This window comes from Pithys albifrons, chromosome 1 (genome assembly GCF_047495875.1).
Source record: "Pithys albifrons albifrons isolate INPA30051 chromosome 1, PitAlb_v1, whole genome shotgun sequence".
Taxonomy (NCBI): domain Eukaryota; kingdom Metazoa; phylum Chordata; class Aves; order Passeriformes; family Thamnophilidae; genus Pithys; species Pithys albifrons.
In genome coordinates, this window is record NC_092458.1 from 113830790 (window position 1) to 114407505 (window position 576716).

General features: G+C 40.8%; 2 protein-coding genes across 5 annotated transcripts in view; both read right to left on the reverse strand.

Moving 5' to 3' along the window:
* The window catches only part of ARL6 (ARF like GTPase 6), a 20689-nt gene extending 20423 nt beyond the window's left edge, over positions 1–266 (reverse strand). The window contains exon 1 of the mRNA XM_071564150.1: positions 193–266. The gene's annotated coding sequence lies outside the window, so the exon portion shown is untranslated. The remainder of the gene's footprint in view (positions 1–192) is intronic.
* A 1731-nt stretch (positions 267–1997) lies between these two features.
* Positions 1998–412677, reverse strand: EPHA6 (EPH receptor A6). 4 transcript variants are annotated; one of them, XM_071564161.1, is made up of 18 exons: positions 411704–412677; positions 378395–378459; positions 307103–307766; positions 201450–201605; positions 191951–192286; positions 132737–132861; positions 116261–116423; positions 108052–108160; positions 104581–104651; positions 101250–101375; positions 92750–92935; positions 76140–76262; positions 63575–63636; positions 53679–53888; positions 25598–25747; positions 17192–17385; positions 14658–14807; positions 1998–11711 (listed from the first exon to the last, which is right to left on the reverse strand). In XM_071564161.1, the coding sequence occupies exons 1-18, from the start codon at positions 411804–411806 to the stop codon at positions 11597–11599; spliced, it is 3108 nt and encodes a 1035-aa protein (XP_071420262.1). In that variant the 5' UTR covers positions 411807–412677; the 3' UTR covers positions 1998–11596. The 4 variants fall into 4 exon arrangements, 3 of the variants coding, with proteins under 3 accessions (XP_071420262.1, XP_071420271.1, XP_071420279.1); XM_071564170.1 differs by lacking the exons at positions 116261–116423; positions 132737–132861; XM_071564178.1 differs by lacking the exons at positions 132737–132861; positions 201450–201605; positions 307103–307766; positions 378395–378459; positions 411704–412677 and having other exon boundaries at positions 191951–192015.
* Between the last annotated feature and the right edge of the window lie 164039 nt (positions 412678–576716).

The window sequence follows — 576716 nt, forward strand, 5'->3', positions numbered from 1 at the left end:
CCTTCCTTCCTTCGGGCAGCGCCGCGCTCCCCACAAGGCCCCGAGCCGCCCCGGCAGCCCGCAGCGGCCGCCAGCCCCCTCTCCCCGGGTGGGACAGGCTCCCCCCGGGCTGCCGAGACGAGGCTTAGAGAGAACCCGCAGTTTTTTACGTGGATCCCCCCGTTTTGGCTGCCCCGCTCCCTCAGCACCCACCTGGGCCCACCAAGCAGCGCACGGGCCCGAGCGCCGCCGCCACCGCCGCCTGCGCCGTTGCCAAGGAAACCGTACCCTCGTCCCCGCCCCACCAATCCCGTCCCGCCTCCACGATCGTCCCGCCCTTTTCGACCAATCGCAGGGCTCGGCGCCGGGGCTTTGGCCCCGCCCTCCCTCCCCTCAGGGGCTCTGAGGGCGCTGAGGGCGGGGAAGGGGCTGAGGAGGTTTTGCTTCATCCTCGTTTCCAGCGCCTGTGGAATGGACTCCTCTTCCAGCCGCTGCCCCTCCTCCTTGCACAGCTGCAGCAACAGCGCCCGGGATAAATCCCCTTGGGAATTGCCCTTAGCGCAGGAAGACGTGCCCAGTAAGACCCACCGGTCTAGGTGTTCACTGCACCTCCCGTTTCAAACAGAAAATCAAATGTAAACCCACTTAAATCAGTTTAAAATGAGCTCCGAACGGGAGCACATGCGAACTAAAGCCCAGCCTCTTTTCTACCATACACTGTGTATATTTTGCCGCCAAAATCGGCCTCAGTTCTGTAAAAGAATGCTTCCCTATGCAGATGCACTTACTAAATGCTGACTAAAAGACTCTGTTTTTTTAGCCAGAAAAATAGCAGGAGAGAGGAGGGAGAGCATAAGGAAATAACTGATAGTGGACAGTCCTTTTTGCTAAAAATCTTGTCAGAGGTTCCCACAGACTTTCAAAGCTGAAAAATACTACAAATATTTTGCCTGCTGTTTGGCTTTCCAATTCTTATTGTTGCTTTCATTATTATTAAAGGTTTGAGGTAAATTGCAATGATTTTGTGATTTCCCAATAGTCAGGAAGGTTCTGACCAAAAGAGCCCTTATAAGCCATTAAAGGAAAAGGCAGGAGCAGCAATCTCACAGTGAAATTGTGAAGAAGCACCTTCTTAAAGCTGATCGGATTGTGGGGATGTGTGTGTGGTAAAGGAGGGTGTCACCTCTTTTTTAAATCAGTCCATGTGTAAGAAGTGGTTCTGAACTCAACAGAGAACACCAAATGGTGAAGGCATTTCTGTAACCATATCTAAAAATCAAATATTCATTCTCCATTACATAACTATTAAAGCTGACAGTCCTTAGTGAGAGAGCTCTTCCCATGTAAAATATGCAGGGTGTAATGGACTGTGGGCATCTCATTCATCTCCTGTTAATCCACACTGTTAATCCATGCTCAGTTTTGCATTGCAGGCATGTGGTGTTTGGCAATGAATAAACCTTTTAAAGTAGGGTCTGGTTATTGTATATGGTATTCACTTGTGAATCGCTGTGTCACCCTGGCATTATTTACATAATACAATCAGTTTTAAAAACGCTTTTGTCAGTGAAAGCTTTGAAAAAACACTATAGGAGGAGTGGCATGGCCCAGTGAATCACCACAAAGAGGGTGAACAGTCCTGCAGAATCCTAATAGCACATTAAAACCCATTTAAAATTCATTCACAGTGTTTCCCAAGAAGGAGAGAGAGCTGTTGGGTGGAACTTCAATGTGTGCAGTCTTTTCCTGATGCTGTGTGTGCATTTGGACAAGGGGCTATAAGGGCATAAATGCTCAGGGGTTAAGCACAGAAGAGGCCTCTATGATTAAGTATTCTTTATCTGAATAAAACACCATCACCCTGAAGCATCTCAATGTTAGAATATTTTGCTGGTCCATTTTTATTATACACCACCCTGTGTTAAGCAGCTGTTTGTTTTTTTTTTTTTTTTCATGATCATGTCTGACAGGCTTCACTGTGTATCATTAGTTAGAAACTTAAGGCAAAACAAACACCATTAACTCAAAAATAACCACCAGTACTGTAACTTTTATTTGCTAATAAATATCTTAATAAACAGGCTTACCCCATCTGTAAGACCTGATAATGCCTCTTAGGAAATCATAGAAAAATAAAATACAATAATAATCAGTAACTTGTACTTTGTACAAAAATCTCATTATGTTGCTCAGCAGGTAGTTTTGCCAAACCCCATATTCTTGCTGCAAAGAGATGGCATATGTAATGCAATTCACCTTAAAAACACTCTAATGTTGAGAGCTGAGCATTCTATTACACTATTAACTTGTAGGCATGCCAGCACATGAAAATTTACATGGAACATCTTATTATTGTAGGAATAGAATAATAATTAAAAAAAGAAGATAACACCAACTTTTCAGTAAATCATAACAACCTCACATCTAATGTAAATTCCCCTCGGGACTGCAAATCAGCATAGTAAGCTTTTTATTTCATGGACAGTGCTGTTACAAACAGGCAAAAAGGAGGAAAGAAAATGTAGTGGGAACATGTATGGGAGATAGAGAAGTGAAGCAAAGTAAGGCTGAGGAGTGAGGCAGTCCCAGGGGGAAACCAACACGCTGGCTGTGAAATGTTGTCTCCCAGAAGGAGCAGATCCTGTTTGTGGCGTGCAGGGCTACAGAGGGATGAGGGGGCAGCTGAGAGGGGTGAGGGTACAGCTCAGAGGGATGAGGGGGCAGCTCAGAGGGGTGAGGGGGCAGCTCAGAGGGGTGAGGGGGCAGCTCAGGGGGATGAGGGTGCAGCTCAGAGGGGTGAGGGGGCAGCTGAGAGGGGTGAGGGGGCAGCTGAGAGGGGTGAGGGTGCAGCTGAGAGGGATGAGGGGGAAGCTGAGAGGGATGAAGGTGCAGCTGAGAGGGATGAGGGGGCAGCTGAGAGGGATGAGGGGGCAGCTCAGAGGGATGAGGGTGCAGCTCAGAGGGATGAGGGTACAGCTCAGAGGGATGAGGGTGCAGCTGAGAGGGATGAGGGGGCAGCTGAGAGGGGTGAGGGTGCAGCTGAGAGGGGTGAGGGTGCAGCTGAGAGGGGTGAGGGTGCAGCTGAGAGGGGTGAGGGTGCAGCTCAGAGGGGTGAGGGGGCAGCTGAGAGGGGTGAGGGTGCAGCTGAGAGGGGTGAGGGTGCAGCTCAGAGGGATGAGGGGGCAGCTCAGATCCTCTGGTGCTGCAGCACCGGGGTTGCTTTGCTGAGGGGTGGGTGGTGAGACAGAGCCACAGGGAGCTGTCGTTATTCCAACACGTCTTGGTAAGAGGAAAAGAAGCCATGGCAAAACAAACCTCACTGGGGTCTTTAAAGAAAAGGTGCGTTTCAGGATATGAGATCAGTGCTGAGGCCACGGTTTGTCTGTAAAATAGTTTATGAGTATTATGATTATACCATTGCTTTTGAAGCCATCTACCTTTTAAGTTTTGACATGGCTGCTTGAATATATAATCTAAAGTGTCTGTCGTCAAATATTTATGCATATATACACATACATTGATACATTTTATGGCTATGCTAGAACAGCAAACTATGAAGAGCAGTCATATTTAGTTGTGTACAATCTAATTTCACAGAAGAGACAGAGATTAAAACCCCTTTGAATTCAGATACGTTTAAAACCAACACACAGAAATAGATAGAGGCTATCCTGAGAAAACATACCAACCACGTTATCTCCCAAGAGTAAATCAAAGCTAAGTTTTGGTAGGTAGTAAAATATTTTTTTTCCTGTAAGTCAAAGTGGTTTGTTTTGTTTTTTAAAAAAGTGATGACAAAATGAGAACAGTTAATTCTAACTAGATCAATGAATGTTGATTTTCTAGAAAATAAACTATTGCCTTTCAGTAAATAGGGTTTCACATGATCCTTTAAAGATTTTTTTCTTGCTAAACTGCAGGTGCAATCCTGAGAAGTGCAGAGAAGTTACTGCAGTCGATAGGAGTTATCCTGCACCAAAGAACAAGCCCTTTGTGTAAGTCTCTGGGTTCTCAGTCACACGTTTCTGTGTGTGGTGTAACTGATGCCGGCAGAGAACGGTGACATTGGACTTAACAGAAGCAGATGGAAGGCTCCAGGGGAGAGCAACATACTCTGAATCCAGTTCCTTCACCAGAGTTAACAAAGAAACAGCTTTTCCCACTGTGAATATGAAACAGCCCTCTCTACCTGACTTAGAGAAGTTGGGAGAAGAAATCACTGCAGAAGGAATGCTGATAAAAATGCTACACTGCCAATTCAAAGTTAATTGTTTCTTGGGGAGAGGCAGATAGGGAGTCATGGCCATAAGCTTTAAAATGCCTACAGGTTTACTGGGTAAGAATCTTGGGAGTGGGATTGTTTTCTTGAGATACAGAACTAATGAAAGAGTCCTATAAACAGAAACACTAAGTGGGCATTAGTTATTTTATTTGCTACTGTGCCTTTCATTAACTGGAAAATCTCAAAACTTAGCCTGCAATGCACTAGGAGGACGAAAGAACTTGCTCAAAGAGGCAAATGATCAGCTAGAACCTCTGCTGTGATAGGGAGATCATACTGCATAATGGTTTATGACTAGGAAAGAACAAAGACAAATCCTGTTTGTTTTGTACATTCTGTTTGTTCGATGGGGTTGGCTGTTTTATTCTGAATTTAAAACCAGAAGTTTGGGGATTTATCGGGGGGGAGGGGGGGGGGACCACAAACCCAAATAATTTCTGTTAGATACTCTGCTAGATGTGTAGATTATTTAAATTACTTATTCCAAAATCAAGAGCTGACAGCCCATTCCAGATAAAATAATGGTGCAGCAACCACCTTCTGCACATATAAAGACTGTCATGGTAAGTTATACAGCCCAAAGCCATCAGCTCTTAAATAAGAGCTTTTTTCCCTCAATCATTTTCAAGTAAAGCTTGGCCTGAATGGTAGAGAACTGAAAACTCAGTTTGTAAGCCAGTTCTTAACTGCATAGTTGTATTCTTTACAGTTTATTAGGTTCCTCTCAAGAAAGTCAGTATGCAACAATAAAAACAAGTATTCCCTCGGTTACAGAACTGTGTCTGCTGGAAATTCTAATATAAATAATGGCAACTGTACCTGTTTTGTTTTGTTGTGGAGTGGATCCCGGAAAATCAGCAAGTGGAAATGAATATTTGGATTCCAAAGCATATTTTTCCAAAATCTGATTTTTCAGACTGTAGGACCAAGGTTATTTTCTGCACAGTCAAGGCTCCAGTCATCACATAGTTCAGAACACAGAGAGCAAGGTTTCTCTTTGATTTGTGAGTGTTCAATCCCAGGGTTTGGGCTTTTACCTACTGCTCAACATGCTGCTGCTTAACAGTCCTTCACTGAATTTTCAGTAATGAAGAAGTATTAGTATAAAATTATGGTTTATTCACAAATTTTAATCAGTTTGCTGATGTGCACGTTGGAGATGAATATTCCCCAAAACGTGTATTATTTCCCAAATGAAGAAAGAAGTCAGCAATATCTCCTTGTAGAGCAAGAAGATTTTGGGCAGGGGGTTTTGTGACAGTCAGTGAACATGCTGGACTCCTCAAGGAAACTACATGTGGTACTGAAGCTTAAAAAAATGACAGAATATTTATCTCATGCTGCCTTACAAATATTTTATAGGGATTTTGATTTGCAAGTCCTTTGTGCCTAACTCTGTTCATGTATATAGTCCTGTTTTAAACCAGCCTTCTTATATCAATTAAGCTGCAGAAACACACAAGTGTTTACAGATTCAGGAGTTTCTGAGCAGGGCACAAGTACATAATTACTGACACATGTATGTCCTTAATTACTACTCAAAGTGCTTAGATTGTTAGATACAGGTCAAAATTTTGAACAGGAATAAAGCAGAACATGTGTCAAAACTTCAGATTACTTTGACACTGATCTGTTGAATATATTTTTGTCCCATGTCTTCAGTGTCAAAACTTGCATTTTTTTTATTCCAGCTTAATTATACAGGTATGAAAAATCGATAATGTACTAAACCTTTGTGGCAGAGACAAGTACTTGGGAAACCTCTTTCAGAAAAGAAAGGTAAGAGATACTCATGTAGGATATTTAAAGAATCATATATACAAATAGATTACACTGAACTGGCATTGCATTATTTCACATATAAAATATGGAAATATATTTTAATTCATTGATTTTTCAACCTTATGTTTTTCATCATCCATTTTTTTGTTTTCTAAAATGCAGTACATCTTTTTATACTATAGGCTGGGATATCCTTACTCATATTTCTTTTAAAATTTCCCACATTTTAACCTCCAAAGTGTCTATAAATGGCTGTTTAAAAGAAAACAATTTATATACTATTTAAACATCTTTAGTGACGTAAGCAGAGTAACTTAAACTTTTTACAGCATGGACTACATCTTGTAATAATAATAATTGTTATAATAACAATGCCTCCTGTGTGTGATGACTGATTTGTACTGTAATTAATTATTCTCTGGAAGTGAAGCAGTAGGAAGGGGTTGGGTGAGGTGGCAGCAGAAGGGTCAGCATCAAGTGAGCAGGCAGCTCTGTAAGCCAATTTAAAATGTTCTTTCTGCCAGTGGAGGAAAAGAGAGGCTGTCCCTCTCCAGATGGCAAGCCAGGGAAGTTTGGGAAGAGCTGTACACATACAGTGCATGCCACTAAAAGTTTTATAAGCCAGTGGAGCAGATCAGCCCCACTAGTATTACTGGTAATAGGTAATTAATCAGAAATTATGATATACATTATATTTACAATTCTTTATGTACATATAGACAAAGATTTTATAACCATCATGTGTTCAACCTGTCCTGGTTCATAATCTGAGTAACTATACACTACATATGATGGTAGAAGATACCTGTGAGCTGTAAGTACCTGGAACTGTCTTGTACAATCTTTCATGTTTTTGTCAGAGCTCCTTGGCACAATGTGGACACTTCTTCCCTTTTTACTTTACTGTAGGCTTTAGGGATTTGGTTTTTTTCCTTCTCAGTACTGATTCCTTTGTCTCCTCAGGAGATTTCAAGGTCGTTGTCCTACTAAGGGTTAGCCCAGCCCCACACATCTTTCCCTCACTCTCTCTCTCAAAAAAAAGTACTACTATAAAAAAAAAATCCTTGCCATTTTATCAGGAAAGATCCATTACAATTGGTAAACAAAGGTATTCTGAAGAAAAGTGTTTAACAGAATACAGTGTTCTTCAACCATGTGCAAATGCCATAAGTGTCTCTGTTTTTAGACCGTTCCATAGAAGATGCAATGGAAGACAGACTTTCATTATGATAAACATATTTTCTAACTAAAGATTTGTTGGACTGGATTAGAAGAAGGACCTCTTTCACTCTCAGGGACATGTTCCAAGACAGACTAAGCCCATGACAGGGTAGTTACAGGTACTCTGTGCTCAAAAGAGAAACTCTCAGTTTCCAGAAGGTGTCCCACAGAACCATTCCATCAGCTGAGTTAAACCAGATAAATACAGGCTTCAGGTTGCCCTGGGGCCAGCTGAAAATTAGCAGCTGCTCTTCAACACAAGGTGAAGCATGTTCTGTGCTGCTTCGCCTTGATCCAGTCCCAGGGGGTCACTCTGACATGGAAATTGCTGAGGTTCCCACAGCCTTACTGGGCAGCCTCACGGGCTATTCCACATGGTGAATCTCAACTGCATCTGGACAAAGGGTGTCTGTATGGTACTTATGACCCACCTTTGTATCCTGTAGGAATCCGTACTGAAAAAGAAATTAATGAAGCCCAGTATTAGGCTCATTATATAAGAAATGGCAAATGGATAGTTAGTCTTAAATTATATAAAAAAAATCAAAGTACTACAGTCTATGAGTTCTGTGTCAGAATTAACAACTAACATCCAACTAACATCTAATACAATTTTGGAAAAGAATGTTTGTCCAGAGCAACTAATTTATTTGAATTTATTGTTGAGTGCACTAATTACAGTTAAAGGATTGCCTTATGCTGAAAAGTCTTGGCTGGTGTCCTAAGGCATAGTGTGTGTCTAAGCTTTTATTGGACAGACACTGGGTTTGTCTTCATGGGAAACAAAAAGGGTAACTTTTGTTTCAGAAAAATTTAAGTAACATAGCCCAGATCTCTTCTTTTCACCTCTTGGCATCCTATTGTTTCTCAATAATTCCAATGTGCAAACACCTCATGAGTAAAATCTACTAAACCTTCAATTTTAACATCAGCATCCTGAAAAAAATCCTCTCTGTTTCACAGGTTCAGCATGAGGACTGGACACAATTAAGGCCTGAGATTCATCTGAACAAGCACAGATGGCTGGAGATGAGCTGTCATTGAATGCAGAGAAACAGGTGCTTCTTCAGCACAATTCATCTCACCCAGAGGTAAATAATACATACATATATATATAATTTGTCAGATGACTCACATCTCACATGAGCCCACTTCTCTTCACTGATTGAAAGGGAACTTTATTTTGTAAACTTTCAAAGACTACTTTTAGTCATGAAGCACTCTGTAATGTGGGCCAGATTCTTAAACCCAGCCTATAAATTTGCTTAGATTTGTCAAATTTAAACTCCAGCTGCACACTGCCATGTGCAGGATAATTAGAGCTCATTTGCATCTGAAGAAAGTATCCACTGTAACAAAGAAAGGTACTCTGATTTCACATACACATTTGTGGCCTGCACAGAATTAAGCTCATATTTGAATAATAACACCTGTTAGGTTTTTGTTTGTTTTTAAATGGAAAAAAAAACTAACAGGAAAAAACCCCAAACCAAGAGTAGACTTGGAATCAGCACAAGAGCAAATAAAATGTTTCCAAAATGGGAAAAATGTAAATTTGATCAAGATAACTGGTATAAAAGTGTCATACAGCACCATCACAACAACAGAAAACCAAGGTGTATAAACCCACAAAGTCCTGGATTTACAATGTTGTTAATAAATCTCCTCACTCAAAGAATCCCTTGTTCTTTCCTTTCTAGTTACCCAGACTCTTTTTTATATAAAAAATATATCTGATTAATAAATGTCTTAACCTTGTTATATTTTTCTATTGAAAATATATTTTCAGTAGTGTGATAAATTTAGAAATTAATTTTCATGAAATATATCCAGGTTGTGTGCATGTAACAATGTCATTCTGCCAATCCTCACTACCAGGAATGAAAAAACTTGCAAAAGACAACCTGAAAGTGCACATAGATGGTTTGGATCAGTCATGAATAATAGTGAAACCCCTTTAACAAATAGCAGACTCCTGACTCCTCAGTAATATATCTAACTGTGGGAGAGGCTTCTTCCACAGATGTCCTGTTGTTGGCCATGGAAGCAATGACAGGCAAAATGGATAACAAAATGATAAAGGAAAATCAACTTTTACATTACTCTGTGGTGTGTTGGTATTTTTAAAAGGCTTCAGGTAAGTATGAGTTTCTTTCCGTAAGAGAACCTTTACCAAAAAATTATTCAGATGTGGAATCTGGGCAGAATTTTTCAAGTGACAGTCACAGAAAAGAAGATTTTTTTTTCCCCACTAAAGGCCTGTGATCCTGCAAACCACAAGTTCTTGTGCAGTGCTACTGAGTGCAGCAGGACTGCCCATGCTGGCAAATTCCCTCTGTAGCTACAGCAGGACTCGAGCTGCCCTTCTTTAAACAAGCTCATCAAACTGGCATTGTACAACACTGGTGAATCCTGATCTTTGTGAAACTTGCTCCTCAGTTAAAACTGCCTCTTCTTTTTTTATTTTTTTGAAGAAAGAAAGGAAATTTTGCTTAGTCTGCTGTTATTTCTGTTAAATTAATGCAGTTAGTCCAACATAAAGCGACAACAGTGACTCAGGCGTAGCGTGTCTGATTCTGTGATCTGGTTGGAAGCACACTCTTTGCTGAGTTACTTTCTAGTGTTTGCTCTTTGCCACTGATCCACAATGGCAGCCTTTTCCAAGGATTAGGAAATACATTTACAAGCTGCAAATTAAGCAGTAAATACAATTATGATTACATAAAGTAGTTAGCTCGCTTTGATATACACACATATTCTACTAATTGCCCAAATGCACGTGTTAACAGAAGAGTTGTAAGGCCACAGAACTCAAGAATATCCTGCAGTGTGTGAATCACCCAAAGCATGTGCAGCCAGGTCACATGTGCCATGCAGCTGGGTGTGGTGGCACAGCATGCAGACATGCAGTGGGTCCCCCTTCCCTGGGTGCACAGCCCATGCAAACGTTTGGAAATGTAGCCCAGCACGGCTGTGGGGAGCTGGCTGAATAAAACATGAAAGCTGTGAGTCTCAGAGAGGTACAAATATTATGTTAGGCCTTTGCAGATGCTTTCTTGCATGTAAATATGGCTATTGAAGGGTTCTAAAGGTATTTATTACCTTGGATGTCCGTTAGACAGCTGTACTAAATGAAGATCTAGCCTGTCATGACCAGAGCTCCATTTCAGCAGAAGCTGCTTTTTGCTTCTCCAAGCAGGCAGAAGTAGAGTCAAGGCAACATGTTACTCCACTGCTGTCCTACATCTTTTCTGCCTACATACAAGACCACTGAACACTGCAGTGTGTAACTTCCAGCATGAGTGGGGGCTGTACCACTGCCCTCAACGGGAGGATGACATGGATGTCCCGATCCCACGGGAACAACCACAACACCCCACTGATGGCTGGGCCTCCAAGGTCCACTGCTGCTAGTGGAAATCATGCCCTGGTCCAACAGCAGACCTGCATTTTCGGAACACAGACCTTTCTGAAGTCTATGTGGCCACAATGTAGCTGATAACCCTGTTTTACACCTGGTCATGGAAATGTTACAATCAGTTTTTCAGTGAATATCTGCCATGTAGCAAATGCTGAGTATTACATTACAAAACCAAAAAAGGATGGTGAGGAATCCCAAGGATGAACAAGTTTCCCAATCTAATCTAAAATTTAAATCATAAAAAGTGTCGAGTGCTAAAGTAATTAAAAATCAAGGACCTTCCTTAAGATTTCAACCAGATTACTCTTATTATCCTCCCAATTATTCACACAATGAAAACTTGCTACATGAAATCATCAGTCATATTTGCAAACGATATTAATATTTTGAGGCACCAGCTTTCAAACTGTTATAAAGTAATGTAATGATAGGACCCATACATTTGGATTTAATTAAGAGAGAAAATAAATATTTATGTTAAACTTCTTTTTGATTGCACATTTGGTATTGGAAGTTACATGGTCACAGAACATGAAAGAAGTCAAATACTTTTTGATCTACCAGCAAACTCTAAATACATCGATAAAGAAGCCACACCAGGCCAAATAGATTACTACTTTCAAGTAAGTTCATGAAAGTTTCCCAAATACTGTTATACAAAGTTACACATCCATGCTGAGTTATTCATCAACGTGTAGGAAGAGTCTTGCAGTAGGCCAGGATTGTATCGGCAGGAAACTGGTGGAGGAGCTACGCAGTGTGGTTAAAAATTCCCGTTTGGAAGCATTACCATTGTATAGTCTGAACAGGAGACTGCAGTCCTTGAAGTTGGGAAGAGCAGAAGGAAAGAATGAGAATATTTTTCCATTTTAGAAATGCTGAGGCACAAAACACAGTTGGTTCTAGTACTTTCATACGTGAAATCCTTTCTCCTGTATGTGCATCATGTGTAACCGCAAAGTCTGTAAACTGCTGACTATTCGTCTCTGGTGTCCAATGAGTACAACTCCAATTCTTCTAATGTCACTGCAAGATAGAAAGTTTATCTTGGATGCAAGTATAGTAAAGCCTGTTGCACAAAAAAGAATATAAATATATGATGAACTGCTCTTTTTTTTTCCTTCCTGACTGGGGCATATAAGAAAGCTGCAAATGTTCAAGTTTTCTGGACCTGTCCATTTCCATTTTTTCTAAGAGAGTCATTTGAGAAAAAGAATATAAAAAAATTTAGAGTTAGACTGGGGCTTTTGTGATAGTAATAGTCAAGTAATTTTTCCGAATCTTGAGGCATAACTTGAGGGGTGGATTCTAACTGCCCATATTTACTAATGTTGTAGTAGCACATATTTCCCGCTGATAATTGCAAAGCACTGGGGCTGATACACTCACTACTGCAGTGCTGAGGCAGAAATAACAGACAGAGGTTGTGCTTCTGATGATCTGGGGAATGGCAGTGAGAGATGGTCTAAAGGTCAAAATAGCAGGGAATCTTCCAGCCTGACCCAGATTTCCCTCACAGCTTCCCTCCCTCCCATTTAGACCTGCACCCCAGGGTGGGCAGCTCACCCACAGAGCTGGACTCTTTGGCAGGAATGAAGTCAGCAGCCCTCAGAGTTCAGCACAATCCACTAGTCCAGTTGTTCTGTAAACATTCCCAACTGGAAGATGCTGAGAAGGACCACAGGGGTGATGTGAGAGCAGGAAGCTTCGGATATGCCTCTGTCAGTTGTGCAAAGCCCACACTGGGACATGCGCCGACAGTGCCTGCTTGGACATCCTAAATGTTTGACAGTCCAGCTGATAAAGGAGCTCATGGGCTGAGGCAGGAGCTTGATGAGTTTCAGATTTGCAGTTCAAGGTATCTGTATCCTCCAGATGCAGAACCAGTGCACAGCTTGCAACTATTACGTGCTTGGGCTTAACCTCCACACGGGGGATGCCACACAACACTTGAGGTCAGCAGGGGCTATGCAAAAATACTGAGCATCTGAGAACCTAAAAGCTAAAAGAATAAAGCTTTATGGTGGAGGGCAATGTTAGAAATGCAAGACCAGTGCTTTGCACTTATCAAGGAAGGCCTGATAAAGCACAGAAAGAACCCAACAGGTCTTGGGTAATGGAGATTATTTGAAGGAAGAAGAAATCTTTCAAAAAGTTGAAGAGGTATCTAAAGAAAGAAAGTAGAGAGGACAATAACCTTAGATGATCTGTAAAACCACAGTAAGTCAGGTTAAAAAAGAACTTCAGGAACAAACGGAAAAAAACCCCCAACAAATAAAATAATACAAGAAATAAAACTCATAATAAATATTTTTGCAAACTCACTGGGTACAAGAAACCTGCCAGAAAGCTTGTAGAGTGCAATGATGATTTGGGTATAAAAGAGCACTGAAAGACTCTTGGGTATGAAAGAGCACTGTTGGAAGAGTAAATCACTTATTTGAGTTGGCATTCACTGCAGAAGAAATTGAAGTGACTCCTATGCCAGATCCTTTCTGGGGGACTTGCCAGACTGTGTGTGGAGTAACTAGAGAAGAGGTTATAGAACAAACTGAAAAATAAGCAACAAACCACCTCCAGAAATAGATTATATTTAGCCAGGAGTTCTGAAAGATGGAATAGTGGAATAAGGATGAAATAGTGGAATTACTAACAGGGATGTAACAGCAGGAGTTGTCAGCTGTGGTCCACAGGCTTAGAAATTTCTTGGTGCCTGAGGCATGGAGTGTGGTGCCAGACAAAATGTTTCCAGGGAAGATCTGTGGAGTGAGTCTGCAATCGTTACAGGGCATACCAGAAACTACAGGAAAGCACAGAATTATTGGGTGCTTGGATAAATGATCAACTTGAGTCACCAAGGCATTTGCAAAGAAAAGTTCTGTTTTAGAAAATTAATTGTTTCCCGTGGAGCATACATGTGGATGAAGGTGATTCCTTTGACACACCTTAGATTTCCAAAGGCTTTATAGAAGATTCCTCATGAAAGCTTTATAATGAAAATAAGGAGCAACTATTATGTAACACAAGGTGTAACATAATACATAGTATAAGGTGGTCTTTGTGTGACTAAACAACTGGGTGGAAGAGAGGAGGTCAGGAGTAAATTGTCAGGTTTTACAAGGTAGTTATTGATAGAAATCTGCGGGGGCCTGTGCTGGGAGAATGTTGAACATTATTGGTCAACAAATCAGTAAATGGTCTGGAAAAACAGGTGAGGACAGGAAAGGTGGGAAAGTCAGCTGGTGAGACTGAATTGTTTGGGAAAGGAAAGGGCCACCTGTGAAGAGTTTTAGAAGGATCTTACGAGACTAAATGACTATGCCAGAAAGCAGGAGATGAAATTCAGTGTAGGTGAACGTGAAGTGACACACACGGGAGAAAACCAGCACTCACCTCACATGTACAGTTACTGAATCTCTACTGACCCCATTGTTAATGTAGCATCAAAGAGAAGATTAGGAATTAGTGGGAAGGGAACAGAAAGTAAACCAGATCCTCTCATCATGCTACCACATTAATCCTTAGTTTGCCCCAAACACTAACATACTGGGTGCAGGATTTTCATTAAAAAAACAACTGAGTGGTACCAGAAGTGATTGAAAAGGGGCCACAAGGTATGGAACAACTTCCTCATAAGGACAGATACAGACTTGATGATATTCATAGAAAAGGAAGAAATTATTTTTGTGATTGATTTCAGTGGTCTGGATCAAAACTGATTCCCCAAGAAACACACTCACTGCCTGGCCTTTGGTTATGTGTGCTATGGTCACAGAATGAACTGTTACTTCTGAGCCTCTTCATATATTTCTCTTGTGTTGTTCTGGTAAAAAACTGTATTTGTCTTTCATTAGGTGAGGTAGGGAATGAAATGAAAGCACTGTTCCATTCTTCACAATAATTATGTCACTGCAGCATCCAAGCAAATTCAGATTGATTAGTCACTGTAGGGATCAGAGATGACATACTTACTCAATATTCATCCTTGAAACCATATCCAAAGTTGTGAAACCTGCTGCCATGAAGTTATTTTTATACTGACCCATTTTTATGGAGTCCAGCCAGTCACTGACTGACACAAACAAAGGATATTCTGGAACTTCACCAGGTGAATCTGGCATTCTGTGGAAAACAAAACGCAAAGGTTACCAAAGCAGTACAAAATATGACACCCAATTTACTCTGGTAGACATTGTTTTTACTGAAAGGCGGAAGGAATGAGAGAGAAGCCTGAGTTGTAAAGGTCAGATCTTAACTGAGGATCTCTTTAACCCATTGTCTAAAACTTATAAATCATGTCAGTGTGCCAAGCTGCACTACTTAAACAGAGTATTTTGTTAAAGAACTGCAGCTCAGTAGCAAACTGAGGAAAAAGCCTCTCCCACTGTTCTTATTTTTGTTCCCATGGAATGTTTCTTTACAGATGTCTGTGTTCAGGATTATAATCACTTGTTGATACAGTAGTCAAAGTAGAGGATGAAGAAAATTTAACACAAATTCCAATTTAAAGAATTAAAACACCATGAGATGATTTTTACATTTATCTACATCTCTGCCCTTAATGGCTCCTTATTGTGGTACCATTATGCTACAGGAACACTTTGATTACAGTATTCAAAGGGTAAAACACCCTAAAAGAAGCAAAAAGAATAAAATGTTTTATCTTTGCTTTTGCATGGGATTATGCAGAGTAGCAAATGAAAATGAAGGAGCTAATTTAGTCACTTCTCTGTTTGAGTTCTTTCCCCTAATATTATCCATATACCTGGGATATATTTATCTGCAAAAAACAGAAACAGAAAGATAGGGGGGGAAAAGGATTCTGATTTTGGGGCATTTATTTCCATTCTTCTGTTGTGAGCCACATGTGGGAGGACTCACAACTTCCATTGACTTCATACAGTTTGTATGGAGAAACTATATGAACAGAATGCAGAAATCACACACTGCTGTTTATAAAAGCTTTATGAGAGCCTTTAGGAGAAAAATACCATTATTGAAAATGAAAATGTAGACAGCAAAAGCCAGCCAACATTAACTGAGGGAATATGGCTTATGTAGAATGTAGGAAGGAACACAGCCTAGTCAATTAACATCCTGAGTTTCACCCACACAGATTCAAATACATTAAATACACTGATTTTCCTTTGTATTATCAAAGGGATAGAGGAAAAAACTAAGGACAGGAGAACACTGTTAAGTCCAAACTGCAATTAAAGACCTCCCAAGATTCCTTCCATTCTGAATTACTCTATAATTGTATAATTTTATAGAATAACTCCTGGCCTTCTACATTACAATAATCATTCAGAGTAACTGCATCAAACATTCTCAAATTAATGGGAAAAACCTTCCCAAGCAGGTGAAGTTCAATAAGGCATAAGTTTTTTAGATCTTAAATAATGCTTTAAAATAAAAAGAGATAAAATTCCATTATTCTGATGCTAAATAAAGTGACCCAGGTACAGGTAGCAAGACATAGATATATGTATGTATGTAGATAGATAGATAGATAGATAGATAGATAGATAGATAGATATAGACATCTATGCACATACACATCATGGCCAATAACTCTTGTGGGTGGACATCAAATCCAACAAGTCCCCTTAGTCTGTGGTAGATGAAATTCCTGTACCCTGACTCAATATTTTCCTAGTAACCTCTCCATTTGGCTTTTCCCACAGCAGGATACCAGCTCAGCCTTTGCCTTGTTGCTCAGCCCTCCTCAAAAGCAGATAAAGATTTAATTGACTGATGGTCTCAGCAAGACCCCCCAGCTCTCGAGAACCTCTTATGAGCCCCTTTATAGACCCAGGGGGTCTCCATGAAAGTACCTTTATTTAAGGTGACTCTTAGTGAATGAAGAGAGAGAGGCCACCTGGACCTTCCCTGATTTCTGCTGATGTGCAGGGACAGCTTGGATCAATAAGCCCACAGATACTGACAATGTTTTCCACCACAGCTTTGCTTCCCCTGTGGCTGCATTAATTGCTGTAATATCATTAATGAAAAACTTGGGCAGCACTATCAAATGTTTGTTGTGGAATGGTAACAGCATCCTGTCTTATTTGGTCACTGTTGCCATTCTTCTGCAGATAAATAAAGATTTAGCAGGCTAAGGCACATCTACTTTGTGCAGGATATTACTCCAAGGCAGCTCAGAAATTGCCTGAGCACTGTTAGATGGAGAGACAGGCTGTTGAATGGAGAAAACAAATTGCAAAGAGAAAACAAGCACATAGGAGAAACATCACAAACAAAAGGAACAAAGAGATTGACAAAGATTAAGGACAGACAGTGCACAGAGATAAAAAAGCCAAAACCTAATACAATCTGCATGACTTGAGAAAAAAAGATGTATTAACAATAAAGCAAACCTTAAAATGGACTTAAAAGTTATTTGGACCCCCATAACTTTGTGAATTCAGAGCTTTGTGCCTTTCTCCCCCACCTAAAACACACAACGTGTGATAAACCCCCAGAAGTAGCACAGAGAGCCTTACACAAGTACGTCCTCCACGAGGGTGTGAAGGGTGCTCGGGTTGCGGATCAGCTTGTCCAGGAAACTGACGATGTCACTGAACTTGGGCCGGTGGCTCCGCTCCTTCTGCCAGCAGTGCAGCATCAGCTGGTGAAGGGAAGCTGGGCAGCCCATGGGGGCTGGGAGCCTGTAGCCCTCCTCAATGGACAGTATAACCTAAAGAAACATGAGGCACGTGATTGCTGGGTGTCACACACTGAAGGGACAGGGTGAAGCCGGCAATTAGAGCAGTGATGGTAAATACGTATTGCTGGGGCTTCACTCAGGGAATCACCATGGGCAGGAACGTGATCAGAGTAGGCACAAAATATTTTGTAGGCGTATGAAACACAGTAGGGACTTTTTTAGGCTCCCTGGCCATCCTCTTCAAACAGCTGAGAAAGGAGAAGGAGAATAAAGAACTAACCAATATTACTATAATTTTCATCCACTTCAGGTTGATGTACTGAAGGGAGTCCCAGCCACAGACTAACCTGGCACACCACCGTGCTCTGGCATTTGCATCCTGACAGAGGGTTCCTGTGTGACTGTCCCATACAAATGCACATTACAGCACCTGACACATTTACTCGGTGACAACATGTTTCTGCTGATCCTTAAAGTATTATTATTTCAGGCAAGGTCCCACACACCAAGTTACACCAACATTATTTAGCAGAGCCTCCCTCAGAAACCTGGACGCACAAGGTGTTTATGACTAACCAAAAGTTACTGAATTATAGTTTTACTGTAAGCATGCTTTAAAGTGAGTGAAACCTCCAGATTCAGCAGATTGGTCAGGATTTGGAAAGAAACTGGTCTGATGTCACAGATAAATCACACGTATGAAAAATCACAACTGCTCAGAGTTGAAGGAAGGCTTGTTTTTAGTAACACTGGCAGCAAAAGACATTGTCTGAGAAGAAGAGTAGCCGCCCTGCCTGAGAGGAGGCAGCAAATATAAGTAAGGACCATGGAAAACTTCATGGATTCATAAAAGCTTGCATGGATTCATTCCATGTGAGATTTAAAAAACAAGAGGAAAGGTCTGCAGTGAGTGGTGGTAGCAGTGGGGATGATGATACCAATTACAGAGTCAGGATTTTTGGTATAAAAAAAAATGGAAGGCTGCTAAGTGGCTGACCAAAACCAAAGTTAGGAGTAAGACCAACCCTACCATACATAAAAACCCAGGCAATGCTAAATGCTGTCTAACTGACAAATGATTGTACACAGTGCACTCATGAGAGACAGACCTGCATTTGCACCCACTCTGCTGCGAGGAGACATCCATCCTTTTCCCACAGATGTGTGCACGAGCTGCAGACATTAATGCAGCTGCAAGGGGGCACATTAAACTGCTTACAGCAAATCAGTGTTTTCAGCACTGGCTCTGGCTTCAATACACCCAGTCTTATTTTCCTGCAGTATATCCTCATTCTCTGTTTGAGTTCTGAATTAATGCAGTTGGCTCTGCCTTAATGCCCACGCTGCAAACATTATGCAGATGAAATAAGAGTAATGAAGCTTTGTCAGGACCTGAGCTCCCCTTCATGGCACGGCAGGAAATGGAACAAGGCTTTTGTAACTGTGCACAGCTGTTGTTTGAGTTTTATAAAATCAGGTGACCTGGTGCTATACAGTGTTTAGCCTTCTTGTACCTGGTGAAACACCTGTGCATGAAAAACTGGTGTTTGCAACACAGCAGGGAATTGGATTTGCGCTGGGTAAGTTTTAATCCATTGGCAACAGCACTGGGAAGTCCAGGCTACTCCAAAGGCAGCATTATTTGCTGTAGGGATCTCTGAATTTCATGCACCTGTGAGTACTGACAGGTCACAAATGTGCAGGCAGGACTGGCCATGAACCCTCAGAGGTGACACCAAGCAGTAAATGCTATGTCAGTGTGATAATCCTTCCACCTGCCTTTCTGGTTGCCTGGGATGGATTTCAACTGCCGCCAAAATCCAGGCTGCTGCAGTAGCTGCTGCAGGAAAAAATGCCATCAGCTTGCCAGAGAAATATTTCTGCCAAACCCTCGCCTCTCAGTGAGGAATCTGCCCCTGCAGACTCAGGATGGGTGAAATCCAATCCCATGTGCAGGAAATTTAATTCACATTTATTTTTCCATTTATTATTAACGTATCTCAAGCAGTTTGGCAAAAGTGGCCTCACAAAACATAGTTACCCATGACAGTGAGGGGTGTAGCTGAGTTGGTGCTTGTCACCTTTAGCAGCCCAGAAATGCAGGTATCACAGCCCGTACTTTTAACTGTGCCTGTTGCAAATGCTGAAATTATGGCATATATTTTGTTTTTAAGGCAACAGGAAACCTGCTCTGCTTTTATGAGACATACAGCATTTGCTCAGCACAACAATAGAGGGCTGATGAGGTTTTTCTGAAATAATTTATTCAGGAAAAACCCCAAACAACTCTCATTTTCCAGGCATATTTTCTCTGACACACTCTATGATAAAGTGTCTTTGAAAATGAAGTTACAGTGCATTTTGTTTCCTCTCTTGTTCCAAAGGAACATTTCAGTATGAAGAGAAATGCCAGCTGGTACTGGGATAATTATAATTTCTCATTAATACCAGCACATTTAAAAAAATAAACTGCAAATACAGCCTCATTAGTATCTCTTGTGAGGCAAGTAGTATTTTTGGAGTCTAAGAAGCAAGAGTAAAGATGTGATAACTGTCTAATACCGCACTGGGAATCAAGTCTCAAAGGAAGAATTAGAGCTTTTCAGTTCCTTATTTATTTATATATGTATTTATTTTATCTCCTGCTCTGCTGCATGAACAGCACCTCACTTTCTGAACAGAAGAATGAGACGTCCATGTCCCTTAAAGACAAGAAGTAGCAAGTTTTCCTTGGTAATATAAAATTATATAATATGTAAAGAGAATACATGTTAACTCATTTTAAATGTCTCTTTTCCTTGCCAGTTTAAGGTTGATGAAACACCACATTAATCACGAAATGGTCAAAACAACTGGAACTACAAGAAAGATATAGCCACAGAGTTAATATTTAGTGTTAATTATGACAGCAGAATTGTCTGAACAATATTTCATGGACTTCTACATAAAATTGATATATGGTTCATTTCAAAATAATTGGAAATTGGCAAAAAAATGACACCTGAAAATAAAGCTGTAATCTTCCTGATAGTTTCATTATTAACAGTTACATAGATTCTTGCTTTCAAAAGTTAACTGACAGATTTTTTAATGAGACTGAGATAGAAGAGAGCCCAGGGGGACATTGTCCCTGTGTCCTCCTGACATCTGAAAAATCTACCAGGCGGGAGAGGCAGCTGCTCCTGCCTCCTGGTACAGAGCCAGTCTTGGCATCTGCCAAGTGTTTTGGTATCTGCAGGTTGAAAGAACTATATTAAGGTAAGTTTTTTTTCACTATTACAAGAAACTTCCAGGAGTGTAAGGAGTTTTATTCTGTTTGCTACAGAAGTTTTCTTGCATACCAATTACAATTCATTAAATATTCTTTTTAAATTTTTTTAAATTATTTTTGAGTACTGTAGCTCTGCAACGTGCACTAATTTATACAGTGGCTCTAACAGGTGTCCCAGGAGACTTCCCTCACAGCTGTTCCCCAAACCAAATGCATGGAATATAAATCTTCCTTCCCTCACATGAGCATTAGCAAGGCAGGCTCTGAGCACAGTCTGTTCATCAGCACACTCCTTTCACTGGAAAGTTCAATATCTTGGCTAATGTTTATTAATTAAGCAATAAGACACGACAGACTGTGCAGCAGCCCTAATTAATGGACACCTCTGGTGCCTGCCACACATCTGAGAAGTGCATTAATCAGCACCAACCCAGGTCGGAAGTGACTTAGCACAATAACAACATGGTTATTTACTTAAACAAGAACATTCCTCAGGCTTAGTAACATTTTAAAGCCTCTGCATTTTGCCACATAAGGTATTAAAAATTTTATGAGAGGCATTTTCCAACTGTTTCCTTTAAGTTCAGCTCCCAAATCCTTGTGGAGGAACATAAACAGAGACCACTGGATTTATTTGCAGAGGTATTGACCCAGTGGATACCCGTGAGCAGCTGAGGGCTCTGAGCATCACTCTGGGTTTGTTTAGGTGGCAGGTACCAGTTTAGCACTCCCTGTGTCAGCCTGAGCTCTGTGCTGGCTCCTCCTGATCTGGTTGCTGAGACTGAAGGGTCAGACAAGAGACTCTCAGCAGACTTATCCAACCCACTCAAAACATTATTTACTTAACCATGCTCTAAAAAAGTTAATTAATCTCCCAAGGCTGTATCATTAGAAAAACAGTTTGTAAGATGGAATGTGAAAAAAAAGACCTCCAAAAACCCAAGATCAGCTCAGTTGGTTAAAACTTGGTTGTAATAATGCCAAGGTCATGGGTTCAATCCCCTGTGTGGGCCATTGACTTAAGAGTTGGACTCAATGATCCTTGGGGGTCCCTCCCAACTCAGAACAGTCTGTGAGTCTGCGATTATTAAAAAATAACCAGACCTGGCTGTGCAGAGTTTGTACTTAGAAAACTTTTGCTAATTCACAAACCCCCATCCAATTCAATAAATATTTTATTGCTGACCAAAGAAATTTTTTATTATGATAAAGTCTCAGTAAGTGTTGTAATGTTAATGTTACCAGACGTTTTGTGGTAGCAGAACCTCAGACTACACTCATGCGAGACCTTATTATTGTTGTTTGCACAGTATGTCTTATGAATCCATTTAGTGCATGCCCTTCTCTGTTACCTTCCCTGCCATCTGTACAGCATCACTGACCTTTGAAAGTCCTGCTATGTCTGCAAAATAAGCTCATGTGAATCTGGGGTGATTTATTGTACTAAAAGAAACATCCCAATTTCCAGCAAAAGAAGCTTTACGGTATGTCTAATAACTCGAAATTTCCCAATGAAACTTCAAGTCAGTAAAAGCATGTAGAAGGTCACAGGTGCCTACTGTGAACATCCTGGCACTGAGAGCCTGTGGGTAGGACTCCAGGGACAAGGAGTGCTTTGTGTTGGGAATTGCTGAACTGCAGGGAAAGCCCCCAGGAGTTGGCATCATTAGCATAAGCTGCATCCACAGGGCCTGCAGCATTACTCTGTATTAACAGACACTCCTGGTTTGGATGTGGGAGTAATTAGATGTTGCTATCTTCATGCTGTAGCTGATTATTTAATGTATTCTAAATGGAGAGGTAACTTTATGAATTCTCACGGCATTGTGGGGTCTGTGGGAGGGGAAGAGCCCAGGCTGGAGCCAGGCAGGGAGAGGCAGCTGAGTGGAGGTCTGTGTTGTGCACTGCTCTTCCCTGGGGGCCTGGACTCTGTGAGGGCTCTACCAGCCATCCAAACCCTCTGTCCAGTCGGTGAAAAGGGGATTAATAGACTTGATAGAAAGTCTCTCTCTGCTCCCATTCCTTGTTAGTGATAAGGGTCAAGAGGAGTGCTGGTAATGCAACTGGTGTGAGGAGAAGGATCATGATTACAGGAGAAATAAAAGAGATGAGGGCAGTTGGGGTCCTCACAGAGAGTTGGCCCAACACCACATGAAATCACTCACAACTGGAAGAGAGACTGAAAGTCCCCATTTGCAGCACAAGGTGACGTGACAGTGGGACACAGTGGCTGTGGTGGGTTGTCCCTGGTGCCAGGTGCCCACTAGAGCAGCTTTATCACTCCCCTCCTCAGCTGGACAGGGAAGAGGAAATACAACAAAAGGCTCATAGGTCAAGATGAGGGCAGGGAGGGATCACTCACCAGTTCCCTGCACAGGCAAAACAGACTTAACTTGGGGAAAAACTGATAGAATTTACGACCAATCAAATCAGTGTAGGGTAATGAGAAATAAAACTGCATCTTAAAAACACCATCCTCCCACCACTCCCTGCTTCCCTGACTTAACTTCACTCCTGATTTTCTCTGCCTCCTCCTCTTCAGCAGCACTGGGGGACAGGAGAGGGGCTTTTGTCAGTTCAGCACATGCTGTTTCTGCCATTCTTTCCTCCACAGAGGGAGGACTCCTCATGCTGTTCCCTTGCTGTAGACTGGGGTAATTTCTCCAGCATGAGCTTTTCTCTTCAAAGGCTGCAGTAGCACAGTTTTCTTTCTCTCCTTCTTAAATGTGTTATCCCAGAGGTGTTACCACCATTGCTGATGGGCTTGGCCATGGCCAGCAGTGGATCTGTCTTGGAGCTGGCTGACACTGGCCCCACTGCAGATGGGGGAAGCTTCTGGCAGCTGCTCACAGAAGCCAACCCACCACCAAAGCCATGCCACTCCAACCAACACAATGACACAGCAAAAAGCATCTTCTTCCCCACCATCCCCTGCAGCAGCTGGAGAAACAGACTGGCAGAGCTGGGGAGAGGGCATCTGGCAGTTTGGAAGCACTGACATTGCACAGGAGCCAGGCACTATGGAACAGCCAGCTTTGTTCAGAAAATCTCTGGTCTTACTGGCTTCAAAAAATTCCCCATGAATGGGATGCTGCAGCAGGAATGGAGAAAGGGAATGCTGACTGCAGTGTGAGGAAATCCAGGCACAATCCCACTGGCTCAGAGGATGTGCCCATGGCAGCTGACACAAAGGAGGCTCACAGTGAAAGGAACTATTACATCTCTTAGATTTGGGAAGGCAGAAGATTTGAGGCTGAATGTGCATTTTGATGCGAAGTGCACTCTTTGCAATGCAGTTTTGCCACAGCACACTGTGATGAACAGGCTGATATTGCCATGGCTGTGTTCAGATTTGCTGCTGATGGAAGATCACCTCAAGAACAGCACCCTCTGCTACTGCATGACTGCTGGTTTTCTCTGTTTCACATGGGTTTGGTTGGTTTTCCTTTCCTTTGTTCCTGAAACACTCTGAAATTATTTTTTTTAAATGAAAATCACTCCCAGATCCTTATCCCCAAATGACTGATCAGCCTTAACAAGCAAACAGACTTGCAGAGCTGAATAACTTAGCAAGAATATAAAAACAGCCATCTGGGAAAAGCCTTGTCAATTCTTCAGACCCAATGCAGAGGTATTCTGGGCACAAACATGAGAGAGGTTAAGGTGGGTTGGCTGATATTCTGCATTTTGACAGAGAGATTGATGGCTGGTGTGAAGACTGAGTACACCAGTTTGAGCTGTCATGGGGATCCATCAAACAAGAGGATTTGTGAAAATTTAAATTGTGGGAGAGAAAAAACAAACCAAACCCACCACCATTTCCCCTGTTCCATGCTTGTTTTTCTAGAACAAGCCTTCCATTTTACTAGAAGTAAATATTCAGTTTTTTTAATTGTGAAGGCTCATTTGGCCACAACTTTTGGAAAAAAACCCAACCAAACAAAAAAAAGTCAGAGGTAAACATAACTTAGTTGTGAAGTCCTGCACTGTGGTTAAGCCTATATGTAGATTATAGGTGAAAAGAATGCACTGAATTCTTAGAAAAGAGAATTGGGAAGTACATTTCTCAAGGCAGATAGTTCTTTTGGAATTTAACTGTGTATGCCCAGTGAATGGTACTGTCAGACTGCACTGGCCATAGTGGGCCATCATCACCAGAACAGTTCCAGGATTCCCTCAGTCTGGAGCTACAGCTTAACTGGGAAATCCATCAGCTTGCCTATCTGATGCAGATTTCCAGGGATTTGGATGAGAGTCTCAAATAAGCAGCATCAGAACCTGACAAGCTGGCTGTGATGCTTTGTAAAACATCTTTAACCTGTGGTAGGAAGTGAGTCAAGGTTTTGGTTACAGAGGGACAAGTGAAGGGAGAGGGGAGCACAAGTGCTGTGGGGAGAGGCTGAGGGAGCTGGGGGTGTTTAGCCTGGAGAAGAGGAGGCTCAGAGGTGACCTCAGCACTGTCTGGAACTGCCTGAAGGGAAGTTCTGGCCAGGTGGGGGTTGGTCTCTTCTCCCAGGCACTCAGCAATAGGACAAGGGGGCACGATGGGCTCAAGCTCTGCCAGGGGAAATTGAAGTTGGAGAGCAGAAGAAAATTCTTTGCAGAGAGAGTGCTCAGGCATTGGAATGGGCTGCCCAGAGAGGGGGTGGATTCCCCATCCCTGGAGGTTTTTCAGCTGAGATTGGCCATGGCACTGAGTGCCATGATCTGGTAAAGGGACTGGAGTTGGCCCAAGGGTTGGACTTGATGATCTCGGAGGTCTTTTCCAACCCAATCCATTCTATGATTCTATGATAAGTTGTCAGGTTGGATATATGAACTACCTCACTGAAGTTGGCAGAATTATGATGATTTAAATTCGCTGAGATTCCATCCCACAGTGTGAATGAGATGGCAAAGCAGCGCAGGGAGGGACAGGAACTCTCAAGGAACATTTCAGCAAGCTGCAGGTCAACCCTGGGCAGAACTTACATCCTGGTTGGACATCTCCCAGTAGGGCCTCTCCCCGTAGGACATCACCTCCCACATGACGATGCCGTAGCTCCATGCGTCGCTCGCCGAGGAGAACTTGCGGTAGGCGATGGCCTCGGGAGCCGTCCACCTGATGGGGATCTTCCCACCCTGCAAAACAGGGGGACAACTTGTCAGTAGGACCAGAATATGAAATAGCACATTTTTTTAAAAAGAAAAATAAATTTAGTTTCATTGTTAGTCTAATTCACCCAAACCAGCACTTTGTGAAAGGAAACCTCATTTCAAGAATGGAAAACATTTGAGATAATTCATGTTGCTCAGTTATATAATCAGTCAGAACATGTTTTTTGATTGAAAGCATCCCAAGCCTGAGATTCCTAGAGCATTGACATTTAAAGTTTTGCCTTAAATGAAACATCTATTGCAAAATGGAACACTGAAAGCTCTTAATAGAATTATATAACCAGAAAGGAAACTATAGGCTTTCTATTAAGCTTTACATTTGAGAATATCTTTTAATTTTTGTTGTGCCCTTTAAATACTCAGGTAAATAGCAAACCAAATGTGTTTCTAATCAGCATTTCCAAAGGATATTCGATATTTTCATTCAGCAGCTTTCAACTTAAAATCAAGTGCTGCCTCAGGGGAAGAAAAAAATAAAGGTAAGAAATCAATTAACTTTTCTAAATAGTTGATGTATGAAAACTACTCTCCCATTTCAGAAAAAAAGTATTTCCAGAAATATTATATTTGTCAAAAGTATATTTTTTGTTTCTTTTCAAAATGATACATTTATTATCACTATCACTGAACTCTTTGCAGTAAGTAGAGGGGGAGAGCAGGATGCTGAAGGTGCCACTAGATGGTAGCAGGAGGCAGGCAGTGGAGCTGAGCTCGCCCACTTGCCTTCAACAAGCACCAATAAATTCTGCTCAGCCTTGTAATTGTATTTCTGACACAAACAAAAGAAGAAATGAACTAGAACATCCGTCTGGCAACTGAAGGGAAGCCACAGTTAAAAACAAGTATGTAAATCTCCGTTAATTTGCTTGGAATGTATCAAAAATTGTGTGTGAATTAAGGCCTGACTCCTGCTGACTGAGAAGCTGTTTGTTGTCCCAGTACATCATTCCAAGACCAAGCTCTAGGGCTGTGGGGATGTGTCCCCAAGCCAACTGCTCCTCCTGGACTCTCACCTGCTGACAAAAACCCATGGTTAACAATTCTGTTGTGTCACAGTAGCCAACATGTCCTTTGTACTGTGTTACCATTCCTTTGCAGCTACTTTTTTGAAGCCTCTGCTCCCTCTCAGGGTAAACCACTTTCTGATTGGAGCAGTAGGAAGGGAAATGCAATTTTGTACTTTTTTTGCCCAAGTACCTCCACTACCAGCCTTTGCTTAACCCACTAACCTCGTGGTCAGAGATGCAAAAGACTTTATGCCCCAGCTGGTGCCACCTCTGAGCCTGCCCTCCTCAGTACTGCAGGGTGTGATGCTCTCTGTCCCTTCCTGGCACAGCTGTTCCACTTGGGAAGCAATTACAAAGGCTTTTGGGGCATGAGAATGAAGAAACAGGGTGACAAAGAACAGCTGTGATAAGACATTCCTCAAGGAAAGACCAGGCTGATGTCTTGTTTCTTCCCCAGGAAATACATCTTCTAAAGAAATTGGGTAAGAGCACTTGGTGTTTGATCTCAAGGTCTGGTTTCAGTGGTGTTTTGGTGGGATATGTGAGTCCAAGCATCCTGAGGTAGTGGGAAAATTAGGTATGGAATGCCCCAAATGTGCACCTTGCACTGGGATGTCCAACCGAAATTCTGTGTCCTCTGAGCAACAGTTTTAGGGTCTGCCTGCAGAGGATACTTCAAAGCATCCCCTCACAACACAGAGCTGTGGGCTTTGTTCTCTTCACTGGGTTGGGTTTAGTCCTTTATTTCTAACTTATATAATTCCACCCTTAGTTTCATGGCCTCTGCAGGTGTTTGGGGGTATTACTTTCCTGGCCTGTCACATGGGCATGGTGGGCATTTCAGCTCCCTCCTGGGACCTGGATACATGCAGTTTTTATGAGTTAAACAAAAATTATGCTGATCCACCTCTCAAAGACAATCCTATAAATGTTCTTCCTCACTTGTTCCAACACAGGAGGTCAGTGCCTGAACCTTGTCTTACCAAACAATCCCCCTTGGTGCCTTTTGCTTTATGCCCATTCCAGATACTTTCCAGAGTGCAGCACCAGTATTTGAGGGAGGATTCAAAAGACAAAATCCTATTCTTTCTTTCCTTAGATCTCATCAGATCTCAGAAGATGACAGGTAAAAATAAACTCTACCAGCTTAGATGGTTGTTACTGTAAGACTTTGTTTATCAAGGCAAACAAATGGATCAACAGATTTCCCAAGTGCCAGATTCCTAATTTGGGGAGTTTTATTAATAATTCATCATTATTTGAATTGTCATGAAAATTCTTATGTTAATAATTAAATAGCTACTTGCAGGGAAAAAACAAATCTATATTGCAAATAAGAGGCATTTTGATATTTATAGATTTTACTTTTAATGTCTATAACACAGTATGAATAACATAACAGGAAAACTGTCCTTGAACTGTATCCATTCCATAAATCTGACTTTGTATTCCCAAATTATACTGAAAAGAGAGAGCACATCTTGAGCAGCATTTGCAGCTCGATTTGTGACTACTGACTAAATATAAATGAGTTTTAAAGAATCTGATCAGACTACACAACTAGTTTCATGATCCAGCTTTAGTGACTGATCCCTTTTGGACTGAAACAGTAGTGGCTCATTGAGTGTGAAAATGAGACTGGAGAACAGACTCTTAACAGAATTCAAGGCAGTTCACATTCAAGGGCATGAGATGTGTTCAGTGTTGTAATGTAAAATAAAACCCTTCTCTGCTGCCTCTGATGACAAAGTGAAGCAAAACCTGTGAGTTTTTTCCAGTGGATTCATCTTACGTAGGAAGATGTTATATGCATAAAAATGTAAATCTCAGTCCTTAATTATGGTTGCAGAATAAGTTTTTTATGCAAAAAGGTTGTTTTATTTATTTGAAAGCCATCCAAAAGGTGGAGATTGCAATATGACTGCCTTAAGAGATGTATATGACTGAGCAGTAGCAATAGCTGCTCATGCATAATAAAAGAACACATAAGGTTTAGAGTAGCTGAAAATATATTTCCTGTCTCTGATTAGAGTAATAAACAGTGTTACTGGTATTGGATATGCCCTTTTGCATTTGGATCTGACTGGGAAAATAATAAATGCAATCCTGTTTACACAAGGCCTCGCCTTCCAATTAAGATAATTTATAAATCACCTCCATTGTACTACTGCAGCAATGGAATCTGTCACAGCTGCCCATATTAGAAAGCCCTGTGCTTTTAGAAAGCCCACGTTGCTTTTAGTTTATTCTCTCTCTTTTAGGGGATAGGGAGGAGGGGCAGAAGGGGCGTAGGAACCAAACTGTTTTCCTGCCTCTTCTCATCCATTAATAATGGTATCGGTGATAACCTAATTCTATTTCCACACAGCAAAATAACACTAACTCTGCTATTCAAATAATTAGAATCCAGCCTTTTCTCCCCCTCCATGCCAGCTGAACAGTGTCTATCTCCTGCTTTCTTTTCCTGATTGTAATTTAATAAGCAATTTTACCACGCAGTGTCGAGCGTCCCCTTGGAATTAGAGTCTCGGGCTCACATTGCTGAGCTTGTGGAACTGCTCAGAGTCAGCCCTTGGAAGGAAATTCCCTCCTCACCCACCCCTCCCCGCCCTGCTTGCTCTCCAGAACTGGTAACAGCACAGTTTGCAACACATTTAAAGGCAGAATTGGAACCATGTGTTGCAAAATGCCTTGTTCTTCCCCTCCAGCTATGCATGAAAGAATGACAGTTCACCAAATGCATCTCTTCTTTGAGCTCCTGTGAAAACACTGCAGTGAAACAACTGACACCGAGTCCAACGGGCCACACTGCAATTTTACCACCTCCCATTTGATTTTTATTTTCCTATTTTACATGTTAGACATCTTTTTGAGAACAGGAGGCAGCAGAGCAGCACCTTCAGTTAAACACCCCAGCAGTTGTAGCACATCGTCCCACCCAGCACAGGCTGAGGGGCAGCAGCAAAGCTCCAACTGTGTGATGACCCTGAGATTGTCTCAGTTGGTTAAAACTTGGTTGTAATAATGCCAAGGTCATGGGTTCAATCCCCTGTGTGGGCCATTGACTTAAGAGTTGGACTCGATGGTCCTTGGGGGTCCCTTCCAACTCAGAACAGTCTGAGAGTCTGTGATATGTGAGGAATGACTCAGAGGCCACAGGAGCAGAGGGAGAGGCCTGTCAGATGCCCAGAGCTCTGGCATGCCCTGCTAGCTAATGAAATGATGCCCCTGAGACATGGACAGAGCTGATGGCATGGGGGGTGAGCCCCTACAGGCAGCACACCCAGCCAGGACCTCGGGCTCTCCATATCCCACAACCTGCAGCAAGGGGAATAATGCCTGTTCCTCCTGAAGAGCCTGCTCTGTATTTTCCCGGAATGACAGACAGAGCTGTCACAGCGCTGGCTGCAGCTCCCCTAAATGCTGAGGTGCAAACCCATTGGTTCCAGATGCACAGACACCCAGAACTGTCTAATTATAGGAGAGAAGGTACTGAACTATGTGCACATTCATCTGCTCTGGCACAGAAATTCCTATGCATCTGTCACTTACTGTTCCTTTATGTCTGATGTCACTGAATCGTGCAATAATTTGCCATGACACAAGTCTAGTATCTGTCTTTTTCTCTACCCCAAAATGACAGAAACACGGAGGAAAAAAGAGAACTTCAGAGTGAAGAGACACAAAAGTAATGGAAGAGATTAGTTTTAAATATTGGACATAATTCATCATTCTGTACAAACCCCTTCTGTCACTTTACTGGAGCAATGCTTTTATTTGATGCTCAAATATTTCATGTGCAAAGCTACAAAGAGTCAGAATTTAGCATCGTCAAATCATAATTTAGAACTATTCAGCACTATCGACAGTCTTCTCTAGTGTCTATTGAAATATCAGAGAAACTACATGGCAAGATAACAAAACTGCTCTGAAAAGGCATTTCAGCATTTGTGCTCATTATGCCCAATTCCAGTCAATTCTACCAGTCTTTATTTCCCTCAGAATTGAAATGAATAAACCCCCCTGATTTTCAAAAAGACTGGAGTTCCTTCTAATCCCTGGGAAAATATTAATTTTCTTTCAAATATCTTGATTAAAAATGCTGAAGTTAAATATGGGGAACTTGATTTTTCCCTCTCAAATTAGCTATCCAAATTTCCAGAACAAGTTATTCATGATTTCAAGAATACACCAATTTTGGTGAGTATCAACCTCTGCATATCTATTTGTGTCTGCGAAAGAGGGAAAGCTGTTGATGGATGGAAAGCATCAGCACTTAGGATATTGGCAGAAGGAAAACAGACAGGATAAAATGTCTGTGCACAGATCAGAAACACTTCATGTTAACTAACAGTGACATCAGAGGTGTAGCAGGATGCTTCTCCAAAAATCCATCTCAACCTGGGATTTTATCTTCTGAGGGCCATCAGATGGATGAATTGAGGAGAAGGACACATATATCCTCTCCTCTCCTCTCCTCTCCTCTCCTCTCCTCTCCTCTCCTCTCCTCTCCTCTCCTCTCCTCTCCTCTCCTCTCCTCTCCTCTCCTCTCCTCTCCTCTCCTCTCCTCTCCTCTCCTCTCCTCTCCTCTCCTCTCCTCTCCTCTCCTCTCCTCTCCTCTCCTCTCCTCTCCTCTCCTCTCCTCTCCTCTCCTCTCCTCTCCTCTCCTCTCCTCTCCTCTCCTCTCCTCTCCTCTCCTCTTGTCTTTCAGTTAAAAATTAAGATTTAAAATATTGACTTTCTTTGCTCAACCCCAGAGAATGCTGAAATCAGAACCCCTCTCTCCCCCAGCAGAGGTTCTCATTAGCAGGAGCACAGCACTCATTTCCTTTGGCACAAAGCCCTTTAGCATGCACTCCTCGCCTCTGCTGAGCCATTGATCTTCACTTGGGCTCAGAGATCATAAGAAGGCTGATAAAAATGCATAGCTTTGACCCTCAAAACCCACACAAGTGAAACGGCAGTGAATATTTCTGACCACTTACACCTGTCCTGCATTCATATTTTCTTGACAGGGCAATTTAAAAAGCTTCATACAATGACAAAGGCACAGCAAACACAAGTGGGTAATGCCAGTGCCTCTTGTTGGTGTAACTAACTGGACCATGCACATCTTTTCTGGATAGACATGATGCCTTTATCTGTGAGGGGCTCATTGAAAATGGAGTGATTTTTGCCAGAAATAATAGTTTTAAAATATTTGCTTAGTTTTTAATGAAGAAAGTAGATCTCATTCCAGAGATCAAACACAAGGCAGAGGTGGGGGACAGTCCCACTGGAGGCCAGGCTGGCCTTAAGGAGTGTGGTGTCCTCAGAGCCCTGGGAAGAACCAGACAAGTGTACAAAGGCAGATAAACACAATTATTTGCAAAGTTTCTTTGTTCTTTTGAAAGGTAATGTGAGACAGGTGGGGCCAAGGAGCTTCATAATGTTTCAGAGAGTGGGACTTTACATTTCTTTAGGGTTGAAAATGCACTGGTGAATTTTACAGGATTGTGTGCTTGGCCCTCAGTCACAGAGAAACCCTTTACCTTCCTGAAATCAGATTATCAGCAGCTTGAATCTACCAAATCCACTTTAGAAACTACAGCACTAATTGACAGCAAAGATAGGCAAAAATGTCATTTTTCTTGAAACTATTTCTGCAAAGATCTCTCCCTTTTCAAGAGTATCAATTCCAAGTGTGTCAGCACAGTTCCCATTACAGCTGGGACCAATTCCTTGGAAGTTACTCCCACGGAGTCCTTTAGTCTGCACATCCTGCCCCATCCACTTGGCTTACACAAGGAATCCTGTGGAACTCAATGGGAAAGGTGAAAAGGGTTTGTTCTGAGATGCTTATTTGGAGGATGCTCTGCATTGCACAGCTCTGCAACAAGGGATTTGCTACAAGGTCCATTCTTCCAGCAGAACTGAGTTAGCAAACATAAATATTTCTCTATGCTGAAGAAATTTAAGTTAAAAAAAAAGTCACTAAGCACTGTCCTTAGTGTTACTAAGCACTGTCCTTAAAAGCATCAAGAAAGGCTTGTCTCCAGAATTGTGCTCCTGACTTGCCCAAGGCTTCATGAAGTGGTTATTATTGGATCAGAAATAAAATGTTACCATGCTCTGCTTGAACACTTGATGTCATTATCCATCATTAAGGATTTCACAGCTGGTGGTTTGCACACTCCTATCCAGCTGACAGGCACAGCACACAGTTCCCATGTCTCTCTCTGTGCTGCCACACGCCCACATCTCTCACACCTTGCCCCCAAGCCCCTGCCAGAATTCCTTCCACAGCCACACAGTTTGAAGTAGCCAAGAAAAACTCAGGAGCACATGGAAACTGGAAAGTTGAGACAAAGTGAAGTGGATTTCAATGTAAAACAAACGCCACATTGGCTATGGGACTGTCTCCAGAAAACATTTGCATAGCCCATTCTTTGGGATGTTATAGTAAAGAGAATGTAGAAATATAGATACTGAATTCTGCATTACGTGAGATTTTATTTACCTAAGCCTCCTTCAGAATTTATTCTAGAAACAAATTGGTAACACCACAAAAATCAGGCTTTTCTTCTGAGAGTTACAGTGCCACAGAGAGATGGTGATCAGAATTACTATGAGGCTGAGCTACTCTGCAGGTATCACTGCTTTAGTTTCCATCCCAGCTGCTTCAGCAAGTGCAGAGGAGAATTAATGTCTTAGTAACTGAAGAATTAAATTTGCTGCTCACATTTTTGTGAGCTCTCTTCTCATTTCATCCTGGAGGAGTTATTTAAGTTTCAGTCAATTCATGGCTAAGTAGCTGGTCAAAAGACAGGAAACAAACAGTCAGAAGGAAAAGGTCAGTTTTTAGAGAGGCATCCCCTGGAGATGGATGCTCATGTCCTGCTGGCAGTGAATGCAGAATCTGTAATCCAGGCAGCACTGGGAACACAGAGAACTGTGCCAGCAATCCAAAGGTGGTGGTAAAGACAGTGATGACTGACCACAAAAATCTGCCAGAGAATCTTAGGATACTGAGCTGGAAACTGAGAAAATGTCACAAAATTCAGTGTCATAGGGATGCACATGATAAAATGCTCCTAACTTTACATAACAAATAACGTGGCTCTGTACTAAGTTATCACTGCCTGTGGTTATAACACAGAGATGGCCCTGGAACGCCATCACCTCCCTTCTCAAAAGCAGACTCAAGGAAAAAATGGAATGAAGTTATAAAATAATCAGAAAAAGAACTGTTGAAACCTTGGATATTCCTGCATATTGCTTGGTGGTCACAGTCCTGATCCTCCATCCCACAAGGATACACTGACCACGGGATATACTGAGCTGGAAGGGACCCTCAAGGATCATCTATTCCAACCCTCAGCCCTGCACAGGAACATCTTCAAGAGTCACACCTTGTGCTCCAGAGCATCATCCAAACACTCCTGGAGCTCTGGCAGTCTTGGGGCTGTGCCCATTGCCCTGGAGAGCCTGGTCAGTGCCCACCACCCTCTGGGGGAAGAACCTTGCCCTGAGATCCAACCTAACCCTACCCTGGCACAGCTCCAGCCATTCCCTGGGTGCTGTCCCTGCCCTGACACAGCTCCAGCCATTCCCTGGGTGCGGTCCCTCCCCTGACACAGCTCCAGCCATTCCCTGGGTGCTGTCCCTCCCTGACACAGCTCCAGCCATTCCCTGGGTACTGTCCCTCCCTGACACAGCTCCAGCCATTCCCTGGGTGCTGTCCCTGCCCTGGCACAGCTCCAGCCATTCCCTGGGTGCTGTCCGTGGTCCCACAGAGCAGAGCTCAGTGCCTGCCCCTCCTCTCCCTCTCATGAGGAAGTACTAATAGACCTGTAGAAAAAGACAGGATGGGTGATCAAAGGTACAGAAATTAAAAAAATGTAAAAATGGTCTATACAATCCCAAATATAATGCATTGGATAACAGAGGGAGGGTATAGAACCAGGGTACATCAAACATTAATGGTAAGTAGCAGATTAAAAACACCACCAAATTCTTTTTAGAGAAACATTGCTATGGGATGTCATGGACTCTAAAAATACAAACATCACCAAAAGCAACCAGGTAAACTTATAGAAGAAATATTCATGAAGGATATTACATACAAAGGCCTACCTCTGATTTAAAGAAGTCTTTGAGCCACAGGCCACTGAAAAAGCTCAATCACCTGAACTAAGGATGTATCATGTGCACAGCATGTGCACTCTCATTATAGTCCTGCTTGGTGTCTACTCCTTGTTTGCCTTTTGGAGACTTGCTTTGGAGCTCACAAACATTGTGGCTCTTTGAGTCAGGCCATTATTCTCCTCCCAGGACTCAGTTCCCTTGTAGTTAAAATATAAACACATGGTTAACAGTGCAGCTGGAAAAAAGTGGATGGTGCACACATTAACAGCATTTTGGGGAAAAGAAAGTTAAAAAACATTAAAAAGTGATTTTTTAAAGGAAGTCACTCAAAATGAGGTGTTCTTTGATGTGAAACTGTAACTGTAGATGGCTGGATCACAAGATTTGTTTGTTGCTTTTGAGTCTGTGACTATTATTTCTGTCTCTATCCATGTTTAAGGATATCTTTTGTAACCAAACCTTTTGACAAAAGAAAATAAACAGTTTTACTATTAGTAAGTTTTAGCAAAAGAAAAAACATCAGGTACTAAGGAGAAGAACCTGTGAAAGTATTGCCCTGAGGCAGTGAGGGCTGAGTACTGGATGAGCACATGGAGGTCTTATGTTTGCTCCTTGAAGACACGACACAAAATCGTGAAGATTTTGGTATCATCTTTCATCAACAATAAATAAAGGCAGAGACAGGAAAGACATCACAGGGTAGATCAAATCCCCTAAACATGGTGTCTGGTATCCCTTTGGGCACTGTCCCTTGCTCACTGGCTGTCACTGAGGACAGTGCAGGTCCCTCCCACTGTCTCGTGTGTGCCAGTTCTGTTTGCCTGTGGTAGTGTCAGTTCTCAGAGAGAATGGGACCTCTCCATGTAACCAGCTAATCCCTTGTGTATTTCCCACATATTTCATGAAAACCATAACCAAAGCAGAGGAAAGGTCACATTGTTTGTCCGGCTGGAAGAGCTCAATATGGTACAACCCTTCTGGGCCAGCCAGAAACTCCGTGGCCCACCAGGATCCCAGTTCCAGGCCCAGCACAAGCTGCCCAGCTGGCCAACATCTGGACTGCTTGGGAGGGACAGGGATGTGAAGGGACTAGAGCACAAGTGCTGTGGGGAGAGGCTGAGGGAGCTGGGGGTGTTTAGCCTGGAGAAGAGGAGGCTCAGAGAGGACCTCAGCAGTGTCTGGAACTGCCTGAAGGGAAGTTCTGGCCAGGTGGGGGTTGGTCTCTTCTCCCAGGCACTCAGCAATAGGACAAGGGGGCACGATGGGCTCAAGCTCTGCCAGGGCAAATTGAAGTTGGAGAGCAGAAAAAACTTCTTTGCAGAGAGAGTGCTCAGGCATTGGAATGGGCTGCCCAGAGAGGGGGTGGATTCCCCATCCCTGGAGGTTTTTCAACTGAGCTTGGCCGTGACACTGAGTGCCATGATCTGGTAAAGGGACTGGAGTTGGACCAAGGGTTGGACTTGATGATCTCAGAGGTCTTTTCCAACCCAATCCATTCTATGGTCCTCTGATTCTATGATGTGAAGACTTACAAGAGATTTGACATTTATGAGGGCACAGGGCCATGGAAGGGATCTAAGCTTCACCAAAGAGGCAGAACTGGTGGAGCAGAGCAGGAAGGTGGAGGGAGGGACTGTGAAGGTGCCACAGGAAGGATCTGAGAAGATCAGAAGTTACACCACTGGGGCTGCATAAGACAGTCTGAGCACTGGGGTAACTGCAGCATGGAAGTGCAGCTGGTGTCTGTAACACAGCCCTAGCACACAGGGCTTCATCAATTCACTTCTTGGGAAATACATTTTTCCCTGTTCTCTGCCCAAGTTGCAGCAGAAGGAACAGCACAGCATTTTCATTCTGTAACTGCACAAACATGAAGGAAGCCCATCACCAAAAAACTGCAGGGAAATGCACACCAAGAGGAGTTTCCAGCCCAAGTTAGGGCTGCTTTGTACCACAAAGTTTCTCTGATGTTTCTATCTGGCTCAGTGACACACTGGCATTGCCCATAGATCACTGCAGCATGCAAATTGTTGAATAATAGGATAACCATCTGTTTGATGAGGAATACTTTGGCACAGGAATGTGGTCGAGCCTTCCTGCAGATATCCACATTCAGCTGCATCTCTGCCAACTGTTTGAGTAAAGGGCACTGAACATCAAGTGAGTTTCTACCTCAGCATCATCAGTGACTTACCAGAACAAAGTCTTGCTGATGCAGGTGGTGGCAGCTCCTGTCATGGCATGGCCAACTTAATATACAGTTATTTACATATATTTATATACATATATATAAATTTATACATATGTATCTATTCCTTTATAGCAGCATAATGCTGGTTTGCAGACACTCAGTCTGCTTCTGACCTTTACAATAGCAACAGTTCTTAGTCTTGCACTTCCCAGACTTCTGTACTTCTTTCCTACATCTGGATATATTTTAGTTTAGGATGCTGGTGAATTGTAGCACTGGGATACCTTTTGTCCTCTAAGTCAGTTGAATTTACTCCCTGTAATCCCCACAAGGCAAAACACTTTGAGTAATACCCTACTGGATGATGTTTTTCTGATGATGCATCATCTTAAATCATCACTTGACTGATGAGAATAAAATGGGAATAACATATTAACATAATTTATCATCTCTGTACCTTGCTCAGGGGGTATTTACTTTATCATGTATCACTATTACCGTAAGGCATCAGCAGAAGGAAACCTTTTGGTGAAGTAATATTTGGATATTGTAGAAATTACTTGGATACTGCAGATTTTATACTTGTACACTTGAATACTGGGAAAAAATTTCTTGACCAAAAGGCTTGTGAAGCCTTGGAACAAGCTGGCCAGGGAAGTGGCTGAGCTGCCACCCCCAGAGGTGTTTAAAAGACATGGAGACATGGCACTGACAACACAGATAAAAGAACCAAACCAAACAGGGTGTTTATTTCCCTTAAAAAATCTACCTATTTTCAGAATCATGTAAAACAAGGACTTTTTTTGTATTTTTAAAAATTTTTATTTATTTGTCAAATGACAAAGCTTCTTAAGCTAGAAATCCCTGAAGAGATAGCCAATTAAATAACTTCCAGCATTCCTTTATGTCAAAGCTGGCACAACTCCTGCCTGCAGGAGCCATGACTTGATGGCAGTCACATGCTTGCATCATATATGGGTGCAACTTCTGCAGGAGGTGTCTTTTTGTGCCATAAAAATCACATGCACTGCCTTTTTTTTTTCCCCCTATCACCTGAGCTACATTTACGTAGTGAAAAATGATTGTATGCAAATATTCATATACAGACAGGAAATGGATTTCCAAATCTCTGGTGGACAAGCAAAGTGATCTGCATTCCACCAGGCAGCTCCAGCCCAGCTGTGCCTGCAGCAGCTGAAGGGAAACTCTTTCAGATAATGGCATTGTGGAAGGCAGAATAAATCAAAAACATTCAGCAGAACTTTGTGACATTTTAGGGAAAAGCATTTCTCTTCTTTGTCTGTAGACAGATGTCAATTCACTCCTTTGCTCCCCCTTGATTTCTGGATTATGACCTACACTTAAGGAAATTAAAACCAACTGGTTTCGATATCAACAAAGTATGAAGTTGTGGAATACTAATGCATGGTTTTGATTCCTCATTTTTAAGGTCTTTTGTGTAAAGTGCTGAGTTCAGGCTTATCTCCAAAGCCAGAAATTGATATCACTTCCAGAAGCAGAATGCTAATCAAACCCACCTACATCCTCATTCACAGCAAACTAGTTCATATTTTGTAACTCATTCATCCCTCCCCTGCTTGTTTTGGTGTGGAGTGAAAAATTCCTTGAGCAGCCTGGTGATCATCCTCAGTAATTCCCAACAACCCACAGGATGCTTTAATTCCAGTGAAAGAACTGGAGAAAGAATTGACTCTTTCAAAGGCTGAGTGTCATCCTTGCACTCAGTAAAACAGCTGCATGAAGATGAAAACTTGCAAGGGGAACTCTGTGTCCAGTGATGTGGCACCACCAAACCCAACAATCAAAGGAGCCACATGCCCTATCAGCCATTTCCAGAGCCACTTGATTTATTCCAGGGACCAGAGAGCTGACTAATTACACCCTAAGAATGTGCTCTGGGAAATTGGTCTAGATGAGCGATCTCTCCTCCCTAACAAATTCCCACCCCTCCTGGCACACTCTGAGACCTTCCCCATGGCTGGAGCATCAATATCTCTGGCAGCACTGGATTCTTTTAACTGATGGGAGGCAGATGAGGCTGCAATTTTGGCATAACTCAGCTTAACTTGGAGAAAACAAAGTCATGCCCTCCATCCCCAATCACTTACAACACCCCCACACCTCATTAAAAGGAAAAGTCCAACAAATGCACTATTTATTCCTATAATAACGTGTAATATTCAGAACAGAAGCCTTTCCCTGCTTTTTGTCTCCTCACTCTGTGCTGCACCCCACAGCTCCCTCACCACTGTGGGTCATTCCAGTCTGGGTGCTTGAGTGGGTCATTTTAGTACCTGAGTTAACTCTTTTTCTCTTCACAGTCACACCTCTGTTTTGCTGTGATGGGCTACACGTGAGGGAACTTTTGAGGTTTCTAAAATGCAAGGGGATGCTACAGATCTTTGGCTTTTAATTGTATCTGCTGTTGCTTCTGCTGATTGATCTTGGCTGAAAAAGAAGTTCCAGCTCCAGTCTGAATCTGTCTGGGGGGATAAGGTTCAACCCATACTCTTTAGCTCTTGTTCCATGGTTTCAGGTATTATTCTTAATGGCAGTATCTCACTGACTTCTTTTCCCTTTCTGTTTACAGACACCTCCACATGAATAGATGTTTTACCCAAACTCTTTTTCTGAAGCTCACGTTTTCCACTCCAGGTTCCCTTTGGGAAGGCTGAAGTGACCATGGTGTTATTTGCCTGGATGAAGTTGTTGATGGCATTCTCTTGGTCTTTCAAACCCTCCCTCCCCATTCCACCCACAGTTTGGATCTCAAAAAAACAAACAAAAACCAAGAATAGGGGAAATAGGACTCTTCATTTCTCACAGTTACACAGACTCAGGGCAAAGTTACACAGACTCATCAGGTTTCTTCATGTGCAGTTTTTCCTGCAGGATACACAGTGTGCCCATGGGCTGCTGCCATGGTATTTTATGGCACATTTGGTCTTTTTAAGTGCCTCAAAACCTTTCAGTTGTTGAGGATTTTCAGCAATAGGATATGGGCAATTACTGGTTTGCTAAAAATGAATGGCAAAAGAAGGGATGAGCAAACTTGAAGAGTTCTGTTAGTTTTGGCATTTGAGGGTTGAAAATCTCAGTGTTGGAACTGCCTCCTTTAGAGTCACGATACCCACAGCAAATGCACCATACAAAACTCTGGAGTCAGAAAAACAATCTGGTTTCTGTATTGTTGCTCAGTCGCCTCCAAAATTCCTTAAAAGCCTACACAGCACTGGCTTGAGGTGCACTGACCAACAATGGTTTTTCCAGGCACTGTAACCAGATTGGCAAAGCTGTGTTTCACACTTCCTAAGTGTTTCCAAAGACAAGAAGTGATTTTGCAGAAAGCCCATAGGCATGGAAAGGGTGCAATAGCACTGCTGAGCCATTCTGCTGTTCAGCTTTACAGCTCAGATCTAAAGACTCTCAGGACAAGCCCCTGAAGGAGCTCCTGAGCCCTCTGAACAGCAGGAAAAGCAGAGGCTGAGGAGCAGCAGAGACACGGAGTGCCTGAGCTGCCACTGGCACAACTGGAGCTCTTCAGGCTCATTGGTACTGAAAACAGGCTGCAAATCATTTATGGGGGTAAAACTGCAAGGGAGAAGAGCAAGAACCTCTGAAATGAAGTTCCAGCTTATGCAGTTCTTGCCTTTCCGGCTGTACCTTCATCTCAGTGGAGAGAGCTCTGTGATGGGTTTTGTACTTACAAAAACAAAAGAATAAATTAGTGGCCAACTGCTATGAATGTTTACGTGGACACCTTTCCCCTTCACAGTGTGTTCTCTTAAGTAAAAGAACATACAGATTTTAAAGAATTAAATAGTAATAGGCAAACAGAACCTGTTCTAATTTAGTACAGAAAAATCAAAATTACTCTCAGTACACACCTGACCAGGAAAGGAGAACACCTTTCTTTGCACCACACAGTTCTGGAGAAATCTTTATACTACTCGCCCATCCTGTGTGATAGTCCACATTCAGCTGAGAAATGTTGCTGCAGTTAACAAGCCACAGTAACAAATATAAATCTCTAGACTGTTAAATGATGAATCACTTTAATAAATCAAACCTTTCCCTCAGTGCAACACTGCTGTGCCTCTTCCAAAATACAATGATGCTGATCTCCTCTCTCTGACTTTTTAAACACCAGCACCAGCAGACAGATATTTAACCTCTAAGAACACACAATCTGTTCCATTTTCTTTGTTCAGTTTAGCTCCAAAGATTAGAAAGCAACCTAATAATTACTTCTTTTTCCTGTTATTTAACTTCCATGCCAAATTTCATAACAAAACCTCAGTTTCACATTTTAGGCTTGCTTTTGTATTTTTTTTAATTTGCTATTAAATCTCATTCCTCTTACCATTAATGTCATCAATCACACATCAGCACTGCAAAGCTGCAGGAGCAAAATGTTGGTTTTATTGTGTTGCTCTGGGAATTGTCACCGAGCCAAACTCACAGATGTTCCAATGAACAGGAGGCATTTGGTCCATCTCTAAGATAAACATCACTGTTTTCTCTACCCACAGTGTCACAGGTCCCCTCACCTGCTCTGGCTACACAAAGCAGGGAGCAAAAGTGAAAAAGGCAAAATTGGGGGGAAAGGGAAAAAAAATCCTTGAGATTTTCATGCCAAAAGATGTCCTTCTTTGAAGATTTTTTTGGTTGTTTTAAATTAAAAAATGAAATGCTACCAGTATTTCAGTCCCACGATTATTGCAGGAGCTGATTCTTCCCCCAAAAAGATAACTGGAATTAAATTTACACCCAAATTGAAGTGTGCCACGTTGCTATTGCTCTGACTTCTGAGCACAACTTTCAAAGCCTGAGGTGGTCACCTTTATTTTGATGAGTCTTTGGTGTCTTTACTTTACTTACAGCAATCTTTACTTATAATTTGATGTATGCTTTACACATTTTTTACTGCACAGATTAGCAAAGAACATCACTTGCTGTGCAGCTGAACTAATATAAGTACCTTTTACTCTTGGTTACAAACCAGCCTGTGCAAAAAGCTCAGGACAAGGCCCTGCACCACAGGCAGAAACATAAAGGCAAAAACTCAAGTTCATGGTAAAAAATTCTGAGGAGATTGTGGGGTTCAATAATATCCCTTTATTTCAGAACACCTGCTCAAAAGGCAGGGCTGAACTGACATGGATTTTAAAAAATGGATTAAATGGATTTAACTTGCATGGATTAAAAAAAAAAAAGATCAAACACAGTGGAACTGTGTTGTGATGGAGAGAATATTCCAGTCAAAGGAACCTGATCTAACTGTGCTGGCAAGAGGCATCCAGAGCTTGCTGCCCTTGCCCTGGGGTACCACACTGGCCCTGAAGAAAACCGGAACAAACCAACAAAAATCTCATGAAAAAAGGACAAAAAGGATCATCAACAAAAGCCAGGCCCTGCACTCCAAGTTGGGAAGGTGGAAGGAACTGAGGAGTTTAACTGGGACACAACACCCTTGGAGGGAAGCTGTCCCTGCATCAAACACTGCCATTTGTGTGCCACATCCAGTGCATTTCCCCAAATGTAACATCTGCAGCAGGGAGACAGGATTCCTGGTGTGCCTGGATATGTAGGGCATGGGATAAAAGATGTTAGTGGCAGAGGGCTGGAACAGCAGACCCTACAAGGGTGTGACCAGCACAGAGACCCAAACAGGCTTCTGACACTTGCACTGTGCCAAACCTTCCCACACAGGAAAAAACCCTGTCAGGGAAGCCAGTGAGCAATTTCTTATATAATTCTGCTGTCTCAAATATAATAAAATGTGTATTAAAGTGAGTAGGTTCCTCCAGCTGAACGTGCAATATACTTTTAATAATGGCCTGGCTCTGCCTTCAGGAATAACCTGAGAAGAGGCACATTTGGAGAAAGATGTTCAGCTTCAGTGTTGTGCTCTCTGGGCATTTTTCACTCAGCAGTGTGAGCAAGACCAGGTCTTTTTGGAACAGGAAAAAGGCAGCAAACCTGTAACATGGATATTTTGGGGGTTCCTTTTTTTAATGGTTTCTAATTGTTTCTTGTGTAAAGGTGAAAGGCCTGGGGGAGGTGCCATGTTAGCCACAGTTTTACTTCTGCTGGAGGTCTCTTCCCTTGGGCTGGCTCAGGGTTCTGTCACAAGCCTTTCCTCCTCTGCTTCCAACAGAGCCCTGAGAGAAGGGAAATCCCAAAGGACACCTGCTGGCATTAAAATATTTAACCATGGAAATGTGGTATCCTCTGCATGTCAAATGACTGATTATTCTGTCACCTATTTATAGCTGTCCTGTGGAGAACAGTTAATGCCAAAAACTAACACAACCCCCCACCATCCTTTCCTACAGCAGGTGTTACTCATGGTTTTATTTCTGATGGAGGCCAAATGCTCTACGTGTAACATACTGAAAACTCAACCAATCACCAAAGCTTTGGATCCCAGAGTATTTCCTTCAAGAGGAGTGCAGACCTGCTACAGTGGCAGTTTCACAGACCTTTTGCAGCTCCTGTTCACAAAAGGCTTTGCAAAGGAAGCCTGCACTCATTTCATTGAACAACCTACACTGTGTTGTGGTGTGGGGATTTTCCCCCTTTATTCTATGAACTGAGCAAATTTCAGTTGCAATGAAACACATTCCTTTTGTCAGTCACAGCTGTTGGGTGTGACTCTTCCCTGTACCTCCTCTTATTGTACCATGAAAAACCAGACCATTCCATCAGGAGACTGAAGGAATCCCAGAAAGGTTTTCAAGCTTTTTGGTGACATATAATTCCTTTCTAAGGTATAAACCAAGCCTTCCTGTTCCAGCTGGAAACACCCAGCATGTCTGTCCCTCTCTGGTGGGACAGCACTCCAAAAAACAGGAGCAGAAATGCTGCTAAACTTCCTGCAGTACGAGCTGCAGGCAGAGCTGAGCACGGCTTGGATTAGAATTAACTCCAGTTTCACCAGGCAGTTCAGTGCCCGTGTGTCTGACCCCGAAGCCAAGGGCACTGCAGCGCTCCTGCCTACATTCCCACCCACAACAGCTCTCCCCAGGAATATTCCTACATGGCATATTAAACTGTAAAGTCTGTAGACCAAACTTTTAAGGCTACAGTGAGAAATCAATAACTAGGATTAAATGCATACTCAGGGTTAATAAACAGGCCCAGATGCTGCAGAACAGGCTTTTGACATCCCCACCTTGTTGCAACCCCAAGTGTTTAGAGATAACCAAAGTAGCAAATATAGACCCCTGTATATCCTTTTAATTTAGACCAGCTGAAGCAATTGGGACTCAAGGCACACCCCCAGAGGCTCCCTCAGCTTCTGGGAATATCTGGGAATATGTTCTCAGCCATAATAGCCTGAGATCAGCTCAGCTGGTTAAAACTTGGTTGTAATAATGCCAAGGCCATGGGTTCAATCCCCTGTGTGGGCCATTGACTGAAGAGTTGGACTCGATGATCTTTGGGGGTCCTTCCAACTTGGTCTGTCTGTTAGTCTGTCTGTGATCAGCATCTGCACTTTGGAAAAATATCCTGAATAAACCACAGCCCCAGCACAGGAGCTGTTTACCTCTAAAGGAAATCTGAATTACTTCAACTCCTGTAATGAACTGCACTAAATGTACAAGGAAAAGATGAGCCAGAGAGTTATTTCTGAGAAAGTTATACCAGAAATTGAACCAAGGGAACAAAAACCAAATTAAAGTTGATATCGGAAACATTTACTTAGAGATGTTGTTAAATGTATTATTTGGCAACTTGAATTAATTATTCTAACTTGTTAGAGAAAAGGCTGAAGAGAGACTCTTCACTTGTATGAAGCTAATTATTTCGTTAATAATTTGCTGAAAAATTGAATTATCAATTCAGACCAATGTGTTTTAAACAAGTACATATAATAAAAATGCCATTCCAATGACTGTGTCATGTTTATTCAGAATGAAATCAGGGTCAGACTCTGGATGTTCCACACTTCTCCAGGAAGAAATGGCTCTGGACAGGGAATGTTGCCTACATGTTTAATCACCAGTGCTGCTCCTGTAATCTGGGGAGTGTGTCTGCCCTGCAAGCCTTTCTGTGTTTGAAAATAAAATTAATCACAACCATGACACTGATAAAGAGTCTGAAGTAAAAAGAGTGGATAAGTGTGGAAGCTATTTGAGGATTTGGGCACAAAATGAGTATTTTCTGAATTCACTGTATGTGAATTTAAAGGGATTCTGAGTAAAGGGAGGTAAATATTTCATAACTGTTTCATTTTGGAGAAGCAGTTTAGGATGTTTTTCTTAGGCTACAACTGGCTGTGTACCAAGTGCTCAGTGGGAGAAAGAGCCAACACTCAAGCTAATTGTCCATGGTGAATAACAGCTTATCCATGTCTAGGAGTATTTATTTCAGTGGGAGCTCTGAAAATTTGGGAGTTCTTCAGCCTGAGGAAGGATAAGCTTCTAAGGAGATGTGCAACACATTTATTATGAGATTTACCCTAGAGCTTTTCTTTTTTTAAAGAGTAAGTTGACTGCATTTTTATTCAAAAGGGTTTGCATTAAAAAGCTCAGATGTGGATCTTCAAGAGGGAATTTAAATGAAAAGCAAAGACCTTGATGGAAAAAAAAAGTGATAGTTGCAGTCAGAGGGTCTGATATAAAACAACTTACAGTGAGAAGAGGAAACAGAGGGAGCAATAACAGGTATTGCTCTGAGAGGGAAGACAGAGGCAGACAGAGCAGAAATGAGAGCACAGCGAGGGATGTGGTGTTATGGCAGAGGATGACAAGTCTCATCTCCACAGCCCTTCAGCTAATTGTCCAAAAAGGATGCAAAGTCAAAGCAGTCAGCACAGCCATGGTACCAACAAGAAAATGAGTTTTCCCACATCATTTCAGGTCTCTGCATGCCTTTCTTTATTGCCAAATACCACACATTGCTTGGGGAGGTCAAGTAAGCAGGTTCATCTGATGGCTTACTTGGAAAGGCAATTATTTTAAGATAGCAGTGAAATTTGAGCTTAATAATGACTTGATTTGTCTCATCTATTACTCCACAGAACTGCATTGAATGAATTTCTGACATTTGAACTGTGAGCCAAAAGCCTCGTGTGGAAAAGGCAGTGATGGGAACACACGAAACAGTTTATAGGAGAGAACTAAAAGACATGACACTTCTTAAGAGTCAACATTCTTTTTGTTGGGTTTTTTCCCTAAAAGCCCCCACAACTGAAACCAAAAAGCTGAAGATCCACAGTAGAAAAAAGGGGAACAGGGAATGTAGAATACTAAATAACACATTTCCTTTTTGTGGAGTACTGCACACAGATTTTGGAATGACTTTAAACACAGTCACTATCAGGTTGTGCACTTGTGATTTGTTTAACATTCTGTCAGTGAAGATGTGCTGAATGTGAGGGGCTCTGCCACCCTTGGAGCTGGTGGTGCAGCCACAGAGGGGCAGCCCAGGACAACGCACGAGATTTGCCTCTGGAGCACAAGGGACACAGCAAATATTTTAGATACCAGGGCAAAATCCCACAGTGCTTAGTCAGGCAAAGCTCCCGTTGGCCTCAGAGCAGTTTTGCCTCAATAAGTAGCGAGCAGAGTGTGATGTCTGACCTACATTTATCAGGCACACAGCCCTGACACGTTTTCAAGGCAGACACCCACGGGCCACAATGTTGCTGTGACATCCTGTTTAAGGGGACACACAGGAAGCTGTGGATCATCCCCCCAGGTCTGCAAGGGAGGGAAGAACTCCCAGCTGGGCAAGGAGCTGCCAACTGGGGAGTCCACGCAAGGGCAACACTGGAAAGAAGCCAAGGGACTGAAAGTTTACCATTGCAAGGCTTTGGTAATCTGGTAAATTTGGTAAACTACACAAATGAGGTTCCCAAGAGCTTGTTTATGACTGAAAATAGTCTGCCTTTCATTCCTGTAAGCAAACAGGAAACAATGAATAATTTCTTTCCGTACTCATCCTTCTGATTTAGGGCAAATCACCATTCCTGCGTGGTCAGTGAAAACTCCTGTAGCTGATCTACCCAGGGATTAATTTCAATGAATAACTAGGTCAGTCCTGCTCACAAGTTAACATTTCTATTACAGAAATATGAAAGCAGATTAAGTTTAACATTTATGCCTATCTTGCTGCAGAAACTTCCTTCTGTAATTACAGAATCCCATTTACAGCAGCTTTGATATCATGTTCAGGAGAAATATTAGAATTAGTATCAAAGCTTGCAGAAAAATTCATAAACATGAGAGGTTTGCATGTCTTGGACTTCCTTTTTGTAGTGAGGTGAATATCAAACCCTTGACACCAACAGCAATCAGAGGTTCCCCCTGAAGGGGGAAGAAGAGATGATGAAAAGGGAGAACTGCACCTAAACAGAAAAGCAAAACTCATCCCAAGCTACAACCTCCTCCCTTTCATATTTCTCTGGGTCTGCCCTTTGCAAGATTCACTATTGAGCCAGAAAACAGCTTCATACGTCTCTGGCTATGAAATTAAACTGAAGATTGTTAAGGGGTTGGTCCTTGAAAATAAAAAACTTACAATTTCTATCAAGTGTCAAAGGCCTTGCAATCTTACAGTGTAAATACTAAAACCTGCAGCCAAAGCTCAGGCAGCTCCAGGTTTTGCCCCCAGGTATGAAGGAGTAGCATCACTTTATATATTAATCACATTATATATTAATATTGATCCTTATTTAAAACAAAACAAAACAAAACCCCAACTCACAAACAGGTTAAAAACCAAAAAAGTCCTCACATAAGTACAAAGAGAAAAGGAATCTTAGTAAGGTCCTTTGGGTTCTCTGTATCTAAATGCAAATTTTCATGCTTTTTTCCATATGTTCTCACCACTCAAGTGACAACTGTTGCAGTGGGGAAATAAGAGTACTCATGGAAGTAGAAAGTGGGACAAAACACAAAGAGAAAGTTTAATTTTTTTATACTTATGCCTCATTTCTGTCCTTGGATCTTCCTCCCAAGGCTCTGCTTTTGTAGTGGTTTGTGTTGTATCCCTTCAACATTTCCACTACTAATTTTAAGGAGGGTTAAATCAGAAAGCCTCTTAAATAACTTGGAGTCACAGTTGGACAAAAGCCGAGGAGAATATTAAGACATTAAATGTACTAAAACATTTAGATTTTGTCCAAGACACACATTTTCATCTTCAGGGTCTACTATAAATAACCCAAGTCAATGGCAAGCACCATGTCCTGCCCTGGATGGGTGAACTTGGGATTTCTGTTCCTTTTAAACATACAACTACTTATTAAAAGTCATCACACCTCATGCTCTTAAAGCCCAAAAGGCAACAAGTCTTTTTTTCCAAGACATTCCTTCCTTTGGCTACTCCTTTACTTGTTGGCTGAAAACTCCCTGGGTGGGACGTTCCATCCCAATGTCTTGAGAAGAGTCAGACCCATAAAGTTCACAAAGTGGTTCAGGAAATGCAATGCAATAAATCAAATCTCTACTATTCACTACTATTATGGACACAAGCAAATGTTTTATACATCAACCCCAAATTCAGAAATGAAGCTGATAAAAGAAATCTAGAATGCTTTTCTTTATGTCTCATATAACCCAGTTTGTAGCAGCTTTTTGTCTAACCAATAATCAGATTTAATGCAGACTATTAAGGTGTTACCTTTGACAGAAATACCAGTTTAGTCCTTTTTTACAGATCCAGTCCTGATTATATATATGACTATATATTATATATATTATGATATATATATGATTATATATACTTAGCTGCAGGTAAAGAGTTTCTCTGAAGGCATGTGGGTCTTTTTGAAATACATGAGAACCCTGACTATGTTTCAAACTAAATGAATCTACAACATAGTCTATCCAAAGCAGGGCTGCAAGAGCCAAGGTGTGCTCTGCATTGACAGAAATGCTTGTTTATACACTAGAAATGTCTTTTTTAGGAGTCACTGTCACCTTGAAACCACTACTAAAAAGGAAAGTTTTTCCTCCATAGGAAAACCCTTCACATAATATTCAGCTGCCCCAAAGTTTACCTCATATTTTCCTAATCAATCTGAAACACAAAAAGATCAGCAGTCAAATATTCCCAGCTCTTAATTCTTCCTTCCTATCCTAAAATTGAATCTTGCTGTGAATTCTGTGATTCCTGACAGCAAACAGAAATCAGTGTTCTTATCAAAAACAATACTCTCATTATTTACATCCTTTGTCTCAATAGGCTGAAAGACAAAAAAAAAAAAAGAAAAAAGAAAGAGGCTTCATGGGCCTCTTGTTTCCTGAGTTGTTTTCTGAGTTGTTTTCTGAGTTTGACTTCAAGGCAGTGCCTGCTTAGGTGTGGTAAATTCACAATGTACCAGAGCCTTTCCTGCTTTGCCACAGTTTGCCTTTTGCCACAATTTACATTTTTAAGTCTGGGAATACACTCACACAATATTGGCCAAGGCAACACAGAGATAAAATCCTGGGGTTTGGCTCAGACTGTTTTGTAGCTCATTTCCAAAGAAAACATCCAATTGTACCATTCACTTTGTGACACCAGGACAAAGGCAGAAAGGGGAATAAAAAATAATCCCAGTTTTCCTCTGAGCACTGCCAGTGCTGTAGTGGGAGATGAGCCTAAAAATACTCCTAATTCAATAAGCAGCCCCACTCCATGGGTTTGTTGCAGCGCCAGATGCTGAGCTGTTCTCAGTAAAAACCTCTGTGGAGAGAAAACTTGAATTCCAAAAGCACCAGTCTTGGAGAGCACACTGAGGGTTTGACCTTCCTGTGGCAAAAGCACAGTGTGGAACCAAAGAGAAGCTCTAAAATCCTCTGGTAACACACACGGCCTGCTGTGGGGAAGGTGTTCACAAACAAGGAAGAAGGTCAAGGACAGAAACCTGGGCAGGAATTCCCTCAGGAATGAGGGCAAGACCTTTCCCAAGGAGCAGAGGTGACAGAAGAGAACTGGGCAGGCTCAGCCACAGTGATTGAAACACTCTGGTTGACAAGACCCACAAGGGAAGCTGGAGGAGAAGGAATAAGAGGTGTAAAATGCTATTAATTTCTATCATCCCTGCCTCTGTTGCTTTGAGGTATTTGTACTTACCAAGTTTTTCATCCATATTATAACATAGAGCATTTCCCCACCTTAGTCTCAAAGCCTTTTTATCTTCTTTGGGGGATTAATGACTGAAACAGGTTCACCTTAAATGTCTGACACAGAGTCCTGCCACTGCCCACCAGCTCCCATAATATCTCCCTGTTTGGCAGAGTCCTGCTGGACATGCCACAGATCCCTGCTGGACATGCCAGAGATCCCTGCTGGACAAGCCACAGATCCCTGCTGGACATGCCAGAGATCCCTGCTGGACAAGCCACAGATCCCTGCTGGACATGCCATAGATCCCTGCTGGACAAGCCATAGACACCTGCTGGACATGCCACAGATCCCTGATGGACATGCCACAGATCCCTGCTGGACATGCCATAGATCCCTGCTGGACATGCCATAGATCCCTGCTGGACATGCCATAGACTCCTGCTGGACAAGCCACAGATCCCTGCTGGACATGCCATAGATCCCTGCTGGACATGCCATAGACACCTGCTGGACATGCCACAGATCCCTGATGGACATGCCACAGATCCCTGCTGGACATGCCATAGATCCCTGCTGGACATGCCATAGACTCCTGCTGGACAAGCCACAGATCCCTGCTGGACATGCCATAGACTCCTGCTGGACAAGCCACAGATCCCTGCTGGACATGCCATAGATAACCTGCTCAGCATGATTTGCTTTTTTTTCCAAACATACCATTAAACATTTTTAAACAGCATTTCCTGATTAAAAGCAGCTCCAGCTACAAGGCAGGTCTAACTAACCTGCAAAACTAATTCCTCTGCATTGGTACCCAGCAGAAAATCACAGCATAAATAAGAGCTGAAAGCCTCACGTTGTCATCTGGTGGTTTTTCCTGGCTCTGGCTGGGAGAGGGACCTGCTTGGCCCCTTTCAGGCCCTTCCACAGCTGAGCTGGTTCCCCCCTCAGTGCCGGGCACAACCCCCCCCTGCCTGGCACGGGGGGCACTCGCTGGCAGCTGAGCACTCCCATCCAGGCAATTAGCAACGCTCAGCCAGCCTGGGAGAGCCTGGGAAGCTGCAGGAGTGTTTGTTTGGCCTGCCAAACCTCACACCAAGAAGCAGCATGAAGCAAAAGGAAATAAATGAAGGAAATCTCTGCTATAAAATTTAAAAACTAGGATTTTTTTTTTTGCCTGGCTTGCATATGAGCACTGATGGAAAAACTTGTTGTGCTCAGGTCAGCTTGCAGTTCTGTATAGAAATTCTACAATAAAATTATCAGAACACCTCTATTTTAGGCCTAAACTAAAAATAAATAAGTATATAAATATAAGAGATCTATAAACCCATGACAATATCTCTGTTGAATTCAGAGTACTTACTGCAATACATTAAATTAGATGAGTGCCTTATTTTGGCCACACATCACTTTTCAGAGTGAAATAGAAAGAAAGGGCTGAAATAAATTATTTAATGCTCATTTTTCATCTCTGTTAGAATTCTGTCATTGTGCCCTACCACAGGAACACACAAATTCTGTGCATTTTGTGAGAGTATTGATGAGAACACACTCTGAAATAGTTTTAGTTTCAGTGATAGATATGGAAGTTACTTGAAATCAGCTTGTAATTTGCTAAAATTCTTAATGATGGGATATTAATTGTAACAGGAACACGACATTTGGGTATGGGACAAAAGTGCTGTATCAGAGCTTGGCATTTTATCAGCAACAACCAACACACTCCTTTCCTTACTTTCTTCATACTGCAGGTACAATTTACTTGGTTTTTCTAAGTCAAATTTGAACAATTTTCTTAATGTTTAGGAACTTTCTACTTCACTGGAACTCCCCTCCAACACCACAGACCATAAAACCCACCCAAACCCCATTCCATTATAATAATTTAATTGCATCACATAAAGAATTTAAGTATTAATGAACTGAGGGTCAAACCATTCAAGAAAGGTCTTGCATATCCTGCTGGAAGGAAAACTTCAGTGAAATAAAATGCAAATTTTCATTTCTGAATGTAAGATTTAACACTAATATTCCAGCAGTGGAATTGGTGAGATTCTCTCCTCCTCCATCCCCCTCTTACGAACATATCTTTGTAAATGAACATAAACTAACAATGTAGGGGGGGAAAACCCTCCTCAGCCAACAAAACCAACCCTGGGAAAGAGGAAAAAGGTCTCCCTCTTAGATTTGCTTCAAATAACCTTTTGCCCAAGTTTGTTATTACACATCCCAGTGTGTTTATTGACCCCCATGGCTGGGAGTGGAACCAACTCCACTGCTATGGCAGATTCAGGGACCCCTCAAGGAAAAGGGTTTTATCCCTTCTCCATAAATTCACAAGGGCTTTACTAATTTTTAATCAGAACTGTACTAACTTTGTATTTGATATTAATTTTTGATTTTAGCTTGTACCTCAGTTTGTCAGTGATCTTGACCATGCAGAGCTTTAGACAAAGAGGAATTTAATGGCCTAAGATGAACTTTAAGAAATAAACCAAAACCTTGTTTAGATTAAAGGCCAAGCTGTAAGAAATAAATCAGAAAACCTGTCTGGGTTGATTTGAAGCTGTAACATTGTTTGGTTAAAAGGAAATATAGGGGTAAGATCTGCTAAATGTCACCCTAAATAACTGCTTACCTTTGTGGAGGGTTCTCAGTTGTAACTAAGAATATAAACCTGGAAACACAAAAGTCTCCCTGAACATGTCATTGGTGGAATTGTCCCCCATGTTCCCAGTGCTGAATAAAAGCAAGAATTTTGTTCTATTCTATTGGATTTGATTGTTTCTTAACTCAGCACTACTGTGGTAGTTTTGGCTTTAGTTCCAGCCAGGCCTCAGCCAGGCCTCAGTTCCGCAGGCCCAGAGAATGTGACATAGATTAGAAGGGACAAACATCCCCTGACTTAAGCAACCAAAGAGGTATTTCATATCATCTGACATCATCAAGAAGTGTCAAGAAGTATAAAAAGAGAGGGAGGTGGAGCTTCTGTCTCTTTTGGTCTTTGCCTCAGCCCCTGAGGCTGCCCTGCCCTGCCCTGCCCTGCCGAGATCAGGCCTTGCCCCATCCCCTCTCTGTTATGCAGGGAGGGGAACATTTGCTTGTTCATTTTTCCCTCTCTTGCTGAGTGTTTTCTCTGGAAGAGTTTTTGGGAGGTTTTGTGGGGTTTGGGTGGTTGCAATCTCTATTATTTGGTTGGGTGGCTCGGTAGTTATTGTTTGGTTTTTTCTTCACGCATTTGTGTATCTATGTATTATATCATATTCTGGTTTTAATTGTCTTTCTTTTGTATAATATAAGAAACTTGCTACTTTGGGTTTTGGGTTTTTTCATCTCTCCCTCCTTTTTGCTTAGTTGGGCAAACCCTTTCTCTCTGTGTTGGGCAGTCTTAGCCAGCTCAGCCTCACACAACCAATGCCCCCACGAAGCAGAACAAAACAGCCCAAGGCACTGGGCTGTCCCCCCGGCCCCCCAGACTCACACTGGTGGTGTAGGCGGCGTCGGGGTCGTCCTCGAGCACGCGGGACAGCCCGAAGTCGGAGACCTTGCACATGAGGTTGCTGTTGACGAGGATGTTGCGCGCGGCCAGGTCGCGGTGCACGTAGCCCATGTCCGACAGGTACTTCATGCCCGCGGCGATGCCCCGCAGCATGCCCACCAGCTGGATCACCGTGAAGTGCCCGTCGTGCTTCTGCAGGCAGAGAGGCCAGTTAGGGGATACTCCTCCTGCTCCTTCCTCTCACTGCAGTGCTTTAACTCACCTCCCAAACACCCACTGCAAGCCGGTTTTCCCAGCATTTCCCAGTGTGCTCCCACCTCTCGGGGGTAATGATAACAAGCAAAGCTAAGGATGGCTCAGGTGATGCACCTTGCCCTGCTGAGTTGGAAGGAAATGATAAGTGATGTCTAAAAGGGTTTTTGATTTTTGATTTTTTCATTCTTATAGATTTTAGAAGTACTTCTAACTGTAGTAAAATGTAGATTTAGTGTGCTAATATTTCTAACAGCTTAAGTTCAATGTTTATACATGCCAAACTCTGCCATATCAGTAGCTCAAATTCTTTTAGTTATTTAGACTCTCTTCAAGGTAGAATAATGAAAAATATCAAAAGGACTGCAGAATGAGACATAAACACAGGGCAGAGTGACCCAGAAGTCAGAACATTTGAAGAACTCCAGGAGCCCAAGGAAGAGGAAGAATTATGAAGACAGGGTCTCACTGACCCCAGACTCAAATCCTGAGAGGGTGGAACAGGGGTGGGACCAGGGGGAAGACAGGGCTGGACTGAGAGATGTGTGAACTGGGGATTGGTTAGCCCATATTATAAAATCCATGGACACCAGTGTTTGGGGGGTGCACGTGCATGTCATTATGTATTCCTAAGGGCCCTCAGTCCGGTATTCAAGGAATTTCACTTTTTATCTTATCCCACACTAACGTGGCTCGGAGTCCTGCTTTGTTGGGGTCTCATGGCATCATAAGCCTAATATTTGTTCTGCCTGTTTTGCTAGAAATGCATTGTAGAAACACCAGTTAATAACTTGTTCTGTTTTAGTTACCTGGGCCAAAGTCTTTGGACCAAAGTCTTCTCATTATAGAAAATATGGAGTATATACAAGAGACCACCGGGCTGTGAGTCACATGTCTTAGATGTAACTCCCTGAAGGGAAGTTCTGGCCAGGTGGGGGTTGGTCTCTTCTCCCAGGCACTCAGCAATAGGACAAGGGGGCACGATGGGCTCAAGCTTTGCCAGGGGAAATTGAAGTTGGAGAGCAGAAAAAAATTCTTTGCTCAGGCATTGGAATGGGCTGCCCAGAGAGGGGGTGGATTCCCCATCCCTGGAGGTTTTTAACCTGAACTTGGCCGTCGCACTGAGTGCCATGATCTGGTAAAGGGACTGGAGTTGGACCAAGGGTTGGACTTGATGATCTCAGAGGTCTTTTCCAACCCAATCCATTCTATGATTCTGTTTAAATTAGATACAGGAGGCTCAAAGCCAGGACTTTGTACACTTGAAGCAGCTGGATCAGCAAACACAGAAAAGTAAAGAATTGGTTAATGTGTGTAATTCAATGTTGTAACCAGGCTTCTGAAATGTGTAAAATGTCTTGCTTTGTATCCTCAAGCCGGGCTGGTGTGTCCAGAGAGAGCTGCAATAAATACCTTTGCTGCTTAAAGAGAAATTGTCTATAAGCAGTTCCTTATTCTGAGGTTTCTCGGCTTCAGTAATTGGACTTCTCTTCATCACAGAATTATAGAATGGATTGAGTTGGAAAAGATCTCCGAGATCATCAAGTCCAACCCTTGGTCCAACTCCAGTCCCTTTACCAGATCATGGCACTCAGTGCCACGGCCAGGCTCAGTTTAAAAACCTCCAGGGATGGGATGCATCCCTTTAATGACTCTCCCTTTTGCAGCCAATTTAGATACAAGTCACCTGACTTTGATCTGGTGATATGACTTGAAATAAATGCCAAAGCTGGGAGATAAAAGACCAACTGTTTGATATCAGAAAGAACATTTCCTGCCTCATCTTGCCATTTTTCCTCAGAACATGTCACCATCTTGTATGTCATTCTCATAAAACTTGCTACTCTAACAATTGGTCCTGAAGCTGCAAAATGCATCCTTTTACCAACTACTACAACTATTTCCCAGAAAGCACCTGAAGAAAGTATTTTGAAACATGAATAAAACCTCTTGAAATATCTGTTATTCTTTGCAAATATTCATTACTATGTAGATTCTTCCTAAGAGGAAAAAAGGTGTTGCTAAAGTAGTGAATTAAATCTTTACATCCCTGTTTGTTGCCACGTTTTCACACCTTCTTCCTACTGGCAACATTTAATATTGCTCAGGACACTTTCCCCAGACTCTGGATTTTAGCACAAGAATTAGAAAGCACACAGAAATCCTCTCTTCATCTATTACTCCCTGACCTCAGGAAAAAAAAGAACCCTCTTTTTGTTGTCTCAGCCTTGACTGGCTGCACTGAGGTGCTTCTGCTCCCTCACCTTTTTTGCTTTTTTTCCCCCAAGGGTTTGTTTAAAAAAAATCCCAAAACAACCTGAAAAAGTCTGAAGCTTTATCTATGTCTGTTCTGCACCTGACACCACATAATCCCTTAACATTAGATTAAAAAGGAGATTTGGGCTGAAACTCAGGGGTTATTCCAAGGTTTTTCCAAAGTCTCCCTGGAAGAATCCCTTAAGCTCAGCCCCATGAATGCATTAAGCTGCTTAACTCCTGTTGGTGGTGACTCTCTCAATAAGAGTTCTGTCATTAACCATGTCCAGCTGCTCAGTCTCAGTTTCCCCATCTGCAGCATTAAAGTTAACTCTTTAAAATTAACACTTCCTTAATGATTCAGTGCTTTGGGGCCTGTGTCCAGCTGGTCCAATAAGGGAAGGACACAGGACCTTTACCCAGTGTTTTATGTAATGAGGCCACATAGGATTTGGGTTTTGCTTTTTTATTTCATAATTCTGAATGTTTATTTGCCTTAAAAATGATGAAGCTGGTTGCCAGCAGTTCATATTCTTTACACTTCCCATGTTTGGGTAACTTTTTTTAGCTAACTAAGTAGACGTTGGATTTGGAATAAAGTGCCAGCACCTGAATTTGGCAAAATGGCCAATCCAAAACCTCCACAGCAAAGCACCAAACAAACCAGCCCCCAAACCTCTGGGTCTCACCTCCTCCTCATTTCCTTCACAGCTCCATTCTTTCAACAAACCTCAGAGTCATCTGCTACACCTCCTTAAACCTTTTGTCTTCTCACATCACAAACATTCATTCCTTCCTTTTTTAATTTCTTCTCCTTCAAATCTCACGCTTGATTGATTTTTCATAAAACCTTTTTCGTCTGTTTCCAAACCTCATACTTGCCTTACCAGCACAGCAGGAATGCTTGAGCTTAAAACAATCTTATGCTTTTGCCATTCTCTCCCTCCTTCTTTCCAATTTCTTTTGGCTTCTGCCTTGACAAAAGAAGTTCAAGCTTCTTCTCTTTACCTTTAAAGCAATGACAGACCTGCTAACATACCACTTGCAATTTTATTCTGTCCTCCTCCTCCCTGTGTGTATTTCTCCAAATCCTCCATTCCATCTGTTCTCCTCTGCCCCTTCTCATGTTTGCTTTTATATTGTTTCACTGCCAGCCTTGCACTGGAACTACATTTTTCCTGTCAGCAAAACAGTCTCCTCTCTCAAGTCTCTCTGTAATCCCTCCTGCATCTGATTCCACGCCAGTTGTGTCCCCACACAGCCTATAAACTGTTGCCTGCCAATATATCAGAATATTTGTCTGAATTAAGCTGACCTGGGTGCAGACCATGGGCCACACTTAACCCTTGGGAAACTCAACCAGAATGATGAAATCATAGCAGGGATGAGTCTGGTCTTGTATCTTCAGCATTTGTAACCCCCCAAGTCCAATCCTTTGGCAACTTTTCCATAGTGTTGTTTCATTTGCTTGTTATAGGGACACAAAACACTCCCCTGACTGATGGGGTGGTTTGTACCCAGGGTTTTGTTCTGATTCCCACAGCTCAGCTTTGAAATATGCTTTGGATGGCATTCCCTCTGGGCTCTTCAGGGTGTTAATCAATCCTGGCAGCAATTCAGACCTCCCTGCACTCACCACATTTATCCTATCATGTCATTAAATTTTAATCAGGCTTTAATGGCTTTGCTAAACAAACTTTTCTCAGCAGCTGAGTGCAGATGCAACGTCTGAGCAGTTGCCATTGCATTTATGCAGCGGTGCAAATGCCCTGAAAAAGTGTTTTGGTGGGTTGTTTTTTTCTTTTTGCCTTTTTTTTTTTTGCCTTTTTTTTTTTTTTTTATTCAGCTACACTTTGCTTTTCAAATATTCTCCTCCTGCTACAGACCTTTCAAGAGCACTGACATATAATGGGCTGGTAAGGAGGGTCAGTTGCTGCTTTTTGCCCTCCAGTGTGCTCTAGTTTGGTGCTTTTCTACAAGCCCCTGGAATTTTGCTTCTTCAGAAGCTTTTGTTTCTCTTGTAACCTTTTGGAGGTGTGGCCACTGAATTTCTACCTGTTTTAAAGCCACTTCTTTATTTCCCGTATAAGTCACAGCACTTTTATGCCCTTGTGCTCTAAGAAGTGTGCAAGACTTGCTGTGAGTCTAAATATTTTACTGCAGATGATTTGGATCTTATTTTAGATGGAGAATAGCACTAAAAATGATATCTCTGTGATGATCTTCCAAAATTCAAACTACAGCTTGGTGTTGCTTGGCAGTACAACTCATGATTCCCACTATCACTCACGTTTATATTATTGGTACAGAATGAGGTCAACTGATAATTCCTTCTTTAGTCAACTAACAGAGTTTCATGCATATTTAATTAATTATTATTTATAGGTTCCATTCATTCAATCAAATATAATTACTTTAGTTCATTTTAATTGCTAACGAGCAATCCTAAGTGACTCTTCAACCATTAAAAATATGGGAAATATTTTTATTATTAAAAATATTTGCAAGCTGAGCCCCTTCCAAAGTTTATCATGAGATGCAATAACCATCCTCTCCTCTGCAGCTGATTATTCCAGCCACAGTGGAGTATTGTGCCCTTGTCCTCACTTATTTCTAATTAGTTTTGAGCTAATTAGTTACTGAATTACTTCTTAATTGTGTTGTGATGATTTTAAATCCTAGCTCCACCCTGCTGTCTGCCTGTGTCCCTACTCACAGCTTTGGATTGCCTGAACATTTCCAAGTTGAGCTGCAAATCTCAGGATGCAGAATTTAATAAAACCCCGGGAAAACACAGACTACAGAACAGCCCAACATGCTGCACTTTCCCTCCAAATTCCACTCCCTCCATACAGTGTGTGGCCAGTAGTGGCCACCAGCAGAAACTCAGGAAGACCACATTGCTCCATAGTTTTCCTTCTGTTCCAAAAGCAACTCAGACTGTCAGAATTAACTCCTGACAAAACCACATTGCCTCGCGCTTATCTCGCTGTTATCTCGGAGGTGCTTAGAAACACTCTGCTGATAATTTGTTCCAGAAATCTGACATTAAGCTGACTGCCTTGTGATTTCTTGGCTTTTCTTCCCCCTTCTTTTAAAAGACATTAATGACTGTGGCTCTGTCCTGATCCTCTGGTTTCTTACGTGTTCTTGGCAACTTCACCAAGATAAAGAGCACACTGCGAGTCCACGTCACCCATTGAATTATTTCTGCCTTCAAATACAAGACAGTTTGTAATAAATGTCTTCCTGCTTGGTAGTAAGAATATCTATAGTATTTAACAATTAAAAATGGGCGTTTCTAAACTTCTCACAGCAGTATCAGAAAATGTTTTCTCCCTCCCTTTAACAAGGTAAAACTTTGCTTGAGAACACCATCCCTGGAGGTTTATAAACTGAGCTTGGCCGTGGCACTGAGTGCCATGATCTGGTAAAGGGACTGGAGCTGGACCAAGGGTTGGACTTGATGATCTCGGAGGTCTTTTCCAACCCAATCCATTCTATGATTCTATGATTGAACAAATGTTGGCTCTGGAGCATCAGCAAGAGCTTCTCAGGTTGATCTTACACCACATAAATACAGGCTGCTTACAGTTTCACTCTTAAAGTAATTCATTATTTCAAATTTATTTTTCTAATTTCTCCATCTGATTGGGGGTCTCCAGTGCAGGTTTTCCTCTTTACAGAGCCCTTTTGGAAAGCAAGATGCCACCTTTATCCTGCCAGGAAAGGAACGTGCCTCCAATAAATCCAAGTGCACACGAAGGCAAAAGGAGGAGTGTTGTTATGAGCTCTGATGTTGGTGCCTCTCTGAGTGCAGATAAATAAGAACAGGAAGCACCAAACTTGGCAAAGACCACCTGGCTCCCTCTCCCCAGAGCTCCTGTGTCTCTGGGGCCACGGCAGGTGGAGACACAACACACACTTTACAACATCCTTTGGCAGAACTTGCTGCAAGTCCTCATTTTTCTCTTTTCTTCCTTCCCCCCAAACTTGCTCAGTGGAGGTGTCTGCGCTGCAGCAGCTGAGCTGTGGTTGGGCAAAGGGGGAGCCTGATGGCAAAGCTGCTCTGACAATAACTCCATAATTACTGCGTGAGAGAGCAATATATCACAATATTTCCTCCATCTAGGAACACATCTTGGCCTCTGCTGGACCAGCCTGGAGGGATTAAGATTTCAAGCTGAATTCCAGGGTTTTATTTGCTGTACACTCTGCTGCAGGTGGTGCTCCCAGGCAATTAAACATGTTTCTTATAAACTCTTCCAAAGATCAAAATATGTTTTACGGCATTTTCTTCACTCTGCATGCCTGTAAATAAATCTTTTTTTTACAAGTATTTTAAGCGTTTTTCTTTTGGTTTTTTGGTGGTTTTTGTTTGTTTGAATCCCAGGATCCCAGACTGTTCTGATTTGGAAGGGACCCCCAAGGATCATCGAGTCCAACTCTTCAGTCAATGGCCCACACAGGGGATTGAACCCATGACCTTGGCATTATTAGAACCAAGTTTTAACCAACTGAGCCAATCTCAGGATCATGGTTGGTTTTGTTGTTGTTATTATGCCTCTCTCTTGGTTGTCTTTTTGTTGTATCTTTTACAGTGTATACCAACAAACATCTGTGACTGCAACTTTCCTTCTTACAACTAAACCCACACCTTTCCATCAATACAGACAGAAGCCCTTTCAGCCCTTCCTGTCTTTATTATTGTTATTATTTTCCTCATGTGCTTGCAGAATAAAGGATTGCTAAAACACCCACAGCACAGCCAGGGGACTAAAACATATAATGTGTCCCTCCACCACCCAAAGTCTGTGTGTGGAGCTGGTGACAAGGAATTGTACCTGGATTTCCCCCATCCCCAAGTCTGAGGCACTTTCTTTCCAGGCACAGATTATCTGGCAGCTGTTGGGGTCACACTGAAAGAGGACTGAGCTTCCAGCCCCTGAGGAAACACTAAGCTGGGAGCCCACAGCCTTTTGCAGAGAAATCTCTCAAAGTGATACCAGAAATGAACCCACACAAACCTTATTGCTGGTCACACAACCATTTCATTGCCAGCATTTCAGGTGTACTTTTGTGGGGTGATTAATTCACATAACTCCATCTTGTAAGGAAAAAAAAGGCAACTGAGTTCCATCTCTTGGAAATGAGTTTATATAACTGCAAAAATAACACAGTATTTCTGAGGAAAATTCAGTGTCAAGTGCCTTCAGCAATTGAGGGTGTCTGATGATGCACAATCACTGTAATTAATTGCCATCATCTTACAGAATTGCTTATAATTAGCTGATGCCTTTGCACTAAGAATATCTCTCAAGCATCTTCATATTGCAAATCCATGGCAATTTTTTGTTTTTTTTTTACCCAAAAGCTGGAAGTTTGCAGCCAGTAGAGAGGCAAGAGAGAATTCAGCTGAGCTTGCTGTTAAATTCACACAAATAGCAGGAAGTAACTGGGAAGTAATAGCTACAAAGATTTTGGGGTCAGGGGGCTGAGGGGGGCTTTGCTTGGAGATTGTCATTGTCCTGTCAAGGAAATGTCCCCCAAATGTGAGGGTGGGAAGGGCAAATTGGGTCCTTCTGGAATACCCTCAGTGCTTCATCAGAGAATCCCACTTTGAATTGGTAGCACTGACCCATTTTTGCACTTTTGGGAGAAGATGGAGGGATGTGCTGGTGAATTTTTGCAGGCTGTGGGGAGATATTTCTTATGGTGAGAAATGGATTTTCCCCCTCTCTGTGGAAAAACACTGCACTGTAACAAGTGATCCTTTAAATAATAAGATAGACTCTCTTATAAGCCCTTCTAAATCTCACAACATTTCTTAAGTTCACTGAATGCCTTTCATTGGGATTGCTGAAGATAAAGCCTTTCTGTTTCTTTATGTCTTCACAAAAGCTTTTACAAGTGTGGACTGGTATCTGCAGGAAACAACTATTATTAATGAAGCAGCTGGATTTCTTTTTAAATAGGTTACTTTGCAGCCATTTACTCTGCTAATTATGAACAGAAATGCTGACATATCTACAGTGCTTTGGGGTGTTCAATATTATCTAAAGCACATTTAAAAAGCATTGGAGAAGAATAACCCATATCTGAATTGAAACTGTAAAATAAGATACAGGGAAAACAGTGGCAGAAATTACTGGCTCCCATTTCCCCCCAGCAGTTTTGCTTCCAAATATATCCCATGGAATGGGAGAAGGATTTGCTCCACAGGAACATCATAATTTGGCTGATGGCACTTTCTATTAAAGCATCCTGATAAGCAGAAACTATCCCAATAAATGGAGGCACGTGAAGAGAAACTGGAATATAAGTAATATAAAGGTAATTCTCTCTCATGAATTATTTTATTCCCTTCTGTGACATTCTGCACATGCATCCAGGCACAGGGCAACATTTCAGGCCCAGGCAAGTCTTCCTGGGGCACTGGTGAGAAACTGCAGACTGTGGATGCTGCAGGTCCTCAAATCAGTGGCAGATGGACAGAGAGATGAGCCAGAAAGGTTCTTTAAAAACTCCCCATTTTCTAAGACATGGGTGATACCAAACACTCCATAAAAACAACTTGATTGTGAGAAATCAGCAAATTCCCACCAGTTTCTGACAACATAACAGGTATCTGTCATTACAGTGAAGGATAAAATAATTATTTGGTAGAGCCACTGAAGAGGACAAGAAGACATGTTAGAGAAAAAAGTACTGTGGGATAATCAGAATTAAAAAGGAAGGGAGAATCATTGCCTGGAAACACCAACTGTGCCAGCAGTTGGACTGGAGTTGGATCTCGGAGGTCTTTTCCAACCCAATCCATTCTGTGATTTTATGATTCTATGATACTACTCACAATTTCTGTAGCCCTTCTTTAATGTTTATTAGTGACCTTTGGGGGTTAATTAATGGCAGGTCATTTTGACTGCTTTCGAATTCAATCTGTTAAATGCAAGTACCATAAATAATTATAAATCAATCACTGAGTGTATTCTACACTTCACCAGGCAAAAAAACCAAACCAAAACATAACAGAGTATTTTTGAAGGTGACTGAGAAAAATGAGCCACTTCCATAACGCCAGGCATTTATCCTTCAATTTATCTTTTCTCTCACCAAAACACTGTTTGAAATACATTTTGCTAAGTACAGGGACAACTTTTGTAGAGGAAATAAATTATATTAAGTTCAAATCTCCTCCTGTTCCAGCCACACTCTAATATATCACTCTGTATCACCGTGGGGAAAATGCTCCTATTCTTCACTAAAACCTCATGAATAACATTATGTAGAAATTAATTTGTGATAAATGCTTTAAAATCTTAACCTAGAAGGGTGTCTTATTCAAATGGCAGCAGCAAATGGCACCTCACCCTCAGGAAGGAGTCCAGGGATCCGTTCTCCATGTATTCCACCACAATCATCACTGGCCTGCCTGCAAAACAGCAAAGGAACACAGGGAGATGATGGACACACTGGGGGGCTTGTACAGCTCCATGTTTAGGCACAGAATATTCACAGCAGTTAAATGTGTTACATGTTTTCCAAATCCTCATTTATATCACAATTTCCTGTCTTGGTCTTATTTCCTTTTTTTTTTTTTGTGTACACCATTCACTCCAGTGTGTTCTCCCTTAAAAATGATCAAAAAAGGCTCTGCTCTCTCCAAATAGCAAATATTTTGGAATATATTTAAGGCAAACCCCAAATATTCATAAGCCATGCCCAGGTAATGACAAACTCAGTGTTATAATTTTCCTCTCAAAGCAAAATGTCTCAGTGATTTAGGGACACAGAAGGGGATGTCACAAATAAAATCCCTCCTAGACTGGGTGTGTATAATCCAGCAAAGCTCTGAGTTCATGTGTTTGTACACACAAATGTCACTCAAATTAAAGCTGCACAGCAATGAGGTTTTTAGAATTGTTAATGTGACAAAGAAGTCATTCTAGTATAAAAAAATTAATAGAATGAAGAAGTATGTTAGTAGGATTGGGAAGAGGTAAAAAGTCTCGAAGTTAAAAGCCTTAAAATGGCAAATCTTCTTTCCCATCTCCTTTGGGGTGTGTTGGAATCCAGAGGGTTGGAATCCACTGGGACTCTGCACCGTCCCCTCCTCCATTACCAGCTTTGGTCAAACCCAAAGGGAGAATCTTCCATCATTATTTCCCTCTGCCTCTCAAATGATGTTTGTGTTTTATTTGGCTGAGGAACAAACAGTTTCCAGGCTGCCAAAGCCCAGAAGGGCATTTGGAATGTTCCAGCTCAACTGTCCATGTCTCTTCACTTTGGTTAATAATGAAAGTGTTCATTAAACTGTCCAAAAGACACAACGAGCCACAGCCAGATATTCCTCCTGAGCTGACCTGCAATTTAAAAGCAGGTTCACCTCAGAATGTCAACTCAGAGCTCCAGGTCCCCTGGTGATGGCTTAGTCCAGTCTTTCTGTAATTTTTTACAATATTCTTTCATTTCCTCTAATAAAATTTATAATTATTTCTCTATTAACCCTCATGTTTATGTCCTCAGTGAATAAAACTTCAGTGTTGGCACAGCACTGCATTTTTTTTCTGTGTAAATTCTCAGATTCCTTACTGGTCTTTTTGGAAAGCCTTTTGGAAGTGGGAAGAATTACCAGCTTTTTATATTTATTTTTTTTTTTTTAAACTGACTGTTTAGTCTCAGCTGCAGAGGTGCATCTGGCACCAAATCCATTGTATTCCTCTGGTTATACCCTGGTTTTGCATTATAACCTTAAATGATACATCACTTTTAAGCTCTTGGAGACCACAAGAATTTATAAACTGTATTTCCTTCAGCTTGGTAATGCTGCCTGGCTGGGATAGTCCCTTTAGTTCCAAGCACAGGAATGACCTGAATTCCATCACCTTTATAATTTTCTCACTGTCAAGGGGCTGACACCACCATGGGAAAGGAATACTCATGACAGCTTTTATGCTCCTCAGATTCATATCCTTCAACACAACTTATTTCCAAACTTATTTTTAAATGCAACTATTGATTGTTCCCCCCAAAATCCCAACTGTGTTTCCTTTTGCTCAGACCCTCCTTCATCACTTGATTATCTCAAGCAAAATCTTAAATCTAGATCTGAACATGAACTTCTCACATAATCTTTAGTGTGACAGCACTTGATCAAAGCCACCCCGTTTTGGCTGCGAGTTTAATGTTTTAAAGTTGAAAAGCCATTTATGAATGACAAGCTGGACTGTGACAGTACAGTGAGATTTCAGCACCTGGCTGTGGTAAACCTCTGTAGAGGCACAAAACACTCCTATGGTTTGAAAGAGGGCTCCAAAATTGACTTTGAACATAATACTGGGAGATGTCTAAACTCCCAGTGTAACATTTGCCTCTAGACAAAGCAAAAAAGAAGACTATTACTGAGACTATGAAAATTCATGTTGTTGTCATGATGATGATGATGATGAATTCTCCATCCTCAAAAGGAGGACAGGACTGAATAAATGGGAGAGGGGTCAGAGGAGGCTCTGAGATGGAGAAGCAATATTTGATTATTTTATCCAGGGGGAGGTTAATGCAGGGTTTTCCAGCATGGAATTCTTTTCCCAGGATTGCTTACACACCCTAAACATTGACCAGTGTAAGGACAAAGAGCAGTGGGAGACAGGTGGGAGTGAGGAGAGCACTCAGGGCTCCATGTGGGGATCCACAGAGAGAAGGCAGGGAAAAGGACATGGAAAAGGGCTCAGCTGAGGGCTTGGAATGCAGGAGCTCAAACTGCAGGTGTTGCTGGAGGAGAGGACACAACTCTTGTTTGCATTGCGGGAGGAAAAAGAGAAAATATTTGAGGATAGATTGAATTATCAAATCAGTCAAACGAGTACTGCAGCACTTGTGGTCACCTGGCAGTGCTGGAGGAGGGAGGACTGTGAGAAAACACTTTTCCAGCAGAGGAATTGAGTGTTCTGAGGCAAGAGGTCTCAGCCCCAAACGTGGCTTTTACATACCATGGATATATGTATATCACATCTATATTTGCAGCACATCAGTGTAACAGATATATCTCTATTTTTTCTCACAACAAAAAAAATTTGACAGCATGCAATTTAATTGAGGGCTGGACTGATGAACGAGGAGGAGAATTTTAAGTGTCATATCAATGACAAAATATTCAGCTTGTTGTCTCCTGTTGTCATTTTAAATAATGCAGCAAAGCCTCCTTTAATGAATTTTTTATGTGAGATTAATCCTCTAAAAAGAATAGTTTGCACATGTTCCTTTTGTGCAGTCTTACAATGAAATCTTTAATCCCAATTATGGGAGCAGATCTGTTAACACAAGCACTGGTTATTTATTCCTCCACTTAAACAGCTCTCTAGTTCATGTAAGGAATTATTGCTCCAGCACTTCTGCAGATCAGAATTCAGAAAAAATCAGTCTCAGAAAAATCCCCTCCTTGTTGGGCACCTTTTCATTCCAAAGCATCAGAGGAGGATTCATTTCAGTGAATAAAAAAAATATTTTTCCATAATGTACAGCTGAGGGAAGAAAAAAAGGAAGAAAGAAAACTTAAAAACTGTGCAAAAAACAATTGGAAAAAAAAATCTACCGGGGTTTGCACTGAACATAAAACACATGAATGACCCTGAGGTACTGTCTAATTTTTAGTAAAGGATGGACATAGAGCTGTCACTGCCAACTGAAGATTTATCCCATCAGCACACTCTGAAAATATTGTTCTCTGAGCTGTTTTGCTGCAATTGGATATTAAATACTTGCTGTGGGGTGATGGCCCTTCTGATAAGGCCTGATGGGTTGAAGGAGATGCCTCAGCCCCTGCAGGGGTGCTCGGGCAGAGGCCGAAGGGCTTTCAAACTGGTAAGATTAACACAGGATGGAATGTTAAGACACAGCACGGCCCCCCTTTGCGATTTCTTCTCTGACTGCTCAAGGGCCCACCTTGCCTCAGGCATCTGCACCACCATCACCCACCAATAGATTGACTGTTGGTCACAGAACCACACGAAGGAATAAAAAAGGTATAAATAGTGTTTGGAGTTTAAACTCCAGCAGAGAGGAGAGGAGAAGGAGAAATGCCAGTGTCTCTGTGAGGGTAACGCTGCAGCTTGTCCTGTCCTCCTCCTCTCAGAACAGTGTAGGGGTGAGGAGACCACGTGCTCTCTATTTTTTCTAACTTTACTTTCTTAACTTTACTTTCTTAACTTTACTTTCTTCCTTTCTTGCTTTGATTCTTACTTTATAAGCATTTCTTTTACTGTGTTTTGCTACCTTAATACTAATAACAGTAACTTGCTTCACACTTTGCTGCTTTATATTGGTTATTGCTTTTTGCTATTCTTACTTTGCAACTACAGTAACTTGCTTTATTTTCAAGGTGCAGTTTCTTTTTTCAACATGTGTGTTGATAAGAAGCAGCTCCGCTCTTCCCTTTAGTTTTGTGTTACAGAGAAGTGGTGTGCAAGATATTTTATTGTCCTATGTTATTGAGAGAGTGTCTGGATAAGTGTTTTAAGTGGTTGTGTTTTTAGTTAGTAGTTCTTTGTTGCTAGTTTCTGTCTGTTGTGAAAATGAGATACATTGCTGTACTGTAACTTGAGTTTGGTGTGTTTGTCTCTGTAGAATGTGTCTGGTGCTGGTTTCTTTTGGGGTCTTTTATTATCAATTAAATACAATCTTGCAGCTGAACGTTATCACCGGCAAAGCAGAACCCACAACAACTGTCACATATTTGTATTAATAAATGTTATTTCGGGAGCTGCTGTGGGAAAAGTTCTTTTCTGGCTTAAGTGTGGCTTCACATCAGAGATCAGAACCCCTTCCAACCTGTGTGCTGTCAGTTAAAAGACAGACAGTGTTGGGTACATAAGGATCTGATTGTCTGGGAGCACTTACAGCTAATAACTTTTAATTAATACAGTTAAGACTAGAACTCTTTGTATTTCTGTCTCCCTCCTCCCTTTCACGTGAACTTCCCCACTGGTGAGACTTTATGGCTGTCCACGTGTTTTGGAAGGTAGGACAAGTCTAAAATACCTTTTTGTCACTTGCTGGAAGTTGGATACAGGAGGGAGAAATAATGGTGGAAATTATATTACAGAAATACAAACTATATTATAGAATACAAAAACTGGTGTATTTTCCCTCCTGTATTTATGCCTTACAAACATATTTTTGCCAAAAATCTCCAAGTTTCCATTCCTTGGGCTGTTTATCTGTATGACCTCTCTCTCGCATTTTTATTGGCATTCCAAATATAATATGGATGAAGAAAGTGCCATTTTCTTCCTGCTGTTTATATTTCCATGGGCGTTATAAGCAGAAAGGAAAAAGAAACCCCTCTATCACTGGGGTTGAGATGGTTTAGGAGAACTCAGCAGGACAGAGGGAGGAGAACAAGAGCAGATCTGAAAGGTGCTGCATTAACTATTCTATCTAAAGTAGCTCTTTTCAGAGCTTTAACACTATTTTTTATATTAACTTCTAACAGAAAAATCCTATTTATGGTGAAAAGAGATGAGGTGAAGTGACTTGGTTGTCAGAAGAATGGACAGAGCTCAAGCTCTGCATTTTTGACTATCCTATCTTAAATCCTGGGTTGTATCCTCACATTTTAAAGGGAGAAGTCACAGCATTTATTGCTGCATAAAAAGGAAGGAGAAGATAGATCGGTTTCTTCACAAAAACAGGCAATTTGTTAATGGCCAGCCACACAAAAACGTGGCCACTCAGTTTTAAATTAATTCTGGTTTGGGGGAAGAAAACACCTGACTTGTTAATTAATAGCACTGATTCTGGCATGAGCTTTGTGTTGCTTGAAATGTGACTTAGAACCCCCAAAATTCTTGCACTTTTGCTTTAGCACTGAAGCAAAAATACGAAAAAGATTCATAATAAATAACGAATTCTGCTCAGTTTGAGATACTTTTCCCCAGTTGGATTAACCCCAAAAATTCACCTCACTTTTTTTTTTATAACTGAATTTCAGCATATTTCACTTGATCTAATGACACTTCACCCCTGAGTTACTCGGTGTTCTTACCAATTTACATCCTCTGTGGGAAGAGAAAAGGATGTTCTTTGGGTCCAAATGAGACCCCAGAGTCCAGCTGCATCAATAATTACTTGTCCTGTTGATCCCAGAGCACGTAAAGGAATTCAAACAGTGTCAATTCGTGTTCTGGAGGCTCCTGCACTTCCCCAATATTTACTGTAACAGCTACTTAGGGGAGAGAAGAAACAAATCTGACTTATCTCTGCTGTGAATTCACACATTACCATAAGTGTGTTATATTTACACATTGTAAGCTACAACTTCGATTTGAAGATGAGCAAAACATTGAAAAAAATCATGCATAAGGTTACAGGAAACATATTTCTGTGCTTCCAGAAGCATAATGACACAGCTAAAGTATTATTTTAATCCTATGAGAAGATGGCATTTTTTGTTTATTCCATACTGTGCCTGTTTGGGGACTTTAAGATTCTGACACTTGAGTGTCCTTTGCATATTTTTTTCCCATTTATTATTGGAGAACACATGTCTTGTCCTATTTCCCTTTATTCTACATAAGGATTAAACTCCTGAGATATTTTACAAAATGCTGATCACTCTTCCTTCATGAGAAAGGCTTCATTTCTTTTCCAGGAGGAGTGGAGGCCACAGATCAACCCCTGGAGAAAAAAGTCCAAAGTATTCCTCTCCCATAACTGTGGAGACATTTTCACATTAGCAATAGCTATTTTTTTTCTGAGGAATGAAAAGGTATTTCAAGGGAAGGAGTCAAGTTTTCACAGCTGTGTGTCACAGGAGGGTTATGTGAGTCTGTACAGAATTGTCCAGACTTATAAGCCACCTGAACAGGTTTTTGTGTAAAACCCAGACTTAGGCAGGTTATTTCCCCTCCCCACATTTGGGCTTGGCAGTGGTACCTCAGCAAGCTGAATGTGGTGAAGATACACTGCCTTCCTACCTAAACCAGACACAAAATAATTAAACATTATTCAAGGTAACTATTCCTCCTGTTTCCCACCTCACCAAACCAATTCTGAGTCTATTTTTACAGCCAATGCTTTATTGCCAGGCTAGAAAGGGAGTTTGGATTTGCTTCAACTCACAAGCCTGTCACAATAAATCCCCCCATTTTCTGTAGTTTGATTTTTAAAGATGTGCAGTAGTAGCACATGTTATATAAAAATGACCACACATGCAAAGAATATTTTCTGAACTTCCAGGACTTAACAATTTGGGATGTTGGGATGAGCATCTGGGCATGAAATGAGCTGTTTAAATGGTGGAGAATGAAATCCTCCTTTTAGTAGGTCCTGCAGTTCCAGCTAAACCCTCACAGAGCAGCACAGAAATGTTCCCATTCAATGCTCATCCCTGCTTTGGTTCTGAAATACCTTTTAATGGGAAATTCCATGTACATCTGAACTCCTGTTCCCAAAAAATCCATACTATTATGTCTCACTTGTGGGGTTTATGGGCCAAACATGCCACTGAAACAGCACAGAGGGTGGAAAGAACAAACCCAAAGAGCCATTTGGCTCAGATAGCCCAGAAAATGCACATTGAATTTGTGAGACACTGAGAAAGGATTAGCAGTTTTCATTTAACTACAAACACAGCAGTGTAGGTGCTGGAATTCAGAGCAGGGGAAAACAATGCATTAACTGGAAAAATAAAAAGTTACTTTTCTCACTATTGGAGTATCATAATTATAGTTGAATTTCACTATGTGCAATTGCTCCTTGATGGTTTTTGTTGAGTAATTTCATTCAATAAGAGTCTGTCAATACAATTTGCTTTCAAATGTCAGTTTATACAATATCAGGAATAATGGGCTCACTCAGGTGCACTTGGAATGGTAATAAAATAGTAATTTTGGAGAAAACTGATAATCATCTGGTTTAGTGCTCTACAGTTACGTGTGAGTTTTTTGAGAGTCTCCCTGGAATAAATGTGAACATTACAATGTATCTTGGACAAATAACCAGGCAGTGAAGAAATGAAAATCCTCTGTGAGTGTGGAAGAGAAGGCCTGTCTGTTATTCCCTAGTCCAAGACAGCAGTGAGCAAACTGTCCTGGAGCATTTCTAAGTTTCTGGAAAGTAAGTGCATCCTCATCTCCTGCATGTGATGTATTTTTTGAGGCTCACAGGGGTGGGTTGTTTTATTAAGTCTAAAGTTTTTGCTCCCATTTCTCCTGAAATGTACAAAAAGCTGGTTAACAAACCATTGCAAAAGAAGTGGCAGGAGATATTGATGCTTATAAATTCATTAAAAAAGTCACCTCAAGACACTTTCAGGATTCAGAGAGATGTTCTGGGGCTGCAACAGGGAGCAAAGGAGCAGCTGCTGACCTGGGGAGGTCAGAGCAAGCACTGATGTTCAGAGGAAGGGATGGGTGGAAAGGGTAATTCTGATGCTTTTCCAACTTTCCTGCCAAAATAGTTGGAGTGCTGAGCACAAGGAAGGGGCTCTGGGAGGTTTGCTTAACAGGAGCTTTTCCTTTTTAACAGCCTGACACCCATCTCTAGTTCTTGTCAGTAATAAAATAAAACAAACAACTCAGGTAAGGAGTTTAGCTTGAAAGGAACAGTAGTAGAGGTGTTTGCTCTCCCTCCCTTCCTTTCCAGCTCAGTCTGTCTGGCTCTTCAAAGGCAGCAGCACACCCTGAAGTTTCTGCCTGTAACTTCTGCCAGGCCACATGGGCAGGCATTTCCAATCAAACCCTTTGCACATCACCCTAATCAAGAGCTGCAAGAGTACACAACAAGAGTATAACCTGAGAATTTCCCCCAGACAGAGCAGGGAACGCTGGACTGAGCTGCAGTTTGAGACACAGATGCAGTGCTGGTGATTTATTATTTGGGTTTCCCCAACATATCTTTGTTTGTGTGTGTGTAATTATGAAGGAAGGGCTGAGCTTCCTCAGCTTGTGCCAGGGTATAAATGGGGAGTGCAAACTACTAAGTGGCTTAAAAATTCCATTTAATACATCCAGAAAAATTCCTTATCATCCAGCTGTCATTGTAGCCCTCCATCAGCTGTCATGTGAACTGGGACTGCCAACAGGTGGAGTAACTAGAAACTAAGGAGTTTGGGATAGAAATGAGAGCTAAATCAAAAGGAAATGTCTGAAAATGGGCTTGTTTTTGTAAAAATCCAGGAGAGATTCTGGAGGCTGCTGAAAGCTTTGCCTCCAGTGAAACAGCTGTAACTATCAAATATAAGAACTGGGCTTTAAGAACCACCTCCATTCGAGGCATCTCTTTATGCTTCATCCCAGCAGCATGAACTAATCTTTAAATTGGCCAGTCTTTGCACATAAGAGAACCTCTGCACAGTGCAAAAGCAGACACCAAATCACGTAAAACTGAACATCAGCTGTCAGTGTAATTGGAAAAAAAATAAACCACTCCCCTCAACTGAGTGAAAAGTAGAAAGGGAAGAAAGGAAACCAACAGCTACATTGCCCTGCCAAGCTGTTTGCCAGATACTTATAAGCTCTCCAGTTTAGTTCTGTGTTTAATTAAAACATCTGTGGCGCATTTTGTAGGAAAAAAGGAGGTAAAAGCATTTTGTCTTCAGTAAGGAATAACTTTTCTGAGTGTTTGGGAGGGAATCTGCCACTTAGCTTGAGCTAAAGGTTTTGGTAAATAAAAAGCATCTCATTATCTTCGTTCCCAATGACCCTCAGAGCAGAATAATGGCAGCATTTTAAGTCTCCCACGTAGTTAAATTAACTGAAGTCCTACACATAAGGAACATGTGAAGCAATTAGGTTGTAACACAGCAGTTATTAAATGTTAAGTGCTCCTGTTGGGGTTATGAGAGCCACAGTCCAACCTCAGAGCAGCAGCTCATAGAGTGGAGGTGAGGGCACTGCTCTCAAGGGCAGCACTGGCTTTTGGGTTGGGATTTTTGGTTTTGTTTGGGTTCTTTTGTTGTGGTTTGTGGTTTGTTGTGGTTTTGTTTTTGGTTTGTTTTTTAATGCCGTGGATGTTTTTTTCCCACATGCAAAGCAAAGCTGGTGTGAGCAGTTTAGAGAGTTACCACAAAACAGCAATGGCATCTTCTGGTCATCTCTGATACAGGAGAAGCAATTCAGAATGAATTATGCTTAATGGAAATACAAGTATGATAAAGTAAAGAAGGAAGAGCTGAACAGCCACACTGCAGGGAAGATCATTGGGGTACATGTCTTAGGGGTGATTTCAGACTGGCACTGCCAGAGGGTGGGCGTTTCTCCATTTCTGTGCAGTTGCTGCTTGGCTTACTTTTATTTTGTTGCTTTGGTTATTTTGTTGTTCTTGACATGATCAAACATTAACATTTATCTCCATTAACTTGCTATGTTATATATATATACTGCATTTGTATTTTTCCTGTTTTCAATGTTTCACCAGATTGAATTAGAATTATTAGTAAAAACATTGAATAGCAAGCCATTAAGAATGAGTTTTACTAAACAAATCACATTTAAGTTTTAAGTCCAAAGAAAGTGTTAAAAAGCTTTACAAGCACTCAGAAAACAACAGTTCTGAGGACCTTATAATACCAACTTGTATGTAGGTATCTCATTGAGAACCCGATGCAAGAGCAGTCAGGCCTTTTGTCCTTTAATAGAACCATAGCTATTTAATAGAACCTCCACGTAACAATGTGCTCAAAACAGAGACTATTATGGGCCATCAATTATTTCCTCCTTGATGTGTGGTTACAAACACGTGCAAAATACTATTAAACACCTGAGAGATCACACGGAGGAACAAATATGGGAAGTGTTTACAAACTGTCAGCCAAAGAAACCCAAACACTCACAAGGAAAGACATCAGAGCTGTCCAGAAGCTTCTATTCAAAGTGCACAAAGAAATAATAGCACTTAAAAGAACCACCTTGTATTAATGAGGCCTAGAATTACTGTAAGAGGAGAATTGTTTCTTTTGCAGAGCAAGGCAATAACATTATGTGATTTTCCCATTTTCCCCCCTGCTTTTACCATAAGAGATTTTTCTTCAAGGAAAACTTTAAGGAACGTTACAGGTGAGATGTCCTGAAAAGATACAAGTGTGCCATTAGCCCGTGTGTGGATTCGTTTTACACAGAAATACATCCTTTGGGAAGGAACAGAACTGGCCTTTGACCCTGTCATGACTGTAACTAAGATAAATTTATTCTTCATTTATTGCTTTTGATGGAAGATGGTGTGCAATGGCTCCAGAAGAGAAAAGGTAACACCCTCCTGTCCTGTTTCAGGCCAGTCTCTGCCAGCAGCCAGTTCCCTTGGAATGGGATTGTCCTTCCTGCCCTGCACCCAACCTCACCCCACCCACCCGAAGTCCCTCCTGCCATCACCAGGAGGTTTGAGGCACAAACTGCAACCACAAAACCATACAAAGGATTCAAACACTGCATTAACACATAATTAAGTTTTCCCTTTCCAAACCGTGTTTTAGCAAGGGAATACCAATTTTGAGGGGAGACTCACAGAGTCATAGAGTCACAGAATCACGAATCTATGACACTATAATGTAAATGTTTAGGGCAGGCTCACAGAGACACCTCAGTGCTGAGATTTCATAGTGGTACTGTGAGAAGTATGAGTGTGATTCATGTCAGTAAAAACGAATGGGTTATTTGGGCTCCTATAGTAACATGAGAAAAAACACATGGTCAGCCAATTAAACAAAAATTCCAACTTACACTCGCATGGAGAGATAAACAGGATAGTGTTAAATCACTTTATCTCCTGTAACTATGTCAAGGACCACATGAGTTGTAACAGGAAGGATGAAGAGTTAAAACTTTCCCCCATCTGAGGGGAACAGAATTTCTGGTGGGGTTATCACTGGGGTTGTAGAAGTAACTTAGCTATAGTGGTATATGTTAAACTGCTTAACAATGTATTCAGAATGTTTATGTATACATTGAATAAATATGTATGCAGAGACTAAATAAATGTTAGAGTTACTCTGTGTACAGTGTGCAATGGCGAGCAATGCTTGTGTCCATCATGCCCAGCATGCTGAAATTGCTTTGGTCATATAATAAACTTTAATTGAAAACCTACCAGATTGAGACTTTGTTTCTCACAGTATTTTAAAGTTATTTTCTTTGGTGCATATGGACATGCTTCATGAAATGCATCATTAGAGGGTACCAGGCCTTCTCTTCCAATATTCAGGCTGGCCACTTAACCAAAGAGCAATCAATTCATTCCATGCATTGATTCAGGAAAATGGCTAATTCCTAAAAAGTAATTCTCTTTTCTATTTCCTTTTGCTTTGGCTTTCTGTTGGAAGGGACAGCTCATCTCCCAGCGTGAGCAAACCCCAACCCTCCTTTCCCTGGGCTGTGTGATGGGGCAGAGAGGAGCCCAGGCTGGGGTACCTACCTGAGGAAATGCTGGGGGGCTCAGGCTGGGGTACCCACCCGAGGAGATGCTGGGGGGGCCAGGCGGGGGTACCCACCCGAGGAGATGCTGGGGGGGCCAGGCGGGGGTACCCACCCGAGGAGATGCTGGGGGGCTCAGGCTGGGGTACCTACCCGAGGAGATGCTGGGGGGCTCAGGCTGGGGTACCCACCCGAGGAGATGCTGGGAGGCTCAGACTGGGGTACCTACCCGAGGAGATGCTGGGGGGCTCAGGCTGGGGTACCTACCCGAGGAGATGCTGGGAGGCTCAGACTGGGGTACCTACCCGAGGAGATGCTGGGGGGCTCAGGCTGGGGTACCTACCCGAGGAGATGCTGGGGGGCTCAGGCTGGGGTACCTACCCGAGGAGATGCTGGGAGGCTCAGGCTGGGGTACCTACCCGAGGAGATGCTGGGAGGCTCAGACTGGGGTACCTACCCGAGAAAATGCTGGGGGGCTCAGGCTGGGGTACCTACCCGAGGAGATGCTGGGGGCTCAGACTGGGGTACCTACCCGAGGAGATGCTGGGGGGCAGAGATCCAGCCCCTGCCACGGGATGCGAGGCCAGGATGCTATTGAAGAATCCCGCCCGCAGGAACCTCGACAGAGACTTCACCCCAATGGTCGGGAAGGATCCTTGCAAAGAGATAAAAAGGATCGTTAATCAAATACCTTGAGCTTTGCCTGACAAAAGAAGGTAGGTGACTGTTTAAAGAAAGAGCAACCAAATCTCTGCAGTTAACGGTGGGTTCGCTGGAACAGGTTTCAGGAAAAGCATTTAGAGTCTTTGCTTTTTAACCAAGTCATACAAGGCACGGCTTTAACCAGGAGAAAATTGCTTTCTGCACACTGGGCGAATGGAGAATTCCAGCACTTCTGTGAGGAATTGAAAAATTCGGTATTTCAACAGCAAATTCCACACCTGTGGAATATTTATGATGCATTCCAAAGGATTCTACATTCGCATCTGCCAGTTCTGTGTACAAACCAAGAATAATCTTTATGGTTTTGCAAGTGCATCTTGTAAGCATCCATCCAAAAAATTAGGCCATGGTAAGTCTGGTCTCATCATCTTGCAGGTATTTCATAGTTGTTCTTTTAAGAGACAGAAAAAGTCTTGGTCTTTACACAAAGTGAGAACAATAAATGGCTCTCAACAGTTTGGATTTTTTTAAACTAATAAAAGTACAGTGAGGAAAATTTACCCTCAAAACACATACATGTATTTGCTGAACTTAGAGAGCTTTGGATTTTTTACTTTTATTTTCAAGCCAGAGTTCTGCTGTTTCTCTTCAATACATTTGTCCTTTAAATTTGTTAATTAGACTTGCTGCAGTCTGTGAAAAAAGAATTAATTTAATTAGCATTCTAGATGCAGTAATTTTATATCTGGGGGCTAAAGATAAAGCATAAAAGTTTTCCCTCTGGCCACTCCAGGGAAGTGTTTGGCATTGTTGTAAAAGTGTTTCCAAATTCCAAGACTTTCATTTTAAAGTATTTGCAGAAGTGATCGTGGATAGACAGAATGCAACGCACAGAAATTCAATTTTAAAACGGGAAATTGTTCCAATAACTCCAAGATGTTTGGTGCTAAACAGCATCTTAAAACATAAAGGCTAAATAATGAACATCTGAAGACTTCCCAAATAAAGCAGCTTCTCTGCTTCAAAATATGAATAACACCAACACAATGCACAGCCACTGAGCCACGTGCCAGATGTAGAGACCTTCAGAGAACCCAAACAGCTGGAGCTTCACCACTGACATTTCCCTCTATTTAAATGCTGTCAAATTGCAAACAAACTCATTTCCTCGCCGTCCTACAATAAGTTACTCTGTTACAGAAAGTAATGAACACAACCCCAAGCTTAGTTCATTTATTGTACATCTTCAGAAATAAAAACAAGGAGCAACAAATTTTAGAGCAATTAAATCAATACTAAGAAGAGAGCCAGAGGGCTGAGATTATTGACGTTTCATAAGCAGCAAAGAACTAAAAGAATACGTATCAATAATGGGTTTCTTTCCCACTTAAAAGCTGGGATTCAGTTGCTTAAGCATAAATGCTTTGTGTCGCTGAGATGCTCCAGAAAATCTGAGACATTCAATGTGACTGGACATGATTTGCACTCTCTGGAAGTGGCAGCGAGAGGCAAAGCAGCAGTTGGGTATCTAAGGGGAGGCACCAGAGGCATTTTGGGCAACTGAATCCCACCCAAACAGTCCACAGCCACCCCAGAAACGCCTCTGGCTGATACCAAAATCCCACTGATATTTGTTTCTATATAGAAATTCAGTTGTCTGGATGCTTTTCATTGGGGATTGTAAAACACAGGTAAAGGAAAACTCACAGGAACTTTTTCCCCCCCAAAATTACATGCAATATGTCCATTATAGAAACTACTGAAAACAGTCAGCTTTGCTCTCAAAGGATTTTACTGATTGATCCTTCCTAGACCACCAGGAGGTTCACATTAAGCTCATAATCTTTTATAGGGGAACATATGGAGGGTTTTTATAAGGAGGGGAACATACGGAAGGATTTTTTAAGGAATGGCTTTGTAAAACTTTGAAATTATGATATCAGAATACAAATTTTAAAGCACTCAAAAGGCTTATCTTGAAATGGAATTAAAAAAAGATCAGAATGGATCCCTGATGAATTTGTTGGATCATGTTTTCAGAACATTTAGAAAACATGGATTTATACAATTAACTGGTTTGAAAGCTCTAATCTGGAGAGTTAGAATATGCTTTTATTTTATTTTAGAGCTTTTTGACTGCCTAAATTTTTACCCATGTAACTTATTTGTTTTAGGAAAGTCTAATTTTCAACATCACTTACCAATTTTTGGCAATATACATCATAAAATACTAGAGCAGAACAAGAATTAACAAAATTTACTGTTGGAAATTCCTATTGAAATCACAGAGAACTGAGGCTGGGAAGGACCTCTGGAGGCCACCCTGAATCAGGTGAAAATATCCATTACCTTGCAAACAACACAAGGAAAACTTTGGAGGGCTAAATTCTGCTCCTGTAACCCCAGACCTGTGCAGAGGGGAATTCACACTCTGATGTTCAGCAGGGAATTTTCAAAGGGTGCTCTGGTTTTGTTTCCCCACATTCCACCTGAATAAATGACATCACACACAAATAATCCTGTCCTTCCTCAATGAAATTCCAAGAGCTCACAGGTCTTTGCCTGCCTTGGCTGAGCACTTTTTTGCATGACACCACAACAAGTAGTTTAGGTGTCTGGAGTATTTCTTTCCATGCTCTTTGGGTTTACTCTTCAGCTTGAGACTGGACGTGGCACTGAGTGCCATGATCTGGTGATCAAAGTGGGGTTGGACCAAGGGTTAGACTTGATGATCTCAGAACTCTCTTCCAACCCTACTGATTCTATGATTCTATGATTTTCACACTGAATTTCCTTAATTTTGTTGAAAATTCTAAATCTTTCACATGCTTTGGCCTTATTTCTGAAAACCTATGTGCGAAAATCTTTTAAAAGGCCTGTTTTTCTATGTCAGGTCCTCTCATCTCTGTCCCAGATTTCCATTTTGGGGTCTGTCTGGTAACATGAAGAGGAGGCCACACCTTGAGTATTGTTCAGGAAAGATCTTGAAGGGCTGGAGCGGGTCCAGAGAAGAGCAATGAGGCTGGAGAAGGGACTGGAGCACAAGTGCTGTGGAGAGAGACTGAGGGAGCTGGGGGTGTTTAGCCTGGAGAAGAGGAGGCTCAGAGGTGACCTCAGCACTGTCTAGAACTCCCTGAAGGGAAGTTCTGGCCAGGTGGGGGTTGGTCTCTTCTCCCAGGCACTCAGCAATAGGACAAGAGGGCACGATGGGCTCAAGCTCTGCCAGGGCAAATTGAAGATGAGAAAAAACTTCTTTGCAGAGAGAGTGCTCAGGCATTGGAATGGGCTGCCCAGAGAGGGGGTGGATTCCCCATCCTTGGAGGTTTTTCAACTGAGCTTGGCCGTGGCACTGAGTGCCATGATCTGGTAAAGGGACTGGAGTTGGACCAAGGGTTGGACTTGATGATCTCAGAGGTCTTTTCCAACCCAATCCATTCTATGATTCTATGACAAAGAGGGCAAAGCTGCTGTTCAGGGCTCCAAACCTGAGGAGTTTAACCTCGTGGAAGACAAAGCTTTCCTAGTTCTCTCCTCTCCTGACTGGCAGATGGTAATAAATCCAGAGTTAGGAATATTTACACAGAATGAGACTATTTTAGAAAAGCCCAATTCTAACAAATTTTGGCTTTACTTGCACCTTCTCTGGGATGAAAAGCAAATGCTGAAAGGAGCTTGCAATTCCTGATTTACAGAGTATTTGGGGAGAACATGAACATCCAGTTTAATTTCCCTCGCTGCTCCTGTCCAAACAGGAGATTTGAGGGGAGCAAAAGGAGGGAATTGCTTGGAAAGGGTTCTCCAAACGCTGCAGCCATTTATTTTGGGCTGTGTTAAATGCCAGTGCACCACTTTGCTGAGAATGGTGTGACAACATTAATATGATTAAGGCTTTTAACAGCAATAACAACTGCAGTGTGGAGTCATCTTTGTGTCTTAATGGAACAGTAATTGGAAATGCTGTGTTTCTATGGCATAAAATAATCTGTGCATGCTTAAGCTGTCTATTAAATGAGTATTTTTCAGTCAGAGCTAAACTGAAAATAGCCTTGGCACAATGCTAAACAAGAATTCTGAAATCTTTATGTATTTATAGTTGTTATGATGCTCAGAACACTGGGACAAAGCACTGAATGCTGCACACTTGGATTTCATTATCATGCATGAATTATCAAATTAGATGGAAACAAAATACTCTAAAAATTAAGTTTTCATTATAGCAAATGTAAAAAACAAAGCCTGAAATATTGGCCCAAACCTTCGTGATTCATTTTGTATATGCAACGATTTTGGGGAATTATTAATCCATTAGTAATTAGCAATATGAATTCCATTTCAATCATCTTTTGATCACCCAGGTTTTGTGATTTTGGAAGGAAAAATCCTGAGTAAAAGCGAAGTATTCCTATCATATGGAATTCTTCATCCTTTGCAACAGGAAACTTCTACCTGCAATTTGATGGTGTCTTATAAATGAACCTTTTTCCTTGTGCCAGTCTTGGCAAGAGCCATTCTGGCACGATGGGTATTTGGAACTCACTCTTTGCACAGGCCATAAAATCACAGTTTTAATGCTCTTAAAGGCATTCATTGAAAAACAGAAGTAAATTGCCAATCTCCCCTAAAACAGCAAACCAAAAATGCTGAAGAATGGACTCAACTACAGCTGAGAGGAAAAAAGCAGAAGGAGAAAAGAGGGGAGATTAATTTCCAAAGTAGGCAAATTATTGTCAGTCCAGGGAGGTATTAACAAGTTTCTGTTGTTTCAGGAAGAAAGGAAATAAATCATGTGCATTCAAGCACCAGTACAGTGGTTTGTTCCAGACTTCTACTATTATGAAAATCTGCTTCTCTAGATGAAATATTGAAATAAAGTCATTATCAGCTAAACTTATTTACTTTCAAATTTTATTCAGCAGAAATTACCTTGTTAGAGTTTAGCAGGAAAATGACAATATTTACCAACTCCTGTAGTCATGAATCCATTCTGGAATGTCTGACTGAATACATTTGTCTCAAAAAGTGTTTACAGGATTGTCATTAGTGCTTATATTAAGAATATATTTAAAGTGAATACTCTGTAACTTCATACCATCAATTATGGTGTTTTTAAAAATACAGTTTTTCTCCCACATTGCTTCTCCCTTTCAACTGTGTCTCCCTTAATGGCTTAACCATCTACCCCTGATTTACAAGCACTGTGTTTAGCTGTGAAGAGCTGTAAGATTTAAGAACTGGTCTGTTTTGCAAACTGATTTTCCAGCCAAAACTTTAGGAGTTTGGAAAGGAACCCAAGGAGTTTGCATCCAAGTTATTTACTCACCTGGAACCTGAACTCTGTATGTCTTAAGAATCAGAAAGGTAATTACAGTCAGTTAAACGGGTAGAGCAGGACTCTCAGAGAGAGGAAGGGATGATGGGCTGAGTTAAGAGATTCTGAATAAACAATTTTACAGCTGAAAACTCTGTTGAAGTGCTGCCATTATTGTGTGTGGATGTTGCTGACAGTGCCAGAGCAATGGGAGCAACAGGAGTAATTTCTCTGCCTGGCTGAATGAGATCAGAAGTCCCTCCTTGTTCTCCAGAGCACAACACACAAAGCACTTCACTTTTCACCAGACCATAACTCAGACAAATCTGAACAGATTTTCATTGCATAACATGACTGTTCCACTTCCAAATTTCAAAAGATTTCTGGCTAATCCCTGGAAATGGTTACTTGCAGCACTTTTTCCTTCTGCATGCTGGAAAACGGATCTGTATGTGGGAAGTGTGTTCCCACTGGCAACATTCCACACAAATTCCACACAAGGGCTTTGTTTCCTGAGTGAGGAGGATGTGCAGGTTTGAAATGAGGAGAACCTTCTGCTTTCTTTCTGTGCCATCCAAACCATCACAACTACAGTTGTTTAGAGCAGTCCTTGCACTAGAAAGCAGATGGTGTTGTAAGTAACCAAAGGGGTTTTTTTCCTCACATCTCTCTTGTTTCTATAAAGTAAAATACCACATAATTTATATGAGAAAATGGCCAATCCGTATTTCAATTCTGCTTCTTCAGAGGGATCTGCTGTTAAAGACATCTCAGGCTTGCTGCCCTGCATTAGAATTAGAGCCTTTAAGCTGGAATAAATATCACAAAACAAACTTTTGAGGCTGAAGTTTGTATGACAGACCATGTGAGACATCTGGACACCACCCCATAATTAGCTGATGAATTTTCCCAGGACTGGTGGCCTCTCTGTTTTGGGGTGACAGGAGATTGAGCACATTGATCATGTAGCTCTAGGTCAGGTAAATATATGGCCCCTAACTTGTCCTTACATATTAACTAGTAGAGCATCACAAATTTGACAAAAACTGGCACCCCTAAATAACATAGAACAAGAAAAACTTACTATTTCATTTCTTATTCACATACTCCCCCCAAAATGTAAAATTTAATAAGATGTGAACTGGAGGAGGTGCACAGCTTTCCTGGAACAGTTTTAATGACTCAAACATTCATTCAAGTAGAAAAACTGGTGTATTTAACTTTGCACATTAGGTGAATTAAGGTCGGTTTACACATGGTATTCTCTTATTTTAGGAAGGTTTTAACTGGAACCTGGAAGCACAGCATGGCTGAATATTATTGGTCCATAAAGACTGTCAGAATATCCTACATGAGAAACAACAGAGAATTGTGCTCTGCTTTCAGTAGTGACACAGACATTTATATTAGTTTTAAAAGTTAAGGATCAAAACTTAGCAATAAATCTGGTTGTTGTCTTGTACCTGTTCACTTTAATGAGCCATGCATGTTCTGAGCTTTGCAGAAATGCTGAGCTACATAATTCCATTCTCAAAACCCGAAAATCCACGGGACTAGAGAAGATTAATATTATTTGTAACATTCCCTACATTTGACAGCTCTTCTGCAGTAAGATTTCAGCATTATTAAATTCCTGTAATGATTATGGGTTCAATAGCACTCTGCCTCCTGGCTTTCTAAACACTTCATAAATATGTTTGGACTTTATGATCCTAAAGGTCTTTTCCAACCCAAACGATCCTGTGAATCTTTGATAAACAAACATGTAAATCCCCACAACAACTTTTTCACATCCAAGGCATCAGAGAAATGCAAACAAAACTGTGGGGGAGAAAAAGAACTCCTCATGGACAAGCAAACTTTGGGCAGAATTAAGATGATACACTGAGAAAACACAGAACCAAATCCTGCAAGACAAGGCAGGTCAGTGAAGAACAATTCAAATACAACAGCTGGATGTATTTGTGGAGGGGAGGGGATATGGGTAGGAATAAATCAAAATAAAAGCCAATTATGGTTGCTATTGAAAACCATGTGTATTGAAAGATGAGGAACACAGTTTACATCTAAAATATTTCCTTGCTGGAGGAAGGTGAGGTTCAGCATCAAGTGTGTCCAGCCTTGAAAGCCACATGTTAGAAGAGACATTAATTGACTGGAGAGAGTGCAAAGGGAAGCATTAAGGTTGACCAAAGGTCTAGCAAACATGAAGAAAAACTTTCCAGAATCCGATTGACTTACTGAAGACAGTAAAGACATGATAATGGGCTACAAATGTAGAATATTGTTGCAAAGAGGAAAGGCACAAACCACTCCATGGCAGACAGGAGTTAATGGCCTTAAGGTGCAGTAAAACAAAAAAACAGTTTAACACTAAGGAGGTTAAGCATGAGAACAGTTAAACACTCAGCTTTGCCCAGGGAGGCTTGGAATCTTCAGCAGGAAATGTTTCATGGAATAGAATCATAGAATGGATTGGGTTGGAAAAGACCTCGGAGATCATCGAGTCCAATCCTTGGTCCAACTCCAGTCCCTTTACCAGATCATGGCACTCAGTGCCACGGCCAAGCTCAGTTGAAAAACCTCCAAGGATGGGGAATCCACCCCCTCTCTGGGCAGCCCATTCCAATGCCTGAGCACTCTCTCTGCAAAGAAGTTTTTTCTGATCTCCAACTTCAATTTCCCCTGGCAGAGCTTGAGCCCATCGTGCCCCCTTGTCCTATTGCTGAGTGCCTGGGAGAAGAGACCAATCCCCACCTGGCCAGAACTTCCCTTCAGGTAGTTCTAGACAGTGCTGAGGTCACCTCTGAGCCTCCTCTTCTTCAGGCTAAACACCCCCAGCTCCTTCAGCCTCTCCCCACAGCACTTGTGCTCCACTCCCTTCTCCAGCCTTGTTGCTCTTCTCTGGCCCCACTCCAGCCCCTCAATCTCTTTCCTCAACTGAGGGGCCCAGAACTGAACACAACACTCAAGGTGTGGCCTCCCCAAGGCAGAGTCCAGGGGAAGGGTCACTGTCCTGGGCCTGCTGGCCACGCTAGTTTGGATCCAGCCCAGTATCCCATTGGCCTTCTTGGCCACCTGGGCACACTGTTGGCTCCTGTTGAGCTTCCTGTCCCTCAGTCCCCCCAGGTCCCTTTCTGCCTGGCTGCTCTCCAGCCAGTCTGTGCCCAGCCTGGAGCGCTGCAGGGGGTTGGGGTGGCCAAAGGGCAGGACCTGCACTTGGTCTTGTTGAACTTCATCCCATTGGAATCAGCCCATCTCTCAGGTCTATCCAGATCCCTCTGAATAGGATGGACCAGACTACTTTAAGTGGAAGTGACTCTGCTTTGGGGCAGGAGGATGGACAAGGTGGTCCCTCAGTCTCCTCCACAGCCCAATGCCACCTATTCTATGAATTACAGGAGAATGATTTATTGTTGAGAAATACTGCAAAAGTTGTTTAATTTGCCTCTGAAACAGATGCACCCATGCTTCAGTTTTGAGTGTGCTGCAATATTTAACAATTAGGTTGAAGTTTACCTGTGTAACCTGACTTTGGTGGGCTCTAAAACACAGCAGAACCACCCCAGCCACCATTATTAATTACTCATTAACTCAGCATGTCTTGGATTTCATTTCAGTGACAGCACCTCACTTCCCAGCAAAGATTTAGCAAACACACAGTTGCAACAGGACTTGACCAGCACTCAATTACAAGTATATTTAGTGTGCAGTGTGGTTTTGCCTCTGCACAGTTACCAAAAGAAATCAACCCAATACAACTTGTGAATTGAGGTTTATTGATTGCTCTGTACGCTCTTTAACCCCCTCACTCCTTTAACTGTCATTGTCATTTAGCATTTCTCTCATCATTGCTTGTCTGGTTTTCCTTCCCAGGTAACAGCTCAGGTGTTTGTGCAGCAAACCTGACAGCAAGTGCAATTTCTGTCCCCCTGGAACTCATGGAATCTTCTGGCTGCAGTTGTTAAAAAGCCCCAACCCTTCAAATATCTCCTTCACACTCTGACAATCCTGCCTTTTAACTCATTGTACCATATTCTCACTACTCTTGGTGGAGGAAGAATTGCATATTTTTTCAGCAGATGTATGGATATGCAATCATTTGTGGTTAATAATGATGCTAATTGTGCAAATTAATGACTGTGCATGTCCTTTAAAATAAAATAGTCTGGACATATCTACAGGACTTTATATTTTTATTTTTTTATGATTTTTGTCATCTGTTTTTCTGCTAGAACCACATCTCCCACCAAAGCATCTAAATATCTTTGAAAGTCAGGTCCTGTGTGTCTGATACAAACATCTGAAGTGAAATGCTGTTGCTCAGATGTAACCTATAAAAGCAGAATTTCCCAAGAGCAGTTCTGGGAGATAGTGTCTCCTGGCCAGATTAAGCTGCTGCTAACAAGATGTTGTCTGTCTGACTGTCTGACAATCTGCTTTTTCTTCCCTGCTTATCATGGAAGATGTTGCAGCAGAACTGACAATTTTAATGTGCAGCTTCCTCACTGCAAAATGGAAAAGCAGAAGACAGAAATGAGACTGATTTGAACCCCAGGAAACCAGAATGGCCCTCTGAATTAAAAAAAAAAAAACAAACCAAAAAACTCAGAATGTAATGCTGGCAAGATCAATGTATTTATCCAGAGACTTAAAAGCTGAATTTCTTCTAAGCATAGAATCATAGAATCAGAGAATGGATTGGGTTGGAAAAGACCTCCGAGATCATCAAGTCCAACCCTTGGTCCAACTCCAGTTCCTTTACCAGATCATGGCACTCAGTGCCACGGCCAAGCTCAGCTGAAAAACCTCCAGGGATGGGGAATCCACCCCCTCTCTGGGCAGCCCATTCCAATGCCTGAGCACTCTCTCTGCAAAGAATTGCCTTCTGATCTCCAACTTCAATTTCCCCTGGCAAAGCTTGAGCCCATCATGCCCCCTTGTCCTATTGCTGAGTGCCTGGGAGAAGAGACCAACCCCCACCTGGCCAGAACTTCCCTTCAGGCAGTTCTAGACAGTGCTGAGGTCACCTCTGAGCCTCCTCTTCTTCAGGCTAAACACCCCCAGCTCCCTCAGCCTCTCCCCACAGCACTTGTGCTCCAGTCCCTTCTCCAGCCTCGTTGCTCTTCTCTGGCCCCGCTCCAGCCCCTCAATCTCTTTCCTCAACTGAGGGGCCCAGAACTGAACACAACACTCAAGGTGTGGCCTCCCCAAGGCAGAGTCCAGGGGAAGGGTCACTGCCCTGGGCCTGCTGGCCACGCTAGTTTGGATCCAGGCCAGGATCCCGTTGGCCTTCTTGGCCACTTGGGCACACTGTTGGCTCCTGTTGAGCTTCCTGTCCCTCAGTCCCCCCAGGTCCCTTTCTGCCTGGCTGCTCTCCAGCCACTCTGTGCCCAGCCTGGAGCGCTGCAGGGGGTTGGGGTGGCCAAAGGGCAGGACCTGGCACTTTGCATGTCTCATTCACAAGAACTGAGTGTTGTATAGTCTTAATTTTTGCCAGCAAACTTCAGCAAATGGGTGCATGGTAGTTTTATTTAAATGTCCACATGCATAAAAATAGCTCAGTATTATTAATTAATTAATTGTTAATTATGTTCTTTGAGCACCAGTCACGAAGGGCAACCTATTTTGCTGCAGATGCTTAGTTTTGTCTGTGTTACAGCAATCAAGTGCACAGCTCGAGCTTTTAGCTCTGTGTTTTGGAGGGTATTTCAATAAATTGATCTCATAAATTTGGCTACAATGCAGGTGGTGGGTTTGGGGTTAATTTTCTGGCCACTGCAACACTGAGTTCAGTAAGGTGTTGTGATATTTATCCATAAAACAGGATAAAAGGGAAAACAAAGGGAGTGAGCAAAATTCAAATGTACAGCTCCTCTTCCTGGCAAGATTTATGATACAACTGAAATCCTGCTGTTTGTCTGTCATTATGTGCACAACTACAATACAAATACTGCAATGTAGGTCCCATTTTTTTGTGTATAATCATATCTGTTAAGCTCTCATGGTGTAGCCTATTTCAAACAGTCACAACTTGGCTCCTAAAAGGTCAACATTTAAACTTTGCAGAATCCTATTCCTGGGAGCACAGTTTCAATATTCATGGTCAAGGGAGGAATATTTCAAATGCTGCCACAGAATCTCCTCAATCCATTTGAATAAATCCCAAACACACAATATTAGGTGTATAATAATCACACCTACTGGAAAAGGTTTCACCTTCTGAAATGAATCCTGAACTCCATTTAATAGTTGCCACCTGTTAACAGGCTGGAGAAAAGGGCAACTTTGGATTCATTACATGAAGGGCTCAAGGGCCTGAGTGCAATGTCTTGGATGGGAAAAATGAATTCATTATGTCCTGCATTTTTGAAAAATGGGTCAGATATGAAGAGCCAAATACAGTAAACTGTAGGGAAAAAGGATCATGCTTTGCCTTCCTCCTGGATAAGGTGGGTAATATACAATAATTTAAAAAGAAACCTGATGATTAAAGCCTTTAATTTAATCTGCTAGGTGACTGATAAAGATTTCAGAACTGCAATTTGGAAACACAAGCAATTCCTTATAAATAATTTTTAACAACTGAAAGCCATTTAGGCTAAAGTTGGAGGGGAACAAAGAAATTATGAATGTAATAAAGCCCTCTCATTCACTGATGTTTTGGATTGACATAGCACTGATTAAGATGCTGTGTAAGACACCATCAAGCTAAACTAACTCCACATTCCACTGTGGATTCCCTCTAGCACAGTTCCAATAATCAGAGACCATTTTTCATGGCTTTTGTAGATACAGGTGTGCTGTCAGATGTTTGCTTTAATTTATTTTACAGACTTTTGATGGCAAATCTGCAACCCAGACATCAATATGGTGTGGAAGTGGAAGACACATCTATAAAGCCCAGTTTTAATGTTGGTCACATGTTTGTACTGGAGAATGAAGTTATTTTTCTTATAATTGCTTATGAAATATCAGCAGCTTGGCCAAGGACATAAAACTCACCTGAGCACACCCAAGAAGAGTTCCCAAAATAACCTAATATGGCTGGAAAGGGAAACATGGATGTTTTTATATGTGCTTTATGCCTAAGCACTATGATACATTTCCAAGGCAATAAGCAGCCCTTTATGGCAAAGGAAAACAAACCTAAGAGGAATAAAGTTTCCCCTGTGCCTTCTGATTAGCAATGCCAGGTAAGGATCAGATCCAGGTTTTGTATTTCCCAGCATTCTGCCCTTGACATGAACGCTCTGCTGCCACACACCTTGTGCCACAGCCACTGTTGTGCCTGCTGCTCTCTGGGATCAGGGACTGCAGGCAGCACAGATGAGAAAGGAGGCAATAAGAAAAGGCAATTACACCTCTGTTTCACACCTACTTTTAGGCAGGCTTAGTTTAGCACTTTTTTCGTCCTGTGCAGTACATATTCCACAGCAATTTTGAGAGCAGCCTCATTTAACAGTTTCCATCTGCCTGGCTGGTGCCAGGAGGTAACACTCCCACTTGCAGGGAGCAGGAGAATCTGTTACTGCCCCATCAATAGCTATTGACTTGGGAGAGCACTTCTGCTTAGTACAACCCAAGCCCTTCTCTGTTTGTTCTGCAGTCAATGCCCCTGTAATGGGAGGCAGCGCTCACAAACCGGTGCAATACTGACCAGCCACAGCAAGGGGCTCTGACTGATGGTTACAGAGAGCAAAGCGTGTGCTGGGAACAGCATTACACATCGATTAATCACATTTACTGCATCTGAGGTGCCTTTATGGGTTAGTGGAACTGTAATGCACACCAGATAAATAGTTTCTGCTGTTATTAATCCAAGTTTCAGCACACAGCACCTTTTAATCATGCTACCATTACATAAAGAACTCAATAAAAGTTCTCTCTGACTTTTGCAGTGCACAGGTTAGTTACAGGAAATTTCTGTCCCACGGTGGGTTCTGCAGTTCCAGACTCAGGATTTAGCAAAATGCAAGCCCACTGTTCTTCTCCAAGCTGAACTCATGCTATTCTCTAAACACCACAGATGCAGTAGTGTAAATGCAAGGCAACATTCTCAGGACGAACCAAAAGGAGAGAAGCAGAGTGTTATGGGTTTAGCTGGGTAGGCCTAAATTTAGGCTTTAGATTTCAGACTAGGCCTGGGACTGTCAGCTGACTTGAGCTGGGCTGAGCCAATAGTATTCCATACCACATTCCGACATCATCTCAAAGGTAAGAGCCAGTGTGGGAGTGGCTTGGTCAGTTCCTTTGGAGCTGTGGTCACAGAAGGACACACCGTGCCATCCCAGGAAGGACGGGAGGCCCAGGCCCAGCACCGGCTCACCACCATGCTACCTTAGGGGAGTAAAATGTTTGTCCTTAATCCTTCTCTCTGCTTAAGTCTGTCTCTGGGGAATTGAGTTCTCTGGAATGATTTGTAGTTAAAATGGTAGAATTTGTGTTCACTGGGGAGTGGGAAGTTATTTCTTGTTATTTCTAACTTGTGTGTGTGTGTGTGGGTCAGCTTTGTGAACGAAGATTTGGGAAGGGCTGTCCCCACGTGGGTGTGCCCTTCCAGCCTGTGCAATGGATTTTAGGTGAGGCTCAGTGTGCGCAGAACTGGCCCCACCGTTTAAGTCCTGAGGTTCATCTGCCACGGCCGAGCGAGCTTGGATAGTGCCAGTGAAGTCCTCAGGACTAGAACCTACAGCATCCAGCATTTCCCAGGAGGTCTCCCATCCAAGTACTAATCCGGAGCTGACCCTGCTTAGCTTCTGAGATGTGACGGGATCGGATGTCAGGGAGGCACTTAACTGCCTATGCATTATATTGTAGTTTGCTTTTAATTTTCTCTTTTCTGTATAAATACATATATAGTTAGTTTAAGTTTAAGCCTGTTTCCAGGGTGTTTTTATCCCTTTCTCCCTTTTCCCAGCTGGGAAGGGGAGGGAGACTGACTCTGTGTTGGGCTTTTTGCCAGCTCAACCTAAGACAGATAAATGTTGGAGAATGCAGGCATGACCAAGGACATTGGCAGGTGTCCCGGCAGCTTGGCAGGTCTCCTGTTAATTGTTTTGTAAACTATCAGGAGTTTATCTCATTGTTTTGGTAAATGTAGAATATAAACAATGTTTTCTTGTTGGTGGGTGTTTGTTTTAACTGTTTCACTGACTGTCTCTGTGAGTTCAGACAGCTCCAACTGTACCTACTGTGAATGCACTCAGTCCAGAGAGAGGCCTTACAGCCCAAGAGACCAGTTTTTCACTCCTTCTCTACCCAGACAAAGAGCAAACCCCGACTGTGGGTCACGTGGTGAACTGTGGTCCTTCTTATGTGACCAGGGGGAAGACATGAAGAGGTGAGACAGCCAATCTACTCCTATGCTTGAGGCTCAAGTATGGAAACCAAACCAGAAGAAAGCTGGTAAAAAGCTGTCCACATGTTGAACAGCAATGAGGCTGCCCTGCTTCCAGCCAGGAGGAGGAAGACAATCGAGTCTATTGGACATTGCTGAACCAGAGGGGTGGCCAAGGCTGTCCCTCTACACTGACTCATGGTGACAGCCAGTGCCCCATGTGGGCAGTTGGCATTTTGCCAGCTCAACCCAAGACACAGAGCCTTCTGCCTTCTCCTGCAGCACAGCAGTGCTGCACCACCTCATCCCTTCCACTTTATAGAACTTGGACTTTCTGGGGCTTGGGGTGAAATTTGTGGATAATTTATGTAGTCTTTTTTCATTCAATAATTATGGCTCTCAAATTTTTTTTAAAACCTGAGTGACCCCAAAATATTTTCTTTCTAACTTTCACTGCTTATTTTGTACCTGAGAAACGCATATTTTGATAGGATGGCGTGGCTGTAACAGAAATACCTACTATTTTTATATTACCTTTAAACAAACATTACAAAACAATAATAAAGTTTGTTGACACCTTGGGGAAGAACAGAACTGCAAATGATGATTTTTGGGCTTACAGGTGTCTATGATCACCTTTCCTGTAAAACACAAACACTAATGCTGGAGCACTGACTTAGCTGTTTGTTCCTGCTTTCTGAATGCAATTTTCATGGGCAGGGCATTCCATAAACCTACTGAAATTCCATTCCAAGAGCATTAATTCAGGAGCTATACTTTCCTCTTCTTCTTAGTAACTTTTGTTTTCCAAACATTATATTGCAACAAGGAAAAAACAGGAATTATTCACAACATGTTTGTTGTAATTACTGCAAGGTAAGGGGACATTATTGTTTTATACACACAATATTTCTCTTTAAAAGAAAAATATAAGTATTGCAAATCAGCAAACAACATGGCTTAGTTGAGACAGTAAGTTTGAAAAGAATGTAACTTTTTTAATTTATTACTGAAGGAAGTTGGCATTAAAGAAACTACATGCAAATTGGTAAGTCTTTTTACTTAATACTTAAATGATCACTAGATATTTCAGCATTTCAAAAAAGTCCACAACACACTAAAAATGTTAAATTTCAGTGGCAAGGGGTATCTCTTGGCAGCTGCAACAGTCATGAAGAGTAAGACATTTTGTAGGTTATTCTGGAATTTTAGTAAATCATTTGCAAGTGCACAATAAGTTGCAAAGTGTTTACATTTTATTTCCTTTAAAATGGGAAATTCATCTCTTCTGGTACCAAAATCAGTGAGCCTTCACCAAATAAATACTTGTGCAAAAAGAAGACTATAACTGATATTTTTCAAGACAATTTGACTTCATTGTCAATTTAGTTACATTTGTGGTTTTCTCCACTTGTCCCTAAGCAACCTCTCCAGTCCCTTTCATAAGAACCTGCAAAGACATCACTTGAGTGAAGAATCACAGAATCCCAGACTGTTCTGAGTTGGAAGGGACCCACAGGGATCATCGAGTCCAACCCTTCAGTCAATGGCCCACACAGGGGATTGAACCCATGGCCTTGGCATTATTACAGCCAAGTTTTAACACACTGAACTGATCTCAGAGTCAAGAGGATTATCAAAAATCAAAGCAGATAAGTTATGCATTTCCTATTATGGCCCCACACTTTGCAGTCTCACCTTCATGGTTTGGAAGGTTTCTGAAAACTGTAATCCCTATTGAAAGTGGACATTGATGCTTCATCCTGATATTAAATGACACGGAATGGGAAAAGAAGCAGGAAATTATTGACTGAAGATACGAAGAACTCACTTTTTGTAACGACTCCCTCGAGGCGGATGATGTTTGGGTGGTCAAACTGCCCCATGATGCTGGCCTCTCTCAGGAAGTCCCTCCTCTGCCTGTCCACGTAGCCACCCTTCAGGGTCTTGATGGCAACAGGGATCTCTCTCTTGCCTGGGGTCTTCAGGCGCCCACTGCACACTTCTCCAAACTCACCTTTGACAGAGAGAACATTGTCACATCAGTCGCTGCCTGCACAAAGAAACACTCATGAGCCTCACACATCCCTCAGAAGGGGGTGGGATGGTCAAGCCCCTGAGTTTTAGCACATCCCTGGAAAGCAAAATATTCAGCAGTTCTTCACCACGTGAGAAGTATGAGTGTGATTTGTGTCAGTAAAACAAATGGGTTATTGGGGCTCCAATAGTGACATCAGAAGAAACACATGGCCAGCCAATTACACAAAAATTCCAACTTACACCCGCATGGAGAGATAAACAGGATAGTGTTAAATCACTTTATCTCCTGTAACTATGTCAAGGACCACATGAGTTGTAACAGGAAGGTTGAAGAGTTAAACTGTCCCACATCTGAGGGGAACAGAATTTCTGGTGGGGTTATCATTAGAGCTGTAAAAGTGACTTAGCTATAGTGGTATATGTTAAACTGCTTAACAATGTACTTAGAATGCTTGTGCATGAGTCGAATGAATATGTATGTAGAGACTAAATAAATGTCAGAGTTACTCTGTGTTCGGGGAGCAATGGCCAGAAATGCTTGTGTCCACCCTACCCAGCACGCTGAAATTGCTTTGATCATATAATAAACTTTAATTGAAAACCTGTGAGGTTGAGACTTTGTTTCTTACAACAACAAATGATCACCTTCCTGTCGAGCCACAGCAGGAGGTCGTGGGAACTTGCACAGTCCCTGCAGCAGCCCAACCATCTGCCCTCCATGGGGAGGTTCATCTGGATTAACGACACTTTGGGACTGAACTCTGATGTCAATATATATGTGAAACGTAACTGAGAAGCCATGAGGAGGAAATGTAATGACACTTAGATTTTTATTCCAATGATGACAATGTATCTATCCAAAATACCTACTTATAGCAATATTTATTTCCTTGCATTCCCTTTACACATTTACTAACAGAGTTTCTACAGAAATCACAACTTTCACAGAATCATAGAATGGATTGGGTTGGAAAAGACCTCCAAGATCATCAAGTCCAACCCTTGGTCCAACTCCAGTCCCTTTACCAGATCATGGCACTCAGTGCCACGGCCAATCTCAGCTGAAAAACCTCCAGGGATGGGGAATCCACCCCCTCTCTGGGCAGCCCATTCCAATGCCTGAGCACTCTCTCTGCAAAGAAGTTTTTTCTGCTCTCCAACTTCAATTTCCCCTGGCAGAGCTTGAGCCCATCGTGCCCCCTTGTCCTATTGCTGAGTGCCTGGGAGAAGAGACCAACCCCCACCTGGCCAGAACTTCCCTTCCTTTGATCTTGAAGTCACTCAGAAATTTTTTAAAGCCCCTGGAGGCCCCCAGGTCAATTTTCAGTCAGTCACAATTCAGTCAGTGAAAAACAACATTCACAAAAGTATTTCCAAGCACTTCTCAGTGCAGGGAACTTTCATAGCAAAACTGAATTTTTTACCCTGGTTATTCTGGAATCAGAACCGCTAAAAACCAAAAAAAAGAGTAATGAACAGATAAATACCCAACTGGAGGAAATAAATTGCTACCTCCCTCCATTAAGTGTTTGAAATAGTTTTCCTTAAACTCTGAGGACAGAAGAAAAGCAACCAAAGCAGGCAAGCTCTATCCTGTAACAATGTGCCCTCAGGTATGAACCAGCCCTAGAAGACACAGACCTTAAAGGCAGAAGCTTCACTTCATAACTCCCTGATCTTACAGGATTAGAATGGATATTGTCATACAGCTTTTACTTTATTGGGTTCTGCCACTTCCACTAAAACAAAACAAAGTTTTATTAGTCAATAAGATCCAGAAGAGTGGAAGGATCAAAAGAACAGTTTCACAGCTTGCCTTTCACTTCAAAGACAGAGGTATCATCCAGTGCAAGAGGACAATTAGCAGATGCTGAACATAATCTCTGAACAAATTAGCAGCTTCTTAAGCAGATGAAAAGAGTCAAGTGTCCCAGGTCTTCTTTAGACAGATCCCCCCTCCCTTAGCCCAATTTGTTTTATTTCTACTTAATTTTCAAATATAAATCAGAGCATGTGCTTCCCTCAAGATGTGTGCAAATATAACAAACATGTCACAGAATCCCAGAACATGCTGAGCTGGAAGGGCCCCCCAGGGACCAGGAGCTCTCAGCCCTGCACAGAACTGTCCCCAGAGTCCCACCCTGTGCCTGCCACTGCCATCAGATAATGCTCTGGGAATCTTTGGACAAAAGGGGAACTTGTGTAAGGCTTTTCCTACGTGGTTTTGCCCCTTTAGAAGGCTCTCCTTAAAAGTTTTCTTGCCCGAGTGCTGCCACTGAAAACGCAGTAGGTGATCTGGACTTGTGAAGTGCTGCCATAAAAGAAAGTCACCAAACCTGAATGCTTGGAAGGAAATGTTGCATATCAATCTTCTGATTTATCCAGCAGGGCCAAAACACACCTCCAAAGCCATGGCCTTATTGCACCTTACTGCTTTTTCAAACTTAAATGCCTAAAATGAGAAAAAATTCCAATGTCTCTCTCCTGATGACACAGTAAGAAGCAAAAATACCAGAGCCTTAATATCCAGATTTTTAAAGAAATGTGATCAATAAACCTGCAGAACTGCAAAATCTTATTTTTTAAAATAATTTGGAAAGCATGGGTTATAGAATAAACTGTTTTGCTACTAAAAGATTGTACAAGAGTACTACAGCTTCAGAATTTCATAAATAATGGCATTCATCCCTCGGGGACTGTAAAAGGCTGTTCACTAAGTGGTTTTAAATAAATTCTACTGAAGGAGGCAGAAGGAGGACTTTCAATTCCAAGATTCATTATCTGTACAACATCTAAAGCAGGGGAAGGAATATTGTGTCTTCTCCCTGACCTGTTCCCTTTACCTTTTTTGGGTGCATGATTTGTAAAGTTGGGAAGGATTTTCCCTCCCCTTGGATACTGGGATTCAAAACCTGGATAGAAAAACAGGTTTTTTTGTGCCATGATGTCAAACAGGCAGTAAGGGATCATCAGCTCCCAGAACAGACACAGTTCCTACATTTAGAACCCTAAAGAGTGTGCAATAACTTCTAGTTCTGCTTTAGACTAGATGGAGATCAATGATAAAATTTAAAGCATTGAATTATTTACACCGAGAGTTTGACAAGATCTCAGCCCAGAGTAACTTTCCAAGGCTTTGGTTCACATGAAGAATTTCCAGTGTTTCTGAAGTCAAAGGGGAATGTGTTCAGCAAAAGGGATTTTTAAAAGCTAAGAATCTAAGTCTCATTGCTCAAGTCTGGAAATAAACAAGATAAATGTTGCCCCTGCAGCAGCAAAGGTTCCTGGCTGTGAGTGTAATGAGCAGAAAGTGAGAGCCAGATGTCAATGGAGTCGACAGCTTTCCCTGCTCCAGGGAAAAGGCCGATGATAACTAGGGAAAAAAATAGAGCTCCCTGTCTGTTTAGTTTTCAGAAAATGTAAATGCAAACCACACATCCCTTTTCTCATCCAGTCAGAAAACGTGTGTTGTTTCAAGTGGAATAGGAGTAGTCAGGCACTGAGGGGTCTGATGTTGCTACACGGGATGCAAACAAATGTCTGGCAGCACAGAGAGTTGCTGTGGGTACAACTGAAAGGTCACAGCACCAAACACATTTTCCCATTTCAGTCATTATACCTGTGGGAGAACCAGCAGGAGGTTTAGATGATAAAAGGAATATAGTTACTCTCTGGGAAAAACTGAAGAGTTGGTCTCTTCCTTGATGAGTTGCAACATTTGAAACAAGAAAATGAGAGACTTATTTTAAGACAAAGTACCTCTGGGAATTCTTTTCTTGAAGAGATGCTGAAGCCTTAAACCAAACAGGAAGAAGTGATGGGGCAGAAAAGAGTGTCATGGGCAAGACAGACTCAAATAACATGATCAAATGTCAGTAGGGGCAGAAGCTCAACATCAGAGTCCCTGAAATGGAGCATGTGAAGAAAACCTACACTAATGAATAGATGGCAAATTGTGGGCACTGGCAAAAAGGCACAGGGTGATCCTTGCAAAGATCACAACCAATGTGAGACCTGATGGAATATTTAATATTAGTGATAAAAACAAACAGCCAAGAGTTTTGAATCCAAGAGTATGCAACAATAAATTAAACAATACTAAAATTTTTCCATAAGGAGTAGATTAAATACAAGAGAATCCCACCATTTCAATATAACTATTTCTAGAATGTGAACTTCATTAATACATGTTTATTCAGTTGATGTTATCAGAAGAAAAATAAGCCAAGCAGGGAACACAAATAGGTCCTGTTTTACCTTTTGTATTGTAATCTGCTTATTATTATGAATTTATGAATTTTTTATCAACCTACAAATTGTATTTTGGTTGGGAACTGTCTCCCATATTGCCTTTTACCCTCCTGATTGAACCCAGACATCAGGAGAAGATATTTGAAGACCAACAAAAGAGACCATTAACAGCTATTAAACTGGGTAGCCTTTCATTCAACCAAAAGGTCTATAAAAAAGAAGTTTTATTTCTCAGATGAAGCAGATGTAAGGTAGGAGATGATGGGAAGCTGCTCAGGGGCAGCAATCTGTAGCCTAATGCAGATATTTCGTGTCTACACGTGCAGTAAGTAAAGCCTGAATAACTTAGAGAGGACTTGGCAAATTATGTATGGAGTTCGCTTTATTTTGACCAAAGCCCCAGAAAAAAGGTCAGTAATTCAGTGTTTGCAGATGTGCTGGAACACCAAAAGCAATGTCAGAGTGGGAGTTTCCATTAACTGTCTCCCCAGAATGTTGTGGTTGCCTTCAGAATCATCAGCTCGAAGTCAGCCAGGAGGCTTGGAGAAGGATTTTAACAGAGGTTGCACTAATTCATTGTCTTTGCCTCAAATCTCATGAGCTCAGCATCCTTTCTTAAACTGCAGTGCTTTGCTTGCTTATTCCTACCTGCCTAATGATATGATCTTGCAATAGCAAAGTCTCTTAAATCTATTAATAAACACAGAGACATTATCTATTTATTTTGGCTCTGAAATCTTTGACTGTTGCAGGCCAAGTGTCATTTGGATCTTTGTAACCACTAAAGGTTATTTTCCAATCTGCTGTTTCTGCTTGAAGTTCTTGCTGCTTTTTCAGTTTGACCATTTGTTGCCACTTTCTCTAAACCTTTTTTTAAGCATCTGATGGGAAAATTATCATTATTTGGAGCAGCCAGAGTGGTATTTTCCTCTTTTTTATATCATGTAATACCACCTTTATGTTACGGGGATTTGGCACCAAAGCAACAGACCTAATTGTGTAAAAAGGAGAACAAATGACTGCAGAGAAATCCCAGTATCCTGTGAACATTCAGGTGTCTCTGCACAGCAGAGGGTGAGGAGGGAAATACACCCAGAGGCTCTTACATTTTGCACTCCTAAGCAGAGGCTGAAACACAAAAATAACAAATAGAAAGTCTTTCTTTTTCAAGTCTGTGGTGCAGGTGCACCTGAGGCAAGTCAGATTTTAACTTCTGACAGTGCTGTGATCAGAAATGGGATAATTGGTGGCTTTGGACCTGACTATTCCACTGAAAAAAAAATCTGGAAACTGCTTTCAGAAGAAGATCAGTTTTAAAAATTCCATGACCAGAAATGCTAGAATTTATTTTTTTTCCCAAAATATATTCAATTTTTTCACTTAGGCATTTTTGAAATGAAACCTTTCAGTTCTTGAATGGAAATAATTTTTTCTTTGAAAAAATTAAAGCTAAAGAAATTAAAAATCAAAATCATTGACCAAAATAAAATGTTAAAACAGAACAAATTTAAGGAATATATCTGGCAACTGGATTCTTGAAAGATATTGATGTTTCATTTTGTAAAAGATGTTGATTCTTGGTTTCACTTAAGAGAAAATTCTAAACATAATTTTAAAGTAATTTTCCTGTGATAAGAAATCCATTTTATATTCGGTTGAAATGCTTAATACAGAATTAGAGAGAATGCATAAAACAGTTTTAGGACTGCGGATTATCCTGATAAATTATGTCCCTCAGCAGCTATGGCAGAACTGTGTAAGAGTTTGTAGTCTCCACGCCTCACTCATGGTATTTCACCTGTATCTTCCCTGCATGGAAATAGGTTTAAATTTTATAGCAAATAGTTTGCAAATCCTGCTGGGTGAATATTTTTGAAGGTGGCAAAATGCCCAAGTGACTTTAGAAAAAATAAAAAGCATAAAAATAAATCATGTCAAAGTATTCCAGTGATGTGAACTACAAAGGGAAACAGAATTTTCTCTCTTAGGCTGATACTTTTCTCCCCTGTCTCTTAACAGGTCTGGCTTCACTTCTGGTACATTATTTACATGGCATTTTTTCCAGTGCATAAAACACTTCTTAGCAACACTGAAGCTGTTTCCATTCTTACAGTGTAGGAACAGATCAATAAATGAGGGATCTCAACTGAAAAATACTCCTCCTTTCTAGAGCGAAATGTGAAGAAAAGATAAAAAGGAAGGATCACAGATCATTATATCAGTAATTTTCCTGACAATCCTTGTTAGCACGACTTCTTTGCTGGGTTCACTGTGAGTAAATTAAAATAAGCTTTTTTTCCCCACTGAATCCCTTCTACAAGATGTAACTGATATAAGTCTGTTGAACTGTGAATTATTTCAGTTGTTTTTCTTCATGGCATTGAAGTTTAAGAGAGTAAAAAAGTTAATTATTAAGTGAAAAAACAGCCCAGTGGCTCAAAGATGGGCACTGGAGTGTGGAACATACTAAATAATGCTCCAGAAATAAAAAGACAGTGAGGTGCAGTCAGTCTTGTGAGCACCTTTAACACAGCAATTTCCAAAAGGGAGTCACTTTAACACCTTAAGGACACAGAGAAATATCCATACTGTGTCATATAAAGACAGGGAGTGTAATTCCTTTGCAGGAAAATTACATTTCAGAGCTGGATTCTGTTCCTACTTCATCCAAATTTCTGACACAGACCTTTAGCTCTGCCACTTCCCCTCCTGTGGGGGTTGAGAAATGCTTCTCAGCCACTGACAGTGCAGGGGACAACACAGAGGATGGGATGTACCAAAGCAACTCCAGACCCTCCCTGTCTGGCTGGATTTTTGTTTTAATTTGTTATTATAACTGTGAGAAATGTTGGTCCTAAGCCGTGCACTGACATCCTTTAGGGAGGTAAGTTTGGAAGGGCTTTCTCCAGCCTTGTCTCTCCAAGTCCTCAGGAAACTGAGCCAAGAGTCTCAGGTTCTGCTCAACAATGGTCAGAACCCAAGTGACAAGAAACAGCCTTACCAGACTGTTCCTTCCAAGTGTTTCACTTTTGTTGTGCAGCCTCAAAGGTGTGTTTTAAAGCCACGAGCCTTCAGCCCTACAAAGACTTGCCAAAAGTCAATGTGTGGCAAGACTTGCACATCATTTTCCTGAGCAGAAAAACCTGACAATTAAACCAAACCTTAGGCAAGAGGGTAACAGTTAATGTACAAAAGCAAGATCCTTGGAAACACAAGGGGCATGTTATTCCCCCCAGGGAAAAAAGAGCAATATACATTAAGGATTAAGGAACTCCTGTGTGAAATGGCCCATAACCCCAGTGAGATGCTCTCAGCTGAAGGTGAACACTCCACAGATGAGAATAGTCTAAAAGAATTGCTCAGATGTAATTCCTTTCTTTCTCCACTTGGACAAAGAGGGATATAGGAGGAGACCATGAAGCTATTTTTCCATTCATCCTGCTTTTCAAGTTCCCATCACCTTTCATACTGTCTATACTCCATCAGAATTTCCCCTTCCAATGATCCTTCTCCACACAGGAAAACCTATCCCAAACCAGCCTCTCCTTTTCTCTGCTCACACTCCTCCTGCTTTTTATTTGAGAATCTTTTTTTCTCAGTCTTCCACATCCTGAACTTTTCTCCCCCACAGCAAGGAATTCTGGCCTAATTTCCCCCTCAGTGACTGAGAACACAGGACAATAACTGTGCCAAAAGCTGAGTGACACAATGTTTTGAGCACATCTGGAAAAACAAACAAAACCCCCCAACAAACAGGGCAAAAAAACAACCCTACCCCAAAAAATGATACAGCCTTAAAAAAGGCTTAGGATAAATCATTCCCTTTGGAGAATCTCCCTGTGAAGAACTCCTGGTTTGAACGTTTGGAACATCAGCCAAATGCAACCCCTCCTACACACCACACTGGAGAGAGAATTGCTGCTACCACAGAAATACACCCATATTTTGTACTCTGTTTGCCCCCTTCTGTTGTCCTGGTGACTCAGGAAAAGCAGCCTTGCCATGCCTGGACATTTTCTTTTAAGTGGGTATAGTTTTACCTGCCCCAATAACTCTTTCAATGCGAATCCTTGAAGGATCTATCTCCTTGGCAAACTCATGGACAGCAAGAGATGGGTCTTCATACGTGTCTGGATCGATGTATGTTTTGAGTCCTGGGAAACGCACTGCAAAAAAGAGAGAATAAGAGGAATCAAGAACTTTGACATTCATGCACTGAAAGGATTGGAAATAATTTATTAAACCTCCCACATTTAAAGTTCCAGAACTCAACAGAGGAGGATAATGACCCCAAATTACTAATGCTTGCTACTGATTTCACAGAACCAACTGCAGAGTGCACAACTTGTTCCCATTTGCTGTTAGCACTTGGGTCCTCAAAGACTGAGCACACTTGTCCTTCAAGTGGCTTCTTTTGGGTGAGGCTTCTGAGATATTAATGAGCTGGTTCTTACAACTCCTTAGAGAGGGGGACTGAAAACGTGGTTCCTTCTTCAGGATTGCTGCAGTGCATTGAGACAAGACGCATCCTTTGAGCTGGCAATAACTGGTAACCAGTGTTAGCATAAAGGATGGAGAAAATACTAGTATTAGGCTCTCTAAATGTTATTTATGAAACTAGTTAGTCAAGTTTGCTGGTTACATGGGCCCCAGAGTTTAGCCTGGCCCACAGGAAGAAAAAGTCAACGGCCTTTGGTATTTAACTGGTAAGAGGGTGTTGAATTCTTACAGTTTTGTCTCTGTCCCAGGTGCTCCTGAGGCACAGCAGTTCAGGCAGGAAAATTAAGAGGACAATAAAGTTTCTTGGAAACTTCTCCCTAGGAGAAAATATCAGCCCTAACTAAGTTTTAAGGGAGACACTATTTTGATTTTGAGTAGGTTAAATTACATTCCCATTTTATTTTTAATTGTAAGCATTTCCTTTCTGAAATCTATTTAGTATTTCAGTCCGAAGAGGCTCCTTGGAGTCTCAGCACTTGGCTTACATCCTTAAGGAATGCTTCAGGTACAGCTGCTAAGTTTGGGAAATGCAGAAAATACGAGCTCTGAGCTGGTCTAGAGTGACACCAAGTGAGGGCTCAGTGATATGGAGAAAAGCAGAGCCCAAAGACTAACAGTGAGCACTGCCAAAACAATTTATATTCCCTTTTGCTGCTCCTTGGGCAATTCAGGCAATCTGCCCTTTACTTTGAAAACATCAGTTCCTAATCCACTCCTTTTATTTAGGAGAGAATGGCTGAACATTCTTTTGGCCAAACAGGGCACATCTTTGAGATCCTTTTCCCTAAGGATGAGTCATAGAACCACAGAATCATAGAATGGATTGGGTTGGAAAAGACCTCCGAGATCATCAAGTCCAACCCTTGGTCCAACTCCACTCCCTTTACCAGATCATGGCACTCAGTGCCATGGCCAAGCTCAGTTGAAAAACCTCCAGGGATGGGGAATCCACCCCCTCTCTGGGCAGCCCATTCCAATGCCTGAGCACTCTCTCTGCAAAGAATTGCCTTCTGCTCTCCAACTTCCATTTCCCCTGGCAGAGCTTGAGCCCATCGTGCCCCCTTGTCCTATTGCTGAGTGCCTGGGAGAAGAGACCAACCCCCACCTGGCCAGAACTTCCCTTCAGGCAGTTCTAGACAGTGATGAGTCCTGGAGGACTGTGCTGCTTTGTTGTCTTGTGGTCAGCTGGAACAACCAGAGCCAGGTGCAAGATGAGAACATAAATATCCAAATCCATTCCCAGGGCTTTGATAACTCCTGCCTGTTTCCTTGGAGATGGCCATGGCAATGGTGGGTTGGTGCCAGGTGGCTCTGGCAGGTTCCAGCAAGCCATCACCTTCTGGCATGGCTAATGTCCCTTGTGTTCCTGAGTGTAGCACATTCCAGAAGTTATGCTGTTTCTCTTGGACTGTCTGGATGGGAATTCTTTTCAGGCTGCTGCCATGTGATGATTAAGTTCTGGAAAACCTTCAATCCATTAACAGAAGCTGATGTAAATAATGCATCAACTTATGAGGATAAAAGGAGGGTACAGCAGCTGGGGCCAGAGAATCCCTTTAAAAAGGATTCAGCATTTCTCAGCCATTCTTCTTATTGCTTCATAGCTGAGTCTGAAGCAGCTGATGAGCAGATAATGATGAGCCTCAGCCAGCCCAGGAGTTGCCACCCTCATCCTGGTCCTGGGGGAGACTGCACAGCCCCAGGAGCTGTTTCAGGGTGAGATGGGGGATCCCAAATCCATGGGCAGCTCCAGGGTGCTGCTGGCATGGAGGGGGTGTCTGTGCAGGCACTGAGTGGTCAGGGGAAAGCAGGGACCAGTCTCAGCTGCTGGGGGAAATCACAGTAATTCCTCTTTAGCCACAGTTCTGCAGAGCACAGATCTGAGCAGAGACTCTGCCCCTCGAGTGTGATGGTGAGATAACCGCGAGTGAATGAGAGGCCTCGGAGATGGAGCTTTGTGTCAACATGAAATACAGTTATCACCTACCCTGGCCTGAAAGACACTGAGTGAGGCTTTTATAAACTCAGCCACAGGCTTGGGGCTATTTATCAAACTCCTGTATGAAGGTTTTTGTCCTCTTTCATTTCTGACCACGGTTGGAACCAAATGACAAACAAATATTTCTAGGAAGTGTATTTTATGGGGAAATGTGCCCCTTTCCTTGACTGAGAGAGACACTTGGCTGGATAGAGTGGTGTAACCTCCAAAAAGATTTTACTTCTGGTGACTGAACTTCTGCGCTGATCACAGTATTTCCAGGGATGTTGTGAAAATGATGAAAAATAAAAATTAATACCTTTTGTATAATACCCCTTGAATAAAAAACTCTAAAAAAGAACAAAACAAACCTGCTCTAACAGAAAGCAACAAGGCAACTAATTTAAACTGGGTAGCTAAACTAAACTATAGAAACTAATGCACTGCCCCTGAGAGATTGCCAGGATTTTCTCTCCCTGCACTGATCAGTGAGCAGGAACAGGAGGGAGGACAACCCATTCCACTTCTTATTTCTCGGGTGGCTGAAGTGCAGATCCCTAAATCCAAAGAGAACTAGATACAAATAAGTCACATGGTCACCAAGAGAGCAACCCTGAGGCAGAAATTTAACATCAAGAACAACTGAGAATTCAAAGAAATATATCAGAAAAACTGATAAATATTATGAATTGAATACCAAAACCCCCCACCTTAATAATGAGAATGAATTTAGTAAAATTGTTATGAGGACATTAAAAAAACAAACACCTGTGATGATGCAGACAATGAGGAACTACTCACATAACCAGATTAAATCATCAGTATCCAAACAATGAACATTCTTCATTTAAAACATGACAGAGGTATTTTGTAACACAGTGGGAACCACTTACAATGTCCATTCTGCAGATGAGCCCTTCTTTTCTCCTCAGATTTCATTTTGGCCTTTATGTACCACTGGCATCTTTCAAGAAAAACAAGTGAGGTTTTAAATAAAACACTTGCCATGAATAAAATAAATGTACATTAAGTTTTATCTGCTCTTTTATGAAAGCCAGAATCTCTGCACTTGGAATAATATTGAGCTATGAATCTAAAGGGGAAATATGCACGAAGAACTACAAATAGATGAGATACAAACTAAAATAAGATCATGGCTGAATTCTTAGCATGAAAATTACTCCTTAAGTTTGATGCAATACTTTATTTTGAATTTAACTCTTCCAAAGAATTTTGATACTTCAATAAATTATCACTCCCCTGCATTCCTGTTTGCATACATAGGTTTGTGGTAATTAAACTTTGTCCTATTAAATTTAATATCCACTGGGTCAAAAAAGCTCACATTTTCTTTATAATAGAATAATAACAACTTCATGAAAAAAGACAATACTTTTTCACATCAGGATCACCTTTTTTTTTCCTTTTTTGCTGATGGCTCTGTGCAGTCTGAGCCAGGCACTGACATTACTTTGTCTAAGACAGCAAATTCCATACAGGATAAACCACATGAGGATTTAGCATATGCCTGTAGGACTGCTCTGAAATTGCAAAGCCTTGGCAAACAACCCAAAACTCTGGTGTTGGCTATTATTATTATTATTATTATTATTATTATTATTATTATTATTATTATTATTATTATTATTATTATTATTTAGAGGGAAATCTTTTAGTCTAAGGGTTGTGGAGGGCCTGAACCCAAGATAAGCTTGACAAAAAAAAAAAAGCCTGTCCTCTGTATGTACCTTACCAGTCTTCTAGAATTAAATAAACATTAATTAAAGGCAGCATAGCCATACTAATAATGGATATATAAGAAGTAGTTGGACACCCCCCCATTTCAGTGGTTTGTTTAAGCTGCTGAAAGGCAGAAGGAACACTCCAAAACTCCCTCACTGCTGCACAAGTGATGGACAACTGACAGGCAGAAACTTCTGGAGCTGTGATGGTTCTGTGCCCTCATGGGGGGAAATGCAGACCAGTGGATTCCCAGAGTGTGGGTGAACTTTGGCATTGGGCCCCAGTTGCTGTGACCACTAAGGGTGCCAGTGCCAGTTTTTGGTCTGTGGGGTGGCAAGAACACTAAATACAAGTCCTTACACTTCAAGTGGCTGCCCAAGGGAACAGTCAGACAAGACTTTAACCCTGTCCAAGCCCCAGGTTTGACTACAGAAGTCAGTGATTAATCACCAGCAGAGGATTCTCCTCATTCTCTGTTCATGTGGCTACAGAACCATCAGAGAGGAATCATTTGTGTAATGATGAGACTAAACCACACTCAGCTTTAACATCACATTTCCTGGAATCAAGCCAAGCCCCCTGTCCTGTGTCCCCAAGTCTCTGCTGCTTTCATTTTTTCTATCTCCACTGCCAGTGGTGCTCCCTGCTGGCTCCTGGGGGTGATCCCTCAGCCCAGAGCAGAGGCAGGTGTTGTCTGACCCACCCTCTCCCCTCTGAGTGGGCTCAGCAGAGCCCTGAGACTCCACAGCTCAGCAAGTGGTAATTCTGAACACTGGAGCAGAGCACATCTGGAGGGTACTAGTCTCATTTTTCATGCTGAAATTTGCCTCCAGCCCTAGAGCAAATTGAGTATTTATTAAAAATTTTCTTGCTCTGTCTTCTGTGGAACGTTCTCTTATCACTGCATTTAAGCAGCACTGCAAAATGAATTCATATCTTACATAATTGAAATGGTCCCATGGAGTGAGGCTTTGGAAAGCCAAGAGACTCTGATATCCTTAACACCATCAAACAGGAGGAATAAACAGAAAGAATCCCATTTTTTTCCATTCCTGAGTTTAGTGAGCTCTTTCTAAAGGAGGTGTTTGAGTTATGCTTCAGGACTTCACATAAGGATTCCACACAATCATTTTCTCTGAAAGTTTGTCTAAATAATTCCTCCCTCTTCTGAAAGACCCTACTGTTTGTCAGCTCCCAGGAATATTTACTTAGGTTCCAAGATCATCTAAGGTCACAATATGTTTCAAGGTTAACCAGAACATTGGTTTTATTATTTCAGGACAGAATCCTAGACAGAATCCCAGACTGTTCTGAGCTGGAAGGGACCCCCAAGGATCATCGAGTCCAACCCTTAAGTCAATGGCCCACACAGGGGATTGAACCCATGACCTTGGCATTATTACAGCCAAGTTTTAACCAAATGAGCTAAAATCTCATGTATTTAGCAGAAAGAACATTAATTCACATCGTGGCAGCTCCTGTAGTGCCATGTTTAGTTGTTGGGGTACTGCAAATAAACCTCTGGCCTCCACTGATAAAACTTCACTTCCTTTTTCAATGACAGGTAATGCTACACCAACAAACCAGAAATATAATTCCAGGGAAAAGGGAAATAAGGCACCCCGTGGGAATGTGAGCTCCAGCAAGGACTGATGCTCCTACCTATGCATGTCCTTTTTAGTGCAATTAGAATTTATAAATTCCCTTAAAACCTTCCCTGTGCAATTCTGCCTGGCATCTGCCCACTCAAACCAAAATGCTTTCTCACCCAATTTGCACCATGTCATTACTTGATCCCAATCAGCACCTGGATTGAAGAAATGTGGACAAAGAGCACTGCACTAAAAGCATTGTGAGCACAAGAAGTGACTAGTAATAAAAAATAATCCCTCCCATTGTCCAGACTGGTGAATTCCCTTTCCAGTGCAGCAACACAGATTTAACTGGGATATCTTCAATCTTAAAAAAATAAAAAAGTTCAAAAAGCAATAAAACAAGACCTTTAGAAAAATATTTTGTTTGCCAGTGATAACACAGGCAGTAGAATCATTCCAGCATTTTGGAGAATGGTTTTCCTTCATTCAATTTAATTTCATAATTCCTGCATTTTATCTTAATAGATGCATATAAAATATCTGCATAATTCTGTATAACTTTTCATACAAGTTTAATACAGGGAAAGTAATAAAACCAGTCCATTGAAGTGCATTTAGCAAGCTACACTGCCAGCCCCAAGACATCCAAAATCCTCAGGTTACACCCTCCAAAGCTTTGCAGTTTACAGTTATGACCCTTTGTAAACTATAATGCAGAGATATTTTTTAGCTTGCAGTGTCAGAGCCTCGAGGGTGCAGCAGGTACAATGTATTTTTAAATTCTCACTCTGCAGGCAAAAGGTCCAGAAACTGAGTTTTGAACTATCCAAAATTCTCCCCAAAATGGGTCTTCCTCACAAGAGAACTGGGACTATTCCCAGTGCTGGACAGAGAGGGGCACTCACCACGCTGTGTCTGACCCTTATTGCAGCACTGACAATGTGGTTTAAATTTCACTACTATGCCTAACTCTTGGTTCCAGCTGGCTCCAACCCTGCCTGGATGAGAAGCCCCGGCTGGAATTACCTCCCAGTGATGAGGAAGAACAGAGTGAGGATGACCAGGAGAGTGAATCCCCCCACGGCAGCAGTGGCGATGACGAGGATCTGGCCCTGCTCCGCAGCCATGTCAGAGGCTGAAAGAGAAGCAGAATAAAAAGGGAGGTTAAAGAGGCTCAGTGAGCCCCAGTTTTTGCAGAATGGGTGAGAACATTTCAGTGGCCACCGTGGTTTGTGACAGTTCCCTCAGGGCTTAGCAAGGGCATCAGATGGGATTGTGTCTGTGAGGTGAAAAACCACAACCCCTGTCCCAGCTTGGATGAAGGTTTTTAAAATGGCATTATCAGAAACTTGCAGTTTATTGAAGTCTGAATAGGACAGGATTTTGGACACAAAACTGTATCTTCTTTAGCTTTATTTATCTTCACCCTGCATCTCCTTCAGAACTTCTCCCCACCAACCTGTCCCAGGGAAGGCACCAGCAGTGCTGAGCATGTGAGAGATGCCAACCAGGGGTCAGGAGGAAGAAAAGCAGGAAAAGCACCTTTGATGTGGAGCTTCACACACTCTGCAGTTTAGTTTTACTGACACAAAGTGCACAGAGTTTGGGGGCTGACAACACCGTAGTCAAAAACAAAATAAAATTCATTTTCTTATGCCTCGTGTTTTTCTCTCTGCTTTTTGTAGGATGTTTAGGAGTTCAAAAAGGTCACCTGAAATTATCTGATCTCCAGACACTTGATCTTTTCAGACATTTGCTCTTTTCATTAATTTATTGTGTATAATATTACAGCTTTACATGGACAAAGCATCTCCTTACAGACTGGTTGGTCCTCACTGTCCAAGTACTCCATGAGCAGAAACAGAATTAGGCTCATTTTTTTCTCTGTCTCCTGCCTTGTGACTTCAAAGTTTTATTTGTTAAACCCAGTTACACTTGAACATTTTCACCACATGACATTTACCCAATTCTTACTTTCTATTTCCATGGGAAATAAAACTGTGTCTTGAAAGGAGAGTAAATAATTCTATTCAATGACCTCTGACAACAGTAGCAAAAACAGAGAAGAAAATAAATTCTACATTTGTCAGGGAAGCAACTTTGATTTTCTTAAACTTGCAAACTGTTCAATAAGCAAAATCTTTGGCTTTCTTTTGATGATTAAAGCTCAGGGAAATCACCCAGGCTGGTGCCTGGGGATCCCAGCAGGCTCCATTCTCTCACTTTGCAGCTGATGAAGCCCAACACAAAGCACACTTTGTTCCTAAACCCTCATAAAATGCTGTCTCTAAGAAAAACATTTGGCTTCTAAATGATATTTGTGTGTGGTTTAGAAACTACCAGTGTAAACAGGCTTTGTAATAGTAGTAAAGCCAATAAAAACAACAGCAGTCCATGTACAATTTTCAGCAAACCCCAACTTGTTAAATTCCTGCCATTAGGTTTGTGCTCATATAATTTTATGGGAGAGGCACAGGCAGGAAATTCCCAGGCATTGAGGATCTGTGGTCACAAACTCTCAGCAAACAAGTTAAATACTCACATCCTTCAATAAATGATGGAGCAAATACTCTGTGAATAGCTGGGCTTCAAACTGAGGGCTGGGGGTGCTGTGGGAGTGGATTCTGACTCTGTGCTTGGGATGATCCACCAGGACAGATTTAGCAGGAAAAACACAACCTACCAACCATCATGCCACATGAGTTAACAGTGCAAATAACACCAGGCTCTGCAAATGAAATGCTGAACAGCATTTCCACACCAGGGGGAGTGGGGCTAAATGCAGCAGAGATTGTTATTGGGGTTGAAGCTGTAAACAGACAAGTTTCAGAGGAGTTTTCTTGCCCATCTCAGCGATGGGAGGGATAGGATAAACTGCAGCAATCTGTTTTGCTTTTAATGGGAAAAAGATGGGTGAGAAAACAGTGCATCCAGCAGGAGAAAAGCAGAGCACAAGCTCAGATTAGCTGTGGTTTTCCTCAACAGACATTCACTGCCAAGGCCTTTCTTGGTGCAAATGTAGGGGCTGAGTCCGTGGCCCAAAGAACCTGCAACTACCAAGATGAAGCAAGTTGTGTGTCCTGGATCATCTCTGCTGGATGGAGATGCTCATTCCTGGAGTTCCAGCTACATCAGAATCCAATCTATCCACTTAATAAAATATATTTCCTATCAGGAACCAAAGTCACATAAATGAAGGGGAGAAATTCCAGACTGGCTTAAGCTCTTTCCACCTCTAAGCAATATGATTTTTAGCTGAGTCTGGACATACTTAAGTGATCACTGTGTTTCTCCTGTTTGTATTTTACTCTGTTGGCAGAGATGCCACAGTCCAATATATAAGGATTTTTTTTTCAAGTAGCCAAATCACTGTAAGTTTCAAGCCTGAAACTTCCACATGACCTTCATTTACTCGTCAGATCAAAATGTCAAATGACAGACGAGTATAATTGGAAAATGTGGATTCGTTAAAAGCTGACAGAGAGGCAGGTAAGGTAAAATGATGGGAACACTTATTTTTGCTTGAAGTGATCCTTCAGCCAAACCAATAAAGGCACAGTGAACACCACACACATAAACACGTGTGTGTGCACACACAACTCATCCCCCACAGGTAAGAGTTCCCTAAAACACTGTTTAGGCAGAGAGGAGACAGTAATAAGGGACACTCAATAATTTTTAGTTTTACAGCAATTTGCCATTCTGAATCAAATTCAATGTGCCTCTCAGCCTCTCTGATCTATTCTCATTTCTCCAGCTTTCTCTTAAGGTAAAGCTCAAGTTGTAAATACCAAGAGCTTTAGTTGCTTTTGTTGTGCATGTTCTTGAATCTCTTTTGTAATTTCCTGGTTTTTCTCCCTCATTTTTCCTGTGCATATTGGTCTATGACCCCATGTTTCCCCTCAGAACTATTCCTGATTATGCAAGACAGCAAAACTCAGTTTAAAAAACAATTAGGAAAGGTTGCAAAGCCAAGCAAGTTCCTGCAAACGTATTTCATCTCTTTGCGTGCTGCATTTAATCACAGCAGCACACAGCATTATTTTTTCTCCAGAATCTCATTTTTTAGACAACACAGCCAGCTAAAATCAATATTTTGTTGTCTCTACACTGTCCAGTGCCCAGTGTAATACCTGCCAGCTGTGCACCCCCCAAATCCATCTAGGCAGGATGATTGGTAACTGAGCTGACTCTCAGTCTGGCTGTGTGTTTCATTCTCTCTGCCTGGCTGCTGAATAAGTTCATTTTGACAGAAAACAGAGTTTTTTAAAAAATGAGTAGCATAAAACAAAGAAAAGGGAGAATTTGTGACTTATCCCAGCAGATGATTCAACAGTATCCTGTAATGTTTGGGTGTCCAAACCCTTCAAACACGTTGGACCTGCAGCTGATGGAATCAGTCAAAGGTGTGACTTCATTTATGTACCCAGGGGTTCATTATCCAGGTAAACTCCTCCCTCCCAACTCCTCATGCTCAGCTGGGGTTATAGACCTGAAATGCCATTTAAAGGGTATAATTGCACTGCTCCAGCTTCCTTGCTTGCCACTGTGCCCAGTTACCCCTCTGCACCCAGCCTGGGCTCAGTCCTACCCCCAGTCTGCTCTTCACAAAGAGGATGAAAGACAGAGAGAATCTCTCAGCTCTGCTCTTTCTTTCCTTTGAGCAAATTTCTCCACAGTGTTTTAGAAGTTTGTGTATTCGGTATCAAAGAGCTGGAAGGCCCAATGACAGCTCTCGCCTGCCTCTCAGCCACATCCTTTACTTATTTCAACTTGACATCTATCAGGCAGAGGACCTTCCAGCAGAGTTACAGATAAAATGTGACAAGCATGACAGCCAGACAGATAAGAGTGAGCAGCTGGAGGATGGATAAGTATGGACAGTGGGAACTAGGGCTCTAATAGCCAGCAACTGGCTGTCAGTGGCTTTACAAGGCATTGCAAACAACAGGTAAGGAAAATACAGAGTCCCATTAGGGGATTATTCACATTTTCTCAAGTGCTGCAGTTCCCGTGATGCAACAAACTGAAGGGCTCCAGTCAAAGGGGGAATGTGGGGATGGGAGAAGGGGATCTTAAAAAGGGCATTTAACAGGCAAAGACAGTTCCCTCACCAGCATGAGAAAGTAAAACTTTTTGCTGTATGTTCACTTGAAGAGTTTTCTTTCAAGTGTGTCCATTTCCTGAGCAGGGGCCGAAGGGAGAACCTGTTTGAGACCTGAATGAGGACACATCCTCCTGTTTAGGAAATGCAGAGGAAAAGTGAGGTCTCTGGGGCTTCGGGACACATCCAGCAGAGCAACCAGATGGGCCAAAATCAAATGTAGCAAAAACTGGCTGGAAATATAAAACACAGTCAGGAAATAGTTTAATATTTCTCCCAGGCACTCAGCAATAGGACAAGGGGGCACGATGGGCTCAAGCTCTGCCAGGGGAAATTGAAGTTGGAGAGCAGAAAAAACTTCTTTGCAGAGAGAGTGCTCAGGCATTGGAATGGGCTGCCCAGAGAGGGGGTGGATTCCCCATCCCTGGAGGTTTTTCAGCTGAGCTTGGCCGTGGCACTGAGTGCCATGATCTGGTAAAGGGACTGGAGTTGGACCAAGGGTTGGACTTGATGATCTCGGAGGGCTTTTCCAAACCAATTCATTCTATGATTCTGTGATTGAGACACTCTTTGACATCCAGTGTTAATATTGAACAGTAGGACTAAGCAGACATGGGGAGAGACCCAACAGGAAAGTTTCTAAATGTGAGATATGTGCTATCTGATTAATTTGTTCCAGCAACAAATTCAATTTACTACTGTCAAAACATCAAGCATTCTAAAAGAAAAAAAAGACTATTTTGCACTGGTAATTCAGTGTATTTCTAAAAATACACAGGGATGGCCCCTCTGCTGTGGCAGGAATCACAGCATGTGATGCTTCAAGCAGCACTGGATTTCTGCTGGAAACAATGATTCAGGAGCCTTCTCGTGATCTTTGGAGTTCTGAAAAATATGAAGCCCAAATCCAAAATAGCATGATTTGAACCTCAAAAGTTAAATGTACATTTTTTGGATGTGGGAAGGAAGGGAATAATGTGAGAATCTGGTACATGAGTGCCACCATCTGTGCTTAGGGTAAAGAAATTAAAGTCATTTATTCATCAAGATCAGGGTTCCAGGCCAATGATTTTTCAGTCTTCAACTTTATAAAATAACTAATCAGGTATTCTATTAACATTTCTGAAATGTTTATTTTTTGTTGTCAATATGACTTATTTAAAGTCTACATTGCTTTTGGATTAAATATCATATTAAATATTCTCACCCTGCTCAGCCCAAGCACTGTGATAGTCCACACTGCAGAAATGCTGTTTGTCCCTCAGGCCCCTTGGAAGAACCCAACCATTTCACTTTCAGATTATTTTCTCCTAATGATGGAAAGGCTGACATGGAAAACACCCTCAGTTTTAGAACAAGAGAGCTGCAGCATGAAAACACTGCCCTGCCAAACAGCTGTAAATTGGTCAGTATTTTACACATTCCTCCAGGCACGAGGGCCTCTGAGGTAACACAGCAAAAACCACCTCTCTAGAAAAAAATATGCTTTGAATCATTAATTTACAAAAAAATCCAACAAAACCAACCAACCAAAAAAAATCTTCCATAAAGAGCTTTATAGAAGAGAAGAAGAAAAAAAAGAAAGGCTTCCAGTTACAGATTAAAACATATTTGCTCTAGGACAAACGGGGTTTTATTCTCAGAATACATTTTCCTCTCTTTCAGGAAGGACCAGAGGGGTTTTTGTGGCGACTCGGATAGTTGGTACTTCTGATAGATAAAAACAGGAGGTGCAAGTGAGGTTATGGCTCAACTCAGAGCCACAGCAGTGGGACCTGAGTGTAGGAACCCTGCCAAGCACGGGATGCTTCAGGACATTTGGCACACACTGATGAACGGCTCATTTTTTATTACCAGTCTATCACTTTTAAGAAAAATCCTCCTTTTGGATTCCCTGCTTTCCCCCACTACCTATTAACAAGTTATGTCAATATTCAAACAAGGTAAATGGAATAAACTTAGAGATTTACCTACAACTGGTCTTGGAAGTTTCCCTTCTATAACCTGTACAATTGGCAGAGAGCTGAAGGATGTCACAAGCTGATGCCAATGGAGAATGATTTTTATCAAACTCATGACTGGAAGTATTTTTTTTTTAAATTTTGATGAGATTGTTGGTTGACAAATTTTCTGTTGACAACATAGACTTTTTAAAACATTCTGTTCTTCCCAGTCTTTTCATGAAAATGTTAGCTTTAAATTAATTAAAATCTGGCTAACTGAAAGTTCACAAAAACTAATTGCAAAAGGTACTTGTTTCCAATTTTCACCAAGTAACTTGTTCCTAATTGGTAGGGATGGAGGGAACTGCCATCTACTATTGATTGACTATTATTTGAAGAATAATTGAGAAGAATGTACATTAAAAAAAAAAAGTTTTCAGGTGAGCAGTGTCAAGATAGTAAATGAGGAGAGATTCCTACACAGCTTGACAGGACTGGCTTGTGAGCCAGGTGTGTGCCAGCAAGGGCAAGTCAACATTTCTGTGTATTGATAACTAAGCAGCCTCAACACAACTCCCCCAGATCTGTCCCAAACAACACAGGGCAGTATCTTGGAGTACAACAGCACTGACAAAAATGCTGCTGTTCTGTTTATTCAGCTGTGTAAGACAATTCAGGCAGCAAGTCCTTAGGTCTGTAAGTAAAAAAAACTGAATTACTGGGAGGTGAGCTGTGCTAGGTCTGTTTGTGGCATTGGAAACAGATTTATTTCTCCAGTTTAATTCAGGATCAGGTTCAGCTCTGGTGTTATACTTTGAAAAGGATGTTACCATTAAGCTCCCCATGCAGCCCAAGAGCCACACTATTAGTGAACTGAGAGAGAGATGGGGCTTGGGTGGAGTGAATGGAGTTTCTACCAGCAGTACCAAGGACAGAAATCCCAGAATCCCAGACTGTTCTGAGTTGGAAGGGACCCATAAGGACCATCGAGTCCAACTCTTAAGTCAATGGCGCACAGAGGGGATTGAACCCATGACCTTGGCATTATTACAGCCAAGTTTTAACCAACTGAGCTAACTGGAACCACAGTCTTCCTGCTGTAGATGGGCAAGTGGCATTTTCGCCAACACAACTGGACTCACAGAGGTTTAAATACTATTTATTTTTTATATGGATCATGTCCCTGGGTGCCCAATGCCAGGTATTTATTGCATCAGAGAATGCAGACAAGATCTACTGAAATTCTTGAAAGCACCCAAGTCCTGTTCAAACCAATTGGCTTAAGTGTGCTGAAAATTTTAAGAAGTCCAATTAGCCATTAAGCACTTGGAAATGTATCCCTGAGTGATTTTAGAAAGGGAAGTTAAGAAGCAATGAAAGTGGAAACACAAATCCCTGGGTGCTCTTGGAAACACTCACATAGTTTTGAGTCTGTACGTTGGCTTAAGCAACTTGAATTCCAGAATACTAATGAAAAACGTGGTATACATAATTGGTTAATTAAAGTAATTTAATTAATGAGTGTTTTAGTGTGGTATCTAGTGTTGTATCTATCTCAAACACACATAAGTACCTTGTTTTATGTTTCTTTCATATGGAGGGCAATACATGACTTAAATATAAAACTGTCCAGAGCATGAAGATCACACAGTGAAGCCTTTTTGCATATTCCGACGGAGTATTTAAGCTTTCTACTTCTTACTGGCAAATTCAGTAGGTTTACTGGTTGATGGAAATGCATATAAAAGTTTTCTTTTTTTTATTTGTAGAGTCTGGGAGCACTACCAAATGCAGAGGGAAGAGTCCCCCCATGTTCTGGGAGCTTGCAGGAAGCTGTGGATTTACCTGAAGCCCGACTAAGGGTATTTCTACATGCCAAAAGCAAGGCCTTCTATAAAGAAAGAAAGGATCATGGACCCCTAGAATATCTCAGGTTGGAAAGGACCCATAAGGAAATTCTATAGAAGAGAACATCCCTTCAGCCACAGCACTGGGCTAAAACATCTGGTTTTGTTATAAATCCAAAGCCTGAGGCTTAGTTGTTTATTATCACACAGCAGTGGTCACTTTGAGGTAAACAAATGGTGTGGGTTCAGCCATTCAAACTTCCAGTGTCTCACTGTTTAAGAATCAGATGCTGCTTCTATTTTATGTATTTTTTTTTGTACTTCCCTTCAGTGAAACTTACTTTCATCTCCAGTTTCAAATTCAAACTTCTGGCTATAGCCGCTGTATCCTGCTGCCGTCCTGACTCTGATATGAAATATGTACTTGGTGGCTGGCTTGAGACCTGTGATGATAACACTTGCAGCCTTGGACCTTGTGGAGGAATAGCTGAGCTGCTCATGCTCCTGAGGGACAAAAGAGGGAAGAAATGATAGCAAGTTGAGTTGAACAGACTTTGCAAAAATGATATAACAGAACTGAAGCTCCACATTCTTCTCATGAATGTCAATGTGTTTACAAAAGGAGGTGCAGGTATGGATTTCTGTGCTTTGTTTCTGTGCTATGGATTTCTGTGCTCTGATTCTGTGCTGTGTCATAATGCATGATATGGCCTTGCCTTTCAGATTTCCAGTTCTTTGTCTTTAATCTTGCACACTGACACATCTTTGTCAGTTGGGTTAGTAATTACACCATCATCAAACCAGTATGGAATCAGTACAAGGCTACACTCACAGAAAAATAACAGCTAGAATGGTAACTAATTATTTCTGCCCAGTGGACAAACTGGGGGGCAGCAAATTCTGGGAAGCTGTAAAGGAAAGATGTGGGAGGGTTCCAAGACCTGCTCCTCACTTCTACCCACAGGTAGTGCCAAAATGCCGGCGCTATCCAGGGGTAGACCAGTGGGTAAAAGGAAATAAAAATTAACTTTTCCTTTAAAGTCTGTGCAGGTCTAGCACAGCTCAGCTCCTTCACTGCTGCTGAACTAGGTTTCTCTTTGCAGGTAACTGTGATGTAGCTGTACATGAAATTCACTTTCAAACTCTCTCCAGAGTTCCCTGTCCCTCTCCTGGCAGCTGATGCTGGGCAGCTGCTGAGAATTCCCGAGATCCCTGGGATTAGGGTGTGCAGAGATCCTTTGGAATTCCCACTGCAGAGCAGCTGCTGCAGCCCAGAGCCCAGCACATGGACTGCACTGAAAACTGAGAGCTGTTTGGCTGACAGGGCACTGGCAGTGCTTTTACACGAGGGGATGACTTAGAGGGAGAATGTTTATTCCCTGTCATTGGTTCCTGTCACTTGATAAATCAGGAATCTGTAATATTTGATGAGGTGCCTTAAGGCTGGCTTTACCTCAACAGAGCAGGATTTGTCTCCAGACTGACAAATGAGCAGGAATGTCCTTGGCATATGCTCAACAATCCAGGTGTGACACCCACAGGGCACCATACACATTTATTACACCATGCAGTGATACTGGAGCATGTGTGAGTTATTCAAAGGGAGCTTCCAACCTGGTGGGAAGGAAACAATCTCCTTCACAGAAGGGATTAACCAGGAGAAGAACAGGTCCCAGTCAGATTCTGCTGCACTCTTAATCCCTTCTGAGCAACATACACACACGTACTTTTTATATAAAACACACAGTTTGATATCAAACAGGCTGAGTTAATGGCACAAAGTCACAGTAGCACAAGGCAGCAGGTGTATCACTATTCCCTACAGGCCCACAAGGAGATGGCTGAGAAAACCAGATGGAAAAACCAACACACAAAAACAACCTCATGATTCTGTCAAGGGAAGGAGCAGAAGGAAGGCAACAGTGACCAATATATAAAATAACTGCATTTGGTGCTTGCTTCAAGCAGTGGAAACAATTTGAGAAACTACACTGAGAGCAAGTGTTGGTTTGTTCTGCAGTCTATTACCAAATTTTGAAGTCCTGAGAAGCATGTATTTAAATTGAAGTAGCAAGATCAACTGTACATGGAATCTTATGGATAGATACCATAACTAATATACTAACCACTTCATTAAGCATCAGATTTTCCCCAGTTATGTGAAATGTTAGAACTTCACTTTAAACAAGTTTGTGGATTTAAGACATACATTTTTTTAGCATTTCAGAAAATATCTATTGTCTTCTGATAGAAAGCCTGCTTGTTAGAGTAATAGATTTTAATTTTCTTTTTTTGTGATCAAGTTTACTTCAACTTGAAAAAATATTGCATATATGAGGCAAAATTGAATGTGACACAAACCTGGAGAACACAAGGCTTGGGTTTATTCAGCACTGCAGCTGCTGCCCACAGTGTGTACACTCCTGCCCAAAGAGACTAAGGCTTTAACACAAGTTATCAACCAACACAGGCCAAGAATTAGACCAAAAAAATGGCCTGTCATGGCCCATAGATGGGCAAAGAGTTTACACTCTGGAAATTTGTATTTAGACTCTGTGACCTGTAAGCTCTGGAAGAGACCAGTGGCTTAGGGATTTCACTGCACAACAGAATAGTTGCATTTCCCCCCTCCCCGGCTACCTCACTGCTTGAAATCCAGTCCTAAGCCCTTAACAATGAACTGTTTATGCTGACCTGCTGGAGAGATTGCAGAAAAACTTTTGTGGAACTGTAAAAAGACAGATGGTCCTTCAGAAGAGGATGGAAATTCTGTCAACAAATGGGTGGAGAGTCCCCAAGGGCAAATCTGTAGAACAAAGCCAGTGGCAGCAAAGAACTGGGAACGACTTCTGAAAAGAAGATTTTGAGCTCTGTTATGTGTTACTCCAGGCTAATTACTGTTTGTGTACAACGTTTGGGTGCAGGGGCTCCAGAATAAGGGTGTGGACAGAAAGGTATCAAACACAATTAATTTTTTTGTAGTTAGTCAAAGACAATGAGTGTGACAAGCGAGTGATGGTAACATTTAATCAACAAAATAATGCACAAGAATTTCAGCTTTTTTGGACTGGATTCAGCTTTTTGGGACTGGATTCATACATAAGGCAATTCTCCAAAGGGTGGATGCTTTGCCATTATTCCATTCTCTTGACAATGACAAGATCTGCAGCCTATCTGGAAAGCCAGAGCACAAACCCCACTCACTGCACCTTATTTTCCATCCAAAGGAAGCTTTGGGTCTGAGTGCCAGAAGGAGTCTGACCTGAACAGAGGATCAGGATCAGTGCAAAATGTCAAGGACTAAATTTATTCTGTATTTCTTGATAACTACAGAGGACTGTTACAAAATCTGCCAAATAAAGCAAGAGTTTCACTGATCTGGCTGCATTTCCCTTGACACAAAGAGTAAGAGAACTATTGATCACTATGTACAGCCCAGTGTCCATATAAAAGAGAATCACAGAATCCCAGACTGTTCCGAGTTGGAAGGGACTCACAAGGATCATCGAGTCCAACTCTTGACAATGGCCCATACAGGGGGTACCAGAAAAGCTCTGACCTTTTAATATCAGAGCAGCATCTGTGATCTCAAGATTGCAGAGGACTCACAAAAAGCAGTTCTGAGAACACAGGGGCTGAGGGGTTAAACTGAAGTTGAAGTTAAATATAATATACTCATAGAACTCCTAGGAAGAATCTGATAGGGGAAAACTCATAAGACTGTTCTATAGACTACTGCAAACTTATCTTGGTGAAAATCTGCAATTAAAACATAAAGATGATCCAAATGCAAGTGATGCCAGTGTTATTTCACAGTGTAATACTGAGCCTGTGACCAGCTATCCAAGGAAACCAGAACTGCATTATGAACTTTGAAAATGCTATCTCTATTTCTAAGGAAATTGTATTTTTCTTATTGTTTGGGTGATTCTTCTTGCCAATGGCTTCAGTTTTGATTATAAGAGGCTGTTCACAAATCAGTTTGGGCAGTGCATGAACAGGAAGAGCTTTCAGAAAGGGACTCTTTCTGCACCACCTCTGTGTATCTAGATCTGTATCTATCCCAGTTTTTCACTTGGCTTTATAGTCATTTTTTCCTCTCTCAGGAAACAGAGTGACTGAATGGAAGGTAGAATGGTCTGAGAGTACACAACCTGATTTAATGGAGCAGCAGTACCAGAGGAGAAAAGCCAATGGGAAGCTTTGTGCTTGTGCAAAGCACCAGAGCAGCTGGATCTGTCCCACCAACACAGGCTGGGATGAAACATTTCCACTGTGCCACCTCAGCAGAGTAAATGATGTTCTTCACTCACTGAAAGCAGCTACTTTATTAATGAATGTCATGTTACTTCACTATCCAGGTGTTCTATTGTGATGATTATCACCATTTTCCTAATGTACTGAAAAGAAAGAGGTTATCCTCTGATAACACTTGCAAACAAATGGATCTATTTTCACACCCTCCAGGAATGTGAACATGTTGCTCTCTAACCTTTCCCCCACCTTACTGTGGGAAACAGCACAGAAATAAAGACTTTCTGCACAGATAGAAGTAAAATATTGATAAAGACTAATCAAACTGTGATGACCTTTTATCAGTTTAGACTTATATTTCAATCAAAGAGTTTACACTCTGATGTTGTGAGAGGAAGGATACATAAATAAAGTCTTAAGTGCAAAAAAAATTAATAGAAATAAAAGCTGAAATGCAGAATTTTGCTTATAGTGCTTAAATAACCCTTAATGTAAAGCACTGATAGAAATCCAGGTACTCTCAGGCATATAAGATTAGTCATAATTAATATTTGGGTGGGATAGAGAAACACGGCTCTAATCAAAAGACATTCAACTTGCTATCAACTGATGGCAAATACATTTTCTAGTTTATATCTATTGTCCTCCAACATGAAAATAATCCTGCTGGGCCTTTTCAGAGCACTGTTATTTCAAAGAAAGAAATACTAACAGAGGTTCAATCTATCCAGCACAGGGCCCAGCTCTCCATCCTGCACTACAGCACAATGGCAAAGCTGAGTAAGCACCACACTAAAGTAAGATTTGGAGTGTCAGGATTCACACACTATAAATGTTTAAATAAAAGCACAATAATAAAAAAGAATTTTTTATGAGACTGTGTGGTCACATCTTCCCTCTTTCCCAGATGCAGCAGTTTGAAGAATATCCACAATGGGACCCACAGAGGAAGCACCATTATTTTAAAGGGATAACCACAATTCTGAAGGCAGCAGTTTTTATTAATCATTGTGAAATGAAATCTCCAAATTCTTCCTTAGTTTTCCTAAGGAATCAGCTATGATGGCACTCCACAGCCACTTGAACTTTAATGCTGTGATACATACTAGAATAAGACAGCAGTTATTTACTAGGTAGGGCATATATGTGATTAATCAGCTCAAAAAAAAAATCTATTCAAGAAAAACAACATCTAAGTGTGGAGTTTGTACTTACTGTCTATGATCTCCAACACAAACAGAGCCCCCTCAGCTGTAATTTATGGATATTGCCTCTGATTTGTACAGCCTGTAGTCCTGTCACAGCGAATTTCTCCCAAATTATTCTCCAAAGCCCTTTTCTTTCTTTGCAATATTTGCATAATCCCCTTCCTGACTATCTGCTGCCTCCAGTCAGGGCTTGTTCCTCACCTTACACAGGTTGTGGTAGATGAGGACTAATTACACTGAAATCAATCACATTAACTACACCTGTGAAACTCAAAGTCCTTCTTTATATTTACTAATTTTGTGCTTGATTTTTCTCTTAGAAGAGTATTTTGACTTACAGTATCTCAATTAACAGGAATGCCCAGTGATGAGATTTGACAAGTACTGGAGAAAAGAATCACAGGTTCAAAAACATGGTTCTAACATTAATTACTGTCTGATTACAATCTGATCAGCAGAATGAGGTAAATTCTTACTGTAATACAGAGTGGTAAGAAAAATTACAAGAACAGAAATAATATAAAAGGTAACAGCTGTATTCTTAAAATAAACCCTACAAACCTTCTACTTTTGGTTTCCAGCTAAGCAATGAATTTAAATTTAGAAAGGTGAGTTCAAAGATCTGAGGATCAGTCTGAACTAAGTTGAGAACTGTCAAAAAAGAGTAGGGCCATAGAGAAAATTGTCAATGGCTCCAATATTTGCTTCAGAGAAGAAACTTGCAGCACTTAAAGGTATCAGCCACTTCAGGCTGCAATTTCCTCCCTTCCCTTCCTGACCTCACTTTGTGATCAATCTGAGCTGCACCAGTTTGGGAAGCTGAAATTCCAAAGTGTGCTTTACCTGTTTGGCCATTCAATATTTGGTATTTTGATTGCCTGTCAGTCAGCTCATCACTCTCCCCCTACACAAAGTGGAGCTGTCAACAAGAAAAGGGGAAGAACAGACAACCAATCATCGAGGAAATACAGAGGGGTCAAAGCCCAGACAAAGTTCATTTTAATTGGGTGATACACGTGGAAAGGCAGAAATGGGTTGATGGGAGGTGAGCCATGAAAAGCAGAGTGAAATGAGGAGAGCTGAGGATGGGGAGACTCCAAAGCAGTGCTGGAAGTGCTGCCAGCACGGGGAGGGGAGGGCCGAGCAAGAGCTGTGGTTAAACTGGGAGCTGAGTGGGACTGCCTGGTGTGAAGGCACCAGACAGGACTCACTGCAGGGGCAAAGAGATTAAACTGAGAGGCATAAAACCAGCTCTGTGCCTCCAGTTGGTGATGGAACAGGGAGCATTTACTTATTACATTCAGCAGGGAATAAAGGGAGCTGGCAAACGTGGCTTCAGCTGTCTGATAAGCACAGATATTACATTGCATTTTTCTCTCAGTTATGAGCTACTCTGACAACATTTGTTTGCTAATTACAAATAGTTACCAGTGTGAACCTCTGCACCAGGATCTCCAGGAGTCCCTCTAACTCGAGCATATATGCCACCTCTCCAGATGCCTCAAAGATTATTCTTATTTTTTCTCTCTGTTTAATTTTCCACTTGGAAAGGAGCAGGAAGCTACTGCAGGCATTTGTTGATGGTAAAGATCAGCTCAAGCAGCATTCAGGAGTTCTGCTGTCACCTCTGGACAGTAAAGCAGAGTTTCCTCTGAGACACCCAACACAAAGGTTTGCTTCATAATGACAGAATAAACCAGAGCACCACAGCAAACAGGAGCAGTGCTGGAAATGGGAAGACTGGAAGCCTTCAGTGACTTCCCCTGCTGTGTCCACACAGCCAGGGAGCTGATTCCCAAGGCATTCATTTGGGATGAGATTCATAATTCAGATTCCTGAGAGGGGTCCTGGTGCCACTGCAGGCTGGACACTCAGCACAGGCAGGACAATTCCTTCTCCCCATGCCCACCCTTAACTCTGCCCCAGAGTCCAGCAGATTAGTGGGTTTCTAAATTAACTAAATTTGCTTCATTATGTTTTACAGCTCATGGACTTTTCTTTCATGGATTTACTTAATTATTCTTTGAACCAATTTTCCTCGTGGCTCCCAAAAACATCCCCAGGCAACAAGTTTAATTACAAATTGTGTTTAAAAATACTGCGGAGATTTTTTTTAATCTGCTTCCTGATTATTTTATTGAACACACTCTGGTTTCTTGTCTGTAAGAAATAGTGAATAATCATGAATATTGGTGATATGTTCAGTCAATTTCTGTGTATACCTTTTTTAATGTAAAGGAGTGGAATTTGAATGAAAGAGCAACCATTCAGTTCTTTGGAAGACTTTGGAAGGGATGGGGACTTGCTACAGAGCTCTGTTTGACAAAAATAAAACTGAACACCTCCCCAACCCTCCAAAAAAAAAACCCGAAAAATCAAACCCTAACAAACAACCCCCACAAAAAACAAGCAAAAAAACCCAACAAAAGAAGCCCAACATATTTTCCAAGTTGTGGGAATCAAGTGATTCCACCACCCCCACAAATGCCAGGATTTTGACTGGGATTCCTGTTCAGTGCTGGAGCTTTCACCAGGTTTGCAACACCTGCTGGAAAATTTTCACTGCTGGGTGTGATGTTTGGAGCTTTCCAAACACCTTTGTGAAAACCACCCACTGGAAACTTGCCTTTCCAACCCCTTTCTAAACTGTTTCAGCCTTTTGGGATGTTAGGACAGGTAGAATGACTAGGCTGGTTTTAAGGTGGGTTTAAGATTAGTTTGAACATTCTACATGAATACTTTTTAATATTAGAGGAGCAGACTAATGTAGAATTTTCTTTTTTTCATTTCCTACAGAATATTTCCTGCCTGGCAAAGACAGAAAAGATTCTTATTGATGCAGAAGAGCTTTAAACAAGGCACACTCAAAGCCAAACTATGTGTAGTTGTTTACTTGGTTCACAGATACACATAAGAGAGATATTAACTGTGCTCCAGTGGTATTAATAAAACCACCCCTTTTATTTGTCTACTCCCCTGGATTGAGTTGATTCAGACTGCAATTCTGATCCTGGAATAAATGACTGAAGCCATCAGGATTCATTTCAGACTACATGAATGTTAAGTGATAACAAATCTTTCATATGTATATACATTTACTGTGTATACAGTTCTTTGGCACAAATACTTTCCTTTTTAAAGAAAACACTTCCCTTTTCAAAGAAAATCAGGATTTAAAAGTATGGCACAATGTTGGCAATATTAATATAGATTTCAGCCATCCAACAAAACTCAATTTTTGAGGAAGTAGTTTGGCTCTAAACCCCAGTCTGACAGTAACTAATGTTTGAGTTTAATCACTCCAACACAAATAATAAATCAGAGGCAAGAGGGAACCTGCTGGTCTCTATGCAGAATTGCACAGTGGTTTTCATTATGCAACCCTCTTCAGAAAGAAATATACAGGAACTACTGAAAAGACACTGAAATATCCCATTTCCTCTGTGTTTGTGAGCAGGTTCTTGCACCCTTCTGTGTCCCAGTGCAGGCAGACAGCAAACATCTGTCTTGGAATGTTCACTCCAAAGGGCTGAATTCACCTCTGGTGTTACAACGGTATTGCACAACTTGACATGACATCAGCAACAAATACAGCACGTTATTGAAATTTATGTTTTCTTCCAACACCTCAGGGAGCTAATGGAATGTAAAGCAAAAAAAAACAACAATTTTTTTTCCAATTAGTTTACCATGCACTTCAAGGGCAAAGTAAACAATCTAATGAGTAAATTAAAAAGCTGATTTTACACTTTGAAAACTGACAAAGCAAGTTGCCTTCACTTTATTTTTTTTTTTGGAAGTGTTCATATTTAATGTGGCAGAAACATTATTTTTGGAGGTGGTAAAAACAAAACAATAAAAAGCCTGAAAAAATTCACAGATTAGTGGCAATATCTTTATCCAAAGAGCTCCCTCAGCCTTGAAAAAACAGCCACTGTGGATATGCAAGAAAAGCAGAGAGTTTGTGCAAGGTCATTGCAAATAGAAGATGCACCAACCAGGGGAGGTTCCACAAAAATGTGTTTATGAGCAGCAGGTGCATCACTACCAGAGCCTCTAAAGCATTAACAGCTCAGGAAGAAGCACAGAGTAATGATTTAATACACAGTAAAATAATTATAATGATATTAAACATCCAAGTGGTATGTTTTAATGCAGTAAAATTTAGTGGCTCTCCTTAAACAAGGTTTCCCTTTCCCTCTGGATTTTTCTGCCCTCTCCCAGAATTTGAGGACATTGTGACTCTATAACAAAGAGGTTGCTGATATTACACAGTGGCTTCATCTTCATTTAATGTAAAAACAAGTGTTCAAAGTGGAAAACTAATAATGGTTTTTAGAAAAAGAGAGAGAAAAAAAAGGAACTTTCTCTGGTTTTACCCTCCAAAATGATACATGTGTTTTTATCTGTATCTCCCCAGGTATCTCCTGGAGGCATCAAGGATTGCAGGGAGAGACTGTAAATTAAATGATGCCTCATATCAGAACATCCTTCATTTAGGCAAAGGTACAAACTCACGTCTCTCAAGGTACATGCCTTGATTTTCTCTGTGGATACACCTTTGTGGTTGCAAACAACGATTTATGGGCAGTAAGTCATTTGTGTATCATGAAAACATTGTGCTGGCTTCAGTTTTTACAATGGATTAGGCTCATAAGTGAGGAGTTTTGGGAACATTAAATCCAGTTCTTATTCCAAGAGGCTCTAAAGGAAACATTCTGATGGATTTTAGAGAAATGGAGCCCTAGATACCATATTTAAATTATAAATAAGGCAATCACTTTCACTTAGATGGCCATCTTTGGACAGGTACTATTATATTTAGGTCATTGCTCACAATCTCACCCTTCTTTTTTTGTAAAAAATTTGTCAAACTTTCAAACCCCCAAGTTGACTCCTGAGTTTGTGTCCAGGTACCTGAGGGAACTGAAACTCACTGCAACTAAACTCAAAGGTGAGCACAGTGCAACTAAATAATAACAGAAATGACAAGAACAAAATGCTTTGGGAGCACATCCTCTGTTTTGTTAAGTCAGGATTAAACATTTTAAACTCCATACCACTTCCTTTTATGCAACTGATATATCCTGTCTGGAGAGACAACATTTTTTATATTTCAATATGCTCATTAAATCACCTAAAGTTTGTCCTCAGGAGAGAGCTGAAACTTATTGCACTATAAAATAGCTGCTTCTGGTTTCTGACCCTACCTAAACACAGGAGTCACAGCTGATTCCTGCAGTTAACATTATTATTATTGTTATTGCTGTGTCAGTACACAATTTTTACAACTATTTTTCCTGAGGTTCAAATGCTGAATGCCGAAAAAAAAGTTTAATAATTCCTTTTATTAGTAGCTAACCTCTGCTATCAGTGGATTTAGTTTTCTTGGCTATATTTGAGGTGTGAACTGGCTGTGTTTGTTGCCCTGTAATAGTTTGCACAAATCCTGTGCCCTTGAAAGCATTTAAAACCCATTTCTCCAAAACCATTCATACACTTCTACTGCATTTGTGCAGCTCTTTTAGCAGTTACTGGAATGAGAATTGTACATGGAATTTTCCTTGGAGAAACGGTATTGGCTACAGACAAGAACACAAGATCAGCAGAGACTTCAATATATATATATTTAATTAAATCTACCAGGCTTGCTTAAACAGCATTATGTTTCTCCTTGAGAATTTTTGCTTCAGCAATAACAACAATAGTAACAGCTCTGTAGGGTAGTTTACTATTAAATACAAAAGTTTAGAAGCTCTTTCCAAATAATTGATGGCAATGATTAGGAGACAAACCAAACCAGGCATTCAAAAGAGAAGGGCTGGCTCAGAACTTCTCTGAGAAAACCTTTGCTGCATGGAATTGATATTTAGATGCCAGATTTCTTTACCTCCCAATAGTAATTATAACAGTGCCATTAATAATGGCTGCTGCAAGGTCCTCAGGTTCTGAAATGGTATCTGGGCAGAGTCTGCTCATCACTCACTCCCAGTTTCAACAGTTCGGAGACCTGGTTTTTCCCTTTTTTTTTTTTAAACAATCTGAGGCTCTTCCAGTTTTTCCCCCGGGAAAGTAGTTTAATAACAGCAGAATGGAGGAACTGAGAGGCTTGTTTAACATCACTTACTATGCTAAAATAAGCTGGGAGATTTCCTTGCAGTGATTCTATCCCCAAGCACATTTGTAGTGATTACTTTTTAAAACCATTGGCCAGCCACGGGTCATTTCCCAGGAGCTCTGAGAGTGCCAGAGGCTCTCCCTGGAGCCCCTCTGGGATGTGCTGGGCTGTTCCTGCAGCTGGGAACAAACTCTGAGCTCTGGCCAAAACTCTCATGTAGCCCAAATGCTCAATGCTCTTGTTTCCATGAGAATGGGTTCCAAATGTAAGGAAAGTGTAGTATTGAGTGTTTCTTGATTCCAGTCACATCAGGGACATTTTACTCGTAGGCAGCAGATTGCTACGTGTGCCTCAAATAATTTGAATAATTCGAAAATTCTTACAGCAGAAAAGTGTTCATTTAAAAAAAAATAATTATTAGCATGAGGCACAGCTTTTTATCCTGAATGTACTCCCTGACTGGCCAGCACCTGAAATGCTCACATGGCTTATTCCTACTTTTATAACACACAAGCAAAATCTGAACCAAGAAAGTAAGAGCTGGTACTTCAAGAGACTAGAATACAGAATACAGAATGCTATAGGCAAAAAACTCTAGAAGACAAAATTACTTTCTTTTGCATAATTCTCCACATTAATGTTTGTAAATATATTTCTGCCATTCTAAACACTGGTAGTGTTAACTCTTTGCATTATTCCTATCATATCGTGTACCTCGAGTTCACTCACTCAAGTTCAGGAGGGCTCTTTTAATACATATTAATGACTATTCAAAGAAATAGAGGTCTTTGCTTTAATATTAGATTTTAAGAAGGAGCATCATTTCTCATATATGTTAAGTAAATACAGATAGAAAAATTAACAAGGTCATACTGTTCTCTAATTCCTTACATCTGGTACTTTCCTCTATCTCTCTGCCTCATCAGCTCTTCATCTCTTTTTCAAATCTCACTGGAAAACTAATTTCCCCCTTGCCTCTACTGCTTGGTTATTTTCTCATTTTTATTTATTAATTCAACCCTAAATAATGCTGGAATGGAGGCAAAGCAATATCTGCCGTCCTACATATCCTGTCCACTCACTGTCCCACGCAGGTGGGTTAAATCTTTCACATCAAAACAGCTTGTGAGTCTCCCAACAAAATGAGGTATTTTGTCCAAGGGATTTGGTTTTAGTGTAAATTTCATCAAAAGACAAGAAAGAAAAGAAATGTCAGCCAGTCTCCCACCCCACCTCCAACACCCTCATTGCAAAGATCCTCTCTGCTGTCTCTGTTTAGAGATTTCACTGCAATGCCTTGGATATTCTTTAGGTACATTCCACTATAATCTCTTTTCTGTAGAGAGGCTCCCTCAGCTAATTACACACAATCCTGTGAGTAACAGAAAATAACCCTAATCCAGTGATGTATTTGGGCCATGTGAGAGAACAAACAACACAGTTGTGGTAACTGCACAGCTTGGTGTGCTTGACACAGCTCTCAGGGAGCAGGGATTTTTGATGATTTGGGTGGAAAAGGGGAGGAATAAGCATTTTCCAGGGCAGCTGCACATCCTGGGGTGCAGCTGGTGGGTTTCTGTCCACTGGGTGCTGATTTTCCTTTGCCATGAGGGAATTCCTACAGAAGGACTCGGTGTCATTGCAAGGCTCTTATCCCACCTCTTCATCTGTCTCAAACATGCAACGTTTTTGAGGAAAGACAGAGATTATGATGCCCTGGAATCTCATAAATAGTACAAGCTTTGGACACTGTCCGAGTAATAAAGTATAAAAGAAAAGGTAATTGCTGTTAGCAATGAAACTGAGATTATATTGATGTTTGGAATTTGATTATTAAAGGGAAAGACAATACTGCCCATGAGAGATTTTTTCTTACAGAAATAGTGGGGCTGATATCAAAGGATTATAAAATATAAAGGAGTGCAGAATAGGGCAGACATCCTGTATCAACAGAGATAATTTGCAGTGTTTACCATCTGAAGAGTCCAAAGAAGGCCTATGAAGAAAGGCTTTTATAAGTTCATTTTAGATCTCAAAGGGCAAACATTTAACTCCCTGAGTCTTGGTGTGTTACTGTGAACACTCATTCATCATCTAAGGTGACAAATGTTGCCAACTGTATAGTTTTCAGAATTATTCACTGTCCAACATAAGGAATTTTTGTTCTCCTCAAGGGCAAATCAGCTCTCTAATTATGTCCTGGGTCAGTTTATGTTCACTGCATTTTTGACTCCAGAGGTGCAGAACTAAGTGACCTTTTGTCACACAATGACATAAAAATGCACCATTCCTAAATAAGAAACTAAAACCCTGGACAGTCCATACAGAACTGGCTCACAATGAAATTTTGTTGCTGACACAAGATTTTCATTTCAGAGAAAGACAGAAAATGAAACAACATTTCTTAATTACTCTCTTACAGTAATTCACTGGGTATTGTTCTGGACGTGCATGGAAGTTGCATCTCTGTGTTCTGTGTTCACCATCCCGAATTTGCTCCAGGGCATTTGGGAAACTGCCCCATTTTGTGGGGTGCTCACACTTTATTCCACAGCTACTTGATTTCCAAAGTTTACATGTTTTTCAGGAGACTTTGGGAGCCCATGACAACAGAGACTTCCATTTATGAGCCCCAGAACCCCACTGGTTGTAATTAAAAGCACTCCCTTAATGGACTGCCCAATGAATACTGACAATTCCTCAAAGGTCAAAAAGGTATCTTATAAGAAGTAGTGGTAAATACTCATAAAACTTTAGAATCCTGCCTAATTCTTTAGTTTCACAAAGTTAATAAACTGATAATATCAGATGAATTTGGGGGATTGGCTGTTTGTATTTGCTGGAGACATTTGATTTCTTATATTGTGTATCAGAACAAAACCTCCTTTCTTTATTAAATGCAAATGCCAGGTAAAAAGGGATAAAGACAGGACTGCAAAAGTTGTTCCATTTTTCTACCTAGTGTGTTTATTAGCACCTCAGACTACTGTTTTCTGCATTTTTTCTTGACTCCCTAAGCCATTAATAAAATTTCTGACCTTTTCAATATTTAACATGTTCTTCAACTTTAGCTGTATTCTTTACTCTCCACTACAGGGATGCCTTTGTGGTAAATTCATCCTAAATCCAGTAGACTGGATCATATTTCTCATGGGTGTGCCACAACATCCCTGTTTTGTCACTCCTGCTGAGGACATGAATGGTCCAGTATTCCCCTCTTTGAGGGTTACTGGGAACCTTGAGAGATTCGAGTTTCACTTGCTGAATCTACCCCTGACCCAACACAAACTGTGTATTCAACACACAGAGCTCCAAGGTGAAGAACAGATGAACTGAACAGTTAATAACCAAATTAATTGTGCATGTGAATATTGTCTGGCTTTGAGGTAGGAACCATCCCTTTTCTTTTTTAATATACAACTCTCATTTGGATGTGGCCACTGCTTACCCAGTGTTACAGTTACAGTGTGTGATTTTCTAACTTAGCACCTTAACTCAGCTGACTGACCTCTAGATTATTCATCTCTCCTTTCTAGAACATGGTCTCAAAGAGGGTTCTTGCAAATCTGTCCCATCTCTGCTCAGAGAAGTGATCCTCTTACTGCTATTGCTGGTTGTTTGTCTTCTGCCTACTACAAAGCACTAAGAAGTTAATCACAAGAAATGTATTAAAGAGCCAAGCATTGAGTGCAGTTACTGACTCTGGAAGAAAATATCAGATCTTCTACAGCACTGGAAGATGCCAGGAGTGCATTTATCTCCCCACACCTCAGAGGGAAGAGAAATCTATAGCTAGAAGATACTCCTTGTATATTTTAAATGGTGTAAACAGAAAATGCTTTGTAAAAACAGATAGGAGTGGTTTAAACTGTGTATAGAGAAGGGCCACAGAGACCATGTATAAACAATTGTCAAGAATAAATAATATGTAGATCTCTAAGAGAAACTACTTGCCATGTCACTCAGCACTGGCAGGTATTGGCAGATAATCTTTTGATAAAGGATCTTAATAAAAACATATACAAGCTTTATAATTCAGCATCCATATGAATGGTTATGGACCTCTGGAATTGTTCCTATTCAACTGAGTAAAATCATAATGAAGTCATAATGTGGCTTTCTATGGTAATGGATCAAACCAGAGTAGGGAAGAAGGGTTTCCTTGCTCTGGCTGCCACATATTCTAAGCAATCTGTCTTCTCCCTCTAGCACTGCTATTTAAATTGTTTGGATTTTTTGCCCCCCTAGTATAGCCTTTGTTTCTGCATCATTAAATCTGCACAATCTCAACAGAGAAGTGCAGTCAAGGCAGAAAATTCTCAGATATTTACAGAGTCTAAAATCCCTAAATCTTTCTCTCATGACTTGGCCATTGTTTCTGTTCTCTGTGATCTTCTCACATGTACGTTAGTTCCACTGTGACTGCAGATGGGCACAGAGACACAGCAGGGGCTGAGTTGACAGGCAGCTGTTCAAGGTATGGACACCAAAAACATCCTGCCTATGCCTTTAGGATGGGAGGCACTGCTTAACACTGAATTTTCTAGTGGTTCAAGGCTCTGCAGCAAGTGGAAATGACAAAATGTGTTCTGTGCTTACAGAAGATCAGGCTGCACATTATGCCATCCCAAGACATGCTGTGTGTGCACCTTTGCTGGTCACACATGTTGTTGCTCTTTTCTGTGTGAAACCTCCTGATTGTGGCAGAGCACCAGAGACCTGACATGAAAGCCATGCACTTTCTCTCTCCTGCAACCTTGTAACCCCCTAAACAAGGCTGGGACACTCCATCCTTTAAGCACAGATTATTGCTTTGTTCAGCAATAATAGCTAATAAAATAAATAAATAAATGATTTTTGCTGCCAAATGAAATGCTGTTCCTGTTCACTTTAATTCTGCTGCTTCAGTGTCACTCTAATGTGACTTTTTAGAGCCCATAAATCAGAATATGTTCAAGCATATGACCCATTTATCCACATGTAGCTACTATGAGAAGTGTATTTATGGTCTGGTTGCTGCTCTGTTTGATTCTGGTGTGAAACAAGACAGTCATTACACATGTCAGAAGTAAACCAACAAAAAATCAGTACAAAATGAAACGTCTACTTTAGCATACACAGCATTGCATGTGGGATCAAGTGACAAGTTTAAAGTAGCTTTAAAGAACGCTATTAAAAATATGCAACACATTGCTCTTTAGGATCTGAGTTGGGGTGAGGCTGTAAACGAGACCTACTTTCTCATAGTACTTGATCTCGTAGTCCAGAATTGCTCCATGGGGAAAGTCCGGCTCTTGCCAGGAGAGGGCAATGCTGTTTTGGGAAGCCCAGTCCTTCCTTACCATACCTATCAAGGTGGGTGCTGAAAGGGAAAAGGATAACTAAGGGTTAAAGACGAAGCACACGGTTTATCCTTCCAACCTACTGTCTGAGGACACCGACCCGAGGGGACTGGGAGTGACCTCCGGACAGAAAAGCACGACAGGTGGCAATGCTGGGGGAACCCACCACACAACCTGCAATGAATGCCTCGGAACACACGAGGAGCTCCTTTGCTCCAGTGCAGAGCAGCTGCTGAAACAGCTGTATGCAAAACTGCTGGAGGGAACTCCTGTGCTGGTCCCTACCCCTGGAAAAGGAGGGACAGGGTTATCTAGGCAGGGATTTCCAAGGGTGCAAAAACTGCATTCCAGGAAATGATCTTTGCTTATTTTATCAATCTGGCCAACCATGCCAAAAGAGGTCCAATAATCCCCAGACACTGATGTTGTTTTAACAGTATTGATGTGCAGCTTCCCCAAATGTTGCAGGGAAACCAGTCATGCTGTTCAGCAGTGTTGAACACACCTGAGCAAGCTGAACAAAGCAGACACCACAAGCAGCTCACAGCCTGCACTGCTTGTCTTCCCTCTAAAAAATATCAGTTTATTACACACCCTCCCCCACTCCTCTCTAATATGGATCTTACTCAACTTCTTCTAAGTTTCCATGGAGCTTTCTCCTAAAAATAACACATTTTCATGACTTCTCGGCTTATCTTTCGAATGAAAGAGTCTCCCTAGAAATAAGAATCTGCTTCTAGTCACAAAATTTAACACCTTAGTTTCCTTTCCTGTAAATATTTCAGGAAGTTTAAGAAATGAAAACAATAAATAAATAAATTCTAGAACGCAAACAGTGAAGAAAACAAAACTGGTTGTTTGCCTTTGGAAAAAAAAAAAGGAAAAGTCTTCACACAGACATGAACACCTTTCTCTGAGATAAAGAACTATCTGAGAGAGAAAATAAACTTCCATCCACTGTCCATCCTCCCTTTGGATAACTATTCTATGGGATAATAGTACAGTCCCCTCTGATGTGAAACCCCCCCCCCAGCTCAACATGCAATAAATACCAAATTAAAGAAAAACTGGACAACACAGAGCTTACAGAGGAAATTGTTCTACCCTTAATGCCATTTTAACCACAGGTTTGATGCAAAGCTATCAGAGGGAAAAAAAAGATTTCCTGCCATGCTGAAAAAAGGATTAACCCAATTTTCAGGAAGTACTTAAAAAGCATAATGTAAGTAACTGACCAGAATAAAATACAAACAAATAAATGAAAACCACTCATAGGATTTGGAGCAAAATGTTAGCCCTGGGTATGTGCAACTACTCCCTCAGTTAACATGAAATTTTTGCTCTGAAACTGAGGGCGAAACTGAGCTCTCGTAGTATTTCTGTGGGGTAAAAGCAGCTACTCCAAGCCAGACAGAAAGAAAGGTCTGTTTAAAGGAAAACAGGAGCCAGCAAACACGGATTTTTATTTGCCAAACACTGTCAAGGCCTAGGAGGGCACTGCTTGCTGAACTTTGCTCACTATTTGTTACTGTATTGAGCTGGGATTTACAGGTGGGTCTCAGGGAGCTGTAGCAACCCTTGAGGTGCATCTGGTGCACTCTGTGTGGCTGCTCATGGGGGAGAGAGCTCAGCAGCAGCATCTTCCACCACACCAGGGCTTCATCTCACGCATCTGGGTCCCTGCTCAGACAACCCAACCCTTGCGACATGATTAAGATCAATTACAGAAAACACTGTGCTAAGATGTAGATAAAATGATATTCTTGGCCCTCCTAAGCTTTTAAAGTACAGATCGCTGATATAACATGTCTTCAAATTATAACCTAAACTTTGTAAGCTTTTCAAACATCCTCATGATGGGGATTTTTCTTTGTGTTCTGACTTCTAAAGGCACTCAGCAATTCATGCATGTTTTGGGGCAGAGCTCAGCACAGGAACTCCTCCATGTGAAGAAGAGCATGGCAAAGCACAGTCCTGCACGTGGGATGGTCCTCTCAGAAGTTCAGTGTGAGAAGTCCTCATCCTGGGGAACAACTCAGCAGCAAATGAATGGAAGCAAAAAGACACCAAAAAGACATCCCAAAGCCACCACTGGCCATTTCTTTGTGCAGAATGATGCTCCTGTGTTTGTCACACAGGATTCCAGTCGGGGATTTATCACAGGAAGAAAAAGACAAATAAACCCAAGTCATTAAAAGCTGCAGCCAGCTCAGTTTCGGTTCCTTTTGTTGTGAAGTGCTCCTAAAAGCACTACTTTGGAGAAATTTCAGCTTTTTATAACTGTTGCTCACTAGAGCAGAAGTCAATTAGACCTTAAAGATCCTCTCCATTTATTGTTAAAGCTCTTTTTAACCAGAAAATCGTAAGACAGGTAAATCCTGTTTTCCCACTTCTAAACCTGCTCTAATGTCCCTATGATGAATCAATGGGAAGTTCTTTTAATTAGTTGTTTCAAACCCAGTAGCTGCAGGAGAACTCTTAATTTGGTTACCCAATGAAACTATTTTGTAAAAAGAAAAGGTACTTAGAAGCTCAGCATGGCCTTTAATCACTTTAATGGCAGCGTTTCCTTGCTGTTGGTCCATCCTTCCTAGGCTGAAGGATGGTTCCTGGCTCTGGAGCTCAGCACTGAGCTGTGCTTTGTGCTGAGGATTCTTTGCACCATCTGCTCTCTGTTTTCTCCTACACTGTTATCAACTTCTGGAATCACACTGAGTCATCTCCAGTAGGCTGCACTCCTCATTTAATTTAGTCTGATAAGTTTCTTAGTCTTTTCAAATTTTTCTTGAATAATGAAAGTTCATTCCTTAATTCAGAGCGAGTTGATTTTATTCTAAACTTCTTTTGCCTTCTCTTTTTCAGAATCCTTTTTTTTCTCATATGCTACATAAAGGACAAAAAAATGTGTATTTTAAAGGATGACAGGATTTCAGTGTCTTTTCTCTAGAAACTTTCTCTTTTTCTGAAGTTGACTTCCATTATCTCTGCCTGATTTCAGAATAGATCATCTGTAGGATTTCTGAGGCTTTTGTCCTTCAGGGCACTTTCTAATTTTCCTATTTTTTTATTCCATACTGTTTAAAGCAGGCAAAGAACAGCCAGCATTTGTCCCCTGTTTACAGGACTGAACAATATGTAAAATATTGCCATTTGGGACAACATGCTTTAATTGGTTTGATGTTTCTATACCTCTACCATTCCAATAATAATGGGAATTGACATGTTATTCTTTCCTTGAGACCTCTGCCTGCTTCAAGGTGCAGCAAAGACCATACTCACCACATTTAGGGCTCTGTCACATGTTTTCTGAGTGGGGGGTTCCTGGAAAGAGGAAATCCATCCCTCCCCTGCCTCTTCTTTCTCTCCTGTCTCAGCCACAGCATTGAGGGGACAATACTGGCCCAGGCCCACTTGAAAAGTCAAGAATCCCTCCCAGTTTCATAAAACAGAGGAGAAAAGCTGCTTTAACCTTCTGCAGGGAGCCTGCATTGCTCCTGTTGGGGAACAACGTCCTTCATTAAGAGAAGAACAGCTGAGGGTAGAAGAGATATTAATGCTGTGAGGACTAATTGATGTTGACTTGAGTTTCTTGCCTGTGTTAGCCAGAAAATAAAAGAAAACCGTTTTCTTGTTCATTAGGAGGAAATGACTTTTTCAAGTTTGTATCACGGGTTAATGGCACAAATTAAACCACACAGTAAACTATGTAGAAGTTATGGTTGTCTAATAGTCCCAAACCCATTAAACAAAAATGTTAGGAAATAAATGAAACAGAATGGAGATGTACCAAGGTCCAATTGTCAAATGTTTTTCTTGATGGCACAAACAGTCTTTGTATTTTTCTATACCAGAAAATACTATTATATTTATACAGTGTCTCACCAGCCTGGGTTCTGGAACTATATTAGAATTGTTATACTAGTGGACTCTGATTATATAATTACACATAGCAATAAAAAGAAGACTGAGATTTTATTAATGATGCCATATTTGGAAAAAAGTATTATTTCAGGGCACAGTAAGAAAAATATTGATTTTCCTTCTGACTCTAGAGAGTCTATTAGGAAGGTAATAAGCAGTAAAAAGATGTTTCCTTAGCGGAGACATTTTACTCCAGTAACAGAACTGGAAGTATTGAAACATTTCCTGAAGACTGATAGTGCCTTCAGTGTTGTTGCCATCTGAGCTATTCACCAAGGAAGGTTTTGGCAGCTGCCAAAGTCTTTATCCTCCATTCCTGATGCCACCCATGGCGTAACATGATGGGTCAACAGATAAAACTGTGCTGTCCATCATCTACAGCAGGTTTGGTGCCCGCAACGTGATTATCAGTCCACCAGCAGGGATCAGTTCATCCTTTCCTTTGTGCTCATTTGTTCATCTTTCTGTTGCTATCTTTGTAGGATAAGGGAAGGCACACTATTCGATGATCCAGGAATGGGATAGGGATCCAGTAGGCCAATGTTTCTATTCTTTTCTGGTTGTGCTCTAGAGATATCCTTTAATCTTGTGGCTGAGCTACGCTAACATACAATGTGAATGTCAATAAATTCCACTATTTGCAATACATGAGCACTTTCTTGTTAGAAATGTGTGTTTGTGAATATAAAAGAATGAAAACTAAGCCCAAGTTTACATGAAAAATCATGGAATATGAACAGCAATTAAACTTTTATGAAAAAACCCCATTTTATAACCCATCTTTCTGTATATTAAAGATGGATGAAACACCTCTGGGTTTATGGGGAATTCAGTAAGAATTTGTTTTCTTACCAGACAAGGTTGCTTTCAATTAGTACAGTGACTAGATAAGATATTTGATTCTTCACATAACAGACCCTCTTATCTGTCCAACCATGTCAGTGGTAATTCACAGTCAGGATGCTTTGGGGGGATACTGTTCATGGCACTACCCCTGAAGTTCAAAGTTGACCACGGTGTTTTCCTGACAGGGCATTAGAGCCAGCAAATTAACAAGTTTGGGGTGAACAAAAAGGTTTTTACTTCATTTTCTTACACTAGTTCCCTAAAGGTTTGCATTCAAAAGACAGCCTGGCAGTGTGGCTCTTTTGAAGCACTTCATTTACTGCAAACAGGCCTCCAGCAAGTTATAATTACCATCTCTCCCTCCATCCTAAACTCTTTCCCCCTGCAGACTTCCCTTACTTGCCCAGAGATCAGCCAGCTGAACCCAATAACCTTGTCAAAATCTGGATTCTGTTTCAGTTGTGGGCTAAAGGTCACGAGAGATGCAAGCCCCAAATTTCCTCCAGGGTAAATGTAGATTGAGCACAACCTTTTTCTCACTGTGTTCCATAATGCAATTCTTTCTTCCTTGCTGCTTAATTTCTCTTTCATCTATTGCTGAGCTTATGCAAGAAGACAGTAATTATTCAGCCACACCACTCTGCAACACTACAGACTTTCTTTTCCTTACAGAATGTGCTGCCACTCTTCATTTCTCAAGCTTGGGACAGAAGCACTCCCAGATCTTTACTTCTTACAGGACCTACTCAGTTTCTGATCCTTCAAGGTGGATTTGAGTAGAAGATATTTAAAACATTGATATAAAATAAAGCCCTATCAGCTGTCAGTCAGACTGTGTGGATATTCTGCTCTCTGAGGAGGTGGATGTGCAAAACCCTCAAAGATGAAAAGTGAGTTATTTATAGCGCAGTGAACAATTTAAAATATTTTAATTACAAGGAGTGTTTTTTCTAATAACTGCACTTAAAAAATCAAATAAAATCTTTATACAAACGTGTTTTATGGAGTTACTTTCTATGCTCTGTATTTCTGAAGCAGGTGGAATAAATTTGGTTCAAAAAAGCACAGTGGGCAAAATTAAAACGGGTTTCCTGTCATATAAATGGAAATAATGTCAAATCAACGGCCTCTGACAACCAAAGGGACTTTGATCAGAATAAGCAGATTCTTGGCTCCCTTCCATAGCCTTTTGTGGCTGGAGCAGCGGGACACAGTAAGTGGCTTAAAGATCTAACAGGTCCCTGGGATTCCTGAGGGAACAGTTCTCCCAAAGCCAGAGCTTCCCTCTCCTTGCCTGGCAGAAGGCAACACTGAGGTATTGGTATTGGTATGATCATCTCACCTCAGGCAGCACCATCCTGTGGGGCTGAATGGCACAGCAAGGACACAGTAGCTGGGGGAAAAAGAGCCCTGCACTTCATTTGCTGCTTTCAGGCATTTTGTTCTGGATCAAGGAACAGGCCCTTTGATGGTACAGGGAAGGGGCAAGAGGCCAGCCCAGACAAGTCACTGCCCTTCCCATCCCCTCTTATGGCATTGGCAAACCCTGCTGTGGGACCTACAGCAGGGGTGACAGAACTCTGTGGCCTTAACCATCAGGTTTGCTGCTTTCACAAGCTTAAATATTCTGTGTTGGACTGGTCACTGTTCCTTCTGACTCAGACATGGAAAATCACAGTCAGATGGTGGCACACACCACTGAAAGCGCTGGGGACTGTTCCTGGCAGGCAGGATTCTCCTAATAAAGAAGGCAGAGTGGCTTACAGGGTTTCCTTTTATAGGAAACCTGTGCTAGAAGAGAAGGGGGAGGGAGAGACTGGTTGATCAGCACATTTAGATTGCTCCCCTAATGACGTTAATCAGCGTGAAGAAGGATGTGTTCCAGCCAGTGTGTTATAGAAGTTAAAGATATCCAGCACTGCCCTGTGATGTGGGGACAACCTGTGGGGATACATTTCTCCAGAGAACTCAATTTTCAGCCTCCTGATGTAACTTGGGAATTGCAATGAATTTACTGGGAATACAGCTTGAGGTTAAGAAGGTGTCATTTAGTGCAGCAAGGTGGCATTAAGGACACAGAGCTGTAACTAAGTCTCATTCAGCAACAACCCCTCCAGGGTCAACCAAATTGCTCTGCAGAACTTCCTACTGCTAAATTAAGCTCAGAAGCTTGAAAATGAAATAAGCAGGTTAAAAAGCACTGGGAAATCTGCAATCTTTTCACTCCATTAATTGCCACTCATCCTGCAGTGTAACAAAGGCAAACATGACATGTACATTCCCTTCAGCAAATCTTTCCTGCTTTTGTTTATATCAAAATATGAGACCAGATCTGATTGTAAGTAATTTTCTGTCAAACAGTATTTTACAGGTCTGAAACAGGTTTTTCTTTTAGCAAGGAAATCATGGATATTTTATGTGAACATCTTCTGTGAACCTGCTGTAAAAGCTGTGTTTGTTGGCATGGGCAGAGAATGTCAGAGCTGCTGTACCTCAGCGTTTGGAGTGAATGTGAGTAAGTGCACAGAGACACATCAGATACTGACTCAAAATGCTCATCCTCAAACCATTTCCACACAAATGCTGCTTTTGACAGAACATTTAATAAATCATGGTGATGCTAAATAAATATGCCTCCTTAAATTAGTTCCTCCAGTGATGTTGCAAACAAAATTATGTAACATATGCTCCATAAATGCTAAAAAAATTCAAAAGGTTTAGTGTTTCTCTGTTTTACATAGGGTCAAGTATCTTTTAAATCTTTAACGTGTAGACCCATGCACAGAAAAGCACACACTTTTAAACTCTGGAATTCTGACAAGAGACCCTTCTCAAAGGCCAGGAAGTCAATGGTTTGTGTTTGATGCACAGGAGTCACTGAAAAGCTCTGCTGCTCTGAGATGTGTATCAGGTGTTCAACTTCCAGGCAAGCAGGGCAGGATCTGACTTGAGTCAAAGAATCAAAGACCTGGGGATTAGTTTTGGCAAGTGGTCTCAAATCCCTCTGCAGCTGGAAGATTTGGTGCTGAACTTGTGTTGGGTGCTGGAAGATTAAATGTATCCAGGTTATCAGGAACCCACAGACAAAACACAGAGGTACATGCTGTGCAGTGAATGATCACTTATGTCTTCTTTTAGTTTGATCATGGGGATGTTTGAGCCCCTCTGAGGCCGAGGGCAGGCTCTCAAGGTGACTGAGAGAAGCAGCAACACTTGGAGGCATCAGGGTACATCAACCCTAAGAGCAAAGAGCCACCAGCCTCAAACTTCTGTTATGTCCAGGACCTGTGATGCAGAAAAGGTCAGGGGCTCTTTCTGGACTCCTGTACTCATATCCTGAAAGCAAGTCACACTAATATTAGATGTATTTGAAAAATAAATGTCCTTTTGGTGTCTTCCTCTTTCAAGAAGATCGAGCTGATTTCAGTCACAAAGACAAAACTCCCCAGAGTTTAAAAACCATCAGGATCTAAAGAGTTTTCATCTTTCTGACTTGTATAAAAATTAAGACAGCAAGAAAGAAAAGCTGCCTAGAAATCAGATCAGATTATAGGCAGCAAAATATGTTTGAAAGGAAGGTTTGTGGAAGCCTAAGCAATTATGGAATAACCTTTCAAAAGGGAAGCTCCTTCAACTCTTTGCTACTGGTTAGCTCATGCCCTGGAGCTTGTGGTTTAACACTTGCTGCACATCTCCACGCCCGTGGGGAGGCCTTCTCCTGACAGAGATTTATGTGAGAGAGAAACCTGAGCATTCACACTTGCAGGCTGATGCATCTCTTAGCTTAAGGAGCCTGTCTTTTATTCCCAATAAATTAATTATCCAATGACTGCCCTCTTTGCAAGAGCCCCTGAATTCTTGGGGCTATTCCATTATGGTATTTCAGTTCTTTTTCTTGGCATTGCCTTAACCAGTTGTGTGTTCTTAAACGTTCTGTGTGCTAAGCTTTGCCCTTGTAGTTTTTTTTCAAGTCTATTCTTCATCTCCTGTCTCTATGCCAAGCAACACAACAAAGGTGTTTCCTACAGGAAAAAGAAAGCAGGAAGGTTTGAGGAGGGAAGCTGAGCAGTGCTGTCCTTCAAATCCTCTTCTTGTCCCAGGAACAAAGTCTGGGTGACTTACTGCCACATGCAGACTTTGCACCAGTCACTTGCTAAAGAGGACCATAACAATTCTCCAAAAAGTTAGGAAGTTGACGCAAGAAACAGAGAAAACCTTCCTGATTAACTAACATGCAACTGAACACTGCTGGGAGCTGGAAGAGCTCACATGGAAAAGTATTACTTGATAACTTTCCTGATACTCTTCTCTCAGTGTCCTTCATAGCTTATTGTCAGAGAAAAAACATGGACTAGATTAGCCTTTTGAAATTCAGAAATACCACCTGATTAGAGAGCCTTCTGTTTAATTCAGTCCCAAGTTGGTCACATACAGCTTGACTCTGGGAGAAGCTTTTACCTGTCCCTAAAGAGTCTCCTGCACTGCAGAGATTTTCCAGAGACAAACCCCTCAGTGGTGCAGCTTCAGGAGTTGTTGGTAAGAACATGAGCGATGTGGAGCTGAGCCCTTCAGGGTCTGACTTTTAAAGGCCCTGATCCTCAGCATGAGATTTAAACTGTGCTCTGTGCCCAAGGTCCCTCACATTGCCAAAAATCCAGAGGGAATGCAGAGCAGGCACCAAAGGAGAACTTGGGAATGGAGACAACTCTCAGTTTGGCAGCTCATGTTCAGCACCAGGGTCAGGCATTGGTATTGCACTTATTATTACAAGTAATAGTGTTGCATTGCAGTAACTCCTGTAATAATCATCTGAGCAAAATATTGTTCAGCCTCTTTTATCAGTAAGTAAACCTTCCTTTTTGGATCCTTCTGAAGTATTTAAAATAATTCTCCTTGCCCAATATCACACTTTGCTTTGTGATTCAGTTGGGAGTTTGAAAAGCAAATCAGTGTGTGCACACAGGATATTCAAAATACTTTGGCATACAAATAAACCAAACCAAACAGTAACACCTAATTCAGACCCATGGCTCAGTAACTGGCAATGATCTCTGTTTCTGTCACCTTCATCTTACAATTTCTACAACAGAAAATCATCTCAAGATCCTCTGTACTCAAACAGTACAAAAATGATGAAACCTGGGTCAAACTCCCACCAAAACACAGCAACTACTGAGGAAAAAAATATCCTCCCCACATAGCAATTCCCTGAATGCCATCTAGAGTTACCAACACAGAATGGCTATGAAAGGGTCCTGACAAATTAAAATGTGTTGACTCCAATCTTCTAGTTTTTATGTAAATATGTGCTACAAATATATATATATATGTATGTATATCTAGAGAGTTCAGAAAATTTGGGTTAGTAAAATGTGATCAAAACCAAAGTTTAAAAATACCAGCAAAATAAATAATACAGAATAACTTTATAATAGTTTTCTAAACAATATTGTGCTTGCACAAAATAATTCTGTGCTAATAAACCTATGGAAAATAATTAATGGAAATAAATGAACTCCTTGTTTGTTGCAATTTTTCATCCTAAAATATACTTGTTAACATTTTGAGGATCCCAAATCCATTGGATTAATTTGCTGAGCCATCATGCTAACCCTGCAATAAATCAGCATTTCTGTGTTTCATTAATGCCCACGGTCACAAATGATTATTATTGACTTAACTACTCATGACATGGTTGGTAAGATATAGTGTGATCAAGTTTGCAACTGCTTATCCTATTTGAGTTCATCTTCCCCTGAAATGTCCTTCCAAAAAATTCCACTCTGACTGCATATACTCTTGATGAAGAAAGGCAATTTTGATAGTTAATTCATTAGCTCTGGCTGGCAGGGAGGATTCAGCTGCTCTGAGAATGACCTCCTCTGACTGGCCCAGCTTTGAGTTTGTCAGCATTTATCATCAATCCACACTTGCTGGTCAATATTTTCACCAGGTGTTCATCTGCTCTCAGCTACTTTAACCAACTAATTCCATGGGAAAAACTAAGGGTAGGAACACTAGGACTGTGTACAAGGAGTGTGACCACACAGGAGCTCCAGATGGAGATGCCGAGCACACAGTTGAGATGTCTAAAGTTACTGAACACCCCACACCTTTTCTTTGGTGCTCCACGAACACACCCTCAGGGGCTGTGTGGGATTGGTCTGCTTGCCCAGAAACAGATGACTTTCCTGTCCTCCAAAACAACCCTGCAACATTAACTTTTCAAGCAGTGAAACAAGACTACAAAAGCTCATTTTACAAAAGGAAATGTGGCAATTATGTTTCTTCTAGAAGTTTCTAAAATGGTACATCTAAGAAGTGTTATTACCTCATCCTGTCTGGTCCATACTCTGAATCTCTTCTCAGTGCCTGGAAAGATGGAGCTGAGACACAAAGTTCATACCAGGGTTTTTTTTTCAGAGATAGGAATGATCGAGACAAACATTGCTGCGCTCCCAGCTCAGGTCTAATTGCTGAGTGCTCTCTCAAACACAGCCTGCAGCTCTGCTGAGGCACCTCCTCAGCTGGAAGGGTCCTGTGTGCCCCTGGAAGGGTCCTGTGTGCTCCTGGAAGTGTACTGTGTGCCCCTGGAAGTGTCCTGTGTGCCCCTGGGTGGGTTCTGTGTGCTCCTGGAAGGGTCCTGTGTGCCCCTGGAAGTGTCGTGTGTGCTCCTGGAAGGGTCCTGTGTGCCCCTGGAAGGGTCCTGTGTGCTCCTGGAAGTGTCCTGTGTGCCCTTGGAAGTGTCCTGTGTGCCCCTGGAAGGGTCCTGTGTGCTCCTGGAAGGGTCCTGTGTGCCCCTGGGTGGGTTCTGTGTGCTCCTGGAAGTGTCCTGTGTGCTCCTGGAAGTGTCCTGTGTGCCCCTGGAAGTGTCCTGTGTGCCCCTGGAAGGGTCCTGTGTGCCCCTGGAAGGGTCCTGTGTGCCCCTGGAAGTGTCCTGTGTGCTCCTGGAGGGGTCCTGTGTGCTCCTGGAAGTGTCCTGTGTGCCCCTGGGTGGGTTCTGTGTGCTCCTGGAAGTGTCCTGTGTGCTCCTGGAAGTGTCCTGTGTGCCCCTGGAAGTGTCCTGTGTGCCCTTGGAAGTGTCCTGTGTGCCCCTGGAAGGGTCCTGTGTGCCCCTGGAAGGGTCCTGTGTGCCCCTGGAAGTGTCCTGTGTGCTCCTGGAAGGGTCCTGTGTGCCCCTGGAAGGGTCCTGTGTGCTCCTGGAAGGGTCCTGTGTGCTCTGGATGGTCCCTCCAGGGCTGTGCTCGGGGGATCTGCACAGCAGAGCACAGAATGGAGTTCTGCTGTGTGCAATTGAGTATTTTAAACATTCTGTCTGTCTCTGTACTCAAGCAGGCATTTTATCTCTGAGCTGTGTGCCCCACACAAGTGTATCTACACACAAATAACTGCACTGCCATAAAATCCAATGAATTCTGCTCATAAAATTATACAAAGATGGAAAAGCCTATAAAACGCTGAGTTCTCATTACTCTCTCACCTTTAATCTACATTCACAAAACACCTTATTGGGGTTTTTTAGCAATAACTCTAAGCCTGCTCTATTCTATAGCTTTGATACCATAATGTAATATATTTAAACCATTTATTGGACACTTCCTAATGCAATCTGCATCAGAACCTCCCAGCAGGGATTCAGGGACAATCCTGCCATTACATCCAGGGTTCAAAGGTGCTGCTTGCTTCCTTTTCAAACAAGAAGGAATACAAGTGTGCTGCTTCAGATTCTAAGACAACAACAATCACTATTACAGGATGTTTTTCTAAGCTCACAATCCTGAATGCAAAAGTTTTGCAAAAAAAACAGCTGATAGGAGACATTTATGAGCACTCCAAGGTGACCAGAACTAGCAAGGAAGACAAGAACTGGCATATTTCGATGTTTAAACATGTTGATGAAATAACTAAGGAAACTTCTCCTCTAAGAATGATTTCTAGACAATTTATGATTCAGAATAATGAATTGTAAAATACAATTGTTGTTATGATAAATATATAACTGAAATACTCAACTGTCATAATTCTGTTTCAAGGGTCACATATAGACTGCTCTCAGTGTCTGAAACATCCATACTGCAAATAATCATTCAAAACTTTAAAGTACATTTTTACCAAGCTACACAAACTTGTTCTCTCATTCACTGAGAAGTGAATGCAACATATTTTTCTCTCTGAATGACACATATTTACATATAAAGACCTGCCCAAGCCTTGCAGCCTCCCATGCCACCTCCTCCTGCAGTGCTTTTGTCACAGTTAGCACTGACTGGATGATAAATCTAAACTTATCAGGGTAGTAACAAGGAAGAACTAACTGTGAGGAACTGTGGGAGGACTTCATGAGATGGACAGACTGGATAACAGAATGGCAGGTGGAATTCAGAAGAGAGTGCTGCACCCTAAGTTCATGAGCAAAATGAGCTCTGAGCTGACCATTCCCACCCAGGAGCAAGATTTGAGAGCTCTAATAAACAGATCTATGAAAATGCCAGCTCTGTGCTCAACTGTAATAAAAAAAAGATTAGATGAAATGTTAGGGATTACACAGGAAAAGAGAACCAAACAGATCTTCATAATGCCATGGCACTGTGTCCACACTTTGAATACTGTGTGTGATTTCGGTCTTCTCGTCTCAAAAATGGTATGTCAGGACAGGAAACAGCTACAGGAGTCAGTACAGCTGTGGAATGGCTCACACACAGGGAACTCAGGAAAAATGTGGGCTTTCCAAGCTGAAAAGGAGGATGCAAAGGAAGGGTGAAGCAGGAATGACATGGGGAACACAGGGAGTGATGACCACTTCTTGCAGCACAGAAACTGCACATGTTGAACGAAGCAAAAAGGACGGGATCTGAACCAAATGTGAAATTAAGCTGCTGGATTCCTTGCTAAGGGATGCCACAGATTCCTTTTTTAACACATATGTAATGATAAATTGTTAAACTGCCACCAGGCAACCATGTCCCCAAAGTACCACCTGTCAAAAAACAGGTGAGTACTCAGGAAATGCATCTTATAAACTTCTATTCTCTTACTCAGCTCTAATCTGGTTTTGGCACTGATATAAAGGATAGAGCCAGAGAATCAAGGGTGTGATCCAACACAGCTGCTCTCTTGGATAATCCACAAGACCAGAAAATGAATGTAAAGGAGTTAGTTGTACCACAAAAGGGGAAATTGAAGTTGGATGTCAGAAAATAATTCTTTGCAGAGAGAGTGCTCAGGCATTGGAATAGGCTGCCCAGAGAGGGGGTGGATTCCCCATCCCTGGAGGTTTTTCAACTGAGCTTGGCTGTGGCACTGAGTGCCATGATCTGGTAAAGGGACTGGAGTTGGACCAAGGGTTGGACTTGATGATCTTGCAGGTCTTTTCCAACCCAGTTGATTCTAGGACTCTGTTATATGATTTAAAAGGGGTAAGCTGAAATACCAGCCCACCTGTGAGTGGATTTTCCAAGGGACATCTGCTTTGCCTGTGGAGTTCTATAATCATGCAAAATAGGTGGTGAAATTCATACACCACTGGATTGATCTGCTTTCATAAACCTCAGAATGGCTGAGACATAAATTTCTTTAAAGTATGAGCTACAGTCCTTAACATGAATCTCTTGGTTTAAGAACTCAGCACTGTCTTAAGTATCATCACTATCTAAACAGCAACCATTTAATTCAGCAAAGATGGGACTGGGTGGAAAAAATCATGTGAAAAGATTTATTACTTAATAAAGTTGGCATAGCACATTTATTCTGGATATAAATCATAAAACCTTGGATATTCACTGTCTATCCTGCAGCACATAAACCAAGGAATATCTAGTCCCCTTCCATGGGCAAGAAATAATAAGCATATTTGGGCTTTACCTTTTTAATCATCATGTCTACATGTACAATTATTGCAGGCTGGTTTTACAAAGGGGAGATGCCTCAGCATGTAAAAAACCTGAAAACAACACCCCTTCTGCTCCCACATTTCCTACTGACAATTACACTGTTATCATGCAAGGGAAAATAAAGACAGAAACTTCTGTGGAAGTTGAAACTGCCTTTCCTTTGCCAGTGGTGAGAAACAACAGTGTGAGCACAGAGATGCCAGATGGCTCCAGTCAAGTTTTCTGATTTACTGGCAAGTTTCTAGGCAGAGAACAGGAATATTTTGAACTTGAACAAACTGCATCCTTACGAAAGCCTATGCATTGCTTAGGAGGGGTGAAGCAATCACAGTGAGAGAAGAAAAGAACACGGGATGGGAAACAGTCTTCCCTCAAAAATGTAATAAACTCATACAGGTTTTTAGAAAGAGCATTTTTATGGTTCGTGTTAAGGATGTATTTTTACTTCTGTTGGCATCACCACAGTACTTTCTTTTTCAGCTTTTTCTTTCATTTTCATAAGTAATTTTTTATCACAAGCATATCTATCCCTAACACTGAAAATTCGTGTTAGTTACCCCATGAAACAATTTTTCCTGAATAAATGATGAATTTTTAAAAAAAAAAAACCAAGATCCAAACCCCCCCAAACTTTTGTTTTTGAAAACATCAACTTTCCAATAAAAACACACTTTGTACAACTAAAATGTTAACTTTAAAGAAAAAACTTTAACCAGTTGAACCATATTTACATCTGTAAGGTTTCTGCTTTCTCCCTGTATGATATACCTACATATTTACCTGTCAGAGTGCCCAAAGATTTGGATACCAGTGAACACAGAGGTTCATCCTGGAGTGCACAGGATTTATTTGGAATGTGTATTTGAGACAAAGTACATTTTCCTAAGAATTAACCCCCCTCCCATCAAAATGATGCACTAAAATGGTACAGGATTTATAACCCTGACTGGAAATGAATCCCAGAACTCCATGGGTTGGCTTCTCCACAAGCTTTGCAAATGAGACATTGCAGGAGGGAGGGGAATTTTCAAAATGAGACCAAAATAAGGATCTCATTCCCAAGACACAACAAATCTAGTCTTGCACAATTTACAGCACGGTAAAAGCTCTTAAGATACAACAGAAGGAACAAGTGGGATTGTACATCTGAATTCTCAGCCAATGAAATCATAAAGATTAAACAGTTATGAGGCCCAAGTTTTAGATTTACTGCATTTGGAAACACTGGAGTGTAGACAAGATAAATACTGCAGATGACACCAGCAGCCAAGAAAAGTACCTCAAAGTGCTCCATTATGATGCATTATTTATGATCTAGCAAGGAGAGTCTGGGCAGCAGGAAAAGGTCCCTTTCTCAGAGGCTTGAACGTGAGAGATGGAGGATTATAAACAGAAGGGAAAGTACACGGTGATTTCCCAAGTAAGTGCATAAATTGTGTTTTGCTGTCGCTTCCAGCAGGCAAGCCCAACGTTTGGAATATGCAACAAAATTAATAAAATGACCTGAAATTATCTGAGACCATCTGTATCCTAAATAATGCAGAAGCAGTGCCGGTTACTGTTGGAATCCTTTTGGAAACAGTTAACTTGAGTATTGGCCCTCTGCACAGTCTGTGACACTGCCTGTCAGTGGAATGGCTGGGAATGGGATCCCCTCATTACACCCCAAGCTGTGGAGCTTCCAACTGGAGGTATGGCCTGTCACAATTAAAGATTTCATGCTCACACAATTAGATTAAGATCCTAAGATTTCTGTTTCAAAAGCAGACAACTTACCCTAACAGCCACTCTTCTGAAAGATGGTTTGAAACACATCCCTTTGTTAGTGCTTAAAATCTTCATGTTCTCCCACCATAATGGAGAAAATTACATACACAAAAATGTTGGGTTCATGCTTTGACCAAATGTCAAGAAGAACAACAAAAAATCCATCCTGTAAATTTACAGTTTTGAGTTTATCAAACTACATTAAAACACTGCAAAGAGAAAGATAATGTAAAAGATTTTTTAAATACAGTTCTTCACTGTACATTGCAACAGCCAGAAATATTTTACTCAGTTCCATGTGAAAACAAAAAGTGTTGACAACACTCTTACTTTGCTATCGTTATTCTGACAAAATAGAAGTTTGTTGTCAATTTTGCTGTGAAAATGGCAGTGCATTTTTGTTCATGTTTTGTGAAGGAGTTTAAATTGCCTGGGATGAGGGGTGGGGAGGGACAGGACAGCTTGTTCTCCATGCCACCATCCAGGTGGCCTCTTGGCAGCAGGTTGGCTCCAGCAGGGATTCCAGCCTCAGTTCTGTGGGTGCTTCTGTGCATGCTCAACAACTCCTGACACCCTCTCCCTGCTCTGTCACCTGAGCGTCTTTCAATCAACAAATTGCACTTTGGCACGAACAAAAGGTTTCAGATGGACTCCTGCCACCCCCCAGTCCCAAGCTAAGCAGCTGTGAACACATGCAGAGACTGTGGTGTTCATTTTTAGGGCTTTATGATGGCACATTTAATTTTACTAAAAGTGCCATTGATGGAAAGTGAGTTCCAGACTGAATAGGCTGCACAGCAGATGCACAAGGGCATTCCACAAGGACTCCTCATTACTTCAAATTACCACCCTTGAGGAGAAGCTCCAGGATATGCCAGGATGGAGCTCTGTCTCTGACACCTCATCTTTCAGTTTCCTCCCAAAGGCCATCTTTGTTTTCTTTACTGATAACATTTCCCAATTAGAACCTGCTGCCTGAAGTTCCACTGACTCAATTCCCAGGTCTGATGTGGGAACTGAGCTACTGCTGCTTTCACTTCCAGACAGGTGATTGCTAGGAATTGCATACAGTGTGTTTGTGTGCTCTGGGTTTCTGCCCCATTTGACAGAGTGATGAAAGACAGATGCCCTGTTTAGTTCTAACTCACATTCACATTCAATTTTCATTTGTCTTTCATAACTCCTCGCTGAATTGCAGTCTGACAAAATTTGTCAAAAACCCCCGTAACATGCTCAGCAGTTTTTAGGGTTTGGCAGCACTGGAATTTTCTTATTCTTTGTCTGCCCTGGCGTTCACAAAGTATTAGATGGAGAGAGTTACCTGGAGCACAACTTTGTTAATTCTTCTGGGAATCAGCAATATTTTACTGGAGACAGTTAATGATCTTTTTTATTGCCTGCTGTCTCCCAGAGAGCCACCATCAAACCCTCACACTCCTTGAGTGATTTCCCAGTGAGAAAGGAAGCACTGCCCTTCCTGTGCAGGAGAGATGGACGTTTGGGTGAGATGGAGCCAACAATTAAGAGATGCTCATTCCAAGCCTTCTTCCAATGTCATTTAACACAAACTCAGATTTCCTCTCAAAGCAATATCTGCTTCGAGCAGAAGGAAGTGCCAGCAATGAGCTCAGGCCTCTGCCCACCAAATTCCCACAGGGAGGAAGGGCTTCCATGTCCTGGCCATCCCTTCAGTGGATGCTTCTCTGACAGCTTCAGGCTCCCCTTCCAAATCCTAAGGGAAGTTCTGGCCAGGTGGGGGTTGGTCTCTTCTCCCAGGCACTCAGCAATAGGACAAGGGGGCACGATGGGCTCAAGCTCTGCCAGGGGAAATTGAAGTTGGAGAGCAGAAGGCAATTCTTTGCAGAGAGAGTGCTCAGGCATTGGAATGGGCTGCCCAGAGAGGGGGTGGATTCCCCATCCCTGGAGGTTTTTCAACTGAGCTTGACCGTGGCACTGAGTGCCATGATCTGGTAAAGGGACTGGAGTTGGACCAAGGGTTGGACTTGATGATCTTGCAGGTCTTGTCCAACCCAATCCATTCTATAATTCTGTGGTTCTATGGGTGTTTCTGGGGAGAAGTTTTAAAGCAAAGCCTCCATTCCACTTGCCATCGTTGGCCTTTCAGACAATTCTCCTCTGCACAGAAAGACTCTCTGGTTTAACAAAGACATGTTGTGATGGGGCACGTCACAACATCAAGATGTGGCTCAGCCACAGGAGCAATTCCTCAAACAAGAATGTAAAAAAGCCTTTCCCATTGCTCTGAAGAAGAGGGAACAATCATGTTCAACAGTACATTTGAAAGAAAAAAAAAGACAAATGTGAAATCCCAGGAAAAGTTAAAGAGAAAAAAAGAAAAACGTGAAATCCCAGAAATTGTGAATGAAAAAAACTCCCAAATGTGAAATCCCAGGACTCAAATCAAGATTCATGTTGAATATAATTAATAAATATATCAAACTTATTTCCACTAAATATTGATTCCAATAGTTTTAAATTATTATTAATATTTAATGACCTGTAAACACAAATATATTTTTAAAAAGGATTAGTTATATTTAACTGCATTGGTCAAGAAAAATCTCAGAAAATGGGTACATTACAGACCTTTACCTTGTATTTTTGGGCTGGAATTTGGTGGAGAGATGCTGATAAAGGAATAGAATAAATACCATATTTACATACAGACAAACTACCACTCCTATTCATATCACCTTCAATCTACAATATCAAAACTGCTACTCTAATAAATGCCATGGAATGAAGAAGATAAAGTTGAACTGGATATCAGCAGTGATGTTGCTATTTCCAAACTATCAGCAGAAAATATCAACCACTTTGTCAGGGATAAGTTAATTGATTCAAGTAGCTCCACTTTGAAATATGGTCCAACAACCTCAAACATCCTCATTAATTGTCCTGCAGAATTTGAAAAAATACAAGTTTTTTTCACTTCAAAATGCAAAAGAGAATGGCAAGAAAATGATTTACTGGGTACATTTAATAATGTAACTGATAACACTTATACTGAATGGTGCAGAACACCCAGTAATTATGAAGAGCAGAGCAAATATCTCTTGCTCACTTTCCTGTTTCTTCAAGATCTGGCATAAAATACATTTATTTATGAGTGGTCCCTACAAACCTCCCAGTTTCTCTTCCCTACCCACATTCTTTGTCAGTTTATCTCTGCCTTGCAATACCTGTTTTTTTGTAGTTGTCAAGCACAACTTCTACTACTAATGTTTTTCTGGATAAATATTAATTTCAGAGTACCAAACTGTTTGCTTTCCCCCTCCACAACCTGTGTGTTGTCTCAAAGACATCCATTCCTGTGTCTCTTGGTTTGTAAGGAGCTCTCTGCTCAAGAAATGGCTGGAAACAGTAATGGCAGAAGTAAATAACTGCAAGAAAAAACATTTGAATGAGAAATATTTAGAGTATCTGAGCATTGACAGGGTCCCTGTACAAGCAAGATTTAAACTCATGTTGTAAGACACAAAAACTTCTGCTTTGTTGTGCTGTTTTTCAGAGAGTGCTCCCCATGGACTTCACAAAAACACTAAACATTTAATAAGAAAGTAATGAAGTTATTGCAAATATAAAGCTAACAATAAAAGTGTTAGAAGTCAGTACTGTAATTTAATTTAACAGACAGACTGATCTGTGCTACCAGTGAAGTAGCAGATCTGCCATAAATCGCAGAACCACGGAGTGGTTTGGGCTGAGGGACCTTTAAAGGTCATCTCTCTCCTCCCCAGGGACATGTTCCACCAGATTAGGGGCAATGCTACGGATGGAGACAAAATACTTTTTGAAATGCTCCACTGGAGTCAAACTGTGCTGATTGATCCATCAGAACTCCAAGCCCTGGCCCTTGCTCTGTCCCTGCTTTCCACCTTACTCAGAGTTCAGCCTCAAATTCTGCTGCCTGTAAACCCACAGAAAAAACAGAATCACTACATTTTTATACAGGGAAAACTCTCCCACATAGCAAGTGCACAAATGAGATATTATTTTTACTGGCTACCAGTAAGTTTTCATAATGTTCTTGAATTTCCACTATGCTGTGTCAATTCCAACCATGAATACAACAACAGTTTATGAAAAAATAAATGGTGTTCCAAGTCTGAGTTGAAGGGACTTGCTATCCAGCCTGTCATCTGCTTACAGGGGTGGGAAAGGCTTCCCTGGGGTTTTACAAAGAAACCTTTACCAGAGCAATGGCACCACCAGCTACTGAATGGTTCTGCAACAAATATATTTGTTTGCTTTGAAAGTGTGAGCAGGTTACTTAGTGAGCCATAACCTGGTTTCTGCTTTAACCCACAGAGCACTTAGAGGGTACCACCAATATTAATGGAACACTGACATGGGGATTTGTTTACGGATAATCAATAAATAAATCTATACAGCTTAACAAAAATGGATGCAACTCTGAGTAGAATGATTTTTTTTACAAAAATTAGAGAAACAGCTCACTCTCTGCACCTGTGAAACCTCAAGGTAAGAAAGTGAATAATCTCAGCAAAGGCTGAACGTTAGGAGTACTGAGCCAGCAGTTCATAAAATCTCGTATTTCAAATGTACATGAACTTCTTTTACAGAATATTGAATCCTTATTTGCTTAGGGGCATCTCTATAATGTCATAAGAATGTTAGTAGGAGTTAATAGAAGGAATTTTGAATCACCAGCACTGAAGAAAATTGGATCCCAGCAAGTGTATTGAATAATAAGATGATGAGGACACAGGAATAGGACAAAGCCTTATGCAGATCCTGCCATGCCTGGGTAATGCTAAATACATGAGACAAAGAACAGAGAAGCTTCTCAGAAATTAATTAATCAACCTCCATACCGCTGAGATATTACCTTTCAAATGTTTTATCTTGGTTCCTCTGACAGCTTCTGCTTGCACAAACCATCACCTTAATTTGAACTACCCCAAAGCATAAGGAAACCACGTGCACTTCACTGTTCCAGCAGACATTTGCCATGCCCTGTTTGTCACATTGCCCAAGACTCCACCAAGACATCCACTCTGCCAAGACATCCACTCCACCAAGACATCCACTCCACCAAGACACTCAAAACTCAGATCAGAAACTCAGTGGTATGGCCTGGAAATGAAAAGCACTTTTTGGATGAGATCTGTACAGAAAATTTCCATGGGCCAGAGATGGACCTCAGCCTGCTGCAGTTGGAGCAGCACAAGGCACAGGTGGCTTTCCAGAGGAGTGGTCACCTCTGAGTTCTTGGGCCTTTTCAGAGAGCAAGAAAGCAGCTCCCACATGTCCATGGGCAGCTGTGGGTCCCGCTAGCAGTGGAGCAGCACTAGGGCTGCCACATAACACGGACCCACAGCGATGGGACAGAGTGAGACAGCAACAGGCAATTCCCTTGGGTTGTCCTGGGAACCAGGTGTCTTCTGCTTCCAGTCCTGTGTCCAAATGAAACCCTAACCTGGAGAGGCCCTCTGTGGTTTCCTGGTGGGCAGCTCCTCTGTGCTGACCTGGTGGGTCATACAGTTTGGGGGGTGGCTCTGAGGGTTTGGTGGGACTCTGAGGCAGTGAACAAACACCCCAAGTTCTATTTCAGCAGCCATTCAGCACTTCAATGCGTGTTGCAGCACCCACTGGAAGGACATACCAGGCTGCACTGTGTTTTTGGAACTCTCTGGCTCTCAGTCAAGTGTTGTATCTGGGGAGCAAAGAGGACTGAAGTGGAACCAGGCATTGGCACCAGCTCCGTATCATCAGGCTCATGTGCTGCTTACATTTTCTGTTCAGCTCAGACAGTCGCTTTCCATTCAGGCTCCTGCTGCTCTTGTGCCCCGTGCAACTGTTGACTGGAACTCTAATTATCAGGTGCTGAACAAATGCCAAGAAGTGCTATCTGTTATTTCTGTAATACACACTGCATTAGTGTGTTCCATGCCTGCTTTCCATTGCTTGCCCATCACAGAGTGTGATGTTGCGTACAGGCTTTTATCCCCAGAGAGCTTTTCCTCATGAAATGTGCTGAGATGCTGGAAATCCATCCCAAACACCGCTGCTACCCTTGACTTTGATTCAATTAGCCCCTCAGTCAAAAGGCACGCTGGAATACACCATGAAAAGGAAAAAAATAGACTCAATTCTGAGTTGATTCAGTGCCGATGTGCTCAGCTGATGAAAAAACATAAGCAGCAAACCATTTCATAGATTACTCTTTTCAAACAATAAAAAAAAAAAACTACCTTAAGACTTGACATTTCCAAAATGATGCATCTTGGATTGAATCATGTGAAATGTCAAAATGAAGAGAAAAGGAAAAATCAATAGCTGTGCAGATGAAGCAATGTGAGGTCAATCACACTGCACTGCCAGGGCCAGGCCACCCTTGTCTTTTTAACAGCAGTGTTTTCAAAGTATACAATACCTGAAAGACACTGGAGATTAATTCCCAAGACTGAATTCCCTCTGCACAATAAAATTATTACACATCTTGTTTTTAGAGACTGGAGCAGAGGCATCATAAAATGGCACACTTCCAAAAATGTTTCTACTGCATTCTCGAGATGAGTTCACCACCGTTATCCTCAGCCTTTCATGTTACACAAATTTTCCTTTGAATTTTGATGTTATTTTTCCTGCCAGGCAACTGAAAGCTTTAATCAGAGGAGGGAAAAAAAGGCTTAGAAATCATCACTGCTTTAGAAATGTGTCCTGGACCAGCTGCTTTTCACTCCATCCTAGTGTGGGTCTATAAGCCCAAATACAGTGTAGGTCAGCAAGGAGGGATAAGCATCAAGTGGGAAACCCCTTGCTCTTCCAGGGAATATAATGATTTTCCTATTAGCTGTAATCACTACTTTTATTTGGGTTTAACAGGCTTCTCCACTAAAATATAACCTGGACACGGAATATTAGCAGAATTGTTTTTAATGCAGTCTTACATATCAAGGCCAAACAAAAGTTAGTGAAACTGGAGTACTCCTGGATAATTCTTTGAGAAGTGATAAGCTTTTGCTTCTTTGATTTTTCAATCTCATCAGTGTTTATTTGTAGAGAGTGAAAAAAAAAGACATTTCAGGGCAAAGAGGAGGTTTGAACTGATGTAAGAAACTAGACTTACAATGACTGATGCTACAAATTAGTCTCTCAAGATTAATGGCATTAATTAATAATACCATGCCAAAACCTTTCTAGTCCATCTAGGACTATATAAAATCATATATTTTTACAGCCTGAGCTGGTTTAGAGCTTTAAGATGTAGAAAAAAAGCAGCGACAATCTATAAAATACAGTTAGTGCTAGTAAAAGAAATCTGTCTGTGAAGCTTTTAAGTTTGCCTATAATATTTCCTACAATATTTATTACCTTTTGCTGCTGTTTAAAGAGAAAGTGGGGGGAAAGCCTTACTTTGAAGGATATGAGTACATTATATACAACCCAGTTTTTCATTTTAAGACTTTTTTACAGCTAGGAAAAAAATCAGCTAACCTTTGAAAAGAGATTTTTCACTCAGCCACCCAGTGCAGAACTGATGTGACTGTGGTGCTGAACTCCAGCAGCCTGTCCCAGTTCTCTCTGTAACTCCTAAGCAGACAGGGGCACCTCAGAGCAGGACTCAGGATTTGTTGTTTCTCCAAATCTGGTGGAAATCTTATTCCGCTGGATGTGGTCAATAAAGGCAAATAGGGTAATATTTATACTGGTTTTCATGAACTGGTGGTTAAACAGCTTCAAAAATCTCATCTTTTGCCAAGGCAATGCCTTCAAAAACAAGCCTTTGGAGAAGGTGGAGAAAGGCCCCAGTTCCTCTTTCTGCCTTTAGTGCACACACAGAACAGGAAATAGGAACTGCTTTATTCAAAGCAGCTCAAATTTAGTAATGACACTGATCTGGGACATCCATGCAGTGAAAATCTATGAAGCCAGTGCATAATTTTGGTCTGTGCTCATACAAACACTGATGCCTAGAAATCACCAAGTGACCAAGGAGAGGGAATGCTGTTTTTTTCCAGACAGCTCAAAATAATACCATAAAATCATCTTATTCTTGCATGATTTTTTTCCCTGTCAAAGACAGGAAATTATCTTCCAAATTCTGGTTTGAATGCAGTAAAGAACACGGTGTATTTTCTCCAAGCTGTGTTAAAGGAAGTCAAGGAAAGGAGTTTCAGCCTTGTTCTTAATATTTCTGCTCCATGGAGCAGAGTTCCCTCTTTGAAAAAATAACCAAAGTATTGCCCAACAGAAATGTGGGTAAATTTCTACCAGTGTTTATTTTTCTGATGTTTATAGGGAAAAAACCCTCAAGTCATTAGAATGAGACAGCACCTATTTTATTTATCTGCTAGTATTTATTTACTTTCTTACCAAATAAAAACTAGTTTGGTAATTTAATTACACCTGGGGGGTAAGACATGACAGAGAGTGCATGAAAAATCAAAATGTCAAATCAATTGCATGGCCCTATGACAAACTCACAAGCAGTCCTGGAAAAGTGATGTTTTCAACCACCACAGCTCCAAGTTCCTCTATTACGAAGTCTTCTCCTTCCTACAAAAATGACACAGAGCTCTTGTATTTACAGCATGAACATTTTTCACCTATGGAGCTCACTGTAACTCATAAGACTGTTCTTAGGTTTACATCTGACCCATTTAGAAATCTTAATTTTCCACTTTAATCTCACACATGAGTTTGAAAGCAGAAAAACTTCAGAATTCCTGTTACAAAAACTATTTGTCCCTTTTTTTTTGCTTATGTCTGTAAGTAGCAGTATAAGCAAGTACCACATGTTTGTGACTGTTAATCAGTCCATAAAAAGAAAAAGTAATGATTTAACAGTCCAGTTTCTTGAAACATGTGCATGCTGCCTTTGGTGGTGTAAACTCTGGAATCTGATGGGGTGTGTTGTGAATTTCCATGACACAATATAGCAGAAAAAAAATCATAACCCAGGAGTTTATGGCATAATAAACCAGTACCACATTCTTTGTAGTTTCTGAAAACACCAGTTCAACACCAGAGCCTTATTTCATGTCTTAATTCATCTTGATGAAGGTGGTGGACTTGATCTTGGAACATTTGATATTGGGAATTAGACCAGAAATCCCCGCTTTTACATGCTCAATAACCCTCTTCCTTCGTTAAAACACAATCAGACACAGAATTAGAAGCACTGATGGAACCAAAGATGCCCAAACAGCAATTCAGCCACACCTCAGATATGCTGTGCTGGTTTAGCTCCTGTGTGTGAAGGGGCTTTGGGGCTGAAAAGCGTGAAATGCTGAGGCACCACGTACTGAGATCAAAGAGGGAGAGCAGGGAAACTCCAGACAGACAATTAGCAGAAGGCAACAAGAAGGGAAAGCATCAGATCCACCTGAGGGGGAGGATGTGGAGTTTGGTGCACTGGCTGGTTTGAAAAAGGAGGCTCCAAGGAATCTGAAGATGGAAGGGTTTTATCAGCTGAAAGCTACAGGATGGAAAGGATCAACCCCACTATTTTGATGGCATGTCAGAATAGGATGTAGGTTTAAAAAGCACTTAAACATTTCTTTGGCTTCGAGTATTAAACAGAGATTAAGACTGTATAATTCAAGATAGCAAACCATATTCTTCAGGTATTACAGGTCCCAGAGATAAAAGAAAATGGTTTGCAAGTCAAGGAGAATGTGGCCCTACATGGATCTCACCTTTGCATGGCATTTGGTGTGCATTTAATTAAGAGCACCTTTGGAACAAGAAGATTGCATCAAGAAACCAGTCTGCAGAAATCAGAGATATCTCAAATCATACATCATGGGAGTAAAAACATGGGTATTTCCCTTTCTTTCTTTAATTTAAAATTTGATTCAGTTAGTGACATTCACACAGTAACAGCTCAATGAAAATCTTACACAAAATGTTAGCAAATGCCACTGCACTGCCTGCAGAGAATAAGGGGTTTATTGACACAGCAGCTTCCTGCATAAAATGTCATGATTGCAGTATTGACTAACAGCATATCAAAATAAACATCTGAAAGTCGAGGTAATGCTTGAGGACAATCATCCCAAACCACCAGCTCTGCACTTTAGTAACATCAAAAAGCGCCCATATCTACCTCCTGAAGATATAAACTAGAACTTCTGTTCAAGTGGTTGAGGCATAACATAAAAACTCTGTCTTAGGCAATTCAGTTCTTGCTATTTTTCTCATTATTTTTGCTCTCTATCTTCAGTGAGTGGCATTCCATGGGCATGGCAGCAAAGAGTAGTTCGACTTTTACTTAATCAGGACTACTTGAGGAATTGTCTTGGGAACAGTCTTAGCAGTGAAGCAATATATAAAACAATAACTTGCCTCTGCTACTGATTACTAAAACACCACTGAAATGTTTGTAAAAGTAAAGGCCATTCATCACCAGCAAAATCTGCCTTTTTACCTTATTTGTATTGTAGGTGACATGAGAAAAAATAAACAAGCCCCATTATAATGACTGCCATAATTCTTCTCTCATGAGAGTTTCAAAGCACACCAAATGCTTTTGCCTTGTCAGGCCTCCCACTGACAGCAGCAGAGCAGTTGGGCAGCAATTCATTTGTTCAGCAGAATAAAAACCCTAAATAGGAACAGTGGCTTTGGCCAGAGTGCCTCACACAATATTTGGACACATCTTTAGCAGATGGCAGTCTGAAATCCCTTCCTGCAGCTAATATGGTATCGGCATCCACTTTATTGCTGAAGCAAAAGGAAATATGATGTTACTGCAATATTATTAATCAGGTTTTATTTATTTAGGCAATGCCAAAGAAGCAGTTCAATGCCAAAGAAGCAGTTCAATGCCAAAGAAGCAGTTCAATCCACGTCACACACAGATATGTGACTATTCTCTATTCTCTGTTTCCAGGCTAATGCATAGTGGGGTTTTTTTTATTATTACTGCCAAAGTCCTAAAACGCATCTATATAATAGAAAGTATTCAGACTGAGAGTTGTTAGCTGTTTTAAATACTTCTTAACATGTACTTTGCTAGTCTTTAATGTTCACTGCTACACTAAAAGCTTTCAGAAACAGCCTTAGTTGCCAGAGGGGGGAAAGAGCCTGTTGGAGGCTCAGATCCTAAACAGGTTCCTTGTGGTTTGTGGTGTCGCTGTAAGTGGAATCTCGCTCCCCTCACCTCTGTGCCTCCCCTTTGCTCTCGATCTGTAACCCTGAGACAAGCCCAGTTTGCAACACAAAGGGAATGGAGACTAATCGGTGCACAACAAGGGGCTGTGCCAACCGCAGGGCACTCTGTGTCAGCATCCTCCGGGGGGTGGACACAGAGACAGGCACTGCAGACCCTTCTCTGGGATCCACACGTTTGGAAACCGACAATTTTAAACACCAATATTTGAAGGCTGTGCCTCCAAGTGTCAGGCTGTTTCAAAACTTGTTTTTCCTTAGGAGCTCATGCTGTTCTCTGAACAAACAGCTTTTTCTGAAGTGCTGGGGCACTCACAGGTGCCTGTGTATTTATGCAGGTTAAATATGGGTAGATTTCCATGCACTCTGCAAAACCAGGAGCTCCTGTCAGCCCCAGGTCTGCCTCCTGCCTATAAAAACCTATTATTTGAGGTCAAGTATCATAGAATTGCTCAGCTGCTTGTGACAGACTAAAGCTGCAGCCCAGCAGACTTCAATTTTTCCAAGACAGAGAATTTTTATCTCTGCACAGACTGGCCCATAACCCACAGCCCCTTTTAAAATGGCATGAATGACCTCACCCAAAATAATGACCTTAAATGGTATCAGACACACCTTTCTCTGTGCAATGGCCTTTGCTTGTTGTGCCACTGCATTCCTGCTGGAGTGGAGAGTAGATACACTTCTTAGTTTAGGTGCTGAAGCACCATAAATACTACCAAATATGTCCAAATTTCCAAAGATCATTAGCTCTCTTTTATGGCAGATGTCTTTGATGGCAGATACAGGCACGCTGAGTTGGGTCAAACAGTCAAGTATGAATCAAATCACTTCTTTTTCTTTTTTCCCCTGACATCAGTAGCTAACCCAGTTTTAATCTGAATAGAAATATCAGCAATTATTCAGTTACTATGCTGAAGAAACATGAAATGCTAATTCATCTTTTTTTTTTATTTTATTTTAATGAGAGGTATCACTTTTTCATTGCCTAAAAGATTCTCCATCAAAGTTACTGGCTCTTACTGCAAGGACAAGGCTCTTTTAGTTGGAATTTATTCTTAATTCAACCTGGATTCTTCCTTGCAAAGTTTTACAAGAAACAAACCTGATTACATATGAAGTAAAAATGAAACAGGAAAGGTAGAATCTCAAACCAGACTATATCCTACCCAAATTTATGCTCCTGTACACCCTCAAAGCAGACAGATATCATCAATTGACATGGCAAGGATGAAAACAAAACCCCTACTTTTTCCCTTATTGTAAATATGGTTTTTTTTATTTACATGGTACAGTTTGACCTGTCCAGACACCTGAACCTACGAAAACAGAAGATGCATTCTGGAGGAGATTTTCCAACTACTTTCAGATCTAATATTTTTTTTTCTCTTGGCTCCTGGGGAAGAGCCTCCATTGAACAATTATCTGGCTTAGCTTGAGTCTGACTTTAAACTGAGCTTGGCCGTGGCACTGAGTGCCATGATCTGGTAAAGGGACTGGAGCTGGACCAAGGGTTGGACTTGATGATCTTGGAGGTCTTTCCAACCCAATCCATTCTGTGATTCTATGATGACAGGGCTCACCTTTAATGCTCCAAGGGAAAGGGTGAAAATTAACCTGCAACAGTGAGAAAAGAAAATTGGGCCTACATGGGAACAATCTGCTGCGTTATGAAAACTAATAAATAAACCTCACACCTGCTACATATTAGGAATTATTCCTGCCAGCTGAACATTTAGTCAGCAGGGAAGTTGGGTGCTCAGAGAACCCTCTGCACCCTCAGCTGGCTGCCTTTTATGTCTCCAAGGGTGGACATTCCACCAGTCTGGGCACCCTGTGCCAGTGCTGGGCCACATTCCCAGTGAAAAAAGTGCTCCTTAATGTTCAGACATCCCCTCCTGGGTTCCAGCTCTGGTCCTGCCACTGGTCACCGCCACAAAGAGCCTTCAGGCATTGCAAATCTGCCTTTGTTTTTCCTCCCACAGAACGGCCTCTCTGAACTCAGCAAATGCAGATAACAATTTTAGCATCATTATGCTGCATCCTGAGGAGAGCAGGCTCCTAAATGAGAGCCAGAGTGAGGGCTGATGACTCAGTTGGCCCCCACTCGTTCCTCAAATGTGTTTTTAAGGCCTTGCATTTTAACTGGCAGAAGAGAAACAAATTCAAACGGCAGCACAATTAAACTTGAAAGAATTTTGCTTGCAAGGAATCTATTTAATTAATATGAATAGAAAAGAAGCAGGGACATGGATTTTGAACTAAATTACTAATAAATGAGAAGTACAGGTTAACTGGAAGGTAAACACAGGGAGGGGAAAATTCTTCCTCCATTACAAGTTGCAGCTTAATTAACTCCATCAATATTGCCCATGTAAACCTGAACAAAACTGAATGATGAGCAATTCTGAAGCAAGAAACCTTTGTCTTTCTTTCCTCCCATCCAGAAACTTGTGCTGGAAGGGAAAGGACAAAATGACTGACATGATCAAACAGGATGCCTGTGATCAATTCATTGAACATCTACAAACAGTTCCCACATGTGGGTTTCATGTGTATTTTACTCTGAGTAACTCAGTGATGCTGATCACAAAACATATTTATTTGCTTGAATTGTTACAGAAATTAAATGTTACACAGTGTTGGCTCACTAAGTGAATATGGACACTGATACTTCTCTTCACAGGGTCAGTATAACTTAGTGTGTCCTTTGCACAACTAGTGGTAAAAGTGAAATATTTTCCTTCACTTGTAACATGGATAAGAAGATGTCTACATAAGTCACCTCCCAAGAATGATTATTAAAGAATTAGCTATTTAACACCCTGTGGGGTTGTTCTATCTCAGAAAAATTAGATTTTCTTAGAAAAATTACTCAGAAAATGCAATAAATATTTGACAATAATGTGTGTATAAAGATAGCTAGAGTGGAATAATTGATTGTGTAATAGCTATTCAGTTAATTTTCAGATGCTGACAAGCTATTACGGGTCCTTCCCTTTAGGAGGACAAGGACACATCATCTCTCCTGAGCCTTTCAGAGTCACTCACGAGGAGATCTGAAGAACCTCATAACTGAATAACCCTCACAGCAGGCCATGGATCTCCCCAGACCATTTGGTTTCAGAGGCTTTGGAATCTGCTACATGCATAGAGGTGGAAAGCAAAGCCAAGGGGAAAGGACACTGCAAGGAGGCAAATGTTTACTCAGTTTTAAGGAAAAGGTGCCAGCTGTGTTGTGTTGGCCCTTATAACAGAATCATAGAATCATAGAATGGATTGGGTTGGAAAGACCTCTGAGATCATCAAGTCCAACCCTTGGTCCAACTCCAGTCCCTTTACCAGATCATGGCACTCAGTGCCACGGCCAAGCTCAGTTTTGAAACCTCCAGGGATGGGGAATCCACCCCCTCTCTGGGCAGCCCATTCCAATGCCTGAGCACTCTCTCTGCAAAGAATTTTTTTCTGATCTCCAACTTCAATTTCCCCTGGCAGAGCTTGAGCCCATCATGCCCCCTTGTCCTATTGCTGAGTGCCTGGGAGAAGAGACCAACCCCCACCTGGCTAGAACTTCCCTTCAGGAGGTTATTCCTTACCAGTTCTGTCCTGGTTTTATAAATTATTCTTAATTTATAGTCAATGTTGGGAACAACCTTCCAGGCAGATGTTTATTTTGAATATTTATGTAACTTGCATCTTGTGAGGGAGGACAGGAAGTTGCTTTTTAAGCCTTGCAGGGAGTTGCCTTTAGTTCTGTCACTCTCTCTCCTTCCTCAGAACTGCTCATTTGTTGTTTTACCTGAGAAGGATTTGTCAACCCCCAGAGCTGCCAACTCTCTCAGCTCTCTGAAGTACATCATTATCTGTGCCAGCGCTTCACAAGAGCTTGTTTACTGCACATTAACCCCCAGATTCTTTCAAACATCCTGCACTTCTCATTGCTCTGCCAGCTCAAAGGACAGCGTGCCTTCCCTTAGCTCTGCTCATGCCCTGACACCTCCCCAGAGTTGGGAACAGCAGGGACTTGGTGCCCAGCACTGATTATTTGGTTGGCCAGATGATACATCCAAAGGATTTTAGCCCAGGAGAGATACCACCTGGGTCCTGGCAAACAAAGGTGGATTTTCCCAGCCTTAGCTCCTCTGCAAAACACTCAGACCTGAAATGTAGGACCATTTGAGCCGAAATGGCAGGAGAGAACATGCTGCTTTCAATACTATAAAGGTAGAGGGTATTATTGTTATTTTTGTTATAGGAGAAGAGCATTTTCACTTGGTAAAGTGGACCATGGAACTTTGTAACACAGACACAAAGCTATAGTAAGCACTTAAACAATCACAGACTTCCTTGAGCTGAGTCTAAATGAACATGAGTATGAAACTTAATGGAAATACAGCAATAATATTCGAATAGTTATGATTTCTGGACTAATGATTATATACTATTATTAGCATCCCATTGCGTGAGGCTTTTAATTCATATAATTAAAAGATTACTCTAGCAAAAACTTAGAGTAGAAATGCACTCATATAAAAGCAACTAAAATAAAATTGTAAATATGGATAAGTTTATGTATCTTCCCTCAGCAGCTGTGTAAAATTTACATGTATCAGACACATCTTCATAATACTGGAATATCCAACTCAGGAAGTTTTCCCAGTGGTGGCTATAATGACAAGTGCACATGAAGCCTCTCACCAACAAAATGCGTCCCTCTTCTTTCTCATTGTTCTCATCCTACAGAAAATCCCTTATCATCTCCCCCGTCTTCCTCTCTCTTTTTCCCCATTTAATACCGTCACATAATTCTCATTTTTCCCCAGCAACCACCAATCTGATTCCACACTGCCCTGCAACTGCTGAGGCACAGGAGCTCTGAAGAGGTCCCCAGAATAAAGTCAGACCTACTGTAATATCCTCCACTTTTAGTCACTGGACTATACTTTGTTAATGCTATTCTACTGCTCTTGCATTTTCAGTGCTATCCAGTTGTGTTTTCCCCCATTTTATGTGATGTCCATAAAGATATTTAACAAACTGGTGCTTCCAGAGGTCAGGCTTCACTCCTGGGGGTGAGTATCTGCACTTTTATTCTGCCAGTAAGGTTTTTATCCACTAAATGAACTCTGAGTATTTCACTTCACACCTCCTTTCTCCTCTTTGGACACAGAGCTGAAATGCAAACTTATTCTGGGCTAACAACCATCCTCTAAGGAATTGTACCATTGACCAGGAACAGTGGGATAGTGGGGAGGGAAACTTTCCTTCTCTAAAGTATTGAGAATATTTTCGCACAAGAAGAGTTAATTTCCAGGCAAGTTAAGTGGCATATGCAAAACTATTCCTATCAAATTGGACTAAGGCACCAGACACTTACTACAAGATCTACAGGTCTGTGAAAGCCTTTTTCTTTCTGGTCCTACTGGTCCAGTGCGCTGGAACTCTTCAGCAAAGTGCTGATGTAATTCTTCATCCTCCCTCTAAATAGGAGTTTCTTTGCTATTCAACCCTTTCTTCATTTTGAATATCTCTTCTAAATGCCTTTTCTATGCCAGACTTCCTCAAGGTTCTCACCACTAGAAAGTTTCTCAATTATTATGTTTTCATTTGCCACTTTCAAGCCTCAAACAATCTCAAATACTTGTTCATGGCAGACCTCTCTGTTGGGAAGACACAAACATTACATTGTTTTTCTTTTCACAATGGGAAAGTGACTTTTCCTAACAACTATGGTGGAAATTTGACAGTTTAAGGGCCCATCCAACTTAAAGGACAGGATTTGCTTAGAAAGCCTTAGAAAGCCTTCTACTTATAACTGCATTTTAAAAGCCATAAAATGCACTTTTCTCACAAGCCAACTTCTAATCATTCCATTTCTAGCCAATGCTCACAGATATAAAGGTCAGATATAATTTTTTTAAAACCCCCTGAATTTGTCCAGACTTTACAAGACCCAAGTATTGCTTAATGGTGACACATTTTAAAATGAACAGCGAGATGGAACTTAGTTCTTGTCAGAATCTGAAATACAAATTTTTTGATCTGACAGGAACATGATTTTTCTGAACCAGGCTTTTCTCCACTGATCTTAGTGAGAATTCCACACAGGAAACAGTACAGTATTACTGCTTTAAAATTAATTTAGTTTAATTTTGAATCCTGTAGGAATTGTAAGATGTTGTTATAAAAATAATTCATCAGTGATATTTTAATCTTTTGTTCTGTTTTTAGTACTTACGACCGTGTTAAAATGAACCATCATTTGCAAGACTGGCACCACTGTAATAATGGCTTAAAATTATGGAATAAAATAGCATAAAAATTGCAAAGAACATGAAAATATACGCACAGAGTTTTGAGCAATTTTTAAAATTAGTGAATTTATTCTCCTCCCTAAGTCAAATATCAGACAGCAGAGGGAAGGCAAAGATGGGCTCAGTGACACTGAGGGAGTCTGGGCTCAGGATATTCGACCCCAGAGCAGACACAGAAGCTGTCCAGGCTTGGCACAGGCTCACAGACTCCGTGCTAACACACATTCCACTTTGGTCATTGGGCTGGTTTAAAAGTAAACCCGAGGGAGAAACAAACCCAACTCCAGAGAGCTTACAAGTCAGAGTTACGATTAACTAAAAGTACAATAAATACAATGATATAGAAAAACCAGGTTTTAACCCACGAAACCACCCAAGCACTCTGGGGCAAGGACAGAATGGTGTTTGTTGGCCCCTGAGCTGAGCCCCACATGGTCCCCCTTAGCACAAAGTAAAAGAAAAACTTGTGGGTGAAGGTGATGGTCACAGTCCTATCAAAGCAATGACTGCAGGCTTGCCAAGAATGTTGAAGTTCTGATCCTCCTCTGGATCTGACAAGTGGTATCAGAAGTCCCAAACCCCCAGGACTATCTATTTGCTTTGCACTTCTCAGCATGAGTTTGTTTGAATGAAACCATGGATGGCTTGGAGAAATGTGTGGGACTTCACAGAGCTGCCATCAGGCATCTGTAGCACCTTTTTTTTAAGAAAGGCACATTAGTGAGGGTGTTCCTTGAGGAGATATTGAATCTCACTCATTATTGCAATGTATCTTCTGTAAGTACTTGGATTCATGGAGCATGAGAGCTACAAGACATCAGCTCAGAATAACAGGATTTTCCTTTCTTTGTTCAAGACTGTACATGTGCAGAGAAGATGAAAAGCGGCAAATGATCACACCTGAATTTCCATGTGTTTTATTGCTGCTTTCCCTTCTGGCTGAAACCAAGTGTAGCTGTAAGGACAGAGCCTGAATCATTCTCTATCAAGTCAGAATATCCAGCAGTAGCATTAGAGATAGATTAAACCCCCCAAAATGACATTTTTAGCACTACAGCTCTATCTTACACACAGAAATAAGTGGTAGCAGTAAAGCTGTTTCAAGAATAAATATTCCCATCTTAAAACTGTGTTCTTCCTTCAGCATTAAGTAACATACAATTAAAAACTTCTTAATTGTTAACTTAGAGGGCCGATAGGTCATGGAAACTTTTGCTGTCTCATCTAAGATTAAACAACCAGTTGTGGTCATTCTGATAACTGTTATGTGATAGTTCCTACCTGCCCCTGCTGCATTAACTTTGACTTACTTTAGGATCTTTTTCATGAGGTTCCCATTGTTAAGCTGAGTGTTACTTCTCAGTATTGAGAGCAAAGCTGTGTTTTCTGGTTGCCTTGTTTGTGTATGGACAGCACAGGGTGGCACAGAGGGAATGAGCACAAGGAGGGCTCACATCCGCTCCTACCCATTCATATTCCTAAACTCACTATTCCTCTGCCAGTCTGCCCAATGGACTCCCTTAGCTTCTGATTCTGTAACTGCTTTATAACATTCATACACTCTGAGGGGGCAGGTTATGAAAAATTAAGCTCTGAAATGCTGAAATATGAATATGGAAAATGGCTCCTTCTCTACTGAAAGGCAGTAAACAGATTAGCCCACAACTGCTCCTAATTTTGTGATATTCCCTCATGTCAGGTGCACTAACATTGGCAATCTTTGTCTGCATTATTAAGTTTTCTTTCTTAGCTTCCATTTTAATCAAGCAAAAGTTTTCACAACCTGCCTATTATTCCTCAAAGAAGATGGAATCAGAAATTGCAGCCTATGGAATATTCCCCCTTTTCCTCCATGGAAGGCAGTAGGCATTACTGCTCATTTCAGTTTTCTATTAGCATAACTTTTTACATGAAAAACATCCTCCAAGGCCTGCAGCTCCAGATACCCCCTAGCCTGATGGCATCTTAATGTGCTCTTGTAATGGCTCCTGGAACAGGTGGCTAATAAATTAACCAAAAGTATGCAATCTATTATTGACTGGCGTCATTCCAACCACACAGCTCTCAAATGACAGCTTGTTTCATGTAAATTTTATTGCACTGAAGGTTCCATTTGTTACCAAGAGGCTTCCCTATAAATGGAAAGAAAATGCAAATAATATTTTCTACCTTACACAGAATAATGCTTAAAAAAAGGGCAAGCAAGCAATGTTTTCCTCTAGGCCCTTTATACTGTAGGATGTAACTAGCAAAGAAAATATGTTAAGAACATGGTAGCTTGGTAACTGAACAGACAGAAACATAAAAAGTTGCTGGTGCTTTTTCATAGGACCAAACAGAGCAACTCAGAAGCAGATTATGAACTTCTGCTCTAGCAGAGCTCTTAATTACTACAAATTTATCTTAATTTTGCCATGTAATACTGTACAGATTACCAAGTACATTTTAATTTTGCTCTTACACTAAGCCAAATGGCCTCTTTCTTACAGATCTCTGATCTCCTGTCACCCACTGACATCCACTCCTGAACAAGTGGAGCAGAGACACCTCTGCCAAGTCCTTCCTTCCATCTGTCTTCTTATTTTCCAGTGGTATGAAGCCATGAGAAGAACAATATTAGGGAAGTTATTCTGGAAAAAGAGATTCCCAGTCATGAAAGACATCCAGACTCTGTCCCTTCAATTCCTCCATCACCACACAGGGAATTTTCTTACAGAAATCCCTGCAGGACTGGAGGCAGGGCACAGAATGGATTGGGTTGGAAAAGACCTCTGAGATCATCAAGTCCAACCCTTGGTCCAACTCCAGTCCCTTTACCAGATCATGGCACTCAGTGCCAAGGCCAAGCTCAGTTGAAAAACCTCAAAGGATGGGGAATCCACCCCCTCTCTGGGCAGCCCATTCCAATGCCTGAGCACTCTCTCTGGAATGAATTTCTTTCTGCTCTCCAACTTCAATTTCCCCTGGCAGAGCTTGAGCCCATCGTGCCCTCTTGTCCTATTGCTGAGTGCAATATTGCATGAACCAGGGCACAGGAGCTGTGTCCAAACTGGGCACAAGGACAGAAGCAGAGTCTGAGTCTGATGTGTAAATTTAAAAGGAGTACAGGACTGAGAAAATGGGCACTAAGAAAAGATGCAGGTTTTCCTAAGTAACAGAAAATTGAGTCTTCCCTTGACAGTGATAGTAAAAGTCACTTGACTGGAGTGAAAATGAATTAGACATCAGTATTTCAAGCATGCAGTGTGTAACTCCTGTAGTTTTGGTTTGGGTGGTTTACCACACTGTGATTGGCACATGCACATGTCAATTTTTTAACTTTAATGTCAAAGCAGACAAGGGGATTGACACTTTTTTCTTGTAATACAGCTGAGTAAATATATTCTTCTGAATTTATGATTTCTTTTGTTAGTTCCTTCTACCTAACAATCCTGTTCCAATAAATCTGATGGACACTGCTCTAAAACCAATTCAAATATTTCCATAGATAGCTCTATCTTGTCTTTTACCCATTATTTTGTTATTTACTATTCCATTATCTAAATCTGGATTTGGAAAAAAAATATTTCTGGTATGAATTGTTGTCACTGATTCTGTATTTCTCTGCCTTTACTCACTGATGTTTATATGCTGATCCCCTTTTAAGAGCTGTTTTATTTTTCACAATAAATACAGCAGTTGAAGCATAATCTTTAGTCATTCACAGAAGAGGGAGTTGTTTATAGGGGAAACAAAGCAGTCTGCTCCTTTCTTTCTTGTAATCACCTATAAGGATACATGGAGAAGAAATATACTGATTTTTATGATTTTTAAAAACTTGTGCATGAGCTTTGAATTATATTTTAAAATTAAATAAAGAACGACAAAATGTAGCAACCTGAACCTGTCACATACCTGGAGTTTCACTAAGCAAGTCTCTTCACATGAAATAAAAATAAAAAAGAAAATCTAACGCCACCAAGGAAAGTTGCCAGACTGAAGCCTTTAAATGACATAAGGAATGCTGGAAGGTAGCACAAATAAACTAAGGAATGCTGAAATAATAAAGGCTTTAAATGGCATAAGGAATGCTGGAAGGTAGCACAAATAAACTAAGGAATACTGAAATGGAGCACAGGTATTCTCATAAATGTTTTACAGTTCCCAAGTCCTGTTCTGTGGGAACAGGAAACTTTGTTTTCCAAAGATCACTTTTTCTCTTTTGAGTTCTTTTTATCAGCCTCTGAGCTGCCACTCCTGTTTATTCAGTTCACTGTGCACACAGATTGGATAATCACAACAACTCCTCACTGTGTTTTCTTTATCACCAAAAATAAAGGCCAGCTGATGGGCTTTGCTGAGGAATAACATTCTCCAATTCAAACAAAGTGCAAGAATAAAAGCCAGCTGATGGTTTGCACACGTGGACCCTGCAAGGAAATACCACTAAAGCCCCAAGGAGGTTCCAGTGGCCCAAGGGAAGCCAGTTATGTATATATGTATATACAACCTCCATGTTAAATCAGGAGTACAGGGACTGAAACCTCTACTTTCTAATTACTATTCAAAAGTTTTCAATCATGCCAGTGTATCCTTTTCTGCCCACACTTGGGATTGTATCTCTGCAGAGGTGGTGACAGTTCCTGAGAAAACACTACAGGATAAAGCATTTAAAGTAACAATAACAAGCCAGGTATTAATAATGATCAACTTACTAACGAGGTATTAATGCTGCCAGTTTCACTGATGTTTAGCAATGATTTTGATGGGTGAATTTAGGTTTATTCCACACGATTCCTTATCAACACTTCTTGTTTTACGTAGATGAAATTAGTTTTTTAAAGCTTAAATTTCATTAAGGGCATTTCATTTGAACTTTTGGGGATTTAATTTCAGCTCAGAAACCCCACCTTGTTTTGTGACTTCTGTCTCTTTCCATATTTATAAAGTCTGCTCTCCTGACAGGAAAGTACAATACCATATAATTTTGTATGATTTACTAATCAACATATAATTACTTGGGAAGTTTTTTATCCCAAGGAAGGCATCTCTATTTCATTCTCATTCTTGTCTATAGAAGACACAAAGGAAAGCTTAGATAGTTAGATGGTCAGTAAGAGTTAATTATTCTGCTGTTCTTTTCATCATTTGTCCTTTTGATGTAAGAAATACAGAGCTCACCAATGAAATGCCCCCCAAAAATGAAGTCAGGGTGTAAATGGTAGGCTGGCTCATGCAAGATCACTTGTCTGCTTCCCCTCTCCCCTTTTTATAATTCCTTAATTGTAAAGGAATTTTATAATTCAGAAAAATTCAGGAATTTTATAATTCAGGAATTCTATAATTTCAGACCCTAATTAGTGGCTTCATGAACCCACTGTTGACTCTCTTCATTTGCTTGTTGTGCCTCCTGGGAGGAACTTCCCTTCTCATTCTGAGTCACTGAGTGCCAACAGTAAGAGGAGATACTCACAACTATGGCATAAACCACTTGGCAAATCCATCAGCATTATTGCTACATTTATCAGGTTGACATTTCAATTGTCTGAGCCTGTTTCAGCATCAGAAAACTTCCAACTGCAAACAGCACAGATGAAAAAGCAGAAAACGGCAGAGAATGTATCTAAAAATAGTTAAAATAATAGGATAGAAGTAAAAATTGTCTGCATTGTTTTTATGCAAGGGAGGGATTTCTTATTCTGAAAACTATGCAAAAATCAGAGTGGTGGACTATGTGCCTTGTAACTTGAGAAATCACTTATAAAATAAAGTAATTTTGATGTTTTCTATTATTTTTCTCGTCACTGCAAAATACTCTCCCACCATGGGCTGTTTCCACCCCACTGTGAGGAACTGGCATCTCAGCTGTGCTCCCTTTCTTGAGTAACATCAGCACTAAAAACAAGAGGAGAGCCATCAAAATAAAATAAAAACAAAACCAAAAAATGAAGCCTTTTTAGCACATCATGTGGATATGATCCAATAGTATACAATTAAAAAGTTCAAAATTAAAAAAAGAAATAATAAAAGGAAGAGGAATAGGATGTGGCAAGTAAAGAGGTGGTAGAAAAGTCAGAAAAGTGTAAGGAAAAAGTGCTTAAATAAGCAAGAAGCCAACCATGACAATGGCTAAACCTCCAAGAATCATAAATGTTATAATTTTTTTAAGTTTATTGCAAATAATAGAGGGCAATGTGAAAATCTTTACAGAACAGGGGAATGTTTCTCTTTCTGGAATGAAACCTCAAGGTTTGTTTCTGTGGAGGTGAGTTTTGTGGTGTTTTCTGACAGCACCCCCATATCATCCCCATGAGCTCCCAGAGGGGTCTGAATCCCTCAGAAATTACTGCAGACAGGAGGAACTGGTTCATTTTCTTCCTAAATATTCCTGCAGAAAGCTACAGAATTCAATCCCTGTGTCAGTGAAAATCCTCCAAGTGATCACCCAGTTAATGAAATGAGTTAGATTTTTGTAATATGCTTTAATAGCTTTATGTGGCCATGTGAAATAATAGCAGTTGAATTCCATCTCTCATCAATTGTCACCAGGTGAGGGGAAATGCTTAACCAGGAACACATAAATCAGGCTGGGTGTGGAAACAAGAAGAAGCTGTTTTAAAGCAAATAAATGCTTTGAAAGGGATAAAATGGAACAAATACTGTGAAATACATGACATTTCCCTTCAGATGATGATTCTGTAACGAGCAAACAGTCCTTGAATTTTACTCTGGAGTCTATGATATTGATAATTGTCAGAAAGAATTAATGACTGGATTTAGGGGATAATTGATTTGATCTGGTATAGCACATTTTTGACACTAAATTGAAAAAAAGGTAAAAATTACGATCATTATTGTTACAACAATGATTATTGTTACAATTATCTATGTTGTCCATTAGGAAGGTCCCTGAAATCATGAAGTTTGGAACTTTCAGAAGAGGAATGATTAGTTTATAAATGCAATTATGTTTGCCCAGCATATTTAATGTCATGAGACATTTAGTTTTTTTAATCATATCTACACAGTATATTTATCAGGAGAAACTGCCAGAAGGAAATAGAGATTTCTCAGTACAGACATGACCTAATGCCACAGAAAATTGTAAAATAAAAGAAATTCTGGGACCAAACTCCAAGGTAAGCAAAAGCCAAAACCTCCCTGACTTCAGCAGTGACTGAAACCACAGAGTTTCACTGTATGTTGTCAGTTATCTTCTTTTTTCTGCATTTCTAAAACCATTTCCAAACTTACTCTTTGAGAATATGCATAATATTGAAAAGAAAAAAAACCCCTCCAAACGAGCATAAATCAATCATCTTGTAACTTTTGCTTAGTTAATGACTGACACTAAAAGGTTTCATAATTGCCAAAAATGAGAACCCTTTATTAGGGGCTGATGCAAAATGCCTGTAAACAAAGCCCCATGACAGGGCAGAGCTGTGGGTGATGTTGCAGCAGTTTCTTTGCACAGCAAACACATCCAGCAATTTATTTATCAGCCAGAATTCTGAGCCCTGCTATTGACATTTGACAGAACCAAGGCTATAGAACAGGGAGCTTCTCAGTCCTCTCTTTTGAAAAACTGCAATTTGAAATGGCCCCTCCATCATGTCTAACACCTAATTATCTTGTCTGAGTGGTTCTGCCAGGCTAGAAAGATAAACAATTAGCATGGAGCTGGGCAAGTTGGAAAGTTCAAAAAGTGATTCCAGTTGAAGAAACAGATAAAGCTTTGACTCCTATAGGAACGCTTAAGTTAAACCTATGGTTTAGATTTATTTTTTTAACTACTCAATTAGTATTTTTTTCAATGTTCATTATGGCCAGTGAGATGAAAAATCAATTATTCACACAGCTTTGCTCACGGGACTTAAGAGCTGACGAGCTGAGAAATCATGAAAAACCAGGAAAAAGTTCTGGTCTACACAGGCAGAAATGTTGAAGGCTTTCCACTTGGGCTATGAGACACTTTTTGAACTTGCACATCCTCTTAGAATGATGGCTTTTATTTTTTATTATTTAAAGCATGACTACTTTCTGATTTCTCTGTCCTATTTCCTAAATCTTGTGTGGTTTCAGCTGTTCCCTGTTGCCTTTCTCAGCCCACAACTCCCTGCTTTGTGTCCCTGTGGAACCAGATGACCTTTAAGGTCCCTTCCAACCCAAGCCATTCTCAGATTCCAAGATGCTTTTCCAAAGTCTGCATTTGTTTTAGAAAATAAGATGTCAACATAAAAAGCCTAAAGAAAATCAATTGTACCCTTCACTGCTCTGTGGAAAAACTGAACCAGTACACAGGAGTGAGAGTGCTTGTACCCAAAATTTCCTCTGCCAGCACATTTGTCTGAATCAATCATGTTTCAGAGCTCGTTTCTGACTAGTTATGTTTAAATGCCAATAGAAGTACATACATGTCTGCAGTCACTCCATTCCAGCCCTCAAACTTCAGTGCCTTTGCCTTCAGGCAGGCAGAGCCTTAATTAAATACACCCCTGAAAGGGATGAAGCCCAATCAGACAGAGAGCTTTATCAGCCAGAGAGCTGTCCACTTCAAATTTGCAATAAAGGTGTGTTAGCTTCATATGGTTTTATATGTTCTCCAACTACAGCAAACAGAAAATTGTGTGGTTGAACTCCAGGCTTGAATATCATATTTTTCTGCAAACAGAAAAGCCATTTCTCGGGATGGGAAACATTACAAATGTCTGTCATTTTTTTTTCCCAGATATCTTTGGAATTATTTAAGCTTGGAAGTAAATGAATCTTTGAGCTGAACACCAGGTGGCTCAATTTCATTCCTGAGGTCCCCCAGCAGAGCTGGCACTGAGGAGTTTGTGCTGCACTGGCATGAAACACATTAGCTGTGAGGAAGGAATTCTTCCCTGTGAGGTTGGGCAGGCCCTGGCACAGGCTGCCCAGAGAAGCTGTGGCTGCCCCATCCCTGGAAGTGTCCAAGGCAAGGCTGGATGGGGCTTGGAACAACCTGGAGGTGTCCCTGCCCATGGCAGGGGTTGGAACTGGATGGTCTTTAAGGTCCCTTCCAACCCAACCCATCCTGTGATCTCTGTGCGTGCTCAGGTCACAGACAGCAGCACTTGGACAATGCATTGAGGGGAGCCTGAGCAGCTCATCTGATGGCCTAGAAAGGGTTCACTTAAAAACTCACACCCCAGCATTTTTTTGCCCCACTTCCAAGCCCAGGGACACTGCCTGCAGGAGACCACCAGAGCTGCTGCTTTGTGTCCAGAAGGAAGGACTTCTCACCACCCTTGCAAACCAAAAAACCACGGAGACACTGGTGAGAGGGTGACAGCTGAGGGGGATCTCACCAGCTTTGGGGAGCAGAAGAGAGATAAAACCTCCATCTCCTCACATGCACTCAGCAGCACCAGCAGATCACGTTGTTTGTTCAGCACCTCATTTCCTTGCAGAGCTTTGAAGGTCCTCACAACCACCTTCCAACAAACACCTGCCTCTCAATGAGTGAAATTCATGTTGTATATGAAAGTCATAACTGGGACTTCAGAGGAGAACTACTGCAAGCAAATTGGCTTGTAAAAAAATATAGGGGATTTTCAGAAAATAGTACATTTTCAGTTGGCACAGCAGAAACCAGCAAACTGCTGTGTAAATTTATATACAGTGCACAGCAGCTGGAACAGTAAAACCAACAGGAAAAGCTGCTTCTTGCAAGATTCTTGCAGCAAGAAATATGTCTTACATTTAGGACATATTGGGCATGTTGTGCAAACAAAATAAAGTACTTCTGAAGAACTATAAATGTAGCAATTTGCACAGGATTTTTTTTCTGATCCCAAATTGCTTTTTTTTTGCCCTTTTACTGGTGAGGCAATTAAAATTTTAAATAAAAATTGGATGAATGCTGGAGAGCATTAATGCAGAACGTATGAAGATGGAAACTCATAACTAAGGGTTCTAGCAACCAAAATTGTGTCTTCCAGGCAAGCAAAGGTCCCTTTCTGATGCGAACTAGTCTGTAATCCTTCTAAAGCACATAGGCTGATACAAGCAATTAGCTCAGCAGATAATTAAATAAATGCCTATATGACACATTCCCAAACTAGAATTTAGCAACTGCAATAAAAATGTTCTTTTAAAACCTTGATTTGAAATAGAAATTGGATTCCTGACCTGAACTGAAGAATTCCATCAAAAATAAGGTTTATGGAAAAAAAAAATCAAGTAAGAAATCCACTCTGTCCTTTAACACACAAGCACCTGCCTGTTGGTAAGGACCACAGGAGGGATGGCAATGATTAAAGTAACAGCAGTACTTTTAGAAGGCGTAGAGATAATAAAAATTAACAAAATAGGAAGTGATGTGGTACATTCTGACTACTGAGGCTTTTGCTTTGGGGCCATAAATTGGAGAGCTCACTCACAACTAATCTGAACATTACGGGTCTAGAAATCACCATGAAAATGCCAAGACTATCAGAACTGTCACAATCTCCAGCCTGTAGCATATGTGAAAACCAAAAGGTGTTAAGCTCTTTGCTGTTTGGGGTATTTCTATTCCTGCTCTGTGTTTAGGAACAGAAAGTAGTCATCCAGTGTCTTCCCTGCTGCATCCTTTCTCACAGCATTGTTTCAAGAGCTTTGAGGTGCCCCACCAAATGACTCCTGGGTGATTCAAGAGTACAGAAAATGGGCTCTGATAATTCTGAAGCCAATGGCTTTTGGCTCTACTGATTGAATTTGCACAGTCACACACAAGTTGCATATGTAGAAATCTTGAGGATTTAAGAAAGGCATGGATTTCGTGGTGGGAAGGGAAATCCCTTGCCAGCTCTGCTTCATGAACTTGTCTGTTTGTCTGCAGGACACCAGATGGCAAGTTCTCCCTATCTGCATTACTGTGTTCCCCCAGTCCTGGGGACTTACTGTTTTCAGGACCTTTGTAGTTGTGGGATTCCACCTTGTTTTTCAAGCATAAGAAAAGTATTTGTGTATGAGAGCAGAAACTGAGCTCCTTGCTGAAAGAGAAATGTACCTTTGGTTTGGCATAAATCACCTTTAAACAGAGTTTTCTGAAAGGATAGCAAATATAATGCAGAGTTATTGGTCTTTTTTCAGATTTCAAATTACTTATTTCAACAGAATTTAAAGCAATTCCTAATTAAGTTAGTGAAAACCAAGTTCATGTATGAAGGTCATGAATGAGTATCAGACAAAACTTAATTTTGGCAAAACAAAGGTTACATTGAAGATGCCAAAGTTTCCAGAAATGACTTTGTCCAATTTTTCAGGTGACTTCAGAGAAAAAGAATAGTTGTTGCCCAGAGCAAAGCTTTGAGTGCTACAGGTCAGAGGGTATGCAGAAATCTGGTTTTCCAGACCAACACACAACCCCTTCCAGCACAGCCACTGCCAAGGGAGGGTTTCTCCCTTCCCCTTGTCCCTGTGCTCTGACATGACATGACAGACCTGTCACCCAGGGGGACGTGAGTTGTGACATCCAGGAGGTTTTCTGGGAGGCTGAGTTAACAGGGATTGAAAAGCAGGACTTGATTTGTCAAAGCTTTCACGGTTCCTCCAAACCCATCAAACATGAGACTAAAATCGATGTCAGGAGCTGTTCTGTCCTGGGAAAGAGTGAGAGGTGGCACAGGCAGCACAGACAAGGCACTGCCATCAGCTGGCAGTGGGCACAGCAGCCACCCCTGGGCAGGCTGCCCTGCCACCCCAGCTCAGAGCTGCGACAGAAGCTGCAGCTCGGCCCCTTCCCTCAGGTGTAGGCTCAGACTCTGCTCTTACAGTCCTGTCTCAGGGACAATATGGCTCACTGCTGATTTTCTGATACCGATTTGGGGAGAAAAGACTCTCTGTCCAATAAGGTCATAGAGAGGTACGTTTATTCCAGGCCTGGGTGCAGGGGGGATGGCTCCTCCAAAAACATGGTCAAGTTAACATCTTGTTCCTATGCAAGTAAGTTATACGTGTCCATTATTCCTTCATGCATAAACATTGTTTTCTTAGAAAAGGCAGGGTTATTATAATGAGTTGTGAGAACTGATTTCCATCTTCTCCGCCCATGCACCTCCTTCTTGTGCCTGTGCCTTTCCTCCTGGCAATTAGGGGCGAGGGGCTCTGGTGGTCTGTGGGGATGAAGTTTGGAGTCTTCCTCATGTGTCCTTTTTATCTTTGGCTCAAAACTGCCCCAAACTGGATCTGTTGGCAACTATAATCAGTCTAATTGGTGAATTTCTCTAATTATCCTGCTCTTTTGACCTATCTTCTGATTTATCTATCTATATGGTGTCCAGGCTATTTTAGTTAGTACAAGAAATCTTTAAGGCTCCTTAGTTTAGAAGCTTCAAGGACAGGTCCTACCCATCTGTACCTTATGATTTTTCCCATATGCTAAACTACTTTATACAAAGTGATTTTTATAATAAATACTAAGCAAATTCTATGATATATCAATCAATCAATAAGGATAAGTCCCTCCAATCAATGCTGCTCCTCTGAGCTTGTCACGATGAGAGAAATGGTGAAAGAAATGTCTCTGCTTCCCACACTGGGCTTTAAAAATAGCCAAGGTGCAGAGAGGAGACGTGGAATGGCACAAACTCCCAGTTCAGAACAAAGCTGGCACTGGCCAAGTGCTGCCTCTAAGAGCATTCAGAATGAAGAGTGTCAAACTTATTTTTAACTTTATTCCTCCTCTCTCACTCTTTATCTGTGCATAAATATCCACACTTGCATGCATATATATTTATACACGTGTCCATATGTATGTGCATAGAAAAATGTGGTTTTCCATAGAAAAAAAGCCTGACAAGAGTGACAAACTGTAATGAATTAGTTATTCTGGCTTTGTCATTGTCTGTCTTCATCAAAGCAAAAAAAAAAAAGGTAAAATGAAATCCTGTCTTTTAAAATGAAACAAAATTTCCTTCCTGCAAAAGCACTTCATGGGAAGGTGCTGTCTGCCCATCTTGTTGCTAGTTCTTTACAAACCATTTTGGAGCAAACTGACCAGTTTCAGACAAATTTAGAGAACTCCAAAAGATCTATTTCTGTAACTTTCACAGCAATCAATGTCTGCACCAAGACAGGCCCAACAAGAAATGTGGAACTGTGAATTAATTGCAGCAATTATTGCCAAAATTGCAGCCAAATCAGTAGGAAATACAGGACACTGAAAAGAAGTTATACCAGTCCTGCTACATATACTACAAATCATTTTGTCTTAAAATAAAGTATTTTTATAAAAATGTTGAGATATCATCTGTTAAGAAGTGAAAGGCTGAGATTAGCTAGATATGGCTTTGGATAAAAACTTCATAAAAGTTTTATCTATTTCTTTCCCATATTCAGACAGTGACATCACTTGATATGGGAGAAAACATAGATTTTAGAACTTTCTACAAAGGAAAACCAGAACTTAACAAAGTTCAAATTAAAGGCCTGTATTTATGAAGAGACAGTACAAATTTCCAGAGGGAAATTAAATGGAACAAATTTTATTAAGAAGCACCTTATTTTTTAGAACTGAGAGGAAACTGAGAACAGAAAAAAACAAAACAAAACCCAACAAAACCCCCAAAACAAAACACAACCCCCATCAAAATAGTGATTCTGACATCAGTTTTAAGTCTTAAAAAAGACATGACATGAAGCTGATTCCTCACTTCTAAATGAATTCAGAATAGTTAAATCCTGTGTTCAAAAGGATGCCAATAAATGGTCACACAGAGACCTTCACTGAAAAACCCACAGCAGAATCTGTGATGACTTCAGAGCATGTAAAAATAACCTACTCCTAAACATGTTTCTCCCAAATCTAATGGTTTCTATCAAACTATTCAGGTATACAACACTACTCAGGATACAGTATTTTCTACTCTTTCAACAGACCCTACCTAGACTAGACTCTTTCTCAGGAAATTGTGCATCTCTGCTCAGGAACTGCCTGCAGCCACCACGGGGTACACACAGTTTCCACTGTGCCCAACAGACAAGAGTTATCAGCAGATTTTATCTAAGTGTACTTATGCAACTTTAATAATTCTACTACAAATACATATTTCAAAAAAGGGATATTAAAAGGGGCACAGGATGGATTATTGAATTTCAGATCATGCCAGCAATCCAGGTAGGGTTCTTCATTATATCTGTTATATTATTAGTGATAAATTAAAAAGTCTACCTTCAGTCTCAACACTGAAAATTTCAAATGGCTGCCAGATGAACAGCAAAGAGGCACCAATATTTATCTTTTCTCTGGTGAGCTCATGCACAGCTGTATGAGCTGCAGGAGGTTGCAAACTGCATTTCAAGGCCTGAGCTCCCTTGTCCCAGCCTCACCATCAGGGTTCAGATATACAATATACAGGCAGGTAGCACAAACCCCCAGAGCTTTACCAGGGCAGAAATCTGTCCCTCCAAAATCCAGGCTGTGGGGTTTTATCTTTCAGTACTCTGCCTCTTTTCAGCCTTCAGTTCTTGTGTACCACCTGCTCTGCCTTCACTACCTTGCACCATTTGTTCTGCTGCAAGGGAAGTTTTATTTGTGCAAGAAAAGGTTTCCAAATTGGTAAGACCCCTCTTGTTCGTGGCCAGCCCAACACAATTGTTTGAACAGTTTACTGAATTTTAACTCTCGCTCTTACATGTTCCACTTCACACAATCATGTCTTGGTTTAGGAGCCAGACTCATTTGCATTGATGCAGCATTTGTAGATTTATTTTAAAATGCTTTTTCACCTGAGGCAACCAGATGAAGATTTCACCAATTTATGTATTATCAAGGGCCTTTTCATGCCACTAAGAAGGAAGCAATGCATTGCTAGAAAGAACAAAAAAATGATTAGTTGGGAATTAGTCCCAGTGATACCAAAACTATTAAATCTGAGACTTTAGGTTGTTGTCCAGTGAATCCCTGAATATTGTGTCTGCTTTTATATCTGTGCAGAGTGGACACAGAGTGAAATGAATGGAGACTCCTCCAGACTTACAGCTCTGCTCGGGTTTTAAGGTCACACTCTCCTAATGAGTAATTGTTCATCCTGGCACTCGCTGCCACTGAAACAGTTGATAGCAACTCTAATATCTAGTCAGCAGTGATAGAGATGTATGTCCCTAACCCCCAACAACCTAAAAGAGAGGGAGAGGAACATCTCATGCATCTTTCAATTTGCTCTTACATTTTTAAGCTGGCAAATGCGCTCTCAGAGGAAAGTCACCTTCATACACACACAGTTACTGCCACAGATATACCCACGGCAAATGCCCATTTGCAAAATCAGACTAATTTTTCTTAGTATTTTTTTAATTTGTGGTATGTCAGATGGGATTGCTGCAAAGTAAAAAAGATGGTTTTATGATGACTTTTCCAATCAGCATCATTGTTTTTATTCCAAGCTAGCAATTAACTCGTGCCTAATTTGTCACACTTAATTTAAAATGAGGCAAGCAGTGATGTTTAGAGCCACAGCATTTGTGTTTGGCTGAGGCAGTGGTCACTCACAGCCTCAATTTATCACTTTTAATTTAAACTCCCACGCCAATGATTTTCCTTCTTCAAGCCCTGACTGGCATTTATGGATTTCAAAATCAAAGGGAAAATAAACTACAGCAAAGAATTCAGCCACTCAGATCAATGCAAACCTGCTTTACAACTGAGTGTGCTCCAGCTCAATCCCAGATGCCTGACAGAAAGAATTTAATGTTTCAAACACTTCTCTTGCCACTTAAACACTCAGAATAACTTTTTCCTGCAGTAGGAAGGCCCTTCCTGCTGGACAGAAGGGGACTGTGGATGTTGTGTTGTCAGGGAACATTGCAAAGCAATAAAGGTGGAGGGCACTGGCTTGAAGGAATATGCCCAAAGCTCTGGCCCTGCACTGCTGGAGGGTTGCTGGGGTGTATCTTCTCTGTTAAGGCAATTGATACAATGATATTTCACTGTTAGATAAAACTGATACGATGATTTTTCACTGTTAGAAGTCAATAGCACAGGCTTAAGACAAATTAGTAAACAAAACATACTTCAAATAAATTTACTGTGAAAATAAATGTCAGTTATGTTTCTAAACCTCTCTGAAGGTGAATAATCTGGATTATTTGGTCCAGCACATCACAATTAGCAGTTAATTTGAACTGGAAGTCTTTTATGTCCTTTTAAAAAGTTAAATAGATAAGTACATACTTTTGATATATTATTACATGCTGACATATGCACTAAAATAAATGTTGTAAGATAAAGACTGAGTAGAGACATGCACATGTGTCTGTGTGGAGTGGTGTCATAAAAACACTCACCCACCCACGCCAGAAAAACAGAGAGGAAAGGAGAGAAACAGAAGTCCACATTTTATTCCATACTGTCCTATATTACACAATAAGAAACAAAGCACCAATCCTGTTCTATGGAAACTAGAAAACAATTTAAAAATGTTCAAAAATAGTTCATTTGGATATTTGGGTGGAATGTTTTGTTTTGTTTTGTTTAATTTTCTAACCAGCCTTTCCTCGACCACAGTTTTCCATCTAGACAGATGCTGCTACAATTATTTTAAGTCACTAATAATCTTTTGGAGAATCAATATTTTTGGGTTTTGAGGTCATTAGTGTAACCCAAACACTGAGGCTGTTGCCACATTTTAGCTGTGAAACAGCCAAATATGATTTGAGGGCAATTCTCTGTCTCTCCCTGAATTTACGGGATTATCCACCCCTTCCCCAATTCATCCATCAGCCAAAAGGAGGATGCTGCACTGTTTTATGAAATCTCCCACACAGAAAATAAGCTTCAAGAAAATAAAAACACATAGCAAAGCAGCACTAATCAAAGGATTGATCATACACATTTTTCCTGGTCGAAAAAAAATTATGAATTTCCCAAACAAATCCACTAAATGACTGGGGTACCGTTGAGATTTTCTTTCTTGGGTTATTTTTTTTTGTGTATAAAGGATGATTTCACTACCAGTGCTATTGTTGCCTCCTGCTGCATAATTGCAGTTTTTACCAGGATTATCATATATTGCTCTAACCCAGAATAATGGAATATTTCAGGCTTTAAAGTCCAAACAGTATACTGCAATAACCTTTACCCTTGTTAAATCTTTAATTATTGCAAAGGTACCTAAACACACTCAATAGATAAGAAGGAATTTCTAAGTAGAAAAAAAAACCAAACAACAAACCACCTTAAACTAATAAGTTGATTTTTTTTAAAGCTTTAGGAAAAACTGGTTAAAAACATTGGCCATTTAGAAATAGGGTTAAGAGTACAAAGCTCCCAGTTTCAGGTGTTTCACCCCCTGTCAAGAGATCAGAAGTGCCCCTGGAGCTCCCTGTGCTGAAATAAATGACTTCCACAATCACTCCACCCTTCTATCAGTGTTCAAGGCAAGAAGTGACATCCTTTTGGAGTAAGTTTTACACTTCCAGGAAGTTTTCTTGACTGAGAAAGCTTATGTATAAATCTGGTGAATATGAGAACATTACAAAATTATCAAAATGTTTCAATATAATGATATTTTCTTACAGCAAACAGAAAGATGTTGGCATGTTAACCTGTATTTAGTATTAGACTAGCAAGTCATTATTATTTTCATAATATCATTATTATTCATACATATATTGAAATATTTTTATAATATATGTATATACACATATAGAAAAAACTATATAGTACATAATTGCATTTTTTATCCTTTAAATATCTTTAATTAATTGAGGAATTTCAGATTGATATTTTAATTAATTTTAAACCTCCATCAACTGAGACTGAATAATAGTGACTTGCTTATAAAACTGACACACTCAAATTATTTCTGAAGATGTTGGTCTTATTCTCCCCAAAACTGCACGAGAAAGCAACATTTTTTAATGTCTGACAACATAACCATCATCTAGATGGAAAAAAGTTATTCAGATGCTGCTTGAAAGAGTTCAGACTGTTTGTGAGAATATAAAGTTATTTATATTCTGGATAGTAATTTTATTCAGAATGCCACTATATATCTATATCTATATCTATATCTGTATATATATCTGTATCTATATCTATATCTTTATCTGTATCTATATCTATCTACATCTATATCTATATATTTATCTATATCTGTATCAGTTAAAGTATTATTCCCTTTAGAATAAATCCTATCCATGAATATATGGCAATGAGACACAAAAAATTCACCTCCTGTCTAATTAGTAAATGATACTTCCAGCTTGACAGAAAAAAGTAGGAGTTGAGGGAAAAGACAAACTCATAATTTCTCTGTTTTGATAGACCATAGCCCTTCATCCTTGAACTGCAGACTGGATTTCCTAAATCCCATTATTCCACTTACCCTACCCTGTAAAATTTTTTTTCAATCCTCATTGATCTTGATTACAGGATAAAACCAAGCATTGCTGGATAATTTTAGGAGAACAATCTAATTTCAGAGAAAAATGGAACCTGGAGTTTAATATTATGTATATATGAACCAGCCACTGGAATCAGACAATTTGTTTTCCAGACAAATTGGAGTTAATATAATGTAATGATAATTTATTTCCAAACTGTAAAATACAGTATTGGAAACTGGATGAACAACTTGTCAGTAGTTTACAGGGCCATACATCAGCTGTTTGCTGGGCATAACCAGCTAGAATTTAAAAGCCACTTAGATAATACTTATTAATCTCCAAACACTTCACTGCAATTATAGATCAAGCACGTGATTTAGAAGCTGTTGCATGTATTATTTAAAATAACCTGGAAAATAAACTTTTTAAAATATAACTTTATATTCAGACAGACTAAGCAAAATCAAATTCTTGCAAATGTAAATGAATTCAAAGAAGAATGGGATTTAATTAACATTACAGCAATTTGTAGGTTTGCCATTAACTTCAGCAGAGAAGTTGTGACTTGTTATCCAAGTGCTGTGGATTGGGGCAAAAAACCCAGGCAAGAATAAAGGAGACCACGGGAAATGTTCAGGAAATGTGTTTAAAAATTTATCTTTTTTTTATATTAAAAATCACTTTATTCACAGGACGATTCCAAACTATTTCCCAACTGTGAGCTTAAGGCAAATGGGTGTGGGAGAGTCCCAGAAGTGGAAGGAGAAGTTGTTGAACGTAATGAAGAAACCACTTTTAATTAGCAAATGAATCAGAGCAACCTACTACCAACATAATTGCTTTAAAGACCCCACAGCAAACGTATCAGAACTGTTTGTAATTCCTCATGTCCTTCATTTTGAACACACTCCCTCAAAGATTTGCTTGAATGTCATGACATCGAATCCCATGATTTGTTTCAGGCTGACTAGTCATGATGAATGTTCTTCTTTACTGCCCTTGACCAAAATCACTCCTTTTTCATGAATGCAACACAAGCCTTCATCTCCCCTGTCATATCATGGGAACACCAGAGCTGCATTTGGTTTGTTGTTGATGATGGTTTTCTTTTTTTTTTTAATGAAATAGTTTTCAAAATGTTTAGGCAAACTTTGAAAACAGGTGGTCTTTAATACAACTCAAGATTTTCCCAAGCTCATGGAGTAACATTCATGGCAGAAGTTTCTAATTCACCAGGTTATATCTGAAACATCTTGTGCTCTACCCTGACTAGAATATTCAACAGTGATTCTTCTCACTATATATTACTCATTGTAAGAAGTCCCAGATAACTGAGATGTGCTTAATTATCCTAATTCTCTTGGCAGAGTGATAGTGAGACAGCACCAATAAGGTTACTTGGCATTCCAGTTTAAAATCACCAAAGTCAACAAATACACACCTCATTTTTAGGGGGCTTAATCAAATGCTACTTCACAGCTACTGACCACGAAAGGAACAAACAAAATAAAGGCATGTGCTGTATGCCTACCAATTTCTCTGTAATGATTATTTCCTGAGTTTCTCTCTAAATTGAAATGGACTATTATTATTAAAAATATGAAATTGTCGCAGCACTTGGATATTGTAATTTAGTGGCTACAACTTAAATCAGAAACTCGCTGAAAACTCCTGGGACAGACAAATTGCCAATTGCTCTAATTAATAGTGTGCTCTACAATGAAAGACACTATTATGAAAACTGAGAGACCACACTGGGAAGAAAATTGTGGGAAAAATACAGTATTGATTGACCTCTTTCCCCTCCTCCTTCCAACTAGAATTTAGTTTTGTTCTCCCCATCTTGTGTAACTTAGAGAGACATATTTTAAATGCTATGGATTGGCTCACTCACTCATGGCTAATACTGGTGTGTGAGAGATGAAGGGAGATGGAACCAGGTTGATATTTGCTGTATTAAAGAAATGGTTGACCCACAATATTTTCCAGCACAAAGAAAAGAATATATTTGCTAAAAAAAAATTGCAACATTAAAAAAAGATAAAATAAAAATCAAGATTGATTTAAAATTAACTTTCACCTATGATTACTCTGTAGTAATCAGGCATATGTTAAAGAACCATCAGCAAGGAATCCTTCCAGGCATTCCTCACTTCCCACAGCTCTAAGAGAGTGATAAAAGGTGGCTCTTTCCAGAGACCATCTGCACTGGAGTACAAATATGTCTGCACTAGGAACAGCCCATAACTTATTTGGGAAAAGGAATTAGATGAAAGGCAACCCCCTTCAAATACTGGCAAGATTTTACCATCAGATGAGGAAACATCACCTCGGGTGTATCTGCCAATGGCTCACGTAAAATAAGATTTATTAGACAGAGGAATCCTGACAGATTTGCAGTTTGAGTCTGCCTGAAAATCTCAGCTGCCAACACTGGACAGACAGGAAAATGAGACAGGGCTTTAAGGCAGTGACAGGGTGTGTGCCCACGGAGTGCAGTCTCTTGTGTCTCAGATTTTTTGAGTGGTACCAGGTCTTTGATGTCACAGAGATCAGTCCCCCTCAGACTGCAGAACTGAGGAAAGAGAAGAGCTTTCCAGCATGCAATGGCAGAAGGAACATTTCCACAGAGCAGAACCTTCCACCAAGGCAGGAAAGGCACATGGAAGGAGCCCAAGGAGAGAACAATGACCGTGAAGAGTCTGATGGCTGGGCTGTGATTTCAGGGCAGGTCACTGCTGTGGGACCTGCAGGTCAAAGGGAAGCTGGGCCTGCACTGAAAATGCAGATGGACAAGGAGGAAACCAGTCAGAGAGATCCCACAGCTCTGGAGTCCTGCTCCTCGGGGACACAGCTGAACTGGTGGCCTGAAGTGGAGCAGGCACTGTCTGTCTGTACAAACACACACTTGGGATGTGTCTCAGGATCTCCTCCCCCTGTTCAGAGTGTAATGATAAACCCCCCTCTGTTCCCAAGGAGTAGAACATCTGAGTGACTGCATAAATGGACTGCTATTTGGAAAGAGGAACTACTGTTTTAAGTTCTGTTTTGCTTAATTATTCATTATTTACTGCTTCAATTATGCATGAAAAAACTCAAGTACTTGTGAATTTTCTTTAGGCAAGGCAGACTCTGTGGCATGCTCAGAAAGTTCCACAGTGAGCTCTCCCTTCCATTAGTCATAAGAGAAACATAAATTACAATTCAGCATATAATTCTCTGCTTCTTCACACAATGATTTAAATTCGATTGAGTACAATTACTTTGTACTCAGCATATTTACTGCTGCATAAAACTTTCTCTCTTCCATAAAGAAAAGGCATCCAGGCGTTTTTCTGAACAATAGTATTGTGAGACATTTTTGGTGAAAACATGTTTTATCTTTCAGTTGTTTACAAATTACTTCAGCGGTGATTTGGGAAAGTGCTTTAAGATGTAAACAGAGTGTAAACAGACAGAGTGTAAACAGACTATTCTGAGTTGGAAGGACCCACAAGGATCATCGAGTCCAACTCTCAAGTCAATGGCCCACGCAGGGGATTGAACCCAAAGCCTTGGCATTATTACAGCCAAGTTTTAACCAACTGAGCCAATCTCAGGGTTGTGCTGATGTTCTTCCTTGAAAGGAACTTTGCTTAAGTTCTTTTCTGAGTAGAATCTCCTGCAGACCTTCCCAACAGCTTGGTGACCCTAAGTGACCGTTTTGCACAATTCTCTTGACTCTTTTTCACTGCTATCAAACTCATACTGGCTAATGGGTTCGCAGTTCTTTATGGTGCCTGACATTGTGACCACAGAAATTTCGCTTCCTTACAAAGCCAAGGGGAAGAAAACAAAAACAAGGCTATCCAATTTGAGTACTTGTATAAAATGAAAGAAAAAGGTCATGAATATTGCCAAGTTCGTTTTACATGACTTAATCATATTAATAATAGTAATTTTTTCAGTATTTTATCAGGTCTGGTAATGCAGGGAGGCCTGAGGTGCAGCTTGCAAAGCTTTTCTAAAGTGTTTAGTTTCCTTTAGTCTGCTTTTTGTCACTGTTAGATCTGAGCAGTGCACTTAATCTTGCTGATACTTGTGACTGCATGAGGAGGCAGTTAAGATTTTAATATTCGTTGTGGTAGAACTCTGTGCATAAAGAGGAGCTTTAATCACTTTGGAGTTAGTGCACTTCTGTCAGCATTTACTCTCCCTCTCTGATGCTCTGAGTGCTCCATTCACTAATGTGGCAGAACACAATTCCTCACTTTCCAGGGCTGTCCCCAGCACTCCTCACTGAGTTACTTCATTCAGCAAAGTGCTAACAACAACATTGTTCTCCGAAAAGAGAGAAAACCCCCTGAAGAACGAGCTAAGACTTTTGTGTGCTTAAAGAAGAAACTGCTAATTTCATATAAACCATCGAAAAGAAAAGGCCACTAGAGGGAAGTAAATCCAATATGGTCCAAGAAAATAAAATGCTGGTCTTCAGCCACTGGAAATGATTGTAGCTAACACAGTGCTCTGGATTTACAGAGCTGAAGACATTGTTCTGTGTTCTTAACAAAGATATGAGAGTTGAAGGAAACAATTTATATGTTTATAAAGAGGTCTAGCACTTCATGCAATGCCAGAAACATTAAAAGTGTATATATGAAAAGGTAGTATGAACATGGGATAAATATGTTGTATAGGAGTAATGAATTATCCATCTAGAGCTTTCATATTAGACACACATCAAAAGCAAACTTGTTTTAAACCAATTACTTTTAGTAATACAGTCCTCGTACAAATTATTATCCTTTTGATTTGTTGTCATGTCATATGTTTAACCTTGGACCTCTGTTGTCTATGAATAGTGCACAAACCTGCAATAAGTACTGTCCATTTCAGCATAATTAAGATAAGGAAAGATTGCACCAGTGCAGTGTCCTGAAGCTTTAATTCCACAGCTCACCTTCCTGATCTCAGATGCCACACCTTTCTCCACATCACTTATTTATGGCTAAAAGTAACTCACAAAAACTGGTTATTATTCTCTCATTAATTTTCCTCAACAAAAACTCCATTAACTGTCTTCTATATCTCATATAACATTATAATTTTTTCTTGTACTTCTAAATATATCATTACCATGCTTATCATTTTATACAACTCAACAGTCTGTAATCTACAAAAATGCTTTTACCTTTACATTTTATAGATGACTCCATTTCATTTATTACAATGTTTTCTCCTGCTAAACTGTCTTTTTATATCCAAATAAACAGACAATTCTTTAAATCCGGCCTGAAATTCTGTGAAACCCTTCCAAGAGAATTTTTAGTAATATAAGAATTATTATAGGGAATGCAGGCACTCTGCACTCTAGAGTTCATTGCCAATGTGTCACAAATTATCAAAAAATTTCCCCTGTTTTGAGTGAAAATCTATATCCTTAAAGGAGGGACAGCCAAGAGCAAAAGACAGTATTTTTTAGAAGCCTCCTGTTAAACACACATCCCAAGCTGTGCTCACACAACTCTGAGGCAGGTTAACAATAATCAGTAACTCTGGTGACCCCCACCTGTGCATTCTCGGTGACTTCCATTTAACAACACACCCAAAAGTGAGTGCACAAGGGGGCTCTGCCCAGCACCTGGCTTTGTTCCTGCACTGAGAAGGGACGCGGGCTCTGCAGGTCAGCCACAGCTTCAGTGCTCAAGGCAACTCTCACTGCAAGGCATATACATCATTAGGCATCTTAAATAATTAGCCTTTCTGTTACCTCCATCCCATGAACACTGAGTGGGTTTTGTGCTTTTTCTAAGTCATTTTCATGAACATTATTAGTATTACCATCACTGTCATTATCATCATCATGATCACAGCAAGCTGTTAATTTTTTCTATGCCCAAAGGCAAACAAGTCATTACTTACTCATCAACAAAACTACTCGTCCCAGATACACGGGTAAGCAGATTTTTGCTGGGCTGATCAGTGAGAGAACCCAGAGCCTTCCCAGAAGTGGGACACAACAGGATTCTCCTGAACATCAGCACCTTCACTAAATAGAATCGTATTATTGAACGTGTTCTGCTCACAACAGTAGTTCTGCCAGTTCAGTTCCTGTTCTACATTAAACACGTCAGCTACAGTTGCAATGTCACTGCACAGCAGGTGAAAAACATTTCTGGAACAAATGTCAGCAAGGGATAATTCTGAAATAACCTTCTTGTCTACCGTGACACGAGGCAGAAGGGAACACTGCTGTATAGTGTGCATTGTTGGTAACCTGTGATGCTGTTTCCTGGCACAGCAAGCACTTCTAAAGATGGAAGAAGAAAAAGTTGCAGAAATAAACAAAAATAGAGAGCTCTTTTAGTTTCTCGTGTTTCTTGTGAAGATTCACCTTGGACATGAATTCAAACTGAAATAGGGGGAAGACAAAGCTCAAAGCAATAGTGCAAAGTTTACAATTAAAGGAACAAACCCAACCTATTAGGATACCTCACGTGGCTCATATAGATGTTGAAACATCTTAGAGAGGCGTGGAAATACGGACAGTAAAGAGAGTGAGTTCACTTTTCCTTGGAGTTGTGAAATTGCAATGGATAACCTCTGGTGTTTTAATCTTGCAAAACAAAAACTGCAAAAGCACCAGACTGACTCCAGCTGTGATGAACCATCAACAGACAGCGGGTCTCGGATAGTTAAAGCTTGCACTTAAACAGAAAGGGATGGGTTTGTGTCCTGTATAATGGGGTCAAGGGCCAGCTGCCAAAAGCATTTATTGCCCTCATCAGCAGAAGCTGAAACTCCTCATGGAAAGCACTTAAAAACATTTAGCGATCTGCAAAACATCCTAGCTCCGAGAAACAACCTCCCGAATAAGCGCCCAGGCGAGAGGGGCGCGCCAATAGGGCACTTACCATCTTGGTCTGTGGTGACTGTGATGGCCGTGAACTGCTTGGGGGAGAAGCTCAGCTCCGACACGCCGTTGGTGGCTTCGATTTCGAAGGTGTAGTTGACGTGTGCCACGAAGTCGAGCACGGTGACGGAGGAGTTGACGAGCCCCGTGTGGCGCGGCACGAAGCGCAGGCTGCCCCCGCACAGCTCGCACTGCTTGGCGTCCGAGCCGCACTTCTTGCAGATCACACTGTAGGTGAGGTCCTTCCTCCCGCCCGTGTCGCTCGGGGGGCTCCACTCCAGCATCAGAGCCGTGTCGTTGATGTTGAAAACCACGTTCCTTGGGGCAGAAGGTGGCCCTGCAGAGAAGGGAGGAAAAAAGCCAAATGAAAATAAAACGTATGAGTTTCTAGGCAATTACTTGCAGATAAAAGACACAAGAGTTACGTTTTTGTGAGAAACAAAGTCTCAACTTTGTAGGTTTTCAATTAAAGTTTATGACATTATAAATGCAATTTCAGCATGCTGGGTAGGATGGACACAAGCATTGCTGGCCATTGCTCCCCGAACACAGAGTAACTCTGACATTTATTTAGTCTCTACATACATATTCATTCTACCATGCATAAACATTCTAAGTACATTGTTAAGCAGTTTAACATATACCACTATAGCTAAGTTACTTTTACAACCCCAGTGATAACCCCACCAGAAATTCTGTTCCCCTTAGATGGGGGAAAGTTTAATAACTCTTCAAACTTCTTGTTACAATTCGTGTGGTCCTTAACAAAGTTATAGGAGATAAAGTGATTTAACACTACCCTTTTTATCTCTCCATGCGGGTGTAAGTTGAAATTTTTGTTTAATTGGCTGGCCATGTGTTTTTTCTGATGTCACTATAGGAGCCCCAATAACCCATTTGTTTTACTGACACAAATCGCACTCATACTTCTCACAGTTTTGATAACAAAGTAAAAATAAAGAATTATCTAAATACAATCCCTGAAAATTAAGCAGGAATAATAAATTGATGAGATCATAAAAAGCTGAATAATCTAAATAAATTAAATTAATTCAGAAATAATTTAAGGCAACACAAAAATGACTTGGGAATGTCAAAGCTAGACTTGATAACACAGGTTTGTATTAAATATCTCTTGATGCTGTGGTGTAATGGGGTAGAGCTTTAACCACAAAATTTATATCCTCATGTCTAGAAACTTAGGCTTTTCTGATTCTTAAAATCTGTGATACTTTCTCAGATACAAATTGCATAATAAATAAATACCAGCGTTGGCATAAGTACAAGACGTGAAGTTGTTTGTATTATTTCTGCAGTGCCAGATGTTTTTTCCTCTCCTTCACTGCTTATCCCCAGGGATTTCCTTGCTGATGTTCATTTACAGAGCAAGGTGGCAACAGGCCAAGACTATTAGGCACAAGAGACACTTTACAAGTTTTTTATTTTCCCACCTGGCACCTCATCAGCATCAGTATAACAGTGAAGACATCAAGCTTGCAAGTTAAAGGTCTAAAAGGATGACCTCAAAGCAGGAGAAAAAGTAATTTCTTCAGACTGCAGGGAGCAATGCAAAGATGGTTGCAGCAGGCAGAGGGCAAGGAATCTCTCACTGAACAGGCAGGTGGCAAAGCTGCCTGTGGATTGGCAGCTGAACCACAGGGGACCCGTTTCCCATGGATCCCACAACAGTCAGAATGTGTCCAATGAGTCTTAAGCTGTTTGCTGACTTGCTGTGTAGGAGCTCATGAAAATCATCTGGGGCTTTGTATAGATTGATAGAGATTGTACCCCTGTACACAGTGAGGCCACCCCTCAAATCCTGTGTGTAGGTCTGGGCCCCTCACTCCAAGAAAGACATTGAGGGGCTGGAACATGTCCAGAGAAGGGAACGGAGCTGGGGAAGGGTCTGGAGCACAAGAGTTATGGGGAGCAGCTGAGGGAGCTGGGGGTGTTTAACCTGGAGAAAAGGAGGCTCAGGGAAGAATTTATTGCTCTCCACAACTCCCTGAAAGGAGGTTGTGGCCAGGTGAGGGTTGGACTCTACTCCCAGGTAATAAGGGACAGGACAAAAGGAACCAGCCTGAAGCTGCACCAGGGCAGGCTCAGGCTGGACATCAGCAAGAATCTCTTCATGGAAAGGGTGGTGAGGCATTGGAGCAGACTGCCCAGGGAGGTGGTGCAACTGAATTCCCAGGGAGTGTTCAAGAAATGACTGGATGTGGCACTGAGTGCTGTGGATTAGCTGACAAGGTGATGTTTGCTCAAAGGTTGGACTCCATGATCTGGGAGGTCTTTCCAGCCTGAATGAGTCTATAATGCTGTGATTCTCTATCAGCTTCCTCAGTCTGATGGGAGAACTTAACCAGATAATGGTTAATGAAGGGGTGAAGGAAAGGCAGAAATTGTTAAAGGATGTCTGAATAATCATCTCCATTTCTTACTGTATTTTTCTTCTTCCACTTAACATGTGCCAACCAAGCACTTCAAAAACAATTTGTAGATAATTCCAAAATGTGCCAATAAAAATTATGTAGGAAACACAGATTTGGAAAAATGCAAGGCCTTATACTCTAGATTTTGATGTATGTGAAAGGACTGTAGTAAATTCAACTGCCAACCTCTGGGTTTTCTGAGCTGAAAGAGCTGAACAAGCATTACATTCCCAACCCTCAACAAAATCACAATGCACTTGCATTGCTTGGCCAATGCTTGTCAGAGCTTTGAAAACTTTCAGTTTTGGATGATTTATGCAACCTGCCAACAGGACTAAAGCATAAAGTTTTGGTTGAGACACTGGCCAAGCTTTGAGTGAGCTTGTCACTACTGCAGATTCTCTTCAGCAGAATGAAAGACTAAAGAAACATTTTAAATGACATCAGCTAATTCTTCCACAGAGTGTATTTCACTCAACAAACTGAGTGGTTCAATAAAGATGAGAGAGTCAGAGGATTAACATACAATATGCTTTATAAAACTTTGGGACAATGAGATAAACTAAATAAAGAAACCAAAATATTGATCAATGCAATTGTAAATTCCAGATCTACAACCTGAAGCATGAGGACAAGACCTTGTGCCTAAAAGATGGTCAGAAAACTGGTCAGACCTTTGCTTTAGGAAGGAAACCAAAAATATCAAAGCTCCTCCTGACATTTCACACACAAATCAGGATCTCAAATCTCTGAACAAAAATAATTTAGAACATACTACACTTTTTTCTAATCATTCAATTCTTTCTTCCTCCTTAAGATCTGAAATTGCTACAGCACTGATACACTGATTTGATCATCAAACTTTTAGCTGTTTATTTGACAATCAACTCCACAAGTGGTTCTGAAATATGCACCTACAACTGAATGAAATCCATATATTAAAGTTTTTAATTATCAAAGATGACCCTGAACACTATAACAGAAAATATTACTATATCTTACATTTTACTAATAAACCATATAACATCAAAGATCTACACAGTCCTACCATCAGCAAGAATGAATACTGACTTTAATGAAGGAAAGAGCCAATAACAGTTGCAGAGAAAAAGTCATTATTCACCAACATTTTTAATTTTAAGTGATGTTATTTATTTACTTACATGGCATAAATGTGGGTACTAGAGCTGAAATGCTTATAAAGAAAAAAATTTGCATGGTGTGGGAAGGATAATGTGAACTGAAAAAACATGAAGCTTTTCCGTGAACTACAGTTCAGTTGCTTTTTTCTTTCTGGTATTTATTTGTAACTTTTAATAACTGAGGCTATGTCTTCATTATAATTATTTTGGTCTAAATTAAAGGATGGGTTAGCTGCTGGATTTCAAGCACTTGGTAATTAAAATATCTGGAGGTGTTACACTCCATTGCATTTTTTTTTTAGTGGACAAGAAGGTCTAAAATCTTTTGAATTTATGAGTGGTCATTAATTTATGTGTCTGTCCAGAGTTCAATAGCCAGAAAAGTCCCTGACAGTAAACACCTGTGGTTTTTCAGCATCTCAAGGAATATTCAACTGAACTATGTGGCTCATTTGTACTGAAGATTGTTATTTCTGGGACTCATAGGATGAAAGTTTGCAATTTTATGGTGCCAGGGAATATTGAGAGTTTTTCTCTCCTGATCTTTGTGACCTCGTGCTAAATGTAAACCGAAGCCCAGCGCAAATTATTTCAGCTTCAGTTCTTATTATTCATCTTCAGAAGACAGGAATAATTATGTTTCCTCTAAAGCCATGCTGTGAGAATTAAGTAATGACTGGTCTTAACAAACTCCCACTGTTAAAACCATTGAGGAGTTTTAGGAATATGGAGGATGAGCCTTAATCACACTTCCATATGTGCATAACTTAAAGTGGATCAGTAATCCCCTTGAAATAATTGGTAATACTCAAGTACTTAAAACTAAGCATGTGTGTAATTGCTTGAAGGATTGGAGTCAATGTTTTACAACTGGCTTAGATTTAATCTTACATACTACAGATACATAACTTACTGGTATCTTACTTAACTGTGGATATTGTGACAATGGGTCATCAAAGCTCAGTGGGATTGTTTTAATGTTATTTCATCAATTTTGGCATGCCCAAGCAGGAGTTATTGTGAATCTGGGCAACAGGTGAGTTTTGTCTGGCTTTTTGAATTCTAATTTTCTCTCAGATGACATCTGCAGAAGAAGTAATAAAATACACTTAAAAATATTTTTCATTTGTACTGGAGTGTGATGGTTGTTATAGTCATGACTTGGGACTTTATCCTTATATATGATTATTCATTCCCATTTCAGTGAAGAGGAAAACCACCATCAATTATGTGAGAGGTGTCTGCAAGTATATGACTGTCCTCTTGCAAACGCAGAAAAACCCTCAAACACACTCCATACTCAAGGCCTCTCATGCCAATTTGCATGACAATTAAATAGCTTTTTAATTGCTGTTAAATTATGCCAGTTAAACTGCGATTTCATGCAAATATTAAGCTGTAATGACACGCAGTGAATCATTTACTAAGATTTAGAACTTGGAACAAAGAGAGACAATTAATTCTAATCCTCAGATTCAGCTAAATTATGTGTCACTGGGCTTTTATGAATGTGGCCTGATTGCTTTGTTATCATTTATAAATTATACAAAGATTATTTGACACATTGGAAAAACCTGGCAGCAATAACCCTCCTGCAGACATCTGTGTGCAAAGCTCTCAGGGATTTCCTTACACTGGTTTCTAAGGAAAACAAGTATATTGCTGGAAATAAGGCAGCAAAACCCGTGACTTTGGATTTTATGCAAAAGAATGAAACAGTTCAGATGGATGAGCAGTGAAAAAACAGGCAGCTCTTCTGCTTGGAGGGAGCTCAGCCAGAGTGGGAGCAACAGCCTTTGCTTCATTTACAAATTACACTGTAAGGAGTGTTGCTGCTCTCTCTGTGGAGGAGTCTAACATTATTCTATACATGAGAGAGAGAAAAAAATGTTGGTTTCTAAGTGAAAACTGCCCATTATACATTCTTGGACTCCTGGAAATGTGTGTTTATTTGACTCTTAGAATTTGGTGTTATTTGAGTACTGAATTTACAGCAGAAGGGCAAAGATGAACCATCCCCTTAAAATGCTGAGACCCAGCATCTGTCTGTGCCCCTTGTGTTCATTATTGCTGTCTGACATACAGATATACTGTCGTATAGGTAAGAAGTGTCACTTGATGCAGAACTCTATTTTTCCCTTTTCAGAATCACTTATTCCTTTCCTGTGAGAGCAGCAAGAAGAATGGAAGCCACTGACTGCAAACCAATACCCAAGTGTGAGCATAAGGACAGACTGCAAACAAGTGCATAAACATATAAAATATATATATATGTAAAACCAAGAGAAGCAGTAGAGTCAAAGACTTAAAGTGGGTTGCTTGATTTTGCTGCTGAAATACCACACTGACTCTTAAAAACATGACAGAGTTTGTGGTAGAGGTTATTGAACAGCATAAGTTTGTTGGTTTCAAGTTGTTTAAGCACAACAGGAAAAGAGAAGCTTTCAGACTCAGACAACCAATATGAGCCTGCCTGACCTTGAAAAGATGGATCAATTCATCCAATTACTTTATAGTGTGGAATGTTAGACTTTATGTACAGAGTAATCAGACAGAGGATTAGATATGATGCTATTTGTTGCTCACTGTGTATGCAGAGAGATCACTGATAGAGCACCTGCATATGGCAAAGAAACACAATGAGAAGAAAGAGATTGAAAAGAAGTGCCAATCAAATGAAAAGAGCCTGGGAGGAAAATATTAACAATGTATTCTAATGTATTTTTCATTCCTCTTATTGAAAATGGATTTGTATTCTGGTTTTCTGCAAAGTGCACACTCTTCTTTCACAAAATGCAGCTACATGCAGTAAAAATGGGAATAATTTTGGAAAAACATACAGTGTGCACTTTCACAGAATTGATCAAAGTGGGTTTGAAGCTCATCCTGAAAAAATGAGCTAGAAGGGATGCTAGAAGGGAAACTCTTGATTTCATAGTCTCTTGAATCAAAGTGGGCTTTTTTCCCCCCATAATGCTGCATATGCAACTTTCCCAGAACTGAGGAAAAGTTTTGGAGTAAGGAATACTGCCTAACCCTCTACAGGAATGAAAAGAGAGAGAGAGACTCTTTGGCATATTGCTTTGCAGGACTTGGGGAAGGCATCAATACAGGCAGTCACAAGGTCTGAATATGAAGAAACTTGTCAGTGGAATCCACTATTCATTCTGGGTTTAATTTAAGAATCATTCTCATTTTTAAAAGAAAAAATTCTATTTCTTATGTCACGTCTCAGATGTCAGGATATAAATTTAAAAGGAACATGAAAAATACAGATCTGCCCCAAAAGTGGTTATGTAGAAAGGGCATTTTCTTACTGTACAGCATTTTCTCTCTATTTATCTATTAAGTCAAATTTCCTTATTTTTTTCCCCAACTTTTCAACTTTTATTACAGCAAAGTGTGGCAGTTTGGAAGGCACACTCCAAACTCCACTTGTATCTGTATCTTTGTTTATTTAATTTAAATGAGCTACATCTGCACAGATCCACCAAAGGCAGCGAGGTTGTATTTGTGACAGAAACATAATTTTAATAATTGAGAGCATAATTTGCAAGCAGTGGGGCTAAAGGTACCACTCAGGGATTAATTTGGCCTGTAGACCCTTCATTACTGATGATGTTCAAGAAGGTAAGAACCCAAAGCACACAGGTTGCCTGTCAGGGAGGTTCAGTGGCACTTGCAGAGCTGCCAGTTAGTGACAGAACCATCACTGCAGGTGTAAGGCAAACACATCTGCTGTGACAGTGCCTGCAGTGCTGGTACCTGGAGTCTGGGCTCAATGGGACACAATGCCTGGTGGCACTGAAGCAGGAGCAAGGCACAAAGGAGAAGGTGGTTCACTCTCTCCTTTATTTGAGGTGAGATGGGGCACTGATTCCCCTGTGTGATTGGTTTCTTCCTCGCCTCCACACTCTCAGATGTTTTTCTGCCACCTGGAGAGGTCTGGCAAGTCTTCCCATGGAGTTTTCAGCCACAGCAGCTCCCTACACTCATTTTAGTTGAGAAAGCACCAGGGTGTTGGAGCAGCTGCTCCCTGAAGCCACAGGGCTCTCCTAACCTATCAATACCAGTGGGTATCAGGGCCTAAAACTGTCCTCTGAAAGATAATTATGGAAACATAATGCCATGGAGGAGTAATTGTTTTCAAAGAACTGTCTTTCAGAGATGAAAAATCAATGACTTATAAATAATATGGAGCTGCATCTGCATAATGTATGAGTGAAACTGTCTTTCTGAGCATGGAACTGCCAAGAATGCCTGGGATGTGTTAGTTCTGTCAGTAACTTTTTAATGGGCTGTGCTTGGGGCGCTGATTGGAGTGGAATTATTTGTAATCACCATTTTCCTGTGGGAACTCCAGAAAACACTGTTTATTTCCTCACATATTTCATGCACAGATTTATCCCTGGACTCTTAGGCAGCTGGAGGGTGGAATTACCTTTTCCAAGCTGAAAACCTTAGGGTTGGACTAGAAAAATTTTTGCTTAGTGCCTTCAACCTGAAAAATGGCAGTTTTAGTGCCCATCACCCCCATTAGTGGCTGGACAATGCCTTGATCTGTATAATAACCTCAGGATTACAGAATGCTTTTGTAAATCAGCTCCAAATTACCTGCTGTATTCCCAATTTGCCCATTGGGAAAGATCAGCCTGAGCAGAGGAAGGGGTTCAGTTCTGTCAGCTCAGTTGTTATTTCATGGTGCCACCTTACCCAGTGCAAAACACCAAAATTATGGCTGTGCACTGATGGTGATTGCAACAGCACTTTGGGTTTGTGGTTTTATCTCTTAAACTCTTTTATGTCTGTTAAAATGCTTCATGCATTTAACATGTTCATTTTTTTAGTGCACAAAATGCACTGAGATCAAATCCCCCACCAAAAGAGCTAACAAAGTGTTATACAGAAAACTGAGTACTTTATATATATCAGAGGATATATTTTATATATATTAGAGGATTTTGCAGCCTTTAAACACCTTTGCTAAATAGGCAATTTTAATTTTGATTGCCTATTATGTGTAAATATATTATTTCACCCACAGATTGTTAAATGCTGCTGTTTGTTCCCAGTTTTGAGATTAAACAGATACAGTTGTGTTACAATCAATAAGTGAATGCCAGTGAGCCATGAATCATGAATGGGAATCTATCAGAAATATTTTATTAAGTAAAAAGAAAACTTGTGTTTTATGTTCCTAGACATAAGCACATTGATCAAAGCAACAAACATCTCAGAATTTCTGGCCCTAGATTGCAGGGCATCACTTTTATCTTAATGACAATTTAGGTTAAGCATGTATTTAGGTTAATCACCTGTTTTAAAATTTATCAAAAAATCTAATGAATTTTCATTATCGCAGTTGCATAAGGGTAAAAGAAGGTGATATGCAAGGGTTTTTAATTATAGCTCCTTATGATTAGATAAATATTTCCCTCCTTTTTAAAAACTTATTTTCTTGTCTTTTTTAGAGCTTTTAGTTTTAATTCAATCGTGTTGGGGTTATATTTGTCTTGTGCTTTTCATTTAAATCTGAGGAGACAGCAGAGCGTGCCATAGCAGTGTTTTCCTTTGCATGACTCCAATTTTTTGTAAGTTTTTGTACTGCCACATTTTCAAGTATTTAAGATACATATTGGTAGTTAAAACACCATGCTGTTATCTATATGACAGTGATCACCCTCCTTGTGTTATGTCTCAGAATTATAAACTAAAAAGATCATCAAACTAAGAAATATGGGTATTTTTAAAATTATCCAGACTAAGCAAAAATATGCTGCTTGAATTTTGAATTAAAAAAATTTCCTTTTTGGTTCACTTGAGTGGAATTCTTCACCAAATGTACCAAGCTGTCATCTTAGAAGATGCAAAATCAAACCAAGGAGGCAAGAGGAGAGCTGCAGGCACTGGCACTGCTCAGACTTACGGGTACATGCCATGGTTGGTGGGTCCTTCTCAGCCCTGAAGTAACCTTTCTCACACTGGCACACAGAGGTGGCTTCTGTGTGAGTCAGACTGTGGGGAGGACACTTGGAGCACTTCACATTTCCAGCAAAGGCTTTGTAGAATCCAGGCCTGCAAGCTGCAAAAGGAGAAAAGAGGTTTCATTAGCAGAAGCAAGTTTGGGTTGTAAGGAAAATGTGTTCCATGCAGTTACAGTGCTCCTTCCTTCTTGTCAATCTAGATAAATATGATGATTTGTTCACAGTTTTTCTTTTGGTACATGGACTTAAAAGAATATAATTCTTGGTATCTGTTGGGGAGGCATTAAAGGAGACTGAGTCCCAATTTACAGGCAGTCCTCACTTGCTTGAAATGGTATCCAGACAACTTCACTAATATCACTGAACTAAAGCTCATCATGTTTTATGTAGGGTCCATATGTTAACAAGAAAGAGTGAGATAACTCCTTATCTGACAGGGCCATTACATGGCTTCTTTATTTCCTAGTTTATATATTTACCCTCACAATGCCTTGAGGATTCAAGGATGACATCCCCACACAGGGACAGCACAGCCTCCCATTCCCTTTTTGCTGGCCTTGAAAGCAGAAACAAGTCACTCAAATCAGTGTTATCCCAAACCTGCTGGGTGTGCCTTCTGAAATATTGTTTTAAAGCCATCCTCACTCAGGCTGCATCACACACATTTAGACAGAGCTTCTTTCTCTCTCCTGCCAGCTCCCACATGTCCTCATGCCAGCATGGATTGCACTTGTCTGCTGCCTTCCCAACATGAGAACAGAACAGATGAAAGAGCAACTCCAACACACACAGATTGCACAGACTCCTTTCCATTCTGACTCCTCAGCAGTACAAAGGGAACCACTGCTGTAAATCCAATTTCTAAGATCCATAGGACTTCTTCTTTAACATATTCAGGACGGTTATCTTTACATTGCTAGAGGAACAAGACAGTTTTTCCATCTCTTGCAATTAAATTTAGGCGTTTTTAAAAAGTACTCCAAAATATGCATTTGATGGATGCAGTGTCACTTCATATTAATGGAGTTATTAAAAAGCATTAACTCAGAGAAACACAGACACTGATCAGTTTTTCTTCTGATTCCAAAGGCCTCTCTTGCTACAAAAGCAGTTTCAGTAGTGGCTGAACGAAGCGAGGTGACACTGAAGATGATGATAGCACTTGATTGCCTCTCAGAATCCTGAGAGCCAATTTTTGAAATCTCATTTTAAGAGCTTAATTTGGACCCAACAATTTCAGCAGTTCTCCCAGGGTGTTGTTCTGACTTTGCTGAATAGACACTGGGGAGGAATCCTGCCCTGCTGGCACTGCCTTAGGGAAAAAAAATAATAAAAGAAGAGAAGTATTTCTGGTGTTAAAGATGAGAGGGGTGGGAACAGCAGGGGTTTTCTCCTTGAAAGCAGGCTACAGGTCTGACACAATTGTGATTATAGGGAGAGGTGATTTTCCACTGATTGGAAAGACAGCAGGTTTGGGGCATGGAGGAAGGCACTGATTCCTCTGAGTTTTGTTGGGAGAAGGGAAGGGAGGAGGGAACAGAGGGGAAGTGAGAGAAGGGAGGGAAGGAAGGGAGGAAGGAAGGGAGGAAAGAAGGGAGGAAGGAAGGGAGGAAAGAAGGGAGGAAAGAAGGGAGGATAGAAGGGAGGAAAGAAGGGAGGAAAGAAGGGAGGAAAGAAGGGAGGAAAGAAGGGAGGAAGGAAGGGAGTTGGCAGTTCCAGGCTACAGTTTCTGTCAAAGCAAAATGAGTACTCTTTAAAATCCTTGTTACTGCTAAAATTCATGTCTGTCCATTCTGAAATCCTTCTTCTCTTTTGTCCCCCCAAATGACATGTCACTTTGGATCAAAAGAAACAGCATTCTTGTTCAAGAGCAACATTTTGCCTGAACTTCAAGCAGTTCAGTATTCCAGAATAAAACTCAAGGATGAGACTTATTTACAATTTAAAAAAATAGATGCTTTATTCTGAAATTGCATTTTCTATTGTATTTAAAGCAATTATGTTTTTAACATGGAAAGTGTCTTCTAAAAAAGCACATTTATACTTGAGGAGAAGGTGGGGGGAAATAATGGATTAATAAGTAGATCATTTTACTTCTTTTGAAGTCAACTCAAGCACATTTATCCTTTAAGCCAAGTATGTACTAGAAATTCTGTGGCATAGGAAGATTTCAGGGAAGCTTTTCAACAGAGAGCTTTACAAAGCTCTTGACAACCCACTCCCCACTCAAATGTAGAATCCCACAATCCTGATTATTGGGTACTTGTAAATAAAAAGCAGCCCTTCAAAAGCAAGATAAAAGAACACAAGCTGAAGACCCTCAAATGATCCCAGCCTTGGGATAACTCACCCCTCTGGGTAACTCAGTGCTGATTGCCAACAGGCAAGGGGAAAGAAAATAAACTATCCAAACCAATGAATTTGCAGCCCAAGTCTGAAATACAGCCCTTCAGCTGCTGGACACAGCCAAGCTTGGACTCTGCTAGCAATTATTCTGTTTCAGTGGCACAATTAACCACAATAATTGCTAATTTTACGATTTTCCATAGAAAATCTGCAAGGTTTTCTTACATGCCTGATGTTAAACAAGTTCCTCTGACTTTGCCCAGCTTATTATTTCTTTATTCTCCTGTGGCAGCTTCAGCAACACAAAATTACGTGGTGCACAAACTGCCTGATGGGCAAATCAGAAACCCAAAAGTTTAATTATAAATGGGCTGCATTTTTGTATTAGGAGAGGGAAAAAAACTATCTCTGCCTTGCAAAACTGTGTCCTGCACTAATGTGTTACAAGTAAGTGAAAAGTTTGTTTTTTTATGGGTTGATAAATCAGTATTTTCAAAGTGTTTCTCGTACCATTTTCTTCACTCAGCTGATAGTTTTGCATGTCATTTTCACAAATTATTTATGCATATGTGAGTGTAAACTAAAATTTAAACTATGAAAAGCTGAGATTTGAAAAAGTTTCTAATGATGACTGCTGAAAAACCCCTAAAGTTTGTTTGTATCTGTGTTACCACAGAGTATCTTTTCCTGCCTCCCAAATCACTGGGAAGCACCTTCTTTTCCCCAATGTTATGTAACAGAAGTGACTTTGTGAGTTACTAATTATGGGAACTGTATGAAATTTGACTTCTGTCAAGCCTGGGGGAAGATAATATATTGTCTTAATGGCTGAGTAATTAGCAGGGTACCTGAATGAACAATTGGAAGACACTAAGGTTTTCTCCAGTGGCATGCAAGAGATCATGCAGAGAAGCTCTGATGATTTAATTGGCTTCATAAAAGATAAAATATCTATAAATGTGCTTTGCTGCAGCCTTTTTAGGGTGAGACTATGAGGCTTTCAAACGACAGAAGTTTTGTAATTAATATAATTGTCCTTATTTAATGGATGTGTAGACACAAAAATGCAAACGTGGTGGTCATCTTAGTGGCCATAAAGCTTGTTACTATTTTATTTTTTATAAAAATAAAGTAGCATTTTCCCTTCTCTGTGGGAGCATTTCACTGTGAGAGAAAGGAGCTGATTGCAGGTTTCAGTTATTTCATGTTCCCACCTGGATTCTCTCTACAGTTACCTGAGGTGAGGGGAGCCCAAAGGAAACCTGAGGAGCAGCTCTGAGGTGTGTCTGACACTGCTGGGCTGTGTGTGGGAATCATTGCTCATGAAAATGGATTTTTTATAGCTTGTCATCAATCAAATTAAAGCAGAGAAGCTCTGTTGTCAGTTACAATGAATGGCAACCATCAGTAGCTGTGGAAGAGCTGTTTTAATCTCTCTGAATCACATCATTTGTTATGCCTTTCCACCTCATGTGTTTTTTTTTTAATTGCTTACTGAATCCACTAATGCACTCTGAGACTGAGAGCTTTCATATTTGTTATGTTCTGTTAATATACAATGATTTCAGTTTCAAAGTCCTCTTACCCCTCTGGTATCTGATCAGAATGTGATAAGGGCAATCGATTCAGGCCCATTCTCTTCTATCCATGTGCAGAAATAAAGAACTATGATATTAAACAATTTATATTTTAGTAAAAGTGTCTGGGAAAGAACAAAGTAATATATAGAAAAGATGAAGAGAAAAGAATGTAAGAAAATAAGCACATTGTTTGTCACAAAAGGCAGAATACAATCCCAAAGTCAAGAAGTAGAACAACAATGCCATGAAGACAACATTTGATTTTCAGTACTATCTGGATAAATAATCTCAAGTCTCTTCTTTCTCACATAACTCTTGTTATATTCAGGTTCAAACTGACAGTGCGATTGTTCAGGATGAACTGCCACAAACATGGGGCACCCACTGGAGAAAGGTCAGCCATATAGGTTGGAAACAATGGAACACACTGGTTAGTTGTAGGCACAAAAATAAAAGACATCCTGTATTTAAGAAATTAAGGCTCTGGCTTGATTAATTCCTACAGGTGCTAAGGAAGGGACAAGTGGCACCCCTAGGAAACTTTAGTGACAGCATGACCCCACTTTGAGGGGACAACAGACTGATTTTCCTTTTCTGTTTGTGATAAATTTGATGGATTTCATTTCTGGATGTTTTGAGATGGACTTAAATGCACCTGTGTTTGTTTATATGCTCCAGTGAATCTCTTCTCTTGCTTCTCCAATGTTCCTGTTCTTTGATTTGGAGAACAGATTCCTCACACCCTTGACTTTGGAGAGGAGTAAGGGGCAGGTACAAGGCTGCTTTTTCAAATGTAACTACACCACAAAGACAGGTAAATGAAATTAAATGTTCTTTATGTTAATTCCTTTTTTTTACTCTAGTGACATTTTCTGTTGTTCCCATTTTCAATACTCTATTAAGGTTGTTTATGAAAATGATTAGAAGAAATGACAAAGGGCATACACAGTATTTTCAGCTCACATCAATGCAGTTTTTCTCTGTATAAAGCACGAGTTTCAATGCAATTATTGAGCAATTATTCAGGTCACACAGCATGATTTTAAAGAACATGAGGTTTATCCAAAAAATACACACAGACAAGACAGTCAATGATATAAATTCTGTCACTGCCAGTCATACCAGATACGATTCAAGAGTGCATCACAGAGCTGGGTCTGTACTATCAGTGCTACCAATAGTGCTACTATTGTGCCCTTCTGAAGGTGCTTTGTCAGCTACTCCTCAACAGCCTCTAAGCTGGCAACTAAAGCTTCTGAGAACAACAAAGTGAAACACCTTGTTTGCCTCTGCGGTGACCCAAATAGCTTTTGTGGTGTGAAAATGTACCACCTAATTCCACTTTCCCTGCCCCACACAGAGCAGTAATCACTCACTGCCTTCAGCAGATTCTCACAGTGCTGCTGCAGACTGTCCCTGTTCAGGAAGGGAAGGATTCTCAGGGATCAGGAGGAAGGGTGTTCATCTGTATTCTGCCTTCCCCTCCATCCACAAGCAAGACAGAGCCAAGTGACAGTGGAGCAATAATTAATGTAACTCGTGCCCCTTTCTTTTGTGAATCACTTTCATACATTGCCTACCCATTGTATTTGTCACCTTATTTACGGATTTTTTTCCTGTAGGTGCATATTTTATATTGGCATCTTCGCTTTAAAAATATAGAATCATAGAATGGATTGGGTTGGAAAAGACCTCTGACATCATCAAGTCCAACCCTTGGTCCAGCTCCAGTCCCTTTACCAGATCGTGGCACTCAGTGCCATGGCCAATCTCAGCTGAAAAACCTCCAGGGATGGGGAATCCATCCCCTCTCTGGGCAGCCCATTCCAATGCCTGAGCACTCTCTCTGCAAAGAATTGCCTTCTGCTCTCCAACTTCAATTTCCCCTGGCAGAGCTTGAGCCCATCGTGCCCCCTTGTCCTATTGCTGAGTGCCTGGGAGAAGAGACCAACCCCCACCTGGCCAGAACTTCCCTTCAGGCAGTTCTAGACAGTGATGAGGACTTAAAACTCACCCCCCCCCACAAGCCCCCATCCTAAATATTTCCATATATTGACCAGAATTTAAAAATATAATTCTAAATGCATACTCAAAGAAAGAGATGGAAAATATTTTCAATGCTGATAAAATTGTTTTCACTTAATTCTTAGAACTACCTGAATTATTTTGTTCTGAAACTAACACAGTGAATAATACTCACTACTACAACAGGTAAGAATGTTCCAGCATGAATGAATACAAAATTAGCAAAATTAAAAGCAACTGCAAAGAGTTCTATTTGATTGAAAATATCAAGCACTGAAAGTACAGATGAAGACCATACCATTAAAAATAAAGCTGTTCACACACAGGCTACAAAGCTGTACAGAGGGTCTGCAACCTTTTAAAATATCCCTTAAACTTGTTTTATAAACTGCACTGATGAGTCAAAAGTTATTCTTTCAGCAAAGGTTGTTCTATTGCAGTTTATTGCAGTGTTGTGTGTGTTTAGCTGAGATACACCTTCCCAAGGATGGTGTGTCTGATATCCAGAGGTGACTGCACAGCTTCGTTTTCTCAAGTCCTTTCCTGTGTGTCTGTGTAAGCCCCAACAGGGAACCCCAACCCAGGCTGAAACGAAAACAAAAGCAGCTTTTGTGTCCCTTAGATGAGAAATTAGTGAATATCTTCTGACTGGTAAAGATGTGTCAGTGATTTAACACATGATTTAACGTGGTTAAACACAACAGAGGGAATCACACTTGTATTTGGCATCTGTGCCACTAGAAAGGCTGCCTGGGTGAAAACCAGGAGAATGGGAAGACTCCAGTTCTTCACTGCACAGAGGCTGCACCAGCACAAGGGACAGCTGGAAAAACCCACACGTGACATCTGCAAACCTCGGCTCGACATTTTCAAGCAGGACCACCAAATCTCACTAGTTCCTCCATGAAATAAAATCCCACGCCCCTAAATATGCTGTAAGGACCTCTTGTTAGTTAGTAAAGAATCTGGTCCCTGGTTTCTGTAGTTGGTGGTGGTCTCTCAGCAGCTCCTGGCAGGGGCTCTGCTGCTGCAAGGTCCTCACCTGGCACTGTCTTGAAATGGTCTCTGTGATGTGCAAAGCCCCAGTAATGCAAAGGCAGCTGAGATGAAAACACTGCAGTTACATTTGTGGGATTGGGAAGGACGGAAAGTCAAAATGTCTCACAGAAATGGATGGAAAACTGGTGCTTTGTTAGTGATGCGAGAGAGACAAAAACAAAGAATGCACCTCCTGGAAGAGCCACTATTTTTCACTTATTTCGCTGTGCTGCTGACTCTGAAATCCCCAATATTGTTTAAAGCACGAACTAGACATGTTCAAATTCCCTGCTCCACACCCAAATCAGTCCTTCCTTCTGCTATTATTTTATGGACAGAGCCCATGGAAAATCCACAACTAGACAGATTTCATAAACCTTGAAAGGAGATGGCATAAACAGTACTTTCTACACTGCATAATTTTTAAAGGAACATCCCCGTGTTTTAGGAAGAGATTGGAACACAGGAAATCAGTCAGGCTAATTAAGGCACACTATAGTAATGGTAAGCAAGAATCGTGACAGCAGTCAGAAAGAAAGGAAATAATTCCCTGCAATATGCTGGTGCATCCTCCTGGAATCGGGAAGGTCTGCAGGAGTTGAGTGGAAGGAAAAGATCATTGCACCTCCAAGCAGCAATCCCCAGTACCTCCAGCAATCATCCTTAACTAGAAAAGGAGAAATGTAATCCCGAGAACACTTCGGGGCAATGCAGTGCTGGAAAGATGGCAAAAGTTACTAGTTTTTTTGGGGAGTTTTTTGGGGGAAAGGGATAAGGCAGGAGTGTGATAAGTTCCTCAACACTGTAGTGAACGCAGCAATAAGAAACAGAATTTATTATAATTGCAGAAGCAACCTGTGTTTGCTGGAATTCCTCTGTATCATTTCAAGAGGAATTAGTGACCAACTTGAAAGGCCATGAAAGCTTCTCTTTTCAGAGACTCATTTATGCTCCCACGTACAGCTGGAGATTACCAAATAATTCTTTCTGCAAGATATCTGCAGATATCAGACCCATTTTATGGCTAATTCCTTCTACACATTATCTAACTCTGTATCACCAATGTGAAAGCAGCATTTCTGTATTTCTATTCTGCCCATTTTTGTCTCTGTCATGAACAGACGATTTGCTCTGCCCTGCTGGAGCTGGCACAGGGGCTGAATAAATGGTTGAAGCTATTGAAGATACAATCTCCTCTTTTTCTTCCTTTCTTCCCCATCTTTTATCATAATAATTGTAAAATTATAGATCTCCCATTTCAGAATTGCATGGTTAGCTTTGTTGCCTAGTTCAAGCATCTGTCAGAGTGTTTGCAAGGTTTTCCCTGGTATCATACATATGTTCAGGTATTGGCCAGTGTGGTGTTGGTTTCCAAAAAGTTTTTTTTTTTCTACAGGAATGTTTAAAAAGGCCTCTCTCAGAGTGGTGATAAGAGTTATAAAAACATCATCTCTTGGTCTGAACATAATAACTAAATGCCAGAAAAAGACCTCCCACTATTAGAAAGATTCCAAGTGCTTCCTATCAGATACATGAACAACATATAAAGTGCTTTGATACCAGATACATGTACAAAACTTGCTGATCTACAGAGAGCAGTTTGCCACTCATGTTACAGCCTTTATCAATTGTTATTACATGCTTGTGACTCTTCCTGCTGATGTCATCAACTCATGTTTCTCTCTTATCCCTCTCACATTTTTTTCTTCCCCCATAAGCAAAACCTTTCCGTTTTCAACTCCATGCGGAGTTCAGTAGATGATCATAAATCTCTTTTTTGTGTGGAAAACCAGACCATTTGAATGTGCAGATGCCCTTCTCTCTGTCCATAACAAACTAAGCCTGGATTAATTAATTCCTATGATAGCAATTCTTTAGTTTGTTTTGTTGCAAACTGCAGAGCAGCTTTCTGGAGAAGGCACACCTTGAAGGAATGCAATATTCTTACAGGCAGTTTTTAACAATAAAAATGTGAGGAAAAGTGCAGTCACTGTTTACAAGGATATCGTTTCTTGTTATGGCCTCACTATAACGTTGTGGGTTTTAATGATTTAAGATCTCAATCTAAAGTTGTTTTAGGTTCACTGCTTCCACAAGCCCAACTGCTTTTATAACAGAGCAGCTAAAGCTGTGCAGTCCTGGGTTTTTTAATTTGCGTAACTGTCTCTCTTACATTATTATAATTAGCAAAAAATAACAACAATGAGAATGCAATTTAACCCACTTTAAGAAATACTTTAAATAATCCAATATTTAAAAGGATAAGCTTAGAATTATGCTTACATTTTTAATGATGTTACCAAGATGGCACATTCAACTATAGATCTCTATGTGTGATTAATTTATTTATTTGCATGTACAAGTCAGGAGTTTGGGCACACAGACACAATTACTGTAATTATGGGCAATATATAAATGCCCCAAACCTGATAGGTACTTGTATGGGTGTGCAATTCCTGATGCAAAAAATCCTGAAAGGTTCTTACAAATTCAGGCATTTGGCCTTTGAAACAGAATCCTTTTAGGTGTGTTTGTAGAAAAACTCACAAGCTTGATTTTCAAACACACCAAACATGATTAGTGATTCTCAAAGTAAATCTAGTTCTGATTTACCATATTCAGTAACAGGGAAAATGAAGTTCTTGTGCTTCTGTGAGAACCAAATATTGTTTTCTTTTGTATTATATCTGAATATTCCCAAGCTCACAGGAAAATAATCTTGACCATTAAAAATTATTTCAAACCCATCTTTGTACCTCCTACATTACTGTACTAAAACCCACATAATTTTATTCTATTCTACCATTATTGTAAGACACAGAGTAACACAATGTGGTATTTCTCCATAAAGTCAAACTCAACCTTGATGATTCTGAGGTTCTCTGGTTCATGTCAGCAACATGCTCAGTATCAAATCCTGATCACCAAAGTGGCTGTCAGTGCAGCACAGGATTTTAATAAAGCTCATCAACTTGCAGTTCATCCATTAGACCATATAACTTCATATATTTATACTATAATTATACTATAAACTAAAAGCATATATTATTATAATACTACTATAATTTCTCCATCCATTTTAATATCCAGTTTATGTCCATATCTAGTACAAGCAGATGATATTTTAGAAGAAAAGAACTGAAGGGTTTGGTTTTTTCTGCTTTTGAAATTTATTTACCACACAAGTGATGTCTTCCTGTAAAACACAGGGAGGTTCAATGACAGATTCTGCTCTCAGAAACTTCACTGCTCAGACTCCCAGTGATTTCTACACAAAAGCTCTTTGGTTTTGTGTTAACAAACATTACTGTCCATCTTTCAGAAAACTGTTCCTTAATTACAGCTAATGATCAGGACATGAGCAGCTACACTCATTTGTTTCTCACCTTAATAACAATTAGTTTTCCTGTGTCTTAGTTCCAGCCAATTTTGCCATGGAAGAAACACATAAAATTCTGTAATTAACCCATTCAGGTTTCCCTTTCCCTTTCCTGAGCACACAATGTAGAACCACTTGCAGTACTTAGCCCCAAATTATAATAACTACTGAATGGTATTTACATTTGTACTGATTGGCTCTGAGTGTCCCCACTGCAATTTCTGCATGTTGCTCTCTCTGCAGCAGGAGCCCTGACTGCAGAAAAGCCAAAACCAAAGTTTAAGTGAAGCCTTAGATTTAGGCAAGAACTGCAAACTTGTCCTGTCAATGAATGACAGGTAAGCAAACAGCACAAAGCTGTTTTGTTGGAAACAATAATTAAAAAAAAACCCCAAACCAAATAAAAATCTACCATGCTCTAATATTTTACTTTTGTATAAATCATAAAGTAAAACTTAGAAATTAAGAGTAGTATTATGTGCAATGGCAGAGTGTAGTACAGAGAGATGAACAGAAATGATAAAATTAATACAAACCTTTGGTCAATTGGAGTTTTTCAGCTCAGTGACACATTGGAATGGTCTGTACAGGGATGCACATATTTTTTCTTTGCTATTTTTTTAAAGTTAAAGGGAGGGAATTCAGCAGAAAATTGCTCCTTCACACGGCAGAATGATCTGTACAGGGGGTGGATGCATTTCTGCTTTGGTGTTCTGGGGTTTTATATGTATTTACACACATAAACAATTAAACGGAGGGAAGTCAGAAAAATTGCCCAGTAGTCTTGACCACAACAGTCTTGAATTTTTTAAAATTTCATAACTAAGCATTGCCAACCTCTCCAAATCCCTCACCACTCCAGCATTTGGATTTATGGGGATTTCAATATTTAGGCAATGCCTTGGAAAACTGAAGGAGAGCTCTGAGCATTGGCCTTGTGTTATGGGTTCAAACCAAGACACTTTGTAAGACACGAATAAATCCTGTGATGATGCAAATCCAACCCCTCTTTAATAAAAGAGAAATCATGAAGGTGCCCTTTAGCAGAACAGGGTTTCTAATTTGTGTTCACCAAAGCAGTTCTGTGGGATAAACCTTCAATTCTGTGTCTAGAATATTTCACATGATTGATGACAAGCATCAAAGTTAAGTATTTCTACTGAACATACTGATATTTAATAGGAATCTCACAGAGATGAACCATGAATTTAATATGAACTCTTGAATAATCAGGTTGATATGAAAAATGCTCCCTCCAATGAGACTTCTGGTATTGATAGAGAAATTTCAGCTTAGGAACACAGGTGAGTATCACTATGAAAACAAATTAATTCTGCCTAAAATCTGAGTGCTTCCCAGGTTTGCTGAAGGAGAACCAGGCAGGCTTATTTCTAATTTTCAGTCATTCTGGGTGCACACTACAGCAATAAGCACTTTCTAAATGAAGAAAATATCATTATGCCCATCCTCAAAAAAGCCCAAACCTTAAACGTGGAGAGGTCAATGGGACTTATTCAAGATGTTCTAGCAGAGACAAGGTCACTCAGCTAATTATGCTGGTGCAGGGCCCTCACAGGTCAGAGGCCAGGAAGGGCTGTAGCTGTTTAAATGAGGAGTCAAACACTTTCATGCAGAAAGCAGAATATTTAAATTTTTTAAGATGAAGATGTGTGGTTGGTAACATTTCAGGGCAACCAGACACTTTAAAAAACTGACAGAAAATTATGTGTATATATATATATAATTTTAAATGTTTGACAGATGACCAGACCTATTAAATAATATCCAAAGAAAAATAAATTCAAATTTAGGAGTACAATCCTGACAGCAGAGGAGGCACTGCTGCTACTTTTCAGGATTTTGAACTGTTAAACCCAGTGGTCTGTATTTAGCAAAAGAATAACAATGGACTGTACAATTTGGCATATTTTATATTATGTATTTCTTACTTTATAGACTCATTTTTAATAGAAAGCTGGAGAGAGACAGCCAGTTCTGTTACACTCAGCCACAATATTGTAACTACACTTGCCATCTCCATTTTCCTTATACAAACCCCCTCTTATCTGCATGCTTAGTTTTAGAAGAACAGACAAGTACTTGTCATACTTTTGGCAGAGCATTTAGAGAGCATTTTAGTTATAAGGTAGTTATTTAATTTCACTGTACAGTCAATGCTAACTACCATTATGATAATCTATTCTGGTTTCATGCATAACAGATATTTTTGTTTGCTTAACAATTTCCACATCTATTTCAAATATGTATTTTAAAGTGGATCCCTTGACTTATGTGCTTCCTTACTGGTTTCTTTCTAAGAACTGAAAATTTTTCTTCTCTGCCATCATCATCTTACTCACCTCCCAAGCTGGTTTTCCTGCTTTTTTCTTCTGCAATTATTCCAGAATCTGCCTTTTTTTGTTTTCTTTTTTCCCCTACTCATTCTGTTTTTATGAGCATTGGTGCATAATACCCCACATATATCCCGTACTGACATTTTGTAAGGAATGCACAAAAATACATTAATTGTATTTGGGAAGAAAAAAACATGTCTGGAGAGTAAGTCCTGTGAGGAGCAGCTGAGGGAGCTGAGGGTGTTTAGCCTGGAGAAAAGGAGAAAGGAGGTGTGGGGAGACCTTATTGCTCTCTACAACTACCTGGAAGGAGGCTGTAGCCAGGTGGGAGTTGTTTCTTCTCCCAGGATGAGAGGGAATGGCCTCAAGCCACATTCTCAGAACCACAGGACATGATGAATTGTAAGGCACCCACAAGGGTCATCAAAGCCAACCCTCAGCCCTGCACAAGACGACCCCAAGAGTCATTCCATGTGCTCAAGAGCATTGTCCAAATACTTTTATAACTCTGCCAGCCTTGATGCTGTGCCCACTGCCCATAGGAGCCTGTTCAGTGCCCACCACCCTCTGGGGGAAGAACCTCTTTCTAATATCCAACCCAAACTTCCTCTGACACAGCTCCAGGCCATTCCCTTGGGTCCTATCAATGGTCAGAGGGAGCAGAGCTCAGTGCCTGCCCCTCCTCTGCCCCTCACAAGGAAGTTGTACCTGCAATGAGGTCTCCCCTCAGACTCCTCTTATCCAGCTGAACACAACAAGTGCCCTCAGTGTCCTCACATGGATTCCCCTCAAGACCCTTCCCCATCCTCATTGCCCTCCTTTGGACACTCTCTTCAGGTTGGGCATCAGGAGGATTTCCTTCCCTGCAATGGAGGTTGAGTGCTGAGCCAGTGACGGAGAGGGAACGACCCAAAGCACACTCTGCACCCAACGGGAGCCAAGGCACAAAAGGCTTTTGTGAGGGACTGTGCGGGTATTTATAGGTCCTGAGGGAAGGTTCTGGAACTTGGATGTGATTGGGCAAAGGTGGGGGCGGAGCATGTAACTAGGCAACCGGACAGCCAATGAGAACAACTTGCCAAAGGCGGGAATAGCAACCAATAGGAACCCAGGGATCAGGGCAAAAGCGGGAAAAGCTGTGAGGGGAGGAAGACAACATGGCGGCGACTAACGGGGGATGAAGCTCTGAAGGGAACAAGCACGAGGGATAACAAGAAACCTTTTGAACTGAAAACCCATACAATAAACTCACAACTCTTAAAACAAAAGTCTCTAGTTTGTCTGGTCCATGTTGCTCTGCAGCACCGTCGTCCTCGTAAGTCCATTTGCTGCAATGCTCTTTCCCATTCTCATAATCCGAGTGTTCTCCCACAGTTAAGCATTGGAAGGGGCTGCCCAGGGAAGAGGTGGAGTCACCACCCCTAGAAGTGTTCAAGAAATGACTAGATGTGGCACTCACTGCTATGGTTTAGTTGACATGCTGGTGTTCAGTCAAAGCTTGGACTCCAAGGGCTTGGAGGTCTTTTCCAACCTTAATGACTCTGTGTTTTCCCACTGCTTTGTTTCAAAACATCATCTTGTACATGTCCTGCCTTTCTTTTCAACTCCTTGTGGCAGTATTCCATGTGGCATGAATTAGTATCAGTGCTGTTCAAATCTAGGACCCTGCGTCCCCAGTTCTAAAAGGTCCCATAAGAGAGCAGCTGATCTCCATATTTTATTTAAAAATATAAAAATATGTGATTACTCAGTGAAAAAAATATGTGCATCTCAGTATGGTGGTGTGGGAGTCAAAAGAGGAGAGTGCTTTGCTTTGTTATGAAATGTAAACATTAAAATGAAAATATTATCTTGTATTACCCAAAGATAGCAAATAACAACCTGTTAGATCTGTAATTCTTACAATGTTAAATGTTTTAGGGTTCAGTGGAAGCAGCAATATAGGTCAAAAATGGAAATAGATATGAAGTTAGTATGTCTCAGTTATAAATGTGATGTGTACACTGCACATCTCTCTCAGCTGATAAAGGAGAGCTGGTCTGGCAGTCCAATCAAGAAAGGCACAGGACTGGAGTTCCAGGCAATTACATTTAGAGGTGCCATTGGTCTGGGAAAACATACACAGCATCTCTGATATTACGCTTGGTATCAGCTCAGGATACAAATCTATAATTAATTACAAGTTCTGTCCATCCTTGTCCCCCTTTTTTCCATCCTATATTATAAATACTCTACTTGCAGACCAGGTTCATACAGAACAGCTAAACATTCAAGGCATACAAACATCTCACAAAGAGATCTGTCAGTTATATTCCCAGTCACTTTGGATAATATTTGGAAAAAAATAATGATCTCAGATTTTTTTTTTTTTTACAGAAAAAAAATAATTAAGACTGCAACTAAAAAGGAAAAAAGTCAAGAGAAAGATGATGTCTGTGAGCGATATGTTATAATATTACTGAAATATAAAATTGGAAGCAACCTCTCTTCAGTGGTGCATAAAGTGTTAGCCTTCATAATGCTTCTAGAATCTCCTTAATTATCACAATTAAGCCTTTAAAATTTCATCCAAAATATTACAGCTGCTGCTTTAAAGACTCCTTTTTACTGTAAAACTGAAGTACACACAATCTTAACAATGTTTGAGGAATAATGAGATTTGCATCAACTGTGAGACTCTTAATTGGCAAAAGGTGTGGGAATATGAAGAATCTCCTTTCCCTATAATCCAATCAAATCCAGCAACATCAGCTTCCAGATTGCAACATCAGCATTTCCTCCACAGGGCTGAGCAGGAGGTTAAGAAAAAAATTAATTGTAAACATTAATGTAAATCCCAAAAGTTCACAGTGGTCAGAGTGGCTGAGCCACCTCAGCACCATTTGTGTGCTCCCTGTGCTCTCTCTCTGGTGTTGCTGGCACTGCTTCCAGAGCCCAGCCCAGCAGGATGGAGCTGGAGCTGGTTTTGCCCAGGGGGTCAGCTGAAAATGGAAATTGCATGTTCTCATGAGAAGCCCACCAGGACTCAGGAATCAAACCCACTTCAAACCCATCTGGTCAAAGGCAAAGCCAGGAGGAACGTTACACTCAATTCTTAATTCATATAGCAAGTATTCCTGCAAGAGCTTTTAGAAGAGATTCCCTGACAGCTCCCATAGCTGCAGCAAGGCAGGAGAAAGGACTTCTGTGGTGGTTGTGAAAAACTCTCTTCACACAAGAAACAAATCCCTTTATGGCTCATTGAGTCACATATGCAAGTTTGCCCAGAGTTCTGAAAACATCCCTAAACCATAAAGAGATGAAGAGATGCTTTTTTGTTGTTGTTTGTGTTAATTTCTGCACAGACAAGGCACAATTCTAAAATCCCCAAGACAATCCCCAGGGCAGGGATGTCTGTTTGTCATCCTTCAATGCCTACTAACAGCATCTATCATCTGTCTCTCATCTTCTGTATAAAACAAAGGTGAGCTGTTTGATACACAGTGGAGTAAGAAAGCAGCTGGAATTGCTGCTATTTATGCATAACCTGCCAGACAAGCTGTTGCAACTGATGGTTATGCATTTTAGCACAGCCTGCTATTGGCACATGGTTTAAAATAAAAAATATGATGCCCAGACATTCAAGGCAATGAGCAGTTTCAAAGCAGTGAGCTGTTGCTTCCTAATTATTATTTGGACTAATTTTTTGATAAGCTAGGGCTGGGGTTTGTTTTATTAAGTATTATATTTCAGGTAATATATCCTTTATTACTTAATACCAAACAACTCACTGCCAAAGTAAATGATTTTGGCCGAACTAAAATTGCCATTCTAGTGGGCAGGCCTCTTATGCACTAACCAGAAATGTGGAATGAAACCAGTGCTGCTGGCAGATAATATCCTGCTCCTGGTGGCAGAGCAAACCTGGCATGGGCACCATCAGATTCCATGGTAGTAGGGCAGTGGCCAGCATTTAATAGCCTATAAAAAATTGAACATTATTTCATCAGGAGCAATGTGCTATGGCTCACCTTCACTCATCTCAGTGCACTGAAATAATTCAAAGGACATGGAGTTACTTTTTTCTCTACTACTTTGCCAGGTTAAGTTCAAGCAAAGCACACAAAAATAGAACTGACCTGAACAAATGACTGGCGGTTTCTCTTGGGCTTCAAAAGCAAGGAGGTGTTAAGAGGGAAAATGACTGCAGACTGACTTTCCCCAGAACAGAAATGGAATTTGTTATTGCTTCTAACTGGAGAAAAACACCTGGCAACTGCCAGCATTTCCTTTGTATGAGACAATTTATAGGAACACTTACATGTACATTAAAATGCCCAGCTGTCAAACTGCAGAGGTCTGCTCAGATGGTGATGCACCGTATATCAGATAATAAATATGAGTTACAAACCCTTAGCCAACCCTAAATTGTAGGTTTGCAAACAGTTTGAAAACTGCTAACAATGACTGGAATCTGGTTTCACAAATCTAGTTAATTACTGTTAATTGATGTTGACCTTGCAGAAGGTGCATCCTGTGGTTAAGGCACTCAGGGTCAGAAAGGAGAGTCCTGTTGATGGGACCTTTTGTACCAAAGGACAGTGGAAGCAGCAGAGAGAGATGATTTGGGATTGTCAGTACAGAGACCTGGACACTTCATGTTAATATTCACAGAATATTAACTGGGCATTGCTAAGGAAACAGCCAACTTCAATTTACTATGGTAATTTAGCAACTAGCCTCATTTATTCCTCTTCACTGTATGCCAGATACCAATATTTTTATTTTATTTATTATTGCATAACCTAGTGGATTCTTTAGAGTTTTTTACTCATTTTTAAGCACTACAGTCCAATTCAATTTGATAATTAGAGAGGCAGCAGTAGCAGAGAATTCCCTATGACTGAACTCAGTGCCTGAGTGTTGGTGGTAGCTGAGTGCTCTCGAGTTGTTAACAAAAGTACTTTCTGAGACCTGCTCACAAATGAAGCAGAACTAATCAATCCCGCTTGGACAAGCTGATTACCTGGAAATCAATCAGTCAGGGAGTTTGCTCTGTCAGCCTTCAGGACATGAGCAAACAGTAAATGTAACTTTTCCAGCACAAGTAGCACAGAAAGCACATCTAGGAGGCAAATGTCTGTAAGGCAGACACAGAGAGCAGTGGAGCACAGAAGTTCTTGTTACTGTCCCCAAATACTCTGCTGTGACATGGAGAGCACACACATTCTTATTCCATCAGTCAATGTCTCACAACAACTAATTTTCCACCAGTGATCGGGAGGCTCAGAGCCCTCTCTCAGCAGCATCCAGGGAACTGAACTACATCCTGATGAGCAACACTTTGCCCTTCTGGTAATGCAGTTTGTGTTTGGATTTTCTTTGTGACAAGCTCTGCATTTTGCCTGGGTTTAACATGGCATTACAGCTGCTGGTGTTTCACTTTGTTCCTGCCGGGTCCAGAGATAGCACAACCCGGGAAAGGAAAACAAGTGACTGCACCACCTGATTGACAGGCTGAAAACACTCGGGAGAAGACCATGGCACAAGAAATAATGGCTGAGAGAAAAACAAATTAGGGGCCGATTGATATTCCAGGAGACATTTTATTGCCTGCCACTCTCCATCCCATGGAAATATTGTGATGGATTGGGGTGACAGGAAAGAATTGCTAGGTGCTGGTAATCACAATTCCAACAAGGAGGTGAAGGAAACACACCATGCCCCGCCTGTCCCCAGGACACAGCCAGATTATTGTGGAGGGAATACAACCATTAGCCACTGCAGGTGCCTCTAGACGTGTTGTTTGTATGTGTGTTCACACTGTGGGTATCCCTAACCCTAAATCTGGTGAATTTTCAGGTCTGTATTCTAAGATGAAAATACTAAGAGGGAACTGGAGAGTGAAGCAGATTAAATGCAGCCCTATGTGCTTTCCATGGAGCTGAATGCCAGCCAGTCACCACTCACAGTATGGGAAGAGTTCTAGCCCATTTCTTCTGTAAAAATCTTGGTGCAAGATGTTCTGAAAATGTTGACAGACTAAAACATATTTAAATTCTTTCTAAAGCTGCAATCACTGTGACTGTGCAAGCTGGTGCTGCAATTACCATCTCCTTAAACCTTCACACGCAGACATTTGGCTTTCTGAAGACCAGTGTCCATCCTGCATTCCCAATAGCACTAGGAAAGAGCAAGCTCTCTTTCATTGGATACCAACACCCCTCAAACTTAATGAAATCATCCAGAGCTGTAAGAGCAGAGCTTTGGGAAAGTGATGCTGAAAAGGGCTGGGAAGATGGGCCAGGCAGGTACTGGAGGTCTAAACTGAGTCATGGCTTTCCATAGTGTCACTGGCCACGATCTAGCCTGGCCCCAGGGACTCTGCTACCATGACAACTGGTCCAAAAACAAATGAAGGTGCAGAGGTGAAACAGAAAAGAGAAGAGAGCCTTTGTTTTACAGCACACTGTCACGGGGGGAGATGATTAGAAGTGAGTCAAAAGTCCCAAAGCTGTTAGTGATACTTCTGAGAACTCTGAGATCTATCACCAAAGCTAACCTAGGACTGTCATGGAAAGGTAGACTTTCATCAGACTGGGAGGTTTCCAGAGGTTTCAGGATGCTTTCATAACAACCCTGCATACCCTCCATCAACCTGACTGGCTCCACAGTAAGTCCCTGCCACCTGCTGGCTTGTCACCAGGTGGAACAGAGGTCTCCTGTGCCCCTGCTGCTCAGTGTGAGCTGAGATGTACCTTCAAGCAAAGGGGTTCTGAAGGGAGGTTCAAAATGTCACCCTGCAAATCAAAACGAAGTCCTCAGAATGCCTCTGCACTCCTCAAAGGCAGAGGATTTGAGAAGGTAGATGTGCTTGGCAGGTAAAACTGGTGACTGCTGATACAGAGAAGCAGGAAAAATAGAGGAAAAAATAAAGGTAATAAAGAAAAGGAAAAATAAAATGCTTTACTCTCTTCTCAGGTGCCCAACTCTGGCACAGTCCAAGCTCTGAGCTTGTTTAACTCCATCCTGCCAAAATTACAGAGCAACAGGAAGAGCAGGAAAAGAAATTCAGGACTGGGCAGGGACAAATCCAACAGCCTTTGGACAACCCTTCAGGAACCAGCTTTGTGCCTGTTCTGCTGCCAGGGTTAGCCCAACAGCTGTGGTTTATTCTCTGGAGTTACCTGAGCTGGGTCAAGCCACCAGTTGGCCTCATAATGGCTCAGCAGGACACAGAAGCCTTTTTGAGGGGGTTCTAATACTACATTTGAAATCAAGGAGATGCTCGAAATACCTGCACGGTGAAGAAACAGATGGAATTTCTAATGTTTCCTACCCATTTAAATGACAGTTGGACATGTGGGACTTCACATATTCACCACTCACCATTAACAGCATTTTCATTGTGTGATCCTGATAAGGGTATTTCATTTATATAAAAGCAAAAGGTCTAAAAATGGATTAGCTGAGTCGCAGGTGTGCTGTGAGGTGAGAGAGCAATTATCAAGATCATTATTATAGTACATTAGAGTCTAATGGTGTGTGATAAGGATTGGAAAGTGCCTGCTCTGTACTCAGCTATCTTTCAGCTGGCATTCAGTGACTAAACAAAGGAGATTATCTGTATTGTGTGCATACATTGAATGACTGAGAGAATGGAAAGCAATATCAAATACTTAGAGATGTTGTAGAGCAGAAAACCAACAACACAAAAACAGGGGGGATAAAAAGCTTTTTCATTTTTCTAAGCAGCAGTGCCAACATTGAAAAAAAAATGACACATGAGGTGGTGTTTTCAGTAAAGCAATTTCTGTTTCCTAGGGTCCCTTAAAAAAAAAAGGTGAGGTGCCTGTGTCCATGTACACTCATGCACAAGGGACTGCCAATTTTATACACAATATTTAAACAAAATGTGTTTCTTTCACCACAATTGACTTTTTGAGCAAAAGAAGTTTGGCTGCATCAATTTAAAAAGCAACAACATGGAGTTTGGCAGCAATCCATTTGTGCTGAGATTAAACCACCTGCTACCAAACCCATTGATCCTTTAGGATATTGATTGGTTAATTTAATAAAAAAATGAAGTTTTAGAATGTGAACAAATTCACAGTGCTGAGGAGACAGGATTTTGACAAGCTCTGCTGCCAGACTAAGCTGGTAACGCTGTCAAATGAGAAAATCACACATGATTTAAAATATTAAAGATTTCCAATGTGGCAGATTGGTTAAAATACAACTCTAAATAATGGACATGTGACCTGTTAGAAAAATTAAAAATGGATAATCTTAAAATAACAGATCTGCTCCCTTTGTCTTTTATCTACTAATACTAGTGCTTAAAGCCACTCTGTATTTAATGCTCCTATTTACTTTGAAGAGCCAAATTATCTTTAGGATAAGATTCTGTTCTTGTTACAAAGAAAATCAGTTCTAACTAAGGATCAGATTGTCCCTGCGACAGCTCCGTGCCACAACATCCTTCCCTGTGCAGCTTTTGTTCTCAGCCAAGAGGATTTCCAAAGAGTCTGAGGATCCCCAGCCCAAATGTGCCATACTCATAGAAGATACAAATCCTGTGTCCTGGCACTCAGAATCCATGGTCTTGATCCCTACTTATGCCATTATTCCCATTAGGATGTGCTTGTTTTCCTCATTAATTCAAACCACATAATGAATGCTCGTGGCTGTGCACTGAGCCTGCCAAGCTGGCAGTGAGTGCCCTCTGCTGCTGGTGGGGTTCAGGGCAGAGCAGCAATTTACCACCAAAATAGCTTTTCCCTGGAAGATGTTAGTTGCAGAAAATGCATGTTTGGGAAAAATAAAAGAAAAAGAAAGTTGTGACAAATCTGTAGCAACATGCCAGTTTTCCTGCAAGAAGTCCTGAAGAACTTGTTGGGGATCCCAGGCTGTCACAACTTCAGCTCCAAGAGGCTGCCTGAGGACAGAGGGTTTTATCCCAACTTGGAGCAGTTTGGAGCTGTTGGCATTTGCTCTGTGAGCTGCAGACTGAGGGCCCCTATGGCCAGCAAGGTACTGAAATAAGGACAACATGGGGGGAAAAGTAAATAGAATCTTAGAGTCATAGAAGCAGTTGGGTTGGAAGAGACCTCCGAGATCATCAAGTCCAACCCTTAATCCAACTAATCTGATTACCAGATCATGGCATTCAGTGCCACGTCCAGTCTCACATTAAAAACCTCCGGGTTTGGAGAATCCACCACCTCCCTGGGCAGGCCATTCCAATGCCTGAGCACTCTCTCTGCAAAGAATTTTTTTCTGCTCTCCAACTTCAATTTCCCCTGGCAGAGCTTGAGCCCATCGTGCCCCCTTGTCCTATTGCTGAGTGCCTGGGAGAAGAGACCAACCCCCACCTGGCCAGAACTTCCCTTCAGGCAGTTCCAGACAGTGCTGAGGTCACCTCTGAGCCTCCTCTTCTCCAGGCTAAACACCCCCAGCTCCCTCAGCCTCTCCCCACAGCACTTGTGCTCCAGTCCCTTCTCCAGCCTCGTTGCTCTTCTCTGGCCCCGCTCCAGCCCCTCAATCTCTTTCCTGAACTGAGGGGCCCAGAACTGAACACAACACTCAAGGTGTTGAGGAAAACAGTCTCTACTTTGGAAAACTGAACAACAATTACCCATAACATCAGTGATTGATCAGCTCAGCCTTCTGCACCACTCCCGGCTGAGGTCTGTGAGCTGCATCAACACCTGGCAACAAGAGCATTATTAAACCTTGCCAGAACAGGAGGAGAAAAGAAGCAAATCCAGCAGTGCATGATGGAGTCAAGCTTTGTAATGGGCTTCCTGAGGAAAAAGGGGACAGAATCCTTGGCACTGCCAGGCTGTGGCTGCTCAAAGTATTCTCCAAACAGCTGTGGCTGCAGTGGCTGCAAAGTAGATTCCAAACATACACCAGTCTTGCCATGTGAGCAGAGAATTTAACACAAACAGTTTCTGTGTTTTGTTTTATTACTGGTGAAGAGTCCCATTGACTAGATGGGGAATGCAAGTCTCTGTTTTTTCACAGACTATTCTGATTTGGAAGGGACCCCCGAGGATCATCAAGTCCAACTCTTGAGTCAATGGCCCACACAGGGGATTGAACCCATGACCTTGGCATTATTACAGCCAAGTTTTAACCAATAACCAAGTTTTCACTGCAATCTTTACTGAATTTTTTTCCCCTGGAACAAAGAGGATGTATGGAAATGCAGAAAGAATTGTAGGAGAAAATCAGCAAAGATGTGCATTTTCTCCTTCAAAAATTAAATTAGAAAATGTGAAAATGGGGGGGATCAGACCACAGACAACTTTCACCCACAAAAAGCTGTGTGCTTTACTCATGGTCTAACTACAGCTTTAGGACTTGGTGCATTCTTATCATATCTAATGTTTATCCTCTCCACATAATAGATAATTATGTAGTATTGTTATATAAGGTTTTCTATATAAGATATATAGAAAATATTAATATTTTCTCATTCCACAACATGTTAATAGTGCCAAAATTCAAAGAGCAGCCTTTTGGGTGGCCAAGAGAACAGTTTGAAGTAAAACATTTTCATGCCACGGCAGCAGCTGAGAACACTATTTAATGAAAAGACAGAGCAACACAGAATTGATACATCACTCTTGAGACAAGAGCACCTTGATAAGTGAATTTTCTGTATTTTCCACTCCATACAGGTTTATTCTATTACTGAAAACATGAACATGGGTAAAGAAAACACCAGACAAGTAAAATTCAAGGAAAATAGGGGTATATGACATGTGAAATTATGGGAGATGACAAAGCCAAGAGAATCTAGAAAAGTATTAATGTGAGTCTTGAGGAAATCCATATTCTTACAAATATTCACTGGCCATGAAGTCTTAACAGAAATAACCCAAGGTCAAAACTATGAATGGCATCCAGCCTGGGCAATAAAAAGGCAAATATCCTTCATTCTATCAAAGTATAAATGTGTTTAGTTACACTATGGAACTGGCCATCAGCACATCAAGGAAGAGATGATGGGTCTGTTCTTCACAGGCAGATATTGATTACCAGAACTGCTCAAAGTGCAACTCTCTGCATGAATCCAGTAAAATAAGGAGAAATAAAATTAAAAGAAATAAAATTATTCAGACATCAGTAGTGCTAAGAGGGTTGACAAAATATTTTGAACTAATTAAAAAATTATTTAAAGGTATCTGCAATTTTTCCATCTCCATTTATTTGTGGGGTTTGTTTGTTTGTTTTGTTTTTTATTGGGGCACCTACAGGCTGGAAATATGACATATCAAAGCATTTTTCAACTGGGCTTAAAGTTGATTTCTCTCCCTAGTCTGGATTCAAATCTGAGTGAAAATCAACCTTAACATGAAGACAGTTAAAGCTGAGGGTCACCCCAAATTCTAAATATTTCCAAACATCAAGGTTTCCATTTCCAGCTTTGCAATGTTCCTTCTGGATCTCTCTAAAGGATCTTGAGTGACACAAACCTGATACAGAACTGAGCCTTTTTTTTGCACATCTGCCCCAGCAGCTCAGAATTGTCTCAGCACTCGAACAATGAACAGCCACAGAACATCCAGGAAATTCCACTGATGTGATGAAATCAGACAGAAGTTGTGTTTTATTTAATGCCTTCAAACCTGATGAATCCCAGAGCCACCAACAAAGAAGGGATTGGGAAATGAAAGAGTAGGGGCTGTACATTTACCAGAAACTTCTGGGCCTCTCTGAACACTCAGCCTTACTCAGCACAGGTTTTTGGCAGGAGAACACACCACTAATCCCCCCATTCCTCCAAAAGAGCCATTGATCGCTCTGCTGTATTTTGTGGTTGAAAGAGACAAAACATTATCTTACCTTTTAAAGAATGGTGACTCAAATAATGTTATATCTTTTAACTTTTCACCCCAGTGTGAAATCTGAGTCCTGGTACTATCCCAGATTATCAGGGTAGGATTATTCCTTTACCTGTTCTACTCTTCAGCATCATGCAAAAAAAAAAAAAGAAAAAAGTCTAGAAAATAAACCTGAAGCAGAAAAAAGAATTAAAACTTCAAATATTTAAATTTAATTCAAGTTTGCAGTAGAAATGGTCAACAAATTTTCTTCCAGCAGAAATTAGCAACTTCAATATATACTTTTCAGAATCAATCTCACTAGTTCTGTTCTATTAGTTGATGCAATTACAATAATAGGCTTTAAATGGGTTTATATTTCAAGTATGATTGTGCTGAATTGAATTATTCCCTACTTATCACGAAAATATTGGATGAACATTCCTCATTTTCAACCCACACTTTTAAATTGATTTCCATCCACTTCGGCACGATTAAATTTTTAAACTAAAGGAGGAAGATACTTCACACTCTCAAGTGCTGTCACAAGGAGTAAATATTCTCTAGAATGCAAAATTCTCTGCAGTCAGTCCAACCTCCCTATACCAATATGCAAATGGCCACATAACCCAAGGAAGTCCACACATTGTTATCTATTCTCAAGCCCAGAATTTGACTGAACCTTCTATGAAAGTAAAGCAGAGAGAGTTTTAAGGTTGGCAGTTTTAATTCCTAACATGCATTCATGTCTTGTAGCAGGAAGAACTATTTATTGTGATTAAGATATACGGAAGAAAAGAAGAAACTTCTTACTGGATGCTGTTATATATCAAATAATAAATGAGCTTCTACCACAAAAAAAAGGGTCACAGTAAGGAAGTATCGAGATGCAAGTGAAAAGTCAATGCACAATTCTGACAAATACAAAAATGAGAGCTCCAAGAGACAAATGGAGCAGAGTTTTATTTGACCTGACTTGAATGATAGTCATTCATTTCCTGCAAGGCTGAGGAACGACAGCCACATGTACACACAGCATTGCTACAGAAAGAGGTGCCACTCTACAGACCCAAGAACCAAAACTGCACTGTCTTATAACACCTGGGAGACAATCAACTCCTGCAGCAAAACAGAACCATATCTGGATGGTTTTGGAAATGCTCTACAAAAGCCATTGTAATAATTGATAAGAAATCTGAAACAAACAATGCATATGTATCCTATAATAAAATATATCTGCATTAGACACTGAGAAAAGTCTGCAAATTATATCTTGTTTTACTCTGCCCATCTTCCTGATGAGAATGAAACCCCCCAAACACTAAGTAAATGTATCTTCTTATCATATGGCAGAAAGCAGAGCAGGGATCATTCCTGATCCTGTTTCTGGGGAAGGGAAGTTCTGGCCAGGTGGGAGTTGGTCTCTTCTCCCAGGCACTCAGCAATAGGACAAGGGGGCACGATGGGCTCAAGCTCTGCCAGGGGAAATTGAAGCTGGATATCAGAAAAAACTTCTTTGCAGAGAGAGTGCTCAGGCATTGGAATGGGCTGCCCAGAGAGGGGGTGGATTCCCCATCCCTGGAGGTTTTTCAGCTGAGCTTGGCCGTGGCACTGAGTGCCATGATCTGGTAAAGGGACTGGAGTTGGACCAAGGGTTGGACTTGATTATCTCGGAGGTCATTTTCCAACCTAATCATTTCTATGATTCTGTGGTTCTGAACAGCAGGAAGGACTGTGGTTCATTATATCCACCTTGATTTTACACTCAGCAGCCACAGGTTACAGTGTTCCAAAATGCTCATTCTGTTCTCACAGATGGGGTTTAAAAGGCCAGAGGAAAGAGTGGCTGCTCTGCTGCTCCTTGAAAAGGAGCACGTGTGCTCCAGCCCCCAAGGATGGTTAGTTATGTGGGCACAGGAGAGGAAGAGCTTCAGCCCAGACATCCCAACCCCAGGGTTGAACAGTGTTAAAACTTTATTGGTTCCACACTCTCCAGAAACTCATTGCCTGAAATAACATTTGATATTTCAAAAGAGTCAAAGGGAGCATAAGAGCCTCTCTGTGCTTTTACATTTTCATGAACAGTCAAAGTGTATTCAGCTTTAATAATGCATTTTAAATTTTGTCTTTACAGGAGAGTTTAATTCAGTATTACCTGTCAATAACTGAAAAAAAAAAGGAAAAATCAAAAAATATTCTGAATTCATAGAATCCCCAAATAATTCAAGTTGAAAGGAATCTGTGGAGCCTCTGTCCTACCACCAAGCATTTCTCAGGTGGATCAGTTGCCCAGGAACTCTTCAGAAAAGTTTTAAGTATCTGCAGTCACAGAGATTTCTCAACCCCTCCTGGCACCTGCTGAAGAGCTTCACCCCTTTCAAAACCATGGTGGAAACAATTTATCTATTTCTGAAGACATTTCCTGTGGTCTGGGGCTTTGTCTCCTCTACAATGACAGACTAAGATGCCTCTCAGCCCTTTCTTCTCCAGGCTGGGCAAGCCCAGCTCTGGCACCTCTGCCCCTGGCCCCTGTCCAGCTCAGCCCAGTATCTCACCCTCCATTGTATTGGGGTGCCTCAAAGTGCCCAGAGTGCTCCAGGTGCAGCTTGGCAAGTGCCAACAGAGGGGAAGGATCTCTGCCTTCAGGCTGCCATCCAAGGGCTTGTTCCCACCACCCAAAGCGTGGTTGCTTTGCCCTGCTGGAGGGCACAGTGCCAGCTCCTGTCTAACCAGCCACAGAATCACAGAATTGATTGGGTTGGAAAAGACCTCCGAGATCATCAAGTCCAACCCTTGGTCCAACTCCAGTCCCTTTACCAGATCATGGCACTCAGTGCCACGGCCAAGCTCAGTTGAAAAACCTCCAGGGATGGGGAATCCACCCCCTCTCTGGGCAGCCCATTCCAATGCCTGAGCACTCTCTCTGCAAAGAAGTTTTTTCTGATATCCAACCTCCAATCCTTCTCTGCAAAGCTCATTTCTTGGCAGTTGACACCCAGCCCGTGTTGGTGCTTGGCATTATTCCAGTTCAGGTGTAGGATTTTTGCACTTGCCTGTGCTGACCTTTCTGTCAGTCTATTCCTCTGGCCCATTCAGGTCTCTCTGAGTGCCTTTCAAATTCAGTGTCAAATCCCAACATTCCTGAACATCCCATTTTCCAAGTAGTCAATACAAATCCTAAATGGTCTTGGTTGTGGTATCGAGAGCAGAGGTGAGTCCCTGACAACCAACTACCAGCAGGACCTCGAATTGCTGATCTCTGCTCTGTGCCCAGCAGTCAAGACAGTTTTCCACCCATGTGGTGGTCTCCCCATCCCGTGTGTGAGGATCCCATCACATGGCAGACCACAGAAGAGGCCTTGCTAAAGTCAAAGTAAAGAACATCCACTGCTCTCCAACTTATCTGCTCAGCTTCATGACCCTTTGTAGACAATCATCAACCACGTTCATGATGATTGCACCAATCAGGTTCTTGTCCTCATGTGCCCAGATACGGATTTCTGAGGATGTGCTCTGCAATCTCTGTGGTGACTGAAGGGACCCTGACAGCCCTGGATCCTCCTGACCTTGGCTCTCTTGAACACTGGTGTGACATTTGCTTTCTTCCAGTCACCAGGAACCTCCCTGGAGGGCTGTGACCCCTAAAGGTGTCAGCAGCTTCCCCAGGACTTTGTGAGCTCCCTCAGTACCCCTGAGTGCACCCACTCTGCTCCATGGGCTAGTCTGGATCTGGATTCAGGGCTCCCAGGCTCCCTTTCCCAACACTATGGATGATGCTTCACTCCCACTATTGGGAGTCTAAAGAGATTTTGTCAGCTAAGACCGGTAAAATAAAAACCTGGCATTATTATTTTTCATATTTTTTTCCATCTTCCGATGACATTGGACTTCCAGATGTCCCTCTGACTTCCACCACCACTCCCCAGGTACCTTCAATGCTTTATCACTGCTGCCTTTTTTTCACTCCTTTTCCCTATCACTCTGAAGGATAAAAAGTATTCAGTCTGTTCTATCCCATCAAGTGACACATTATCACACCCATAGATTTGTCACCCAACCAAACACTGCAAAACACAGACCAACATTAGCAATCAAATTGTTTATCTTCTTGTAAACTTATGTTTTCCAAGACAGTTTTGACTGTCAATATTTTGGTCACATCCTGCCATCTGGGCTGGCAGCAGGAGCAGCTCACACCCTCCCTGCTCGGCTCTTGGGATGCTCTGAAGCTTCTTGATGTGTGCAACTCCTAAGCAGTGCCACACGTGCCAAGCTGAGGAACCAGAGCTACATATTTAATAATTTATTTCACTCTAAGAGAGGTCAGAGCAATCCCCTTATCCAATCTGTTAATTTTCTGCTCTGTACCTTCAGAGAGGGAATGTCTGATTTTCTATGGTTGCCTTTCTTGGTCTAACCTTGCTGAAAATCATCAACCTCAGTCTGTTTATGCTCCACATTTAAGGAACTACTTGTCTGTTCACTGAACATGACCAGTCTTCTGTAGGATGCAAAGCACAACCTTTGTTTATTTCCCAGTTTTCCTAATGCCCATAAAGTTTCCTACTGATTCAAGAGGCTGCAACAACTCCATTCCTCACTTTAATTACTTCTGGCTATAATTTGTGTGAGCAACAGTTGCCACTTCAATTCTACCCCTCTAAGTGTTATAAATTGTCTTCTGTTATCCACTTACTGAGGTGACTGAAGCACTTGCTACACTTCAGATTCATGTAGGTGTATTTATGGTTTCAATGTATTTTTTCTTTTTTTTTTCTTGTCACTTATTTAGATTTTATTTCAGTGGCTTCACTTTTTCTAGCAAATTTTGCACTTATTCCTACAAATTTCCAGTCAAGTTTTTCCCCCTGGTAAGGCACAGGGAACAGGTGCCATCCTGTCCTGAAAATACACACACATTACCCAGCTACTTTTAATTTACTTTGCAGAGAAAGTTCAAGGATACAAATAAAATTTCTATCAGCACCTTTTAGCATCATAAAAAGAAAAAAAGAAACCTGTAAAGCAACACTGTTGGCAATGAAAACTCCAGAAAAACCATAGATGCTTTAACCCATATTTTTTATAACAAGTTGAAATCTTCTGTCTAAATTGTTAACTCATGTATTGAAATATTTTATTTCTCTTTTATATTCTGAGATGTTCTAAATAAAATAACAAAGCCAACATGGCATGAAAAACTTTCACTCAGAAAACCAAGTATAAAAGACAATTATGAAGCTAAAATAAGATACGTTAATTTAAAATTATTTAAACTGTTTCAGAAAATTACAAGTCATTTGATTGTTTTTTTCTGTTAGTATCCTATCATGAAATTCACATATTTAATATGTATCCATAAAAGAAAATTCAAATCTTTATTTTTATCATTATGTTTTGCTGCTGTTGCAGGGAGGTAAAATTCATAGGGATTATTTTCCCACTGGCCTTGAGGGAATTGAGGTTTTTATGCCCCTAAATGTTGCTCATTAGCTGATAAATTTATATTACTGTGTGGTGTCATTAAAACAGCAACATAAGATTCTGTCCAAGAAATCAGGTGCTTGTGCCTTCCAAGGTGGCATCAGGCAAGTTTTTCAGTTAATCCATAAGTGGAACTTTTATTCCAGACCAACATTTTTACTGTAACAAGTTCTTTTTTTTTACCTTGATATTGGAGGATTTCACATTAGTTAATTCCTTAGAAAATTAATACCATGCTCTGTTGCCTGCAATATTAATATAATAGAATATAATTAATATTGTCATTGAAAGTAATAACAGAACTTAACTGTAGATCACTAAAATCAACAAGTTTAAGTCCAGATATTGAGGGAAAAAACCAAATTTTAGGTGGCCATGATCACTTTGTCTCACTAAAACATTTTAGTTGTCGTTCAGCTTTCCAGAGAAGGTGCTGAGCTTGTGATGGCAGATTCTGAAGGCGCCACAATTACATACTGTGTGTTCTTTTTCTGTTCTTAAAGCAGAAACCACACAGCAGCAAAGGCATGTTCCTGACCCAGATCAAACCAAAATCATCTCCCTGTTTCATGACAGCAAATCTTTGCCAAAAATCGATCTTGAAATCCTAAAACAGAAGGAAGTAAATCGCAGGTAGCAAAGGAAATTCCGCAGCGTGGGGGATTTGGAATGACTGGCAGTGCACAGGATGCTCTGGGCTTCCAAATAATCATTGGATCCAGTAAATAATCCAGTACATCTGTGGAGAGGAAATATTTTCAGCACCTTGGCTGCCTCTTGCTGTGCTCAACAGACTGAAATTACAGCCCCAAGAGAAGCCCTGAGCCCTGAGCATCAATGCAGTGAATGGGATTCCTCATTTCCTCTGTGTGCCTTTGGTTGGAGCGACATGTCTTCTCATACTTCTAGTCTAAGAGTATCTGCACGTAATTCCTTATCAGTAATAAATACAATTAAGAATATTTATTGCTGAGAGAAAAGTTCCTTTACCATTTCAATCCCACTGGAAAAAAAAATACTGATTTGTGTCCAGGATAATATGTTAAAACTGCTAAAGTACATTCTGACATTCTGTTCCCCTTCCACTTTTTATTTTGTTGGGGTCTTGTCATAGAAAGCTTTACTTAGCTTTGTTATGTTTTCTTTGGTGAGAAGAATGTAGAAGCATCACAGATCACAGACTGTTCTGAGCTGGAAGGGACCCCCAGGGATCATCGAGTCCAACTCTTCAGTCAATGGTCCACACAGGGGATTGAACCATGACCTTGGCATTATTACAGCCAAGTTTTAACCAGCTGAGCTGATCTCAGGGTCCTGATGGTCTGGAGTATTTAAACATAAACTTTTCCAAAACTTGTGTTTTTATCACTCTAATAAATTAAGGTATTGGAGAGGAAAGTTATGGCAATAGTTGCTTTTGTTCTGCTTCAGAAAGAAAAGAAAGGTGAAACCACTCTGGACTTTGATCAGTACTGTACCAAACACTGAGTGGAAAGTGAGAAGAGGTCTGATAAAAAGAAAAAAACCACCAGAATTACTTTTAGCTACATGTAACTTTGCTAAATATCACTACAGAACCCACAAAAACCTCCCCATTGTTAAATTGTATCTCAATGGAACAACTAAATCTGAAGCACAACACAGAAAGTATTCTCAGTTTAGTCCTAAGACTCCTTTCAGAAGCATTTAAAGCTGGAAAACTCTTCAGGAGTAGCTGCACTGGGAAAGAAAAGGCAGCAAATTCCAGCTTTAAAAAGCTCTCCAAAGACCTCCTCAGCCCAAACTCCTTAATGAAAAATTTCACACCTCCTATCAAAATTCCTTAGTGAGAATCAAACTTACTGGGGAAAAAGAAAGGAAAAACCCCTCAGACTACCCAAACTCAGAAAACCCTTCTTTTCTTTGTATTAGCTTTCCAATCTTGCTTGTTTGTTTGCTTTTCAAAGAAAATGATAACAGCTTTCTCTTATTTAAATCTAAGGCTGACCAAGACTAAGTCTTGACACCTGAGGACACCTCAAAACTTTAAATTCTATTCTCAGGGGGTGAGGGAACTCAGGCTGGGGAACAGCCACATAGGGAAGCCCTTTCAGGACTTGGTAATTTTCCCAGTGTTTTTCAATAAAACCAATGACTTAAGTCCTTATAAAGGATTAGCAAAACAATGCAAGGTACAGGCAAATGTCTATTCTGTCACTTCTTGCTTTTATGGAGTTTCTGATGTTGGGCAGAATCATCTTGGCTTGAACTGGTCTAGTCCCTTTTAAACACCTTTTCAAGGCAATGAGGGAAAGCTCTTTCATGCCATGATTCAATATATATACATATATAAAAGTATCTTAGTAAATATAAATACACACATTCATATCTTATATATGTATAACCATAAAGAAAATCTCTAAAATACAGTATGTTGACCTTGCACTAAAATCACCTGTTTTCTTCCACTGACTACAACTAAAGGCTCAGCTGCTGGTTCACATGTTGGCATCTAAAGTCAGGTATGGTGAGCCTTGACCTGCTGGTTTATAGAGACCAACTAGTCATCCATTCACCCCACTGATGAATGACCACTACAGAATCAGAGGTACTATGAGGGTTGGTTTCTTGTAGCCTCGTTATGCTGTGTGCTGAAGGAATCTGCAACGATATGGAATCTCCTGGTCCTGGATTATCAGTCCATTAACCCTGGAGATGTGTGTGCTCTCTGCTTACCCCGACCATGTGGTCTCTGAGAGCCCCCAGAAAGGACACGCAGGGACCACCGGCGAAGGCAGGAACAAAGAGGAAGTTTAATCAGGAGTACAGGTTTATATGGACTTTGGAGGGATACAAGTTCACCCATAAGGGACAAGAGGGAAGTCTGGATTTGTGCCAGTAGGAGTAAGGGGATTTACATTCAATGGGAGGGGGTTACAGGAAATACGAGGTCACTGTCCTTCTCCCGGCCCCCTGGCCTGGCAGGGGTTTATGGGAAGAAGAAGCAATGACTATGCAGTTTTTACATTTAGTACATTTAAACCACATTAAAAACATCAGTTGTTAAAGCATTCTCAGTGGCTGGCGTATTATCTTCATCCACCCATTTCTGGCATGACATCCTCCAAGCCATGTATTGAGAATGCATTGCCACAAGGTACCACTCATAATCCAAATAATGAGTGACTACAAGCTGATGCCTCTACAGAATAACTTACTGCAGTGTCTCTGCATGTGCCTCCAATCCTTACAGTGAAAGATTTCCCTGATTTTGTGTTTTCACATTCCATTAGAATCCAGGTAGACCCCCTAAGTGCTGTCTCTGCAAAGCAGGCTCTGCCCTGGGCTGCCACTCTGGAGCAGAAAATCCTTCAGCAGCCAAACTTGTTGCTTTGCTCAGCCTTGCAAACCTCCTTGGGCAAATACCTGTTCTTTGGCACTCAGTGCTGTGTCCATCACACAGCTGGAAAACTGTGGGGCTGAGAGGGCTCTGCTCCATTCAGCACTAAGTTTGGAGAGGGAAACGTGTATTTTTCTCTCATTCTCATGGTAAAAAAGGTGGCAGAACCACTTGTTTCATTTATATACAAACCAGAAGAGGAGCTGATGGTAAAGTGTGTTTTAGAACATTAGAAAATGCAGTTTGAAAAGCATTTTTCAGATCTATAGCTCATAATGAAGTGTGCAGGATGATGATAAGGATGAGCTACCCTGAATAAGGACTAATTTCATTCCCACTTATCTGTCTCTTTTCCATGTCATGGCTTCAGTTTCAGGTTATGATTACCAAGATAAAAATCCTTCTCTTAAGACCCTTCAGCATTTTCTCTGTGTGTGCCTGCAAAGCAATTATGGAAAAGATCATTTGTTTTCTTTGGAGTACAATCTCCATGCCCAAGGTACTGAACTAATAAATGAGAAACAAAGTTCACAGAATGAAAAATTGCAAGGACCTCTGCTGCTGACTTAATTGATTATGAAGGAAAAAAGAGAAAGTGGAGAAGAAACAGAAGGAGTTAAAAGCAAGATGTCTTGAACAAAGTATCTCTGCAGATCACAGACTGTTCTGAACTGGAAGGGACCCCCAAGGATCATCAAGTCCAACCCTTCAGTCAATGGCCCACACAGGGGATTGAACCATGACCTTGGAATTATTACAGTCAAGTTTTAACCAAGTGAGTTCTTCCCAGGCTACAGAAAATGCACAGAGGAAAGATTGCTGAGTTTGAGGAGAAACCAAAGAATTATTTCTAAAAATTTTGGTGAGAAACCAAAGAATTATTTCTAAAAATGTTGGGTTTGCCAAGTGATTCCAATGGCACAATTGATCTCGTGAGTACACAGTGAGCTGGATCAGTCTGGAGAGTTCAGAGAGAACTGGGGGGGTTGGCAGGTTCATTTTGAGTCAGTAAGTGACAGAGCTGATGTTGCTCACTCTGTGGTTGCCAGATTATTAATACAGGTGATGGAAGCTGGGACATGTGGCTGATGAGACAGGCCATGGCCTTAAACTGGCACACAGCTGGACTGGCAAAAGGGCACTGTGGAGTGCAGCTGGAATCGCTTTTTAACCACACAGCCCCTGGGCATGAACCAGCACAGGGAACACGGCAACAGGGCCACAAAGCTGGAGCCACCTCCTCCTTGGACCCAGCCTGATTTGGGACAAATATTTGAGATAAAGAGCAAGGGGATGGAAGCTCCTACCAAAGAGAGTTGTGGAGGTGGGATCCAACGTGCAGCTGAAGTAGAGAGGGAACAGCCAGGACTCAAGGAACAAAAACAAAGGGAAAAACCCAAGGAAATGGAGGTGAATGTGGCTGAATAATAATTATGGAGCCCTTGAAACAGGAATGTAGATAGAAAGCATGTCGGGCTTATGTGTAAGGAAAGGACTCTGAAGGGAGACAGAGTGTCTGGAGATCCATCTGGACCCAAAAAACACAACCTGAGATGGGACACAGACACTGGGACCTGAGCCTTGGGGACTGGACTTGGGAGGGAAGGGAGACTAAAAGACACTCAAAGCCTCCAATTTCACCTTCAGCAAACTGGTGAAAATAATGTTTATTTTATCAGAATATCCAACAGAGAAAGGCAACCCCCACTGCTGCCCATTGCTCAAAGAGGAGGTGGAGGGAGGAGAAGAGCTGAGACAGGAGGGGACACCAGGTCTGGGTGACATCACAGACTCGAACAGCCAGATGGGCATTTTGCTCTCCTGAATTTGGCTTCCCCTAAAATGACCCTTCTCCAGGGTAACCATAGAAATCAATAAGGAATAAAGTTAAAATAGCAACAGGACAATGATCTGGTGAAATTCACTGGGAAATGATAGGAAAAATAAATAAATAGAATAATCTACTCTGTTTGTATCTCTGATTACATCAAGAACAACTGACTAATAATAGTGAGACTTTCTGACAGAGACTAATTGTGCCTTCTACATACATGCAAATTGTGCTAATTGTGCCTTCTACATACATGCAAAGGTGGATAATGAGCTTCACCGTGATTTCTTTTTTATATAAACTAAACTTTGATTAACTAGACAATTTTATATTGAAATATAGAAGTTTTTCTCCCATATATTGATCTAAATTTAAATTGAAGAATAAATAATGACTATCTATTAATATGATCCTGCATTATGATAAAAATATATATAACTAAAGATTATGAAATTGGTAAGCAGAAAAACCTCCAAATTTTCTTGTATAAATATAGCCAAATTTTGTCTCAGTGTCAGCTGAAATCAAATTGCACAGCCAGCCAGCCAAAAATCCTGTTAACAAGCCATGCTCATCAATAGGAATGCCAACAGAAATGGAAGGTTTCTCATTTATTTTACATACTCTCTGAAATACCACCAGGCAAACCGTGACTGCCAAAGCCATAAAGGATCCAGAGCACTTTGTACCCACAACGTCTCCAGTCACACAAACCCAAGGGCACACCAAAGATTTTGCTTTTAGTACAAGTTTTAGATGCAACAGAATGTTTAAGACAGAGATTTTTTTTTTTTTTGAGAATAATTTTCTCACTTTTCCTCATTTAAAAGGTTAGTTGTGGTGATCCTGTAGCTCTGACAAACCCTGCACCTGTTTGGCTGTTTGCAGGAGTTCATGAAGTGAACACTGAAGAACACCAAGCAAATAGGAAAAGAGATCTACAATTAGCTTTATTTATTTATTTATTCCAACATTGCCAAGGCTGAGACCTGTTTTAAAGTTCATGCAGGTACAGCCTCTGTGTTGACTCTTTTGTAGGGCTCCAAATTTTACTCTGGCAATCCGTGGTGCACAAAACTGCAGAGAACTTGGTGTGATTAAAAACGTGCCCAGAAGGCATTTTCTGAAAGCTTCTTGTCCTCTGAATTTGAGTCTTGATTAAAAATGGTCAGGTTCATGCAGTGTTTATTCACCCTAACTTATTAAGCAGTCAAACCTTAATTTGGGTGTGTGTATTCTTACAGGAGGAAAAGTGATTTTCTGTCACCTGCCTCTCTCTCCAAAATGCTGGCAAACCTGCCCTGGCCATTTGTGTCCACCTCTGAGCTCCAGAAGTGGCTTCAGAGTCTCCTTTCTGCAGCCAAATGACCTTGTCAGCTCCACTCCAACATCTCCAAAGTGCTTCCTGAACATCCTGTAATTAGCTCAATAATGGGCTCTGCTGCAGTAACAGGTACCTGGTTTTTTTGTAACTCATCAGCCCAGGATGTGCCTGCACAGTCTGATCTTTGCAGCTGAACACACAGATGGGCACAAAGAACAGGTTGCTGCAATAACGAGCCTGGAAAATTCCGAGTGTGGAACAGGCACCAGCTGCGTGGGCTGAAAATGCTAAACCTGGAGCTCTCAGAGAAGGCTCAGCTTCTCCTGGGGCTTCTCAAAACTGTGCTGAGGGGCAGTTTGCACCTTTGGCTGCTTAATACCTGCTCCCTGAAGGCCTTCAGAAAGATATATATGATTTTAACAATCAGGCTGATGTGCTTCTGACAACTTTACTCTGATCCCAATTCTTACAGCCCAGAAATTCCCCAGTCTGCTCCCTGCTTTGAATAGATTTGTGATTTTCCTTCCTGCCTGATACACAGGGTAACATTTCATGATTTGTGCTGGCAAGTCCAGCAATAACATTTTAATAAGTTATTTTAATTTGAAAATTTAAATACCAAATGGGACCTTTAATTCAAAGTGACTGATTAACCACTGGAATGTAACTACCTGCTTGCCTGTATTTGGCTTTTTAATTAACCACTGACAGAGGTTTTACATCCACAGTGCACTAAAGTGTTATATGTATTTATATATAAAATAACAATGGGATTTACTGCTGTTATTTATCAAAATGTACAACAATATGTGTCAAAAGTGCAAAAATCAAGCACTTCATGTCTTTGGTTAATTACAAATATATGTGAAGTTATAGACTGAATGTGGATTTGAACTAGAATCCAAAGAATTCATTAATAAATTTTAAAGAAAATAATATTTTTATATGAAGAATTATCAGAATAATTAACCAGAGAAATGTTGAGATATATAATTTCATGCTCACAAAGTTTACAGCAATTTAATTATTTGATATCCAGATACCAGCTACTGTCTGGCTGTTGGAGACCCTCAGTTTGCCTCTGAAGTGTTTGATATTAGTTTTATTAAAGAAAAAGAGGCTGGAGCAGCTGGAAGTTGTCAGGCAGGATGTCAAATTCTATTTTCCTACTGAATGAAAGGTTGGCACCCAGCTACTGGGAAAGGCATGCACTGCAATACAAGAATCAAATAAGTAAAATCCTGTTATAGCTGAAGATGGTTTTGCACTAAAATCCACAGGTGTTTCAAAAATCAATGAATGTTTAATATAGATTTCAATTTCTCACGAGAAAAGGTAAGAACTCTCACTGGTACATTTTCATGATGGCTAAAACAGCCACCAAAAGGAAAAAACCAAAACAATTTCAGGCTTACATTTCATCCTGCAAACAAATTGTTGTTTTTTCCTTAACAGACCCTTCCAAGGATTTAGTTTTAGTTCCTGACATGTTTATATTAGTCACTTGTACTCTGAAAACACACCAATTGTGGCATTTACTGTATAAATAACTCTTTCCTGCTCTTTCAGACTTCACAGTATTGATTTTCACAATGCAAATGACACCTGATGGTTTTTATTCTTTTGGATTTAAAAAAAAGGTTCCTCATCCCAGTTCCTCACAGAATGGGCTGAGATACAAAATAACTCCTCTTCATTTGCATTGTGAAAAAACCAAACCAAACCAAACCAACCAACCAAATAAACAAAAAAAACCCCAACCAAACAACAAAAAACCACCCCCAAACCCAAAACAACAACAATAAAAAAAGCACAAATTTTCTGAGGAGGTGCCTGGAGTTCCCTGCACTGAACTCACTGCACTCAGACACACAACTGGAGATTTCCAGCAAACTAAAATGTGGATGGGGAAGGGAAGCTCCCAAAAGCTGCCAGTGGAGTATCAGCAGAGGAAGCACCTCCCAGAGGCTTCATCTCCTCTACCAAATCATCTCCTCTTCCAAAAATCCCTGAGGTCCAAATGGGTCCTCCCCATGTGCCACCAACCTCTGCCCTCAAGGACATGAATCTCTCTGCAAAACACACTGATCACTTCTGGATTATCAGCTGTAATTACTGCTGGAGAGCACAGGAAAAGGAGTCTGTGCAGTCAAGTTAAGAGCATAAATAACCAAAATATGTTTTTATTTCTCCAGATGAACTCTCTTGCCTTCAGTCCCCCTGGTGATATGCACTGTTTTCTTTACATTCCATACGCCCAACACTTCAAAGGCCATGCCAGTGACACTGAAGGGGTTTTGGTTTTTTGATTTTTCATTTTTATAAATTTTAGAAGTACTTGTAACTGTAGTAAAATGTAGATTTAGTGTTAATATTTCTAACAGCTTAAGCTTATTGTTAATATATCCTAACTCCTGACATTTATCGGTAGCTCAAATTCTTGGAGTTATTTAGTCTTGTTCAGACTCTCTTCAAGGTAAAGAGCTGAAGACTGTCAGAAATACCATCAGAATGAGACACAAACATGGGGCAGAGTGAGCCAGAAATCAGAACACTGGAAGAACTCCGAAAACCTGAGGAAGAGGAGAACTGATGAAGAGAAGGTCTCATTGACCCCGGACCCAACTCCTGGGGGTGGAACAGGGGTGGGACCAAGGCTGGACCAAGAGATGTGTGAACTGAGGACTGGATGGATCATATTATAAAACCCACAGACACCAGTGTTCAAGAGGTGCATGGGCATGTCATTATGTATTCCTGAGGGCCCTCAGCCTGATATTAAAGGACTTCACTCTCTATCTTATCCCACACTAACTTGGCTCAGAGTCCTGCTTTGTTGGAGTCTCTCATGGCATCACCAGAAATCAGCATTGCACCTTTTTTTCCTTTAATAACAACCTCCTTTAGTACCAGCCATTCAAATGCTGCTGGATGTGTTTGTTGCGTTGTGTGGGACTGGTGAGGCACTTCCAGAATTCCAGATTGCCAACCCACCAGGAGAGGAAAGGAATGATACACACACATCACACATTCACCTCAGTGGGAGCAAAGAGCAACTCAAACACTCACAGAAATTATGACCTGCATGGAAAAAGGGAAGTTTAATCCTTGCTATGCAACTGGAAAACAAATGATGAATATAATGGATATAACCTGCTTAACATGAAAAGCAACAGAGAACTAAAAAACCTCCCAGAAACCTTGGGCACAAAACAAATGTGCTGCTGCTGGTACAGAATGGTTCACTCACACCAATTACACAAGGCAGGAAAAGGTTTTACAACCTGACTACAAGATCATCTGACTATAATACAAAAGTTAGTCTGTAGGTTATAAACGAGGCTTGGGATTTTCCCTGATTTAACTTGTGTCTGGGAGGCTTTTTAGTTTAAAATATGGTAAAATTCAAATGACACTGCACATTTTAAGCTGATGCACATTGACAGTCCTGAAAGAAAATCTGTGAGAAGAAGAGTATAGAATTGTTGATGTTATTCTAATAAACTATAGTGCACATGGTACAAACTAAACTTTAATTTCTTGGTGATAGAAAGGCAAACAAACCAGTGCTGAACACACTTGTAGATTTGTTGCTAGGAAGGTGGCAAGATTATTTCAGGTCCTTTTTACTGCATTTTGAGTGCTTGGTATTTACTTAGAGAGTCACAGCTTAGTACAGCAAACCAGTTGAGTGGCAACACTTTCATTCAGCACTTTCACTCCCAGTTTCCACCTACATCTGCAAGGACAGAATGGCACTTAAAGCCTGAAGAAAGTCAAAAGTCATAAGATAATTGATAAATATACATATATATATAAAAGATAGCTTGGTATGCTGCCAAATTCAGCAACCACAAGATTTCCATCACAGGTGTTACAGAAACTGTATTTCAGGCAGCTCTTGTGCTTCAGAATTTGAAATTTAACTATTGTAATGCTTAATATCCATCAGTAACTGGTAAAACCTTAAAGGACTATAATAACACAGTGCAAGAATTTACATGGGAGATTTATGAACAAAGAACTGGAAGACTGAGAGCAAAGATCCCGTGGGATTGTCAGGCCTGTGTTTTCCAAGACAACTAATCAATGCCCACACAACATGCACCGAGGCAATGTCTGACAGAGGAATCCCCAAATATATTCACATCTCTGAGTGCCAATCTCAGGAACTGGTCAAAGCCATAAAGTGTCTCGACTAAACATTTACTGGTATGAACAGGCAGCTAAAAAGTCTGAATTTAACAGCTCTGTACGACCTGATCAGAAGCAGCTGAAGCAAATTGGGTATTTATACAACAGGTGAATGGACTTCTAAAAGTTTGTTATATACTCTTAAAACCCCCAGCTGTATATGATTCCTTGCCATGTTGATAAAGTTTAGACCCTGTTTCCTCTTTGATTTATTTCAGGCTAATATTGCAGTAATGTTATATCTCAGCTCATACAGGGGGCAGTTGATTTCATACTTAATATGACAATTTTAAAACTATCCTGTCCTTCAGACAATTTCCAGTGTCCCTAAAACAATGAGTACATTTGGAAGAGTATAAAAGCTGTTACTTAAAACTAACAGAAGATTTCCTGCAGTGTTACAATGTGGTGCATCTATTCAGTATTGAAATGTAACAGCTCAAGAAGTACCTGTTTACCAGTAAAGACAATTCCACATCATTTTCTGTTGCCTTTTATAGCAACATTATCTTTGAGTTTCCTTCTTTCCCAAATTCCAGAGACTTGGGGGGAGGGGGAAAGAAGGACCCCAAAATTCCAGAGACACCCCCCCTCCATTTTCTCTATTCCCCCCAACCTCCCCCCAGGACTCCCCAAAATTCCCCAATTCCCCTCAAATTTTCTCTATTTTCCTTCCCAAATTCCCCAATTTCCCCCAAATTTTCTCTACTTTTCCCTCCAAATTTTCTCTATTATCTTCAATTTCCCCTTCCCCCCGCCCCCAATTTTCAATTTTCCCTCAAATTTTATCTATTCCCCCCCGCCCCCGCCAATTTCCTCAATTTCCCCCCCCCCCCCAAATTGCTTAGAAGAGCTCAAAAAGTAGATGGGAACTTCCTTGTTTGTTCTTAGTTTATTTTGGTTGAGGGTTGTACAACCAGAGCAGAATTTGAGCTGCAATAAAGCTCAGTTTTCATGTCAACATATTCTCATTTCCAATGACCTTTAAGGTTCCTGTTTTATTTCCATACAATTGAGTTTCTGAGGAATGGTCTCCTTCAGATAAACCAGCATTAATTCTAAATAAAGCTGCCTTGAGGACCTGTATAATTTCAAACTTTATAAAGTGTTCTTCTACCCTTCCTTTTGTTCACTCACATGATGCGGGAGGCTGGAAAATACAGAGGAACCCAAAGGAAAAGCATCAAATTCAAACCTTGGTATAATTATTGGGAAGAAATGTTCAAACTTTATCCTACTAAACTGTCAGTTGTAACACTGTGATATATTATTAATTTCTTCCTGGAAGGAGAATGATCATAACAAAGTTAAGTTATCAAGGACAAATATTCAGAAGTAAAGAACTGGAGTAGTCTCAGGTATTTAGGAGGAAGTTTGATATATGCCAAGTGAAGACCTGGATCTAAAGGACTGTCAGAATCAACTTCATGATCTGGTTGCATTTGCACTGCCTTTAGCTCTGTCATTCTCAAAGAAAAAATCTTGAATGTGGCCTCATGTCTTCAAAAGATTCTTCACATTCATATTTAGTTTTTATGCTTTGTAAAAATACTGGGCTTAAGCTCCCATCAAAATGAATAAAAATCAGAGGGACAAGTGAGGGTGACTTCATCAACCACTCAGGTAAAACTTCTGAAAAAGTCAGAATGTGTTCTCATAGATAGATTGAAACCCAAGTTACTTCATTTTTATTATTACTTTCCCATATGATTAATACTCAGTGTAAGAGCAGTTCAAGGATGAGCTGATGCTGCAGGAGGTGATTGTTCCCTAAATGGCCCTGCCCAGAGTCAGGACTAAACCCTTCCCTGGAACTGGCACTTGTCAGTCAACACCATTTTAGGATAAACATGCTGTGGGTCATGAACATTATTTTCCAGCTGAGTATTAACAAAGCAAAACTGATCAATCAATTAATCAATCAATCAATCAATCAAAGCAGCAAAACAGAAAATAAAGGCAATGAAATAAAGTACAGGAAGGAGGTTAAGGTGGTGCTGCCCCAGTGGATCCAGTTCCATAACCCAATACAACTATCTCAGCATAATCTAAGAATCAAAGAATCATGGAATGGATTGGGTTGGAAAAGACCTCCAAGTTCACCAAGTCCAACCCTTGGTCCAACTTCAGTCCCTTTACCAGATCATGGCACTCAGTGCCACGGCCAACCTCAGTTTAAAAACCTCCCTGGAGGGATAAATAGGTCTCATTAAGGGTATTTATTTTATTCTTAGGGTGAGATTAATTTTATTTCAGTATCCTGATAGAGTACTATAAAATGTCCATTTAAATGGGGACCTTTCAGCTTAATTAATTTCACTCCCAGGTTTGCACTTTATTCAATAGAGTTTACACAGCTCAGCATCCTAAAAGGACTGAAATGCTTCAGTCAGTTGGCTTCAGATATTTTATATTCTTCTTACAGTTGAAAACACTGAAAATGTTGTTTACTTTATCACTGAACAACTTTTTTTTTTTTGAACAAGGCTGTGAAGAGTTCTGACTAAATATCTAAATAGAGTCTTGCTTTCTGTTTATAAATATATAAATACAAATGGCAAGTTACAATTGCATATCAGTGTGAAAACCAGGCTGTCACTATTTTTGTGATTCAAGTTATTTAGTCAATGACAACTTGAGGGGTTTATTTTCTGCATCTTGAAAAATAACATCTTGAAGCTTTGAAGTATTGCTTTGTAGTCTGAAAAAAAAATGTTGGTATTTTGACAGTTTAATGAAGCAGGGATGAAAAACACCGATGAATCTTTGGAATATTTATGCAAATAAAAATGTAGGATTTTGTCATTATTCACTGTCATTTTAGAAAGCCACAGTGCAGTGACTTGTAGTAGGAATGAGAGAGAATTCTCATTATTTTTGACCAACACAGGGCATGTTAAACCACTGCAATGTTTCGGGTTTAGGATTCTGTTTTGGGGACTAGAAAGAAGCCATCCAGTTAGAAATCCTCACATTCTGACAAACTGTGAAGGAGAATGGGAAAAAAATCCACTATTATTATTTAAATTAAAAAAGTTTGAGTTTTATCCTTTTATGGATGGAAATTTAGTTGCTTACTAATATTATAATGGTTATTGTGATATATGTAAGAAAATATGAACTGAACAGAGGACAGATTTAAATAAGAACTTATACAGGAACCAGAAGGGAAACAAGGGCTGATTTTGTGGTTAGAACTTGACAAGCATCAACAAGGAAATCCAAATTGCCTTCCCTCCTTCTCCTCCACAAATCACAGAATCACAGACAGACTGAGCTGGAAGGGACCCCCAAGGGTCATCGAGTCCAACTCTTCAGTCAATGGCCCACACAGGGGATTGAACCCATGAGCTTGGCATTATTACAGCCAAGTTTTACGTGCTGCTACAGAGACAACTTTGTGGAATGAGAAAACTTTTAGCAGGAAGTTTTAACTTTCCCTGCATGTAAACCAAGTCTGACATGCCAGGGTTGGGCTGTCTCCACTCTCTCCAGCCCCTGGACTGACAGCTGGAATCCTGCAGCATTTCTGCCACCGAGTTCCCTGCTATTTCTTCACTGACCCCAAGTCTGCATTTCATAAAGATTTTCTATCCCAAGGTTTCTCCACCCTCCTTTATCCCAGGAATGTCTTCTCCTTGAGGATGTTGATGCTCAAAGGCTTCATGCTCCCAAATCCAAACTTCTTCTTAGGGCTTCCACACTTCCTTCCCTCAGATCACTTCCCATTAGATGTGGCTTCCCTAACACACTTTCTGTCCATTTTTTACATTCATCCTTCTGTGCCCCAACCACACCCTCTCCTCCTGCCCACACTGCTGATCACTGCCCTGTGTCTGCCTAGTGTCTGTCCTCTCCACTGAAGAAATACACCCCTATATTCATTTCTGAGGTGGATTTAAAGGGTTTTAAAAAGAAGCATCTTGGCCAGGACCCAGAGGAGGAAGGGAAAACCCTCACCCAGCCCTACTGGCACAAGACACCAAGTGCTGTTGTGTGTTCACAGTCCCTCCATACATGAGCTCATACATTTCTCATCTCTCTTATAACCAGATAAATACATATATTTGCTAGATACAAACAAAGATGTTTCAAGCTGCTGATCAACTGCAGGAGTTGGCCCAAGGCTGAAGGAGAGTTGGAGGTCTGTGCAACAGAGCCCACCAATACCTTGGCTAATTCCCAACACCAATGACAACAACGACAAAGCTCACTGGGAGGGTGAAGGTACTTTTGATGCTCCACTAGCCGTAAGTATATAAATGCAATAATGAAATTAATTAATTTTTAAAAGCTTATTATTTCTAAATGGTTTGTGCTCTTTCCTTGGCGATCATTTCACGGTCCTCTGGTGTTCACCTTTTAAATGCTGAGCATGCAAAGAGGACACAACTTTTATTTCATGAGGCAGCCAAGGGGCAGCTGCAGGTAGCAGAGGCTGCAGGTTGCTTTTTAATCTGATGCAGTTATTCAGCACCCTCTTGCACCTGCAGAAGACAAACAACCTGACACTGAGCTCACCTGCACTCTTTAGTTAGAATATATTGCTAGCATTAAAGAGATTTTCCCTAATCATCCATTACTGAGGAGTGATTCTAAAGCCCATTAATTGCACCTACTTTGTGTTAAAGACACTCAAACCAGTCCAAACGGGGAGAGAGTGGGAATAAAAGTCACAGTGCAGTAGTTATTGACCAAAGGTGGGGTTTGTTGTTGGGGTTTTTATGTAGACATGTTCAGCCTTATATCCTGAGCAGATTAATGCTAATATGATTTATTTCTAATATGTTGGGAAGTATTGTGGTATGTAAGAACAACTCACTCCCTTTGCTGTATCAGCACTCACTGCCTGGCCTGAGTCAGAACAGTCAACAAGACAGGAGGTGCTGCTTCCCAAAGATCCCATTTCAGTTGTGTATTCCCTGGATATTTCACAGAATCATAGAATCGATTGGGTTGGAAAAGACCTCTGAGATCATCGAGTCAAACCCTTGGTCCAACTCCACTCCCTTTACCAGATCATGGCACTCAGTGCCAATCTGTGCCCAGCCTGGAGCACTGCAGGGATTGGGGTGGCCAAAGGGCAGGACCTGCACTTGGCCTTATTGAACTTCATCCCATTGGAATCAGCCCATCTCTCCAGTCTATCCAGATCCCTCTGCAGAGCCCTCCTGCCTTCCAGCAGGTCGACACTCCCTCCCAACTTGGTGTCATCAGCAAATTTGCTGATGATGGACTCAATCCCCTCATCTAAATCATCAATAAAGATGTTAAACAGGACTGGACCCAACACACACCATCACACTGCAGAATCCAAAACTGCCTGAGAAGAATTTGTCCTGACACCTGAACCAGGACTGAATATTCTGGAATAACACTAAATATATATTCATGTATCAAGGCACAGTGTATTGCAAATATTTGCATAAAGTCACTCATCTTACTATAGAAGAACTTGTATAGGCCACCCTGTCCTTCTGCAAATAACATCCTAAATAAAAATGGAAATTGCATCTAATAGCAAAAACCAGCTATTTTTAATGACACAGATTTTTTCATCCTCTATAAAAATTATTTTTATAATTATATATTCTCTCAATGGTTATTCTTTGCAAGAACTTGTTCATTTGTAAATTCAAAAATTTGCAAATTCAAATTTGTAAATTTAAAAATTTGTAAATTCAAATTTATAAATTCAAAAATTTGCAAATTTAAAAATTTGTAAAGTTAAAAATTGGTAAAATTAAAAATTTGTAATTTCAAATTTGTAAAATTAAAAATTTGTAAATTCAAATGTGTAAAATTAAAAATTTGTAAATTCAAATGTGTAAAATTAAAAATTTGTAAATTCAAAAATTTGTAAATTTAAATTTGTGAAATTAAAAATCTGTAAATTCAAATTTTTAAAATCAAAAATTTGTAAAATTCAAATTTGTAAATTTAAAAATTTATAAATTCAAATTTGTAAATTTAGCATGTGTTACAGCAGCCTGGTGTACTGTATGTACACACACACATATATATATGTATATACACACACACACACATATATACTGCAAGAAAGAATATGCATTTACCATAAAAGAAGTGACCCACACTCAGTTAAGGCGGGTGCTTGGTGCCCAGTAGAAAAAGAAAAATAAATTCAGATTTTCTGTAAATATTTATAAACTTGTATTTATTAAATATTTTACTTTTAGAGGCTTACATAAATTAAATGGACAAATTCATAGAATCATAGAATGGACTGGGTTGGAAAAGACCTCCGAGATCATCAAGTCCAACCCTTGGTCCAACTCCAGTCCCTTTACCAGATCATGGCACTCAGGGCCACGGCCAAGCTCAGTTGAAAAACCTCCAGGGATGGGGAATCCACTCCCTCTCTGGGCAGCCCATTCCAATGCCTGAGCACTCTCTCTGTAAGGAATTTTTTTCAGGTTTCAAATAAAATTTTTCACCCCTTTATGAAACAGGTTTTTGAGCTCAGGCTCCTGCACTGTCAGTTGATCTTTCATGGGTGTTTACAGCTGACAGTCCCCACCAACAGTGGTGGGAGGAGACTGGTCCTCCACTTTAGGAGACTCTGAACTGGTTCTGTGGGAGAAGTGAAAGGATCTCTCTATTTTTGGGGGAAATATTGAGCTTTAAGGGCCATTTGTCTCAAACATTCAGTGTGTCCCATGCCACTGAGATGCAGTGCCCTGAATTCCCACTGTCTCAGCTACCACTCAGTATTCCAGCTGATTTCTCCCCACTGATGCCCTTGTTCTCCTCTGGCCCTTTTTGTTGGGATCCTCCGGATTTTTAGGACTTCTTTTGGAGTTACACCTTTCACCACTGAGAAATGTTTGCTGTTGAGAACATGCCCTTAAAACACAATTTAGCTTTTCAAGGGTCCAAACTAATTCTTTTCAAAAGCAACTGCTGGGAATCAGGTAAAATTAAAATAAATGAGACCCCAGGCTTAGCTCTGCCCTGGCTGCCTTAGGTGATGCTGTAAAGCTGCCAGGGCACCGGCTGGCACAGGCTTTGACCACCCTGTCCCATACACTGAAGAAGTGATGACTTGACTAACTCATCAGCTTGATCCTATTCTGGTTACTTCACACACAGACAGTTCCTCTGCTCGAGGTGTTCCACAACAACCAAGCACTGCAGGGAAATCTATTCTGCAAAACAAAGGTATTCAAAAGCAATTGGAGAATATAATAAATACATGCTCATCAAGCAACACTCTCTCCAGGAGATGGAAGCCAAATTGTGTGCATCAGAGCTGCTGCTAAAACAAATAGGAAAAGCAAGGTCCTGAAAAATGAGATGGCCAATACCACAACAGATTGTTCTGCTTGTTCTGTTTGTGAACATAAAAATATTTTAATAATCCAAGATCATCCAGTTCCTTCAGGAGCTACGTTTCAAATTATGACTCATATTTATTTTATAACAGTAATGCACCAATGATTTATAATTTCGAGAGCGAAATCCTCTCAGGGCTGAAATTCAGCATAAGAGGAAAAAAAGACATCATTTATTTTTTCCTTTATTGTTTTGAGTCTTATTGCTTTCAGCTATGTATGCCTATTTAAAATTTCATATATATGTTTAAACAAAACACTGACATAATATTTAAAAGATGAACTTTTACAGGCAATTAGCTCATAATGTTATTTATTTCTGCCTCAACGTTCAGTTATGATTCCTCTCTATTTTTCCATCCAGTTGAGGAACAACTGCTCTCCCTCTGCCTCACCTATCCATGGATCACCCTCTTAGCTGGCAGGTGGAGTTTGCCAGGGATTTAACCCCACAGGAGCTGGCAGGGACAGGGCTGGCTCCTTCCTTTGCTCCTGCACATCTGGGAGGGCTGCCCTGCTGTTCCTGAGCTCCCACAGCTCCTGCTCCTCAGTTGGAGGTTTTGGGCACGTTGGAGAGTGAAAAATAAAGATGGGTGAGGGGGTGGGACTTTCTGGACCAGTAGGAAGGACTGGTGGTGAGGAGGGAGATAAACACCTGCGAAAGGTCTTTCTGTTTTGAGCAGTGATGCATGGAGGGACTGGAATCTGGACCAGGAGCTTTCTCTGAATCTTCTGCAGAGAGCGGGGAAGCCTTTCTGGGGTAGAGAAACAGCCAAGAGGTGTCTCCTCAGCTCCAGCCAGAGCAAGTGAGGTGCAGATCTCTGGGGAATGCCCCACCTTGGAGCACACTCTGTTTAACCTGGAGTTCTGGAGGAGCAGCAGAGCCAGGCTTTGCTCAGGGAGGAGAGAACTTCCATGTGCTGCATCAAACCAAGAAAAGAACCAGTGCAAGACCACATTTGTACCTGTGTCATGCACCTTACCTTGAGTGTTGTGTTCAGTTCTGGGCCCCTCAGTTCAGGCAAGAGATTGAAGGGCTGGAGCAGGGCCAGAGAAGAGCAACGAGGCTGGAGAAGGGACTGGAGCACAAGTGCTGTGGGGAGAGGCTGAGGGAGCTGGGAGTGTTTAGCCTGGAGAAGAGGAGGCTCAGTGGTGACCTCAGCACTGTCTGGAACTGCCTGAAGGGAAGTTCTGGCCAGGTGGGGGTTGGTCTCTTCTCCCAGGCACTCAGCAATAGGACAAGGGGGCACGATGGGCTCAAGCTCTGCCAGGGGAAATTGAAGTTGGAGAGCAGAAAAAACTTCTTTGCAGAGAGAGTGCTTAGGCATTGGAATGGGCTGCCCAGAGAGGGGGTGGATTCCCCATCCCTGGAGGTTTTTCAACTGAGCTTGGCCGTGGCACTGAGTGCCATGATCTGGTAAAGGGACTGGAGTTGGCCCAAGGGTTGGACTTGATGATCTCCGAGGTCTTTTCCAAACCAATCCATTCTGTGATTCTATGCTGAGAAGACACCAAACTGTGAGCTTTTGGGTTGTGCCTTTCCCGAGTGCCCCACCTGTGAGTTCTAAACCCCTGGAAATGCAGATCTCCATCCCTGCCCGTTCCTGGGGACTTCCCAGGGATTGAAACTACTTAAACATTTCTCCCTGCCAGGTAACTTGAGGTTTTCTAAGCCTGAACAATTTTCCTTTTACCCACAATGAAACAAGTGGTTTAGTTGATGACAACCAGTGTCAAGCTGCCCTTAATGACCATGGCAAAGGCACTGCCTAAAAAACCTGAGTCTCAGCCAACCATGAGCAAAATTCTTCATAAGCAGTTATTAAACTCAATTGATGGTCTATTTGATTTTTGCACACTTGCTTTCTCAATAAAACAAAGTTTGGGTGAAATTTCCTGCCAGGGAAATTTTGCTTCAGGAAATTTTTCCTTCAGGAAATTTTTTCAAATATTATTGGTAACATTGTCAGCCTTTTTTTTTTTTTAATATTTAAGAAGAAGGACAGAATTTAAAGTGATAGTTATTCCTGGACAGTAATGGAATTTCAGGAGTGTTTTATCACATTTCACTGAATGAATTACAATTAAATTTACTTCTATTTCTGCTACATAAGCTCGTGCACTGAAGGGCTACTAAAGTAAGAGATCTTTTACAATGAGCACTATGAACAAATAAAATGGATGGGGAAATAGTGAGAGAAAAGGAACACAAGCTGAATTTCTGTCCTTGCTTCTGCTGTTAACAACTCCTAAGCTAATAAACCAAAATGAGTAGGAGATATTTTAATGCATAGTAGGGCAGAAAAGGCATCATTTGGACAGAAAATCCTGCAGCTTTTTAAGAGGAAAGGCTTTTTTTTAATCCTTTTAACACACATACCAACTTTCTGCCAACAAGACGCTTCACTTACCCCGACAAAAGGACTAATTTCTTAAATAATGTAAATATTACAGTATTAGACAGAAATAACTTTAATACTTAAAGCCATATAAAGGAAAAAAATTATATTTCTTCCTGGGGAAAGTACTTTAAATGCCTAATAGAAATTAGTGCCCCAGCTGCCCCAAAGCTGCCTGCCCATCTTCCCACCTTGCAATTTATCAGGACATGATAACATGCCTGCTGTGTTGCTTCCTTCCTGTCACCACCTACTTGGCATAAAAATTGATATTTTGATAGCCCACGGTGCTTATCAGGCTGAAAGCTGAAGGCAGAGTAAATTCCCTTGATTATTGGATACCTACCCTTGTAATTTATGGTTCAGCTGCACATACAGGTCATGCCCCACAGGGACTGAATATTAATTTAGCTACAGAAATTGGAAGAACCACATTTTCAGACAGAATCTCAGTCCTACTAAATGAATGGGATCTGAGAGTATTTGGGTCCTGATTTTTCCAAAGAAATGTGCTTATTCTGAGGGGTCCCACCTCGTTTCGTTGGTGTCAGTTTGTACGTGTGAAATGCCAGTGTTGCCAAATATTCAGCTGTAATGTACGAAGGAAAATGGACTTTTTAGTTCACTGGTTGGGTGTTGAGAAGTTTCCTGAGCACAGCAGATCAAAAAGCAGCTCAAGAGATTTGCCTAAAAAAATATATTGGATATAGTCACATTGCTACTCTTTTAAACTGAAGAAGTAGGCAAAAGATTGTCCTTCAATCAATCACTCAAAAAAACCCCCAAAAAAAAACCAAACCCCAAACCCCAACAATGGGAAACTCTCCTTCCAAAAGGGTTAGTTAAAATGAGTCAGGTTATTAATCATGTTATGTCAGTGTTTTGTATTTCAAGAACTTTAAATCTAAACCTTTTCTTCATGATCAATTTATTTATATGGGAAATGCTGACCCATTTGCTGACTATTATTTTTAATGACAAAGATTTTCTGAAATTTAAATGCAGAATAAAAAAAAAACAACCAAAAAAGTGGTCTGTTTTGTAGCTGATATAGAGTGATATATATACCATTACACATCTGCCTCTTTGGGCCTTTTTACTGAAATGATGCTGCCAGTGAGGGCTCTGCCAACTGCACTTGCAATTTTCTTTCTATTTTAAATAGCAGCAATTTCAGATCCTACTTACATTACTCATATGATTTTTCTCCAACTGAAAATCCTTCTGTTACTATTTTTCACCGACAGAGAAAATATTGTTTGACACACAATCTGTTCCTTGCCTTCCACGTTTGGGATTTAAGGTCCTCTCAGCAGAATCGGTTTGCTGTTTTATTTTAAGAAACAAACCCTCACCTCTGCAACAGTTCTGGAAGTTCTGGAGTTCCTGGCACCCCAACACAGAGACCAGCAGGCGAAGTGGACCCAAGAGGATCAGCAGAGGGGTTTAATATTGGTGTGTGTAGTTGATTAAAGAGCAGGGGCATCTTCAAACACATGGCAGGGCTGCAGGAAGCAGAGCCTGGAGGGCTCTGTGTGCACTAAAATGCTAGAGGAGACAAGTTTTCCTGGGATGTTGAATTCCCATCTAACAGGCAGCGGAAACGGGGAAAGCACAACAGCATTTTGATTTATGTACATCTGTCTTTTTCTCCCAGAGGCAGAGGAAGGATGAAACCCTCTCCTCCAGGAACCTTCTCCCACCCCTCCAACACTCCCCTTGTTCCCAGGAACAAATCAGGTCAATGCAAACAGAACAGACATGGCCAAGCCCAAACTCTTCCAGACTGTGGAGGCTCTGAATGGTGAGGACCTCGAAGCTCGTCACTTTATGCAATGCTAAAGAACAAGATTGTTTGGCAACCAATTTCTGTCTGAGCAGATCACCTAAATATTCCAAATTATAGCTAAGAAGGACCATAGAGCATGGTCTCAGGCTCTGCCAGGGGAAATTGAAGTTGGAGAGCAGAAGGCAATTCTTTGCAGAGAGAGTGCTCAGGCATTGGAATGGGCTGCCCAGAGAGGGGGTGGATTCCCCATCCCTGGAGGTTTTTCAGCTGAGCTTGGCCGTGGCACTGAGTGCCATGATCTGGTAAAGGGACTGGAGTTGGACCAAGGGCTGGACTTGATGATCTCTGAGGTCTTTTCCAACCCAAGGCATTCTATGGTTCTGTGAAAATTCTCAGGAACAACCTAAAGCAGATATAGAGCTGAACTTTGACTGCTTATCCCCCTGACTTGCAAAAGAACCAATAATTAAGTTTTCATTTGCTATATTTTTTCCCCTGTTTTTTTCCCAAATACTTTCATCGACTACCAATGGCCTATAGGCTGAGAAAGTGCTGGAAGATTTGTCTGACTCAGAGAAGCAAAAAAAGGCAGGAAAGATTGATTTTGCATCCACACATAAAGGGATAGCTGCTGTTTGCTGCCCCTCTTACATTAAATTAAAACCAGTTCTGTGAATAAAACAAGGGACTCTGAAATTTTTAATGACTCCTAAACTGCTTCCCCCCCTCACAGCTAAAACAGGATGGTTGGATACTCAGGGGCAAAGCTTTAATACCCAAAGAGTTTCATCTAATACATAAATAATTAAATGTTTTCCTAATACAGTTGCCAGTGAGAGATTAATCTTTTGCAAACCTCATTAACAGAAAAGGGCATATTTCCTGAAAATGCCTTTTTGGTCAATGAAAAAAAAAATCCTCCTATCCTTTAAAACAAAATGCTGAGCTTTGAAAAACAAGTGTTGTGCAGCTGATACAAGTTCCATGTGGTGTTTATAGTTATAATTAAGATAACATTAGTTACCCAGATGTAATATAATATTACTTTTCCACTAAAGATGCAAATATTGTACATTTAAAAAAATGGTACAAGCCTGGCCATTGGACAAGATTTAATCTAGAGAAATAATATTCTGGCTAAATTTGGGAATATCAGAACAATATTTATACAGACACTGATTTTCAGAGTTAATTTTGATACTTCAACTTCTAAACTGCCTGGGATCATTAAATGCATTGGTAAATGCCATTTTATTAGTAAGTGTGAACAGCAATTCAGTCTGCACACCTTTAACATAAATAATTCTAATGAGGAAATACATTTGTTCCAGTTTCTCACAGGCACATTTGAATGACATCTGAGCTAAAGGCACAGCCCTGATTTGGGATTCCTTAATGACAACTCATTAACAATGAAGCAGAACAAAAACTTGTCATAAATATACATTTAGAACATTGATATGGGAAAAGCTGTTATTTCATCAGCTGTGCAAGAGAATTACAAAGGAGAGTGGTTTATAAAGGAATAAACTTATTGTATATTTATAGTGATTTTAAAATAATATAAACTATACCCCATTGCTCATTACATGGAAACATAAGCACAGCCTTGTACAGAAACAAATGTAATGCCACTGTTCTTACTGTCAGTGCAAAATGCTTGAAAAATCCCTGGTACTTTAGAAAAGTGCCTTCACCTGAGAGTCCCAAAGTCAGTGTTAGTAAAATAAAGTCTATTCCAAGAAAGAAAAATTGAATTTGTTATTTTGGCTGTACGGTGCTGTTCTGGAAATAGATAACTAATATTAACACTAATGAAGCTTATTGTGAATTAATGATTATTAATGTTTACTTTTGCCTTCAATTCACTGGACTAATTAACAAGTCAGCAACAAGCCAAGTGAGGACCAGGTCCCTGAGCACTCCTGACAAGCGTTCCCCTTCCACCCTTTCCTGCCATACCCGATTTTCATGCAAAACTGATGATCTTCTTATTGCATTCCAGGAAATATTCCAGTAACCAAGAAGCAAAACTTAACAGATATTAAGCTCTAAGTGTATGGATGACACAAAGAAAAGATACCCTGAGAGGAAAGTTTAAAGCAGCACCTTCACCATGGGCAGTTGTGAACTAGCCCAACCTGAGCAGGGACAGCAACTGCTTTGCACCCTTTCTATTCCATTCTGCTCGTTTTTGTTGGTGTTTGCTGCTATTTTTGTTGCATTTTGGTGCTTTGAATGAAAACAGCCTCGCACTCTGACTCTGCTGTGCTGCATCTCAACAAGGTGCATTCAGTTCATTATACTTTCACCTGATTATTAGTTTTCTAAATATTCTTCCTAACAAAAATCCTGCTCAAGTTTGTCATCTGTTCTTCCCAATGATACTTTGAAAATAAACAAACAAATACACCCCAAAAGGCTATTTTGGTAAAATGTGTTTAGCTCTAATGATAATGAGAGAACAAAAAATCCCACACATTTAAACCCCCAAGTATTTGGCCATCACTAAGTGTTATTAGCTACTAATTTACCTTTTGTTAATCTCTTTCCCTCAGTTTGAGATGTTTATTCCCTACCAGATCATCAGAGAAAAGATAAAGGGTGTGTTATTTGCTTTTTCTGAAACCACTTTCAGTTGCTTTCATTGGGGTGAGCTCAGCCCCACAGTGTTTGTATTTTCTGAAATGTAAAAGGCTCACTGGACACTGATATTGAAAATAAATATAAATGCAAATAAAATAAAAAGTGGAAGTTCTCAGAGTTCAACCAACATTATAGATGCCATTTTCTATTAATTATATTTTTCAAACAAATGGGGATTTTAGCGAAAAAATAGAACTCTGAAATGAGTTTTCACACCACACCCACCCTGTTACAGAACTATAACTTAAAAATGACCAAACCCTCACACTCTCAAAAGCTTTAAATTTAAACAAGAGAAGACACAGCCAGGTGGTTACTGCCAAAGATATACTTGAAACTCCTATTTTTGAAATATTCATATTAAAATATCTGTTAACTCTAAAAATAATGCTTATTGCAAGATAAATTTTATGGGAAAAAATATTAGTATGGAAATAAAAGCTTGGTTTTTTGCCTTGTGGAGAATCATCTCCTTTGGGAGTTTGGCCACAGTGGGATAATTAGTCTGACATTTAAACATCAATTTAAAGCCATAAATTGTTTATGCCCTTTAAGAATAGCAGTTGATGATTATTTTTAATCAGTCTAGAGAGAGTCTTGAGTTGCTGATATGTAGATAAGTCAAGAAAATGAGTCCAGCTACACTTAATTTTAATAAAACCTAATAAAACTGAAGTACTGGTAGAACTTTTTCCTTTGCCAAAGCAAGTTTCTATTTCTTTAAATGTATCTTCAATGTGCCACAGCAGTTTTCCAAGACCAGACTAAAACTACAATTAATTCCAAAAAATAACACAATCAATGGTATGCATTGGGAAAAAAAATCAGGGAAAATTTTGGAAACCTCTTCCTTCCCCTTGGTCAGTCCTTCATGAGCTCAATCTATTGATTTATCCGTCACAAATGAGATTTAATACTGAGTTAATTACAAAATATACGACTTTCAAAGGAAAGAAACAGCGAATATTAAAAGATTTTTTGATGTTTGGGAGGAAGGAAGGACAGCACACAATATTTAAATTTTCTGAATTGATTTCAGTTCCCTTTCTGGGATGCCCCAGCCCAGCCTGGAGGGGTTTAGGCTGCACCACTTTGGCATCCTCAGCCCAGCAGGGTCCTACAAACACTCCCAGGACACTCAGAAATGGTTCTTACTTGGGCACAGCTACTACAAACTCACACAAATTAGAAGTGTCTTAGACCATTAGGATGCTTAGAAGCCACTAATACAGAAGTTTCAGAACAATAATGCACATTTTGGTTCGTTTTTTAACTGATCACAGAAGCATAGAATGGATTGGGTTGAAAAAGACCTCTGAGATCATCCAGTCCAACTCCAGTCCCTTTACCAGATCATGGCACTCAGTGCCACGGCCAAGCTCAGTTGAAAAACCTCCAGGGATGGGGAATCCACCCCCTCTCTGGGCAGCCCATTCCAATGCCTGAGCACTCTCTCTGCAAAGAATTTTTTTCTGCTCTCCAACTTCAATTTCCCCTGGCAGAGCTTGAGCCCATCGTGCCCCCTTGTCCTATTGCTGAGTGCCTGGGAGAAGAGACCAACCCCCACCTGGCCAGAACTTCCCTTCAGGCAGTTCCAGACAGTGCTGAGGTCACCTCTGAGCCTCCTCTTCTCCAGGCTAAACACCCCCAGCTCCCTCAGCCTCTCCCCACAGCACTTGTGCTCCAGTCCCTTCTCCAGCCTCGTTGCTCTTCTCTGGCCCCGCTCCAGCCCCTCAATCTCTTGCCTGAACTGAGGGGCCCAGAACTGAACACAACACTCAAGGTGTGGCCTTCCAAGGCAGAGTCCAGGGGAAGGGTCACTGCCCTGGGCCTGCTGGCCACGCTAGTTTGGATCCAGGCCAGGATCCCCTTGGCCTTCTTGGCCACCTGGGCACACTGTTGGCTCCTGTTGAGCTTCCTGTCCCTCAGTCCCCCCAGGTCCCTCTGCCTGGCTGCTCTCCAGCCACTCTGTGCCCAGCCTGGAGCACTGCTAAGATGATATTATGAAATGCACAGAATATCCCTCTGCCTTATTAACACTCATTTATCACTGGTTGGGCATTGTTGAAAATAAACACAAAGAATAACTGAGAAACACAATTTTGGGAAGCCCTTTGTTCCTGCAAGGGATGGTCACAGCACAGCACGACCCCCAGAGCTGCAGTGGTGAAAACACTAAAGCCACTCCCTGGGACTTTGGCATGGTGGGTTTCTTAAGCCTGAGCTACAAACTTGGGTAATAACAGAGGTTTGAACATCTTGGGAAGACCTTCTCAAAGCGGTAAAATCCAGTGGAATTGTGGGTTGTCCTCCCCACTGATACCATGAACATCTGGGAGTTGCCAGGGTTAATGTGACCCAACACGGTGGATTCACTCACACATCCCTTAATTAACACATTTATAAATATTCATAGGTCAACTAGATCTCTAATTATTCCCAGAGATGTCGAGAAATCTAATCTCTATTAAAACTTTAGCCTTTTATCTTTTTATCCACGAGGGTTTTTTTTTTTGACCAAATGTTAAACCAGCCACTTGAAAAAAAAAAAGTGTGAATTAGGCAGTGCTCATTAGGATTTGGGAAACTCATTTCAGTGAGAAATTAATTTAATTAAAACCAAGTGAAATATAACAGCATGGGGCAACAATGCAAAAAGGAATATTTAAAAAATGTAGCAACGTGTCTTATTTCAGCTGTAATGCCATGTACAGAGTTTATGGCCAGTTGGCCCAGGCAGCAGCACCAGGAAATACTGTCCTCTCCATCTCCATCTGTACTTGTACAGAAAAACATACAAGATTGATTAAAAAAAGAAAAATATTCCCATTTTTAGCCTAAGAACTTTCAAAATCACATCTGCAGAGCAACAAAGAACTCTCAAATAGACTCTAACACACCTCCAGTAACTCCTGAATGCCCAGAAAATCAAACCTGTTATCCACCTCCTCAGGTTCCAGCTACTTTATCTCTTCTCTTTTACAGATTTTCCTTTGACAGAAACAGCTTTGCAGCATCCCAGCTGGAATATCACCTGCAAAGTACCCCACAGTCCAGGTTCATGAGATGGAACATCTGTGAATTCTAAAATACAAGTCTCAGCACTTTTCTCTCCTTAGGAGGACTGCAAGTCCCAGGTAGCAGGGCAGGTTTTATCCTACCTAAGAACCCATGATGGGCTGGAAGACCCCCTGGATGGATGTTGGAATATCAAGCAGCCATGAGAGAACAATTCTAGACATATCCACTTTTTCAGGCAACTCTTGGATGTGAATGTGCAGTTCCTTCTGCTCAAAGTTTATAAAATAAGCAAGAAATAAGAAGGATTACAAAAATCCACAGCTGTTTCAAAAGGGATAAAACCAACTTTGATTTCTCTTGTGTCACCCAGAACTCTCAGGTCTCTTGTAGAATAACAAAAAGAGAATTACCTGAGCTGCAAATAATCTGAACTGGAAGAACTGCTGAACAGAAAAGGTACCTCAAAAACCAGACAGGGGCTACAGGGGATAAACCTGCAGTCAGTGCAAAGTTCTCAGGACTGTGACTCTCAGGAGTCTGTTCTGGTGGCAGAGAACTCAAACACAATCCCAGACTGAGCTCTCTCTCTTTGCCCAGCCAAAGGCTACATGCTGGAAAACAAAGGCAAAATAATACAAGATTGGCAAAAGAATGTTTCAGGATAAAATATAATTTGATCCCTGTGTTTGTGGAACATACAGAGGAGACAGTTCAATGTAATGCTGCAATCAGAAACTCACAGCTCGTGCACCTTTCTTTTTGTAATAAAGGGAACACTGAATGAATTAATGATCAGTTTTTTACAACACTGGAAGCCTGATAAGCACTTCTGCAGCCAATGTACTACCTTTGGGGAGTCAAAATTCCCTTCACTGGAAAGACAGTGTGTCCTGCAACTCTTATTTTTGTTCCCAGCCAAGTCACCCCTTTTTTACATTATATCCTGCTCTCATTCTCAATCATTATGGTTTTTTCTTCTTAATGAGCTCAAGACTATACAAGAAATACATTGCTGGCCTATAAGCATTTTAACACAAAAAAATCCATCCTACTTCAATAAAATAAGCTTCCTAAAAATACCCTGGTTTGAAAACTGGAGGAATTGCACTATCTAACAATGACAGATAAATATGAAAGCACAGAGAGCAATTACAGCTACAGGTATCCAATATGTAGCAATTATGCCTTTACAAAGGAGCACAATCTCACAGTGCCTGTGTCGAAGAATGCAAGTGACTGTTGAGTGATAGACACAATTTTATGCATGCAAACATAAATTAGATTTGGGTGCTGCACATAAACTCAGTTTGAACAGTTCTGAAGTGCAGTAAAATATTCTAAGCACAATGAGAAATCCAGAGATGAGGTCTGGATGTCATGTACAAGCCAACAAATGCAAGGTGACACTTTGTGTCTCAGCCATGGCCAGTTCCCCATTGCAGACTGGCCACGTTCCCACCACATTTGGGGCTCTGGGTTTAAAACACGACTGTTCTCTTTTGGTGTTTCTGCAGAATAGTTTAGTTAATGTGAGGGCTGAGCAAAGGAAAGAAATCTCACCCATTCCAGTTACTGAGAAAGGACTAACAGCAAACCAGGGAAGGAGTTGGCTCACCTAATGAAAGAGTTGAGAAGAAAATTAATATACTTGCCCACTTTCTTACATTTCAGATACACTGGAAGCACAAGCATCACTCCTGTGCAGGACACAAAGGCAGCTTTCTTGTTTAGCTCAGCTTATTTCCATCTGTCACTCAGCTATGAACACTTTTTTTTTTCCTGTTGGATTTACTTTAAAGCTTTTTGAAGTTTTAATGCTATATGGCAATATCCAGTTGATTTTATAGTTTTCAGTCTTTCCCTAAAAGCTCTTGTTCCCTCCCAAAGAATGCTGTACCTGCTATTTAGTTATCATGAAGATCAAACTCTTAAAGGCAGTGAAAAACAATCCATTGCTGAACTTCAGGCACATCAAGCACTGTGACCTTCTATCAGCTCTAAGTTTATGGGAGGAAGTAATTTCATTATGTCTAAAAGGCAAGTAAAAATTCATCAGCTACTTCTGAATATTTATTTTTAGTACTTTTCAAAAAGAAAACAAGTTTCCCTATATAGTATTTGCACTATGGAATAGGATCATCATTGATACACATCTCAGTATGATAAAATACAGAACATCTGCTCTAGCACCCAAAATACTGAACAGTGTAGCTTAACTGCATGCCCTGATGGAGCCAAAATCTTGGTGAGTGTTACAAGTCAATCAGCACAGTTCATAAATAATCACTGCTGTAATTGCAGTCATGAGTGGCATTGCTGGCTCTTTTTCGAAGGTCTTGGTGGGACAGGGATGCTTTTGGGGATAAAATTTAAAACCACAAAGAGGGCTCTCTGATGCCTGCTCCCACTTTTTGGATTTCCATTTACAGAAGCCAAGAGCCAAGGCCATGGGCAGAGCTCTGAAAAGCTCCCTCTGTTTCCCACTGCCATGGACCCCTATTGCAAATTGTAGTCCCCAATCACTGGAACAGTTTGTCTCAAATCCACAGCACATTCCCCATTCATTTCCCCCTACATGATGGGAGCATAACAGTCCTGTGAATAAGGCTCTTAACATCTCTCTATTAGGACAGGAGATATGAGTAGCAATTATGATAATTAAATGTAATTACATTAAAAATAATTAGCACTTTAGCTATCAATTGCTGGGCGCTGCATGGCAATTAAAAACAGGCCAAATTTCAGTCTAATTTTTATTACTCTCCTCTTCATTCAAAACAGTAAATGGTAGAGAATATTTTCTTTTCATGTGTGCTGTGCCCTTGTTTTAATGGGCACTATCATCATCTAAGTAGAATAAGTACTACCAGAGGTGACATAATTGCTAAAACATTCCAATTTGGATTTCCTCCCAAAAGACTCCAGGAACTTATTTTAATACATACACTTATGAGACCATGAACAAAAGATATCTGCCATCTAACTTTATGGCTTAAAAGATCTCTGCTCATTAAAGATATTTAACACAATTAAAATAGATGGCGGAATCAAATTGAGTAAACAGAGTTTTGAATAGATTTTAGTACTGATTGAGTGGAGCATTAGAAATCCTTCAGCACGAGGTATCCTGGGAGGGTTCAGCTGGACTGTTTGTGCAGGGAAATACACTGCAGAATTTATAAAACGCAGCCATTTGGTACAAACCCAAACCAAAACAGCATTATCTTCATTGATCTATGAAACAGGAAATCTTCCTAAGAGAGAATGTCTGAGCGTGGCTTGAAGTGCTCAGAGCTGGGAGTGACAAGAGACCTCATGAAGGGAATAAATTAAAAACAATCCAGGGAGAAAAAAGTTTGAACCATCATCCCTGAGACAACTCCATGGACAGAAAGGCAGAAATAAGAAGGGAAGTTGTTCTGGTGCCACCAATACATCATCTGTAGATGCAGAAAAGGCTGCAGAAAATTGCAAATTTGCCTGGCAATGCAAACCCACACAAACACACAAAGGTGCATCCAGTTATACCCAAAGGAACGAAGGAATAGTCAGCTGGGAACCAAGGTGACAAGTATTTGCTGTCACCTGCTGACTTCCCACTGGCTGAGCACCACTCATGCCACCATTCAAGCACTGCAGGGCACCAGGGGCTGGTGTGGCCCATCTTGGTGTGCCAAGAGGTACCACAGTTAGAAACAGGATCAATTCCTGCCCCTGGAAGAGGTTTCTGACCAGCTTGTGAGATATTTGCCATCAGCATTGAGAATTCTACCAATGACCCTGAGATTAGCTCAGGTGTAGTAATGCCAAGGTCATGGGTTCAATCCCCTGTGTGGGCCACTGACTGAAGAGTTGGACTCAATGATCCTTGGGGGTCCCTCCCAACTCAGAACAGTCTGGGATTCTGTGATTTGAAATCTACTCATTAATGATTAACAGGGTAAATATTTGCTGCTCTGGTGAGGCAAGAAGGAATCCAATGTTTATCTGGGGGAAGAAAATCAGTTATTTAAATAATGGCTAAACACACCTCTGTTACTCATGAGCTTGTGTCATAAAAACAACCCTTCTCACACCTGCCAGTCCCATTCCCTCCACTGCAGAAAGACCTTCTGAGGGCAAACCAGGAGCTGGTGACACTCTGCAGCTCCTTTAAAGCTGAGCAGCATTACCCACATGGCTGTTCCAAGCTGATTTACAGCTCCTACTCCTTTTCTAATGCACTGCTGGCAGTCCTGTGCTTTTAAAGGTTGCAGCACTCAAAGGCATTTTAAGGAATATTAAACTTTTATCTGCTGTTGCTTCTGTGTATCACATTCAACTCCTGCCCTCTACCCCCACAGTCTGCACAGGCCTCCAAGGGAATTCCGGATGATTGGCATAATAAGGGCACAGACATGGGATAACAGCACTGCCCCTTTGCAGACAAATCCTGCAGGCAGTGGGTCAAGAGAATAAATCTTGTGAGGAACTGAACCCTGGGAGGATAACAGGGTAGGAAGAGAGTGAGGAGAAAGGGAGAGATCACTGAGTTTGCTCAAGTCTCAGGTGTGCAGAAGGCAGTTTTGCACTTGGTAACCTGTGGCTCTGCCTAACTGGCCAGCCACAATTTGATTTTGAGCTCATCTGAGAATATCTTTATTTCTCAGTGTAGAGACAAAAGTTTAACTCAGGTCAAGCCACTGCTATTTTTGAAATTTTTGGTTACATCTATTTCATTGGTTCAGACTTACAAATGCAAAGGTTTTTCATCCACAGGGTGGTGGGCACTGAACAGGCTGCCCAGGGCAATGGGCACAGCCCCAAGAACACCAAGCACCACCCCAGGGCAGTGGGCACAGCACCCAGGGCACCAAGCGCCACCCCAGGGCAGTGGGCACAGCACCCAGGGCACCAAGCACCACCCCAGGGCAGTGGGCACAGCCCCAGGGACACCAAGCACCACCCCAGGGCAGTGGGCACAGCACCCAGGGCACCAAGCACCACCCCAGGGCAGTGGGCACAGCACCCAGGGCACCAAGCACCACCCCAGGGCAGTGGGCACAGCACCCAGGGCACCAAGCACCACCCCAGGGACACCAAGCACCACCCCAGGGCAGTGGGCACAGCACCCAGGGCACCAAGCACCACCCCAGGGCAGTGGGCACAGCCCCAGTGACACCAAGCACCACCCCAGGGCAGTGGGCACAGCACCCAGGGCACCAAGCACCACCCCAGGGCAGTGGGCACAGCCCCAGGGACACCAAGCACCACCCCAGGGCAGTGGGCACAGCACCCAGGGCACCAAGCACCACCCCAGGGCAGTGGGCACAGCCCCAAGGGCACCAAGCACCACCCTAGGGCAGTGGGCATGACCCCAAGGCTGCCAGAGTTCCAGGAGTGTTTGGAAAATGATCTCAGTCACAGGGTGTGGTTATTGGGGCTGTTCTGGGCAGGAACTGGATTCCTTCCAGCTCAAGATATCCTATAATTATATGACAAAATGAAAAAAAATTCTAAACCAAATCCTATTTTTTAAACCAAGTCTAGTCCCTTCAACCAGGTCAACTGTATAACAACTTCCTTCAGGAGGATGCACAACCCATTCTAGACTGCAACAGGTGGATGGAATTTAAATAATTTTATGCACACACACAATATTTAAACACAAATATGCTTAAAATAAACGATAAAGGCCACCAGGTGTCATGAGCTTGCCAAGACATATTTTTATGTGTTACATGTCCATAGTTACTTAGGAATCAAGTACTTGAAGGTTGAGCCATTCAACAAAACCATTATATAAATAAAATAAATCAAGCCATTAATAAACTTAACTTTAGTATCTTATGTACATGGGTCTCTTTCAAATCCAAATTAATTTAAATAAAATAAAGAGAACATATCTCTAGAATGTTAGAGGTGGGTAATACTATTTGACAACAACATGCATTGCACATTTTTAGCTCAACTTCTTCATTTGCCTGTGCAGGAACTGGAATAAAACATAAAATGTATGAAAAAATAAACCCCACAAAAAATTAACCTGAGAGGAGGCAAGAAGAATAAGATGAAATCCAATAAATAAAATGTGGAACTGAAGGAATAGGCTTAGTATGATACAAAAATATAGAGGGATAAAACCCCCCATCCTTCTGTGTCATGACAGAGATGGTGACATACAAAACAAAAACCAGCTTCACCTGCAACAAAGAGAACTAAGGTAGAAACAGGGAAAGCTCTCCCAAACTTGTGGTGATGCAGGGCAGCAATAGGAAGCTTGTTGTCTCCTCCAGGGTCATTTTTAAACACCTCAGACCAAATGCCTTTCAGGGTTGGCAGAAAGCACAGCACATCCTGCATCGCCTACTGCCAGCAGCTGAATTAAAGAACCTTGGGAGGTCCCTCCCAGGCTCACATCTCCATCAGCTCCAGGATCATCTCGGGAGGTCCCTCCCAGCCTCACATCTCCATCAGCTCCAGGAACACCTCGGGAGGTCCCTCCCAGCCTCATGTTTCCATCAGCTCCAGGATCATCTCGGGAGGTCCCTCCCAGCCTCATGTTTCCATCAGCTCCAGGATCATCTCGGGAGGTCCCTCCCAGCCTCATGTTTCCATCAGCTCCAGGATCATCTCGGGAGGTCCCTCCCAGCCTCATGTTTCCATCAGCTCCAGGATCATCTCAGGAGGTCCCTCCCAGCCTCATGTTTCCATCAGCTCCAGGATCACCTCGGGAGGTCCCTCCCAGCCTCACATCTCCATCAGCTCCAGGATCACCTCAGAATGTCCCTCCCAGACTCACATCTCCATCAGCTCCAGGATCACTGCAGGTTACACATTACAATACGTTGTTAATGCCACTTCATGTTCCAGTCACAACACTCCCTGCAGGGCAGGAAGAAGGTAAGTCTTGGATTTAGGTCACAGCCAACCTATAATACTGTGGAAAGTTGAAAAGTAACAGCCCCAGAGGTGTTAACTCCATACCATACACTTGGACCCAGGAAACATGGGCTGAAGAGTGACAACATCAGTGGCAGTGACACTGCACTTGCAGAATTGGCACTGTGGTGCTGCCCTTCAAATGGGGAGGACCATAAAGCAGCTTTCCTTGGTGCCCTCCAGGCTGAGCTGGGCACAGGACATGCAGAGAGAATCAGGAATTTGCCAGGCTGTGCTGCTGAATGGTGTTCATGCACACTTGCACATATTCACCAAGCCTTCATTATGCACAAGCTGGAAGAGATTCTCGTTCAGAAATCAATAGTGCTCCTGCACATTTGTTACAAGGAGTGATTATAATGCCTGGTTTTGCAATCAGGGAAAAATAATTGATGCAAAAGGCCCATTTGCTGCAGATAAGAGAGACTGAAAAGATAACAGTAACAGCTCGAGCCAGAAAGAGCCTTTAGGAAACAGCTCTGCAAAGAGAAGGGAAGGGAAGTTTCATCCTGGAGAGCTGGTGAACACAACTGACCCAAACTAAACTGAAACTTCTTGTTTGAAAGGTGCAGAATAAATAAGAGCATTTAATACACTCAACCTACTGTAGGCAGTCCATGACATGAGTCATTCAGCTTAATGTGTGCCCACTAAAATAAAAATGAAATCATTCCACTTACATGGAAATGAAAGAAAACTGCAAGTCTCATGCCCAGGACTATTTATTCCTTTTTTATTAAAACTTGAATAGTACAAGCCTCCCCAACACCATATTTATTCATAATCTAAAAAATAAACTAGAAACAATGTTAGCCACGATTTCCAAACATGGTCTCATTCAGAGAAGATCCTCTTCAGAGAGCTTTGAAATCCAAACAACTGCTTATTATTGCCATTCTTGCAATCTGAAGGTGCATGTGAGAGTATTCAGATATGACATTTGAATTAAGGTGATTGTACAGCCATGAGAAAAATGCATAAGGTTTTCTGATATTGATACCAGCCCACAGGTATGGTCAGTGCTAACATGAGTTTAAGAAGCCTTTGCAAGCAAAAAAATCTGCTTATTAAATTCCCAAGTCTCAGTAAAAAGGGACTGACTTGAATATGTGAGGACAAGGTTAAACTTCAAGGGATTGTTTAAAAATTCAAAAATTGAGGAAATAAAACAAAATATATTTCAGGATGAGAAAGAGCAAAGTCCAACCTTCTGGATGATTCTCAGTTCTATAGTTAACTTTAGGTAGTCCAGCAGAGAGCACTTGATGATCCCTATGGGACCCTTCAAAGTTGAGAGAATTTATGAATTGAAAAACCAATAATTGCCTAACACCAGAACTGGCAAACCACACACAGGCAGAATGCAGAAAACAATCAGGTGATCTGGGATTGGTAAGTGGGTCATCACAAAAATATCACGCTGACGCAAAAGGGGGGAAAATAAAAGAGAAAAAAAAGAGGTTGTCCTTCCCTTCAGCTTTGGAAAGGCACCAGATTTCCTCCTTTTTTTTTTTTTTGGTGCCACTTTCAGGGAGGATCTGAACCAGCTCATGAAAACCTGAGGGAGCAACCAGCTTAGAGCATTTAGGAAACTTGATTTTATAGAAAGGTTAAATATTGTGGATTTATTACCCCACAAACTGCCAGAGTGGAGGTTTCTGTTTCCCAGAACAAAGGAATGCTACAGCCTGTATTAGTTAAAATCAACCTAGTTTTACTCTGCAGAGAGGTACAAGACCCCACAGTTCAGGAAAGAGATTGAGGGGCTGGAGCGGGGCCAGAGAAGAGCAACGAGGCTGGAGAAGGGACTGGAGCACAAGTGCTGTGGGGAGAGGCTGAGGGAGCTGGGGGTGTTTAGCCTGGAGAAGAGGAGGCTCAGAGGTGACCTCAGCACTGTCTGGAACTCCCTGAAGGGAAGTTCTGGCCAGGTGGGGGTTGGTCTCTTCTCCCAGGCACTCAGCAATAGGACAAGGGGGCACGATGGGCTCAAGCTCTGCCAGGGGAAATTGAAGTTGGAGAGCAGAAGGCAATTCTTTGCAGAGAGAGTGCTCAGGCATTGGAATGGGCTGCCCAGAGAGGGGGTGGATTCCCCATCCCTGGGGGTTTTTCAACTGAGCTTGGCCGTGGCACTGAGTGCCATGATCTGGTAAAGGGACTGGAGTTGGACCAAGGGTTGGACTTGATGATCTTGGAGGTCTTTTCCAACCCAATCCATTCTATGATTTTTCTATGATTTAACTGCATGGAATGGAGAGTGAAGTCATGGGTAGAGTTTTCAACTGTGTCAGAAGGACACACACATGGTTATAGGGTGACCTGTACTTTATAGCATGTAGAACAAGGAAGACATTGGGCTGAAAGGACATTTAATAGAAAAAAGAGCCAAGCATGAGGATTTATTTTATGTATCCATCACTGAATCATCTGTATAAACAGCTCGTAGGAAGGGTACAGATATTACCAACCTGGTTGTGTCAGGGACAGGATCTCAAAGACTTCCAGAGCTTATTTACAGGTTCTGTGCTGGTTTTATTGCCAAGCACCCACATCTGAGCCTTTAAAAGAGGTTTGTGAACAGAACTAGTTTTGTTCTTCACTTGGTGTGTCTTGCACAGAATGATCATCTTGATAGAGCTCTATGAAGAAAAAAAACCCAACAAAACCCTACATAGAAAGTTCAAACAAACCAACCAACAGCTCTGCCTCGCTCAGGGCACACAAACTGAGAAATCTCTACTGAAAAAAGTAGTCATGAAAGTTAAAATAATGAAAATGAGATGCTTAGTTATTGTAAAGCAAAGCAAACTAAGAGACATGACCATGAAAAGTTTTTTGAACGTGGTTTTGAGGTTGTGTTCAGGTGTTTTTTGAATAAATTAATGAGCAAAATCACCATACTGGCAATTCAAGGATGTTACAGGAGCTAAAGTGAAGAAAAATTAAGTGAATGAGATATGGTCAGACAAGAAAAAGATAGAAGAACAACAAATTAAATACCTACACATAACAGGCATTCTATACAGAGGAGAGGGATTTATTTGCACTTGGATTTTTAGGAGAGAAATATAAATGGGCTGAACCTGCATCACTGGAAATGTAGATCAGTTATTGGGAAAATATTATTCTGGGAAAATATTATTCTAGAAAATTATTAGGCATGAGGAAGAGTTGCTAAGAAAAACAAATGGTAACAATCTTTTGTCAGAAAAAAGTATCTTTTCCTTTTGAAACTTGTCTATGAATGTGACTTCAAAACTTAAAAGTTATTTTGGTAATAGTACTCTGAGTCATTAAAATGAATTCTGTGTTATTAAGCACAAACTGTGGAACTTCTTGCTGTGTGCAGTTCCCACTCCCTGCAGGACAAGCTCCCCCTCCCTGCAGAACTCTGCCTGCTGTAGACAAGGAGGGAGTGACGAAAATAAAGGTTAAAGCTTGACCTGTGTTTTGTCTGGTATAGAATCCACATACTTGTTTCCTTTCAAATAGATGAGAGTTATTTTTATGGATAAATTAGCAGATAATCCTTAAAACAAAACACAGATAAGAGTTATCACCTATTTTATGTTTAAAAACATCAACATGATGAGTAAAGCAGTTTCTTCTCACATATCCAACACTTTGCCCTCTTCCACATGTGCTCTTGGATGGGCCAATAAGCAGGACTGGCCCGTGTCTGCACATCAACACGGTGTGTGTGCAGCAGCTGCACATATGGGCAGAGCCAAGGGATCTTTAGGGCTGTTTCACAGTTCCAAGTTCCACACAAACATATGTGAGGCGAGAGAAAAGCAAGTGTATGGCAGGGAAAATGAGCATCACACCCCCCCAGACACACATGGCTGAGTTCATATCACCCTACTGAGTTAATGCTGTTGTCATCTACAAAATGTTACATAAATAGCATGTCTATATCAATAGACATTGAATGTTACTATATTTCTAAAGCATTACATCACTCTTGCTATTTGCCCTGGGTTAAATAAAGATGGTGTGCACCTTTACTTTCCTCTTTTCTCCAAACATGGCTTCTAATTTAGACTGTGGGGAGGGACTTCAGGTAAGGGAGGTACTTTACTATCCCAGGAGAAGAACATATCCACAAGTGAGAAAAGACTGGAACGCTGATGGCTCAGGCAATGCAGGTGCTGGGGGTTCACACCCCAGGCTGGGAGTTGTTTCCTTGTCCTTGCACAAGGACTCAGCTGCGGTAACTCCCCATGGGGAGGCAGCAGGACAATGCACACACAACGCCTGGAGAAAATCATCTCTGACCTTAGTGGATGCACCCGCGCTGAGGCAACAGGCAGCCAAAACATCTTAGGTGTCAAAGACTCTTGAAATGTCCCAGAATCAACCATCCAGTGAACAACTCCCTGCCCCAGGGGAGGTACCACAGGGGTTCTGACCTATAAGAGACCACAGTGAGGGTCTCCCTCCCTCTTCCCATGAGACTTCTGCCACCAGCTTGTTGGATCAGGACTGCAACCACCACTGGAGCTGCAGTGACCAGGTCTCATCTCTGGATCCAGAGGGTGTCTTGTGGGTCCTTCCAGCCCCCTTTAGGTGCACAAAGCCCAGCTCAAGTGCCTGTGCTGTCACTGCAACCTCACTCCTGCAGGACCCTCCAAACCACTCCTGCCAGGCTTTACCAGGTGGGGGCAGGCCAGCTGCCACCTGCTTTTGCTTCAGTGGGTGGGAGCTTGGGAACTTTCTGGTTAGCTTAATCCAGTTTTATCAGTACTGTTGTTTAGTGTTCTTTCTAAAGAGTTATTTTTTTCCGCTCACATCTGGGCATATCTGATCTCTCTATGGTAGAGTATTGAATCAGAGGAAAGAGGCTTCCACCCAAGGTCTCCACCCCTCTGAACTGTCTCAAACCAAGACACTATTTTCCTTTTGGAACCACCTAGAATTCCTTCCACATTTTTACCTAAGAATGCAAACCCCAAACCTCTGGATTTTGGTTTTAGGCTGCTGAGGAGCTCAGATCACGTTCCTGTGACTCATTCCATGGATCATAAGCAGCACAGAGCCTTTCTGAGCACTCACTCCCAAGCAGCTCCCCTAAAGGAAGGTCACACTCAGTCATCACATTAGAGAATCTTTCTGTGTGAGCATTAGCTATGTGGTGTGTCACTTCATGTTTAGAGCAGCATTACTCCAAGCCTGATGTAAATTTTATGGCCCAGAAGGTTATAATGGCTTAGGCACTCTGTCAAATATTTTCAGCCCTATCAGTCAAGCTGCTGTTTGACAGAAGGAAGCAAAGCCTGCATGCAGCAGGCAGACTGAAGGGTCTTTGCTGTTGTTTTGGTGTGGTTTGTCTCTAAAGGATGGAGCCCTCCAGCTGCTTTAGTCAGGAATTCTCTGGAGCAGCGTGCATAGATCACTCTGTGACCTTCTTCAGGAGGTCACTTCTCCAAGTGAAGCCACATTAAGAGGCAGTGCCTTCCAGCAGCTCCAGCCTGCACTAACAGTAAATGACAGGAGTGCTTCCTCTCTGCCACATCACTTCAGCAGGCAGCTGTTGGAGGAACAGGAATCATGCCTGGTGCTGGCCCAGCCCAGCAGCAGCGCTGCCTTTCCACTTTCCACACCTCCATACTCAGGCAGTTCTTCCCAGTGTGGTGGTGCCAGAATCAGTGAACAGGCAGACAAGACAGAGAGGCAAATTCAATACAGAATTGGAAAGAATTTACCCTGCAGCAACCACTCAAAAAGAATACTGGGCTATTCTCAGAGCTTTTTCACGTATCCTTTACCTCATTTTTATTACTGTATTTACAACATTGGATATTAATTCCTCATTACACCTAAATTCATTGGTTTTTACATCCCTACCAGCCAGAGGATATTGAGGCCCAGCTCAGAGCAGCACATTCCCCTTGAGCCCAGCCCTGTGCACACCAGGAGCAGCACAGGGGGAAAGGAGCTGAGCATCTGAACACAGCAGGGACAAAGAAAGGATCTGTCACTTTGGTCACAGAATCACAGAATGGATTGGGTTGGAAAAGATCTCCGAGATCATCAAGTCCAACCCTTGGGCCAACTCCAGTCCCTTTACCAGATCATGGCACTCAGTGCCATGGCCGAGCTCAGCTGAAAAACCTCCAGGGATGGGGAATCCACCCCCTCTCTGGGCAGCCCATTCCAATGCCTGAGCACTCTCTCTGCAAAGAAGTTTTTTCTGCTCTCCAACTTCAGTTTCCCCTGGCAGAGCTTGAGCCCATCGTGCCCCCTTGTCCTATTGCTGAGTGCCTGGGAGACCAACCCCCACCTGGCCAGAACTTCCCTTCAGGGAGTTCCAGACAGTGCTGAGGTCACCTCTGAGCCTCCTCTTCTCCAGCCTAAACACCCCCAGCTCCCTCAGCCTCTCCCCACAGCACTTGTGCTCCAGTCCCTTCTCCAGCCTCCTTGCTCTTCTCTGGCCCTGCTCCAGCCCCTCAACCTCTTGCCTGAACTGAGGGGCCCAGAACTGAACACAACACTCAAGGTGTGGCCTCCCCAAGGCAGAGTCCAGGGGAAGGGTCACTGCCCTGGGCCTGCTGGTCCAAACTCTCTGCTGCACTATGGAACACTCCACAACACCTGCAGGATGAAGGAGGGTTGGAAGCACTTCAAGCCTCCAAGCCCAGAACAGGTACAAAGCCTTTCTTTCTGGGTGAACTTCTGATGTATTTTAAAGTCTGTGTGACCAACTACCCTCAAGAGCCTGCTAGGAGATGTTAAAATTAATAGCATGTGGTAGAGCTTTTGAGACAGCATGAAAAACTTCAAATGTCCTGATGATGTCCTCAACATCAGAGAGCAGAGATAAAAGCCCACACTTCTGGGTAAAGGATTTGATTTTATAGGCACTGAACGCATGACCACTTGTCCTTATATCCAACTTATTTAAAATAAAATTTATAGCTACACAGAAAGCAAAAAGCTGTGAATGTTGTAGTGATGCAACAATTCCTCTTGTGGGGCAGGTTTTCCTCATTCTGTGCAAGGGATCAGCCATTTTAAACAGAGAACAAATAAAACAAAACTGAGCAAAAGAACTTAAGCTGTTCCACATGGGGAGCCTGCTGGAATGAACACCTGGATGCACACAAAGATGCCTTGGAAACAACAGAGAACAAATGCTCCATTACAGGAAAAGCAATGACCACAAATGCTCAAAATGCTGTAAGATCCATCTTACTGGGTAATAAAAAACTCTTTAGAATTCTGGAAACACTCAAAATCCACTGGTATTTAAATACAGTTATTTTTAAACCACAAAAAATTCCCAGAAAGAAAAAAAAAAGAAACCCAAACCACTTAAAAACCTCTTTCATCCCTGAGTGACCACAAACTTCATATGGTTCAAGTTAATATTTCTTGTTACAGAAATATTAGTATCACAGGATCATATTTGATAAGCTTTTATTTATCACAGATACTTTATATCATAAACATCTTACACAAATTTTTAAACGAAAATGCAGCTACATACAAGCAATTTTGAAAAATGCAGTTCAACCACTCTGCTCACTCTTCTCCCCTCTTCTTCAGATATGCCTGTCCTTACTGAGCTATTTTCTTTCCACTTCCTGAACAAGTAGCAACAGACTCAAAATATCTTTTGCCTGATATGCTCAGCTGATCCATTTCTGTGCATATTCATATTTAATCAAGATCTGCCATTTGCAGTATCAGTATTAAGCACTGGCCTTTTCCTTTCTGAGCACAATTATGGATGATTAATAAGACTTACAGTTCATTACAGATTTGTATTACGAGCTGTTTTTCCAGAGATCTGTTCTGTACATTCAGCATTATATGCAAGGCTGGTGTGGTGCTTCACAGCAAAACACTCTCAGTATTCTAACTTAGCTACTGCTTCAATGTCATCAATTATTGCAACATGTGGCATTGATGAATAATATGTTGAAATAAGAGCTAGGAGAGAAAATGGAATCCAAAGACCAGAACATCAGGAAAGGCACAAAACACCCTATAGCTGATGCTAAGGTCTTTTTAAAATCTGATATATCTGGAAGGATAAACATCACCTGGGCAATGCATAGTTTGCATAATCAATGCTACTTTCTGATGCCACACTGAAGGAAAAAGAAAAAACCAAACCTCTAAAACCTGACAAAACCACGAGCTCAGTCTCACCTTCCCACCTCTCCATCAAAGACCACAGATAGGTGAGAAATAACACAGCTCAGAGCACTGCCAGAAACCACTAAGTCTTTCCTGCTATCACCATGCAGAGCAGGACACAGATGGTCCTTCCCAGGAGATAACTGGAAAAAGGAAACAGAATTCTTCCTATGAAGCAGCAGTGGAGGAAGTTGTGGTGCCCCAAGATCAAACACTGGCAAAATGTGTCCCATTTGAGATCCCTCAGGCCTCTAATAGTCATGTCCCATGAAGTACCCCTGGAAGAGGACTGTGTGTAACACCAACACAGCCAGTAACACCTTTTAAATGCTAAAAATATTTCACTCAAAACAGTGTCAAGGACTGGGAGGATGAGGCACTATATGAGCCAGGGATGAAGGAACAGGAGGAGTGAAACTCTGCTCGTCTCTGAGGGCTTCCAGGCACTCAAACTTCCCTTCAGAAACCTGTCAGGAATTCAGGACAAAGCCCTGCTTATCAAACATCACTTCATATTTCTTTTACAAGCTTAGTTAGCAGCTATGCTCTTCAGGAGTCTCCAAGCTGCTGTTCCCTTGCTGTTACACTTCAGGAGAAAGGAGGGATGGAGGCGGGGACGGGGGGCAGCGGGGACGGGGGGCAGCGGGGACGGGGGGCAGCGGGGACGGGGGGCAGCGGGGACGGGGGGCAGCGGGGACGGGGGGCAGCGGGGACGGGGGGCAGCGGGGACGGGGGGCAGCGGGGACGGGGGGCAGCGGGGACGGGGGGCAGCGGGGACGGGGGGCAGCGGGGACGGGGGGCAGCGGGGACGGGGGGCAGCGGGGACGGGGGGCAGCGGGGACGGGGGGCAGCGGGGACGGGGGGCAGCGGGGACGGGGGGCAGCGGGGACGGGGCAGGCACAGCCTGAGTCCTTCAGACACTTCCTGTTCCACTTCCAGTTACCCCTGTGCAAATCATCTCCAACACTTGGGCAGAAAAACACACACTCGACTAAACTTTGCTTTTCCTTTCCTTATTTTGAAACTTGATAACTAAAAGTATTAGCAATACCAAGGCATGGTTCAGATAAGCAGTTCAGATCCTTACAGAACTGTTTTATTACAAACCACTTCTGAGAATGAAGGAATAAAAATAACACAGTCGTTTGTATAAAATTAATACTTCCTTTCTGGCTGGGATTACCTCCTGAGGCTTCTTCACTTAGAGAGGTGAGAAAATAGTGTCAGAGAAAACACAAACCCCACAAAGCTGTCAGTAAAATTTCAAGTAGAAGGTACCCAGCTGCAATCCCAAATACTTCTTCATTAATCACATCTATTTATTTCAAGCCTTGCTTTAGAATTGCTCCATTTATTTTTAAATGCAGCAATGAAAAAAGAATTATTGTGGGATTTTTAATAATTCCTTTTACATAATTGCTTTCTTAAAAGAACTACATACAATAATCCAGATGAAATGCACTAAGTCCAGACCACAGGAATATTCAGTCAGAATCCATCACCACTGGCAAAAGAAAAAAGTGGCATATTAGGAGCAAAGACAGGTACAGTCACCATATAGGGCATGAAATCTTCAGTTCAAGCTGTTGGGAAAATCTGGCATTGTTAATTTGGCCAGCACTGGCTCTGCAATGTAATAAATTTTGGATTTAGTTGAGTACTAGTGCAGCAACCCAAATGGATTTCTGCTGGGAAATCTGTCAAATTCACACATTCTGGCAGTAGCTGGAATTTGTTAACAAAACACTTTTTCCATTCCAGCTTTTAGCTAAGTAGGAACTTTACAAGTTAATTATAGAATGGAGATAAGGCACTGCAAATGTGTAAAATTTCAGCTCTTCCATTGTTCTGTTCCATCCCCTGATGGGGGCACAAGGAATTCTCTAAGTGATGATACAACTTTTTGACTGAAGTCTCAATAGCTGAAATGTGTTACTCTGGAGCTGCTCTAATTTTGGGCTCCTCTGCAGGCTAATTTAGAGCTCCAAGTGACACCAGCTTTTATTTATTCTTTTGTTCTCTCTCACTGCACAAACCTACCATGTCATAGCAAGTAAAAGCTACAGAAGATTTAATAAGGTGGAAGCACTTAACTTGAAGGAGTGAGATGAATTGCTAAAGAATTTCAGCTGAAGCCACTGCACCCAAATCCCAGGCAGTTTGTGCTCACATTAGTGCTTTGTAACAGGCCTGAATTAACCTGGAATATGGATCTGAGTCTCTTGCAATGCCAGGAATCCAACTCCAACCAGCAGCTTGGATGGTACAGTTTTGCTCAACTCTGTCACAGCCCTCCTCTCTCTAACACAGATAAAAGTTCTACACAATTATTACTTTCATTTTCTACTGCCTCAATTAGTTTTCAGTATCTTGAGCAGATTCTCACCATACACAACTTCCAACCTCAGTAAAATCAAATTGCTCTGCTCCAGCCTTGCCATCATTCCAAGCCACTTTTACACTAAAGTTTTCTTTCCACTTCCCTGGGGCCAGATCCTGCTCTCAGTGCAATGGCAGCACAAGATCTGTCACCAGGCTGGCAGATCTTTCTTCTGTGGGTGCTTTTTCCTTGCTTCTTTTCCAAGAGCAGGATGATATGACTGATTTTAGTTGTCATTCTCCTTGCAGCACTTCATGACATTCTTTTATTTTTTGCACTTGCATTTCTTCTCTCCAAGGCCTACATAAAGTTTAGGCAGTGTTTTGTTGACTTTCTTCCCCCAAGAAATGTGGAAAATATTGGTTCATCCTTTCTCCCATCTCTGTCTCTTAACTGTTCTTTGTAGCAATTTTCTACTGCCTTTTTTTTTCTTCTGAAGACAGTGCATCAAAAGGGAAAATATGGAGAAGGGAAAACAGCTGTTTGCCTTCTTACACCTCTGTTTTTTCCCAACTGACATGATGTCCTCTAGGATCATTCTTTTCAACAAAACTAAGAAATAGTGGCAGTGGTTTTCTAGTTTAAGCTCTGACTAGATGCATGTAAACCTTAAAAATATTATCAGATATATCATGTACTTCTTACTCTAACAAGGCAAACCTTTCCCCAGAATTAAATACCACAAAAAGCATCCATGGAGCCACCATGGTTTTCCTACAAACCAAACCCTTTGGATTCACAGGATTACATCAATATTTTCCACTTTGCCTGTGCCTGGGACACCACCATGTTGGAGCATTTTATTAGAGAAGAGTTCACCATTATCAGAGTGACATCTTCAAATGACCTCCACTTATTTATTTATTTATTAAGAAGGTATTTTGAATAGGTTTAGTTACACAGCCACTAAGGAAAGTTTCTGTAATTACTGAGACACACCAGCCCGAGTGCAGAACTGCTGGGGATCTTTCTCATTTTATAAGTCAAAAAGAAACCCAGGGGACTGAGTCTGAACTCTGTTCTCCTGTTTAACTGAGCCAGAAGTCACCTTTGAAAAGCAGATTGTTTTATTGTTGTTGACCAGAAGGTTTGTTCACAACTGTCTATACAAATGCCTGTCCAGGGTTTAGTTCCTTAGACACTGGACACATTTACTGCACTGTAATAATTTTCTTGCATGCTTTTTGTCATTCCCATCATTCCTGTTACCATCCCAAGGACACAGGTAGGAAAAACAACTACACCTACAAGTCCATTCACACTAACAAAGTAGTTAATATGAAACATTTTAACATATTTTCTATCTTGTTCTGCATATCCTAATAATAAAAAATGAATTCTCACTATTCACAGTCAAAAATGTTTGTTTGCTGCCTAGAAAAAGTAGCAAGCAAGTACCCTCACATTTTGCCATCCCCTGAGCTTCCCACAGCAAGGCAATGCTTGATGCACCCAGTTGAGAAAACAATACACACTCTGCTCACAGTCAGAATGTGATCAGCAATACTGACTAGTGGAACTCCTGCCATTTGTTTCCGTAGGAATCACTTCCCTTTTGCTCCTGCAATAAATGAGCTTTCTGGGAGGAGAACTGAGAGGCCAAAATAGAGCATCCAATCCCAAATCTCTTACAGTTCTCCCTGCTGGAAAGTTTTCAGCATTGTGTCCAGTGCAGGATCAAATCACAGAATCATAGAATGCCTTGGGTTGGAAAAGACCTCCGAGATCATCAAGTCCAACCCTTGGGCCAACTCCAGTCCCTTTACCAGATCATGGCACTCAGTGCCACGGCCAAGCTCAGTTGAAAAACCTCCAGGGATGGGGAGTCCACCCCCTCTCTGGGCAGCCCATTCCAATGCCTGAGCACTCTCTCTGCAAAGAATTGCCTTCTGCTCTCCAACTTCAATTTCCCCTGGCAGAGCTTGAGCCCATCATGCCCCCTTGTCCTATTGCTGAGTGCCTGCATTGAACAAACCTGGCCTGTCTCTGCCTTTGGAAGCTGATGGGGTGAGTCCTACCAGCACATCAGGCCACTTACAGAGACATTTCTACACCATGATTAAAATAAAAATTAAAAAAAAAAATCAGTTACTTCACACAGTCAATCCAACCACACCTGGAGCACATTGAGCTTTGCATTTCCCAGCCTTTTCCTCTTTATAAAGGATGGCTCTCAGTGCTTTTCTGTCCCTGGCAAACCAGTCTCCAGAGGAGCTGTTGGCTCAGCCATCAGGGTTACCTCTCAACTCCTTCTAGCAGAGGGAGCCTGGCCTCTTTTAGCCATTTCAGAAAGCAGCAGACCTTGTGCTATTTTTCAACCCACTGCAGGCTCCTAATCTGGGTTACTGTGACCCCAAACCCCACAGACCACGTGAATCACAATTGTTGCTTTAAAAACATTACTTTCCCCCCCCCCTTACAAAAATTGCTAAAAATTTATAATAAAGACAACCCAATTTACTGAATGGATATGACAGCTTAGATCTGACTTACTTGAGGAAGAAAATCTCTCATCACCTTAGAACAGTAGCATTTAATTCTTAAAAGCATGGAGGGCAAACAAAACAGGTGAAGGTTTATTTAATTTAATCCAATCCAACGGTTATTCCTCACTGAACTTCTTAACTTAGTTAACTAAAATGTTGAATTGTGAAGATTAAAAGGTCTTTAAAACAACACCCTCCAAAGGCTTATTTTACCTGGGGGGAGCTCTCTAGTAGAGAGGAAATCACAGAAATCTCAGTGTATCTTCCTGTGCCTGCACAGCCTGGCTCACAAAATAGCTGGAGCCTTATCAAAGAATTTTCTACCCAATTCCTTTACACAGTTTAATTTTAGCCTTTCCCCCACTTTTAAACAGGAATTATTTATTGCACCTAAAAGTGTGATAATTTGAATAATTTTCCAGAACTGTGTGTATCCCTAAGTTCAGAAATTACATTATTTATTGAGTTTCTTACTCTTAAGAGCACCAAATGCTGCAGGGCTGAGCGAAGCAGAACTTGATGTTACTGAGGGAACTATGAAAAGATTCCCTTCACATTCCCAAAGGAGAAAAGAGCCTGAAATTAATGATTCCTTGGGAAAACTTCTGGGGCTGGGAGGTGTGAAGCAGGGAGGTCACTGCCTGGAATTACCAGGAAATAAATGGATGAAAACAGGCACAAGGTGAGAACCAGCGACCACCACAGTGTTCAGGAGGATGTTGGAGTTGTTGAGAGCAGAACCCCCGGTAAGATCTCCCTCAGTGTGGTCCTTGAGCCAAAAATGCAATTATCTGCACTTGCTGCCATCACAATCCAAGGATATCCAACTGGAATTGAGGAGCCCCCCAGGAATTTGCAGTGGCATCACATTCCTGGAAGGCCACGTATCTTCCCACAACCAAATGACCCAGTCAGAAATCATTCTATGAACAAGACACTTGAGCTTGTGGGTATTAATTGATGGAAACCATCACCTTCAAATGCATTAGCTGTTTCTAAAAGCATCATCTGTACATCTGCTGCAAAACTGGTGATGTGTCGACAAGGTCTTCTGCATTAACTGTAGTCTGGAATTTCTGGCAAAATGAGGAAGGAAAAGCTTCTCAGTCCAGCTGCATTTTTCTTTTTTGAAGTGTTTATAAAAGCTGGTATTTATTCTTTGGAAGTTGGAGAAAATAAAAAAAATTGCACTCAAACTAAGTTTGGTTCCACTGTACAAATAACAGTTTCTATTCTTCTTTTACTGCTACTTCTGAGCAAGTCCCAGAAGGAAATTCCTGCAGTAAATTGAGAGAGATGAATTTAACAAGAGTGTCAGAGAACAGCCCATCCCGCTGTCTCACCCAGCTTTGGGGCAGGGGCGAATTCCAGGGGCTGCCTCAAGCAGTTCTTCAGGCAAATGGAAGTTTTGTGAGCTACAAACCTGCTTACTCATTTTGGTATTTTGAAATCTCATCAGAGAGATGATACTTCTCCAATCCTAATTGGCCTCAGAGTAGATGAGTTGGGTAAGATATGAAAAGACTCTCTATGATTGCAACACGTAGCCAGCATTATTTCCATTTTTTTGTTTGCTTTTTTAATTATTATAGAGCTACAGGAAGGGAATTAACATAACTAGTTCCTGTGAAATAATTAGGTATAAAAGTGTCTAATGGATAAAAATTATACACAACCCACAACATCATGAGACACTTTTATACCTTTCCCACTGTTGGAAAGTAATAAGGTTTTAAAACCTGTTCCCCACAAGGCTTGTAATGCTGTTAGTCTTAGGGAATGTAAAAATTAAACAAAAGACATAATAAAAATTGATGTTCTCTCCTGCTGTAATTTTAAAATAAAACTTGGAACCGAAGAAAAGTGGTGAATAATCAATGCAATCTTAATGGTAATTTTTCTATATCTAAGGCAGCAGGTTTCTACTCAAGTGTTCACTGAAGCATCTTCTAACAAGGTTTTGATAAAAACATACTCTCATTTTTCTATCCACTCTCCAAAAATATGCTGGGTAATTAACACTCTCAGAGCACTGAAGGTTCAGACACACATTTCAGGCTTTCTGAAAGGAAACTCTCAGTTTTGAGGCAAAGGGTTTGATGCTCTCAACACAATGAAAGAAAGTCTTTTAGTTGATTAAGTTCACAGAAATTCAGTAAATATTAAGCAACATTGTCAAAATCATCCTTCCTTTAATTTAAAGAGAGCAATATTAACAGCCAGAAGAAAACCAAATGAGCGAAAATAATGATAAAAAATAAATTGCTGCATGTATCATACAAGTTGAGATCAATAAAGCCTCTGGAATACATCTGATAAAACCCCACTGATGTAAAAGTTTGGTTCCAGTATCAAATACTTCAAGCCTAGGACAGGGATAATGACTATCCCATGAAGTGCAAATCTTTCAAATTGCTCTCTGGTTGTATGAAAATTTCTTCTCAAGAACACAGCAATGAATGTGTGAGAGCACACACAAAAGTGCATCTTTATATATGTGTAAATATAGACACAGACATATATAGACACACACTTAAATACATTCTCAATTATTCTTAATTATAAAGAACCATTTCACCCACCCTTAGAAAGTTTGTTTTGAAAATAAGTAATGAAATCATCACAAATGAAAAACCTTTATATATTACATTATGCATATACTTAGCCCATGGTTGTCTCAGCAATTCTTTAAAGTTCATGAATTCAGGTCATTCCATAGCCCTAAACACACAATGCTGGTTGTTGGTACAGATCCTTTCCCAAAAAATACACGGAGAAGAGGAAATTGGGGACAAAATGGAGATTTCCTGTGTTAGGGGGGAGGTTCAGCACACTGGGGATCAGTACAAGACACCACAACTGCAAAGTTTTTCTAGTCCTTTTTTTTTAGGCATTATGGTAACTAAATACTCTCTCTGAGCAGTTTTGATTGCTTTAATAACAGCATTTTTTCATTTCTCCATTAAATTACTAGTCTATGCTTTTATCCTTCTTTTTAATATATTTTTAGTGTTTATTTTCTAATGCCTTTCTCGAGCACATTTTCTAATGCCTTTCTCGAGCACATTTTCTAATGCCTTTCTCGAGCACATTTTCTAATGCCTTTCTCGAGCACATTTTCTAATGCCTTTCTTGAGCACATTTTCTAATGCCTTTCTCGAGCACATTTTCTAATTCCTTTCTCGAGCACATTTTCTAATTCCTTTCTCGAGCACATTTTCTAATTACTTCCTAACAACTAATTAATTTACATAGGAGCACTACAAAACTCAAAAAGAATAATTCTGAGGCATCAGCAGCACTGCCAAAGAGTAAGCACAGCACAAGAACTCGGTGAGCTGGGGCTCTCAGCTGCTCTCTGTAGTCAAGGGGATCCTAAACCACTTAAGGACATTAATAAATACAGCACTTAATTTCTAATCCTCTAATTGGTCTGTATCACAGCGATTTTGGAACAGAAGTAGGGGCAGGAACTAAACCAACAGACACCAATATCCCTTTTGCTGCTGAAAACACAAGGCAGAGCCTCAGTCAACGACACTAAAACTTCATTTTGTGTTTCTTCATAAAATACTGGCAATTTAGGAACACAGACCATGCCAGCTGATAAAATTTTATCAAGGAAAGCTGCTTAATGATTGAAATATTAGTACAATATACAAGACTAGTTCAAGGGTTTTCAGGGAAGGTGAACAAGGTGAGGTCATCACCTGAATGATAGAAATACATCATCTTAGCTCTGTATGAAGTAGAATTAAAAGAGAATCCAAACACATCTTAAATCTGAGTGTGTCTGGTTAAGCACAAGTTTTCTTCGTTGTTTCCTCTATTTTAACTCTCACCATTTCTTGTTCAGCCTAACAGGACACAGTCAGCAATGCTGGAAAGTTAACACCAGTGCAAACCAACACATTTACAAGATGTTCAGCAGCAGTTGATTCAGTTACACATTCTTGTTTCTCATGGTAAAGAATTACCTCACTCTTCGAGTATTAGGGGAAAAAATATGACATTGCCACTGCAGGATCTGACAAATACAATGAGGATTAAATTATTCTCACTCCAGAGACAGCCCAGCAGAAAAAACTGTGTGTGTCTGGATTGCTACAAATTGGTTAATATCAATTAGAATCGATCAGGGATAATGTAATTCTGAAAATTAGCAGAGAAGCAAAGTGCAGTAGGTACAAGGTTCCAATACCCAGAATACTTTGTCTCCCCCATCTGATCCCAGGAATTTAAACTAAGCACCTCATTAGTTCAGTCTTTGATTTCCCTCCACTGACTGTTTTATGTCAAACTATGGCCCAATCAGGATGTTCCACATGATGCTTCAATTAATGAATGCAGAGACAACTATTTTTCAAAGTGTTACTCAAATTAAGGTTCAAATGAGTTAAAGATTTTGTGCTCAGCTTGACACATTAGTGCCATTCCAGCTGGTGCTTCCCAGCCTGATCCGTTCATCAGGCATTTGATGGGGGCAACTTAAGGATGTCACTGCTTTGGTTTTCTGCTTTGTTTTGGATCTCAAGTACTTGTTTACAAGACAATATTACAAAAAAACTCAACAAGGACAACTAAATAAGTATATAGGTTTATAGTAACATCAAACATTATTTTATATTCATGGTTAGTAAGACTTGGCAATCAAACCATGTGACATATTTAAGTGATGAATGGAAGTTCAATCTTACTCTTATTTTCATGCATAGAAGGAAGGAAAAACAATGAGAGGAAAAAGTTTAGGGAAAAATTAGATAAATCAGAGAAAAAAAACCCAGAGGAAAAAAAAAAACCAACAGAGGGGAAAAAAAAAACCAGCAGAGGGGAAAAAAAAAACCAGCAGAGGGGAAAAAAAAAACCAGCAGAGGGGAAAAAAAAAACCAGCAGAGGGAAAAAAAAACCACAGAGGAGAAAAAAAAACCAGAGGAGAAAAAAAGGAGAGGAAAAAAAGAGAGGAAAAAAAGAGAGGAAAAAAAGAGAGGAAAAAAAGAGAGGAAAAAAAGAGAGGAAAAAAAGAGAGGAAAAAAAGAGAGGAAAAAAAGAGAGGAAAAAAAGAGAGGAAAAAAAGAGAGGAAAAAAAGAGAGGAAAAAAAGAGAGGAAAAAAAGAGAGGAAAAAAAGAGAGGAAAAAAAGAGAGGAAAAAAAGAGAGGAAAAAAGAGAGGAAAAAAGAGAGAAAAAAGAGAGAAAAAAAGAGAGAAAAAAGAGAGAAAAAAGAGAGAAAAAAGAGAGAAAAAAGAGAGAAAAAAAAGAGAGAAAAAAGAGAGAAAAAAGAGAGAAAAAAGAGAGAAAAAAAAGAGAGAAAAAAAAGAGAGAAAAAAAAGAGAGAAAAAAAAAGAGAGAAAAAAAAAGAGAGAAAAAAAAGAGAGAAAAAAAAGAGAGAAAAAAAAAGAGAGAAAAAAAAAGAGAGAAAAAAAAAGAGAGAAAAAAAAAGAGAGAAAAAAAGAAAAAAAAATAGAGAGCTAAGGCCAGAGAGCAAAGGTGTCCTGGCTACTGCTTTGGGAGCTTGCCCGTTTCTAGGCATGTTCCAGACTGGAGGGATGGACCCCAGAGGAAGGGAAGTACCAAAGCAAAACTCTGCCAGACTCAAATTCGCCTTTTCCAGGCCCCACTGAAGACACACAAAGTGGAGCAGCAGCAGCAGCTGCTGTGCCTTCCTTTGGGGAGCTCAGAAATGCTGCCTGGATGATGCACTGGATTGACTGGGACAGTCAGTGGGAACAACAGAGGAGGTTCCAGCAGTGGGGGCCAGTATTCCTGTGCTCCAAGCCCTGTGGATTGGGATCAATAACAGCAGGAGTTTGGGGCAGCAAAGTTGGCACTTTAATAGGGATCGCCACAAACCCAGGGGAAGGCTGTGTGTGATCTGCTCTCCCTCCGCACCTGAGTGGCAACAGGGAATTCTGGGGAAGGCACAATCCAAATCAAAGCTTTCCCAATTAAACAGCTAAATTCCATTTCCATGAAGATCATCAGGAATATCCCTTGTAATGATTTGAAAATGGGAGGTGTTGAGACACCAGATGAGCAGTAACAGTACAAAAGCTAAGGCAGATGAAGAGGTTTGTAGGGCATCAGTCATCACCCTCCTCACAGCAAGCTTTTAGAAACCACTTCTAAAAATGCTTTCTTTGCACTTGGGCCAAAACTGATGACTTGTTATTATAAACTAAGTGCTGGTGACTAGAATAGTTGGCATTCAAAGGGACTCGGGGTAAATACCACTGAACCAACTCAGGGGTTCACCAACATTCCCACCATGGAATAAGTTTTTATTTTTACAGATGGTCCTGAGAAAAATGAAGGACAGCATTTACAAGTCCCCACTTAGAATGCCCCACCTGAGTTTCTCTACAGCACAGACTAGTCCTGCACACAGGCAGGATGGAAAACTAATGCCTTGGGTCAAAGGAACCCCTCCCACAGAACAGAGCACAGCTCTCACACTGCAATTCAAATTCAACAAATAACAAGATGTTGTTGGAGGTGTGGATAGAAGCAGATAACAAATCAAATTAAGACCCCTGAAAGTGCAGCTTATTCCTAGAAAAACATAAAACCTCAAATAAAAGGTCAAGCATTATGCAATAAAACTAAAATGGAATATAGTATTTTTTTTTCTGTTAGATTTTTATTTTAAGTAACATTCATGAGCACTGAGCTCTCAGTCCAAATAACACTTGGGTAAAGCAATGGCTCTACCTCAGACTTCCCTTTTTTGGAAGGAAATTAATCCTCCAAGGTAAACATATGGAGAATCTTAATAAAGAAGAATCAAAATGTATATTACATGTAGTATTTTAAACCACAATAATTTGTAGTAGAGCAATTGAAAACATTTCCCTTTTTGCCTTAATTCAAAGCAAACAAATTTTATATGCACAAAAAGAAACAAGTTAAAGTAACTGGCACTACAGCAATGTTTACTATTCTCTAAGATTTACTAGACATTTGTCCAAGTGAACAGCCTGGACTTGAGACAAAAGGACAGTGCAGGAGTTCTTTGGAAAGCACTGGGGACTCCAGGCATATGTTCTGGGAGCATTAAACAACAAGGATGCTTTGGCAGAGATCTCACAAGTATTTGAAAAGGTAATTATGGAAAAAAAGCCCCCAAACTTCAGGCTCAAAATGCTGCCAGTTCTTGCTTGATCAGTCTAAATCACACAGTATCCCATGTGAACTGGAACCCAATCTCTCATCTAATTGCTATGATAATTATTCTCAGATACTGGAAGAACACAAATGGTCCATCTGTGAAGGAATTCAGTAACTGCAGCACAGAAAATTGCAGAAAAAAAATAGGCACAGTATGTGAGAGTGTGTATTTATCTATCTGTGCATGGGGGATGCATTTTAAGTCCAGTTTGAGAGGATCAAAATACCCCCAAATATGTGTCTAGATAAGAGAAAGTATTAAACAATGATGTGTAGTCATGGGTTTCTCTAGCATGTTGTAAAATAAATAAGGAAAAGGTAATAAATAATAAGGTAAACTAGCAAAATATAAAATTCATCCTTTTTTGGAGTCATATTTTGGGAAATTAAAATATGCTACTTTAATTATAAACAGTATTTCCAAAGTTTTAAGTCCCTCTTTATGGAAACTCGTGCTCTTACATAAAACATTCAATATATTCAAAATTTTCTGTCTGCTACTTACTCCTATTAATTAAGGGCAAACAATCCCCATTTTTGGGTCATTCCAAGGAGGCATTTATTGATAAACAGACCTGAGTCTATTTAGTGTTTCTCCCTCACTTTCCATCGGTCCTGCAGAAAAGCTTTGAAAAAGCTCATTCTCAGCCCAGACTGGAGACCTGTGACAGTTCCTGGACTCTGCAATCCCTTTGGGAGCCAAATGGGCTGGAAATGATTTTAGGAAAGTTCTTGTGGCCTCTTTTAAACAGCACTTAGATATGAAGGTTTCTGTCCCACCATTAGAGCACTTGGGTTATAAAAGTAACACAGTGACAAAATAAGAAAAAAACTTGATAATCTCTTTTCTTGGTGTTGCTCCATCTCTACAGAACTTCACTTTTTTTTTTTCCCTGACGCAAAACATCTCACTGTTGTTATGATGATTTCAATGTCTTTGGAGGAGCTACGACTGTTAAAGATTTTTTTCATGTGAAATAAAGGAATTCTTTAATTAAGATTCCAGCCTTGCCAGAGTTTCACAGTCCTGAAGAGACTGAAATAAATATTAGTGATCTAGTGATTAATTCCAGTCTGATGTAGTAGGAATAAATGATCCACAGACAATATCTCTGTTTGCATCCTGTTTCTTGGCTTTGCTGCCACCTGCAGAAGGAAAGCCCAATTTAGGTATTTCTGGCCTAATTTCCACCATAAACCGAATGTGCACTTTTTCAAAGTTTCTCATGAACAAACAGAAATGGGTTGTCTGGATTTATAAACTAATCCAGACCTTTCAAAAACCTTAAAGTGTTTTGTGAAGGAAAATAAAAGGAAAAAGCACATTTATTTCACTAGATCAAAAAAAGATTTCATATCATATGGAATTGAAACAGGTGCACCTACATGTTTAGACTTTTTAAAGCATCATTTCCCCTTTAATATCTCTGAAAAGAAGTAATAAATAGAATGGGAATGAGTTTTATTAATTAAGTGCTTAAGTTTCTTTTAAGGCAAGCCTTAAGATTTTTGTTTTGTGTTCTTTTGTTTGTTTGGGTTTTTGTTTGTTTTTATTTCCCTTGGGGGTTTTGTTCTCTTTTTCTGAAAAGAATTCAGACTTGCCATCACTATCTCTAAAATGCAGTTCAGAAGTAAAAACAAATGACCTATTCAAACATTGCTAATTAGAACAGCTCATTTGGATGGGACCTACAACACCACCATCCAGGCCAAATGCCAAATAAATAGTTCTGAAAAATGCCACTGGTAGATGGATGTCTTTTTAACCAGAAGTGCTGGAGGGGCTGGAGCGGGGCCAGAGAAGAGCAACGAGGCTGGAGAAGGGAGTGGAGCACAAGTGCTGTGGGGAGAGGCTGAGGGAGCTGGGGGTGTTTAGCCTGGAGAAGAGGAGGCTCAGAGGTGACCTCAGCACTGTCTAGAACTGCCTGAAGGGAAGTTCTGGCCAGGTGGGGGTTGGTCTCTTCTCCCAGGCACTCAGCAATAGGACAAGGGGGCACGATGGGCTCAAGCTCTGCCAGGGGAAATTGAAGTTGGAGAGCAGAAGGCAATTCTTTGCAGAGAGAGTGCTCAGGCATTGGAATGGGCTGTCCAGAGAGGGGGTGGATTCCCCATCCCTGGAGGTTTTTCAACTGAGTTTGGCCGTGGCACTGAGTGCCATGATCTGGTAAAGGGACTGGAGTTGGACCAAGGGTTGGACTTGATGATCTCGGAGGTCTTTTCCAACTCAATCCATTCTGTGACTCTGTGAAAAGAAAGCTTTACAAACTGAAGACTAAGAAAAGAAATGCCAGGAATTAAACTCTTACTAATTTTAGTACTGCTGTTGATGGGGAAGAAGAGGCATAAGCAAAATGATGAAGGAAACTGGTAGAAATATTCCAAGATATGCAGGTGCTCCTTATGTGCACTCTGTCAGATTACAGACATTTTTGGCAGATTTGTCCTAGCACTTAAAAGAAAAAAGTTTGCTTGGATGGCAGGCTAATAACACAGCATTAATACAAGTTTCTCAACACATTCCTTGAAACTACAACAACAAAAATTCCATTGAGAAGTGAAAAATAAAAATAAAACCTCTTCTCATCTTCTGTATATACCAAGGAATTGTGCCTACTTTAGAAAACACTATTAAGAAAATTTAATTTTCCAGAAGATAAAGATGTGTAGAGTTCAGGTTTTATTAATGGAGACTGAAAACATAATATTAGAAAATAAACAGTAGAAAATTCAGAGCTAAGAAATGAAGAGCAAAGGTGTTGCTTAATTTTTGTCTCAGAAGTACTGAATTTATTTTCAGGGTTGCTTCAGTCAAGAGACCTTAATGGAAAGAAAACCAGCCATAGAAAACTGGATCTAGGCATCTTTAGCAAAATGGTAGAGAATTAAAGAAGGAAAAACCCCAAACCTCTTGCTACGCTGTTGTTATTTTGTGTCTCAATGGGAAGAGAATGGCAGATGGAAGGATAAAATATGTTTACTCATAGGGGGCCTTTGATATGCAAATGTACCTAAAAAAAAATCTCCCAAATAGCCACAAATATTTCAGTGCTTGCTGGAACTCTGCAGTGAAGCCAGAGCAGTTTTCTCATGCACTGCCCCCTCTTTTCCACAGGTCAAGCCCCAATATTTCCTCTTTCCAAAAAGCCCCATCAACCTCCATTATACTCAATATCCTCAGACTGCACAGTGTGCTGATATTTTTCATTTTTAGGGATTCATTCCCTTTCCAAACTGTCACAGGCACAGAAGGCTCAAACACAAGAAAAATTCTTGAAGATTATTTGAAGTTATCCCTTTTTCAAGACACTTGCCACAGCTGAGAGCTGACAGTAGGACTGAGATCATGCACTTCCCCCAGTCACAAGCCCTTTGGGAGAAAAAGAGCTACATATTAATATTTTAATAGCTTTGCAATGGAGTTTTCTCAGGAACGACACCTACTGTAACCATCTGATTGTTCCTCAGGATGCTCTTGTTTTATAGCCCTTTGGTCCTCTTGAAAAGGAAATAACAACCCTCCAAACAAACAAACAAAACAAACCAAAAACAAACAAAAAAACCCAACAATCCCCCCCTTCAAAAGAAAACCCTAAACCCCCCCCTAACCCCCCCAAAACAAAAAAAAACCAAAAAACCCCAACCCCCCCCAAAAAATTGAAACCCCCACTAAAAAAAAAACAAATGCCCCCAACCCCCGAAAAACAAAAAAATCCCAAAACCAAAAAAAAACCCCAAAACCAAAACCCCCAAAACCAAAACCCCCAAAACCAAAAAAACCCCAAAACCAAAACCCCAAAAAAACCAAAAAACCCCAAAACCAAAACCCAAAAAAAACCAAAAAACCCCAAAACCAAAACCCCAAAAAAACCAAAAAACCCCCAAACAAAAACCCCAAAAAAACCAAAAAGAACCCCACAACCAAAAACCCCAAAAAAACCAAAAAGAACCCCACAACCAAAAACCCCAAAAAACCCAAAAAGAACCCCACAACCAAAAACCCCAAAAAAACCAAAAAGAACCCCACAACCAAAAACCCCAAAAAAACCAAAAAGAACCCCACAACCAAAAAGAACCCCACAACCAAAAAGAACCCCACAACCAAAAAGAACCCCACAACCAAAAAGAACCCCACAACCAAAAAGAACCCCACAACCAAAAAGAACCCCACAACCAAAAAGAACCCCACAACCAAAAAGAACCCCACAACCAAAAAGAACCCCACAACCAAAAAAACCCACAACCAAAAAGAACCCCACAACCAAAAAAACCCACAACCAAAAAGAACCCCACAACCAAAAAGAACCCCACAACCAAAAAGAACCCCACAACCAAAAAAACCCACAACCAAAAAAACCCACAACCAAAAAAACCCACAACCAAAAAAACCCACAACCAAAAAAACCCACAACCAAAAAAACCCACAACCAAAAAAACCCACAACCAAAAAAACCCACAACCAAAAAAACCCACAACCAAAAAAACCCACAACCAAAAAAACCCACAACCAAAAAAACCCACAACCAAAAAAACCCACAACCAAAAAAACCCACAACCAAAAAAACCCACAACCAAAAAAACCCACAACCAAAAAAACCCACAACCAAAAAAACCCACAACCAAAAAAACCCACAACCAAAAAAACCCACAACCAAAAAAACCCACAACCAAAAAAACCCACAACCAAAAAAACCCACAACCAAAAAAACCCACAACCAAAAAAACCCACAACCAAAAAAACCCACAACCAAAAAAAACCCAAAACCAAAAAAAATCCAAAACCAAAAAAACCCAAACCAAAAAAAACCCAAACCAAAAAAAATCACACAACAAAAACCCCCACAAAACCAAACCAACCAAAAAAAAAAACAAACAAAAACCCCACAAAAACCCAACAGAAAGAACCACCTCACTCCCTTCGGAAGTGGAAAACAAAGTGGCTCCTGAGAGGCCCCAGAGAGTACTCGGGAAAAAGTAAAAGTCCTGACACTGTGGAAGTGAAAGCCAAAACTCAACACCACACGGGCATCTTCACTGTCACTACCACTCATTTCTGAATTAATAACAGTTTCCCTGTGCTGTTGGTTTTCAGGCTACATTGCTGTGCTCACACAATTAACGAGCAGGGAAAGAGGGATGAGGCACAGGATAAAGAGCCAATCAAACCCCAATTACTCCAATTGCTGCCCCAGCAGCTACACTGTGGGTTTTTTGGATGCAGACACTGCAAAAATTACCAAAGACAGTGATTTAGTCCAAAATCAATAGGTTGTTTTACAGCTGCTGTGCCTGCGTTTCTCTCAAGTTTCCCTAATTTATTCCTAAAGAGTAGGGAAGTCCGTAAATCAGAAACAAAGGGAACAGTTTTACTGGTTTCTCTCGGGAGAAAATCCTTTTTTTATGATACAATTCCTTTACTGCCAAGTGCAAATATTACTGTCCAGTGCTTGTTATTTCTTACAGTTTGCATTATTTTATTGCTAATAAGACTGGCTATTTCAGGGAAAAAAAAAAGGAAAAAAAAGAACCATAAAAGAACCAAAAAAGAAACCAAAAAAACCTTTGAACATTTAAAATGAGAACTTCCACACTGTGGATCAAATCCTTCTTTCTGCTCACGATGTTGCAGCTTTCCCAACACATTTACAATGCAGGGATTTCTAGAAATGGAGAAGAAACCAAACTAGGCCCACACAGGCACTGGCACAAGTGTGGTGGGATAGGAGAGAGCGTTTCAGCTTTGGATCTTTTTCCTGTCACAAGGAGATTTATTCCAACTCAGCACTCACAGGATTAGATCAGTCTCAGTGGTGCTTTTTGAAATGATGGGGTGAGTTTTGCATCATTAGACCAGGCAATGTTAAAAAAACCCCAAAATCCACTACTTCTCTCTTAGTAGCCTCCAGTGTTTGTAAGCAAATAAAATACAGCCACTGAGAACAGGCTCACAATTATTTACAGGGGTTTTAATTTATATTGGCATTACTTGTTTTGCTACAGCTACCTGGAACACGGGTGGCTGGTTTTAAAATTTATTCTCTTTCAGAGAAAGAATTCAGTTTAAGCAAGGGGTTTGTAGTCACAGCAGTTTGTGTCATGGCATTCTTAGATTTAAACATGAAGTTATTTCTAAGATTTAGAATGTCATGATCACACATCTGCATGTAAGTGTCACACCACCAGCATAAAACAGCCTGAACTGTTAGAAGAGATTTTCTCCTATAACTTTGCTTCCTCTGTTGCACATTTATACTTAAAGAAACCAAGACACCCAACAAGCTGCCTGGAGAACTTAAACGACAACAGTGGGGAATTGAGAAGGTGGTTGGGCCTGCTGATCCCTGCAAGTGTTGTCTCCATCTAATTTGAGTCTGTACCAGTATTTAATAACTATAAAGTTGATGGCTAGAGGGTTTTTCCCTAATTATGTTTGCACATGTGTATTAACAATTATTCAGTCCACCTCTGACTTGATTGACTTGCATGACTTTAATGGAAATAAGTCACTATTTTCCTTTGGAAAAGACAAACCTTTCACTCACCATCCCTAAATTTTGTCATCACTTCCATGTCCAAAATAATAATAAAAATCTCATCAGGATCATAAGCCAGAGCTGCCAATGATCACATGGACTGATACTGAAAATTCTGAGTATTTTCATGGGCATAAATCAGCATTGTAGGACCCAAAACAGAGGCTTAAACTTTACTATAAATGGTAAAGAACGAGTGAAGTGTTTTAAAAGTTTAACCAGGAAAGGAGCAGCAAAGTGATGTCAGATTATCATAATTATTGTATTAAAAACAAGGTGCAACAAGAGCAGACAACAAAAAGTCTGCCATGGGAATTCACCCTCAGGACACTCATTCTCTGCAAACAGAAATCATTCATAAAAAGAGGATGTGCACATTAGAATCACAGAATCACAGAATGGATTGGGTTGGAAAAGACCTCTGACATCATCAAGTCCAACCCTTGGTCCAACTCCAGTCCCTTTACCAGATCATGGCACTCAGTGCCACGGCCAAACTCAGTTGAAAAACCTCCAGGGATGGGGAATCCACCCCCTCTCTGGGCAGCCCATTCCAATGCCTGAGCACTCTCTCTGCAAAGAATTTTTTTCTGATCTCCAACTTCAATTTCCCCTGGCAGAGCTTGAGCCCATCGTGCCCCCTTGTCCTATTGCTGAGTGCCTGGGAGAAGAGACCAACCCCCACCTGGCCAGAACTTCCCTTCAGGCAGTTCCAGACAGTGCTGAGGTCACCTCTGAGCCTCCTCTTCTCCAGGCTAAACACCCCCAGCTCCCTCAGCCTCTCCCCACAGCACTTGTGCTCCACTCCCTTCTCCAGCCTTGTTGCTCTTCTCTGACCCCGCTCCAGCCCCTCAATCTCTTTCCTGAACTGAGGGGCCCAGAACTGAACACAACACTCAAGGTGTGGCCTCCCCAAGGCAGAGTCCAGGGGAAGGGTCACTGCCCTGGGCCTGCTGGCCACGCTAGTTTGGATCCAGGCCAGGATCCCCTTGGCCTTCTTGGCCACCTGGGCACACTGTTGGCTCCTGTTGAGCTTCCTGTCCCTCAGTCCCCCCAGGTCCCTTTCTGCCTGGCTGCTCTCCAGCCACTCTCTGCCCAGCCTGAAGCGCTGCAGGGGGTTGGGGTGGCCAAAGGGCAGGACCTGTACTTGGCCTTGTTGAACTTTGTCCCATTGGAATCAGCCCATCTCTCCAGTCTATCCAGATCCCTCTGCAGAGCCCTCCTGCCTTCCAGCAGGTTGACACTCCCTCCCAATTTGGTGTCATCAGCAAATTTGCTGATGATGGACTCAATCCCCTCATCTAAATCATCAATAAAGATGTTAAACTTTACCTTGTTCCCTGTGTGTTGATGAGTCATTGCTGTGAAAGCCAACATGACAATGCACAGCTCCTTCTATCTCCAGTTTAAGCCCTACTGGATGTTGCAGCTTTCCCATGTTCTGTGTAGTCTCCACTTTGCCAAGATTGATCAAAACAAGCATTTCAGAGGAACTCAGCAAGATGCAATTGGCTTTGGTTTGAAATTACCACTGAAATTTCTAAATCCACAGAGCAGAATAAGTATCTTGCAGGAATTATTTGCAAGTCTGTTACGTCTGACTGGAAAGAAATGCAGAGTTTGGCTCTAGACCACCTCAGTCCTGCTGTCAGATTAAAGCTGAGTCTATTCATCAACAACCAGGTTTTGCAATGTAATTAATTTGCTGTAGAAAGCCCTAAAAGTGCAGTTTACCAACCAGCACAAAACAGGGAAGAGAGAAACAATTTTCTCTGCTTTCAACTAAGTATTTCTTGGATCATTTTAACAGCAAACAAAAACCATGAGTTTTACTTCATCTCATTATTCCATTCCACCATTTACCACCACGATTTAACTGAGAGCCATGTAGTTCTAGGAGAGAAATTTGTATTCTTTTACCAGTTTCAGTGTTCTCTGCTGCTGCCCATGAGTTGCAGCTATGCAGGATAAGTAAGAAAAGCAAATTTATCTTTCTGTTCTTGCATTTTTTGTTTCAGTTTTTCAGCCACTGGGGTATTACTTATGTATTCCACAGACTTCATTCCCTTCTACACTTTTATCTGGTTTTCCATTAAACGCTGTGGTTTATTTGGGGACTTCGCACTAAGTATTTGGATTTTCAACAAATATTAAAAGCTCTCAAACATGAATTTTTAGTTCAAAATTTAGGCCACTTGATCAAGTCACAAAAACAATACAGCCCACACGACCCAAGTTGTTGAAAGTAAAATACTTAGAGGAAAAAAACCCAAACAACAAACACTTTAAAAACCAAATAATAAGCACTTGGGATCAGAAAATCATTGTCTAACAAAAGTTAAACATCTTGCATGGTTTGGGTACAGTTAAAAAATCCAACATCAGGGTATCCAAAAGCCATTTAAAAGTGAGTTTTGAATTTTCTATACTGCTCTAAATATAATATTTTTTCAAGTTTTGTTCCATCAGTATACTTGGTGTTTCTTAAGAACACAGAATTAAAAAGAAATAAAAATCTTCTAATCAATCTCAGGTCTTTGAGAATTGAAAATGATCTTTTGCAAAACCAAATTCCTTCCAAACAAGCCAGGTTAGTAAGAAATTATGTGACATGACCTGTTAATTGCACTAATTGGGTGTGTAATTTTAAACAACTGAGATAAAGAGGGAAAATGACAACAATTCATCATTTACAAAGATTTACATGCAGAAATAATCAAATTTATTATGCATTTACCACGAATCAAAGAGTCCTTATTCTGATTTAGAAAGGGAAATGTCCATGTCCTCCTACTCTGGGATTTGCCTTTACAGGAATCCTGAACTCCACAAACAAACCCTGACTTCAGGTTTCTCCCTCTCCTGCCTCAGTGGGACTGCAGATTCTTTTCTTTCTTCTAAATGGGGTGGAAAATTTACTCAGAGTGACAAATAAAAATTACTTTGACATCTTTAACTGTTATTCCAGTCTGTGATACCCCAATAATTCAACACTGAATTCCTTGCTATCCATATGGAGGCACCTGGAGCAAACTAATAAGACTTCCCCATGAGAAAATAGTTCCATATTAAATTATATTAAACATTGGTTTTCAAATATTGCTTGAAAATAATTGCAATAAAAATATTGCTTGAAAATAATTGCACTAAAATTACACCAGGCAGATCTGTGAGGAGTATTACAGCAAGCAGGACCTATAAAATCATATTCCACAAGTGAAATAAATACTTCAGGACAGCAGATTATTCATTAAATTTGGGAAGGGTTTTATCTGCCCACTCCCCATCTCAATTTCTTGTCTATGCTGGCAATGGTATGTAAAACACTCACATATTAAAATATCTTTTAAATATGATTCTTCAGTTCTTCTATCTCAGTTACTCAGTTTTTCCCTTGAAGGTTGGTTTGCACTCAGATTGAAGTCTACATTTTGACTCTGCATAAAAGAGAGGCTGCTGTTAAATTCTCTGTCCCACAGGGACTTTATTAGGGCTGCTCCTGAACTGTGCATCGTTTTAATTAGAATTAACACTTTCATCTTGTTTATGAATATATGTAAGATAAGCTTTGAAATATTTAACACCTGGGAATACCTTCAAGCTGTCACAGCAAAATTAAGACATCTCACATCCCAAAGTATTATTATATAAGAGCCAGATCCCAAATAACTAAACAGCCATTGTTGGCATTTGGAGGATAATCTTTCTGTGCATACATTTCCCTGTCCCTTGGGAATTTATCCAGGCTTTGATCAGAACCCCTTTGAAGCAGCATTTCTTTAAAGAGAGACATTTCAAGCACAGCCTTTGACTCAGTTGGATGTTTCCCTGGTAGGAAGGAGACCTGTTTCGCATAATTTATTCTACATTAGCAGACACATCCCTGGAACAGCACCGGCCTCTTCCCAAGGATCACCTTCCTTTGGTGAGGTATTTACTCTGCAGGATGGAAAGGGTCATACAAGTTACTGTTCAAAAGGCCACCAGCTCCAGGTCAGTCCCCTCTCATGAACTCAAGATTCTTCTCCTGTGATCTGATGGGACTCTTACAAGTCAAATTAAGGGAGGTGGAAGCCAATCAAACAAAAATTACAATTACTTATTTATTACAATTAATAACATTGCAGTTGCCATCCAATTATTTTCGCTAATTTTTTTTTCTTTCATCTGATAAGAGCTTGAGCTTGTGAGTACCCTCCAAACTACTTTGCTCAAGTGATGCCTCCAACATGACACAAATGTTGATTGGTGTGATTTCTGGGAATCTTTTGACCACCACTGCCCTCAAAGTCTGTGTTAGTTCCTGACAGAGAAAGACTTCAGAGTCTGCATTAGTTCTCCTGTATAAAACAACTGCTTTTGTTATTATTTTCTACCTTAAGTTTTAACAGGAAAATGATGTCTATTGGCCAAAGGAAACCTTGTCTCACTTGAGTTATTACTCAAATTACAAAGGGCAAATATAGTTTTTAAATACCTGTACACATTATCTTGTGTTCAAGACAAACCTTCTCAGAAACCTCTTTGTACATCCACTCCTGCTTGTGATTGCAAGGCCTGTGCAAGAGGAAACCCTTTATTGATCACTTCTGAAATTACATTTCTCAGCATAAATGCTTTAATAATTGACTGAATGAAATGATGGGAAGCCTCTCTGGGAACAGTTTCATTCCAGAACGGGCTTTATGGTTTATTTGTGAATGTGTTGCTGATTAATAACCTATCTCAGAGGAAGTACTGGTGATTATCTGCTGATTTTGGAGCTCAGCTTTATGAGTTCTCCAAGGGGACATAATCTATATTGGAATAATAACAATATTCTAAAACATTTCAATTATTTCAAGGTATAAATTTAAGTGCTTGTGCTCAGCAGCAGCCTGAAAAAACCCCCCAACCTTAAAAAAAAATAATAAATCTAATTCCTGGATTCTGAGAATTTCTGAGCAAATATGTTATCTCTGAACACTCTACATACTTACATAAACAGTTTTAAGATTTAAGCCAGATTTCTTATCAGTATTGAAAAAAATCACAGTCTACTGTAGCTTAAAACTTGGAAAAGTTTCACTGAGCATCATGACAAACTTCTTCTGAGCTTGTATCTAATTTTACTTCTCAGTGCTCCACCACAAAAAGGGAACAAATAAATTTTCTAGAAAATTAATTTTCAGAGACAAATCTACCCAACCCTTATGATGTCAGAACTGTTACTTTATTGGAACATGATTTGTACTTCACTGTGCTCCACACAATGTGTTCCTTTTGTCCAATTGTCTGTCCCATTCCTCCCAAAGTATTTCCCTTCCACAACTCTCAATGGATTCAAGGAGTACCACAAGGCATTTTGTACTCAACAGGTGTTATCAGGTCTTGAACTATTATTTATTTCACTCTCCTCCATGTGCTTGTCACAAAAATCCTCTGCTGAACCTGTAGAGATGTACATTTTCAGCATCCTGAGGAGAACATACTGAGCCATAAGAAGCCCAACACTCTTCCAGCTGGAGACAAACCTTCTACAGCTGTTCAGAGATACAAGCAACCAACGCTGAGTTTTCCTATTCATTAAAAGTGCGGGTTTCACTTAAAACTCCTCTACATTCTATCTACTTGATTGTTAAAAGAGTTCAGGTTGATCATGTGTAAAATAAAATGAATGGTTTCTAAGTCAAATTAATCTGAAAGGTTTGACCTGAAGCTTTTAACTACTGACTGCCAGAACAGGAGTAAGCAAAAAAGAAAAAGCTGCATTAGCCAGGAATGGAGAGACACCCTGTGTTAGTCTCTCTAGGATATGACATGATTTTTGAGGCCAAGTCCTGTGAGAAACACAGGACAATGACACAGTTATTCCTTCTCTACCTCCTGCCAGACTACAGGATCCAATCTGTCAGCCTTTGATACTCACATTCTTACCACTATGGGAGAAACTCATGTGTTGGATGCAGCTGTTTATTACTGACAAATTGTTAATACCAGATTTCATAAGTCCAAAATGGGGAGGCAAGCAAAGTATAAGGTCTGACCATAAACTGAATTGTGACCAGACTGTTACTGAAAGAGAGCATCTTATCATAGAATCATATAAGGGATTGGGTTGGAAAAGACCTCTGACATCATCAAGTCCAACCCTTGGTCCAACTCCACTCCCTTTACCAGATCATGGCACTCAGTGCCATGGCCAAGCTCAGTTGAAAAACCTCCAGGAATGAGGAATCCACCCCCTCTCTGCGCAGCCCATTCCAATGCCTGAGCACTCTCTCTGCAAAGAATTTCTTTCTGCTCTCCAACTTCAATTTCCCCTGGCAGAGCTTGAGCCCATCGTGCCCCCTTGTCCTATTGCTGAGTGCCTGGGAGAAGAGACCAACCCCCACCTGGCCAGAACTTCCCTTCAGGCAGTTCCAGACAGTGCTGAGGTCACCTCTGAGCCTCCTCTTCTCCAGGCTAAACACCCCCAGCTCCCTCAGCCTCTCCCCACAGCACTTGTGCTTCAGTCCCTTCTCCAGCCTCGTTGCTCTTCTCTGCTATGCACAGGGGATGCAGCTGCACACACATCAACAATGGATTTGGGAGCGAGACCTCAAGACTGTGCTTGTTTCCCACTCTGGCATCACACACAGAGCAAAAGTCCCAGTTCCCTGGTGTGTGTGCCAGTCCCTTCATACCCACAGCATGAGAGTCTGGACATCTAAACTGGTTTCACCCCCTTCTGCAATCCCAGGACATGGCCCCACTGCCATCCCTACAGTGGGGACACAGGACAGAAGTGACTCTAATGCACGGGGGAGCAATCGGTGTAGCTGAGAAAGCTGCACAGCAAGGGAAAATATCATAACAAATCAAACAACACTTTTACAATGCACTTATGCACAGTTGAATAGATACACAAATGTTTGTATTCACAGGTTGGTTTTACACAAGTTAAACTGTTTGTTTCTGTTATTACTACAAGTTTTACATGTGGCCATCGCTGCAGTTCCTTCCTTCAGCAGAGCAAGCACACATAAGTCATTTACTGGGGGCTGCTCTAATGTCAAATCATGCAGCTGGGGCACCAAGTCACACACAACAACAACAACAATCAATCCCTGCTGTCCCTGGGACAGGTTTTGTCCACTGTTTATCAAGGATAGTTGGTAAGATCAATACCCAACACTGAACACTGACACAAAAACTGAGGCAAGACATACCTGAGTTAACAGCACTCTTTTGTTTCTGAAGTTCATGTCTGAGTACAAACAGAAAATACTGAAGATTTTCAGTTTGAAACTCACTATTTAACCTAAGCTTGTTTCCTTGTTCCACTCTCAAGGTAGGTTTCCATCCCATCCACATTTCAAAGTTGAAACCAATAATTTCCAAGGATTAATTCAGTTGGCAAACAATTTTTCTATTTCAGCGTAAATTATTCAGATGCAGTTAGAAAATCAACGCTTTAATTGGAATTTGTAAAGCAAAATATTCTGGGAAGCAGGTAGGAGGGCCTATTGAAGGTTCTTTATTTGCTCAGAATAAATAAAGTATGATGAGACAAGATTGTGCAAACAATGCACATCTTCATTTAGTATCACTGGAGTTTCCTTACGACATAAAATCAAATAAAAAGTTTGCCATTTGTTCTTTAAATCCTCACTTCTGAAACAGAAGATTCACCAAGTTTTTATGTGTTACAATTCCTCCAGCTGCACAACTCTGCAGATGGCTGTAGGTGAAGTGAAAAGGGCAGAGTGTGAGCTACAATGGGAAGTTGGGAGGTACTGAGATGTTTCTGGGTGCCAGCTCAGGCACTCATTGAACACGGGGGCTCTCAGGTACTTTAATTCCTAACACTTTACTGCAGTAAAAACAAACACACCCCTCCCCACCCCCCCCAGAAAACAAACCCTCTCAAAAATACACCCCCCCCAAACCAAAAAACCCCTCCCAACAAACAAAAACCCCCTAAAAACACCCCCCCCAAAACAAACCCTCTCCCCAAAAACAAAAAAAACCCCAAACACAACAACCGCCCCAAAACCAAACAACCGCCCCCAACACCAAACAAAAAAACCCCCAAAAAACCCAAACAACCCCCCCCCCCAAAAAAAAAAAAACAAAAAAGAAAACAGGAGCAAACTTAAAACTGTAGCTATTTAAGACACTGAGATGATGTGAAAATGCTACAATTAAAACAAGCCCAAACAAAAGCAAACAATGAACCCCAAACCAGAAACACAGATTTTCAGCTTTGCAGGAGCTAACCTGGTAGTGTATGAGAAAAGGCAGAAATATGTAACTTTAAAGAAATATAAAAGCCATCAAAAGAGCATAAAACTGATGAGAAAAAGGCAAAACAAACAAACACAGCCAAGTCAGACCTCTTCAAATGGGTACAACTCGCTAAAGATTCATCTTTCTGGCAGTAACTAATACCCCATTCATTGCAACCAGTCCTCCTACCTCAGCCAAGCAACAATGTTGCTTTTAATTCACATTAATTACAGGCCTTAAGGAAAAACTCGTTCTCTCTGTGCAAGTGGAAAAAGCCAAAATGAAAGAGAGACACAGCACAGAATAGCTTGGGACAGGACCTGCCATTTAGAAACTAAAGCCACTATATATGAATATAAAAGTGCTCCCAGGAGCATCTGCATTGTCCCTTCACAATAGAGAGGCATTTAAATTTTTTACCACCTACTGTAAAAAAAAAAATAAAATTTTCACCTACTGACTTTTAAATTATAATTTTTTTTATTTAAAATTTTCACCTACTGATTTTTTCCTGATTTATACAGTTCCTGAGGTCAGAGCTTCTCCCTGTGCTGGCAGTTATATGTGGTTGATATATCTGGATGCTTTGAACAGATTGTTATCAATTGCTTTTCTATACTGTTACCTACAGCTCTGCTCTTACCCACAACTCCTGTTTTTTCCATGCATGTTCTTGGATTCTACTAAAAGCATCAATTTAGCATTTTGACCTAACAACTGAATTTGGAACTGCTCAATCCCAATTCCGGTTTATTCACATTCAGAATTCTAAGTTATAATTTGTGTTGAGTGTCCACAAATGTCATGTTACCTTAAAGAGTATTTTTTTCAGTGAAAAAGAGTTATCACCAATAATCACAGAGATGTTGAGCACTGTCATTGAAATGGTGAAATCTAAAGCTCTCCAGACTCACAGAAATTATGTAAAATAAGCTATAGTTGCTTAAGGATATGAAAAAAAAAACATGAACCCCCTTCAGAGCAGCCACACACTCAAGAATCTGTGATACATTACAATGAATTATATGGCTATTTATTTGCAAAAAATAATTCAACTATTCAATGATTTTTTTTTATTTAAAAAATCCCAACTAATTCAAAAGCAACTATTTTAATTATATCCAGAAGAGATCAACACAGAGAAGATTGTGATGGAAAAGTGCTCTCTGGTGCTCAAGAAGGGAGGAAGAATCCTGTAAACTTTGTAGGCTCCTAATCCTTGCTCTCTGGAACATGGCAAGACATTCTTGCCAAAGAGAACACACCAAGTAATAGTGTAGAGGACATAGAGAGTGGAGAATAACCCCAGAGTGGATCCCGATGGGTAAATCGCCACCCTGACCTTCCTCAGGCCACCTCTGGTGTCCTCTCACCTCTCTCTCCTCCTGAGCCTTCCCAAACTGGCTTTCTGCCACTTGCTGCAGGTGCACACAGGGCTGAGCCTGCAGGGACTGGGAGCTTTCACTTCAGCTTTCAGTTCAAAGGCAGAAATTGGAGAAGAAAAAAATTGAAAGGCTTCGATTTCAAGGGGAAAAGAGGCTTCAATTACACTTTTTTTTTAATAGATGAAATTGAGAATTTGTATTGTCAGCCTTCCTAGTTGACTTGCCTCTATTTTGAGAGGCAAAGGGTACCTAAGGGCCCTGAAGCAAGACCCATGTGCAAGGAGATGACCTGCGGGGGGTCTGGGAGGCAGAAGGAGTGAGCCAAAGCAGCCACAACTGCAGGGAGTCCCAGGGGACTTTCTGCATCTGCCCTGGTCTGGCACACAGAAAAAAAAGCAGTGGATCATCTTAGTTTCCATTGCTCAGCCTCTCAGACAAATTCCTGTCTCTGGCCATCCCAAAAGATCTGTCTGGAAATAGAAATCTGAAGTTTTACGCCCTATATCTTAAGTGTCCACTCCAGCACAAGGGGACAGCCCCAAGAGGGTCTCTCCATGGTGGGAGGGTTCTGTCTTAAGATAATTTGCAGTCCTCCAAGATTTTGAATTTAAGCTTACTGTGTCCTTTTTCTTAAGTCTAAATCTTACTCTGCTTTTCCCTGCCTGACCCTCCTTCAGTGCCTCTGTGCTGGCACACATTAGATCTCTAGTAAAAAAAAACACAAGGAAGCAAAATCCAAAGGAACCTTTCACAATATTGTATCTGTAACCACAAAACTTGCAGTTCCAATGCACATTTTCTCCTCCCCCTTTTCCTGTTTTGATGTAGCCACAGGTAGTCAAAGCGTGACTAATATTAACTGCTTGGTTTTCCAAAGACAAAGACATGCTCCGGGTACATATTGGTTCACATTTGCCAAATGAAAAGATTTGCTAATTGAAGGAGCTGAAATGGCTGGGGAAGATGAAGTCAGGCTGCCAAGGTCCTGGCACTGCAACAGCACCACAAATCTGGGTCATGAATAAAGGAAATGAGTGTTTGTTCAACTAAAAACTCTGTATGTTCAGGTATTTATATCCTTACAAAACGTTGTTCAGTCAACTCAAGCTCAAAGAATTGGAATTTCACATTCCCACTTTTACTGTATTTGTTTTAATCAAATAAACCAGGTGAATCTGTCAATGCCTGGTCTATATTTTTAAAATTTCTTCAACTATACCACATGACATCATTTGGGGGTGTTGAGATCCTGAGGATATTCCTCAGGAAGAAACAACTTTTTATCATTGGTAAAATACATTTCTGCCCTGTGGTTGATTGGTTAAGACTAAAATAAAATCTGCAATTACTATTTTAATTATTTGCTACATCTAATTGAATTTTTCTCTGCCATTAATCATTAACCTTGATAATTCAGATAATTTTTAGTAAATCATTACAGAATCAGGCTTCAGTTAACAGTCATCCAATTATTTCTATAGAATAGAAAATTATACAGAACTGAGCTATCATAATTGAGTTTATATAGTGCTCTTTGTCATGATTGTTTGTTCCTCTGTAAAACAAACCACAGCAAAGCCCTGATATCACATATATACACATATATGTATACACATGTATATATATATAAATATATGCACATATATATATATAAAATACATTTGTTAAATTCAGCACAGCTCTTGTCTTGGGCTGACACTCACAAAACATGACATTGAACCTCCTGCTTTTAATTGCTGTTTATTAGAATCCTGTGCAGCATCTCCTGCCTTGAAGCTGTAACTTGTTAATGGGGGTGGCTTTAATGATTTAGCAAATCAAGGAGTTCCTATTAGAGCCACTTATGATAATATTGCCAAATTATTGTATTAGTTTATTTATTAATGCCTAAAGAATAAGAAGAATGTGTGAATGCTGCTGTTATTTCAGGATTTTGAGGGGGAAATCCTGCAAGTATGTCCAAATTAAAAATGATACACTGATTACACAGCAAGTTTAGAGAATATATTTACTGTTCACACAGTAAGTTTAGAGAAGATGGTATTTTTTCAGGTTATCCCATAATAAATGCATATAACACACAAATACCTGTGAACATCTTGCCATCAATGTGACTCTTCTTCAAAGGGCTCAGAAAAGGAAGACAATTCCAAAATAATGCAAAACTCCTTATCAATGGGTCTCTGAACTGACTGGAGTATCAGGATACAGATTTAATAAGGATGGACATTTTATACTAGGTGGGAATTCTTCTCACAAACTCACACTCTGAAATGATGCTTTTAAAAGCCAATGCAATGGATAGGGAGGACTGATGGATTCACAAAGAGACACACAAACCCCACATATACTGAAATAAGTGAAATGCTGCCAGTCAGGGAAGTGGGTAAACTACATTTTGGCAGTTAAAAATGACCTGTGATTCCAACAGCAGCAGTAAAACTGATCAAAGGCTGCTTTTATTCCCACCTTTGCTGCTCTGCAAAACTACGAGCAATGACAAAGGCAAAATATCTTTCCTTATGCCATTTAGTACCTCCTGAATAGACAGTGCTTGTCTCCACAAATATCAAAATAGAAATTTACTTTTTAAATTCCGTGACAGATAAGTCATATTTGCCATGAAGTGCTTATTCCCCCCAGAGCCACAAGCTGGTGCATAAGTCTGACACCATTTGCAAGCAGGAAAAAAATATTCAACTATTAGCAAGTATTGCACACCCCCCAATTGCTTGTCAGAACAGACTTCAAAATGCAAAATTATTATTTTGACTGTTAGTTTTGTGCAGAGGAAAGAATTATCTCTTTGGAATATGTCACAGAGCACACCTTACATGAAGCACCAACAGAAATAAAAATACTTTCAGTGCTCAGAAAGTAACTAACAGAAAGTAAAATACTTTCAAGGCTCAGATTTTCAGCTCCAGCAAGAGAGTGGGAACGACAAAAGGGTTTGGGGTTGGGTTTTGGAGAAAGGACCTAGAAAGCATGAAATTTATATAAATATATCTCAGGTCTTCTTATCAGACTAAGATGGAATGGCTTCTACTCTCCCCCCACTAGTCCCCACCACCCTGTTTCTGTGAAAACAAGCTAGATGTAAATCTTTAACATTTTCCCTTAGAGAGTTAGCAATGTTCAGATATTTCATGATTTAATAGGTATTCAGGAGTTAGTTTAGGATTTACTGACACAAGTTTTTAAACTAAATTTCTGATTCCTGTCTCAGTCACAAAGCAAAGTCTCAAAATAAGACATTATGGATATCTGAGAGGTTGTTGTCAATATAGTCAGAAATCTCAGTTCAGTTCACAACACTCAGTCACAGTGTAAAAATACACTCCCAGCTCTCCAAATGGGCATCTCCACCAGCAGCTTTGGCACAAAAAGTGTCGCCACCCTTAGATACTGTAGAGTGGGCACTAGTGAAAATTAATTGTTGCTCTGGTTATGAAAGCATCTCATGTATTGGGGTTTCCCTTTGGCAAGACATTCACAAAGAATGTACGACAAATACAGTTTGAAAAGCTGTCAGAAGAAAGCAGGACTAATATTAAAATACACTGAAAAAGAGTGAATGGACATTAGACAACTATGAAAATGATTTCAAACCCATGGAAGCTCTGTTAGATTATAATTTTCTAAAATAGTAGTTTTGTTACTCTTGGAGCAAATAGATAAGAACTTGCAAACCTTTGGGTACTCCATTTCATTTAGAAGGTTCTTGTTCAGCAGCAAATTGGACAAGTTGAACAAACCAGCAGAGTCAGGTACAGCAGAAAACATTTTGGGTGGACTTTGCTGGCTACATCGCTCATGTAGAGATCTAGAGCGTGACTCACTCACATAATGGACAGAAATTCATTCAGCATTAAAGTCTCAAAGAAAATCCTTATCCCATTACGAGAGAACCCTTTTGACCTTATATAGAAAATTACACTTGCTTCCAGTAATGGCACTGTCAACATTGCATCTTTGCAGTGAGCAGATTTTGATAATTAATGCCAGCAAGACCAGACAACAAAGGGAATTTCATTTGCTGATTACAATGCACCGTGCTTTTAATGCTCTGCATTATCAAGGGTTGCTGTGCAGCTTGCCTGATACCATGACATCTGAGAAACTCTGGAGCAACACAGCAATGTCATTTCTGTAACTTATCAATATGGACTTTTTCTCTCCCTTTTTGCTAAAAAGCAAATGAATCACAGCAGACTCGACTCATATCTCAGTGGCTTCTGAGGCTTTCCTTACAGTCATTACTACAGAGAAAAGCACCTCATTCTCAAGTCATCACGAAACTATTATGGACAGTAGAAGGGAATATATGACATTTTAAGACTTTTTTTAAATTAAAAAAAAATCAAACCATGTTTTCTTACCATGGCAGGAGCCCTCCAGCTCTTCATAGCCCACGCTGCAGATGCAGCGCCCCAGAGGCACGAGCCAATCCCCATCTGCCCCACAGTAGAGCTTGGGCGTGTCCCTCTCCTCGGCGCTCTTCACGCAGGAGCCTCTCACCTCCACCAGCGACGACGAGTCCACCCTGGGGATGGTGTCGGGGAACACGGCCAGATTGCGCACCGTGAACGGGCACTTCTTGTAATACACCCGCACCGACACCAGGGCGATGCAGGCTCCAATGTCCTGGAAGGCAAGGTAAAAGCCTTTCCTGGTGATGGGCCCGACCTCCCGGACCTCGGTGTTGAGTTTGAGGATGCGGTCGCCCAGGTCCATCTGCGTGAAACTCTCGTCGGCCGCGATGGTGTCGATTTTTGTGTACTGGTTGGGCTTGAATTTTACTCCGTGGGACTCGTCTGACTCCATGTAGTAGAGGTTGAAGGTCTCCTTGCAGGTGCCCAGCACCCAGGGGATGCTGTTGCAGTCCCTCAGAGTGAACTTCATCTCCACGTAGATTTTCTGCGCGGCATCGCGCGAGATCCAGTTGGTTTGGAGCCAGTTGTTCTGGTTCGGTTCCATCACGTTGCACACCTGGTAGGTGTGGATGGGACGGTTGTGTTCATCCATCTCAGTGATGGCATCCCACTGAAAAGAGAAACAAATTTTTGGAAACTCAGAAAAATATTTATTATGCACATGCCCCGTGTAGATGCACCTGTGACTAAACTAAGAGCAATTATTTACTTCAAGTTTAATGGAAAAACAGTTGTTAAAAGCAGGTACCAACTCCAGCAAAGTGCACGAGCTATTTCAAAGACTGTGATAAATTTGTAGTAACAGACACATTAAAAAATTACAGGAGCTCAGCAAAGAGGGAAACAGTGGCTTGTTTATATTAGTAAATTTATTAAGGCTGAGAACATTCCTGTGTATGTCACTCAATCATCTGTGTGGATAAATTTTGCCAGAGCATTCCCAAGGGGCTGGATCTCCCTAAGTTCTTCAAGGACTTTCCACAGCTCAGGCCCATGGCACTGGCTGGTTTACACAAATACCTGAGAAATATTTAACTGTATATAGATATGTTCCATTTCTAGCTCCATGGGGCTTATATTACATTTATTTCCACTAAAAAACCCACAAAACCCAACAAAACAAACAAACCAACCAACACCCAGCTGTCACAGGCCTGATGATGCCTTTACAAATTCTCTTAGAGTCCGAAGGTGAAGAAGGAGCTTTTTTCCTCTCCCTATCCCCCTTCAAGTTTTCCTTACATCAACATCACTAAACATTCTCAAATTCTGGTGGAAATCCCCACACAGAGGCTCTCAAAAAAAAAAAAATCTGAAATAATATCCATGTGGTTTCTATCAAAGGATTATCAAATGCCTAATTTATTAAATAATCCAAAATACTACCAAAATCCCCAAAAGAGGTTCAGCATAGTTGAGTCAACTTCCCACTGGGCACACAAAATATCAATGTAGAATTAAAGATGTTTTCTTATAAAAGTACAGAACTAGTTATAAAAGCAGCAGAAAACAACAAAAAAAAAAAAGAAAAAACCCTATAAAACAAAAAAGCCCCAACAAAAAAACCAAAACCCCGAACAAAACAAACAACAACTACCACTCCAATCCATGTAACCTGTGGCTTCGTTACTCTAAAAACTTTGAATTCCAACAGTTGTTGGAATCCACATGGATAAAGGAATTCCAAGTGCTGCCCCTTGCAATCAGAGGATGGAATTGCTGTCACTGCAGGATGGGAGCTATGCAGGCAAATATGGGAAGTGAAGGCCTTTACAGGCCATCATTTTGATGGTTCTTCTTATTACAGTTCAGAATTTTTATACAAATAGGTGTTATACACAAATATATGTAAATTTCGATAATAAATAATAAACAAGCAGAAGTGCAAAAGGCTTTCTATGTTTATTTGTGTATCCAGTCAGATTAGAAGGAAGGCAAGTTACATGTTCCAGACAGGTCTCAAAAAGAAGAAAATAACCAAAAAAAGAAAAAAACCCACAAAAAGCAAATGCCAAAACATCCCAACAAAACCCCACCACACCAAACCCAGAACTAAAAGAGTAGGTGGGTGGTTTAAAAACAATGTAATTTTAAAAATATAGAACAGCCTTTGGAACTGGCATAAACTGGCTTAAAACAAAGCCCAAACATAATACTGTTTCTTAAATATATTAAGAAAGAAAAACTATTCAACACATCCTCCTCTTAGCATGAGATTCTCATAAGAAATATTTATATATTCAGCCTGAATCAATATATCAATTTGAACTTAGAAATTAAAGCCCTAAAGTTAGCTCTTAGCTGTGTAGTTAATAATATAAATCTATTATTTCTGTAGGAAAGTGAAGGCTCAGCACTTCAGAACTGGTTTCAAAGAACAACACAAGATGGATTGATCCAACATTGGCAGCACCAAAGCAGAGCTCTCATGCTTGTGCCTTTAGGATCTATTTCATATTATACCTTATGATTAATTAAATTATAAGGATTTATAAACATTTCAGTTGTGGGAAACTATTATTCCCCAGAAGCTCAAACCCAAACAAACAGAAGCATCTCATTGGCAAAGCCAATTCCTACATCAGGAGTTCCAGGACTTATGAAGAAGAAATGCCAAAAACATGCTTGGGAGGAAAGACTTTAAAATACCAGTTTAATGTTGTAAGAGATCACACTTCACATTTAGCACAAGAGAGGAGTCTCTAAAACAGAAGAACAGGCAACATAAAGACTGGTAGAAAGAAGATTCCAAGGTTATTTGTACAAAATATGAGATAAGGCTACAAACCACACTGAGATTTTAGTTAGGTGAAGTCTCAGCTGTTTTCACGTCTCTACAAGCTGTTTTACAAACTCTTTGCTTCATTTTTGAACTTCACTGATATCTAACAGCTGTACAGAGAACATTATAAACAGCTAATTACCTAATTTCAATCTTGTACTAGCTATATAACACTGAAATTTCCTTTCAGTGCTCCCCACCTTTTGTTATTCTTATTTTAAACCAACACACTGCAGATTTGTAAACTAGGATGAGCCATTTCTTAAAATTCGGTGGGTTCTATCACCAAAGGCATTATGGACACAAAAAAATAGATTCATTTATTTCATTTTTTTGTAAAACACATTACTGTCTGATGAGAAGACACCTCAGTGATACCACGCTAAAGAAAAGAAAATACAATGGACCACTTTGAACTTGATGAAAACTGTCATAAGTTATTTCAACAACTTCTGAATCTTGACTTCATACTGTGCTGCCTAAAGAGGAGAGTTGTTACATTCACGACTGCCATGATTTGCCCAGGGTTGGCCCCACACCAGAGGCCTGAGCAGCACAGAAAGGACTGACACAGGTTACTGAGGCCCTCACACAGCAGCTTCGGGAAGAGATTACATACTATTCCCTCTCCTTTTTCTCCTCATCCTTTTCCTCAAAGGATAAATGTCTAAAAGCGAAGGGTTCTGCACTTACATTCCCTAAGCTGAGTATCTTGGCTCACTCCTAAAGAAGAAGAAAAGGTTGTGGCAGACTTGGCATCAAGCCATGGGATATTAATTACTGTGGGAGAAGACCTGGAGTTCCAAAAGTGGAAGAAATTTTACAGGAAATGGGTCTATGAAGATGATTGTGCAAGCCCAAAGACAGAGGTTTAAATAAAAGTACATCATAGTATGACTTCCCTATTCCTATTTCCCTTAGTCATTCCCTACCCAAGTTTCTTCCTCCGATAATCCCCCTGGAGCCTTTTCCCGCCAATCGCAGCCTGCCCCTCTGTGATTGGCTGTTGTCTTGGTCTCTTATTGGTCTTTATTTACCCGCTTTCATTGGTTGTTATCCCTGGTTGGTTATTGGTTCTCTAACATTGCATTCTGTCATACTATTGGTGCGAATCTCAATCCCTCCAGCCACCAATGGGAGTTGAGGTTCCACTCTCAGTTCTGGAAACTTCCACCCCCAAACCTATAAATAACGAGGCTTGTGGTAATAAATGTTCCTTCTGGTTCAGGCATTCCTTGTCTCTGGTCGTCTCTTCCTTCAGCGTATCAGGGTTGGGTTGATGGTGGAGGGAGCCATTCCTGCAGAAACCAGGACAGCACCCTGGGGTCCAGTCACCCCATCACAAAGTACACAATAGGATCCCCAAGTAAAATATTCTACAAAAATCACTTTACAAAACACAAAGGGAGAAAGGCTGGATCTCCATGCAGGAAACTGAAGGAAAGTGACCCTTGCCCTGGACTCTGCCTTGGGGAGGCCACACCTTGAGTGTTGTGTTCAGTTCTGGGCCCCTCAGTTCAGGAAAGATCTTGAGGGGCTGGAGCGGGGCCAGAGAAGAGCAACGAGGCTGGAGAAGGGACTGGAGCACAAGTGCTGTGGGGAGAGGCTGAGGGAGCTGGGGGTGTTTAGCCTGGAGAAGAGGAGGCTCAGAGGTGACCTCAGCACTGTCTGGAACTGCCTGAAGGGAAGTTCTGGCCAGGTGGGGGTTGGTCTCTTCTCCCAGGCACTCAGCAATAGGACAAGGGGGCACGATGGGCTCAAGCTCTGCCTGGGGAAATTGGAGAGCAGAAGGCAATTCTTTGCAGAGAGAGTGCTCAGGCATTGGAATGGGCTGCCCAGAGAGGGGGTGGATTCCCCATCCCTGGAGGTTTTTCAACTGAGCTTGGCCGTGGCACTGAGTGCCATGATCTGGTAAAGGGACTGGAGTTGGACCAAGGGTTGGACTTGATGATCTTGGAGGTCTTTTCCAACCCAATCCATTCTATGATTCTGTGCAAGAGCTGTGCCTGGAACAACTATGGGGTATGAGATTGGGAAACAAAAGTTGTTAACTTCAGCCATTCTGCAATTTTACTACCAGCTAAGACACATCTGTTAAGGCCAATCCTCAGTAGTAATAAGTTATTTCTTATTTGGCAACAGAAGAAAATGCCTGTTCTAAACTGAGGACCAAACTATGTAAGGTTCATGCTACAGAAATCTGCTTTACTCTGTTTCAGCCAGGTAGGTCATCTCAGGAATGTAGGTGTCATCTACTTCTTACACAAGAACATAGGCTGACATTTGAAGTTTCAGTGAACCTGAACTGAAGCAATGCCACTTTCTGACAAATCCTTCCCTGCACACAGATGTCCACGTGGAATGGTCAGGTCCCTGTTAGAAAAAGTTCGTCCTTTAAAAGGGGGGGACTGTGTTTGTTGTACAGAACTGCTGCTGTCCTAAAAAACAGTCTGAACAAAGTTGTGTGTCCATGCAACTCACATGCCCAAGAACAGTTAGATAACTATTTCCTCATTATTTATCACATCAAATGAGGATAAAAAGCAGGGAGTGTTTTCTCTAATATTGTAATTGATCCTTTTTTTTCCTTTTTTGTTTATTACTCATTTTGGTCATCACTATTTGCAGATCTCAGCTGGGAGTCATTGAATGAAATCTGAAAAGTGAATTCTCACTTTCAGCTCTTTGCTACAATCTTATAGGTCCCATTTGCATGGCAAGAAGCTGAATGGTAAAAATAAGGAGTTTTACAAGTTTTTGAAGTACTCTTATGCTCTCTCCAGTGAGATGATCTCCATAGAAATAGTATCAGAAAGGTCTAAGACAGCAAACAGTAGAGAAGGACCTGCACTTGGGTGCCACCTGACAAGGCAGATTTAAACATCTCACTGCTGTAGTGACATTCCAGCAAAACAGTTGGCATTTAAAATGACATTAAAAGATTTGTGAAACCAGATGCTCAGACCTCCAAAGCCCAGGAAGGCAAGTGATAACACTGAACTCATGTAATCTGCCTGTTTAAAAGGAAAAAATAGCAGTCGGAATTCCCCAGCTATTCATGTACATCCCAACAAGTCCAAGCTGATGTAGCCAGCAAAATAAAACAGCAATTAAACAGCTTACATTTAAATTGAGGTGATTAAAGTTGTTTGGGGAATGAGTAGGAATATGTAGCACACCTTTTGTTAGCTCTGCAGAACTAGAATGACAATTGCAACACAGGTTTAGAGAAAATGGGACAACTGTTTTCTACATGGGCACAAACTGACAGTCGAGGGCAAACCCCTCAAACTCTGTAAACATAATTAAAAGGAAATAAAAAAAGAATTAAAGAAAGAAAGAATAATTAGAGTAACATAAACAAGGGAATAGAGGAAATAAAGTGGCAGATTATTCTGCACTCTCTAAAGCCAAGTATTAACAGGGCTGGGGCTGTGGAGCAGCTGCTCTGTGTCTGTCAGGAGGATTCACAAAGCTGTTAATGCCTCCAAATTCAAAACCCAGACCAGGGAGTCGCTTTTCCGAGAGTGTCACATGAAGCACTGAACAGTGAAGCACTGTGAGATGAGCTGCTCCAGGTGATCCAAGTGCACTCTGCTCTGAAAAGTGTTCTGGTTCATAGGAATGTTTTCCACAGGCAAGTGAGACGAGGATTTGGTGAGATTTGGGGGATGAACCCTGGAATTCATGCGAGACCAACTTTAGATATATCAAAAATGGACACTCACTTGGGGATTTGCCAGCACAGGACTTGGGGATCAGAAGGCAAAATAAGACAGCCCTGCTCTAGCTTTGTAAAGCAAATTGTGGCTTTCAAAAGGAAAAGGACCCCAGAGGTCTTGAACATGGACTTTTATGTACACACTAGAAAAGACAGGTTGACAAAAACATGTAATTGGATGTAGGGCTCAAACTACTGAGGCTGTTCATTTACTTGACTGACCAGAATTTCGACAGGAATATGCTAATGCACCAATGAGAAACTCACCCATGGAATGATGTTTGGGCATGGCAGAGAAAGCATACAAGAAAAGCCAGAGAAAATACATCTTTCCTCCCATTCTAGATCAAGCCAAGTACATTCAGAGAAGAGATAGAACAATGGGAAGAAAGAAAACCAATTTACACACGAATGCTTTTTGTTATGAACTGAAACACAACTGAAACCAAGCCCTACCACAGAAACTGCCATTCTCCCCAGCACTCTGGAACAAGTCCATTGTTACCCCGAGTGTGATAGGCTATAAGAGTTCAGTGACTTGCATCCAGGATCTGCAGGGATAGTGTGCCACGCTGTAATTTCCTTTTTCAGTAAGACACGTTAGTGAAACCTCAGCAGGTGGTGAGAGATGCCGCAATTCAGTGGTGAAAAGTGCTCCTGATCACCTTTCCATGAGCATCTGATCCCTTTGTAATGCAACACTTGCCTTGTATTCAGAATTGAATGGAAAGTGAGAGCAGAAAGGATACACCTTTTCAAGATACTGTGGCTCGTAACACTTAAGCCTGCTGTGTGCCCTTCAAAACCTGATCTCTGCTTTAGGAAAAATAATAATAATGAAACCAAAATACATAAACTAGATTAGAGCTGGGTCTAGCTAACCATAATAGCCTGGTGCCACAATTAGCAGTCAGCAGCTGCTGTGACAAAACTCACAATAATGCTGGCAGGGTAAGGAGAGCAAGAGGCAGCAATCCTGACTGGCTGAAGGAGATTTGTAGGGCTAGTGAAAAATAACTGAGGAATTTGACAGCTCTGAACATGGATACATGTATGTTGAACTACATGGGTGTGTTGGGGAGTAACAGAGGTATATAAGAAGTTTTGTCACTCAGAATCACAGAATGCCTTGGGTTGGAAGGGACCTTAAAGACGCTCTGGTTCCAAACACCCTGTCACGGACAGGGACAACCTCCCACTGGATCAGAATTTTCAGAGTCCCTTCCAACCTGGCATTGAACACCTCCAGGGCTGGGGCATTCACAGCTTCCCTGGGAACCTGTTCCAGTGTCTCACCACCATCACAGTAAAGAATTTCTTCCTAATATTTAATCTAAACTTACTCTCTTTCAGTTTAAAGTCACACCCCCTTGTCTTTTAACTATATTATTAAATACAGTAGTAAATTTGTAATATCATCAGTAAATGAGATATATCATCACTTAAAATAAGTATAACTGCTTATACTTTATTTGGAATAAAACAAACAAGGACTGAGAAATAAATTAAAACTAAAATCAACTCAATCACACAGTAGGGATAGTTCAGCCAGGCTCCAACAGGTATTGGCTGTTTAGTAGTAGACTTATTCGCTGTTGTGTTTCCTTATTTTCTGAGCATGGGGAGCTGGAGCAATCCCAGCTCTGCCCTTCCCAGCACCCAGTGCAATCACAGTAACTAGAGCAGAATGGCACAACCCTGCTCAGTGAAGCTGGTGCTCTGGTGACACTGCACAAGGGCTGTCTGCACCAGCTCTGTGGCCTGGGGAAGCCTAAATAGCACACAAATGTTATGGTGTGTATTCAGATATTTACAAACACACAAAAACACTCTGGAGGAAGCTTCAAAAAAACCCTAAACAAACCATCAGCAGTCATTTCTAGTTTAGAAATGTCTACAAATTCAGATGTCACCTATTACTCTTCCCCAGCTGTTTGGGAGCAGTTGTGTGCGGTGGGGTCAGTGCTGCACTGACTCAACTGGCTTTGTGGTGCCAAAGCTGCTCTGTGGACTCCCCTCCCACCAATCCCTGCACTTCAGCCCTGCACACTGGTCTGGGCTGCTGAGCAGCCACAATGACACCAGAGCAGGGAGGGACACTTGGATGAAGATGTTTCAGCCCTCAGTCAGAACTGACCTTGTCTGCCCTACGATTTAATGCACATGTGCATTGCATCATGTCACAAATCTGAGTTAAATGCACACAATTCCAGATGTTACTTGCTGTACCAGCTTCAAATCTACCATTCTGATATTTGAAATGCCCCTTGAGCAGCAGGAAGAGTTTCTGTCTTTGCCACTCCAAGCAGTGGAATACCAAGGAATCACAGCAGAACCCAGAGAGGGAACTGGGACTCAGCTCCCCACTTCTATCTCCAGAGTAATCACTCAGGAAAAGCATTTCAATACTAGTGATGGCAGAAATGCCTTTTCAAGCTCCAGGTTTTCCCACTGAAAAGCAGTGAATCTCAGAGTCTATTTTATGTGGGCATTGGCATATTTAAATTACTGCAATTAGCAAGCAGTCAATGAGGTTAATATGGATGAAGTGAAAGCCAGATGAAAATCTATCCATTCCTTCTTCCCATGTCTGCCCAATTCTTTCCTAAAGTCTACTTAAAAAAAATTTAAAAAATATTCCCTTTTTTATTTGTTATTGAATCAGTACTAGTCAATCAGTATTATTAATTGAAACTATACCAAACAGAAACCACTAAAAATAATAATTACACAAAGCAGCTATGTAAGGCTTTTCATCTTTGGAGTGCTTCACAGACAGTAACACAGTAATTCAAACTCAACCATAAAATTAAAGAAGCAAAACTAAAGCTAATGAGAGGAAGGTGAAGTGCCAGATCAGTGATTTTCACCAGCACTGCTGTGTGTTACAGCAACAGCATCAGTGGGGATGCCTCGACCTCACACCACACACACCCACACGAACTGGGGACGCTGACAACTCCAGCACAACACTATTCCCAGAAGGATTCCTGCTGCTCACCTCTGGCTGAAGTTCTCCTGATGGAGAATGGAAGATTTGAATCTTTCATGAAGCACCTCAGGCCTTCCACCACCTTCCTAACGAGTGTTATCACTACCTACAAATATAACACGATTCGTGACTTCATTTCGTTTCAGAGCTGCTTATCCCTTCCAGGCAGGGATCAAAAGGGTGGGGGGAGAACCAAGATTAGAGCTATGTGAGTAATTAAAGGTGAAAACTTACATGTTTTGCCTTGCAAGGGATGATGTTGATACACTCAAGTGAAAGCCAAAAGCAATGGTATTATATTGTAATATATTAAACTGACCCCAAAACTCCTGGAAATAAAATCCAAGAGGGGAACAGAGGAACCAATTACTAGAAGTGGAAGAAGCTGAGGAACACAAGTAGCAGCTCAGCTTATTTGCATGTAAATTCCTAAGTTTATTTGTGTATTCCAGTTATACACATTATAACTTTACTCATTTTCTAGCTTGAAATGGAGCAGTGCATACAAAATTCAGCAGAATAACTTTCACTATTACAGGTTGCAAAAATCATCAACAAAGTATCCAAATATGCTGAGAAATGAATACACAAACATCAGAAATCTGTAGTGTTTTTAGAATGAAAAAAAAAGGTTTCTATATGAACCAAACATACAGTCTGAACTCCAGGGCAGGAACAGAGGAAAACAAAAGGGGAAGAGGAATGAAAAGGAAATGGGTACATGTTGAGCCCTGGTTTGTTCATGTCTGTAGACTCAGCAGAGAAGGCCAGTTTATGTTCTTACATAAGTTTGCAATATCTTTAGGTTCATCCAAATTAGAAAACAGCTAAAAGGTATTTAATGCAGATCTTCCTATGACAGAAAACTGGGAGCTTCATTAAGTATATTTGCTCAGTGAAGGATACAGGATTTTATTATCCTTTTGAACACAGAACTAAAAAGAAATGTTCCAGTGTATCAGGTGACACCTCCCCTGAAGGTGACACCTGATGTGATGCTTTTGTTGTGCTTCCTCTTTTGTGGCAGAGATTTTGAAGCTTCTCTAGAGACTTATAGTCCTGCAGAAGTGACCCCTTCCTTACATGTCCCGACCTTCAGCCCGTAAATATTTGTTTCAGTTTATGTTCCACACCAAGAGAAAACCAGCAGCTCAGTATTTCCAGCTGCCCAGTGCTGGGCTGACAAGCAAAGTCAGCAACATTCAGCCACTTGCACTTCACCCCCAGGGTGTCTCCTGAGCTCTCTGGGAGCACAGACCAGCTGGCTGTGATCGTGTGTGTCTGTACAACATTCCCAAGGGGATTTATAAGGCTGGGAACTCCACTCAGAGGGAAAAGAGGAAGAGAAAGCAAATAGCAACAACAGGCTCTTAAAATCCTCCTACAAATCTCTACAACACTTAGGCAAGTCCGTGAAATTCTGAGTGTTTGGGTTCAAGAGCAGCTCTTTATTTGACAAGAATGAGCTGCAATTTTCATTTTAAAAGCACACAGTTTAGGACAAAGATATTTAAGCCTGACCTATTTCCATTTGCCTTTAGCTTTCAGAGGTACCTAAACACGTGCTGATAATTTTTAGCTTAATTTATTGCTAACTTAGTTCCTTCTCCAACTTTTGGAATTTATAGTCATTATCCTTATATTTTCCAGATGCTACAACTGCAAAAGTAGCTACTGACTTTAGTCTTTAAGTACAAGGAGACTTTTTTCACAGAGCTGAAACCTAAAGCTGAATTTGGAACCTGAGGTAGATAACTTGGTTTGCAGATCTATTGGGCAGCTACAAGCCAAAAAAACAAACAAAAAAATATTCTGCAGCTTGGTGGAGTCATGGAATGTCACCTGCAGGGCAAGTTAGAATCAGCATTTAAAATTTAGAGCAAGAAAGATTACACTTTACACATTTTTTTTGCAGAACTTTCTCCTTTTTTTGCCATTTTTGCCCTTAGAGAGCAAAGCTTTATTAAGTTCTAGTTGAGCAGAGCTGTTGAGATGTTAGTCCAGTGCCCCTACTCCATTTATTGCCTGGCAGCATGAGGCCCTTTCCAAGGAAAGCCCAGCCATGGACATCATTTTTCAACATCAAAAAGAAGGAATAGATTTTTTGCATGTCTTCACAGGGTATTTTTTTGATGAAGAGCACCAGAAATTGGTTGTTTTTTTTTTAAATCCAAACCATTCTACATCACTGAAGGTCTTCACATATTTATTTAAAATAGCTCCATGACTATCTAGAAACATTAAAACAAGCTCCTATAAAAGTTAGATTAATCTCATTGACAGAATGCACACCCAAAGCAGGCAGCAGTTACAGAATATTATTAAAATTTTAACTTATTTTGTGTAGACCGAGCTACATTTTTGCTATGAAACAGCTATTCCTTAGGGATGTTTGTTATTAAAATTATGGTTTTATCAGGTCTTCTGATTTTCTGGAATGTAAGTGTGGTATTCACAGGGCTGGGTGGGGAAAGCAGCACAATTCAGTTTTCAGAGTTACAAAGTCCCTCCTGTTTGGGTTCCACAAGAACCAAAACTCCAGGGGAAAGGGAGGAAGAGACAACTTCATATTCAGTTTTTATCTTCATATTCCTGTTCTTTCCTTACTCCAGGAACTGTCCCAGGGACCACAGCAATGATGCATCTGCACATCATAGCCCAGGAGGGGGTTTTCTGGAAGTTCACACAAGTCTGGCTCTTGATATTTGAATAGAGGCTTTCACAACATAAGCCAGTCACTATTAAAGAAAAGCATTTGACTCTACAAAATTATCTATAGGCAAAATAATCTATCAAACTCTTCTCATCAAATGACTGAATATATGCTAATTGTTTAGCAGTTTTCTGACATTCATGCCTTTTTTTCTTTACTTTTTGTTACTGCAGAATATTAACCATTTCCCCAGAAATATATTTACTGGCCTATGGTACACCAGAAATCCAAGTTCTGCAACTCCATTACAGCAACATAATGCAAAGATAAATAAGTAACATTTTTGCCTTTTTACAGACATGACCTTGCAACCCCCAAAACTCTGCTACATTTCTGTATTTGGGGTGAGACCTTAAAACACACCAACTTCTTACAAACCCTGATTATTCCAGAGACAAAAATGGGAGCCTGGAAGGAACAAAGAAGCCACAGAACTAAAGACAAGTCCCCACAACCCAGAGGAGGCAGGAAAGAACCAGCAGAGATCAATCTGTCATTTCCCCATCACGTTTTTGTCCCCTTGATCAATCCCAACCATGCAGATGGGAGTGGGCAGGCAGTAATTATGTTTGACTAATTGAAACAAACTGTTTCAATCAACATCCTGTAAGAGCAGTTCATTATTTTTGCTGCAGTGCATTTGTTATCCACAGCCACACAAAGTGCATGTTCCTTATCCCATTTCCATAGAATCACAGATCCAGTTGGGTTGGAAGAGACCTCTGAGATCCTCAAGTCCAACCTTTAATTCAACCCCACTACAATGGAAAGCTCTGTGTCTCAGAACAGAGATCTCAACATTTCTGTCCTTATTTCTCAGATTTGAGAGACCTGCAGATGAAGTGTAGGTAAAAAAAACAACCATGAAATTATATCATCTGCTATAACATAATTACTTTGGTTGAAATTAATAACTTTCCCAGAGCACAGTGTGTGGATTGGAGTCCCTCCCCTCCCACCACTGCCCCAAACACAGTCCAAGTTCTCCCTAATCCTCCTTATTCTGCTCTTCTGCTGGAACAGGAGAAGGAGGATGATTAAAAGGAACAATGCATTCTACATAAATCAATTTACCAAAAATTCACCTGCACTCTCTTCTCCAGTTTGCCCATCCCTTCCTGAGGCAGTTGCTGCAACAAGCAGGCCCAGCCCTGTGTGTGCACCCATTTCCTAATGAGGTCTGACACAATAATTAGTGCTCAGCAAGCTGGGGTGGTTTAATTCACTTCCCCCCTTGCTTCTATCCAACTTTATAAAAGTTTCATTAATCTGTGCCACTAACAACAGGAAAGCAATAAAATGCCTATAACAGAGCAAGTAACAGCCCTTAATAACAATCCACACGCCTATTTCAGTTCCACCATTAAATGCAGGTTTCTGACCACGATTAGCTGGTCAGTCCCACAGCTCAGGTAACCCAGGCATGCAAAAGTTCCCCTTTTAGAGCAGCTGCTGATTAGAAATACCAGATGAAAATGTTGGCATAATATGGGATTTTGATGTGAGTGGAAATAGTAAAACAGTTGTCATTATTCCCTTTTTTTTAAAATTTTTTTAAATGACTTGCTGTACTGCTTGTTGTTTAGGCCATAGAAACTTGAAATATTTGACCTCAGTATCACAAATACAAAACCAGAGGATGAACAACCAGAAGAAGAGACAGGCACAGAAGGAACTTGCAGGTTTGTTGCAGCACTTGTGGTATAGGAACAGAAAAACAAAATTATTCTAAAGCTTCAAGCTGACAAAAGCACAATAAATACACCTGAATGACTTCAAAACATCTGAAGAGCACGTTCTAATATTTTTGTTCTCTTCATAGATGAAATTAAACACTTTTCCCATGAATTGGTGTTTCTATATCCAACTTTCTACAGAAAACATTTACTTAAAATTGACACAAACCTACATTATAACTTCACATACTTCCTAATTTTTTATCCTACATGAATATTTCTCCATAAACTTTGAATATTGAGGAGAGGCACTCACACCCAGGACTAGAAGAGGAAAGGAAAAAAAAAACCTACTAAAAATTTTAGGTGAAAGTCACTTCAAGAAGCTTTTACATCAGGACAAACTTCACACATGGTCTTTGCTGCCAGGAAATCAGGATATCACGGTGGGACAGTATAAATGATAGTTATATACAGGATAAATATGCAGACAGATCTTATGGTTGTGGATTTTTTTTTGCTCCCACCACATTCACAGAATATAATTTAGATTTTAGCAGGTCATAAAAGTCATCGTTAGAGTTCTCTTTTCTGTGGGCTCGTTGTGCTGACAGGACTTGCCCTGCTGAAATCAGTAAATACTTACAAGCAAATGATGTATCTAAATAAGGTCATACTATTTTAAATAGTGCTGTCAAATAAAGTACTTTGAAAACAGGACAAATTCTTGCTTTTTCCAGCAATGTGTTTTCCCACAGAATATCTGGCCTTTAAAATTGCTGTTCTGCTGAAATGCACCAACAATTATTCTGGGAAATTCACAAATCAATAGCCCTGCATGCAATATTTAATACAAACTGAGACCCACAAGGCTGAGCTTTTCCTTTTTAAACCCAGTTTTTGCTCACTTGAAACATTATATTTTGAAATGGATATTAAGCTTCAAAGGAACAAAGTGCTCCAGCAACCTTTGCTCAATGGTAACAAGAGGCTTCACCCCCAATAAATCTTAAGGAAGACACATGAGCACTAAAAAGACAATTCTAGGCAGCCCATCCACTTCTTAAAGCTTTTTCCTAAGTGTGCTTATGCCATTTAATATTTTTCTACTCCAAATATAAAGTTTATTACACAACAGTATTTTAATCTTAGATTTTTTTTAATCTAGGCATTTTCATCCTAATATCACTTTATAAAGGAATATTTAATTGAAGATTCATATCCACAAGAAGTAAGAAAAACTGTAAGCAAATGAATGCCACTTATTCTCAAAATATGGGTTATAACCCAAGGCCTCATTATGAACACATTCCTCATCCCAGCAGGAGCTCAATACTTTGTGCTAGTACAGATCACAAACCCTACAAATCCTGTCACAGAAACAAGAATTTTTTTTGCAAGGAAAAACAGTTTGGGAGATATTGCAGCAGGTTTTATAGAATCAAAGAATCACAGAATCAATTGGGTTGGAAAAGACCTCTGAGATCATCAAGTCCAACCCTTGGTCCAACTCCAGTCCCTTTACCAGATCATGGCACTCAGTGCCACGGCCAAGCTCAGTTGAAAAACCTCCAGGGATGGGGAATCCACCCCCTCTCTGGGCAGCCCATTCCAATGCCTGAGCACTCTCTCTGCAAAGAATTTTCTTCTGCTCTCCAACTTCAATTTCCCCTGGCAGAGCTTGAGCCCATCGTGCCCCCTTGTCCTATTGCTGAGTGCCTGGGAGAAGAGACCAACCCCCACCTGGCCAGAACTTCCCTTCAGGCAGTTCCAGACAGTGCTGAGGTCACCTCTGAGCCTCCTCTTCTCCAGCCTAAACACCCTGTGTTAACTAAAATATTTTAGTCAGGGGAAATGACCCATAAGCATAGAAAACAAAGTATTTTACGTATTTTAGTGTATAATTACTCAAAACCTGAATAATTACTGGGGCTGATTTTTCTGAGCAAACATTCTGGGTATAATTTTAAGATACTCCCAATCATCACTCTGATATTTCTTGAGAAAACAGAGGAACTGATCTGTGGATGGCTCGAGCATGACAGCAGCTACCTAGAAATAATGACTACTCAACCTTATTTTCGGTGTACAGTTGCAGAGAAAACAGCTTTATAAAACAGCAAATGCAACCAAAATGAATGTTCTAATTCAGAGAGTTGTTTCTCAGGCATAGTGGGGAATACAGAAACTCTGACCCATCTGTCTCCTGAGCAAAAGAAGCCATACCCATCTCATATTCTGGGTAGAGGTGGCCTAAAAGATGTGCAGAGCTAAGAAATATTTTCAGAGTGGTGTAACTGCTGCTTTTGCCTTCCCTTTCTGTACAATCTTTACAACCACACAGCTTTAACCTCAACATTTTGCAGAAAACTTCCCATAGCGAGAACATGGCATTGCTTGACCTCTGCACACACAGGATTTAAAATATTTGCAGCAAATGATTTTGCTGTGGCACTTTTGAGGAGGGTGAAAACAAACAAACGTTTCTACACAGGCCCAGGTTGTGTGAGCAAAGATTTAACCAAGAATTTGCAACTTGTGGGATTATATAAAACAGTGCTGGTTTCAGCAAGAAACACTTGCTTGTTTTCAGCCCTCAGGTTTAATAAACTCTCTCCTTATGGTGTCTGACATCTCCCTCCTCCCCAAAAAATAAAAAGCAAGGAGGATGAAGAGTGTCCTCACCCAGAGGCTGCCTAGGCTGGGTGTGTATCAGGCAGTGCCCAGGCTGGGTGTGTGCCAGGCAGTGCCCACAGATGCTCAACCCCAGCTGTCCCCTGTGCCCAGGCAAGAGGCTACCTGGTGTTTTTAATTAAAAAGCAGTCAGCTGAAAGTCATTAATAGCACCAGAGAGGGAAAACCAACCTTTCCTCTGCTGGGCACGGGCAATAAAGTTCGGGGGCTTGAACTTGCTGAGCTCCATCTGTGAAGGTGAAGGGGAAGGTGAGCAGGGACAGGATTGTGGCTCTGCTTTGGGCCATTCAACCCTCGGCTCCACAAGCTGCTTTTAGTACAAGATTACACCTTTTATAGATTTTTTTTCTTAGAAATTAACATTATTTACTCTGCCTAACAGAAGCATACCTATAAAACTAAAATAAAAATGTGAATTTGAGGCAGGCCATCTAAATAGAGCACACTTACCTTCAGCACACCAGGCAGGACTGATCTTGCAGCCCTCTGGTAATTTAAATTCTGACACTGTGAGAAAACTGCAATTGATATTCTGCACAATGAAATTAAACTGAAGCATTCTGAGGCAGACTGGGGAAAAGGTAAGGGCACTTCTAAAGACAAGTTGTATTTTTCAGTTCAGTCTCTTCATTTAGTGAAAATTCTCATTTATTCATTTAACCTACTGAGGAAAAAAAATCATCTCTATTAAAAAGGAGTATTTGCCACTCTTGTTTGTGAGGGATTTGCCTGGGGCAAGGGGCTGTCAGTGCACAGCTACAGCTCCCTCGAGCACTGCAAGAAATGTGTCTCCAAACTGAACACACAAACTTCCCTGAATGTTCAACAGAACATTCCCACAGAATCTGCCTGGATTTCCATCTACATTTCCTCCCTCCATTCAAAATTATGTTGCACTCCACACTGCAACAAGATAAAGATTGGAAAAATGTTTAAAATCCATACTGAAACACAGAAATACACAGTAGTTTTCATACCTTTTCAGTCCTTAAAAAAAAAAAATCCGTTTGCTCAAGTTGTGTAAAATTGGGAAAGGTGGAGCCTTCAGACCTGAGGGTTTCAAGAGAAATCCCAAACCACCCCAGTGAAAGACTTGAGGAGATCTAAGAGAGTTTAATTTTTAGATAGTACAAAACCCAACAAATCAGAGATCATAATTGTTCTGGATTCAGTTCTTGCATCCAATCACTACAGATACACCTGCAGTTCTTTGGTCTCTGTTTTTTCCAAAATAAAGACACTCTACAGACTCAAAGCCAACAGCATCAAAATTTGCTTTTCATTTCTAAAAGTCCATTCTCCCTTTATTTTTTGAAGAAAGGAAAGATTCATTAGGCTTTGCCTTGTGTTAATTTATTTCCTATTCAAGTTCTGGATCCTATTTTATCAGCCTTGCTGAAGAATATTGTGCATTTCTCCCAACCACAAAGATAAGGTTGCTTTGTAGAGCTGGTTAATACGCTGTGATTCAACAATTCAATTAATTTGCAACGTGTCTCACTGATTAATAAAGCCTTTTACAGAACTGGGGGTTTCATCTGCATTCCCAACCTAACACTAATGACTTCTTTAATGCAGCAAGTTATGCAACACAGATGATCAAATATTTATGTTAGGATACTGTAAATTTAATTTCATTATTAAAATTTGGTAACATTATCAAAGTTCCCCCCCCCATCTTCTAGTTTAGTTTTATAATTAAATTTTTCCCATCTACAGGCTAAATGAACTGGGTAAGAAAAGCAGATGAAACTCAACATAAAACTTGAATTTGCTCAAGCAAAGGGGTTTCAAGTCCCTCTGCAAGACAAACCCTTATTGCTTTAACAATATCAGACAAAACCTTATTTTCCAGTATTCTGTAGGTTTAGCTCTGAATTAAAAAGAAAACCTATATTCAAAGTAACTTTGGGACTGCTGTAACATAACATAAGGCAGATAAAAACTAGAAAGGCTCATTGATTTTTCTACCTCTCAAGTGGAAAAACAAAAAACCAAACCAGAATTTTTGTTTTTCATGGAGCAATAGTTTCCTGGTGTTCCTCAAGTGACACCTGTCCCAGAATTCTGGCTTTAATCACATGCAACACATGTCACTGTGCTAACAAAAACCAGCATGGGCAACTCAGGCCCAGTTTCCAGATTGATTCCTCACACACAGTCAGGGCAAAGATTTCAACCTTTAATGACAACTGTCCTTTTTTTTTGTTTGTTTGGTTTTTTGGTTTGCTTTTTTTGTGTTTTTTTTTTTTTTGTTTGGTTTTTTTTTTGTTTGGTTTTTTTTTTGTTTGGTTGTTTAGGGTTTTTGTTGGTTTTTTGTGTTTTTTTCCTGTTTTTTTTTGTTTGGTCTTTTTGTTTCTTGTTTCTCTTTTTGTGTTTTTTTTTGTGTTTTTTTGTGTTTTTTTTTTTGTTTTTGTTTTTATTTTTTTAAATGCTTCCTTTTCGTCTTTTGCAGGGATACAGTTCATCAATTGTGCCTTACCCTCCAAAACTGCATTTATCCCAAACCAAACATTATATTTCAATTGCTGATCAGAGTCTGTCTCTTCCCTCCCACATCACTGCCAGAAGTATCAGGAATAGGTATATTTTTTTCCTAGTAAAAGTGCTTATTATTCATTTTAAACAGAAAGACACTTTCAAAAGTCAGATATTTATTTCTGTTTCATTCAAACAGGTGTTTTCCAGAGGCAAAACACAACTAGTACTTCCAAGGGACACTTAATATGGGGTTTATGTTGCAAAGCAATAAACCAGAGCCCCACAGAAAGTCAAGATGTTTGTACCACTAATATATTCAAAATAAAAGATCCTGAAAACAATCAAGAGACAAGATGAGCCACCCGCAGGATTCCTCAGTGGCTGTTCCAATTTCCCAGCACCATCCCACACATCTGCACTTCCCAATAATCCTCCTCAGATGCCCCTGCTGGCAGAGCTGCCAATTCTGGAAGGAATTCCTCTCATTATGGAAATTTTATAAGCAATGGAAAACAAAATATGTCTTTAGCAATGACAGTCAAATTTAAAATGATAAAGAAAGCTAAAAATTTGCATTGGAGTATAAAGGAGTCCCTTAGGAGATAAAGAATCATTTCCTTTTAGTTATTTGAATCTGACTTAGAGTTACCAGCACTGTTACAAGTCAATAGTTATTCATCAGTGCAGAAAAAAATAACATCAAACAAACTCTGCAAATGGTAAGAACATGTTATGAAAACAATAATAGGAGTCAACAGTGGAAGGAAACTGGGATAGGAAGGAAAGTGTGAGATATACTTTTAATCCAAGTATGTGCTGGAAGCACCTGGATATCCCCCATTAAAAGAAAAAAAAATAGTGCTTTTTAAAAGTATATGGTATTTACAAAAGAGTTGTGTGTCCCTCAGTATGGAATATAGTTTAGAACTAAATGATGGTTCATTCTGGTAACATCTTAAAAGTAAATATTTGTGATAAAGCAGGAGACTGAAGTTTACAGTTAGAAACAAACCTACTCAAAATAAGTTAAAAAAATCAAATCCCTTCTGCTTGGTTGACACTGAGGAACTGATTGGACAAAGATGTGACTAAAAGACACTTCCCTAAAGAAATACACAAAACATGCTTTACAAATATCAATTTGGATTTGACTCTTTTATTTCATTATTAATTACAGAAGTTATATCAGGATGCTCTTAATAAATGTACTGACATTTAAAAGGACCAATTAGCTTTGCTTTATGATTATTTTTTTGCATTAAACAATACTAACCATGAGCAAACAACTGATAAAGCAAAGCCTGCCAGCTGGACTATGAGTTGTCTGTAACTTGTTTTGTGGGATTTCCAGTAAAGCCAACATTCCCCTTATCAACCCATGAATAGAATTGTCCTCTTAAAAAAAATAAATTTAAAAGGTAGTTCATCATTCCAGTATCTAATAAAGACACCAAACTGGTAACTGTAGTGCCAAAGACAATGGCCAGTCACTGGTACATGATTAATTACTACTTCCTGTTAATAGTTAGCCAATATTGTATTGTACTATTAGATAGGAAGGGGATGGTCCCTTGCACATTTTGCACAAGCCTGCCAGGGTTCCAGAAGAGTTTCAACAAGGCTTTCAGGCTCAGGGTGTGATTGCTGGGCTGTCCTGTGCAGGGCCAGGAGCGGGACATCACTGAGCCTTCAGAGTCCCTTCCAGCTGAGGATATTCCACAATTCTGTGCCTGAACAAGTCCCCTGGTACAGTTTGCAGAGTTAAAAATCAAGCCTTTCCACAAGCCCTTTTTAATATGCAGCTTGCACACAGTGACCCTCTTGGGGAGGCTGAGAGACTCCAAAATAGCTGCAAGTTATTCTAACACACAGACCAAAGAACATTTAATTTACTAATCCTGATGCCTCCTCTGCTTCCATTATCTCTGAGGGACTTCACCAAAGCCCATGCTCGTCTCCCTGGTTAATATTAAACATTCATTCAGAGCTGATGTTTTGTGATAACCAAGACTAAAAATCACAGAATCGATACAGAGACCTCTGAGATCATCAAGTCCAACCCTCGGTCCAACTCCATCCCCTTTACCAGATCATGGCACCCAGTGCCACGGCCAAGCTCACTTGAAAAACCTCCAGGGATGGGGAATCCACCCCCTCTCTGGGCAGCCCATTCCAATGCCTGAGCACTCTCTCTGCAAAGAAGTTTTTTCTGCTCTCCAACTTCAATTTCCCCTGGCAGAGCTTGAGCCCATCGTGCCCCCTTGTCCTATTGCTGAGTGCCTGGGAGAAGAGACCAACCCCCACCTGGCCAGAACTTCCCTTCAGGCAGTTCCAGACAGTGCTGAGGTCACCTCTGAGCCTCCTCTTCTCCAGGCTAAACACCCCCAGCTCCCTCAGCCTCTCCCCACAGCACTTGTGCTCCAGTCCCTTCTCCAGCCTCGTTGCTCTTCTCTGGCCCCGCTCCAGCCTCTCAAGATCTTTCCTGAACTGAGGGGCCCAGAACTGAACACAACACTCAAGGTGTGGCCTCCCCAAGGCAGAGTCCAGGGGAAGGGTCACTGCCCTGGGCCTGCTGGCCACGCTAGTTTGGATCCCGGCCAGGATCCCATTGGCCTTCTTGGCCACACTGTTGGCTCCTATTGAGCTTCCTGTCCCTCAGTCCCCCCAGGTCCCTTTCTGCCTGGCTGCTCTCCAGCCACTCTGTGCCCAGCCTGGAGCGCTGCAGGGGGTTGGGGTGGCCAAAGGGCAGGACCTGCACTTGGCCTTGTTGAACTTCATCCCATTGGAATCACCCCATCTCCTCCTTTTCTCCCATCAGTTGTGCAACCTCCATAACCACCTGGATCTCTATCCACTCAAATGCACCAGGGCAGAGCAGAGAATCCTTCCAGGAGTCCCTGAGCAGCATTCCTGCCCTTGGCCACATCCCCAGGGAATGGCCCTCACTGCATTCCTGCCCATTCTCAACACACCAGGCACCAAGAAGAAACTTCTGCCTTTTCCTGCAATCTCCCCCTCTGGGCTGGCTTTGCAAACTGAACAGGGCAATCAGACTCTGCTGAGTGCATGGGATGCATAATAAATACACAAAAAATGCAATTAAACAACACAAAAGACCGGTTAAAGAGGCTCTATTATAAGTTATGTGTGTTGGAAGATCACCTCTCTTTTTGAAGTTTCATCATGAGAAACTTAAAATTTAAATATCATGAAATAAATGAAGTGAAATTAAAAGTATATCCAAAAGAAATTTTAGGTGGTACTTTTTCCTCCTTAATACCAACCCATGGCTTCTATTATCAAGCTATTATTGATATTAACAAAAAATCAATTTGCCAGTTCCTCAGCAGAATGAACTCTGTAGCTGAGACCTTATTTCAGACTAACTTTTTTCACAAAAATGTGAAATACAAGACAACTTTTTAACATTATTTTACCGATGAACTCCAGTTAAAATGCTCATTAAAGTGTCTAACAGTGACAAGCCCTCCTCAGAGGTTGTAAATTTAAGAGGAAGAAAAGAATCACAATATCGAAATAGGATTTTTCATTCCTTTACAGTTATTACACCACTGAATATTGATTAAAGATGCACTTTAATTTTAAAATATAGTTTTCTTGAAATGTGCATAATATTACAAATAGTTGACTTGTAATTAGGGTAGAAGCAACATGCCCATATAGAATTTTGTTTCTTTACATTCTGACTCTTTCTACAGAATTTTCATTTTACTGAGATTCTTGCACATTTAGAATGAAAACATCTAAGAAATAATTAACAATAAGTTCTGCCCTAACAGTCTATTTTAATTTTATTTATCTTACAGGAAAATTATTTAAAAACAAAGTTTATATTCAACTAAGTCACAAGTCAGGCTACTACCAGTGTTTAAAAACTTCTTTAAAATCATTCTCCTTTTATGATACAATCCACTATTTTCCTACTAATAGATTTTTTGGGCTCTTTTGAATGTTAATTGACATAATTTTTAAAATACTTTGCTAAAATAATAAAAGCCAAGGAGTTAAATAACAAAGCCAAGGAGAAGTACAGAAAGCCAATTCAGAAATGTGTTACCTCATTTGGGAGAAAAAGTTTTAATAGAATGTGACAGCACAGAAAGCCAATTTCATACTTTAAAGACAACCAGAAAGCTAAAACCCACATATTACCCTAAAATAAAAAAAAAAAAGGAAAAGGACAAAACAGAGAACTGTTTAATATGTTTGGTTTTGGAGTTTCCTTTCCAAGAAATCCTTGAGAATGCAATTTAGGAAGGCTTAAAGCAATGGAAAAGTGTCTTGAAGTAGCCATTCTTTCAACAGTTTTTTGAGGAGTGCTGGAGGTGCAGACAGGGTCAAAATAAAGAGCAAACCCTTGTGCCACCCGAGCCCACATTTGTGCTTTCAGCTGTAGCTGTAATGATGGAAAGTCCTAAAAGAGCCGCTCGAAACTGTCTCTGCAGCATCTCTAACCCCAGCACAGTATTCCATGAGCATCCCTAGAACATAAAGGTTGCTTTGATATTGGCTTGCTGGGAGCAAGGGATTGAGGTTTTGGGCCCCTCTTTCCTAGCTTATCACCTTTTTTTCCACAGCAGTCTCCCAAAGAAGCTTAGCAGTTCTTCAGGTATCTTTAGAAATCATTATGCATATTTAACTGCTAATTAAAGGCATTAAACAGAGAGAGCAAATCAAACCGTTAATGAACAATATGACAAAAAAAAACACACAAAAGGGTTTGAGTCCCTTAAGGAAACATGTACCTTCTAAGCCACACAGTTGCACTGATATTCTAAATATTGATCATTTGCAGACAAAACAACAGAAAAGCAAATTAAAGTTTATTGGGTGGTAACAAAGTGACATTCTGAATCAATGAGTCACTCTGTTACCTTTAATCCCAATTGATTCGGGGAGTTCAGTACATCTTCCAAGCCTGTCTTGATGTCATCCCATAAAGTGTAAGGCAAATGGAAATTTATTAAGCTATGAATCCTTTATTACTTAAATTCAATAAGCTTTAAATGGCTCATCCATAAGTGGCAACTCAAGCTGTCCATGTTTAAATTTTTTAAATACAATAAAAGGCTTTGGGAGGATGGACACAGAGGTCCAGTGGGATGCACTGCAGGCAGTGGGAGTGATCCTTAAACCATGGCCTGGAGCCCAGGGTAGACTGCCCAGGCCAGAGGGAGCAGGGGCACAACCCAGCAGGGACTTGGCACTGAGCTCCTGAAGGCGAACCTGGATGGGCTGGACACAAAGGGAACAAAGTCCTCCCAGCAGGGACTCAACACTGAGCTCCTGAAGGCAAACCTGGATGTGCTGGACACAGAGAGAACAACATCCTCCCACAGGGACTCAGCACTGAGCTCCTGAAGCCAAAGCTGGATAGGCTGGACACAGAGAACAAAGTCCTCCCAGCAGAACTATAGCACTGAGCTCCTGAAGGCAAACCTGGATGTGCTGGACACAGAGAGAACAACATCCTCCCACAGGGACTCAGCACTGAGCTCCTGAAGCCAAAGCTGGATGGGCTGGACACAGAGAACCAAGTCCTCCCAGCAGAACTGGTGTAGTTGCTTCTACACTAATTGCACTTCAGTTACTTGTAATATTATGCACATTTCAAGAAAACTATATTTTAAAAATTAAAGTGCATCTTTAATCAATATTCAGTGGTGTAATAACTGTAAAGGAATGAAAAATCCTACTTGGATATTGTGGTTCTTTTCTTCCTCTTAAATTTACAACCTCTGAGGAGGGCTTTTCACTGTTAGACACCTTAATGAGCATTTTAACTGGAGTTCATTGGTAAAACAATGTTAAAAAGTTGTCTTGTATTTCACATTTTTGTGAAAAAAGTTACAATCTGAAATAAGGTCTCAGAGTTTATTTTGCCAAGAAACAGGCAAATTCATTTATTGCTAATATCAATAATGGCTTGATAATAGAAGCCACAGGTAGGTATTAAGGAGGAAAAAGTACCACCTAAAATTTCTTTTGGATATACTTTTAATTTCACGGTATTTGAATTTTAAGTTTCTCATGATGAAACTTCAAAAAGAGAGGTGATCTTCCAACACACTTAACTTAGAGCATTTTTAACCAGTCTCTTGTGTTGTTTAATTGCATTTTTTGTGTATTTATTATGCATCCCATGCACTCAGCAGAGTCTGATTGCCCTGTTCAGTTTGCAAAGCCAGCCCAGAGGAGGAGACTGCAGGAAAGGGCAGGAGTTTGTTCTTAGTGTTGAGGATGGGCAGGGATGCAGTGAGGGCCATTCCCTGGGGATGTGGCCGAGGGCAGGAATGCTGCTCAGGGACTTCTGGAAGGTTTCTCTGCTCTGCCCTGGTGCATTTGAGTGGATAGAGATCCAGGTGGTTATGGAGGTTGCACAACTGATGGGAGAAAAGGAGGACTTTTAGTCTTGGTTATCACACATCATCAGCTCTGAATGAATGTTTGATATTACCCAGGGATCTGTGAGCTATGGGGTACAGATGACATTGTGTGTTGTTTCTGCTGAGGCAGACACTGCTCACTGGTGAGTACATCATTCCCTGGGTAGACCCAAAGGGCACAGACTGTAACAGCAGAAAATAAACCCAAGCAGAACATCAGATCAGCTGTGTTACATTTCAGTGCACCTCCCACCCCCCCCAAATACAACTGGTCTCCAGCAACCCAGATACAGCAGAGCAGCAGCTCAGAGCATAGTAGGGTGTGTAAGAAGGATGCCTTCTGTCAGCCAGATCTATTCTCAGGGAGTGTTGTCCTAATGCTGGACAGCAGATGCTGCTGCTGCCACCAGTTTTGTCTCCTCCTCTGGTAATTTTGGCAACAGAGCCTGGAGTTGCAAGAAGTCACAACCACCAGAGCATAGAAACCTGACTTAAATGTCACAAGGAGTGGTGCCTAATGCCTGCAAGCTGCTCCAGAAACCCCCTTCCTACCATTAATAATGGAGAGGGGAAATCCTTTTCCTAACCATTAATAATAGAGAGGGGAAATCCTTACCATTAGACAGGACAGCAGGAGCTGCTGAGAAACAGGCACACAGCAGCTCCTCAAGAGGTAGTAAGAGATCATCAAACTGCACATCAGGACCACTTACACTCCACATTAAATGTCCACATTATTGCAGACAAAAAAAGGCCATTGTTGTTGAGCTCCTGGACTAAGAGAAGACTTAGCTCTCAAAAGCAAATACAGAAATGCTACAAGTCAATTTTAAAACTAATTCCCTTTTGGGATCCAGTTCTAAATTAGTTTTCTTATTCAGAATGTGTAAACAATACTGAAGTCCAACATGGAATAAATATTTGGAAACGGCACTGCTGTGATTCTGTAAGAAACAGTGTCAAAGTATCCTAGACAGCATATTTGGGTAGAAAATGAAACACAAATAACAACCCAAAGCACCTCACTGTCTGGGAAATGAAAGAATCCTGCATGGCATCAAACCTACATGGCCCTTCTATGCAAGTATTCTTGACACAACTCAAAGAGTTTGAAATACAAAGATGAGGGAATTGATCCACAACACAGGAATTTAACCCCTGGTACGTGCCAAATGGTAAATGAAATACCAATCCTTTCCACTGCCTGGGGATACATCACTGTACCAATACTGAGTGCAGGTTTGTCAGCAAAAAATGTAATCTACTGATGGGAAAAACTCTGATTTCAACTGAATGCTGAGCCAATTTTCACTGTGGGAAACATCTCACAAGTTATTTATTTCCTTATCAGCCTGATATTAAATCAAGCTGATGATGTTTATTTGAAATACAAGTTATTATGCTTCTGTAACAGGATGCAACTCTCCAAATTTCAAGGTGAAACACATCCTCATACCAATGAAATAAATGCAAATTTTGTCATAACCTCAACAGGACAAAAATGGGCTTTTCAGATTGGATTTAATTCTTTATATAAACACACTTAAAATGGACCAAATGTGAAATTCTAGACCAGCAAGTCCATGAAGCTTTTGGGTAATTTCTTGAAGATTTCCTTCAAGGGATCCATTGGCTGTTGCCTATTTTGCCAGCAAAACCAGTAGTCTCTCATTATTATGGCAGTAAATCAGCCAAGAAATTACTCTGTCATTTAGTGGAGAAAAACTGAAGTAAAATGAGATTTTTTTTCCCCTGTTTGTTAGGAAAATAAAATAATAAACATATATATACACATGCACAGACTTGTCAAGTGACACAGGAATACTCCATTCATTCTGAAAGGAAGGGAGGATTAAAACAACCCATCCTATTCTTCTCTTCAGTTTTTTTTAAATTCCACACACTTTAAAAAAAATTGTTTAGACCATATGAAAGCAAAATAATTTGACAAGAAGAAAGTAAGAGGAGTTTTGTGGAAAGGATAATTATTAATAGTACTATTGGGAATGTAATGGTGTTAAAGAGCAAGTAATTCTCATTATTCAATATAAAATCCCCTTGAACCTTACAAGTCTTGAAAACTCACAGAATTTTGAAGGTTTCATGTCCCACCCAACTACTTTATGCTTTTGCTGTCTCATTTCTAACCTTGATTTTTTTGTGTGTGTGTTCTCTTTTTACCTTCTCCTTGCAAACAGTAGGATAATCATCCTTCTTATCTTGGGGAGACAAAAAAACACATTGAGACCTGATCTGTAATTGGCACCTTATCATTTTACCCTACAATTATGTAAGGAGAAATGGTTTGTTGGGTTATTTTTATTTTTTTTTTAGAGTCTGTAATTATCAGGACATGACCAGAAGGAACTGCTGGGATTGTATATGTTAAAATAAGGATAGAAAGAGGACAATTAAAATTCTTAACCAAAAAAAGTTGCTTTCATAAAATATTACTCAATTCAAACCTGCTTATTTAGGTTGACTCTGACAAAACTAAATTAAAAGAACATGAAGAATAATTTTAATTTGAAAATGCTATTTCCAGTATGGAAAGTTATGTTAATATGCAGAATCACTTAAATATTTAAAACACATAAATGCAAAGGGTTTTCTGCCACATATTTCTGGAAACTTTTCATTATGTGAAAATATTCACTGCTTAGTCTTTTAATCCTTTATAGAATTTTAATATGCTTGGTGGTTCAACTATTTGAATTTCCCACAGGTCATAAATTCTGTTTTTTAAACATCTCTACAGGCAGACTTCAAGACTGGAGTGAGATTTAGATTACTTGCATCATTTTCTGTCAATTATCCCCCTATTCCTTATTCACTTGAGCTACCCAAGCGTTATAGCGAGACATGAGCCAGTTTTACATTAATTACTATGCATTATTTTTCAGTTGCCACCACAACAAATAACTATCTTCACCCTATCAGAACTTTTTAATCAAGAAATCACCAGGGTCTTTGCAGAGAGGGAAACACTCAGCAGTTCCCACTGCAATCCATTACTTCCCAAAGAAGCTGCCTATTGAATTCCCAGTCACAAACAAGGCTGATTTTCCAAGTTTCCCCCTCTGGGCTTCTTCAAGGTGGTGGGAATTCAGCTGGTGATGGGGTTTTAAAACCTAAAACATTCACTACACCAGCATGACAAAGTTTTGCAAGCATCCTGAAGTTCACAGTTTTCAGAAAACAAAAGAACCTACGTGATATGCTCTGGTGAAGCCCATTTCATTAGTGCTTTTCCTCATATATAAATGATTAAACCCATAATATTTTATTCTGATGTGGGTGATTTATCTCAGCATTGCTCCTGGTACATAAATACCATGTGCTATCTATCACCAAAAGCACCTCAGCCCTGTGTAGGTGGTGAAATGACACTCAGAGAGCAAAAGCAAGGACTGTAAGAGGCAGAAATACGGGCTTCTCCCACCTCTGCCAGACTCCAAGTCCATCAGTGACCATTTCCAGGTTGCATTTTCCCATGCACAGAACACATACATGAGTACTCACAGCACAATTATTATAAGCACATTAAAAGGCTGCCCTACATTTACTGTTCTGTCTGCACATCCCAGCACTGAGAATTGTGCTTGAGAAGCTCCACTGTGACCTCCTCATGCTCTGAGCAGATGCTTCAGCTGAGCCTTCAGGGCAATCCAAGACCATCTCAACTCTTACACACAAAAAACCCCTTGGCATTTCTACTCCTTACCTCAAAAAAGGCAAACATTTTACCTCAGTTACACTACACAGAGTATATATTTTAATAATAAACTTGTTATAATGTTCTCTACCTCAATGGGGAAATGGGCATGAAGAGGAAATTTTGGGGGGCGAGAGAGATGCTTTTACCAGCCCTTTTTTGTCTGTTTAAAGCTCTCAGTGCTGTTTGGCAGAAAGGAGTCACTAAGCTGCACCCCTGCTCTTCAAACTGCAGGAAGAACTTGATAGTGCAGGATGGTTTAAACAACAAACTCTACTTTGCTCCCAGAATAAAAAGGTAGAATAAGGTGGAGCACAGAGGGCAGGAACATTCGTACTGAAGAGAGCAGAGCCAAGATAAACAGCACAAAGAATGATTTTGCTAAAGTTTTCACACCAGCTAAAATCTGTTGGACAAGAGCCAAGAAAAGCAAATTACACAGGCAAAGTTGTCAGGGGGCACCAGTTAAAGAGGGGCATTACCATCCTTTCAGGAGCTTCAGCAGCAGAGGGCTCAGCCTGCTTGTGCTCTCACCAGGCAGATCACTATTCCTGCCTGAACTTCTTCCAGTCTCCCAGCCAAAGCAAGGGCTTCAAAGCAAAGCCAAGCACCAGGAATTCTCACAGCACTGAGGGTTAGTTCCCAGTCTTTAAGTGGCTGGGAATAAAATCTCCTCTGTGAATATTATGGTAGAACTAGATTGTAAACTCTCTGAAGCAAAGACTGAACCTTACCAGGGGTTTATTCAGGATGAACCCAGACTCTTATCTGCTGAACTGCAGTGTAGAGTCACTACCACAATCTTAATAAAAACAGGAGGACAAAAAGGATTTATAATAGATGCTGATATATCTCCACAGGACATAAACCCCATAAATCCTGAAGGCAGCTGACCTTCATCCAGACTGAACAACAAAGCATTCAAGTGACTCACAAACAGGTCATGTGGTTACACTGAGATTAAAATTCATCAAAGCATCTTGAAAAACAGAGAGTGGGAAGCCACTTACTAACTCAGGAAAGTTAAAGCACAGAGCCCTATGTATGAGAAAAACACCTGCAAGCACAACACTTCCTTTACAACACTTACCTAGATTTAGGAAACTCTCCAAGAAAAAAAGCTCAGCCTTGTTTCTTATAAAAACTACATTCAAAACTCCAACTATACAGAAAACCTCCAAGAATTCAACATGCTTTTTCAGCCCCCTTTGTTCCTTTATTTCTGTCCTTCCAGCTGAAAGCAATTCCCCTGATGGGGCAGCAAATCACACCTGCAAACTGGGGAGGGGCAGCTGCAGCCTTGGCCCTGCTACCACCACCTGCATCGCTCACTCCTCAGTTTTCAGGAGACACAGGAACTGCAGGTCTTTCAGTTTTTCCTTTTCCCATAGGAAACCAGCTCTTTCTACATGCTTTTCTCTCCTAACTGTAATGCAACTGCCAAGGTGCTAAGACATGTATGAGTTTGTTGAAATACTGACAAAATCCATACTTTTTTTCTTTTTTTTCATCAACCAACCTTTGAAGACTTAGTGGTACCAAGGCCATGCTGGATAACATGAGCTACAGGACTGGCAAAATAATGGAAATTAAGAATATAAACCAACAATTATTCTGTAACTTCATAAACCCACAGGCTGGAAAGGCTTGGAAGATACATGAGAAAGTGTATGAAGTCTAGCAGGTCACACAGGAAAATTGTATATTTGACTTGTGACAGTAGTGAAAGCTCACAGAATCATAGAATCAATTGGGGTGGAAAAGACCTCTGAGATCCAACCCTTGGTCCAACTCCAGGCCCTTTACCAGATCATGGCACTCAGTGCCACGGCCAAGCTCAGTTGAAAAACCTCCAGGGATGGGGAATCCACCCCCTCTCTGGGCAGCCCATTCCAATGCCTGAGCACTCTCTCTGCAAAGAATTGCCTTCTGCTCTCCAACTTCAATTTCCCCTGGCAGAGCTTGAGCCCATCGTGCCCCCTTGTCCTATTGCTGAGTGCCTTTCATCTCAGTGCTTAGAGAGTGAGGTGATCAGAACTGCTGTATTTCCAATATTTTATTAGAAAATAAGGAATTTTCAGGGCTCACTGGCAGTAAAATATAGATCAGACCTGTCCAAATTAATTCAAATGATGCTGCATGAAGCAACAAGGTGAAGAAACCTGAAAGGAAAATGAAGAGAGCTCAAAAAGGTGAAAGAACAGAACCAAGAAATTTTGCAAATGAATCCATCAGTTTATCTCACTGTTTTGCTGCACTGCTTTGCTCAGGTGAGAATGAAAGCTCTGCTCCTTTATCCCTGCTGTGTAAAGATTAAAGGACAGTATTACTTTATCAAGATACAGCAATATGAATAAATTGTACACATTTGGAGTTACTGAGAACAATCAGAGTCATACAGAACTTCATTCTGGTTGCTTTGGTTGTTACATTATTGGGGACCCCTTGGACAACTTCGTGTTAAGCTTTTCAGGCAGGAGTGACAAATGTTTCCCAGGACAGTAAGAACCATTGGCACAGGTTAAAGCAGCACCACTGAGGTTTTAAAATTAAATTGTTTTGATATGGTTTGAAATAAAAATCTGTAGGAGTCGTAGTGAAACAATGAAGCCAAGCATGTTGGCAAAGCTGAGCAGCAAGATGTATTATTTAATATTTTACTAATGAGATTAATAGATGGAATAAATAAGAAGAGAAATAAAATAGAAAGTTCTGCCTAAACAACATATAAGTTTTTATATAAACTATATTGTCTTATATAATTTTCCCCCTCCCTCTTTTTTTTTTAGAGGGAAGAGACAAAGAAAATCTGGGATACCAGTAACATGACTGCCATCTTCAGAGTTATTGTATAATTAAAATTCATTTCCTAGCATGAAATTTTGGAATTAGAGACACTGAGAGCACCAGGGGAATGTATATCCTTCACAGTGTGAACTAGGGAAGTCCATTCATTATTTCATACATATGGTGTGTTAACACCTAAATTATACATTAAGAAGCTTCATTACAGATCTGTTAATGCTTGGAAAAAAGCTCTGAGAAATCAGGTTTGTACCAGGAATGTGGAGCTTGCACAGCATGCAGGTTCTGCATACTGGGACATGGTAGGCTATCAAATGTTTCAAATATATATAGTTTCCACATTTCCATTCTGAAAAAGAAAATCCAGGAAGATTCCTAAGAGTATTTGGAGAAGACTTGGAATGAATAATGTTGAGAGATCACAGGCTCCTTAAGACTTTAATGTACTTCGCATATCTGCCTTTACGAGAAATCCTGACCAATATGTTTAGCAAGGGACATCTTTCTGAGTCCTGAGAAAATATAGAAGTTCTAAAGATCCAATAATTCAGTGACTATAATAATAATAATCTTTGCACTTCTGAACAGTAAAGGAGGATGGGGGGTCACCGATTCTCTCAGTTTAAGGAAAAATATGATTTTCCTACATGAAAGTAATTCACTTCCCATGCTCTACATGCTTCCCTTTACTAAGAAAAATCATATTTATAAGTGCAGTCAATACCAGTGATTCCAATACTCCTTTCTACACTGATGAATAACAAAATTAATGCAGGCCCATGCCATGAAATCAGAACTACTCCAAGGCTTTCTTATGTTTATTACCAAATACCTCCAGCCAAATGATACATGTTTTTCATCTCTGAATTGGCAACAGAATAAGGAAGAAAATATTTAATGTGGATATCAGTTCAGGCAGTGCTTTTCTGCAGTGCCTACAGTCATGAAGACCTTGTTTTCACTCTTCAAAATAGTTTTTTTCCTAGAGAAACCTTTAGGGAATACAAGACAAATCAATTTTCCTGCAACTCCAGTCGATGATGATCAACCAGAAGGCAAGAGCGAGGGATGCCACAGTGTTCGTATATTGAGATAACTGGGCAATTCTAAAAGCAGTGCTCGAAGTAGTGGTAAAACCCCCTCTTTAGGCATAAGAACCAGGACTTTGTTCCAGGGGCTCTCACTGCAGCAGCTCCTCCCTAAATTCATACACCTGATAATGCCCTGCCTGCCCCACTGGGAAATGAAGGGCCCCCAACCATTTCTGTTCACTTGGTTGTTTCTTTTCTTCATCATTTACATTCAAATCAGACAGAAATTTTACCTAACGACATCAGTGGGAAACACTCAGCTCTTCCACTGACAATTCGAGCTGTACCTTGAGTGCTAGTGATTAAATTAGCAAGTCAAACAGGGTAAATGTGGGAGGAGGAAACAGAGAGGGTTTTACTGCACCTTCTCATCTAAACTGATTATGCTGATGGCCACGTTTTGTTTTTAAATCACTGCTGTATCTACCCAAACAATCCATTTGACATCATTTTCACAAATAAATTATTTCACCCTCTGAAATTTTTCATAGAGCCTGATCTGCAAGAGGGCAAGTGAGGGGGAACTTCCAGGCTGGCAATTTGCCTGTGCTTTACAGACCTCATGTGGCCTTTGTTTATTAAGATGGACAAAACATTCCCTACGTGTTCAGCCAAAGTTGTTGGCAAAACAGGGGTGTTTATTTTAACAACCTTAAAGCCAAGGGCAGTCCAAAGAGAAAGGAGCAGGAGGACAAGCGACTTCACAGAGCATTAAAGAATCCATCATACTGACAGAACTCTTCTCCAAGGAACCAAGGAAAAAATCCAACACAGGATACAGAAGACAACTCAACTCCCAAATATCTGCATCACTTAGAACTGGACCATAGAACAGATTTTGTGTTTACTTGAACACTCAATTCACTCATTTGTTCATGTCTCAGCTGGATTTATTATCTGATTCTCTTTGAGAAAAGGCATTGGCCAGACTATCTATTCTTATCTTGAATAAAACTATTGTTACTGTTTATTTTAAACCACTCTACGTCTTCACTTTTGCTTTTCAGTGAGAAACTTCCTCATTTCTTATGCAGTCACAAGGGAAGCACAATCAAACAAGTCACAGTTAACAAAGAAAAGGTTTAAAAGCAACTGTAACTTCTTTGAGTTGAATGCAGACATTTTTTATTTATTTATGTGTCTTGTTTGATTAAAACGTTTTTGAGAGGAGAAACAATTCTTTCCTTGGACATCACATCCAGCACTTTCTCTGGGTGGATGTTTGTGGAGGTGGAGGAAAAATGGTCTTTTCCTGGTCTCTTTTCAGACACCACAGCCCATTTTAATTGTTTTAATTTCAGCAAATGCAGCAGTTGCTTCAGACCTGATAAAAGCTCCTTGTAGGTGACCGTGTCTGAGCTGCTCTCACATCTGAATTTAGGCAACCCATGGGCTTCCACACATTCTTATTGCAGCCTTTCAATACCAAGAGAGGGCTTATAAAAAAGATAGGGTAGACCTTTTAGCAGGGCCTGGGTTTAATGGTTTCAAACTAAAAGAAGGAAGACATAGATATAGGCTCAGTCTGAGAAGGAATTTTTTACAATGAGGGTGTTGAAACCCTGGAGGAAATTACCCAGAGAAGCTCTTGATACCCCATCCCTGGAAACATAGAATCATAGAATGGATTGGGTTGGAAAAGACCTCTGAGATCATCAAGTCCAACCCTTGGTCCAACTCCAGTCCCTTTACCAGATCATGCCACTCGGTGCCACGGCCAAGCTTGGCTGAAAAACCTCCAGGGATGGGGAATCCACCCCCTCTCTGGGCAGCCCATTCCAATGCCTGAGCACTCTCTCTGCAAAGAATTGCCTTCTGCTCTCCAACTTCAATTTCCCCTGGCAGAGCTTGAGCCCATCGTGCCCCCTTGTCCTATTGCTGAGTGCCTGGGAGAAGAGACCAACCCCCACCTGGCCAGAACTTCCCTTCAGGGAGTTCTAGACAGTGCTGAGGTCACCTCTGAGCCTCCTCTTCTCCAGGCTAAACAACCCCAGCTCCCAAGTTCAGGTTGGATGGGGCTCTGAGCAACCAGATCAAGTTGAAGATGTCTCTGTGTATTGCAGAGGGGTTGAACTGGTTGATCTTTAAAGGTCCATTCCGACCCAAATGATTCTACAGGTCTGCAATTCTTTACTCTTTAAATTCTCCTGCTACTCATACCCTTGGAAAATTCATCTGTTGAGAATGTCATGAAAGGGAAGGTACATAAGAGGTGCACAGTTACCCAAACTTGAACATAGTATTAAATGGTTTTTTTGCTCTCAGATGTTCCCACCAAGAACTCTCCCAAGGAGAGCATTCCTGTCCTGGTCAGCTGCTCTTCTGATCATATGCTCATTCTGCTAATTAATGTACAGTTTCAGTGGAAGGGCTGCACAAACTCAAGCTGCAAATTTGCAGGAAGCAGCAAACACTTTGGTGCTCAGATGCCCTTCACATCCTCAAGAGAGTAACTTTTTACTGCAGAGCTGTAGAGCTCGACCCATTGGGTATTTGTGCTGAACCATTTCCTAATAAATTAATTATCTTTTCATTTAATAATGGCAGGACAGCACTGCCCTTTTTCAGTGACACCTACTCAAGCTAAATTCAAGGTTGCTGTAGCAAAGCTACAGATTTAAACATAAGGTTGCACAATAAACATTTATTTTTATTTAGAGCAGTCACATTTTTGATATTTAATCAGCATAAAAAAGTTAAGCCACACTGTACATTTTATCTTGGCTGCTAAACAAAAAGGAAAGATGGTATGAAAAAAATTCCAAGCTAAAATTACTTTGTGGAAAGAAAGGAAAAGAATTATGAGAACTGCAGCAGTTTGAGATCTCCATCATGCAGACAGGACACCAAAAGTTTTTATCCTCTCCTTCTGAAGGGGCAACATCTGTGTACTGAATACAGTTGACATCCTTGTAGAAAGGCTTTAATTAAAAGTGTGATGAATTACTGGGCTAAAAGCAATAAACAATCAAGTAAATATTGAAAAGAATTAGTTAAAAACCAAAAAACCAGAGTATAAGCAAAAGAAGATCCATCCAGCAAAGGGAAGACACTTAGAGGAGCCCTCCTGTAGCATTAGGGCAAGAGCAGAATATTTGAAGATAAAAAAGAATTATCCTGACACATCCAGAGGTTAAAAAGAGCAGAAATGTGGATGGATAAAGAGAAAAAATCTTCATCAATGTAGCAGAAAGGAGAGCTGTGAGGGAAGGGGCCGGGAGCTGGTGAAAGGACAGAACAGCTACACTGCCTCACTTTGCCTTACATTTTAAATAGAAAAATCAGACAAAATAATACAAAAAGAGATTAAAGAGAAACACAGACAGGACTTCAAAAAGGCACTTTCTGAATTAAAAATACGTCCAGGAGCTTTCATCTGAGACGTAGAATGTGCAAAAGAAGAGGCAAAACCTGCATCCATTCTGTGTCAAGCGGGATGACAGCTCACAGAATGAGAGCCACCACCACCATAAATCAACACTGTAATGCACTTTAATGCACATTTCCCCTTTATTATATCCCATGGGGATGTTGGCAGCATGAGAATAGAGGTTAGGGAGTAGAAAACATGTATTTTATCACTGTGTTTCTGTTTGTCTAAAGGAACGCTGAGGTTTCTGTAAGGAGGACTCTGCCCACATTCACCATGAAGGGATAGGGAGAAAGTTTTGGCTTTTTTACCCGATCCAGCACATTTCCCCAAAGCAACAGAGTCCTTCAAACAACCATCTTTAAAACTGCTTTATTGGCAACATTGCAAAAGGTGAATTTGGGGGGTTTGTAACTCCAGCTACATTGTTGCTTTTAGCAGTTGGCTGTCACTGTGTCTGATTTCATTGGAAAGACCTCTACTTGTCCTAATTACAGATTTGACAGAATATTCAGAGTTGAAAGGGACCCACAAGGACCATGGACTAGAACCCTTCAGTGAGTGGCCCATACAGGGATCAAACCCAGACCTTGGAGTTATCAGTGCCATGCTCTGACCAGCTGAGCTCATCTCAGGGCACTGGTGTGGCCTCACCTGCAAAATTGGGGCAGTTTGGGTCACTTTAATAGAAGAAAGATATGGAGCTCTTAGAAAGTGTCCAAAGGAGGGTAGTGAAGATGAGGGGAATCCATGTGAGGACACTGAGGACACTTGGTGTGTTCACCTGGAAAAGAGGAGACTGAGGGGAGACCTCATTGCAGGTGCAACTTCCTCAGGAGGGGCAGAGGAAGGGCAGGCACTGAGCTCTGCTCTGTGGGACCAGGGACAGCCCCCAGGGAATGGCCTGGAGCTGTGTCAGGGCAGGGTTAGGTTGGATGTCAGGAAAAGATTCTCCCCTCAAGGGTGGTGGGCACTGACCAGGCTCCCCAAGGCAGTGGGCACAGCCCCAAGGCTGCCAGAGCTCAAGCATTTGGACAACACTCTCAGGCACAGAGGAAAAGGTTCTTCCCTCAAGGGTGGTGGGCACTGAACAGGCTCTCCAGGGCAGTGGGCACAGCCCCAAGGCTGCCAGAGCTCAAGCATTTGGGCAACATTCTCAAGCAGAGACGAAAATGTTCTTCCCTCAAGGGTGGTGGGCACTGAACAGGCTCTCCAGGGCAGTGGGCACAGCCCCAAGGCTGCCAGAGCTTGAGCATTTGGGCAATATTCTCAGGCAGAGAGGAAAAGGTTCTTCCCTCAAGGGTGGTGGCACTGAACAGGTTCCCCAGGGCAGTGGGCACAGTCCCAAGGCTGACAGAGCTTGAGCATTTGGGCAACACTCTTGAGCACAGGGTGTGACTCTTGGGGATGGTCCTGTGCAGGGCCAGGAGTTGGACTCAGTGATCCTTGTGGGTCCCAACTCACCATATTCTGTGATTCTGCAACTGTAATTAGATGTTTCATCAAGTATGTTTGCTAACATGTAGATGGATACAATAGAAAGGTGAGTCATAAAGGTGTTTCATCCCCAAAGATGGAAGGGAATGGAAGCAGGAAGGAGGTGGGATGGATCAGCCATGGCTGTGGGATGAGCCATCACACACCCCATGTCTTACACAGGGACAAGTGCAGCTCCAAAGGCTGAAATGGTGCTAAACATTGTTAGTGCTGAGCCCAAGGAGTGCCACCTCCTGAACAAATTCCCATTCAGTGTTTCACCTGGAAGGAAGGGCTGGTTCTCACTGTATTTGCTAAAGGGTACTAGGAAGATAGTGATCTACAAAGGCTTGCACATGACCCAGAGACATGGCACTTCTTGGGAATTGCAGGAAAATAAAATCCCTATGAAGATATATTTCAGAGTAGCACCAACAGCAAGTTAGCAGGGTTTTATCTGGGATATTTTTCAGCCTTAATCCAGTGTAAATACAACAAGTGTTCTCCATTTTTTTGTTTATGTCTATTACTAAAATAAAAGGGTGTAGTTATGCTGTTCAGCTTGGTTATTGAAGATAAATACTTTTCAAGGTATTTTATCTAAACCTGAACTTGAATCCATGGAGAAAAAGCATTTCATTGCTTAAAAGGAAGGTATTACTTGCCTGAATACAATAACAATAACTACAGCCTATGCATCTCTGTAAGTTTAAACCAGCAGAAACTGCTATTTTGCTATTATTTGTTTAAGTATGGCACATAAAACTTATCTCCATGACCTAATATGATCCACCACTGTGTCATTTCCCACCACCATTCACACTGTAAGGAGAAAATTCCTGAAACAAGCTCTTCCCTTCTCAGGTTTTCCAATGGGATTTATTGGATTACCTTGCAACAGAATCCTTGTGCAGCCCTTGGAATGCTGGGCAGGGTTTCACCTACACTGCTTACCTGGTAGGAGGTTTTTTATTATGATTCCAGGAAACCTGTTTTTAAGGTTAAATTAAATACAGCGCCCCTAAGAGTCAACTGACTGAAAATATGTCTTTCTACATATTAAACAGAACTTATAAACCAATCTATTCTCTAAACTTAATTAATTGATATAATCTAATCAATCTTACTGATTTTTTTACTTATAATTAGTAGTTTATGAAAGATTCTGTGATGATCCCTCTGTGAGGCATCACAGAATGAAAAGAGACTCTTAAACATTTTCTTCCATCAAGCTGTATTTTGAATTTCATTAGACTTGTCACAGATGTTCAGGTCACAGCAAAAAGGAGTCTTCAAGATGTCAAAGAAATCCTCAGTAATTTGCATATGGCAAACTACTGAAGCAATTGCTGGTTAAAGAAGATGCTGTGATTGTTATTCCTAATTACAGCATTTACAAACAGATAACTATTTGTCTAACCTTCTTTAGTGCATATATTTGAAGAGAAACTGCCAATACACAACAAATCTGTTTTATTTGTAAAAAAAAAAAGATGTGAAAGAAACTTAAATTGGCTTCTCTGAACTGCTATATTTTGTGTAATTACTGGTACAAGAAATACAACAGTCTGAGGATGAACTGTTGAGATGTTGAAAAGTCTAAAATAATTTGCTGGGGGTACAAAGAATAATCAGTGTGGAATTGTACTAAAGAATAAATTAGATCATCGTATCCTGAGGGGTGAACAGACATTCTGGATGGGCTATTTTTGGAAGCCAAAAATCCATCTGTCTAGAAAGACAGATGCAAGCTCAGTATGTGTTCAAATGTTTAAATATACATTCATTGTTTTGCAATATCATGCCTTCTTTACAGGCTTGAGTCACAGAAATCACAGAAAAGATATGAAAATAAGTTCTATATTTCACCTAAACATCTGGAAGGCTCAACATTTAGCCCCACTCCCACTTGTGCTACACTATCACTTGGTCCTTTTTCTTTTCCCTAGTTCTGTCATAATTTCTTTATTCCTTCCTGTCCAAGGCTGCCCTGGGGACTCAGTGCCTTTGTTCCATTAAAGTGTGTGCAAGGGACTTTATTGATAGCTCTGCCACCTCACATCAGCATTGCACAGGCAAGGAAATGACTTTGACTCAGCTCCTGCAATTCTGAAGGCAGTGTCTCATTTGCCTTTTACTTGGGAAAAAATAATAGAAGTGAGACTTTAAAATAAGGAGGAAAAAGACTTGAAGCCAACTAAAATATGAAAGGAGACAGCTGGTCCTAAAGCAAAGAGATTTCTCTGTCTGTAATTCCTTCCATTTATAGTTGCTTAGCCAAGCTCACAGCAAATCTCCATGTTGCACCAACTCCAAATATTTTGTGGGAATCAGAGCATGAAAACAGTGACCCAAATGAAGGAGGGATGGAGAGTGCACCTCTGCTCTTGGGTCTCTTTTGAATGCTGGCTGGCAGAGAACACACATGGGACTGGAACCACTTCCAGCACATCTTTTTTCCTGCCTATGCTGGGGTTAATTCCATCACCAAACTCTGTAATGGGAAGTGGGATGAAATGGAGGTGCAGGACACAGATCTACAGAGGAGTTGGGTTTGCTGTTAATGTGTCTCACAGATCAACTTACATTAAACATTATTGTGTTCCTGCCCTCCTTTTGGTCTGTAATATACACTTTAAAAAAGACCTAACAGGCTTAGAAGACTGAATTTAATACACTACATAGAAAGCTTTACACTGGAATGTGTGCTTGAATTCTCCACTAATAGACCACGTTTCTCAAGATGTTGAACACACTCTGAGAAGCACCCAAAGCTTGAGCTGCTCATCCTGTAAATTGGGCTTTGTATTTTCTTACACACCTTTCCCTCCCTTATTTGCAGGAAAGCAAGATGTAAATATCACTTTTACACATTTGTGAGCTTGAAGAAATGTGTATTCTGTCCAGCTTGTGCTGGGGACTACTCTTTTAAATGTTTAGCCCAAAATCTTAGCATGTAAGAGAAAAAAAACCCCACAAAACAAAACCAAAGAGCTTATTGCTGTACAAAGGATTAACACATTCTTCCTCATTTTGGAAATAAATACGTATTTGTCATTACCCACTTCAGTATTTCTCTGGAATCCAGTTCTGTGCAAGAAGTACCTGCATTAGGTAGTTTTGCTGTGATTTATAAGCAGGGCATCTGTGCCTGTGAATGATGAAACTGCAGAGTGCTGCCAAAGAACTGCTCACCAAGACATGACCTCACACTTTATTTTTCATGCTTAATGTTAAAACCCCATAAAAAGGGAAGTCAGTCAATTGCTGAGAAAAAAAAAAATCCATTCAACTTTCTATGTCACTGGCTTTTCTGAAGAACTATTTACACCTGTTAGTTAAGCTCTTACTGAGACCTGGATATACTACCCGTCTTTTCCCAAAAATCCAACTATGCCCAAATACCAATTTCCCACACTGGAAACTGTCACCTGAGTTTTTAAGTGAGTTGGAAATGGTTTCAGCATAGGAAAAATGGATTCAGCATAGAAAATATGCTTTCAGGATGCAGGGATGGGGTGAGCTGCTACAATAGCTCATAAGCAGGCAGTGTTTGCCCACCACCCTGTGTTTGCATCTTCAAAATATCTTTCTGAGGCAGGAATATATTAAAGATACAGCAACAGGGAAATGAAGTCCCTTGTGTGAATCTGTCCCAGCCCCTTTCCCTGGGAGCAGCTGATGAGATGCTCCTGTCTCAGACAACTTGCAATCTGTCACTTCCACTCATGCCAAAGGTAACTGCAACCACACTGCATTTCTTGTGACATGTACTCAGTCTGCAAGAGGCACCATCAGCAGCAGTCACGAGGCACCTGCCTGAGAAACACGGTGCCTCTGCAGTGACAGTGTGTCCATCCTCTCTGGGAAGGGGCACGTTTGGTGCCACACAACACCAACACATGCCAGTTAAGATATATTTAACACAAGTCTTTTGGCACTCTAGCAGCACTTTTAACCATTTTCAATACACTTACATTTCAAAACCAGGCTTAATATTCTAAATATCACAAACAGAAAAAAATGAGAGTTGAGTCATAGCAGAATGAATTCACTGCTACATTCTTGTCTTCCTTGTGGAGCCACTGACAAGAAAGTTCTTCAAAATATTTTCTACTTTTTAGGAGTCAAAACATGATATTCCGAGTGGTCAGACAAGTAAATAAATAGTGTGTGTAGTTCCTGGCTGGGTGTTGGATTGAACACAAAGACAAGGGGGGTTTCTACCACATTTTATTCCTCAGGGACACTCAGCATTGCAATACACAAAAATCAATTTTCTCTCCTTGCAACATTTACTTCAGTATTATCTACTATTATGTACTAAAAGACTTAAGCCAGTAAAAGCACAGGCCTGATACAGTATTAGAAGAAAATTATCTGTGTGTTTTTCCTAATATTTGCTGCTCCTTGCCCCATGATTGATCACAGGTAGAATGACTGTTTATTTACAGAGATTACAGAGTTCTCTACATATCCTGGCCTCAAACCTATTCTATTTTTCTTTCTGACTTAAATAGGAGCAGGATTAGATCTCTGATGGAAGCTTTACTGCATAGGAAGCATTGATTTGAGAGATTAACAATACACTGCTGTGGCAAAAGATATTTGTCATCACAGCTGAGTGGAACAGGGTACAAGACAGTGCTGAGATGCCTTATGTGTTCTCATTAGCCTCTGGCTTTTGTTCCCCAAGTAGAGTTGATTACACAGCCTCATTTTATCTAAACTGGAATGGCATTAAGCCATTCATATGTTTGTGCCATGGAGGACTCCAAGGACAGGTAACAAGGGTATTTTCCTTATTTTGGAAAAGAAAACAGTATTATAGAATCATAGAATGACAGAATGGAGTGGGTTGGAAAAGACCTCTGAGATCATCGAGTCCAACCCTTGGTCCAACTCCAGTCCCTTTACCAGATCATGGCACTCAGGGCCACATCCAATCTGCATTTAAAAACCTCCAGGGATGGGGAATCCACCCCCTCTCTGGGCAGCCCATTCCAATGCCTGAGCACTCTCTCTGCAAAGAAGTTTTTCTGCTCTCCAACTTCAATTTCCCCTGGCAGAGCTTGAGCCCATCGTGCCCCCTTGTCCTATTGCTGAGTGCCTGGGAGAAGAGACCAACCCCCACCTGGCCAGAACTTCCCTTCAAGGAGTTCCAGACAGTGCTGAGGTCACCTCTGAGCCTCCTCTTCTCCAGGCTAAACACCCCCAGCTCCCTCAGCCTCTCCCCACAGCACTTGTGCTCCAGTCCCTTCTCCAGCCTCGCTGCTCTTCTCTGGCCCCGCTCCAGCCCTTCAAGCTCTTTCCTGAACTGAGGGGCCCAGAACTGAACACAACACTCAAGGTGTGGCCTCCCCAAGGCAGAGTCCAGGGGAAGGGTCACTGCCCTGGGCCTGCTGGCCACTCTAGTTTGGATCCAGGCCAGGATCCCCTTGGCCTTCTTGGCCACCTGGGCACACTGTTGGCTCCTGTTGAGCTCCCTGTCCCTCAGTCCCCCCAGGTCCCTTTCTGCCTGGCTGCTCTCCAGCCACTCTGTGCCCAGCCTGGAGCGCTGCAGGGGGTTGGGGTGGCCAAAGGGCAGGACCTGCACTTGGCCTTGTTGAACTTCATCCCATTACACACACTCCTGATTCAGTGCATGACATGACACACCGACATGGAGAAAATCCAACCCCAGCTTTGGAGTTCCACTGAGTTCCACCTGGAGTGATGTTCCAGTAGATTCAGGAATCACACAGAAGGTGCTGTCAGGATTTTTTCTTTGCCTTTTGAAGAAATGCTGTGACTGTATATGGATCAACCTTCCTCAAACTGATGGGCTTTGCAATAAGCTGACTATATACTGTGGTGCTTTTTTAATGAACTATCATTAATTTTATAAATACAGAGACTAAACACCAGCTCTCCACTTTGCATGTAGATCTTTTCATTTCTGCTATTCTGAACACACACTTCCTTCTCAGCAGGCACCCAGCCTGGGTACTAAGGGCATTCTAGACAGCACTCTCAGTAGGCACAGAAAGAGCTATTTTTTTTCCTCATTTCTTCCTCCTGAATTCCAGCAATGCTGTATCTTTGCTCTGATGGGCAGAGATATTTACATTTACCAAACTGAGCCACAGAACTCTGCATTTGTAAGTAAACAGGTACTAAAATACTGTGTATAACAAACATCTGAAAGGAACAATATTACTGGAGATGCCAAAGGTTTCTGAATTTTCATAAAATTACTGTGTTACAGAATGGCTTAACATATTTTCATGTCAGGATTGAAGCACTCTGGTCACCCTGTACATCAGAGATACACAACATTCATTTGTTATCATTGAGAGGTCTAATGACCATTCCCTGCACTGAGACATGAGTAGTGTTGGTAAAATAACAGAAATACTGGTAGAAGAAGCAAATAAATTGAAATAAAACTTTGCTCATTTTTAAGGGTTGTCCACATACTTTTCAAAAATATCTTCAAACCCTTTGATTCTTTTTAATCTATGTCTGCTTAGGGCCTACTTAAATAATTTCACTGGGTCCAAGAGACATCTGTTAAATTATATCTGTTAAATCATATCTAATAATTTCGTTTTCTCCCAAGCTGTTTTACCAGAGTAGGAAATGAAGAGGACAGTTGTTCAAAACTCCTCATAAATGTGCCTGTGTTTGCACAACCAGCACCTTCCATGGGCTCAGCATTCCCTGAATTGTTGGGAATGTGGAGGAGTCGTGGATGTCACATCCCACAGGGCTGAGGATCTTTGAAATTATTTAGTAGGAACGAGCAATTACTCACAGCTTACACATTCACCACTTCTGTCTCTGCTTCAAATCCAACTCAGCTTCTCTAGAAACAGAATCTTTTTAAAGCCTTTATGTTGCAGTTAAGCCTTTACTCAGACTTGTTTACATGAATCTCTTAAGTGTAGTTATTTTTATAAATCCTCCACGTATTTAAATGAACTTAGGCTAAAGATTCAATTATCTACAATGCAGCTCTAGTTACTCCCACAGAGCTCTGAATTCTTATTATTAAAAAAATGTGTATTTTATGCATTCAATTGCACACGTTGAAAGCTGAATTTCTATTTACTGCCACCCAAGTATGCAAATTTGAAAGATTCTATTAAATTCTGAAGAAAAATACTGTTGGAAAAAGTATTCCTAAGGTACTCTTAATTATCCAGTGCTTAAGTAACTCCTCTAAACAAATAGTATTTAAGCAGCTATTGCATTTTAAGGGTTTGCAGGAATTGTGCTTGGAGATTTCAAGGAATCAAAATTTGCATATTGTTTAGATTATAGCAATTTTACATGTTGAAACAAACCACTTTATTCCAGGGTAACAGAAGATTTGTGGAGTGGAGGTTCTAGGTTTGGTTGGATTAATTGATTTGATGGAAAAAGTAGGTAAATTTTCCAGTCTGTCTCAAACAGAGCAGAAGAAAAGTTTTTGTGCATGAATCTTTATCCTCTACTGAACTCTGTTTCCCACAACTCCCTAGAAAGGCTCACTGGGGATAAAAAGTTTCAAACATGTAGGCTTTTAATAAAGCCTTTTTTCCATCTACAGGTATATCTCATTTTTCATTCTTTACTATATCCGAAAATAAAAAAATAGAAATAAAATGAAAATATTAAAATATGGCACCACACATTACAGTTCTAATCCATCTATTCCACCCAAAAGCATTAAATCAGCTAAAAAATATTTTTACACAGCCATGCTGGGGCACTGCTTGTCATGAATTTTAACATTTTTAGTATAATTCTGGGAAGTAACTTTCTATATAGGCAAAATTACTTCCACATTCTCTTTCTGTCAGAGAAATTAGTGTGAAACATTTGTTTTGAAGAGATCCCCTGGAAAAAAAAATCACATTTCACTCATGTTCTTGTCTTAAATGTGTTTGGACTTGCAAGTGCATCTCAAATTGGATGAAGAGGGAGAATCTTTCCCAGGCTAAGTTCAGATTAATTCAGCACTTTCACTGCCACTCAGTCTCTACTATGACAGATCAGATGTTTTTATGAAATTTCTCAACCCCTTGCAGTGAAACCAGGTTTGCCAGAGCTGTTCTTTCAAAAGCCCCCATGGAAATTCTCACTGTAATAAATATTGGGTTTAAAATCTCAGCTTAGAAACCTGAGCAATGCTATCGATAATTGCCCTTGCAGAAAGAGATCATCACCAAAGTGCAATGGTGTGATAATGGAAGAGAAAGAAAAACCTTTGCCAAGATTTAAGAGATTTTTTAATGCCAAATGTGGGTCCATTTCTGGCTGACCCTGAGGTGGCTTGAGTGGGATAATCCACTTCTTTTTTAATTGCATTTCCAGACTAAGAGTTGATCCTTTTTATGGGAACAATCTGGCATTATAGCAGGTTTTTGGTTTTGTTTATTTTTTTTTGTTTGATTGGGGGTTTTTTTGTTGTTGTTTTGTTGGTTTTTTTGTTTTGGTTTTGTTTTAATGCTTAAACTTTGCATCTTTTGCATTCCTTTCCATGACAGATAATGACTACAAGCTTTACATCAAGTCATTTTGATAAGAAAAAAAACCCAAACAGGTCAGCTAGAAAAAGTTTTACAAAAATAGGAAAAACAAGCAACTTGCTATAGATCATATTTTTAAAATGAGCTGTTTGTTCCTGGATTCTGTAATGCCCCAGGCTCAGGATATGTTTCAATTATTGCATGTGTTCATTCAGGTATCTGCAAAACTTTGAAAACTGCATTTCATGGCTTCACATAAAGTTAATGACATTTACAGTGGTAAAAAAAGCTGAAAAAAACCATTTTTTAGCTTTTTTTTTTAAGTCTGGAGGCAAAAGAATAGAGAACTGAGAAGAAATGCCCTTAAATCAAAATAAGTCAGTGCAGGGAGGAATATTTCACTTTCTAATTTATTAATTATAGAATCATCCAAGTTGGGAGACTTTGGGATCATCTGGTCCCACCTTTAGCTCCAAGCAGGATCAACAGTAAATTCAGAATAATCTGAGGTTTGTTACAGGTGTGGTCTTAAGGCCAATGAGATGTCCCCACTGTGGGGATACCAACACAGAGGGACTGAAAAACCAAACTCTGCTTTTCTGAGATGCTCTCAGAAATTCAAATTCAGCAACACCTCTTTTGTTTTCCCTTTCTCACAGACTGGAGAGGCTGTGAAGTCACTCCTATCACAGCTTAAATCTCACTTCAATCTCCAAATTACATCACAAACTTCTACCTAAATTTAAACTTCCTCAAGATACTATCATTCAAACCATGGACTAACTCAGTGTTTACTATGAAAAATATAAGTTTACAAGAGCTTACACAGACTCATTTAACATTGTGGCTCCATGAACTTTTATTTGGAAATTAGTCATGTGAAAAAAAAAAAAAAACAAAAGAAAACTACTTCAGGGAGGAGGAAGGGAATGATGATCACAATGGCCCCAGATTTTAGTTTGGATTTACATAATGCAGAGCTTTGCATTTAGTACAACGGCCTTAGACCCACTTCCAGCAGTAAATTAAAAGGTTTTTATTCCTATCTCATTCCCTAAATCTTCCACAGTAAATTGTTCCTGCCTGCAGGAGTGTCTATTACCAACTGAACTAAAATGGACTGGTCTCTTTATTTATGTCAGAAATCCAGAGGTCAGAGGGTCTCACCAGACACCAGAGAACTGAAAACAGCAGGAAAGGGGGTGAATAGGACACTTGTCAACCTCCTGACATTGGCTGTGCAAAACCCCTCAGATTACCTGAAATTGAGCATTCCAGTTCTCAGATGTTACTTGTATGTTAATGATGACAATATATATGTCATATTTTAAATGTAACTTATTCTTTACTGGAAAAAAACTCAGCATCTCTGAGTGTCCCAATGTATTTTTTGTAAAATCAAGTTTCAGTATCCATGTCCCCAAAAGAGTAATTTTAATTAATTATTTATATTCCTTGACCCTAAATCTTCAAGTGGGTAGTATTTAACTGTATGAACAGTTTTTATTGGCAGCAGTTTTTTTATTCCTAACAAAGCAAACTGATCAAAACCCACTTTTCTGGGAGAAAGCACAATAGTTAATACAGACTGTTAATTACTTCTGTAGTGAAGTCACTTTTCAAAAGGATCTGATGAAGCATCAGAAGATACTCAGCTAATCAGCATTCATCCAAAGCAGAACTCTCTCTTTTCCTCCAGGCCATGGTTTCAGTGCACACATTTTCCCATCCTCGCTGTCATTTTTCTTAAGCTCCCTCTGGGATTGGTTGTGATTTTTTTTTCATACTGAAGGTCTCAGGAGATGTTTCATTTGTTGATTCCCCGCCCCTCCTTTTTTTTTTTTTTTTTGCAGTCCCCCACAGAATAATTCAGGGAGAGCAAACCACATGAGTAAACCTGAGTCATAAACCAGAGCACAAGGGTTTCAGAGATGAAAATAATTCTATTTTGGTTTCCTGGGAAGGTTCAGTTTCTGACTGATGTTGAATGCATTGATCCTTTCATCTTGTGAAATCCACAGGCAGGCAGGAGCAGGCAAGACTCTCATTAAATACAAAGAACAGAAGGATGTGAAATGGAAAGTATGTCACAACAGCTTTTGACTTGGGGCATAATCACGGGTAGAAAGAAAAAAAAAAGATAATCATCACATGATTTTTTTATGCTTGCCCTACAAAATAACTACAAAATCTGTTACACTTCAACAATTTATTCAACCAGTGTGTTTTGCAATAGTAATACAAAGCACAACAATTTTATCTTCTATAAATGAATGTAACTAAAATCACAGATATCAAAAATCTAATAAAATACCTAAAAGCTATCAAAAAACGTAAAATCCCAATATTAAAGAAAAATAATAATTACTATGATAACAGATGTAGGCAGCATCCTACATCCACAGAGATTCTGAGCTGAAAGAGTGTTGGACAAAGCTCATTAAGATTGCAAGGTTTTCTCCAGAAAGAAATTTTACCATCATAGCAATATCCATATTTATATATTTATATTAACTACAATATATTGTTCCATTTCCATAAATATTTGGTTTTCTATTGGCTTGTACAATACCATTAGCAACAACACTAACACTGACAGTCTCACTTGTAAAGGATATTAGGATGAAACTCCAATTTAAAGACCTCAATAAGCCCTTGGAAATATGATTTTGGTATCCCAGACTATTCTGAGTTGGAAGGGACCCCCAAGGATCATCGAGTCCAACTCTTAAGTCAGTGGCCCACACGAGGGATTGAACCCATGACCTTGGCATTATTACAGCCAAGTTTTAACCAACTGAGCTGATCTCACAATTGGGTTTGGGCTTCTTTTGTTCACTGCCCTCAGTGAAATTTTGGGGCAGATCTGATTTCTCAAGAGAAGGTTCATGAAGGAGAAGAATGTGACTGAGAGCACCTTACACGGCTCTACCAAGGGCAGATGTCACAGCTTGTGGTGCAGCTCTGGCCATTGTTTGCCTTGAGTTTATCTGAGATTTGTCAAGTTCTGCCACTGCATCCATGGGTAGAGGAGAATAAACCCTTGGCTGTTTTGCATCTGACACTCAGTCAGAGGGACAGGAGGATGACATGGAGAGCAGTGCTGGAATTCAGAGAGGTTTTGAGAAATGGGCCAACAGAAACTTCTGGAAGTTCAACAAAGTCAAAATGTTAAGTCTTGAACCACCATGTGATGGTCAAGGCTGGGCTTGGTTGGCCAGGAAACTGCTCTTAAGAAAGGATTGATATCTTAGAGGACAACAAGTTGCATGTGACATGGCAGCAAAAGAAGAAAATTGACTCACCGGGTAATTGTAACAGAAGTTCAACATGATGGTGAGAGGAATGGAGCACAGAAGGTGTAAGGAGAAGGCTGAGAAATGAACACACAGCATGTGTTTGCAGCTAATCTGCTCACAGAAAAAGCACAGCCAGAGAGCTGTGCACACAGGGAAAGGACACAGGCAAACTCGAAGCAATTAAAACTCTGGTCAGATATAAAGGGGAATAAAAGGTTCACAATGAAGACAGTCAACTGCTGAGTGAGGCTGCCCAGAGACTGAGGAATCTCCATCCTTGAAATATTCCAAAAATGCCTGGAAAAAAAACCCAGTTACCTGGTCTACTTTTGAAATTAGCTTTGCTTGAGCAAGAGGTTGGACACCCAAAGCTCCCTCCTAACTTAAATTATTCTATGGTTTTATGATTTTGGGAGTTTTCTTGATTGACCTACTGGCATTGCCCTCAGAGATCTTAGCATTGTCAAAAAGACTATGCCATTTCCTCTTAGCAGTGAAAGGATCTGTCACTCAGGAACCCTCTGACCCTGTTCAAATGTTGATCTCTTCCCTAAAGATCATGGACATGATCCTTCCTCTTCTGACCTTTGGAACTCACTCCCTGCAGGGGGTATTTTCAGTCTAAAACCCATTTCAGTCTATGCTTAATTGCCTCTTGCTCTGACTGTGTCAACCCAATCTAAACATCTTTACTGGGTTTTAATTATTATTTTTTTGTTTAAATCATATCAGACCTTGTATGCCCACACAAACATCCAGGTTGTCCAGCACTGAAACAATTCCTCATGACTCATTTATGCTGTTCCACTCCTAAGATCTAAGGTGACAAATAACAGCTAGAGGGACAACAGGAGAAATGGGTTAACTGTAATCTGTGAAACCAAATAAAATCTTTGTCACAGCTTAGTTCACTTCCATCTCTTCAGCACCCTGAATTAATTTTCCTCAATGAGGCATCTAAAATCAAGCAGGAAGCTTGAACAGCAACAAATTCTAAAACCCCAACAAAGACCAACCATCACTATATCACAATTATTTACAGTTATAAGCTGTTTAAGTTATTAATATGTGCTTTAAAGTGTTCCTGAGGTGTCCAGCCCACGAGATCCATACCAAGGACAGAGATCACACATGTGCATGACCTTTCTGAGCATGTTTCTGTCAGTGTCAATCTGATGACACAGATTGCTGGATTTGGCCACCAGAGCTGCTTTTCACTGCCAGAGCTCACCAGAAATGTGCTCTGCCCTTGCTTCTGTTAAACAAAATGTGGCCTTTATGCACCCTTTCTTCAAGCTATGTTGCTTGTTCTCCTGGCTCAACCAACATGCAGCTGTGCAATCACATGCTCTAAGAACAATAAATGTGGGGTTTTTGTTGTTTCTTCATGGTGTGTCCACTCATTTGGTTATATCAGAGCTCTTCCTGAGCTGCATAAACCACTGAGGGTAAAACCTTATTAAAACTCTGCTGTATTTCACCTGTTGTAGGCTCTGGGTAAGGAGTTGGGGAAGCAGGGAGAGTAAATTCCCTGAGCTAACACTGGCTTTGAAATGAAGGGGAGCATAAAATGACTGTTCACCCTTTCTCATTGCCTTGTTCCTTTTCTTAACAGCATCAGAATTATTGCAGGCTCTGTGGAAGCAATTCATGTTCTGTGGGGCAGGGAGTGATTGCAACTTAAACAAGCAGTCTGCAAAATGTGTAAATTCTGCAATAGAATATTTATATTTCATATATATATATATATACACCATACTAAACATCACAACTGTAGTGTGAGGTTATCATTTTAAGTCTTTATTGGTACAGCACATTTGCAAAGCCAGTAGTGAGGCACAATTTATATCACCAAAGTGATGGCTTGAGCTCAAATGTGCAAATTATGCACCTGAACAACATCTACTACATAAAAATGGATTATTTCTTTCCATACTTTCTGACCTAACTACTCCTGACTATAATCCCACATCTCCTCAGCAATGGGAAATTTTTATTAATAACACATTAAAATGAACAGATCTAACAGATGAAGATTTCTTCTAAAAATCATCATCATTCTCTTCCCTTTCCTTCCTGTGCTGTCAAATGAACAAACTAAATGGAAAGTTTCATCATCCTCAATTCCATCCATTGATTCAAATTTTTATGTCTCAACAGCCTCACATAAGGAATGTTTTGTGACAGTAAAAGGCAGTTTGTCAAGATCTTGCCTTCCAAGGTACCTGCAACTCATAGAAAATGAGGAGTCTTTTTTTATCACATCACCCAGCATGGGAATATTGGATGTTTTTTCATGTTAGGAGAAAGGACACAGATTTGCATTTCTAACATTTGCATTTCTAATATTTGCTCTAATAATTTCATAATCTCTGAAATTTAGCACTGGACCAAACTTCCCAACTTGCACCTAAGTGCAGTGATCCAAAATCCACTGCAGTTACCTGTGATGTGATCCATTTGACTGATCTCCAAGATTTCCACTGGGGATTTTATCACCCAGCCTGTCTGCAGCAATACTGCACTAAACCTTTACCATCAGTCTTTATTGTTTTTTTTTTTTATGCAAACTGTCTCCCAAATACCAACTGGTCTATCAAATTTATATTGAAAATATTCTCAGCCACTAAGTTTTGTTGAAATGAATATTGTAGCAAAATATCTTTGTGTACTTTCCAAACCAGTACATTCCACTGTGAGCTAAAATACTGTGATTGATAATCTGTATTACAGCAGTTTTACCAACTGCCCCATGCCACTTCCAAACCCTTTTGAATTAGTTACAGTGATTATCTTTAGTGGCTTTTCTGGCAATTTATTTATATTATAGATGTAATTCTTCTGAAGCCCTTGGGACATCTGGTAAACATTTTGCACAATGGGTTTTATCTGTTTTACCCTGAATGAAAACCAGAATCCTGATCCATGACTGTATTTGGTAACAAAGTCACACATCACACAAAAAAGTAACAGCAAGATGACATTACCTCATCATTCACAAACTTGAAGGAAATCATTCATTATTGTTGAAAAAATCTCTTACATTATGCCTTTATTCAGTATTCTTTTCAATGGAAAGCAACTCCAATATCCCTGTCCCCTTCAGGGCTAAGTCCTGTTTCTTAAAGTGCCAACTGTAATTAACATTTCCAGCACAACTTCTATGCAAAAAGTCTTCCTAACTAACAATCTGAGCATATATTTTTTTGTTGTTGTTGTTTTGGGGGTTTTTGTTTTGTTTTGTTTTTTTTTTATTTGGTTTATTTTATTTTCCAGGGAACACTTTAGTATTTATTCGCTGGCATATTCTTAACACAAATGCATAACTGCAATAAAAGCCCACTTCAGATTGCAAAAGTAGATGCTATCCTATAGTGTCACTATGTCAAGCAGACAAACAGCTCTCCAAATTGTTGCTGTTTAGAAAAGAGCATATTTATTTTCAATAAGGACTTGCAGAGAAGAAGGGCAAAAGGTTCTGTTTCTGAGGGCAGATCAGCTTGGCATTATTTTAAAAGCAGAAATTATTTTTTTTAAGTACCTGCAATGCTATGCAAGATATGAACTGTTATATATTGTACAGGTTGAAGATTTTGATATTAGGAATATGAGCTCCATAAAAAGAACTCCAGTCTCAGAGCTGTAGAATATTATAACCCTGCACCAAGATAACCCACTGGTGACAGGACATGCTGAGATCACACGTGAGTCCCAACCCATTTCAACTGATCCAGCAAGTCCTGGACAGCAGGGCTGAATTCCTCTGCCGGGTCCTGCCCTTTGGCCACAGCAACCAGCGCACCAGGCTGGGCACAGAGTGGCTGGAGAGCAGCCAGGCAGAAAGGGACCTGGGGGGACTGAGGGACAGGAAGCTCAACAGGAGCCAACAGTGTGCCCAGGTGGCCAAGAAGGACAATGGGATCCTGGCCTGGATCCAAACTAGTGTGGCCAGCAGGCCCAGGGCAGTGACCCTTCCCCTGGACTCTGCCTTGGGGAGGCCACACCTTGAGTGTTGTGTCCAGTTCTGGGCCCCTCAGTTCAGGAAAGAGATTGAGGGGCTGGAGCGGGGCCAGAGAAGAGCAAGGAGGCTGGAGAAGGGACTGGAGCACAAGTGCTGTGGGGAGAGGCTGAGGGAGCTGGGGGTGTTTAGCCTGGAGAAGAGGAGGCTCAGAGGTGACCTCAGCACTGTCTGGAACTGCCTGAAGGGAAGTTCTGGCCAGGTGGGGGTTGGTCTCTTCTCCCAGGCATTCAGCAGTAGGACAAGGGGGCACAATGGGCTCAAGCTCTGCCAGGGGAAATTGAAGTTGGAGAGCAGAAGGCAATTCTTTGCAGAGAGAGTGCTCAGGCATTGGAATGGGCTGCCCAGAGAGGGGGTGGATTCCCCATCCCTGGAGGTTTTTCAGCTGAGCTTGGCTGTGGCACTGAGTGCCATGATCTGGTAAAGGGACTGGAGTTGGACCAAGGGTTGGACTTGATGATCTCGGAGGTCTTTTCCAACCCAATCCATCTATGATTCTATGATTCTATGGGCAATAAAAAAACCCCTCCCAGTAGCCTAATTTTTGATGATTTGGACATGGGAGACTGGAGGAAATCAGTGTTTGATCACTGGGATTATGCAATCTCAAAGGCTGGCTGTAGTTAAGGATATTTTAGACATGCTGGTGAAAGTTTAAAGACTTTCTAAGAAAATTGACTCAGAAAATTCAATCCTACAACTCTTGTAATAAATGAAGCACTTTATTATTAAATTTTGCTAGGTATCCTTTGTCTTTTTTGTTCAAAGCACATTCAGCTGATGGCATCATAATGTCTTTGCTGTCCCGTTCTCCAGCTGACCAACTGGCAGTTACTATTTCCAGCCACAATCCCAAATTCAGGACGTGGCAAAGTGATCACAGAACAGATTGAGCACTGAGGGGGACCTGAGCAATGCAGGCAGAGAAAGGAAAGTGCTGCATTCCTGCTAACAGACTGCTCAGGAGCAGAGGGAAGCCAAGGGAACAGGGAAAGGCAGCCAGGAAACTTGTGAGACAGCAGGGCACAAAAAAGCAGCCTTACAAAAATTCAGATTTAACTTCGAAAGTGCAGCCCAGCCCAAGACATGCAGACCATGGAGGGTCATCCACAGCTCTGCACTTAACACAGTATTTTAATTAATCTAGACTGAAAATAGTTACCTCAAATATTGTGAATTTTCTACTGGAAAATGTGGAGCATTATCGGTCTACAAAGAAAATCAGAATAAACATCTGGCATATGTTCATCACTCCTTGATTCTCACCTAAATCCACAAGTCATGCAGCAAAATTCCTTCAGTACTTTGGTGTAGTGTTATTTTTCCTCTAGCTCAAGTCTTAACTTTTCAACAACTCTTTAACAAGGGAAGATATCAAATATTTGAAATATGTTGTCACAGATTGAAGACTAATCTTTGGGATAGAACAGAATGCACAGTATTTCTACAAGGGACAAGAGGACACCCTTCATAATTCTCAAATTAGAATCAGATTCCAAGAAAAGAAAATCTTATTCTGTTCATTGTCTTCAAAATTAGACTGAGCTTCCTTTTATAAGATATGTTAACCTAACAAGTCATTTAAGAAGAAACTTCTTAGTATTTAATTTCATTTAAGAATTTCACAGACATGGCCATTAATTTCCAGCTAGAACTTTTGATTGAATTTCCTTGTCCTTAAAATGTTCACCCTCCCAGCTGTACTCGAAGTAACTAAAGAAAAAAACCTGTATAAAATCACCCCCAGAACTGCAGAGAAACAATTTTTCACTAATCTTCAGCAACAGTTTTGGTAGGTTTGATATCCTTGACCTTATTCTGAAACCACAATTTAGCAGCTAATCCATTTCACCTTCAGTAAAATCAGAAGAGAGCAGTTTCAGCTCCTAAAAAGTGGTTTAACACCTCCTGCCCCTTTCTTTGGCAAGGCTTCAGTTCTTCTACAGAGCACCTAAAACAGCTGGAATTAAAATTATAACTCTAAAAAGGGGATCAGAAATGTAATTTCAAATGGATCCATTTCATTAAGCTCAAATATAAAACTTTTCCAAAAGTATCCCCTGCCTGAGTTTTAACACAAAATCTTAATATACTTTAAAATAATATTACAAGAATTAAAATTAAAATATATAACTAAATGTTATTAATATTAATGCTTATAATTATTTATTTTCAACCTCTATACAACCTGTGTCAACAGGATGTAGGTTAAACGTTGCACACGATTCTAAAGTTTCACCGAAATGTTCACAGAGCATTAAAATTCTGGGAAATCTTGGACTACAGTTCATAAAAATATCAAATCATTCTTGTAGTGCTCTCAAAAAATATCATTTCAGTTTAAATTTGAGTTCCATTAGTTGGTGGAAAGTGAACTGTGGTGACCACAGTAAGGTTATTTTTTTGCTTACTGGCAACATGTCACTAATATTTGGTTTAGTTTGTAAAGAGAAGATAAAAAGAGGGATAATAAAAAGAAAAAAAATGGGACAGTTGAAGAAAACATTTTTTCTGGGGCTGCCAAATGAGCTTTCAAGGCTTCTTTGCCCTGTATAACATAATGCAGTTGGCTATAACCACGTATTGCAGTTTATTATATTATTGTGGATATTTTATTAACAAATCCCACAATTCATTACTCCTAGAAAATGTTCTAAATTTGTCTTCACTGAAGCTCTGAGGTTTTTTCCTCACTAATCTGAGCTCTGTGGACACAAACCATATGAGATGAAAATAAAAAAGCCCTGCTACATCCAACAGTACTACACAAAAAGATATAAATATGATGGCAGTGAAAAAGCCACCTCAATGCTCTATAAAGATTCAAGCTTTGCTCCTACACAAGATTTGTTTCATTGCTTGTGATTAATTTGATATCCCACTACCATATTTTATTGTATATTCATAATTTTCAGTGCGTGCAGGAGGCGACGACACTCCAGGGGAGGCTGGAAATATAAAATTTAACAATCACTGATTATAAATGATCTCTAGCTCAGGCAACCAGGTTGGAGATTCGTGATGCTTCCCATGAGGAAGGAATATTCAGATTAAAGCCAATAACTCTCACCTTGTTATATCCTGGCTTTTCTGTACCAGTCAAAGAAGGAAATCTTTCAACATATAAACAATCTTCAGTACATAAAACAAAATAATTATGGAGAACATTTTCCCTCAGGAAATTTCCTGCACTGACCCAAATGGGAAAAAATATATTAAGTTGTTTTCATCTCCATCAGATGCTGGTTGTGAACTGTGAGCAAATCAGCTGGACTTGAATCCAACTCCAATTTCTCCCAGCGCTGCTGCCTCAAAGACATGACAGAGAATTGGATTTTTCACTGAGGTGATTTGCTCCATGTTGTCTTAAACTACATTGCTTTTCTTTTTTTTTTTTTCCCTTCAAGAAACCTGTGAAATTTCATAGAAAAACAGCTTTCTTTTCTAAGTGTTTTGTTGCATTTTATTTTTCGAGGCAAAGGGGAAAATGTCACAGCAAAAAAAAGCCTTGGAAATTTCAAGGTGAGTTGAGGCACTGAAGGGACAAATCCAAACTCAAAGCCAACATCTGGTTGGTTTTTTTTTTTCTGATTGCTCAGTAACAAAGATATTCTGGATATACCAGGCCAGCTCAGCACAGAATTTAAACACATTTTTAATTTTAAGCACACCACTTGAAAAGAAATACCTATAAAGATCGACACCTTAAAGTGTTTTTGTAAGTAAAGGCATAAATTTTCAAGCACTTCTGTTGTATAAATAAACAGCAATTAAAAAAAAGACATAAAAATAGATCATCAAAGAAAGACTCTCATTAATTTCTGGATTTATAGGCTAAAACCTGCTCATTCCCCAGACAGAGACTATTTAAAAGGGCTTTGTGGAGACGCCCAGATCCAAAGTCAGGGCACAGCTCCTGCTTTATTTAATAGCACAGCCATAAATTCATTAGCTGTGCATCAAGGACCTGGTTTGAATTTACATGCAGGCATCTCATTTGCTTTTAAGTGGTTTGAAAACATTAATTTGTGCTGGCTGCACAATGCAATTTGTTACAGAGGCCTCAGAGCTGCTCCCTCTGGGACTGGAATATCCAAGGAGGCCACACTGTCAAACACAGGGGCAGTTTCTGGGAGCTCCCAAGTCCAGGATTTTGCTTCCCAGCTAACAATTTCCACCCTTACAGAGGGGCTGCTGGTGGGGATTTGGCAATTCCTACCTTTGATTTCACCCAAAGAAATCCTAATGTTGGAATTTTGATGAAGGAGAACACAAAACACGTGAGATTTCATTAGTTTTCATAAATTTTCCTTAACAGATAAGAAGTCCAGTACGGGCCATGAGCCTTCTATTTGCAGCTTGAAGAAAATGACTTTGGGCAGTAAAAAGAGAGGAAAAGAAACCAAAACAAGAACAGAAAATCAAGAAAAATCTTGATGCAAGCACATGGGCAGCAAAAGCAATTGCCCTTAGTTATTTTGTCATGGAATGAAAGGCTCAAGCTAATCCCTTTAGCTTTCCATGGGAAAATGGAATCCCAAACTAATCCCTTTACAGTAGCTCTACCACATGAAATGGGGTGTTTAAACAAATCCCCTTAATCATTGTGGCAAGAATCAGGGAGCTAAAGTCAATCCTTTTAGCAACCTACATGAAAGGCAAGCAAAGAAATCTCCTTAGTTATGCCAGTGTTAATAATGAACTCTATCAATGTGTCAAACTACTTTGATATTAAATTATTAGTGGCATCCTTCCGACCCAACATTAGTGTGCAGTAGCATCAATGGTACAGTAAGTCCAACATTACTACTCAAATTTTCTGGCATAAATGACATGCCTAATGCTCATTTCATGACCTGCTGGTTGTAAGCACATTGCAAGAGTATCCATTAGCTGAGAGGGAAAACCAAATCCTTAAGAAAAATTAAGAAATTGGGAGTATTTCTTACCATATGGAAAGCTGATGAAAAGTACTGAGAGCCATGTAGAGAAATACTGAGAACATCATCACATTACTGAGCTGTTGGGGCTGTTAACTGAAAATTTATTTTCCTTGTTCTAAAATATGCCCAGTTTTAAACACTACTAGTAAACATAAGAGAGACATTAATAAACAACTTCAAAGAAGTGTTGGCAGTTGAATTCATACACATTTGTTTGGGAGCCTTTACTGTTCTGGTTTTCCAAACAGATGTAGTTGGCAGGATCCTTCTCCAGCATTAAAACACCCAGAGGCAGATTCAGAGATTTGTCTCTGTCTCTGCTGGAAAACTTGGCTGTCTCTAAAAAATCCCCCAGGATCACCAAACCTCCAGAGACACTAATTGAAATTTCTGCCACCTTGCCAAGTGAGACCATCCATTTCTGCTCATTTCAAGACTGTCTTACCAAGCAAAACCAAAGAGTCAGACACAACACCTGCATTCTTCAATCTTTCAATTTATTTCTGCAAGTCATGCATTGGTTTCAAGCTCCTAGGACAGGATTCTTTTGGTTAAATACTGTAGCATAAGGTCCTAGGACAAGAGTCTTTTGATTAAATACAATAGCAGAGGATTATCCTCTGAAGTCAGGAATACAGTTATAAATTATTATTCATAAACACCTGGATTTTTGTACTGGGCTCCTTTTGATTTTTTTCTCCATCAAAGTGATTATTAAAAATGATTCTGTTTCCTTATTAGCAGCCAATAAAAATATATACAAACTACCTATTTTCCACTTTTTGAAGTAGTTTATTAGAATTATATGAAGAGCATCCAATTCTGCTCTGACTGGTTCCATAAATAAAAGCCTCTGGACTCACTGGGATCCCTTAGCAGGGAATGCACATTAAATCATGTGCGAAAATCATTGTGGGAAGTCTCATCTTAAATCTCCAATTCTCTGTATTTTGCACTAGCAATTGCTGCCCACTTTAAATGGTACCTGTTCACCAGAGCAGAGTTTTCAGGCACAAATACTGTACTACAGGTTTGGAAACAAATCTCTACTGGCAAAGAAAGTAAAGCAGAGAAGAATTTCTTCACCAGCAGACTTGCAGTCCAGCTGAAGTATTTTTTTTAAGTCTCAAGCCCTAAAATATTCCTAATTGCTTCACCAAGATCCACTTGGTGAGAATTCCAGTGGAGCAGAAAAATTATTTGTATATTGTCTTTTCATCCTTGCCACTGGTAAAACCCTTGGTCCCCACATATAATATAATATAATATAATATAATATAATATAATATAATATAATATAATAATTAATATAATATAAAATATACATAGAATCCCATCATTTAAAGCACCCTCAGAAGAGAAATGATTTGCTGCAATGTTCAATGTGTGTGCTTAAAAGAGGCTTAGAAAATGCTTCAAGCTTGATAATGTGGTTACTTTTCTGTTGCTTTAAAAATTCATTCAATATATTTAACTATCTGTAAAAAGTTCAAAGGTAAAGATGGCTGGGTTTTGATTTTGTTTTTTTTTTCTTTCTCTTCTGTTCAGTCTAAGTAAAAGCTTCTAATATCAAGTCAGGCTACTGTAAATCCTTAAGAATATATTCATTCTTTCATTTTGATTGTACGTAAGAGATCCACCATTAGAAAATAAATCACTCCTGCCACTAAAAATGATAAAAAGGTAAGTTTGGCTGGAGTTTCCCTCCTTTACTGAACACAGCCTATGAATAAAAAGCAGCAACTGGTTGTGAGACAGTGAAGCATCTTTTGATGCTGCCACTTTTCCCTTTTTCTCTTGGAAAAAAAATTAACTTATGGCTTTTGAAGAATCCAGAGAGATTTCTTTTCAGAATACCGAGATATTTATCATCTGCTTTAGCATTTATGAGACCATTTCCTAAGCACACAGGAATTTCAGGGGGTGTTTCCCAGGAGTTCAGCACAGCAGTTCTAAAGGCTCTCAAAGACAATGGTTGAGATAAAGAGATGTTCAGTATGCACCTGAATTATTGCCAGAACTATTGCTTTGCTTCCACTTGGCTTTTGTCCTTTCTTTGCCTTCAGTGTGTTCTGAAGGCAACACCCACTCTGGCCTTCTTTCCAGCTCCGTGTGCATTATATTAGAAAATATTGTATTTAATTGGGAATGCATGTGAGTGAATTTTTGGAATTTTGGAGTATTTACATGCTGACAAAGCCCATAAAAATTCCATAAAATAACACTGCTGAAAACAAACACAGAGCCTGAATGAATCATCCTCCTCCTTCAACCCACTGTATTTTCCTTCTCAAAATACAATTCTTTCTGTACAGGAAAAAAGAAGGCAAGAATGTGTTAATTTTCACTAAATTATATACTTTTTCCTTACAGTCCTTTTTGGTAAGCCAATATATTGTAAATACTGAATGCAATATATGAATGTACAACCCATGAAGACCTAAAAGAGCTGGGTTTGTGCACTGAGTACTCAGATGTGCAACCCATGGATGGGATTCTTATTTATTTTAATTTCCAACCACTGTATTCTAGAAAAAAACAATACAGAATTTAGCATACATTTTGCTGGGCTGCACAAGTGAAAGAGTTAAATATTTACTGTGCTCCACTAGTTATATTTCTCACACCTAAAATGAGAAACATTATAGAAAATATAAATATTGCTACTGCCAGTCTTTGATACATAATATACAACATGCACTGAAAAATAACCTGTTTTCTGTGTGCATTATAATTAAGGTATATGTGATACACAGAAAACCCATTAAAATCAGTATACAAAGAAAAAAATAGTTTTAAATTTGCTATTGAGCAGTTTGTGGGCATTGACTGCATGGACTCTTTCTAACCAAACAATCTTTTTATAGAGGAAAAAGGTATTTTACAATTAAGAACTGCCTCTTTCCTTTTTCATTATCATGGAGCTGATACTACTCAAACATTATTTAAAAAAACCTCAACAAATCAGAATTCTTAATGGTCATGAAAGCAAAAAGTAAGAAAGAAGAGGGGATCTGGTTTGAGGAGGGAGGAAATCAGGGAAGTCAGACCTTGGGCAAGAAAAAGCCCAACTCATGAAGGGTCATATAATTTCACTGTTGATACATTTCAATTTCATCCATGTGGCTTCAACAGGGATTTTAATTTAATAAAATATTTGAACAATCATGGAATTCCCAGCTCAACAACCCAATAAGAGCCCATCCTACTGCAAATCCAGGGAAAAACCCCTCCTGCTTCACAGAGAATTCCAGTCAAATAGAAGAAATTTTGCTTTTCCTGGGAATATAGATGGATATAATGGGGTTTTTGGGAATTTTTTGGTTTTGTTTTGCATTTACAGAAAATTATATGCCATTGTTTAGCTCATGAATGGTTTAGATGTCCAGAATGCACAGATCTAAATGGGCTCAAATACTTTTGCAATATCCAAATAAGAACAGGACAGTGTATTTTGCCACTAACAATCCCCTGTGGAATCTGTAATCAGATACTTCACAAAAAAATAAGCAGGATACTGCCCAAATGTCTGTAAAAAAATTAAAAAAAGAAAAAAAGAGGATGGCAAATACTATCTCTTCTTCCCAGTGCTTAGCACAATATTTGAATTTAAATATTTCTGCTGGACCATGATCAGATAAATCCGTGTCCATCCAGCAGGTCTGCAGATTCCCAGCACAGCCACAGCCAATTCTGGTTGCACAGCCAATTTCCAGGTTGCACATTGCAAGTAAATGCAGATTTTTGCTGCCATTTTACCAAGAAATACAGGCAAAACCAAGAATTCAGGCATGCACCAATCCACCCAGACACTGACAGCTCCTGGGACATGAGGATTTCAAGGAAGCCTTTTGTGTTCTAAGAGATGCTCTGAAAAGAAACAAGGAAACTGAATTCCCACAAGAAAGTTATTTCATGTTAGCAACAGAAACTCCTCTCAAAGAGCTTTCCTAGACATTTAATAAGATCTTGGATATAGCTAATTATTTAATCCCTGCAGATGGAAATTAATCTCAAAAAACCCTACTCCTCATCTTACCTTTTTCCTCAAATAGCAACTCAGCTGTCAGAAAGGATTCCAAATACAGCACTGCAGAGGATGGTTTCTGATTATGCCCAAATTACAGCTCAAATACGTGACTTCCAATATTTTTCTTAATGCCATCTCTGTAAATTCCCCATATTGTGTGAAAATCTGATTAGCTTCTTTCCTTTCTCTTCATCCCTGTTAAATGTTCTGACAGGTAAATCCCCACCTTCTCCTGAACTCGTTATTGCAGCCACAGCCTGGGTGACACCTGTGAAATCTCTGAAATTCTGCTGCTGAGCTTGCACACATCTAAAGGACATATTTTTTACTACAGTTGAACTGCTGTAATAGAGGGGAAAACTTACATTTTTGGACATATTTTTTCCCCTCAAAAAGTGACCCCAGTTCTTAGAACTTTGCTTCTGGCTCTTCTCCCAGGTACCAAGTGACAGGATGACAGAAAATGGCCTGGAGTTGTGCCAGGGGAGGCTTAGATTGGATATCAGGAATTTTTTTTATTTTTTTTTTCCCTACAGAAAGGGTTATCAACCACTGGCTGTCCAGGGACACAGCTGAGTCACCAGCCCTGGAGATATGTAAAGACATGTCGATGTGACACTTAAGGGTATGGCTTAGGGCTGGACTTGGCAGTGTTAGGTTTGTGGTTGGGCTCAGCAACCTGAGAGGCCTTTTCCAAACAAAATGATTCTATGATTTGTTTGCAAGAAAAGTGAAGCACTACCAAACAGAAGTATTTTTCTTGCATTGCCATGTTTCCTTGTTGACTTTCACACAACTTGAATTTGAATTCTGTTTACTGTGTGTGTCTGGGATAGAGTTCCTTTTCTTCCCAGCTGTCCATATGGGGCTGTGTAACTGGTGACCAAAACCAGTGCTGAGAACACACCATGGGGATGGTGCCTGCACAGCTTCAGTGCCTTGTGCTTCTCACTCTGCCCTCTCAAGGAGCAGGCTGGGGGTGGGCAAGGCATGGCAGGGACTCACCAAAGGGATATTCCACCCCATATATTGACCCTGAGATTGGCTCAGTTGGTTAAAAGTTGGTTGTAACAATGTCAAGGTCATGGGTTCAATCCCCTGTGTGGGCCATTAACTGAAGAGTTGGACTCGACGATCCCTGGGGGTCCCTTCCAACTCAGCATAGTCTGGGATTCTGTATTAAATTCATATAATTTCATGCTCAGTAACCAAGCTGGGGATGGTGGAGGTGGGATTGTCAAAGCAGCCACGGCTTGGAGACTGGATGGTCTGGTGGGAGGTGCTGAGGAAGTGGCTTTCAATCCTTTACACACACAGACAAACCCTCACTAGGGTTGTCTTTGCCTTGTCCGACAAGTTTTTACCCTTCGCATTCTCTTCCCCATTCCACAGGGTGGGAGTGAGCAAGTGCCTGGCAGTGGGTGAGACCAATCCACCAGATGGGGCCATGTGAAGAAGCAGAGGAAATCTTGTTCTGATCCCTTGTTCACCAAGTCAAAGAGCAGCCCAGGAACTGAGAAATGCAATTAGGCTTCTCAGTGCTGGTTTTAAATACCATCAAGTGTGTTATTCATCCCACAAATCCTGACCTTAAGCTACATTTCTAAAGACAGTTCAGTGAGCAGAATTTTCTGTGACTTCTTCCAGCCATTCCAGTGAGTGTTGCATGATTAAAAACACTTTACAATATTCAGACACAGATTACAGAGACTAGGAAGTGTTTTCATACATCAGACAGTCATACAGCATCAAAATATATTTTCTCTATAAAAAGAAAACATTATTAAATTTTTTCCTAATGGGACTTTTCAAAGGTAAGTTTCTTGTAAATATTTAGAACACAAAAGTCCCACAGAATGATATAAATATTTTGATCATGGGCACTCATTGAAGGATGATGTATATTTAGGTATCTAGGACTGAGAATATCACTTTTACCTACCAGATTGCTCTGAGGTATAAAACTACATTTCTAGAAGACAATTATAAGTCAAACCCACTGAACATGAGCTCTCAATATTACACCTGTACTGATAAAGTCTACTGGGATCCCTTTGATGATTAAACAGAAGAAGAGTGAAGTGACATGATGACTTGTAACTGCAGCAAACAATGAAATCCACCACAAATACTACATATTTATGTCCAGATTTTCAAAACAGGAGAACCCCACAATGATACGAACTTTGGAGGTGGAACAGCAATGAAGGGCTTTATCAATTTAGATACAGTGAGGTTGAGGAGGAAGAATCAGACAGCAGGAACCCTTGGAAAACAGTGATCCATTTAACTAATGGAACAAATTGCCGAGGGAAATTATAATTTCTTGGTATCTTTAAAAAATATGGACATCAGTGAAATACTTTTTACTGAGTAAACACAATGGTCAGCCTTGAAATGTCACAGGCTCTGAAACAACTGGGGTCTGATCAATTGTTCCTTCTGGTCATAAGGAATTTAAGCATTGATTGAATTTTAATAATGACAATATTTAAAGGGAAAATTAGAGGTAATGGTGATCCTGTAATTCACACTGTTACATGGCATGGGAAAATCACTGTGATCCTCACAATCAACATTGAAGCAGCATGAGGATTTCCAAAGATGTGTATTTACAAATAGACATAACTTACCTGTTCTCCATTTCATAGACAAATATAAATGACTGGGAACTGCAGTGAGGAGAAGCTGAATGCCTTCCATGCTGTAATCTGTAATAGTAACTTATCTTTTGTAAAATGCAGTTCTCTGCCTGTAAATATCAGGATAATATGAAATGCATATTGGCTTATGTTTTCCTTGCTGTTCTTGTTACCTTTTGCATCACTTGCTCTGTTCTCTCTCACTTATCTCCCCATTTAGAATCATAGCATGGATTGGACTGGAAAAGACCTCCAAGATCATCGAATCCAACCCTTGGTCCAACTCCAGTCCCTTTACCAGATCATTCTTACTATATAATGTCTTGTGGCTAAAGTTGGATCTGATACCTGTATTAACACCACAGAGTGAAGTTGTGCTGCCTTTCTTTCTTTGCTCTTCCCTATAAATCAGCTTTCTTAGCCAACCTGTTAAACTCTTTTCTGCTTTTTATGCACCCTATGACTTGGAAAGTGCTCTAATTTTTTGTTTGTTTATTGATAGGTTTAATAAAAGAAGAGGCTTAAGCTTCTCTTGCTTTAGGACTGTTTTCATTTTATGTGACTTTGAAAGAAAATGAGAGAACTGTAAAAAAACAATCAGAAAATTAAGAGTTTAAAATGTTCAGTATTGTATAAAATGTTCCAAGACACATTGGCCCAATCACTTCTTGGGGCACAAGTAAAAAGAGAAGGTGAAGATGGATGGAGCTACATTGAAAGAAACATTTGAAAAGAAACATTTACAGAAAAACCTCATTATTATCTGTGACAAAGAGCACTAAGCCATTCAAAACTGGGTTACCATAAACTATGGAGATGTCTTCTAATTAGCTAAAAAATTAATTGATGTCTCATGCATTCACTGCAAAACAACTCTTTTAACAGCGAGAGGAAAATAATCAGTCCAGCAGGGAAAAATACCCCAGTACTTTGATAAGATCAGTCTCAAAAATTCATTACAGAAAAGGAATCACAACACTGTGAATTAGTGACATTTACTGAAAAAAGTAAAAGATCCCCCAAAGCAAGAAGAAATTCAAACCAGAATCACTTCCATGGATAAACCAACAGGAAAATTACAAATTGACAAGGAAACTGTTCAGATAACTGTGGGAACAGAGATTAAAGCAGCTTCATCACTCACAGAGCTGTCAAATAGTTTAGAGAACTTCCAGAAGGTTCTTTGCTGCTGGGGCTGTACATTTTGCCTGCTGTGACAAGCCCAGGTAGGTTGTACAAGTTCCCTCCACGTGTTAAGTGTCTCTCAGCTTTGTGTTGTGAGTCGCTTTGCCTTTCCTCTATACTGATTTTTTTGCGTTTATGCAGTGGCTACATCCAAGTTAAAATTTAGATTTGTGTTAGAAGCAGAATATTATTTTCATGATTAATTTTCTTCTTCAAATAAGAAGACTTCATTCCAAATTATCAGCTGCAGGATGGATTTAGTTTATGCAAAATAGAGCATTCTTAAAATTAATAAGGGTACTTATGATAAGCTTTGAAAGCAGCCTTGAAGATGATCACAGGGCTGGATTTCCCAGTAAAAAGTGCAAGGAAAGGGTAAACTGAAGCTGTGCTACAGGGAGAATTGGGAAGAATTTGTTGTTCCTTATCTACCCACCCACTCCACCAATCAATTCTCTCTGCCTTTCCTCATGGCAGAGGTGGCTCCAGTTCCCCTATCAACTTGGAGGCCTCTTTGGGACTTGCTCCAACAGGTCAATGTCCTTCTTGTGTCCACCCTTATGGACCTGGAAAATAGGTGTTCTAACTTTGACTAGAACATGGTTTTTATTTTAAAAAACTGTGTTTAAAGGTTTCAGGAGGGAAGATGGGAAGGCACTGCTCCCCATGAGAGCCTGTTCCTGCAATGTTCCTTCTAGATTGTGTTTCCCCCCCAAAATACCACATATCAACCATTAAGGAAAATATAAAACACCTTTCAATACCTAAAGGGGAACTAGAAGAGAGCTTTTATTAGAGAGTTACATTGGAGAGAGAAGGGGAAAAAATAAACCTCAAAGCCTGGAGTTGTCCAAGGTATGTTATTTTATTGCTATTACTGCTAAGGGCTAAATGAAGGTTGGGGACCACTCATAGTTTTTTTTCCTTTCTTCCCTAATTTTCAAAACCTTGTCAACCACAAACTGTGCTTAATCACCTAAAAAACCCCCAACCCTGCCCACCAGCTCACAGTCACACCCTCTTGTGAAACAAAGCAAGTTGTGCCTTCCCAGTTTTTGTCCCAATCCTTGTCCTGCATTTTCAAGGTCGTGCAGTGTCAGTTTGTTGAGTGAAGATCCCCTTTCATTCCACAGTACACGCTTTTCATAAATCAATCAGTCATTTTGAACCATAGCCCAAAGAACAGAGGAAGTATCAGATGTGTCCATTATTAAAGTAGAAATTTTAGACATCCCATCTCTGAGAAGCAAAATTGGAACTCAATCAACAAAAGTTGATGCTATTGAGCTCAAAGATATGAATGTTTTATGCTGCATTTTTGTAGCTCTAAGCACTACATTTATTACCTGTTCCAAGTATAAGGAAAAAATCTGACGAGAAAATAAAGAAAATAGATGAAAGAAAAACTATTGTATTCTCCTGCTTCAGGAAGGGGGCACAAATAAATTGTTAGAAAATTAAAAATAAAATCACATATTACCAAGGAATGGATAACACAGTTGTTCATGACTCATCTTTGCAGCTCAAGGATGGTTTGCACACAAATACCACACACAAAACTCCTGTGTTGTATCTTCACTTGCTTGAGTAGCTGCCTCTAGAGGTTACCAAAACTGCTGAGAGCTCACAAACATTATGTTATGAATCTACTATGAAAAAAAGTCTGGGAGACAAAGGTTAAGGTTCTGCAAGTTCCAAAAAAACCCTCCTGATTTTTCTCCTATTTCACTCTGGCTTGTTAAAATCTCTGAGGTTTACTCAAAATTACCCAAATCCCAAGCATTATTATTGCAGTTGCTCTTGAATTTAATGGAACATTTTGGTGTATGCCAGTAAATTAATGACTTTTGTTAATGTCACAGTCTCAAAAAAACCCACCATCCCATCCTCCCAACCTCAAAAATGATCATCAGAGCAGTAACTACACGTTAATGACAATTTTCTTACCCATATCAACACTACACACACCCCTAGAAAACCCCAAGCTTGATAAAAGTAGCATGTAAGACTTGCAGTGTCTGAACAAAACTCTGCCTCAAAACCACAAACAATTCAAAATTTACCACTCTCCTCCAGGAAACAAGAAAATGCTGATGGAAAATGCAGCATGGAACAAAAGAGGTTCTTATTCCTGCAGTGATAATTTCAATGCCACCAATAATTCTGCCATATTTGAGTTCTGTTAGGACAGATTGGCAGCTCAGACTGGATGGCTCTGGGGACACAAAACAGCATCTCTGATGTTTGTGCAAGACTTAGAAAGACAAGAGTTTATCTGCTCATCACTAAATCTGTAAGTGCAACAGGAGTTATCAGCCTAGCCCAAACCCACTGTTTTTCCTTACATTTGAAAAAGAATCAAGTAATAATTAACATGAACTACTTTTTTTTTTCAGAGACTGCATAAAAAAGGACATGAAGCATAAAAATGTAATATTGTGTTCACTACATGAGCACTTGCAAACTCAATTTTCTCCTTACTTTTGTAAGGAACAGGATCCCAAAATAACTTAAACACAAACAGTTTAAAAATAAATTACAATTTAGCTTTTAACTTTAGTGTCTTCAATATTTTATGAGCCAAAGTAACTAATGTAACTTATTGCATTTTAATAGCTTGGTGTGTTTTTTCCAGTATGTTCCAATATCTAAACCAAAACGGTGTATTTTGGTGTATTTTAGTGGAGTTTGTCAGAATGACTTTTCTCCCCCATATTGACTCTACCTACTTGTTCTTTTAAAAATTCTCTAATAATTGAATCCCAGCTACTGACTCCAAATTAAATGCTGCCAATTCTTAAAACACAGCAAAGTTCCCAAGACACCCAAACACCTCAATATGCTGCAAAACTAACGATTAGGGTATGTATGACCAATAATAAGGTATATATTGTAATAGCTATGTTTTAAATTGACTCTTCTGTGCTTGTGGTTATTGTTATTGAAGTTTTTAACTGAAATTATATCTTTTTGCTTTAAAATTCAAGCCTCCCTGTCCACCAAAAATTCCTCATCATGGTACCTGGCAGTATTTGATTTTAGCTGGGCAAAAATCCCTCACTGCATGTAGTGAAAACAGAATTGGCTTCGTCTGGGATTTTTGAAGGAAATAAAATGTACAGAATTATAACTCAGACTGTGGGAGAGTGAATGCAAAATGTAAAACACAGAAGTATTTGTAAGAGACAGAAATTATGTCTAGGATTACAAAGAGCTGAAGAACCCTGAAAAGGAGTAATCCATAAGGCTCAAAATAGGCTGAGATTAAGGAGTGTCACATTCCTGAAATCCCTGAGGGCAGAGACACAAGGTATTTTATAAAAATGGCTATTAAGGTACTGAGGACAGACAATTTCTACTTCCTTCTGGAACAGATCATGGAAAATAAAATGACTGGAAATGAAACAAGATGTTTCACTCAGCAAACCAGTATTTTCTGAGCTCTTGTCAGAGAAGCAAGTAATAATTATATGCTTCCTACACGAGACTGAAGAGATAATGCAAGTTAATATAAAAATAAGTGATACCCAGCATGTGCAGTGACACCAGAACTAGAAGCTGATACAGCAGGTGTTAAATGCTCCAGTGCACTGCGTTTCCTCAAAAAGTGAATGACAGAATCATAGAATGGATTGGGTTGAAAAAGACCTCCGAGATCATCAAGTCCAACCCTTGGTCCAACTCCAGTCCCTTTACCAGATCATGGCACTCAGTGCCACGGCCAAGCTCAGCTGAAAAACCTCCAGGGATGGGGAATCCACCCCCTCTCTGGGCAGCCCATTCCAATGCCTGAGCATTCTCTGCAAAGAATTTGTTTCTGCTCTCCAACTTCAATTTCCCCTGGCAGAGCTTGAGCCCATCGTGCCCCCTTGTCCTATTGCTGAGTGCCTGGGAGAAGAGACCAACCCCCACCTGGCCAGAACTTCCCTTCAGGCAGTTCCAGACAGTGCTGAGGTCACCTCTGAGCCTCCTCTTCTCCAGGCTAAACACCCCCAGCTCCCTCAGCCTCTCCCCATAGCACTTGTGCTCCAGTCCCTTCAGCTGCCTAAAAACTCCCAGTGCCTCTGATACTCTGGAACAGGCATTAGCTGGGTGCAAAGATAAAATTCTGAGAAGTTCTGAAAGTGTAGCCACTGCAGGGCAGTGATGGTTGAATTTACAGAGTAAAAACGCTGCTCTTGCCCAGGCTCAGCTGCCCACAGACCTCCAGGTGGCCCCAATGCCAAGGTCTCCTTGGCAACCTGTACCATGCAAACCATCCACCTGGAACAGCAAACTTGAAACCAGAGTGTTCAGTGCAGGAAAAAAACCCCCTAAAACTATTGCAATATTTCCTCTCAATATTTACAACTGGTTTAATACATTAACACGCTCTTAGTGTTTTTCTGCTTTTGCTAATCTGATACCATTTTACCAAATGCTAAAGTCCATATTAATTATCACTTAAATCATTAAAGTTTTGCTCCAGTTTATAAAGCTGCACATTTTTTTGTCTTTTAATTCCCCCAAAATGTGGTCATAACACATTCCTCCAGCGCAGGAATTTTTAATATGAAACTTTATGAGGTGTAACAGTTCGAATTGGATTTAAAGCAAGATAAATTCTTAGTACTCAGAAAATCAAGAGAAGGGCATATGATGTGCCACTCCCAGAGTATCAGAAAGCCAAAACGAAGAGGAACAAACCCAGCATGGTGACTTACCCCATTTAAAGGGAATGTTTTCCATCCCAGCTCTCCGAGGGCAGCTGTGGTGTCAAGCAACACAACTGAAAATGCAAAAAGAAATGGTGTGTTTGTGGTGTCACTTGGATTAGACATACACAACAAAGTATTAAACCACCACGGACTGAACTTGCCATATCAGGTACATTTAGGATTTCATGGTTTACATTTCATTACTTACCAAATGTCTACAGAAATAGAAGTCCCCTAAATCTTTTGGAGAAATCATTGCTAAAGCACAATACACTATTGATAAGTAAACATTAAATATTGCCTGAATAAACGTGCACATTGCTGCAGTTCCTTGCTTGGAAATCTGAAATCTGTGCATGGACTTAAGCATTAAAGCTGATAAAATAAAAACAGAGCTTCAAAAGTAAGGTTTGGTTTTGCTGTAATTTTTTTTTAAGTCATAAAATTCACAGAAATAAAGTTATACAATATACAAATTGTATAACTGAGAACACAAAGACAAAAATTCGGTTTCTATTTTAGCTGGAATATCACACTGTTGAAAGCTGCTACGTGCACTTTGCATCACTTCTGCCACATTCATTTTGCTTTTCTAATATAAGACAGAATGAACATGATTGTACTTGTATATTACAAAATGTTTCTGCCTTATTTTAATGCATTAAATTTCATTAGTTTCACTTTTCCATTCACTGATGATAAATAAACACGCAGCACAAGAGACATTCTACCCACAGGTACTACTGCCCTCTAATGGAACTGTTTCATCCAACCCTCGGATTTCAGAAATCTAAATTAGGATTTAAACATCAAATTAAGTACTGTATAAGGGAATTTATTTTAATTATCACATTGCTGTGGTTTGAACTCTCAGTTCCTTCTTACAGCCCACAAATTCCAGTTCCTTTTTGGATGGTTAAATGATGGAGGAGGGAAAAAAAAGCCATTAGTTTGGAACATGACAGCACTATCCATACACTTGTGGAGTTTATATTGCTGTGCACAACCTTCCACCTCTTATCTGTGCAAATAATCAATGTACAGCTCTCTAGGATGTGCTTCTATAAAGCAGAACAGCAGCAGCCAGGTCATGGGTTGTTGCCTTAGGGAAAGGGCACCTTGGCACAGACCAAATTAACCAAATAAAAGTTTGCTGATTTATTTGAACAAACTAATGACATTTTTAAAAGCTACAATGAATGAGAGTATCCTGCTCTCCATTTCTTCCCCACTTCATCACTTGATGAAGCTTTGTGAATAACTTGAGCCTAAATTAACCAATTTCTTACAACCCCTGTTTTAATTCCAAAAATGGGATCACTATCCCCACTGAGACTTTTGCTGCCTTCTGCTTATTTAAATAGCTGTGATTTGCAGCTGTCACAGTATTTTCTGATTGTGTCATCTGACCATTCTCTTGCTGAAGACTCAAGAAAAGTGCCTCCCCATTTGCCCTGTGATGCAGCAGTTTCCTGTGTAAACCTTTAAGTTACAAAGTACTGGGGATCTGTTGGCTCAAAAAAAATTAAGATACTGGGTTTAGCTATTTCTTTTCTGTAGAGAAAACCAAATCCTCAGCTGGTTTCTGAGATTATTAAATTAATCTTAGATGTTTATTTTCTTCACTCCATCTCTCCTCCCCTCCTCTCTCCACCCAAAAAACATGGACTATTTCCTATATACTTTGTTTTCAATTCATATCTTGCTCCTTATCAAGTGCTATTCTGATGATAATTCTTCAATATTGGATTAAAAAATAATCAAATTAAATATGCTGTACGTTACTGCTAAACCTGTGGATCTGAAGGCAGAAATATATTCTTGCTACAAACAGGATCAGGGTTTAAAATGTCATTTCAGTTCCGTAATTTTTGTGGTAGCAGAACCACAATCTAATAAACATCATGCAGGTATTCAAAATTAATATTTCCACAGAACAAGCTCCAAAATACAGGAAGGAAAAATAATTCATTTCTTCAGTGGAGACTGAATTAATTAATTCCTTGCCTGAATCAATCAAGTACCACATGAAAGCTCAAAGCTATACACTAAAAAAATTAAAAACCACAGTAAATTCATCACTGAAAGTACATTAAGTTTAGATTTAGTTGAACCATGATCTAATATTTCTCATATACATTTACCAAGTGATTCCCAACAAATAAATGGATTTTGTTAAAGTACATTTTTAATACATTTTACATACCAAGCCTTAAGTTGATTTATAGCTCAGAAAAACCCCAAACTGGAGAAATCAAATAACCAGACAACAACTACCCAGTATCACCTTCAGAGCCCAAAATGGAAATTGTAAAAATGAAGAGACTCTTTCCAACAGCACAAGACATTCAATAATTATCAATCAAAAATATGCCAGGACTGACAGATCAAGCAAATATTTGTTTCTGCCAAAGAAATACAAACTCAAGTAAAGCTGTGAAGTCAACAGGGCCTGCTCTATTAATGAGGACATGGATACAGCAATAAAATCCCCTCACACTTGAGTGGTTTGGAGATACCTGCATGATAGGCTTGGGTGTGGGACAGCCAGACCTGAGCTCTCTTTAACTGAGGTAATTAAGCAGCAGTTTATCCCCAGCAGCACAGGCCTGATGGCAGAAAAGCTGCACTGCCAAGAAGCTGCCAACTCACAGCTCCTTGGCAGGAAATTCAGGTTGCCAGAGAGCCAGTGGAAGAGAAATGTACATATATTTCTATATATATGTGTGTATATATCTCTGAATTCCAGGCAGGGATGAGCTTCCCCTCTGACTCCAGGAGAGTGGAAGTTTCCAAATAACTGCAAATTGTCATGAAAAGAGGCTAAAAAGAGGTGGTGGACACCACATATATGATGCCAGCAGAAACAAAAGTATCTGGGACTACTGCAGTTAATATTTATGAAAAAAATATTATGAACAAATTGGTTGCAGCTGAGCAATGTCATTGAGACTCCTGACACCCACTCCCCTTGGAGCAGCCACTTCTCTGAGGTGACATGGAGATCAAACCTGCAGAGCTGGACAAGAGCAAAGAGTGGAGGTCTGACATTACAAAGTAATATCACAGTTCAAAAGGAACTCAAAAATGAACTCTCTTTGGATAAAAAGAACTTTGATTTAGCACTTGAATGTCCTTTAAATAACTGAGCTAAGGATGCTGTCATTGCCCAACAATAATATACAGATAAACATACACCTGCAAACCTATTCATCGAATGGATTGGGTTGGAAAAGCCCTCCGAGATCATCAAGTCCAACCCTTGGTCCAACTCCAGTCCCTTTACCAGATCATGGCACTCAGTGCCACGGCCAAGCTCACCTTAAAAACCTCCAGGGATGGGGAATCCACCCCCTCTCTGGGCAGCCCATTCCAATGCCTGAGCACTCTCTCTGCAAAGAATTTCTTTCTGCTCTCCAACTTCAATTTCCCCTGGCAGAGCTTGAGCCCATCGTGCCCCCTTGTCCTGTTGCTGAGTGCCTGGGAGAAGAGACCAACCCCCACCTGGCCAGAACTTCCCTTCAGGGAGTTCTAGACAGTGCTGAGGTCACCTCTGAGCCTCCTCTTCTCCAGGCTAAACACCCCCAGCTCCCTCAGCCTCTCCCCACAGCACTTGTGCTCCAGTCCCTTCTCCAGCCTCGTTGCTCTTCTCTGGCCCCGCTCCAGCCCCTCAATCTCTTTCCTGAACTGAGGGGCCCAGAACTGAACACAACACTCAAGGTGTGGCCTCAGCAACCTTTTGTTTTAGTTTTAACTGCACAGTTCATCTTAGAAATGTTTGGCTTTGTTTTCCAGTACAGACTTTAATAGATATTACAGTATTATAACTCATTATGCCATATTGAGCTTCAGTCTCCTTTTTTTTTGGACATTTCTTACACTGCTGTTATTAGACTTTACAACTGAAATTAATCTTTTCAGAGGTTCTGCCTGGTCCTGAGGGAACTGTTTTATTTAAAATTATGACAAGCAGAGCTCCAAGGACTGACAGTGTGGAATTTTAATTCTGATTCCAAAATACTCTTTTGAAGATGAACTCTGCAATTGTGTCTGTACATCCAAGGAAAAAAACTTTCCAAAGGTTCATTTCACCAGTTTCTTTTCTCCTCTTCTTCCTTTACACGTCTCAAGATAGTCTGACCTAACAGCTTTAAATTAATAAAGGATTTTGGCCATGGAATCACAGCCTGATACCGAATATGCTACAGGATCTCTTGCTCATTGTAGACCAAGGGATAAGATTTGCAAGGAAAACTGAACAACAAATAGACATTAATTTCTTAAGGCAACACCAGTGACTCAGAGAGCAGCAGAAAAATACCAGTATGGAAAAACTCCAAGAGCTCCAGGTGTCCTGTGTGCAGGACCTCTCACCTCTATTGAGTAAGAGAGGACCCCAAAAAATTAAACAAACAAAGAAGAAAGGAAATTTTCAGTATCTTCCAGCAGGGCTGGCAATTATTTCACATGACACCCAAAACTGGGCAAAACGGGCACCTTTTCTCATCCCTCAGAACTTACTTATTGACTACAAACAGTTTCTATTTACAAGACAAACACACATTGAGCTTTTGAAGGCTCTCACTTCCAGTCCTCAAGAGAGTTGCTGCTCTCTTCTGAAGTGGCTGTATTTTTTATTTTTCTCCCTGTTTCAGAAAAGAGGATCACATGCAGTATTCTGCAATCATTCCTTCTAACAATACATAGTAGGAGCCCTGGCTATTTTTACATCCTGTTTATATATCCATGGTCACATCAGCCTATTTTTTTGCTGCAGCACTGCACTCACAGCCAGTTATTACTCTATCAAGATCACTGCCCTTCACAGAATCACTCCTTTTCATCATTTTTTGCTTCAGTTTAGGTTGCATTTTTGCTCCTGAATATACAAGATCCATTTGCTTATATTAAAACAAGTTGCATTTCCAAGGGCTGACCTTCACTAACTGATAAAGGCTCTCACCTGTCTGCACATCCTTTTCTTTTGTCAGGTATTGATTTCATATTTATTTTCATGTTACTAATGAAAAATGTTGACCAATCAGAATTTTGAATGGTGTACAAAGCAGATCTCAAATTCTGTGACATAAGTCACTAAAACCCCTTTAGTGTTTTTTAGACCCCAGTTTTCTAAAAACCCACTTATAAAAAAAAAGTAGGAATTTTACTGTCAGAAGACTTAGTGATATTTTGTTAGAATGGAAAAAAAAATCTAAACATATTACTGCTGTTATCTGCCTGGGGAAGACACAAAAAGGAGATTAGCAATATGCAAGTTACCTTTGGCAATTAATGTGTGATCAACTGGGAAAAATTATTTAAATGCTTGGGGTTTATGACCAGGCTTGTTTTCCATCAAACAAATAAACTGGCATTCATTATGTACATATCAATGGAATCCTTTTCCATAATTTCCATTATTTTGCATGCAACAGCCCTCTGGTTTAGGCAAGATTAATGAGATGCTGTAATGAAGAGTGAGGAGCACCTGCCTAGATGGGAATTCTGCTGGGGAAGTCGAGGGGAGTCACAGCAAAGCAGGTGGCAAACCAAGTCCTGACAATGCTGTTTGAGTGAGATAAGCAGCATTTTAGCCAGCAAAATAATGGAGTAGATTCCTTTAGGTGAGACTGCAGGAAAATCCTTCCTCCCCTCCAGTTGTAAGGAAGAGGGAAGGCTGTGGCTAATTGGGAACTGGGGAATCTCCACTTTTAAGCCACCTGAAACACTGTCAGACCTGATTCTACATCATCTCCCCTTGCCTTGGGGCTGTGGGGGAGATAAATGGCTTCTCCATGCTGTGAATTTTATAAAAATCTACTTACCTGGTTAATGGTGCTTCCCTTTTCTTTTCAAACCACAAGTCCAACACCTACACTTTGCAATATTCCAGAACTCCCTGAGTCCCTGAACTCATTACAGTTACCATCAGTAGCCCAGAGATGTCCTCAGCCAATTCTTTCAGGACTCATGGAAAGAACTATTTACACCAGATGGGGAGAACTTCATATTCTGCATATTAAGTGAATAAATCACTGATTTCTAATTTCCCCAATTTTACACATAGTATTTTCTGCCTCTTTCTAAAAATAGTTCCATACAATTCACACATTTTTATTAATAATGCAATAGAGAAACTCCCATTATCCTGAGTGCTGAAAGACTTGGGCTTTTACTAACACACTTTTTATCTTCATTTTTCTCCACTACGTATTTTCCAACATCCCAAAGATATTCACTCTTTCCCATTAATTATTAGAAATCTTCATATTTCCAGTTTCTGCTTTCATGTTACCTCCTCTGTTATCCAAAACTGGCCCTTTTTTAGTGATCAATGATATCCTAAGCAAGAACTTTTAAAAAAGGAATTTTGAGTTTTGCCTTTTTTATTTTCACCCTTGCACACTCACACAAAGACATTTAGAATTCTCCTCTAAGGAATGAGAGCCAGTCATTTTTCATGTACAAACCCCCACATAACACATTCACCTTCTCAGCCCTAAGGAGTTTGTTGGACATGGGGTTATATTGGATAAATACTTGTCTTGATCCTAAAACTAATTCCCCCACAGCACCATTTTTCTTTCCACACAGATACTTAAGGAGTAACTCACCCTATTTTCTCATTTCAGTCAGTCATCTGTTTCACTCTTATTGTCCCCTACTGCTTCCTGGATGGATATAATTTGAAATCCTGTGGCTCTGAGACAATAAAATTAAAGTAACCAGTGGATCTCTTGCAAAAAATGCTACCACCCACCTTTTATATTCACTCTCTTTTCCTAGAAAACCTTACTATGTATTTCTTAGCAAGACCATTTTGTAAATGAAACTGAAATTTGGCATATTATTTTGTGCTTTCCCACACTTTCCTGACAACATTTTCATATCCAAAGCTTCAGTTTTACATTATCCTTTTTTTCCACACTGCCTTGTTCTTCCATTCTCACTTGAAAAAAATCAACAAGAATCCCTTTTTCCTCTTGTATTATCAGCATTGCCAACGATTGCAGACCTTCCTTCCTTCCTTCTCTTTTTCTTTTCTTTTTTTTTTTTTGTAGAAGACTGTATTGAATTTGGACTATGAAATATCTATTTTTCTGTGACTGTCTCACGTCAATCACCAAGATAAGCCAATTCCCTACTTCACTCTTGCTACCTAAAATCACAAGACAACACACTGAGCAATCGAATTCATGTAATTATTTAAAATGATAATAAGTAATTCTTGTGTCACTGAGAGAACCGATGGAAGCAGAAGCAAATGATTTCAGCTGTATCTTCAGTGCCATTATTCCAAATACTGTCAGACCCCTGAAGCTTGTGAAAAGGAAGTAGCAAGTAATGGAACCTTGGAACTAGATGGCATTTCATTTGAACAATAAGTGGGTAAGACATTAAAGACTAAAGTTTATGTATTTTTTTCTTTGCAATTAATCTGCCCAATATTTATTTTTTCAACTCTTGCTCAGCCATCAGCATTTATGAAGGCAGAAGGAAGAAAGAAGCCACTTGCTTCACAAGCCACTTCAGGGTTTTAATAATTATTGATGCTGTGTAATTGTGTCATCACATTCCTTCAGAAGAGCAAGTCAAGACATCAACTATGGTTATATCTGTGGATATTTATATTTCATATATTTCTCATATTTATATGAACATCGACTTACATTTCCAAGAACAGAAATGCAATTCTTCAATTTTTTCCAATTAACAAGGCACGAAGTCATGGTGGGATGAAAAAATTCTAAACAAGTGATCAAATGTGCATATCAACAACTCCAAAGATTCTACAAATAAAGTTAAATCTGAATTAAACCCAGCAATACTTGATACTCCGAGCTCTACAAGTAGGTCTAATTAATTTTATGGCTTCTACAGAGCCAAGGAATTAAGGTTCTTGTCCTTTACCAACATCTTCTGAGACTTGGTAAATGATCTCCATGTCTGACAAGAAGCAGACAAGGCTGTCAGGGTTTAAGTGAACTTCAGGCTTTAAAATAACCAAACATATACCTTAACATGAGCAATTTTATTTCCTTCCTAATGCCACTTCACTGTAAAATAAAAAATTGCAACACTTTAAACACCTATCAAAATGCTCTAATAATTGCTCTAATAAGCAATTATTGTAATTTACAATTTATAAACTGTACACAGCCCACTGAACACACCTATACCTTGTCATACCTCTACTTTAAATTACATAATTGATATTTACACCTTTTTCCTTTTAGGCTCAGGAAATAGTTGAATGTTCTGGACAAATTTAAGTATCTATTTAATGATGGTGGAGTTTAAAGAAGCTAAAAACAAACAAACCAACCTAAGAAAGACAAGAGTTATTTTCAGAAAACATGAATCCTTGCACCCAAAAGAAATTACAGCAAACTTTTGTTTTGTATCCCACTTTTAATAGCTTTAAATTTACTTAGAATAGAGTAGAAATATTTCTGAAAAAAAACAGAACAGACAAAATAGTAACAACTGGTTAATTCTGAAATTTTGTCAATTATTTGATTTTAATGAAGGGGTTTTTTCTATTTAGACATTATACAGCAGGCAAAGGTCACACCTGAAGTAGTCTCAGTAAAATTGAGACTATTTGCCCAACTGTTAGCTACAATCATTGAAGTCAAGGTATGAAACCCTTATAGCAGTTTACCCTACAAAGCATCTCATGAGACTCATTTCTCTGGCACAAAAAAGAATAAACCAGCAAGTGAGGAAAAAAGAAATTACCTTTACTCCTGTTTTACAGCAAAACTGAGAAAAGACTCCCTGCACAGCCACTACAGCAGGGGCAGCTTGTTGGGGAGTGTAACTGGAGATTCTCTCACCTTAAAGCTTTAATGGGCTGTCTATGACCACACAGATGGGGAACATCTCTCCAAAGCAACTTAGGAAAGACAGAAGTCTTGAAGTGATTGTTCTATTAGGTTAACACATTTTTACTTTCTTTTTTCTCTAGCACAGCCCTGCCTTAGCACACAACTTTAATCCCTGTGTGTGTGTGTGTGTCTGTCTGTCTGTCTATCTATCCATCTATCTATCCATCTATCTATCCATCTATCTATCCATCTATCTATCCATCTATACATCTATACATATCTATCTATCTATCTATATCACACAAAGAAATATACTAAAGAAAAGGAGAAATTAAAACAATTTATCAGTCAAAAGCATGTAATACCAGTCAGTAAAAGACAGTCTTTCCCAGTAGGTTGGTTTCCATGTTTCATATCCTGAATACCAAGTAGAGCATTGGGAATCAGCCTGATACATTCAGTGGCACCAAATGAACCAAACATATAGAAAATGTACCTGTCAGTGCAGGAACACACAGCAATTTCTGCACTGAAACCTTTCTGGGAGAGCAGATACATTTCCAAATTGTACATGGTTAGATCTTAACTACCTATTCTGTCACTTAGCAGGTTGGTTTGCTCTGAGACAGCCGTAAACATTATGTATTTTGAGGTCTAACATAGGCATTTGCTTCTCCAATGTGAGTCTTATTCATAATAAAAGAAAAACAAAATTACTGAGGTAAAAAGAAAGCATGGCCACATCTAAAATAAATGGCCTTGCCTCAGAAACAGATGAGCCCTCATGTTTCCCTCAGGTGATTGTGGGATGGAGAATGAGTAGGTAATATCCTGCCTCTCCAACCTGGAACAGCTTTTTCCCCAAGAGCAGTGCCCAAGTGATTTCAAAGGGATTTTGTTGATCAAGGCACAAGAGCAAGGCAGAGGTTGATAAAAGGAATCACAGAATTATTACAGGAGCCCAGGTGCCCTATGTAATAATTTTCATTCTGCCTTGCAAATGCTAATTGATATTCAATTCACCACCATGTTCTTGTCAACAGCAGATTATTGGGCAGCTTTTCCTAAATGAGCACGAACACCTGACAGCTTTGTCAGCCCTGTTTATTAACCTGAGTGGATCTTTATTAGGGAAATTAGTAACAAGTGAAATTCAGACAAATGGATTTCTCATTCCTTCCACTGGTAAAGTACAAATGACTTGTGTGTTGAAGCCAATTCTGTCAGGTTGGGACTAATGCTAAATTTAATGTTCTTCACTTTCCTATGTCTTGGTTTGAGATAAGCAACTGCCAATCCGCCCAAGCACAGAGAGAAAAGCCTCCCTCCTAACACCAGGGAAAGGGAGGAAAAGAGAGGGGAAAGAAAAAAAAACACCTCAAACTGCATTTATACTAAATCTACATATATTTTTCACAGAAAGAAAGAGACAATTAGAAGAGAGTACAAATATACACTCACTCAAGTCTGCAACAACAAGTTCCCCACCTCAACTTCTTAACGAACACACAAATTCTACTGTCCTAACTACACATTACTTAAGAAGAAGCTTATTCCCCAGGGAGACAAACCCAAGCAGAAAGGAGAGACCCAGAACAACACATTTTACTTTCCTGAGATACCCTGTGAGCCAGTGGTGGGCCTGGTCCTCTCCATCCCCCCTGGGACAGCATCCTGTGTCCTCCCAAGAGGAGGCTGAGAAGTGACTGCCTTAACCACTCCCACACTGGTTCCTACTTCCCTGGAGATGATGTCATAATGTGGTATGGAATACAAAATTACTGGCTAGCAGAGGTCAGCTGTTAGCTCAGCCCAGCTCAAGTCAGCTGACAGCTTCGGCCTAGTCCACACTTCAGAGCCCAAATCTAGGCCCACCTAGGTGAACCCATAACACCTGTTAACCTTTCCTATTCTGCATTCTTACAAGCATTTGCTTTTATGTCTTTTACTATAATACTTTGAGTGGTCATAAAGTGAAGAAAAAGTTTATGTCATGACATCCAGGAGTGAAAAAGCCAAACAAAAGCTTTTGGCAAAGTGTAACAACACCTATGCATAGCTGTCAGCCAGACTAATTACGAGGTTAATAACTCCATGGCTATTGCTTCTATTCTCCACATTTCTTAGGATTTCCTCTTCAAGGAGGTCGGAAACTTCCCTTAAATACTCAAACCCACCCATTCTTTCTTGCACTGCTCTGAGTCAAAGACCCAGCCTCTCAAATAGTGAAGTATGAAATGGAACTGTAAAGGTTTGTTGCCTTTGCCCCATGCACAACTGGGGAGGACGAGACACAAGTACCTTTCAGCCTGATCCTGCCTCTTTCCAAGGGGACTGAGAACCAGAATCAATACAGACCTTTTCCACAGCACTTTCCTTTAAGGAAAGAAGTTTTGAGGACAATAGCTGACAATATGACAAATAGGAGCTGGGAAGACAGATGGCCACTGCTTACTCAAGTAGTTCCTTAATAACCATAATGAAAAATTAGCAGTTTGGTGACTCCGAGGGACAGAACAGACAGATGTTAGCAGAGGTACAAAGGCTGAAGCAACTAAAGAGTTTGTGCTTGAGTGGCAGCACAGACCCATGAAGAGCTGCTTGAGAACTTCAAGCTCACAAACTGAGACAAGGGACCAGTTCAGGATTTTTGGCAGAGTCCCTGAGGGTGGTGTGTTCTCACAGGTGCTGTCAGAGCTGCTTCAGCCAGGCTGAGCAAAAGGTGGGAGCCTGAAACTCTGACACACAGCCAAAGCAAGAACTGGGAGTGTGAAACTCCAACATACAGGCAGATCAGACATGGGAACAACAGTTGGGCAAGTTCCAGGCACGAAACAGGAAGGTGGGCACTTCTGCAGTGCACAGACCCATCCACTGAATCCAAAGATACTTCACAACTCTCAGTGTCTTCCACTGCTCCCACAGTTCAATATAACTTAACTCCAGGCAGGTAAATAAGAGTTCACTTATATTCAGTCCATATTTTTACATCATAAAAATGAAACAGGATCATTCCTATTTTGCAGGCAGAAAAACAATACAGAAAGCAGAGTACACACAGCCCATCAATAGCAGATCCTGCCTGCCCTGCTCTCATGAGCTAACAGTAATGTAACCTTGTCTGTATGAAGTGGTGCAGAGGGGGGGAAAGCACAGCTGCTCCATCCCCATCTGTTGCATGGCTGCAGCCTGATCTACCACTCAGAATTTATTCACAAGACACATAAATGAGCCTTCAGAAGTGACAGGACATTTATTACTATCCATTCCAGACCTATAGCACTGCCATATAAGCAGGATGAAGTTAGTAATTCACACTCACATGAAAGGACATGCTCCCTGATCTCTCCATTAATCCAATATCCCAGGTTTGGCCAGGACAGAGCTCGTTTTCTTCTTGGTAGCTGGTGCAGTGCTGTGTTTTGGATTCAGTATCAGAGTAACGTGGGTAACACACAGAGGTTTTAGTTATTGCTTTACCCCAAATCAAAGGCTCTTCAGTGTCTCATGTGCTGCCAGTGAGAAAGTATCCAAGAAGCTGGGAAGGAGCATGGCCAGGACAACGGATCCCAACTGGCCAAAGGGATATTCCACACCACAGAACAGCATGCTCAGTTATAAACTGAAGAGTGTTGGCTGGAAGGGGCTAATCCCTTCTCCAGAATGGGCTGGACATTGGACAGTGAGTGGTGAGCAATCATGCTATGCATCACTCGCTGATGTTTTATGCCTCTCTCCCTCTCCCTCCTTATCATTCCAAGTGTTATTATTACATTTTACTTTGTTTCAATTACTAAACTCTCCTTATCTTGATCAGCCAGCTTTTATTTTTTTCTGGTGCTCCTCCTCACGCCACCAGGGGCTGTGGGAGTGAGCAGAGACTGCCTGGGGTTAAACACTGACCCCCAAGAAAGCAAGTGCCATGCAAACCATAGGGGAGGGCTATTAAACCTACATTTGTATTTTTTCTGCTTGTTAAAGGTAATGTGGTTAGCAATGACTTCAGCTGTCAGCAGATAAGGAGCCACAAGCTGTGGGCATAGCAAAGCAGAAGCAGTCACAATTTCCAAACGTGTCAAGGCTCTCAAGCAAATTGATCAGTTTTTCTCCTTTGCTTCTCCAAGTGGTGTCTGATTTGCTTGATAATTTATCCGCCTGAGAAGTAAAACATTTCATATAGTTGGCCTTTCTGCTGTACTCTGCAAAAATGACCAGGATGTGCAGAAAAAGAGTTTAGCAGAGGACATATAAAAAAACCTTCCAGGTAACTCAGAAAACATGAGGTTAACATTTGGCTACATTACATGTTTTCTTTTTTTTAATGCAGAATCTCAAAAACACACCAAAATAAATAGGAAGCAGAGTTGTTGCACTCCTGATAAATATTCCCTGAGATATCCTAGGCTTATATTCGTGATGCTCAAATGTTTCTTATCTCCTTTGATTAAATATCCACACAGCCAGTCAGTTTAATATTTCTGAGCTTTGTATTTCTCTTTCACTGAGTCAGTCTGTCACTTTTCCCACTAGCTCTTCATTTATAATTTATGGTGTCAAGCACCAAGTTTTCACAGCAGGAACATTTTACAGGTGCTAGGTCAGGCTGTCAAGCTAAAGTACATCCTAATAATCAGCAGCTTTGAAAATCTTGGGCTCTTTACCCACAGTGGAACATCAGCATGAAGGCTCAATTGTTTTTATGAATTAATCAGGTTTTGCAATACTTTTATCAACAAACAAATGTCGTGTTCAGGGGAAATAAGTTTTGACTATCTAACCAAAGATCAAATTGCTTTAAAATATTGGAAGGCACAGAGTACTCACCTCTACTGTACACAGGCTTTGAGCTTTGAATGATATGCTTATAATGCACATTCAGGAAGATTTAAAATTTAAAGATAACTGAAGAGCATAAAATAGATCTGAGAATGCCATCATTCACACAGCAAACTGTTATGCCTGATCTGTTGAGTAGTAGGTCTTGAATTCAACAGTATATAGCTACCCTCTTTTTTCTTTTGAGACTATATAATAATCTAAATGGAGAAAATAAACTATTTTTTCTGATTTTACATCAAGAAATGAAACTAAAAAACCTGCTTTTCCATTTTATTTTATTTTTTTTCCCAATTTTATGTAGTGCAAGAGGATTGGGATATGCCATGTGGAACATTTTTCAATATTCTCTCTTCCTAGTCCACAGCCCTCTAAACACCAACAGAAGAAAGAAAAACTTTGGACCTTTAACAGCATAGTGCTAGTATATAATTAAACAACAACAAAAAGAACAAAAAAAATCTCTGCTAAAACTGTGAGAAGTAAAACAGCCACTTCTGCTGTGACTGAAAAGAGAACTCTTGGTAATAAGGGGTTGTCATGTGTAACACACATGAAGGTGGAAGGTATTTGTGAGCCTTGAACTGACCTGAAAAGAACACAATGATCTGGCAGGTCCAGCACCGCATCAGCAAAGGCACCTGCTGCAAAGGCAGGCACTGATTTAGCTCAAAGCACCACTTGCAAGGGCTACTTGAGACTTAAGTGCCTGTTACACAAGCCAGTGATGCAGGAAGAGAGTCACTGAGGAGCGCTGGAGCACTGCCCAGGGACGTGGAAGGCACTGCCAAACACAGACAACATAATAATCCTCACACAGTTACTGCAGGACACAGCAACCTTTGCATCTGAGGGATTGCTGCAAAGGAAATGTTGCAATTAAAATGTGCTTTATATCACTTCTGATCAGAACATTTTTTTCCTCTTTTTTTCATTCTACCTGAAATGTCTGAGTACAGAAAACACAAGAAGGGGACAAACAGCACCACCACAGTGGAGATGGATTACTCTATTAAAGGAAAAGTACAAAATAATTAAAAAAAATTATTCCTTGCTCCTATCTGAAGACTACAATACATTGAAAATTCTCAAATTGTGTAGGAATGCTATCAGTGTATCACAGAATTATAGCAAAGTTCAAGTTAGAGGGATCCTCTGAAGATTATCTAGTTCAGCCCCCCTGCCATGGGCAGAGACATCTTTCCTTAGCCCAGGTTGCTCAGAGCCCCATCCAACCTGGACTTGGGCACTTCCAGAGGTGGAGCATCCACAGCTTCTCTAGGAAACATGTCTCTGTTCCTCCCCATTCTCACAGTAATGAATTTCTTCCTTAGACACAGTCTACCCTCTTTCAATTTAAATCACCACCCCTTACCCTGTCACCAAGCTCCTTTTATACATCAAAAAGCTGCACTAAGGTTTCCCTGGAGCCTTCTCCAGACAACCTCAGCTCTCCCAGTGTGTCTCCACAGGGGAGTCATTGCAGCCTGCTGACCATTTCCATGGTCCCCCTCTGACAGATCCTTGTCTTTGTTGTGCTGGTGAATGCAGCACTCCAGGTGGGCTCTCAGGAGAGTGCAGTAGAGAGGCAGAATCACCTCATTGACCTGCTGCTTTTTCAGCAGCCCAGGACACAGTTTGTTTCCAGGGCAGCAAGCACACACTACCAGCTCAACTCCCATTTGTTGTTCCATTTTTGGACCCCCAAGTCCTCCTCTGCTGAGCTCCTCTCAATCCATTCATCCCCCATTCTATATTAATATCAGGGATTGTCCTGACACACGTGCAGGACCTTGTTGAATTTCATGACATATACATCTATTTCCATATCTGTGTATTCAGTACCTGCATCCATGAAGTGTGAAATAGTTTTGACCAACACAACAGGGACCAAGTCTAAAAAATTACTGCTGTCCTCACCTTTTTCCCCAAAAAGTTTGTCATACCCAAGTACTTGGAAAAGCATACAAAGAATGCATTTTCTGCTTCTCCTTTAACAAATTCTGTAGTTGTTACAGATCACTTCTTTTAAAGCCCCAACATACACAATTCCATAGAAATCTTTTGTTTTCACCTTTCATTAAGTATTTTACCAGATGTAATTAAAGCACAGAGAAAACTGGGTTGCAGAGTGACCTAAATTCTGCTAATGAGGCCTTCCAAAACTGCAGGTTTTTCTTTCATTTTGAAGCAATCAACTACAGCATGAGTTTATTTTATGAGTAAGGGTAGAGCCCACACCAAGCTTCCTCACCTTCCAGCTCCTCTGGTGGAAGGAGGAGCCCTTGGAGTCAGTGGGCTGGTTTGCTGGAGTGCCTCTATGGGACCAGCTGCCCTAAATATCACAAACAAGACAGATTGGAGAAGAACTGGCTAATCCACCCACTCCCAGATTTACTTCACTGCAGGTCTCATGAAGGTTTTACACAGCAGGTAATTCAATGGTTTTGTTTTGCCTAAAAATGGTCCCTCCCTGATTTTGAGGTTCTCTAACTGCATATTGAGTCTTGCTGGGATTACAAAGGATTTGGAAGTAAAGCTGGAGAAGGAAATAGCCCTGTGGAGGGGCAGCAAACCAGCTGTTGTGTGGCAAGGGCAGGAGCCACCCAGGTCAACAAGCTCTGAGCCCAGAGTTCAGTTGGTTAAGGAGAGGTATTTTTACCCAGACTGAGTGAGCAGATTTGACAGTCAAAGAAAACCCAGCGAAAGAGGAATGCTGTGGGAACAGCAGTTTGGTAAAGGACCAACAGACTGCCAATGGCTGCAGAGCAGAGGATGGACTGAGAGGGTGAACTAGAAGAGTCACACAATGAATTTTCAAGAGTATAATGTGAGTTGAGGAGGCTAAAAGGACACGCAGGAGTAGAGACTCAGAGAGGTCAAAGATCTCTTTTCCTTCCTTCCTTGCTTTCTCCTTTCCTTTCCATCTTACTCTTGTATGTGGCCAACATCCCAGTTTCCATGCCAAGTGCATCATTTACTGGTAAAACTCTGTGAGGTTTTATGGACCCTCTGACTTTTGTTGCTTCTTTTGACCACAAACTTTTATAGATCTTGGATGCTCCCTTCTCATTAAGGGTGGGATGTCACAACAGAGAGAAAGAGGGAGAAAGAGGGAATGGAAGAAAAGGGGGAAGACAGAGGTGGAGAGATGTTATGTTGAAAAGCAAAGAAATTCCCAACAGAAGAGAGGACTGGAGTTGCAGGAAGACATGGATTGGAGAATACTACCCAGCCATGATGGGAACTGAGAAGGGGTAGTGTATTTAGGGACTGTACGAGAAGACAATGAACACTTAAACATTATTATTCTTTGCACATCGGGAATGATGCACAGGTTAAAAAGCAAAGGTTTGGCACATCTTTGCTTTCATTAAAACTACTTGTCCCTACAACTGTATCTTGAATCCAAAAATCTCTCATCAGCAACTGATTTGTCCAAGATTCTAAATCAGGGGCTTTCAAAATACAGTGATTTAAAAGACATGCTAACACAACTCCAGCTGTCTGCCCTCCTCATTTCAGACTGCATGATAGAAGCCTGTCTGCAAGAAGAAAAGTTCCATTTCCATTAATGTCAGAGTTATTCTGGAGTAAACAATATCCATGCTAGAATTAGCATACATTAAATCAAGACTGTTGAATCTATGAAGAGTTTCAGGACAATTTTTTTTTTCACTAGCACTATTTTTTTTCTTTTCCCTATAAAAAGTATTAGTGAGATTATAAAGTGAGTGAAATAAGGAGTGAGATAAAGAAAGTCAGTGTTAAGAGGAAATATTTTATGGTTAAAATTAAGTATACAAGTGCATCTCTAGTTAAAAAAGCAACTATAAAGAGAGATGGTATCTAAAATTAAATACAAATTTACATATTGATGTAAAGCCTCAATTACTGTGAGTGAACTGTCACCATACTTGAGCAATTTGAAATACTTACTGCCCTCACTTTCCCACCTGTTCAAAATCCTTCCCAGACCATGATTATAATACTCTCTCCTGGCAGGTTTCTCTGCCCTCTGCAGAATGCAATCAATTATTGTTTAACACAGTTTCCCACCAACAATAATGAATGCCTTGATCAGAACCTCAGTGTGCTTTTCTGATTGTCCACAGTCTCTTCATTTCCAGTGCTTGCTCTCAATCAGATCAAGTGATTTCAGTAATCTCATACTTAATTTAAAACAGATGAAGGGGGAATTTAAGACGTTTCATTCATGTAAATGCTAAATTTATAACAATGAATATTATCTTTTATTTTGCTCTACAGGTTAATTTATTTCATCTAAGAGCAATAAAACAGAGTAAGCATTGAGCAATCCTAATAGCCAAGCAAAATCAAATTAGGGGAGAAAAAGCTGACATCTGAATTATAAGGCATTAAGGTAAAATTACAGCTGAAATTGAGGATAATTTCATTCAATTTGACTTCAAGAAAGCAGCACTTCTTTCAGCCTTATTTCAGAATTATACAAACAGAGAAATGTTTGGAGTCTACAGAAATTATTTGTGTTTTCTTGTTGATATCATTAAATTACTGCTTGTGTGGCAATGCCACATTGGTAGTGAACATTCTCAATTACCATGTACATTTTATTGTATAAATAATGCTGGATTAGGAAACCAAAATAAGTTATAAAGGTGTTTTTAGCTGCTTTAAAAAGGGGGCAAAAGAGGTGAGCAGGTTCATAAAAGGCATGTTTTTGAGAGAGACAGTGTCTGACTGTGCTCTTTGGAGTGCAATTCCTCGAAGTTAAGCCATGGGACTGGTGTGAGTTATTATTTAAGTGATGTTCTTGGAAAAACAGGCTTGTTCTAAGGAGACTTTTTTTCATGGCAAAGTTGGGATTCCTTGCCAACTCAACCAAAGGCTGAAACACTACATGGACCACTATGAGGAGAGAAGGAATGATTCTTCATATCTGGGATAATAAAGCAGGAAGGCCATTATATCTAAAACATCAGACAAGCCAAAGAGAGCCAAGGAGAACTTCTTATATGAAATGGGAGTCTAGCAGCAGAGAGAAAGTAAGATATCCACATGTTGACTGAGGGCAAGCCACCAAGGATCAACTGAACAACATGGGAATGAAGGAGACCAAATACCACCACAGAAACAGGCCAGTATTCCTAATAAAAAATGTTACTATTGCACAAAGTACCAGTAAAATCTCACCAGCAAAGCCCTATATGGTTCTGGCCACCTTTGTTCAAGAAAGAATCACAGAATCATAGAATGGGTTGTGTTGGAAAAGACCTCCGAGATCATCAAGTCCAACCCTTGGTCCAACTCCAGTCCCTTTACCAGATCATGGCACTCAGTGCCACGGCCAAGCTCACCCTAAAAACCTCCAGGGATGGGGAATCCACCCCCTCTCTGGGCAGCCCATTCCAATGCCTGAGCACTCTCTCTGCAAAGAAGTTTTTTCTGCTCTCCAACTTCAATTTCCCCTGGCAGAGCTTGAGCCCATCGTGCCCCCTTGTCCTATTGCTGAGTGCCTGGGAGAAGAGACCAACCCCCACCTGGCCAGAACTTCCCTTCAGGCAGTTCTAGACAGTGCTGAGGTCACCTCTGAGCCTCCTCTTCTCCAGGCTAAACACCCCCAGCTCCCTCAGCCTCTCCCCATAGGACTTAAACAGCATAAAGGAATTAAACAGCATGAAGAATAAGCAAAGGCTAAACTGTCATAGTGATCAGAAATCCATTGAATTAAATATGAAAACCACACACCAAAACTCAGAAGAGATATGACTCCTCCTACAAGACTGAGCTGGATTAAAAAATAAAAAACAAACCAAGAATGGAAACATATTCTTAAGCTTTGGGACAACAGCAGCAAAAGCACAAATGAATAAGCACCATTCACTATTAAATGCAGTCCATGAATGTGTTTGAATTTCAGAGCAGTGAGGTTCAGAACAACCTTCCAAGAGCAGCAATGAGGGAACATGGCTTCACTAGGTTTAGAATGAAAATTAATCATTTTTTTATACAGCATCCTGTGCTCACATGATGCTGTAATTATGTGGTAACATTATATAGAATTTAATGGTGGTAACAAAGCTCCTTCCCAACCCTGTGTTACAGTTACAGTCAGAGCCCCTCAATGCAGTGTAAACACTCTTGGCAGGTACCCCTAAAATGCAAATACTATTCTTTAAAGAACAATAAAACCCGACTTTTAATGCCACTAATGTTACAGCAACATATTTTCCTCACCTCCAAGGAAATTAAGCCACTTGCTGAAAGATAAACTGACTCTTCCATTGCTAATTTCATTTCCTGGCTTTGAAGCTGATGGCAACCTCTGCCCTCCAACCCATTTGCTTCTGGATCACAGTAAAAAGAACTTCAATAATTCTTGAACTCTCTTTGCAGAAGTTCAATATAGATCTCTCTGCACTACTGCATTTATCTTTAACATAAGTCTCCAAAGGACATAATCCACATTATGGACTAATAGCCTGTAAAACTGCATTTTATGAACTGCAGCACTTTTGAGCAATAAAAACAGAATCAATGGACTCAAGTTGATAACATTTCTTTCCCACTCTACATTGGAATTCATTTAATTGTAATATTTTTAAATTATGTACTAGCTTGGAGTCTACAAATCTCTATGCTTACAGCTCGAGGAGATGTATTATTGCATAAACATGTTGGGGTTTTGTTTTTTTTTTTTTTTTTTTTTTTTACCACCAGACTAGATCCAAATTTTTGTAAATTAGAATATTAATGTATATAAGTCAGAAGAACTAGATTTTTTTTATCCCTTCTTCCTCTTTTCTTCTCCTTCCCCTTGTCAAAACCCTACTGTTCCACCTCACTATCCGAAAGAAAAAAAAAAAAGGGACAGCTCACTGCTATTTTAGGAGCTTTAGTCATAAATTTTATCACTTTACAGTAATGAAAATCATCCTGATGTTCCTTAGGGCTGCAAAAATATCTGCCTGCTTTGGTCAAAGACTTCAGCATCCATAATCACAGTTAAAATATATGAGTGGAGAAGATTTAACAGCTCTTTGCACAGACTGAACATCAACTCACTTTATGCTTTCCTACACACACATTATAAAAACAGAAGACCCTTAACTAAGCAGATGCTTAAGGGAAGGGTATTACTAAGAACCTGCCCATTTCAGGACTTTTTTTTCTCCTTTTTTTTTTTATAGTCCCTGTGAACCTGCTACAGTGAAGGGAAAAACCTCAAACCACCAACGTCTGTGCTGGAAAGACAGAAAATTCTCATCATCTGCTCAGATGGTGGCAATTGGTTTTACTCCAAGAATATGAGCAAGACCCACAGACCTCTCACCTACAAAGAGGGTTCTCCTTACACAGCACATCAGAACACTTAGTATTCATTTTATCCAAATTTTAGTGTTTGGAAGGCAAAATAAAATTTCTACAATAACAAAAGCTTGTGCTTCACGGCAGTAACCCCAAGCAGCCAGTTCTGCTCCACTGTCTCTCTCTCACATCCCCAGCTTTGCCCCATGTATCATTCACACTCAAAACATCAGCACGGCCTGGGAAATGTCTGCTACTTACACCTGATATCTGTGACACAGCAAATCCCTTTTCTACCCGTGCCCTTTAAGCCATTTATATAAACCAAACACTGCACCTCCAAATGACAGTGTATCCTTAATTTATTTACACAGAGTGCAGCTCCAATGACTCCCTCCAGCCACCCTTGTTTGCAAACAGACATGAAGCATCTTATCTTTGGGCAGTGAAAATATTTGGCTATTTTGTAGATTTTTGTTTCAGTCACTCCTACTTGTGGAATTTCAGGTGAATTTCTGGAACCTTCTAATTCCAGAGGGGGAGTATTTTACATGAATGGAACAATCTGATTCTACCAACACTGACATACTGACATGTCTTGGGTTGAGCTGGGAAAATGCTGACAGCCCAACACAGAGAGAAAGGGTTTGCCCAACCAAGGGAAAAGGAGGGAGAAGAAAAAAACTCCAAAACCTAAAGTAGCAAGCTTCTTATATTATAAAAAAGACAATTAAAAACAGAATATGATATAATACATAGATATACAAATGCTAGGAAAAAACCAAACTAACAACAAATAGCTATGGAGTCACCCAACCAAATAATACAGATTGCAACCACCCAAACACCACAAAACCTCCCAAAAACTCTTCCAGAGAAACCTTCCAGCAAGAGAGGAGAAAATGAACAAGCAAATGTTCCCTCCCTGGATAACAGAGCGGGGATGGGGCAAAGCCTGATCTCAGCAGGGCAGGGCAGGGCAGGGCAGGGCAGGGCAGGGCAGGGCAGGGCAGGGCAGGGCAGGGCAGGGCAGGGCAGGGCAGGGCAGGGCAGGGCAGGGCGGCCTCGGGGGCTGAGGCAGAGATCAAAAGAGACAGAAACTCCACCTCCCTCTCTTTTTATACTTCTTGATCATGTCACATGATATGAAAAACCTCTTTGGTTGCTTAAGTCAGGTGATGTTTGTCCCTTCTGATTATGTCACAGCCTTTGGGCCTGCAGAACTGAGGCCTAACTGAGGCCTAAAGCCAAAACTACCACAGTAGTTACCAACCAGCCTGGGAGTTATGTGGAAATCTGTACAGAATATACAACATTAATGCAACAAAGCATATTGAAAATTCCTGTTCTGAGGTGTGTTCACAAGGAAGACACCCAGGCCAGACACCTCCACAGGGGTCTCAAAATGGCTTCTGTCTCCAAGGGCCACACTGTGCTTTATTCAAATAATACAGAAATATTGACAGCCAGGGAAAGAAAACTAAAACCAGACCAGAATCTGTATCAATGCAACCACACCACGATTTAGGGATTTTTCTCAAAACTCAGAAGCTGTATTAAACTATTAACTAATGTTAAGGAAACTTCGAGTCTGTCCAGTCATATCCTCAACACCAGAGGCTTTCCCTGCTGGATCCAAAGCCCTGAGGGTGCCCTGGTTGACTCCCTCACACCACCAAACCCTTTTCCTCACCTGTTTGATGCCAGATTTCCAGATATCTCTGTCCAGAAAGCCACTTCTCCACAGCACAAGAACAACCCCAACTGGTGCCTCCTAACAAAGAGCCCCCGGGCTTTTATCCACCTGGCCGTGCCACAGGTGCCCCTCGTTATGCAAAGTGCCCACCTGGCTGTGCCACAGGTGCCCCTCATTATACAAAGAGCCCACCTGGCTGTGCCACAGGTGCTCCTCATTATACAAAGTGCCCACCTGGCTGTGCCAGAGACTCCCCTCATTATGCAAAGTGCCCACCTGGCTGTGCCAGAGACTCCCCTCATGATGCAAAGTGCCCACCTGGCTGTGCCACAGGTGCCCCTCGTTATGCCAAGCGTGGCCAGTTCACACCTCTCATCACCCAGAGCTCCACCCGCAGGTCCCACCAAATAATTATTTGTAAATGAAAAAGCTGTTTATTGGCATTGAAAGGCAGAAAACCAAAATGTTGATAAATCTCTTGGGACTTCTCAGTCACTTTTAGTTCTGGCCTGGGAAAAGCTCAAGGCTTTTGCAAAGGGCAATTGGGTGAAAGGATCACTTTGGTAATTCTGCTGAGGGATGTGAAGGGGTTGTTATGCATTAAAAACTGAGCAGGAGGAAAAAAAGAAGAATGAAGAGCTAGATATTGTTGGGTTACAAGAAATACTCTCTATTAGGATCACTTTTTGATATATTTATTAAATGGAAAGGAAGTAACAAAATACTGTAATTCTCACTCTCTTCTTCCACAAAAAGAAAACAACTCTGCTTAAATTGCAGTGGAGTAAAACGAGTGTATGGAGAGAGGCAGGACATAAAATCAGTCCTTAAGTTATTCTGGACTCACCTAAACATTCAAGCAATTCAGGATTTCATAGAAAAAAAATTAAACAACTGATATTTCACATAAGAAAAACTAGATTATAAACCATTCAGCCCTCTGGGCTGAACCATGAGTTGAACTGTATGGTGACTTGTCCATTAACCTTTACAATGTAGGTTCCAGGATCCACCTGAACCAAGAATTCAGGTCCAAATGCAAAATAAGCAGAAGAATGCCTGTTGTCACAAGATTTACCATAAGCCATGTGCAGCTCTAAATGTCAACATCTCATCAAGCCTAATCAGTTATTGATCTTCTTCTTTGTTGGCAAAATATTCATCTGTGACACAAATTTTCATGAGCTTTTATTTCTTGAGGCACAACTCTCAAGTATAAAATGCATCCATTGGACAATAGCTATTAAAAATAATTTCCTAATTTGCTTTAATATAATGGAAATCCACTAATGCTGAGGCCTCAGGACAATACTTAAAATCAAAACTACTTGTTAGAAAATTTGTAAGGAAAATTATTCGCAGTAAAGTGAATAGGGTAAACATTACTGGAATTTCTAAAGTACTGGGGCAACAACAGGTATGTCATGAGAGAGATAAAATGGGAAAATAGCACAAGTGTCACCTGCTCTAGGCTTATGGCTCTTGTTACTTAACTCTGAATTTACAACATTGTAGGCACTGATGGACAGAAACCATCTAGAAGAGGAAAGTCAAGAAAAGTCAAAAGAGGAAAGGCAAAGCCATACAAAGTGATAAAAAGAGCCACACAATGGAAGGTCACAATCATTCATAGAATCATAGAATGGATTGGGTTGGAAAAGACCTCCAAGATCATCAAGTCCAACCCTTGGTCCAACTCCAGTCCCTTTACCAGATCATGGCACTCAGGGCCACGGCCAAGCTCAGTTGAAAAACCTCCAGGAATGGGGAATCCACCCCCTCTCTGGGCAGCCCATTCCAATGCCTGAGCACTCTCTGCAAAGAATTTTTTCCTAATCTCCAACTTCAATTTCCCCTGGCATTACTGAAGTTTAGAGGACAAACCTGGTGTGTCACCTGAAAATGAGCCTATTTCATATGCAAGTTTCAAAATTCCTTTGCTATTTAACATAATCTCCTGGCAAGCTTCATGCCTTCTTTCCCATCTACTGCTTATGCCATGAAGATGGCATCTCCCAGTGTTAAGGAATTCAGGTAATTTAGTTGAGGATTATACTCTGAATTTAAATAAAGCACCTTATGAATGATATGAGAAGATAGGAAGAAAAAAAGGAGCCTTTTATAAAATTTTGCTGTAGGAAAGTTCCTGTTACCTGTATTTTTACACCTTTGGGATTAGCAAGTCTCACATGTAAAAGTCAGGAACTACCAGAACTGGAGCAGTCCCCTTGGCTCACAGTTACAGAGCTGGTTCCCATGACAGTGGGAATCCAACAGCTCCTGGGACCATCTGCCAAGGTTTCTTCTGGGAGGATGAGACTTGGAGTTCAGAAAGGTTCTTAAGAGACCAAGAACACAAAATGGCATCAAAGTTTCAGCCCTTTAATTTGTGTGCTGCAAATCCACTTCATCTGCACTCAACATTTTTGCAAATTGAGTTTTGGTACATGCTGGGTTTTTAAAGCAGGAAGACAATGTTCCTGGCAGAGAACAACATGGTTATGTACAGGAGCTAAAAATAAGCTTGAGTTTCACTGAAGACTACACTGAACACCAAGGTGCTCTTCCACCTACCTGTGAGCACAAAAAAATTAATTCCTTGGAATATGCACTTGGTGTCACAAACTGGTCACCTGAACTAAAAGCACTGGCCTTTAACTCTCCTCCTGAGAGCAGTGGCTGTAAAAACACAAAAGGCTTACTCAAAAAAGTATTGAGAAAAATAGTAGTTTTGAAGAGACTCAACACTGAAAAAATAACTCTGCTTGCAGTCTAATGTTTGCACAGAGGCAAATTTTAAACAAAGGCCACAAGAAATGCTGGATTCCTTCCAAGCACTACCGGCCATTTCTCTCCACTAGATGAGATGCCCTTTAGGCAGTCCATAATAAAATGGAGTGTAAGACAACATCATTATATTCATCTGCATCAAGAGGAGCCATTAATGGCATGGAATACCACCTGATTTTCTGGCTTTTACAATCCCAACTTTCTTCAGATTCAGCCTTTATATGAGACCTCTCTCTAGCAGAATATTTTTTCATTGTGCACTGTCCATAATGTTCCTTTGCCTTTGAATCCAACACATACACACCATTCAAAAGAGGCAAATTGTTACCCTTAGCACGACTTGTTTAATTCTTAGAGAAGAAAATTAAGCTAATTCTTTCTGAAATTCTGAATCTGGAAATCTTTCATGACTTTTTTTGTCACATACCAAAATCCCAGTGTAACCACTCTTACTGTTGGCTCAGCAGCACCAGAGTTTGGGTTTCCACCACATCTGAATGAGTTTGGCTGAGAAACTCCCGTGTGCCACAGCTCTCATCACGTTTCTTCATTCCTAACAGTGCTCATATTTACCTAAATTAAATGTTCCTTGAAGAAATAAAGCCCACTAAACTAAATGATTCAATCTAAAACAACCCTCTAAGTGGGTTTTTCTACTGTATCATTCTGGCAGGTAAATGTTTGGCAAATTCTGCAACACAAACAAAAACAATCTAACAGAGACAAAGGTTTTAGATTTCCCTTTCCTTCCTTTTCAAAGGTCTTCAGCAGCCACACAAAACAGAGTTTGAAGGACTATGAATTTTTATATGGCCCACTTTGTTTAGCAGAAATTGCTGTTTTGAAATACAAATCCCTCATCCAAATGTTCTTCCTGCAATCAGTTTCCAGCCACAAATACTCAAAGCACTACAGAAAAAAATGGCTAGGTCTCCTTTAATTTGAAATATTTTTTAATATATCCAAAATAGATTTGAACAATTCTAAATTTTTGCAGATTTTTTTTGTATAGAATTTGGTTTTAAATTCTATAGAATTTAAATTCTATTGAATTTAAACCAGCAGCTGGGCCCCAATGAGAAAATTAGTCTGGGGAAATTCAGAATGAAAACCACTTTTATCAAGATTAAAATGCTAGTGCATGATTTTATGGAATGCTTCCTAATTCGTTCTTTTATTCCTTTATTTTAAGCAACCAGCAGTCAGAGAATACAAATTACAGCAGCAAGTGCACTCTACCCAAGGGTCCCCAGCCAAAACAAATCACTCATCACATGCATCAACGATACTGTTTGCTGTGTGTGACTTTTCCCCTTTTGTTCTGGGGACAGAAACCATTAAATGGATTGAGATGGGAGAGCTTCCAGTAAATACACCTTGTAACTCTGTCCTCTCTCCTGAGTGTCTGCAACTCAGGCAACTTAGAACAAATAAAACCTCCTCTCCAAAGGAAAATAAAAAAAAAATTATCAGCTTCTTAGAAGTCTAGCTAACAACAAACCAAGAATTTCTATTTCTATTTAGAAGCAAAATAGATTTTAAATCCTCAGATTATTTACAGAAAGGAGTTTTTCTTGTCAATCTAGATATAATCTCATAAAATAAATGTAGTTGAATTAAAAAAAAACCTTTACTGGGCTATCAAAAGAGATGTCAGTCAATAATATTAACACATTTTCTTTAATCTAAAGATCAAAATAGTCCTACTTGCTTTAAAAACACTGAATAATTATTGATGCTTTATATGCTTAGAATAGGAATAGATCCATAAAAGAAAGCAAAAGTAGCTGCTGGCTTAAAAGTTGAGGCATCCTATGACATATTGGGAAATAATAGTTTAAAGAGTAGAAAACTATTCGTACAGTATCATAAATTGGAGGGGGGAAAACCAACCCATGCATTGTTTGGGCAGTGTTTTTTTAATTATCTATAAAATTATACACAGCCTTATAAAAATACCTTCATTTATTAAAATTAATTAATCTCTAACTTCTAATTAACACCATCAGCAATCTGCTCAGCACATACTTTTTTTGCAGGATGACAGAATTTAGTCCAAACACAGATATCCCAGGCAGTAAGTGATAAAAATGATAACATGAAGCATTTGGTTGTGTGGGTGAGACAATTGAATCAGCAAAACTTTCCGACAGAGTAGAAAAATCTTTAAGGGGGTTTTGTTGGGATAGTTTGGTTTTGTTGTTTGATTTGGTTTCTTTTTTTAATACAATGGATTTGCCAGGTTCAGATATCCACAGAAAACATGCAGTTGATTTAAAGCCAAGATTGGTCTCTGAGCTTTGCTCTGTAACACACTGAAGTCAGCAATAGGACAAGGGGGCACGATGGGCTCAAGCTCTGCCAGGGGAAATTGAAGGTGGAGAGCAGAAGGCAATTCTTTGCAGAGAGAGTGCTCAGGCATTGGAATGGGCTGCCCAGAGAGGGGGTGGATTCCCCATCCCTGGAGGTTTTCCAGCTGAGCTTGGCCGTGGCACTGAGTGCCATGATCTGGTAAAGGGACTGGAGTTGGACCAAGGGTTGGACTTGATGATCTCGGAGGTCTTTTCCAACCCAATCCATTCTATGATTCTATGAAGTGGCTGCTGAATTAGTTAAAGTGACTTCTCTTCAGTGATTGTTTTGCACAGGCTTGTTCTTAGATGTGGGAATGATCAATAGTTTCCCTCCACAAAAGGTATTGTAAGATTGATAATGGAAACATCCTTGGGACTAATATAAGTATAGCTGGATAAGTGTTAGACTAGAAGTCTAAGGGGATTACAGAAACAATGAAAAAGAGTAAAATAATTCCACTGTTAAATTTTCCCCACTTTTGCCTGATCCAGAAAGAAATCCTGCAAACAATTTCATGGTTTTATCATGGAACAGAAATCTTGTCAGTGGAGACTCTCAGTTCCAACATCTGATCATAAAAATTGCCATATCATTTGCAAGTTCCAAACCAGCTTCTGAAGATGTGCTGACCACAACAGAGAGTTGTTTGGTGGCCTCTCCTGAATGATAATGTGGTACCCAGAGGCCAGGACAGATTTTGGACAAATAACTTATTTCTCTGCTTGTCTATTCCCACCCTATTTACCATTCCCTCTGTCACAGAGCTCAGCATGGTAACAGGCTTGTCAAGCAAGAGGCCAACCTCTCCTTTGTGTCAATGCCAAGGTAGAGAAATCCAGGGAAATATTTCCTAATGGAAATATTACACCCAACACACACAGCTGGAGTAAAAATATATTCCAACATAGCCATGCTGCCTTTGGATATAATAATAAAATGCTTCTCCTATTGCACATGTGTATAATTTTCTAAATATCCTTAATCAGTTAAAGGAGACTTTAAACCTGTTACTTTCAATTAAAAAAGAAAATAGCCAACAAAATGGATATTGACTTATTCCATATTTCACTGACCAACAATTTACTGAACTTTCAGACTTTTCTAAGATTCTCAAGTGAAAGGTCCAACATCAGATATTCCAAACAAACCCTTAAGTAGAGTTCAGATCAAAAAATATATATCTGGAAACAAAGAGGAGATTTTCATTAGAAAAACTGAATTTCCTGCATGCTTTTCCCTACTCTCTTTTCCCTTTGTAAACTACTTGACTTGCAACAAGAAGTGTTATCTGACCAAAAAGTTACATTTGTAAACGAATAAGAATGGTTATTCTGTATCAAACTTTATAACTTTTAGCTTAAATTTTGACTTGCCTCCTTTCTCAACAAGGCCAAACTGTAGACTTTAGGAAACACTTCAGTTCCTCTGTGCTGTTTTCACACCTGTAAATCACATGCAAACTCCTGCACTGATGTGGTTTTAAACCATATCTGCTTAAGTTATGCATTTTTAAACATTTAATATCTCCATACCAATCATTTTCATTTGTCCAAAACAAATTAACAAGACACCCAACGAGTTCTCAACACTGCCAAACACACCATCAGGAATATCTCATGGCACACAAATCCAGTTGTAACTGCAGAGGTTCCAAAGCCTTCATTAGCACTTGAGTGTATGTGGATATAGGACAGAGGTAAAAATATTTTTTAGAAGTTTCTTCATAGCTTGAAACTAAAATATGATTTTTTTCCTCATGACTTTATTTACACACCAAAAAGGGAATTACACCCATTTACTGCACTGGCTTTGTCTATTTAATATACTCATTTTTCTGCAATGATGTGAATGCTTATAAAAAATATTAGGTGGGCAAGTGAACAGGAGACTCCACCAAGGAGAGTACAATACAGGCACAGTGCTCTAAGTCCTCAAAGTGAAGAATATCCTCCAGCAGAAAAATGAAGTTTCATTCAGAGAGAAGTTCAGTCCCTACAAACTCTTAGCCCTGGGTCTCCTTGTTGCTACAGAAGAAATCTGAGTGCTCTGTTCAGAAAGAGCACTTACCTGTGGTGGATTGCACTTACATAAAAATAAATATGTGAATAAAAATATACCAACTTCTTTGAACTGATGAATAACTCAAGGTCATTAGTACTCTATCTGATATTTTAATACCAGAATTGAAAAGCTTTATCACCTACTTGGAGCTACCCAATTTACATCAAGTGTAATTATTGTGAAAATAAAGGCTGGATGAATTTCAGAACTGACACTTGATGACATTATTTCTTACCTCAACTCTTTTGTAAGAGGAAGAAAATGAAAGCAGATGCCTTTTAGAGGTGTGTATAAAAAGACCAACCTTGCATAACCTGACAAGATAAAATGATACCTGATAACTGAAAAAGCAACAGCTTCCTTTTTCAGTTCCCTGAGAGATGTGACGTGTTATAAACTCTACAAGTCCTATGGTTTACAACAGAAATTAATTTTGTGGTGATACATAATGGCAGGTGCAACCTGAAAGAAGCCAAGGTGCAGAGATTCTTTCTGGTTTCTATGTATGCAGAAACATCTAAGTGTGCACAGTCAGCAGTGCCAAGGGTTGGACTCGGTGATCTCGGAGGTCTTTTCCAACCCAATCGATCCTGTGATTCTGTGATTCTACCACACTGGGCAACTCCATGGCCATGCCCACCTACAGGGGTTTTCTTAGCAGTAAAATGAGCCCCTGGCATGGTCATTGGTTTTGAACTGACCACTCCATTAAAATTAATAAGTTCACTTCCCTGTCAACAGTATTGTTTGTGTCTACCTTGCTACAGATACTCTAAGACACCACACATTGATTTACTGGCTGAAGTAAGACAACCTAAGAACCTTGGAACTATAAAAAAATAACATATATTTCCTTCTGTTTGATGAGAACAAAAAGATTAATCCCAACAGAGTTATATGTTATGTAGTTACATAGTTGTACAGGTATATATCAACAATTGATAAAATAGGATTCTATTAATTTATTTATTTTGTTTATTTCTTTAATAACAGGAAATAAACCATTAAGGATGAAGTGGAAGGGCTCTCTGTTTATCAATCATATTAATAAAGCCATTCCCCTTCCATCCTTTTCCCACAATGAAGAAACCCAACCAAAACATTCCTTGGCAATTTAGTATCAATGCCACTATGTCTTAAATACAAAATAGGAGACCAAACACACCAAACAATAAAGCCAAGTTGATATATCATTATTATAATTACTAGTGAAAAAAACCCAAGAGAAGTTATTGCAAACATGTTTCCAAGATGTGCATGACGAAAATACACATGAGGAAAATTTAAGAGATTATGTTTCCTCTTCCCAAGATTGAAAAAGTTCTTTACTGTTGGGATTCCAAGTGTTAGTAACTGGCATTTTAAACTTGTACATTGAAGTGCTTACACAATGAGAAACTTTTTTATTGTAGTTTTTTTCATTCAGTACCTGACTTTAGAGAGAGTCATCATTAATGGCAGACTCTCCTTGCCAGCAATTTATTAATCAGGTGGGGTTGTGCATAATAAAGCACCTGGATTAATTCAGTCAGTTTTCAGCTCACCTGGGTTTTTTTTTAGTTATTATTTTACTTCTATGGTACAATGATTGTAGCAAAGATAAGAGGTTGCTTCTTTTATGTGAAGTTTTGAAGCAAGAAAGAAATTTATTTAGAAGATAGATAACTCATCAATACTCTATGCAGAACTGTTCCCCTGAACTTGTTGGGAAAAGTTATGCCAACATCAACCCCCCACTTCCTCCTTGGCAGACTTTTCTTTGGGCTAAACTCTTTGGGCAACTATTTCCCCCACTTTTCACTTGCCTTTGAAAACAATATTCAATCCCTACTAATTTAATTCTAGAATATGAAATACTAGTTTAAACCTGTCCTGGGTTGAGCCCAAAACAAAACCCTTTGCATTACTTATAAAAATTCTTTGTCTTTGATGCACATATTCTGTCTTAGTTGTTCTATAACGCCATGAATGGACTGGTTTTCAAACTGCATTCGTGTGCCTTGTTAGGCCTTGTGGAAATGGAGCAGATTATCAGCATGCACTGATGTCTGTGACATGAAAGGAAAACTGTGCTGTGCCACTGGGAGAGCCTGGTGCCTTCTAAGACTTGAGGAAAGGCAGCATCTAATATAGCATTGCTATAATTATATGCTAAACAATTATAAACTGGAGTTATTAATCATATTTAGAATAGGAAAAACAAAAGAGTAATACTAACTTAGAATGTCCCTGCCATAACTCACCCTGATGGCACAGGGTATTTGTGGCCATACTAATCATGTTTTCTAGGTATTTTAGGCTCTGTTTTTACTGTTAGGTGGATACAGTGAACACTGAAAACAGGCTGTAGAACAAAGAGGTGAAAATGCATGAACTATATATCTGATAGTACTCCATGACTAAAACCAGTTTGTCTTCTCTCAGCGTTATTTCCACCACAACCATTTTCAGTACTCCTTCCAATACAGCAGGTAAAACAATTTAGAGCTACTCTTCAATTGCCACATTTCAGTCACATCACACTAAAACCTTCAGAAAGCAAAACTGTACAAAAATAACATTAAAAGTACAGAAGACTCTCACAATTTAGGAATAGATGCATCCTCTGGAACTTGAGAGACGTACAGAAAACAAGCAGTTAGAAAAATACTCTGCTCCGTCAGAGTGTTTGATAACATGTAACATATTTCACAATCCGGTCTAGGGTGGTTTTTTTTTTAGTTCTTCCGAACAAAATTTTATATCCTTTGGGTGTGCTAAACATTTTCATTACCATACACAGGATGATTCCCCTCTTAATCAAGCGGCATTTTTCTTAAACCCACACCCGAAGAATGGAAATACCGTATTTAGCAAGACCTGATGAGCCTGCATCTATTACAAAGATTTTTAAACGAGATTTTTCCGGGGACAACCAGACCGTAGCACGTAAAAATGAGATGTTAAGGACAGTCAGGAACCTTTGGGCAGTTCGCTGACGAGCAGCGATTTCCCTTAACGCTCCGTGAGCTCTCCCAAACCCATCCTGAAGGTGCTCTGCTCTGGGCAAAGAGAAACAAACCTTACGACCACGTTTCAAGCAAGAAGATGCCACGGCTCCCCCACAGCGGGAGGTAACTTTGGGTGACCTGCTGCTCATCCCAAACCCCGCGGCTGGGGCGGACCAAGCTGACCGCAGAGAGCTCCGCGGCGCATCCCTCTGGCCCCGCCCGAAGGGGTCGGCACCTTGCCCTGTCCCTCTGTCCCCAAACACGCAACTTTAGCGGGGCGCAGGCTGCAGGAAGGGATGCCCTCCGGGCGGTGCCCAGTCCCGCATCCCTATGCCCCCACCCGCGGCCGGGTTGTGGGCACAGCGCGGACGCCTCTCCCTCCATCCCCGCCGCACCCGCCCCTCGCCCAGTGCGAAGTTGCGGGGATGCCGCACCCGCCCCGCGCCCCCGGTAGCCCTGCACTTACCGTGGTTGCTGGCGACGTGCCCGGCGGCGGCGGGGCGCGCTGTCAGCAGGGGGAGGAAGAGGCCGAGTCTCCAGAGCAATGCCCTCACCTCACAACACCCCATGGCTGGTGCCCGCAGGGCGCCCCGCGTTCTCCTTCAGGCTGGCGGGCCGGGCTGCGCTGCCCGCACTGCCCGCAATGCCGCCGGGGGCTGCCCGGGCCGGGACGGGCGCATCCACCGGCGGGATCCCGGCGGCCGCCCGGAGGGCAGGGGCGTGCAGGGCCGCTGAAACCCCCGCGGCCACCCTGGGCACCGGGAGAGCTCCGGCAACTTCGAGGCGGTGGAGGCGGCGAGGGAAGGAGGAGTCGTGCCCCGCTCCCTCCGCCCGTTGTGACAGCCGGTGGCACCTTCAGCCCCGCAGGAGCGCCCCTCGCAGCTTCAGCAGCCTGCTCGGCGGGAGCAGCCTCCTCCCCCGACCGCGCCGCACGGTGCCCCGCATCCCCGGCCAGAGTCAGCGCCGAGGGGCTTCAGTCTCCCGGGGTTGGAGCGCCTCGCCCCCGCCGCCGAGCTCCCGGGGCAGGAGGGCGAGAAGGGCCGGGCGACTCCTCACGCTTCCGAGCGCATCAAGGAAACTTGCAGGGCGGCATCGCCCAAACCTCCTCCTCCGTGCCCGCTCTCCGCCGCTCGCCCCTCTCAGCGCCTGTGTCTCTCCCCGCTCTGCCACGGAGCACTGAGGAACCGGGCGGCTCCGCTGTGATGCTCGCCGCTCCCTCCCGCTTTGCGTGCCGCGCAGCCGGCTGCAGTTTTTTGGTGGCGCCGCTCCCCCGCCGCCCGCGGGAGCACTGCTCGGCCCCCTCCCTCCTCCTCCGGCGCGGCCGCGGGGCCGCCCCGCTGCGCCCAGCGCGGCGGGTGCGGGTCCGCCGGGAGCCAGCGCGGCCCCGCGCCGGGGGCGCTCCGGCACCGAGCCCCGCCAGCCAGCGGGCGGCCCGGGGGCAGCGGGGGAGGGACGGGCGGAGACGGGGAGGGATGGACCGAGAGAGGGAGGGATGGACCGAGAGAGGGAGGGATGGACGGAGAGAGGGAGGGATGGAGAGCCGAGCAGCGGCCGCCCCTCCTCAGCCGCCCGCCCGCCCGAGGGGAGCGCGGGGCGCGGGGCGGTGCGTGAGAAGCGCCCCCTCGCCTCGCCCGCTGCCGGCAGCCCGGGGGCGAGTGCGGCCGGCTCGGCGCTAGAGGGGGTTAGTTGACAAGGCAAGGCATAAAATGCATCCCGGCCGGCGCTCCGCTCGGGAAGGGCCGCGGATTAAAGGGGTCCGAGCCTCGCGGGAGAGAGAGGGGACTCCCCCCGGCCGTCATGGGCTGCCGCTGGCACCGCTGCTTAAAGATGAGGCAAGGGGTTACAAGGGACAAGCGAGCGTGAGCCGCCCGAGCATCCCCGGAATACGGATTCTTTCTTCGCTTTTTTTAAATTTTTTTTTTAAATTAATTTCTGCACCAGGTGCCGGGAGCGTGCGCAGGGCTGGAGAAGCCGTGCCGGGGATGAGGGTGCGTGAGATGGGCACATCTGCCTCCCGCTGCCACCTCCCCTGCCAGGTGCCACACCTGTGGAGGGGCTGCGCTCACAGCACACCACGGGCACGGCCCTCTACAGTTCGTGTTTTTTTATTATTTATTTTTTTTATTCCATCAAGCATTTCATTTTGTGGATCTTTAAAAAGACAGGAAAAAAACACCCATAGGGAAATATTCATATCCGTATTTCTGAATAGGAATTTCTCAAATCAGGTGTCTAAATCCACACGTAAGAGAAGAATAAAAAAAAGCTGATTCCCATGGCTTCTCAGTGTTCAAAAATCCCATTGAAGTCAATGGGTAATGCAGCTACAAGATTCTGCACCAGAGAATACCAAAGTTCCTGCTGAGGTGCCTAAATAGATGTTCAGAAAAGCTTTGTAGGGAAACACTTACTTTGTAATGCAAGAATAAAGACTATTTTAAAAATTATTAATTTAAGGATTATTTTCAAAGGAGCACAGAAATATGTATTTGTGGATATTTAGAAGGATCTTTTCAGATGACAATAAGCCTATAACAGTGCAATATTTCCCATTTTTTTAGCTGCATTAACAACATCTCATAAGGAAAGCCTTTATGCAAAAAGAAGATCAATAGGAAAAGTTTCAAAATAATGAAATAATGATTAGTATTTTGCCTTAACTTCAAGGGGAGGTAAGAGGAGAAAGTTACATTTTTAGGATTTAGATATTGGACCAGGTGGCCTTTAATCATCCCTTCATCCCAAATTTTCCTGATTCCATGAGTCTCAATACTGTTCTATTTTAGAATTATCGTAGTCAAAAGGTGCTAATTGCTGATTTTGGGGGTAATGGGTGAGAATTCAGACTTGAGTTCCTCTCCAACTCTTGGTTGAGCAATGAGATGCTTCCAACCAGACTGCCATAAATTATGAGAGCAGGACATCATATAAAAAGGTCCCACAGGTTAAGGTGTCACATCAAATGGGCACTGCCCGTTCTACACCCTTCCTTGCCATTAACAAAGCCAAATGCCTTCCTCAAGGAGCTTAGAAGGTCTGGCTTCCCACTTCTGTTGCTTTTACATGTCATGTCAGACTAGAGCTGAATACAAACAGGAGGCAGTGGGAGATGTGACAGGAGTACAGACAAAATCTGTGCGTGTTCCCACTGACAGCTTTGCCTCCTGCTCACCTTGAACTCCACAAGCCACAGGAGAGAGAACCAAACTCCTCAAAAGGATGGGTGGCATTCCCTCCAAAGTGTCTCCTCACCAGCTTTTAATTGGCTACAGAATTTCCAGGGGAACAACTCTGAAAAAAAGTGCTCATTCATCTACACATGGCTTAAATTTTAATAACCTTGTGTATTATCGTGAATTCCAAATAAAATCTTAACCACCATGCTTTAATTTTTCAGATGTTTGCAAACATGCTGAATGTAAGAAAGGATGGGGGGAAAATATTAAATTTAAACCAGTAGAATCCTATTTATATACTCAATTTTTTCCCCCTGAAATTTAAAGCCTCTTAGTATAGTAAACAGTGAAGTAATAAATTTTGTAAGGGATAATTGCACCAGGGCAGATAAAGAAGAGGAGCCACAGTTTGGGTACCTTCATCCTCAGATTTCTAGAGTGTGTTTTTGTAGAAGTCAGGAATTCCATATATTGCCATTCTCAAAACAAACCAGAATGTGATCTGCCCTGTGAACAGAAAAATGACTGTTCTGTTTTTGTTGTTGTTTTCTTAAATAAAGAGATCATATTTCTGTTAATAATAAACAAACAAGCAAAACAAGAAAGGAAATATAGCATAGAAATATAATTCCACATAATAGGTTGTCCTTTCTTCTTTGTGTAGTTACCTCTACATGATTTAACTTTAATGTATGGGGATGGTGTAAATTATAATAAAACTGTGAGTTCCTTAAAAAACCAAAGAACAATTACTTTTTCATTAAGATGTTTGTCCTTTGAACCATCATTCACCACTGCATGTGACTTAATGTGATCAAAGCAAACCTTTTAATTAAGACACTGACCAGGAACAGATTTACAAGGAACACCTTTTACATGATTCACTGATCTTAAAATTGTTGTAGTGTTTGGACCAAGTCACCTGCATTAGGATTGTTTAGAGGGGTAACACTCACACAAACTGACCTTAACTATGTAGACTGAGGAAAACACAATGTCTTATTGATCTCTCAAAGGCTGAGGCAGTAGCTTTGCTAGTGAATAGAATACCCTGCTGATTTGACAGTGGAACCAGAAATGAACCTTCTAATAATCTCTCTCTTATTCAGGGTTATAAATTATATCTTTCCCATAAAATTGAAAATTAATTCCATTTTGCTGTACATGATATTCTTGTTTCTGTAGAATTGTACACTTTTTCCTTTTTTCTTTTTTCTTTTTCCTTTTTTCTTTTTTCTTTTCTCTCTTTTCATTTTTTCTTTTTTCTTTTTCCTTTTTCCTTTTTTCCTTTTTTCTTTTTTCTTTTTTCTTTTTCTTTTTTCTTTTTTTCTTTTTTCTTTTTTTTTTCTTTTTTCTTTCTTTTTCTTTTTTTTTTTTAAATGAATAGGTCTTTTAATTTACTAACACTTTTACTATTGAGTGTATTTAATAACAAGCTGACATTGGATCACAACTGATACTTCTTCCTACTCTAGTCCCAAATATGCTTATGGCATGTGCAGCAATTCACATGAAATGTTTTTAATATTGGCAGATTTTGGAAATTTTCTGTGCTTCAAACCCCACACCTCCACTCACATAATTCTGACATTAAAAATATTATTTAAATGCCAGAACTGGCATCAGCTGTTCAGTCCTGAATTCACTGTGGTGCAGAACACTTTGTTCTAGGCAGTGGTTCCTACACAGGCAGGATCCAGCAAATCCATTTGCCGGGTCTTACCTGTTAATTATGAGAGTTTTGTTACTAGATTACACTTTCCTTTTCACTTGCCTTGTGTATGTCATGGACCTCTCCTGACCTGTTAATGAGCTCACTAATTCTAGTGCTCTCCACTATGAAAGGAGGTGCAATTTAATTAAGTGACAATGAACCAATTACACTCAACAATGTTTTAGGGAGATCTCTGATGAAATGGGCTCTACAGCAGTTTCATCCCCATCTTGTTACATGAATAAACTTTGAATTCCCTCAAATTATTTTTGCACTAAATCCTGATTAGAAGATTATATGATGTGCAGGATTGTGAAACGTTACGTATTTTTCCAAATTTATACATTGATGTTACAGAAGAGCCCTTATGACAACTCTTAACTTCCAATATTTCATTTTACCTTTCTTTATTAATTATAAAATAAATAAAACATCCAAGTTTTAAAGTGGTGATACAGGCAAGTTTGTTACCATGTTTTTTTTCACTTGCGGTTTCTTCAAATAAATCTAATTATTTGGACTAATAGGCCAAGCAGAAGATTCAGTCTAAGATGTTTATGTTTTGCAGGAAGGTTTAATAGTAATAGAATTGTCCTGGAAACCTTTCAAGAATAACAAATTTGTTGGCAGGGAATATTTTCAATATTTAAATTGAGTGAGTGTAGACTTGCTGCAGTGGAGCAAAGGGATTCCAGAGAAAAACCAGCAGAATTAATTAAATCCTGGATCCCAGAGGAAAGGAATAGAACATCTAGAGCACAAAAAATAGATATTGTGGCCTCACTGACGGCGAAGGAGCCAAAATTTGCTTCATAGTTTTGGCAGAGGAATTGTCAGAGAGGTAGAATGTGAGTTAGGAAAACATCTGAATTAAAATGTGAGAGCAGAATTCCACACTAATCAAACTTTGGAGGACAAGGCAGGTAAGTTTCTTTGTAAGGGTTTTATCCATCTCAGGAAACTCAATAATTTCAGCTGAATTAATTGCAAGTTGAGCTGGGTCTAAAAAATGATAAATTAATTTTATTCCTAAACAAAATGGTTTGGAAAAAGAAAAAGAAAAAGGAAAAGGAAAAGGAAGAGGAAAAGGAAATTAGAAAAAGAAAAAAGGAAAAGAAAAAGGAAAAGAAAAAAGAAAAAGAAAAAAAAGAAAAAGAAAAAGGAAAAAGAAAAAAAAAGAAAGAGAAAAAAGAAAAAGGAAAAGAAGGAAAAGATAAAGAAAGAGAAGAAGAAGAAAAATAAAAAGCAAGAAAAAATTAAAACAAAAACAAAAACAAAAGAAAGAAAATAAAAAAGGAAAAAAGATAAAAAAGGAAAAGGAAAAAGAAAAAAGAAAAAAGAAAAAGATAAAAGAGAAAAAAGGAAAATGAAAAGAGAAAAAGAAAAGAGAAAAAGAAAAAAGAAAAAGAAAAAAGGGAAAAAAGATAAAAAAGAAAAGAAAAAAGAAAAAAGAAAGGAAAAGAAAAAAGGAAAAAGAAAGAAAAAGAAAAAAGAGAAAAAAGGAAAAGAGAAAAAGAAAAAAAGAAAAAGAAAAAGAAAAGAGAAAAAGAAAAAAGAAAAAGGAACAGAAAAAGGAACAGAAAAAGGAAAAGGAAAAGAAAAAAGAAAAAGGAAAAGGAAAAGAAAAAAGAAAAAGAAGAAAAAGAAAAAAAGAAAAAGAAAAAATTAAAAAGAGGCAAATCCCCTGCATTCCTGGAGAATGAAGGAGATTCTCCCCCCAGCACCCACAGTGCCCATGAAGTGCCCATGAAGGGAGGACATTCATCAAGGCTCTGCCTAAACTGTTTATCTCCTGCAACTTGGCAGACTTATATTCCACTGGGAGCAGCACATAAATCTTCTGAGGTCCTTTCCTGGGAACATGGAGAAGCAATTCCTGGCTGGAGTGGGATATTTCTTTAGCAATTGGAACTCCCAGCAAATACAACCAGAACAATGTCAGATGGTGATGCTCTAAACATTAAAAAGATCATGTGCCTGGTTTTAATGACCTTCATTTCAAATTGCCATTGAAATATTATCGCTAAAACTTTCAAAGAACTTAATTACAACTTTAAAAGATTCTTCATTTTAAATATGGACCCTTTTCTGAGGAGGCAAGAACTTCATTCTTACTGTAGCCACAAAAATGGTGAAACTAAAAGTAAATTCACAAATATTCCTTCCTGTTGGAGGTTGTGACAAAACTGGAGTTTTGCTTTTGACTGGTGTTAGCTCTGGACAAACTGGAGCTGTCTGGGTCTAAATACTCTACTTGAGATCTATAATACTTGAGAAAAATGGAAACACTTTTCCATCCTTTAGTATATATTGCTTCTGAAATCAGCCCCTGTGGCTAAACACTATTTTCCTTGACCCAGTACTGTATCTGTGTAAAGATTTGAATCTTCCTGATTGTTTTTCCCTTTTGGTACTGCTGCCTTGTAGATGAAAATGAGAAAACAGTGAGGTTGGCTCGGAACAAATAACAATAAAGGCAAACAAGCAGACTTATTCTAAAGATGTATCATTTTGCCCTTTTCCAACCACATCTTAATGCAGGGATTGCTTCAGGCATTAGAGCAGAAGTGTTTGTCATTATCACAGATTAATGTTCTGTTTGAGCAGGAGCTCCTTGACATGTTTGCATTATTTTAGCAGCTGGTGTGGTGTGATGGATCCATTTCTGCATTTCTGCATTTGAGTCAACCTCAAGCAGCAGAACCAGCATGTGTGAGACATGAGTGGCAATTATGTCAGCAGAGGTGATAAAATCTGAGCTCCTCCTGGAAAGGATGAGTGAAATTATTTTCAGTCATATGCAGATGTTCTGGGTACCACCTCCAAATTAATCTGCTGCACTTATTGAGTCTAAAATTCTGCACAAAATGTAACTGTACCTAATGCTGAAAAAGTATTGGCATCAAACAGGCTATTCCAGATGTGAAAACATCTTCCTTGGCACACTCTGACATCCAGGACGTGGCCAGTCACAACGACTTCAGTACATTTGCATCTCTCAGACAACCTTTGCTTTGCCCTTAAAGATGAAAAAGACACCCTGGAATGCAGACAGAGCCTGATAACTGAACTTGGCAAACTAACTATATGTCCATACATTTTATTTCCAATCCACAATTCACCTTTCTGTTGCCAAGACTTACTCCAATATTCTATTTTTCAGCTTTTTCCAGTGTCTTCTGATGTTCTCCATCAAGTCAGAGCCTGACAAAGCCACAGAAGACAAGCCCCACTTTCCATCCACAGGGGACCACTTGGCTGGAGTGTTGCTGAGCTGCTGCTGTTCCAGCAAACATCCCGTAATCCCAACTCCTGGGCACAACCAGCCTGTCAAGGCCGACCCCCAGAGAGCCCCTTGGACACAGATCTCTTGCTTCATTCTGCCCAGTGGAATTAGTGAAAATTCACAGTCTTTCAGTAAAACTATGCTTTTTGTCTTTAAAAGATGGTTTAACCTGCCCAAACCCCCTCACATAAAGCAAAAAAAGTTCCACTTTTGTTCCTAAAATCTATTCACTTGGATCACCTGAAATACTTTGTCAGCCTTGTTAATAATTATTAGATAATGTAAGAATGAACATTAATTATGATGACCTCCAAAAACATTTTAGAAGAGTCTACTTGGATACCACCATCATTTTTTAATGAAGAATAAGATATTTCTGTAAATTCTGATGTTGTAGTCACCAGCTGCTGATGTAATAGGAGAAAACTACAATAATAAAGGGTAGGTGGTTTATTTGGGAAGCCAAAAAACTGAATTGTAGCTTAAATCTGACATTATTATTTAACATTTTACAGCATGAATGATTTTATCTTTCAATATGTGATGCTTAATTCCAGAACTGGAAAGACATATATAATCACCAGGCATAAAAACAACAAACAGCAATTAATTAAATATACAATGAGACAGTTCAGTTTAGAAATGGAGCTATTCCTAAGAAAAAAAAAACCTCTTTGAAAGAGAGCAAATCTGAGCTGCTGATTGTGGGATAATTAGTCACTATTATCAATTCAAGCAAGGATTTCAAACCTCTTGGGGCAGATGCTGTTCATCTCTAAGCCTAAATTTCTAAAACATCCTTTCAAGGTTGGTAATTCTGAAATGTTTGTTTGATGCTGGATTGAAAGTGAACAGTGGGCAGAAATGAATGGGGTTTGTCCTACAAAGTGTTAGAGGCAATTGTGTTCTCCTGGAGATGAGAAAGATGAAATAAAATAGTGCCTCTGACTTTAAAAATGGTGTCATTCATAACGCAAGGAAAAGTATTTTCCAAAGGCAGAACACAAAAATATTTTAAATTATTTTATAGTTAGAATCCACAGAAGAGGCGAGAGCACAGAATTCTCAATTTCTTAATATTTGAGAACAAACAACCAACCTCCCACACCTTCCTCCAAATTCTGCTTTCCGAGGTTGAAAGTGACACCAACAATGCTGATTTTTCAGGAGAACAAATTAATCTCCAGGATGCTCAGAGTGAGTAACATGAACACAATTTCAACTCTTACTGGGACCATCAAATGAGTTTAAAGCTTAACACTGTTCTAATTGTTCATTTGAAATAATTAAAGAATTTTATAGATAAAAATTGAGAAACAGAACCGATTTTCTGGCTTAATGTTGGCCACTAGAGGGACTTGTGCAGCCAAGAGTCACTTCCATGGGCTTCAGAAAGAATTGTAGATAATTTATTAGCAAAAATGCAAATATGACTAAAAATTAGGTATACTTATGGGTTTTTTTTTAAACTCACCAAAGAAATTTGCCTTTCCATGTCTGTCTTTTCTTGAGAGCACCTTAATTTTGTTGCTTTGCAATAATTACACTCTGAAAAACATCAGGAGTTTTATCTCCAAAAAGCAGATATAGTTTTATCTATGCACCATATACTGAAAATATCATCATATACAAAAATAAACTGGTTTGATTTCTAAAGATATTTGTTTAAAACTTGAAGTGATGGTTGGACTCATATTAATTCCAGACAATTTATATTAGCAAATAGAAAATGAAGTGTGATGTCCCCTTTTATCACTGAAGGGATACACTCACATGAAATTTGGCTGTGATTTTAGAGCTTGGAAAATTTAAAGCTTTAAATTCCTGTTTCGAAATTCCAGACACAAAAGAGCTGAGGTGTTTAAATTAATAATAATAATAATAATTTCGTGCTGCTGAAATGGTTGGATCTAATTTAAGGCAGAAAACATCATTGTCTGGTTCTGTTACCTCTCTAGTCGTGCAAAGTGTGTTTATTATATCTTGAAAAATGCCTTTGGCAGGAAAAGGAACACTTTGAAAACTTTCCAAGTCAAACTGGAAAGTATTGCACAAAAATGCAGATTATCAAATGCCTTTAAAAAGATGTTCATATTTTCAGGCTGAATGAAATAGTAAAAAAACTTGATGGATATTTCATAGGAGTGGGAGGGGGAAATATTGCAGCAGAGAAAATATTAGAATCAATCCACAAAATGTTATTGGCTTAAGAAGGATTTGCCTCTTAAAACAGAGCGAGAGAACTCAGGAAGAAATACTGAGGTTTGACTACAAGTTTGGTTTGATATTTGTATCTCCTCTTCATTTTTTTACAATATTTTTATTTAAATTATTTTTTGCCCCTGAAATCCATAAGAACAGATCCAACATTTGGATAGTTGGATTGACTGAAAGGGGATTAAACGACAGGTCTGAACTCCAACAAATTCATTTATATTTTCCAAAATTAGAAGGTAGGATGGACAGGTGTCTCCTGAAAGAAAGATTACTTAAAACATCTGTTATAGTATTTCCATGCTATGACAATTTCTGGGTTTGGATCTAATTGTAAGAATCCAAAAAGAACATTTGAGAGTGACCAGGTAAGGAAGAACTAAATAAAATGATCTGGCAGAAGAATATTATCAATACAAATATCTGAACTAAATCCAGACTGGAGTAAAATAATATATAAAAAAAAGCTTATTAAAAATAGTCCCTATTGAAGATAAAACATTTTTAGAATATCTATTGAACATCATGGAGTGAGAATTTCTTTGCAGAAATTTATTCTTGCTTCCATTGCATTTTCCCTGATGCTCATAATTTGTCACAGGGTGTGTCCCAATGCACATCTTTGCCCAAAGGGTTCCTTTTCTACCTGGGAAAACCTGCCTAGAAAAAGCCTTTTTCCAAGCCACTTCAAGGGATTTTTTTCTATGCTGTGAAGCTGCACGTGAAATAGCAAGAAATTCCTGGAATGACAAAAAAAAAAAAAAAAAAAAAGAGTGAAGAAAGTTATTTGGGCATCCAAAATAAAATCTACCCCATTAAAACAACCAGGAAAAAGCAAAAGATTGGACAACTTTAAATTTTAGGGAGTTGCTGATGTTTTAGATATAATTCAAATTCAAATTTATTATGTTAAGAATACCTGAAATTAAGAATAGAGGGCTTGCATAACTAGAGGTTTTTTTAATGGAAGTCTATAATTAATAAAATTTTAATTTTAAAGTGTGTTAAATAGAATTATTTTCCCCCCATCATCTGACACTCTTTTCTGGAGTCATTTTTTGTCATGGATAATTCATGGTTAGTAAACTTTGATTTATTTTTGCATGAAAAAGCAAAGTAAGTACTTTTGATTTAGTTTTGCTTGAGATCTTTGAGCGCTTTTCTGACCTTTATTTGTTAATATAAAAGCTCTGTTATGTTATAACAGGAAAGCAACTAAGCGTCCACTGGGGGAATAATTAATAATTTCTTCAGTTGAAATGGATGCTCCCAAACATTCCTGGAAATGCATCCTTCTTATAAAAAGTATGAAATCTGGAAGATGTATTTGCTTGAAAGGATCTCTAAAGGAACTCTATATAAGAGAGGAAAAAAATGGAGGGAGCAAAAAGTCAGGAAGGAAACAGGTCTAGGAGGTTTTTAACTGAAACCACTGGCACTCCAAACCCTGAAAATTTTGTATATTTGCCTTTTGATTTGTCCTATTGTGCCAGTGCATATTAAAATTTTCTATGGAACTGTGTCTGTTCTGTCTTCACCTTGCAGGTGTTGCCAAGACTTACTCCAATATTCTATTTTTCAGCTTTTTCCAGTGTCTTCTGATATTCTCCATCAAGTCAGAGCCTGACAAAGGCACAGAAGACAAACCCCACTTTCCATCCACAGGGGACCACTTGGCTGGAGTGTTGCTGTTCCAGCAAACATCCCATAATCCCAACTCCTGGGCACAAGCAGCCTGTCAAGGCTGACCCCCGGAGAGCCCCTTGGACACACCTCATTTGCTTCCCCTGTGAGATCAGAGGGATGATTTGTTGGTAATTCCAGGTCCTGTAGCCAGTTTTTATTCTGGAGCATAAAATCCATCCACTGAGTTATGACTTTGGGATTTGAGCATAAAACTTTTAGAGACTGGAGCCTGTCGTGGGGTTTAGTCTTGATTTACACACTAAAGTTTCCCCCAATTCTGATGGGAATAATGACAGTTTTTGGAATGGAATTCACACCAAGTGACACACCAGGAGACGTCTGAAAGAGCCAGAGGAAATGAGCAGAAATTCTGGACTTCCAAATGCAATTTTTCCAGCTAAAGTTGAAGAATTTGATGCCACAGGTTTGTGGAGTGGGGAGGGAGGCAGGGCAAGGTTGGTGTTGTGCATTGCAGGTGGGAGAATTGCTTCCTACACCTGGAATTAGGGTGCCTTCTCTTTGGAATAATACCCGTTATTTCTTTATTATGTAATCAGTAAGGTGCAGATTTTTCCTGATTTTCTTTTTGTTGAGTTTGTTTGTTGGGGTTTTTTTCTCCTCCAGGTAAACACCAGAAGTTGGTATAAAACAGAAGGTGTCATAAAACAGAAGATGATGTAAAACAGAAGATGATGTAAAACAGAAGTTTCGTTTTGTTTTGGGTTTTATTTTATTTGTTTGTATGATGAGGTGTTGTTTTTTTGTTTGTTTTGTTTGTTTGTTTTTTCCTGGTTGGTTTGGTTGGTTGTGTTGGTTTTATTGTTTCTTTCTTTCTTTGTGTTTGTTGGTTTGGTTTTTATTTTTTGTTTGTTTGGTGGTTTTTTTTTTTTTTATTTGTTTGTTTTGGGGGGGGGTTTGTGTAGGTGATCTAAACAGGGAATTTCCATTCCTTAATATTTCTGTATTTGTGTTGTGCATTCCTTCCTATGGATCAAATCCAAGAGGGTGTGGGGAATTTGGACAACATTTCATCTCCTCTTTGAGCTGTTGCCACCATCCACATTAGGTTTTATCTCTTCCCACCCAAAATTCTAAGCAGAAAAATCAGAGTTTATCACAGAATATCTTTGGAGCTGCATCTGCAAGGACTATGGCAAATGCTGAGATTTTCCTAAAATTCCCCAAAATTCCAGCACAGTGTGTGGCAGTGGGAAGTGCTGTAGAACCGAAGGGAACAGAATTATTGGCGATATGAACTTGAACTTGTAGCTACAGAGCCTTGAAAGAGCCTTTAGGGAAAAAAAAATCCACATTTTCATAGCATAAAAATGGACCATGTTAAGCTTCATTTCCTTGATCAGAGGTTGTTTAACTCCTGCATTGAGGATGTCCAATTTTAATTACATTTGCTCACAATGAAAACCAATGTACATTTCCACAGACACACGTGCTGGGTCTGATATTAAACAAAATTATTCCTTCTTAAAATTCCATTCATTTCCTGGGAATGTCTGTCATCTGTCATGCATATAGAGTTTTTTTCCCCCCTTAACACATCTATTTTAAACACATTTTTTGAACGTGGACAATTACATTTATGCATTATTTTATTGTTTTATTATTATTTTATTTATGACCTTATATTAATTTATAAGATAGACTCAAAATTTCACAAAAAAACTACTGTGAGGTTCAGAGTTAATGAAAATATTTATCCATATATTAGTTATATGAAATAAAAATATCCATAAGATATAATAAGAATGGTATTATAATAATATAATATATAATGTAATATAATATAATATTAATTATAATATAATATAATTATAATATAATATGATATGATATAATATAATATAATATAATAATATATATCCACATTTCTCACATTTCTCACCCAGACTTTTTATGACTTCAATAGGACTTAATGTTAACTTAGAAAGTTGCAAGTTCACTCTGTAATACGTAATATACTTCCTAATTTCCAAAAAGCAGAATTTTCTCAAGATAAACAATTGTCATTTGGTTTATTAGACTTTACTATCCTTTAAAAACAAAATTAATTGCTGAGAGAATGACATGTATGAGCAGAGCTTGATAACAGGCTTTGATTTCTTAAGTACACCCTGGTTAAGGATTCAAGATATTCTGCAATATTTTATTTTTTTTTCCATTAGACATTGCCTATTACACCATTTCCAGGCTGTAAATTATTTAAGTCAGTTGAACATTCTACCCTGAATAATTTATTTACTATGAAATTGTAAATTGGAATATTCTGTCGAATTTCATGCGATCCAGTGAAAATAATCCAATTTATTGAGCGGAGATATTGTTGGTTACAGGAGATTCCCCAGTGACTCCCAGGCAGCTCTGAAGGAATTTTACTACAGTATAAGAAAGGAAAAGCAAAAAGGTCAGGAAATTAACAGGTCTAAGAGGTTCTTAATTGAGACAACGAAATCATTGGCATTCCAAACCCAGAAAACTTTGTGTTCGTGCCACTTGATTTGTTATAATGTGTCAGAGATTTTGGTTCTGGTCTAACCCAACTGTCATTTAATTGAGTGTTTTATTTGCATGGCAGTGACTGACTGCGGTGCTGGGCTCTCTTATCAAAACTAGTGTACAATTTGCATGAGCTAATAAAAAAATTATATTCCAAAATGAGAATGTGGGATTGCTTTTAAAAGCAAAGTAAAAGATGTGTTGAAAAAAACCCAACTGTAACCTTTCTTTGCTGTTCCAACCCTTCCAAAGGTCAGTGGATTCCAGGAGTGTAACGAGCATCCCTGTTCACAATTCCTGCCCTGATCTTCACAGACTGGATACCAAGAAGATGAACTATTTCTGTAAATGCTGGGCTACTGTTCTGTAAATGGCTATCTGTTAATGCTGCTTGATTTTATTTAATAACTAATGAGTTTTAAATGGAAGACAATAGATTTTCACCACACAGAGCCAGATTTTCCTTACTAATTTCAAAGTGGACTATTCTATGAAATTATGTCTGTGTCCTGCCTTTCCAGAATAAAAAAATTGGGAAGTAAACCTGCTGCACATACAGCAAGATATTCCTATTATTCAAATGGCAACTGGTGCAACCAACTTCAGCTTGTTCTAACCCCCAATTTCCATTTACTTTCAGGTTTAGTATCCACAGTTTTTTTTCTCCCTTCCAAGGAAAAATGAATTTAAATACTAAGTGACTTAGTGGTTCCCTTTCTCCTTGCAGATCTGAAACTAAGGAAAACTTCACTTGGTCAAACCAGCTAAACTATTCAAGCTACAAGTCAATCCAAACTGGGTACCAACCAGGGTTTATTCCTGCTTCCTAATTTTCCAGCCACTAGAGGGCAAGGTTTTGCTGTGTCTTTTTCCATGGGAGAAAGCATTTGACTCCAAACACAGAATTTTGAGTTTATGTGGCCTTGAATGTTCCATTCTGTGAGGTGTGTCTGAACCTGAAACTTCTCACCGCTGTTGAACAACATTGAAGAGATAAAGTTTTGAGATTTCTGCATCATATAAAGATTTTTCTAAGTGTGTGGTCAAAGCAAAGAGGAGACAAGATAAACTCTCCTTTGGCATCAAACCTGTGTTAACTCAATTCCTCACTAGCTCTGAATGCACCACCTGCATCTTAGTGCTTGTCCATTACTGCCTCGGCTCAATCCCCCTCCTGGCAGCACAGAGGACCTTTTTTTGTCTGGTTCATACTTTTGATCTTGTCAATGTAGACAAATTATTTTGATTTGCACAGATCCTCAAAGCCATAATGTGGTGGTTAAGAAAGTCCATCAGTTATAAGAAATAAAAACACCACGTGAAATTAAAGAAGAAAGAATCCAGAAGCAGACTGGGTTGCATTGCAGGACAACCAACAGGTGGGGGTTGGTCTCTTCTCCCAGGCACTCAGCAATAGGACAAGGGGGCACGATGGGCTCAAGCTCTGCCAGGGGAAATTGAAGTTGGAGAGCAGAAGGCAATTCTTTGCAGAGAGAGTACTCAGGCATTGGAATGGGCTGCCCAGAGAGGGGGTGGATTCCCCATCCCTGGAGGTTTTCCAAGTGAGCTTGGCCATGGCACTGAGTGCCATGATCTGGTAAAGGGACTGGAGTTGGACCGAGGGTTGGACTTGATGATCTCAGAGGTCTTTTCCAACCCAATCCATCTATGATTCTATGATTTAAGCTGGATCCATAAGGACTGGAAGATAAAGGCCACAAGAATGTCTTTGTTGCCAATACTATCTTTTTATCTAAATATGTTACCTTTCTTGATATATCTTCTTTATAGATGGAAAAAAGGACTGAAACCCTTCCATCCAACTGCTGTTCCCCCCTGGATAGGTGTTGAGGCCAGGAGGGCAGCAATACATCTGCAGTGAGACAAAGTGGCTCTCAGGAGCCCTGTCAGGTCAGCAGGGCTGGGCAGTGCCTGGGAGGAAACCACTCCAAGGGAAAAGACACACACAACTCTTACAGCTCCCCCTTAGTTTGGGATTTATTGCCTACAATTATTCTGAGGAGTTGCTGCTGTCAAAGTGCAGCTCTCCAGCTGAGGGGAAATTTTAAACACTGTTTCAAAAAAAAAAATTATTATTTGAAATGTTTTCAAATCGAAATGGAACACTTGCTGAGTGAATCTTAATGCCATGTATTAAAACATGAACAATGGGGGAGCAAATTACAGGAAAGGTCTGTGGGTCTCTTCATTTGTGTCCCACTCTGACATTGTGAGCTGCACAAAGATCTGGCAGAGAAATAGCAACCTCTTCATTGAATGCATCACTAATACCAGTCTGAGAATAACATTTGATACAATACAATGTAGTGCAAGATGGTCTTTGAAATAACCATTTATAAATATATATAAACTACCAATAAAACAAAATAAGGTTTGATTGCTACTTGATTGAAAGGCCAAGGGAGTAAAATGAATGAATTTGTTCACCTCCTTAAATGTAGGGAAAACTCCTTTTCCCCCACCCATTAGTCTGGTCATCTCATTGCAGTAGAAACAAATTGTCATTTTTGCTCATATAAAATGTGGGGTTTAGGTATTAAAAGCTTTAAATCTGCAGCACCTTTAGCAAAGAGTAATATCCATTATAACTATTTATTTCTAGTGTATAAAGCAGTCTCAAACTTCCCCACCTTCCGGTGTGTAGTTAATACATTCTACAAGCAGATTAATTGTGTGTCTAGGAAAAGTTACAAGTATAATTGCAATGGTTTCCCCAGAGCATTTTGATTTACAGTTCGAGTCACTTAAGGACAAAATTATGACTGTTTTGTTTTAAATAAAAAGGGAGTAAAAAAATGGTTTGTTTAAACCCATTAATATTTTCTAAATCATGCATTTTTATTTTTTATTAGTTTTTTCTTCCAAAAAGATTTAATAAAGTCTTTAAAGATGCTCCTGCTTCTCCCAGCGACAAACAAAATCTAAAAAGTAGATTCATAATGCAGAATTATGAAAAAAAAAAAGCATCACCTTCAACTTTTAATTTCTTTCCAAGGATTTGATCTCTGATGTTTTAATATATGAGGTACTATCAGGTACTATCCTTCATTCCATTTCTCCCTATTTGTTAAACTGCTCTCAGTGTTTCCTGGGTTTGTGAGTTTTCCCACATATTCCTACAGCACCTTGTGCTGATGTGAAGGGCAAAACACAGTTCACAAAATAAACAGACTTTCTCTAAGAAGGTGAAAATTCTGACAACTTTTCTTGAGTTGAATTCATTGAAATCCCCACCTATGTCTGTGCAATTGCCTTTTCTCAACAGAAATTCCAAAGCTCTGTACTCTGGTCAGGCTGACTGTATGAAACCAAATTTTTATGGGTGATTGGAAATTTCTGTTCTGAGTGGGGGGAAAGGAAAGCAAGATGGAACTTTGGATGCACTCAGCAAAACTGGAACTTGTTCCCATCCTTTTCAAAGCAAGCCCAAGCTTACAATACACTTCTCATCCCAAATTTTAAAAGCAGAGTGTTCTAAACAATGTCCAACACATTCTTTCAATAATTTATAGAAGGAAAATGGCAAGAAAATTCCAAATGGCAAGAAAATTCCAAATGGCAACAAAATTCCATCTGGGAAACCTTCGGTGTTGTTACTATGTGCAATATCATGGATATTTTTTGCAAGGTTTGTGTTATCCCATTCCTGCCTCATTCTCAATGTGTGGATTCCAAAGGCAGCCCAGGAAATTCTGCTGTGCCTCTCCAAGATTACTCTTAAGTCTCAGTGGTAGCTGCTCTCCTAATGAGCCAGGATAAAATCATTAAAAAAATAATTGTGTGCAGGTTTTACAGACAAGTCTCCACTCTGGGACAAGGTGGTCCTGACAGACCGGAATATTTCTAAGAATATTTCTACTCTTCCCTTCTTGGTTAATGAGCTGTAGGTTTTTAATTGAGGGGTTTTGGTGATGCACAAGAGGTTGGTCTGGAGAAATCTGTGTGTTATTCATGGCTGTGTTTTTATGGACAACAAAGAGATGCAAACCAAAGGCAGGTCTCCATCCCCCCCAAAGTTCTGAGTTACTGTTTGCTCTGATAATTCTCAGTCTCAGAGCACAAATTGAATGTGTGTTCACTTTCCAATGATAGGCTGTATTTACTGCTGCCTTTTAGTGGAACTGAAAACATACAAAACCAGCACTTGGCTTACGCAGCAAAACTGGAAGAAAATCTATTTTCATTCAGAACATTATTGCAGAAGAGGATTTTCCATCCACTAAAGGTGGAATGCAGCTGTATCATGGATATACAGAAACCAGCTCATGTCTCAGAAAGAAAAAGATGGTGAAAGACAGCAACTCCTTGCAGGAATTCAGGTATTCTTGGTATACTGCATTTATCATTAGGTTTATCTAACAATTGTTTTCATAGAATCATAGAATCAGTTGGGTTGGAAAAGACCTCTGAGATCATCAAGTCCAACCCTTGGTCCAACTCCAGTCCCTTTACCAGATCATGGCACTCAGGGCCACGGCCAAGCTCAGTTGAAAAACCTCCAGGGATGGGGAATCCACCCCCTCTCTGGGCAGCCCATTCCAATGCCTGAGCACTCTCTCTGCAAAGAAGTTTTTTCTGCTCTCCCACTTCAATTTCCCCTGGCAGAGCTTGAGCCCATCGTGCCCCCTTGTCCTATTGCTGAGTGCCTGGGAGAAGAGACCAACCCCCACCTGGCCAGAACTTCCCTTCAGGCAGTTCCAGACAGTGCTGAGGTCACCTCTGAGCCTCCTCTTCTCCAGGCTAAACACCCCCAGCTCCCTCAGCCTCTCCCCACAGCACTTGTGCTCCAGTCCCTTCTCCAGCCTCGTTGCTCTTCTCTGGCCCTGCTCCAGCCCCTCAAGCTCTTTCCTCAACTGAGGGGCCCAGAACTGAACACAACACTCAAGGTGTGGCCTCCCCAAGGCAGAGTCCAGGGGAAGGGTCACTGCCCTGGGCCTGCTGGCCACGCTAGTTTGGATCCAGGCCAGGATCCCATTGGCCTTCTTGGCCACCTGGGCACACTGTTGGCTCCTGTTGAGCTTCCTGTCAATCCAAACCCCCAGGTCCCAGCAACAGTATTTATGAAAGTAGGAAAAAAACCCCATGTAAAACAGATGGGATATCTCCCAAAACATACTGAGGAAAACCATGAAGTCTACAAGAAGATGATTTACCATTTGGAAGGCCCTTTTGTGCTTTGCACCCCGCAGGCTTCATGGCAGCATCTACTGTCCTCCACTCCCACCAGGTGCCACCAAACCTTCAGGGCTGTGCCATCCAGTGCACTGCAGCTCCTCCATCCCACTGCAGCTCCTCCATCCCTCTGCAGCTCCTCCATCCCACTGCAGCTCCTCCATCCCTCTGCTGCTCCTCCATCCCACTGCACCTCACTTTGCCTGGCAGGAACACACATCCAGCAACACACAGGGGGAGTTGGAAAAGAGCAATGTTGAAAAGCCTTTGATTTATCTCTCAGCTGCACAACTCTCCTTTCCCAATCACCACATCGGGTTTCACCATCTCTCCGTGAGAACAAGAACAAAAAACAGCACTGCAAAGATCTGAGTAAAGATATTTTCATGCACATTTAATCAGCTCACTGTGAGTTATCCTCCAGGTATTCTTGTATCCCCCCAAATTATCACAAAATAAACTTATCCTGACTGACTTCCTCATGGGAAATATAGTTTATGCAATGCTTTTATTCATGTTAAAAGACCAGAGTTTAATTTCAGGATTCTATCACAATATGGATTCTAGCAGAATTCTATCAGAGTTTAATTTCAGGATTCCATCCCTTTTCTAACATACCAAAAGAAGAGTTTGACTTAACTGGGAAGACAGGAAAGTTCTGCTTTTTGTGATGGTTTTTATCTACTACTTTTCCAACTATAATTTTGGTCTGGAGGGAGAAAGGGACAATCAGCAGCACATCAGATTCTGGGAATGATTGAGAGGTTTGGTTTGCAGTAATTCCATTGGAGCCTTCCAAGGCAAACGATGGGAGGCTGTGGGAAACCTCTTAAAAGTGGAGTATGAAACAGCACATAGGGATAAAAATGTGCTATAAAAATGTCCTATTAATTGAGACTATTTCATACTGTAGATATCCACACACACACATTCCAGTTCTTCCTTACCTTCCCAGGTGGAAGAGCTCAAGTTGCACTCAGCTCTGTTCATGAGAACAGATTTTCAGTTACATTTCTTTTTGTGAGAAAGGATAAATCCTTTCTCTCACATCAAGAGGCTCATTAAACTCCCCCAATAGTTATAAAACAAGTGCTGCTTGTTTTGTCTCACGGACTGTCTCTCACCTTCTCTTTCCCCTCCTGTGCTGACATTTTTTTCCAGATATTTTGATAAAATGGCATTTCTCCTGTGTTTACACCTCCCCTCCCCACCAGTTTGTGTTCCACTACAAAGCACAGCCCCACAAAACCAAAATGCTTTTGCCAGCCCCTGATGCTGCTTATTCACAGGTGTTATGCTATGAAATCTTTGGAATATCAGATCAAAAAGAAGGGATTTTCTGGTTTTTTTTCATCTTGCCTTCAGAAAATAAGATAATTCGATACATCAAACAGCTGTTAAAATAACATTGTTACTTGTGGCAAGACATGGACTGGAAAAATCATCCAAGTCTGAAAAAACTGATTATTTCTAACATGCTCTCTAAGCCTAAACCTGGAGAAGACTCTTTTATTCAAGGGGGTTCCCACCTATTGCAGTGTCTTAGGGTCTGGATTTGATTGCTCTTCTATCAAATACAACATCAGTGCAGACCTACTAGAAAGGCATTTTATTAAAACAGCATTTTTCTAAATGATGCTGTTAAATTGCAAAAGGCAATTAATTCAACCTGGTTAGCCAGACAAACTTTTTCTTAATTTTAAGGCCAGGAAAATAAAAATGACTAAAAAACTGGGCTGGAAGGAGAATTGATTCTGCACCTGATTTCAATATATTTTTTTATGTGCCCTTGAACAATTCTCTCAACTATGACACGTGGAGAATTTCCCCTTTATTTGGATAATTGGTGACATTTTCATCAGTTTCCCATCTGTGTGTTGGACATTATAAATTGCACATGGCAAATTATTGATTATTGAGGTTTTTATGCAACTGAGAATGTTCAGTGCCTTAAAGGAACTAACCATAACTCATCAGATTCCTTTAATATTAAATCTGGACTATCCCTCCCATAAATGACATCACCCATCCTGTCACCAGCCCTTTAAAACGTTGGGAGTTTCTACAGAAACATGTAACTGAATTTTAATAAATCTGTTCCTCTTTAAAGGTGGGATAGGAGGATACGAATCTTAAATGGGAGTTGGAAAGTTGTTTTCTAACTTTCCATCAAAGATGGAAATGAACATAAGAAAGTTAAAGCCAATAATGGTCCTACAACATGAAGATTTCAACAAAATATAGGAAAGAATTTAAAAAAGAAGCAGATGTAAAACAGAACAGAGCATTAAGTTTGGTAATACCTTATCTGTTTTCATAACAAAGAGGAAACTTTTCTAGAAAGCAGTTAATTTAATTTCTATAATGTGCCTTCCAAAGAAATCTTGTGGTTATGGCAGACACACACTCCAATAACCAAGGGTTGGACTTGATGAACTCGGAGGTCTTTTCCAACCCAATCCATTCTATGATTCTGATTTCAAGGTTTCCTGGGCAGGAGGAGCTGTTGGCCACTGATGGTCTGTGCAGGGGAGCCCCCTGTGCCCAGCAAGCCAAGGTGGGCTCACTCCTGTGCTGGGCTGGGCAGGCTGTGGTGGCCAAAGACCCTGCCAGGGGCAGGGCACCAGAATGGCCCCAGCCCAGGGCATTGGGCACCTCCCTGGGCAATTCCCTGTGGGAACTGGAGAGCAGCCCTGCTGTGGCACCACTGGGACAGGGGTTGCCAGTGCCCAGGAGCTGGTGTGGTCCTGGATTAATCCTAACCCTGGAAAGGCCATCCCTGGGTGCCTGTCCCCCACCCCACTGCTCCTGGGGGTGACCCTCAGGCCACAACAGGGCAGGGGCTAGGAAGAGGAAGAAAGGTAAATAAATATTGAAATATGTAATGGCTTCTCATTTTTAAAGGCAGCATGAGAATTTTTAAATCGTTTATTAAATTATTACTGGGTGTTTTTATCACAATAAATATTAAACTGTAGATGAATATTGAAGGAATAATAGTCCTTTTTCTCTCATTATTAGGTGAAGGCCACAGACAAGGCCCAGATCTTTCCTCCAGCAAACAGTCTCCTCCCTGGGTCACCCTGGAGTCTCCTTTGCTAAGATTTGGAATTAAGCAGCATTGTGTGAGTACAGGCTACACAGGGAGGGGTTTTTAATTACTTTTTAAATGCCTGCTGGTAGATATGGGTACAAAGGCTGTTTTGGGCAAATTAAAATAGCGTGAGTGCCTGAGACAGAGCTCAGCTGCAACAGCCTCAAACTTCTCCCAGGCACTCAGCAACAGGACAAGGGGGCACGATGGGCTCAAGCTCTGCCAGGGGAAATTGAAGTTGGAGAGCAGAAGGCAATTCTTTGCAGAGAGAGTGCTCAGGCATTGGAATGGGCTGCCCAGAGAGGGGGTGGATTTCCCATCCCTGGAGGTTTCAAAACTGAGCTTGGCCGTGGCACTGAGTGCCATGATCTGGTAAAGGGACTGGAGTTGGACCAAGGGTTGGACTTGATGATCTCAGAGGTCTTTTCCAACCCAATCCATTCTAGGATTCTGTGATTCCAGTGGTTCACAGCAAAGAAAACACCTGCAAGAACTGGGTTAGCAGAGTGTTCAGGCAACACTGGAAAGCGTATGTTAATATATACATTACGTTATAAGCATTGCCACATGCCCTGGATGCCTGTACAGAATTCCCATGCAATATTAAGTTCACACAAAATCTGATTGTTTTTTCTTTGATAAAACACTGTTTGCCACCAGAGCTGTAGAATTTCACCCAGTTCCTATGAGCAAGACCAATGGGTTTTTCATGCAGCAACACTTCTGGTTTAGGAAGAGAAGCTGCTCAGAAGTGGCACTGAGCCTTGAATTCAGAATACCAGCAACTCATAATCATCTACGATGGCCCTAATTAAGCCACCCCACTGGCCTTTATTTTCAAAGCTTCATTTATTTCAGGACTCTCTCTTCCCTCTTCTTTTGTTCAGTGTCCTTGTCAGGCTTGCTGTCATCTACTGGATCAAATCCCTCCAAACCTTCATGATTGTACTCTGGGAAAATAAACATCTTCTTGGACTGCAGAAAACAAATGGTGCAATATCACCCCTCAGTGAAAGGGGAAATACATCTTAAACCCCTGACACTTCCTCTCTTTAGTTTAAAAGCTTCTTTATTCAAAACATATATTCTCACTGCCTTTAAAGAAACAACTGCTTGGCTACTCAGTAACTCTCAATAAGTGTCACATCTTTTGCCAAGGAAACAATTAGTCCCTTGCAAAGACAAATGAGAGGGATCTGAGGCAAATCCAAGGCAACGTGCCAAGCACAGCTGAAATCAGAGAAGCTGTGAATCAGCACTACATTGACATACATAAATAATTAGAGGAATTTGTTTTGTTTAGAACCAGCAAACAGCTCTGCAGTGATGTATGATGGATTTAATTATTCGCTAAACTGCTACTCCCCGGGTACCGAATTAAAAACATTCCCACCTTTGGCCTCGTGCACCATCTTCAGAAAAGGGTCACAGATTTACACCTGACATCTCCCATGGCTTGGCAACACGACTTCTGATTGTTGTTGCAAGTTCTACTCTGATTTTTCAAAAGATGAGCCAGGCTGATTCCTTTTTGTAACCTTAAGGTATCAATCAAAATAACATTGTATTAGTAATAAGTACTGCTCATTGTTCCAACAATGAGATAAAATATTGCTGTCATTAGGGGACTATATGGAAATTTGTTTTATCTTGCATTTTATATGTAATTTTTAATTATCTAACCATGTGAAGTTAGGCTTCATGCCTACCTTATTTCTGTATTTTAGAGCTTTTTATTGGACTCTGCATTAATGCTTTACCATCTTAATAAGCTGTTTAACATCTCTGTGCTTTATTCTGTTGATGAATCTTGCAAAGTAGTTGATTAGAACTGTTAAATGAAGCATCTAATGTGAATTTAAAGTCACATGCCATCTCCTGTTCATCACTTCTCAAGGTGTGTAAAATTGTTATTTAACTAAGAGTATTATCACAGCAGTGCCTAAACACATCATTATCTTTTATTCTTGGCTGGGAATTGAAACAAATACCTTTCAATTTGTATAAAATCTTTTTTTTCCTTGAATATTTGATTATTTTATTTCCTCACTGCAGTGTGAACAGTGTTTCTCAGTACTCAGTTGCACCTCCAGGACTATTCATGGGCCCAGTTTTGAGGCTGAGCTGTTGGACTGTGAGACAGGAAAAGGTGCAAGGGTGACAGAAAATTTAGAAAAGCTTTTAGCTTAAACTGTATTTCCGAGACTGTTTCTGTGCTAATGAAGACTCTGTGGTGAAAGCTGCAGATGTTTGCAATCCAGTTTAACTAACACTTTGTTTTTAATTGTCTCACACTTCACCAAACCCACCTGCAACATAAACAGCCTATAAAGGAAACCTCCCAGAGCTTGTGGAGTGGGTCCAACACACAATTCATTTGGCATTCAGTGATTCACAGGATTAGGAATTGCAATACTTTTCTTTATTTGATCTTCTCAGTTGCCTCAAATGCTGTGGGAGTTGTATGTGGTTCTTCTGTTTTGAGTTTTAGTATTTACTTTTAGAAATGAAAGGTAAGAGAAAACAACCTGGGTGTTTTTTATTTATTAAGCAAAGTGTGTTGTAGCTTGGAAGTTCAAAAGAAAAATTCCACTGAGAAATAGAAAATAGTTAATACAGAAACTGTAATTTGAAATATTCTGTGGACTCTGGCAGAGACTTGCAGGTGAATCAGAATAGAAACCACTTATGTTCAGGTTTGCTCCTTGAAAACACTAATTAAAGTTCCAGGGTTAACAATGAAAACATCAGACTGTTGTATAGCTCTTTAAAGAGCCTGAATTGCAGTAGCACAACACAATGTGCAAAGCATCTTCTTGTATTCTAAACCACAATTCCATAGCATGTTTTTATCTGTCATTTATCACACTGGGCACATGAGACTTTTTGTTAGAAACATCTGCTGTTAGAAGCTTGTATGGTTTTCTTTCATGAACTCTTTGTAGGATTGTTGTCCTTAAAAAGTAAGTTAAAACAAAAGAATGGCTGTTTCTTTTCCACATGTGACTGTTAAGAGGACAGTATGGATTTAGCATTTTCAAACATGAAATGTCTTAGATGTAACTTGAGGGGAGAATTTGGTGATGGAGATATGCTGGGCTTATTTAGAATAATTGTGCAGATTGAGTTGGAAGGCCTGACAGTTAAAAAAGAAAATAAACTGAGAATATTTGGCTTAAAACATATATATAAATGTTAATTCTGTGCAGTATTTTGACAGATAGCAAATATTAGCTGGTATTCCAAGCTCTTGCCTTAGCATGAAATCAGGTATTCCAGATTTGGATCCAAGCTTTGCATCTTTGGTTTAATCAAGAAGGCACAGATGTCAGGGGATATTCTAAATTAATTATCACCTTCTTCTGTCCCTTCTATCCCCAAAGTAAATTGCTGAGAAGTCTTTTTAGTGGTCTTTTAAATACTTTCAAAAGTTGAAGGGAGTGTAAATGTAAAATTATTTTAAAGTAACACTCCTTTGGAAAAAACCCACAGAATCACTCCCAGACTGTTCTGAGTTGGAAGGGACCCCCAAGGATCATCAAGTCCAACTCTTAAGTCAACGGCCCACACAGGGGATTGAACCCATGGCCTTGGCATTGTTATAACCAAGTTTTAACCTGGTTTTTCTGAAGCATTATTGAGAACAGCTGTTCACTTGGTGTGAAAGGATCCTCTGTGCAGGTGCCACACAGGTACAGGCTGGGGAAGGGGAAAATTAAACCACTTAAAGTAATGGCTTGGAAGGAACAGAAGACTCCTTAACTCAGGATTTGAGACCTGGCCGTGTTCACAGCTGCATGGGATGATAGCCCAGAGGGGGTTCCTTTCTAAGCACTGAAATGAAGTTTTATGAACTAAAATCCTTCCTTCATAGGCACAAGCCATTCTCAATCACCTGTTGGGGGTTTAGAGTAAGGAAAGTTGTTTGTACAGACACAGCTGGAATGTCACTTATTATTCACATCAATTAGTGGGACAGAATTGGACCTCGAAGTCCCAAACCAAACAATTCTGGGGTGTTAACCCAGCTTGTTTAGCTCACAATGTAGTTTAATCCAGGTCTTGTCTTAATGGAAAATGGCATATTTAAACACAAGTTTTGATTGCAGAGATGCTCCCCTTGCTGCAAATTATTTGGAGGGTGGGGCACATTTTGCTTTCTGCAGTGATGCCTCAAACCTCTGGTATTTGCAGAGCTCGGAGGTTTGGCTGCAGGCCTGCAAGGTGCTAAGGCTTGCTGTGTTTTTTGTATTTTATTTTTTATATCAGCATAATTCTAAACTGTTCTCTGCAATTTCCCTGATAGAGCAGCACAATTTTGCCAACAGGAATCCTGTGCTCTGGGTTAGGCAGAGTCAAAGGGCACTCCCCAGCTGGCACCAGGAGAAATCGTGTGAGAACTGCTGTACGCAACAGAAATAGCATTTTTATTTTCTTTTCACCTTCTGCTTACTTCAGAATTAAAACCTGAGGGGTTTTTATCCTGTTCAATGGCTTCTAGTCAGGACACAGGACTAGGTTTCATAATCTGTTATCTATATTAATTAAGAGTTTTCTTTTCTTTAGGCTTAGGGATAGATTTTCTCTTTGGGTCAGGATGCCTTTCTTGGGGTTCTCCCCAACGGGTTCTCTGTGAGAACCTGCTCAGATGAATAAGCAGCTCATTAATAAATGATTATTGTAGTGCAACTGATGATATTCTTTATTCCAGATTAATTCCCAAAAGGGGCCAGTTCAGTTAAAAATTGACTTGGGGAAGGCTTTGCATAAATTGTCAGAATTCTTATAATTTAAAAATTGGAAAATTTTCCCTCTCATCTGTGTTAGAAGTAGACAAGAAAATAACAGAAGGGTCCAAGTTATTAAGGATGAAGGGGATTGGAAGCAAACTTTCAAACAAATCCAAACCAAAACCAAGGGGGGGAAAAGAAAATGAAGATGGTGGAGAAGTTGTCTGTATTTTGCAGCTTGCTTTCTGTTAATATCAGATAAACTAATGAAGATGTCTTTGAAATCCCTTGATTCTTGTCCCAGAAATGAAGGACTATTGAAAAAAGGTTTAATGGAAGTATTTTTGACTTATATTGGAGAACTGGGACTGGTAAATATGACTTTAAGCATCTCATCTCACAAATAAGTTGCTGAATTTGCAAAGAAAACTGTTAATATGGTCTTGTAAAATAAAATTATGTCCTTTTCCCTTCTGATATTTTTAATGCACATGGAGAGTCTGATACTGGAGAGTTTTTATTTTAAGAGTTGATTGAATTTACCAGCTTATCAAGGTATCTATGAATTCATGTAGAAATTAAATAGTGAAGTGGTGAAACAGCTAAACAACTTTTTGGGGTGATAGGCTGCTTGTTTTTACTTCCAAACAAAAAAAATCTACAAATGTGGCATCATTTGCTTAGTTACCCATCACCCACAATGCTTAAAATGGCACTACAAACTTTAAGTCTAAAAAAATAGCAGAACTAGTAGATATTTCTCTGTGTTGCACATTGTGTTGTGAATGAACAGCTGTATCAGAGCATCACAGAAACCTTCAGCCTGAAATGGCAGAGATGAGAGTAAACCAAAAAATACCTATGGAAAAATACTAGCAGGACATTATTTAGATTTTAAAGCAGGGTTAAAAAAACCCAAAACAACAAAACAACCAACACAAAAAAAACCCAAACAAAAAAAAAACAAACCACAAAACCCCCCCTGGTTCTGATGTTTTCATTGGCCTGAATCGCTCGTGCGGCTGAAAGGTGGAAGAAGTTTAGTGCTGCTGTTATTTCCCACCCTGTTGGTTGCTTTGGTTCTCTGTCAGGCTGCAACTTTATTGCCACTTTGATTTTTATTGCTTGTGTTGAACTGCCAGGATGCCAAGGAGAAGGGTTTGGAACCTGTGAGTTGGAACCCAGGTTGCTGTCTCTGATCTTTGCTGGTTCTTCTCCTCCCACCTGTTCCAGGTGTTTCCACTGTTTGCTCCTTTTATTGGCTCCTTTCTCTGACTCCAGAAAGGCAGAGGGGATAGAAAAAAAAAAGAAAAAAAAAGGCAGAAAGAACCTGCCTGTGCTGCAGGTCACGTTGTCTGCACATCTGGAGGAGTCTACTCCTTTGGGGTGTATCCCCACTAATGAATGAGTCCCTGGCAGTTCTTTGAGAATACCCAACACAGGAACTAAATGTGGCATTGAATGAGGAGTGAAAGAGCAGCTGTAATGAGGAAAAAGGGTAAGGAGCAGAGCTGGCACTCAGCAAACACACCTGGAATCAAACCTGAGCTGAATTTATTCAAACCTGCAGACAAACAGACACCCAGAAACAAAGCAAAGCTTGAATAGCTGAAGGTGTGAAAATGGGAAATACAGAGACAGGGAGCATCACTTGCCACCACTGAACCACCTCAAGTGAGTGAAGAGTGAAATACATTCCCATCATAGGAATGAAAATGAAATATATTCATTCTACAAAAGGGGTGTATAAATCCTGCTAAGAATTTCCCCTGCAGTCTCTGCTCTAGACACATAATGAGGCATTGCAGAGATCTACTACAGTTCAGTCAGGATGACTCCTGGAGCCAGGATCTCCCCTGTCCTTTTGTCCCTTCAGTTCATGGAATATAAAATGGAATTGTCAAAGTTCTCTAAAAAAAAAAGGAAATAGGGGTGGTTGTTTTTGTTGGGTTTTTTTTTTTCAGTGGGGAAACAGCAAAAATAGCAGTTTTGGTTTGCTCCTGTTGATTCTGGGACTACACTGACCCTGGGAAATCACATCTTGTTTGAGGTTTCTCTGAAGCTGATACACACTTTGATCTATGTCTGTTGACCAAATGTGGCTGAGCCACAGATGTGACAGGGTAATTCCAGCTGTCTCTTGCTTTTTGGACTGCATGGAAAATGAGAACAAACTGGAGAATTCCAAGGTTCATGACTGGTGTGGAAAAGTTTCCTGCTCTGATTTATAGGAATACAGTATTGCTTCCATGATTAAAAAAAAAAAAAAGGAAAAAGATAGTAGTCTTTCTTCTGTAATTAAAAAAAATTCTCTAATTTCTAGAGATTTATCTCTTTTCACCTGCATCTCCTAATGCTCCAAGTGTTGCTGGGTCTGATATCCCAGCTCTTCCAGTTCAGAATATTCTGTGATTCTAAAATAATGAATTAATGTTGTGAGCTTAAAGATGAAAATAAATCTAGAAGGTTTTATGTGCATAAGGGTTGGGGTTTTTTTGTCAAAACCAGGTTTCTACTTGCAATTTTAAAAGATTAAATACAAACCTTTTTAACCAAGTGAAATTGCTCTCGCTGAGTCTGAATCAGTGCTGAGAAAGGAATGGTCTTATCAGAACCACAAATCTGCTGCTGAACAAAATCGATGAGAAGTGCAAAAGTCACCTGAATTATGAGCTGACCCTGCTAAACAGGGCTCAGGTGACCAGCAGCAGATTTCAATTATTGGATCAACTCTGGAACTGGATACATGCTCTACAATTAGTTATTGATTTAACCAACTCCCACACATCATTCTTTTGTCTCTAAACATAATGGTTTTGTCGTTCTCTTTTAACTCCCCACTTGTTGTACAGCTACACTTATTCCCAAGATTAAATGTTGGAGTATTTTTCCTACATGATGTGTCTTCTTAGTGACTTGTCTCACAATCATTCAGTAAAGAAAAACTAGATTAGAAAAAAAAAGGTGACTAATCAGGGCTGTTGGAGCTGAGTTTATAAAGGGAGATAACAGGCCATGGTGAAGAAATTAAGTTCTCTTCAATTGAAAGCCAAGTTTTTGCTTTTTCAAAGGTATCCTTTCAATGGACAGCAGTAGTTAATCTTGTGAATGCTGTTCTTTAGTGAAGTCTGGGAGCAGGACTTTCAAATGGAAATGAAAAAGAAGAATAATATTGTGAATAATATTGTTGGAGTGAATTGCATTTTTCAGCTCTCTTTGAACGGTACAGACAATGATGTTTCATACAATAATAAAACAACTTACTATGTGGCACAGAACAGTTTTAAATGAATTGTTCCAAACTCATTGTGCTTGTCCTGAGAGGTGTTTTGCAAAAGAAAGGCAAACCAGAGTTGTTGGACCCAGCTGAAGGTCTTGAAAAGAATTTTTCACCCGCAGTTCTTGAAAGCTTTGACAAGTCTGGGCTCTGGAATAAAGGACTAATGGTAAGCAGCAAGCTAAAAATACTGCAGTGAAAGGGCTGAATGCTGAAAACAACTAACAGAGGAGGTTTACTGTTGCTTATTTCATCTGTTATCCTACCAATTGCAACTGCAATACGTGCTTAGAAAGGGAAAAGTGTGTTCTTGATTATACTGATTAGAGGGCCTGATAGAGGAGTCTGCTCAGCAAGGAGAAATCAAGCTGGGGTGAGCATGCAAGTCAAATATTCACTCTGTGCAGCCAAAAGCTGGAGAAAAACACCTTGATATGATCACCTTGTTGGGGGGCAGTGAGGGCCAGCAGTGGAGATGAGAGTCCCCATGGGAATAACCTGTCCCAGTGCCCCCAGCCAGGGAGAAAGGCAGGGACAGCTCCAGCCCTGGGCACCTCTGAGGCTGTTTTGGTCAGGGTCAGTCTTGGTGAGTTCTGGTTTCACCTGCAAGATGGTTATTATGTGGAGTTCAGCTCCGTTGTTACTCTCATAGGACATAATAATTCTCTGGCAAATCCTTCTTTAAAAAAAATTAAAAATTCCTTTGCAGAATCATTAGCAGCTCTCAGAACCTGAGGAGGGTTTTACCAACATTTATAGTCAATTATGGTTCTGAGGTCCCCCAGGAGAATTCAATGTGATTGTGCTAAAAGCAGTGAAATGGTCACGGAACTAAATCATTCTGCCAACGTTATTATTACAGAATGGTTTTTGGTTTTGTTTGTGTGTGTGGGTTTTGTTGGTTTTTTGTTGGTTTTTTGTTGGTTTTTTGTTGGTTTTTTGTTGGTTTTTTTGTTGGTTTTTTGTTGGTTTTTTGTTGGTTTTTTGTTGGTTTTTTGTTGGTTTTTGTTGGTTTTGTTGGTTTTTGTTGTGTTTTTGTTGTGTTTTTGTTGTGTTTTTGTTGTGTTTGTTGTGTTTGTTGTGTTTGTTGTGTTTGTTGTGTTTGTTGTGTTTGTTGTTTTTGTTGTTGTTTTTGTTGTTTTTTGTTGTTTTTTTGTTGTTTTTGTTGTTTTTGTTGTTTTTTTGTGTTTTTGTTGTTTTTTGTTGGTTTTTTGTTTTTTTGTTGTTTTTTGTTGGTTTTTTGTTTTTTTTGTTGTTTTTTGTTGTTTTTTGATGTTTTTTCTTGGTTTTTCTTGGTTTTTCTTGGTTTTTCTTGGTTTTTCTTGGTTTTTCTTGGTTTTTGATTGTTTTATTGTTGTATTTTTGTTGGTTTTTTTGCTTTTTTTTGTTTTTTGGTTTTTTTGTTGGTTTTTGTTGGTTTTTGTTGGTTTTGTGTTTTGTTGTTGTTTTGTGTTGCTTTTTGTTGGTCTTTTGTGGTTTTTTTGTGGTTTTTTGTGGTTTTTTGTTGGTTTTTTGTTGGTTTTTTGTTGGTTTTTTGTGTTCTTTGTTTTTTTTTTGGTGGTTTTTGGTTTTTGTTGGTTTTTTGGTTGGGTTTTTTTTGTGTTTTTTTGTTGGTTTTTTGTGGTTTTTTGTGGTTTTGCTGTTGGGTGGTTGTGTCGTCGTGGTGTTGTGGTGGTTTTTTGGTTGGGTGTGTGTAGTGTTTTTTTGGTGGGGTTTTTTTTGGTGGCTTTTGTTTTTTGACCCATGGTCTTCAGAGAGTATCACTTGTATGTAGGGCACTAAGATTATTCTTCTGCTCTTTTTGGGCTGGTTTCCTTTCAGGTGCATTTAAAAACCAGAGTGTGTCTTCCCTGTGCCATGAACGGGACATCTGTGCAGTGCTGAAGGAAACCCTCCAAAATCATTTGTTATAATGAGAAAGCCAGAGTGGAGCATCTGTACTTGCTTGTTAATGTTTCTCAAAAAGCTGCTCATTTGCATAGATACCTTAATGAGACATTGGAAAATGCTACAAACCGTGTGGCTTTTGCGTGGATTGAACTGCTCCAAATTTAAGGGTGGAGGGAAAGGTTGGGAGGAGTTATTTTATTTAATTGTGAATTTTGAATAACTACTTTTCCTAGGGTGAATATCTATATATTTTTCCCAGTTTTAACAAGCTTTTCTGAGCTCCCACTGCACGCTGGGTCACCAGCCACCCAAAGTTCTGTCATGTGCTCTTTTTTTCTGGGAAGGGTGTGATGACTTGAAGGGAGTGTGATTACAGCTGGTAACTCAGTAGGGATTTGGACTTTGTTTTCATTTCCCTCCTTTGTGAAGGGAAGTCCCAAGCAAGAATTTCTCAATTAATGTAGGAAAAACTTATAAAACATGATAATGGTGAGGGAAAAAAATGCAGCCTTTGGAAAATTTTATATACCCATGCTTGTCTCTAAATACTTTTTGGATTTTCCAATCATTTGATACTTTGTTGTTTTAATTTCATCACCTTGTCTCAGTGAGATTAAACACATTCCCAAGTGTATAATCTCATTTTGCTCAAGAAGAGATCTGTATTCCCCATTAATTATGGTGGAGCAGCTGGTGACTAGTTAATTTTCTGTATTACTACCTGATTGCATGAACTCTACCTTTGTCATTTCTTCATCATATGTGAAAGGTCTAAGTGATTTACAAGCTAAATGAACCCAGGAGTTTATCATACCAAAGTTTAATGACATGGTGTGATTTTAAATGATGCTGCTGCTTTTGCTACCAATTAGTGTTAAATTTCTCTCCCACTCTCCCTCTGTATTTTCGTTTTTAGGAGGGCAAACAGAAAATGAGGATTTCCACATCTAAGCAGAGACCGACATGGGGAATAAACCTGGAATATTTTCTTTGATGCTTGACAACTGTTACCCATAATGGAAAATAATTGTAAGTAGTCAGAAGATTTAATAGACACCCAACCAGAGGGTTTATCAGAATTCCTCAGAGTGTTATGCCAGCAAGATTACTCGTTTATTAATTTAATCAAACAATATGCCAGAGTTGGCAATGCAACACTGAACTTCTGTAGGAGCAAACTTTATGCTCATTTTGCAAACAGTTTGAGAGATGAAGTTAAGCTTTCTCAATGAATTTAATATTACTTTCTTCAGGTCTTTAAATATATGGCATGAAAATGCTGCTCACAAGTTGTTCCTCTTTGAAATGGGAAGGAGAAAATGATTATAGCACTGATGGAGGCTCTTCAGAAGAGAGGGAGAACAATATATTCCAATTTATTTTCTTTCCTATAACTGAGTGACTTTTTTTTCCTAAGTGCAGTGCTTTAATCTGTATTTTCCTACAGCTTTTGTGACATTAGTGAGACTTTTGAACACCTTTCCAAAGGTACTTTGGGCACACAGAGTTGACCTGGGCCATGAACTTGGATCTAAACACTCACAGCTAACACACATATTTTTGGCTATTTGAGCGTCATCCCTTAATTAAGCTCAGGAATTGCAAGGATCAGCAACTTCCTTTAATATTTTAGAAATGAAATGAAAAACAAAACCTACCTTTGGAAACCAGAATTTTCTCTAAATTATAGAAGACCAGCAGAGTCAATAATTTTCCAGATTTTATTTTTTTTAATTGTATTATCTTTTCTCTTGGTTTGCATGGCCTTTTAGAGTCCTAGAAGTCTTTTTCTGAACACATGAAAATCTAAAATCTGAGTTCAGTTAGGATTTCATGTATATGATTTCATCACAAAAGGTTTAATACTTGAAAAATTAGTATTTTGGACTGGTATTCTGACCAGATTCTTCATATTGAGGAAAAAAAAATTAAATCTGTCCTACATTGTACTTACAATGAAAATAAACCACAAATATAATAAATGACTAAATATTAGAATTAAATAATTCAGATTTTAAGCTATACATAAACATAAAGTCCTGGCTGCCACCAAAAGGTGGTCTAAGTATTTGTAATGTTCATCTCCTGAAATCATCTGGCTCTGTCATATGTTGTGGTAGGGAAGTAAACCTACAAAAACTAAAGTCTGGAATCCTGAAGATGTTTTCCTGTTTTTGTTATGATTTACCTGCACTTTTCCTTACCTGCCTGATCTGCAGGTGGGCAGAGTGGTCACCCCACTCCAGACTAAAGCTGAGGGTACTTGTGTGAGTAACAAAGTTAAACCCCATAACTAATCCTAGTTACAAATGCCATAACCTGCTCAGCTGCTGCAGTTTGGCAGTTCCTGCTGCACTTTGCCTGTGAGATGAAAAATATCAGTCACAGGGGAGTTTTATCTCCCTCCATGCCATTCCTTTAACTCCATTTGTCAGTGCTCCCCACTGCTTTATGTAAATGATGTGGTTAGTGGTTGGATTTTATTGGTGTAATAATCTCCATCCTCCCTCCCTCCCTCCCTCCCTCCCTCCCTCCCTCCCTCCCTCCCTCCCTCCCTCCCTCCCTCCCTCCCTCCCTCCCTCCCCATCCTCCCTCCCTCCCTCCCTCCCCATCCTCCCTCCCTCCCTCCCTCCCCATCCTCCCTCCCTCCCTCCCCATCCTCCCTCCCTCCCTCCCTCCCTCTCCATCCTCCCTCCCTCCCTCCCTCTCCGTCCTCCCTCCCTCTCCGTCCTCCCTCCCTCTCCGTCCTCCCTCCCTCTCCGTCCTCCCTCCCTCTCCGTCCTCCCTCCCTCTCTCCCTCCCTCTCCATCCTCCCTCTCTCCCTCCCTCTCCATCCTCCCTCTCTCCCTCCCTCTCCATCCTCCCTCTCTCCCTCCCTCTCCATCCTCCCTCTCCATCCTCCCTCTCTCCCTCCCTCTCCATCCTCCCTCTCTCCCTCCCTCTCCATCCTCCCTCCCTCCTCTTAAAAGGGTAGCTCCATGTACTTGGAACTGTAAAGAGAACAATTCATTTTTAATTAACCTTTAGAGTCCCAAAGAGCTTAATGAGGCTGCTGATGGGCAGAGGGAGGTGAGGTGATGGCAATGTCCAAGTGAAGAAATGCTGTACAAAGGGAGGTTTCCAAGTGATTCAGGAAAACTTCAGGGCTTTTTTCATCTGGGAGAAAAAGGGGCTTTGTTTTGGATAGATTGTTTTCTCCAATACCATCATCAGAATCTTTTTGTTTGGTATCATCACTGTTGCTGTTTTCTGTGGACTATTTAGAGGAATACCAGGATACATCATGTCAAAGCACCTGATGTTGTGTGTGTGCTGGATGGACTGAAAGGATCCTTCTCTTCTCCTGTCACCCAATCTCTGGGTGCACATTAACACCACTGTGTTCTGTGGCAATGGGATCTGTATAGTCAGACCAGGCTGAAGTTTGGGAATTCAAGTTAAAGCAGAGCAAACTTTCTACAGAGTCAACATGTTTTATAGATAGCCCCAGCCATGATTTTGTAAAATGGAGTGAGGCATTAGAGGAAAAAAGGGAGAATGTGATGAGACTGAGGAAAAAGATAAGAAGAGGTCCAAGGAAGGAGGAAAACCCTGTGAGTGGTGAACAGGAAGGGAGAAGATTGGATCGAAAGAACACTCAGCATAAGACAGAGAAAATATAATCAAGACATTGTCTCAGTTTACGGAGTTCTGTATTTCAGCTATTTTTATAACTGTGTTTCTGAGCTGAAATTCCTGTCTGCATCTTCCCACTATTTTTTCTGGGAAATTGCATTGGCTTGGTTTTGTCTGGGATATTTAGTTTTCTCCTTAGTAGCTGCTGCAGTGCTGTATTTTGGATTTATTTTGAGAATAATGTGAGTAACACAGTGATGTTGTTGCCAAGGAGTGTTTTACCCCAAATGTGCTGCCAGTGAGGAGGTGCCCAAGGAGCTGGGAGGGAGCATGGCCAGGACAAAAGATCCAAACTGGCCAAAGGGAGATTCCATTCTCATCCCACAACTTTTACTTTGTTTTCCCTTCATCTTCCATCCCGTCCCAGCAGGAAGGATCAGGAGAGATGTGAGCAAACATCTGCATGGTATTTCGTTGCCAGCTGGGTTTAAAGCATGAGACAAATATTAAAGAAGGAAAAGAAACTGTCCCTTTCAGCATCAACCAGCAGTGAAAGATTAAATCAACCTTTTCTCTTCACTTCTTGTGCCTCTGCAAGTGAAAAATCAGAGTGAGGTCTTTATCTGTTATTTTTCAATGCAATATTGTAACACAATTGCTTTAGTGATTTTTGTGTTGTGGCCTATCAGTGTGAATGTGGAACACTGAGAATGAGCTGGACCTTTTTGATACAGCAATTACTGTTTGTCATAGAGATTCAGCACTAGGAGATAGAAAATGAAGCAGATCTGTTAGTAGTTTTTTTTCAAAAACTAGTATAATGAAACATTTTAGTAGTGGCAACAAATCACAAATAGTAATTTGCACTCGCTGTGCAGCCAATTAAGACTCTGTGTAAAAGCACTGGCATGATAATATTTTCTGTCTAATATCATAGATTTTTGCCTTAACTTCTCTTGTTCTGAGCACTTTAATCGCTAATGCACTTATCTTTCTAACATTTATTTGCCTGGTTGCCAATAGATTTTGGAGAAGGGAGGTGTTTTCCGTTCTCTTACCAAGTGTCTTCTGTATGTTGAAACCACTGATTTGTACTCTCCAACAGACAGATAAAAATACTCTTTGGCCTGATAAATCATAGAATCAATTTTGTTGGAAAAGACATCTGAGATCATCAAGTCCAACCCTTGGTCCAACTCCAGTCCCTTTACCAGATCATGGCACTCAGTGCCACGGCCAAGCTCAGCTGAAAAACCTCCAGGGATGGGGAATCCACCCCCTCTCTGGGCAGCCCATTCCAATGCCTGAGCACTCTCTCTGCAAAGAGTTTCTTTCTGCTCTCCACCTTCAATTTCCCCTGGCAGAGCTTGAGCCCATCGTGCCCCCTTGTCCTATTGCTGAGTGCCTGGGAGAAGAGACCAACCCCCACCTGGCCACAACTTCCCTTCAGGCAGTTCCAGACAGTGCTGAGGTCACCTCTGAGCCTTCTCTTCTCCAGGCTAAACACCCCCAGCTCCCTCAGCCTCTCCCCACAGCACTTGTGCTCCAGTCCCTTCTCCAGCCTCGTTGCTCTTCTCTGGCCCCGCTCCAGCACCTCAGATGTTCCAAAGAAATGATTGCATGATATTTTAAAAATTATTAATTCTTGATCACAACCTTTTCACAGTTTTTAACTTAATTGTCAGTCCAGCTTATAAAAAATGCATGACTAGAATTGGGATGGTTTTTGTGGACTACCAATGACAAAAAGACATATACACAAAAGGGAAATTTAGTACTACCTTTCAACAATATGTTGGGATCAGCCTTCACTTTCATTACCACTTCTCCAAAGCTCATCAACATGGAAATATCTTTGCTGTTCTTTACTCCTTCCCACTGACATTCTCCTCAAGCCCCTTTAGTCTGAACCTTTTGACAGAGCAAAACATTCCTCTTCCTTTTAACTAACTCCTCTCGAGAAAAGAATTGCATTTTCTTCTAAATGGAGAATTCTGTCCCACTTTTCACTATGGCAAAACAAAATCTTAACGTGTGTCAAGCTTAGTTACATGTTTCTTTTGAGACAAAGCACTGATGAGGGAGGGATCTGTCACTGCCACTCCAGGAGATGCTCACTGGAAAACAGATGCTGTACCTCCATGTGTGGAATTCTCCAGGGAGCAAAAATCATTCATGCTTCAGCAGCTCCTAAATACAAGGTATGGTGTGGCCAGGCTGGCACCGAAGAGGGTGTCTGAAAAATCTCTGAGAAAAGTTTTGTGCCTGTGGGGCTGGAAAAAAAAAGAAATTACACTGATTTGCAAAGCTTAGTCAACAGTCACTCTGTTTGGAGACAGGAAAATTCCCAGCTCTTTGCACTGGGTCCATGTTGGATTTTCACAATGCCCAGTTTCTGTGTTATCTTCATCTATAAATTCTTAAGTCCAGCAGAAACTCTTCAGAATTGGAGTCTCAGAGTTTCAGAAGTGCTCAGAAAAATAATGAGACTTTGACTTTTAGAATATCCCAGAATCCCAGACTATTCTGAGTTGGAAGGGACCCACAATGACCATCGAGTCCACTCTTCAGTCAATGGCCCACACAGGGGATTGAACCCATGACCTTGGCATTATTACAACCAAGTTTTAACCAACTGAGCTCATCTCATGCATGTCTGGCAGAGGCTTCAGTTATATCCTTATATATATCTTTTCTCAGTAGGTTTTTGAGTTTGGAAAAGTCATTCTTGAAAAATGAATCAGTCAAGAGCATTAAATGATGCTTCGCTCCATTCCTGCTCTGTACATGTCCTGTCTGACATGGTGTCAGTCACAATGCCTGGAAGGATGATCCTCTTTGCTGCTCCACTCAGTCCATCTCCAAACCCAGTCACCTACAAACAAACCCCTTTTATAGAATCATTGAATGGATTAGGTTGGAAAAAACCTCCAAGATCATCAAATCCAGCCCTTGGTCCAACTCCAGTCCCTTTACCAGATCATGGCACTCAGTGCCACGGCCAAGCTCAGGTTAAAAACCTCCAGGGATGGGGAATCCATCCCCTCTCTTGGCAGCCCATTCCAATGCCTGAGCACTCTCTCTGCAAAGAATTGCCTTCTGCTCTCCAACTTCAATTTCCCCTGGCAGAGCTTGAGCCCATCGTGCCCCTTTGTCCTATTGCTGAGTGTCTGGGAGAAGAGACCAACCCCCACCTGGCCAGACAGTGCTGAGGTCACCTCTGAGCCTCCCCTTCTTCAGGCTAAACAAGAATATATCTGTAACAAAAAAACCTCTGTAGCTCGATATTTGACCAAACTATTAATAATAATGTAGGAATTAAAATATTTCTTTGCAATAAATAGCCCTAGACATGGTAGGTTTGGGGGAGAAGGCACTCTCTAGGATGCTCTGACAACCACTGCAAGGAGACAATCTAGTGAAAGTACAAGTGGTTATGGATCTCAATCCCTGCAAGAGCTGTGAGAATATAAAATTTTTGCCTGTAGTTGATGAGGGTTGTTTGTGTGGCAGATTCAGGAATCTGCTCTTTTCATCAAACTTCCTTTCTGTGTCCTTGATCCCCTTTTTAGCAGCATCTTGACATATTTTTAAACCTAATTGCTTCACGTGTTTCTTCACCTCTGCTTACCCTGAATGCTTTCTCTTAATTCTCTGAGTGTCACTTCTGTCTTTGCCTCTGTTTGCTCTCTCCACCTTCATCATTCCTGACCTCCCCTACTTAATTTTCTTGTCCTCTCAGAGTGCCTACAATCCCCTTGTGATCTCCCCCTGGTCACATGAGGTGCTCAGGAGCTCTGCCAAAGCAGAGTGGAGCTGTTTCATCAGAGCCCTTCTCTGAGGCTCCCTTTGAAAGGAGGAATAAAGACAGGGTAATGTCTGCAGGGTCCCAATTGCTGCTCCAGCTCCTGTGAGCTGGCGGAGTGGTGACTGTCCCCTGGCAGCTTTTGTGTTTCCTTGTGAGTCCTGTTATTTTCCTTGTTTGCTTTTTATTCTCATGTGTAAGTGATGACATAATTATCATAGAATGGATTGGGTTGGAAAAGACCTCTGAGATCATCAAGTCCAACCCTTGGTCCAACTCCAGTCCCTTTACCAGATCATGGCACTCAGTGCCACGGCCAAGCTCAATTATGTGACCATTTGGTGTCATTCATTTTGAGTCAGCCATTGCTACCCTTTACACATAGAATTAGAAGAATCAAAATACAATCCTAAAGTCTCTAATAGCAAAAAACCCCCAAAAAAACAAAGGCCAAACTCGTTTGTAAGTAGAAGTCATGACTTTTCAACCAGCTATGGTATAACCTAAACTTCTTTTTTTAAAAAATGAATTAAAATATAATATGGAGGAAAGGGATGTCTATTGTTATGAAAAGCTGCTATGAAAGCCCTGAAATAATGGCTGTGTTGACCTTTGTAACCCTGATTTCCACTCCACCCAATTAAAACAACATGTTAAACTGTATCTGTGACTTTAGTCCCTGAATTCTTTAAAGCAGGAAGCAGGAAGGTGTGGAGGGATTCTCTGTCATGGAGGTGCAAGACTCTCACTTTTTTGTCCTTACAATGCCCTATTTTACCACATTTTTTTCAGCTTTTAAACATGTGTTTAACAACAAGTTAAAATATGACAAATATCTGGCCAGATTGTGTTTCTTTTTCCTTGACTTAAAACTGCTCTGCAGTTCCATGATGCAAAATTCCATGGGTTAGACCCAAGTTCCTGCAAACCTTCTGGTTCCAGTTAAAGGGATGAGCAGAAGGTGCTTGTTGGGCTGTAATTCCTCACCCATTTCCCACCCTCTCTGCCAGTCATTTGAGGGCAGGAGTGGGATCTTTGGAGAATGCAGGCACAATAGCTGCCCACAGAATAATCTATGGCCTCTGGTTTGCAGGGTCTGGTTGGGCAGGGTGGCACAGGGGACACTTCACTGCTTGAGCAGAAACACCACCAGGTCCCTCTTCATGCTCTCCACGTATAAAAACTCATATATGGTAAAGAAATAGAAAATAACCCAAAATGCATCAGAAAAGACTGTAAAAAGCTGCACCTGGAGCTATAACAGACTGAGGGTCCAAGCACTCAATAGCAAGACATCATTAATTCTGTTAATAAATAGTCCATAAATAGACCAGCTAAACTACTATGAATAGCAGATCCAAAGAGTTAATTAAAGGGAAGTTTTGCACGTGCTAATTTTAAAAGTTAAGTGATTGCTCAAAACCATGAATAACACCCCTGGCAACAAATGAAGACAAAATATCAGGGAGGAAAACTGGATGAAGGAAAGCTGGCAAATGCACCTTTATGGAAGGTGCATTTCTAGTCTGTCACTGTCAGGTGTAGTAAAAGCAGCTCCATGAGTGTTTCAATACCTGATAGATGTAGGAATTGGCTATTAAATGTGGGGTGGGGATTGTTCCACCTTAAAGCTGAGCAATTTTTACTCCTTTATTACAATACTCTAATGGAAATATTCTGTAAAGATCTATAACAGACATTGCAAAAGCTTCTTTACCTGATGGTTCAGAAATGCTTTATGCTTGAGAAATGCAGCTCCTGCAGTTTAATGTATTTTCTGGATGCAATTTGTGAGTGTCTGGGCAGGGCCTGAAGTGGTTGTGGTGCTTTTCAAGCCCTGTACAGGTTCCCACATGGGTGTGTTCACCAGCTCTGTGTTGCTTCCAGGGGAGACAGATCTCAGCTATTCCTACTTTGCCTTGGGGAGGCCACACCTTGAGTGTTGTGTTCAGTTCTGGGCCCCTCAGTTGAGGAAAGAGATTGAGGGGCTGGAGCGGGGCCAGAGAAGAGCAGCGAGGCTGGAGAAGGGACTGGAGCACAAGTGCTGTGGGGAGAGGCTGAGGGAGCTGGGGGTGTTTAGCCTGGAGAAGAGGAGGCTCAGAGGTGACCTCAGCACTGTCTGGAACTGCCTGAAGGGAAGTTCTGGCCAGGTGGGGGTTGGTCTCTTCTCCCAGGCACTCAGCAATAGGACAAGGGGGCACGATGGGCTCAAGCTCTGCCAGGGCAAATTGAAGTTGGAGATCAGAAGGCAATTCTTTGCAGAGAGAGTGCTCAGGCATTGGAATGGGCTGCCCAGAGAGGGGGTGGATTCCCCATCCCTGGAGGTTTTTCAACTGAGCTTGGCCGTGGCACTGAGTGCCATGATCTGGTAAAGGGACTGGAGTTGGACCAAGGGTTGGACTTGATGATCTGGGAGGTCTTTTCCAACCCAATCCATTCTATGATTCTAGAATTCTCCCCGCCCACTCCTGAGTGCCTGGGAAGGGCATCTGCCTTGGTGGGAAGGTGTCCATGGCAACATCTGGCCAGGTCCATGGGTTTGACAGCTGGGACACAGCAACAAGAGGCAAAGCCTCACATTAGTCCTGTCTGGCTCTCTCAGTGTCACCTTTATGGCTCATAAAGGCAAATTCCATCCTGGGTCAAAGTTTGAAAACTCTGTTTAAAACATTTTGCCTTTTCTCTTTTTCTCTGAGTCATGCCAACCTGTGTTTCCATGGCAATAGAAAGGAAAACCTCCTGGCAGCTTGTGGGCAGGCAGCAGATGACAGCTCTCAGTAGCAGATTTCAGCAGTTGGCTTTCAAATAACAGTTCTAAGAACCTACTGCAAGAAAGAGCACAAAGGTTTTAGCACAATATTGGCTCCTCCTGTTGGATTACTTTAAAACAGAGGGAAAGTGGCTTGAGGATAAAATTATTATTTAGAAAAGTGTTTATGCCTCTCTATTGTCAGCTTGTGCTTTTTGGCTTCAGTCCTGCAATGTACAGAGCATGTAGAGGTAATTGTAACTTTATATGCAATATATATATATATTTGATAATTCAAAAAGATATTTGCTGTCTCTAAAAGTCAGGTAGTTTAGGTAAAGAAACCTGCAGAAAGGCTCAAACACTCCACAACAGGGAAGAGGAGAAACTCCCCAAATTTCAGTTTTACCAGCACCAACCAGCCAATATTTATTTTAGCCAGAGCTGGAAAACCCTGAGCCAACACTTGTTTTGTATTTTTTATGATTTCTCCTTTATATGTACTTGTATGGCTTGCATATGATTTTGCTGAAGAATGCAGAGCAATAATTGACAGTATTTAAATAATTTTCAATGCTGTCAGTACTGCACAAGCCTTGTGGAAGTCTCATGTTCATAGAGAACTTTCTAAGCTGTTTTCTTTCTCATCACTCTGTCATGAATGTCTCCAAAAAGTTCAGTCCATAACATTATGAAAGGCATTAAAAGCTCTGAATTGTTAATCCTAAATTCTTCTCTTTGCCTGCACAACTGAAAAAAAATTATATGTGATGGAGTTCCTGAGATGCTTGGTAAAAAAATGAAGAAAAAGAAGAGGGCAGAATAAAAGCAATTACAGACTTGTTAACAAATGAGATTCCTTTCCCTTTCCCCTGTTGTGCCAGCCTGGGCTAGAACAGTTTGTATCTTAAGCTAATCATTGATCAGGATGGGGTTAAAATAGAGAACTAGAACAATTCTTGAGAGTTTAGTCTTCAAACAAAGAGTATTTCAGCATTAGATCACTATTTCTAGCCATGCACATGACTATGGGCTTCCTTCAAGACCCCTTTTTCTTCCAGGTTCAACTCTCCAAAGAATATTCTTTGCTCAGGACAGCCCATTGCCTAAATTATGATTCCTTGGAATTAACCTCCAAGGAAAGAATGTCTTGCCCATACAAACAGAAACCTTTTTGTTACAGCTGTCAATCCCTGTCATGGGAACCATTCCCCACAAAGGTCTTGAAGATGTGGAGATGCTGTTGATTGGACTCCAAAGAGGAGGTAGCCAAGTATTTTATCTCTTAAGTTTATGCTGAACTTCCATCCATCTGCAGTGTCAGGGACATCATTTTCACCCATAAAATTTCCAGTTTCTTTAAAGGTAAATAATATATTTTGTTTGCACTTGTAGGACCTTGGCACACTGACTCATATAAGTGTGCTGAGCTCAGGAATTCCTGCGAGATGAGGGCACAGACCCCTGTTCTTTGAGGAATGTAGAAATTAAACCCCCCTCCATTCACTGCAGTGATGGCAACTGAAAATCTGAAATAATTCCCCTGTTGAGGGGTAGCCTTAAACAAACCAAGTGCAAGACTGATGGCATTAAACACATATTGAGCCTCTAAAGATGGTTGGGAGACTATTTCTAAAGCTGAATGTGCAGTAAAGGATATTCTTTCTGAAAAATGTGTTGAGAGATGTCATGATTTGCTCCTTGTAATGTGAGGGAAAATGTAGATATTGAAGTGAACACGCTGAACTCGTTATAATTTGTTAATGTCCAGTGTCCCTAATTAGAGGTTGCCATGGAAAGGAAGTGAAGAAAAGGAAAAAAAAGGCATTTTTTGAGTGATGACTCTTGTTCAAGTCAGAAAAATATTCACTATCAGCCATCAATGAGTTGTGATTTAGTTACTGGGTGCCTGTTTTGGCTACAGCTAATAAATATTACAGCATGAAAGTTCCTACAACCAACTCATACCCCCCAAGCTGCATCTCCTTTAGTCCTCTAGATCCAACATTTCCCACTGAATCCTCATTAGCTGCTCACTGATGGCATCATTTTCACCTCTGCTTTTGTCCAAGGAGGCACTAAAGTAAACTCTGTGTATGAGAGGCCAAATCTCAAAGTATTTATGAAAAAGGGTATTAAAACTCTCCTGTCTTTGGGCATGGAGGAGTTTCTCTGAGCAACTTCAGTGCTGCAGTTTAAATTCCCCATTTCCTGTGGTTGGAAATGAAAAAAAAAATGAGAGAGATAACACTTGATGGGCTCAGAGCTGAACATACAAGGAAATGTTTCTCTAAGAAACCAACTTTTGCTTTTTTTTTGTGCTGAAATAATTTGTTCCCAACTAATCTGCCAAGGCACAAAAAGCTCTCAACACAACTTTCCAGTCTTTATATTAAAGGTATGTTTATAAGATGAGGATTTTAGGCACAAAAAGCTCTCAACATGATTTTCCTCTCTTTATATTAAAAACATGTTTATAAGGTGAGGTTTTCTTTGTGAGGAAGTAGCTAAAAATCCTTGATATGCTGAAAATCTCTACAGACAAGGTGGTTGTGTATGTACCAATGCACTGGATGAATAAAATATTTAATTTTTTATTAATATAAAAACTCTGTTTAACAGATATATCACATTTAGGGGACTTTAGGATCTTTCAGTCTATTTTTTTTGTTACTAGTCTGGCTTTGGTTGGTTTTGGAAAATAATGGAGCATATTGAGAGGATTCTGATAGGCTGCAGTGGAAACAATAATATTTAAGTGTTGACAGCAACACCAGAAACCAGCAGATAAAGCAGTGCAAGAAAAGCCAAGGCAGAGTCTGGGGCTATTGGGATTCATTTCCACAGGCCAACAAATTAGTTGGCATGGAAAATTGATGTTAGTCAAGTCCAGTGACTTCAGTGTTTCTGCAATAATCTGAATTGTAATTCTCTGCTGAGATTCTGTTAAAATCCTCAGCATTTAATGACCCTTTGAATTAAATCACAATAGATGAAAATGAGTATTTGTGTGTTTGCCCACATATGCATATCTCCTTATTTATATTTATCATTATCCTCTTTTTCTTTCTAAGATGGTCTAAGACCTAAAGAAAGAAAAAAAATTGAAAGCCATGGAAAATGATGTGAAATATCAAGTTTTAACATTGTGCAGCAGGACTTCTAGGAAACTAAATATATATTATATATATTTAAAGCATCAATCTGCCTCTTTTGTGTCTCTGCTTGTGCTGAACAACAAAAAAATCCTGAAGCATATCAGGAATGCAATTCTGTGGCATGCATCAGGAAAATAATGTTTTTTGTGTGTTACACAGAATTTACAGAATTGGAACAAGCCATGAGATGACAGCTCTTCATGCATATTCAGAGAGGCAGTGCAGGGATGCACAATAAATATATTTCAGGGGGAATTAAGGATTGCTGTTTATTCCCCCAACCCCCAGTTTCACACACCATCGAGAATCAGGAAAACTTTAGTCACTACAAAACCCCACTGAATTATTTTTTTCCCTCTCTTTTCTGACAGCCTTCAAAGTGCTGCTGGGAGTACAGGAAAAAGGCTTTTTTTTCTTTTAACTCTGGGGAAAATGTGATACAAAAATGCCAATTTGTGATCAAGTAGCCATTTTAATAGCAGCTTTTCATGAAATAGTGCAAACAGATGACATTAAATATGCCTATAATTCAACTAAATGTACTGTAACTTCCATAGCTCATGGAAGACTTGCAGTGATTTAAAAGTCCAATTCTCTTCCAAACTGTTCACCCTTAGAGAAGTGGTGCATAAAAACAGTGAGGGCATTTCACACAGTATTTCTGTTCTGAAATAAAGTGGAGATGTTTCAGGTTATTGGCATTTAATTTCCATGGAGTTATAAAATCTATGGCAGATTTTGGCTCTGGGGTTTTGTAACAAGAAAATGGACAATTCTTCGTGTTTACAAAAATAAAAATGGAATTACTGGCTCGTGGCAAAGTCTGGACTACAGGTTTGGCCACACCACCTTCCACTGAAACCAAATCTTGCTTACAAGAAAGTGACTGAATTAATTTTAAAGAGTATCTCAAGTTTTCTAAGTTATTGAGCAGCTTAGAATCTGGTTACCTGTAGGTGGCTGACAGGAAAATCCAACAGGGGACCTTAAATATGAGAGGTATTCTGAATTTGAAGCCCACTAATCATTATATAAAAACCCCCAAAAAATCACAAACTCCCCCAACAACAAGAGCAAAATAGCCTTTAAAAGATTAACAAAAAGATTTTTAAGCTTCAATACAAAGTTTGAAAGACTAAATTCCTTCAAGGAATAACATGCATTTTATTTGCTTGTGTAATTACTCTTTTTTTTCCTTTTTTTCCCCCTTTTCCCCTTTTTTTCCTTTTTTCCTTTTTTCTACTTTTTTTCCTTTTTTCTTTTTTCTTTTATTTCTTTCCCCCCCCCCCCTTTTCTTCCTTTCTTCTCCTCTTCCTTTCTCCTCTTCCTTTCTCCTCTTCCTTTCTCCTCTTCCTTTCTCCTCTTCCTTTCTCCTCTTCCTTTCTCCTCTTCCTTTCTCCTCTTCCTTTCTCCTCTTCCTTTCTCCTCTTCCTTTCTCCTCTTCCTTTCTCCTCTTCCTTTCTCCTCTTCCTTTCTCCTCTTCCTTTCTCCTCTTCCTTTCTCCTCTTCCTTTCTCCTCTTCCTTTCTCCTCTTCCTTTCTCCTCTTCCTTTCTCCTCTTCCTTTCTCCTCTTCCTTTCTCCTCTTCCTTTCTCCTCTTTTTCCTTTTTTTCCCCCTTTTTCCTTCTTTTATTTTTCTTTTATCAACCTCTTTGCTGATGGAATGTGAGTGTGATTTGCCTTTTTCTCAGATTACTGACAAAGGCTGCCCAAACATTCACCATTGCCTTCCCACTAATTTTTTTTCCAGTTGATTCTTACTTATTTTTCTTTCAAAAAATGATCTTTTGCTCAAGTATTTTGTGCAGATTGAATTGCAGGGAGGGATTGTATATTGCACATATATTGTGGAAATGTGCCACTTTATTTAAAAGAGGAAACTTTTCTACTTTGTAGTTCATTAACATTATCTATAGACTAAAGTCTGTTCCAACTAGAAATGCCAGAAAGAGAAGGCTGCAGTCTTTGCATACAATATAAAGGTAATTTTTCCCCTAAATTTTATGAATAAATGCTCACACACATTTAAACAAACTTGCTCTTTGAAGCCTTTGTCGACACCAAATATCTGGCCTGTTATAAATAACTCAAAACACTTGAGGCCAACAAAGCCCAGCACTATTTGTGGGAAGGACTGAGCCAGAAATTGCTGACTGAGAGCTGTGCCTGTTGAGGAAAGGCCACTGTGGTTTGTACAGCCCTAAGTGTAGTTTTCTATTTGCAAGGAATGAAAATATCTTGGCACTGACAAAACCCACCTTTAAAGATCCTCAAGGGTATTTAGAGATCTGCTCTTGAGTTTTGCCTCAGTTGAGCAATAGGAAACTTAGATTTTAATTGCCCTGATTTAAGGAGCAAGGGAGAGACTTAGCTGAGTGGAAAATACTCCCTATGCAATCCTGCCTGCCAGGACTGGAATATGTTCACCAAGGAGTCTCTCTTGGCTTGTTAAAATGCCTTTTATTCAGATTATCTCTCCTTGGTCTTTGATATTCCCTACAGCTTCTCACTCCTAAGGTGTTGTGTTGCCGTGCTGTCCTAATGGGGCTGCTTTCTAACCCCTGGTTCATTCTGGGCAACCCCTGGAAAGAAAACTGAATTTCAGTAGTCACAGACTGTTCCGAGTTGGAAGGATCCACAAGGACCATCGAGTCCAACTCTTCAGTCAATGGCCCACACAGGGGATTGAACCCATGACATCATTATTACAACCAAGTTTTAACCAACTGAGCTTTTAGAGGTATCAACTCTTCCAAGGTTATCCTGCAGGTAAGAAATGGGATGACTGGGGTAGCAGCTGAACTTTGAAGTATTTTTGTGCATCCCTTGAGGTTTTCCAAGCATTATTAGACTTGTGAAATCCTTTAAAGCCAAATACAGCCCTTTTCCTGGCAGAGGTGGAGCTTCCAGAGGGACACTAAGGTGGCATCAGTGAAACTCCTGCCCCAAGGCACAGTCTGCATGAATAAAACCATCAGGGTCCAGCCCAACTTGAGGTTATAAATATAATCCCAAGTGCACAAAGCAGGTCAAATCTCATAGAGGGAGGATTCAGGGGGCAGATAAAGAGTCAGGCTGGCACAGGAAAAGAGGGAAAGTTATGCCAAAGTATCCAGGAAACAACATCCTCCTCCCCAGTCAATGACATGCAGCAGCAGAGGAATGGATGGAAATTTCTGCAGCATTGATCCTGCTTTTTCCCCCCAAGGGAACTCCTTCAAGGATTGACTCCTTGTCTGGCATTGTGTGGAGTGTGGTTTTGTTAATTAAATGCCAGCCTCTTGTGTGTGCTGGGCTCTCCAATTAGCCTATTTAACACAATTAGGTGAATTAAAAACAGCTTCCCTGCTTAAATGAAGAGAGTGTTTGTTTCTTTTTAGCCCTTTGTGGTTCAGGAAATTCCCATTTCCTGGTTGTTCTGAAACAAGGTCTTGACCTGGCATTGCAAACTCAGGGGGAATAATCCTCCCCTCCCTAAACTCAATCCCTTCCACTCAACTGAGCTGTTCCTCTTGAGCCAGGTGAGGTGGCAGAAATAAATCCTTGCTGGAATAATGCTGGATAAATATTCCCAAGGTGGAGTTTTGGTGGGTGAGGTTACGTTATTTTGGTGAAATGTTTAACAAGATTTCCTGCAGAAGTCACTCCCTGAAGGACCCCCAGCAGCCAACACTCATTATTAGTGAAATTTGTCTCCAAGAGAGAATATAGATATTTGGAAAGAGAATGTTGAAAAAACACAAGGTTTTTGTTCTAATTTTGTCTTAAAAAAATCAAAATCAAAACCTCCCCAACCCTTCAGGTGTGATGGGTTAATGTTGTTCTGTCTCCCTGACTTATTTGGATGTGTGGGCAGGACGTGGGGAGCTGTGGGTGGCTGCATGTGATGTAACTCAAGGAAATATTCTTTGAAGAGGCTTTGAATATGCAGTAACGAGAATTTAAAAACTGACAGATTTTGCACAGCAATTCTTGGCAGCTTGAGTGTGATAAATAAGCTGGCTAAGATTTAAAACCAGCTTTTTTTTTTTTTTTAGACTAAATTTATGTCAATACAGATACTGCCATTTTAGCCATATCCACTGCAACGACTCTTCTTTAAAAATTGCCAAGATTATAAAATTAAAGTCTCCTGAAATCCTGCAGTTGCTTGTGTGGGAATTGATGGGAATGGCTTGCAGCTGGTACCTAAGCCTGGGAGACAAGGAAACCATTAGGAATGAGGGATGGTTGGGAGGGAAGCAACTTGCTCGTGCCTCTCAGCAAACACTGCATATTGAGGTAACTGCAGCAATTTATTGCTGATTTTCCTCTTTACCAAGGCAGAGACTTCCATCAAAACCATTTTTAGTCTGCTGTGCTCAGAGCTGTGCCCTTTGAGCTCTGGAAATCATAGAATCCTAGAATGGATTGGGTTGGAAAAGACCTCTGAGATCCTCAAGTCCAACCCTTGGTCCAACTCCAGTCCCTTTACCAGATCATGGCACTCAGGGCCACGGCCAAGCTCAGTTGAAAAACCTCCAGGGATGGGGAATCCACCCCCTCTCTGGGCAGCCCATTCCAATGCCTGAGCACTCTCTCTGATTATTCTGGCTGAGTTTGGGCAAGTGCAGTCCCAAACACAAGTCCAGTCAAGCTGTTTTGCAGAGACCAAGTACAAAAACCCTACTTGAATTTTTGGGGTGCAAAGTAACACTAATCTGCAGGACTCCAATGTTCACTGGGTGTTTGCTCCTCTAAACATGAAACACTAAAATTATCAATTGCTCCAACACATGATTGCCCCTTTAAAGAACAGATACCTGTGAGCCATGTTATAAGGGCAAAATAATGTATAAAAGTGCAGTTTTTTCCTTAGATCCTCCCTAAAACTCTTTTCCAGAGTGTGAATGCTGAGATTCTCTGGGAGAGTTCTCAGGAACACCCAAGGAATTATGCATGTGGTTTGTGGCATCTTTATTGTCTTCTCTGTTATAGTGTGTCTGAGATCTGACTGTCCACAGAAACTCTTGCAGTGACCATTGTGGAGAACTGATGTTACAGAAAACTGTTTTGTTTTTATTTTATTTTATTCTATTTTATTTTATATTATTTTATTTTATATTATTTTATATTATTTTATTTTACTTTATTTATTTTTTATTTTATTTTTATTATCTTATTTTATTTTACTTTATTTTACTTTATTTTATTTTCTATTTTTATCTTATTTTATATATTTTTGTTTTCTTTTTCTTTTTTATTTTATTTTATATTTTTATTTTTTATATTTTAATTTTATTTTATTTTTTATTTTTATATTTTTATTTTATTTTATATTTTTATTTTTTACATTTTATTTTATATTTTTCTTTTATTTTTCCATTATTTTTATTTATTTTAATTTTTAAATTTATTTTATTTTTATTTATTTTATTTTTGTTATTTATTTTATATTTTATTATTTATTTTATTTTATTGGGTTTTTAAATTTTTTTATTACTTTATTCTATTTTATTTTATTTTTTTATTTTATTTTTTTCTTTTATTTTCCCTTGGTAATTACTGAAGTCATATGAAAATCTTACTACATTTTATCTTCCATTTTATCTTAATTCCAGAAATTATGACTGAACTGAGTTTCAACCCTGTATCCAGTAGGTCTGTTTTCTTCTATGAAGTGAGACCTCAGAAAAATATATTGTACAATCTTCATTTTATTTCACGTTGTACATTCTATTTCTTCTCTAACTCTTCTTAAGTTCAAACCCATGAAAATACAGGATCTTTCTCCTCATCTCCCTCCCTTCCATCTACAGGCACATAAAGATACATTTACATGGGAAAAAAAATACTGACTTTTGTTATTTTTATGTTAGGAAATAATTCTGCTTCAGGATTTATTTTCTCAATTTTTCGATTGTCTACAAACAAAAAATTTTAATCTGGTCATCAGTAATGACTTTATAATCCAACAGATAATGTGGGTGCAATCTTGTACTTGGAGCAGTGTTCTCTCAGCAAGAACTGTATATACCATATTTAATACTGTTGCTTGGGATGGTTGAGAAGTGGCTTATTCTCAGATGATTTTGATTTTATTTAGATTTTTTTCTTTTAGTTTACATGACTCAGCTGGAAGTCTCCCCATTCTTCAGCTCAGGTATCTCACATTTCTTCCTCCAGGCCACGTTCTTCCAGCACACCTCAGTTCCGGCTCAGTTCTCTCTGATTCTTAGAGGAATAAAAAATGCCTTTGAACACCTCTAAACTCAAGGGCAGATCAGTTCTCCCCCAGAGTGGGGGCATCAGAACCCCAACCTGGCATCCTGTATTATACCAGAAATTAAAGTTCCAGTTGGGGCTGAAAACATTCTCATGGATTTTCCAAAGGAAAAGCAGGAAGATTTTGGTTGACAGCCCAATTCTAATTCCATCAGCCTTCATAGAACGGTGTCTTTGTATTAAGGCTTCTATTCCTTTGATTAATTAAAGGTTCCTTCATAATTAATCAAGTCCAAAGCTCAGTAAATCTAATACAAGTAACCTGGGCTCTGCAATGCTGGCTTTGAACCACACAATAGATTTTACTGATGTCCTGTGGATACAGGTGGAAAGTTTTATTCTTATTTCTACGTTTATATATGGATTTAATTTTTTAATTGGATTTTTTTCCTGAGAAAACTTTGAGAACACTTTCTGAAATGTGACTTCTCTTTTTCAGTCCACTTTTTTTTTCTTCTTTCCAGTCATCTGCAGTTTGATTTTCCTACAGCACCTTTACCTACAGTGTGATCTATTAGAGGGGCAGCTGATCTCAAAGTGATTCTGTCATCATAACAGTTCTTTATTGCCAAATATTTTTGTCATCAGCTGTAGAAATATCTAATTGGAAAGTGCCACACCATAAAGTGACAATGACAGGGGAATAATGCACATTTCAAGCATTACAACCTGCTGAAAAAAACCCCCAAATATTAAAAATATGAGAGGGCAGTAAAAATGGAAGAGGAGAATCACAAATATCTGAGAAGGTACAACATGGGAAGGAAGGAATTAATGAGATAAAAAAGTAGAATGTATAATAATATTGAGAATTTTATTATTTTGGCAAATACTTCCTGAACAAAAAGTCAATAAAAATTAAAGCAATGCATACAAAGAGTACACTAAATAGAAAATGTGAATTATGCATTTTGTCTCAAGGGTTTTCTGATCCCTTGATTTGAATTTTAAATATGCAGTGAGACTAATAAACATCAAAGGCCATGCATGTAGAGAAATTTTTTTTTGAGATGCTCTTGATATAGTTTGAGACAAGAATATTTTCTTGTGTGAATTATCTCTGATAAACCACCAGGAAAGCAGCACTGAGAGGGATGAGAATTTGCATGAGACAACAAAACACCAAAGATCAAGGTGTAGAAACAGTCCAAAGTATGACACTCAGATGCTCAATGTGTAGCTATCTCAAAAAAAAAAAGTCGTTATTTACATTATTTCTTTTTTTCTTTGTTCTCCTTTGTTCCTTTTTTCTTTTTTCCTTTTTATTTCTTTTTCCCTTTTTCCTTTTTTTCTTTTTTCTTTTTTCCCTTTTTCCACTTTTTTTCCTTTTTTTCCCTTTTTCCCCTTTTTCTTTTTTCCTTTTTTTAATTATTTTCTTTTTTTTTCCTTTTTTCCTTTTTCTTTTTTCTTTCCTTTCTTTTTTTTTCTCTTTTTTTTCCCTTTCCCCCCCTTTTTTTTCTTATTTTTTTGTGTCCCTTTAGCAGATGTTTCCCTCCTGTGCCCAAATTCTGGTGGCTTCTCCTTCCCCTGTGCCATTTGCTGTCCCTGTCCCTGCTGGCACCCAGATGGAGCCCTGGCACTGAAACCCCAGGAAGGGCTTTGCTTTCCATCCCACCACCAGAACAGGCTGTTCCTGGGATTGCTCTTTGCAGACAGAAGGAAAATTCTCTGTAGTACCAAATTTCACCTTCCTGGCACTTATCTATTTTCATGACATTCTGAAAAGTCCTCCCAGAACTTTGTGGGCAAATTTGCTGTAGAGTTGCCAGCCTGGATTGGAGCCCTTTTCTCTTCCACACAATTGCTGGTGTCAGGTACCAACTACTGGATCTATTCAGCTCAAGCTCTGCCAGGGGAAATTGAAGTTGGAGATCAGAAAAAAATTCTTTGCAGAGAGAGTGCTCAGGCATTGGAATGGGGTGCCCAGAGAGGGGGTGGATTCCCCATCCCTGGAGGTTTTTCAACTGAGCTTGGCCGTGGCACTGAGTGCCATGATCTGGTAAAGGGACTGGAGCTGGACCAAGGGTTGATGACCTCAGGGGTCTTTTCTAACCCAATCCATTCTATGATTCTACATAGAATGTTACATACATATATAAATACATAGGATAATGTTATAGGAGGAGTATATTAAAAGATTTTCATCTTGTTTTTGCCTCAGTGAATAAAAATTGATTTATAACACCCAGCATGTCTAACAAAGGTCTCAGATAGGAACAGCTGGTCCCTATTAAACCATGCAACACCCCAGGTTTTATAGCAATAAGCCATCTCCCTGAAGAGAGAAATAAAGCAGAATGACCAGACATCACTAGGTAAAAGAAAGGACTAGAGAAGGAATGTTGCTTGCAATAAGAATTGATTCACCCAGAGAAAGGTTTCTGCAATTGCAGATCATAATCCACACTTCTCACTCCGACATTTCAGCCTGAGGTCACTGTGGGCCAATCAGGGGAACTGCCCAAACAAGACAATTATCTCAGACAGCTGACACCTGGGAACATCCCCACCTCAGGTGCCTCCTGTCTGAAGGTTTGCCCTTCCCAGGTGGATTTGATCCCTGTGGGGAAACAAAACTTGCATCCAAGAAAGCAGCAGAACCAACGCTGAGTTTGGATGTGAAGGAGGTGTCTGTGAGGGATGTTTTAAGTAAAGAATTTTCAAAAAATATAAATATCCAAGAATGGAGTTTAGGAGTGAAGTGAGGACATAAAAGGAGAGAAGAACTTTTGTATGGCACAGTGAGTATTCAAGTTTATTTTTTTCCTCTCAGCGATTTTTCTGAAGTGAAAGTTGTGGAATTGTAAATAGGAGGTTTCTAAATGTGTGCTCTGGGGAATGTTGGGTTCCCTACAGGGCCTTCTGGAAAATTCAGCATGCTAATATGTGGGAGTGTAAATATGTGTGCTACAAATCATTTAAAGAATGCTTAAAAATGTTATTAACAGCTACTGGTTATGTAAGATTGTGTTAGACATGGGCTGAGTACTGAGAACCAGCTTGGCAACAAGAATAGTAAAATATTCTCTTAATATTTAAGTATCTTGCCTGTGTAATACAGAGAAGGGAGTTTTGATAATCTCTTGACACAAGTAGGCTTAAATGTGCAATAAATTACTTTGAGGGTTTGTTGCTACTGAATAAAAGCAGTTCTCAAAGTTGAGTGTCTACTGTTAGGATGACTATATTTTTTTATATTATGCTAGCACTTGTTTCTTAATAAACAGGAGATATTAGTACAATATCAAGCTGCTTGGGCTGCTTAAGTCATCCTTTCAACTTGCTTAAGTACCAATTAAAGCTTTGGCAAACTTGAATCTTTCTTTGAGTAGAGTATTTTTAAAGGAAGGAGGAAAATTACACTTATTTGATTAAATTTCTTTGGCTGTCCTTCTCACAGATATTGTCTTAGTACTTCTGTTTATTTTTCAGATTACAGTCTCATTGTTTTCTTTCTTCAGACAGAGGGTGACAAATAAAGGAATTCATGAAAGGAGAGTTAGGAAATTGCAGCTGCTGTTTCTCTTATTCTCCTTTTAGTTTTGGAAAGATCATAAAGCAGTAAATGGAGCAGCTCAGAATTCCTCTTCTCTTTGGGCTTTGGGGTTCTTGGAGAGCTTTGACTTCCCTCTGCTCACTCTGTGGAATGCAAGACTTTGTGGCACTGCCAGGCTATGCAAATACCACTCTTAGACTGGCAAACTGCACCCCCCAAAGTGTCAGGGTGCACCTGCAGAGAGAAACAGAAAAACAGAAATTAATAAGAAAACTCAGAGCACCTTGAGACCCCTGAGAAAAAGAATGGAAAATTGTTTCTTCCCTGGTGTAAAAACAGGAATGGGGATACAGAAGAGTTATTTCTTTCTGCCTTTTGAGCCATGGATTTGGCAGTGAAGTGCTGCAATGTGGTGAGTAGGTTGAGGTGCTGGTGCCACCTGCAGCCCTGGAACATGCCAGTCATTGCCTTGGTTACATCAGTTTGCTCCCTTCCATTTATTTGTGGCAAAATAAGGTTTATTCCAATGCTAACTCTACTTTGTTGGAGAAAGGAGTTTGCTTTTTTCTTCTGAAAACACACCCTTCATATGTAGTCAGAGTTGGAGGACAATTTGCATTTCCCTGGGCAGTCTGTGTCAATTAACTCAATATGATCTAGTTCTGTGTGCAGCACCTTGCTTAATTTTGTGGTGGTTCCAAGTGTTTCCTCTTCCTCCTTTGTATTGGTTTTTCTAGTGGGATAAAAAAAAATTAATATATATATATACATCAAATTGTGTGTTTCTTAACTTCTCCTATTTCACTCTTTATTTCTTTCTGTAGCTTAAGCATAAAAATTATTCTCAATTCATATTCCAGTGAGAGTCTGTGTGGCCATAGGAAGGAAAGTTTATTCATCAGTGTGCTTAATTTTTATTATTTGCTGCACTGTTTCACTTGAAATGTAAACCAGGGTCTAATCTAATAATTGTCTGAATATGCTCCAGGAGTTGTTTTGATGTTTTCTTTCAAATATATTATTTTTTTCTTAAATTCTTGTCAGCAGCCATGGCTTCTCTCCTGTAATAGGTAGCTCTGAAATCACTTGAATTGGTTAAGAAAATGAAAACTTTTTGGTTTATCAATGCAATAAGCTACTCCAATCAGAAATTCCTGCCTGGAAAACTAGCAGAGAACTGCCCAGGAACAGTGGCAAGTTGAAGGCAGGTCCCTGGGGGTTGTGTCTCACCCTACATTGTCCCCTCTTAGTGCCCCTTGGCAGATGTGAGCTTTGAGAAACCTGAGGTGCCAAAGAGTGCCATGAAATAGCAGTGCTGGATTCTTTGTGCAGACACAGAAAAAGAGAGAATGATGTTTGCTCATGACATGATGGATTGGGAGGAAATTATTGTAGTGCTCTGTTTCTGATACAGCTTTCAAGGCAGAAGGATCTTTTTCTGTTGCTTTTCTTCCCTTTTCCTTTTTTTTTTTAGTGTGGTGTTTGGATTCTGTGTGAGACAGATGCTCAGCCTCCAGCCACCATCCTCCTGTGGCTTTCATGCCTCCACTTTGATGGAATATGAGCACAGCAATGCTTTTGCTCCCCCAGCCAAGCTGACAAACCTTCTTTGTGTGAATGGTGCACTTGGTTGCCCTGGTGAACAGAGTTGTCTTTTGCTCCAGATGTCAGGAGAAGTGATGACTTCCTCTCAGTGCACCTGAGTTGTGCCATACCTCATTCCTCCAGGGAGGCAGAGGCTACAGATGTCATCTGATATTTCTTTTAGCTGAGTCAGAAATGTTTGCAATCAGGCCAAGGTGAATGTTTCCTGCTGGTGGGAAAGCTGGAGGCAGCTGCCCTTAGGGAAGGAACTTTGACAGTGCTCACCTTGTGGGGTTCTCAGGAAGTGCTCCCACCTGAGGTGAGGCATTTCCAGCCACACAGCTGGGCAGTAGGACAGGGAGAAGGGCAAGAGCTTAAGCTTTTAAATGAGGTACAACTGCAGAATTTACAGACAATGAGGCACAAATTTTGGAATCCTTTGAATAGTCACCCCTTGTGTTTGCTGACCATCTCTCCTCTCATCATCATCTCACAGACTTGTTTCCAAGGGTTCTGTGCTAAGACCTCAGGGTAAGAAGAGCACATTTAAAAGTTATTAACAGACCAATCCAGTCTGAAAAATCGACCTTAGAATCATCATAGAATAGATTGGGTTGGAAAAGACCTCTGAGATCACCAAGTCCAACCCTTGGTCCAACTCCAGTCCCTTTACCAGATCATGGCACTCAGTGCCATGGCCAAGCTCAGTTGAAAAACCTCCAGGGATGGGGAATCCACCCCCTCTCTGGGCAGCCCATTCCAATGCCTGAGCACTCTCTCTGCAAAGAATTGCCTTCTGCTCTCCAACTTCCATTTCCCCTGGCAGAACTTGAGCCCATCGTGCCCCCTTGTCCTATTGCTGAGTGCCTGGGAGAAGAGACCAACCCCCACCTGGCCAGAACTTCCCTTCAGGGAGTTCTAGACAGTGCTGAGGTCACTTCTAAGACCTTCTTCTTTGGAAAGGTTGAGCTGTGGTTTATCTTAAGCTTAGCTTGTTGTGTCTGCAACCAGGCTTAGCCCAAGGTCCCTGTGTCACTTTGAGGGGCATGGCTGGAGGAAGGTCTGCTGCTTCATCAGGGTGTTCAATGTTTCTACAGAGACCTCAGCAAAACACACCTGTGAACTTGCTTTTTTGGGTTGGTTTTTTGCTTTAGTTGGGTTTTTTGGTTGAGTTGGACTTTTTTGATTTGTTGGGCTGGGTTGAGTTTTCCTCCAGTTGTGCCCTCTCTGTTGTTGATCAGGAAATGCAGAGGGGATGGTTTAATGTGCTGCTGTGTCTTGTGCTGGCTGGAGAAGATTGGCCATGTTGGGTCAAGGCCAGGCCCCTGAACAGAAGTGGCTTTGCCACAAGCCTGAATCTTTCCTGGGTGACAGAGATGATTATTCATTTGCCTGCACTTTCTAGGGCTGGTGGCAGAATTGGTTTTTTATTATTATCTTGATGGTGAGAGTGGGGATTTTCATTTGCAGGTTTTTTTGGTTGGTGTTTCTACGTTACTTTTTTCAAAGCTGCTTTGCTTGAAAACTGTTTTCAGTGAATTGGAAGCTGTGTTATTGTTAAGGCACAAGCAGATTGCTGAGAAATACCTTGTTGGCAGCAGAAGTCTGGCGAGCCACACAATTGAGATGACAACTTAAGTGTCACAAAATAAGGAGTGTTGAAAGGACTTTGACAGTTTTCATTAACAGCGTTGTCTGAAGGAAATGCCTCCTTTGCCAGTTCTGGCAGCAAGTCAAGGCAGCACTATAAGGAGTGTTATTACCTTGGGCACTCAGCCAAGTAATTATGTTGGAGCATTTCCATGCAAAACACATGTAAGATTTGACATAAATTAGAGAATATCAGTATACACCTCCTATTTTACATGTCATGTTCTTGAGTTAAAACTATTAGAACTAACTAGGAGGATCACAGGTGGAAACTTCTTAAACTAAGCTGTCTTACCACCCAAAGTCTGTGAGACAAAAATATTTCAGTCTGAACTCTGATTTAAAATCAGATTTTTCTGTGAAATGATTATAAGCACTTGGTGCCTTGTTCTGACTTGGGAAAAGTTAAAATTGCTAAAACTGAAATTATCAGGGAGTCTCAGTGAATGAAAGGAGACAGTTTGTGGGAAGAATCACTGAATATGCTGATAATTTCAGGGTGATCTTCACAGGTTTCCATTATTTCCCTTGGTCATTATCCTGAAATGAAAAACAAATAATGCAGCTCAGTGATGTGACTGAAGACACTTTCTGGTACATAAAAGCCACAGGTGATTAGAAATTGGACAATTCCATGGCATAATTCCCCCTTTTCAAATACAGTTCTTGTCCAACAGGACTTTTCAACTGTGGGAATGTCTGGTCAGTCACTCTGAGCATTCTGGACTATCCCTGTGGTGATTCAGCGATGACTTTCCCTCAACTCAGAGCCTGGAAAAATGCATTTCAGCTCAGCATGGTTTCATTTTCAGGCAGCTCTTTTGGAAAGCAAAGCACTAACAGCCTGCAACTGATTTGGTTGCTAAACTCTGTGAAGATGTTCCTGATTTTTTTTTTTTTTGTGGAAATTGTGTGCTTTACTTTTTCCCACCCCCAACATTCTGATTGCAATCCTTGGTTGTATAATGTGAATATCCCTTGCTATGCATTAAGATTTTTCCATTGGCTGACACCTGACAGGCTGGGGGAATTTGTATATATTTTGGAGTTTGCTCCATGTGGCAATTTATTTTACCATACAAATGTTTGGGTTGATTGCTTGAATCTCAGGTTTAAAGCTGGGTGTGGTATTAAAATATAAATCTGTTGGGTAGACACTTGCAAATTCTCTGGGTTTATATGAATATGAAGTACTAAGCATCAAACTTGATTTATTCCCTTCTTTCTCTTCTTTCCCCCCCTTGCTGTTAATGCCCTACATATATTTATGCCAAACTTTTTGTCCCCTTTCCTGCAGGAGGACTAGAAAGAGCAGAATTCTGCCACCAACCCACCCCTGAGATTTCCATAGGAGTGTCCTTTTAAAATCAGGGATCAGACCCTGGAATCTGCATCTTTACAGGGAAATTCAATACAATTAATCCAAAGAGAAAGAAAAAGATGAGCCACTTCAACTTTTTCTTGCTTTTTTGTTGATCCCAATGGGCTTTGACAGAACAAGATTGGCTCAGGATGGGGTCTGGTTTGCAGTGAGCTTCCTGATAACTTGGAATTTTCAACTTGCTTTCCCTTTTTTTTTTTTTTTTCAGTTTTAGCAGACAGGGTGTCTTCTGTGAGATGGAACTGTGGCCTTGGGTGAGGTATAGAAAAGGTTCTAAATTTCTGGCCACCAAATGTAACTGCTGACTAGTTTTTGATTCAAAGACTCCAGTGTCCTTCTCAAACATCTTCCCTCGTTTCTCATCTGATTTAAAAACTGTTTTTTTCGTATCACTGTCTATAGCAGAAAATACACACATTTTTTTTTCTCATCCTGCTGGTGTGGCAGCTTCAAACAAATCTCCTTTTCAGATGACAAACTAAAAATTATGTTAAATAACAGCTCAGCTCCTCAGCAGAGCATTTGACTACAAATGCTGGCATCAGCTTGTCACTGCAGCCTTCTGTGTTTGCAGATGTCACTGGAAATGTCCCCCTTCAGTTAAAGAGCCCATTGTAAGAGCAGCCACTATAAAGGCAGACTCGAACAAATGCAGCAGAAACTTTTCATGTTTTTATGACTTAATGCTTTTTAAGCAGCTATTTTTTTTTAGTTAATTACTTGTTCTCTACATTTTGTGCCTAAATATTCCTTTATTGTTTTCCTGCTGCAGAATCTCTTATACTGGCAGTCTATTTTTTTGTCCTGTTCTGTGAAAATGTGTCCCAATATAACTCCTTAAGAGCTTATTTTAGTGCTCTTGTTTCATTCCCTGCTGTGGGGGAGTGTATTAATACATTCTTTTTCTGAAGGTGATGGTGCTTTCTTGGTGTTGAATCTGCAAACCTGACAAAGGTGCTTAATATTTAATGTATGTGATGGGTGCAGGTGATGATGGGAGGGCCTGAGCTCCCCTGGAAGGGATCTGATGTTGGCTCATGGTCAGGCTGTGGCTGACAAGAAAATAACACAGAGAGGCCTGAATAAGTTGTGTGTTAAGCTTCTCCTGTGGAATAATGGGAAATAATCCCAAGAGAAGAGACTTGCAAGTTTGTTTAGGGCTGTGCTTAGCTTAGAGTGGTCCTGCAAGAGAGGTGACCCCTTGGGTATACCCAGTTGATCTGGGCTCAGGCTGCAGCTCTGCTGGGAACTGCAGTTCCACCTACATTTTTGGGATCATCTGGAAGTTATCTAATATAGGTTATAAGAGTTAGTCACCTGATATGACATAGATCCCTACCATCTGCTTTTCTAAGTGCTTATGTGATTCCCCAGGGCAAGCACAATGATCAAGCCTTTAGCAGAGCAGAGGAATAAACCAGTCTTAAAATAAAGATAATCTGCAGCAGAGCATGATTTTCAATTTTAGAGCAATCTGGTTCTATTAGTTCAACTTGCTTTACAAATACAGTTGTTGTAATATTTGTTCATATTCCAGAAAGCTGCTACTACACTTGTATCTTTCTGCTCTGTACCAGAAAATTTAGCTTAGTACATTATATTTTTTTCCAGTACTTGCTTTGTTTCAGTAGAGGAAGATTTTCTTTTTTGCTTTTGAAATCTTTGTTCTGCTGTTCTGTGGCTTCAGCTTTTTACATGTCTATTTCTCTGGTAGAAACAAGTCTTTCTGGAACCTTTCTTTAAAAAAAAAGGAAAAAAAACCCCATGCAGTACAGAGGAGAAAACCCAAATTCTTCTACAGCACCTTATGTAAACTTTTTTTTTTTAATTTAAGGAAGTGGCTTGACTGAATATCCCATATTGTTGGGACCACATATCATTCTATCTGACTGAAACCTTCACCCTTTTTTCCAAGCCCCTGCTGATGTTTTTCTTTATTGGCTGCTTTCCCTCTGTGTTGCTGCATAACATGGACAGTGTTGTGTCAGAACTTCAGTCTGTGTGTCAGCTTTTCATCTTACCCTCCCATTCCTTTTTGGATTTCATAATCCATCTGTTGCATTAAAGGAATAAGCCACAGAAATGTGACCACAAAAAAAAAAAGAAATCAAGTCTCATGATTCATGTCATGCTAACAGAAGTTACCTTTTATTTAATTTGAAAAAATTTTATTTAAAGTTCTGCCCTAGATCCTGAGTTCCCACCATGAGTCATTGTGAGCACATATAGTTATTAATATTTATTTTAAAATATTTTAAAAGGAAACAGCCTATGAAAAGTACAACTCCCCGGATTTTCTCTGAAATGTCAGTGTGGTAGGTAATTCTTCATGATCAAATACAGTAAGAACAGAGAGCCTGAAACATTTTAATCTGTGAGTGGAATTCATTTGTTATGTAAATTAAGTGGTAAAATTGTGCAGATGTGAGAATAGGAAGTTTCACACTATGACAAACCCCTCATGTCTTTGCACTGGCTCATCTTTTATTAAAATTTCATTAGTTTTCTGTTAACTTTAATAGCAGGTATGTAGGAGAACATAATGTAATTGGCTAAAGGTTTTTCACTTAAATACTACATATGTAATGTCTATTTATATAGATAATCACATGTTATTTGCCAGTTCCTTTGAGTTGTGAATTATTTAAGTAACCAAAGCTGAGTAAGTCTGTAGCATTTCAATTCACTCATCTGATTTGTGGATTTTTTTTCTGTTGCCGTAGGTTTCCTTCCAATGGGAAGTGTCTGTGTTGCAGTTACAGCCCCACAGGTTTTAATATCAGTACAATTTAAGGGGATGGGTTAGCAGGAAGGTTGGAATAATTTAGACACTTGCTCCAGGCTGGGCACAGAGTGGCTGGAGAGCAGCCAGGCAGAAAGGGACCTGGGGGGACTGAGGGACAGGAAGCTCAACAGGAGCCAACAGTGTGCCCAGGTGGCCAAGAAGGCCAAGGGGATCCTGGCCTGGATCCAAACTAGCGTGGCCAGCAGCCCCAGGGCAGTGACCCTTCCCCTGGACTCTGCCTTGGGGAGGCCACACCTTGAGTGTTGTGTTCAGTTCTGGGCCCCTCAGTTCAGGCAAGAGATTGAGGGGCTGGAGCGGGGCCAGAGAAGAGCAACAAGGCTGGAGAAGGGACTGGAGCACAAGTGCTGTGGGAAGAGGCTGAGGGAGCTGGGGGTGTTTAGCCTGGAGAAGAGGAGGCTCAGAGGTGACCTCAGCACTGTCTGGAACTGCCTGAAGGGAAGTTCTGGCCAGGTGGGGGTTGGTCTCTTCTCCCAGGCACTCAGCAATAGGACAAGGGGGCATGATGGGCTCAAGCTCTGCCAGGGGAAATTGAAGTTGGAGAGCAGAAAAAAATTCTTTGCAGAGAGAGTGCTCAGGCATTGGAATGGGCTGCCCAGAGAGGGGGTGGATTCCCCATCCCTGGAGGTTTTTAAGGTGAGCTTGGCCATGGCACTGAGTGCCATGATCTGGTAAAGGGACTGGAGTTGGACCAAGGGTTGGACTTGATGATCTTGGAGGTCTTTTCCAACCCAGTCCATTCTATGATTCTGTAGGTATGGGTGAAATAATTACTCCTTAAAATGACTTGTATTTGTTCAGTCGCAACATATTTAAGGAACAGTTCCAGGCTTGAACTGATCCAGCAGGAAGCAGCATTTTTAACCTCCTTTCCCAACTAGGACACTTTGGTTGCTGCATCCCAGGAGCAAGTGGTGCATTTACAGCTGTGTGAGTTTGCTCTGTGCTTTGTATAGAGTTTATTACAACAGTACAGCTTAATTAAAGCAGATTTTGGTCCAAAAATCAAGGGCTCTCTTCTTGAACAGCAGATGAGAAGGATGATTAAATCATTCTTCTGACTAAATGAGAAGTGGAGATGTGGTAGATCAACATTCCTCCTGAGGTGCCTTGATGTGCTTTGCTTCATCTGTCTCTGCAAATCTAGTCTGAAATGGAGGGAAGGATTAGTTTTCAATTGAGACTACATTTGTAAGATATGCATAGTTTGTGTGGCTCATCATACTGTTGTAAAAAAATAAACTAGGTTTTAGTGTAGTAAGCTTCAAGTCCTCCTATTTTTTTAAAACAAACTGTTCCTTCACAGCTCCCAGAACATGAAATCCTGGTGAGCTCTGTTTTAAGAGAACATCCTTGACTGTCAAAGCATAGAAGTTTTGGAGATTTGGCTTAAATGATGTCTCTATTATTCATTCTGACTCTAAACTGCATAGGCAATATTGCTTTGCTTTTCCGACATGTAGAGTTTTACAGAGAGTGTAGAATATTCTATTTTAATATATATTCTAATTTAATATATATTTTCAAGATAAAGGATTTATATAAATAACTTCACTTGAGCTTCTGCTGTAACTCTGTAGGGTTGGAAAGCCTGAAGTGATCAGTTAAATAGGAGTAACTTTCTCATTAAGGCAATATATAAATAGAACCAAAGCAAAGGCTGTGTAAGATGGAGACTCTTCTAGAGCTTTCCAGTGATTATTTCAATGTTTTAGTTGTTGAGGTAGCCCACAAATAGCTTAGCCATGGCACATTCATCCGTGTTTCAGGCTTGGTATCCTACCTCTTCTTTCCTAATGGTTTTCTCTTCTCTCTCTCTCTTTTTTTTTTTTAATATTGTGGAAATTATTTATCTGTGTTTTAAATACAGATGATAAACCTGTAGAGGTGCTTTTGGGTGATGAAACTTCAGGGGTTCGAAAGGGAGACATTTCCATTTAAAGTGCAAATTATTTGGGCTAGTGGGTTATTATGTCTTCAGGGGCACTTCTGCCAGTGTTTCTCTAAATGTGACACGTGGGACCGACTTCTCCAGCCTTAATAAAGATGGAAGTTACCAGAGCATGAAACTTTACAAACAAGTTCTATTGATATATGTTAAAGATTTTACTCATTTCCATTTTAAGTGGAAACCACTTTATAGCCTTGTAAAATGGAGCATCCTAATAATTGGTTTTAGCACTAAAAATAACAGATATGGCTCTAAAGTTACACAGGAATTCAAAGATATAAAGTAGAAGTTACTCTGAAACAGCTCTGAAAGTGAAGTACAAAACACAGACATGATCTTGGAATAGAAAACAATACAGTAAAGGAGAACAGAAGCCAGTGAGGAAAAAGTCTAAAAAGGTTTGGGTTTTTTTTGTTTTGTGTTTTTGAGATGAGAGAGAAGTTACAGAGAAGAAATAAACACCAAGAGCAGAATATGCAAAAATAAAGGTTGAAACAATCAGTTGATCTTCCACATAAACTATGGGTAGAAACCCCTGGTTCTTATGAAAGTAGAATTTGAGATGAAACAACTCTTGAGAATAAGGAGACTAAACCTGACATAACAAACCTACATAAAAACATCAATGAAAAATGTGGGAGAAAGAGAAAGATAAGAAATGAGGATGCATTTTCTCCAGTCTTAGGGAAAGGAAGCAAAGCCATTTGGTGAAGGCAGACACGTTTGCAACAGTGAGAGGGAAAACTGAGTGCTACTGGAACAGGAAACCAGCTTGAGCAGTTTGAGCAGTCACTCTGCAGGCTTTGATTTGCATATTTCATCCCTTTTGCTTTCTTTCCTCTCTATCATTGGTTTTCCATCTTTGCTGTAAAAGACGCCAAGTTCAATTCAGGTTATTGGTGCCTCCTTTGCCAGTGAACATTTGGCCTGATTGGTCCTTTATTTTGGAGCAAAGGCAAAGTTAAACACTATAGGGATGCATTTTTTCAATAATGTCCCCAAAGTTGTCTCAGTAATGCATATTCCAAACAGTAAACTGGAAAACACATTTGATTCTGTGCCTCCAAATATTAAGTGGATCTTGTTCTAGGCTACTCTCTGCATGGGAATTCTGGGATAGAGATAACAGCAAACATGTTTTAGTCCGAAAGCTTGCCCAGAAGTATCAAAGGAAAATGTGGGCCTGTTCCAGGGCAGATCAGTAACCAACCTGTAACCAAGCAGAGGTTAGTAGGTGTTTGACAGGCACATAGAATCATAAAATGGACTGGGTTGGAAAAGACCTCCGAGATCATCAAGTCCAACCCTTGGTCCAACTCCAGTCCCTTTACCAGATCATGGCACTCAGTGCCACGGCCAAGCTCAGTTGAAAAACCTCCAGGGATGGGGAATCCACCCCCTCTCTGGGCAGCCCATTCCAATGCCTGAGCACTCTCTCTGGAAAGAATTGCCTTCTGCTCTCCAACTTCAATTTCCCCTGGCAGAGCTTGAGCCCATCGTGCCCCCTTGTCCTGTTGCTGAGTGCCTGGGAGAAGAGACCAACATGTATTGGTATTCCAAGCTCCTCTGTGCTGCTCCTTCCCAAGCCCTTGAGTATCCTGGCCTTCTGCAGGTCCTTTTGGATACAGGCACGGCCTCAGCTCACAGACAGGGCCATTTGTAGCTGTCACTTTGTGAGAAAGAGAAGAAATGTTAAAGCCTTGAGACACCAAGCCTTGAGTGTTTGATGCAGGCTGGGTCACTGAAGGGAAAAAGGGGAAGAAAAATTCCTTCCTCTTGTAAGAACACAAGGAGCAGATTACCCCACTAATAGAAAACTCCAAAGAGTGACTGGGAAGAATATTTCTGACATGGTTATGTGACTTGAAAGAGTGTGAGGGGTTTCACTGCCACTCTCAGTTGGGTCTGGCTGGATCCTAAAGAGTCTTGACCAGTGTAACAATCAGTCAAATGCCTGGGGGGATATCCTGGATATGGAGCAGGTCCAGAGAAGAGCAACGAGGCTGGAGAAGGGACTGGAGCACAAGTGCTGTGGGGAGAGGCTGAGGGAGCTGGGGGTGTTTAGTCTGGAGAAGAGGAGGCTCAGAGGTGACCTCAGCACTGTCTGGAACTGCCTGAAGGGAAGTTCTGGCCAGGTGGGGGTTGGTCTCTTCTCCCAGGCACTCAGCAATAGGACAAGGGGGCACGATGGGCTCAAGCTCTGCCAGGGGAAATTGAAGTTGGAGAGCAGAAGGCAATTCTTTGCAGAGAGAGTGCTCAGGCATTGGAATGGGCTGCCCAAAGAGGGGGTGGATTCCCCATCCCTGGAGGTTTTTAAGGTGAGCTTGGCCGTGGCACTGAGTGCCATGATCTGGTAAAGGGACTGGAGTTGGACCGAGGGTTGGACTTGATGATCTCGGAGGTCTTTTCCAACCCAAATAATTCTGTGATTCTATGGTTGTTTTTTTTTATGTTCTGTGAGGGAATTTTGGGATGGGGGAGTGTTAGTGGTGTACTTGTGGGGTTTGTTTGTTTTTCTGATGGAACTGGTCCATTCTAGAAAGCTGCTTATGCCACTTGTCTGTGATTTTTGAAAGGCAGTGGGAAGTGTGGAGCTGCTGCAGATGGTTCTGCACATGCCTTCTTGTGCTGAGGTGGTTTTCTGTTCCTCTCCAAACTTTCTCCTGAGCTTTTGCAGGGGAAGAAAAGAAGTCTCCTGATGAGATTTCTGTTTTTCTCACATCATTAATTCATAATGCTCATTCTCTTGCTGCTCTGAAGAAAGGCAAGGAAAGAAGGGAGATTGCAGTAGAGGCAGGTGGAGAAGCAGATTATTTCAGGGAAAAGGACTGAGAGGTAATATAATCTAAAAATGGATTGTAACTGCTCTCAAACTTGCCTTTATTGCCCTGAAGCCTCTAAATTATCTTTTCATAAAAGCTTGCTTCTCTAAGATGTGTTTTCTATTCCCTTTCTGGTCAAGAGGTCTCGGATTTCTGTGTCTCAGAATGATTACCTTGACAATCAATAAGCTCACACTAATCCAGCCGAGATTCCCCATTTGAAATGATTTACTTACTGGAAGTGCCCTGGAGATGACAAAATGAAGCTGAAACTGGAAGAGTTATGTTAAAACCCCGTTTATCTCCATCAGCTCTCTGTGAGAATTTTGAAACATGAGATTCCTGTATGAGTTGTGTGGTGTGTGATACTTGAGGTGGGAAGGCACAGTTGAAGCTGGTAAGTAGGAGGGAAACATCTCCCTCACTTAGGGAGAGATCAATGCCAAGGAAGAGAAGTTTAGCCTGACCAATATTTGTTTCTTGGGAAAGGCTTATCAGTTGGATTTTCCTCTGTAATACTTCAGAGTGAAGCCCTGAGTGGAGGAGAACCCTTAGCAAATACTGTCTGTGTGCTAAATATTTGCAAATTGTGTCTTCTCAGACTTTGCTCTTACTTTCCAACACTGTGGGTTTTGTGGAATTCCTTTTTTTTCCATCTGTCTGTCACAAATGCCATGGATTAAGGGCTTGATTTCCACTAAAAGTAACTGGAATCAGGCATTAACTGGTACCAAACATTAGTGCCAGTCAGGTGCCAATGCTACTCTCTGGATCTTCTACAAATTACCATGGGAACAAACTGAATGTTCCCACACACCTTGGCAAAGTGTTTTTGACAGAAACCACAAGATGATAACACCTCACTTTAAGTTCCTGTAGTTTTAGTCTTTCCAAATGATCTTCAACAAGTTTGAATGCTTCAAACAAGCAAAGAGCATTTCCCTCCTGCCTTTCCACTCTGGCATGTTCTTGCTTCAGTCTCTTCTGTTCCTGTTAAAGAGTAGCTGCCTCTGCCTCCCTTTCACCACAATCTGTTTCACTGTTATGATAAGCAAGAGGGTGCTCAGGAGGCTTTGTGAGGTGTTATTTTTCACTGGTTTACTCTGCTTCCCTTGTGTGGTAGTCAAATTATTAATATTTAAGATCCAAGAGGACTAGTTGATATGTTTATCCTAATTAAGAGAGCTTTCTTTTTGGCAAAAATTAAGTTTGTGATTGTTTCCAAGTGCCCACCACTCACTGAGATAATCCTGGCTGTGCCATTCCCACAGGCTCAATGTGTTGTCACCCTCATTATTATTTGCCTCCTTAGAAGTATTGCCCTTAGTAGGCTCCTTAATGAGCCCATCCCTCCTAGGAATGGATACCTGGCTTTGTTAACATTGAAATAATTGATTTGCCTTGTTGGTTTTTTGCATGAGGGTTTTGTTTGTTTTCTTAGGGTTTTGTTTGGTTTTTTTCCCCTTCTGAAACATTAGATGTGTTGGGTCTCTGTAATCACTTGACAGAGAAACAGGGGGGTAAATGCTGTTGGAATGTTCTGTTATCATAGCTGAGAACTTCTATCTTACCTGTGCTAAATTGTCCTTGAAGCTCTCACATCTCCAGCGCCTGAAAGCTCAGTTTCCCCATTTTTGAGGAGTCATTAATAGTCTGCTGGTTTAGAGAAGACTCTGTGGTTGAAAAACGTTACCAGAGTGGTAGTAAAACACTTTTTACCTGCTCCACAGAAAAACAGAGCAAAGGACTTTCGTTTTCCTCTGAAAACATGTATTTTCATTGCTCTGTACATAGGAAGGATAAAGAATGGAATGCTCCTGTTAAGATTTGGGATACAAAGCTTTCTGAAGTTAGTTCAGGCTTCTCTTACTGTGACTGATTTGTAAGTCAAAACTCATAAATCAAATGTCCATTTGCATGTGTTTGTAACAAATCTTGGGTCATAAGAGTTTGCCTGAGTGCTGGAACAGTGGGGAAAACTCCTCCTGTTGCCTGTGAGCAGGATTTGGGTCCATAAACAGGTTTCATCTGTCTATAGCTTGATAAATGATAGTGTTGCTGCAAGCTGGGATCGATTGATGATAAAGCAAGGCTTGCTCTGGGCACATCAATACAGATTAAAATATGACTTGTTGCAGCCAGATAAATGCCATGCAAGGCATTGCTGGCATCTAGAATGCAAATAGCTTTGCTTCTGTGCAGGGGCTGTCCAGTGCACCATCCCTGCTCTGCAGTTCCCATGTCCCTGCTGCCTCCCTGGGCTCTTGCCTTTGCTGGCAATGAGCTCCCTAACAGGGATTCATGGATCCCCCATAATCCACCACCCTTCACAGTCCATTGCACCAACAGCTGGTTGTTGGCAGGAGAATCTTTAATACTCTCTCTGCCAGTTCTTTCTGCCACCTCAATCAAGACCAATACATGGCTTGGACAAGTGTACCCTCTGCTGAGTTAGGAGCTGGATGAAGGGCCGGCCCAGAGAGTTCTGGTGAATGGAGCTGCATCCAGCTGGTCACCAGTGGTGTTCCCCAGGGGTCTGTGTTGGGTCCAGTCCTGTTTAACATCTTTATTGATGATTTAGATGAGGGGATTGAGTCCATCATCAGCAAATTTGCTGATGACCCCAAGTTGGGAGGGAATGTCGAGCTGCTGGAAGGGCAGGAGGGCTCTGCAGAGGGATCTGGATAGACTGGAGAGATGGGCTGATTGCAATGGGATGAAGTTCAAAAAGGCCAAGTACAGGTCCTGCCCTTTGGCCACCCCAACCCCCTGCAGCGCTCCAGGCTGGGCACAGAGTGGCTGGAGAGCAGCCAGGCAGAAAGGGACCTGGGGGGACTGAGGGACAGGAAGCTCAACAGGAGCCAACAGTGTGCCCAGGTGGCCAAGAAGGCCAATGGGATCCTGGCCTGGATCCAAACTAGCGTGGCCAGCAGGCCCAGGGCAGTGACCCTTCCCCTGGACTCTGCCTTGGGGAGGCCACACCTTGAGTGTTGTGTTCAGTTCTGGGCCCCTCAGTTCAGGAAAGAGATTGAGGGGCTGGAGCGGGGCCAGAGAAGAGCAACAAGGCTGGAGAAGGGACTGGAGCACAAGTGCTGTGGGGAGAGGCTGAGGGAGCTGGGGGTGTTTAGCCTGGAGAAGAGGAGGCTCAGAGGTGACCTCAGCACTGTCTGGAACTGCCTGAAGGGAAGTTCTGGCCAGGTGGGGGTTGGTCTCTTCTCCCAGGCACTCAGCAATAGGACAAGGGGGCATGATGGGCTCAAGCTCTGCCAGGGCAAATTGAAGTTGGAGAGCAGAAGGCAATTCTTTGCAGAGAGAGTGCTCAGGCATTGGAATGGGCTGCCCAGAGAGGGGGTGGATTCCCCATCCCTGGAGGTTTTTCAACTGAGCTTGGCCGTGGCACTGAGTGCCATGATCTGGTAGAGGGCCTGGAGTTAGACCAAGGGTTGGACTTGATGATCTCTGAGGTCTTTTCCAACCCAATCAATGCAATGATTTTGTGCCCAAGTCCATTTGAAATTTATTTCGTAACTGTTCCAGCACTGCTAGTTCCAAATATTAAGCTTAACTGCAATGAAATTATAAATTTGGGGTCTTTATCTATGCCTTATCTAGATTTTCTTTTTTGTAGTTATAATTATCTGCTTTTATTTCAGCCATTTAAGCAAAGCATGAAGGAAAATGCTATTCTGATTTTCATTTTAAAATTGCCCTGAGTGGTGAAACTTTAACAATGAACATAACACATGATTAGTGAAGCTTTGAGATATGGCACCCTTGATAATCAAGTGGTACAGTGAGATTTTGGAGTCTGAGATCTAACAATTCTTTGGCTTGTGTATTATGTATTATGTCAAGTCTTGCCTCTATAAATTAATTCTCCTGAAGCAATGACAGGTTTCAACCCTCTCCCCATGACTTTCTTTGCACTGAGGTCACTGCAGGGGTTTAAGGCAAAGTTCCAATGGTATAAATGCAGAAGAAGGTGCTCCTAAAATGCTTTCTGCAGTAGTCCTCATCTTTTGAGCTCAGTTTTAACAGTCAAGGCTATTCACAGTTTCCCTGTTCAGCTGGAATTTTGAGTGGGGAGGAACCAAAGGACTGTTTAAGGACAGCTCTGGCTGCAGGGGATAAGTCTGGGTTTGGGTGGAATTTTGGGAAGCTCTGTAGGCTCCAGGGGAACTCGTGGAGCTCAGTGGTAATCCCTTCTGGGAGAACCCTCTGTGAAGGATGGATATCCTCGTGGAAGGAGCACCTGACTGGGTGTGTGTCAATTATTTGGTAGTTTTGATCAAATTATTTTCATAGAATCATAGAACGGATTGGGTTGGAAAAGACCTCCGAGATCATCAAGTCCAACCCGTGGGGCAACACCAGTCCCTTTACCAGATCATGGCACTCAGTGCCACGGCCAAGCTCAGTTGAAAAACCTCCAGGGATGGGGAATCCACCCCCTCTCTGGGCAGCCCATTCCAATGCCTGAGCACTCTCTCTGCAAAGAATTGCCTTCTGCTCTCCAACTTCAATTTCCCCTGGCAGAGCTTGAGCCCATCGTGCCCCCTTGTCCTATTGCTGAGTGCCTGGGAGAAGAGACCAACCCCCACCTGGCCAGAACTTCCCTTCAGGCAGTTCCAGACAGTGATGAGGTCACCTCTGAGCCTCCTCTTCTCCAGGCTAAACACCCCCAGCTCCCTCAGCCTCTCCCCACAGCACTTGTGCTCCAGTCTCTTCTCCAGCCTCATTGCTCTTCTCTGACCCCGCTCCAGCCCCTCAATATCTTATTTTGTCTTATTATATTGCTCTCTATAGAATGGAGATACTGTGCTGCTTTATGGCATGATCTGATCAGCAGAAGTGAAGTAAAAGTCTTTACTGAGATCCATCTCTCCTGCTCACAGATGGTGTATGGAGTTTTCAGATGTTTTCGTAATTACTTGTGCTCCTGCACCCCAAACCTACATAGGTGCAAAATTTTTTTCTCTTTGAAAAATTTCATTAACTTCAGGTTAAATTGCACTCTGCCTTTCTGCAAAATAATGGAGAATCAGAGATTTGTTCTGTCTGTTGCACCTTGGGTTTGAGGGAAATGCTTTTAAGACCAAACCATCATCAGCAAAATACTTTAAAATCAGTGTTAAATTTGGATCTTGTTCAACCTCAGTCAATCAATAGTCCAGAACGAGAAATGCAGAATACAAACTGAGTTTTGCTGAATGTTTTTTTGGGCTCCCCTAAGAATTTTCTTCTGAAAGTTGCATACAACACTATGGGTACCTCTCCTGAATACTTGGGATGTGTTATGGACTGTGTTTTTCCCTATTACCATTAGAAAGCACTGAGTGACCCCAATATTAGGGGTGAGTTTCATGACTGTGCATGAGCAATCACACTGTAAAAGCAAAAAGAGAGCAAACTGTGTGAAGAATTCCTGTTCAAGCTTTAAAAAATGTGTTCTGTCAGGAAAAAAACCTTAGTTTTTGTTCTGTCTCTCATTCTTTCTTTTAATGCTTCGTCCTGAAAGGTATTTGGGGGAAAATCAAGCAGAGGAGTCAATATAAATATACCAATAGTCATTGAAAGCCTTTATTTCATCACTTCACTAATGGTGTGCTGGAGAGCACAAAAACAGTTGTGTGGCTATTCCTGGTCCTTAAAAATCTGCTGTGTGTGCTGAAAAGAGCCCTAATTTGTAGATTGAAAGCAGAACTTTTCTGTTCTGGGCATATTGTTATAATCACTTACAGTTTTGACAGGGTTAGCCTGGAGCAGAAAGAAAATAAGTGTTGAATTCTCTTCTTGTATAATTTCTCTGAAATAAACAGGGATTTTCCATAGGAAGTCAGTGAGAGAGAGGGGAAAAAACACCTTAACTTTTTCTTAAATGGAGTTCTTGTTGTCTGCCTGTGTTTTTCTTTATGATATGAACTTCCTTGTGAGTTTCTCAGAGATCCCAATGGAAAAAGTGGTTAAAAAAATCAAGAGTTTTTAGAGTTTGCCAGGTACTAGTTGAGCTGTCAGAGGATTAGTGAACTGTTGCGTTTTCTGTTGGGTCTGTTGGTCTTTAAACTTCATTCCTGTCATCTGAAGATCAAAAGTGTGTTTCACTGAGGTTAAAAGTAACAATAACTTGTGAAAAAAGGGAATTTATACTCTGAAGGAGATGGTAATGTTGGTACACTTGGTTTGGTGTCAGGGATTTTAGACTTGGCACACACCCAGTTCTGATTAAAACCAGAGATGTTGCTGCTAAGTTCATCTATTGATGGAGTAGAGCTGATGTAATTAAGCTGAATTAGTCTAACTGCATTTTGCTTTTAAAAAGTGTTTTTGTGATGTAGACTAAACAAAAGATGCACTGCTTGGATTGCAAGCTTTCAAACTGACAAGAGCCAAAAAAAAAGTGTAAATAATTTGGTGTCAACAGCCAGAGGTTTGAGGCCTCTCCAGTAAAAAATCTGAGCCAATGACATTGCTGAAAACTGGCAATTCAGGTCACTAACACAGCAAGATCTGGTTCCAGGGGTTATCAGCCATAATTCATGTGTAACTTTATAATGTTTCAGAATTTAGAATGTGGGTATGCATAAGGGATGGCTGAATCAGGAAGTTTAATTAACTTGCAATAAATAAGTGAGAGAAGTTTGACAGAGTGGTTGGACAGGTCCAGGCAGAAAGGGACCTGGGGGTGCTGGTCAGCAGCAGCTGGACATGAGTAGTGTGTGCCCAGGTGGCCAAGAAGGCCAGTGGTGTCCTGGTCTGGATCAGGAATAGTGTGGCCAGCAGGCCCAGGGCAGTGACTGTCCCCAAGTACTGAGGCCACACTTCAGATCCTGTCTTCAGTTCTGGGCCCCTCAGTTCAGGAAGGACATTGAGGGGCTGGAGCATGTCCAGACACAGGAATGGAGCTGGGGAAGGATCTGGAGCACAAGTCCCATGAGGAGCAGCTGAGGGAGCTGGGGGTGTTCAGCCTGGAGAAGAGGAGGCTCAGAGGTGACCTCAGCACTGTCTGGAACTGCCTGACAGGAGGTTGTACCCAGGTGGGGGTTGGTCTCTTCTCCCAGGTAACCAGCAATAGGACAGGAGGGCAGAGTCTCAAGCTGTGCCAGGGGAGGTTTGGGTTGGACATTAAGGAGAGATTCTTTACAGAAACAATGATTGGGCACTGGAATGGGCTGCCCAGGGAGGTGGTGGGGCCACTGGATCTGGAGGTGTTTAAGAAGAGACTGGATGTGGCACTCAGTGCCATGGGCTGCGTGACAAGGTGGGGTTGGGTCACAGGTTTGACTTGATGACTTCAGAGGGCTTTTCCAACCTGATTGATTCTGTGATCACTAATTAACTTCCAATAAAGAAGTGAGAAAGAAGTTTGAGCAGTGTTGACTAAATGTGAATTGTGATTACCCCAGGGCTTTAAGGGCCAAAACCAAACCAATCAATAGCAGGGGGAAAATCCTGGGCAACCTCAAAAGGCAAGCTATTAAAATCAATTAATATTGCATTTAAGGAGCTGGGATATGAGCCTTGCGTGCTGAATCCTCAGAAATGTGTTCTAGTCAACTTATTGTGGAACTTCTTACCTTTAAAAAAAACCCAAAGTAATAATGTTGTTGGATTTGAGCATTTCCCACAGAATTGCAAGAAAATTCAGTGAACAAGGGTCAAGTTTACATTGTTAAATGTTGAAATTAAAGTGAATTATCCCAGATCTGACCTTAATGAAGCTCCAAGGCACTTACTGCTTGTATAGGCTACAAGAATAAGATGTCTGTTGGAATATTGAAAGTATCAATAAGAACAAAAATCATCCATAAGTGTAACCTGTTTCTTATACTTTAAATAAGAACTTGGGGCAAACCCCAAATTATCAGATTAGATGATTATAGTGTTTCTTTTTGACTATCAAATCATGGCTCCAAGAGGGATCTCAGTGGCCAGCAGAGCTTTTGAAACTTGTCAGGGTAAACAAATACTGACATTTCATTTCACATTTAAATAGCATTTGTAAATAAAATCTTCCAAATGTCACACTTTTTATTTATTTTTTTTGAGTGTTGTATCCAATCTTGGTGTTTTTGTTGTTGTTTTTTGTTTTAGTTTTTTTTATTAAGTATTCTTTTATATCCAGTTGGTTTTTATATAATTTCTTCAGGAGGTTTTTTGGTAAATATTTTAGTAAAAATTTCTTTCTCTTTTTGCTGCCACATCAGACACTTTATTGACATCAGTCTGTTTCAAGATCCAGTAGTTGTTCATTTTAGGTCAAGAAATCTGCTGTAAGCATCAATTCATAGCTCAGACTAAGCACACATTTGCAGTGAAACTCAGTCATGTATTTTAAATTTTCTATATGCAACATAATATTTAAAAACAGGATGGAAGGGGAAGTCACTTTACATATAATTCTGAAAATAAGTAGCTTTTATTTATTTTTTTAACCTGTCCATAAGGCTTAGGGAAGTCTGAAGAGCATCAAGTTCTGCTGTGCAATATGTGAATTTATGTGGTTATTATATTCATGGCATTATAATATGCATTTGCTTCTCACCCACCCTTACCTTGTGTTTTCCTCTCTGCCTTTAAAAGAATTCCTGACTAGAATTCTGCAGGAGTTGTGAATTAATAAAACTTATTGACAAAATAATTTTCCTATTAGTTAAGGTGTTTTTCCCCTTTTCAAGCTCTGGAAAACAGCACTAATAAAAATTGCTGCTATTGACTTTTTTTCCCCCTTGCTCTCTGCCCTCATCCTCACCATCTTTATTTTCTTGGCAAGCACTAGATGAAAAATGTTTGCAAAGCTGTTTCCTCAACAGAAAAATGTTTCTGCAATGAAGCACTTTTAAAAGAGTGGTCCATTAACAGCCTTGGAGCTGGACACTTGCTGGGCTCTGTATTTACAAGCTTTATAGGATGGAAGATCACAGTGCAATGAGAACATTGATGGGGAAAAATGTATAATTTCATTACTTTTTTTGGTATCAGTATATAATATCTGGTTGGTTTTTTACTTCCTTTTCCACACTTGCCATACCTTACTTTCATCATTAATGTAAATTGGTGTGTATGTTCAGACCTCATTTGATAAATAACATTTTGCTGGGGTTTAATTTTCATTATGCACTGAAGATGACTTATTATTTCTTCTAGCAATGCAGTTCCTCATTTATTTATTTTTTTTTAACTTCAGTGGGTGAGGGTGTTAACTCTGAAGTTAATTTAGCTGTGTGTGCTTGCACCACGCTGCTCTCCTGAGGTGCAGGGCAGGAGTGAGATTGTTAACTACAAAGCTGATCTGGCTGCAAACTTCAGATGCTCTGCTTGTGTCAGCAAAAAGTTCCTAAATACACCAACTAATAAGCTGCTTGTTGAGTTAGTAGTTCACAGAGGGGCTGGAGTTGGAAGGCAGCTTAACAATCACCTCATTCCAACCCTCCTGACATGGGCAGGGTCACCTTCCACCAGGTCAGGCTGCTCAAAGCCCCATCCAAGCTGGTTTTGGACACCTGCTGAGATGGCTCACCCACATCTTGTCTCTGGAAACCTGTTCCAGAGTCTCAACGCCCTCAGGAAAGGGTTTCTTTCTAATAGAATCATAGAATGGATTGGGTTGGAAAAGACCACTGAGATTATCAATTCCAACCCTTGGTCCAACTCCAGTCCCTTTACCAGATCATGGCACTCAGTGCCATGGCCAAGCTCAGCTGAAAAACCTCCAGGGATGGGGAATCCACCCCCTCTCTGGGCAGCCCATTCCAATGCCTGAGCACTCTCTCTGCAAAGAATGTTTTTCTGATCTACAACTTCAATTTCCCCTCATATCTCATCTAAACCTTCCCTCCTTCAGCCTGAAGTAATTTCCCCCTTGCTCTACCACTGCATGACCTTGTAACAAGTCCATCTTTCTTGTAGCCCTCTTTAGGTATGGGGAGGCTGCTCTTAGGTCTCCCCAGAGCCTTCTCTTCTCCAGGCTGGAAGACCCCAACTTTCTCATCCTGTTTACATTGGGAAGGTGTTCCAGCCCTGTGATCAGCTTCCCCAGTCAGTGGGAACTTCACTGGGCTGACAGGACTTCTTAAACAGGATGGGTAGTGGCTTAGCCACCTCCTCATCCAGTTCCTTCGGAAACAGTGGCTGGATCTCATCAGGACTCATGGACTTGCACACCTTTTAGTTCCTTGGATGTTGTTGAACCTGATCTGCTCCTGCAGTGGGCACATTTAAATGAGATGTCACTGTCCTGCTGTGAGATGTCCAAGCATATCCTCCCTCACTCTGGAGCCATCTCAGGCTTCTGAGAGCAGTCAAATGCCTGGTGAGTCTGGGAGCCCAGGAATCCTTCCCATGTCTGGTGGGACATCAGTGGGTGCTCCAAAGAACTTGGACCTCTGTGCATCCTCTTCCTTCTGGTTGCTGCTCTGGCTCCTTGAGGGATAAGAGTGGTGAGCTCCTCAAGAAGGCATTCCCTTGGGCTTGTCCCTGTTATCCAGCTGCAGAAGATGGATGGCCTTGGTGGTTGCTCTCCTGCACAGCCCTGCCTGCACCAGCTGAACTCGGTGATCCCGTGCCATCATCTCTTCCAGCCAACTTCATACTGATCCTGTTTCTGTTTGTTGCATAAAACCAATGAACATTTGTGCTGCCAAGTGCCACTGCAATGCCTCTGAATTGCCAAGAACTCTGAATGCAGCAGGGAGAAGTGTAGGGCAGGCTGAGGAGAGATGCTCACACCCTTTCCAGACAGGAGCAAAGTGGCAAGGCATTTTTGGAAAATGCCTTTCCTTCTCTATGGTGTTAACTCAGTGAATGGGAATAGAAATGATTCTTGCACAGGTCCAATTCTATTTGATATTCACCTCATATTTGGTTACTATGAACAGTCAATCATTAAAGATTGCATTTCCTTTATTTGAAAGTGTACCAGGAGGCCAAGGCTCTCTGCTCTGAACTGATACCTTCATTTTCTTCCCATCTTTATAAGGCAAGCCTTTCACAGAATTCTGAGTAAAAGCATAAGATTAGGAGAATGAATCCATGCTCAAATTTCTAGCTATAATCTCCTGCTGCTTTGAAAGTGCTGCCGAGATGAAATATTCCCCCAGGTCTTGTGTTGGCATATTGAATAATACTGGCCCAGGTAGCAAAGAGAATATAGTCTCATAGGATACCTTTCCATCTCCTTATGTGGCACCACTTGTAGTAATTGCTGTTGCTTTCCATCACCATTTACCCCTTATTTATGTTATGCCCTTTCTTTGCTGGTTTCTCTGAGATTTCTCTGGTACTGGGATGAAGCTGCTGCTAAAATCCAGATGAATTATATTCACACTCTCTTTATCTCCCCAATCTACCACTGTGCTGTAAAAACCTTTCATCTTAGATTGTGCCAATGGTTGGGTTTTTTTTCATTCCTGTGACTCAATAAGTTCTTAGAAATATATTCCTGTCTTTTTTTGTTGTTATTTGGTGTTGTGCCTGTATTGCAAAGCAAGCTCAGAGGTTAAAATGTTTCTGAAGAGGGCTCAATATAAACATTAAAACAGCCTTTTGTAGCTGCCTAAGGGATCCAAATATCAATGTCCCACTAAACTGAGTAGAAACAAAGTGTCTTCATTCCTTAACACAATTGATTCGTTCAGAACTTAATAATCAGTCTAATAACACCACCATCCAACTTCTAGTTAAATCACATTTGTGTCAGCACAAGAGGCTTACAGTTTTCTGCACAAAAATTGCCATATCCTGAAAAATACCAAGTCCATCTTAAAGGTCTTGTTCCTATTTTACCTTCAACTCAACTGGAATTCTGTTTTGCAAATGTTATCACATTGAAAGTCATCCCCCTCTTTGTTTTTGGTTCTCCTTTGTTCCTGAGATTCCTGAATCTTTTTCCCAAAGTGTCAGGGGACAGCAGCAGCTGCTGTGGTGGGGGCAGTGACTGTGGGGACAAAGTTGACTTTGTACCAAGATGTGTGTTCAGGAATTTCCCTAAATGTCAGATTTAAATTTGTTTCTGCATGTAAGGCAGAATCTTCCAACCTAAAAGGCAGCTGTTGCTCCAGGGGGATTGGGATGTGATGGAGAATGGAAGCAAAATCTGGTCTTTGGTGCACAATTTTGTTCAAACTCTGCCTGGGGAAGGAGCTGCTCAAGGTGGCAAATCCACTTCCTATCTCAAACAAGGGACTGTTTTATTTTTATAAACTATCCTAAAATAGAATTGCATCTGCTAAGACTTTGTTGTGGTGTAGACAAAAACATCCCTGAATTAGCAAGACTTTTTAGCCCAAATCCAAACCACAGCCCTGTGCCAGGTGCTGTGGAGAAAATTAATGTTGTCCTACACTCATCCAACAGCAATCCCAGAGTACCCACATCTAAAAAAATAACATTTTTAGGGTGGCAAAGCCCAACACTTCCAAGTGTTGCTGTTGAGAGGGTGGCAGTTTCTAACTGAGGGACAAGGAGGGGTTTTTCCCCTGAGTGGGGTTATTGGCTGTGTCAGGATTTCTCATCTTGGTGTTCAATCCCACCTTCAGAAGGAAAAAATGTTCCCATAGAGAAATATCCCCTTGATTAACAGCTGTTCTTTTGAGATAATACAAACCCCTCTGATGAGATGCTCATAATAATTCTCTAAAATACTTGTGTTGATACATCATTTTTGTTATGGCTTTAGATGTATAATATTTTAGGCTGTAGTTCTAGAAGGACAGAAAACACAGAGAGATCTTAATACACCCCAGTATTTCCACCAGAGGATAGTTTGGGGGTTTTTTTCAGGTTGTAAGTTATACAAGGAATTCTGAGCAAAATTAGAAGCTTTTAAATATAAGTCTAGAAAACTCAAATATGCAACTTTTTTTTTATATGGAATAAGAAAAATACAATTTTCTAGTCTTAGTGCCTTTCAGTACTTCATCCATTCACGTTTCTGTACAGCAGAGTGCAAATAAAACATTCTGTTCTTAACACAGGTCTGTAGGTTTTCCTTGTCTGTGAACAGACATTTGATCACACATTAGAAATTCATTTTTACAGAGAGTAATTAATAATTATAAATGCTTATGTTTACAGGAAACTTTCAATATGCAAACTCTATCCCTGTGAAATGTTCTGTAAACTAAGCCAGGATTAATGGATTTTCTGAGCCCTGAGATGTCATCAGAATTTGATAAACATTCTTAGTCCTTAAGAGTGTTCTACTTCCAAATATTTTTGTGAGTTGAGATTTATTCACAGGGCCTCATGTAGATTCTGGGATTCCATAACCAACCCAAGGTAAAATACAGTGAGTTTTAATAAGTAATAACAGATTTCTGTGTCCTGTTACAAGAAGAGTAAAACATCTCTATTTTGCCTCTTGTTGCACAATAATTTTTAACATGTACTGTTTTAAAAAGAATATGCAACTCTACTAATATCAAATATTTCATTTCATTCTATTTTACTTAAAAAGCTCATTCTTGTGTCTTTTAACTCTATTGGGAAGTACTTGCATTAAAATTTTGTATTAGAGGATAACAGCAAAGGATAAATACAGGTGATAGAGGTTGTGTTTATTTTTCTTTGCAGCTTTTAAAGTACACAAACAGTCTTCCAGGTGACTTGGGTCAGGAAAATCTGTGTCTAATCCAATATTTTTTTGAGCTGTAGTGAAAGAAAACTCTCAATGAAGGCCATGTCAGAATATTCACTTTTCAGACTTCAGCTGGTTTATTAATGTATTGCTATAAAGAGAGTAATGGAGGGTTGGAGCGATTAGTAGAATTATTTCTTCTGACTCCAAACAAACTGAGGTTCTGAGCATCTCCTCTGCCCTAGAGCTGGAATTTATTTCTACAGGAGGCAGAATGCAGCAAATGGAGCTGATAACAGCTGGAATTCATCATCTGATCTATTTTTCATGTAATTCAATTCACTACCTCAAATAGGGTATAAACATTTCAAGTAGCACTTGTTTTACCATTCCAAACTTGCTCTCGTGAAATTTGGAAACAATTCAGCTGCAAAGACCAGTCCTTCATTTACAATTCTATTAAATTATTCTTTGCATGCAGGTTTTGTGTTATTAATGAATACAGCAAAGCTGTTTTTCATTATGGACTTTGCTTCTTCTTTTTTTTTTTTTTTCCCCAGTCTAGTTAAAATTCATTCCCATAGGGGTGAGAAAAAGGAAGAAGCTCAGATTCCCTCTAGCCTTCAATCTGAAAACATTTAGTTTTCTAAATGTTTGCTGTAGTCCTTCTCTAGTCACTGGGCAAATATTCCTGAGATAAGATATTGTTCCATACCTAAATATAAGCAGATTTTTTTGTTTAAGAGCCTATGAAAATATTGACAGTACTTTTAACTTCAGAATAACTTATTTGTTTCTTCCCACTTCAGAAACTGAATCCCAAGGCAGCAAATATTGAACAAACCTTTTAAGGGCACAGGGCTTCTATTTCTGCCTGAAACTTTAATCTTTAAAGACTGGATCTTATTGTAAGTTTTGCTTATTAGAAATATATAACAAATCAAGTGCAGTGTGTTTTTAGTTTGCTTGGAATGGGTGGGAGGAGAGGTTTGAATTTCCTGTGGTTTGGTTCTATTAATTTCCCTGTCCTTATTGTGTGAGAGTAAATGTAGTATAAAAAATAGGTAAAATTAAAAGGTAGATATGACTTTTTCAGCTAATGACAGTGTGGTGATTCAAAGCTGGAATAGCTTTAAATGGGCTGAAAAGAGAACACTTGGATTTGGTGGATTTGGGATGTGTTTGAAGAAAAGAGAAGGTGGGAAAACCTCTTGTGATCTGTTTCAATAAAAAGGTGGTTGTGAGCTGGTCATGGATGGTTTACTGCAGCTAAATAAATTGGTCAAAGGGTTGTATCTTCCTTTTTGGAAAAAAAAAGGCAACTTAAAATGAGTGTGTTAAACATTCAGATAAAGGAGCCTGGCAATTCACCCTCAGAATGAAACTCCTTTGTTATTGTAGGGGTGTCTAGTGCCTGATTTTGGATTATAAACAGGACAGTAGGGTATAAAATCTTGGATTAGGTGAAGTCTGTTGAATCTCAGGCCAAATTTAAAGGTACAATTCCTTTGCATGGCATTATGGTTTTTCGTTCTTTTCATTTGTTTGTTATTTTTTTATTGACTCTACACAGGGATTTCCTTCCATACAAGAGTGTTTGGTTAGATGGTTTGATCTTCTTCAAAAGTATTAGTGATGCTGTCATGTTTTAAGATATCCTTTAGTCAAGGTATTAAAGGAAGAATTTTTTTTCAGGGCAAGACAACTTTGGAGGATACTGATGGGTTCTTAAGGATGATCATCTCTAGCACAGGTTTCATAGAATCTTTATTGAATATCCAGAGTAATAGTCTATAAAATAGAAAGGTCTTGATTCCTGTATATGGCAAGTTTGAACCCACTGCACGAAGTCATTCAGGATTAATGGTAGTCAGTATAAAAAATAATTAAAAAGCATCATGCATATTAATTCTCAGCCATATTGGGGTCACACTTCGTCAGGGTAAGGCAGATCAGCTTTGTGGTGGTCAGAGGAGACAGAGACAGCTCAGGCTGCAGTGGGATCAGAAGGCTCACCCAAGACAAATTACTTGATTTCCAGTAACAGCTTCACTTTTAGCTACTCCTGTATCCAACCTGCCAGCACACTGTTGGTCACTGGTTCACCTCACATAGATGGAGAGATCCTACTGGCTACAAGGCATCCACATTCTACAGGTGGCTCAGGATGCAGTCATCAGTCACCTCAGACCTTAAGAGGTCCAGGCAGCCTAGAACTGCAGCCTGGATCAGGTTTCCAGCGGTCGTAGGAGGCAGAGACAGCTCAGGCTGCAGTGGGATCAGAAGGCTCACCCAAGAAAAAGGACTTGATTTCCAGTAACACCTTCACTTTTAGCTCCTCCTGTATCCAACCTGCCAGCACACTGTTGGTCACTGGTTCACCTCATATACATGGAAAGGTTCTACTGGCTACAAGGCATCCCACATTCTATGGGTGGCTCTCTGGTCCTTAAGGATGCACTCGCCAGTCACCTCAGACCTTAAGCGGTCCAGACGGCCTGGAGCCACAGCCTAGAACCACTCTCCCGTGCTCAGAGAAGGCAGAGACAGCTCAGGCTGCAGTGGGATCAGAAGGCTCACCCAAGAAAAAGGACTTGATTTCCAGTAACACCTTCACTTTTAGCTCCTCCTGTATCCAACCTGCCAGCACACTGTTGGTCACTGGTTCACCTCATATACATGGAAAGGTTCTACTGGCTACAAGGCATCCCACATTCTATGGGTGGCTCTCTGGTCCTTAAGGATGCACTCGCCAGTCACCTCAGACCTTAAGAGATCCCCACACACACTGTCACCCCCACAAGCCATTGCCTACTAAATCCAAAATTTAGCTTAGTGCAAAGCAACTTACACATTGAATATTGTCACCCTGTTGTGGTAAGCAGAGAACTGAAACTGGGCTCCAGGACTGGAAACCACAATTTTGTGGCAAGGACAACAGTTTTATTACTGAGTTTTCCTGAACTGCTAAAATTCATATGAATGAAAAAATGGTATTTTCAACTTTTTTTTTTCTTTCTTTTAATTTCCATCAAGAACAGGTACAAGCAAATTGAATCTGGGCATTGTGACAGAAACATTAGACTGTCACCTCTCATTAAAATGGTTTTAAGTGACAATCAGGCTTTCCTGGAGCTCAGTGACTGACAAGTGTGTCCCTGTGGTCAGTGTTAATCTGTTAACATGTAGTGGATGAAGGAGAAAGCAAAAAATGGTATTGCTGTTGTAACACGTGATCTCTACTTCAGTAATTTTTTCTTTTGCAAGCCTGGAAGACAAAGAGACCTTTTGGCTGCGATTGGTTGGGGGGGGGAATCTGTTTAGTTGGGTTTTTTTTTTAATAATTCTTGGGGAGATACATTGAGTCTGATGGGTGGGAGGAGAAGAGCTGGACCATAAGCTTTATAATATTGTGTGTGTTTTTAAGAGGAAATAGTCTTATTGCATAATATTGTGGCTTTGGGGATTTTTCTGCTTTATTTAACATATGGCAGATCATTGTATTTTGATGCACTTGGAGGGGGTACCTTGTATTCCCCTGCTCTTATTTTTATCTTTCTGCCTCTTCAATTTTTGGGCACAATGAGAGGAGAAAAGCAGTGGGGCTGAGGGGCAGCCCTGAGAGCTAGAGCCCATTTTCCCTCACTGATGAGCAGCACAGACACAGCTTTATTAAATGTGCTTTTAGAAACGAAACTGCAGCAGGTAGAATGCGCTGCACTTCCTTCTCCTCTGTCCTCCAAGATTCAGGTGTGGTAGAAAAAGAAAAAAAGACCTAGATATAGCCAGCAGATAACACAGTGTGCTGGAGAGAAAAAGCATCTGCCATGAAGGCTCCGCTCAGATATGAATGTGAAAGCCCCACAGGATTTTAACAAATATATCTAAAGGCATAATTTAACTTAAAACAACAAAAAAAGATTTGATTTTGGTTAGGGAGGTAGGCAGATTTTTGGTGATTCTACCCACAGGAAGCCCTAAGGCTTTTCTCTCTCTACTGTGTTATCAGCACAGAATAACCTCTTTTTCCTTCTAATGGCTTTTCACAATAAAGGTTGTTGTGGAATAATAAAATAAATAAAAAATTATGTTGTCATGATATCCCTTCCTCCCTAGAAAAGGGAAGGAGTGACAAGTGACATAGAAAGTCTGTTAAGGATGACCAGAATCCTCAAGATTACTCTGGGAGGATCAAACCAGCAGAAAATGTGATGTCACTGATCCTTCAGAGCCTCCTCAGTGAAAACTCCAGTCCATTTTGCTACATAACTATTTTAGAAGGAAATTAATGTGTGGTGGGGGCAAAGGGCACCTGCTCTAGGACTGTCGTATGTCATTGTTGGTTAAAATTTGGTTGTAATAATGCCAAGGTCATGGGTTCAATCCTCTGTGTGGGCTGTTGACTTAAGAGTTGGACTCGATGATCCTTGTGAGTCCCTTCCAACTCAGAACAGTCTGGGATTCTGTGAGCACTTTGAGTGGCATAAATGTATCTGAGCAAGGGCCTGTATCAATTTGGGGCATATATCTGGGTACAGAGAGTTTATTTTTTAGGAGTATGGAAATACTTCAATGCTTGGAAACACAAAACTCCAGTTTTGGTGTGCAGGGACAGAAAGAAGACTTTTAATTTAACTGTAGAATTCTGTGAGGCTTGAAATTATAGTTGAAATTTTCACTGGTGTGTGTTTGACATAGTTGTTCTACTTATTACATAAAGAGTTAATTACAACCAAAACCCTGCCCTCAGTCTTTCCATTTGGTCCCACCCCAGTGTGTGTGGAGAGAAAGGAAGAGACAAAGATTAGAAGTGGTGTGTTTTAAAGCTGCCTCAGGAGGAGTTTTGTGTCATTCTGCCCTTTTCAACTGTGTGATTTTTTCAATTTCCATAAATCCAGCTGTTTGGCTCCAAACAATGACCTGTTCTGTGGCTCTGGGTAAGCTGAGTTGTGTCTTTCCTCTGTAAAAATGGAAGTGATAATGTTGAACTTCTCTTGAAGTCTTTAACTGCAGTGAACTATCTTAAGCATGACGTCAATATTTTCATCCTTTAGGATACAAGTAGTGCTTCAATAAATCTTTGGCTTCTTAAATGTTATCTTTTGAATCAAAAAATACCATATAAACAGTATACGTTTTTTATTTTTCAGTGCTTTGTAGACTGAAGTAACTGGTTTGGCTTGAGTAAAGAGTAGATTTATGGAAGTTCAACAAGGAATTTGCGAAGCTTTTGTTCATGAGTTGAAAGGAAAAGATGGGGTTGAAGACTAAATGATGTCTATTTGTTGAGTTCTGAATCAAAAGATGATACTCCTGAGGTAACTTGGTTTTCTGCTTTCAAGAGTTGCAGAACAACTATACTGAATTTAACATTTATTTGGAGCTACAGAGGCTACTTTGATTTAAGAAAAATATTTTAGTGGACAAGCCAAGGCAATAAGTCAGAATACTCCAGTGCCTTTGAAAGGAACGTTATCTGGGTTGTGTTTGATTTAACAAAATGCCACATAAAATCAGAGCAACAAGAAAGGAGCCTCAGTTATGAGTTTGTAAATATATCCCTACACACTTACCTTGAAAGGATGTAAAGCAAAACAAACCTATGATTCAACTTCATATTTAAGGCATTATTAAAGTACTTGATTATTTTTTTTTCTGTTAAAATAGGAAATAAATTATTTAACCGGGGAGATGTGAGGATATCTATGTGTGTATTACAGGCTGTGCAGTAATGCAGACTCTGTGCCAAAACAGGCTGAAGAGTTTTGTTTAATTTGCTTTTTCTGAGTAACACTGTTCTGGCTTTAAAGATGCAATTTTAAGATCCACAAGCTTCTAATGGATTTATTTGTTTTAAAAAGTGATGCAGACTGTGGTAATTTCATATGTTAACACCCACCACAGATCTGCTGCTGCATCCACTCCTACCTATTCCTAAAATTGTAGAATCGTAGAATGGATTGGGTTGGAAAAGACCTCCGAGATCATCAAGTCCAACCCTTGGGCCAACTCCAGTCCCTTTACCAGATCATGGCACTCAGTGCCACGGCCAAGCTCAGTGCAGTATGAAAATATGAAGTCTACCAACCTTGCCCACCCGTCATACTCAGCCATCACATGAGCATTGCCTGGAGCAGGAAGGACAGGTCCTTGAAGGCAGGTGACACCTCTGGCTAATGGGGAGATGAACAACTGGCACAACCCCCTGCCAGGGAGAAAAGGGGGGTCATGGGCTGAGGAGTTTCCGTGGGATTTGCTGGAAAAACTATTTCCTTACAGATGAAAAAGTGCTGAAAGGTGTCCACTAACCCAAGACCAAACCTGCCTTCCTCCTTGGGAGAACAGAGCTAATTCTGAACCTCACATATGCAAATCAGACATCATTTCTTTCCTTGTAAGGCACAGCAAGAACAGATTGAAACCCTTCCCAAGATGTATCTTCCTACACTGCTCCCCCAAGGAAAGGCCCTTTTCCCAAACCCTCCAGGTGCACACCTGCCTGTTTGCCCTGTCCCATCAGGTGCTGGAACAAATACAGCACTGCAGCTGACTGGCAAGTTCCTCAACCATTTCAGACATCTGGAGCTCTTGACCCCAGGGAAGTCCTTACATCTTGGAGACTCAACAGTAGTTGAAGTTTGAACACAGAAATGTGCCCTCAGCCTGGCATTCTACCCACTGACTGGCTTTTGACCCAGTCTTTTTTTGGACTTCTACATTTTTCTTGTCTCTCTCTGTCCCTTCCAAGGCTGATATCTAGGTTTGATTTTTTTTTCCTTTTTTTTTTTTTTTTAATCCAGTTCACTTGCTCCCACCTTTCTTGCCTGGATTCAATCATCAGAATGTTTAATTTTTATGGAGCCTTTTTATGGAGCCTTGTTTCTCCACAGGCTTCTCCCCTGACACCAGCTTCCTTTCCATTGCTGCCAGGTTCTCATGAATGATTTTCTAACACTGAGCTCACATACTTCCCCGGTTCTTTCCTTATTTGTTTCTAGAATTCTGGGTTTTTTTTTAAATTAAGGGTTTTTCAGTGGGCTACACCTGTATCACAGCACTAGTATCTTGTAATCATTTACCTTTTCCTGAGATTGCTCCTTTGCCTCAGTAATTTCTCCAATCATTGCTCCAGCTTATGAATTCTTTTATCCAGTTTGGGTAGTCATAATTTTTGGGGTGATGATGAACTCTTATGCAACTTAAATGGTGTAAAAATTCAACTGTAAGAGAGAAATGTGCCCAGATCTCTGGTTCAGTTTATTCCTGGATCAATGTGCAAACAACAGGAGCAAATAAATGATCGTGGTTGTGCTGCAGCTGTTTCAGCCACCTGAAAAAAGGGGCAAAATTAGACAAATGAGTCTATGAAAAACAATGAGCTGAGCTGCAATTCATCTGTTACAGTGTAAAAGAAAACAATTACCATTACCTGACTAAAGATCTCTGAAGGGATTTTAACTGGCCTCTGCAGGACGTGATTTAAGCTTGGTTTTTTTTCAGCACAAGTAAAGACATCTTCTGTGGGAGAGACTGTCAATACAGTTCTAACACTCTGGGAATCAGTGAAGAAAACTCAGCAAATCTAACAGGAAGTTATATGGTGGTAGTAAAGATGGTTTTGTTAAAGGCAAGAGAAGAGCAACGAGGCTGGAGAAGGGACTGGAGCACAAGTGCTGTGGGGAGAGGCTGAGGGAGCTGGGGGTGTTTAGTCTGGAGAAGAGGAGGCTCAGAGGTGACCTCAGCACTGTCTGGAACTGCCTGAAGGGAAGTTCTGGCCAGGTGGGGGTTGGTCTCTTCTCCCAGGCACTCAGCAACAGGACAAGGGGGCACGATGGGCTCAAGCTCTGCCAGGGCAAATTGAAGTTGGAGAGCAGAAGGCAATTCTTTGCAGAGAGAGTGCTCAGGCATTGGAATGGGCTGCCCAGAGAGGGGGTGGATTCCCCATCCCTGGAGGTTTTTCAACTGAGCTTGGCCGTGGCACTGAGTGCCATGATCTGGTAAAGGGACTGGAGTTGGACCAAGGGTTGGACTTGATGATCTCAGAGGTCTTTTCCAACCCAATCCATTCTAGGATTCTGTGATGATTCTGTGATTCTAAAGCTATTCCCATCATGTGCAGAGATCATTTCATGCCTTGTGAAACAGTAGAGCTGCTGAACTGCACAGCAACCCAGCCTGATGTGCATGGGAAGTTCGGGTTGACAAACTATGATTACCTGGAGTTGAACATTGCCAAGATACTGAGAATAACACTGAGCTGTGGGAACTTGAGCACTATCCATAAATGGCTGGGATCCTGGTTTGACATCTCAGGTGTTTCTTCAGAGGAAGACATGGTTATAGCCCCACAACATGCACAGCCCAGAGGCCCTCCTGGCTCCTGAGTTTAGCTCATGATTGTAGGACACAGGAGGAGTGGTGATTGTGCTCCCTGGGAATTAGGCTTGCAGGAAGAATGTGAGTCTTAACTCACACACCAGCACTGAAAAAAAAGGGATGTGAGCTGTAGCTGTTGTTGCTACAGCTTGTTTTCATCTGAGAGATGGGCTGAGCTGGAGGGGCACAGGATGGTGCAGAATTCAGCCTTGCCACCAGGGCTGTGTCTGCACTAAGCATGGAGGGAGCTGCCAGTACAGAGGGCACCTCCTGCTTTCTCTGCAGGACATGGTAATTCTCTCAACCTCCTGGGGTGAGTGCTGTGTAATTCGTTTGGGTCAGCATGAGCCTCATTCAGCAAACCCAGAGTTTTGGAGCTGTTTAAATGCTCTGTTGTGTGATAGCTGGAACAAATCTGGGAGGATTTCACTGCAAACCTGCAGGTCAGATGGTGGTGAGGGAGGAAAGGCAGTGGTGAGCAGCCAGGAACATCCCTTGAAAGTGGGAACAGGGTAGCTTTGTTTTTCAGCATGCTCCATATACAATGGTTCAACCTGTACTTTGGCTAATTTGCCAGTTAATTGTCAGTGTGGTTTGATAGGTTGAATTTGAGTAGAGTTTGTGAGCAAGTGATGGAGTCTCCACCCCTGAAGGTGTTGAAAGATGTGTGGCCCTTGGGGATGTGGTTTAGAGGTGGACTTGGCAATGCTGAGTTAATAGTTGAACTTGGTGATCTTAGAGGTCTTCTCCAACCTAAAAAATTCTATGATTCTGATGTTCACACACCCTAATTCAGCAGCTAATCAGCTGGGTCAGTGATGATTCAAAATAAATACACTGTGAAAACAAAGTGGTTTTAGCATATTGGGCCTTAACTGCCTGTAGGGTTTTAAATGCTTTGCTAAATTGAAATTTCATATGCAGAGAATCCCTCCAATACCACAGTGGCTTCTCAATCCCATGCTTTTGTGATAACTTCCTTTCTAGAGGAGAAAATCAAATGTAAACTTAATTGCTTAAACTCTGAAAAATGTTTTTCTTTGAACTCAATGAAGCACAAAGCTGAATAGTTTATTACTAAAGGGAATTTAGCTCTATTTACGTCTGCTTGTACTGTGAAATTGGTTGTTTGTGATCTCTAAAGGCTTGCTTGCTTTTCGGGCACATTACACTGTAGCTCAGACTCCAGTGCAAAGTCAGACTGTAAGAAAATTGCAGTCTCTAGGACAGCCTGTTTCAGTTTTTATGGAAAAAAAATATGGAAGTTTTACCAATTTTAGGATTGCAAGCAAGGAACTTGTTAAAAACCACCAAAATGTAAACTCACCATCTCTGATGGTCTTAACAGCAATTCCTCTGCAATACCAGATTAATGATGTTCTGTTTGTCCCTGCTACCCAATTTACATCTTCAACACTGCTTTGGAAAACAGTCCTGGGCACAGATACAACAAAATCAAATCAGTTTGATGGACAAACGTATCCCACATGAAGAAATTTGTGTTTTTGAGAGACCTGTGATGGATGCCTGGTGACCAACTGCTCAGCACAAATGTAGGCCAATGATTTAGAACATGCCCATGGATTTCTTAGCTATTCTGGAAGTTTTCAGCTAAATTGGCCAACTAAAATAGTAATTCTGGGAAGGATCAACCAAGATTTTTAGGTACATCCGTGTTTTCTGGGTCATCTTGCCTTAGAGAAGGGAACTCTGACAAAACTCTTCCTTCATTTTCTCTTTCGGAATATCTAAGGAGGTCAGGAAGAGGCTGAGGAGTTGGAGCACTGAGCTCCTCCCACCCAAAGAGACATCAGAGCCCTGATCTGCTCAGCTCTGGCAACAACCAAGGGATACTCTTTGCCAGTTTTTTTCCAATAGAAAATGTGGGGATGGATATTGGAGGAGGTAAGAAATCCAACATTTCTTAACATAGTGTTTGATATCTTGATAAGTGGGATTATGTGAAAAGGGGAAAGCCACAAAAATAGCAGAGCAGGGAGACTGCTGATGCAGGAGCACATTCCAGGTCTCTGTTCTTGGGAACAGATTGGCTTGAGCAAATAACTCTGTTAGGAAAAGGATTGAAAGGCTACTTAAAGCTACTTAAATTTTTTTTCCAAGGTAATACTTTTCTAGAATTTCTCCCAGGCACTCAGCAATAGGACAAGGGGGCACGATGGGCTCAAGCTCTGCCAGGGGAAATTGAAGTTGGAGAGCAGAAAAAACTTCTTTGCAGAGAGAGTGCTCAGGCATTGGAATGGGCTGCCCAGAGAGAGGGTGGATTCCCCATCCCTGGAGGTTTTTCAACTGAGCTTGGCCATGGCCCTGAGTGCCATGATCTGGTAAAGGGACTGGAGTTGGCCCAAGGGTCGGAGTTGATGATTTTGGAGGTCTTTTCCAACCCAATCCATTCTATGATTCTATGAATTTTTTGTTTTCTTCTTTGCCTTGTAAAAAGCCTGTTTTGATACCATATATCAAAAAAGGTGGAAATCTGTCATGTATTTGTTGCTTTCAGAGCAAAGGCTTGAGTGAAAATCAAAAAGAAAAAAAATCTTGAAGAAGATATGGTTCAATTCAGCCTTGGCCATACAGCAATTAGTTGCCAGTACAAGAATCTTGGCTTTGCTTAGTTTTTATTTTTACCATCTCTAGTTTTCCCTGTTTTGAAATGCAGCTCTGAAGGCACAGAATGAATGATGAGGATTTCTGGCTAGAATTCAAAATGTAGGTGGAACTAACTGTGGTCTGCCTGGCAATGGAAATAAATTATTTACACCAATTATCTATGAAGAAGAGGTCAAACTAAATGCACGGTTTCTACTGTTCCCACCTTGATACTTATTAGCTTCAAATCTTGCTAAATTAACCTCTCCAGATCCACAGATAGTCTCTGTGTGTCACATGCACATTCAAAGGACCTGAAGGTCTTGTTTTTCCTTTAAAACACGTCACCAGCTGTGATTTTGTTGAGTTGCATTTCCATAAAAGACTGACACAATAAGTTCATGTCAATGACACCATTTTGGCACAAACCTATTAAAAAAATAATAATTCATTAACCCAACCACGCAATGTATTGTGAGGGCCACCAGTTATCAACACACTGCCAGGTTATTACATTTAAATTAAGTAGTAACCTTTTTCATGCCCTAAAATGATGGCATTTGAAACCTGCTTGCAAAGACCCAGAGAACCAGGTGTTGTTTGGTATATTTATGGATTTTTTGTGTATTTTCTCCTCTGTCTTGGTTGGTGAAGGAGTTAAATGGCATTGTCTGCCATAGATTTATTTGCTTAGAGCTCTGATAAGGAATGATTTTGTCAACTTATCTCACTTGCAGGAGGATTTGTGCTTTAGAAAGGTGGATCTTTTAAATAATAGGAGTCAGAGTGTTTAGAAGGAAACGTGAGGCTGTTTGCCAAATGAAAATGCCAAGGAAATTCTATGTTTTCAACTGCTGTTTCAACAGTCACATTTCTGTGTGTTCAAAACTTAAGTTCACTTTGATTTTTCTGCTGAAGTTCTGCTAGAAAATAAAAAAAAAAAGACAAGAACTCCAAATCTAACCAAAGAAATTCCATGAATCTTTCATCATGACAACGTAGTTCTTCCAAAGGATAATTTATGACAGAGTAGCAGTCCAGTATGAGATTAAAATAAAAAATGAAGAAAAAAGATTGAATCAAGAGTGTAAATTACTTCTTTTATGCACATGTGAAACAAGGAAAACTTGAGTCAGCTTCAAGACTAAACAGAGAAATTCAGTATTGAAATAAGCTCTTCAATGAAGAGCAAGAGAACAACCTGTTTTCCTTACACAGGGTAAAAAGAACAAGAGTAGATGATCTTTACTTGCAGCAAGGAAGGTGAAGGTGAGATATTATAGAAATATCTATAATTTTTCAGTGCTATCATCACCCTTGGACCACATCACAAATTATTTCCCATGATGGGCTGGATTTTCCCTGTCAAGTTATTTTGTGTTATAGTTTATAAAACAGTAGAAATAAAAAGGACAGAACTTGTTTTTTTGGTAAATCTAATAGGAAACAAAAATTTTCAAATCAATGAGTGGATTAAAAAACAAAAACAAAAAAACACCAAAAAAAAAACCCAAACAAAAAAACCTTCCAAGCAGAAAATTAGAGCAAATTGTTCATTGTGAATCATTCACTTTATCTTGATTTCCAAGTTTTTCTCTTATTATTGATCCTTAAAAGCATAATGGTGCTACATGCAAATGGAATTGTTTGTATCATCACTCTGGACACAGATATTCTCTCACTGCTTTAAAAACGTGCATTTTTGATGTACTTTTGAGCAGTCAGTTTGCTCATTGCCAGCTGATGCTGTTGTGCTCCAATCCAGGCAGTATCACTGGGTGAATATTGGAAAAGGGAGGGTAAGTAAACATGATTAACTGCAGGCTTGATGCTAAACATATTCCATCACTCAAGCAAATGTTTCTCTCTCTTTGGTGTAATGAGAAATTTATGGATTAGCCTTTTCCTTCTTCCCTGGTGGTTATTCCCCCCTATTGTTGGGAAGCCAGGGGATAATATAATGAGATGCTCACTTGATTACTATCAATAAGACTTCAGATGGGTTTTTTTCGAGGGAGAAGCAGCCAAATTCATCCCCAGTGCACCATGAACAGAATCAATAACACATCAGTAATGAATGAAGAAAGCTGCCTGCACTGCTGCAAGGTGTCTGGATGTTTATTTGGATTGAAAACACTTTTAATTTCCAAACACTTTTCTTTTAAATGACATTAAATCTTGCATTATTTACCCAAAATTTCAGCCTGGAATATGGACCAATCCACAACCTCAGGAAGGTGGTGCTGCCTGGGCAGCAGTTCAGGCATCTCAACAGACAGTCTTGTTTCATAAGAAAGGTTTTATTTTAAAGCATTTGCCTCATTTTCTGCCTTGGAATTTCATTTTGACACATGGCTTATCTAAAAAAAAAATTAAATATATATATACTAGAAGTGTGTGCTCTTTCTGTTGATAAGAAATCTATCATGAACTTACTGCTCATTTTTTAATTAAAATTTTCTATTATGTGCAGCATGGGTTTGAGGCTGACTGGCAATCATTCAGGCTCTTGGAATATAAGGTCTTAGCACAGCCTCATAGAAAATTCAGTGAGAGCCTCCTGCAGGAGTTCCCTTTCCCACAATGAGATTTCACTAAATTACACTATCCCTTTCAAAAGGAATTGTAATAAATCTAATATAAGCAGCAAACATGAAATATGTCAGTGTATCACAGTTCATTTCAATAGGATCTCCATTGCAGGCTAATAATAAATAGTAATGCTCAGATAATAGCCAAGAAAATGTAACATCTGAGCATTGAAAGAACATAAATAAGGATCCCAACTCACTGGATTGTGTTCTGAATAGAATAAATGGGTGCCCTCTGGCCCTCTATCAAAGTGATGGATGAGGGGGTTTCTTTTTTTTGACTACTGAAAATGCAAAGAAATAAAAAAATGTATCCAGCCCCCAGCCTTGTAATCCTCTCCCTGCCTTTGCATCCAATGAATGCTGGAGGACTCTGAGCCCAGAATGGGAAGGACAGATGTCCCTGCAGGAATTCTGGAGATCACAATCCATGCTGGAGCAGGATCTTGGGCACTTAATGTGGTCAAATAATTCTGCTGGGGCTTTAGTTTGACTTTACTTTTCAGAGTTGATAAAAAAAATCCTGTTCTCTGTAAAACACAATCTTATTTTCCTCTTGTTCTCACTTTGTCCCCCTTTGGAAAGTGTTGATTTCTTCTCTTCATTCCTCTTTAGATTGTTTTGTTCTGCAATACTGATCCTGTCACTCAATTGCCAGCACTTTTATTCATTTTTTAATACTATTTTGTGCTCTTTGAAGCACCTCTGTGCAAGCACACTGAAGCATCTTTCAGCTGCAGCACCACACACTTTATTTTAATCTTTCCCTGCTATCAGTGGGTGCACAGAAAATGTGACTTAGTTGCAAATGATAACTGAATAATTTACAGCGTGGCCAGATTATTATTGTGAGCTCATGAAGGAGAAAATTAAAGGTTTAGAGGACAAACTCAATTCTGATCCAAACCCACCATAACATGTGGAGATAATAAAACATACATCAGTAGTGAAAATTGGCCCAAAGGTAATTTCTGAATTGACAATGAGTGTGGCTAATCTTGTGATGACATTTCATTGTTTTTCAGGCTGAAACAGAAGTAAGCAAATCTTATTTGTCAAGGCTGGTTTCTTATTTTAAGCATCTGAGGGGAACATTTCCTTGGGAAAAAACCCTCTCCAATGTACCAGGTGTGTTGGAGGATTTTAATCTTGTGAGGTACAGGGTAGAGGACAGAGACAGGACTTGGTGAATAAAAATCCCACTCTGTTTATTCTGTATTTCCAGCAATTTATAGTTAGTTACAACTTTAGAAGCCTTTAATTGTTTATGATGGCATTTTCTTTGCAGTGTTATTGCTTAATGCACTGCTTTAGTGCATAATGTGTATTATTTACAATGGCCTTAGTGGTTTAATGTTAAAACTTCAAATAGTTATGTATTATACACAAAACAGGTAAAGCACATTTATCTATTTCCAGTTTCTGTTAAAGGGGCTCCACTTCCTGGCTCAACAGAAGTTTGAGAGATGCAATGTCTTGGTGCTGGAATAAACTCGGTTTTAGACACTCACCTGAATCCAGGAGGGTTGCTTTGCTTTTGCAATAGTTCTGAGACTTAATTATCTTGTCTCCTTCTCTCTTGTTAGAAATTATAACAGCTCTGTTACTTTTAGAACATCAGAAGTGATTGCAACGTGGGGCTGAACGACCAGCCCTCCTGGCTGAGATCCCAGTGCTGATTGTCAGGCAGCAGGTTGGCTGATTCCAGAGCTGAGCTGCAGAATGCTCCAGCAAACTCCTGCTCTAGGCTTGGCCAGGTGTTGGGATAATGTTCCTGTCCTGTGGGTGTAAAGATTTTAAAATGCAACAAAGATTGCCTAGTCTGATCTCCTGCAGAGCATAAGCTGTCAAATAGAAGCTCCTGATTTCAATAACAAGAACGGAATTTTGGTTGGAACTTCAACACTGTTCCTTCCATTTTATTTGTTTGTTTTTCAGAATGAAAGTAATCCCTGGAAAATACATTTATTCTTTTCCAAGTCTGACTCCCTCTTGCCATTTTCATTCCAATGCTTATAGTCTCAGTTAGCATTGAGTAAAATTGTTCACAATTTTTTGTCTAATTTTGTCTAGACCAAACTCTGACCTTGCTATTGATCCCATTTGTGTCACTCACACCAAGTTTCTGGGATTAGAAAATGACTTCCTGGAGAAACAGTTGCAGGTAATGAGGAAGTTTCCTACTTGCTCAGTTCTTGGATAAAACACTTCCAGGCTTGGAACTGCTCACACTGTGTGTGTGGCATTAGAACTCTCCTCCCCAACTTCTGAATACTTGATGCCAGAATTTGCACAACCCCAAAACATGTTTCAGGGTTCTGATTTGATAATTTTTTCTTTAATCTTAGCAATAAGACAAAGAATTGTGACTAATATGACTGTTGGTTTCCCTTTGGAGGACTTTCTGCTCCTGTCTGCATTTGAGCCAGGATATCCTCTGAGGCTGTTGAGCAGATGAACTCTTCCAGACTTCTGTCAGCTTTGGAAGATGGGGAGATTTCCCCTGTTCCAGCCTGGGTCAGAGCTCATCCCTGCCCTCTTTCTAGAACTTACTGCCTGCTGAATTATGCTACCACCATTGACTAGTCAATCCTTAATTAGTCAGGCTAGTAAAGACCTTATTAGCTAAAGAACTTGACTCTAATTTGATCCTCAACATCAGCATAGAGAGAATATAATGGAGAAGATCAGTCTGAGAGATCCTCACTCTTCACTGGGGGGATGCTGAAGAATGGATGTAGGGAGAGGGGATGGAAACAGGAATTTGGAATATCTTCAGCCTTGGAGCAGGCTGGATGTACAGCAACAGCTGCTCTGTGGAGAGGACACAGCCTATGACCTTGGTGACATCTTGGAGGTGTTTTTGGAGCAATCTGAAACAGGACAGGACAGGAACAAGCTGATGCCTTGAGAGGTGGGAACATCAAGCCACAAGGAAATTGAGGCCCTTGTCAGGCTGAAGAGTCTGAGGGTGTCGCTGTGCTTGTGCTGGGGGCCAGATGCAAACCCAGGTCAGTTCTGCTGGGCTTCACCTCATCTGCTGCAGGGCCACACAGTTGTGGCTGAACTGCTGCAGTTTCTGTCAGGGCATGACTCTTCCTGTGGGCTCCAAAACCAGGCTGTTTGCAATTATCTATTTTGCTTCTTGCTGTTTAGAGTGTGGGTTTTGTTTTGGGTTTTTTCCCCCCTCTTCATCCTTTTTTATCTTTTCTTCCTCAAGAGTATTAATACAAGCCCTAAAGAAGCCTTCAGGTTACAATACCCTTGCCACACAGAGGACTTTTCATAAGTTTTCTCCCTTTTGTTCTCTGAAGGAAGGGCGATTCCATCCACTAGTTCAGATCTTTATAAAATTTAATTTTTGAGCAGTGTCACAGTTCTCAGCAGAGAGATCAAACCAGAGCTGCATCAAATTGCATTCTGACCTCAAGGTATTATCCTCAAACTGCAATTCATGGTGCTTCCCCTCATTAGTTTAATGAATGCTACAGCAGTTTGTCTCGGTTGACTTTTTTCATAAATAATTGCAAGTCCTTTGTTGCCATGGCTTAATATCATTTCATGCCCTAACCCTTAATGATCCACAGTCAATTTGTTCATCTGGAGCTCTCTTTTCCCTGCAAAACTTCTGTCTGTAGTGATTATTCCCATAACTGCACCAAGCTGGTGCAGAACTGCCTGTGAACCATCACTCCACCTCCATCAGAGCAGATGCTGAGATTTACTGCTTTACTCTGCTCACTCTTTTGGACTGGTGATCTTGATCAGGTGCTTACCATGTGAACAGAGGGTTTGAGAGGAACTAATTGACATCACTTCTGTATTACCTTTCTGACTGGAGCAGTTACAGGTTGGATGTGCTGTATTGTAAGAAGCATTCACAGTGACTCGTGCTGATTCCACTCTGAGATCAGAGTTGCTGGGTGAGCTGCAGAAGAGGAAGAATAGATCCTTCTTCTCATAGACAAATTTGTCTTTGCTCTCCAGAGAGGTCTTGGAGGATTCTCTTTTTTTACTGGCATCTCTAACACAAACTTCCAGAAGATTCCAAACTTGGGGCCTGGTAGCCATCATGGGTACAGATGGTCACAAGTTGGGATTTAGCTGGGTTGTTGCTCACGCAGTGCTGTAGGTATTTGCAAAAATACATTAAGATTGTATTTCCAGTCAGAAGGGGGATTTGGGACAAAACCTTCTGGTGGTCACCACTCACTGCAGTCTGCCCTGAGAAGTGCACAAATTGGATTGTTTTTGGAACCAGAACAAATAGCCAGGTGGGGGTTGGTCTCTTCTCCCAGGCACTCAGCAATAGGACAAGGGGGCACGATGGGCTCAAGCTCTGCCAGGGGAAATTGAAGTTGGAGAGCAGAAAAAACTTCTTTGCAGAGAGAGTGCTCAGGCATTGGAATGGGCTGCCCAGAGAGGGGGTGGATTCCCCATCCCTGGAGGTTTTTCTGCTGAGATTGGCCGTGGCACTGAGTGCCATGATCTGGTAAAGGGACTGGAGTTGGACCAAGGGTTGGACTTGATGATCTTGGAGGTCTTTTCCAACCCAATCCATTCTAGGATTCTGTGAAATGGAGTTGTACTTGATGTACTCCATTGGCTCTACTGGTGGGCTTAGCTTTACTGGTGTCTCCTTGATGGGTTTTCAGCTCTACTGGTGTCCAGCTACTGGTGGAGTGGTGAACATTCAGTCCATGAGGTCATTATGCAATGTGGTCACCCCCATCTCAAACACATGGACATGAACTCCAATTTATTACACTAATTAATTGTCGTATCTAATGGATACATCCAACTGGAGAATTGCTCATTCCCAGAACCTTCCTCAGGTCTTTCCCTTTGGAGTTTCTCCAATGGTTTTGGACCTTCTGCCTTGCTTTGACTTCACTATATCTCCCAGGTGCTTGTGTCCCAATGAGATGTCCTTGCTAAAGTCTTTTCCTTGTAAAGAATGTTAAACAGAATTTCAGAATGTGGCACAAACCATGAGAAAGGGGTTTAGAAACTGGTACCTGCTGTGACAAAGTAGACAGTTGTATTAAAATGTATAAATACATAAAAATCTTAAGGCCTCACTGTAGTCAGAGATTGTGCAAATCAGAGGCATTAGTTCTTTTTTATTTCTTTATTTTTAAATGTTTCTCCTGAATGCCAAGGTGAAGTTGTTACTCATACCAGAACTGGAATAGCCTGAAAAATTCTGAGCCTTTTGTGAATTTGAGTTTTTTTACCCTTATGGTAGCAATGTGGATGAAGGCAGTGAAGGTGCATCTGCCACAGGAATTTCAGTGCTTTTCTTTTTGTACTTGAAACCACTGGCAGTGCATTTTACAGTGTTTTGTGTTTGAAGTGGTCTGGGGACTAATCAACACCTAAAATGTGTATTTACAGGTAAATAATTAAACAGTATATGCCAGAATGGAAAATCCCAACAAGTACTGAGAGTACTAAGTATGTAGCACAAAATGAAGGAAAATAGAGATGCACATTTGTACACTTTTTCTTTTCTTTTTCTTTTTTCTTTTCTTTTTCTTTTTTCTTTTCTTTTTCTTTTTTCTTTTCTTTTTCTTTTTTCTTTTCTTTTTCTTTTTTCTTTTCTTTTTCTTTTTTCTTTTCTTTTCTTTTTTCTTTTCTTTGTCTTTTTTCTTTTCTTTGTCTTTTTTCTTCCTTCTTTTCTTTTTCTTCCTTCTTTTCTTTTTCTTCCTTCTTTTTTCCCTCCCGCCCTCGTTTCCCTCCCGCCCTCGTTTCCCTCCCGCCCTCGTTTCCCTCCCGCCCTCGTTTCCCTCCCGCCCTCGTTTCCCTCCCGCCCTCGTTTCCCTCCCGCCCTCGTTTCCCTCCCGCCCTCGTTTCCCTCCCGCCCTCGTTTCCCTCCCGCCCTCGTTTCCCTCCCGCCCTCGTTTCCCTCCCGCCCTCGTTTCCCTCGCGCCCTTTTCCTTTTCCTCCTTTCTTCCTTCCCCTCCTTTTTTTTTTTTTTGTTGCAGCAACAAATTCCTGAACTGAAATGTGTTTGTGATCCTGTGCCTACAGTATTCCAATTTTTTCTTGCTTATAGTGATGAGGGAGTGGCGAATCATGACCTGAACTCACTGTCCTGTGTATGGAACGTTGTGATTCACACCCAAGGCATGTTGATGCCCTGCTCTTGCCCACAGCCAGGAAACCAGATGGGTTTGATACTGTGGCACCCATGGGCTCTGTGCTGGCATCACATTCAGTGTGAACTTCGGTGCTTTAATTTTAGGAGAATGTTTTTCCATATGTTTGTAAATTTAAAGTGGCGCATTTGGATAACACAAACCATGTTGCTGATTTTTTTTTTTTGTGACTTCATATGGATGAAAGTGTTCTGGATTTATACTTTCAATTAAAAAAAAAAAGCCAGAACAACCCCTTGGTTTTTTTTGTTCACTTGTTTGGCAAGTATTTTTTTCAACTTAGCCCAGTTCTCTTGGCTTACATGGGGTTGTCACCAGTAGTGCAGTTGGCACAGTCATTCTTAGTGCTGAGCTAAGGATGTTCAATATACTGTTTTCTTTGTTGCAATGGATTTTTTTAGTTGTTGTTTAATTGTTATTGATAGTACCTTGAAGAATTATATCCTCTCTGAAACATCCAGCACCTAAAAAATGGAGCTGTTACAAATGGAAACATTAATAAAAGCAAAACAATTTAAACAATGTGTACAGCCCTGCATTCTGCACTCAGGCACAATAAAAAGCAACATTTCATGCAGAAAAGCCCCCATGTTTTGCACATCAACATATTGCTATGCAAAATATTTATAGACAAGGCAGTGAGTTTTAAATTGAGTTCAATATGGATTAGAGAAAAACTGGAGAAGTTTGAAGAAATCAATGAGTTTCTCATTAATATTGCCCTTAGTATGGAAATGGTTATTATTAATCCAAACCAGGCTGCTTTGTCTGCAAATGAACTGTCATATCGTTTTAGCTTTTGTACTTCTTTCTCCTCAGTAATTATTGATCTGTCAACATGGAAATTCTACACATTTTTGAGATAATAGCAGCGATTGTTCTAATGTGGGAGTGGCTGGTTATTTTAAATTGAGTTGGTGTTGTGAAACACAATGGGAAGTATGTCTAAATTGGGAAAATGGGAATGGACTTCACTTGCCTGTGGGTTTGATAAACATCTGATTGTGTGTCCCCTTTGTGATTGGAGATGGAGCTTTGTGTAGGATGTGTGAGTTTATTGGAATTGCTGCTTTGACTCTGGGTTTTCAAGCTCAGGTAACTTCACAACAATTACCAGCTTCAGGAAGAAGTTAAAAAGGGTTTTTCTACAGTGATCTGTCTGAGGAACAAGGAAAACTGTTCCAAATCTGCAGCCCCACTGTTTCTTCAGACCCAAGGGGAGTGCAAGCTGCAGCTGCATTGGGATGAGCTCTGCTCTTTGTAGGACTTGAAAACAGCTGCTGAGTATGTGAATTAAGTCAACAACTGCAGAACCTCCCTTGGCCATGACTATTGAAGAAGCAGGTCTAGATTTTTGGTGATTAATTTCTATTTCTGTCTCTTAAATTAGAATGTCTGAATGTGGAAAACTTGTGCAAAACTCACTGAGGGCTGCAGATAAATACTCAGAGAGCTCAACTGTTAGTGTGAACTTTGCTGCTGCAACACACTTATTTCTCTTGCTAATTAAAAACTAGCTTGTATGCTGGCCAGGATACAGAGAAGGAAAGTCACTGTAAGGATCTTCATCACTGTCTAGATCTACCTGAAGGGAAGTTCTGGCCAGGTGGGGTTGGTCTCTTCTCCCAGGCACTCAGCAATAGGACAAGGGGGCACGATGGGCTCAAGCTCTGCCAGGGGAAATTGAAGTTGGATATCAGAAAAAAATTCTTTGCAGAGAGAGTGCTCAGGCATTGGAATGGGCTGCCCAGAGAGGGGGTGGATTCCCCATCCCTGGAGGTTTTTCAAGTGAGCTTGGCCGTGGCACTGAGTGCCATGATCTGGTAAAGGGACTGGAGTTGGCCCAAGGGTTGGACTTGATGATCTTGGAGGTCTCTTCTCCAGGCTAAACACCCCCAGCTCCCTCAGCCTCACTTCCAGAAATATTTAGGGAAGACAAGAACTGTAAAGTCCCTGCTTATATGAATCCTTTTAGGCAGTGAAAACTGAAAAGACACAATTCCATATAATGGTATCATGGAGGAAAATAGCTGCGTTGTGCACATAACTCAGTATCTACTGTCTAAATAATTCATATGGGAATCAAAAATTTGACAGATTAATAAGAGACTTCACTCTTTTTCCCATACAGGTCTTGTGAAAAAAAACACAAATGGTAGAGTTCTTATTTTAAATATAGTTTTCAAATCAGCAATCATTATATAGAAAAGAAATCCCTTAAACAATGTGTCCATTTGTCATTCTGTTATCCTTGCTAATCACCTAATGAATGAATGCACAGATCCACAGTGCTATTAGGAGTTGCATTTGATGCCCAAGCCACTCTAATTGCTACCTGTGTAATTGTGCAGCTCACATAAATTACTAAAGACAGGTTGATTTAAACACAGTGTTAAAATTTAAAAGGAGTGACAGTACTAATATAGCAAAATAATCAGAATAGATCTATTTGACAAAGCCAGTAATTATTAATTTGAATACCAATTAGTTCGGAGTAGGGCGGTTTGTTCCAGCTCTTTCCTTGGACTTGAGAATACTTATTTTCCAAAGTATCCAGAAAAATGAAGGCACAAATTCATTATGCAAAAGCATCATGTGCCTCACACTTGATTTTCAGTGTTTCTCTTTCCTGCCATGGTGAAAATACACATGCTGGTAAATCCATCTGCTCAAGGCAGAGAAATTGTTAGCCCATTGCTGAATTTAAGTAATGAACTGTATCAGTAGGAGACTCCTGCAGGTGGGAGATCGATCCAAGGGGGGCAGTGCAAAACACTGATGGAAAAACTGCTTTTGAAGATATATTGACAATATATCTTCTTTTTCTCACAGCAGGTTATCTCACATTTGAAACTATTGCTTTTAATGGCATGGTCATTATGGTAGAGCTTCTGATTTTCTCTTCTGAGTGACACATTATCTCTGTCTGTCTATCGTCTCTCTGTCTGTCTATCGTCTCTCTGTCTGTCTATCGTCTCTCTGTCGTCTGTCTATCGTCCCTCTGTCGTCTGTCTATCGTCCCTCTGTCGTCTGTCTATCGTCCCTCTGTCGTCTGTCTATCGTCCCTCTGTCTGTCGTCTGTCTATCGTCCCTCTGTCTGTCGTCTGTCTATCGTCCCTCTGTCTGTCGTCTGTCTATCGTCCCTCTGTCTGTCGTCTGTCTATCGTCCCTCTGTCTGTCGTCTGTCCATCGTCCCTCTGTCTGTCGTCCGTCCATCGTCCCTCTGTCTGTCGTCCGTCCATCGTCCCTCTGTCTGTCGTCCGTCCATCGTCCCTCTGTCTGTCGTCCGTCCATCGTCCCTCTGTCTGTCGTCCGTCCATCGTCCCTCTGTCTGTCGTCCGTCCATCGTCCCTCTGTCTGTCGTCCGTCCATCGTCCCTCTGTCTGTCGTCCGTCCATCGTCCCTCTGTCTGTCGTCCGTCCATCGTCCCTCTGTCTGTCGTCCGTCCATCGTCCCTCTGTCGTCCGTCCGTCCATCGTCCCTCTGTCGTCCGTCCGTCCATCGTCCCTCTGTCTGTCGTCCGTCCGTCCATCGTCCCTCTGTCTGTCGTCCGTCCGTCCATCGTCCCTCTGTCTGTCGTCCGTCCGTCCATCGTCCCTCTGTCTGTCGTCCGTCCGTCCATCGTCCCTCTGTCTGTCGTCCGTCCGTCCATCGTCCCTCTGTCTGTCGTCCGTCCGTCCATCGTCCCTCTGTCTGTCGTCCGTCCGTCCATCGTCCCTCTGTCTGTCGTCCGTCCGTCCATCGTCCCTCTGTCTGTCGTCCGTCCGTCCATCGTCCCTCTGTCTGTCGTCCGTCCGTCCATCGTCCCTCTGTCTGTCGTCTGTCCGTCTATAATCTATTTATTATCGATCTATCTATGATCGATCTATGATCTATCATCCACCCATCCACCCATCCACCCATCCACCCACTCTATAATTAACTATTTTTAATAGGAACAAACCACCCCATTCCCTCATATTTCCTTTGGTATTACCACGGGAGCTAAGTTAAATTAATTAAAATTGGAACTTCCTGCTTTTGTATTATCTTTGCAATGCAAACAAGTGGCTGTGCTTTCTGTCCCCACACATTTGCTGAGCAAATAGGGATTTGCATAACTCAGAAAGTTGGAATAGAGGTTGATTGCAGCAGTAAGACTTGTTAGAATAAACTCTCAAGGAGAAATAGTGAATGTCTTATAACTTGGGACATCTTAAGCTGAGCTGGAGAAATAAAAATGTGGGTATATTTTTATCCCTATAGAAATCCCTTTCCTTCCTGGGAAACATTTAATTCAAGAGTTCTGACAAGTTGAATATTTTAATTTTTTTCCTGGCAAGTAATTAATGTGAGACGATTCCTTGGTCTGAAATCTGCACTACCTATCAATTGTTAGGAGATATAAACAATAAAAGAGGTGCAGTGGTGCAACTTTGTCCCTGCAGAATTTGGTGGTTTTGTGCATTAAATTTATATGTTACACATATAGGCACAGATTTTGCATTCTTCTTTTTGGGTGTAATAGTGGCAGTGCCCCATTTATTGCACTGTTTTAGTACTTAATATAGAGAAGAAAATTGAAAAAGGGGATGATGGAAATAAACAACCTTTCAAGTTTCTTTTTTTCCCTCCCACACAAGTTCAAAGTTTGGGTTAAGCTTTTGAAACACATCCCATTATTGTTTTCAAGTTCTTTATTTTAGGTAAGCATATGAAGATAATCTTACCAAAGTGAATATATTATTTATGCTTTACTGAAATAAACCCAGGACCTTCACAGGATGATCTTCTGATGTTGATATTTTACTGCCCAATACTTTTATTATTTTTTTTAAATAGTGTAATAGAGAGGTTAGGTTCAAGAAAAAGAGTAAGGTGTGGATTGTCTCAAGATTTCATATTTCAAATTAGTGAAAAGATTGTTGAAGAATTAGGAAAAGAGCATTGGCATTGGAGAGAGATGACGGATTGATGGTGTGTGAGAGGTGAAGGGGTTTAGTGGTCTATGAGTTGTGTTAAAAGAAAAATGACTTCATTCAGTGAGTATTTTGAAAGTAGATTTGCAACAGTGTTAGAAAGAAAAGTAGTGTCTTTGTCAAAATATCAGAAATAATTCTGGAGCTTTTGGTTGTAAAAATGGAAGCAGAAGGACAGATCTGGGAATTTGCAAGGAAATTATGATGACCCTGAAAAAACTCTTTGTTGCTTTGCATCTGGCTTTGATGTTTACCATCCCAGCAGAAGTTGTGAGTCATGTTGGGTTTAATTTTGCAAAGCCTTTGTTGTTTATGGGGTTTTTTTGTGCAAGTTGCTGATGTTTTCTTTTGCAAAGTGGGCAAAATTCTGCAGCAATGTAATATAAATGAATCAAATGTGTCTTTTCTTCTCAACAAGAAGTGGCTTTTCTGAATATCTAAAATCTGGAAAAGCCACACTGAGTTCTGGAAATTATCCCCTGCAATGCTCGAATTATTTGTACTCTCACACCTGATTTCATACACTGGAAATGTTAATTATGGCATTGGAAACCTGAGGCATTTTTAGCAAAGCTCAGACAAAAAATTTCTAGTGGGGCTGTTGTAGTGAACAAGGTACTGGTTAAGTCCAATGAGTGAAGGATTGTGTGTTAATAAACCATTTTTTTTCCTAAGGTGATGTTTGAAAACAGTTGTGGAGAGCTCTGGGCTCTCAGGTGTGCAAACACACTTACTGTCTTTTAATTATAGCTTTTTTGTTTAATGAGAGAAGGACTGAAGTCACTGAGTCTGTGGCACCGGTGAGATGAAAACCTTTCTTATATTTTAAGGAAATGTCATCAAGGGGATTGATCTTATTTGGACACAAATGCCAAGACTAAGCTGGAAGCTTTTTAATTTTTTGGAAGGCTGGTTTAGGAAATGTTATGTGTGCAGGGTTAATTAGAGGAAACTCCTGCAACAATGAATGTTGGCTCTCTCTAAACTGTCAGGGCAATCACTGGGACAGGGAAACCACTCAGAACTTTGGTCAACAAAACTCCAGATGTGCTGCTTGTAGGAAGGGAAGGACACCTTAGAGCAGTAGAATTCTTTTTTTTTCTTTTTTCAGTTTACAGGTTTTCTTTTTAAATTTATTTATTTATTTTTAAATTAAAGTCCCTATAAGGAACCCTACATAAGGTATTTAAATCTCAGAGCATGTCAAGGGCCATTTTTAAACTGATAGGACAATGTACTGGGAGACCACAGTCACTGTACTGTTTTTGCTCAAGTGATTCTACTTCATTCTAGTATCTGTTGCTAAATAGAATCATAGAATGGATTGGGTTGGAAAAGATCTCCGAGATCATCAAGGCCAACTCCAGTCCCTTTACCAGATCATGGCACTCAGTGCCACGGCCAAGCTCAGCTGAAAAACCTCCAGGGATGGGGAATCCACCCCCTCTCTGGGCAGCCCATTCCAATGCCTGAGCACTCTCTCTGCAAAGAAGTTTTTTCTGCTCTCCAACTTCAATTTCCCCTGGCAGAGCTTGAGCCCATCGTGCCCCCTTGTCCTATTGCTGAGTGCCTGGGAGAAGAGACCAACCCCCACCTGGCCAGAACTTCCCTTCAGGCAGTTCCAGACAGTGCTGAGGTCACCTCTGAGCCTCCTCTTCTCCAGGCTGAACACCCCCAGCTCCCTCAGCCTCTCCCCACAGCACTTGTGCTCCAGTCCCTTCTCCAGCCTCCTTGCTCTTCTCTGGCCCCGCTCCAGCCCCTCAATCTCTTTCCTCAACTGAGGGGCCCAGAACTGAACACAACACTCAAGGTATGGCCTCCCCAAGGCAGAGTCCAGGGGAAGGGTCACTGTCCTGGGCCTGCTGGCCACGCTAGTTTTGATACAGGCCTTGTTAAACCTCATCCCATTGGAATCAGCCCATCCCTCCAGTCTATCCAGATCCCTCTGCAGAGCCCTCCTGCCTTCCAGCAGATCGACACTCCCTCCCAACTTGGTGTCATCAGCAAATTTGCTGATGATGGACTCAATCCCCTCATCTAAATCATCAATAAAGATGTTAAACAGGACTGGACCCAACACAGACCCCTGGGGAACACCACTGGTGACCGGCTGCCAGCTGGATGCAGCTCCGTTCACCAGCACTCTCTGGGCCTGACCCTCCAGCCAGCTCCTAATCCAGGAGAGGCTACACTTGTTCAGGCCGTGGGCTACCAGCTTTTCCAGGAGTATATTATGGGAGACAGTGTCAAAGGCCTTGCTGAAGTCCAGATAGACACATCCACAGCCTTCCCCTCATCCACCAGGTGGGTCACCTGATCGTGTAAAGAGATCAGGTTGGCCAGACAGGACCTGCCCCTCCTAAACCCCTGCTGGCTGGGTCTACTCTTTTCTTCCAGCTCATCAAAATGTAGGTTGCCTGTTTAGCACATGCAATGAACTACTGCCTTTGGATCATGGCTGTGGGTAGCAAAGGGGAAAGAGAAATAATTGTGATGATTTATGAATAGGTGGAAGCACAATCAGAATAGGTCTGGAGACAGATCCCACAGTCTCATTAACACCCCACACATATTTTCTAGACCCAGTTGAGGTTCAGGAGAGCTGAAGACCCTCATCCAGTTATCCAGGTTCGAATTTATTTTGCTTATCTGCTTCTTTCCATCTCAGTTCTTTTGCTGGCTCTACATATTCTTACCTAAATCCAGGCCTGCGTAACAAAGGTAGGGATTAAAATAGACTTGTTATTCATAAACAGATACTGTTTTAATTAAAAAATTCAAAAATATTGGCTTTCAATGAGCCTCACATCCAGCATTTATGCATAATAACTTTTCCAGCTTGTCCTCTTTTATATTTTCCGTGAAACTCCAATGAGCAGAATTAAAATAAGAACTTCTAAGAGATTTTTATCCTTGAAATATTAATTATTAATGACATATTAAATTTCCTATGGTTTCTTTTAAGATTACTTTAATCATCAAGACAGCAGAACAAAGAAATGCCTCCATAGTTGAAGAGATTATACAGGTGATTGTTTTGAACAAAGCTGGAGAATTCTAAGAGTTATATATTTATATATATATATTTTTTGGAGATTTTGAAAAGATATTTTGCAATATATTTATTTCCTCAAAGAGTGGCAATGAGTGGGAAATTGTTTACAAGGCCGATGTTTTCTTTAATGTTTGACTGTTAAGGTGATAAAATTAGAGTTTCTCACTGGGGTTTGTGCTAAACTGCAACTACAGGTTGAATCTGCTGGGGTTGGAGTGAAAAGGGGTTTAATTAATATCTGTATGCCCATGGCTTTCACTTTCAATTACTGCTTTGAATTCTATCTAGGTTGGGTTTTTATTGAGAACCAGTCTTTAAAAAAAACCCCTTTAGCTGATAAGTTCATTCCTGGTTAGTGCCTTCATTTCTCATCAAAGTCATTGTAAAATGAATGAATGCCACAGATTAAGAAATTGAATCTTAAATTATTCATTCATTATTCACAGGGCTGGGAATCTCTGATGTAGCTGGGGGAATTCATAAGGGGGAAAAAGCACAGGATACCGTGGGAATTACCAGAGTTTTGGACGTGAACTTGAAACGACAAGGTCAGATCATCAACAAACTAAGTTTGAGAAGTTGTAAGAAAGGAGTGTCTGAATATATGGCTGAAATAAAGCTTTAGGTAAATACAATTTAGTGCATATTTAGCTTTAAAGTGCAATGTTTGGGCTCTTCCTTTCAGTAGTTAAATCTGACCAAAGATAGTTGGAGATGTCTGTGCCAATTCCAAGATGAATCTCTGCTCTCAGTAACTTGTGGCAGCTCCAAAATAGAGCCAACAAAACAAAATTTATTTATGGACAACTCAGAGTATTGAGATTTTTCAGTTGGAATAATCATAGAAAGGCAGATGGGAGTATAGAAGGTTAAATAAAAGAAAAAACCAAAGAATAAAACCAACATTCTGTAGATGGAGAGTTTAAGAACAAAAATAAACTCAATACATCAGTCACCATTTTAAGTGTCTTTAACAGGCAACAACTCATTAAAAAGGAAGCTTTAAAAAAATCAGTGATTCACCATATTTGCAAAAATAAAAATTACATCTGTAAGACCAAGGCTAAAAAATTAATTTAGAGAATTTCATGCTCATTTTATCATTGCCCAGACTTATAATGTTAATTTCAAAATAAATATTTCTTCAGAGAGAAGTCCCTTAAGGTATTCAATGCCTGTAAAGTACTGGCAACTTTAAGACTTGAAATAATTATTTAGAAAATAGGCCCAGGTTGCACAGGCAATTCTTCCAATAAAAATCTGGAAGACAAAAACAGTAAGAAAAAAGGTGGCTATTTTTCATAAAGGAGAAGAAGAATGAGTCAAAGGAGAAAGGTTAACTTGATTGACCTATCTTTCCTGGAAATATGCTGAAATTCATGGTTCAACAAAATATTTGTGAGCATCCAGAAGACAAGGAGAAGATAAGAGCCCAGATTCATTTATCAAGAAAAAGTCACTGGAGACTTCCTTAATTTCCTTCTCAGACAGAAACATAACTCATTGGAAAAGGGAGAAGAAAGAGATGTCAGGAAGCTGAGAAAGGTCTTGGCATTTTCTCAGATGACATTCTTCTATGCAAAATAGGGTGACATAAATAAAGCAAAAGGAAAACTGTGAGCTCTGGGGTGAAGCATTTGGAATTCCAGAATGAGGGAATCTCTGGCAAAGGGGAGGGATGCACAAAACAAGGGCAATATGCCTTGAAATTCTCATTAGTGACCTGGGGAGCAGAACATGGAATATACTTTGCAATTTGTAGGTGATGTGTAACCAGGGAACCCCCAACACAAACTTCTGACTCAGAGTGACTTTGCTGAGGGAGACAAAGGGACCAAGCAGTGCCCAGTGCAGTAAAGACACTGTGAGGGAGAAATCTCAGGAAAAAATTACCTGTAGCAATGACTGGGAGCCAATTCTGCTGGAAAAGAAGCAGAGTTGGCAGGTGACCAGGAGTTAATACAATACCATGTTCTTGCAAGAAGAGCAAGCACTGTAATGATGTACATCAATGGCACCACCTCCACAAGGATATAAAATATCAGTTGGCTTCACTTAGTACTACAAACTTGGCCTCACCTCTTCCTGGAAAGATGTAGAGTTGGGGGAGTTCAGTCTGAAAACATTACCAGTTTACCTCTCCTTTTTTAATCTTTTGTTCCCTAATTTTTATTATTTTTCCCCCTGCTCTGGGACTTAATAATAAGCACATTTCATTCTTTGACTACTCCAGGTCCCAGCCCTGATAAAAGAACAGAGGAATTCATAAAATGTAGTGTCATTAAATAAAAAATTCCATGATTCCTCCAAGATCCATTCTTGATGCTTCCTCTGCTCAGCATCACAAGCAGGCAGTGCTTGTGCATTTACAGCTGAGGGCTCTTTCCTCCACAGTGAGCAGAGTTCTTTGTCTTTTAATGTATATTAGAATATAGGGTTTTTATAATTTATTTGCCTTTCAGTGGTGATATTTCCAGAGAAAAGCCCAGGAAGACAACACAAGCAGAATTACCTCCCTTTAAGTAGCTCCACAGATGGAAACCTTTGTGCTGTGACTAACTGGGCAGAAAAACCTTCCTTTCCTGACTGGCAAATTAATGTCACTTTTTAATCCTGGTTACCACTTGTTTAATTAAGTCTTGTTTCATTGATTGCTGTGAATGAGAATGAACTATTTGTGACAGCTTAGCAGGACACTGAACACTTTGCAGTGTCTCACTGCATTTGTTTCATCTCTCTCAGCCCCTTTTCAGGCAGGGAAGATCCTCTGACTCTCCAAGAGCTCTTGGAGCTGCTCCTCAACTCCAGCATCCCAATCCATGCCCCAGTCCATTGGGCACTGCAGAGCCAGTGGTGGCTCCCACAGCACCTCCAGACTTGTCCAAGCAGTTCTCTCATACCAGTAACATTTCCATTCTGCTTCAGCTGCTCTTGCTTCTTGTCGAGTTAATACTCATATTGTTATTATTTTTTATTTTGTTGTCATTTTTATGTTTTCTGCAAAAGCCAGTTTTCACCTTACTGGCAAAGGAGTTTTGCCTGAGTGTGTCTTCAAGTGTTTCTCCTGCCAGTGGGAATACTTTCCTCAGTGTGTCATGCAACATATAATAATAATAATTTCCCCCTTATATTCTGAGTTTCTTGAAAGGGCTTGAAACCTAAAAATATTTCTGGCAGCAGCAGTTCCACAGACATCTTAATTATAACATTTCCAAGGGGCTGACAGGCAGTGCAAGGGAAGCTGATGTGTATCCCTGCAGAAATGTGCTTTTTACATTGGAATTGAGGCTGTTCTGAATTACCTGGGAGCGAGACAGGCATGAACACCTCCCAGCACATTTACCACATTATGCACTGAGAGGGCCAACCCTTTGAATTCTCACTTTATTTCAGTGCTATTTAACTTAGTGATGATCACAGACAGCTCAGGCAGGTATTGAAACATGATAAAAGCAGCTCCACAGCCTGATCCCTGCCTGACCTCATGGAAGGCAGGGCTCAAACCAGGGCAGGGCAGCAGTGGGGATGGAGCAGCAGTTCAAAAAGAACAAAAACCCCTCCTGTTTTCCTTGATAACCACAGTTTGTTCTATCTGCTGCCAGGTTTTTTTGTCTGCAGGTCATGGGGCCTCTTCTCCTGCTGCCTCCTGGTTAAATGGCAGAGGAGGAGGAGTTTTCCACACTGTGCAGCTTGTAGGACAAAAACACAAAGGGAAAAGCAGATTTAAAAATAGACCCCGCTGGTCAGGTATTGTCATGTTGTATTTTACAGCCATCTAATTATCCAGCCAGCTCAGATGATGTTTCCACAGGAAATATATGACAGGGAAAGCAGAAGGGGAATATTATGTGTTAGGATTATTCTGCTCATTTTAAACTCCTCCTAAAAGAGAAAAAAAAAACAGCTAAAAGGGCAAAACAGGTTAATGCTAAAATAGGCTTCTTGTATTGTTATCAGAAATACAGAGATCTTGATGTAACTTGGAATAAATTTATTACTGGAGAAAGAAGGAATTATTTGAAAAAAATGGTATATCATGATTTCTGTGGAGACTTCTGTGCAATTTTGAGCAACAAACAGTTGTCAGCAGCAGGTGAAACATCACAGCCATGAACCAAAGAGCTGCCAGTCAGTAATTTGCAACTAAGATATATCGATGTCTGATTCTCCCCAAGTGTTACAAACTGACTTCTCTGCTTGTCACTCAATTCCCTGATGTTTCCATCCCCACTGCCTTGCAGGAGGTTCATGAGGTCTGCTTGCCTGGATATGCAAGAAGGTATTAAGTTTGTGTCCTGAATTTTGGAGTGCAGGAGCTCTAAGGTTGCTTGTGGTCCAGCTATTTTAGTGCCCTCTGAATAAATCACCAAGTCATGGCTGATGCTCTGATGGGAATACATTTCATTTTAGGAGTGTGTCCCTGTAGGGACCTGCAGACCAGCATTAGGGCACTCAAAGGGAAATGTTAGAGCTGAGTAGCACTCAAAGATTGCAGGACTACTGGGAGAACTGAATTTCCTGTGATAGGGGTGTGCTCCCCTCTTTCTGCTTTTTTGGGTGCAGAAGCCTCATTTCTGCCACCAGGCTGAGTCTCTCTTGTCCTCAACTCTTTACAAGCAAGTGGACAGTGACAACAGCACAGCAGGACTTGTCACCACCACTGAAATCTCCCCTCTGCCAGCAAACCTCACCAAGTTCTGTAGATCCAACTTCCACTCCCAGTGTCCTGAATCTGATAAAAATGCAATATCAGAACATTAATAGCTGTTGAAGATAATTTAGGGACAGGATCAATATGAAGTTGAAAGTTCCCCTGAAATACTCAACAGAGAGGTTAGTGCACAAATGAAATATCTTTTCTTAGTTAAAAGTGGGTAATTAGACTAAATGAAGGCAATAGGACAAGGGGGCATGATGGGCTCAAGCTCTGCCAGGGGAAATTGAAGTTGGAGAGCAGAAGGCAATTCTTTGCAGAGAGAGTGCTCAGGCATTGGAATGGGCTGCCCAGAGAGGGGGTGGATTCCCCATCCCTGGAGGTTTTTCAGCCGAGCTTGGCCGTGGCACTGAGTGCCATGATCTGGTAAAGGGACTGGAGTTGGACCAAGGGTTGGACTTGATGATCTCTGAGGTCTTTTCCAACCCAATCCACTCTATGATTCTATGAATAACCCTGTTCCATTATTGTCTAGAGACAGTGAACTTTCCTTTGAGTTTTTTAGGAAACTTCAAGCTTAAAATTCCCAGTACAAGAATGCTTTAAAAGTGTTTTAAGAATGGTTTTGGGTTTTTTTCTTTTCTCTCTTTTTTTTTTTTTTTGGCAAAGATTTGTTTTATTAAAGAGAAAATCTTATGTTGTTTGTGTTTCCAGGGCAATGGTAATTTCCATCATAGCCTTCCAAATATCTCCCCAGTCTCTTTGTAAACTCTTCTTTAATGTGATCAATTTGAAAACTGGGATGCCCTAAAAAATAAAACTTGGCAGGAAATATCTTTCAAGGAAATATTGCAGCCATTCAATATCTATGCAGTCTGATTCCCTGAACTGCAGCTGCAGTTTCTAGAGAGCAGGAGGTCTGAGGAAATCTTCATCAGAAGAACTGCTGTGCTTTCTGAAAATCACAGATTTTCTGGATCTCAGGCTATTGCTTTTGAATGAGAACCTTGTCAGGAGGGAATGGCTATAAATAAGAATGAAATAAGTTTCACTTTCATAGAAAATCCATGTAGTTTATTCAGAAAAGCAGTAGTTACTCATAAGAATGGATTGGTTTGTTCTCAAATGGTGTTATTTCATTTCTCACTGGTGAAACTTAATCCAAATAAGTCCAAGCTGAAGGCAGCAGGCAGGAGAAGCTCCATGGTTTGTCTTGGCTCTGGCCATTCTCCTGAGCACAGGGAGCAGGCTGGTTTCTGGCTCCTCCAGTTGGAACCAAAGAGCTTCCTTCCCTGAGAAAAAATCTGTTTGCAGATGCTGATCTGGGGAGCAAATAATTAACTCTCACTCCCTGCTCCCTTTGCTCCAATGCCATCCCAATGTCATCTCATTCCATCCCATCCCACCCTTTTCAGCCAGGACTTGGAAATGCTCTGCTAGAGCTCCCAGGGGGAAGGCAGGGCAGGTTAACTTGAACAATCAGCTGTGGGATATTGAGCCTGTTTCTCTTTGCCCTCAGGGAACCATAGAATGGATTGGGTTGGAAAAGACCTCCAGGATCATCAAGTCCAACCCTTGGTCCAACTCCAGTCCCTTTACCAGATCATGGCACTCAGTGCCACAGCCAAGCTCACCTTAAAAACCTCCAGGAATGGGGAATCCACCCCCTCTCTGGGCAGCCCATTCCAATGCCTGAGCACTCTCTCTGCAAAGAATTGCCTTCTGCTCTCCAACTTCAATTTCCCCTGGCAGAGCTTGAGCCCATCGTGCCCCCTTGTCCTATTGCTGAGTGCCTGGGAGAAGAGACCAACCCCCACCTGGCCAGAACTTCCCTTCAGGCAGTTCCAGACAGTGCTGAGGTCACCTCTGAGCCTCCTCTTCTCCAGGCTGAACACCCCCAGCTCCCTCAGCCTCTCCCCACAGCACTTGTGCTCCAGTCCCTTCTCCAGCCTCGTTGCTCTTCTCTGGCCCCGCTCCAGCCCCTCAATCTCTTTCCTGAACTGAGGGGCCCAGAACTGAACACAACACTCAAGGTGTGGCCTCCCCAAGGCAGAGTCCAGGGGAAGGGTCACTGCCCTGGGCCTGCTGGCCACGCTAGTTTGGATCCAGGCCAGGATCCCCTTGGCCTTCTTGGCCACCTGGGCACACTGTTGGCTCCTGTTGAGCTTCCTGTCCCTCAGTCCCCCCAGGTCCCTTTCTGCCTGGCTGCTCTCCAGCCACTCTGTGCCCAGCCTGGAGCACTGCAGGGGGTTGGGGTGGCCAAAGGTGCTGACCAAGCTGGGAACTGGTGAGCAAGAGTTTGGGAAGCCTCAGAAAAATGCAGTTTGAGTGCAGGTTCCCTGCAGAGTGTGCAGACAGGCAACCTCTGCTGGCAATGGGGACAGCTGCTGAGAGAATATTTAATCCACTTTATATATTTCATATTTGTTGCATTTGGATCGTAGCTGACCTTGCACAGGGGCCTGTGTCATGCACAGAGAGAGGAGGGGAAGCAGCATGAGAGAATAACTCATTGCAGTTTTGTGGATAAAGACGTAATGAGACTTTATAGGAAGTCAGATATGCATGAAACACAAGGTCTGTGGCGTGCCAGCATTAATCTTTCTTGTTCACTTTCACCAGCCATGAGAAAATCCTATGTGTATAATTAGAACCATGTACATACCACAACATATTCCAGCCTCTGTTGAGGAGAATTCTTTATATTTAGTTCAATTTTAGTGCATCCCTTCCTGAAGAGGCACTTATGGCCTGACTGCAGCAGGTGAGAGCTCAGAGCCCAACCTGGCTGCATCTGAGAATGCCTTAAGTGCAGAGAAAAAGAAGGTAACATGTCCTTGATCCCAATTGATAGATTTTTTTCCTGCCTTTTCAATTTAAAGTTTCTGACCCGATGATCTCATTAGCTCCCTGGATTATTTCTGTATATCCAGGACAGTGTGTGAGTTAAGGGGGTTTCTGATCCTATTTTGGCAGGATTTATTAATTTGGGAGGAATTCCCTGTACTTATATTTACAAGCACCACTGGAACACCTGAAAAAAAAGTCAAAATAGGAGAAATGTGTCAAATACTCACACATTGGCCATTCAGATGAATTTCTGGCTGGGGCCACTGGTTAAGGAATTTCTAAGATGTGGTTTACACAAACCCACCATGGGTGGTGGTCTCAGAAGTTTTGATCTCAGAGGGAATTCTGTAGCTGCCTCCACTCAGAAATCAGTGGGCAGGTAGTGCCAGTTTTGAAGGCAGAAGTACCAATTTTCTACCAGGTAATGTTAAATACTTCGAGTTCTGACTTGTGTGAGGGGAAAAAGTGTGTCTTTCACTTTTCTCCACATTGGTACCCAAACTAGAGATAAAATCTCTTTTGTCCATTCCCATTGTAGGGCTGTTAAGAAAGAAAATCTCTTAATCCATGTGGAAAGAAATCATCTGACACCTTTGGAGGAGGCGAAATAAAACCAATCACATTATCTGGGGAAAAGGCTTCTTTTCCTTTAGAGTTTTCTCTTTTAAAGGAGTATAAAGTCAGAGCCAGAAAACTTGGATTGGTGCTAACCCTGGAAGAGTGGACTGAAGTCTTTTGGAATTCTGCCTGTGCTTGACTCGTGTTCTCATATTCACAGATATAGTGAGGTTCAATTGGACTCAGAGCCTGTTTTGTAATTTGTTTGGGTATTCCATAACTAATTTGTTTGGTTACTTCTTTATTATTTGCTTAAATAATACAGAGAAAAAAAAAGAGGAAATAAAAACCCCTCACAAAACAAGCCACAGAATTCAAAGTGAAAGATTTTGGGAAGGAAATTGCAGCCTCTGCATCACCCTTTGCTTTGTAAATGTTTGTGTGACACCCAGAAATCACAGTTTTCCTTAAATTTATATAACCATTTGCCAGCTGCAAAATAACTTCTTGGGAAGCTTAAAGTACGTCTGGATGGAATCACAAGGCTGTGTGAAGGACTAAAAATACTGTTTTGCCCCACCCTGCCAGGCAGGAGTAACTTTGGTTTTATTAATAAATCCCTTGGAGGGAATTGCAGTAAATCAGTATTAGATGATCAGGGTTTACACATATAGATATAGAGTTTATTTTTGAACACTTTGGTTCCAAAGGAAAACATGTATCTCTACATATATATATATATATATATATATATATATATATATATATATATATTTATATATTTATATATTTATATATACATATATACACACACATATATATGTGTGTATATATATATATATAATCTTGCTATAATGGCAATGTTTTAAGGCAATTAAAACACTCCAGTTCCTCCCAAATGCCTCAAATTTTCTCCTGCTTCTCCCAATCTGCAGCAATAACCATCCTTTAAAAATTCTAGATTATTAATCAAGGCTTTCAAGCAATTAATACAATCAGTAGTACATGTTTCCTACGTGCTTGTTCTTTTTACAAAGCCTTAATATTCATCATCATCCCCTAAAAGAAAATTAAAAATCAGCTTTAATACTGGCAGTGAGACCACCACTCAGGGAGCAGTTCCAGGAGGGCAATGTAAGAAAGGCAGAGCTTTCATCTCTTATACCATTTTACAAATTTAGTATTTTGTACATGCCAATGTACAACCCTCTCAAACCCCTGAACAAAAATCGTAAGTGTCTTTTAATTGTTTTTCTTGTATGTTTAATTTCAGCCCATCTGTTCTTACTGTGTTAGGACATTTTAAAAGGTGTAAGAAAGAGATTTGTGTATCTATTTTATGTTACAAGTTGGTTCAGCAAGAAATTACTTTTTAAAAATTATTTTAATGCTGTGAATTTGTGATCACCTCTTTGATTAACTGAAAAAAATAATACTACTCAAATTTTTCCAGCCTTCCCAACTATCAGCTCTTTGAAATTAATTCAATTTGCAAAGATAATACTTTTCAAGTTTTTAATCAATATCTCTAAATCAAGATATTATCAGACATCTTATAACTAAGATGTATGAAAAGACAGGATGGAACAGAACTCATCTATGTTTAGCAGGGGTTTTAACTAAAAGGAATACTAAAATAAAATAAAATAAAATAAAGTAAAATAAAGTAAAATAAAATAAATAAAATGAAATGAATTAAAATAAAATAAAAATTATTGTGTATGTGCATAGTCAATGTGTACACAGTAACATCAGTGTAGCAGATGATACATTTCATTGAAGGTGGGAATTCACCTTCATAAATTCATATATTTGTAGGCCTGAATTCTTCCAAAGTGTTGACAGGTTTTTGTGGCTGCTCCATTTAATCCTCTGGAATAGCTGCAACACAGGCACCCACTTTGAGGACTGAGGTTATTATCCTCCTAAAAAGAATAAAATAAAGGAGCTTAGAAATGAAATCAGAGTAATTTATACTGTCTTGGCTCTTCTAAGCAGGCAGGAGCCCAAGCAGACAGAAACCCACTGAGAGATGCCAGAGGGTACTTATTGTCAGTTGTAAATAGCATAGATACAGATGAGGATTTTTTCCCCATGAGGATCTTGTGAAATCCCTCAAGGATTGGCAATAAGAGTCCTCCTGCAAATGGCTCTGAGAGCTGGCACAGATCAAGTGCTGCTGGTCTGGCAGCACAGCTGGCAGCTTGTTCTCTTCATTTGGCAGAGAGGTGGGACAACCCACAGCCTGTACCTTCTTCCCCACCACATTCTCTCTGCCCTCTCCCCTTTTTCTTTCAGTTCCCTCTCACTCCAGAGCTCTGCAGACTGGTTGAAAAATGCAGCTTTTGCCACCTCACTTGCCTTTTCTTAATAACACAGTGACAACATCTCCCCAGAGCCTTCTCTTCTTTGGGATGAACAAACCCAAATTCTTCCCCTGGTCTTCACATGCAACTTCTCCCACCCTCTGACCATCTTGGTGACCCTCCACTGGACCACCTTCTCTTTTTCCCATGTCTCTGCTGAGCTTGGGGAGACCCAAACTAGACACAGGACTCCTGACATGGCTCAAGTGCTGCAAAGAACTGAATGATCCATCATCTTTCTTTTTACCTCATTAGCATTTCTTAATTAAGAACCTCCACTGGCCACCCAGATGGATTTGCTGTTAGATTCTTCTTCAAAATCAAGGCGTTTTCTAACTTATTCCCTGAGTGATCAGTCATTTTAAATAATTTTAAAATTATTTAAATTTTAAATTTTTATTTTAGGTAATTTTAAATACAATTATTTTTATTTAAAAGAAGAGGAAATTATTTTTATTTAAAAGAAGAGTTTTGGGGCCAGCAAAACTGCTGACACAGAAGGGAACAAGGTGATAGAATCCCACAATGATTGGGTTCAGTGGGGATGTAATTAGATTAATTAGCTGGTTGGGGTTTGTTTTAAAGGGAAAAGTTGTAATACACAGATTTAATAGCAAATGTATCTAGCACAGATGAACACTGTTATAACCATGTTCGTCTTCTGAACTGTGTAATCAGGCAGAAATCTGGTGCTTTATGTGAGTCTTGCACATCCCTGATGCAAAATGAGATTTTCAAAGAGGACTCTGAAAAACAGCTGAGTTTTTGCCACAATTTACCAAATCTACTGCAAAACTTGGATTTTGTTTTCCTGTATTACAGAGACAGAAGCTTGTCAGAAAACCCAGATTTTGATTTATATCCCTCATGATATTTGTATATTAATAAATTTGATATTTTGTTAAGGATGCCCTTCAAAGATCTCAACATCTCTGATTTCAAAAGGCAGATTTGGGACTACAGAATTTTTCTAGCATAAGGGTAAAATGTGATATATATTAAGGAGGAAAACAAAACTAAATGAGATTTCTTTACAGTGATTTCTCTCAAATAAGTATTACAATCTTTCTTCTTTTTTATATTTTTTTCCCCCAAAAAATTTTGGGGTTCTTTTTTTTTGTGATATTCAACACATCCAGTTAAGAGAATGTGCCTAAGGAAAAAAATCCTGCAGTGACTGGCATATGAGATGACTGATCCTATCTTTTATCATCTTTTGAGAGAGAGATTATACCTGTAGTGGAGTTGATCACCATTTCTGATCATGATTAATCAAGATTTTTTTTTATTAGACCTACTATGTAGATTCTGTTCCACATTTTTAAAAGCCTTGAGAAGCAAAAGGTAAACCAGGATCTTCATATGAGTTTCTGTGTGGGAAGAAGCAACATGAAAGATAATTTTACCAACAGCATGATATTATCAGCTACACTTTGGAATTATGAACCATTGCTTTAGAAATGCTGTTAATAACTTATTTCTTCTTGAATGTGACCAGTTGATCTTCTGGGATATTATGATATGATTTTTCATGCTGTGCTTCTAAAATTTTGAAACAGGGTTAGAATTCAGCCTGTGGTTCATGCAAATTTGCTGATGACACCAAGTTGGGAGGGAGTGTCAACCTGCTGGAAGGCAGGAGGGCTCTGCGGAGGGATCTGGATAGACTGGAGAGATGGGCTGATTCCAATGGGATGAAGTTCAATAAGGCCAAGTGCAGGTCCTGCCCTTTGGCCACACCAACCCCCTGCAGCGCTCCAGGCTGGGCACAGAGTGGCTGGAGAGCAGCCAGGCAGAAAGGGACCTGGGGGGACTGAGGAACAGGAAGCTCAACAGGAGCCAACAGTGTGCCCAGGTGGCCAAGAAGGCCAATGGGATCCTGGCCTGGATCCAAACTAGCGTGGCCAGCAGGCCCAGGGCAGTGACCCTTCCCCTGGACTCTGCCTTGGGGAGGCCACACCTTGAGTGTTGTGTTCAGTTCTGGGCCCCTCAGTTCAGGATAGAGGGGCTGGAGCGGGGCCAGAGAAGAGCAAGGAGGCTGGAGAAGGGACTGGAGCACAAGTGCTGTGGGGAGAGGCTGAGGGAGCTGGGGGTGTTTAGCCTGGAGAAGAGGAGGCTCAGAGGTGACCTCAGCACTGTCTAGAACTGCCTGAAGGGAAGTTCTGGCCAGGTGGGGGTTGGTCTCTTCTCCCAGGCACTCAGCAATAGGACAAGGGGGCACAATGGGCTCAAGCTCTGCCAGGGGAAATTGAAGTTGGAGAGCAGAAGGCAATTCTTTGCAGAGAGAGTGCTGAGGCATTGGAATGGGCTGCCCAGAGAGGGGGTGGATTCCCCATCCCTGGAGGTTTTTCAAGTGAGCTTGGCCGTGGCACTGAGTGCCATGATCTGGTAAAGGGACTGGAGTTGGACCAGGATTGCATTGGACTTGATGATCTCAGAGGTCTTTTCTGACCCAATCCATTCTATGATCCTGTGATATTTAGTATTCCAATGCTGCTCTGCTGATGAAAAACCATCAGCTCTCCCATGTCAAAACAGGGGATTTGGAATGACTCAGGTCTGACAGGTGTTCCCCAAATTCAGAGCCAAGCTCTGAGCTTTAGCCCAGAGGTGTCTGCCCCTGGCACTACCAAAGGTGATGGAGAGCCTGGCACTTCTTTGGGAGAAGTGGATGCTCCATCCCTGAGAACCACATTTTACTGAATCATCCAGAGTGTGGGCACTTGAAGTCCACTGGAAATTTTGAAGAGAAATAATTTCATTTGATTTAGACTTATTCTGTAGTCCCTTTGGACAACAAGCCAAGAGGACTTGGAAAAACGCACTCTACTTACCTTTGATCAAAAGGGCACCTCAGATAGTTGTGGAAGGACATGGGACAGAACCTCAGGCTGTTCTGAGTTGGAAGGGACCCACAAGCATCATCGAGTCCAAGTCTTAAGTCAATGACCCACACAGGGGATTGAACCCATGACCTTGGCATTGTTACAAGAAAAGGTGCCTTCAGATCATTTACAAATTCTAACCTGACAACAGCTGTTTTTTCCTCCCTTTTCTGCCCACAAGACCCACTGTCACCAATTCCTGGTAGGGGTATACCCGTGTCAATAACATACAGAAGTCCGGCACTTCTCACTACAAGCATTTAATTTGCCACTGAAGGACAGAAAAGGATGGATTGGAAAAATGTGTAAGGATGGCTTGCTTTGTTAACATGCACTGACTGTAAGAATCTGACATGACCTTGGTTTCTCATTTCTCACTTGTACAGTGTTTCATTACTAATTCTTTAAAAGTAGGATTTATTCATTTCTCAGCAGAAAAAAAAGATAACTTTAAAGTTAAGCCTCTTTTCCTGATGTTACATTTGCAAATTTGTTGATATGTGCTCCCAGTTTTTTGTAGCTTACCTCTAAATTATTTGTTGAACAAGTGTTATCTTTCAATCACATGCTCTGGCCCCCTTTATTTTCATTATTCAAGGTTCAAATGCGTTTATTTCCTTCCATAAGCCAAACTTGTTCAAGCTCAACCACCTTCAACCCACTCAATCTACAGTTTTCTCCTTCTAATCCAACGAAAACCTATTTTGAACTTTGTGTAACAAATAGAACAGTCAACATAAATTCTTTCTGATTCAGATGCAACATGGAAGTTATTTCAACATTTAATTGCATTTTGCTTTTCATCCTAATTCTTGTGTCTTTGCTGATTGTTTAATTAGCTCTTGGAAAGTATTATGTTTTACCTCAGTGCTAGGCAGTCACAAAAAATCCATTTCTTACATTAAGATGTTTGAAAAGAAGAGGCAAAAGTTCATTGTTTCCCCTGAGAAACAGTCTTGAAAATACCTACGTTGCTTTGTGCTGCCCAACTTCTCCAGGCTTTGGACTCAGAGGTGTTTACAGAAATGTGTAACACCAAATCCTCTGCCAGAAGCATTCAGGGAATGTGTAGAGAAGGATGAATTAATTAAAATTATAGATCTATCATGGAGAAAACCCAGAGGAAAAGTAAACATTTTTTGAAATATTTTTTTAAGTACATGCATGTGATTTCCTGGGCTGAGCCTGCAGAGCATTCCCAGACTTGGTAAGAAAGAGTTTGAGGAAGATTTTAGTACTAAACCTTATCTATTAAAGACCTGGATTTATCAGCAAGTAGACAGAGTTTTCCTGCTCCAGCAGAGTTGTAAACACTAAATGTCTAGGGTGGAAAACTAATATTATTTTTTTACCTGCCTTTTAGATGGAGAAGGAAAGTTCTGAATCTCTTATCTATAAAGTATTTAGACTTTATAATGAGATTGGAGAAAGACATGGATTGATTACCTCTAACCCTCATGTAGAAAGTGATACCCCCTTCTGGATTTTAGTGTCTGTTCCCACTCATGTTACAGTTTATAGAACCCTATAATGTGTTTAACTCCCCTCTATCTATGGAATATCTGCAATGCAGGAAAACACCATTAACTTGGAAATGAGCAGGATTCCAATGGGCTTTCTCAGCTTTATGGCTGTTTCAGATGCTAAGAGGTTATAATATTTCATGCCATTATTTCACCTAGAATAGATTGCATCTCTCTAATCCTTGGCTTCTCTGGGAGTTGCCAGGAATCCAGCTGAGCTTGGGTTCTTAAAGATGGATTTGGGGGGGAAAAAATAAATTCAGAGACAAAGAACTCAAAGATTGGGTGAGAAAAGTTGGGAGGATATAGCCAGAAAATCAGGGCAAATCATGAGCTTCAGAGGATGGTGGTGAAATTTTAATAATAGATACAAGCAGAGCAGAAGCAGAGATGAACTTGTGAGAGGAGGTCCAGAGAAGAGCAAGGAGGCTGGAGAAGGGACTGGAGCACAAGTGCTGTGGGGAGAGGCTGAGGGAGCTGGGGGTGTTTAGCCTGGAGAAGAGGAGGCTCAGAGGTGACCTCAGCACTGTCTATAAATACCTGAAGGGAAGTTCTGGCCAGGTGGGGGTTGATCTCTTCTCCCAGGCACTCAGCAATAGGACAAGGGGGCACGATGGGCTCAAGCTCTGCCAGGGGAAATTGAAGTTGGAGAGCAGAAGGCAATTCTTTGCAGAGAGAGTGCTCAGGCATTGGAATGGGCTGCCCAGAGAGGGGGTGGATTCCCCATCCCTGGAGGTTTTTCAACTGAGCTTGGCCACGGCACTGAGTGCCATGATCTGGTAAAGGGACTGGAGTTGGACCAAGGGTTGGACTTGATGATCTTGGAGGTCTTTTCCAACCCAATCCATTCTATGATTCTACGAAATTCCAGCAGGAATAGGAGATATAAATCAATCCTGTATTTCAGTCATTAAAGGTGGGCAACCTTCTCTCCAATGGCATAAAAAGAGTGGAAGTAGATAAAAGATTAATAAAGTCACTGACTGTTGAAAGCCAAATATTTAGAGGAAGCTTCTCCCACAGCACAAAATGATGAGTTACTGGTGGTTTTATAGTAGCAAAGAGTTACCCCAGTGGTGGTTGGACTTTCTTTTTGTGAGGGTCATTTGTTTGTAAATTGCAACTGGAAATGACAGTGCCAGTCATGGTGATGAACACAGGCTGAGAAATCATAAAGGAAAAGGGTGTGTAATACAAAAAGAAAAAACATCACTAATGGTCTGTTAAGAACAGCAGCAGAAATGGCTCATGCTGAACCAGCCCATATTTTAGCCATTCTTCCAAAACTCTTCCTCCTGCTGAGCAGACAGAGAAAATCTACTTTTTCTGAAGAGAGGCCAAGTAGGTAGGCAGTCCTGCTCCCCCTGCCCTGCCCTTGGCAGCTCTGGCACAGGAATGTGTGGCTGGGCTTGAAACACCAGCACAATTAAACCCCTGTTAGCTGATGGCCCTGCACCCTGATTGTCCAGGCCAGCTAATTAATTTAGCACTTTAATAAGGAGCTTGTAGAATATAAAATGCTGCTTGTTAGCATGTTAACAAGGCTGTAAACTGAGCACTCTCTTTAGATTGTAATATAAGCAGCTTTATGAGAGCTGGGGGATTAGAAAAGCTTCCTCCACAGCACATATCTGATTTAAATTAATAAAAGCACTAATGAAAAATCATCTGGGGGATGAGCTAATAGAGCTGCTATGAGACCTGCAGTACCCAGTCCCCACGGAACACAGACACTGAAAATCCCAGCCTAAACTGAGTGCTGTTTACTGAGGTCTTGAACAGCAGAACCTGTATGTTTAAACCCAGGGATGACCAAGTCAAGGCCTTCAGCACTTCTGAAAAGACAAATAAACTTTTTTGCTCTTTAATGATACCCTAAAAACACAATCTCTTTCCTGTGTTACTTTTGCCTTATTTTAGCTGCAATGCTTTTTGTCCAAATGGGAATTATTCTTAGCCAGCCCAAGTACCTTCTGCCCCTCCTTTCACTGATTAAAACCAACCCACCCATTCCATAAGTAGGAAGAAAAGTCCAAATAATTCCCATCAACCTTGGAGCTTGTAGTAGTTTGCACCTTTTATCTGTAAAGGTGTGAGTACATCTCACACACAGGTCAAGGAGCCACCAGGCTCCCCTTCAGAACCTCAAACAGATGACACAAAACACTCCCAGTGAGGTTGGAGACATGAACTGAAGCTTCCCTGGACCTGCCACACAGGAGAGATGTCAAGGGAGGCATCACGAACATAGAAATATGAAGATTCAAAGGAAGGATGGGGAAAAATGTAGAAAAAAAGGTGGTCAAGGCAGTGGAGAGCAGAAATTGTGATGCTGGGAGCACCTGAGCACCTAAAAGGTGATGCCTTGAGCCAGGCAATGTGGGTTTTTTGGGGGGGGAAACAGCCTGGAGGCTATTTTGGTAGTATCCCTTTTTATCCTTGAAGGTCTAGAAGCAATAACTGGAAATAAATTCAGAATCCTGGAGGGAAATAGTGACTTTTTATGGAAACTGCTAGGAAAGGCTGAAACAGTATTAATCATCTGTTCTGAGGAAAAGAAATCTGTTTTGAGGATAAAGTCATGGTTCCTCTACTAAAAATTGGATTTTATTTTGGTCTTCCATCTTCTACAGGCTGCTCATGTCCCTCAGGAGCCTCCAGAACTCCAAGAGCTGGAGTTCAGACACAACCATTTTCATTATCTAATCGCTCTCATCCTCAGTTTTAAATAGCCCTCCATTAAAATCTTAACCTTTTTTATCTCATTTCACGTTATTTTGCCATGTGTTTCACACCCTTTCACTGGATTTTTTGAGTGAGCACATTTTCTTTGTTATCTTTAAATGAAAGGACAATTGATATGATGTCTTTTTGGTACTTACTTTCACAGAACATTTTTTTTGCATAACTAATAACTGAGAAGCCGACCAGGGAAAGCCTCAGGTGCTGCTGACACCTCTGGGGAAGCAGCAGACAAAAGGAGAGACCCAGAGAAAAACCTTCCCCATGCTATGCATGTTGTCTTCTTATTAAGAAAGGTTTATTAAAGGTCTTATGTTAATGAAAATGCTTGTATTTCTGAGAGAAATGATAATATGCCCTTTCCTGTGGCTCAAAGGGGATTTTCCTGTTGGAAACTCTCTGTGCTAATGGAGCAACTTTGCTTTGGAGTTAGTGACCACTGCAAATATCAAACCTGTGCTGAGATAGGGACAAACTGGCATCTGGGAACTGGCTGCCAACTTGTTCTCTTTCAGCCCAGCCCAGGGTTTGGGGACCATGCCTGGAATGTCACCCTGTCAACCCAAACCACAGTGAGGGCCAGTTCTGGAGATAAAACATCCAGGAGGATGATTATGCAGCAGTAGCTGATGCAGTCTCTGAGGTTTCCTTTTCTTTTTCCTTTCCGTTTCCTTTCCCTTTCCTTTCCCTTTCCTTTCCCTTTCCCTTTCCCTTTCCCTTTCCCCTTCCCTTTCCCCTTCCCCTTCCCTTTCCCCTTCCCCTTCCCTTTCCCCTTCCCTTCCCTTCCCTTCCCTTCCCTTCCCTTCCCTTCCCTTCCCTTCCCTTCCCTTCCCTTCCCTTCCCTTCCCTTCCCTTCCCTTCCCTTCCCTTCCCTTCCCTTCCCTTCCCTTCCCTTCCCTTCCCTTCCCTTCCCTTCCCTTCCCTTCCCTTCCCTTCCCTTCCCTTCCCTTCCCTTCCCTTCCCTTCCCTTCCCTTCCCTTCCCTTCCCTTCCCTTCCCTTCCCTTCCCTTCCCTTCCCTTCCCTTCCCTTCCCTCCCCTCCCCTTCCCTCCCCTTCCCTTCCCTCCCCTCCCCTCCCCTCCCCTCCCCTCCCCTCCCCTCCCCTCCCCTCCCCTCCCCTCCCCTCCTCTCCCCTCCCCTTTCTTTAATTTTATTATTTTATTGTATTATTTCATGTTATTCATCTATCTATCTAGCCAGCCATCCATCTATCCTTCCATCTATTTATTATTTCATTGTGTTCCCTTCAAGATGCAGCACTCATTAAAAATCATCTTGCTTTTGCATTAAAAAGCAACTTGCTTTCTCATCAGGCAACAGGAAGAAACTTTCCCCTAAACATAATTTAACTCCCAAGGGAACAAAAATTTCAGTCTTATTTCCCTACTGAAATTCCTTGTTACAAGGAAAATATCACAGAATAAATTCTACAAAAATATCTCTACATCTATTTATACCACTATTTTCCACACTGTTTAAACTTTTATTATCTTCAGTAAAATCTCTTTATAATTTTCAGTGATATTATTCTAAAGTTCTGTCCTAATGGCAAACTCTGGATGAGAATTTCTTCCTGGCCACCTCTTTTTTTGTCAGAGAACAGAAGTGCTGAAACCAGCAGTTCTTCCTCTGGTTCCACTGGAGTTTGGGAGAAGATTGTTTGCATTTGGCTGGATTTTCTCTGCTCAGAACACACTGAGCTGGCATTACCTCTTGCTGCATCAAAAGGGAGCTCTGTCCGTGTCTTTTTTCAAGGCAACCATTATTCCTTTCTCAGATTTTACCCATCCTTTGTGGACTCTTGCAACAACATTTGTGATACTTGATAAAAATAAATAAGGTTTTGCCTGTATTTTGGAGAAAAATGAAAGCAGGTCTTAGCTTGTAACCCCAAATCCATGGGTTTTTTTTAAATCTTTGGTTAAATTATGAAACAGCTTGAACAATTAAGTGGTTTGCCCTTAGTCTCTTTTTCCATCTCTGCTTTTCATCCACCTGCTGCTGAGAAGATGCCCCTGCAATCGGAGCCTGCTTTATCAATCCTCCTCTTCAGAAAATCAGACTGACAAACTTGAAAACATCACCTCAACCCACACCCAGAACTTTGGAAGAGAAACAAATCCTTGCAGAGCTGTAGGATCTGTCTCTGTTCCCACGGAAGGAGCAAAGTGGGTTGAATGTGCCCAACAGGAACCTGAAAACCGAAATATTTTGGAAGCCCCGAGCGGTGACCTGTGCCAATCAAAGCAGTTCTGGCTCTGCCATGGCATGTTCACACTTCGAGGTGCAGCACACGTTGGCAGGAGTTTTTCTCAGCACACTGAGGTGGGAAATTTCTGCATATTTCTGTTGTCATCGTTGATTTTCTGAGGGAAATTAGAAAGTCAACTTCTGCTCCCGTTTCTGCTTCAAACCACGGGCACTCTGGTGAAATGATTTCCAAGAGTATTTCTTGTATTTCTTATTTTCTAGCACAAAAGAAAATGCCTCCCTTTTTAGTGTGATTTCAGCCACATTACCTTGGACAGGTACTGTGTCCTTCCAGCCCCTTTAAAAAGCAGATTAGGAGAAGGAAATCCAGTTTATTTTGTAGAATATTCACTGCCACAGGCTTTGAAAAATAAATACTCAAAGCAGCACATTGAAGACTTCTATGGTTTGTGGCTCAAAGCAAATTGAATTTGGCTAAATCTGAGCTCCAAGAAGTCTCAGAAATTGATTTGATGAACTTTCAGTGGAGCTCTGTAATTTTTTTTTGACCTGACTGAGCTAAAAACACCATTCTGACAAGAAAAGATGCAAATGCACGTTTGCATCTGGGAAATAAACCCCAAATTGTTCTGCCTTGAAGATCAAGAGTTTCCCATCAAAGGTTCTGGTTTTGAGAATTATTTCCTTTTGTTCTAAACAATTTGTTTCAATTCGTCCAGAAAGAAAAAAATAAAAAAAAAAAAGAAAAGGAAAGGAATAGAAAGGAAATAAAAAGATGTATTTTTGGTACCTTATTTTTTGTACCTTGCAAGCCAGAAGTGTTGTAACTGAGACAAGTGTTCTCTGTAGGACACAGATCCACAGTGTAGGAAGATCTTTTCTTTACAAATGCTCTTTATCAATGTGTCAGTTAGAGAGAATTTTTTCATTTGAACCAGCTGCTGGAATACAATCTTGGTAAAAATCCCTTCCTGGCTGCTTTTGGCAGTAATTTGTATTTAAATTTTCAGTTCCTTCAGAAGAGCTAAGGAAGAGGCACTGCAGTAAGCAAAGAGGAGCCTAAAAAGACCCTGAAAACCGAAATATTGAGACAAATATTAGCTAAGGATTGGTAGGATTACAGGAGGGGGAGAGGGTGGGGAGGGAACAGGATTGGTTTGATAAAGTAAAAGAGAGTCCCTGTCCCCAAGGGAACAACAGTCTGGCAAGGAGGAACAACTCACTCAAGGTCACACTGAGCACCTTTTTGGCAGAGCTTGGAGCTCCTGCTCCTCATCCAACACCTGAGAGCCCCAAACTGTGTGCTGGGGTTCAGATTTGTTGTCAGTCCTTTTAGCAGAGTATTTCTAAATACATCTCTCAGTGTTGGAAGGCACTGGTTCATCTCAGGCTATATTATATATTCATTGTTTCTTAACTTCTGCTGATTCTTTCTGGTCTGTAGAAGCAACATCCTGAGTGCAGGTGTGGCACTTGCAGACATTACTCTGGAGGGCAGAACTTACACAGCATCTGTTTTTTGTGCTTGACTGATTGCATTAATTCCATTTCCCTCTGTGCCACTTCTGCTTTTATTTCTTACAGAATACACCTCACCAGGAAGGTCAGATTGGCACCAGATGTTAAATATGATTTATATTTCCAGTATTTAGCAACCATTTTCCATTTCAGTTCAATCACAAGTCTTACATGGACTACACAAACCATCCACCTGCTTTTGAAGAAAACCCATATTGTTCTAGGACAAAAGCAAAAGGCAATGGGCAATTCCAGATAAAGAGCTCTGTCCTGGCATGTGGTTGCTGCAGCAGCAAAATAAAATGGTCCTGTTGATGATTCCAATGGGATGAAGTTCAACAAGGCCAAGTGCAGGTCCTGCCCTTTGGCCACCCCAACCCCTGCAGCGCTCCAGGCTGGGCACAGAGTGGCTGGAGAGCAGCCAGGCAGAAAGGGACCTGGGGGACTGAGTGACAGGAAGCTCAACAGGAGCCAACAGTGTGCCCAGGTGGCCAAGAAGGCCAAGGGGATCCTGGCCTGGATCCAAACTAGCGTGGCCAGCAGGCCCAGGGCAGTGACCCTTCCCCTGGACTCTGCCTTGGGGAGGCCACACCTTGAGTGTTGTGTTCAGTTCTGGGCCCCTCAGTTCAGGCAAGAGATTGAGGGGCTGGAGCAGGGCCAGAGAAGAGCAACGAGGCTGGAGAAGGGACTGGAGCACAAGTGCTGTGGGGAGGAGGCTCAGAGGTGACCTCAGCACTGTCTGGAACTGCCTGAAGGGAAGTTCTGGCCAGGTGGGGGTTGGTCTCTTCTCCCAGGCACTCAGCAATAGGACAAGGGGGCACGATGGGCTCAAGCTCTGCCAGGGGAAATTGAAGTTGGAGAGCAGAAAAAACTTCTTTGCAGAGAGAGTGCTCAGGCATTGGAATGGGCTGCCCAGAGAGGGGGTGGATTCCCCATCCCTGGAGGTTTTTCAAGTGAGCTTGGCCGTGGCACTGAGTGCCATGATCTGGTAAAGGGACTGGAGTTGGACCAAGGGTTGGACTTGATGATCTCGGAGGTCTTTTCCAACCCAATCCATTCTGTGATTCTATGAAATGTCCAGAGGAAATAAAAAGACAACCTGGACTTGCAGGAAGGACACTCCATTCATAGGAAAATTGATGAAAAAAACCCATTTGCAGCTAAGGGATGTTCTTCTGTCTCTTGTCCTGCTGCCTTTCTTTCCCACTCTGCAGTGCCCTGGATATTCACACTGCCATGAGAAGCAGGAGGACAGAGGACACAGACCTGATAAACAACAATTGTCCCACGTGGGAGTGGAAGGCTGAGACAAAATGCATTAGGAAAGCCCAACTATTGAGTCAGAAGGTGCAGAAAGGACTCCCTTGCTTTCTAAACCCCTTCTCAGAGAGGAGTCCAGCTGTGGCTGAATCCATTCTTTGGATTATGCCAAAGGTTTAAATTTAAGGAATTGAATCTAAGTGATCGTACTACTCTTGTCCTGTGAGTTTTAATGACTGGAGAAATGAGAATTTTTGTATAAAATGAATCTTGCATTATTACTAATGATCAGACAGAAGATCTGGATCAGAATTATTTGCCACACAATATAAAAGCTCAGACTAGTGTAGGAGGAAGCTCTTGTCTCTTGGGACAGGAAGAATAGTGACAATGAATGATTGTACATGACCCAGTGGACTGCAATGCTTTATGCACAGGGCAAAGAAGTGTTTGAGCAGAATTTATTGATTGGTAATTGAATTTACAGACATAGGAAAACATTTGAAGTAATCTGAAGGCAAAGACTCAGCATGGCAATTGAACTCATGTCCAAGAGTGTACATTTTTTTAAAGATATAGATCAGTAATAAAAATCCGAGGAAAACTGACTTGGAGAACAGAACTTAACTGCAGTTGTTTCAAATTCAAATTGTTCTTGCATTTGATCTGGTTATCTGCTGAACTGCAGGCTGCTTGCCCCAAACTCTCTAGAAGTTTTATGTTTTAAAAGTTTCCTTTGGCTACTGACAAGAATTGTCCTTGTTGGCCTTTTTCTGTGGAAGCAAAAAGTTAGTCATTTTATCTGGCCAGATCTTCACTTATTTTTAATGGATGTTTCAAGTTTTCCTTGTACAGAATGTGCTGAGAGCTCCTCTTACAGTAGGAAGAAAAAAATCACCAACCGAGCTGTAAATGCCACATTTCTTTAATGGTTAAAAAGATTAACTTTCTGAATCTTGAGAGCAGTAATTTTAGAACCCACTTCATAGAGTGACTTTTTTTTTAAACAAACTTTGCCATCCCACAGTGTAAATAAATCTCTTTTTCTGGATTCCCTTTGTCAAATCACCCTCCAGCTGAAACACATTTTGTGAGATTAAAAGTATCAGCACTAATTAAGAGCTGCCTGGTTGTGTGTTGAGAACAAAGAGCCTGAGATCAAGGTCAGCCACAGAGGGTTCCTGAAATAAAGACAGTTTTTGGAATAGAAGCTGGGAGTGAGCCCAAGTCTAGGAAATACTATGTTAGGAGGACTTTAGGATGAACAGAGTGATCAACAGGCTGTAGAAATTAGTCTTGACATATCTGGAGAGTCAGTTTTCTGGCTTCAGCTGCTTGTTGTTCTTGGGCACTGGGAGCCAGCCATCACCTGAGAGCCACCCTGCCCAACCCTCGTCTTGGTGTTCAGCTCAGTCCTGCAGGACAGGGAGAAGCTTTCTCAGTGGGGTAGGGACTGACCAACCTCCCATGGGACACCGAAATCCTTTAAATTTCATACCTTGCAGGAAGATCACCTTCTTTGCAGCAGCTGCTCACAAAGGACCTCAAAGAGAGAAAAATCTAATGTTGGTTTGTCTTGGAAAAAAACTCATAAAATCCTGAGCTACTGAAAGATGGGATAGACTGAGGGTGGAACTGTGAACCTCAGAGAATTTGCCTTTCTGAGTGGTTTTTAATGCCAAGAACCTTTGCCATGGAGTGCCTCCTGCAGCCTGGCTGTGCTGTGCCAGGGTTAGGGACGGTTTCCAGCTGAAGGAAAGAAGCTGGGTGAAGGTGTTGGTGCCTTGACCAAGGGTCAGGTTGCAGAAGAACACAGTGAAGCTGCTTGATAAGCATTGGAATGGCCTGCTCAGGGAGGTGGTGGATTCTCCAACCCTGGAGGTTTTTAAGGTGAGACTGGACGTGGCACTGAGTGCCATGATCTGGTAATCAAAATGGGGTTGGATTAAGGGTTGGACTTGATGATCTCGGCGGTCTCTTCCAACCCAACCGATTCTATGATTCTATGACTCTATGAACTCATTACTTCTTAAGAGCCACTAAAGCCTGTCATAAGGGGCACCACAGCAGCCACTGCCAGACTCTCCCATGCCATTTAAAACCCTCTGGAGATGCCCCAGCCAGAGGAGCATCTTGAAGAGTCTGTCAGTCTAACGCTGCTGCCAGATTGATGGTTCAGGGAAAATACTGAGGGCTCTTAGCCCAAGTAGCAAGACCATTGCTTAAGAGCTCATCCTGACCATTCCTTTAGGGACAACAAACACCAGTAGTTTGTGCATTTTTTCGCAATTTACTCCTGAAAAGTCTGTAAAAAAGACTCCAAGCCAAATTTTGGTAGAAGATAAGAGGGCAGACTTTAATGAGCACCCAGACTCACCCAGGAATACATCGACAAGCTCTGATTTCCAAGGCTTTTTCAATATGATCCATCCAATCATTATTTTACACATCTCCAGTTCAACCTTTTTCCCACCCCTATTCCACCCCCTCAGAATTTGAGTCTGGGGTCAGTGAGACCTTCTCTTCATCAGTCCTTCTCTTCCTCAGGCTCCTGGAGTTCTTCCAGTGTTGTGACTTCTGGGTCACTCTGCCCTGTGTTTGTCTCATCTAGGTATTCTTCAACCTTCTACCTTGGAAAAAGACTAAACAGCCAAGGAATTTGAGCTCCATGTTCTGGGACAGGGGGTAGCAATAGAAAGACATTAAACTCAAGCTGCTGGAAATGTTAACACACTAGATTTACTTTGTTGCAGTTTCTGTGTTCCTAAAATCTATAAAATGTGAAAATCAAAAAATCCTTCCTGCATCACAGTAAACAACACTGTGCAAACAAATCCAAACTGGTGGACAGTGATAGGACACTGTTTGAAGGCCACAAGTCTAAGAGATGTTCAGGTGCTGCTCCACAGAGTGACTTAGCACTGTTAAAAATTATATTAATTTTTTAGGTAGTCTTTTTGTTTGCCGAAGTTTAAACCTACCCTGAAAACTTGTAGTGAAATAAGGCAAAAGTAAACACCAAAGAGGAGAAATATCCACTTTATTTCACATACTTTTTGACCCCAGTGCTGAAGAAAGTTTTCAGGCTGAATATTTATTTAGGCATTATTTATATGAGAACATTTCTTATTCAGACTACCATTGTTTGGTTTTGGGGGGGAAAAAAACCCTCAGAGAACAAACAAACAAAAGCTCAAATCCTTATTATTTTGTTTAAAAGTCCTAAGTTTTCATTTGGTAAACAGGATTTGTTTTGAAATAATCTGAAGTTAACACAGCAGTTCTTAAGTTGTCGACAGCTTTTGATTGTCAACAGCTTCATTTTTCTACAGCATTAATGTGCAAAAGCAGAACTAATTCATGTCAGAACAGAGTCATACTTAATTGCAGCTACAGACTCAGAGAAGAAAAGTTATGGATTCCCTAGAAATAGGGGGATTTAGACTTAATAATGTAATTAAAATGATTTTTGAAAAGCATCAAACTTTGAATACATCCTTTTCTCATACAATGACTGCTGCACTAAGCTATGGTTTAAATGACAATATTTAATATACTTGAAACATTGTTTTTCTTTGTGTAGACTGCAGTGTGTGTTTTCTGGCAAGCAAAAATTAATCCCACTGTGTATTTATTTTGGAGACTGGCTGGAAAAATGGAATTTCTGGGTTCTTGGCAGCTGCCTCCTGCAGGAGCCACAGCAGCACAACAACCCCCTGCAGCGCTCCAGGCTGGGCACAGAGTGGCTGGAGAGCAGCCAGGCAGAGGGACCTGGGGGGACTGAGGGACAGGAAGCTCAACAGGAGCCAACAGTGTGCCCAGGTGGCCAAGAAGGCCAATGGGATCCTGGCCTGGATCCAAACTAGCGTGGCCAGCAGGCCCAGGGCAGTGACCCTTCCCCTGGACTCTGCCTTGGGGAGGCCACACCTTGAGTGTTGTGTTCAGTTCTGGGCCCCTCAGTTCAGGCAAGATCTTGAGGGGCTGGAGCGGGTCCAGAGAAGAGCAACGAGGCTGGAGAAGGGACTGGAGCACAAGTGCTGTGGGGAGAGGCTGAGGGAGCTGGGGGTGTTCAGCCTGGAGAAGAGGAGGCTCAGAGGTGACCTCAGCACTGTCTGGAACTGCCTGAAGGGAAGTTCTGGCCAGGTGGGGGTTGGTCTCTTCTCCCAGGCACTCAGCAATAGGACAAGGGGGCACGATGGGCTCAAGCTCTGCCAGGGGAAATTGAAGTTGGAGAGCAGAAAAACTTCTTTGCAGAGAGAGTGCTGAGGCATTGGAATGGGCTGCCCAGAGAGGGGGTGGATTCCCCATCCCTGGAGGTTTTTCAACTGAGCTTGGCCGTGGGACTGAGTGCCATGATCTGGTAAAGGGACTGGAGTTGGACCAAGGGTTGGACTTGATGATCTCGGAGGTCTTTTCCAATGCCATGAATTCTCTGATTCTCTGATTCTCTGCAAGCTCTTCAACACAACCATGAGCTTGGCTTTGGTATCTTCTTCCTTATTCTCTGTTCTACATTTTTTTCAATCATATAACTGTGGTGTGGGGAACTGTGGTTGGAGTGGTTTGGGGTTGGTCAGTTGATTTTTGTGAGATTCTTATTCACTTACAGGCAGGATAAAATGTTTCATACACAGGGAAGGATCTGCATTAGAATTTCTGCTTAGTTCATAAGAAGTCAAAAATTTATCTTAAACACACTGAGTTTTCTCATCATTTAAAACATTCTGAGCTGAAAGGAGGAAACAGCTGATGTCCTGTAGCAAAAAATGTGGCTGTTCTGTGCAAGAGGAACTGTCCTGTTTGGACATGCAGCAACATCCCTCTCAGCTGGAAGATTTGCATCCCTGCACCTCTCACACATTGTTCTCCTCTTCTGTGCAAAACTGGAATTTCTAGCCATGTGCTCTGTCAGGAAAAGAAATATTTTTCCCTAATGAAAAATTTAATTTTCAAATTAGCCATTCTCCTGTTTTAGTCAATACTCCTGTTCACAGTTGTTTGGTTTCAGGCTTGGGGACATTTATTTTGTACTTGATATATTACTTTTTTCTTTTTTTTTTCTTATGTTTTTTTTTTTCCAGGGCTTGATTTTTATGGTTAATTTACAGCATTGCAAAAAGAAAAAAATATTCCCACTCTCCCTGGGAATAGCAAATGTTTGGAATCTTATAATGGCTTTCTAATTCAAAGCCTGGGTATTTGAGGTCTCAGTAGTGGCCTAATTTTAATGAACCTGAGATTGCAGCAGAACACAACTTACATACAGGGTCATCCACTAAAAAGTTAAAAAAACTTATTAATATAATCACTGTAATCTGATTTATTTTGAAAAAAAAATATAAAAGATTAAAGAGAGCAAAATATGGTCCAAAATATTTTGGTGGAATTTGCATTGTGGGGAAAAAAGGATTGAGAGCACTTGGGTGGCTTTGAAAGTTCCTATTTAAATTGAAATTTGCATTTACAGTGATAAGCACTTTCTGTATTTCCAATGCCATTTTCATTCAGCTGATGAGGTTTGTTTAATGTTTAGTTGGAAAGACCTTTCCCTCCTGCTTTCCCAACACTCCACCAAAATTTACTTGTGCTTTTCTTTTTCTAATCTGGAAAAGTGTATTCTGTCTGTCAAAGCACTAAAGAAGGATGTGCTCATTTGACTTATATTTTTATATCTGGCTGGACCAGTTTGCCTTTAAGCATCTCAGATGAATGCATCTTTTTTTTAAAAAAAATTAAGAACACCTCAAAAATCATTTAATGGAGGTGAAGAACATGAAAAAACCTTTTCTAAGTCAATCAGCACGTTTGAAAATTCTTTTCTAGATCAATAAATAAAGTCAGAAAAGGCCATGGAGCTCTAATTTTGTTAACATTTATTAGAGGTTTTCCCTTTTTGTTCAAGATACTGCCTTTGGTTTTTGATTTATAAAAAATTAATTAGAATGTAACAGACAGTGGGGACTTTTCCAAACCATTCCCATGGATGTCCAATCTCCAGGCAGCAACTCCACAGCCTGAGTTTGTGGGTAAGATCTGCTCTTTATTTCCTTATTTAAGTGAGCTCCCAAACATGGTCTGTAGAATTAGTGATGGGAAAACCATTCCAGGTGGATTTGGTTTGTTGTTCTCCATTAACAGAATGAAGGACCTGGGAGGCTGCAAGTTGGTGACGTGTATTTTTATCTATTTAAAGAAGCACACCAGTAGTTGGCACAAAATAATTTTCTGAGCATAGTAAAAAAATAAGTAGATTGTTGAGGGGTTTTTTTTGGTTGGTTTGGTTTAGTTCTGTGGTTTTTTTTGTTTGTGTTTTTTTTTTAACTGTCTCAATAGTTGCTAAGCATTTACTTACAACTACTTTATCCTCCAACTAATGGCATAAATAATTAACGTAATAAAAGGTTCTAAGACATCAAATCAGTAAACAACCTTCCAGATGAATTGGAACACATCCAGTTCCCCAGACACTCAGCAAGAATAATTTATTCCAATTAGACCTGTGAAATATATTTATATTTTTGGCCTGTGATTGGTGGCCACACTATGTGGGTCCAGTTCACATCGTGGCAGTAGAACAGAAGCAAAAATGTCCCTCCAAGTAATTCCTTTGCTTTATGTTTTCACTCTGTGGGTGTTTTATTCTTTTTGCCCCAAATATTACTCTGTGGATTTTTCTTTTCCTTCCATTTGGATAAAGAATATATATTTTAAGTGATGTTAAGGAGGGTTTTCTAAACCTTGCAGTGGATACATAACATTCTTCAGAAAATCCACTGTGCAGGAAACTTTATCAGGAAGAAATGCTCAGTTGTCATTTTAATTTCCCCTTATTATATCAAAATTATTGTTTTCACATCGCCTTCATTTAATACCTGATTGAGACCGTCAGATTTTCTTATTTTGCTCTTAGCAAAAACTTCCAGTGGCAGAAGAATCCATGGAGGAAATACAGCAGAAAGTTTAACTGTACAGTGAAAAGGGCAGGTATTTCACTTTGGGAAAATATGAAATAGGAGTTCTTTGGGGATTTCTGTTTTACTACCCATGAGCTTTAAAGCAACAGAGGAGACTGAAATGGAATGAATTTTTTTAGGTATATATTTTTCAGGTTTTTTTGTTTGTTTTTGTTTGTTTGGTTGGTTGTTGTGGGTTTTTTGGGGTTTTTTGGTTTAATTTTGGGTTTTTTTGTGAGTTTTTTTGGGTTTATTTGTGGGGTTTTTTGGTTTTTTGTTGTTGTTGGGGTTTTTTGTGTTTTTTTTTTCCTTTTTGTTTGTTTGGGTTTTTTCCTTGAAGTGCTTACAGGAAACTGCATCAGAATCCCAAAGTAATGGAACATTAACAAACCATCTGGAGATCTAAACCAACTTCAAAGACTCAGAGTAGCATGACCACAAAGACAGATGCAATCCATTGTGAGAGTGTGGCAGACAACTCACAGTGATGCTCAGCAACATGAAATTCTGATATCTAAAAAAAATATCAAACCTTGGGATAGCTGAATAAGTGCAGAATGAAAATGATAGATTTTCTTGATACAGCAAGACTTTATTTAGCAAATACCTTATTATGGGAGGGTTATAAACACAGAAACACCTGTGCATATGCTGAATAAATGGGATTGATTGGTGAAAGAGAGCTGTAAAATGTGATATAAAGACACAAAATTGTGCTTCCCATGGAAACTCGTTGGAGTCAGAGATTTTTTTTTTCCCATTTCATTTTTTTCACAGTGTCTTGGTTTGAGATAAGCAACTGCCAACCCTCCCAAGCACAGAGGGAAAAGCCTCCCTCCTAACACCAGGGAAAGGGAGGAAAAGAGAGGGGAAAGGAAAAAACCACTTCAAACTGCATTTATACTAAATCTACATATATTTTTCACAGAAAGAAAGAGACAATTAGAAGAGAGTACAAATATACACTCACACAAGTCTGCAACAACAAGTTCCCCACCTCAACTTCTTAACGAACACACAAATTCTACTGTCCTAACTACACATTACTTAAGAAGAAGCTTATTCCCCAGGGAGACAAACTCAAGCAGAAAGGGGAGACCCAGAACAACACATTTTACTTTCCTGAGGTACCCTGTGAGCCAGTGGTGGGCCTGGTCCTCTCCATCCCCCCTGGGACAGCATCCTGTGTCCTCCCAAGAGGAGGGCTGAGAAGCGACTGCCTTAACCACTCCCACACTGGTTCCTACTGCCCTGGAGATGATGTCATAATGTGGTATGGAATATAAAATTACTGGCTAGAAGAGGTCAGCTGTTAGCTCAGCCCAGCTCAAGTCAGCTGACAGCTCCGGCCTAGTCCACACTTCAGAGCCCAAATCTAGGCCCACCTAGGTGAACCCATAACACACAGAAGAGCAGCAGCCCCTTAAAGAGAGTCAGAAGCAGCAGCTCAGTTTCCCTGCCTCACCATCCAGGACCATCCTCAGCAGCCTTAAGAGCACAGAAATCTCTTTGTTTTCACACCATACATGGAGTTTTTGACTTAGAGAATTTCACGTTTCATGGAAAAGTTGCAAGTCTCACTCTAAACCTAAATACAGATTTCTTATGTTTACAGTAAATGAATACATTTATTTAGGTTCAGCAGCTTTTCAGTGATGTGCTGGGGTGTTTTCACTGATAATTCAGGTAATTCAGAGATCAGTATTTTCTTGCTTAACTGCAGAGCAGATTTTTCCTTTTGCCCAGCATGGAACTCCTCACTTCTCAAAGCTGTTCCAACCCTCTGGCACATTCAGAAGACTTGAATGTCAAGCAGCTCCTCATTGTGACTGGAACAATTTTTCTTTCTGTTCCAGGTGCTGATTTTACTGGAGACACAGAATAAAACCCTTGTTGGATGAGAAGGCAATGAAAATAATGTGTATTTATCCAACTCTACCACACAGTGAGATGGAAAAGTACTGCCATATTCAGAACTACTTTAATTATTGATGGACAGTTCAAGTATCTTTCATCTTTTCTGCAAAGAATATAAATCTACTTTTTCTTATTCAAACTGATGCAATTTATAAGGTTGGTAATATTTTCTACTCAAGGCTGGTGTTTGCTAAAAAGGCATTTAAATTCATTTAATATTTAATAATCTTTCTGAACCACCTGATAGAAAAGGAGGATCTTTTCCAAAAAGATGACACAACATTGCTGGTGAAATCACTGGTGGAGAAATCCTGTATATTTCTTAAATAACTAACCTTTTTCAAACAGAAATTCTATTAAAATAATACCAAAATTGTGTACACAAAGACATTGTTGTTGGTTTGCTTTATCCCAGGAGAAAACTAAGTAGTATTTATAAAGGAACTTTCAAGTTCTTCTTTATTTCTTTTCCCAATAGGACAAAAAATGAAAATTTAGGATCTCTAGCACCATTAAAAAATAGGTTTGGGAAATTATAGGGAAAGTGGACAAACTCAAGTATCTTGCAACAGGCACTTGGAAATTCTTGCAGGCTGCATTTCCCAGTTTGATTTTATTTGATGGTTAGAATGGGCATCTCAGTCTACCCAAAGCAGCTGGAACCAAGGAAGAGTTAATATAGTTAATAATACACTAGTTAATGATGGGAAGGCAAGGGAGTCTGTGGTTTGCTGCCAGACTTTGGGGCTGCAGTGATTTTTATGAGCACCAGAAGTCTCCAGGAACATTGTTTCCTGCTTCCCGCCAGCAGAACTTCTGAAATCATAAAACCATAGCATGGTTTTAGTTGGCAGAGACCTTAAAGATCAACTTATTCCAACCACTGCCATGGGCAGGGACATCTCCCACCAGCCCAGGTTGCTCCAAGCCCTGTCCAGCCTGACCTTGGACACTTCAGGGATGGGGCAGCCACAGATTCACTTGGACAACCCATTTCAGGGCCTCACCACCCTCCCAGTAAAGATTTTTTTCTTAATATCTAATATCAAGCTGCCCTTTTTTGGTCTGAAATCTTTCACCTGTTGTCCAATAAATACATGCTCATGTAAGAAGCCCCTCTCCATCTTTCTTGTAGCCCCTTTAGGCACAGAAAGGCTGAAATGCTCAGAAATAATTTATAGACATATATGAGAATTGAGTGCCCATTAGATTTGAAGCATGGGATGTTTCCCAGGAACCTGAAGGGAAGTTCTGGCCAGGTGGGGGTTGGTCTCTTCTCCCAGGCACTCAGCAATAGGACAAGGGGGCACGATGGGCTCAAGCTCTGCCAGGGGAAATTGAAGTTGGAGAGCAGAAAAAACTTCTTTGCAGAGAAACTGCTCAGGCATTGGAATGGGCTGCCCAGAGAGGGGGTGGATTCCCCACCCCTGGAGGTTTTTCAGGTGAGCTTGGCCGTGGCACTGAGTGCCATGATCTGGTAAAGGGACTGGAGTTGGCCCAAGGGTTGGACTTGATGATCTCGGAGGTCTTTTCCAACCCAATCCGTGCTATGATTCTATGATTTCCCAGGTAACCACCACAGCTGGCACATTCCTGGGAAACTGGTACAGACACATCCTTTTTTCCTGCTGTACATCCCTGAGTGTGCATTGCTTGATAGAGACATTCAGTCATCAGTAACATATTCAGGCCTTTAACCAAAACCTGGTATTTACTGTATATTTTACTGCTGGCAAACATTCCAGCCTGCAGAAAATACTCCTGGGGGAAATCTCTCAGTACAAACTTTCCTCCCTCCTTTGTTTTCAGCAGAAACCCAGAGCAGGAACTCATCAACGTGGAGGCAACAAAGCTGCACCTTTGCTGTGTTCAAGTTGGAGGCATTAAATGTCCCAAATGGAGCTCCAGAGAAAGCAAAGGCAACAACTCCTGCTCTAAACTCTCCTCAAATGGCTTCACAGAGATGGTAAGAACGACTCAATTTGGATGTCTGTGGCTAATTTTCAGATTAAAACACTAAATTATGCAGAAATTAAGGCACAAAACTCATTCAGGCTGCAATTCTGTCTCTGAATTACTGTGCATAGAGTCTGGTTTGTGAAATTACTTGCTGTTCGGAGAGCTTTTAGATCCTCACACTTTACATTGAGCTACAGAATAAATATTTATCATGGCCTCTGAATTTTTCATGCTTTAGTTGCATAAACTTTCTAACAGAATACAGAGTGATTACTTTTATTGCTCCAGGTTTTTTTTCCTAAATAAAAAATAAGTGTGTATAGGGAGGAGAAAGGAAAAATAGGAAGGACTCTGAGCTAGAATGGCTGGGAGGAATTGTAGAGGAGTTTGGTCTAGAGGCACACAAGGTTTGTCAAACAATACAAGTGTTTTGATACACTGAAGTTTCTAGAAAAGCCAAAAATCCCCATAAAAAACACCACCATAACCCCAAATTAAATCACAGGATCCCAGACTGTTCTGAGCTGGAAGGGACCCACAAGGATCATGGAGTCCAACTCTTCAGTCAATGGCCCACACAGGGGATTGAACCCATGAGCTTGGCATTATTACAGCCAAGTTTTAACCAACTGAGCCAATCTCAGGGTCAAATAATACATATGTTGGCAACTGGCAAGAGCCAATAGTTTATCACTTTCACTTTGTGCTGTGAAATTTGCTGGATGATTTTGCAGGCAGACACCATCACACCAGTGTGGTGCCCCTTAAAACATGACAAACCTTTCAACAGTTTTAATCCTCTCCTGGTGAGGAGAAGGAAAGAGTTTGGGAGAAAAAAAATTAGCAGGAAAGTATGAGGTATCTGTTGAGATTTCACAGGTATTTTTTTCAAAGTCTTCAAAGCTAAGGCTGAGAAAGAAAGGGTAAAATTAGGGGCAGCAGGATTGAAATATTACTCAAGGTTACTCAAGATTAGCTGTATGATGAATGGTCTACAGAATGCTGCATAAATCAAGATAACTAAGATAAATGGAAGCCTAATTTAAAGAGTGTGCTGCCTCTGGATCAGAACTGGAAGGAACCAGACACATGACTGCCAGTTTAGGAGGTACAAGAGAGTTACCAAAATCAGGGCAGAGCTGCACAGAAAGCTCTTTCCTAATGTCTTCACCAAAGATGGTAGAGAGGAATCACCCAGGAACTGATGTTGGGCAGTAGCAGCAGTTTTTAGTTTGATTCACCTCTCACTGGAGGGAACTTTGGGCTGCTTTAGACTGGAACTTCTCTCCCCTGTTACAATGACCTGCAACCTTCCTGTCCTATGCCTGACTGTGTATTAATCACTGCACTTCCTTTTCATTGCACTCTCAGACCTCTTCTCATCTTCCCTTCCTTCCCTCTCCTAATTACCTTTTTGATCAACTACAAGATATGATTGAAGAGACCAGGACTCCTTTGCCTGTTATGCAAGAATTGGGGAGGATTTTCTTTAAGAATGACCCCAACAAAACCCACTGCACAAATTTTTAAACCTCAGATGCCTTTAACACTTGCATTGGTGCTCAAAAATGCATCTTCCAGAGAACTATTTTTAGAAGGCAGCACCCTGACCACCAGTGGGAGGGCACAGAGACTTATGAGACCAGAGAGGGCACAAAAACCTGTCTCCTACTGGAAGAGTCTCAGTGAATACATTCATCAAAGGGAATTTTTAATGCACTGACTTCATCCAACAGACCAAAAATGATGCTGGAGCTTCTGAAAGAGGTGGCCCAATGAAAGTGGGAGTGCTGAAGCATTTGAGAAATGTCTGGAGCAAAGATCTGAAGGCTGAGGTCTTGAGCTGCACCAGCCTTGAGGAGGCAGCTGAGTTGTGGTCCAGGCACAGCAGGGTTAATAAACTCTACATCCCTTGGGAATCATAACCTGGAGGTGCATCAAATATGGCTTTGTGAATATGGACTGCAAATCCTGATGAGGTGACAGCAGTGGGAGAAGGTGGCCCCCAAGTAACTCCTGAGCATCTGCCACATGGGTGGAGAGTGGTTTGGGACTAGAGCCAACAACACACTGTAGGCCCAGGGAAAAAGTTTCCACTGCCCATCAGGTTTTCCAAATCAGTCATTTACTCTTTTTCCCCACCTCCACAGCCTCCCTTTTCCCTTGTCCTGCAAAGTTGGGTTTGCTAAAAGCCCCTCCTGATGAGCAGGGAAGTGTCAATCACTGAGCCCTCTGCAGTTTAATTTTTCAGATTTTTTGCTCACCTTGTCCACAATAATGTGTCTCTTTAATTGATCTGAATTAAAAACTCAGGAATCATCCTGATACCATCAGAGCCAGATGAATAATTTAGTTTCATGAAAACATTAATCAGAAATTAAGCTTGTTTGCAGGGGTTTGCAGTGTTTCTTCAGCTTAATAACCCCCTTCCCTTTGTGTTCCTTCAACTTTCTGTTCTCCCTTCCATGACTTCCAGCAAGTCACTCCTGTTCTTTCCCCCATTCATGAGTCTGTGGGACTTCAGAGTGAGTCAAACTGCAGAAATTATTATGAAAAAAAGAAAGAAAGAAAGAAAGAAAGAAAGAAAGAAAGAAAGAAAGAAAGAAAGAAAGAAAGAAAGAAAGAAAGAAAGAAAGAAAGAAAGAAAGAAAGAAAAGAAAGAAAGAAGAAATATAATAATAATAATAATAATAATTATAATTATAATTATAATTATAATTATAATTATAATAATTTGAACAGCAGTTTTAAATTTTTCCTTTCAATCTGGATTCTTGCAGAGGTCCAGCTTGTTGACTACAACCTCCCAAGGTACTTCCTGGAAAACACTGAAGAACAGGTTCAAGAACAGTAATAGAACTATGTAAGTTGTATTAATAGTAGTCTCATCATAAATATTCTCTTTGCTTCATTTATCCTTGTAAAAGAAACCAGAAATTAAAGATAGACACAGGTCCAAGGATGACCAGTGAAAATTATCACAGAGGGACTTTTGTTATTTATTTAGGGGAGCTGTTTCAGACTATAAAGTCTGCTCTTTTCCCAATATCTGGACAGTTTGTCCCTTATAAAAGTTAATATCTGTCTCCCAGCACCTGAACCCACCTACATATATTGAATATTGAATATTTGATTGCTTTGGCTTGGCACAGCAGAATTGCTACGTGCCTGCACACTTGCAATCTGGGCACTGATTCTTATTTGAAGCTTGAAATAAAGGAGACAAGGGGGTGTATCTGTAATCTAATACACATGTCTGTACCTGCTTCTCCCCCTGGCATCTTATTCAGTGCTTAATGCATTAGAATGGAGCTGTTTAGATTTGTTAGTTATGGAATATTGCACATTACACGAAAAAATCTGGCATCATTCATAAATCTTATTTTTATTCTGTACTCTGGTTAGCTCGAAATATGCACATATGTACAGACACATTTTATTACACAGAGGCACTGCTGAATATAAATAGAATGTTTGTCAAACTTCAGATTAACATAAAAACAACATTGTGCAAATATCTGATTCTGCCAACCCACTGGCACATCCTCCACATTTTCAAGTGTTCTGCCTAAGGCAGCAGAGCTAAAATGCTACCTTAGTGCAAAGAAATAGCTGAAAATACACCACAAGCAGAAGAAAGAGAGGCAGCAGATGTCACTGAGAGGAGTAAACATTGCTGACACACCAGGGAACCTTCCACTTAAATGATATCAGAGAATTAATAATCGAGTACTGACAAGCCAAGGGTAGAATTGGCTTCTGAGAAAGGAGACAACATCTCATGTACATCGTGGTGTCTGCAGGAACCAGGAAAATTCCAGCAACTTCCCTGAGAGTTCATGGTTTAAAATAGAGGCTAAAGCAAAAATTATGTGAATATTTAAAAATTTACGTCTCTGTTTCATGTATTTTGTATAAGCAATCACAGCATTTGCCTCCACATGGCAACAATGTTCTAAACATTTCCCCAAACTTCTGTGTCAGCCTGAAGAGAGAGGAGCTTTCTCTGCTCCACCAGAAGCACAACTACTTTCTGTTCTCTCATCCTCTACATTTGTAAAGGTTAAAATAGAAGCAAGAAAAAAAAATAATATAATAGTTACTAATTGGCTATGTATGTAGGAAATATTCTAGAAAATGAGCTTGCAGGGGATGAAGTGGGGCAGGACAGAGGAGTTACAAGTGTGCATTTGTGGCATACAGGACAGCAGCAAATGTTGAGTTCTTAATTCTAAACTGTTTATAATACTGATATTTACAGGAGCCAGATCAGTTGTAATGATGAGAACTTCTGTGAAAAGTTCCACAGGCCAAAAATAGTTAATCTGACTGAGATTTGGTAAAATGTTGTTAATTATCACCCAGAGAACTGTTGTGCCCCAGGGCTTCTTTACAGGTTCCATCAGATCTAGATCAAGTCAATAAGTACTTAAAACAGATTTCAGGCTGTTGTGTCAGTAAGTGGTTAAGGGAAAAAAAATAAAACACCAAACAAACAAACAAACCAAACAAAGAAAAAACCCAAAACCTGTGTAAAATAATATCCATTAAAAAACTATAGTGTAAATAAGAGTAAAGAAAATGTTGCAAAATCACATACACTGCACTAAAAATGTCAAATTGCCACTTTCATTGTTTTATACAATTGGTTGGCATCAGCACAGGAATTTCTGTGAATAAATAAATTTATTCTGGGAATAAATTTTGCCACCTCTGCCTGAAATATGCGGGTCCCCACCAGGACTGCTTTGCTTTATAGTTCCTGGTGTCCCAAGCCCACATCTCAGTGCCATGAAACAGAGCTCTGTCAGAGCACCTCATGGTTAGCTGAGAGAGGCACTGGGAGGATTTCACACACATTGGAGTCATTTCTTCATGAGAACAAAGCTCATAATTTTAGCAAGAACAGCTCCTGTCACAACCCAGCCTCAAAATACAAAAATATTGTGTCAATGCTAAGCAGGACAATAAATCTCAAAGGGAAATTCTCTCCAGAGCCTGAGCCCATGATGGTTTGAAAGGCAGCAGTGGGTGAAAGAAATGGAAACTATAACTATGATACTAATAAGTGTTTGCTTTTTTTTTTAGTTGAGCTCTGAAAGCATTTCTAAAAAATAACAACCACAACTTTAGCCTGATGTCCCAGCTAAGAAAGTTCGTGGTAACTGCCAGTGAAAACAACACAATTTTCTTTATCACCTTCCCACTAAACAGAGAAGTTTATGTATTATACTCCAAACCAAAGTTGAGAGTTTTAAACCAGTTTAAAATGTTAGATAAAGGGAGTCTGGAGTACAATTTACAAATCCAACAGCCAATGGCCTTGACAGCAGTTTATTCATGTCCCACTTTTTGTAGGTTTTGTGCTCTTTTTTGGTGAAGTACAACCAGAGACCTGCAGGACTTTTTTAACTTTGCTGCTGCTGTGAGGGCTCAGCCAGTTGAAAGAGCAGGAGCTCCCAGAGAGCCTGAGTTGAGCTCCTCACTCAGGAACAGTCCTGGTAAGTGGCCTTGGATCAGGCACTGCAATTACAGATGAGGTGGCAATCTGGAGGTAGTGTTTGATTTTTTATCTTGCCACAATAATGCAAGAATTAATTAAAGCTTGCAAACCACGAGGAGCTCCTGAGGCTAAATATCCTGTAGAAGTGGTAATGATCTATCTTGTCTTTGACCATATGCACACAGTCAGTTTGATGCTTTTCTGGAAAGATTAGTCTTGTCAGAATAACAAACTTAAGCTCTTCCTTATTGCTCCATGGCACAATTTTTAGTACAGAAAAAAACCAGCTGTAATTGATATAGATTTCCTGCAAACATTTCCTTGATTTTTCTCCATCAGTTAAATAATGTATGCAAATTTATCCCTACATTTATGAGAAATTATTTGTTCAGTACTCTTCCAATTTCCATTGTCAGATTTTATTTCTTAATCTCGAATTAACTGCTAAGTGAATTTAGACATGCATTTGATCTCTCCCAGGAAAACATTTCCAATGTGCCAGAAGGTGTGGCCACAGAAACTGCCTAGAGGTTAATCATTTATTCAAGTGGCAGTAGAGGGAAATTAAAAAAATGCACTTCTGACTTGACAGAGGCAGCAAACCCTAATAAGTGATGGCAGAGCAGAGTGTCATTTTATGAACTATAGATATCCCAGTTGAAAATTTTGCATCTCTAAGCAATTCCAGCTTGATGTATCTGCTCTGCTGAGATCTCTAGACCTACAGATGGCTCCAGGATGAACTGGGAAAACTGAGCAATGGCTCTATAAACTATGGCTACTATTTATGGTACTGAATTAGCCTGGAGAAGAGGAGGCTCAGAGGTGACCTCAGCACTGTCTATAAATACCTGAAGGGAAGTTCTGGCCAGGTGGGGGTTGGTCTCTTCTCCCAGGCACTCAGCAATAGGACAAGGGGGCACGATGGGCTCAAACTCTGCCAGGGGAAATTGAAGTTGGAGAGCAGAAGGCAATTCTTTGCAGAGAGAGTGCTCAGGCATTGGAATGGGCTGCCCAGAGAGGGGGTGGATTCCCCATCCTTGGAGGTTTTTCAAGTGAGCTTGGCCGTGGCACTGAGTGCCATGATCTGGTAAAGGGACTGGAGTTGGACCAAGGGTTGGACTTGATGATGCCGGAGGTCTTTTCCAACCCAATCAATACTATGATTCTATGAATTTGCCACTGGGCTACACTAAACTTTGCTTGAAAATATCTTATTGTAAGTCCAGCATGTTTTTTGGTCATTCATTTAAAGACTGCCTCTTAAATTAATTGTAAACCAGACCATTTGCCTTACAACTTATCTTCAAGATCATCATCACTCCCTCCTTCAAGAAAGACATCTTGAGAAAACTCACATCTAAACCCACATCCCTGGGCATGGCCAGTGTTTTATCTTGTGTGGTCTTTTCAAAGCCTGTGAGGTCAAAGGAAAGAAGTTTTCTCAGTATGTCACCTGGAAAACTGGATCCCATATGGGACTGATGCCAAGAGAAAACTCTTCCAAGGTTATTTTGTGTGCTAATCCAACCCCTGAGAAGACAACATGGCTTTTAGTTATATAAAACTTTCATAATTTCAGTGCATCTCTGGAACATTGACTACGAACATACCAGGAACATTGGCTAAGTCTTTAAAGAGAACACAAAAAAAGGGGAGGGAAAAAGGATACATAGCAGCTTCATTTATGAAATCTGGGATTTGTGGACTAAAAAATATGTTATCTTTAAAGCAATCTGTGCAGGTAGTGAAGTCTGAAGTGCACAAGTCCCTGACTGTCAGATAAAACAGTCAAAACTGTGGTCCAAAAGACCATAAATGGATCAGTTCATATGCTGAAGGCAAGTCACAAGCCACAAATGGCCCTTTCCAGATGTAATTGTCTTAAAGAATGAGCAGAAACCACTTGCAATTTCATGCACAATTTCTGTTCTCCAATTGTCTGCTTAAGTGCCACCCTCCTCAGCTTTAGGGGGTATTACACACTTACTATGTCCATATATTTAGCTGGAAATACCACTTATCTTACTTTCATTAATGATTCCAATGTAGCAAGGCAAACTTTGGGGAAAGTATCAATCACAGCTGCAGGAAGTTAATTGTGCAAGTGATAATGGAACGAGATCTTGACTGGAGGATGGCAAAACATGCTGCACTCAAATGAGTAATTTTGGCACTGAGTAGTTATTACTCAGTTTTAGTTTGGATCTCAGGAGCCAAAGTTTCTGCTTTTGTATCTTAATGAGGGGCTTAGGCCAGTGATTCCACTTTATGTTTAAGAAGATGACAAATCTTTATGGTCTTCTCCTCTATGAGGAAATAATTTGAGGCACGTGTAGACTAAACACACCGTTCTCTTGAAATTTTTTAATGTAAAACTATTTAACAGTTTTTATTGCATGGATTATTTCCAGTTTATTTTTTATAAATATAAAGGTAGAAAAGAAAAAGCTTGGTGGTGCTTTGGATGGATTTTGAACTTGTAATAACTTGCAGTCTAAAGTGACACAGCCTTAATTGTTTATATTTTTTTTCCTTGCCACATCTCAAAATAATTTTAAGACATTGAAAAGATGAGTGCCATTAGGTCCTGGAAACAACCCAATTTAGTGAGTCAGTATTTATTGTAAAAGACAACATAGGTATCAGAAAATATAGAGGTCTGTAACAGCCCTTAAAGTCTTTCCTAAGTTCTGGGCTAATAACAGATTTTTTTTCATTTTTTTTTCTCATCTCCTTGCTTTAGCTGTTGAATGTAAAATTAGGTAACCTTATCCAGCCTGCTTAGCAGCTTAAGGATGAGAAAGGTGATGTTTGCACAGCCCTGTGGGAACTGCAAGGCTCAGTGCCTGTCTGTTAACATCCTCCTGAGGAAGGAGTTCAGGCTCACATGCAATCAGTAGGTTACCATCAGACTTATTATTACACACAAGAAATTTGGTTGGGAATTACGTCGTAGTGAACCATTGTCAGTCGCTGGGGTTATGGCTACAACTGTTTTATCATTATACCCGCTGGGATTTCCCAGCAACGGCACACATCAGGCTGGGGGAGGCCGTGCTGCATCCCAGCAGTGCCAGCTTGTTTCCTTGGATCGAGCTCCAAACCCATTAAGCTACAGCAAGATGTGCTGTATTTCCCCGGCTCGAGGTTGTATCGTGCATGTTAATGATGCAAGACATGATTTTGTTCACAATGGGCACGAGCCAGAGAATGAGCCCACCATCCAGCTCGATTTCTCAGCATAAATGACTCGTATTTTCGATGCCTGGCACCACCATGGGCAGCACATGGGGCTGTGCCCTGTGCTGAGCCGTCTGCAGGGCTCTGTGTAGGCACAGGCACCACAGCCAGGACAGGATGCACTGCCAGTCCCGGGGGCTGGGGGACACCCCTGACATGGCACCTGTACCCAACTGCCTCCTGCTAATTATTTACAGCCAGCAGTGCCCAGGGGCTGCTTTTGTGGAGGGGCTGACAGGCCACAACTCCAGGGAAGAGCTGCCCAGGTGTTTCTGCAATGGACTCGGCAACAGCTGATGGGTTTTTCCCCCAAGGAGGAGGACATCAGGGAACGTTCAGGTTGGACACTGGGAGCAATTTCTTCACACAAAGGGTGTTAAGACACTACAATTAAGTGCCTAGGAAGGTGGTGGAGTCACTATCCATGAAGGTGCCTTAAGAAAAGGCTGCACATGACACTCGGTGCCAAAGTCAGCTTGGCAAAGTGGTGTTTGCTCACGGGTTGGACTCGATAACCTCAGGGGTCTCTTCCAACCGAACCGATCCTGGGATTCTGTAAGGCACCCCCATGACGACTTAAAAATACACAGCCCTGCCTCTCGGGGCACACCTGGCCCGGTTCCCACCTCTCCCGCTGCCGGGCGGGGCCGTCGCAGGTGCCCCCAGGGCGGTGCGGGCTCCGCTGCCTCGGAGAGCCCTCTCGTGCCCCCCCCCCTCCCCCCCCTCGTGGCCCCGCCGCCTGGTGCCCCCCCCCCCCCGTGCCCCCCCCCCCTTTCCCCCACCCCCTCCGTCGTGCCCCCTCCGTCGTGCCCCCTCCGTCGTGCCCCCTCCGTCGTGCCCCCCCCTCGTGCCCCCCCCTCGTGTCCCCCCCGTGCCCCCCCCGTGCCCCCCGCCTCGTGCCCCCCGCCTCGTGCCCCCCCCCTCGTGTCCCCCCCCCTCGTGTCCCCCCCCCTCGTGTCCCCCCCCCCTCGTGTCCCCCCCCCCTCGTGTCCCCCCCCCTCGTGTCCCCCCCGCCTCGTGTCCCCCCCCACTCGTGTCCCTCCCCCTCGTGTCCCCCCCCCCCCCCGTCGTGCCCCCCGTCCCCCTTCTTTCCTTTCTCTCCTGCCCGTGCCCTCCTGTCCATCCTCCGCTGTTCCTCAAGACTTCGCTCGGTGGAATTTCGGGGTTCGTGCATTCTCCCCCCCTGCCCGCCCGCAGGGGAGTGTGGGGTCGGTGAGTGCCCCTCGGGGAGCGGGGTGGCTGCGGGTTCGGAGCCCTGCTCAGCGCTTTAGGATGTGCAGGAATAACCCGGAGTTGTGCTGGTGGTGCTTTAGCACTGAAGGGAATTTTAGGACCCGAGCGCCATCCTTAGGAACGCGCCCTGTGCTTGGTACTGGTGAGGCTGCGCCTCGAGAGCGTTGTCCTCGCAGCTCAGGAAGGACATTGAGGTGTTCGAGCAAGGTCTGGAGCCCGTGTCTTGTGAGGAACAGCTTGGGTTGTTTAGCCTGGAGAAAAGGAGGCTCAGGGGTGACCTTGTTCTCCACAACTCTCTGAGGGGATGGTGTAGCCGGCTGGGGTTTGGCTCCTTCTCCCAGATGACAAATAGCAGGATAAGAGAAAATGGCCTCAAGATGAGCCAAGGGAGGTTTGGGTTGGACATTAGGAGGAATTTCTTCACAGAAAGGGTGATTAAACTCTTGAATGGGCTGCCCAGGAAGGTGGTGGAGTCACCACTCCTAAAGGTGTTTAGGAAAAGACTGACTGGACGTGGCACTCAGGTTGACCTGGTGATGTCCTTCCTATTGAAGGAAAAAAGACACAACATAAACGGTGGTCCCTCTGTCACTATGTTTCATATGCAGTCAAGGGAAAGCAGCAAATAATGATTAAAATATTTATCACATTGTTGACAAATAACAGCTTTTGAAAGAGTGGATTTCTGAATGCCTGTGTACAGATAATTATTCTCATTGAGTGTGCAAAGGTGTTACTGCAAGCCCCAAAGCTGCAGTGCTGCCAGCCTGGGGGACTCAGTTATTTAATAAAGCAGAGGAGGGATCTAGCAGAGTTCTAGCAGACAAAACTCTGCATGCAGAAAAGCCCATTCCTCATATGATCCCTTTTAATCAGGTTTAACATTTCAAATTATAGATGAACTTGGTGCCCTAGGAAAGAGATTACTGAACACTAAAAATGACCTAATTTTGCCAGCATAGCTTTTTTCAAGATCATAAAAAAGTGGATAAAATCTGCCTTTGCCTGTGTGTCCAAGTCATGTCCTCACCATTCAGAAGACAGGAGAAAGAGAAATGCAGGTGGCTGTTAATAATTAGTGGTAGTAATAAGGCCTGTATGTATATAGATGGTATTTATGGTACCCTAAGCATAATGAGTCAAATGAGGACTTTTTTTGCTGTGGACCAGCTACCTGTTTTGGCGGCTTAAGTTAGTTCTTAACTTTGGAATTGAGAATGTTGAAGGCAGGTGGCCAAGCAAGTCCATATAGGAGAGAGTCTACAAAGGAATACAAATATTTCTGTTAGGGGTGACCTGGTGTTCAGGAGCTTCCTTGGAGTAACCAGGCATGTCAAATTAAACCCAGAATGCTTATTGCATTTCTTATTCCCTTCATTCTCTGACTGACTGACCTTTGGCTGCTGTCTGGCAGCTTCTCAAAAACCCCTCTGCATTTTTTACCTCACTGTTCTATGCTTGGGGAGTGCAAAACTGGTACCTACAGTCAATGTGTCACCCAAAGTGATGTGGTGTGGCTAATGCCTAGTAGGTTTTTCTGAAATTATTGCTCAGGCTTGGTTTTAAAAGGCTGCCACATTTACCCACAGGTCAAGACATGCCACAGATGGGCTCTTAGACTGTGTTTGCACCCAGCTGAATTCAAGGTGGTGGTGATTTTGGGTGCTCATTTCATGCATGTGCTGTATTTTAGGCTCTTGAGATAGGGCAGCCATCCCAAAGGTACACATTAGAAAACAGAACAAAATAAATACCAACAGGGAATTAAAAAATAATGTTCCTGCTAATCTAAGATGGCAGCATTTTACAAAAGAATCTGACATTAAAAGGGGGGAACAAGCACTGCTGGGAACTCTGTTTTCAGAATGGATGCGTAATACCCGTTGTATTCTTCCTGACACCTGGAGGGCTGCCAACATCTTCATTTCAGTAATTGTACTCTCATTGCTGTGCCATGTGAGAAACACATCCTGGGGACAAGGAGGGGGAAGCTATGGGTTTTTTTTAGGTAGGTATAAATGACTGAGTGTTGTACCAAGGAAGATAACACAATTTAATACTTAATCTCAGGGTTGCTGGTGGGATCTGGATTAGTGTTGTACAATGAAAAGAATGTAAGCAGCCTTAACTGTTAACTCAAATGTTTAAAAGTAATTGCTTCAACTTTCACTAACTTTTGGATTTCCTGAACAGTCAGGAAATGTGAATTTTACTAGAAAGATATGCCTTCAGGATATGGTAATGTGAGTTGGTTTTGGTGTAGTTAAATTTGTATAGTGATCTTTTAACTATTGTTGTGCAAGTTTACTCAATCCCGTTTTCTTTTCCTCACTGAATGTGACACACAGCCAGTTACTCATGGCAATCAATTTTTAAATACTTGTGCATGAATGTTCTTAGAAGTAGGTTACATTTGTTCATCCAGTCAGGAAATGGAAAACCACCAGATTCTCTTTTTTTGCCTACAGCTCAGCAACCCTGTGAATGTTGGCATGGGAAATGCTGCAGAGAGATTTGGATACATTTGAATTTCCACCATTCCATTCACAGCGGTCTGGGGACACAATGAAAAGAGAGAGGCTGAGTTTGTCAGAGGTATTTTTTGTCCCCTGCACTCTGCCTTGGGGAGGCCACACCTTGAGTGTTGTGTTCAGTTCTGGGCCCCTCAGTTGAGGAAAGAGATTGAGGGGCTGGAGCGGGGCCAGAGAAGAGCAAGGAGGCTGGAGAAGGGAGTGGAGCACAAGTGCTGTGGGGAGAGGCTGAGGGAGCTGGGGGTGTTTAGCCTGGAGAAGAGGAGGCTCAGAGGTGACCTCAGCACTGTCTGGAACTGCCTGAAGGGAAGTTCTGGCCAGGTGGGGGTTGGTCTCTTCTCCCAGGCACTCAGCAATAGGACAAGGGGGCACGATGGGCTCAAGCTCTGCCAGGGGAAATTGAAGTTGGAGAGCAGAAGGCAATTCTTTGCAGAGAGAGTGCTCAGGCATTGGAATGGGCTGCCCAGAGAGGGGGTGGATTCCCCATCCCTGGAGGTTTTTCAACTGAGCTTGGCCGTGGCACTGAGTGCCATGATCTGGTAAAGGGACTGGACTTGGACCAAGGGTTGGACTTGATGATTTTGGAGGTCTTTTCCAACCCAATCCATTCTATGATTCAAATTTTTCCCTGAGCTTCCACAAGCACCCAGCAGCTTCTGTACTTTGCCTGCTGCTAAAGCTGTCCCCTAAAAGTGCCCTGAGTTGGGGAATCTCCCTCCCTGCTTGCCTGGGATCATCAGGAGTGTTTTCATAGAATCACAGAATTAGTTGGATTGGAGAGACTTTTGAGATCATCAAGTCCAACCCTTAATCCAAGGGTTTTTCCCCACAGCTGCAGCCTATATCATCCTTCCCTATCTCCTCCTCAGCTCAATTAAGACATGAGATGCTTTTCTTCCTCACTGCTCTCGTTTTATCTCCCCTCCTTATATTCCTATGACATTTTCCTTTTCCACACTGGAGTTGGTGCTGAATACTGATAAGGTTCAATTTGCTGTAAATTGCTGGGGAAATAGGCCAGCCCTGTGGTGTTCTGGTATCTTGCAAACATCAAACCTTTCATGTTCAGAGGGTTTCAAGAATTATCTGCGTTTTCAACCATTATTTTCACAATGTTTACACTCAAATGCTTTCTTTTAACTGCTTTAATGCTTCTCCATTTGCTGAGTTTCCCAGTGAAGGCTCAATGCAAAATAGAGTAAAATTCTCTCCTAGGCCTGTATTAAAGATTTAAAAAACTTTCAGAAGTTAGGCTGGCCCACAGAAGAGCTTCCTGCTGGATAGTAATAGTACAGTTTGGGTTGGTTACTTGGGGTTTTTATTTACTTCCTCTCACTTTTTAATCTTATTTTTTGCCTTTCAACTCCTCCATCCCTCATGCTGACATTTCTACTCAGCTTCTTAACTTCCACATTGTTGTGGTTTTCAGTATTTTTGATTAAAAGAGAGTGAAATTGAAAGATGAACTTCTGAGTTGACAATGACAAGGTATTTCAGCATAAGAAAAGACAATTATGATTCAGCTCTGCTGTGAGAACCCCCCATGTTGTTAAAAAAATAATTCAGGAGATCAAGCAAAGTTTTCAAGCCTGACTTGAAATGGCTGAATCAATTTACTTGCAGTTGCATTCTTCTTTTTCCCCAAAGTCTCCATGCACTTTCTCTGCTCTACAGTTGTTAGTTTGGCCAATAATTTAATTCACAGCTTTGTGTCTGAGCTACGATTCTGTTTGGGCAATACACAGAGAGAATCTTAGAGAAGCTCCTGCATATTAATATGAACAGCATAGTTGTATTTTTTCCTTCTTATTTTTAATAATTAATTCATTGCTCTCTTTCTAAACATTCATTTGCTAAAGGGTATGCACAGTGTTTTCTAGAGGTTATTTAATACTCTGCATAATCTGCAGAATAACTAGTGATGAAGAGTGAACTCTGTTGCTTGTTCTCAGAGAGGGACTACATAGAGTATTTTTATACACACTATGGAAAAACACCTTTGCTTTGACAGAATCCAGGGAAAATGACCTTTTCTATCTTGGAGCTTGAAATTTTGCTAATGGAAACACTTGCTAAGTATTTTTATTATAGAGCAAGTGGTGCTGTTTTAAGAGACTTGGAAATATTTAAAAGTTGTTTTTTTTTTAAATTTGTTTAAAATCTGTTAATGACATTTTCAAATTACAGCAACATAACTAATTTTTTTATTTTTATATTAGAAATTCTCACAGTGGAGATGAACTTTGTTTGTCTTTTGAAACACCAAGTCTGAAAAATCCGGTTCTATCACAGCATTAAATTGTTTACATTGAGGTTATTTGTTATGTGTGTGTATTTTATTTTTCTTTTTTTTTAATTGAAGAACATTTTATGAGAGAGGAGGATTATGTGATGATTGTCTTGTACTCCAGGGACAAGTGATATATCCAGTGTGCCTGTAAATTTGATTATAATCCTGTTTGCTTAATGTAGTTTGGATTTTTGACTTGATATCAAATAGTAACAGCAAAAGCAACTTGTTCAAAATCAGCACAGCATTTGGTCTTTTCCAGCTGTCGTTCACTCTGGTGTTTTGCTGGCATTTTTTTAAGTACTTCAGCATCTGGGTATTGCTTTCCAGGAAATGCTGTTTTATCTGTTGTGGCTTTTAATGCTGTTGAGTTCTCGTGTACTTGTGTTTATATGCAGGGCATGGGGAGAAAGCTGGGATCATCTTGCTGGTATTTTGAGATTTCTGTAATCTATATGCTCACCCCATTCAGTGCATAAAATAGAAACCTGTGAGAAATCTACTTAATGTTGGAATGCAGATGATTTAGTAGTATTTATTATCACTGTAGTGTTGCATTTTGATTGAACAGCTGTTCAAAGTAATGTGTCTCCATAGGCTGAATTTCCAATTTCTATCAGTTAGAAATTAATTTTCAAAGCAATGACAACAGTATGAGAAGTTTCTGCAAGTGCTTTGTGTTTCTTAACCAAGCTAAAAAAACTGTTTTAAACCCCCTACAAATTTGGTATAAAGTGTTTACAAAATTCCCACAAATCTTCCTATAATTTTTATCAACAAGCCAATAACGTTCACACAGCCTTTTACAGTGATTTGGTTATTTCAGTCCATGAGATCTTTGGGAATTGTGGGTGTTATACACATAATGTCATCTTGACAGAAACATTTGATTTCCAGTTTTAACCTTTCTTACCTAAATAATAGAATAGAGCATTTCTATAGTAGGTCATCAGATCATGCCTTGGGTAATGGAGGGTCAATATTCTGCTCCAGGTTCCATGGACTCTGCTGTCGTGGCAAGCAAACCTCACCTGGGGTAATGAGAAGAGTGCAAACGTTTCCAAATTTCCACTGTTTTGAAGATTGAGGAAAGGGTGAGAAATGGTTCCTGGTGCTTGCAGGAATGGGCTGGAAATACAGAGAGAAGGAAATGACAATTTATAAGTGGAGTGTAGTAAAATCTGCACATGGCTGAGAGTGAGTGCATGCAGCTTTAATCCTTCTCTTGGTGGCATAATAAGATTCTCACCAGTTGTCTGCATGTAGGTAACCTTAAAATAACATAAACTGCAATACTGGAACTTAGGAAAGCACAAGAAATACTAGGGTTTCTTTTTCTGCAAGTTTACTACACAATTAGTGACAATAATACTGTTTTAAAATGCTTTTAAGCATAGCACCAAATGTCTGCTATCATTATTCTCTTAATTTGAGCCCTGTGTAGTTTAATTTTCCCCATTGCCATTGCTGGTCTAATTAGGAAAGTAAAATTGCTAGTTAGGCTACTAGGCAGTTGCAGCATCTCCCATGGGTGTCACCCATCACCCTGTCACCTGGTTTTAATTGGGAGATAATGTCAAACTGGAACCATGTCTGGGGCCTGTGGGGCAGTGGAAAGGAGTTCCACCAGTGGCATGGTGGGGTCCTCTCTGCCCCACCCCTGCTCTCCTGGGTTCTGTTTTTGGAGCAACACGTGGATGAACTTGCCTAAGGAAAGGGAAGTCTTCCAAAGTCAAGCTTTTGATTGTTTAAAAACTCTTTTAGTCGTTTGGAGTAGATTGTGAGACATCCTGTCACTAAACTTGATTCATAGAATCATAGAGTCATAGAACTGATTGGGTTGGATAAGACCTCTGAGATCATCAAGTCCAACCCTTGGTCCAACTCCAGTCCCTTTACCAGATCATGGCACTCAGGGCCACGGCCAAGCTCAGTTTTGAAACCTCCAGGGATGGGGAATCCACCCCCTCTCTGGGCAGCCCATTCCAATGCCTGAGCACTCTCTCTGCAAAGAATTGCCTTCTGCTCTCCAACTTCAATTTCCCCTGGCAGAGCTTGAGCCCATCGTGCCCCCTTGTCCTATTGCTGAGTGCCTGGGAGAAGAGACCAACCCTCACCTGGCCAGAACTTCCCTTCAGGCAGTTCCAGACAGTGCTGAGGTCACCTCTGAGCCTCCTCTTCTCCAGGCTGAACACCCCCAGCTCCCTCAGCCTCTCCCCACAGCACTTGTGCTCCAGTCCCTTCTCCAGCCTCGCTGCTCTTCTCTGGCCCCGCTCCAGCCCCTCAATCTCTTTCCTGAACTGAGGGGCCCAGAACTGAACACAACACTCAAGGTGTGGCCTCCCCAAGGCAGAGTCCAGGGGAAGGGTCACTGCCCTGGGCCTGCTGGCCACGCTAGTTTGGATCCAGGCCAGGATCCCCTTGGCCTTCTTGGCCACCTGGGCACACTGTTGGCTCCTGTTGAGCTCCCTGTCCCTCAGTCCCCCCAGGTCCCTTTCTGCCTGGCTGCTCTCCAGCCACTCTGTGCCCAGCCTGGAGCGCTGCAGGGGGTTGGGGTGGCCAAAGGGCAGGACCTGCACTTGGCCTTATTGAGTTTCATCCCATTGGAGTCAGCCCATCTCTCAAAGGGATGTACCTGCTCTTCAGAAATTGATACATTGTTTAGGTTTTTTTGACACAAGGCTGCATAGAGAGGAACCAGAGAGCAAAAGCTTATTGAGTGTTGTGAGTTTTCCCATTCAGTGACAATTACAGAATGCTTTCTGCTAAATAGTTGCTGGTGATGTACTGAAAAATTCTGTTTGTGATAGCCCTCAGAATTCCTCTTTGTGTGCCTGTGAATTTGTGTGGAGACTTTACACTTGTCTCTAGTGCACCAGTATGGACATACATACAAAGATTTAACTTGGGAGTGCTTTGCTTTTTAAGCAGCTGCCTATTCAGCCTTTCAGATTAAGGCAGAATGCTTGTTAGAGAGCTTCAAATCTTTTCAAAATCTGATTTGTCTGAGTCAGAGCTGTAGGTCTAAACCAAGGCTGGTGAAGGCAAAGGATGCCATTGGCAAACAAAAATAGCTTTTGTGAGTAACAGCCCTTTTTGGTCTGTTCCACCTCCATTACTCGGTCTAATAAACAGCTTTTTCCTGCAGAATTTTCTTGCTTCCATTAGATCCACTTCACTGCTACAGGATGGAAATAATATGGGAATGTTATATAAGGGAATAGTGATATTAAAATTATGTCACCAATGTCACATTATCATTATTGAAAAGTGCCAGTTACTCACATAGTGGTGAGATGTATGTGGGTGAAAAATTTTTAGGAGCAATGCAACTAAATTTTGATTCAGTATAAATAATGAGTTCTACAGTGCTCATTAGGAAATGATCATTATGCTTAATATGGAAGCACATCTTCCACTGAAATGCAATGCTTCTAGTTTTTTATGGGTAAAGAGGTGATGTCTCATGTATGGCATGTTAAGACATTCCTTCAGTTAAACCTGTGTTGTTTTAGGATTCTTCCTAGTTCATTTTAACTGATTTTGACGTGTGAGTTTTCATTTGTGTTTCAGTTTAGAGTTCTGCATAGTAGTGCTTTTTATGAAATTAAGATTTAGGCTCCAGCATTTCCTTTTACACAGGAAATCTCAGAACTGATAGAGGCTCTACACAGTAACCCTTGTAAGTTGTCAGACTCTCCTTTTCCCACCTCCTGTTTTTCCGTGACTGCTGCATGGAATCTGGGCTGACGCTAATGCAGGAGGACAGTCACACCTCATGAAAGAATCATCACTGCTAATCAAATCAGAGTGAAAACCCACCACTCTGCATCGGTGGAGACATTTAATGTGCTGAATATTTCATGTCCTGGGGGCTGTGGCTGTAGGCAAACCCCTCTCAACAGCTCCTCGTTGCGTGCAAATATTTACTCAGACACTCTGCGGCGGTTGAACTGGTGTGCGGCAACACCGGGAGGCCTTGAGTGATCCTCCCAAGGAATGGTAATTCCGTGTGACTCCACACATGCCCTGGCACCGCTGCCCTCGCTGCATGGCTGAGTGGGCAGCGTGCCACAGCACAGCTGGTGCACACAGCGTGACAAATGTCTGTTTTGGCTGCTGAGAATTGAACTCAATCGTAGATCCGCAGAAACATCAAAACACAATCAAGGGCTGACATCAAACCCGTGAGCCAAGAGAATTCCTCAGGCAAGAAGGGCTGAGCTTGAAAGGACAAGGAAGGAGGGTTTAGTTCGTAGGTTGGTACTGATTTGTGGAAAGAAGACTCTATATCCAGTAAGGTTATAGAGAGGTATTTTATTCCAGGCCTGGGTGCAGGGGGGGGATGGATCCTCTAAAAACCTGCACACCTGGTAAAGTTAACAACTGGTTTATATGCAAGCGAGTTATACATATTCATTATTTCTTAATTTTCTTGGAGAGAGCAGGGTTATTATAATGAGTTTCAAGAACTGATATCCGTTTTCTCCACCCCGTGCCACTCCTTTCTGTGCCTGCGCTTTCCCTCCTGGAAATTCAGGGCAGGGGTCTCTGGTGGTCTCTGGGGATGAAGTCACTGCTCTTCCTCCCATGATCTTTTTACCTTTTGCTCAAAACTGCTTCAAACAGGCTCTGTTGGCAACTGTAACTGGTCTAATTGGTAAATTTCTCTACTTATCTTGTTCTTTTGACGTATCTTCTGATTTATCTTCATTTCATATGGTATCTGGGCTGTTTTAATTAGTCCAAGAGGCTCTGGGGCCTCTTGGAATGGCATCTTCAAGGACAGGTCTGTACCTTGTGATTTTTGCTGTATGCTATGCTGTGAATTTTATAGTAATTACTAAGCAAATTCTATGATAGGGATATCAACTAATAACATCATCAATTAATAAGCATAAGCCCCCCCACCCCCAATCAGTACACAGTTTCTTCTGCTGAGTTGTTGCAAGGAGGGGTGGAGGAAATAACCACTCCCAAAATATGTCTCTGCCTTCCCAGTTCTGCTTTACATTAAAATGGTGGTAGTGGAGGGGCAAAAGAACAGAGCAATACAAACCACTAAGTTTACTTTGAGGTTTTGTATTTAGACTTTTAATTTTTTCTCTGTGGTACACAACAGTTGATCTTCACAGAATCCCAGACTGTTCTGAGCTGGAAGGGACCCACGAGGATCATCGAGTCCAACTCTTAAGTCAATGGCCCACTCAGGGGATTGAACCCATGACCTTGGCATTATTACAGCCAAGTTTTAACCAACTGAGCTGATCTCAGGGTATCTTGGCTCCCTGTAGTGGAAAGCTTACTTGTTATTCACCCTGATAGTACCTCCTTGGGACATCAGAAAGGGCTCATGTTAAAAACAGTGGTGCTGCTTTTGCAATTGCTTGGTCCTAAATGACTGTTCTAAAAAGCTGTCCTGTTTGTAACACAAGCACAGTGCCTTGAAGTGAAGAAAAGTGACTGTACCTTTGTTCTGTGTGAGTGGTGGCAGAGGGTGGCTTTGGTTAGTGAATGCCACATCTGATTTGTCCCATTGTCTTCATTTTAACCAGAGCACTTCTGCATTAGCTCACTAGGTTCAAACTTGGCTGTAATAATGCCAAGGTCATGGGTTCAATCCCCTGTGTGGGCCACTGACTTAAGAGATGGACTGGATGATACTTGGGGGCCCTTCCAACTCAGAACAGTCTGTGATTCTGTGCACCAGTAATTATGTGTTTACCTGCCAAGGTTTATAGTCCTTTCTCAGTCTCCTGTAGCGATGCCATCACATGTCCTCTTTCCTCTGCTTTTGCAGTACTCTCCCACTCTGAAGGTGGGGATGAAACGCTTGATAGGTGTGCTTGTCAAATACTAAAAATCATTTTTCCTAAACAGGAGTTCAGGAGCTGTGAAAAAATGTTCAAAGAGTTATTTGTTGGCTTTGGACAGTCTGTGGAGCCAGACAAATAATGAACTGCTGAAAGGAATTTGAAGCAAATGCCAATATTTGTCAGTTAAATTGCTTTCCATAAGTAATTTTTTTTCAGGTGCTGGTCATCTGTCAGGAGACTTGATGATGATGGTTCTGAAGCAGAGAGCTTCATGAGGAGTGCAAAACCACTGTGTGTGGGAATGTTTCTGGAGGAAGTCTCTCCAGGGGGCAGAATTCCTCCCAGGGGAGAGAGTTCAGCCTCTGCCTGGTCTCACTGGTCCCTTCTGGAGAGCAGCCAGGCAGAAAGGGACCTGGGGGTACTAATTGACAGGAAGCTCAACAGGAGTCAACAGTGTGCCCAGGTGGCCAAGAAGGCCAAGGGGATCCTGGCCTGGATCCAAACTAGCGTGGCCAGCAGGCCCAGGGCAGTGACCCTTCCCCTGGACTCTGCCTTGGGGAGGCCACACCTTGAGTGTTGTGTTCAGTTCTGGGCCCCTCAGGTCAGGAAAGAGATTGAGGGGCTGGAGCGGGGCCAGAGAAGAGCAACGAGGCTGGAGAAGGGACTGGAGCACAAGTGCTGTGGGGAGAGGCTGAGGGAGCTGGGGGTGTTTAGCCTGGAGAAGAGGAGGCTCAGAGGTGACCTCAGCACTGTCTGGAACTGCCTGAAGGGAAGTTCTGGCCAGGTGGGGGTTGGTCTCTTCTCCCAGGCACTCAGCAATAGGACAAGGGGGCACGATGGGCTCAAGCTCTGCCAGGGGAAACTGAAGTTGGAGATCAGAAAAAACTTCTTTGCAGAGAGAGTGCTCAGGCATTGGAATGGGCTGCCCAGAGAGGGGGTGGATTCCCCATCCCTGGAGGTTTCTCAACTGAGCTTGGCCGTGGCACTGAGTGCCATGATCTGGTAAAGGGACTGGAGTTGGACCAAGGGTTGGACTTGATGATCTCGGAGGTCTTTTCCAACCCAATCCATTCTAGGATTCTGTGATTCTGCTATGCAGCTCTAAGGCAGGAAAGGAAACTGCAGTTCCTTCTGTCTCAGACCACAAACTCCAGGGTGCTGAGGCTGTATCTGTGTTAATTCTGGGTAATTAAAACCAAACCAACTTTATACTGTATTTGTCCTGCAGTGGCCACCAAAGTGATCAGCAGGAATATCTATAACTGGTGATAGTGGCCATTGCTGTTTTAATACAGGCTGAAGACACAAATCTGCCACAGCCTGACAAAAGAACATCCAGTTCTGAGCAAATAAAACCTGAGGAGCAGCCCTGCAAATGCACAGAGCAAACTCTGAAAGCAACTCAGCTCTCTTCCAAGAACAACAGTTTTAATTTCTGCATGTAAATGGCTCAGTTTGTCACACTCTTAAGTGCTCCCTTCCAGTGTGCAATCTGCTTGTACATTCAGTATCATAAATGCTACTTGCCCCAGGCTTATGTTCTGGAGTATTTCCTCTCAGTGCCTGTTCCACAGTGGTTGAGTAAAACTGATGATTTTGGATAGGTCTTTCCTCAGGTGTGATCAGTCTCAAGGCTTATAATTAGTCTAGCTATGGAAATTCAAATTGCACATTACAACTTGGAGATTCAGATAGTTGGTGCTGTTGGTTTTTTTTTCCCTAGGAATAACTGATTTTTAAATGACAGAATTTGCAATCCAATATATGCATTTTTCTTTGCCATAAATGCTAAGCAGAACCCTTTGCAAGATGTGAGTCTGATTGTGTCCTGCTGGAAGGAAAAGGGCATTTGTAAAGGAACATTTTCTCAGTGTGTAGTGTGTGTACTCATGTGCAATGTTTTATGAGAAGATCACGGTGTTACTGGATGTGGCTTTCCTGTGTCTTTTTGTGGATGGATTTACATGAAGTCAATCTCTTCAAAACAGATTCAATCTGAGAGAACCAGCGATTTATTCTTTGTCTTTTTTATTGTGTTCTTGCTGTTCAGAAACATCAGTTAAAAAAGAGCATTTTGAAAGTGGTGTGTTTTTATCCTC

Coding starts and splice junctions, on each gene's coding strand:
- EPHA6 (XM_071564161.1), bottom strand. CDS start 411,806: ATGGGGTGTTGTGAGGTGAGGGCATTGCTCTGGAGACTCGGCCTCTTC. Junction 307,767..378,394: donor AAACATTCCCTTTAAATGGG/GTAAGTCACCAT, acceptor TTCTCTTTTCAG/TGGGATGCCATCACTGAGAT. Junction 104,652..108,051: donor TTCTTCCTCATCACTGGGAG/GTAATTCCAGCC, acceptor TTTTCTTGAAAG/ATGCCAGTGGTACATAAAGG.